The following is a 447033-nucleotide window of genomic DNA, read 5'->3' on the forward strand; positions in this document are numbered from 1 at the left end:
GTTTTTGTTCTCTTTCCCCAGGGTGCATTTGATTTCATAGAAGTCAAATTCTAGGGTTTTATGGAGTCAGTTCTAATGACAGTCTTGTGATATTCTTTGTCAAACAGAACTAGGTGGGAAAAAGACTCAAGTCAGCAGTACTTAAAAGGCTACAGATAATGTTTTAAGTGATGCAGCTATGTGAAGGTAAGTGTCTCAAAATGGGGATAAACCACAGAGGGGAGTATTTTGTTGAAAGGATGAAAATGTGCTAAGCGATCACTATGCTAATAAGCCATGCTTTTTTAGAAAGCCTATATTGGTCCTATCATAATTTGAACTTGACTGGTGCTAAAACAGGCAAGTGTAGTTTTACTGCTCAAGCACAGAATAGACACAATATTAATGGACACATATGGACTGCACTGAAGTACACTGCTAACACACTGACACATTACAGGATGGCTGAGGCACTGAGTAAGGGCATGACGCACAGGTTCTCATGCGCAATCCTAAGGTTTGGTCCAAAGGTGGGATGCCCTTTACCTGAAGGGGAGAAGACATCCATTTCACCCAACTGCACCAGTATCTGCAGTATTCTTCCTTTATTGGTTTCATTCTTCTGTCCACCTCCTGCAGCTGCTGATCCTGCTCTGTTTTGATCCATGTCCGTTTCCTGTGTAGACCCAGAGGCTAATGAAATATTCCCTTTCTCTAGGTGACCACTAAATCCTGTCCAATAACATAGAGTAAAAGCATTTAGACTTTTAAGGTGAACTGCTCAAAATAATTCACAAACTGAATGTTGATAAGAGTGTTATTGAAATCCTGACAAAGTGTCCCAAAAGGTTAGCCAATGAGTTTCAGCTATCCTCTAGAAATCTCCAGTGGCAAGAGAGCTGTGAAGAGTCAAATGCATTGAAGTATCACTCAAAACCATTTGCAATGAATTGTTCACTTCCTATCTGGTTGCTGTTCAGAGAGGGCATTAGGAAGAGGGCGACATAGAACATTACAGTGCAGTACAGGTCCTTCAGCCCTTGATGTTGCGCCGACCAGTGGAACAAATCTAATGACCCTCTAACCTAAACTATTCCAATGTTATCCATATGCCTATCCACTGACCATATGAATGCCCTTAAAGTTGGCAAGTCCACAACTGCTGCAGGCAGGGCATTCCACACCTTTACTACCCTCTGAGTAAAGACATAGGAGCACTGCTGCCTCAGCGCCAGGGATCCAGATTCGATTCAAACTTTGGGTGACTAGAGTTTGCATGTTCTCCACATGTCTGTGTGGGTTTCCTCCGAGGGCTCCAGTTTCCTCCCACATTCCAAAGATGTGCAGGTTATATGGATTGGCTACGCTAAATTGCCACTTAGTGTCCAAAGATGTGTGTGTGGAAATAGAGTGGGCTTAGGTGAGATGCTCTTCAAGAAATTTGATGCAGATCCAATGGGCCAAATGGCCTCTTTTTCCAGTATAAGGATTCTATGGATTTTTATTATTTCATGAAATGTGAAAGTTGCTGGCAAGGTTTGCATTTATTGCACATACGTAATTATGTCAGGTGCTATCCACCAAAATGCACTGCAGTATTCTTAATGAGTGCTAGAAGGCGAGTTATGTGGCAATCAAATCCTTCCTCCTGTGGGCTGCTCCTTGTGCAAACTTCAATTCCTTTACCAAGATGGTGCATTACAATAAGCTGCTTGGGCCTGAATAAGATGCATTTTCAGAGAGTTGGCACAGACTCGATGGACTGAATGGCTTTCTGCACTATAAGTGTTCAACGATAATGACCCTGTGAGAAAAGAAATCTTATCTTTGTCTTAATTAAATGGGAGACTCCTTATTTTTAAACTGTGTCCCCTAGTTCTAGTCTCTCCCATAAGGGGAGCCATCCTCTCTGCATCCATTGTTAATTCCCTTCAACATTTTGTAACAAAAAAAACACCTGATTCTTCTAAACTCAAATGGATTCATGTCTAACCTGTCCTCATAAGATTGTCTCAGGAATCCAGTGAAAATTTTGCAAATTGCTTTGAATTAAATTATATATTTTTTTAAGTAAGGAGACCAAACTTGTACAAAGTACTGCATGTAGTCTCGTCATTGCCCTGTACAAATGTAGCAAATCTTCTCTACTTACATTTTCCATTCCCCTTGCCAACATTCCATTTGTTTTCCATTCATTTGCTATCCTGCATACTAACTTTTTGTGACTCCTCTACAAGTTCACTCAGATCTCACAGAGTTCTGCAATCTTTCCATTTAAATAACATCATGCTTTCTATTCTTCCTGACAAAGTGGACAAGTTTTTCCACATTTTCCAAGATTACGTTCCATCTGCCAAATTTGTGCTCTCTCACTTAACCTACCTATCTCCCTTTGTAGACTCCTTGGGCAGAATTTTCCGGCCACACTCGCTCTAAAACTGGAAAATCCTGTCCGCGGTCAATGAACCTTTCCATGTTCCACCCTTTGCCCACTACAATTCCAGTGGCAGGTGGAATTATGTCCCTCTCACAACTTACTCTCCTACCTATCTTTGTGTGATCAGCAGATTTAGCAATCATACGTTTTTCGTCCCTTCAAGTCATTGATATAGATTGTAAATAGACATATATTTAGAAAGTACTTATTAACTTTTATGGACAAAAAAAAGACTAGAAAGTAAACATGAAGGTCATAAATTAAGTCTGGACAAGTAACAGAATGGCATTGCACCAAATTCCCCATTTCATGGATGCTAAAGTGGAGATGCTAAAAGGGATGCAATGAAGGAGATCTCCCTGTTTGCCAATCTGCAAAAGAGATTCCTAAAAAAATGCAAAAGAGGTCCCTGTTTGCCAATCAAAAACATACTTACCAGAGGACAATGGTGCAGCACACTTGGCAAAAGACAATGGCCGGAATGAATGTCCTGCATCTTTCTGCAGGATCTGGGATTGATTAACAAGAGATAATGTTAATCAAATATCATTAACATAACTGATGTTAATTATCAATTAACTTAATTGATGTTAAAACTAATCTTTAAGACTTCAGGTTGGTACAATCTGGTACAAATAGATGTGTTTACCCCACAATGTGTTGTGAATCTATGTTTTCTGCTGCTGGCTCATGTCAAGCCCTTATATTTCTTTCATTGCTTTTCATACTGTTTCTAGTGGGGCACACATTCAAGCTGTAACTTATATTTGAAAGTGTCACTAAACTGATATCTTCAAAGAGCTTCACACATGTTGTAAGCAACTGAGCTGCACGATATGATCAGCTGAGGGGGGCCACATTGATTGTATCAATGATCCCTCTACATGGGGAAATATGGCCACGCGATGTTGCATTTGTGAAGCTGAAAGTACTGGTCATAATGACCTGTGTTTCTGTAATTTGTTTGATAAATGTATGAACAGCACTTCGGCTGATACTGCAGAATAGAGATTCAGAAAAACAAAAATAGACTGTCTCTGGCCATAACATTCTTACACTGGCTGTAGATGTCTTTGCATCAAATGGCTTAGATCTGTATCAGGCTCCATGCTGACCTGAGTCTTTTGGAACCAGGTGCACATGGTTATTACAAGAGGCTGTAGATACAAATGAAGGCATAATATTGGATATCACTGCTGATGTTCATGGTATTCTTGCAGTGCAACTTCAACCATATTACTATTCTGCCTTATTTATAGTGCATCAAGTCCAACTCTCAACATTAGTTTTAACTTGCTGATCATCCTATGACCCTCCAAGTTAAATGCTTTTTTCCCTTAGTTACCATGAAAGTATACATCACAAGAGCTCTTTTTCCATGACCCTTCATTAAATATTCTATCTATTGAGCTAAGCTGATTTAAATATTCCAGTTACTCTTACACTTCCAGTGATATAGCAAAAAAACTATTTTAGGTTCTGCATAAATAATGCCTGCAGCTAGGAGAAAGAATACAAAGCAAGGAAATTCATCTATGTCAGCAGCATGAGACAGACTCATAATGAATGAGCAGCAGATTTTTCACTGTGCCAGTTTTTATTTCACATTACCAAGATTTTTAATCTCAAGCCAAGTAAAAGTGACAGAGAAAGTAGGAAATGAGTCTCTGAAAGAGTTTGAATTATCACCTTGTGAATTTCTGTGTAAAGAAGATTAGATGTTGTGAAAAATCAGCTACCAATTTGCTATACCCATTTCCTACTGCTGGTGTAGACTAATTTTACCCCCAAAATTTCCAATCTTATTAAAAACAAATAGAAAAATATTTCAAATGATGTAAATACACATTAACCGACATAGTACCAACATGTAAGGAAAAATACACGAGAAGCTCTTGGATTATTTAAAAGCTGCCATCACTTATTGAGTTTCCATTTGGTTCAGATGGGTGAGGGGGTGCCTGATTACCTGAAACTTTTTAAAAAAATTATATTATTTTAGGCCAGTGTAAATAACTGTCAACATAGCACTAAAGTGACCAGTCAAATGACAGTTTTGACAGTCGCCAGTACCTTATCCCATTCCTTCATCACTGTCCTTGGCAATCAGAAGGCATATCTTACTCAACTAAATGTCAAGTCTCATTCTTTAGAAACCATGTGCTCCATGCAGCCTTCCCCTTTTAAAGATAAAGTGCACATAAAAGGGAAGTTGCTGCAATGAAAAGGAGGAGGTCATTCCATGGATCATGAGCAGCAGTGCTACAGAGCCAAAGGCACCTGGCGCAACTGAGACCTTTGCTGATGATGGAAAGTTGCTGAATTATATATCTTTTCCATTAATTCACCACCCTGAAAGATTCCATGAAATGGAAACTTCGGATGGAGTGACTATGTTTCCTGATTTCCCTCGCCACTCCCCTTCTCTTACCACAACCCTTTCCATGTGCCTTCCTTCTTCTAGGTAGGTAAGAACTGTCTGCTGCTTAGCCCCTGCAGAAACAAGTGGAACACTGAGAGGTAGAAGATATCTTTGAAGAAATATCATCACTCAACCAAAGACAGGCGGGTACTGTTAAAGTAATGCAGAGTGAACATTAGGGGTGAGTTTGGAATTGGTATCTACATTTGGTGAGTTACTGAACATAACTGGACTGCAGCAAGCACAAGGGGAATAGGTCAGCTCGTGTAAATGGAGAGTGCAGTTGCTCATCAGTTCCAATGCAGGGAATTCAGACAGTTATCAGACAACAAATTTTATGAATTTGGGCACACAAAATGGAAGCAGACTAAAGTTACACTCAGAGCCCCTCCACTAAAAATCACAAAGTAACAGACACTGATCAGTAGGCAAGAGCATGCTTTTAAAATGCAAATGAGGGTTAGCACATAAGGGAAGCTGGACAGGATGGCACCTACAGGGACTAAACCTACACCCCATCAAAATCAGCACTTTTAAAACAGTCAAACAGCCCATGGAGACACCTAAAATTAGCATAGTTAAGGAAACATTCCTGGCCCCTCAAAACCTCTTTTGAGATCAATGACACACCTATGGTTCAAACCCCGGAGATTCTAGATTATTAAATAACCATTCAGACAAAACAATTAACACACACCTAAAACAATTTCCTCAACACTTGGAAACATTGAGACAGGATGGCTAAGGTTGAATACTGTAAATAAAGTATTAGCATTTGAATCACATACTGCCCCGAAGTTCAGGTATAACTACAGCCTGCTGCGAGGGACGGGCAGAGCGCTTTCGGGACAGTCCGATTGTATGTCCTGACTGTGCTTCTCCGTTGATGTAAAGAAAATAAAGCTGTGCCGTTATTGAACTTCACCCTGAGTCCGTAGTGGTCGTTTCGCACACTCGCGCTAACAAGACTGATTGGGACGAACTACTGGAGAACATTGATGAATATGCATATTGAACTGATCCTTGGCAAGCCTGCCAGAAACTAATGAGGAGCATAAGGAGTCTGACTTCAGCATGATATAGGTCATTGTGGAATAGAACCCTTTCATTTAACTCTGGGAGAGATGGACACCTCTAATACATTATGGCCAGACTGATCCATGATGGATCATCTACCAGCCATTGTTTCTGCTTCCACTGTTACACAGACTGTGATAGCAGCTCAGAGAAATCCCAAACTTAGACTGCTGCATCCATATGCGACTGTTACTATGCAGGCAGACAACTGTTATCTTGGATGCAAATTTCAACACTCGAAGGGGCGTGCCATCTTTCACAATAGTTCAGCAATCTGTGCCACAAGAGGTGACAAAAATTGCTGAGGTCCTGCTTCATGGGAATGTCAATGGCTCCATGGAGTATAAACCTGCTGCCCTCTCTCATGAAAAGAAGTCTCACAACACCGGGTTTAAGTCCGACCAGTTTATTTGATAGTAAACCCACAAGTTTTCAGAAACGGTGTTCCTTTGTCAAGTTTGTGGAAGGTTTTGATCAGAGAAGGGCATATAAAGACACACAAAGTTTACAGAATACTGATTAGAATGCAAGTCTTTACAGCTAACCTGATTTCAAGTCTTAAAGATGCAGACATTGTGAGTGGAGATTGTGTGTGAGTGGCATTTCTACGTCATGACTACCTCTCTCATGATAACAGCATTCATGCTCCCACCATTGCTGTTTCACTTGTACCCTTACTGTTGCCTCTCAGTCTACCCGGATTGCTGCCATCAATGCCAAGGTAGTGCAGTCTGATGCTGAGGCCTCAAGTCCTAGAGCTTCTCAAGGGTGTCCTGCAAGGTCACTTGCATCTTCATCAGTGAAAATCAGCAGCCTTCTATTACCATGCTACAATCACAAAGGTAGCACTGTACAGAAACACTATGGCAGGCAAGACGCCCTTGGGAATGCACATGGAGATTAGTACTGTATTTTTTGTATTATTGATATAGTCTGCTTCTAGCACTTTAATTACTGAATTTCATGACCAATCTGTTCCACATTTACTGCTAACCAATGCCAAATAATAATGTGAAAATCATTTACCTTAATGCATGCACTTTTAAAATGTATTCTTTGGTGATGCTGACAGTTAAAATAAACATTCCTCCCAGTGGCTCTGAAAAGATGGTGGGCTTTCTCTGTAAGTTGCTGGTGTTTTTGTGTTGATGCTTTTACCACAATAGTATTAGGTAGAGAATTACATGACTTTGCTGCGATAGTGATGAAACAGTGACAATATACATTCCAGTTAAATCATGAATCTGTGACCTCTCATTGACTATGCTGATGTGCATTTGCTAGTTCAGTCCTGTATTCAACATACAATCCAATTCAAACTTATAAACATAACCAACAGTTGTATTAATCATATGTATTTATGTATATGACTCATATTGCTGAATGTCAAGTGCCGAGATGCTTCAGAAACATAATACAGATTGAGTGTTCCCAACACTGTTTTCAAAATTAAACTTAGGTGAAGTGTTTCATTCAGTAATGTATTCAGAACCAGGCTGCACACAGCATGTGAATTATTTTACATTCTATTTAGCTTATTTAATTAATTCTTGTATACTGAATACTTGCTTATAGTAACCTGAAAGGCTGCTTTATTGAATGTTCTTGGATGTGGTTGAAATGAAGAGGTGTAGCCTTGTAAGTCATAAATTCTGATATGGTTGATGGTCACCATTAAAACGTTGAGTGTATTGCCACATGGCTTTCATTTTTCAGATGAGACGTTAAACTAAGGACCTGCCTGTTGCTCAAGTAGATTCAAAAATTTCCATGGCATCATTTAAAAAGAATAGAGAGTACTTCCGGTATTCTTCTCAACTAACAATATTGAATAGTGATTATCTGGTCACTTATTCATTTGCTGTTTGTGGGATATACAAATCTGTCACATTTGAATTTTTAAAAAATTCATTTATGGGACATGAGCATTGCTGGCTGGCCAGCATTTATTGCCCATCCCTGATTGCCCTTGTTCAGAGGGAAGCTGAGACTCAACCACATTGCTGAGGCTCTGGAATCACATGCAGGCCAAACTGGGTAAGGATGGAAGATTTCCTCCCCTAAGGATGTTAGTGAGCCAGGTAGGTTTTTCCAACAATCGACAACAGTTACATGATCCTTAATTCCAGATATTCTTTATTGACTTCTAATTCCACCATCAGCTGTGGCGGGATTCGAACCCGGGTCCCTAGAACATTAGCTGAGTTTCTGGATTAATAATCCAGCGAGAATACCACTAGGCCATCCCCTCCCCATAATTGTATGCAAAATGGTGACTGCATTGCAAAAGTAATCCATGATGTGTAAGCTTTTTGAATTATACTGTGCACTAATAGATGGAGCAGTTTGGGAATAGTGATCTTAAGGCTGTAAGGTTCACAATGATAAAAATGTTTTCAAAAGCAACGTGGGAGAGGATATGTTGACTTCATCTCAAAGTTTGTAGATGGGGACAAGTTATGGAGGGAGTTTGCCTCAGGAAGTGAGTCAACAAAATGGTTAAATGCCATTTAATGTAGATAAATGTAAAGTAATTCACTTGGGAACACAGAATAATTAACTCAAATAAATTATCCTGTTGCGCTATCAGGCTTGTTTCCATATTGTGTTCAACTCTGGTACCCTTAGCATACAGCTGAGCTGGGAAAAATGCAGAGAAGAGCTATTTTGGGGTATTTACATGCAAAATCTCTCTGACAAGCAGGGCTGAGGAGAGGCGGGTGCAGATGATGCCAAACATTGGGGCCCGGAGGCTTGGCATTCTCATCATCCAACTTGAGCTGTCAGAGCTGCAGACCTGAAAGACTGCCTTCATAACTAAATTGGAGCACTCAGGCAAATCTGTTTTCATATGAAATTTGCTGGCCCCATGCCGTAAAATTCAGGCCATTGTCTCCTTCTGTCTTCTACCAAAATATACCAGCCCACACTCACAATATTAGGTTTAATTTACCACTTATCTGTTCAATCTGCAAGCTTGGCTTCCTGTACCTTGGTGGAAACATCCGCATTATTATCTATTCTTGCTAATTTGATAGCTGAGGTAAAGGAGAGCTAGCTTGGGCTGAACCTGAACCCTCATTCTGCCCAGAGAGATGACTGTAACAAAGCCACTAAACAAATTAGAGCACCAAAATGCAGATGCTGTGGGATCAAGCATGACTAGAACCTTGACCTAATTCCCAAAATAGGACATGAACAAATCCAATAACACAAATCACATCCCATGAGAAATTTCTATTGCATCAAAAGTTCCTAATGAAGAGTTTAATTAAATTTCTTCATTAAGGATGTGTGGAAACACACAGTCTTAGTCAAGCTGTTGTCTCACAGATAGCTGTTAAAAAATTTGTCATCACGCATAGTTGATTAAATGGTGATGATCAAATATTATCACACTGTGTCAATGAGCTCACTTGGATAAAATAGTAAAATCTTTAGTCCTATAAAGTTTTTAGCATGAAAAAGTTATTGTTAATTTTAAACTGGTAATTTTGGTTTCTAATCCTATTCAATCAACATTACAGAAACACAATAAATATTAATTTAGTTGACATTAGAAAACACGAGAGAGCATGAAATGAAAGAAGATCTTTGGGTCCATCCAATCCATTCCTTCACCAGATCTGCCATCCACTCTACCTTCAAAAAGTTTCTGCATAAATGGTCCCTGATCCCCAGAGGTAATCATTCAGATTTCCAAAATTATTATTTATCCCCATATCTTCATTGAGTTCTAGGCTGCTGTCCACTACCAGGCTCATTCTGTCAACCAGTCCCCCAAGGGGAATGTACAAATTCTTGATTCTTCCTTCTCCCATGCTCTAGACAGAGCAACCCACTGGATTTATGTTTCTTTCAATGTTTGTTTCTAAGCCAGCACATTTTTCTAATCATTTGTAATTAAATAAATGAAATCAACAAAATGTAGTTATAACACATCACTCATGACAATGAGTACCTTCCTATCTCTTTGGGCTCCTTACGGCACAGAAATTTATTTCGGTTGGTTGTTGCATTGGAATTGCTGCCTGTTCTACACAACATCTGATTGTTAATTACATTGACTGCAATGGAACTCACAAGAGGTGCTGTGTTCAACAGAGAGTTGATCCAATACAGATCTTTTGTGTCCTTTATATTTTATGAATGAGAGCACAACAGCAGTTAAAATTATTATTTTTTAAACTCAAGTTGAAGTGCTTTAGGAAGTAACATGTCCACATCAAAAATCTATTTCTATTATGGCTACTTTGATCACAAAGATTTTTACAATTGAAATGGTTTCTGTTGTCCTTTGTATAAAGTTAGTCTTTAGTCTTTCTAAATAATCTTGGGCCTAGAAATTAGTCCATGCAGTGAATATTTTTCAGACACTTTTCATACTAAGGTTCACTATGGTAGCATGAAGTATGTGTAAATTTTCATATGTAAGGTACGCAACTCAGAATATTGTTAAAGGAAGTGCGAAAGGTATACTGAAGCTGCCATTAGTCTCTGTGTATGTTGGCTGGCCAACTGATTTGTGAAGCAGCGATGCCAACAGCACAGGTTTGATTCCCAGCTGAGGTTATTCATGAAGGCCCTACCTTCTCAATCTTGCCCTTTGCCTGATGTGTGGAATTCCTCAGATTAAATCAAACCAGTCAACGTTCCCCCTCAAAGGGGAGAACAGCCTATGGTCATCTGGGACTATGTGACTTCACGTTTACTATATGGAAACAAGTGGCTGACTATCTGTTTGAACCGCTTCTCCAAAATTAGATATTGTGGGCTGCACTCGGAAACAAATCAAGGGATTGCCTGCAAAAAAAAAGTAACTTACCTGAATGTATTCCCTTGACACCCACAATTAACCAACCCTGCAGATAACCACTACTATCCACACCCCCACTGCCTCGCTTCCTCTCCTGACCCTATATTGATTCCTGGCCTCACAGGTCCCTCTCACCTTTTCTCCTGACCCACGTTCCCAGACCCATAAGCTCTGGCCCAGACCCAATACTAATGCTCTGACTTGGCCCTCCCTGATCCCAGGGGGATTGCAACACCCTGATTTTGCAGAATTCTTCACCAGGGGGCTGCAGTGTGACATCGGCTCCATTAATAATAAAGCCTGAGGAGAGAAATTTAGGCAAGTTTTGACCTTACAATTCTTTTAAAGTTTATTTAGTAGTGTCACAAGTAGGGTTACATTAACACTGCAATGACATTACTGTGAAAATCCTCTAGTCACCACTCCAGCACCTATTTGGGTACACTGAAGCAAAATTTAGCTTGGTCAATGCACCTAACCAGCACATCTTTTGGACTGTGGGAGGAAACCAGAGCACCTGGAGAAAACTCATGCAGACACAGGAGAATGTGCAGACTCTGCACAGACAGTGACCCAAGCTGGGAATTGATTTGAACCTAGGTCCCTGGCACTGTGAAGCAGCAGTGGTAACCACTATTCTTATATAGTGATATACCCTGCATAACACTTCTTTGCATTGTAATCAATTTGCTCATGGTTCGGAAAAGGCATTTTCACACTGTTTCAGTAGAACATTTAAAATCAATGCCATCAAATCTGATCTGCAGGTATTTGTGTTAGAGTTGACATTCGATATATTTATATCCTTAAGTGCTGTAAGCCACATTGATCTGAGTACATTAACATCTCACTTTAATTTGTTATTTTAAATAATTTGTAATTTAACTTTCATGGGAAAATTTTATAGATTGTCAGTGATAAATTATCCAGCCTGTCAGTAAATTAAAGCTAAAGGCTGAATTAATGCAAAGAGTTACTTTGAGTTTAAATCTCAGGCTTCATAATTTGTAAAATATTAAATATATTAGCAATTCAAAAATGCTACCTACCATATAATTCACTAGTCAGTTAAATATGCATTTCTACTTGGTTGGGGTTATATATACACAATGGGAAATCTATGACAAAACTTTTAACATTCAGAACTTAAAGCATTGTGCATGTTTATAGGTAGAGTCAGTGTGCACTTCAGCGTTTATCTCCTGCAGTCAGCAAAATAACAAACAATGCAGAAATATGAAGGAGGAAGGTGAATGTTGGCAGAAGTTTATTTTTCCAAGAAAAAAACATGCAGTAATACTGATATTGATCACTTTCTTGGCAGTCTATCCAAAGAACAAAAAGCAAAAACGTGCACATAACTAAAACCGACATAAAGCGAAAGGAAAAACATGAAAATAAAAATTAGTAGAAGGCAACAAGAACTGAAAGGGAAATTTCATTAGAACATTTTGTCTTTGCAAAACTTTGTTCTATTATATTCATTTTTACGTTTAGACGGCTTGTTCCAGTCACTCTGAAATCATAGAACTACACTTGAATCTACATAGTGAATTATACACTGAATCAATAGTAGGACATTTCACTGAACATTTATTTGGTTTTTAACATTTACCTCCCAGCTTACCTATGGGTAAATAGGAAAGCCTAATTACAATTGGAGTTAATTTCACAGTGGCGGGAGAAGTCACTGTACTACTGTTACAATTGAAATTAAATATTTTAAAGATAACAACTCAGTGGATTTAAGGTAAATCTTTAAAAGTCAATGGAGAAATATAATGTGGCTCAAGCGAGACAAATTTCCAGTACACTTCTAGGTTCCATCCTACTGCACAAAAAAAAGTGAGAGATTTGCAATTGCATTAGTCAGAATCTTTCAGTTCTCCAAATTCAGAAATTCTACCTTGTCATTTTGGGTTGGAAAATTATAAAGATCACTATATTGATTAAGAGAAGGTGTGAGGAACCAGATAATTATCAACTTCTCTTTTTAACATCAGTTTTGGGAAGTTATATAGAATTGGAGGTAACCTTGTGGCCTGGATTGGTAATTGGTTTAGAGGCAAGAGGCAAAATGTAGAAATAAAGAGAACTTTCTCTGATTGGTGGGATGTGAACCACCCCCCACCCCCCACTGTCCCCTCCTCCCCCCCACTTCCACCCCCAAGAAACTATATTGACCTCAGTTTTTATATTCAATATTCATATTAGAGTTACTGTATATATCACAGTTTGCAGATTGCACAAAATTAAGAGACACACTTGTTTGTGTAGATTGAATCACAAAATTACAACAGATGAAAGTGAGTAGGCAAATGATGCAGTTCAATGTAGAGAAGTGTCAGTTAATTCATTTTGTATCCAACAAAACTAGTAATTAGAATATTTTCTTAAAGGTGATGCATTGGAGATGTGAAGGGATTTGGGTGAATATGTGCACATCACAAAATTGTGGCTACACTGATGCAAAGGAATTTAAAAGGGCTAATAGAATAGTGCCCTTCGTTTCAAGAAGTTGAAATATAAAAGTGATACTTCAGTTGCATAAAACTTTGTTCACATATCATCTGGAGTATGGCATTCATTTTTTATTTGTTCATAGGACGTGGGGACATAATCTTAATATTAACGCTAAGCCAGTTAGCAATGAAATCAGATAGCACTTTTACATAGTAATAACAGTGGAAATCTGGAATTATCTTCCCCAAAATACTGGGTGATTGAAATTTGGTCAGGAGGATTATCAAGGGATGTGGAGCAAAGACAAGGAAATCGAGGCAAGATACAGAACAGTCATTGAACGACATTGAAGGGTTTGAATGCCCTGGTTCTGGTCCCAAGTTTCTGTGGTGAAAACCTGGGAAGATTTATCCTCATACAATCTATAGAGGTTACAGAGATTTGGTCACACTATCAAGGACCCAAATGAGCAACTTGCCTCCTGGAAGCAGGTTTGTTGCCTGCTCGCTGTGCCCCAGCTTCTAGTTTTAACAGATGGATGAGTGGGTTTGGATTTGAGAGTTTTAATATGTTTACATCACATCTGACCCAAAACTATCCATTTTTGGGATTTAAAATTTGCCTCATTATTTTCTAAATTATTTGATCCAAATTATTGACATTCTGATTGTTTTAGTGAAATCTCCTCACGTGAGGGGAAGAGAAAGAGATCATTTGGGAAAGCAAACATGCAGACTGCCACAGAATAAGTATAAGTGGATCCAGCAATTTGTAGGAAGAATTAAAGATAAAATTGGAAAGGTAAATAAACTTCAATTCTGGATACAGTACAAAGACTGGATAGTGGTATGATGAGACAATTTCATAATTTTTTACCTCGAAACAGACACTTTAGTATTAGAATAAAAGCAAGGAGAGATAAAAAGGGATAACATTCCCCATATAAAATTGTTTTCCAATCATGCTGTGAATAATGCAACGCTCAAAATAATCACAATTCTTCTGTTCCCACTACACCATTCTAATGAATGGTACTTCATGAATCCAAAACAGTTCTCTGCAAGTATTAATAATAAGTGATCAAATTTTCTCCAACTGATGTTTATCATGCTATGAAACAACAAATTTTACACTTCTGACATTCTCAATATGTACCTGTTTAAAGGACATGATTGTTAGATCCCAAATTGTGCTGAGCTAGCTAACCTCACTTACAATGATGGTGCTACAATTGCCCTGAATAGAAATGAAAGAATTGGCCAGTGTTCCTGATCACAGTCATCCTCAATGATGTTATATAACTCTTTGGATTTAGAACATTATAAAACATATTGAAGCTCTAATTTTTAATGCTAGATTTTACAAGATTGGTTTTAATAAACCAAAATTGGAAATCACAGAATCAATATTTAAAACCCAGAGTAAATTCATAGCAGGACATCAGCAGTCTTAGTCATAGTTTTCTGACATTCTTATCAAAACACATTCATTTTTCTGTGACGTGTTAAAATATTTTAACATGTCAGTCACTGACTCCTGAGAAACCCTGGCTCCTGACTTACTAAACCACCATTAGATTTGTTGTTTTTTGGTGTTTACTATTGCTTCAAAGCAAATGATACTTTATTCCAGATTCATATGCCTGTGTTCTGACTTCACCAATATTTATGATAATGAGTTTAGTGATGAATATGATGTTTGTGGAATAAAGAACATTGTTGTGTGTTGCAAAACATGGAACGCTTCACAAATTTGCTTGTCATCCTTGCTCAAGGGCCATGCTAACCTTCTCTGTATCATTCCAATTTTAGTATGACCATGTCCTCCAAGGTGATTGTTTAATTAGAGTAAGACATCCCTGGGCCCTTCACAGGAACATAATAAGACAAAACATTTATCTTACACTAAAACAACAAATAAATTCTGACTTCTCATTCCCATTCTCTGTTGTTTTTGTTTTGAGTTTGCTTCAGGTTGACTTAAGTTAACAAAGAGATCTCCAGGGAGGTTCGACTAAGTTGCAACACGTGAAAAAGGGGAACTGGCTTACATAATGTATTCTTCCCTTAAAAAAATGTGTCCTCCATGATAAACAACCCTTCATTGTCTTTTGTTTGAGGATAGTGAAGCACCACAAACCCTTTTAGTTTTTGATGAGGATTTGTGGAATTGATGTGTTAATATATTTCAACATGTAACAGCCGCTGACTCATGGGAAACCATGGCTTGTGATCTATTTAAACAGAGCAGGCTCATTCAGGTAGGTAGCAAACACATCAAAAGACTTTGTCAGAAATGTGTAGAAGCAGAGTTGTCAGAGGGAGCACACAAACTGCCAAAGCCATCTACCCAACCTTTAAAGCACCATCTGTTCCATAAGTGGCAGAGTCCACAGGTGGACTATCGGCCATCAAACTGCCTTGGAAGCAAGTCATCCTCGATCCTAAGGGATTGCCTAAGAAGGTGAAAATGGAAGATAACAAAAGAAACAAAATTACAAATTTTAACATGGCTTTATTTTCTTTTTCTGCTCCATTTAAAGAGGCTTCCAATTGAGAAACATTAACTTGTAAAAGGGACTAAATGGTGATGAACCTTGAAGGAACACAAATCATTGACGACAGCATATCGAGTCAGGCAACAATAGCACTAATTTGCTTAATTTTCCCATTATTTCTTTATAAAGCAACTTTTTAAAAAAAACACACAAAATAAGGATTTTTGCTTTATATAGAACTTTCCTCATACACAGATGCATAAATAAAAAAACAAATTTTAATTAGCAGCAAGATGGAAAGATATATTAAATTGCGAAACCAAATATTCAAATTGTGAATGCATTGTGGTGAGCAGCCATATATGGTTGGCAGTGGTTATGAGGAAGTAATATTTTTAAATGAATTTAAGCAGTTCATTTTTTTTTCATGTGTTTAGCTATTTTAAGGAAGTTAATTTTCAGTGGGTGACAGTTCCATTGGTGACCCAGACAAACAAAAAACTGAAAATTAAATTAATTCTGATTTTGAAGTTAGAAAGAAATGTGCCAACATTATCCATGAATCGTGAAACTTAGCAGAATAGCAATAACTGAGAATTCTTCTGAGTGTCACTGAACTTCCAGGTCAGTGATCATTAGGACCCAAACATTTGAAGACCCACTGAGCCAATAGTAGTCTTGAGGACTGTTTCACATAACAAAAACACATCTGCTGCATGATATCAAAATCTTATTGTTCTGCTTCAAATGCTGAAATGAGAATTGAAATATCTCTTTTAATGTCTTTTGCCACATTTGTAGATTTTTGTCTCTTTCCACAGAAAGAAATTGAGAAAGGATTTGTTTTAAAATACAAATTTAAATCTAAGTACATTCATGGACTCAGAATCATAATGGGACAGGAGACAATTCAGTTCATCACGTCTACACCAGCTCTTTGTTGAGCAACTCAGTCTATGCCTTTCCCCCAATCTATCTTTTAAAAAGGCAACGAGAGAAAAAGTAGTCAAATGTCCAATGTACTATTGATCATAACCAATAAGCAGTATTAGATAGTGTTCATAACTGATAAATGCCTCATGCCTATCGTGTTGAGGTCCCTTGTCCCCAGAGCTTGGTGAATTGGCATCAGACCTCCATACTTCCCAACCACCTGTGTGCCCCTGTGTGACTGAACATGTTCTCTAAAGATGTTGCCTTTTTAATTTTGTATTGTGAGATGAGGTATGAACTTTCTATCTTTCTCAGATTCCTTGAGCATCTTTGGCCAGGTGCACTTCCTTTGTTTCCCAATGTTCCATCCTCTCTTGATTTTGAAAGGCAGAAAATCAATTGTCACCAAGATCATCTTGCCACCACTCTGTCCAGATCCATGATGCTTATAGACAACTTGGTAAGATCCCTGTTTGTCCTGAAATAAATTTAAATTTAATCCTCAGATGTGGAAAACTCAAGGTCTCAGTGAACTCGGGAGGTGACCTGTGCAATGTCAATGAAGAGCACTGTACAATCCTGATTTCTTTTCCACCTCAGTAACAATACCATTAAACTGTCAATTAATCACAGTTAACTTCTGCAATCAAACAGTTTATTTGTTTTGAGATTTTTTTTAATGCACATTAATTCATCATTGAAATTACAAGGAGAGTAAACTTTAAACTCAAACTGATCCTGCTGGCAAACCATTCCGTCTAGGAGGTACAGTTAGTTGGCTAGCTAAATATATATCACATTGTTCAACTTAGTGAATTGCTGCTTTCCCTGTTTTGCAATCACAGCAAGCTTGATTTTTGCAAAGCTTATCCAAGAGATATGGTTTTGGTTCTCCAGACCATATAGTGTAGGAGGTTGAGCAATGGAAACTCAAATCCTAAAATGTAGCCCCCTCTTGTATTAACAATGAAATTAGCAACAGCGAGGCAGTTTTCTGGGTCTGATTTTAACTAAACCAAGACCCATTCACTTATATAAAGTTAAAATTGGGCCCTTTGTTTCTTTAACTAAAACACTAACTTTAACGCAGAAAGATGGCACCCCAATAGGGCAGTACTCCCTCAGAGTTGCAATGGTGTGTCAGCCTAGACTTTTGTGCTAAAGTCTTGAGTGGGAGTCAGAGAGTACTGAGACCCCTGAAATTTTACATTCAATATGGGAGATGGACAGAGGATCTGAGGAGGAGCACTGTAAAACAAGATTGACAAATTGTAAAAGCATTTTTTTTTTAGAAAAGTTACTTGATGAATACATTTTTGAAATCCATTTCATGTGACATTGTTGTGGAAAATTGCTGCTTTAAATATACTGACTACTAAATGTTTATAGTAAATACATAATCAGTGTTTAGATTTTAAATACACAGTGTGGTTCTTGTCCAAAACCTATCCATAAGTGATTCATCCTACCTATTGAATTTGTCTGGCTCTGTAAGCCTTGTGACTCCTAGTAGTTGTACAAATTTGCTAATATCATTGTAAGCAGCACAGACTTGCATCTTCTTTTCTTGTGGCAACACCAGATAGAGAAAAGCACAAAAGGGGTGTTTTCCAAACCAGACTTGATAGCAGATATTATAATATGGGCCAGAATTTTATGGAAACAAGTCCTGTCACTGGAACTGAAAGCTAGTGTCATGGTTGAGCAGGTGAGGTCAGAGGCAAATAGGCAAATTTACAATCAAATACACAGGGCCCTGAATAACAGGGGGGGTGTGGGTTGCTATGTTGGCCATGGGGGATCATCAGTGATCCCCCATGGCCAACGAGCTTCCCTATTAGGCGAGTGAAGGTTCTCTCAAAAGGCAAGGAACAGTGGGAGGTTTAAAACCAGCTGGCTGCACTCAGGCTGGTGGTCGGAAGACTCAGGACTGACCGACTGTCTGTAGCTGCTGAATGGAATTTCAAACACATTATAAATAAAGGGTTATTATTGACGGAAGACTGGCCTTGGACAGAGCCCATTGTGGAACACTCAGCTGGTCTGGCTAATATTTGAGAAAAAAACAGTGAAGCTGCTCCTCCAGTTACAGGCTCCCTGCATTTGCTCCTGATAAGAGTGAAACCAGGCTGTGATTGGATGAGAAGCAAAGAGTGGAAGGGAAGATACCAAGAAGGGAAAATATTTAAATGTTTGAATTGGACTTGGACTCCAGTTGCAAGCAGGGAAAAGCACTGAGAATTAAGACGAGGTGACTGCAGTGAGCACCAGGCAGGGGTGTGAGACAGGCAGCAGGACAGCAAGGTCCTGAGATGAGGGAGAAGCCACTGGTGAGCACCAGGTGGACATGGATGAGGCAGGCATCAGGCAGAGTAAGGCCCTGACCTGTTCATCACAGCTGCCTCTCCCTCACCTCAGGACCTCACTCTCCTTGCTTCACCCACATCTGTCACTCACCGCATCCACCTCTCCCTCGCCAGGTATGCGTGAGGTAGCAGATCTCAGCCCAGCAGGAGGCACCAGGTGAGGCAGCAAACCACATGCGAGGCAGCAGACAGAGGTGAGGCAGGGAAGTGGACAGAGGATCTGAGTGGTGAGGCATCTGAGTAGGCGGAGGATCCAGAGGTGAGCAAAATCAGAGTAGGAGTATTGAGGGGTTTGGGTGAGAACAGGATGGGGGGGGGGGGCAGCACATGAGGAGGTTGATGGAGGAAAATTGTCTGAGAGAGAGAGAGAGAGAGGTATGAGCAAGGCTAGAGCGAGTGTTCTAGGAAATCTGTGATCAGAATCACAGCTTCACAAATAGGTCAGCTTGGATTTCAGCAAAGCAATTATTCATAAAGGCAAGTTTTCACAAGTGAAGAAGCAGTGATCTATAAAAGTGTATTTTTGTGGCTTCTGCCATCGCATTCTGGAGGATGTGGGCCGAAGAGGGAGGGGGAAGTTTTGGGTGAGGGGGCTCAGAAATAGTGAGTACAGGGTCCCAATACTGTAAATTTGATGCTGGGTGAGGTGCTCAATATGGACTCCTGAATAGCTGATAAAATTTTTAAAAAGCAGCCAACAGAATGTTTTCATGTAGTAGCCCTGGATACAGCAGTCAGAGAACACTGGTGACTGTACCAATTGTTGTCAGAAGATCAAGGGTAGCTTCAAGATTCAATGATGCCTCCCTGCAGATTCTGATCCAGGCTGTAAGGGTACAGAGGACAGTTTTGTTCATGAGCTCTGGAGCAATGGTCAGATGAGAGGGAAAATGAAAGCCTGGAGTCATCATTAGATGCTTAGATGTGCACAAGGAATGGTGGGGTTGAGTGTGCCCTTGCACTGTGGAGTACTTATTAAGGCATTTCTGGCATGGACAGTGATTCCTCAGCCCACTGATGGTGACAGCAGTGTCTCAATAAGATACACAGAAGAGGTTCATCTAATATGCTACGGTCCTTCAAGCCTCAGTCAGCCAGAGGAAAACAACCAGGATCATCAAGAGCCAAGGAACAGAAATGTCAGAAGTCTGTCTCCATCTCAAATTAACAAAGCAAGCAAAGAACAATTTAAAAGCACTCAATATGAAGAAATCCACTTTGCTACGCCAAGGTATAATGGCTTGTATTTTGATGTTAGATGTTACTGTTACATATGTGCCTTAAATTAATTCTGAACTGGTGCACCACTAAAAGCATCCTTTACTTTTTTTTACAACTGTGTCCTTCACAGTTCACTGGTTCCTCCAAAGACAATGATGGCCATACTGAATGAGGTCAATGCACTTCCCTTGATGTTGCCTTGTGTAAATGGTGGGCCCAGGGAAATAGTGAATCCTAGGAAATAGCAACAGGGCTGTAGAAAGTGAAGAGTTTATTTGACTGGCTGGGTGTGTAGTAAGGCTTTGTGAAACATACTTGTACTCAAGTTGAGAGACTCTGTGTATCTTATTGACTTTGCTTGCTGTCATTCAGGGTCTTCAACCTGTTGCATTGTCCCCCTCCCTATCTTTAGTCTCAGAGAAGGCACTCCAGGATGTGCTTGTTGTTCCCTCTGGAGTGTGAAGTTCTGTAGAGAAGAGCACATCTCCTTCACCCGTGATGCTGTTGCTGAACTATATTGAAGGGCTTCATCAGATCTACTTAGGGCTTATGAAGACGCAATTCTGATGCCTATGTTCTGTGTCAGCTGTTGTATCCATTATGGCTGTGCTTAGCTTCATCTCAGGTATTCGGTAGCATCTTTAATGTGTAGCTCTTATCACCAAATATCCATCCATTAAGGTGAGCTTCTGGGATTGCCTTGTTATGCAGACATTGAGACCTTCTTGGGAATCTTACACAAACATCAAGGATCCATTTTCTGTGATTGAGGACCAGTTGTACTTTGACCCAATGGAATTCCTTCCTTTGATGAAGACTGTGTGCCTGGCCCACGATGATACATATATGCAGTCAAGGACAACTTGTACCTGGGGTCATCTAATGATGGCCATTAAATCAGATGATCCCCTTCAACCTGACTATATGATCACTGCAAAAGTGTATATTCTGGCCTCTTTAATATGGCATAGGTTACTGGAGTTCTATGAGGATGTGTCTAGGGCGGTGGATAGAGGAGAGCCGGTGGATGTGGTCTTTCTTGATTTTCAGAAGGCGTTTGACAAGGTACCTCACAAGAGGTTATTGCAGAAGGTCAGGGGACATGGAGTTGGGGGTAGGGTGTTAGTGTGGATAGAGGACTGGTTGTCAAATAGGAGGCAGAGAGTGGGGGTCAATGGGTGTTATTCAGATTGGCGGTTGGTGACTAGTGGAGTGCCCCGGGGGTCGGTGCTGGGGCCTCAGCTATTTACCATTTATATAGATGATCTGGAGGAGGGAACTGAGTGTATGGTATCGAAATTTGCTGATGACACCAAGATTGGTGGAACGGCAAATTGCGCAGAGGGTGTGGAGAGTCTGCAGAAGGATCTAGACAGGCTGGGCTAATGGGCCAGGAACTGGCAAATGGAATTTAATGTTGGCAAGTGCAAGGTGGTCCACTTTGGTAGGAATAATGGTAGGAAGGATTATTACTTACGTGGAGAAAAACTGCAGCAGGCGACGGTGCAGAGGGACCTCAGGGTCCTTGTGCATGAGTCGCAAAAACCCAGCTTGCAGGTGCAGCAGGTGGTCAGGAAGGCGAATGGGATTGAATATAAAAGTAGGGAGGTCTTGCTGCGGCTGTATAGGGCATTGGTGAGGCCACAGCTGGAGTACTGTGTGCAGTTTTGGGCGCCGTACTTACGCAAGGATATTTTGGCCTTGGAGGGAGTGCAGAGGAGGTTTACTAGGCTGATGCTGGAGTTGAGGGGGTTGAGCTACGAGGGGAGGCTGAATAAACTAGGCTTGTACTCGTTAGAGTTTAGAAGAATGAGGGGAGATCTCATTGAGACGTATAAGATGATGAATGGGATGGATAGGATAGAGGTGGAGAGACTTTTCCCACTCAAAGGACAGTAGGACTAGGGGGCACAGACTCAAGATAAGGGGGGGGGGGGTGGTTTAGAACGGAGTTGAGGAAGAACTTCTTCACTCAAAGGGCGGTGAATCTCTGGAATTCTCTGCCCGTTGAAGTGGTGGAGGCTACCTCGCTAAATATTTTTAAGACGCGGGTTGATGGGTTTTTGATAAGAGAGGGGATTAAGGGTTATGGGGAGAGGGCGGGAATGTGGAACTGAGCCACGACAGATCAGCCATGATCTTATTGAATGGCGGGGCAGGCTTGAAGGGCCAGATGGCCTACTCCTGCTCCTATTTCTTATATTCTTATGTCACCATTTTGATGAGCCTCAGACTGGCAGAACCCATAAATATTTCCAGAATATCCCTTTAATGGTTGTTAGATGTAAAAATTCAGTATCTCAGTGACTTTGAAAGTAGTAGGCATTCCTCATTGGGCTCAGCTTTTTCACCACCATAGCACACAGCTCCCAAGAGAGGTGCAACTTTCAGCTACTCTGACATTTGCACGAAGTTGAGCCTCTTAACAGACTCTCGCCAGAGAGTATTGCCATCTGTAAGAGACTGGTTACATGTCCTTGTGTCCTATTCCTCCCTTTGTGCCCCATTCCTCCCTGCTCCTTTGCAGGCTTATCATAGTTCCCCTCTAGTTGCTGCTGCTCCACTGCTCATAGCTTCATATCTTTCTTTTTCTGGTTCTCCTCATTGGAGGTCCTGAGTGAATGAGACCCATGGTAAAGAGCTGTACTCCATCCTATGTTCATCATACAGCTGTGTATGTGCAAATGCCAAGTCAATAAGGACACTAAACCAGGATGCCTCTGCTGTGTTAGATAAGTTAACGTCTTTGCTCCAATTTGTTATTGCTATTGTTCATTCAGTTTCACTCTCATTATCAAGACACAACCTTTCACAATGGTTGCTAACTGCAATCAACTCTCACCTTCTGCCTCATTACAGCTGGTAAAATTCTAATATTCTCATTCACCCTTTGTGGTTTTGTAAACATTTGAAAAACCTGTTACAACTGCAATTAAATGCTTGTTTCATAGGTCTACCTTCCCGCCACATTTCATAGCAAGATCCTCCTGCCAATCTGATTGTCGATTTAGATATTACCAGAGGCAATGTTCAGAGGTCAGGCTTCTCTCTCGATGACTTTTGCTGCCAGTTATGAATTCTCCAGTAGCCCTTCTCCAGTAGGTTGGTAAAATTCCAGCCATAGTGTGTTCCAAAGCCAGATGATAATAGACTAGAATGAAACTTTAAAACACATTTTTAGCATATCAGAACAAACTATTTTGTTTTGTGATTCCTAAAACAGGGGTGGTGGTGGGGGGCAAACTATTAGCAACAAAAGTCTTTAATAAATACTTTTTATCAGTTCAATTGCATCTACATGTATGGTGCACATCAGTAGACACTGAGTCACAGAAATAAATACACAAAGACCTATTGTGCAGTTAGTCGATGAGTCAGTCGCTCAATCCATTATTTTGTTGTTTTTGTTCATCTAGATATGACTATTTTAAGGTTGCGCTCCATTTTCCTTTGGAGGTAGTGATAGAAAGTCAAACAATTTCCCTTTTCAACTTACGTTTACAGATACAATTTTTAAAAAAGCTTTTAATGTTCACTTCACAATAACAAGTTCAATTTGTGAATTTTTAATATCATTCTGTGTCAATAAATTGAAACAATAAAAGAGGGACAGGCACATGAATCTAGAAATGGAAAATTCCAACACTATGATTTTTTGGCTGATAAGTTAATAAAATAGCACTATAATAAAATGAACTAGAATGAGATGGATGCTGTAATTGTATCAATTAAGCATATGACTAAAATCAAGATTACAATTTCTAATTGCAAGATTGATCATGATTATTCTTCTCAAATCATTTGACAGCTCTAATTAAAACATTAAACAGTGTGGATAAATAAACTCAATTCTCTGACCCCTATGAAACAAAAACACTCTAGCCACAGGGCATTTGTGCAGTCATCCACCATTCCCAGAAATGACAACAATACATTTTACTTTCATAGAACCAACAAAAGCCGCAATGAAAATGCACACTGATCTCATTTACCATGTTAGGTAATAAAGATTTAGAAATTTGCTACAGCAAGAGCAAAAATCAAAAGCACGGCACGATAAACTGAACTGAATGGGCATTCTAATGGTCCTGAAGGGAATTCGTATGACTGCTTTTTAAGGCCCAATATTTTATTTTCGGAAATATTTGCACTTAACTGTGTAGAGTATTGATCCCTTTATTTGTAGATCAGTCCATGTGATTTTTTTTCCAAATTAGAACAGATTCAATATTACAATTTCACGCCTTAAGTTTGCAAATACCATGTTTTTTACCCTGTTACAAAATCTTCAAAGTATGTTAGACAATAAACTGATCTTTATATTGATCTAATTTTCACTTAAATAGAACTGAATGTTACATTGAGCTGAGCTACACCAAGTACACAACACAAACACAGGTCATTCACTCAATTAGTCTGTACTGATGATTATCCTCCACACAAACCTGCTGTACCTCCCCACCCCACCTTTGCATATTCTTTATCCCTCATATGTTTATCTAGCTCTCCTTAAATGCATGTATATTTGTTTGCCTCAACTACAGTTGGTTTTCCACATTCTTAAGATACAAAAAGTTCTCTGGAGTTCCCTATTTGGTTTATTAGGCACTGCCTTATTTATGACCTCTAAATTTGGATACCCCATAAGTGGAAACATTTTCTCTATCTTTTCAAACATTTACTTAATCTTTTACACCTTTATCATATCAATCTTTAGCCTTCTCTTTAATAGAGAAAATAATTAGTATGTTCAACTGTTTCTGTTAACTACTCTCCCAATTTCATTATAATCCTCATGATTTTTTTTAAACACCTTCGTCAATGTTTCTATATCCTTTATATATCATATAGACCAAGACTCTACATGAATCCTTGTGTGGAGTAGTCCATTCAAGTTCAACAAAACTCATCTGCTTCTCAATCCTATCCTTCCGGAAGTGAACCAGTGCTTGTTTTTATAGCGACTTGCCCTCCAAATTTATGTCTCTCTCGAAAGTATGTTTATCACGTCACCTAAGGAGTAGCATGCACGTTGATACTGAAATTAGAGTAGGGTACATAATATATTTGAACACTGAATTAACTTCGAAACAAACGTGCTTTACACACACAAGTTTAGGCTGCTCTAAGGTTTCAGGAGATACATCGAGTAGTATTTATTCATTGTGGTGGGAATCAGACATCATTAAAGTATTCACTCTGCCTCATATTTTCAGAAATAAATAGCAAAGCAATAAAATGTGCGTTTTTCCAGCCTGGTGTGCTTTTGGGTTCCTGAAAAATGAGTTAAAGTTTCAGGTCGATGACCTTTAACATCTGAAATGTTAACTCTGTTCCTCCCCTCAACACACCTGTTGAGTTCGAGCATTTTCTGTTGGTGTTTCAGATTTGCGGCATTTCTTATTTGGTATTTAAAACTGTTTCTCCATGTTTCACATCCGCTGCTTTCTGTAACCCCCGAATTGGTGTGGGCTTTTTGAGAAGGAAGAACCGCGTCAGGAGCCACTCACCAACCACCTCAGGCTCTTCCTCTCAACCGAACTTGGGGAACAGCTTGGGGAGGAGGAGGAGGAGGAGGAGGAGGAGGGGGGGCCACGAGCAGCAGGCTTACCAATCAGGAGCCACTCGCCGCCGGTTCAGCCAAACACGGACGGTCGGGGGGCTGGAACTTCCGGCAGTCAGGGTAGGGTGCGCTTTCCTCTTCCTGTGCGCGCGGCGGTGGGACTCGCGGCTGTCAGAACCGGATTCGAGCATCAGGCACTTGAGTGGATGTGAGGGACAGGGAACGAGAGGGGGAGGAGGAGGAGGAGGAGGAAATAAATAACTCACGGTTATTACAAATAAAAACATAATTCTGGCAGTTATGGAAGTGAAGGAACTCGACGGGAATGAGTGGAAATACCACGGGGAAGGCAACCGGAGTTTGGTCGTTTCCCACGTCCAGGTTAGTCGGTTAACGGCAGTCGCCGGCTCGCGCTCCTTGCCGCACACGGGGGGAGGGGAGGTGGATGAATGAAGAAGAAAGCAGCGGCTCTCCCGCGGGCAGCAAGCCTCTCACAAATGTGGGAAAAAAAATCTTAATTTAAATCTCCTCTTTCTTATCCAAGCCCGCATGTAGCACGCCGCGCGAAAGTTAGAGGCTTCAGTTGCTGTCAACATACCAGGTGTTTCGGGATTTCTCCGCAGTCACACACGTTCTCTCTCTTTTATAGATCAACTTGCCATCGTGCTGTCGCCTAGTTGCGTTTTTAGAGGCGACGCCGGCGCTGAGAAATCCTGAAATTAAAAACAGGCGATGAAAGGTCGCCGATCTTGCTAACTTTCGCTCCGCGCTTCTCTCTCCACAGATACTGCCCGACTTGCTGTGAGCATTTTTCGTTCACCAGTGACATTAGGTTTTGCTGCGCTGAATAAACAGACGTTTAGTGGTTTAATTTTTTAAAGTAGGTGTGACGATGCAGTATTTATTTAAATCCGCAATGATCTAATTTAATCCCCCACCCCCAAAGGATGGGGCACAGTGAGGTGTTTATTTTTTGCTGGCTGCCTGTTCCAAGCAATACGACAAACGAAATCAGGTTCAGAGTTATCCCGTCATGGTCATGTGCTTTAAGTGATCTGCCTTGGGTTTATTTATTAATTTGTCACTTTTTATGTTCGCTTTGGTAAAAAAATGCCACATATTAAAAGAATGTACACTAAAGCACTGAATAGGATTTGGTGTCACCTTATGTTATTTAACTGCATTGTCTTTTGGAGTATGTGCGCAGCACCGAGCTTATTGCCCCATTTCGAGATGCTTTAGAACACTGGCGGTCCTACGAGTGTGATGTAGTGACGCCTATCTGTATGATCGATATGGTGGCGTTAGGATACTGAGATGTTTAAAAGTCTCCATGCTCTTTCGACACTTTTTTTATCTAGTATTTCGCTTTGAAAGGTAATATATGTTGTCGGTATACTCATTTGTGCTTTGAAAATTGATAGTTTTGTCTTGCCTTTCTGTGTGGTTTCTCCGCCACAAAATTTCCTGTGTATCTTCAGGGAGCTACCGAGTATCTTTGTAGATCTTCTCAAAACTAGGGGACAGGAGGAATTTGATCATTGGCATTCTGGGATTGTAAGGAAAATATTGATCAGAATTACTAATTTTGATTACTCTCCCATGATGCTATTAACCGATTCACTTGTAAAGGGAAGTGGTAGGTGCTTGCATTCAACTGCGAGTAAACATACACTTTGTTAATGACAAAGTAACATTCAGTATCCAAAGTTCATGGTAAGTTGAAGCAATTTAGAATAAGTCAATCAATTCCTCTATCTAGGAAGCACAGTAACAATAAATATCAAAAGTAGTATTGAAATCCAAAAAAAACTTGACGCAGTGAAGCAATGGTTAGTACTCAGTGCCAGGGACACTGGTTCAATTCTGGCCTTGGGTGACTGTGTGGAGTTTGCATGTTCACCAGATGTCTGTGTGGATTTCCTCTGGGCATTCTGATTTCCTCCCACAGTTCAAAGATGTGCAGGTTAGGTTGATTGGCCATGCAAAATTGCCCCTTAGTGACAAGGGGATTAGCAAGGCAAATACATTGGTTTTGAGGATAGGGCCTGGGTGGGATTGCTGTTGATGCAGACTTGATGGGTTGAATGGCTGCCTTCTGCATTGTATGGATTCTGTGAAGTGTTTTTAACATCTGAAACAAGAATCTTTGTACTCCGTTGGCAATGAACTAAGGATATAAAGCTTGGCACATTGGAAAAGAGGAAAAAAAGAAAATCATCAACTTTTGAAACATGGTGCTTAAGGGTAAGCTGAGTGGAGAAAAACTGAAGAAGCTGTACTAAAGAAGAGGAGAAACCTTTAAATAACCTCAAAAGAAAAATACTTTTTTTAGACATGTTATCCACGCAAAGAAGTTGGAGTGCTTAATCACTACCAGATGGAATAATGGAGAAAGAGACTGATGGCAAAGAAAGCCACACAATTACCTGAAAGAATGGCTTAACCAGAACCCTAATAATGAGGGCATCCACTGTCGCTATGATAGGCAACCATGGTTTCCAAATATTTCTATGTTATTTGATGTGGCATTTAGAGAAGAACAATTCTATGATCCTGAGGTGAGGATAGGATCAGGCTCAATTCTGATCACTGCATTCTCACATTTGAGCGATCACTTAAAGAAACACTAAATCTCCTTGTTACTTCATGGTTTTCATCCTCCTGATTTATAAAACATCTTGATCCTTTTATCTTTGCTCACCTGCTATAGTTCCTATCACATGATGTATTGATATCCTTCAACTTTATGCTTCCATTGATACTAGTGCCATCAACAAGCTTGGATGTTCTGTGCTTTTTCCCTGAGTGTACAGTAAAATGATTGAAGACCACAATTTGTAACCTATCAAATAGAAAGCTGTTATCCCTTTTGTTTCTTGCATCAGTAAGTTTGCTTCAATTTCATGCATTCTTTTTGTTAATAGGCTCCTGTGAAAATGCAAAGGTCTTCAGGAAGCTCATTTAAATAGTGTCTGCAGACACTTTTACCTCTAGTTATGTACCTAGTTTAACTTTGAGATAATTTAAATCAATTTATATTTACTGAAGTGCTTGGTCACCCTGTCCATAATATTAGATTTGAGTAATTTTTCCACAGTAGAAATTAGACTAGGAAATTATAAGCCTGTTAGTCTACTCAAGTAATGGCTGTTATTGTCTCTGATTGGAAAGTGATCAGTTTTTGAATTGAGAGAGCCCTAGACTTATACAGCACCAAAAGGTCTTCACGGAGCAGGATGTGAATAATTTGCCGGGTGTTAGAGATGGAAAGGTGGTAGGACTGGAGGGTCTCAATGACATTATTGTTACTAGAGAGGCGGTGCTCGACAGACTGGAGGGACTGATTGTGGACAAGTCCCCAGGACTGGATGGAATGCATCCGAGGGTTCTGAAAGAAATGGCGGTGGTGATAGTGGATGCCTTGGTGGTTATTTTCCAAACGTCGCTGGATTCCGGGGAAGCGACGGAAGATTGGAAAACGGCTAATGTTACGCCGTTGTTTAAGAAGGGTGCCAGGCAAAAGGCAGGGAATTATAGGCCGGTTAGTTTAACGTCTGTTGTAGGTAAAATGTTAGAATCCGTCATCAAGGAGAAAATAGCAAGGCATCTTGAGGGGAATTGCTTGATAGAGCAGACGCAGCACGGTTTCATTGAGGGGAAGTCGTGTCTGACAAATTTATTGGAGTTCTGTGAGGATGTGTCTAGGGCGGTGGATAGAGGAGAGCCGATGGATGTGGTCTTTCTTGATTTTCAGAAGGCGTTTGACAAGGTACCTCACAAGAGGTTATTGCAGAAGGTCAGGGGGCATGGAGTTGGGGGTAGGGTGTTAGCGTGGATAGAGGATTGGTTGTCAAATAGGAGGCAGAGAGTGGGGGTGAATGGGTGCTATTCGGATTGGCGGTTGGTGACTAGTGGAGTGCCCCAGGGGTCGGTGCTGGGGCCTCAGCTATTTACCATTTATATAGATGATTTGGAGGAGGGAACCGAGTGTATGGTGTCGAAATTCGCTGATGACACCAAGATTGGAACGGCAAATTGCGCGGAGGGTGTGGAGAGTCTGCAGAAGGATCTAGATAGGCTGGGCGAATGGGCCAGGAACTGGCAAATGGAATTTAATGTTGGCAAGTGCGAGGTGGTCCGCTTTGGTAGGAATAATGGTAGGAAGGATTATTACTTACGTGGAGAAAAACTGCAGCAGGCGACGGTGCAGAGGGACCTCGGGGTCCTTGTGCATGAGTCGCAAAAACCCAGCTTGCAGGTGCAGCAGGTGGTCAGGAAGGCGAATGGGATGCTGGCCTTCATAGCGAGGGGGATTGAATATAAAAGTAGGGAGGTCTTGCTGCGGCTGTATAGGGCATTGGTGAGGCCGCAGCTGGAGTACTGTGTGCAGTTTTGGGCGCCGTACTTACGCAAGGATATTTTGGCCTTGGAGGGAGTGCAGAGGAGGTTTACTAGGCTGATGCCAGAGTTGAGGGGGTTGAGCTATGAGGAGAGGCTGAATAAACTAGGCTTGTACTCGTTAGAGTTTAGAAGAAAGAGGGGAGATCTCATTGAGACATATAAGATGATGAATGGGATGGATAGGATAGAGGTGGAGAGACTCTTCCCACTCAGAAAGGACAGTAGGACTAGGGGGCATAGCCTCAAGATAAAGGGGGGGGCGGTTTAGAACGGAGTTGAGGAGGAACTTCTTCACTCAAAGGGTGGTGAATCTCTGGAATTCTCTGCCCGTTGAAGTGGTGGAGGCTGCCTCGCTAAATATTTTTAAGACGCGGGTTGATGGGTTTTTGATAAGAGAGGGGATTAAGGGTTATGGGGAGAGGGCGGGAATGTTGAACTGAGCCACGACAGATCAGCCATGATCTTATTGAATGGCGGGGCAGGCTTGAAGGGCTAGATGGCCTATTCCTGCTCCTATTTCTTATGTTCTTAAAAGAAGATTATTGGCCCATTGTGTCTGCACTAGGCCATTGAGCACCTATATATTCTAATCCCATTTTTCAGCACCTGGTCCGTAGACTTGTATGCTATGGTGTTTCAAGTGCTTATCTTGATGCTTCTTAAATGTCCTAAGGGTTTCTGTCCCAACTTTCAGGCAGAGAGTTCCAGATTCCCACCACCCTTGGGTGAAAAGGTTTTTCCTAAAATCTCTGCTAAATCTCATAGAAACATAGAAAATTGACGCATGAGTAGGCCACTTGGCCCTTCGAACCTGCCCCACCATTCAATATGATCGTGGCTGATCATACATTTTTAGTATCCCACTCCCAGTTTCTCTCCGTACCCCTTGATCTCTTTAGCCCTAAGGGCCACGTCCAGCTCCCTCTTGAACATCTTGAACAAACTGGTCCTAACAAGCTTTCTGTGGTAGAGAATTCCACAGGTTCACAACTCTGGGTGAAGAAGTTCTTCTTCTCAGTCCTGAATGGCTTACTCTTTATTCTTAAGCTATGACCCCTCTTTCTGGACTTCCCTAACATTGGGAGCATTCTTCCCGCACCTAGCCAGTCCCAACAGGATTTTTTATTTTTCTATGAGATCCCCCTCATTCCCCTCAACTCCAGTGAGTACAAGCCTAGTCAATCCTGTCCCTCTTCATGTGTCAGTCCCACCATTCCAGGAATCAGTCTAGACTCCTTCAGTAGCAAGAATGTCCTTCGTCAGACTAGGAGACCAAAACTGCACACAATTCTCCAAGATATGGCCTCAATAAGACCCTGTCTAATTGCAGCAAGACATCCTTACTCCTATATGCAAATCCTGTTGCTATGGCCGGCATGTCATTAGCTTTCCTCATGCAGCTGTAGCTGCATGTCAGCCTTCAGCGACTGTTCCACCATGACACCAGGTTACATTGCACTTCCCTTTTCCTAAGCTGCCACCATTCAGATAACCTTCCTGTTTTTGCCACCAAAGTGGATAACCTCAATTTTATCCACATTATATTGTATTTGTCTGCTTGAAAACTAGTGGCTTGTGCTACCAAATAAACCTGTTGGACTTTAACCTGGTGTTGTGAGACCTCTTACTTTGCTTAGCCAGCCTGTCCAAATTACCTTGCATCCTTCTCACAGTACACACTGCTACTCAGCTTAGTGTCATGTGTAAATTTGGAGATATTCTATTCAATTTCTTTGTTCAAATCATTAATGTATATTGTGAATGGCTGGGGTCCCAGTACTGAACCACTAGTCATGGCCTGCCACTCTGAGAAGGACCCGTTTATTCCCACACTGTGCTTCCCGTCTGTCTATCAGTTCTCTATCCACATCAATACATTATCTCCAATACCATGAAATTTAATTTTGCTCACCGATCTCTTGTATGGGACCTTGTCAAAAGCTTTTTGAAAGTCTAGATACACAACATTTACTGGTCACATCCTCAAAAAAAAATTCCAGAAGATTTATCAAGCTTGATTTCCCTTAAGTGAATTCATGCTGATTTGGACCAATCTTGTCTCTGCTTTCCAAATGCTCAGTTATTGCATCCTTAAGAATTGACCCAGCATTTTCCCCCCTGCAGATATCAGGCTAATCAGTCTGCAATTCCCAATTTGCTCTCCCTCTTTTTAAAAAGTGGGGTGACATTAGCTACCCTCCAATCCACTGCAAGTCTTTGAGTCTATAGAATGCTGGGAAATGATCACCAATACATCCACTATTTTTAGGGCCACTTCTTGAATACTCTGAGATGCAGAGCATCAGGCCCTGAGGACTTATTGGGTTTTAATTCCAGCAATTTCCTCAATACAATTTCCTGACTGAGGGATTTTTTTTTAGTTCTTCCTTCATGCTAGACCCTCTATCCCCTAGTATTTCTGGAAGATCATTTGAGTCCTCCTTAGTGAAGTCAGATTTAAAGTATTCGTGGGGTTATGAGGATAGGGACTAGGTTGGATTGTGGTTGGTGCAGACTTAATGGGCCAAATGGCCTCCTGCACTGAATATGCTATGATTTGTTCTGCTGGTCTGCCATCTTTTTGCCCTTTTTCTTCGAACTGTAATGGACTTGTATTTGTCTTCAGTCTTATTCTTTTCACGTATCTATAGATGCTTTTAGAACATAACATACAAACATAAGAACGAGGAGCAGGGGTAGGCCATCTGGCTCCTTAAGCCTGCTACGCCATTCAATAAGATCATGGCTGATCTTTTTATGGAGTCAGCTCCATTTACCTGCATGCTCACCATAATCCTTAATTCCTTTACTATTCAGCAATTTATCTATCCTTGTCTTAAAAACATTCACTGAGGTAGCCTCAATTGCTTCACTGGGCAGAGCATCCCACAGATTCAAAACCCTTTGGGGCAAGAAGTTCCTCCTCAATTCAGTCCCAAGTTTGCCCCCCCCCCCCTTATTTTGAGGCAATGGCCCCTAGTTCTAGTTTCACCTGCCAGTGGAAATAACTTCCCTGCTTTTATCTTATCTATTCCCTTCATAATCTTTTATGTTGATTATTAGCTCCGCTGCACCCCACCTCGACCTTTGTTTTCATTTCATTTCACTTTTACTCTTCTCTACTGTTTATTTCTTTATTGCCTTTCTTAATTTTTCTTCCCCCCCCCTCCACTCTTGCCCCTACTTGATTTTCCCCCCCTTTCCTTACCTTTTCTTCCCCCTTTGCTACCCCTTGCCCCCTTTCTAATTTTACCCCTCTCTTACCCATTCCGTCCCCCCGCTTTCCTCTCATCTTTATCTGTCATAGCTTATCCTCTGATTTTGGCTTCTCTGCCTTTTGGCCAATTACACCCTTTATTCTTTCTCTGGTCTGCCATTTGCAGCCTTTTACCCTTGTTTCTGTGGCTATGACTCATCATTCATTCCCCCACTCTGCGGTATAAATATCTCCCACATTTTATGCCTTTTAGCTTTGACAAAGGGTCATCTGGACTTGAAACATCAGCTCTTTTCTCTCCTTATAGATGCTGCCAGACCTGTTGAGATCCCTGTAATCCTAATTACATCATATCCTTTAATGATATCTGCACAATTAATTCATCCACCTTATTACAAGTGCTTCTAGCATTGAGACACAGAACCTTCAGGCTTGTTTTTGGGTATTTATTGCCCTGTTAGAATTATAAGGTAATGTGGTCCTTTTTGATTTTTGTCTTTGGCTTCTCTGCCTTCCACTTTTTCCTCACTGCCTTTTGCTTCTGACTCCACTTTACTTCCCACTAACTTCCTGCATTGGTTCCTGTCCTCATGCCATATTAGTTTAAAATCTCCCCAACAGCACCACTAGGACATTGGTTCCAATCCTGCCGAGGTGCAGACGTCCAATTTGTACTGGTCTCACCTCCCCCAGAACCAGTTCCAATGTCCCAGGAATTTGAATCCCTCCCTTTTGCACTATCCCTGAAGCCACGTATTCATCTTGGCTATCCTGATAATCTACTCTGACTAGCACGTGGCACTGGTAACAATCCTAACATTACTCCTTTAAGGTCCTACTTTTTAAGTTTAACTCCTAACTCCCTAAATTCTCCCAGTGGTGTGCGCAAGTTCACTGGTTCTCCTGCCCCTGAAATGTATGCCCCCTGGTTATTGACCCCTCTACTAAAGTTTCATCCTATCGAACCTATTAATAATGTCCCTCATAATTTTGTACAATAGAATCGGGCCCTCCCTCAGCCTACTCTGCTTCAAGGAAAATAACCCCAGCCTAACCAGCTTCTCTTCATAGCTGAAATGCTGCAGCCCTGCCAAATCTCATTTGCAGTCTTTTTAATGCAATCACATGCTGCCTAGAGTGGCAAACAAAACTGGACATGGTACTCTAGCTGTGGCTTAACGAGCATTTTATACAGCTCCATCACAACTTCCCTGCTCTATGCCTTGGTTAATAAAAGCAAGAATCCTGATTTGGAAGACTGGGGATTAATTTTCTTACCTTTTGATAGCCTGGGGTGTAAACTATAATTTTCTGAAGATTTATCTCTCTTGAATGACATTGTTTTCTCTCATTTTTACTTAAATTGAGTGGCTATCTGAAGGTTTTTGCACTATCTCTAGCACATTACCCTGTATCACTGTTGTGCACATCCAGGTCCTTTTGCCCCTCGGTCCATGTAAAGTCATCACCAATTGTATATATTTTTTCCTTTATTGCACCCAGAAGATATGACTTCACAATTTTTCTGAATTAAGCTTGCATGTACTGGCTTGGCAGTACAGAAATTGAGCAATGCTTGAAAAAAATGCATGCCATTGAAGCTTTTCATTTGGCACTCATCAGGACAGATGCAAGAATGCCAATTTCAAAGGGAGCAACAACTTTATACTGTGTGGGAGAAGATTTTGTTTATAATTGTCACATGTATTAGTATATTGTGAAAAGTATTGTTTCTTGTGCTACATAGGCAAGGTGCTGATTTGTTCGTTTGGTCAAGGTGTTGTCTTGGAAATGCAACAGGGACTATTGTCCCACAGGCTTTTTTGCTTAACACAAAAAAGGCGTGATGCCAGGATATGATCCCTTTTCCTGCAGAGAACAGGTTCTTCCGCCAAACCTGTGCTGTATTGTGAGCCCATCTGATGTTCATGTACTTCCTGGCATACTTGAGGCCATTCAGTTATTGTTGTCCAATTGTGGAATTGTACCTAACATTAGAACATAGAGCGTTACAGCGCAGTACAGGCCCTTCGGCCCTCTGTTGCGCCAACCAGTGGAACCAACCTAATGACCCTCTAACCTAAACTGTTCCAATATTATCTATATATCTATCCAATGACCATTTGAATGCCCTTAAAGTTGGCGAGTCCACAACTGCTGCAGGCAGGGCATTCCACGCCCTTGCTACCCTCTTGAGTAAAGAACCTATTTCTGACATCTGTCCTATATTTATCACCCCTCTATTTAAAGCTGTGTCCCCTCGTGTTAGCCGTCACCATCCGAGGAAAAAGGCTCTCACTGTCCACCCCATCTAATCCTCTGATCATCTTGTATGCCTTAACTAAGTTATCTCTTAACCTTCTCTCTAACGAAAACAACCTCAAGTCCCACAGCCTTTCCTGATAAGACCTTCCCACCATACCAGGCAACATCCTGGTAAATCTCCTCTGCACCCTTTCCAATGCTTCCACATCTTTCTTATAATGCGGCGACCAAAACTGTATGCAATACTCCCAAGTGCGGCCGCACCAGAGTTTTGTACAGCTGCAACATGATCTCACGGCTCCGAAACTCAATCCCTCTACCAATAAAAGCTAACACTTTGTTTAAGAAGGGTGCCAGGCAAAAGGCGGGGAATTATAGGCCGGTTAGTTTAACGTCTGTGGTAGGTAAAATGTTAGAATCCGTCATTAAGGAGGAAATTGCGAGGCATCTTGAAGGGAATTGCTTGATAGGGCGGACGCAACACGGTTTCATTAAAGGGAAGTCGTGTCTGACAAATTTACTGGAGTTCTATGAGGATGTGTCTAGGGCAGTGGATAGAGGAGAGCCGGTGGATGTGGTCTTTCTGGATTTTCAGAAGGCGTTTGACAAGGTACCTCACAAGAGGTTATTGCAGAAGGTCAGGGGACATGGAGTTGGGGGTAGGGTGTTAGCGTGGATAGAGGATTGGTTGTCAAATAGGAGGCAGAGAGTGGGGGTCAATGGGTGCTATTCGGATTGGCGGTTGGTGACTAGTGGGGTGCCCCAGGGGTCGGTGCTGGGGCCTCAGCTATTTACCATTTATATAGATGATCTGGAGGAGGGAACCGAGTGCAGGGTGTCGAAATTTGCTGATGACACCAAGATTGGGGGAACGGCAAATTGTGCGGAGGGTGTGGAGAGTCTGCAGAAGGATCTAGATAGGCTGGGCGAATGGGCCAGGAAATGGCAAATGGAATTTAATGTTGGCAAGTGTGAGGTGGTCCACTTTGGTAGGAAGAATGGTAGGAAGGACTATTACTTACGTGGCGAAAAACTGCAGCAGGCGACGGTGCAGAGGGACCTCGGGGTCCTTGTGCATGAGTCGCAAAAACCCAGCTTGCAGATGCAGCAGGTGGTCAGGAAGGCGAATGGGATGCTGGCCTTCATAGCGAGGGGGATTGAATATAAAAGTAGGGAGGTCTTGCTGCAGCTGTATAGGGCATTGGTGAGGCCGCAGCTGGAGTACTGTGTGCAGTTTTGGGCGCCGCACCTGCGCAAGGATATTTTGGCCCTGAAGGGAGTGCAGAGGAGGTTTACTAGGCTGATACCGGAGTTGAGGGGATTGAGCTATGAGGAGAGGCTGAATAAACTAGGCTTGTACTCGTTAGAGTTTAGAAGAATGAGGGGAGATCTCACTGAGACGTATAAGATGATGAATGGGATGGATAGGATAGAGGTGGAGAGACTCTTCCCGCTCAAAAAAGACAGTAGGACTAGGGGGCACAGCCTCAAGATAAAGGGGAGGCGGTTTAGAACGGAGTTGAGGAGGAACTTCTTCACTCAAAGGGTGGTGAATCTCTGGAATTCTCTGCCCGTTGAAGTGGTGGAGGCTGCCTCGCTAAATATTTTTAAGAAGCGGGTTGATGGGTTCTTGATAAGAGAGGGGATTAAGGGTTATGGGGAGAGGGCGGGAAAGTGGAACTGAGCCACGACAGATCAGCCATGATCTTATTGAATGGCGGGGCAGGCTCGAAGGGCTAGATGGCCTACTCCTGCTCCTATTTCTTATGTTCTTATGTACGTCTTCTTAACAGCCTATCAACCTGGGTGCCAACTTTCAGGGACCTATGCACATGTACACCGAGATCTCGCTGCTCATCCACATTACCAAGAGTCTTTCCATTAGCCCAATACTCTGTAATCCTGTTACTCCTTCCAAAGTGAATCACGTCACACTTTTCCGCATTAAACTCCATTTGCCACCTCTCAGCCAGCTCTGCAGCTTACCTATGTCCCTCTGCAAACTGTAACATCCATCCGCACTGTCTACAACTCCTCCGACTTTGGCATCATCCGCAAATTTACCGCTAAATCACCCTCAATCCCATGCATCCATATTTTCTGCAGTAGCTTATCATGGAGAACCTTATCAAACTCTTTACTGAAATCCATATACATCACATCAACTGCTTTATCCTCATCCACCTCTGATCACCTTCTCAAAGAACTCAATAAGATTTGTGAGGCACGACCTGCCCTTCACTAAACAGTGTTGACTATCCGTAATCAAATTATTTCTCTCTAGATGATTATAAATCCTATATCTCATAATCCTTTCCAAAACTTTGTCCACATTGTGTTAGAGATTGTGTTCTGAATTTTGCTAGCGCGAGTTGGCTGAGTCTGGTCTGTACTCAGCCCATTGCAAGCAGCTGAGGGGATGCTGTTTGGTATGATCCACTAGTTTTGGGATATACCATTGAAATTTGTATACCACATGACTCATTTTGTCACACTTTTTTCTTTAATTGACAAAAGGCACAATGTCTGGGCATATTCTTTCTGCTTGCAGAGGACTTGCGCACTAGAGGCTACATATATTTGTACAGGGTCCTGTCCTCTGCAAGCAGAACATGTCCAAACCAGTCAGCTGAGTTTGTGAATTGACCACATTTTAACAGATAAAACAAAAAGTGACATCACAGGAAAACGGGTAAGTGATTTGTTGGTAAGTATTTTGGTCATTTTATTTTGATTTTAATTTATTATTGTCAAACGTATTAATATACAGTGAAAAGCATTGTCTTGTGCTATACAGACAAAGCATGCTGTACGTAGAGAAGGAAACGAACGAGTGCAGAATGTAGTGTTACAGTCATAGTTAGGGTATAGAGAAAGATCAACTTGATGCAAGGTAGGTCCGTTCAGAAATCTGACAGCAGCCAGGAAGAAATTGTTCTTGAGTCAGTTGGTATGTGACCTCAGACTTTTGTATCTTTTTCCCCACGAAGAAGGTGGAAGAGAGAATGTCTGGAGTACATGGGGTCCTTAATTATGCTGGCTGCTTTGCCGAGGCAGCGGAAAGTGTAGACAGAGTCAGTGGATGGGAGGCTGGATTGCATGATGGATTGGGCTACATTCACGACCAATGCCGCTAACCAGCACACCTTTTGGACCGTGGGAGGAAACTGGAGCACCCAGAGGAAACTCACGCAGACACAGGGAGAACATGCAGATTCTGCACAGACCGTGACCCAAGTGGGAACTGAACCCAGGTCCCTAGAGTTGTGAGGCAGCAGTGCTAACCACTGTGCCACCACACTCTTGCAAATTGTATGGATAAAAGTGGGGGCAGCAAGGTGGATGAGCAAACGGACCATGGTACCATAGCACGGGAAGCCATTCAAGTGGGGACATTACTGCAATATAGTGATAATAGCGGACAGTGTGGCCAGGGGGATAGATAAGTTCTTTGTAATCAAGGGTGGGAATCCAGAAGGCTGCACTGCTGGCCTAGTGCCAGGATTCAGGGCATCTGCCCTGGGTAGGAGAGGAACTGATGTGGAGATGCTGGCGTTGGCCTGGGGTAAACCTAGTAAGAAGTCTCTCAACACCAGGTTAAAGTCCTGGTATTATTTGGTAGCAAAAGCCAGAAGCTTTCGGATCACTGCTCCTTCATCAGGTACGTGGGAGTTCTATTTATATTTTATATGCTCACAATCATGTTATACTTTATATGCCGTCTTTGTGAACAGAACTCCCACTTACCTGACAAAGGAGCAGCACTCCGAAAGCTAGTGGCTTTGCTACCAAATAAACCTGTTGGACTTTAACTTGGTGTTGTGAGACTTCTTACTAGGAGAGGAACTTGCAATGAAAAAGGGATGATACAATAGTTGTGTTCCACGTAGGTACCAGTGACATGGGTGAAACTAAGGAAGAGGTTCCTGATGGAGTATGAACAGCTGGGGGATAAATTTTAAAAAGCAGAACCTCCAAAGGTAATAAACTGTGGCCACAAGAAAATTGGCATACGGTAAATCAGATTATAGAATTAAATGAGTGGCTCAAAAATTGATGTGGGAAAAATGGATTTCCATTTATGAGGCACTGGCACCAGCACTGGGGAAGTTGGGAGCTATATAATTCAGGCAGTCTTCATCTAAGCTGTGCTGAACCAGTGTTCTTGAGTCATATAACTAAGCAATAGTGGAGCAAAGAGATCAGGTTTGGGATATCAGGTTTGAGTACAATGTTAGCAAGTGAGAGGTTATCCACTTTGGCAGGAATAATAGTAGGAGGGATTACAATTTAAAGGGCGAAAAGCTGCAGCATGCTACAGTGCAGAGGGACCTGGGGGTCCTTGTGCATGAGTCGCAAAAAACCAGTCTGTAGATGCAGCAGGTGATCAAGAAGGCGAATGGAATGCTGGCCTTTATAGCGAGGGGGATAGAATATAAAAGCAGGGAGGTCTTGCTGCAACTGTACAAGGCACTGGTGAGGCCGCAGCTGGAGTACTGTGTGCCGTTTTGGTCGCCGCACTTGCGCAAGGATATTTTGGCCTTGGAGGGAGTGCAGAGGAGGTTCACAAGGCTGATACTGGAGATGAGGAGATTGGACTATGAAGAGAGACTAAATAGACTGGGTCTGTACTAGTTGGAATTTAGAAGGATGAGGGGGGATCTTATAGAGACGTAGAAGATAATGAAAGGGATGGATAGGGTAGAGGTAGAGAGATTCTTCCTGCTCAGAAAGCAGGACTAGAGGGCACAGCCTCAAGATAAGGGGGGAGCAGTTTAGAATGGAGTTGAGGAGGAACTTCTTCACTCAAAGGGTGGTGAATCTCTGAAATCCTCTGCCCGTTGAAGTGCTGGACGCTACCTTGCTAAATATATTTAAGACACGGGTAGGTAGGCAAGGGAATTAAGGGTTATGGGGAGAAAGCAGGAAAGTGGAACTGAGCCACTTCAGATCAGCCATGATCTTATTGAATGGTGGGGCAGGCTCAAAGGGCTAGATGGCCTACTCCTGCTTCTATTTCTTATGTTCTTATATGTGGTAAATTAACTAAAGACAAGGCATGAGAACAGAAGTGGTCAGAGTATGGCAGAGTGCACCAACAAATTGAAAAATAGAGTCTGCATCTGAATTTGTGTAGCATTCTTAACAAAACAGATCAATTGAGAGCGCAAAATAAAAATATATTATCTGATTGCTATCTTGCAGTCACATCTCTGTAATGGCTGTCTGAATTTGAAGTACAAATGCTAAAACTGAATCAAATGGCATGTTAAATTAAAAATATAACAGTTGGCACCATTGATCAAACGAAATGTAGATTTCTTTTGACTACACAAGTATCTTGGTCTTTTTTTGATAAACATATTCAGCATATGAAGATGTAATGCAGAGATAGCCTGGCAAATAATCTTCAAATATATTGGAGCATTATCTTTAAAAGCTTCAATTTAAAGTAATTGAATGAGATATATGTTAGCTGTATTCAGCATTTAACAATACATCCACTTTACCATTGGTAATTTGACTTATGCACTCATTCTGAAATTACTCATTTGTGACCCTTTTAAGCCCTTGGGAGATGCAGAGATGCTTTGTTTTGTCACAAAATAAATTGAGAGATTTTTGGAATTGGTTTGTCCTGTTCTGTGCATACAACAAAAAAAGGAAGAGAAAGTTGTTAATGACATCAGCTTTTTTAAGAAGAGATCTGCTTAATTGTGGTTGTGGATGATACTTCAGAGCAAAAAAAAATCTCTGGTTCACTGGCTGACTTCATTCCTTCAGTACCAAACATATTACCATTTTTTACACTTTGGTGTCAGCAGGCTAATGAATCAAAAGTGTGTCATTTAAGTGCTGTATTCTATTTGTATAAAGAAATTGGGAAATGTTAATTATAGGGATGACAGTGAATAAGCAATGGTAAACATTCAAGGGGTGTTTGGGTAGATTGCAACAATTGTTTATTCTTGTCTGGCTCAAAAGTAAAACAAGAAAGGTTGCCAAACCATGGCTTACAAGGGAAACTAGACTAGAATGGTGCCCAGGAAGCGGCATACAAATTGGCCAAAGAAAACCCCAAGACCTGAGGATTGGGAGCTGTTAAGAATTCAGCAAAGGAAGACCAAGGGATTGATTAAGCCAAGCTTGCAGGGAACATAAAAGCTGACTGTAAAAGTTTCTGTAGGTATGTGAAGAGAGAAAATATTGGTGAAGACAGATGTAGGTTTCTTGCAGTAAAACAAGGGAATTTATAATAGGGAGCAAAGAAGTGGTTGATGAACTAAATACAAACTTTGGTTCTGCCTTCATAAAGGAGGACATGATTAATACCAGAAATGTTGGGGAACACACGGAACGAACTGGGGGAAATTAGTACTTGTAGAGAAATAGTCTTGGTTAAATAGATGGAATTGAAGGCATATGAACCCCCAGGGTTTGATAATCTACATTCCAGAATAGTTAAGTGGCCCTAGAAATAATGGATGCATTGGTGGTCATCTTCCAAGGTTCTATAGAGTTTAGAACAGTTCCTACAGTTTGAAGGGTAGTTAATTTAAACCCACTATTTAAAAAGGGAGGTAGAGCAAAAACAAGGAATTATAGACCAGTCAGCTTGACATCAATAGTGGGGAAAACTCTAGAGTCCATTATCAAAGATTTTATAACAGAATACTTGGAAAACACTGGTAGAATCGGACAGAGGATTTATGAAAGGAAAATCATGCTTGACAAATCTACCGTTCATCAAGTATGTAATTGGTAGAGTTGATGAGGGGAAGCCAGTGCATGTGGTTTATTTGGATTTTCAGAAGGCTTTTGACAGTGTGTAAAATTAACGATTGTGGAATTGGGAGTAGCTTATCAATTGTTAGAAAACTGGTTGGCAGACAGGAGTAAAAGAAGAGGAATAAGCAAGTGACAAAATGGTTAGCACTGCTGCTTGGTAGGGACCTGGGTTTGATTCTAGTCTTGGGTGACTGTCCATGTGGAGTTTGTACGTTCTTCCCGTGTCTGCGTGGGTTTCTTCCAGGTTCCTTGGTTTCCTCCCACAGTTCAAAGACGAGCAGCTTGGGTGGATTGGCCATGCTAAATTGTCCCTTGGTGTCCCAAGATGTATAGATTAGGGGGATTAGCAGGGTAAATATGTGGGGCTATAGGGATTGGACCTGGGTGGGATTTTCTGTTGGAAGATTGTTGCAGACCCAATGCACTGAATATCCCCCTTCTGTACTGAGGGGATTCTATGATTCGAATAAACAGGTCTTTTTCTGAGTGGCAGGCAGTGATAACTAGAGTACTATTTACAATATAATTGATTTAGATGAGGGAACTAAATTTATAAATCTCCAAATTTGTAGACGACAGCTGAGTGGGAGAGTGAGCTGTGAGGAAGATGCGGACACGCTTCTGTATGATTTGGACAAGCTGAGCAGGCAAATGCTTGGCAGATGCAGTATAGTGGAGATAAATATGAGGTTATCAATTTTGGTGGGAAAAATAGGAGGTTATTACCTGAATGGCTATAAATTGAGGGGGAATGTGCAATGACACCTGAGTATACCAGTCGCTGAAGGTAAGCATGTTGGTGCAGCCAGTGGTTTTCAAAAAAAGGCAAATGGCAGTCATAGAATCCCACAGTACAGAAGGAGATCATTCGGCCCATTGAGTCTGCACCAAACACAATCCCACCCAGCTCCTATCCCCATAACCCCATGCATTTATCCTAGCTAGTCCCCTGACACAAAAGAACAATCAACCTGACCTGCGCATCTTTGGATTGTGGGAGGAAACTGGAGCACTCGGAGGAAACTCACGCAGACTTGGGGAGAATGTGCAAACTCCATATAAACAGTCATCCAAGCTGGGAATTGAACCTGGGTCCCTGGCGCTGTGAGGCAGCAGTGATAACCACTGCCACTGTACTGCTGTAATATTGGCCTTAGCAAGTGGATTCAGTATAGCAGCAGCATGTCTTGCTGCAATTATGATGTGGGTATGCCGGCGTTGGACTGGCGTAAACACAGTAAAAAGTCTGACAACACCAGGTTTTAGTCCAACCTATTTATTTGATAATATACTCACAAGCTTTCGAGGGGACTGCCTCTTCGTCAGGTGAATGGAGAGTTCTGGCCAGAGCTCTCCATTCACCTGACGAAGAGGCAGTCCCCTCGAAAGCTTGTGAGTATATTATCAAATAAATAGGTTGGACTAAAACCTGGTGTTGTCAGACTTTTTACTGTGTTGCTGCAATTACACAGGACCATGGTGAGGCCACATCTTGAATATTGAGTGCAGTTTTGGTTTCCTTATCTGAGGAAGGATGTTCTTGATATAGAGCGACTACAGTGAAAATTTACCAGACTGATCCTTGGAATAGTGGTACTGACGTATGAGGAGAGATAAAGCCAGTTCAGATTATATTTGCTGGAGTTCAGAAGAATGAGGGGTAACCTTATAGAAACTTGTACAATTTCAACAGGACTAGAGCAGGTGGATGCAGGAAGGATGTTCCTGATGGTTGGGGTGCCCAGAACTAGGGGTCATAGTTTAAGGATACAGGGTAAAATTTTTAGGACTTAAATGAAAAACTTCCTCATCCAGTGAGTGGTAAATCTGTAGAATTCTCTGCCAAAGCATTGCATGTTTTCGAGGAGTTAGAAATGGCTCTTGGGCAATGGAGATCAAAGAATATAGGGGGATGATATGATCGGCCTATTGAGCTGGATGATCAGCCATGATCTTAATAAATGGCAGAGCAGGCTCTAAGTGCCAAATGACGCATCCTGTTTTCTGTGTCTATGGTTTCTGCATCTGGTAGCATAATTATGATTTGTTGATCATAAACGCAAGATTTCTTTCAACAATTTAGAAATTGTCTTTTCTAATTAACTTTACTCAAATGAAAGCTTATTGAACATTGATCAGTTCCTGGATGGTGGTGTTCCCATGAATGTGCTGCCCTTGTCCTTCCAGGCCCTGAGGTGAAAGGTTTGGAAGATGCTGTTGAAAGACCCTTGATAAGTTGCTGCAGTGCATCTTGGTGCGCAGTGCTGCCATTGTGCATCAGTAATGGAGGGAGTGAGTTTTGAAGGCGATGGATAGGGTGCACGTCAGGCTGCCTGTTTTGTCTTGGATGGCGTCCAGCTCCTTGAGTGTTGATAGTGCTGCATATAGCCAAGCAAGTAGAGTATTCCATCACACTGCTGACTTGTGCCCTATAGATGGTGGACAGACTTTGGGGAGTCAGGAGAATGAGTTACTCACTGCAGAGTTTCCAGCCTCTAAAATATTCCTGTGGCTTGTCCAGTTCAGTTCAGTAGCCCCCTCATGTTGGATTCTTGTAGTGACAGAAATGCTATTAATTATCAAGGGGAAATGGCTAAATTCTCTCATTTGTGGTCATTACTGAGCACTTGGTGTGGTGTGAATATTAATTGCCATTTATCAGTAAAGCTTGAATATTGCCCAGGTCTTCTTGCATATGAACGAAGAACAGCACAGCACAGGAAACAGGCCCTTTGGTCGTACAAGCCCGTGCCACCCATTTTAACACTCAGTGGCTTATTCAAGTCTTTCATCGATCGCGACGTTTTTGTCTACCTCTAGTGGACTCCACAATAAGAGAGTGCAAATTTAGGGAATTATATGTGCACCAGATTAAGGGAGATCCAATTCGGGGACAATTTATTGACACCAGTCAGCCTAAAAAGCATGTTTTTGGGACGTGGGAGGAAACCAGAGCACCCGGAGAAAACCCAGGCAAGCACAGGGAGAATGTGTAAGCTCCGGCAGATCCGACCCGGGTCCCTGTAACTGCACAGCAGACAGTGATAGTCACTGAGCTGTTGTGTTATCCGTCAGTTGGTCCAGTTTAAGCGTACACTAACAGATGTAAAGCACTAGGCAACTCTCGAAGCAACATCCAAGAGCAATCCTCGCACGACCCACTGCGTGTATGCCCCTTGTTGGCCAACAAGGTGGACCGAATCGCCTGTGGATGTAAAAAAGGAGACATCAATAAACATCAGTAGACAGACAACAGGCTATACAGACATTAATGGAAGATCCCCAATAGCTCCAACGTAAGTGACAAGGTGAGCCTTAAAATTTGTTGGACGGCCGATAGGAATCTATTAATTCCCAGGAACATCCTGAGGCTCTTGTTCTTCAACTAGAACATTCTTTTGTAACCCTCCATCTCCAGTCTGCTCATGTGCCTATCTAGGTAGGTCTTAAACAACCCTGGCGTGTCTGCCCCCACCACCCTACTTAGCAGTGCATTCCAGGCCCCCACAACCCTCTGTGTAAAAAAAGAAACATCCCTCTAACATCTGAGTTATACCTCACCCCTCTCACCTTGAGCCCGTGACCCCTCGTGATTTTCGCATCCAACCTGAGAAAAAGCTTCCCACTGTTCACTCTATCTATACCCTTCATAATCTTATACACCTCTATTACGTCATTCTCCATCTTTCCAGGGAGAACAACCCCAGTTTGCCCAATCTCTCCTCATAGCTAAGACCCTCCGTACCAGGCAGCATCCTGGTAAACCACCTCTGCACCCCCTCCAAGGCTTCCACATCCTTCCGGTAGTGCAGCGACCAGAACTGGACGCAGTACTCTAAACATGGTCTAACCAATGTCCTATACAACTGCAACATTAGACGCCAGCTTTTATACTCTATATCTCTTCCTATAAAGGCAAGCATACTATATGCCGCCTTCACCACCTTCTCCACCTGTGCTGCCACCTTCAAGGACTTGTGAACTTGCACACCTAGGTCCCTCTGTGTTTCTATACTCTCAATGGTCCTACCATTTATTGTATAACTCCCCCCTACATTATTTCTTCCAATATACATCACCTTGCATTTATCTGGATTAAATTCCATCTGCCGCTTCACCACCCAATTTACCAGCCTATCTATATCATGCTGTATTGTCCGACACTCTTCATCACTATCAGCAATTGGACACAGACTGCTTCAGTATCCAAGGATTTGCAGAGGTGCTGAACATTGCAATCCTTTATATTCATTTACGGGATGTAAGCATCACTGGCTTGGGGCCCATCCCTAACTACTACCCAATGTTGGCATTTGACAGCCAACACTTTGCGATGTAGTTGCATGTCGGCCAGACCAGGTTAGCTTGGCAGATTTCTTTTCCTAATGGACATTAATGAATCAAATGAATTTTTATGACGATTGATAATGGTTTTGTGGTCATCATTAGACTTTTAATTCCAGATTTTTATTGAATTCAGATTTCGTCATCTGCTGCGATGAGTTTTGAACTTGGGTCTTCGGGTCTTGCCCTGATTCTCTGGATACTAGTCCAGTGACAGTTCCACTGCACACTGACTCTTCCATCATTTTGTCTTAAGATTTCTCTGAAATGGTCGAGAACTTCAAATTTTTAGGTATCCAGATCACCTCTAACCTGTCCTGGTTTCCCCCATGCTGACACTCTCGCTAAGAAAGTCCACCAACGCCTCTACTTTCTCAGAAGGCTAAGGAAATTTGGCGTTTCAGCTACGACTCACTCCAACTTTTATATATGCTTTCTATGGTGCACCATTCTGGTTATATCACAGCTTGGTATGACTCCTGCTCTTTCCAAGACTGCAAGGAACTACAAAAGGTTGTGAATGAAGCCCAGTCTATTACGCAAACCAGCCTCCCATCCATTGACTCTGTCTACACTTCCCGCTGCCTTGGAAAAGCAGTCAGTATAATTAAGGGCCCCTTGCACTCTGGATATACTCTCTCTTCCACCTTCCTCGGTTGGGAAAAAGATACAAAAGTCTGAGGTCACATACCAACCAACTCCAGAACAGCTTCTTCCCTGCTGCCCATCAGACTTGAATGGACCTACCTTGCACTAAGTTGATCTTTCTCAACACCCTAGCTATGACTGTAACACTACATTCTGCACTCCTTTCCTTCTCGCTGAGCGGTATACTTTTGTGTAGCATGCAAGAAGCAGTGCTTTTCACTGTATACCAGTGCATGTGACAATAAGAAATAAAATCAGTGTCAAAGTGTGCATGTCTGGTGAAACCTGTGTGAAAGTGTCAGCAATCAGAAAGATGATGAAGCTGATAGAGCAGGTAGGAAAGTGGACGTAAGAGCGGGAGAATCCACTATTGAGTTTGGCAGCCATTCTGAAAATGAAAGAGAACATCTTGGAATAGTTCAACAAATCTCGTCAAGGAAGAGATTGAGAACAACTGTCCATCCTGACGTTAAAGCTCTTGTAACATGGTTCAAGGCAACCTGAGCAAAGAACCTGTCCATCTTGCATTTGTGGGCATGTTTGGTACAGAGATGCATTCATGGGATAAATTCAGTCTCTGCAACTAATTCAAGGTGGATCCCCTGGGATTTGACTTGGAGTTTATTGAAGGGCATTTTACTTTGGCAAACGCTATGGCATTATCATGTACTTGGAATAAAGGTAACTTTTAACTTGTTTAAAGATGTTTTCATTTTGCTGTTGTAATCTTTAGATTGGTTTGAATTTACTAGAATAACTAAATTACTACTGAATCCAGTTGTGTTGATGCAGTAAACAGTGGCAAAGTTGTGCTGACCTGCATTATTGTGTTATGTGATAATATTTAGGCTTTGTTGATAAGTGTTTTGAAAGCGCTGATGTTTTAAGCTTTGAGATTTGCAGAATTTAAGGGTATTGGAGCTTAGACCTGGAGTCTCTATGAAGTAAGGAGATTTGGAAGCTGAGGTCATTTGGTTTTGAAGATTGAGCTGCACACACGGGCTAGAATGCCTGGTACTTGAGTTACCTGTGAATGCTTGGTACTTGGGGCAGGGGGAAACAAACAACAGTGAGGAATTCCAAGAGATCAGAGTGTTGGTCTCTGGCTATAGTTGATGAACAATATAGAGTATAAAAGCTGCCGTCTAATGCTTCAGTTGTATAGAACGTTGGTTAGACCGCATTTGGAGTACTGCGTCCAGTTCTGGTCACCTTACTACCGGAAGGACGTGGAGGCTCTGGAGAGGGTTCAGAGGAGGTTTACCAGGATGTTGCCTGGCATGGAGGGGCTGGGGTACGAGGAAAGGTTGGAGAAACTGGGACTTTTCTCCTTGGAAAGACGGAGGTTGAGGGGGGACATGATAGAGGTATATAAGATACTGAAGGGAATAGATAGAGTCAATAGTGAGAGACTGCTCCCTAAACTGGGTACAAATACGAGAGGTCATGATTTAAGGGTGAGGGGGGAGAGGTATAACTTGGATGTGAGAGGAAGGTTCTTTACGCAGAGAGTTGTGGGGGTATGGAACGCGCTACCGAGGAGGGTGGTGGAGGCAGGAACGTTGGACTCGTTTAAGGTTCAGTTAGACAGACACATGAGTGAAACGAGGATGGAGGGTTATAGTAGGGGCTATTAAATAAGGTCAGAACCTCGGGAGACACCGGAAATGCAGACTTGTAAGTTAACGTTTTTGTCTTTTTATTCCGCAGGTGGAGGTCCACCTCATTGTCAAACGAGGGGCATGCACATGGTGGGTCGTGCGTGGGCTGCTCTTGGAGGCTCCGGGAGTGGCCTAGTACTTCATGTCGGTGTGTGTGCTTGATCGTGGACCGGTAGACGAGCGCCGCAACAGCTCGGTGACTAGCACTGCTGGCTGTGCAGATACATGGATTTGGGCCTGTGTCTGTGGGAGTTTGTGCATTCTCCCTGTGGTTGCGTGGGTTTCCTCCAGGCGCTCCGGTTTCCTCCCGCACCCCAAAGATGTGCTCTTAGGCTGATTGGTTTACTAAATTGACACTATTCTCCCCTGAATCTGGCTAAGTTAGGGGTTCCATTTGTAGACACGCAAGGTAGAATAGGTGTAGGGTGATGCGGCGGCGCGGGCTCGTTGGGCCGAAGGGCCTGTTTCCCGTGCTGGGTTGTTCTTTGTTCTTAATATCATCCTTCTTCGTTCAAATATTCTCCAAGGGCACTTGGGAATGGGCAATAAATGTTGGCCTAGCCCATATTGCATGGAACAATAAAAAAAATCTTTAGGCCCGTCAGAAAACTATGGCAAAGTAGTCTTGGATTTTTTCAAGGAGGAAATTGTGGTTAATCCAAGACTTGTTTTTTGGATAAGCAGCCTGGTAACATACAGGTGGCGAAAAAGTAAAGGTTGAGGAAAATTAAGGCTGTGTGTTATTTGCACAAGTGTGGAAGTTAAGTGGAAGATAATCTCTCAAGGTGGCATCTGAATAAGGAGGGTAATGGAAAGGGGTAGGCAAAGAGATCTCCTTGGACAATTCTCAAGAAATAAGACAGGGAGAAAGAGGCAATTGCTGGAGGTGCTTTGCCTATAATCAGTTGGGTAAGAGCAGGCTGACAAGGGCAGCCAGTCAGCAATAAATGCATTTGGGGAAGATTACTTGGCTGGTTGCCCAGCAGAGGGAGCAAGAGGGGCAAATGTACTATGGTCAAAATTACAAAAGATGTTTCTGACCTTGAATAGTGCTGTGTTTTTTTTTGTATTCTAATTCAATCCAATCAAGTCCAATTCAGAGTCTCAACACGTTGAGACATTCCTGATCCAAGCTGACAAAACAGGGCTCTCATCTCCTGTCTTGGGCTTGATCTACACGATCCAAGCTGATTGGAGTAGGCATTGCACCTCCTCCAAGGCTTGATCTTTATTTGCATCTTAGCCAAAAGGCCAAGATGCCACTTTTAAAAATTGCTTTAAATGAAGCTGAAGTGTAACTTAATGACTTCAACCAAGCACAGCATGTCGATACTACAGTTGATCTTAGCCAAAATGTGTTAGCAATGAAAGTTTAAATCCGAGTTACAAAACGGATTTTGGAGGTGACGGTTTCTTTTAATGATTTGAAAGGAAAGAATGATTGGAGATAGGACAGTAGTTTACCATTACAGAAAGATCATAGATGGTATTTTTGATTGAAATGAGTGATGATAATGGTTTTGAAAAGCAAGATGACAGTACTTGAGTCGAGGAAACTATCTGTACTGATAGCTACTCTGAAGACCAAGAAGGGAAGTCTGGTTAGAGGTTTAGTGGGAATGAGGTAAGAAAACATGTAATCAAGCATTGTGGATGAGATGAAGTTGAAAGGAGCATTAGGGAAAATTGTGAGGGGGGTGGAATCTTAGGCAGATGGGGTTGATGACTACAATGAGGAACCAGAGCTGACCGAGAGTGCGGGTGGGCGGTGACAGATTGTATGTAGTGCAACTTGTGCATTTTGAGTGAATTACTACTGGCTTTCAGATGATTCTCTCAAAACAAATGCACTTCTAAATGATTGTATTGTAGATATAAGATATTTCTCATGTTAGTTACAACTTTGACTTCTCCTTCATTTGATTAAATTGTTAAAGTTTTTTTTGAAGCTATGAAATGGATGAGCATGTGCAAACTAATTCTTCCAGGAATAAGTAAATTGCTTTGATTTTGTGTTGTTAAATTTTGTATCCTTGGTCAAGTGTAGAATATTTGTTCTGTTTCATGTTATCATGATTTATTGAGCTTCAAGTTAATGAAGCTGTATTTTGATACCATGTAACTTCCACATGTTTTCAGCAATTTTATCAAGACTTGCTTTGGTTGTTTTACTTGAATATTGATATATTTCTAAAAGAAACCGAAATAAAAGACATTCAATCTCCAAGTGGTTACAATTTGTTTTCACAGATGGAGCGTTTTTTAAAATCAAAACATATCTCTTTCCATTGTAATGTTTTCATGGTGTTTTTTTTGATTAGCAACGCAGGCAAATAGTATAGAAAGGAGAAGTTTAACATGGTAAATTTTAAACTTTTACTACCTCTTGGTCATATTGGTCTAGTTGTCACATTTATTGAAGGAATTACTATTTTTCAGTTGTACGCATCTTTCATTCTGTCAAGTAAGGTACATTTTCAGTGGAGTTCCATTTATCTTCCTTGTGCCTACCTTCTACCTTTCTAACTAGATAACAATTGGCACAGGAGTTGGGCCAAATGGTTGCCTTCTGTACTACACCATTTTATAAAAGTACTGAGTATATTGTGTAATTTATTTTTGTAACACACAATTGGTATTTTGCCTGGGATAAGACAGCAAATGCTTGTAAGATGCAAATTACTTAGCTTTTTAAAAAAAATTATTTGTTTTGCAGGCCTCTCAAAGCATTGCACTGCTGCTAAACTCCTCTTCTCCACTTCAAAAACTGACAACTAATGAAAGTTGCCAAAGTCCCAGAGGAATATAGGCTGCTGTCCCCTTTTTGTTTTGAAGGAGAGCTGACTGGTGGGGATTTAACCCGAGGGACAAGGTTGAGAGCCCTTCATGGTAACTCCAACTGGTATGGGAATTGAACCTGCAATGTTGCCGTAGCTCTGAGATTACGAACCAACTATTCACCCAACTGAGCTAATGGGCCCCCTTTGACAACTAATACCAACTGCCAGAATTGTTAATCTCTCTACCTATATGCAGTAGCAATAATTTGCTTATCCCAAGTTACTTGTATGCACTTTTTTTGGTTGAAATTAGGAATAAATTTTCCCTTGAAACTACTTCACTGTTTCTCCTGATTGAATGAATATTTTGGATTGCTGTCTTGCATTTTCACAAAGAAAATAGCTGGAAAAATTATTGAAAGCCATCAGTTGTGAAATACTATCCCATTCAACACTAACAACAGAAGTGACTGAAGTGGGTGGACATGTGGAGTGGAAGCTTATATTTACAATAGAGCCTGCCTTAGTGAGAGGACGTCTTCAGGTGCTCCATGCCCAGCGATTTTATTATTAAAATATGTGTACCATTGTTTCTGTGCACTGAAAGATCCCATGGATAGCAATGTAGTGAACACCAAAATTGACATTATTCATTGCAAAATAATATTGGCTGGGCGACAGGGAGATTTCTTTATTTCTCTCGTCCACCTGAATAGACAGAAGAAAAATACACCATTTAATGCTATACTGAAGTGTAAACCTAGATTGGCTTAGTCACCTGCAAGAGGTTTAAGCTAAATTTTTCATTTGGAGATGTGTCGCCGTTGGTCCAAACTTGACAGTGTACCACCTTCAGGTTTTAGGACAGCTTTCAAAAACGTGGCAGCACAGATTTATGTACCATCTTTCTTTGAAAAATTGTAGTTGATAATGAATCTAGACAGTATAACAGATTTCACTATGCTTAGGAGATCATTTTAATTAAAACTTTGTATACATTTGCCATTTCTAACAACTGATAACTTAATTTGAGCGTCTGTTTCATAGTTGAAAGCATAACTTTTCAATTGAATCGCTCTAAAACCCACAATAAACAGTACTTGGAGATCTGTTTTGTGATTAATTTGCCACTTTATGTGCGTTCTGCATATTCATTAATATTGTCTTGTAATTTGTTACAGTCCTCAGTTTTGACTATCTCCGCCACTTCCAAAGATCTGGCATTCGAAAACTTAGCAACTGTTTTTGATTCCACGACTATACTGTGAACAGTTGTGGTTTCAGCACTCTCAGTAGTTGCCTGTTGCTGTTACCCTTCTTTCTTTCAGCCATCTAACCATCCACTCTGGTACTTGTTCTGTGACCCTGCTTGCTCTGGCTCTATTTGTTTAGTTTATTACATAATACCTTATTGAAGACCTTATGGAAATGCAAGCCATCTGTTCAGAGATTTATCCTCTTCAATTTGATTAGGTTATTTAATGATTTCCCCTCCTTTACTTTAAATGTGGCCATATCATTTCTAATCTTATTTTGCATATCCACCTCATCTGTTTACGATAAATACTGAAGAAAAGTAATTCAATATTTCTCCTATTTCATTATTACTTGTGTTTTTTTAAAATATCTGCCCATGCCTTTGCTCTGATGCCAATTTTCCATTTTTTTTATGATACGTTAAATATTTTGCTATTTTGGTTTACATTCCCTGATTTCTTAGTTTCCTATTACCAGTTTACTATTTCATTGTTCTTTGACTTTTCTGCTAACTTCATCTTTTCCCTTGCCATGTTCTCCCTGCTGACAGGATACTTGTTGGGTGGCTACTTCCTCACCCTGGATTTTTCCCTTCATAAAGGAATTCTGAGCACATTGTAGGAACTCTATTCCCTTATCTCCTTCACCTTCCCCTGGCCAGTTAATTTTGGAATAGTAATTTTTTTTAACTCAACTTTACATATTCCTTCCTTTGCTTCATTTTCATTAAGATGGTTGGTAGTATTTCATCTCTATTCGTAGATTCTATATCTGTCTCACTAATAGTGTAATTTTTTTTCTACAGCAAATAATTACACCATCTTTTCCCACCTCTTCTATAAGTTCCAAATAGTTTATACCCGTTCCCAGTTTTGATTTTTTTTATAGTCATGTCTCAGCAATCGCACTGATATTTTGTTCTTCGCAACCTATTACACCTCAAGTTCCCCTAATTGTGCATTGCTGACTAAACATTGAAAAAAATTTGTTCATACTGAAGATAAAAAGCCATACTAGCAATTGAAAAATAAGGTTTTACTTTTTTTATTTTAGGTTTCAACTGAGGACTGTTTGTTGTCAGACAATGATGTTTGATTATTTATGTCATTGGATCCTGGAAAACTTTGGCACAATTTTTTTGGTCTTAGAATGAATCAGTGTTATATCTTTGCATGCCTAAATGTTTTAAATTGATAAATTAGGGTGAAAATACATGAGACTGAAATACATGAATACTCTCAAACTGTTCTGTAGCATGATGATTCAATTATTATGTTTGTGTATATCCATTTACTCTCTCTGAAACTGTGCCTCTTGTTTTTGACAGCAGTCTGAATTGGTTAGCTGGCTTGGGAGGGAAAAAAATTCAAATTATTTAGTTTTCCGTTAATGGCATTCAGTAAGGGGTGTGTACTCCTGTTAGTCCTGATAATTACAGTTCAGAAAGGTACAGTTCACCCCATCAAGTCCAATGTGAGCACAGCAGTCCAAGTGGCCCCATTCTCCCACTCTATCACAGCTCTGCAAAGTTTATTTCCCTCAATTGGTGTCACTTCTCCATCCTCGTTCACAGTAAGTTCTGGATGACTAAACTGAACCGGTTATGGTCATTTATGCAACAAATGAAAAGTGATTATGAAATGACTTTGAATCTGTGCACGTTGAAGGGTCAGTGGTAAATTATTGCACTTGTCATTAAGGCCACAAGTTCAGCTGAGGGCATAGTGAGGTGGCTTGGGGAGGTGTAAAAGCATAACTTATGCACCTACTCCCATTGTATCTGAATGGAAATGACAAGAATTGTATTTGGAGATTTCTTTCTCTTTAATGCTCGCTTGACAAATTTTTAATCATGTTCTCACTTAAAGTACGTGGCAGAGTTGTGAAATAATGATCAGAAGATTGAGTTGAGCTTTTCACTCCAACTTGTTTCCCTTTTGTAGAAAGGAATTTGAGGCCAAATATAGCATCCCGCAATTACATGACTGAGATCAACTAACTTTTATGCTGAAATTTAGTTGGGGATCTTTTGGTTTTTCTAGTAAATGCTGTCTTTGAACCATATCATCAAGAGTTGAGTTTCTTTAATGTTTAGTGCTTTGCCCTTTTTATTTTAGAAAAGACAAGATTTTGAATAAAATTCATATTGTCTAAACACGAATATGGTACAGACAATTTGTGATTTAAAGCAACAAAACATTAGTATAATCGTCATTAATTATCATATCATAATTTCATGCTGATAATGCATGCTGCTGCAATTTAAAAAAAACCACATAGGCTGCCTGGAAAGCTGGAAATCATTGCATTTTTTTAAAGATTCAGGTAGAATTGAGACAATTCATTCAAAACTTGTTTTCGGTAAAGAGCTACAAGTTTTGGATGAAATTCTTCCTCCATTTAAATATTGAAGAGTAAATGCTCTTAATTTCCCTGGCTGTACCAATTCCATGAATACAAGTAGATCAGCTAGAGTTGTTGGTTTGTATTGGTCTTGTGCCATAAATATGTATATTCTTCATACTTGTATATGTACTTGATGAACAGGTAGAAATACAAATAGAAATGGTTATTTCCTTTTGTTTTTGCAGCATTGTCAAGTACTGCGTTTCCTGAAATTTCCCATTGAACTTGCACAGCCAAGCCAGGTAATGTTATTTCCGTCACTAGTAAAGTCATTTGTGTGCAGATTAAAACCGGATTTTGTTTTCAGCTGATCAGTAAATATGGCATTGTTTAAAAATGTCATGCCAGATTTTGCTGCATGTTGGTGAAGTTCAGCGTTTATCATGTTTACTTCTTTGAAATCTCTGCAGCTTGCACATGTTTAATTAAACATAGAAATTCAAGGTGTTGATTATTGTACACTTCCCTATGGGGTACATTTTTGGAGTCCCAGACTGCAATCCAGTAGAAATCACTGAACTGATGAGTTATTGCCCATTTATTATATTAATCCTACTGCAAAACCCCTTGGGAAAAGTCACACCTTCTTGAATGGAGTGTACCTAGGTTTTCAACGCCATGTTTATATGGTAATTACTGTTGGAAAAACTTGTCTAGCCCTGAAAGCTTTAATTTCTGGAATGTAAAATCTCTGCAGTATGATAGATTACACACATGTTCAAAATTCTTTTGTTTGATCCTGCATTTCAGTTTCTACCATAATCCAATGTCTATATCCCAAATACTTACTTTGTTCATGGTAAAATTTAATTAAAAAGGGTAAACAATGCATTTTACTTGCTTCCTTGTGAAAATATGCAAGTGTGATGAACTGTTTGCATAGCTTGATGACATCACAGTTGCTGGAAATCTGGACATCTTTTTGGCTTGATGGTAAATTTAAACTGAGATCAGGAAAGGGGAAACACACAGATTGTGTTAGTTTTTCTTTGAGTTGAAGAGTGAGTTCTGTTGCTTTGCTTCTAGCTGAAAAATCTGGTAAATAGTTTTAGACTTTTTTGATTACCATTTCTGTGATAACAGTATTTTCTGAAAACTTCACCCCTACAGACCTTTTTGATCAATACTTTTTTAGTGCTGTGTTTTTCTCCCTCTAAAGTAATTTTGTTTTATTTATCGCAATTGTGTACTGCAGCAGAGGTTGAAATAAGTAATACAAAAATCTTTGCTTGGGCAAAAGTACTGTCAAAATAATTTAAGTACTTGCCTTGTGAGAAATTGCATTTTACATGTTGTTTCTCAGTTGGCTCATCTAAATATTAAATATTTTTAAGGCAGAAGTAGATTGATTCTTGATGAGCAAGTGGGTGAGGTTATTGGGTGTAGGCAGGAATACGGCTTTGAGGCTTAAATTAGATCAGCCATGATTTTATTGAATGGTGATGCAGGCTTGGGCAGAATTGCCTATCCCTGTTCCTAATTTGTAAGTATGTTGAAAGTGGCTGTTCAGCCCATCTTACCTGTGTTGGAAAAGAGGAAAACTAAACTAGCCACTTACTTTAATCCCATTTTTCAAATTGGGATTAAAATGTCTTGCAGGTCGCATTGCTTCAGATACAAATCCATACTTTGTTAAAAGAATTGAGTATTTTGACCTCAACCACCAATTTAGGCACAGAATTCCAGATGGCCAACGCCCTAATGTCCCCTCTAATCTTTCTACCTATCACCTTAAATTTATGTCTGCTGGTAATTGACGTCTCAGATAGTGGAAACGTGTCTTTCCTGTCAAAACTCTCATTATTTTGTACTCCTCTTCTAAGTTTTAGACTTAGAAGAGATGACTAAGGGTCATCCCTTAGTTGCCTTTTCTAAGGAAAAGAAAACCCTAACCTATACAATTTCTCCTTTTATAGCTGCAATTTTGAAGCTCTGGCAACATTCTTGTAACTTTCTTCTGATCTCTCTCTAGTGCAATTATGTCCTTCCTGTAATGTCTAGACCAGAACTGTGCATAAATCCCCAGCTATGGCGTAATCAGTGTTTTTTGCAGTTCCATCATTACATCCCTGCTTTTGTACTCAATGCCTCATCCAATAAAGGAAAGCATATGCTTTCTTTACCACTTCGTCAACTGGTTCTGCTACCTTCCAGGACTTGTGGACATACACTTAAGGTTTCTAGTTTCCTCAACGCTCTTGATACCTTCCTATTGATTGAATATACCCTTGCTTTGTTTGTGCTCCTTGATGTACTACCCTACACTTTTCTGGATTGAATTCCATTTGCCACTTCTCTGCCCACTCCACCAACCCGTTGATGTAATTTTGGAGTCAACAGCTATTTGATTTGCTATCAAGTACACAGCCAATTTTTGTGTCATCTGCATATTCCCCAATTATGGCTCCAACATTTAAGTCTAAATCTTTAATATATGCAACAAATAGTGTGAGCCCCATGGAATATCATTGGAAACCATTTTCTGTTTACAAAGACATCAACCATCACCCTTGTTTTCAGAGCCAGTTTTGGATTCAACCTATTACCTTCCCCTGTGTTGTATGATATCGTTCTTGGCTGATCGATCAGCCAGTTGGGACTTTGTCAGATGGCTTGGGGAGATTTGTGTATACAGTATCCACTACACTAATCTCATCAATCCCCATTGTTACTTCCTCAAATTTGATTAGTTAGCATGATGTGATCTTTCCCAATAAAACAATGCTGATTATCCCTGCTCAATCCATGCCTTTCTAAGTGACAGTTTATCCTATCTCTCAGAATTTTTTCCAATAATTTGCTAGCCTATCCCTTGCCCTTATGAGGCAGTTCAATTTTACATACTGAGTGCAATTCTTACTGTGCTGCCTAGCCTTCCCACAGTTTAGTTGTATTCTACTGAAAACTATGCTTCGTACTTTTTAAAAAATAGTTCAAATTGTGGTTAATGTGCTTGGAAACATCAATCCAAGATCTGAAGAAAGCTACTGTGGTTTATTTATCTGTCAAACCATAAGGGAACATTTCGAACCACTGGTGAAGGTTAGGTGGGGGGAGAAGTAGTCTGGCTCGAGTGGGAAGTAGGGAAATGGGTGAAAATTTGCATGTGGAAGAATATAGTCTGGGGGAAAATAGTCAACTTTTATTGAGTCTCTGGATTTCTTCCCTCCATGCTCCACTTTCAAAATCATGTGCTTAAGTTTTCTATTTTGTAGTTTTCATTTGATGCTAGTCATCATAATTGGGCGCCCCTATATTTAAAGGTTTAAAGTATGAGATGTTGCAGGTTGTTTTCTACTTAATGGGTTGCTCAAACTAATGTTCTCAGACATAATCCTATTTGTTATAAATGAAACAATTTCTGATCAAAAGATTTCTCTCTAAATGGAAATAAATAGGGCCTATGATAGGTATAGAAAAATTGATAGACCCACCACATCCACTCCCTCTACCACTGACATTCCGAAGCAACAGTGTGTACTATCTACAAGATGAACTGCAGAAATTCACCAAAGACCCTTCCAAACCCACAAACACTTATATAGAAGGGTAAGAGCAACAGGTAAATGGGAACAGCACCACCTGCAAGTTCTCCTCCAAGCCCCTCAGCACCCTGATTGGAAATATATTGCCATTCCTTTGCAGCTGCTGGGTCAAAATCCTGAAATCCTTCCCCAACGGTTTTGTGGGTCAACCCGCAGCATTTCAAGAAGGCTGTTCACCACCACGTCTGGTACTTTCTGAGAGTAGATGTTATGACCTGACATTGTCAGGAACAAAACTGGTTGGCAGGTCAGATGACAGGAGCTCTTTCATTTTAAGTTTGGAGCTGCAGTTTGGTTGTTTAAAAGGGACAGCAAGCTGAAAATACGTTTTTCTCTCTGTTGTATTTGGAAATTCTGCTGGTGAACTGAAAACATGGTCTTGCATTCCTGGAGTAGAAAATCTGCTGTTGGTGGCTTGATCAGAGTCTACCCAGTGCTCTGGGAAGCTGTTTTGACTTCAAACTGTTCTGGGTATGTCAAGAGAACTATTAGATCTTACAAGACTGAGTTTTCAATTCTCCAACCATAGGACCAATTCCAGTATCACATGAGTATTAGACTTTGTTGTGTTGAACTTGTTTAAGGGGTTTTGTCTGGTTTTGGTTTGATTGGAACATCGTAGGTATATTTGTTAAGGGTTACATGTTGTCATCGTTGTTTTGTTCTTTGTTTGTAATTGATAAAAGTTCTTGCTAATTTTCTTTCCATACATGTTAACTATATTAATTAAATTTTGTTTGATAAAAGCTCCGTAGTGGGTCATTGAATCATACCTGAAGTGAAATGTATCATGCTTATCCTAGCTAAATTCAGAATGCAAAAGGTATGATCCAGGTGGGCTTCATAACAACTCTGGAGTTTCTGACCTGAACCATAACTGTACAGACTCATTTTTGGATGTGAACAGATGATTTAATATTGCAGGCACTGGAAGAAGCCCCCCGTCGACTAAAGAACATTGTGGATTTCAGTAAACACGTGATGAAGCTTTTATTGGGTGATAACTTTGTACAACCTGGGGTAAGGAAAACTTCAATTTGTTAATATGATTGCTAGCTTTCCAGGAAGTTGCACTTCGGAATAGTCCTACTCTTCTGAATCAACACTGAATCATATATGCTATAATGTAACCAATGGTAACATTGGAATCTGTAATGTAGCCAATGATGGTATGCAGTGAGGATCCGCTGACCGGATATAAATAGAAAGCTGATGGGTCCCAGGGTGTGACCTAAATGTTGGTGTATTGAAGTTTCTTTATTAAACCTTTTTTCATTGATTTACTTTGCAAAGTTAGTACTTTTATTTGCAACTATATACTCTTTGGTTATATCAGCAGAGCATGCTATTGAGCTTCCCATTAACAATGGGATACATGCAAGTATAGTGTTGCATAGACTTCACACACCAGCATGGGAATGAAGAGGAATAAGCCTGCCTCCCAAACCAAAAGTCTGTAGAGGAATAGTCCTGTCCACTTTGCAATATACATGTGATACTTGTACTGTATTCATGTTAAGAAACTTAACTGTTTTCATTTGAGCTGCCATCAGAAGCTTCTGAAGATCAGATGGCAGGACAAAATACCAGTAAGTGGCTCACCTTGGCTAGCATACCAAGTATCTGTACCATCTTGGAACAGTTACACAGCTATGTTGGGCTGGCCATGTAGCCAGAAGCCTAATACTGACTTTTTAAAAATATGAAGGTTATGTTTATAAGATTATGTTTTGGGATTGTCTGTTTACTTTAGGATAAAATGGAGGAATGAAGGGGGTCATGTGACTTGTTCTGAGCTCTGCTCGGTGGCAAGCTTACGTGGCTTGGTGGTTGAAGGAGAGCTTCCCCAAGTTAGTTAATGTGGTGCAAAATGTTCACATTTGTAGACAATGGCAAGGGCATCTATGATAATTGTAGGTAAATTGTTAGTCTCCAAGTGTCAGGAACGTCAGGTTTTAATAAACAGTTATAAATAATTGCTCATGAGTACAGAACTTGTGTTACTGAAAAATGAGACATGCTCGACAGAAACAATACCAAATTTCAAAGGCAACGTCAACCTGTAAAGAGGATGCTAATTCGTTAGAGGTGTTGCCATGGAAAAGGCACTAGGAAATTGTTGTCCCTATGGTTTTGTTTAGTTGAAAAAGGCACAATATCTGGACATATTTTTCCTATTTTTAGATTATATGTAGCTTGTAGCAAGTGTGTAACCCAATGGCAATGCCAGAGTTGATTTGCCTTTTTTGACTTTAAACGAAAGTTGGAGGATAACTATTTCCTGTTACATTCGGCATGGTAATGTCCAGACCAATCAGAATTCACTTGCCGACCAATCCACACTTTTTTTTCATGTACTGGAAAATGTTGTTTCCTTTGAAATTTGGTATTCTTGATAATCCTTGATTAATGCAAAAAACTGTCCAGTTAAATCCAAGCTAGAGTAGAGTTGGAGATCAAAACAATCAGTGTTTCTACCTGAATACAAGGCATATCATTCATGTTGGCATGGGCATGGAATTTAGGACGGAAAGGTCTATTGAAATCTATGGGGATATCAGGTGGCAGGTTTCTAAAGATTTTCAGAACCTCGTTGGTCAATCTGCAAAAATCAAAGAAAGAGGCAGACCGTCTTTTTTTTGTTCACCACACAGATTGTGGGCGGGAGCTCATGCTCCTTATTAAGGACCCCACACACTTCAGACATGCTATCTTCCATCTTTTTCTGTCAGGAAGAAGGTACAAAAGCCTGAAGTCACATACCAACTGACTCAAGAGCAGCTTCTCCCCTGCTGCCATCAGACTTATGAATGGCCCTACCTTATTTTAAGCTGATCTTTCTCTATACCATAGCTATGACTGCAACACTACATTCTGCACTCTCTTTTCCTTTATGTGTGGTATTCTTTGTCCATACAGCATGCAGGAAACAATCCTTTTCACTGTATACTAATACATGTGACAATAAATCAAATGCTCAGATTAAAGAGACCAAGTTTGTGAGGATTTAAATGAAGTTAGAAGATTCTCTTAGTTCAGAACAGGGCTGTGAAAATCATTTCGGCAATTAATGTTATCTGATAGGAAAAGAAAGTGATCTATCAAAAGCTAGGAATAAATTTGGGCTGATTTCTAGAAAATGAAATGCCCACTTAAGGGACAGAGTGAAGTATAACATTGGAGGGGGATGATCAGCCATTTTAATGGGGGAAACTTTTCTGTTGTTTATAGTATACGTTGTCTACTGAAATATTTTTTGTCAATGTTGCTTTAAATTTATGGTGAAAGTCTACACTTGAAATCATGTGTGTGCATTCCTGTTAGTTGCCAAAAATTCAAATATCTCTGTAAAAGTTATTGGTCTCTGTAGCGATTGTAACAGTTCAATGCATGGCTGAGTTTGGGGTGTGCTCTCCTGACAGTCAAAGAAAGCATTTCCAGGGACACTTTGAAGGCTTCACTTAGGAGCTGTGATAAAGACTTGAGTCCTGGGAAAGGCTTGCCCAGTATTCCTGCAACTGCACTTTTTTTTGATGTGTTTATTGAAAATTTTCTTATTTTACATAACAAACACAGATACAGATTCACACAGTGCTCGCATGTAAATTCTAACACGACTGGCACAGGGCTCCTCATGGCTGGGGACAAGTCCCTGGAACCCCCGGCACCCACCTCACCCAAGTCCTGTCCAACTGTACCGGTAATGACACTAATTGAGAACCAACTGAGTGCCCAAACAGCAGAGCTACAAACTAGCGAGCAGCGAAAAGAAAGAGAGACAGCGAAGGAGAGATGAAAAAAAGTGAGGGGGAAAAGAGAGAAGTTCTCGTGTTGGTCCCCACACCTTGGCAGGGTGGGCAGGTGTACTCAGGTAAAAGGCCACAGCGTGCCCACCAATCAGGGGAGAGAGGGTTCTGTGGGAGCTCCCGTTGTCCTGGGCCATCGGGTATCTACTCATCCAGCTTCAACTGTAGCGTCTCAGCATACGCTATAAATGGTTGCTAAATCTTATAGAACCTAGCAGTAACCCCATGTAGCGTGCACCTCGTCTCCTCCAGCTTAATGGTACCTACCATCTCCTTCATCCACTGTGAATGCACCAGATTGCCACCTAACCAGGATTAGTCGAGTTGCCAGGAGGGTAATGAAAGCTACAAAATCCGCTTGGAATTTCGGCGGCGGCGGATTTAAAGGCATGACCTCAAATGGAGCAGCCTGGGGGGGATGCACTTATGTCCTGATTTAGCGTTGCCACAATCGCCTCAAATATCAATGTCCAGTAGTTATACAGCAATGGCCAAGCCCAGAACATATGTATGTAAACATAAGAACATAAGAAATAGGAGCAGGAGTAGGCCATCTAGCCATTTGAGCCTGCCCCGCCATTCAATAAGATCATGGCTGATCTGTCGTGGCTCAGTTCCACATTCCCGCCCTCTCCCCATAACCCTTAATCCCCTCTCTTATCAAAAACCCATCAACCCACGTCTTAAAAATATTTAGCGAGGCAGCCTCAACAGGCAGAGAATTCCAGAGATTCACCACCCTTTGAGTGAAGAAGTTCCTCCTCAACTCTGTTCTAAACCTTTATCTTGAGGCTGTGCCCCCTAGTCCTACTGTCCTTTCTGAGCGGGAAGAGTCTCTCCACCTCTATCCTATCCATCCCATTCATCATCTTATATGTCTCAATGAGATCTCCCCTCATTCTTCTAAACTCTTAACGAGTACAGGCCTAGTTTATTCAGCCTCTCCTCATAGCTCAACCCCCTCAACTCCGGCATCAGCCTAGTAAACCTCCTCTGCACTCCCTCCAAGGCCAAAATATCCTTGCGTAAGTACGGCGCCCAAAACTGCACACAGTACTCCAGCTGCGGCCTCACCAATGCCCTATACAGCCGCAGCAAGACCTCCCTACTTTTATATTCAATCCCCCTCGCTATGAAGGCCAGCATCCCATTCGCCTTCCTGACCACCTGCTGCGCCTGCAGGCTGGGTTTTTGCGACTCATGCACAAGGACCCCGAGGTCCCTCTGCACCGTTGCCTGCTGCAGTTTTTCGCCACGTAAGTAATAGTCCTTCCTACCATTCTTCCTACCAAAGTGGACCACCTCGCACTTGCCAACATTAAATTCCATTTGCCAGTTCCTAGCCCATTCCCCCAGCCTATCTAGATCCTTCTGCAGACTCTCCACGCAATTTGCCGTTCCACCAATCTTGGTGTCAACAGCAAATTTCGACACCATACACTCGGTTCCCTCCTCCAGATCATCTATATAAATGGTAAATAGCTGAGGCCCCAGCACCGACCCCTGGGGCACTCCACTAGTCACCAACCGCCAATCCGAATAGCACCCATTAACCCCCACTCTCTGCCTCCTGTTTGGCAACCAATCCTCTATCCATGCTAACACCCTACCCCCAACTCCATGCCCCCTTACCTTCTGCAATAACCTCTTGTGAGGTACCTTGTCAAACACCTTAGGCAGTGGGAGCTTGTTGGCACTGATCACAAAAGTGGGCTTGTGCCTGGGTATATTATAGAGGTCTAACCCTAGTTAGATATGTTCTGTGAAGGTGTTTACATTGTGTCTCATCCATCTTGGCACATATTGAGGAGGAGTGTACTTGATGCAGTACCATGTCCCAATGCTCCTCCAAGAACTCCTCCCCCAGATCTTGTTGCCATAAAGATTTAGCTATTGATAGAGAGTTTCGTTGGGACAGAATTTGAGAATAAGGAACAGAAATGATAGCACGCATGGTAATAGAAGGCACTAAGATGATGTCAATGGTGGCACGAGGTGGGAGCATTGGAAATTGGGGGTTGGTCCTACGCACAAATGTCGAATTTATAAAAATCTGAAACAGTGCATTGCAGGTAAAGCAAGCTTATCCACCACCTGTTAGAATGACGCAAACACGCCGTCCACATACAAGTCCTGGAATGTTCTGATCCCACGCTTGACCCATATGGAATCACCATCCAAAACAGACGGAAGAACAAAATGATTAGCCAATACTGGGGAGGCCAGTGACCAGGCCTGAAATCCAAAGTGCGTCTAAATTGCATCCAAATTCTAAGAGTTGACTTGACAAATGCACTCCTAGTATACTGGGAGTAGGGAATATTTATTGGGGAACATATCAGGGCAGCTAGGAAAGACGGAACACAGGAGAGGATTCTAACTACAGCCAACAAAGAACCTCCTGTTGCTTATCTCTCTGCACGTGACACACTACTGTTCACACATTGGCTGCCCAATATTAAACAAAACTTGGGCAATACCATACCCCCTCTGTTTCGGGCTTTGCAAGACTGTCCTCCACATTCTTGGGATTTTCCTATTCCAGACAAAGCTTGAAATGAGCCGATCAAGTCTGTGAGAAAAGGATTTGGGGATGAACACAGGGATGCACTGAAAGAGATATAAAAACTTGGGTAGTATGTTCATTTTCACTGCATTGATATGGCCCGCTAGCAATAATGGGAGGATGGACCAATGTTTGAGGTCCTGTCCTGTCTGCCCCATGAGTGGAGCAAAGTTAGCTCCAAAGAGCCCACTAAATTTACTAGTCACTTGCACCCTCAAGTAAGTAAACTGCCTAGTGACAATCTTGAAAGACAGGGTGTGGAGTGGGAGGCTATGAGCTGCTGCATTCAAAGGAAGGAGCTCACTCTTATTCAAGTTAAGCTTGTGTCCTGAAATACGTCCAAATCTCTAGTATAGATAAGACTTTGGGAATTGAGTTGGATGGGTCGCCGACGTAATAGTAGGTCGTCTGCATACAGCGATACTCAACTTGATTCCCTCCCGACCAATCCCCAGCACTCGTTTGCTGTTGCGAAAAACTGCTGCAAAAGGTTCAATAGCAGGGTTGAGAGGGGGCATCCTTGCCTAGTGCCCCAGGACAAAGGCGAAAAAGCTGAATGCACTTTGTCTTGACCAAGACTAGAGGGACAAGTATAGTATATTGATCCAGTAGATGAGCTTTGGGCTGAACGTGAACCTCTTTGAGCTTTAGGCTGAACGTGGCACATACATAGTGTTAAACAGCTGCCGAATATTCGAGTACATATGTCTATTTTTAATGAGCCCAGTCTCATCAATGAGATGATGTGGGCAGAATGTTAAAGATCAGTTTGAGATCCACATTCAGCAATGAGCTCAGTCTATAAGAGCTGCAGATTTGCAAGTCCTTTTTAAGGATAAATGAAATTTGTCGCTTGCCTCAAAGTGGGAGAGAGTGGTTCTCATGTGATTCGTTGGCTCCCCTGCTACTATGCGTGATCAGTCTATCCATAAATCTTTTGTAGAATTTGAGCGGGTACCTATCTGGTCCTGGACGTTTCCCACTCGGCATAGTTCTGGCTGCCCTAACAACTTCAACATTGGTTTCTCCAATACTGTGGCCTCTTCCCTGCTCACCGTGGGGAGAATCAGTGCCCCAAAGAACTCCTGAAAGTTTGCCTCATTAGTGGTCTCCGAACTATAGAGGGTTTAGTAAAAGTCTCTAAACATTTCACTTATTCACTGTGGATCAGTAGAAACTCCATTTGGAGTCTGCATTTGTCTGCTTTTGGTGGAGAGTTAACGCACCTGATGAATATATGCCTTGTATAGTGTGTATATTTGAACATCATCTCTTCTGCTTGAGGAGAGGACAAGGTCTCAAACTCTGCCTGTAGTAAATGTTCGTTGTATACTTCTGAGGACGGGTCCACAGTGTACGCGGCATCAAGTTCGGCGATACGCCCCAGCAATTCCGATAACACCTAATTCTCTGCTTTGCCTCGTGCTGAATAAGATATGATTTGATCCTTAAATAAGCCTTTAATGTCTCCCAGAAAGTAGCTGCTGAGACTCCCGGAGCATCATTAAACACTAAGAAATCATCGATCTGGGTTAACAGAAATCTAACAAATTCATCATCAGAGGGCAGACAAGTAATAAACTGCCGAGGCATAAGGGGGCCTACCCTCCTCTCCACTGCCAAGTCTATTGTCAAGGGAACATGGTCCAAAATTATATTGGTTTTGTAGGAGCATGAGCGCACAGCCAGGAGCAACTTATTATCTACCAAAAGTAATCTATACGTGAATATGTTTGGTGGACAGAGTGAAAAAAAATTCCCTACTAATGGGGTTAAGAAACCTCCACGAGTCCGACACCGTGTATTCTGCGAGAAATGAATTAATTTCTGCCAACTTGGAAGATATTGCAGTCCTGCAGGACGAGCAGTCCAGGGCAGGATTCAGACAACAGTTGAAATCTTGGTCCAGCGTCAACCAATGAGAATTCAAATCTAGAAGTAGCTTGAAAAACAACTAGAAAAAAGTTTTCAGTCCCAGCTTGGGGCATACACAGTGGCTAACACCAGGGGCATCCCATATAATTTATTTGTGACAATGACGTATCAGCCGTTTGAGTCAGAAATGATATTGGCTGCCGCCAAGGATAAGGCCTTGTGGCTGGCCTGAGGTGGGTCTCTTGGAGGAATGCAATTTGGGTACCCAGTTGTCGGAGAAGTCGAAATATCTTGCTGCACTTAACTGGATGGTTTAATCGCCTGACATTCCAGCTGGTGAACTTGTTCACTCTGAGGTCAGCGCGTAAGGGCCTCCTAGCCAGCATCCCACATTCCTAACAGTAGCCTGGTATCCCTCCTCACTGGGAAGTTTCCCTGCAATCACTGACATCGGCAGATGCCACACCCCAGGGCCCCATCCCCCACCCTCCCCACTGACTGCGGGGAACCAACCATGAGAAAGAGAGGGTGGGCTTGAAAGAGGCGAAGCCACACCCACAGAGGGAAAAAAGATATAGCAAAGATAGAAAAAAACCCAACACAGACCAAACCCACAAACACCCCCCCTCCCCCCGCGCCCTCAGGGAGCGCCTGTGCCTCAACACCACCTCACTGCAGTGCTTCCACAACACTCTACATGGGACACAGAATTCACTTCCAATCCTATTGTGGTCACAGGTGAAAAGATCTGTAGAAATACCAAACACTCAACACTTTAACCTAACAGTTAGGTTAGGCAAAATCCATTACCCTTTCCTGGCTGATTAATTCGATGATGTGGGTATGCCGGCATTGGACTGGCGATCCAGCAGTTTGCGGTGTTGATAGTAGTCATGATGTGGGTATGCCGGCGTTGGACTGGCGATCCGGCAGTTTGCGGTGTCGATAGTAGCCATGATGTGGGTATGCCGGCGTTGGACTGGCAATCCGGCAGTTTGCGGTATCAATAGTAGTCATGATGTGGGTGTGCTGGCGTTGGACTGGCGATCCGGCAGTTTGCGGTGTCGATAGTAGTCATGATGTGGGTATGCCGGCGTTGTGTCTGTGCTTCATATGCTCTGTCTGAGGCCAGAACTCTCCATTCACCTGACGAAGAGGGAAACCTCGAAAGCTTGTGAGTATTATCAAATAAATCGGTTGGACTAAAACCTGGTGTTGTCAGACTTTTTACTGCGATTAATTCAATCCAGGTATAGCATGCAGGTTTAATTTTAAAAAAATCAGTTTATGTCCACCATGCGGTCACCTGATTCAGAAGTCTGCTCCACACATTTCATTGTTGCTGTCGGATCTGTGAGTTTGTGCTCGGTTCCATTGTTGAGAGTAATCCTCAAGCAGACCGGAAAGCCAAGCCCAAACCTGACCCAGGACAGTCGCACAGAAGTTGTTTGACATCAATGACCACTACTGGGGTAAAATCTGGAAATATCAACAGCTTATTTTCCTGGTATCTGAGTGAAAGCCTGTGCTGCTTGCTGCAGGATTCTGTCTCGTGCTGAGGTGTAATGTAGTCGTGAGTTTCTCCCGTCTGAGCTTTGCCCATAACACTCTGCGTGATCCAGAAGCGGCTCATCAAGTTCGAGCGCGTTTTTTGATAGCCAGGTGACAAAGTCTGTGATATTTTGGCCCCCGATTCCCTCCGGAAGGCTGATCAGATGGATGTTATTTCGTCTTTGGCGTTCTTCCATCTCATCACATTTCTCCCTTAGGGGCTTAACCTCCAGTGTTAAATGAGCAACTTGCCTCTTCAGCTCAGAGATACTGTTTCCACTAAATGCCTCCGAGTGCTCAAGCTCCTTCAAGCGGTTCTCATTGGTGACGGTGACACCTTGGAGAGATTTAACAGATGATCCCAGCTCCTCTCTCGGCTCGTCTATCTTGACCTGCAACTCAGTAGCCCTGATCCAACTTGCTGTGCAATCTTTGCATGGCTTCCATAATAGCGTCTCCTGACCTTTTGCTCAGCATGCTCTGTTCAGAGATCCCTCCAGAAGTGTGTTAGGGGACCCCCCCCCCCCCCCCCCCCGGTCTTTGCCCCTATGGTCCTATTCTTTGGTTTTAATTTGCCTCCTGCCATTTTTCCAGTGCAGCACTTGAGGGCTTAGCTATTTCCTGCAGCCTGGAGTGCTATTTCTTACATCAAGCTATTTTGCTGTTCGATCTACAAAAGTTCTTACATGGATTGCTTTTCACCTTCACTCTTAACTGGGTGAACAGAAGCAGCAAAGGGCTCCCAGTTGCAAGAAAGTTGCAACTCTTCTCCCTCATTTTAATTCGCCCTTTGTTGGGTGAAAAAAGAAACAGCACAGGTGTCTCCAGGTTATTTTGACAGTTGCAGTTTTTGTGACACAGGAGTTCTTCCTGGGGCTGTTCCCACCCTAAACCAATTCACACTTGAGTGAAAAAAAACTACAAGATGATTCCAGGCTGAACTGCAAGTCCCAACATGCTCCGCAATGAGCTCTAGCTGCAAAAAAGCAGTCCAAAAGTAGAAATAGCAGCTTGCAATTTGCAGTAGGACCTCAGTGGCTCCTGCTTCCCACTTGAATTCACCCTTTCTTGGGTGAAAAAGGAATAGAGTTTGCAGACTGAGCTGTTAACCACAGCCCCTCTCCCACTGAGTGCACAGTAAATTCCAAGCGGCGGGAAGGAATCTAAAAATAATCCTTTCCATCTAGACTTTCGAAGTTCTCTGTTTGCAGTTGCACTCCAAGCATGTTTAAAACTTGCTTGATGGACATTAACTTCTCTCCAGACCAGCAAACACCTGGATTTCAAGAAGGATTTTGCTACCTGTGGATCATGCTTCCTCTCACACCTGCACTATCTTTGGTTTCCCAACTGCACTTTTGATTATTATTGTCACATGTATTAGTATACAGTGGCCTGTATTGTTTCCCATGCGCTATACAAACAAAGCATATCATACATAGGGAAGAAAAGGAGAGAGTGCAGAATGTAGCATTACAGTCATAACTAGAGTGCAGAGAAAGATCAATTTATTACAAGATAGGTTCATTCAAAAGTCTGGCAGCAGGGAAGAAGCTGTTCTTGAGTTGGTTGGTATCTCAGACATTTGTATCTTTTCCCCAACGGAAGAAGGTAGAAGAGAGTACGTCTGGGATATATGGGATCCTTGATTATGCTGGCTGCTTTTCCAAGACAGCAAGAAGTGTAAACAGTGTCAATGGATGGGAGGCAGGTTTGAGTGTTGGACTGAGCTTTGTTCCTGACCCTTTGTGTTTCTTGCAGTCTTGGACAGAGCAGGGGTCATATCAAGCTGTGACACAACCAGAAAGAATGCTTTCTATGGTGCATCTGTAAAAGTTGGTTAGAGGTGTAGTAGACATGTCAAATTTCCTTGGTCTCCTGAGAAAATAAAGCGTCAGTGGGATTTCTTAACTATAGTGTTGGCATTGGGGGACAGGACAGGTTGTTAGTGATCCAGATACCTAAAAACCTGAAGCTTACAACCATTTTTACTTCATCTCCATTGATGGAGACAGGAACCTGTTCTCAACTATGCTTTCTGAAGTCGATGACTGTTTCCTTTGTTTTGTTGACATTGAGGGAGAGAATATTGTTGTCACACCAGTTCAGCAGATTCTGTTTCTTTCCTGCACTGTCGCATCATTCTTTGAGACTTGTCAGGGGCAGAGAGAACATGCAAGAAGAGGAAATTCTGAGCCAACAACTTGTCCAGTCGTATGTGGTATCCTGTCCAATTCGTAGCATAACCTTCTGGGCAAAGATTGGCCTCAGCAGTCACCTTATGTGTAGCCTACCAAAAAGTTCCAGATGCTGAGCGTGGCCATCTTTGGATGAGCAAGAATGAACATTTCATAGCTGATCATTAAAAGATTGAGAGTGTGAATTGGCCTGGCTCAATGTGCAGGAACAGCTTTTTTGAGTAAGCGGGGCTTTACTATTTAAGGCCAAGAGCAGCCACTGAATGAACTTCAGCAAGAAATCAGTCTTAAACCCAGAAGAGAAATAGAAACACCCCTCCCCCACCTGTTTTGAAGCAGAAATTCTCTTTAAATGTGTTAGATTAGTTTTATCCTTTGAGAGTTTAGCTTAATCCTGAGGGTTCCCTGGGTTTCATTGATCTCTTTGCTGTGTATTTAATGTAAAAAAAACTTTGCTGTAACATTGTTGAATGTTTCCTGGCCATCATTATTTTGTTTTTCCTCAGGCTCCCCTTAATATTTTAACAGTTGGAGGTAAACTGGGTCCAAATGCCCATACCAGTTCTATCTTTCAATATTTATCTTTGCTGCTATGTCTCCAACACAGAAAATGATAACATATGAAAAATGCATCTTGTTTAAAATTTGTATCCAGTGATGGTTTTGGGCAGTTATTTTCTGGAAGGGAAGTGGATGTATTGCAAATTACATTAACCATAGTCTACTGTTTATCATAATTCAGAATATTTTTGCATTAGTCAGGATACAATAGCCAAACAAATGGAAAGGAAATCAAACAAAAACTGACTAGGTATTTTCAATGAAACAAATTTATTTAATGTTGTTTAAATGCTGGACATAGTATCTTATCCTATTTCATATATAGTTAATAAGCAAAGTATTTGGCAATTGGAAAATTCTGTTCATAAACTGTCTCTGATTAATCTGATTGAGTAACTTATTAGTGACCTCTGTTCAAAAGCTTATTCAGCAGTCCAAAGGACAATATAGTGAAAGTAAATGTTAATTTCCATAAGAATTGTTCTTGTTTTAGGGAACTTAACATTCTCTTGGTACATCAACCAAATTGTAAACAAAAAATTATCTTTGAATAATGAGGGATAGAAATAAAACCCTACTCCCTTTCTTTTAGGAGGTTATACAGCTACCACTGGACTTCGTAAGACAACTGGCATTGAAGATCCAACCAGAAAGGCCAGGTATGCTGGAAAGCAGTAACATTTTGGTTTTTCAGTGGATCCCCAACGGAATTGAAAATCTATTCCTTTTAACACTATTTGCCTGGGCTGAGGCTAGATTAAATGAATTAAAGTCTTCAAGTTTGAAGATTGCCCAGGTCATACTATATGCAGGCACAGATTGCCTCAGTATGAGTTGCAAATAATAATCAACGCAACAGCACCTTCCAAATCTTTGCCTCTAGAAGGAGAAGGGCAGCACGTGCATATGCTTCTAATAAAACTCCCTACTTCTGACCTTAAGATTGAGGGGCAGTTATGAATGAAGTAGCTGAAGATGGTTGGACTCAGAAACCATCCAAAAGAACTGCTATAGCAATTGGCTTGATTGTTCAACCACATCTGCATCCGAGGGGTACCTTCACAGGAAACTGAACTGGATCAGCCATATAACTATAGCACGTATAAAAGGCCAGAGGCCTTCAGTTACAGGCGGAATGGTGGCACAGTGGTTAGCACTGCGGCCTCAGCACCAGTGACCCAGCTTCAGTTCTGGCCTTGGGTGACTGTCTATATGGGTAAGATGCTCTTTCTGAGAGTTTGTCCTGACCTGATGGGCCGAGTGGCCTCCTCCTGCACTGTAGGAATTACATGATTCTATCAAATGAGGCAGACGTCCAGAATGTGATGGAATATCATCCACTTGCCTGGATGAATGCAGTTCCAACAACACCAGCTCAATGCCATCCAGGACAAAGCAGCCCACTTAATTTGCATCCCATTCACCACCTTAAACATTCACTCCCTATGCTACTATGCACAGTAGCAACATTTTGTGCCATCAACAAGATACACACTGCAGCAATTCACCAAGACTCTTTCAACAGCACCTTCGAAATCTTGGCCACCAGAAGAATATGGTCAGCACATATATTTTCCTCTCCAAGTCTCCTCCATCCTGACTTGAAACTATATTGCCATTCCTTCACGTTGCTGGACAAAAATCCTGGAACTCCTTTCCTGATGGTAATACCTCTGAACAAAGAGCAGGAGGAAGCTCTTCAGCCCTAGAGTCTGCTCCACCATTTAATAAAATCTGGTTGATCTGATAGTAAGCTTAAATCTGCATCCTGCCTAACCCGATAACTTATTGTTTCCTTGCTTAGCAAGAACCTATAAACCTTAGCCTTAAAAAAAATTCAAAGACTCTGCTTTTACCATCTTTTCAGAATTTCAAAAGCTCACGAACCTTGGTGTGAAAAAAAATGCCCTGTTTTAAATGGGTGACTCTTTATTTTTAAATAGTTATCTCTAATTCTAGACTCTCCCACAAAAGGAAATAATGTCTCCACATCCTGTCTGTTAAGACTCCTTCAGGAGCGAATGTTTCAATCAAATCACCTCTTAACTCTTCTAAATGTCAGTGAATATAAACCTAGCCTTTCCAAATTTGCCTCTTAAGATAATTCACCTATTCCAGGAATTATTGTGGTTAACCTCCTCTGAAATGCTTCCAATATATTTACATTCGTCCTTAAGTAAAGTGACCAGTACTGTACCTAATAAAATCTTATTGCCCTGTACTACTGAAGCATAATCTGCCTACTTTATTCCTTTACTTATTCCCTGTGCAATCAATGTAACATTTTCTAATTTTCGGAATTACTGGCTAAGCTTTTGTGATTCATGCACGAGGACACAAAGATCCTCCTGAACCTCAGAGCTTTGAGATCTCTTCATTTTAGATAAGATGCTTTTTATTTTTCCTGCCAAACTGGACAATTTCACATTTTCCCACTTTATACTCCATTTGCCAGATCCTTGCTCACTCACTTAACCTCTCATGTCCTTTTGTAGCTTCTTTGTCTCTTTCACAAGTTACTTTCCTACCTATCTTTGTGTCATCAGCAAGTTTGGCAACCACCCTTTCAATCCTTTCATCGAAGTCATTCATGTAAATTAAAAACTGCTGTGGTCCCAACACTGATCCTCTGACACCACACTTGTTAAGTTCAGCCAACCTGAAAAATACCCACTTATGCCTAAGTCTCTGCTTCCTGTTAGCCAGCCAATTTTCTGTCCATGCCAGTACCTTATTACCTATAACATGAGCTTTTATTTTCTACAATAATCTTTTGATCTAGCACCTTATTGAATGTCTTCTTGAAATCTTAAGTACAGTATATCCATTGATTTACCTTTATCCATAGCATTCTCAAAAGATCCAGTTGAATGGCCAATTAAAAGTACCTGCTGATCTTGGGAATATCTGTCAGTATGTAGGCATCCATATAATGAGTCATGCATCTCCAACCCTTTGTCATTATTTTGACTGTATCAAAAAAATGTGAATTGTACCCAGAAGCTTCTATAACAAAATGATGAAACATCCTGAGTTAGAATTTAAGGTTCTCTGCACAAAAGAATGAGTGTGGACTCAGCTGGTAGCTGATTTGGCAAGTAACTATTTGGACAGGGTCAATTAATGCCCTCTAACAAGAGGACAGAGTCACATGTTTGAGACCAACAGCTTCCATAAGGCAGTAAGAGCTGTTAATGTTGAATGCGTGATTTTAAAGGAAATTATTTTAATTTGCAACCTGAGTGTTGAATATGGACTGAGCTGAGCCAGACTTAAATGTTTCTCTGTTCACTCAACAATTACAAATAATCTTAAGCGCGTTCAGCCTTGCCTCAAAGCATGAATCATTTTGCCTTTTAGAACACTTGATAATGGCACTTGGAAGAATTACAGCATTCAACTCCTAAAATAAATAAATTTCGTTCTTATGAGTGAGGATGATGGGCTGTGCAGATGTACTCCTTATAATAAAGGATGCATAAAAACTAATATTTGGGGTGGAACTGAAATTTATTAACCCTGATTGTGATGCCAAAGTACTCCAGGTCTTTGCTTAACATACACACCCTTGTTGCTGTTGCTTGTACTTTGCAGCTACGACTAACAACAGCTCAGTTGTGTTCTTTTACATCTGTTAAGTTGCATCCAGATAGCAGTTGTCCAATAAAATGTCATTGCAAGATTAATTTACTGAAGCACTGGGATGGATAAAAGGTATGAACATGGCGTCACACTGCATTCAAAATTTTATAAACGTATACCTTTCTGGCTCTAGCAGATGGGACAAACATGTACAGCAGAAGAGACTTGTCAGTTTCAAGCCACAAAATTCCTTTGAACTAACCAATAGAATAGAGTTAAACATCTGTTGCGGGTAAGATTCTGGAATCTCTAAGGACAAAGTGAGTTCTTGGAGAGACTTCAACTGAGAGAACAAATTTGAAGAATGGGTAATGTCTGATTAAACTGAAGTATTTGAGGAAATGGCTAAAGTGGTAGCCAGGGGAATATGTATAGATGTAGTTTATATGGACTTCCATATTGCATTTGATAAGATTCCATATGAGAGATAATTAAAATTAAAACTTCTGTGAAGGCAAATAGTCAACTTTGGCTGTGTGACCAAATATTCAGGGCTTTATCATCTATTGTTAAGCCCAATCCATCATGCAAACCAGCCTCCCGTCCATTGACTCTGTTACTCTTCCTCAGAAAAGTACTCAGCATAATCAAGGACCCCACACACCCCAGACATACTCTCTTCCATCAGGAAAAAGGTACAGAAGTCTGATGTCATGCACCAACCGAATCAAGAACAACAACTTCCCTGCTACCATCAGACTTTTGAATGGACCAACCTTGCATTAAATTGATCTTTCTCTACACCCTAGCTATGACTGAATTACATTCTGCACCCTTTATTTTCCTTCCCCCTATTACTCTTTTTGGTATGTTTTTTGTATAGCATGCAAGGAATAATATCTTTCCTGTATCACAGTACATGTGAGAATAAATCAAATTATGCAAGTAAGTGTAGACCTGTTGCCAGGTCTGAGATGATATCTTTATTCAGACTAACTTGTGTTACTCCGCTGCAGTATGAAGAATTTCCAATGACAAGTTTGTGAAATGAGCCCTTGTATTCAGTCTGTTCCTTTTTAAGTTACAAGTAACAGCTGGAAGAACAAGCTGCTTGACGATTATTCCATCTAAATTGGTTGAGTGAGAAATTAAAGATCATTTTGCTTTGGGATTACCTGTTTAGACATTGATGTTTTTGAAAAAACTTCAACTGTTTCTCTAAGCAATGTGCCCCGGGTATTATCTGTGGTCTGTTAATTTCCATTAAAAGTTGGCAGTTCACCATTCAAGCAGACAAGCAGAGGGGAGTGATGGCTCTTAATTATTTATTTATATCAGAAATTTTAGTTATTTATATCAGAAAAGCAAGACTTATTTTTGAAAAATTAGTTCAACAATGAGTCAGGTAAAAGGTGAAGAGAACAGAATTTGAATGCAGAATTACCACAGGAGGGTTTTAAATGTAGAATCGTTGTGTTAGCAAAAGGTGTAGAACTCTCCAGAAATGACCAAACCCCTTATCCTCCTGCACAAAGGGCCTAGGGAATGCTGGCTGCAGGACACCAGGAGCAATGGCACACTCCTGTCCTGGGTAACCAGGAACAACAGTATCCTTGACATGGAACAGAGTGAAGCAACAGCACAGCCTGAGGTTAAGTCAAACCTTCCTAGATGCACAACCTCTCTGATGTTACCGTGATGAAATACCACTGTCCAGGCAGTGCAGGACGAATATCTCAGCCTTGCAAGACTGCAAAATTTGCAAAAACCATGGGTATGCAGGAGCACACCTAGAATCTTGAACCTGAGCATTCTTTAGACTTTTAAAGATTTTAGGTTACCAGATCAAAAGAGTTCATGAATTGCTTCTATCAACATGTGAAAGATTAAAGCTACTTTGCTGTATTTTTACCTTGGCCAATGTCAAAGTTGACCTGTGTTGGCAAGAACATAAGCAGCAATAGATGGTCAAATTGGGCCATCAGTCTGGTCAAGAAGAAACTATTGTTATTCCTCTGGGTGTTCGCATGGAGGAAACATCAATATTACCCAAATTAAGGTGGCGGTTGGCTGTTGCCTCTTCATATCAGATGGAATGCACACACATGTTCTTCTGCGATCTGGGTGCTCCAGATCTAAACAACAAATCGCAGTCCATCCTTCAGCAGCTCCACTGGTATGGGTGATATTTGGGCCGGTCTTTCGGCTGCATCATTAATATTAGTCTGGATGATCCACCAGCAAATTGGGTACCATGTCTAGGTTCCTGTTGGAAGTAGTAAAAATGCTAAGCTGCACAATGTTTTCAACTGTGTGGCAGACTTGGCACAGTGTAGGTACACCTGGTTGCAGCCAGACAGGTCTGTCTGTTCCAGAATTAACTTCCTGTTTGTGTCCCGAGCATTCAAGGTCAGATACACCAACATCAAGCCAGTGTTCTTTGCTGACCACTACCTCCTATTGTTTGACTCACTGACAGGAAGACCAGAGGGTTGCCGAGAACGCAGCTGAACATGAAACTAACCCCAGAAAACAGGAACTCCAGATGATTATAAAGGCTGGAAAACCTTGCTATCCCAATACACCGGTAATAAATGATCAAGGTGAATATCCAGAGATTCTTTATCCTGAAAGGTGTTCTGAAGGCAAGAGAGAAGTATCCTGATTTCAGGAAAGCATGCAAAATCTGTTCCTGTACCTGGTATTGGTATCAAGAAGGATCTTCAAGAGACGACAATCCAGAGAGCTTTGCTCTTTGACTCGGAAGCCTCCAAAGTTGTCTTCTGGTCCAGAGTCTGCTCCGTGGCTTATGTTTTTCATTGAAAAGGTCCACAGATAAAATTTTGTGATTAGCTGCCTGAACTCATTGACACCATCGCAATCTGACGTAGTGAGACTCAGCAAATCTTTTTGTGCCAGATTGTATGAAGTGCAGCACATGTAGCATGGCTTCCCAGTCCTTCCTGACCCCTCATGGCAGTCTTAGATGACAGTGAATAGGAAAGCCTGGGCAATCTGCTAATTTGGGATGAGCTGACAATGTGATGATCCAGCAGGTGCTAAGTGCCATACAAATTAAATCCTAAAAGGAAACTTGGCAAGCTATCACAATTATTTTATATTTGTATTGTATTGTATTATGAGAATGTATGAACTGAAGTCTGAAGCTACAAATTCCAGTAACACTTCTGAGGATTTTAAATATTGAATGAAAACACCTATTAACAAAAGAAAATAATACTATACATGCAAGTTTGCATTTGAGTAGTTAAAATTACTCTTACAGGACATTTCCCTCAAAAGGTTCCTCCTTAGTTGTACTTTGAAAGAAATGCTGTTAGGCAACAATTGTTGTATGTATTCAATCTCTAAAAATTCCTATACCTTAAAGCACACCCCACTATTTAGGGAGTAGATGTTGCAGTGTTTCTTTCCCTTTCCCAGTTTCCAGTGGAAAATTCCAAAAACTTGAAAACAATGTTTTCTGAACAAACAGATCTTTTTCTAGGTTGGCTGTAAACATCCTCACTTTGCTTCTATTGGATCCAACTGTTCTACGCAAACATCGGTAGTACAATTTCAATCAATGGCCTAGTGATATTATGGCTAGACTATTAACCCAGAAACTCAACTAATGTTCTGAGGCTTGAGTTTGAATCCTGCCATGGCACATGGTGGAATTTGAATTCAACAAAAAATCTGGAACTAAGAATTTATTGATAGTGAAACCATTGTGAGTTGTCAGAAAAACACATCTGGTTGACTATTGTCCTTAAGGAAGGAAGTCTGCTGTTCTTGTCTGGTCTGGCCTACCTATGACTCCAGAGCCACAACAATGTGGTTGACTCTCAACTGTCCTCTGAAATGGCATAGCAAGCCACTTGGTTTCGAGGGCGGCCACGGATGGGCAATAAATGTCCATGTCACATGAATGAATTAAAAAAAAAAATCAAAGGATGGTAATTGGATAGCTTTCCAATCCAACCTGGGGTCAGGCAAGGGATGTCTTTTTCTTCCTCTGTCTAGTCTGTGTGTTGCATAGATCTTTTTACTGAGTATTTCAGGAAGGATTCAGGCATTGGAGGAGTGATTGATGCTAGACAGCAGAAATATGCAGGTCGAAGCTTCTCTGTGTATAGACAACATTGCTATATTCTGCCCTAATCTGTCTGAGTGCAGACTGCTGAGCATCTGTTGACTAGTTCACACTGGCCTCTAGAGCAAAGATAAATCATGGACATGTTCTTCGGGAGGTAGGCCGACTGATGCTTTACTGACTCGCCATAAACCAGACTACCTGAAGGCACTGCTGATATGGTTTGGAGAGACCAGGGCATACACCAAAAATATAGCGAGCTGAGGCAGAAACTGGACATTTGGTAGAGGTGTATCTTTCCATTGTAATAAAAACCTGGTCAACAGGTGTGAGGTGTTCTTGGTGTTTCTGTACTTTGCACAGATGAGGAGCCCATACTGAGAGCCTGAGTCACAACGGTCACTCACTTTACCAGGAGGTCAAAGATTAAAACAAAAATTCATTTACGGGATGTGGGCGTCCTAGGCTACAACAGCATCCATTGCCCATCCTTAGTTGCTTTGAGAATTGATGTTGAGCTACCTTCTTGAAATACTTAAGCTGTGCAGGTACGCCCATTGTGCTATTAGGGGGTGAGTTCCAAGATTTTGACCCAGTGACAGTGAAGGAGCTGGCAATTTATTTTCAAGTCAGAATGGTTATTGAATTGGAAGGGAACCTCCAGATAGCCATGTAGCCAGATATCTGCTGCCCTTGTTCTTCAGGATGGTAATGGTTTGGAGATAACGATTTGGAGGAAGGAACTGAAGGCACTGTTGCTAAGTTTGCAGATGAAGCAAAGATATATGGAGTGATAGGTAGTATTGAGGAAGTGGGGGGCTGCAGAAAGACTTGGACAGATTAGGAGACTTGGCAAAGAAATGGCAGATGGAATACGATGTGGAAAAGTGAGAGGTTATGCACTTTGGAAGGAGGAATGGAGGCATAGACTAATTTGTAAACAGGAAAATGCTTAGGAAATCAGAAGCACAAAGGGATTGTCAGGATCCATAGTCTTTGCAGTGTCCAGTGTTGTCAGTTGTTTCTAGATATCACATGGAGAGAATTGAATTGGCTGAAGACTGGAACCTGTAATGCTGAGGATCTCCAGAGAAGATTGAAAAATATCATCCACTTGAGACTTCTGGCTGAAGTTTGTTGCAAATACTTCAGCATTTCCTTTGCACTGATGTGCTGGACTTCTCCATCATTGAGGATGTGAGTATTTGTGGAGCTTCCCCCTTCAGTGAGTAGTTCAATAGTTCATCAGCACTCATGGCTGGATATGGCAGAACTGCAAAGCTTCGACCTGCTCCCTTGTTGTACAATTGCTTAGCTCTTGTCTATTATTTGGTGCTTATGCTGTTTGACACGCAAGTAGTCTGTTGTAGCATCACCAGATTAACACTTAATTCTGCGTGGTGAAGTACTGATTTATCAGTCGAGGGGGATGATATATGGTAATCAGCAGGAGGCTTCCCTCTGTGGTCCAGAGTCGATATTAAGGATTTCCAGGGCACCTCCCTCCCATTAGACTTCTAATTCCTAATGTTTTATTGAATTTAAATTCCACCATCTGCTGTGGTGGGATTTGAGCCCAGGTCCCCAGAGTATTATCCTTGATCTCTGTATTACTAATCCAGTGACAATACCACTACCTCCCAGGGATTGTGTGCACGTAGATACAATATATAAAGCTCTAGATAGAGGGGGAAAATGTACCCAATGTCACCCTCACCTCGACAGCTACATTTGTGTGCGACTGCACTAAGTTGTGTGTGTACTGTCTGTACAATAAGGCCAAATATCGCTAAATGCTGAGACTACCTGTCCCCTGCATCATGAAGGATGGTTTTTGCTACTTTGCCACAGAACACTCCCAACTTGCTGAACCTGTTGCTTGTGGAAAAGTTTGTCTTTGATCTTCATGTCGTCATTGGCTACAGGTAAGACTGGAGGATAGCAAATGTTGTCCCCTTATTCAAGAAGGGGAGTAGAGACCATCCTGGGAATTATAGACTAGTGAGCCTTATTTCTGTTGTGGGCAAAGTTTTGGATAGGATTATAAGAGATAGGATTTATAATCATCTAGAGAGAAATAAATTGACTAGGGATAGTCAACATGGCTTTGTGAAGGGTAGGTCGTGCCTCTCAAACCTTATCGAGTTCTTTGAGAAGGTGCCCAAAGAGGTGGATAAGGGTAAGGCAGTTGACGTGGTGTATATGGATTTTAGCAAAGCATTTGATAAGGTTTCCCATGGTAGGCTACTGCAGTTTGGATCAGGAATTGGCTAGCTGATAGAAGACAGAGGGTGGTGGTTGATGGGAAATATTCAACCTGGAGTTCAGTTACAAGTGGTGTGCCTCAAGGATCGGTTTTGGGGCCACTGCTGTATGTCATTTTTGTAAATGACCTAGATGAGGGTGTGGAAGGATGGGTTAGTAAATTTGCTGACGACACCAAATTTGGAGGAGTTGTAGACAGTGAGGATGGATGTTACAGTTTGCAGAGGGACATAACTAGGCTGCAGAGCTGGGCTGAGAGGTGGCAAATGGAGTTTAATGCGGAAAAGTGAGAGGTGATTCATAACAACATAAGAAATAGGAGCAGGAGTAGGCCATCCAGCCCCTCGAGCCTGCCCCGCCATTCAATAAGATCATGGCTGATCAGTCGTGGCTCAGTTCCACTTTCCCGCCCTCTCCCATAACCCTTAATCCCCTCGCTTATCAAAAACCCATCAACCCGCGTCTTAAAAATACTTAGCGAGACAGCCTCCACCACCTCAACGGGCAGAGAATTCCAGAGATTCACCACCCTTTGAGTGAAGAAGTTCCTCCTCAACTCCATTCTAAACCGCCCCCCCTTTATCTTGAGGCTGTGCCCCCTAGTCCTACTGTCTTTTTTGAGCGGGAAGAGCCTCTCCACCTCTATCCTATCCATCCCATTCATCATCTTATATGTCTCAATGAGATCTCCCCTCTTTCTTCTAAACTCTAACGAGTACAAGCCTTGTTTATTCAGCCTCTCCTCATAGCTCAACCCCCTCAACTCCGGTATCAGCCTAGTAAACCTCCTCTGCACTCCCTCCAACGCCAAAATATCCTTGTGTAAGTGCGGCGCCCAAAACTGCACACAGTACTCCAGCTGCGGCCTCACCAGTGCCCTATACAGCTGCAGCAAGACCTCCCTACTTTTATATTCAATCCCCCTCTCTACGAAGGCCAGCATCCCATTCGCCTTCCTGACCACCTGCTGCACCTGCAAGCTGGGTTTTTGCAACTCATGCACAAGGACCCCGAGGTCCCTCTGCACCGTCGCCTGCTGCAGTTTTTCGCCACATAAGTAATAGCCCTTCCTACCATTCTTCCTACCAAAGTGGACCACCTCGCACTTGCCAACATTAAATTCCATTTGCCAGTTCCTGGCCCATTCGCCCAGCCTATCTAGATCCTTCTGCAGACTCTCCACACCCTCCGCGCAATTTGCCGTTCCACCAATCTTGGTGTCATCAGCAAATTTCGACACCATACACTCGGTTCCCTCCTCCAGATCATCTATATAAATGGTAAATAGCTGAGGCCCCAGCACCGATCCCTGGGGCATTCCACTAGTCACCAACCGTCAATCCGAATAGCACCCATTGACCCCCACTCTCTGCCTCCTATTTGACAACCAATCCTCTATCCACGCTAACACCCTACCCCCAACTCCATGTCCCCTTACCTTCTGCAATAACCTCTTGTGAGGTACCTTGTCAAACGCCTTCTGAAAATCAAGAAAGACCACATCCATCGGCTCTCCTCTATCCACCGTCCTAGACACATCCTCATAGAACTCCAATAAATTTGTCAGACACGACTTCCCCTTTATGAAACCGTGCTGCGTCTGCTCTATCAAGCAATTCCCCTCAAGATGCCTCGCTATTTTCTCCTTGACAGATTCTAACATTTTACCTACAACAGACGTTAAACTAATCGGCCTATAATTCCCTGCCTTTTGCCTGCCACCTTTGTTAAACAACGGCGTAACATTAGCCGTTTTCCAATCTTCCGGCACTTCACCGGAATCCAGCGACATTTGGAAAATAACCACCAAGGCATCCACTATCACCACCGCCATTTCTTTCAGAACCCTCAGGTGCATTCCATCCCGTCCTGGGGACTTGTCCACAATCAGTCCCTCCAGTCTGTCGAGCACCGCCTCTCTAGTAACAATACTGTCATCGAGACCCTCCAGTCCTACCATCTTTCCATCGCTAACACCCGGCAAATTATTCATGTCCTCCTCCGTGAAGACCGAAACAAAAAAGTTATTCAAGGCCTCAGCCATTTCCCCATCCCCTACCACTAAGTCCCCCCTCTCATCCTCTAAGGGTCCAATGTTCACCCTAGCCAGCCTCTTCCTTTTTATATACTTGTAAAAACTCTTGCTGTCCTTTTTTATATTAAGCGCTAGTCCAGCTTCATAGTTTATCCTACCCTTCTTTATCAACTTCTTTGTCAATCTTTGTTGACATTTAAACCTCTCCCAATCGTCTTCTCGCCTGCTACTCTAAACGCCTCTGCTTTTAATTTAACACTTTCCTTCACCTCCTTCGTTACCACGGCTTATTACCTCTCCTCCTACGGTCCTTTTTAACCATCGGAATAAATTTCTGCTGAGCACCAAGAAAGATCTCCTTAAAGATTCTCCACTGCTCCTCAGCAGACCTACCTTCCAACGCGCTCCCCCAGTCAACATTTGCCAATTCTTCTCTCATCCTTCCGTACTCCCCTCTGTTTACTTTGGTAAGAGTAACAGAAGTACAGAATATAGGGCTAATGGAAGGACCCTTGTTAGTGTTGACGAGCAGAGAGATCTCGGTGTACATGTGCATAGCTCCCTGAAAGTTGGCACCCAGGTTAATAAGGTTGTTAAGAAGGCGTACGGTGTGTTAGCTCTTATTGGTAGAGGGATTGAATTACGGAGCCATGAGATCATGTTGTAACTGTACAAAAGTCTGATGTGGCCACATTTGGAGTATTGCATACAGTTCTGGTCGCCGCATCGTAAGAAAGATGTGGAAGCATTGGAAAGGGTGCAGAGGAGGTTTACCAGGATGTTGCCTGGTATGGTGGGAAGGTCTTATGAGGAAAGGACTTGAGGTTATTTTTGTTAGGGAGAAGAAGGTTAAGAGGTGACCTAATTGAGACATACAAGATGATCAGAGGGTTAGATAGGGTGGACAGTGAGAGCCTTTTTCCTTGGATGGTGATGACTAACACGAGGGGACATAGCTTTACATTGAGGGGTGGTAATTATAGGACAGATGTCAGAGGTAGGTTCTTTACTCAGAGGGTAGTAAGGGCGTGGAATGCCCTGCCTGCAGCAGTTGTAGACTCGCCAACTTTAAGGGCATTCAAATGGTCAATGGATAAGCATATGGATAATATTTGATTAGTTTAGGTTAGAGGGTCATTAGATTCGCTCCACACGTTGGCGCAACATTGAGGGCCGAAGGGTCTGTACTGCGCTGTAATGTTCTATATTCTAAATTTAGCCAACAAAATTGTTGATCACAAGTCCGTGAGACGTTGGGCCTCTTGAATGCCCTTGAAATACTGTGGAAATAGAAGATAGTGGATCCTATCAGATAGTCCTCTTAGCGGTTGGTAGAACATCTCATCACTTGAGCTCTCAAACAAAAACCAGGGTGAGAGTGACGATCTTTAGCATATCCTTCATCCTTGCCCTGCAAGTCTCCTGCGCCACGACATGTTGCTCTCTTAAGTGGCTGTGGTGGAGAAGATTGGAATGTGCGTTTTCAAAGAAGGCCTGGAAAGAGGCTTTTCTTAGGTTTCAACCTGAGCTCTGAGATGCAGATCTCTGCTCAACCGGTTGTTACTAGGGATACACACTGTGACAAATATCAATTGCTGCTGGAGGGTTATCAAATTGGTGAAAGATGCTGTTTTGCCTGCCTGAAACATTTTGCTGTTCCAGTGCAAAGAGTTCTCCACTACCGGTGTTACAGATTGATATGTTGCAACATCTCGGAATTTTGTGCTGAAGGATGCGCTCAAGCTTGGGGAAGTCACCATAAAAGGGCAATGGGGCAAAGGTCACCAAGAGATGTTCTCACTGAAACCTGCAAAATCCTTAAGGGAATTGTTGGGGTAGATGCAGATAAGATGCTTCCTTTGGTTGGAGAGTCTAGAACTGGGGGCTGAATTTCAAATAGGAGGAAAACCACATAAGACTAAGATGAAGAACAAATTCTTTACATATGGAGTTATGAATCTTTGAATTCTCCACTACAGAGGGCTGTGGAAGCTCAGTCATTGAGTATGTTTAAGGTAGATTCCTGATCAACAGGAACTTAAAGGATTATGAGGATAGTGGGTGTAAAAGACATTGAAGTGATTGATCAGCCGCAACTGGTGGAGCCGACCAGACCTGGTAAATGGTTTACTACTTTGTTCCTATTCAATATCAAAGGACTGAAAATTGCTGAAATCCTCAGGCTATATGCTTGTTATTGAATGCATATAGTAAATATTAAATGTGTTGCAATTTTATTGAGGCACCTTTTGAGTAAAACATACTCTTGTGGAGAAAAGTTGAATATTATTATACTTTTTATAATGATTTAAATTGTTTTGTACTTTAAGATAGTTTTGCAAACATGAATAAAATCACTGTTATTCAGTGATTGGTGTTAAGATTGCATCAGTGATGATATTTTAATGAAATTTACTGAAATCTGTTTATTAACTTGGAATTTGACAGCATCCATCATGTTACAAATAGTAACAATTAAGTTGGTTGTTTGCATTCAGAAATACATCTCTATTTTGCCTTATAGGCTCGCGTTGCAATAAAGTGATGGATGCCTTCAGCGGGTATGCTTTATGCCTACCAGATCTCACCAAATTCCAAACCTGCCATCAAATTGAAAAACGACCACCCCTCTGTATAGAAATCAAGGTAACTGAATGAATGTTGAATAATTTTCACTTTTCTATAAATAGATAATCTTGGTTACAGTGTGTGCTTTGTCAGGTCCTCCGTGTTTGTCCTGCAAGTCTCAGGGACCACCATATCTTTAAACATACAGTTTCTGTAATTTATTTTGTATCTTCTGTATATTTTAATGAAAATTGTTTTTCTGTTCAAGGAAAATATGCCTCCTAGTCATTGATATGTGAACATGCTCAGGTTATTTTGCACAAATGAATGTCATTTGCAATAAATGTGTGTGAACAAAGCCTTCTCTTTAACTAAATTACATTTGAAGTTTTCTTTGTGCCTTTTTAGTCTCACCAATTAGTGCAATCTTAATTGTCCTTTATCGAATGACATTTATAGCCACTCAGTTGCATCAAGGTGAATAGCATTTCCATCATTTTTTAAGGCCTGGCTGATGGTAAATGCTACGCTGCCCAAATCCCAGAGGGAAACTTGAACCAGCTGCCAAAAATGATATTTTCAATTTGTATCTTATGAGGAGGTTTCCTGAAATCAAGAAATTATATCTCTAACCAATTGTGATGATTTTATATTCATGTAAACCTCTATTAAAATAATGAAAATTTTAAAATATTACCAAAGAATGGCTTCACACAGAAAATAGTACTTTAAAACAGATCCAAAAAATCTTAGCTTAAACTACACTCTGAGCTATGGCAGCAGTCGATATAGAGTTCTGAATCTGCAGAATTCTTGTCACTTCACACAATGTCCTGTTGCTCTTATGGTATTCTCTGATGGTGACAGAAAGCTGGTTTATCAAATCTGGCCTTGTCGACATGGTTTCTTATTGCCAATTATATTTATAATGGTAATATTACCACAAAATATATAATACCTCATTTTTCCTGACAGCATTGAGTCAAGAACACCCACTATCGCCTCAGGGCAACCTGGTGAACAATGATTGCTGGCCTTGCCCCGTTGTAACAATTATTGATTTAAAATAAATACTTAGCATCCATTTGCAATTAGTAAAGGGTTTGGGAAATTCCACTGAAATATTAATGTAAATATTTGTGACAGTTGTCTTGTGTTGCACTTGAACAAAATGTCACAGCAGCGAATTTTTAAAAATGGGCAATTAATTTTGCATTTAAGTAAAAGACTCATCTTCATACTGATTATTGCCAGTAGAATAATCTACCTTCTCTTTTATTTATAGCCTAAATGTGGATTCATCCCTTTTTCAAGTCACATTACCAAGGATATTAAGCGCCATGTGTGTCGCTACTGCATGCATCAGCATCTGAAGGTACTTACTTTCATTAAACATAAATTTTCATCACTTTATTTACAAAATTATTTTAAAAACTAGCAAATAATAAAAACTTTTCATAACCAAAAGCAGTTTGCAGCCAGTTGAAGTACTTGTAATTTGTAGTTATTGTTGTAATGTAGGAAAGTGACCAATCTGTGCATGGCACACTCCTTCAAACGGCATTATGATAATGGCCAGAACTTTTTTCCGTGATTTGATTGAGGACTAAACATTAGTCAGGACATCAGGGATTCTCTTTTGCTCTTCTGCATCCCCTCGAGCAGGCAAGTGGGAGCCAATAAATTGATTAGGGATAGTCAACGCAGTTTTGTGAAGGGTAGGTCATGCCTCACAAACCTTATCGAGTTCTTTGAAAAGGTGACCAAAGTCGTGGATAAGGGTAAGGCAGTTGATGTGGTGTATATGGATTTTAGCAAAGCGTTTGATAAGGTTCCCCATGGTAGGCTACTGCAGAAAATGCAGATGCATGGGATTGAGGGTGATTTAGCAGTTTGGATCAGGCATTGGCTAGCTGATAGAAGACAGAGGGTGGTGGTTGGTGGGAAATATTCAACCTGGAGTTCAGTTACAAGTGGTGTCCCTCAAGGATCTGTTTTGGGGCCACTGCCATTTGTCATTCTTATAAATGACGACCTAGATGAGGGTACAGAAGGATGGGTTAGTAAATTTGCTGACAACACCAAAGTCGGAGGAGTTGTAGACAGTGAGGATGGATGTTACAGTTTGTAGAGGGACATAGATAAGCTGCTGAGCTGAGAGGTGGCAAATGGAGTTTAATGCGGAAAAGTGTGAGGTGATTCACTTTGGTAAGAGTAACAGAAGTACAGAATATAGGGCTAATGGAAGGACTCTTGTTAGTGTCGACAAGCAGAGAGATCTCGGTGTACATGTGCATAGATCTCTGAAAGTTAGCACCCAGGTTGATAAGGTTGTTAAGGCGGACGGTGTGTTAGCTTTTATTGGTAGAGGGTTTGAATTTCGGAGCCATGAGATCATGTTGCAACAGTACAAAACTCTGATGCGGCCACACTTGGAGTATTGCGTACAGTTCTGGTCGCCGCATCGTAAGAAAGATGTGGAAGCGTTGGAAAGGGTGCAGAGGAGGTTTACCAGCATGTTGCCTGGTATGGTGGGAAGGTCTTAATGAGGAAAGGCTGAAGGACTTGAGGTTATTTTCGTTAGAGAGAAGGTTAAGAGGTGACCTGATTGAGGCATACAGGATGATCAGAGGGTTAGATAGGATAGACAGTGAGAGCCTTTTTCCTCGGATGGTGATGACTAACACGAGGGGACATAGCTTTAAATTGAGGGGTGGTAATTATAGGACGGATGTCAGAGGTAGGTTCTTTACTCAGTGGGTAGTAAGGGCATGGAATGCCCTGCCTGCAGCAGTAGTGGACTCGCCAACTTTAAGGGCATTCAAATGGTCAGTGGCTAGGCATATGGATAACATTGGATTAGGTTAGGTTAGAGGGTCATTACATTTGTTCCACTGGTCGGCGCAACATCGAGGGCTGAAGGGCCTGTACTGCGCTGTTAAGTTCTATGGTTATTGAGAAGATGGTACGTCCAACAATGCAGTACTGTACTGGTGTGTCTTCCTTATTTGTTAGCAGCTCTGTATTCAGTTTTTTTGTGTATATACTAAATATTTGCATAGTGGCTATACGTAACATGTTTTGGTGGGTTTCATTTTTATGTTTGTAGATTATTTTTCATTTAGCTATCCTTCTTGAGTTCACGTCTGCAAGCGAATCCCTGCTCCCTACATGTGCTCAATAACTAGATAAAAGTAGGAAATGCTGGGAATGCATAGCATGTTAGACAACATCCATAAAGTGTAAAACAAAATGCAATTTTGGATTTTAAGGTTTATTTAAATTTATTTATAAGTGTCACAAGTAGGCTTACAGTAACACTGCAGTGAAGTTACGTTGCAAATCCCCTAATTGCCACGCTCTGGTGCCTGTTTGGGTACACTGAGGGAGAATTTAGCATGGCCAATGCACCTAACCAGCTCTTCTTTTGGACTGTGGGAGGAAAGTGGAGCACTGTAGGTAACCCACACAGATGCTTGGAGAACATGCAGATTCTGCACAGACGGCAACCCAAACCGGAAATCAAACCCAGGTCCTTGGTAGTGCTAACCACTATGCCATCCTAACAAAGGTGTATCTTTAGCCAGAAGTTTAGAGTATCATTCTCTAAGTGCAGAAGTTGGACAGAAGCACTTGAAATTCGGTAACTTTAACTTCTAATGGTATGATTGCTTGACTTCAGATTGTGAAAATAATTTTACCCTATTGTGACTTGGATCTATAGACTGCAAATCTATTAGCATGATTAGATTAGAAACTGACATGATCAATAAACAGTCTTTTTCTGTATTTCAGCAGAAATAGTAAAGTTTTTAATTAGATGACAATACTTACTGGATTCAACAGTGTACCTGAACATATGGAATTGGAGCAAGTCAGCCCAAGATATATTTACAAAGTTCTTTAGATTTGAACAAAACAAATCTTAAAAATATATCTCTCAAACTGAAATGAAAATGTCATTGAAATCTTTTATTTGAGTTGGAAAGCTTGCCGCAAAGTAATCAAGGTAAACAGAATATTTGCATTTTAAGTCTCTCACAGACATTTTGTTAAAGGGAAGTCGTGTCTGACAAATTTACTGGAGTTCTATGAGGATGTGTCTAGGGCAGTGGATAGAGGAGAGCCGGTGGATGTGGTCTTTCTGGATTTTCAGAAGGCGTTTGACAAGGTACCTCACAAGAGGTTATTGCAGAAGGTCGAGGGACATGGAGTTGGGGGTAGGGTGTTAGCGTGGATAGAGGATTGGTTGTCAAACAGGAGGCAGAGAGTGGGGGTCAACGGGTGCTATTCGGATTGGCGGATGGTGACTAGTGGAGTGCCCCAGGGGTCGGTGCTGGGGCCTCAGCTTTTTACCAGGGAACCGAGTATATGGTGTCGAAATTTGCTGATGACACCAAGATTGGGGGAACGGCAAATTGTGCGGAGGGTGTGGAGAGTCTGCAGAAGGATCTAGATAGGCTGGGCGAATGGGCCAGGAAATGGCAAATGGAATTTAATGTTGGCAAGTGTGAGGTGGTCCACTTTGGCAGGAAGAATGGTAGGAAGGACTATTACTTACGGGGCGAAAAACTGCAGCAGGCGACGGTGCAGAGGGACCTCGGGGTCCTTGTGCATGAGTCGCAAAAACCCAGCTTGCAGGTGCAGCAGGTGGTCAGGAAGGCGAATGGGATGCTGGCCTTCATAGCGAGGGGGATTGAATATAAAAGTAGGGAGGTCTTGCTGCAGCTGTATAGGGCATTGGTGAGGCTGCAGCTGGAGTACTGTGTGCAGTTTTGGGCGCCACACCTGCGCAAAGATATTTTGGCCTTGGAGGGAGTGCAGACGAGGTTTACTAGGCTGATACCGGAGTTGAGGGGGTTGAGCTATGAGGAGAGGCTGAATAAACTAGGCTTGTACTCGTTAGAGTTTAGAAGAATGAGGGGAGATCTCATTGAGACGTATAAGATGATGAATGGGATGGATAGGATAGAGGTGGAGAGACTCTTCCCGCTCAAAAAAGACAGTAGGACTAGGGGGCACAGCCTCAATATAAAGGGGGGGCGGTTTAGAACGGAGTTGAGGAGGAACTTCTTCACTCAAAGGGTGGTGAATCTCTGGAATTCTCTGCCCGTTGAGGTGGTGGAGGCTGCCTCGCTAAATATTTTTAAGACGCGGGTTGATGGGTTTTTGATAAGAGAGGGGATTAAGGGTTATGGGGAGAGGGCGGGAAAGTGGAACTGAGCCACGACAGATCAGCCATGATCTTATTGAATGGGGGGGGGCAGGCTCGAAGGGCTAGATGGTCTACTCCTGCTCCTATTTCTTATGTTCTATCTAGTGTAAGTGTATATCAAAGAAGATGTGCCACTTTTTTTGTAAGTGGATATAGTTTTAGAAGATAGCAAGATAATTACAGATGGGGTAGGCCATTTGGCCTATTTTTAATCTTTACTCTCAATCCACCCTGCAGCAACCCACTACTTTGCAGCATCCTATTAGTTTCTCAGGTGTTTTTTATCTGCAACTTTTCAGTTTTGTACGTAAGGGCTCTCCTTGTGGTAAAACTTGAACATATTTTGAAGATGCAAATTATTTTCTAGTTTAAATTTCACGTTTTGCATCATTATCATTTATGAGGCAGCACGGTGGCACAGTGGTTTGAACAGCTGCCTCACAGCGTCAGGGACCCAGTTCGATTCCAGCTTTGAGTGACTGTCTCTGGAGTTTACGCTTCTTCTTGTGTCTGCATGTGTTTCCTCCAGGTGCTCTGGTTTCCTCCACAGTCCAAAGGGTATGTGGATTGACCAGGCTAAAAAGCCACTTTGTGTCTGAAGATGTGTAGGTTAGGGGGATTAGTGGGGTAAATGCGTGGAGTTACAGGGATAGAGCAGAGGGTGGGTCTGTTTAGGACACTTTGTCGGAGAGCTGGTGCAGACTTGATGGCCCAAATGGCTTGTATCTACATTTAAGGATTCTATGAAATCAATTCTATATTGATTTTAGTTGATTTGAGATTTTGAGATAACTGGTATGTTTCTTCATAACAGGTGGCTAATGGAAAATGGAAAAGGATTAGCAAATATTGTCCTCTCGATCTTTTCTCAGGGTAAGGTACAAGTTCTGAATAAGATGATGTGATACTTTTTTGGAAGAGTACTAAATTAAACTGGAAAAATTGCTAGCTCCATGAATATAACTTGTTTATTGAGAAGTTGGCAATCAGCCTTGTTTTAAATCTCAAAACTTTTAAATATTTTTAGAAGTTTTCCTGAGATCTCTGAGCACTGAATGTCATGCACCTCAACTATATAAAAAGAATATCTTTGAGTTACTTTTCTGTCATTAATTACATGATAAGCTGCCTAGATGAATGCCAGAGCCTTGTAGCCGTGATCTAATTGTATAACCGAACAGGATGGAGACACTGACCCACTGTAATATTTTAGGTGAGGAGCCAACTAAGCTTTGTCCTGTCCTGGTGCAATGTACAGTTCATTCTGACTTTAGAAACTTTAACATTGGGTTAATAAGTTTAGTTTCTCTATCAGCGACCACTTAAAATATCAGACTAAATGGAAAGAGAAATTTTCAAGCTTTCGAGGTAGAGATGGTTTGTTCCAAAAGGATAACCATGGTAGCTAGTGCATTAATTGGGCAACTTCTGTGCTGTAAAACCAAAATACTACTGATAATCTAATCTCTATAGTGTGCAAATCATTCAACTAGTTGTCCAAATTCTTCGGCAAACAGACTGGAACAAGTATTAAATTTCATTTATAAATGTCAAACAAATATGGGTTTAAATTAAGAATGTTGGCCCAGATCTTGCGACCAAAGTCGATACTGTGCATGTTGATGCTGTCGGCAAAGATTTCTGCAACCTGAACTTTATTGCAAATTGTTTTTCAGCCAGGACTTTGGATCCTGGCTGAAGCATTTTTGATGGGTCAGTGCAGGCATCCTCAGGGAAGACCATCAACTGCAAGAAAAGATGGACAGAGACAGGATATGCCCCTTTTCATGACAGTAATTGTTGTTTGCAGAAAAGTTTCAAAAAAAAGTCTCAATTTTTTCAGTCAGTAAATGGGTGGGTGGATGGGTCAGATTGTGGCACTCAACTCAGTTATGCTGGCTCATCACTGAATCTGAATACCAGGTATTAAACAACATTGTTTCCTGGATTAGAATCCAGATAAATCCTGTATATCTCGCCCAATTGTCTGACACTGAACTCACTGCTGGAGAAATTCATGAATGGTCCCAAGCAGCAAAATCAGTTTAAATTTCCCAGCCCATTTCAGTGCAAATATGTGAGTCACTACTTCTGCAGGATCCAGATGCGGGAAGATTTGGGCTGTTGTCTCTGAAGTGCATGAAACTTTTGAGATTTTATTGTTTTACCTAAGGGGTTATAAGGTTAATGAGCTAGTTAAACACTGCTGTCAGGGTGGACTGACTTTGAACATGCCAGCACTCCTAGTTCTTGTAAATTGTTGTCCGATTAAATCTAATGAATAGTTTCGTTCAAGAAGGGCCCCCGGATAATTGATGCTAATCCTTTTCTGAATAACAGTGTAAATAAACCTTCTGTGTCATCCTGATGCAATAAATTGGCTCATTTTCTATGTGAGTATGACAAAGGTAAACTTTCCCTCCTTGTCCTCCTTGAGCTATCTGACAAAGTTAAACATACCATTATCCTCCTACATTTCTTCTATGTCATTTAGCTGTGTGGGACTATTTGTATGTTTCCAGCCTTATCTAATTGTAGCCAGAGAATTACTTGCAATGTCTTCACTTCCTGCTCCTGCATCATTATTGCTGGTTTCCCCAGTGGATCTTTCCTTGGCTTGCCCCTGTGCGTCATCTACATGCTGCCCCTTGGCAACATCATCCAAAGGCACAGTGTAATTTTTCACACGTACATTGGCAACACTCAGCTTTATCTCAACACCATCTCTCTTGATTCCTTCACTGCTGCTAAATAATGAAACTGCTTACCTGATATCCACTACTTGATGAGCAGAAATTACCTTGAATTAAAAATTGTGTTATAATCCAGGTCAGAAACTCCAAGGTTTTTTATGAAGTCAGCCTAGACCGTAAGTTTTGTACTTTGAACTTTGGCATGGGTAAAGAAAGCATAAGATGTTTCAGTCCGGGTATGATTCAGTGACCCACTTGGGAGCTTTTATCGAACAAAGTTTATTTAAGAATGCAGTTAACATATAATAAGACAATTAGCAATAACTTTTGCCAGTTACAAACAAAAAAGCATGATATTGTATGTACCTTAACAGCTAAATGTACTGTTAATCAAACCTCTGCAAACATACTCCTGTCCAAGGTTTAGCACAGAAGATACGTATGCTCATGTCATGCTGGAGTTTGCAACTTTCCAACCCTTGCTGTGGATTACTCCTTTGGATGTTGAGTTGAAAATGCTGAGGCCTTCTGGCCCTGGAACTTTCAGCATACTTTGAGAGATAGAGGCACTCCTTGCCTCTAGCTACTAGCTAGCCAGCCACCAAGAGTTGCATTTACAATACCAGGGAAAGAGACAGAAACACATTGCTTGCCGTCTGGAGTCCTAGCAGCTTCTAACTAGCCAGCACCCAGCAGAATTTCCAATAAACAGCGAGGTTATGATGCAGCTGTATAACGTGCTGGTGAGGCCCCACCTGGATACTGTGTACAATTTTGGTTTCCTTACTTGAGAAAGGATATACTGGCACTGGAGGGGGTGGAGAGGAGATTCACTAGGTTGATTCCGGAGTTGGGAGGGTTGGCTTATGAGGAGAGACTGAGTGAACTGGGGCTACACTCATTGGAATTCAGAAGAATGCGAGAAGATCTTACAGAAACATAAGATTTTGAAGGGAATAGATAAGATAGAAGCAGGGAAGTTGTTCCCACTGGTGGGTGAAATTAGAACTAGGAGGTATGGCTTCAAAATAAGGGGAAGCAGATTTAGGATTGAGTTGAGGAGGAACTTCTTCACACAATGGGTTGTGAATCTGTGAAATTCCCTGCCCAGTGAAGCAGTTGAGGCTACTTCATTGTTTTTAAGGCTACTTCATTGTTTTTAAGGCAAGGATTGATACCTTTTTGAACAGTAAAGGAATTAAGGGTTCTGGTGAGTAGGCGGGCAAATGGAGCTGAGTCCACAAAAAGATTAACCATAATCTTAGAATGGTGGAGCAGGATTGAGGTCCATTCCTGCTCCTAGTTCTTATGTTCTTATGTACCAGGGAGAGAGACACAAAGACTTTGTTGTCTGAAGTCCAAGCAGCTTCTGCCAGACTGAAAGTAAATTTCTTCTGTGGTGGAGAAATATCCCACTTGACCAGTCAATCAGTCGCTAACCAGACAATTTGAAAACTTCAGGACATTGCATTAGGTCAAATTAAAAATAAATAAAAGGCCTATTATATGGCTTTATCAACAATAAAACCACATCAGCTCAAGGCAGCTTGGTGCCAAAAATAAAAAAGAACAGAGCTGCTTATAACTGCAGAAAACATGCTTAAATATCTTTCTTAATGGCACTGTAGCCTCACAATTGTGAAGACTGAAGAGAAATCATTGCTTTCAGCCCCCACTTCAGACTTTGCTCCTGAATTACTAAATTCATCCTCCATCCTGTCTGAGATTAAGCCAGCCTGTTTGCAAACTGGATGTCTCATTTAATCCTGAAATGAGCTTCTGACATGTTTATACCATCATTAAGATCAGCTATTTCCACATCTGTAACATCCCTCAACTTGCTTTTGTCTCAGCTCATCTTCTGCTCATGTCTGTTTTTGTTGCTTCAAGATCAGTGCAGTTCTGACTCATCTACCACCTACTATCCTCCTTAAACATGAGATCATCCAGAACTGTGCTTGTGGCAAGCAAAGTTTCAATTTTAAGTCCTCATCCTTGTTTATTGATTCCTCCATGGCTTTGCCTCTATCTCTAATCTCCTCCAAACCTACCACCCTCCAAAATGTGTGTTCCACTAATTCTGGCCACTTGTGCATTTCCAATTGCTCTACTATTGGTGGCTGTACCTTCATTTGCCCAAGTCCCAAGCTCTGGATTCCTTCCTCTCACCACTCTACCTCAGTAACTCACATTTCAACTTTAAGACCCACGATAAAACCGGACCTAACATCATCTTAAGTGGCTTGTTACCATATGTATAAGGCTCCTGTGAAGCACTTTGGGATGTGTCTTTATATTAAAGACGCTAGCTAATTCAATTCACTCCATGTGATATCAAGAAAGGGTTGAAGGCACTGGATACTGCAAATGCAATGGACCCTGACAACATTCAGACAATAGTACTGAAGAATTGTGCTTCAGAACTTGCTGCTCCCCTAGTGAAGCACTCTGAATACAGTTACAATCCTGGCATCTATCCAACACTATGGAAAATTGCCCAGTTATGTCCAGTACACACACAGCAGGACAAATCCAACCTGTCCAATTACCGCCCCATCAGTTTACTTGCAGTTATCAGTAAAGTGACAGAAGTGGGTCATCGACAGTGCTATCAAGCAGCACCTGCTCAGCAATAGAGGGAAGTGATGGCCTAGTAGTTTCCATAAACTCAGCTAATGTTCTGGGGTCCCCAGTTCAAATCCTACCATGGTAGATGGTGGAATTTGAATTCAACAGAAAATATCTGGAATTAAGAATCTACTGATGACAATGAAACTATTGTCAATTGTCGGAAAAACCCATCTGGTTCTCTAATGCCCTTTCGGGAAGAAAATCTGCTGTCCTTACCTGGTTTGGCCTACGTGTAACTCCAGAACCACAGCAATGTGGTTAACTCAATGTCCTTGGGCAACTAGAGATGAGCAATAAATGTTGGCCAGCCAAATGCACGTTCCCATGAATGAATAAACAAAAACCTGCTCAATGATTCCAAGTTTGGGTTTCACCTGGGTCACTTAGCTCCTGATCTCATTACGTCATTGGTTCAAACCTGGACAAAAAAACTGAATTCCAGAGGTGAGAGTGACAGCCCTTGACACCAAAGCTGCATTCAACAGCATGTGGCATCAAGGAATCCTAGCAAAACTGGAATTAATGGGTATCAGGTGTTGGTTGGAGTCAGCTTCAGGAAATGTCTGCTCGAGTCCCTCCAGGGGAGTGTACTAGGCCTGATCTAGATTTGCTTTCCTCCGTCGTAAAGTCAGAAGTGGGATGTTTGCCAGTGATTGCACAGTGTACAGCACTATTCATGACTCCTCAGATACTGAAGCAGTCCATGTTCAAACGCAATAAGATCTGGACAATATCTATGCTTGGACTGGCAAGTAACATTGATAGAAATTAGAAGCAGGACCAGGCAATCCTGCTCTTCAAGCCATTCATTTTGATTATGGCTGATCATTGAATTCAATATCCTGATTCCACCCCACCCACCCCCCACACATATCCCTTTTAGCCCCAAGAGCTATATCGAATTTCTTCTTGAAATCAACAATGTTTTGGCAGCAACTGCTTTATGGTACTTAATTCCACACATTCACCACCCTCTGGGTGAAGAAAAGGTTTACCCTTTATCCTCAAACTACGACCCCAAGCTCTGGGCTTCCCCACCATTGGAATATTGTTTCTGAATTTACCTTGTCTAACCCTGTTAGAATTTTATGGGTTTTTATGAGATCTGCTCTCGCTCTTCTAAACTCCAGTGAATAAAATCCCAGCTGACTAGTCTGCTCTCATATGACAGACCTGCCATCCCAGGAATCAGCCTGGTAAACTTTTGTTGTACTCTCTCTATAGTAAGAACATCCTTCCTCAGATAAGATACCAAAACTGCACACAGTACTCCAGATGTGGCCTTATTAATGCCCTATACAATCACAGCAAAATATCCTTATCCTTATATGCAAATCCTTTTGTGATGAAGGCCAGCATTTGCCACCTTTACTGCCTGCTGTTACTGTGCACTTACTTTCAGCGACTGAGGCACGAGGTCTCCAAGGCCTCATTGAGTATCCACCTCTCAATTTATGCCTATTCAAGTAATAATCTGACTTCCTATTATTGCTACCAAAGTGGATAACCTCACAATAATCCACATTATATTGCATCTGCCATGCATATGCCCACACATTTAACCTGTCCAAATCACGCTGGAGCATCTCTGCATCCTCCATACAGCTCACCCTCCTACCCAAATTTGTATCATCTACAAATTTGGAGATAAGTCCCCTCTTCCAAATCATGAATATATAATGTGAACGGTTGGGGTCTGAAGTGGGGATTTCTCTCAGATGCTAAGTTTTGAGCTGAACAGCTAAATACAAAGACTTATGAGAAACAAAATGGTTAAAGCCGTTTTCTTTATTTGACCAACATGTGCTGACAGAAAGACAGACGGACACACCAACTCCTTTCTGAAGTTTACAATGCAATGTTGAAACGGTTATACATTTTCAAAACTTCAGTTCTCCCACTTACCCTGTCATCCTAACTGGATGCTCTAATTGCATTGGTACACATTATTTACCTTGGCCAATTGCATTCTACCTTCCAGTAGAATTAGGAATTCATTGGTGTATAGGAAGACAATCTCTTTGCAGCATAAGCATAAGGCACATAGTGGTCCTTATTCTGTCTTTATTCTAAATTAATTTCCCCTGTTTAGTAATTTCATTAGTTTTTAAATCCCAAGATTTTCTGCATATCCCTAACAGGGTCCTAGCACAGATCCCCACAGAACCCCACCAGTCACTGACTGCTAATCAGAAAAACCCATTAATGCCAACTCTTTGCTTCCAGTTGCTAACCAGCTTTCTATCCTTCTCAAGACATTACCTGCAATCCCAATTAATTTTACACTGTAGTCTGTTAAGTGAGACTTTGTCGAAAGCTTTGAAAGTCTAAATAAACCACATCCACTGGCTCTCCTCAGTCAAGCAAGAGTTCCCTTTTGTAAAGCCATGCTGACTTTGTCCGGTTATACCGCTGCCTTCCAAATGTCGAGTTATGAAATCCTTGATAATGGACTCTAGCAACTTGCCAGTACCAACGTTAGGCTCACTGATAGTTCCCTGTTTCCTCTCTACATTCCCTTTTTGAATAGTGCGCTTACATTAGCTATTCTCCAATCTGTAGGAACCAGACCAAAGTCCAAAGAATTTTGGAAAATAACCACCAATGTATCTATTATTTCCAGGGCCGCCACTTTAAGTACTCTGGGATGAAGATTATCATGACCTGGAGATTTATCCACCTTCAATCCTATCAATTTCTCCAAAACCACTTCTCTACTAATGCTGATTTCCTTCAGCTCCTCACTAAAACTAGTTTCTTTCAGAATCTTTGGTACATTATTCCTGCCTTCCTTTGTACAAATTTAATTCCTCGGCCATTTCTTTATTCCCCATTATGAATTGTCTCGTTTCTGACTGTAAGGGGCCAACATTCATTTTTTGTCAATCCTTTTTCTCTGTACATGTCTATAGAAACTTCTACAGTCAGCTTTTATGTTCTCTCCTGGCTTACTTTCATACTCTTTTATGCCACACAAATGCTATGCAATGACCATCGCCAGTAAGAGACAATCCAACCACTGCCCCTTGACATTCATTGATGTTACCATCATTGAATCCCCAATGTCAACATCCTTGGGGTTACCTTTGTTCTAAAACTCAACTGGACTTGCCACAGAAGCACTGGCTACAAGAGCAGGTCAGAGGCTAAGAACACAATGGTGAGTAACTCACCACCCGACTCCCCAAAGCCTGTCCACCATCTATAAGACACGAATCAGAAGTGTAATGGAATTCTCCCCATTTGCCTGGATGGGTGCAGCTCCAACAGCACTCAAAGCTTGATATCATTCAGGCCAAAGAAGCCCACTTGATTGGCACCACATCCACTCCCTCCATCCCTGATGCTCAATAGCTGTACTGTGTACGATCTACAAGATGCACTTCAGCAATTTACCAAAGATCCTTAGCACCTTTCAGACCCACAACCACTTTCATCTAGAAGGACAAAGGCAACAGATACATGGGAACAGCACCTGCAAGCTCCCCCTCCAAAGCCCCTCACCATCCTGAGTTGGAAATGTATTGTGTTTCTTTGCAGTCGCTGGGTCAAAATCTTGGCATTCCCTCCTTATGGCATTGTTGGTCAACCCACAGTACGTGGACTGGAGCATTTCAAGAAGACAGCTCACCATCACCTTCTCAAAGGCAGCTAAGGATGGGCAATAAATGCTGGCCCGAATTTTTTAAAAAAAGTTGTTGGGCATCCTGCCAAGACCACTTTGCATTCAAGTCTTTAACTGGTTTGTTGTGAGTGCAGGCTGCCTCAGAAGAAGTGTTCTGAGACACGAACAATACTTGGAAAAGTGCAATAATTTGATTTATGTGTCTGTTTTACAGGAATAAACAACGTATGTACATTGCCTTGAAAAGTTTGTTACAGGAGCCTCAAAACAATTTAAAAATCTTCAAGGTAATTATAGTCATTGTGTTTTGCTTAGCACCACTGAAAACTGAAGAACGCTTAAAACATTTTCCTCTGAATGATGATAACTGAATATGTCATGTAGAGTTAATGGAGTAGTTACTGGCAAACTATCGCCACCTGGTGCTCATTAAAATTGCTTTTGCCCATTTAAGTTCTGTGAGCATTTTCATAGTAGTTGCTCACAATGGATGTTGAAATGGGAGATTCTTCATCTTATTGATGAATAATATAGTCCAGCAAGTGTCAGTTATAATGAAGAACTCAATGTCAAAATAATTACAGCAAGCAAAATATAGAGGAAAGAAAAATGGGATTGAGACAAAAATATGGATTTAAATTACTTAACATTTTTAAAATTCACAATGGTCATTAAAAGTTTGAAGGATTGAGGCTCAATGTTTAATTTTCACTGCCTGAAGTTGTTTGGCAGTTATTATGATGACTTGTTGTCAAAAATCATAGTTTGGCTGAAGTGAATCAAGCTATCACTACTTAAAGGGATGCCCCTTCATTTATTCAATTTTGCCATTTGCCTCATAGAACATTTTAACATGAAGCATTCTTACCATCTGTTAACTTCACTGAACTGATTAGCTTCAAATACTGATTTTCCTTCAACAGCTGAAGCACAATTTTAAAATGATTACATTTGTTAGGTTGACAGCAGTTGCCTTTGTTCAGTTGTTTAGGGGTGGGGAAATTAAGTAATCGTGTTATCAAGTAAAAGCTCTTTATTATGTATTACACCTTACACAGCTCTTTGACTGAGTAGTTAAGGGATATTTTTCTACTGTTAAACTGTTGTGTGAAGATGTCCATTTGGTTGGTTGGTCTTGCAATGCATAAACTACAGCTTTGATCTCTATGGTTAGTCTGAAAGAAAAGAATCGTGAGCCACTTTGGTTGCTCAAATGAATTTGGGGCACTTGTTTGTAGAACTATTTAAAGAATATCTCCTCTCATGGAGAAACTTGTTTTCAGTATTTTCAGGTTCAAGTCCTAACATACAATATGGAATTGCCACATGCAGAAGGCAAAACTTTAAATGCCACAGATGTGCTATTCTTGAAATGGTTAATCATTTAACTTTATTTAACTGTTGAAACATTAATCCCTGGTGGTGTTAATGTCTTACATAATGTCTGTATAGTAATTCATTTTTCTTCTATTTCCCTCCATTGTGTCCTGCACCCACTACCAACCTCATGTATTACTTGAACACATGAAGAATGGGGAGTTGATATTTGGCTGTAAAGATGACCAGGATTGCTTAATGGATCTGAATGAACTTGCCAATCATTTGAAAGCTTACTTCTTTCCCACTAACGGTGTGGTTAGTGGACCACAGTGCACAAGGACTGTTATCAGTGAACTGATTCAAGTAATAACTATAGCTTTGGTGAGCAATGTAGACAATTGCAAGGCAGGTGATTTGAAGAGAACACTTGTCTCAGAGGGAAGGAGTCATTGTGAAGCAAGTCATTTTCGCAGGGAAGTTTTAAGAAACGGTAAGTGTATTTTGTCGACCTTTTGTATGTGTGTCTGCCAGTACCTGTATATTTCGGAAGCTGAGTGTGATTTGTGGTTTTTTTATAAAATTAGATTGTGTTTCCTTGTATTCTTCTATACAAATGAATTAGCCCTGTCTAATCAACAGGAGACTGAAGGAAACTTTTTTCTGCAGGCATATCTCCCCTTCCATTCTAAAGAGGCAAGGGTGCCTCCTGAAGTTCTTGAATTTCTTCTTTGCTAGCTAAAGAGATTATTTTATGTCTTGCCTTGTGAAAAGTTAGTCAAATGTTTTCAATTTATAATTTTGGTCATTCTTATCACCTAGATATGTTTAGTTGGTGTGTCTGTCACTGTTGATGCAGTTAGTGAAAACAGATTTGTGCAGTTGCTAATATTGTTAGTGTTAAATGGCATCAGTGTGCTATCCAGGAGCACTTAATAGAGCAACAGTCTGCTCATTGATGGCTCAAGTTGCACCAGAGCCACTCAGCATTACAGCCTTGGTTCAAACATGGACAAAAGAGCTCAATTCCAGAAGGGAGGTGAGATTGACCACTCTTAATATTAAGGCAGCATTGTATCTTGTGAGACGTCAGTTTTGCTGCTGCTGCATCAAGAGAATCTGGCAAGGAAGAGAAGTAGAATGTACTCCATTGGTTACAGCCATACCTAGCACAAAAGAAGATTGGCCAACCAACTCACCAGCTGCACCAGCTCCCCAGTGTCCTAAGACCTGCCATCTTCAGCTACTTCTGTCTGATCTTCCTTTCAAGATAAGCTCAGAAGTGGGCATGATTGCTAATGATTACATAGGGCCCGATTTTACTAAAAAAAGGCACAAAATGGCAGTAAACTTGGGTGTCAGACCTGTAACACAATCTGCATCTGAAACCGAGCAGATCGCACCTTTACCAACACCCGATTTGGGCACGGTCCAGGTCTGCACCCCAATTGGGCAGCCCGACGATTTAAGTGCATTAGCATGCATTTAAATCAACTTAATGAGCCGCGCACCCAACTCTACCGCCAAATCCCATTTTACTTCTTCAGATCTGTTTCGGATTCGCACTGCTATCCACTTGCAGAATAAAAATCTGAAGCAGATTCCTGTTCTGCAGGGGAACCTCTGATGCCCAACCTCCTCGAACACTCTTTGCAGACCACCACCACCCCCCCCCCCCCCCCCCCCCCCCCCCCAACCACCCTGGCAGACCTGCTCCCGCACAATCTGAACCCCCTGGGAGGCAGAGCACACCCCCTGCGATTGGACCCTCCCCGGGAGGCAGCCCCCCCTCCCACCCCTTGGGCAGAGCACACCCCCAACCTACCTTGATTGCTGCTGTCCCTCCACCATCCTGCTGACCTGCACGCGTTGATGTGGAGATGCCAGTGTTGGACTGGGGTCAACACAGTAAGAAGTCTCTCAACACCAGGATAAAGTCCTGTTGGACTTCAACCTGCTGTTGTGAGACTTCGTACTGCACTCGTTCGATAGCCTGCAGCACCTTCCTGGCCTTCAGCTGATGTCTGCCGGAGGGGGCGGGTGGTGGGGGGGGGGCGTTCAGATGGATGTTTGGTTGGGAGGGATGGATGGACTTGGGAGAATACCACCTCCCCCCCCCACTGTTTTTGTCTTTTGCGCCCGGGCGTGCTCTTTCAGATTCTTTGGAACTACACATGCACAGTTCAGAGCTCCAATTGTTCCAGCAGCGCTAAGTCCTGCCCCACAGCGCAGACTGGACCGGAGCTGGCAAAAAGCGTATGGGCGCGCTGGAACGGATCCGTTTTATGTCACTTTGCCTCCAAATGGTAAAATCTGGCCCATAGTGTCAGTACAATTCACATCTTTTCAGGAACTGATGCAGTCTGAGCCTCCATGCAGCAAGACTTTGATAACATTCTGGTTTAGGCTGATGTGTGGTATGATTAAGTGCTAAACAATGACTTTTTTTTCCAATAACAGCAGCACAGTAGTGCTGTGGTTAGCAGTGCCATCTCAGTGCCAGGAACCTGGGTTTGATTCCAGCTTTGGGTTATTGCCTGTGGGGAGTTTGCACTTTCTCCCCATAATAAACAAAGAACAAAGAAAATTACAGCATAGGAACAGGCCCTTCTGTCCTCCAAGCCTGCACTGATCATGCTGCCCGACTGAACTAAAACCCCCTACCCTTCTGGGGACCATATCCTTCTATTCCTATCCTATACATATATTTGTCCAGGTGCCCTTAAAACTCACCATTGTATCTGCTTCCACTACCTCCCCTGGCAGCGAGTTCCAGGCACCCTCCCACCTGTGTAAAAAAACTTGCCTCGTACATCTACTTTAAACCTTGCCCCACACATCTTAAACCTATGCCCCTAGTAATTAACTCTTCTACCCTGGTTAAAAAAAAACTTCTGAGTATCCACTCTGTTCATGCCCCTCATAATCTTGTAGACTTTTATCAGGTCACTCCCGTGAGAGCAAACCAAGTTTCTCCAACCTCTGCTCATAGCTGATGCCCTCTATGCCAGGCAACATCCTGGTAAATCTTTTCTCCAAAACTTCCACATCCTTCTGGTAGTGTGGTGACCAGAACTGAACACTGTATTCCAACTGCGGCCTAACTAAGGTTCTATAAAGCTGCAATACGACTTGCCAATTTTTAAACTGTGCCCCCGCTGATGAAAGCAAGCATGCCATATGCCTTGACTACCTTCTGCACCTGTGTTGCTACTTTGTGACCTGTGTACCTGTACACCCAAATCCCTTTGCCTATCAATACTCTTAAGGGTTCTGCCATTTACTGTACATTTCCTGTCTGTATTAGACCTTCCAAAATACGTTACCTTGTATTTGTCCGGATTAAACTCTATCTGTCATCTCTCCGCCGAAGTCTCCAACTGATCCATGTCCTGCTGTATCGTGATGCTCCTCATCATCGCAGTCTGCGAATCTACCAACTTTTGTGTCGTCCACAAACCTACTAATCAAATCAGTTACATTTTCCTCAATCTTTATATAAAGTCCCAGCACTGACCCCTGAGGAACACCACTTGTCACAGCCCTCCATTCAGAAATGCACCCTTCTACTGCTACCCTCTGTCTTCTTTGACCAAGCCAGTTTTATATCCACCTTGCCAGCTCACCTCTGGTCCCACGCAACTTCACCTTCTGCATCAGTCTGCCATGAGGGACCTTGTCAAAATGCCTTACTGAAGTCAATATATACAACATCCACTGCTGTACCCTCATCGATCATCCTTGGCACTTCCTTGGAATTGTGTCCTCTAGGTGTTCTAGTTTCCTTCCACAGTCTAAAGATTTGCAGGTTAGGTGGATTGGCCATGATAAATGCGCAGAGTTATGGGGATAAGGTAGGGTGTGTCTGGATAAAATGCTTTGTTAGGGAGACTGTAGATTTGAAGGGCCATATGGTCTCTTTCTGCACTGTAGGGATTTATGAAAAAACAACCTAACTGTCTTTAATGATCCATAATGTTACCACTGCTGAATCCCCCACCATCAGTTTTCTGGGGTTCACCATGACCAGGATCTTAACTGGATCAGCCATATAAATACTCTGGCTACAAGAGCAAGTCTGCAGTTAGGAAAACTGTGTAACTCAGTTCCTGAGTCTGTTCTTCATCTATAAGGTGCAAGTCAGGACTGTGATGGAATACTTTCTATTTGCCTGTACTAGTGCAGCTCCAACAATGCAAAGATAAATGACAAACAGGATAAATCAACCTTCATAATTGGAACCTCATCCATTATGTTAAACATTCCTTTTCTCTGCCACTGATGCACAGTATTAACACCTAAAACTTACACTGCAGCATCTTACAATCACATAATCTCTACTGTCGAGGACAAGGGCAGGAGAAACGCAGCATTTGAGTTCACCTTCATGTTACTCACTTGGAATTATATCGCTGTTCCTTCAGTGTTGCTGAGCCAAAAACCTGCAACTCCCTCCCTAACAATGTGGTGTGCGCATCTGTCCAGAGGGCAATTGGGGATAGGCAATAAATAATGGCCTTGCACATTCCATTGAATTTGCTACTGGCTAAATCCATATTACATGACCTAAATGTTTGTCCTTGTACTTATTGTATTTAAGACCACATCTGGAGTACTGTGCACAGTTTTGCTCCCCTCCCTTGACGAAGGATGTAAATGCATTTAGAGGTGGCTCAGAGAGGTTCATTGGAATAATTCCAGGGAGGAAGGACTTGTCTGAAGAGAGATTGAGCAGTTTAACTCACTGAAGTTAAGAATAAATATAGGAAATCTAATTGGATTATATAAGATGCTAAGGAGGATTGACAAAATAGATGTAGAACATAGGTTTTCCCTTCTTGGGCATTCTGGAATGAGAACTCACAGTTTTAGGCTCAGGGGTGGCAGACTTAAAACACAAACGAGGAATTACTTCACTCAGAGTCGTGAACCTGGAATTCTCTATCTTGAATGTAGTGGATGCTGAAACATTAAACAAACTCAAGGAGAAGACAGGTTTTTAATTAGTAGCGGGATGAAGGGTTCTGGGATGGAGCAGGAAGGTGGTGATAAGGTCGAGATGAAATTAGCCATAATCGTATTGAATGGTGGAGCAGGCTGAAGGGGCTGAATTGCCTACTCCTGTTTCTAGTTCATGTGTTCTTTTATTCTAATTTTGACCTTGCACGATCTTTTTACTTCTCGATTTACTTAGCTATTCTTGCCTGTTTTTCACCAAAAATAAAGCATATAGTCATCACTCAGTTCCAAGCTAGAGTGAGGCATAAAGTGGAGGTTATCCATTATCTGTCTATATGCAAAACTTCAACTTCCAGTCAGAATAATAGTTATGTAATAAAGAAGAATGCAACTTTGATATCAGACTATTAAGCTTTGGCTCCAAATTAAAATTGCATTTTAGGGATATTTCTATTAAAAAATTATTATGGTCAACTGAATTTATTTTATAATAATACAAAAATAATTTCTTCCAGGTATTCATGTTGTGGAAAATTCTGGCTTGCCTAAGGGTTGTGTTCTTTCTCGGATCCTTCAAGTGCAGATGCTTGACATGATGGACATTGATGGAATCTATCCTTTATACCTGCGAGTTCAACAGCACATAGAGGACTTTCCAACAGACAGGTTAACTAGATTTGTTATCCGATCTACTTCTAGGAATGTAAGAGGGATGGGTGGGATGGGGCAAGTGTGATGTATATAATGGCTATTAGCTACTGAAATCTAATAAACGTATTCACAGCTCAATAGCACTTTACAACACAGGACATTAGCTGCATTGACTACGTATATTCACAATCTCAAAGAGGAAATCCTATCTCGCTGGACTGGGTATTGGCAGTTAAATTCTTCTACGGTTAATTCCTTTTCTTCAAGAGTTCTTTTTTCTGATTTTTACATTGGGTGCTTTTTACACTTCTAATAGAAAATGGTTCTGTTCTGCAATGCATGGGCTATACTGAGAGGCCCAACATCTGTCTGTGATCTGTTCTGTTGTGATATTAAAGCAACTTTGATCAGTTTGCAGCCTTTCCGCCACCAGTGGTGTGAATGAGAAACTCCAATCTCCTAGTGTGATTGACCACTGTTTATTGTTTCAGTGTGTTCTTGGCCAAAAAATCACTCTGCTGTTTCTGGATTTTGTGGTAACTTCCAACTGTGCCATTATTTTTAATGATTTTGCAATTGATTCTGTGCACATCCCTGCATGCTCTTTCCTATGAAATCACCATTAGTGGGTCCTCCATATTCTGCCTTGAAGTAGCTGTGGTCGCTAACTCTGGATTTATTCCTATTATCTTCTAATTCCAATTTCCAGTTTGGCATCAAATTTTTATGTAACAAGGCCTGACTGGGATTTTTCAAGTCCATTTGTGAGCAGAGTTTTTCTGATGCTCTGGACTCAAAACCATCATTCTAATTCCGCTTCTTTACTGTTCTATCTACTCCTCCTCGACCCTTCTCTTCTATCAACATGCAACCTTTCACAACCCTAGTGGGCTCTTTTCTCTCTAAGTTTCTGTATTCATTCCCTCGGTTTCTCTGTTGCTGGCATCTGAGGCTTATTGCTCGCTTAGATCACCCTACAGCTTCCCCCGTGACGTCTGGAGGGCTATCCTACTCCTCAGACATCTTCCTGACAAGCAGCTAATTCTCCTGTTCAATTCACTTCTCCCTCTGCTGATCATGTAAACTCGGCTAGTGAATCAGCTTTCAGCGCCTCTCTGCCTGTCTTTCTTTAGAGTACTGTTCATGTGAACAAAGCCCTTGCCACTCATGGACTTACTGTGGATGATTGTATCAATGTCATATCCCTGTCATCATCCCTCTCCCCAGAAAAACCCTTGTCCCCATCTTGTTCTTGCAAGTTGCTGCCCCATCTCCAACCTCCCTTTCCTGCCCAAAGTCCTCGACCGTGCCTCCGAAATCCTTTCCCTTCTTTCCTGGAACTCCATGTTTGAATTTCTCCACTCCAGTTAATGTCATCAAAGTACTGAGACAACTCTTACTATCGTGTGGTAATATCCTACGTGACTGTGACAAAGATGAACTTTCCTTCCTGGTCCTTTTTGACTTGTCTGTAGCCTTTGAAAGGATTGGCTACGCTCTTTTTCCAACACCTCTCCACTATTATCCAGCTGAATGGGACTGCTGTTGGTTCCATTATTAACTATCTAATTGTTGGCAGAGAATTACCTGCAACAATTTCTCTTTCTGCTCCTGCTCCATTACCTCTGGTAGTCCCAAGGATTATTCCCTGTCATCAGAGACTATAGGGAGCTTGGTTGAAACCTGCATGAGTATACAAAATAACATTTTTACAAAGTACTTAAAACACATTTTCATGTTCATAATTTATTATAGTTCAACATATAATACATGAACCCTTAGTTTTAAGCTGCTGCATATGGGGATTTCATATGTTAATTTCCAAAAGTTTAAAATATATTTTGCATAATGTGAGCATTATTGGCAATCCCAGCATTTGTTGTCCATCCTTATTTGCCCTTGAGAAGGTGGTGCTGAGTTAAAATTGGGTCACATTGAAAAATAGTTTGTGAAGTACTGCTGAGTCCTTTGCTTTGCTTCAGGTGTACATAATCCAAGCTGATCATGTTCTGTTGTTGGGGTGAACTTCATCCTGTATTAACTGCATTGAGGGCACTGATAATTTGATACATTGGTATACAGCTTTACCGATAATAGATTAACAAAGAGAGGACTGATGTTTCACCTACTTGGTGCCTAATAGTTTTACACCTAGAAATATCTACATCTGTTGTTGATCAAAACATGCTGTAATGACACGATTCCGTGATCTGTTTCTCTTTCAGACACTTTTTTCAGACTTTTTTTTTACATCTCCCCTTTGTAAACTTGAGGTAATCAAAAAAAACCCTGCTGCCTGTGTTTTAATCTGTCTTGTTCAACTATGGCCACTGTGCTTGCTGACTTGGCTTCTGGGCAAGCAGGCCATGTAGCTAATAGCGCTTTAATCTTCAATTCACAGTTCCACACGCTTGACTGATCTCAATTTTACCACCTACTCCAGAAATTGTCCAACAATTGGAAGACTTTCTCCAATTTTCTTTCTTTGCTTGAGGTGTTTTAATTATATGCTTATGCCCTCAAGTCTTACATTCTTCTCTTGTGCAATGTGGGAATTCAGGGACTCTTCCGATGTCCCTGGCTCTTTCAGGTGTAGGAAGTGTGTCCAACTACAGCTCCTATTAAACTGCTTGATGTCTCTGGAGTAGTGGATGGATTCAGTTTGGAGCATGCGTGATGCTGAGGAAGTTGTGAATAGCACATTCAGTGAGTTGGTCACGTTGCAGATTAAAAAAATACTGAGGGAAATGGAGAACGAGTGACCACCAGACAGAGGAAGAGTAGGAAGGCAGTGTAGATGTCCCTCCGCAGTCATCTCCCTCCAAAACAGATATACTATTTTGGGCACTGTTGGGGGAGATGGCTCACCAGGGGAAGATGGCAACAGCCAGGTTCATGGCACCATGACTGACTCTGCTGCATTGGAGGGCAGCATTATCTTGTAAATTGAGTCTATGTCTCTATATCTGCCCTGTTTGTGAACACAACTTCGCACTCATCTGAAGAAGGAGCAACATCTGAAAGGTTGTGCTACCAAAAAAACCTGCTAGGCTTTAACCTGGTGTTGTGAGACTTACAGGAAAGAGAGTGACAGAGTTATAGTGATAGGAGATTCAATTGTCAGGGGAAAAGACAGGTGTTTCTGCGGACGCAAATGAGACTTCAGGATGATATGTTGTCTCCCTGGTGCAAGGGTCAAAGATGCCTCCGAGCAGCTGCAGGGCATTCTGGAGGGGGAGGGTGAATAGCCAGCTGCCGTAATGCATATAGGCACTCAGAATATAGGTTAAAAAAAAAGGATGAGGTCCTACAAGCTGAATTTAGGCTGTAGGAATTAAAGTAAAAAGTAGAGCCTCAAAGGTAGTAATCTCAGGATTGCTACCAGTGCCACATGCTAGTCTGAGTAGGAATGTCAGGATAGCTAAGATGAACATTTGACTTGAGGGATGGTGCAAGAGGGAGGAGTTCAAATCCCTGGGAAATTGAAACCAGTTCTGGGGAAGGTGAGACATTACAAATCGGACAGTCTGCACGTGGGTAGAACTGGAACCAATGTCCTAGGGGGAGTGTTTGCTGGTGCTGTTGGGGCAAGTTTAAACTAATATAACAGGGGGACAGGAACCAATGCAGGAAGTCAGAGGGAAATAAAGTGGGACAGAAAGCAAAGGCAGTGAGGAAAAAGTGGAAGACAGAGCAGCCAAAGACACAAAATCAGAAATGGCCATAGTACAACATAATTCTAAGAGGACAATAAATGCCAAAAGCAATGTTTTTGTGAATGTTCTGTGTCTCAATGCGAGGAACGTTTGTAATAAAGTGATGAATTAACTGTGCAGATAGTCATTAACAGATGTGACATAATTGGGATCACGGAGATCTGGCTCCAGGGTGATCAGGGATGCAAACTCCACATCCAGAGGTATTCAATATTCAGGAATGATGGAAAGGAGTCGGTGGCGGGGGAGAAATGTGGGTAGCATTGCTGGTTAAAGAGGAGGCTAATGCGATAGTCTACGCTAATGCCCTTCTATACTATGTGGAATCAGTATGGGTAGAACTGTGGAACACCAAAGGACAAAAAACGTCAGTCTCTGTTGTGTACAGATCACCAAACAGTATTAGTGAGGTTGAGGATGGCATCAAGTAGGAAATTAGAGATCCATGTTGTAACAGTACAGCAATTATGGGCGACTTCAATTTGCATTTTAATTGGCCTCACCAAACCGGTGGTGCGATGGAGGTGGATTTCTTGGCATGTATAAGCGATGGCTTTCTTGACTAATATGTTGAGGAACCAACTAGCGAGCAGGCCATCCTAGACTAGGTATTGTGTAATGAGAGACGATTAATTAACAACCTTATGGTACGAGATGGCCTACTCCTCCGCCTATTTTCTGTGTTTCTTTTTGGCACGTAAGTCCTATGTTCTTCATCTATGCCACTCATTATTTTAAGAATCATGTAACTCCTTTTCTGGCACAAATATGTTAGTTGTTTTTTTTTATACTCAGCCGACTATGGTCTTGTAAAATATCATGTTCATTTGACTCATGGGAAACATTTGAGGCATGGTGGACAAGATTTCTGATATCAGTCTAAGTTTGTTATCCCACTATCTTCTTGAAGCAGTTGAGTGTCAAATTGGTTTTGTTAATCTGTCTCATACTGACCACAAGGTTTTTATCCCCTTCTAATTGAATACTTTAAACAGGATTCCTTAATTTTGTATACAAGCCTTTATTGTTTTGCTTGCTTCAGCGTGCAGAACACTTTATCCAGTTAGGCTGAGATTGGCAAATGGAACTACCAGTGTAATTGGTCCAAGTTTCTCTGACGTTAGATTCCTTTCCACTCATTATCCACCTAACATAACTCATTGTCAGGAAATCTAATATTAGTGCATCCTTGCTCATACTGTTTAGAGACAGTTCAAATGACAGTTCTTCCAAAACAGTCTTTGGGAGATTATTGGCTATTTTATCCCAGAGACAGCATTTTCAATTTTTTTGCATTATTCTGTCTTCCATTGTGTAGATGAACCATTGAGTCAACTTACCAGCTCGAAATTTAGTAGTAGAGATCCATAAGATGTAGGAGCAGAATTAGGCCATTTGGCTCATTGAGTCTGTTCCACCATTCAATAATGGCTGATGTTTCTGAACCCCATTCTCCCGCCTTTTTCCCCTTAACCTTTGATCCCCATACCAATCAAGAACCTATCTACCTCAGTCTTAAATTTACTGCACGACCTGGCCTCCATAGCTTTGGTGGCAATGAATTCCACAAAATTGGTGAAAAAATTCTCCCTGTTCTTGATTCTAAAGGGTCATCCCTTTATTCTGAGGCTGTGCCCTCAGATCCTAGTTTCTCCTAATGGAAACATCATCTCCTCATCCGCTGTATCCAGGCCTTTCAATATTTTGTACATTCCAATGAGATCCTCTCCACTCTCAGAATCACACATTGCAGAAGGAGGCCATTTGGCCTGTTGTGTCTGCACCGATCACAATCCCACCCAGGCTCTATCCTCGTAACTCCATGCATTTACCCTATCTATTCCCCTGACACTTAGGGACAGTTTAGCATGGCCAATCTGCCTAACCTGTACATCTTTGGACTGTGGGAAGAAACTGGAGCACCCAGAGGAAACCCACACAGACATGGGGAAAATGTGCAGACTCCACACAAGACAGTGACCCAAGCTGGGAATTGAACCCAGGTCCCTGGTGCTGTGAGCAGCAATGCCAACCATTGTGCCTCTGTTCTGCCCCATCCTTCTAACTCCAAGTACAGGCCCAGAGTCAATGAACAGTTCTCGTACGTCAAGCTTTTCATTCCTGGGGTAATTCTTGTAAACCTCCTGTGGAACCCCTCGAGGGCCAGCACATCCTCCAGAGTCATATACTATCAAATCCTTGACATTTGTCCAAGTAATGGTAAAATCTTAAAATAAATGTAATTACAGTCTAATGATGTGTAGGTTAAGTTGATTGGCCATGCTAAATTGCCCCTTAGTGTTCCAGGATGTGTAGGGGGATTAGTGGGGTAAATAAGTGGTCTTACAGGTTAGGATCTGCATAAGGTGCTCTATCAGAGTTGGTGCAGACACGATGGATCAAATGATCTCCTTCTGTAATAGGGATTGTGATTCTATTTTGAGATTCTATAGTTATCTCCATCCAGTCTGCTTTGTGAATACTAGTTGTGCCTTATACTGACCACATGAGGGTGCTGTTAAATGCTAAATCTTAAATTATTAATATAATTATTTTCAAGTTTTAGGAATAGTCTGGAGCAACAAAATGTCATATCTGCCGTTTTACATTGCGATTAAAATTTCAGGATGTGAGAATAATACATTTTTACAAGTAATCTTTAGAGGATAGTAATTTTCTCAGACATTTTAGCATGTTGGAAATTCTCTCACTTTGGAATCTAAAGTCCTGAACAAGAACTAGTGAAGAATCTAAAATGATGTGCTGTGCCTATGTTTCAGTACCAAGCTTGGTGTATGACTGCTTTATAAATATTCCTGTATGCAGCATTTTAAAAATTAGAAAGCAATTATCCTTCCTGCTGTATCAAAATTAAATTCCTTTTTACATTTATTTATCTCCATCTATGTTATCTTTAACCAAAGGTGTGGGATGGCTCAGGTACAAAGACATTTTTCAAATTCTACCAATTAATATCACTCCCTTGTTTAACAGTCCACGACTGTCCAACAAGACTTGGATATCCTCCTGCTCAGGAAAACCCAAACAATACCTAGCCAAAACTGGAATTCTCATGTTGGATACAACTAATTATAATGGTATTAGTTTGTATGTAGCAATTGCTGTAAAAATAATCACTCCTGATTTAGGATGTTTGAAGTTTTAAATATATTTTTATAAGAGGGAATATCTTTGCAGATCCAATAACTGTAAATGAAGTGCTATTTAAGATTAGTCTACTGTTAAGCTGTCCCTGCACCTGGGTGTAAATAAAGTTTTAAAGTTTATTTATTAGTCACAAGGAAGGCTTATATTAACACTGTAATGAAGTTACTGTGAAATTGGAAGACCAGAATGTTTTTAAATACTGCATGAGGCTGCAACAGTATACTTGTGTTATAATAAAGCTTATTTCATTGTAGTTAGTTTACAAGTTTTAGATGTACTGGCAGGGTTGTCTTCCAACTTAAATTATTTCTGAATTAATTCTTCACTATTCTTTGTAAAAGAAATATGTAACAATAAAAATGTAAAATGATTGTGAATCCTGCCAGTTCACTTCTAATTTAGTCTGTTAGCGGTGCATACATGTTCATCTTGCCATTGACCATTTCAGCTTGTGAAATTAGATATGTATCAAAAGTGCACTGTGCCATGTGATTTGGAGTTGTTTGTTGGTGTTGCTTTTGCATTACCTCCTCCCTCCACATAGTCCCTTCAAACCCTTCCAACATGAGCTACTAAATACTGATCAGGACAAAAAGCTGGCCCCTCTTCTAAAACCAAGGGTTGTTGAGTCCACTCATCACCACAGCCCAGATTAGCTCAATAGCTTTCCAACAATACACTCCCTTTTGACATACTGTGGAAGACTACATTCATTAGTAGTTTGGTTTGGAGAGATTATATGTATGGACTATGATTTCAGCATATTTTATTTATCATTGTGAACTGATTCAATTTTAAGTAACTTGTTTCCATTCTCCCTATGCAGGAGTAGATTGCATTTAGATGGCCCATACAATGAATCCTTTTATGAAAGTCTATCAGATTGTCATTCGCAAGATGATGAAACAGTAGACTATGCAGCCCAAAAGGTAAAACTGGTTACAGGTTAATTTTTTTAATGGAGTGTATTATTGGAATGCAGATTGCATCAAAGAAAAAATTATTTGTCATTGTTGGAAATATTGATTTTTTTTAAAAGAAAAGTTTATTTATTAGTGTCACAAGTAGGGTTATATTAATACTGCAATTAAGTTGGTATAAAAATCCCTTAGTTGCCACACACTGGTGCCTGCTCAGGCTCACTGAGGGAGAATTTAGCATAGCCAATGCACCAGCACATCTTTCGGACTGGGAGGAAACTGGAGCACCCAGAGAGAACCCACGCAGCCACGGGGAGAACCTGCTGACTCTGCACAGACAGTGACCCAAGCCGGTTTCTAGCACTCTGAGACAGAAGTGGTAACCACTGTACGGCCTGGGTTGATGTCACTCTATGCCATGTTAGCTTAATTGTTTTGTGTCCAAATGTTAACGTGATAAATGTCTAATGTGAGGAATATGGTTCATGTTAATATTTTAGGGATTTTTAATTCTAGGAAGATTGTTGTTATGAAGGTAAGGTAACTAAAATGATGTGCTTTAAAAGATTGTCAGAACACTTGAAAGAAAAGGTAGTTCAGAAGGTTACATTTGTTTAATAGAGCCAGAACATAAGGGATGAAGCTTACTTAGCAAGAGTGCAGAGGTATGATGTCTACTCTGCTTGCAAAGATGCGCAATCTAGAGAGATGTTTTATTTTGGATGTTAAGCTAAATTCATTTAAAAGCATCAGGTGAATCCTAAAACATTACATTATCATGGGATTGGGTGAAGATCAAGAAGGACCTCTGATTTCTGTGTTTGCTGGGAGCGAGGTTGATTATAGTTTGGACCTTGTATGGTTTGTAGTTCACAAAGAAGCTTTGGAACCTGTTAATAAGCTCCAGGTAGTTGGAGCACAGCAAAATCCTGGGAGGCTGAGAATTGATGGAAGGTCACTGGTTCCATGCCAGACAATTTGGACTCTGAGAAATTCTGGGCACCATTTATGGCTTGGAGCAGCTGGGGAGATTGGAATTCAAAAGCTAAGGGCAGTGCCAGCTTGGTGGAACTAGAATTTTGAGAGGTTTGATATTGAGCTGGTTATAGGAGTGCAGTGTTGAAAAAGTCTTCCAGTCAGCAGATAAGCAGTCATTGAGGTAAGCTGAGTCAGTGCAGCTTTTAGGGAATTCTGAGGCTAGATCTTGAAAGTGGTGGAGGAAAATATCTCATCTCATGAGGGAGAGTTTTATGACTAGGTATTGTCACAGTATTGTGACTAAGTGGTCATTGACACCTGGGTAGATTGCTAAGAAATCTGTGGTATCCATCTTGGTTGCATCTGCCATTTAATGTGCAGTGTTTGACTGTAGTTTGCATGTTATTCCATATTTACCTTAGGCTAATTCTGAATATTAGAGTATAAGATAGATATTGTAAATTGTTTGATTTTTTTTTTCTGACTTTTTATAGTAGTTTTTTTTTCCAGTGGAACCATGTGGCTTTATTCCCTGAATGGGTATTGTAAATTTAACAAGGGAACTAGCCTAGGAAGAATAGAACCCCAAAGCCATTGTATCCGTTGTTCCTTGGATTTGGGGTAACTTGCATCTTTCTATATTGTTTGTAAAATAATTAAAAAACATTGTTTTTGATTTTGATTATATCTGGTGCTCAAAACAGACTCCGCTTTTAAAGCGACTATGCCAAGCAAAATTGAGTAGAGGTGCTGTCAGTGTTCACTTACTGATGGCTGTTAAAATGGCTGTACGTCAAGAAAAGTTCCATCACCATCAGCTCTTTATTTTAAATACTGTCAACTTCTCGCAATTAAATTGGAAGAGATGGTCAATACTGACACCAAATATTTAGGTTTTATTTTGCAACTGAAAATTGACACAGTCATTTCTTGCTATGCTTCTTTAAACTGAATTTAATAGTAAATCATGAGAAATTCTGCCATTTTCTGTATAGCTTTGGCTTAATGCTTATTGTTGGAAAATTGAAAAATGATGAATATATTATCTAGGTTTTACACAATCACCCCCAATCTATATGGCTTTGCATTTGCACTCAAAGATCCATTTATTTGTTTGACCTGGAGCAAGCTCTTGTAAAGCCCTATTCCTTTAACCCATAATAATAAAAGTTGATGCCTTTAAAGTGTGTATCTCGCATTTGGTATAACTTGCAAATAATTTAAAAATTTTTTATACAGATTCAGCAGTACCGGGTTGCCACAACAGCCAAGGATTGTTCCATCATGATAGCGCTTTCTCCTTGTCCTCTGGAAGAACGGTAAGAGTCTCTGTCATTGGAAATATAGTTAAATCGTATGAGTCCTTAACAGAACTAATTAATATGGAATAAGTAATAGTCCATGAGAATCTGTGAAAGTGAAAGGCAGTTTAGGATTTTCTTTATATTCAAAAGGGTGAAGTTTCTACACAAGATTTCCCCCTTTTGCAAGAATTGTAATTTTGTAGGATTACTTAACTGGGGGCCTTTATTATATGGTTTCACTTGTTCAAATCTAAAAAAATCTGATATTCTCAATTAAAATTGTCAATGACTGACAAACTAAAATGCAAGTTGACTTAAATTTTGATATGCTAGAATAATACTTAGGTCTCATGCTCCTATTCCTACTGTATTTGTAGCAGTCAATACCTGTAAAGCTGCTCATGAATCCTTCTACAATTTGCTGATTGCCCAGGTTAATCATGTAGTTCTCGCATGCAATTGATTCCACAAGACAGTTTTTGATGGCTTTTTATTTTTTTTCTTGTTATTAAATTCACTTATGTTTAGTAATCTCTACAATTTCCTGAGCTTTTTTTTCTATCACATGGTCACAGGAGGCACTCCGCATTGCAAGGTAACCTTGCTCGCTCTTTGAAGAATTGCTGTCAGCAAAGTGGTGTATTAAGGTGCTGAGGCACTTTTTTCTATTGTAATTTTTTCCCAATCTGGTCTTGAAAGTAATGTATCAATGAAGTGTTGGCATGAGGAATTTTATTCCTCTAAAAATGGCTTGAGGATTGCTTCCAAAAAAAAATTCTTCCATTCCAACTCCTCCAATCGTTTCCCAATCTCCCTTTCCTCCTCTCCATGGATTTTAAATGCTGTGTTGCCTCTTAATTGATCCAGCAATTACTATAAGGAAACAAGACTTTCCTTTTCAGGGTGAGGAAGTTTGAGAATGCATTATGATTGTGTTTCACGGGATCATAAGGCAATTAAAGAAGCGGAAAGTAATTCTAAACCATTCTAGTTCAGCTATTTTAAAGTCCCTTTGTTGCAATATCCAACTGGGTCCTTGAAAGTTTTGGGAGTTTAATTCCACTTTCTGAACTATTTATGTTGGCAACTATACCTATCACGTTATTTCTTCTACTGGAACTGTGTACACTAATCCTATCTCCTTTTTATTATTCTTCGTATCTCTCTCTTTTAATTGGTGTCGCCTTTGCATCAACTGCCAGTTGTGGTAAAGTATTCTATTTTCTCATAACCCTAAATATTTTCTTTGTGCCTCAAGTGTTAGTTCCGAATACATGGTCCTGTGTTGAAATTGCACCCAATTTCGCTATTTACTAACAATTTATATGAATTCAGAAATCTGTCCACCTTTATTGTAGAGAAATCAAGCTGCATCTCTGAAACCATGATCTCAGTCATGGTATAATTTTGATTAATCTTTACCATTTCTATAGTTAAAATATTCCTTCCATAAGGGGGTGCCGTGAGCTGCAAATAATTGTCCAACTATCGTGTAAACAATGTCATGTACAAACTATATAGCTAGTGATTTTTCTGAAGTTCTCAGTAGGTGAGCAAAACTGAAAATCTTATTTATTGCCCAACCATAGTTGTGATTGTGTTCTGAAGTATTACCATGTTTGGTAATCTAGATGTGAAGTTAGGAACACATGAGTAGGTGGTGGTGTACTGGTATTGTCAGTGGACCAGTAATCCAACAAAGCAAGATCTGGGGACCTGAGTTTGAATCCCACCATAGCAGATAGTGAAATTTGAAAATCTAATGATGACCATGCAACCATTGTTGTAAAAACTCAGCTGGTGCATTAAAGAGAAGGAAATTTGCCTTTTTTGCCTGGTCTGGCCTACATGTGACTCATTTCTTAAAAGCGCCTTCTGAAATGGCAGGCAACTAGACATCCATATCCCATGAATAAATATTTTTAAAAAGAACCTCTATTGTAGTAAAGGTGGCCTTGGATGGTTGCTTTTCCTGAAAGGGGTGAACAGGGAAAGAAAGTAAGATTGAGCAGCAACAGAGCATTTAAGATCTAGAGAGAGGAGAGAAGGAAGATTGGAAATGATTAGAGGAGTTGAAATTAAAGCTTTTTTTGGGAAACAATCCTTAAGCCATTTTTAGAGGAATAAAAATACCCATGCCAATACTTTGTTAATACATGACTTTGATTAGAAATCTACTTTTTTTTTAAAAACTACCAATAAAAATCTTGTTCAAAAGCTCATGGGATGGAATTTTCCAACCGTTCACACCAGTGGAATTTTCCCATCCCACTGTGTGAACAAGCATTTGGCTTGTTGTCAAAATCTTTGTCTTTGCTGTTTGGGACTGCATCAGAAAATGATGAATGCACAGACCACAGCTCCTGTCCACTGATTTTATGAAACAAATATCACAGGCCAAAACTTAATGCATCATATAGCCTCATTTGATTGCATTTTAAGTACTTGCATGAAAGCTTTGCTAATTTTTCTACCTCTGAGTCTTGGGAACTACCTCTAACGTTATTTTCAGCATCTTTTTGGTTGCCATGGATATGATTGCCTCTTGCAATTGATTATCAGATATTTTGCTCAAAGCATTCTCATGATGATGTGACAGTTTAATTTGGGAGATGCTGTTGAATCTTACAAAATGCACTGTAGATTCTTGGAAAAAATTAAAAAATAAATGTTAATCCACAAGTGAGTTGAGAATTTAACTGCACTTTTACTACTTAAGAGTTTGAATTATTAGCACTGGTTTCAATACAGCATTCCATGCAGATTAAACAGTGTAACCTTTCTTTGGAAGCTTGTCACAAATGATAATCTTGCAAGAATGTGGAAGAGAATTTTAAACTGGAAGCCAGAAGGTTAGAGGCAGTTCAGAAGAGGTTCACCAGATTTGATTCTGGGATGAACGGGTTGATCTATGAGGAGATATTAAACAGTCTGGGCTATTACTCGTGGACTTTAGAAGAATGAGAGGGGATCTGATTGAGATATATAAAATACTAAAAGGGATTGATAAGGTAAACTTCGACCAAATGTTTCCCTTTGTAGGGCAATCTAGAATAAGAGGTCATGAGTATAGATTAAGAGGTGGTAGATTTAAACCAAGATGAGGAGGAACTACTCCTTAGAGGATGGAGTCTGAATCATTAAATGGTTTCAAGAAGGACATAAATATTTTTCTGATTTTAAAACAAAGGGTTAAAGGAATATGGTGAATAGATAGGGAGTTGAATTTGAAACCAGGAGATCATCAGCCATGATCTGATTGAATGGTGAAGCAGGCTCCAAGGGCTGAATTGCTTACTTCTGCTCCTAATTCCTATGTTTGTATGATTATTAAATTCAATGCTCAAGTTTTAATTTTAGAATCATAGGATCCCTACAATGCAGAAGGATGCCACTTGCCCATCAAGTCTGTACCGACCACAATCCCACCCAGGCCCTATTCCCATAACCCCACATATTTACCCTGCTAATCCTCCTGATACTAGGGTCAATTTAGCATGGCCAATCAACCTAACCCACACGTGTTTGGACTGTGGGAGGAAACTGGAGCACCTGGAGGAAACCTATGTAGACAAGGGGAAAATGTGGAAACTCCACACACAGTGACCCGAAGCCGGAATTGAACCAGATCCCTGGCACTGAGAGGCAGCAGTGCTAACCACTGTGCCACCATGCCATTAGACATAAATTGAGATGGAAGTTCCTTTTACGTAGTCCATTGCAAAATAATACCCAATTCTAATTAGTGAAAACTGAATCCTTGTATGTTGGTCTCTTAATTTCTACCCAGATTGGAATATTGTGGTTTGAATGGAATATGTTGTTGTGGGTGGGAACAGGCAGAGTAGTGGGAGGATGATGTATTTATGAATGTGAAGTAACAAAATTTTAAAAAATGTGGTTAAGTTGGTTGTGATTTGCTTAACATGCTATTTCAATGGAGACAGGTTTAATTTCTATGTTTGTAAACAGTTTATAGTGTGATTTCAAACCTATGTATTTGAATTCTAATAACATAGGATACATTTTTAATTGTACACACCTTTTTTCTTCATAGGCCTGAACCAAGTACCATAATTCAGACGTCAAGGGCTTGCTTGGTATATTCTGTCTCTATTCTAGATTTGGATCCCAAACCGTACGAGAACATCGCACATCAGTACAAACTTGATGGGAAGATAATAAACTTTTACATTCAGAGCATGAGGGTCAAAAAGGATGTTACCACTCCAAACTTAAAGGAGAATGAAGAATGCACACTGTTTTTTCATTCAGCGTGAGTTTTTGGAAGGAATTGCTATTCATCTGAACAATAAAAGGATTGCACTGACTGAAAGAACATAAATGAGAAGATTAGAAAATATGTATGGAGTAGATTTGAATACTGAAGTTGGCAAGAATAATTTTAAATTGTGAACATCAGTCACTAAACTTACTAGGTTGGTTTGCACCAATAAGAAAAATAGCACTAAACAATGATTATTGAAAAATGCAATAGCCCTCCTCTTGAAAGAAAGACTACAGATTGTAAATACTAAAGCACAATAATGAAGGGTTTTGGTGGAGTCAGTTGATTGTGTTTCAGAATGCTTTGTTATCTTGGAGCATGTGGTGTGTTCTTTAAAAGGAGTTAAATACAAATCTTCAGCTACACAGCACTGAAACATGGAGCAGAAACATGATAGTCGAGAACAAAATCTTAAGGAAAGTCATGTATTTCTTATTGTTACAATTCTTAAAAAAATGTTTTAAATGTGTGAGTTAAGATCATGAACTTGATTAAAATCGCTCATTTTCTTGACTTTGGCTCATCACAGAAATTGCTGCTGGGATTTACACTGCTTAATTTGTGCCTGTTCTGCCAGACGGTTAATATTGTCACAGTTAATGCACACGAGTGTTCTAACTTCTTATTGTTCTTTATCTGATCCAATCACTTTAGAACAGGGTGACTGAAGTTGGGAATTCTATGGTTGAGTAACTTTCGCCATCTCAAAATGGCGTGCAGAAGTTAGGGCAAAGAATTGCAAGTGGAAGCAGTGTTTGTATTAAGACGTATGAATATTAAGCATTACTATCCCAAAGTTTTCACAGATAATTGATGCTAAACTCATTTTAAGGCGAACAAATCACAAAGGATGCAGCTTTATTGTTTAACAGTCTCCTGAACTTCAGGATTAAAATTAAACTTGGGAAGGAAGGGCCCAAGCATGTTGTGGTTTTTTAGAGTACTTTATTTCATGTGGGTCTGTATTTTGTTGTCAGCAGTGCATTACATACCCTGAAGTAATTCACTTTGGAGCAGTGAAAATTTTGATGCCTTTATTAATGAATATATAAAGGGCAGGATAGGTTCTGCAATTCAGGGGCTCTTGAGAATGCATTTTTGGAAAACTAGAGGCACACAGTAATTTTTCAATTTACTGAAATACATAGTGAAAAATCATCTGACTCTGCCTGGCAAGTTTGCAAGTTGCATTTCCAGTAAGTTCCAGATTGCAGTCACCTCCAGTTGATTTTTTTAAATAAAAATCATAATTAATATTTATCCTAGGAAATTATTTTTATTTCCCAACTGAAATAAATTGATTCAGTAATAACTGTTTAAAAGCATTACTCGAAATATGCACTGAATTGGGCTGTCCATTTAACCAAAATCAAAATGCTGCTTCAGTGCGTGAATGTGTTTAAAAGTATGACTGATGTACATTTGGGTGACACAGTGGTTAGTACTGCTGCCTCAGTGCCAGGGACCGGGTTCGATTCTGGCCTTGGGTGACTCTATGGAGTTTGTACATTCTCCCTGTGTCTGTGTGGGTTTCTTCCGGGTGCTCCAGTTTCCTCCCACAGTCCAAATATGTGCGGGTTAGGTGATTGGCCATGCTAAATTGATGTTCAGTGTCAGGGGATTAGCAGGGTAAATAAGAACATAAGAACATAAGAAATAGGAGCAGGAGTAGGCCATCTAGCCCTTCGAGCCTGCCCCGCCATTCAATAAGATCATGGCTGATCTGTCGTGGCTCAGTTCCACATTCCCGCCCTCTCCCCATAACCCTTAATCCCCTCGCTTATCAAAAACCCATCAACCCGCGTCTTAAAAATATTTAGCGAGGCAGCCTCCACCACTTCAACGGGCAGAGAATTCCAGAGATTCACCACCCTTTGAGTGAAGAAGTTCCTCCTCAACTCCGTTCTAAACCGCCCCCCCCTTTATCTTGAGGCTGTGCCCCCTAGTCCTACTGTCCTTTCTGAGCAGGAAGAGTCTCTCCACCTCTATCCTATCCATCCCATTCATCATCTTATACGTCTCAATGAGATCTCCCCTCATTCTTCTAAACTCTTAACGAGTACAAGCCTAGTTTATTCAGCCTCTCCTCATAGCTCAACCCCCTCAACTCCGGCATCAGCCTAGTAAACCTCCTCTGCACTCCCTCCAAGGCCAAAATATCCTTGCGTAAGTGCGGCGCCCAAAACTGCACACAGTACTCCAGCTGCGGCCTCACCAATGCCCTATACAGTCGCAGCAAGACCTCCCTACTTTTATATTCAATCCCCCTCGCTATGAAGGCCAGCATCCCACTCGCCTTCCTGACCACCTGCTGCACCTGCAGGCTGGGTTTTTGCGACTCATGCACAAGGACCCCGAGGTCCCTCTGCACCGTCGCCTGCTGCAGTTTTTCGCCACATAAGTAATAGTCCTTCCTACCATTATTCCTACCAAAGTGGACCACCTCGCACTTGCCAACATTAAATTCCATTTGCCAGTTCCTAGCCCATTCGCCCAGCCTATCTAGATCCTTCTGCAGACTCTCCACAGTGGGGTTACACAAATAGGGCCTGGGTGGGATTGATCAGTGCAGACTGGATGGGCTGAATGGCATCCTTCTGCACTGTAGAGATTCTGTGATATGATAGCAGAGACAACGTGCTAAATATATTTTAAAAATGGTGCTATTTAACTTAGCTGTTTAAGTCAACATCACTGAGCTGCAGTTGTGGCAGCAGCAAATAGACCTAGGGAAATTCCAAACACTGGGGGAGTGAGTGCTGGAGACTTGGGCAGGGACTGGAATAAACTGAGCACAGAACAATTCTGGGAGTGACTTCAAGTACTGAAAGGCATCTTGAAAAAGCACTAGATTCGGAATAGCACAGAGACTTCATGGAGAGTAACACCGGGGTTGCCATTTCACCACTGATACTTTAGATGCAAATTTAAAATGAGGGAGAACAGAATAAATTGCATGAAAACATAACTTTTATAACTCAGCAGAAGTTTTTGCATAGATTTACTTGAATGGTCTTACTAGCTAACTTTTTAAAATGCTCTTTGCCAGTTTTAGTTATGTCAAACTGTCAATGCACAGATCCAAAATTTCTAGACGTGCTAACTTTGGGTGACAATCAGGAAGAACGAACTAAGAAAATATCTTAAAACCTGGGATTTTTTAATAGAGTTTATATCTGAATAAAAGCTTTATTTGTCAAATCATGTCTTTATGCATCACTGCACGGAGACAGTGTAGCCAGATCAATGAATTGTATCAAGTGGCCAACCTGTGCTTTTTAGACAATTTTGGTTGAATCTTATGACCTTTGCTGACATTATTGAATTAAACGATCCTTATTGCACTCCCTGCTTTCCATGATATCTACTGGACTGCGAACTGGTCTACTCAAGTGAAAAGAAACAATACAAACGTAATTTGATCCATTAGCTAACCCTTAGCTCTCAACTAACTGAAACAAACCAGTGATGTAATTTTAAAAAATCTGTCCAGAACTTTTTTTCTGGATTGGTGAGTGTACAGCTCTGCTACCTCTGCTAAGAGCTCTTATTTCATAATCAAGCTGAAGATGGTGCCTTGAAGTTCATTTGGCGTCCAAAGTTCTCTGGCATCATGCACTTGTGTGTGCATGTTGTGGTCCAGAGCTACAGATGCTCCAACGTTCTTTCTATCATTTCACTGACCTGAGATGTGTCTCTCCTATCACCTTTCATTTTTGTGTGTTGGAAAGATCTACAAGTTGATGATTAACTTGTGTTATGAACACATCTTCCTAGGCCATCTCAAACTATAACTCAAAATGCACATACCTGGTAGTAGGACCAGAAGTTTCCAATAGAATAAAGTGACTAAGTAGAACAACAACAATTACCTGGGTTAATTTTGTTTAAACATAATGCAGGCAATTTTAAGATAAAACATGATTACTATTAAGAATATTTGGATTTTAAGACCAATGTTGAAAATCTGTGCTAAATAATTGTGGGAATAGTACTGTATCCATCATTGACCTGGGAGATTTATTTATGTAATGGTATGAATGAAGCACGGAAAAGTGGTTAGTACTACTGCCTCATTGCGCTAAGGTCATGGATTCGATTCCAGTCTTGCGTGACTGTCTCTGGAGTTTGCAGCTTCTCCCTGTGTCTGCGTGGGTTTCCTCTGGATGCTGTGGTTTCCTCCCACAGTCCAAAGATGTACAGGTTAGGGGGAATCAATGTGTTGGTTGGGGGTATAGGGCGGGGCTGGGCCTGGGTAACATGTCTGTCAGAGTCTGTGCAGACCTGTTGGGCCTAATAGCCTCTCTCTGCACTGTTAGAGATTCTGTGAAACAATGCTAATTGCTGTTGGATATAATTATTCTGCACATGAGATTGCATTTCATCTATCTCTTGGATTATTGAAGGCTTAAATTGAATATTCTTAACCTGGATTATTGAAATAATACCTGTACTTAATATAGGTTAGTGTGTAAATTCTCAGTTTTAACTTACAGATTGACAATGTTTCATTAATATGCCCTGCTGTTCGTTAAATTTATTATTTTCATCCAAAAGCCAATGTGTTTTGATTTTTTTGTATTATACTCTTGCAGAAATGGAGTCTTTTTTTTAAAGCATAAACTGAGATATATCCTCTAGTCACAAAGAAACTTAGGATATTCTTAGATGTATCTATTAAGTTTAGAAGAATGAGGTGTGGTCTTATTGAAGCATTTAAGGGGAATTGACAGCATACATGTTGAGACAATATTTCTCTCGGGAGAATTTAGATCTGGAGGCTAGTTTAAAAATAAAGGGTCTCCTATTTAAGATGGAGATGAGGAGAAATTTCTTCTTTGAGGTTCACTAGTGTTTGAAATTCTTTTCCACAGAGAGTAGCAGAGGCAGGGTTATGGGAACAGGTAAGAGAGAGTAGTTAAAGTCACTATCAGATCAGCCATGATTGTATTGAATGGCAGAGTAGGCTCAAGGAACTAAATGGCTGCTCCAACTCCCATTTATTTTGTCCTTGTTCCAATACCTCCCTTCATCGATTTATATATAGTACTAGCAGTCTCCAGATAACTGTCCTTCCTCTTTACCACCTTCCTTAACAAAAAATGGATTTTCCAGCTGTTTATGCCCATGGGATTTTCCCATCCTGCTACAGTGAATGGAGATTTGGCTGGATGGCAAATTCTCCAACCTCGCTGCAGTGGGAGTGTGGCATGAATGGCTGGTAAGATTGTGCACCTTACCACACCCACACACACAAGCCCTTTGTGTAAACAGGCTTTTAAAATCGAGCTTAGGATGGACATTCAATAGTGAAAATTGATCAGAACAAGGAACCTTTGCCTTATTCATTTTCCCACCAGTCTGAATGACTCAATTTCATGCCAGGAGATGCACTTATGTATTTTTTTAAGAAAGTGAATATTACAGGCTAATGTTACTTCTAACTATAGATCATCTGAAAAGGACAGATTGCAAATTTTATATTGACATCATTTCCATGAATTGAGTGTATCTTGAGCAGTACAATGACATTTTTTAAAAAAATTACAACTGGGAAATTAGTTAATTTTAATAGCCAAAATACTACAGTGTTTGCTATGAGTTATCTTATAGTCAAAATGCTATGGTTTTAGGAAAATTGACTTTTAATTCAGCATAAAGTGGCAGTTATTAAATATGAGAATTTCTGTAACCAAGTAAATCCTTCCTTATTAATAAGTTGCTAAAACAGTCTTATCAGTGAAAGAATTTACCCTACTGAGTTGAGTAACACATTCAATTCTTTTATTGTTCATACTGCTTACGAGTGATGTTCTAAACTTAAATAGAACTTTGAGTTGTAGCTTTCTAACCATGTTCAATGTCAATTTGTTTTATACCTATTGTTCACCAGCTATATTAAGAGGTTTTGCAGTACACACACTATAAGCATCTAACATTTTGAAATGTTGAATACTTTTAGTAGAAATAGATCATCTAATATCATTGTCATACTGCTATTGCATTTCCCATCAGTCCCATAAAACAAGTTGGACTCGATGTTTATCTTATGCTGACTAGAGCAACTGGAGCTGGTGTTTTGATTGATTGAATTATGGCTATTGCCATCTAGTTCAAACACTGGTACTTAGGAGCATTGTAGTGGTTGTGAGGTGAATCAGCATTGTTAACAGCACAACAGTCTGATGCTGAGTGAAAGGTTTGCCATTACAATCAATTAAACAATGTTTTGTCCTATGGTGCATAACATAGAAACCTCAGACAATTCCATCAAGTTACAATGATTTCATTAAGCTTGTGGTTTATCATTGTGACCTACCCTCCTATTTGTTAACTTGCAAACAAGCCACTGAGAATTTAACTGTTTTGTCTTTGGTTCTCAAATATTATATAACTGTTTCTGACCATTGTTGCTCTTGCCACTGTATGCTGTAGTTAACAGATTTTTAAAAAGAGCAATTATGAAATAGGCTGTGAATTTAATTAGCATTGTATGAATAAAAATGAGTTTACATTTAAGAAAACACATTTGAAACATAATTTCAACAGACTACTGTGGTACAGATGACTTGTCTTGTGTATATTATTGCAATAGAATTTTGCTCTGTATTTGTAAATATTCTTTGGCAATTTGTATTTAAATGCTATATTTATTTTTCATGTGACAGTGCCATAGGAGAAATGAAATGTATTTGTGGCATGTCCTGTTGTATAAAATACTTCAATTCAAGTCAATAAAAATGATCATGTCCGAAGTAACAAAAGTATCTTAAGTTCTGAAAATCAGTGTTTATTTTAAGCTTGTTTTCACATTACATCAGTTTAATTAAGCAATCTATAGCAGCCTCGATTCCAAAAAGACGTAGAAGACTTCTAAAGCTGCCGGGTGCAGTGTCCACAATCGTTTTGGTTTCAAAATCAAGTGCTGTAGGGGAAAGTTAAGGATTTCATTGTTACCCAAGCTGTTGCAGTACTCATAGCAAGTGTTAATTTATGTTTGGTAATTTATTAATAAATGCCATTTTGTATCATCCACCATTGGTGGGGTGATGTCTTAAGCACCACTTACTGATGTATATTAATGTGACCTATTTAAAATTTTGCATTAAGTACTTCTATTGGTAGCACATGTGCTGATGTGGAACTTGAAAATATTCCATTGAAAATCTGCTGTAGAATCCCACCAGCTCAAATTGACCCTCTGCCAAGTTTTGGAAATGGGAGGGAAAATGTTTGCCAGACAACACAAAAAGGACATATCCTGTCTAGTTGACTGGGACCCACCTCAATCAGAAAGTAGGCCATGAACATCTGTTTAGACGTGGTAAGGGAATTAAAACATGACCTGAATATTTTTCTTTAAAAGGTCACGAAAGATTTTGGTGTTCAACAGAATAAATAAATCCCAGAAGTCAGCTGACTGGCAGCCAATTGTAATGTAACACATTAAGTACAAATATTTGATACACTTATTCTGACAATTAAGGGTTTTGGATTACAACCTAAGTGGAATTTTAAAAAAATATTTACAGGTGTTACTGATTAGATACTTTAGTATGTTGTTGAAGGATTAAACCCCAAAAAGGATCCAAGAGAAATGAAAAAAATGGTGGAAATCCTAAAATATTCTAAACCTGAGCTGTTCAGAAATCTTGATGTGACACAGTCTAATCAACACATTGGTGCTTTTACTTCTGCTTGAAAGGCAAAAACCATACCAATTTACGGTTGCACTTGGAGAATTCAGTCTTTACCTACTCTGGTGAAAATACATTATTTAAACATCCTCAATGTAGAAGAAATATACACAGATCATATTTACCCTCTGCTGGTATTTTTGTCAAGAGATCCAGAACTGGAGTAACAACACCTTCTTCACTTACAAATATTTTCCAGAAAATCTTCAGCTCAATCCTGTAACAAGGTTTAATTTTTTTAGTGAAAATGAGCAGTTGAAATGCACATTATGCATCAGCATTTGTAAAAGACTTGCACCCTTTTAAGGGAAAATGAAGAGGACAAAGTAACAGGCAAAAGACTCAAAATCTAATACGTTTTTAGGTTTCATAAATGGATGATTATCCAGATGGGACTGGGAAAATTAAAACTAGGCACTTTTTATCAAATTCATCCTTTGTGCTTAATTTTTATATTGCATGCAGGATCAACAGAAGGATTGGCAGTTAATGAACTGAGGTGAAAACACATTTTAGAACTATTACAAGGAGAAACTAGATATTACTTAAGGGGTAAAAAGAAATAGGAATTTCTGAAATAGGATAGGAGGTGCATCCTGTGGGGCATAAACCGATTGAAAGCAAAATTTGAAGGTTTTGGTTTCTACAGGAGTACTTTTTGCTTCAATTTGGGTTATATGTAAATACGGATTAATGATATATAGCCTTGTGGCCACTTAAGTATAAGATTATCATGGGTAAGCTCCAACAGAATATATTACAGCAAAAAGAAAATTTGTGCTTGGAATTGGTGCAAAGTAGCTAAATGCTAACTTTGGTTATGGGAATAAAGAATAATTTTATTAACAATAGGGATCTTGATTTGTTAATACAGATCAGTAACTATTGGTTCAAAGATGAAACTGAGTTATGACGACTTTCATATAATAAATGCACTCTACGCAAAAAGCTTTTTTAAAAATGTTGAAATGGTCTCACCCAGGAAGTTTGGAGCATTCCAGTATCAGATATTCAGCACTTGATCCCTCAGGAAGTCTTACTACCTCAGGATATTTCTCCTGCAAAGGCAGAGTTCCACACAAATTGTATAACATTTAAGTATTATTTGAAAAGCAAAATGCAGGTTGCTTTACAAAGTGCATCATATGTAAATTAAATACTAAGTTGGATTATCGCCACTATTTGCTTAGCTTGTAATTAGTAGTCAAATGGGAGACTAGCATGAGAAGCTGATGGTCAGTCCAATTTCATTTTTACAGGCATTTAATGCTAAAACAACATAGTTGCTTTTAGGAAATGGAATAGTAGCCCACCAGTTATCCCTACTGATAAACTTGCTGAGGATGACGATCTGGAACACCTGGTCCATGGATATTAATAGTCATATGGCACCCTTTGAAGTCAAGCACATAACTGTTGAGAATGAGTTAACTGAGGGCCTCTGATCCCCAAATATGAGTTTATTCAACAACATGTTATTTACAGATGGCATTAATATTGCTTATGTTAAGGATACTATTTATAGTTTTCTCCAAAAAGGATTTGACAAGGTTCCATGTGACAGACTGGTGAGAATAGTAAAAACCCGTGGGATACAGGGCTATGTGGCAGGCTGGATCCAACTGTGGCTCAGTGACAGGAATCAAAGAGTAATGATCGACGAATGTTTTTGTGATTGGAAGGTGGTTTCCAGTAGTATAACACAGGGCTCAGTGTTGGGTCCCCTGCTGTTTGTTGTATTCACTAATGATTTGTGCTTAAATGTGAGTGGCATGATTGGAAAATTTGCAAATGCACAAAAATTGGCCGTGTAGTCGATAGTGAAGAGTATAGCTATCAACTCCAGAATGATAGCACTGGCTTGGTTGAGTGGGTGGAAAAGTGGCAAATAGAATTCAACCTAGAGAAGTGTCAATACATTTTGGGAGGGCAAACAAAGCAAGGGAACACTTGGAAAGTGGAAGGATATTGAGAGGGACACAGGAAGCGAGAGACCTTGCATGTCCACAGATCTCTGAAGATAGCAGGACAAATAGGTATTGTGGAAGAAAGGCGTATGGAATGCTTTCTTTTATTGCATAAGGTATATAATGTAATGCTGGAACTGTAATAAACGCTGGTTAGACCATAGCTTAAGTTTTGCATAACCACATTACAGGTAGGACATAATTGCTTTGGAGAGGTGACAGAAGAGGTTTACAAGACCGTTGCCAGGGATGGAAAATTGCACCAATGAGGAAAGATTAGGTAGGCTCAGGTTGTCTTCCTTAGGACAGAGGCAGCTAAGGGATGACTGGATTGAAGAGTAGACAGGGAGGATTTCTTTCCCCCAGTGAAGCTCCCATTAATGGATATGAGGTGTTAACAATTTGAGATTCCCACTTCATGATTTGATTAGTTATAGTCTGTAAGAAAACAACAAAACTTACTAATTCAACATTTAGTCTTTTGCAGCTCTTTGACATTCCCTTTAAACTTTATTGCCCTTTGTTCCCTCTCACTAAATGTAAAAGCTACCAGACCAAGGTTTCAGGTAAGCCCCATAATCTCTCCATTTATGAAAGATTGTGGGATATCTATGTTAAAGTATACAAATTGGTTGGATTACATGCATAATATTCCCAGAAAGCAGCTGTCTTTCCAGAGATATGGACTACTGTGATTTCTGCTCAAGCGGCAGAATCGACAAACATTTACTAAAACTGAAGTCCAAGTTTTCATAGTTTTTCTCTTTTATGAGCAAATCTCCAGTGTCACCAGTGGGTTGGCTTCATTCACCACAATAGAATTTGTTTTCATAGCTTACCCAGTAGATTCCTGAACCTATTTACTGAACCAATCACAGCACAATACAAGATTCTTGTTTGTATTTGAAACAACATAACCACAAAATTTAAGTCCTTAGCCTTTGTGGGGAAGATGACTTCACGGCTAGTGAATCATGTGTTGTTGCTTCTATAATAATGCCAAGTTTGAGAGTAGTTGTAGATTCAAAGGCTTTGCTCAACTCTTGACGCCAGTGTGAACAGTTCCGATCAGTCCTTTCATTCCTACTATGTTCACACAAGAGTATGACACAGGTTTAGCATTTGAACATGCCTTGAACTGAAGGGGTTATCTTTCCAGAGATGTTAACTAAGCTATAACTTCTCATTACTTAGGCCTGACATGTTGAGCTTGGTGTCTGGTCTGACCACAACTTAACATAGTTGACATACAAAGTAATTACTTGTGGTTTGAAAAATACACAGGATATTTGAGTAAAGACAAAGCTGCACTTAGATTATCCTGAAAGTAAAATACCAGGAAGAAAAATGTAACAGCTGGATGCAGCCAATAATGCAGATGTATAGAATACAAAATACATCAAAGCACAACAGTGTACAAGCATACAGGGACATGATTTAGTTAGTTTGTTGAAAATTAGGAGTTACATCGATTGGAATAACAGATAAATGTAAACAGAATACAGTTAAAACAGAGACAACAGATACTAGTAATGTAGATGGTGCCTTATAATAAAGCATACTTATATTGGTATAATCCTGCAGAAGAATTATGTGTATAAAAATCTTGACATTACTGGCCTGTTGTTGTGATTGAAACACAAATTCTTATAAATAAGATGCATGTGGAGAACCATCTTTTCTATGGGAAATGGCATTGTTACGTATGAAGGGAAGGTTCTGAAGTCTACATATATGAACATTTTTAAACCTAACTGATGTGACACAGCTATTACAGACCTACTAATCTGAGAAGTCTTGGATGTAATGAGTTGAAACGGAAGATGGTGCATAATGATATTATCATGAAGGCAGGGGAGGGGTGCTAGCGGGTAAGGGTAGTCTATGAAACATTGAGGTAATTTTAATAATCATGAATACTGTCTTCTATTATTTCAGTCAGGCCCAAAATTTGGGTGCCCAACGTTAGATGCATTGGCTGTGCTAAATTCTCCCTCGGTGTACCTGAACAGGCACCAGAGTGTGACGACTAGGGGAATTTCACAGTAACTTCATTGCAGTATTAAAGTATGCCTACTTGTAGCTATAAATAATAAAGGGATAAAGAGAAAGAGAAGGTTTTGGGGACGATCTTACCGGCTCACCTGCCAGTTGGGCGGGAGGCTGATTATATTATTTAAATTTCCATTTAAATAGAATTAAATATTAATTGTGAATCTGGGACACAATTGTCTGGGTTCACTTGCCTTAGTTAAGGATCATGTATTGTTCTTATCAACGAAGACTTGATATGATGGCCTCGCCAGTAGGACCGGAGGCCATTGAAATAAAACTCTGTTGCGATTCCAATGAGGAAGCACGTGCCCCCTGGAAGGTTAGGTGGGCGTGGGGGGAGGGAAATGGGGGAGCAGCGCTCCTTGGACACTGCCAACCAAGTGCTCAATGGATTGGTGGGGGCGTGCGATATCCAGGTGGATGGGTGGGGGCGCCGATCGGCTGACAAGGCCAGCAATCGCGGGGGGGGGGGGGGGGGTGCAAAAGGTGACTGACAAATCTCTGTTCTGTTGCACAGAATGAGACATATGTGCATGTGCAATTGCACCCTCTATGTGATCAGCCAGATTTCTGGCGAACTTAGGTCTTGCCCCATTCCCTCCCCATGGCAGGAATCAGATTATGGATTTTTTTGCACTAGGTGGCATAACATTTCATTTGTTGAACAGATAGATCTGAAACTCTCCTGTTCGGCACTTAGAATTTTTTTGGTCAAATCATAAATTTGTGGGCGGTACAGTAGTACAGTGGTTAGCACTGCTGCTTCACAGCTTCAGGGACCTGGGTTCAATTCCTGGCTTGGGTCACTATCAGTGTGGAGTTTGCACATTCTCCTCGTGTCTGTGTGGGTTTCCTCTGGGTGCTCTGGTTTCCTCCCACCTCCCACAGTTCAAAGAGGTGCAGGTTAAGTTGATTGGCCATGCTAAAATTGCTCCTTCATGTCCTGAGATGCACAGGTTAGAGGGATTAGCACGACCATTAGCATGCATAGGTTAGAGGGATTAGAGGGTAAATGTATAGGGAAATTGGGGTAGGGTCTGGGTGGGATTGTGGTCAGTGCAGACTCGATGGACCAGATGGCCTCCTTCTGCATTGTAGGGTTTCTATGATTTCACTGCTTTTGTCTGAGGGTAACAGGCATACTAGGAGCCTCATATCAAGTTTAATTAAATGTTCCCATTATTTTGCATTAAAGAATGTCTTCTTTCCCAAATAACTTTGCCTGAGAAAGTTTAATCCTTTGTGTTCTTTGGTAACATTTTGAAAAGACTGAATCCTATTCCTCAGATTAGCATTTTGCCTGAGCTGTGGAATCTAGAACCATATGTTTCAATGTCAAGTTTGCCTTATTTATAAGCAGGCAGCATCAATCATAAACATCTGGGTTTGCAAAATATTACACTGAATAGATAATATTTTAATTTTGAAGTTTATCACAAACTGTACATAACATACTTCATCATTAATGTAATCAACTTTTTTAAGGAGTAAGCACATAAATGACCAAGATCATTATGTTGGCTCTGATAAAATTAAATCCAGATGATCTGGGGAGACCATGGTAAACTTAAATTAACTGCTGAGCTGAATACTGAATTCTCAGTCTCATTTCCAGCTTTAAATGTGATCTTCGGCCAAATTCCAACAAAGCCCTTTGCAATAAAACCGGCTATAAGCAATTTCTTAATGTAAAGTTGCATTTTTTGTTTCATGGAAGTTAGTCAGTAAATGAATAGCCTAATTACCTAATGAACTACCTAATTACACAAATTAGTAATACTGGTGGACTTCTGTTTATTGAGAGATATATTTATGAAATTCATCTGAAATTAGTTTTTCAACATTAGTCAACTTTGTTGAAGAAAAAGTTTGTAGTGATTTTGTAGTTCTAATCCATTGCATGTCTAAATAAAATATTGATTAGTAGATCATTTTAAGATTATCTGTTCATAAAGTAATTTAAAGTTTATTCATTAGTCACAAGTAGACTTACAATGAAGTTACTGTGGAATTCGTCATGTCACCACACTCCGGTGCCTATTTGGGTCAATGCACCTAACCAGCACATCTTTCAGACTGTGGGAGGAAACCGGAGCACCCAGAGGAAACTCACGCAGACACGGGGAGAATGTGCAAACTCTACACAGACAGAGACCCAAGCCGGGAATCAAACCCAGGTCCTCGTGGAATGAGGCAGCAGTGCTAACCACTGCCACTGTGCCACCCATAAACTTGAACTGATTATGTCATGTCTGAAGCTCCTTTAGTGGGACCAACCTACCTCATTATTTAGCAACCACGCTGAGTCACTGGGCCCGATTTTACAAAAAATCATGATAAATTCAGGCGTCGGGCCTGTAATGCGATCTGCACCTGAAAACGAGCAGATTGTGCCTTTACCAACACCCGATTCGGGCGCGCATCCAGTCTGCGCCCCAATCGGGTGGCCTGACGATTAACATGCATTTAAATCGATTTAATGAATCACGCGCCTATCTCTACCGCCAAATCCCACTTTACCGTCTTTGGATCCGTTCCGGATCCGCGCTAAAATCAACCTGCAGGGGAACCTCCCGTGATCCGAATCGCCTGGAAGGCAGACACCCCCTGGCAGACCTGTCCCCGTGATTGGACCCCCGCCTGGGAGCCATGCCCCCCTCAGCAGACACCCCCGGCGATCGGACCCCCCCCGGAAGGCAAGCCCCCCTCGGCACACCATTCCCCCCAGTGATCGGACCCCTCCCCCCCCGCCCCGGGAAGGCAGGCCCCCCTCCGCAGACCTCTGCCTCCGCAATCGGAACCCCACCCCCCACCCCCACCACCACCAGACACCACCTCTGGGAGGCAGTCCCCCTCCCCAATGGTCAGACACCCCCCTGGGAGGCAGCAAGGGCCAGCCTCCTGGGGGTTTGACCATGATGGGGGGGGGCTGCCTCCCAGGGGGGTCTGACCATGGGTGGGGGGTGGGGTGTGTGTGTGTGGGGGGGGTGGTCTGCCGGAGGGACCTGCCTCCTGGGGGGGAGGGTTGCCTCCCGGGGGGGATCAATTGCGGCTCATCCTCCCCCCCATCCACCCCCGTCTCTCTCTGTTTTGCCTTTCGCACCCAGGCCTGCTGTTTCAGATTTTTTTTTGAACTAAGTCCCGCACACAGCGCGGACCGGACCGGACCAGAGCCAGCAAAAAGTGTATGGACGCACTGGGACGAGGATTCCGCACTCGGATCCATTTTACATCTGGATCCGGCCCCTAGCCTCCAATTGGTAAAATCGGACCCACTGGGACCCAATTTTACCATTTTGATTCTAAGTGCTGGGTGGACTTGAAACTGGGGGAGTTTCAGATCCAACTTTTATATCCATTCTCAGGCACTCCCATATGCACTCTGCCTAAAAAAAACCCCAGAAATTCTGAATTGCGCTGCATAAGCCTGTGGGCAAGGCACAAAATCCTGCAGCTCCAAAGGGCGCCTCCAACTGTGCACGTGCAGGAAAAAGCGATAGAATGCGGCTCCCCTGCCACGTCGCTCCTGGACCGGATAATGCTTCTCCCTGACCCCACAGACATCGCTCCACCTCCACAACATTACTGACTCCCTTATTCCCTCCAACCTCAATCACCCAGACTATTGTGGGCCCTCCCCCCCTTCCCACTCACTGTTCTCAGGCAGAGTGGCAGCGGACCCTGCTTATTGATTTCAGGCAGGCTGGCAGCGGACTCCCCCTTTCATCACCCCACCAATCTCAAGCAGAGAGCTGTTGGACCCACACCCCCGCCCCATACTGATCTCTAGCAGAGAGCTGTCGGATCCACCCTCTCACCTCGCCCCATGATCTCAAGCAGAGAGCCGTCAGATGTTTGGCACTTACCTCCTCATTAACTGGAGTGCCCAAATCAGACTCTTGTGGAGCATGTCTGTTTCTGGATGGATGAAGTACCATTAAAGTTGGGCGTGCACCCAATTAAGTCAATTTAAATGTATGCAAAGACATTTAAATGGCTGTCGCACCTGCTTTGGGCGTGGTCCCGATTGTGGCCATTTTCAGGCCTTGGTAAAGAGGAAGCCAGTGTGGAGGCAGGCACGGATCACGCTACTCACCTCATGCCCGACATTGCCAAATTTTTGGGCCCGAAAGCAGGCGCAACTTGATGGTAAAATCGGGCTCTCAGAATCAGACAGCACCGATAAAGGCCAACAGATCCGAGCAGCTAGAAATACTCAGGTCAGGCAGCGTCCATAGAGTGAAACCGAATTAAAGTTTCAGGTCAATGACACTTTATCAGAACTCAAGCCTGTGCCAGATGTCATCTATGACAGTGACTATTAGCAAAAAAGATTCAAGATATCCAACAGTCCCAGAGAACCAGCAAGTAAACATTATACCAAATGGTGCATATGGAGAAGTAATAAAACAAAAATCCTTCAATGCTCAGATGATACAATCTTATTAGCCACTCTCCCACTTCTAGATGCTAACTTGTGCTGGAGGCCAAAATAAAAACAGATGAAAAAAAGGCTAACTTTCACTGTGCTGCAAAGCCTTCCTTTAGTCAAAAACTTATCAAGTCCCTTTTTCAAGAACTGCTTTGCATTTCCATTTTCCCCATTTGCTGGTAGACTTTTTGCAGTAACTTCATTACAAAGTTAATGCAAGCCTACTTCATGACACCAATAAACTTTAAAACTTTAAACTTTTTAGGGTTCCTTAAATGGAAAAAGAAACTTGCACTTAAGAGAAACAAACTTACGTCTCACCTAACTCTGTCTATGATTTTTACAGGCATGTCCTCCAATTCTAATGTAAGCACCACCATCCATTTTGAATATCATTGCTAATACTACCTTTCAAAATTTAAATAATTTTAAATCATTCTTTCCTAAATCAATGTTCCTTGAAAGTAAATAACCACAATTCTCAAATCCTATCCTCAGAATTAAAAGACTTAAATATCATCCAGTTTTCTTTTCATGGGATCTGGGGAGTTGACAGGTGCTTTCTTGTGCCTGCTTACTTATTCTTCTGGGTGGGTTTGGCAAGCACTATGGAAAAATACTTGATGAGCTGCTGGAATGTATCTTGTAAATGGTACATACTAAATCCACTGTACCTGTGATGGAGGGAGAGAATGTTGAAGGTGGTGGAGAGGGTGGCAATCAAATGGGCTAAAGTCCACTAGGATACCATATGGCCAGAACTCTACCCCCTCCCTGCCCCAGAATTGGGACGGGTGAGGATCATAGAACGGCATTCTCCGTTGGCCTCGGGCGGGCGAGGTGGTAAAATTCCAGCATATGTGTCTATGATAAAGATAACCTATTCCTTCTATCCTCAGTCCCTCCCATTTCTCATCTACATGCTAAGTGAAATCTTTTGAGAAACAGCAACAGTCAGTTTTTACTTGTATACTGATGACATCCAGCTCTGCCTCATCACCACCTCTTTTGACCCCACTATTTTCTCTAATTTGACAGATTGATCCACTGGCATCCAGTACTGGACAAGTAGAAACTGTCTCCAATTAAAAATTGGGAAACTGAAACTTTCGTCTTGCGTCCCCACTACGTTATGTTATGTAGTTGTAGACTCCATGGCAACTGTTTGACACTGAATCAACTGCTTGAACCTGGGTATCAACTCTAATCAATAGAAATGTTTCTGACCACATATCCATGTTATCACTAAGATAATCTATTTCCACCTCTGTAACATCGCCCAACTTTGCTACTGCTTCAGTTCATCAGTTGATGAAACCATCATTTGTGCCTTTGTTACCTCTAGACTTAGTTTAAACCAAATTGGACATGGGCATCATTGGCTAGACGTGCATTTATTGTCCATCCCTAAATGCCCTTGAGAAGGTGGTGGTGGGCTGCTTTTTTGGACCACTGCAGTCTTTGTAGTGAAGGTATACTCAGTGCTGTTAGAGAGGGAATTCCAGGATTTTGATCCAGTGACAGTGAAGGAATGTCTATATAGTTCCAAGTCAGAATGGTTTGTGGTCTGAAGAATAACATGCAAGTGGTGGTGTTCCCATGTGTCTGCTACCTTTCTAGATAGCAGTGGTTGTGGTTTTGGGAGATGCTGCCTGAGTCTTGGTAAGTTTCTGCAGTCATCTTGTAGATGGAACACACTGCTGCCACTTTTTTTTTTATTAGTGTCACAAGTAGGCTTACATTAACACTGCAATGAAGTTACTGTGAAAATCCCTTAGTCGCCACATTCCGCACGTGTTCCGGTATACTGAGGGAGAATTTAGCATAGCCAATGCATCTAACCAGCACGTCTTTTGGATTGGGGGAGGAACTTAAGAGGAGCCCCATGCAGACATGAACAGAATGTGCAGATTCCACACAGATCGTGACCCAAGCCAGGAATTGGTCCCTGGCGCTGTGAGGCAGCAGTGCTAACAACTGTGCCACCGTGCTGCCCTATTTATATGGTTCAGTTCAGATTCTGGTTAATGGCAACTCCCATGATGTTGATAATGAGGAACTCAGAATGGCAATGCCAAGGGCAATGGTTAGATTCTCTCAGAGCTGGTCATTGCCTGGCATTTATGTGGCACGAATGTCACTTGCCACTTGTCAGCCCAAGCCTGGCTAATGCTCATATCTGGTATTGAGACATGAACCTTCAGTATCTGAAGCAATCAAATAAAAACTCCTTTAAAAATTCAAAGGCTAAATTTAGGAATCCTCTTCTGGCCCTCCTAAAATATCAATAAAAAAGCATTTTTAAACTTGCTAATTATGAATTAACAACTGACATTCTTATTTTGAGGACTTTCATCCACATGAATGGAGATTATCCAAGAACCCTTAATATACATAATAGTGAAGAATGTAATTTTTTATAGTCAAACCATGGGATTGGATTTGTGTGCAAGATATTATAGAAACTTTTAAAATAAAACCCCAGCAATACACAGGAAATTGAGTATGACCAAGGAAAGTTATATAATTTTGTTCCATCTACACAAAACATGATAAACTGAATACAACAACAGAAAATCAGGTGGCTTATTCACTTTCAAATAATTCGTCAAATATAAAAAATACTTATAGATCTGGCATAAATAGCAGATTTCAGATTTGACTGTGCATCACTCAAGTATGTCAATTCTTTAAATAGTCACTAGATGGCAGAGTGTAAATGGTTTATACAAAAAGGAGCATTATAAAAAGATTGAAATCAGAAACATGGGGCGGGGGGGGTGATCTTACTGGTTCTTCATGGTGGTCAATCAGCGTGGTGAGGTCGCAAGGTTGCGAGAGGGACAGTAAACTGGGTTTGCATCTGACTTCTTGCGTCTCTCAATCTTCCTGGCCCTGGATTGCTGACGTGATCAACTTCACACTCAGGAAGCCAGAGGATGGGGGAGGGGGGGTGCATATCTGAAGGATAGGTTGCGGTGGGGGTGATATCGAAGGGGGTGGGGTGGATGACAGAACTTCAGTGTTCTATGTACGCTTTACAAAGAACACTGAGGGATCCACACCTGCTATGAGCAACCATCTTTCCAGCGAGAATAGACTGTCCACTTTCCTTACTGGAGTGAATCACATTTTGTCTCTTTTATTTGCATTAAGTGGCATAAGACATGTCTGAAAGCTTGTCAAAAAAATCAGCACGGTTCCCATTTTCAGACAAGTTAGGAACTTCGAATTTATTTTTTAAATTTTGATATAGATACATGCAGAATATTTTAAAAATGGAACTATGATGGATGGATTATTGTCTGTGTTGTGATTGATTTGACAAATGAGGATTAGTGAATATCGCAAATTAATTTCAGTCAATTTCACAAGTGGAAATATAATCAACAGATTTTGCAGTCAGTGGTGAACTAACAATGCTTATTCACAGTCTTTGAATGGCCTTTATGGTAGAAGTTGCGGCGATTAGACACAGCTTCCATAAAGTATCTGGGATGCATGTGAACAGAGCAAGCAATGGTGAGTCGCCTTAATCTAACAATCTGAAGAATCCTCACTATGACAGGATCTGAATGTTGGAGTATAAGGTAGAATATTTACTTCAATGTCAGTCAAATTATACAGAAAATGAAATGCAGAGAGACATAAAAATTGGATTAAGAGAGAAATAGAAAAAATACTTTAAAAAATATCTAATAATTAAAATCTGAAAAATAAGACTTCACATTTTTAAAGTAAATTTTCAGCTTCATTTTAATCTGAAAGCATAGGCCCTAGTTCTTGTACACCTCTATCAAGTATAATTAGTTAAGAGCAATCTGCTTTTTATATAACTGGACTGGCTCCCCTTCATTAACTCAAACCTCTTCCAAATGCCTGTTAAATTTCTACAGGGAAATTTGGAGATAATTAACTTTGATGTCCTGCTTTTTAACTTCCTCCCTATCTCTTTAGTTGAGGTCTGTCGGACCTCAATACTTGCCATATGTCGTTGATACGTACTTGTATCACAACTTCTCATTTACTCCTTTCCCCTGCCGCTTCTCTATGATGTCTTTTACCCTTGCACCAGGAAGGCAATGCACCATGTGAGATTAATACCATAATAATTACAGAAACAGAAGTCTGTCCCCTAATTATGGAAATTCCTAAAAAATACTTTTTTCTACATTTTGCTGTAACCCCTGGGAAATCCATGCCCAATGATGCCATCGTTTGCATTGCACTCTTTTAGTTGTCTTCACATCTAGCTGTTTCTAATGCTGAGTACTGGTCTGAGAGAGCAAAACCCTAAAGACTACTGGACTTCCTACTTTTCCAGCTGGCTAAACATCTACTATCCTGAACTATTTCTTCCTGTGGTGACCACCTCCTGGGACATTTCATCTAGGAAATTCTCAGCATCTGTGATGCTTTGCAAAGCCCCTCAAGCACAGAAAACCAGTTACTTGAGCATAAGCAGCTGGGAGACATTTTCTATACACATAGTCTCCCAAGACAAGTCTTAGTTAAAAAAAAGTCTAACCAAAAAAAAATGAAATTTCTCAATTGTTACTCATCTTGTGACATCAAATTTATGGAACAGGAAAGTATTTTTTCCAGTTAACTTTAAATATACACAAATGTTGTTTACAGGATATTGGTTAGGTAGCAGTGGATTATAAAGCAGACAATTCAGTTGGTGTCATAAACCATACAAGGAAATATTAACTTGTTTGTTTATTTGTCATCCACTCCTTAAAGAAATGAACACCTTGAAATCTTCAACCCATCTTACAATTCTGGATCCCACATCCAGTCTCCCTTTCCTAGCTGTCCACTGGACACAACTGATCACTTTCATAAACTTGCAACTTAATCCTACAAGTCTGATTTTCAACTAACTACATCAAAATGGCACTAACCCAAAATATAAGCAACTTTATCTATGGCCAGAAGTCAAATAAAAGTAAGGAAGTCATTCAGTTATTAATGACTGGCTGGAATAAGAAAAAAGCTCAAATGATTTACATCCCCAGACGTCTGGGGGGGAAGTGGGGGGAGGGGGGAGATGGATCTCTCGTACTTGGGCACATCATTATTTTTGACTTTGATCGTCACCTTTTGAAAGGTTTTTGTGTCTGTGGAATTGGGCCAAGTCATTTAAATAAACATATTTGAGTAGCTTCCCTTATTTATGCACAGTTGGTAACAACAGGCATAGACTTGACATGAAGACCCAAAATATAAGCAAATTTATCTATGGCCAGAGTTCTTGTTACCTTCTCATCATTTCCACAGTGTTTAACATGATAGGTATTGAGGAGACAGGTTTATCACAACCAATCTCTTTGATCAGGCTTTCCCATTTCCTGACTCAGTGTTAGCTCTCCTACCATCTCACTGTGTACAGCAGTGGGGACCAGGGTTCACATGAAGCTGCACATGTGCACGGCTGCTATATAAAAAATAAACAGACCACATTCTGAAACAACTGGCAATGCACAACAACTGAAACTTGAGAGTAACATTGTTGGGGATGATTTTTGCCTTAAAAGTGCTATGTAACTAGAAGTTATTGCATCTTGAAATGCTGTTGAGTGGAATCTTTTAACCTTAAGATTGTGAAAGGAGTAAATTTTCACATTGCTGAACATAAAGTTTAAAAGTTCTCACATATCACAAGAGAAGCATTTCCTTCGAAAGGGACACAATGGTCTAAACGCTCGCGTGATAATGCAAAAGGAGCAAAAGCAACTTGTGGAAAGGAAAACTGAATTTTCAAAAAGGCTGATTTGTTACTTATTTATTTTGTATGACTGCCCAAAATCAATTTCAATGCCAGCCTTCAGGCCGTTTAATTCTTTAAAGTAAAATTTAAAATAAACTCCATTACTTTCCCAATGACAATTTCTTACTAAAGAAACCTTTCTTCTGGGAGAACAACCATGTACTTTGCTATGTCCATCATCAGTATTGTTCTCAGGTACATCAGCATGAAACATCGTTTAAGAAGATTACCCTTTTTTTAATCCAAGATAGAGGAACTTCCTTTTGCTTCAATCTAACAGCCTAACTCAGAACAGAAATTGCACAACTGAGATTCCTATGACTCAAAAATGCCCTTTCAATTGGGAATCAGCCACCCAAATAGACTGTTTAGCAAGTTTCTCCTGACTCCAAATTAGGCTGGCTTTTTTTTTGAATTGCCAACTTGGATCAAAACAAATTTCAGAAGTGAACTCTGCCAATTTCCAGGTAATTCATTATGCACAGTACTTGAAATGAAAATTGGCAGGGTTATAGGGAAAGAGCAGGGGACTGAAACTGATTAGCTAGTTCATTCAAAGAGGTGATACAACCATAAGGGCCAAATACCCTCCTTCTTTGCTATAGGATTTTACAAAGCATGATGACAAAACAGCTCAAGCTACCCATAATTCTGTTTATACAGTTAAGAAGTTCAAACATTGCTGTTTCTGGATGGCTTTAGCTTAAATTCTAATTATATTTACACAAAAATGCTTCAGCTACTAAACTACTGGATGATTTTTTGCTTTAACTCAGCTTTTTAAGATAAGATCAAATTTACTGGAAATTTTAGTCTCTCACCATGGAAGGGACCATTTTGATTTATGTGATCAATATCCCACACCTATTATTTACGCACTCTTCCACTGGAGAAAAGTATTTCATGTAGCATATGGAATATAACATACAAAAATGTGAGGTTATGCACTTTGATAAGAAGACTATGGTAAGAAGAATAAAGGAGTTGAATATTATTTAAATGGAGAAAGAATGAAGAAAATTGGAGCACAGAGAGATTGGGAGTCCTCATGCATAAATCACAAAAAGCCAGCATGCAAGTTCAGCAGGCAATTGGGAAAGCAAATGCAATATTGGCCTTTATTTCAAAGGGAATGGTGTATAAAAATAGAGAAATATTGCTAAAACTATACAAGGCACTAGTTAGACTGCACCTGGAATACTATGAACAGTTTTAGTCTCCTTATCTAGGAATCTAGCATTGAGGCAATTCATAAGGTTAATCCTGGGGATGGAGGGATTTCTTGAGGGAGGTTAAGTAGGCTGGGCCTGTACTCATTGGAGTTTAGGAGACTGTGACATTACTGAGACAAATAGGATTCTAAGGGGGCTTGACAGGGCAGATTTTGAGAGGATGTTTCCTCTTGTGGGAGAGTCTAGGACCCAGAAGGCATAATCTCAGAATAAGGGGTTGTCCATTTAAAACAGAGATTAGTAAGAATTTCTTCACTCGGAGGGTAGTGAATCTGTGGAATTCTTTACCGCAGAGAGCTGTGGAAGCTGGGTCGTTAAGTATGTTCAAGGCTGGGATAAACAGATTTTTAACCAATAAGAGAATCAAGATTTATGGGAATAAGGTATGAAAGTGGAGTTGAGGATTATGATAAATTGAATAGTGGAGCAGACACAATGGGCTGAATGGCCTACTTCTCCTACATCTTATGGTCTTATAGCATACCACACTAACAGATAACACTCTGTGGTAGCTCTATCCTAGACATTCAATGCCTAATAGTTAAGTAATGATTGCCTCTTGATTTGTATTTCTCCACAAATTTATCTAGGAATGATCCCTTCATTTCTTTTTTCTTAACTTTAAAGTTACTTAGGCAAACCTCGCTTTAAAAAAAGTGCAGGCCATCTGCTTTTAACTTTTGTCACTTCTGAAACTCTTCAGATGCATGTTAGTTCCTGGCTATGATAGACTAAACTTAACAAAGTCTACAAGAAGTGCTTGGCCTCAAGGACTAAGCAGTTGTGGTAATGTATTGTGGTTCTTTTGTGTTTAAACACTTTATTTCTGTTAGCTGCCTTTGTTTCAGTATTCCCTAACTACTCAATAGTATCAGTTGCAGGAAATGAATATGTGCAGCAATGTGTTCTTTCTGCTGTTTTTACACCAGGGGCCAGCTTTATTAATGGCAGAAAGAAACTTAAAACTAAACGCAAGGAAGGTTCTACTATAAAAATATGCCCTTTGATTTTCCAAAAGTTTCACCTTGTTCCATTTCATGACTTTTTTCTGCTACAACAGAATTAATAACATTAACGTGAAAAGCGTGACTTCAAAAAAAACTTGGATTCATATCCATTTTCTCAAAGGTTTTGCCAAGCCACTATAAAATCATATCAGCTGATAATTAAAGATGCTTCATGTTAGCTCTGCAGTGCAATGAAACACAAATATTTATTTTGTCAGTGTAAAAGAATGTGGCTGACATGTACAATAGCCACTGCATTTTCAAAAATTTTCCAGCTGAGCCTTGTTATCCGAAGGACCAAAACTTTCCATCCTCCAAGCAGGCTTTTTGTTTCTCCAGTAATCCTGACTTTGATTCTTTACTACAACCAATTCTCTTTTACCCCAGGGGCCCAGGCTGTTACATACTCAGGGAATACGCCAGCTCATTCTTTAAGGAAGTGTACAAAGTGTGCGTGTGACTGGTGGGAGGGGGAGCTGGTAAGTTCACTCCTCTTGCTTTCTTAAAACTTATTTTTGCAGTGGCTGTTTTTAACATCAATGCTGAAGTCAAATAAAAGTAAGGAAGTCATTCAGTTATTAATGACTGGCTGGAATAAGAGCTCAAATGATTTACATCCCCAGACGTCTGGGGGGGAAGTGGGGGGAGGGGGGAGATGGATCTCTCGTACTTGGGCACATCATTATTTTTGACTTTGATCGTCACCTTTTGAAAGGTTTTTGTGTCTGTGGAATTGGGCCAAGTCATTTAAATAAATATATTTGAGTAGCTTCCCTTATTTATGCACAGTTGGTAACAACAGGCATAGACTTGACATGAAGTCCTGGACTGTCAGCGGTCATGTTAGTCGGGTATTTGCACCATACGGAACCAAAGTCTTGAAGAGTACTTATATGAAGAAACTATTTTTTACACAAGAGAACTATCACAAGATTCCGGTTGAATAACATGGAAATATAAAAATTAATTATAATTTTGTAATAGACATCTTCATTTTATCCCACCAATTTCTTCATGAGAAGGCTAGTATTTATTGCCCACCCTTAATTGTCCTTTAGAAAGTGGCGGTGAGCCATTGACTTGAGCTGCTGCAGTCTGCATTAGGGTCAGGAGTCACGAGGGCCAGAATGGGTAAGTATGAGGCAGTCACTCTTGGAGACCACTAATACTGGACACCATTGTGATTGGGTAAGAATGATGTCATCACACACAGAGAACATGTCATCATGGAGGAAGCTCCATTGTGGTTTGCAATGGAAAAGGTCCAATTGCAAGTATGTGAGGTGGGGAAAGGGAGTAGGTGAGGTGGATGAGGGTGGGGGCAGAGATTGGAAAGATGAAAACCAACCTCAGTTTTCTGCGTCTCAGTCAGTGTGAGGATTCTGCGATGGGGCAAGGAATGAACACAGGCCCCTGCCAGTACTTCACTAAGGTACTAAGGTACAAAATACCAGACAAAAAGCTATCCAATACTGGACAATGGCCAGTTTGATATAAAACCAGAAAATAGTCACCACAGGTAAGCGTCCTTCTTGCTGGGTCACTTTAATTACATCAATTAGAAGGCAGGTCAGGGAATCATTCCCCTGCAAACAGATTCTGATCTGCAGAGAAGGATTCATTCCCAAGATACTACACAAGAGAATTGCACATTTGCATCCTTGGTTTATGGTGAGGCTTATCCAAGATTAACCATCTCCAAACAGTTTTGGCTGATCTAAACTTGCATTGCACCTTGATTGACACTGACGCTCTATTTATTTGGAAACAAAAATTTCCTGAACATTCTTTCGAGAAGCTGGCACCCTTCTCAGGCTATTGGCAATATTTATAATGAAGGTGACAGGAGTCTCCCTCACTGGTTGGAGAGCCGGCGAAAGCCACTTAACTGGATGGCACAGGTCTTCCCTTGGATGGAGGATCCTGGGGAGAAGTCCCAACTGCCAAGAGCTGCTGGCCTATCTGTATGTCAGTGCTTCCTGGGAGGTGATGGTTGTTACCAGTATGACACCCATTCAAGGCCTAATATTGTTGTTGTAACACAGGCCATGGCATGTAGGGGGTTTGTCACTGGGGATAGGAGAGGTTGCTGAGGAGAATGGGGGACCGCTGACATGGCAGCTGGGAGGGAATTGGTACAGAGGGAGGGGTTGGGGGAACACTAGGGAGGGAGGGGCAACCACTACAGAAGGAGAGGGATCACTAGGGAGAGCAGAGCGACGCCAGGAAGGGAGGAAGGCAGGACCATCGAGGAGGGGGAGGAAGGGGAAATGGAAGTGGAGAACCGCTAGGGAGCAGGGGGACCACTAGGGAGGGAGGGAGAAATCACTTGTGGGGGGTGAAATCACTTGGTGGAAATTGCTCGGGGGGGGAAATATCACTCGGGAGAGGAAATTACTTGTGCAACTTAATTGGCCTGTTCTCTGTCGCTGCCAAGTCCTGCCCTTCAAAATCCTTGGTATTCTCCTAATCAATTGTTCCCACCACAAACAGGACCAACCTCTCCCTCACCTACTGGGCTCCCTAGAGGATCTACCTTGGCATTTCTCCTGGCACAGGTGGGCACAGTCATGTTGGCACTGCCCCATGCCAATGCCAGGGGCATATGCCTTTCCCCCGGGACCATACTTATCTTGATCCCCCCAGCGGGATCCCCTTGATTGTTTCCCGTCCTCTCAGAACTGTTGTGAACCTCACGTTGGAGGAATCATGTGGCAGAGAGGCCCTTAAATAGTGTTAAAATGAATTTAGAAGTATTTAAACATAGAAAATAGGAGCAAGAGCAGGCTGTTTGGCCCTTCGAGCCTGCTCCACCATTCATTATGATTATAGCTAATCATTCAGTTCAATTGCCTAATCCCGCCTTCCCGTATATCCTTTGTTCCCTTTGCCCCAAGTTAGTTCTAACTCCTTCTTGAAAATGTGCAATGTTTTGGCTCCAACTGCTTTCTGCGGTAGTGAATTTCACAGGCTCACCATTCTCTGGATAAGAAATTTCTCCTCATCTTTGTCCTTAATGGTCTACCCTGTATCCTCAGACTGTGACCCTTTCCCCCGCCCCCCCAGCTCTGGACTCCCCTGCCATCAGGAACATCCTTTCTGCATCTACCCTCTCTAGTCCTGTTAGAATTTCTATGAGACCTTCCTCTTCCTTCTGAACTCCAATGAATATAATCCTAACCAAGTCAAGCTCTCTCCTCATACATTAATCCACCATCCTAGGAATCAGTCTGGTAAACTGTCACTGCATACTCTCTGTAGCAAGAACATTGTTCCTCAGATAAGAAGACTAAAACTGCACACAATAATCCAGGTGTAGACTTACCTAGGCCCTGTTTAACTGTATAAAATGGAAAGAAGAATTCATTTAAAGCTATTCAACACTACGTTGCTTCTTAGGAAAGTACGAATTTCAAAGCCTCACAATATGCTTTCATAATCTCATCTTAAATGAAAAAAAATTCAGCTTTTTGCTGAAATGGATCATTATAGCCACCTCCACTCTCCTGAATCCATGCCTGCTGGTTAGAGTTTGTAATTACTTGAGTTTAGTTTAACTGTACCCCTTAGAATGTTCAAAACTATGATATGTTCTCCCACAGTCACTTTTTCTTTTGTGTAAACATTCCTAGTTTCAGGGAGGAATTCTCACATTTTGAGACTAAGGGCTGAATTCTTCCAAACCCCGCTGGTGTGCTTGATGCTAAGTGTGAGGGAAGCATATGGTGAGAGCCCCAGAAATTGTTTTCACATTGGCGTGAACTCATAGTGGGATCTCCCACTAGTAACAGCCTTCATGGCAGGTCAGAAACCCTGCCAACAGCTGGCGTGAAGATGTTGGGACTCACCTGAACAATGGGGGCTGCATCCAGAGTTTGGGAGACAGGCTGCCTGGACCACCACAGCACTGGGTAGGGACAGCATCTGTAGGTGAACCTTCCAGATTCAGTATGGTGGAAGGGCTTCACCTTCCAGCCTCAGAGTGTTGCTGGAAATCCATCTTTATTTTCAGGGAGTCTATCTTCCCATCCTGGAGCGCTCCCAAAAATCCACCTTCATTTTCAGAAAATCCACCTTCTTTCTTCACTGGTGGATTAGTAATGTTGGATGCCTTTTCAGTATGGCACCCAGACATGCCGGCAGACCACACACAATCCAGGCCTGTTACTGAATGCAGCGTAAAACACCCATAATTAATCAGGTTGGGGCCAGGAGATTTGACATGTTTTCTTGCCAGCCTTTGCCCCGGGAAACATTCCTGTTCCTGCACCCTGTCATGGCCCTTTGTCTCAAAATGGGAGAATTCCACCCATAGTCCCATAGAGAGAGCAGGAACATGGAATGTTTCACAGTCATTTCACTCATCCATCAAATGTTAGAAATTTGATCATATATTTCTAGGCACTTGCAACTTTTGATTTGCCTCTCAGCAATTTCTTCTGAAACCATGAGACATTCCCTGATTACTGGTTTATTGCTGAACTGCTACTTAACAATATCAAATGGGATAGCTTTCTGAATGCAAGCTGGCAAGAGTACTTTTGCAAGCTTAAAGCAGTAATTACGGTAAAGATTATTTTCTCATACAGATATAAATAAAGAGTGGATAAGTACTGAAATATAAGTGACTGTAACATAATTATGTTCCCCCTATCATTATTTGAAGTCTTACTTTCTACTCTAGATTGTTCCATAGAAAATAAAACTTCAAAAGGGGAAAAGAATCTGGAGAACTCAAGTAAACACTGCAAGTTCTGAAGCAGTTGATTACCATAAGAGGGAAATGTTACCTCCATTTGAGATCTAATCAAGCATTTTTCTTATAACACGCAATTATTCTTTTCTTGTTTTGTTTGCTAGCATGAATTGGAACATAATGTTCTTCATCTGCTTGGTCACAAACCAAAAGTCTTGATAATTTAAAAACCTCTATTAACTTCTTTCAGCCTCCTCTAGTTCAGTAACTCATTCTAGTTTCCTATCCCTGTCATCAGCCCGTTGAATCTGTGGTCACTGCTGAATGCTCTCTATGGCTTTAATGTTAAATTGGATGTTTTCTTTGGTTAGATATTTTATTTGTGAAATTCAATCACCAGGCATTTTATGTTACGGCAGCATCTTCCTGAAACACTCACACCCGCAGGCTACTTCAAATCAGACACTGAAATTGTTTAAGGAGTATTTTCTTCTTGTCATTTCTCTTATTGCAGTTGCACTAAGTATACTAAAATGCTCTATTACCTCTTCATACAGATCAATTACAGCAAGTCAATTGTCATTTTCAGACTGACTATAATTCAAGTCCTAGTTATTATCCTTTCCTTTCTGGCAATCCTCACAGTTGTCTGCCTGCTGCCATTCTTCATTTAAGGCTATCTTTCCAAAGCTCTACCTTGTGATTTGCTACTGACTGTAAAATATAATTGATTTTTAACTGGCTTTGACTGTATTAGACATCATGTGGTGGTTGGCAGTATAACTATCAGATAAACTTGTTTAACATTTCATAAACTGCCATTATTTTGAGTATAGTTCAACCAGATTTTCCATTTTGATATTCAAATAAACTACTTGTTACAGGGTGTATCGTTCAGTTAAATTCAAACAGGCTGTTTCTTGACAAACACTCCACAATTCGGTCTTTTATTAAAAATATATAAACTGCTTCTTATACGGACATGCAATTGAAGTTAACATTATGAAGCTTACTTTAGTTGGAATTCAATGGGAAGCAAAAGTTTATGAAACTTATGTTCTTGTTTTTCCTTCCTTACAGGTGGTTCCTAAAGAAAAACAATGAATGTAAACACTTTAATTTTGCTCTTCCTATTTCTCAATCTGTGTGAAGGTCTTGGTAAGAGGGAAAATAAGGCAACAAATAGAGATCAGAGGAGAAGGCTCCATCCTCAAGGCCAACAACATGTTGGCTTTATGAATCACAATTTGGCCAAACAAACAAAACCTAGACATTTACACTCTCCTGCAAAATTTCCAAAAATTAATGCAGATGAAAGCATGATAACCTTCCTTTACTCATATCTAGGCATTGGTGCAACAGAGTCGACTTACAATGTATTACCAGGTTAGTGAAAAACAGGAAACAGAAGTAATTTCTCAACTACTGTTATACCCATTAAAGGTAAAAATAATCATGGTTCAAGGAAATGTGTTGCCTTCATTAAACATTTGAGTTTTTTTGTTTTGGAAATGTGGTAAAACTAAATTTTCTCTTCAATGTTATTCCAATGGTCGTGTTTCTCCATTAAAAATAAAAAGGTAAATGCCTGCTGTAGAGTAACACCAATCAGAAAATCTAAATATATTATAAATGTAATATCTGTAGCTCTGTATCTTTAAAATTGCATCCAATCTATTCAAAAATGTACTGTGACCTATTGAAAAGGAATGATTATGCAGCATTCTCCCTACAACTGCAACACAGCTCACCTGCAATAGATTAACATCAACCATGTGTTTTTAGATATGTGTGTTATAAACATATATATGACATTTTTATATTTATGCTGCTGTCAGATAGCCACTGCTATACTAAAAACAGATTTTATTATTTTAAAACCATTAAGTGAATACTTGGGTTTAAATTGAAATCTTGCAGAAACAGATGGGTTGTCTCTTGAGCAACCATTTCCTTGCCAGTTTCTATCAGGAGAGCAATAACACCCTCCACTGAACTTAAAGAGAACTGTAAATGGATTTGATTCCCTTTTCACGATTATAAGATGGTCTATTCACCACACAAACTACATTTATGACACATGCTCAGTCTACATCCGTTCTGCATACTTGAAAAAATAATGCTCCTGACATCGTTCTTGGGGTAAACATGATGTAGAGATGCTGGCATTGGACTGGGGTAAACTCAGTAAGAAGTCTCACAACACACAGTTTACAGATGACAATCTCACTTACTGTCCTGTCTGGAGACGATGCACATCTCTTTAACCTATGCTAATGCAATCTCCACTCACACTGTCTGCATCTTTAAGGCTTGAATAGCAGATTAGCTGTAAAGACTTGCATTCTAATCAGTATTCTGTAAACTGTGTGTGACTTTATATGCCCTTCTCTGATCAGAACCTTCCACACACCTGACAAAGGAACACTGTTTCCAAAAGCTTGTGGGATTACTATCAAATAAACTGGTTGGACTCGAACCTGATGTTGTGAGACTTCTTACAATTGTTCTTGGGGCCAGAAATGGAAATGAGAATATGTAAAATGACCTTCAGCAATGAGTTAAGATTTGTGTGACTTTTATAGACATTTATTTCTATAACTAGTAATCAAAATTAGAAATGTTACAAAATTATGCATGTTATACAATAGAAAAATGTGTAGAATCTCAATATTAAAATGGAATCCCCATCACTAAGGGTTGATGAATTATCTTACATCGGTCAAGTAATGAACTAGTGCTCTTTGGAGTCTATGCAATTAAATAAGAATATAATTAACATAAAAAAGGCCAATTTTTTTTTAAACTGATGCTCAAAACTATTCGAAAGTGTACCTACTGTGGACAACATCATGCAGTTTTATAGCATTTGTAACCTAGTAAAAACGTACCTGGGTGATTTATAGTAGTATAACCAGATAAGACTTGACTCCAAGGTACCATGGGTACTAGGACAGGTGACCAAAGATTTTGATTTGATTTGATCTATTATTGTCATATGAATTGGGATACAGTGAAAGGAATTGTTTCTTGCGCTATACAGACAAAGCATGCTGTTCATAGAATACATAGGGGAGAAGTAAAGGAGGGCGTACAGAGTGTACTGTTATATTCAAAGCTAGGTTGTAGAGAAAGATCAACTTAATATAAAGAAGGTCCATTCAAAGGTTTGACGGCAGCAGGGAAGAAGCTGTTCTTGAGTCTGTTAAAGAGGTAAGTTTTAAGAAATGTCTTAAGGGAGGTCAACGAGAGATAGGTAGAAGGGTTTAGGGAGGGAAATTCAGAAAATAGGACTAAGACAATGTTTCATGGTACTTTCTGGTATTTGTAGCACAGGAAAAAGCCCTCCCCAGTTCACTATTTTAAAGTTCCATTCATAGCCATTTTAATTTTTTCCACTGATCCCACTCTGGTTCAGGTGCAGCATATCTCAATGACAGAACCTCTTCCAGTTGATACACTGGTGCCAGTGTCCTTTGGAATAGAATCCTTTCCTCCCATATCAACAAAGTCTGTCAACAAAACACTTACCTTCCTGATCTGCCTAATCATATACCAATTACTACATGGTTTGTCTGGTAATCCTGTGAATAATGTCCTGTTTTTAAAAATTTAGTTGCCAACTTTGTATGGCTCTTATCAGGACCCCCCTTCTTTGTCATCCCAATGTCATCAGTTCTAGCATGAGCCATGGCACTGGTCACCCCTTCCCTTTCCAACCTTCTGTACTTTTACCTTAGCACCAGATAAGCAGACCCTTCTGATTGTAATTACTACTGCAGAATAAAAAGGAAGTGATGCTTATTCTCAATCCCTCTTTGCTCTCCTATCCCACCTTGCGTGAACTGCCTCGTGCACCACAGGGCTATGATTTGTATTCTGGTTATCCACCCTGTAGTCATATCATCACAGGTCAAAGGTATAAACAAATACATAGATATAAACATTAAACATAAAACAACTTTTATTTTTGGGAGAGACAAGGGTACATCAATATTATTGAAATTAGACCACAGAACCATATTCTGATGAAACTCAAACATGAACCTTACTTTTTCTTTATTAGATGCTGATAATTTTGCATATTTTAAAACACAAGGCAAGAAAAGGTTGTTGCAGAGAAAATATGTTATTCTATTTTACATCATTTAGGCTTATGATATACCACTAAGAAAGGAAGCATCACCTGAAGAAATTCTCAACACTATAGTTTTCAACATATTCCTGACAACAAAGTTGTACCACTCATTTCCACCGCCTTGACAGATATACTCCTGACAATTCCATGGATTGCTGAATTGTTAACTCTTCCCATGCTGAAGTTTTAATCATTAACAAAAACTAAGAATTATTTGGTAACAGTATATTGTTGTTTTAAATTATATGATGCCCTTTCACATGGGTTGAATTTGAAACTACTCAAGATGCCTAACATTGCAATAGATAAACAATGATAACCCACTTCTGTTTAATTTTTATCATTAGGTAGACGAGGAAATTGCAAAGTGAATGGGATGATCATGTATGACAAGGCAGTCTGGTCTCCAAAACCATGTGTAACCTGTCTCTGTTCAAGTGGAAAAGTGATTTGTGATGAAATGAGCTGCCCCATCTTGAAGTGTGCAAGAACCACAATACCAACTGAGGAATGCTGCCCAATTTGTGCTTCATTTGGTATTTTCTCATTCGTTATTCAGTTAGTTTTTTTGAGTGATTTAAAATGTCAAAATGGAAAATAGTTGTGCAAATTGTTTATCAATTCAAGGATGGTTTCCTCCATTTATTCATCTTTGTAATATGCTTTGGGTAAAAATACTTATAATTGAAACCTGGTACAAATGAACCAAATAACATGGCTATTTCAACAATGTTAACAATTGTTAACATGTATTTGCTCAAGAAAAATCTTTTACATTTGATAAGTAACACATGAAATGATCCCTCAAGTGCTCTTTGCTTAATATAAAGAACTATATTTGTACCTCAAAGATTCAATTAGGCTGTGTAAAACTCAACCTTCAGTAGCTACATTCAATGTTTTTGCCAAATATTGTTTTGGCCAAGTATTGTTTTTCGAAAAGTAATGCAACACCAAAAGCTATACAGGCTCTTAATTTTTGTAGCTACTGCATGTGCAACAATATTTTTGTGCTAAATCTACAGTGATTAAATTCTTCTAGAGCAAAAACATTATAGCAACTGGTCCCTGACAGTCGTCAGTGTGACTTGCAGTACTTTTTACTATCATTACTGATCATCCGATGGAAAAATATATGAGCAATAATGCTACTGTGTAATCTTGATATTTACATAAATCCATAACCTTTATTGTAATGAATTCACCCAAATCCTTAATTATAACTTTATTATCTGGTCCCTCCGTAAATCTATATTGCTGCATTGGCTATTCTTGTCTTATGGCGGATTCCTATTTCTAATAGAAGTAGCACAGTTAAGAAAATCCAGCAAAAGTGATGCTCATTAATTGCTCATTTCATCACCTAACCTCAGAAAAAAATATTCCAAGTATGAATTTATTAAAACAATTGCACATAAAATTTCCCTTTGTTATTCACATTGCCTCATTTATCACAAGAACTGCATGATGTACAACCATACAATCATGATATTTTCTGTAGTGATCTTGATCCTCATATTTGATTTTTAAATGTTCAACATTCTTAAACTTTGTGTTGATTTTACAGAGCCAAATGATCCAAGTGAAACATACCATCCAGTGATCCTCAGTAATCAAGAACAAGAAGAACAACTAAAAAGAGAAAAAAAATTGGAAGAAATTCAAAAAAGAAAAGGTCAGGAGCAAAGAAAGAGTGAAGAAAAAAGTAATGATGAAGAAAAGCAAAAAGAGCTTGAAAAATCCCATCAAAGGAAAGAAAAACTACATCAAATGGAAGAAAAAGAACCTCAAAAGGTGCTGGCAGCAGAACAGAAGGACCTTGATGAAGAAATTCAGAGGAGTATCGTAGAGGAGGAAGAGCAACAACTTGAAAATGAATTGGGAAATCATTCAAGAATTATAGATGGGGAAGAACAGGAAAATGAACATGATGAATATGTTGAAATTAATGACCGCAAAGAAGACAATGAGGTGCGGCAAGTGAAGGAACAAGAGGAGGAGAAGGAAGAGAAGGAGGAGAAGGAAGATGAGGGGGAAGAACAGAAGCAGCAAGTGAAGAAACAAGAGGAGGAAGTGGAGAAGGAAGACGAAGAGGATAAAGAGATGGAAGAGGATAAAGAAATGGAGGAGGAAATGGAGGAGAAGGAACAAGATGAGGTGGAAGAGGAGGAGTTTGAGAAAGAAGATGAGGAGCCACAAGAGGGGGAGATTGAGGAAAAAGGTGAGGTACAAGAGGAGGAGTTTGAGGAAGATGAGGAGGTTCAACAGGAGGAGTTTAAGGAAGAAGAAACAGAGTCACAAGAGGAGGAGTTTGAAGAAGAGGTGCAAGAAGAGGAGTTTGAGGAAGAAAATGACAATATAGAATATTCAGGATTATCATTAATTCCTTCCACATTAGGATCAATTCCATTTCATCCCGATGAAGAACCCCCCAGATTTTCTCTCCCAGCTGGCTGCGATGTCACAGATGTCACTATAAACTGCTATAATGCTAAATTGACTCAAATACCTCCAATTAGAGATCTGGAGCTTACAAATCTACATCTTGCAGGTAATCAATACATTTTTGTATGTCTTACATTTTAACAATAATTATTTTATCTGTGAAATTTAAGTTGCTTAAATGATTTCTAAAATATGCTAAAAAGGGCAAGTATTTATTAAAACATTATATATCAAATCAAGTTTACATCTATTCAGGCTACCAGGTGTGGCATTAATACTGCTTCACTTGGGATACCTGTCAGACAATTTGTGAAGGTAGAGTCTTTAGACAAATTTTTTTATTGTTTGTTGCTATGAGTGCAGTGACACTACAAACACATAGGGTTATTTTCCTTGGGTGACTATTTTTAAAATTGTAGGAAGCAAACAGAATAGTTTATTTTCTAACAATAAAAAGTTTTCATACTGAATTTGATAAATCTTCAAAGAGCTAAAGGACTTCTGGATAATTTTAAATTTGGCCAGGATAAGATGAGGGGATTAAGGGTTATGGGGAGAGGGCGGGAAAGTGGAACTGAGCAGCGACAGATCAGCCATGATCTTATTGAATGGCGGGGCAGGCTCGAAGGGCTAGATGGCCTACTCCTGCTCCTATTTCTTATGTTCTTATGTTCTTATAATACATGTGGTGTAAAACCCAAGCTGTAGAAGGCTATTTGTCTGGTGGCGTCTCATTCTCTACCTTCTATGTACTCAGGAGTAAGAAGGTCTCTTGACTCAATAGGGGATGATTCTCTGGCCCCATATGCACAGGCTTAAGTTTCATTATGGCCGGAGACTCTCATGAGAGGGGTGATAAACAGATTTGTGATGAGGAGATCACATTTTGATCACACTTTCCCCGCCCCCAGCCGGCAACTTAATCTGGTTCACACCCAGTAATGATGCAAACCAGATTTGAGTACATAATTATTGATTTAATTGTTCAAAATTGGCTTTAAGCCGAATTCTCCAGCCTCCTTAAATTCTCCCACCCGCCAGCATGATGTGAAGTTTACAGGAGATTAAGGTGACGGGGGAGAGGCATTTGAGGCCGATGATGCTGGCGATTCAGAAGTAGTAGGAGAGGTCTTTAATACTGGCGATGGAGGGGGATGTCTTGAAGGTTAATCTAAGATCAGGGCATGCTTTAAAAGGAGTGCCCTGATATCTGAGGAGCAAGCCTTGCTGGTGTTTTTAGGCCCTGCCCATCTCATTTTGGCACAAATCGCACCCCTCCTCCACACGCAAACAAATGACTAAGTGGGAGAAGATTGCGATTGAGATCGTGCCAACCACCCCAGTAGGAATCGCACCATGTTTCCCACCGGAGATTACAATGTCTTTTTTTGGACAATTGCATTCATAGTTGTTTTTGACATACAGCTGAAGCTGCTTTGCATGACATGGTTGCTGTACAACTATTGCAATAAACTGTTAACTTCTTTACTGAAAAGAGAACAAACTCTGTAAAAATAAGAGAAAAACCAAAACATACAAAGAAAATGAAACAAATTGGGTTACAATCAGAATAGCACACTTGCTCTATGCCTATCATTTCTTTTCTTGCCCCATCACCATTCCCTGTAAGACTAACTCTTCTAACAATCTCTGTCTTTCACCCTATCACAAAACTTCCTTATTACATGTCTAACTTTTCTCAGTTGTGAAGAAATGTCATCGCCCTGATATGTTAACTGTTTCTCTCTCTGCAGATGCTGCTTGATCTGTTGATTATTTACAGTATTTTCTGTTTTTAATTCACATTTCCAGCATCTGCAGTATTCTGCTTTTCCATTTGTATAAAATTACTTAAGCTTGGTAAAATAAAACTGCTGAACTGTTAATAACACTTACAAATACACAGAAATATCTGTTGGCAACTATTTCTGCAATTTTTTTTAATCCTTTGTAGACAAGCTACTGGAAACCTTCTTGGCAGCTTTATTCCCAGCTGCGTTTCTATTCTATTTTAATTCAGTGTGATGCTATGATATAATATTATGGTTTAAAATACTCCCACATGGTCAATCAATCTACAAATGTCTGAATTTTCCATCCTTGCAGGAAACTCAATCACTAATATTCCAGCAGGAGCATTCAATGGGGTTCCTAATCTTGAACTGATTGACCTGAGCAGAAATAAGATTCGTTCTTCAAACATAGATCCAGAAGCGTTCAAAGTAAGTTTTACAAGTTATTTTAAAATAACTATTATTAAATATTTCAAATGAACTATGTGAAAGGATTTATGGTAGCTTTCTTTGTTTTCTTAACATAGTTCATCACATCTAAACATAGACAAGAAGTATAAAATCCTGCAATTTGCTTTTTTATTTCTACATTTAGGTGACCATTGAACCAACTATGCATTAAATTGATGCAAAATATGATTCTCAAAACTATTTTCCTTTCATTCAGAATATCAAAGTGACGAGTTGCCTTATAAAGTGGCAGAGAAAAATTAATCCAGACAATGAACAAATTTCTCAAGCTCAAGACCTGAAATGGGAGTGTGGGTGATAGGGGAGAAAGAGGGAACATATTGCAGTGCTGTTCAAAAAAATTTGTAAGGATAAACCCATCAATTGCAGACCAGTCAGTTTAACATCAGTGGTGGGTAAGTTTTGAGGAACAATAATTGTAATTAATAGTCACATAGACTATTAACAGTGGGTTGATTAGGAAGAGCCAGCATGGATTTCTAAAGGGGAATTCATGTTTAACTAACTTTATTGAAGAGGTAACAAAAAAAGTTGATGAGGGTAATGCCATTAATGTGGTGTACAAGAACTTTCAAAAGACATTCAATACAGTGCCACACAACAGTAGCAATATGGATACAAAACTGACTGAATAATAGGAAGCAGAGAGTAATGCCAATGAATATTTTTTGGGCTGGGGGAAGGTTTGTAGCAGAGTTCCCCCATCAGTTGGTATTTGGACCTTTGCCTTTCCTGATATCTATTAATGATCTAGATCTTGGTGTGCAGGGGGCAATTTTAAGGTTAGAGGCTGACATGAAATTTGAAAGCATTGCAAACTGTGAGGTGGATTGTGTAGGATTTCAAAGCACGTAGACAAGTTGGTGGAATGGGCAGATAGGAAGCAGATGAAGTTCAGTGCAGAGAAGTGAGAGGTGATGCATTTGCTGGGAAGAACATGGGAAGACTATATAAACTAAGAGGTACAATTATGAAGGAGGTGCAGGAGCAGAAGGACCAGAGGGAACGTTGGCACTAGAGGTTCTGAGGGTGACCTGAGGAAACCCCAGTTGGGTGTGACTCTCTTTGGTGGGAGGAAGGGGGTATTGAGATCACTGGTTGTGGTTGGCATGGAGTTTAGGTCAACTTATGCCTGCATAGTGTTCAGAGGGCGGGGGAATGTGTGTGTGGGTGGTGTGGTGCGTTCTCTTAATGGTTGAAGGAAGATGCTGTTCTGTGTTGAGGGGTTGGAAGTGCTCCCCTTGCCAGGGGGGGTTGCCATGTCAGTGCGAGCAGGATGGGGAGGGTGGCCTGTCTGTACGTGGCAATTGAGATGCCACTTTTTATAAAGCTGGGCTGGTCGGTGTGATTCCCAGGATGCATAAATTTAAGATAGGTGAATCCCACCCGACACGTGCTGCTAACGCCAGCAAGAAAAACTGCTAACTAACTTGAGAAATTCACCGGTCACTGTATGATGAAGCTTGAAAAAACTCAGCTCATAAACCTCTAGCTGCTACTTTCAGACTAAGCACAACCTCTGCACAGAGTCTGAATCCTGTCATTCTATCAATCTGATTAACCCTCATACTCTTCCTGAACATAGTTTGCCTTTGAGGTTGACCTCTTTCTCTTGATAGCACAATCAAAAAAAATTAACCATCTTCATTTCCTAGCATCCATTCTGACATTATAAATGTTTTTCTTACTTCAAATATGTTCCTTCTTGTTTCTAAACTGCTGTTATCAGTTGCATTACAGAAAACATACCCTTCATTCCCTGTTCTTTCAACTCAACTCCCTTTCTTTCCAAAGCATTTGAAGATGCTGTGATCTCCTAAATCCATGCCTATTTGTCCCACAGTCCCATGTTTGTATTTCTTCAATTAGGTTTCTGTCCCTACCATGCAGCAAAAAGTCTGAATCAATGTCACAAATGATATCCTTGGTGACTGTGGGGAATTATAACTCTTTACCCTCCTCAATCTCTCTGCAAGCATTTGACTAGGTGGGACACCTTATCCTTGACCAAAACCTTTCTTCTGTTACATAAGTAAAATACTGCGAAAACTGGAAATGTGAAATAAAAGCAGAAAATATCTAGCAAGTCTGGCAACCTCGTTGAAGAAAGACAAAAACATTGCATTTGTTGGCCAATTCAGTGGGATTGTTGTCACTTAGTTCCACTCTTAACTGTCCTAGTTTAGCCAGAAGTGGCTTCTCTTTGCACACAGAGCCAATACTTCTGGAATCTGTCAAAGGATCTATCCATTGTTTCTTCCTCAACCATATTCCGTTTCTTGATGAGATTATCCAAAGACATTGAATCCCAACATTTCATCACTTCTTTTTTTCCATTCACTGCCTCTATGTTGTCATGTTGTTTGTCTGATATCCAGTCTGGGAAGAGTAAATTGCCTCCAGTTAAGTTTTAGAATCAGCAAAGTTGTCTTTGAGACAGTTACCACAAACTGTATCCTCACCACCTCCATCCTTTACTTGGATATGACTAAATTAGAGTGTTGGCAATCTTGAATTCTTATTAAATCTCGAGTTCAGTTTCCAATCTAATTCCTATCATTACCAAGGCCACCTATTTTCAACACTATAACAGTGTCCTGCCTCAGCCACATTTGTTGAATTATCCATAGCTTCACCAACCTCTCATCCTTTAAGACTCCTTAAATTTCACCTCAGTGGTCAAGCTTTTGGTCATGCCCTCATATTTCCTTCGTTGGCACAGTGCCCATTTTTGTCCGATTCTCTGTGTAGTGACTTTGAATGTTTTTAAAGTTAAAGATGTTATAAAAATCCAAATTGTTATTGTAGAATTTGCAATGTCACAGATCACTTCAGAATCTATATAACATAAGTCATGTCAAACACTTCCCACAATATGCTTCCATGGCTAATTTAATGAGTCAAATGCCCTATCCCACATTTATTTTATGCTTTGAAAAGTAGTCCTATCACAAACTGATCTATAATTCAGGACATGAATTGCCAAATATTGTGTTTTTGAGGCTTTTTTAAACAATACATTACAGTTGAATTACAGTTTTGAGACTGGAAACCAGTGACAACCAAACAATTATGGTTCTAACCTGCAATCAGATATAATGAATATAGTGACACCATATTTTGGTGCAATAATTATTTGTACAAATGTTGAGTAAGATTTGAAACTCACAATGAATCCTAGCTAAACCGAAAACTCAACAAATAAATTGAACACAAGGTTACTAACATAATGTAATGTAAACAATTATAAGACAGTCACTGGAATTCTACTGCCTTGCCTACCAGGGAGTCAGACTGGGTGATGAGTGAACAACAGAAATGTGCTCTGACCTTGGGCAAAAATTTTCGATCTCACTTGAGCAAGGCCATAAAATCCTGCCCTGTGTGCTAGAAACTACTGAGGTGGATTGAGGACAGGAGCAGAGCCTGATGGATTAATGGAAATGAGTGTCACCATGACATTTTTCAAAGTTTAAAGTTTATTTATTAGTGTCACAAGTAGGCTTACATTAACACTGCAGTGAAGTTACTGTGAAAATCCCCTAATCGTCACACTCTGTGCCTGTTCGAGTACATGGAGGGAGAATTTAGCACAGCCAATGCACCTAACCAATATGTCTTTTGCACTGTGGGAGGAAACCGGAGCACCTGGAGGAAACCCACACAGACACAGGGAGAATGTGCAGACTCCGCACAAACAATGACCCAAGATGGGAATCGAACCTGGGTCCATGGCGCTCTGAGCCAGCAGTGCTAAGAACATAAGAAATAGGAGCAGGAGTAGGCCATCTAGCCCTTCAAGCCTGCCCTGCCATTCAATAAGATCATGGCTGATCTGAAGTGGATCAGTTCCACTTTCCTGCTTTCTCCCCATAACCCTTAATTCCCTTGTCTATCAGAAATCTAACCAGTGTCATTTAAGTACACAAATCTTGCAAATCCATAATAACACATAGCAAAATATCCAAACTTATTCCGAACAAACTTGCAGTTTCATATTTCAAAGCATCAATGGTTAATCGCATAAAATAAATTTTGGTTGAAACATTAATAAATGTATTTATGTCTTTAAATGAACCACATGAATATTATGTGCACTGACATACAGCCAGATTTTAATTAAAATTGTATCCTTTTTTCCAGAGATTAAAAAAACTGAAACGCCTATACATGGATCAAAATTTGTTGATTCAGATGCCTCTTCAACTCCCTCGAACACTTGTTGAATTAAAGTTAAATGACAACCTTCTTCAACGATTGGATGAGGAAACTTTCCAGGGTATTTCTCTTTTAAATATTGAGGGGTAGGGTTTCAGCTTTGGTGCAGTTTAATTAATATAGCTGAAAATGGGGTTTTCACAAAAAATAAATATTTTTAAAATCTGCATATATAGTCAACCCTTGTGAATAATCTGATTTTAAATAAGTGAAAATTATTTTAACATCCATACAGAACCTTTTAATAGCTATACAGATGCAATGTTATCAGTTTCTCGGTACATTTGGAATAAAACTAAATTCAAAAACTTTTAAAACATGTCTTTTGGTGTCCCTACATCCTCCTCATGAAGTGCAAATGTATGTACTTATCAGAAACTTCCAACTGAGATTAATTTGATCATGGGTCTGGTCAATTTCTGGCATATTGTTTAAAACTAATGCAAAACATTACAAAAACACGTTCTGTACTGGAAATAATTTATGCATGAAATACTTTTAGTGCTGGTTTGGCTGATTTCAGGTGAATTTTGATGAATTAAATGAGTGACTCAGTGGAAGTTTGAGGTCCTAATATCGATGCAGCTAATACTATAGAAATGTCTTAAAAGTAATGATGCTCTTTCAAGAATTGCAACAGAATTAAAAGTAAAAAATTCTACAACGCAAACGTTTTGTAATTACACATGAAATAGAGAAGATATATTTGGGTGAAATTAAACTGCAAGTTCCATTGAAGCTAAAAACAATTTTCATTCTTTGAAACCAATATTTAACTATATATTAAATAAATTTCAATTACGTACAATAAGAATACTATTTTGTATAACTTAATAGTTTCTGATCTATTTCTAAACTAAGTATGCATAATAGTATTTGTAAATTTCTGGCAAATTTCACTATACATATCACACATTAAGGGGACGATCTTACCAAAAAAATTCTAAGTACTGAATGAGCATGAAAATGGGACAGAATCGCATCAATTTTTTGGACGAGTTAAAAATCCAACCGTACTGCACTCTGAGAAATAAAAATTGCTAAACCCGGAAGGACAGGAACTAAGCACACTGAAAGCCAGCAGCTCACAAGCAGTGGATGTGCGCACAGATCTGTCACTGTGTCTATAACCCCTATCCTGGGCTCTGCAGCCAATGGCCTGCTTCCGCCTCATTTCACTATCGTTGGTCTCCGCAGTTCATCGCCCCCGCCCACCAAAGGCTGGTTGATCACCCCTCCCCGTCCCAGTCGATTGCTAGTTACAGAATGTGAGGTGTCCCCACATGTTTTTATGTTCTTATCCAAGCACAGTTGCAGAGTGTGTAGTGTTCTCCCATCCAGCTCAGCCTTAGGTCCTGCCCCTTCAGGCCCCATCCTTCCCCCTTGGCACTGCCTAGTCCTCAGTGGACACTGCCTGTTTTCCAGGCTGGCAATGCCAGGGTGCATGGTGGGCATCCTTTTCGGGTGCGAGGCTGGATCACCAGATATCTAGTGCCGGTAAGATCACAAGAGGCAAGAAATCAGGTGTGAATCCAATTGTTGCCTCTCTCGCGATCTTACTGGCTTGCCCTTCCCATCAGTGGTTGGGACCAGAAGATAAAATTTCCCCCTAAGTGTTTTGAAGCTAAAAGTTTAATTGCAATGTTGATTATGTTACATATGTTATAGCAAATTTATGAATTACTACCAGAGTGAAATCAAGCAGGATGCTATAAATGTGTGTGACCAATTGCACAATTTTCTATTAAATTTCAACAGGTCTAAATAAAATAGTCAACTTGGACCTGGAAGGTAATGAGCTCAGTGAAGGTAACGTTCAACCATTGGTCTTCAGACCTCTTAAGCGACTGGCTTACTTACGACTGGGAAAAAATAAATTTAGAACCATACCACAAGGTCTTCCTCCTTCCATCGAGGTAAAGAAAGGCTTTATTTTCCTTCACATTCAAATTTTATTGAACTGCTTTGAGATTCTATATTCAGAAATGTGTGTTTGTGTAATTATGTCCCCGTGTATACGATTTATATCTAGAAAACTAAACTGTCAGAATTAGCCACTGAGAATTTACTGATGCCAAACATAATTTTAAAGACTCATATATTATGATCAATTTGAGTTTGAAATAAAAGTTTTAATAAATTTTAATCTGCATACCTAACAGTGCAGGAATTATGTGTCAAAAAGTAATCAATATATAAAACATAGAAGATACCATATTCAAAGTGATCATGTGGATGTGCCGGCGTTGGACTGGGGTAAACACAGTAAAAAGTCTGACAACACCAGGTTTAAGTCCAACCGATTTATTTGATAGTACACTCACTAGCTTTCGGGTTAGTCAAATTGTCAGGTGAATGGAGAGTTCTGGCCTCAGACAGAGCATACAAAGCACAGACAGCCAGCAGCTCACAGACTATTGTCTGTGCTTTATATGCTCTGTCTGAGGCCAGAACTCTCCATTCACCTGACGAAGGGACTAACCCGAAAGCTAGTGAGTGTACTATCAAATAAATCGGTCGGACTTAAACCTGGTGTTGTCAGACTTTTTACTATATTCAAAATGTCCAAGAATCTTTTCAATTATTTACACTGATATATTACATTCAATAAGTAAACCATTAAAAGCTAATAATTGACCCATGTAAGCACAAGTGCAATAATCCAGTAGTTTTTTGTGCCAGTTCACAAATAGAACTCTCACACTGGGGTCAGTAGAATCATGGAATAGTCACCGTATTGGAAGCCATTTGTACCACTGTGTCTGTGACAACTCTCTGCAAGATCTGGGGTGCAAGTCCCACACCAAAATTCAATAATGCACAGATGCTTCTGACTTCTGCAAGGAGTTGTTATTCAGATGAGGGGTTAAGCTGAGGTCCTATCTGCCCCTCAGATAAATGTAAAAAAAATTACATGGCTACAGAGCAGAGAGGTTTCCCCGGTTACCTTGAAAATCCATCACACTCTATTAAACAGTAATTCTTAAAGGGTAAAGTACTACAGTCACTGTGAAACTGAAATCTAAACAGAAATCACAGGAAATATATAGCAAGTTAGACAGTATTAATGGAGAGAGAATCAAAGTTAACATTTCAGGTCAATGACATTTATCAGAACTGGATAATATTATAGATGTAAAACATTTTTAGCAAGCATGGAGGCAAAGAGTGGGAGGGAAAAAAAGAGCAGGTTTGTATTAGAATGAAAGCAGAAGTGATTAAGTGTTAAAAGGAATGACTGAACAAGGCAAAAGTGCATGGTAATGGAACAAGAGAAAATGATTGGACTAGAAATGTTCTAAATGGCAATGATAGGATTATTGTCTGTATCTGTTGTCCAAAAAAAACAGGAGTGGTGGTTATGATCTGAAATTATTGAACTTGATGCTCAATAGTAGGTTGTAAAGTGCACAATCAAAAAATGAGGTTTTGTTTTCTGTCAGGCTTCATTGGAACAGTGCAGGAAGCCAAGGGCTGGGAAGTGAGAGCAGAGAATTAATATTGAACCACTATGGGCTTCAGGGCCCTAGGGTTTGTCTGCCCCATTTCCTACACATCTGCCTTTTCCCATTCCCTCCCTTTCACAACCATTATAGTGTTTCCCATATCCTTATTATCATCCCCACTAACCTCCGTTTTCAATGGAGCATCCTGCTTAATTTATACACAGAAACTTCCATACATATAGTGAAAATCATTGTATTATAGATATGTCCAAACATATCTTCCCTTCTCATCTCTTTCAGCATTCTGAAGCAGTGGTTCCCTATGTGACACCCTGGTCTGCCCTTCCATCAACTATAAAATCTGCTCACATTCCAATGGCATCTTCTTATCCAAGTATAATATTCCACACAATTTCAGATCATAATCATTGGTCCCATCTTTTCAGACTGCTAATGATGCTATTGTTTCCATTTATAGTCCTCTAGATCCACTTTTCAGATGGAATTTTATCACTTTATAACTTTTTTTCTTTGTACATGGGATGTGGGCATCACTGGCTGGGCCAGCATTCATTGCCCATCCCAAACTGCTGTCCATTTCAGAGGCAGTTGAGAGTCAACCACATTGCTGTGGGTCTAGAGTCACATGTAGGCCAGACCAGGTAAAGATGGCAGATTTTCTTGCCTAAAGGGCTTTAGTGAACCAGATGGGTTTTTATGACAATGCTTTTGTGGTCATCCGTAGATTCCTAATTCCAGATATCTTTTATTGAATTCAAATTCCATCATCTGCCATAGTGGGTTTTGAACCCTGATCCCCAGAGCATTACTCTGGGTCTCTGGATTACTAGTCCAGTGACACTATCATTTGCCCACTGCCTGCCCATAAGTGTTAACTCAGGCAGGGAACATAAGGACACAAGAAATAGGAGCAGGAGTAGGCCATCTGGCCCTTCGAGCCTGCCCCGCCATTCAATAAGATCATGGCTGATCTGTCGTGGCTCAGTTCCACATTCCCACCCTCTCCCCATAACCCTTAATCCCCTCGCTTATCAAAAACCCATCAACCCGCGTCTTAAAAATATTTAGCGAGGCAGCCTCCACCACCTCAACGGGCAGAGAATTCCAGAGATTCACCACCCTTTGAGTGAAGAAGTTCCTCCTCAACTCCGTTCTAAACCGCCCCCCCTTTACCTTGAGGCTGTGCCCCCTAGTCCTACTGTCCTTTCTGAGCAGGAACAGCCTCTCCACCTCTATCCTATCCATCCCATTCATCATCTTATACGTCTCAATGAGATCTCCCCTCATTCTTCTAAACTCTAACGAGTACAAGCCTAGTCTATCCAGCCTCTCCTCATTGCTCAACCCCCTCAACTCCGGCATCAGCCTAGTAAACCTCCTCTGCACTCCCTCCAAGGCCAAAATATCCTTGCGTAAGTACGGCGCCCAAAACTGCACACAGTACTCCAGCTGCGGCCTCACCAATGCCCTATACAGCCGCAGCAAGACCTCCCTACTTTTATATTCAATCCCCCTCGCTATGAAGGCCAGCATCCCATTTGCCTTCCTGACCACCTGCTGTACCTGCAAGCTGGGTTTTTGCGACTCATGCACAAGGACCCCGAGGTCCCTCTGCACTGTCGCCTGCTGCAGTTTTTCTCCATGTAAGTAATAATCCTTCCTACCATTATTCCTACCAAAGTGGACCACCTCGCACTTGCCAACATTAAATTCCATTTGCCAGTTCCTGGCCCATTCGCCCAGCCTATCTAGATCCTTCTGCAGACTCTCTACACCCTCCGCACAATTTGCCGTTCCACCAATCTTGGTGTCATCAGCAAATTTTGACACCATACACTCGGTTCCCTCCTCCAGATCATCTATATAAATGGTAAATAGCTGAGGCCCCAGCACCGACCCCTGAGGCACTCTACTAGTCACCAACCGCCAATCCGAATAGCACCCATTGACCCCCACTCTCTGCCTCCTATTTGACAACCAATCCTCTATCCACGCTAACACCCTACCCCCAACTCCATGTCCCCTGACCTTCTGCAATAACCTCTTGTGAGGTACCTTGTCAAACGCCTTCTGAAAATCAAGAAAGACCACATCCACCGGCTCTCCTCTATCCACCGCCCTAGACACATCCTCATAGAACTCCAGTAAATTTGTCAGACACGACTTCCCCTTAACGAAACCGTGCTGCGTCTGCTCTATCAAGCAATTCCCCTCAAGATGCCTCGCTATTTCCTCCTTGATGACGGATTCTAACACTTTACCTACAACAGATGTTAAACTAACCGGCCTATAATTCCCCACCTTTTGCCTGGCACCCTTCTTAAACAACGGCGTAACATTAGCCGTTTTCCAATCTTCCGGCACTTCCCCGGCATCCAGCGACGTCTGGAAAATAACCACCAAGACATTCACTATCACCTCCGCCATTTCTTTTAGAACCCTCGGATGCATTCCATCCGGTCCTGGGGACTTGTCCACAATCAGCCCCTCCAGTCTGTCGAGCACCGCCTCTCTAGTAACAGTAATGTCATCGAGACCCTCCAGTCCTACCACCTTTCCATCTCTAACACCCGGCAAATTATTCACGTCCTCCTCCGTGAGGACCGAAACAAAAAAGTTATTCAAGACCTCAGCCATTTCCCCATCCTCTACCACTAAGTCCCCTTTCTCATCCTCTAAGGGTCTAACGTTCACCCTAGCCAGCCTCTTCCTTTTTATATACTTATAAAAACTCTTGCTATCCTTTTTTATATTAAGCGCTAGCCCAGCTTCATAGTTTCTCCTATCCTTCTTTATCAATTTCTTTGTCAATCTTTGTTGACATTTAAACCTCTCCCAACCTCTCTTCTGTGGATAGGTTTATGGATGAAAAGGGATTGGTTTAGGTTAGAGGGTCATTGTTTTTTAACTGGTCGGCGCAACGTAGTGGGCCGAAGGGCCTGTTCTGCGCTGTAATGTTCTATGTAATCCTCTTCTCGCCCACTACTCTTAGCTACTCTAAACGCCTCCGCTTTTAATTTAACACTTTCCTTCACCTCCTTTGTTATCCACGGCTTATTACCTCTCCTCCTACGGTCCTTTTTGACCATCGGAATAAATTTCTGCTGAGCACCAAGAAATATCTCCTTAAAAATCCTCCACTGCTCCTCAGCAGACCTACCTTCCAACGCGCTCCCCCAGTCCACATTCGCCAATTCCTCTCTCATCCTAACGTACTCCCCTCTGTTCAAACAAAGGACACGTGTCCGGGAGATCTAGATAGGCTGGGCGAATGGGCCAGGAAATGGCAAATGGAATTTAATGTTGGCAAGTGTGAGGTGGTCCACTTTGGTAGGAAGAATGGTAGGAAGGACTATTACTTACGTGGCGAAAAACTGCAGCAGGCGACGGTGCAGAGGGACCTCGGGGTCCTTGTGCATGAGTCGCAAAAACCCAGCTTGCAGGTGCAGCAGGTGGTCAGGAAGGCGAATGGGATGCTGGCCTTCATAGCGAGGGGGATTGAATATAAAAGTAGGGAGGTCTTGCTGCAGCTGTATAGGGCATTGGTGAGGCCGCAGCTGGAGTACTGTGTGCAGTTTTGGGCGCCGCACCTGCGCAAGGATATTTTGGCCCTGGAGGGAGTGCAGAGGAGGTTTACTAGGCTGATACCGGAGTTGAGGGGGTTGAGCTATGAGGAGAGGCTGAATAAACTAGGCTTGTACTCGTTAGAGTTTAGAAGAATGAGGGGAGATCTCATTGAGACGTATAAGATGATGAATGGGATGGATAGGATAGAGGTGGAGAGACTCTTCCCGCTCAAAAAAGACAGTAGGACTAGGGGGCACAGCCTCAAGATAAAGGGGAGGCGGTTTAGAACGGAGTTGAGGAGGAACTTCTTCACTCAAAGGGTGGTGAATCTCTGGAATTCTCTGCCCGTTGAAGTGGTGGAGGCTGCCTCGCTAAATATTTTTAAGAAGCGGGTTGATGGGTTCTTGATAAAGGAGGGGATTAAGGGTTATGGGGAGAGGGCGGGAAAGTGGAACTGAGCCACGACAGATCAGCCATGATCTTATTGAATGGCGGGGCAGGCTCGAAGGGCTAGATGGCCTACTCCTGCTCCTATTTCTTATGTTCTTATGTTCTTATGAATCCACTTTCTCCTCCTCCATCTGCACCAGAAACTCCACCATACAATGATCACTCTCCCCAAGAGGATCCTTCACCGCAAGGTCCCTGATTCTACCCGCCTCATTACATAACACCAGATCCAAGATAGCTTGCTCCCTCGTCGGCTCCAACACACACTGTTCAAGGAAACTATCCCGGCAGCATTCCAAGAACTCCTCCTCGAGCCCACCGTGTCCAACATGGGTCGACCAATCAATACGCAGATTGAAATCCCCCATAATTACAGCCGTCCCATTCCTGCACGCCGCACTTATTTGCGCGTTAACAGCCCGCCCCACCTCCAGATCATTATTTGAGGGCCTACAGACGACACCCACCAGCGTCTTCCTCCCTTTGCTGTTCCTAATCTCTACCCACAACGATTCCACTTTCTGCTCCTTGGCTCCAATATCATCCCTTGCTACCACCCTGATGCTATCCTTAATCAGCAGAGCTACACCCCCCCCTTTTTCCTCCCGCCTATCCTTCCTAAACACTTGATACCCCTGGACATTCAGCTCCCAGTCCCTGTCACCTTGCAGCCACGTCTCTGTAATGGCCACCAGATCATATCCATTTGTGCTGATCTGCGCCACCAGCTCATCCACTTTATTCCGAATGCTTCGTGCATTCAGATAAAGCACCTTCATCCCAGCCTTCACCTGGACCCTATTTACCGGAACGCCACCAACCATACTCACGCCCCCTACTCCCTTTATTATTGGGACATCCTCGGCCTCTACCCTTACCTGTACCCTCTCCTTAACTTTAGGCCTCTTAATGTCACCTACCCTCGCACCCTCCCCCCCCAATTAGTTTAAAGCCCTGTCTCCAGTCCTCTTTACACGATTCGCCAGGACTCTGGTCCCAGCACGGTTCAGACCCACCCCATCCCGCCCGAACAGGTCCCACCGACCCCAATACTGATGCCAGTGCCCCATAAATGCAAACCCATTCCTCCCACACCAATCCCTGAGCCACCCATTCACTTCCTTAATCCTGTCAACCCTACGCCTGTCTGCACTCGGTTCAGGCAGTAGCCCAGAGATAACCACCTTGTCGGTTCTACTTTTTAATTCCATTCCCAGCTTTTCATACTCCCTCCCCAGATCCTCAGTTCTCATTTTGCCTACGTCGTTGGCACCCACATGTACCACAATGACTGGATTCTCACCCTCCCACTCCAGGTTCCTCTGCAGCCCAGATGCGACATCCCGGACCCGAGCACCAGGCAGACAACACACCCTTCTGTGGACTTTGTCATTGTAACAAAGGACAGTGTCAATACCCTTCACCCCACTATCCCCAACTACTACTACGTTCCTTTTCACCTTCTCTTTGCCTATGCCCTGCTGCATCACTGTACCGTGTGCAGTTTGCTTACCGACCTCACCTCCCTCGTCCTCGTCCAGACTGGAAGCAAGAACCTCAAACCTGTTATGCAGATTGAGAGGCTGAGGTCTCCTCTCCCCACCCCCCTTCCTCCTCTCCCCACCCCCCTTCCTCCTCTCAGCAGCCCCCTCTTGTTCCTGACCCTTAGAGTTAGCCAGTCTAGGGGGGGTGGATGTCACTTGCACCCCATTGACAATGGCACCCTCTCTCCCCCTGATGAGCCTCAGTGTCTGTAACTCAGAGGCCAGCTCGTCTACCTTGAGCTGGAGCTCCTCCAGTAACCTGCACTTACTGCAGACGTGGTCACCTGGGAGGACCCTGGGGTCCACCAGCTCCCACATCATACAGAAACAACACATCACATGCCCCTCCATTATTCACTGTAGTAGTATTGAAAATTTCCACACGAACTTACCTGGCCCTTTTTCCCCCCAGCCCTTTTGATCTTAAGCCCTAATAGCTCACTCTGCTTCCCTCTCACTCCGCTGCCCGCTTTCTACACCAGGCCTCCTTTTAAACCTGGCGCTGATTTAAAGCTTGCTCCCCCTCAACTCCCTTCTAACCACTCCCTCAGAATTCTTAAAGCGGTAAATCCAAAAAGCCCACAAAAATGCTGTTAAATGATTTAAACAGTTCTACAAGGTTAGTTCTTACTACAAAGTGCTTTAAACTTATTTAAACAGGTTTTTAACAGGTAGTTTCTTATCTGTCTCCCTGCTCCTTCACTCGTCTGCTCCAGCAAACAATGGAAGGCCTCACCGTGTGACCACCTGATAATTAAAGCTTGCTCCCCCTCAACTCCCTTCTAACCACTCCCTCAGAATTCTTAAAGCGGTAAATACAAGAAGCCCACAAAAATGCTGTTAAATGATTTAAACAGTTCTACAAGGTTAGTTATTACTACAAAGTGCTTTAAACTTATTTAAACAGGTTTTTAACAGGTAGTTTCTTATCTGTCTCCCTGCTCCTTCACTCGTCTGCTCCAGCAAACAATGGCTAAGTGGCGTGCTGCCCGTCTGCTCCAGTGCTGGCCTTTCCCGCCATCTCTTTCGACACTTCGTTAAAAGATATTCAGTAGGCGGATTCCATGACATCACATTGTCAGGGCAGCGCCCTGATCTCAAAAAAATTCTAAAAAGGGTCTTCCCCGTGGATACAGGGAACCCTCTCCCAGCACAGACTTGTATCATTTATGATTCTGATTAAGGCTGTTTCAGTATGTGATATGGACGAAAACTGATTGGAAATGGAAATGCCGGAAAGATAGCCTCAAATATGGGAAGTAAAAATAAATTCACGGATTTTAAAGAAGATGGGAAGTTCAAGATCGTGTGGTAGTTTGCAAGAACAGAGGAATGAAAGTAGGCTTTGTTTTAAGAAAACTTGATGATTGTTTTTGCTCATCTTTTGTCTGTCAACAGCTACTATTGACAGTCACGAACATTCAGGCAGTAATTTTCCAAAATTAAATTTGATTTTATCTGACACAGATGCTGAAACGCAAGTAATTAGGTCAAAATAAGACCCACCTTATTTTCATCCATTTGACACTGTACCAAATGTAATAGCGGGTTTTTTCCATAAGATGCTATGAAATAGTGTTATTATATTAAAAGGTACGTATTTCTGACAGTCAAACAAATCTAAACCCATATGCAACGTCAGCAAAATGCTGATCTTTTACATGGGTAATGTGGTATCTGAATTAAATTATAAGTCAAAGCTTATTTGCCAAATTCACAGCAAGTTTAAACACATAAAACATCTTATTTTATAGAACATAGAACATTACAGCGCAGAACAGGCCCTTCGGCCCACGATGTTGCGCCGACCATACATTTTATATGTATTATTCCCATGTTCTCCAAAGCCAAATTTACAAAATATTTATTGATTCATCACATTCTGCATTTCAAGTGATTTGTATCTGGCAACATCTATTACACATTTTCAGTAATTAGATGATATTACTGAGGAAATTATACAAAATAATAGTGCAATTGATGTGCAATATGGGCCAAAATTTTCCACCTGTTTACACCAGCGGGATTCGTCAGTCCTGTTGGCAGTGCACCCCCACCTGGGGCTTTCCCGCAGATATGGGATGACATCAATGGGAATTCCCATTGACAGCGGCAAGAACAGAGAATCGTGCCGTAAGCAAACAATGCGCCACCTCCTGTCGACGGGAAACATGTGGCTGGAAGGCTGAAGAATCTCGCCATGTCTTGCAAATGCCCGGGTTAATATCATTTTCAAAACATGTGTTTGATTATAATGATTGCAATAGTATCCTCCTCCTCCTCAAAGTACCATGCCCTATGAGGACATTGGTGACCATGGACTTCCACTGGATTGGAATCCATACACTTGTTTCCTTAACCATTGGTCCAGAATTTTGCTTGGCAAAGTACTGCAGTAGTTTGCCATTTCCTTGTGTAGACTGACTGACCAGGAAACATTTCACTCTTACTGTCTGCCATCAGGCATATTGGAAAGACCTAGAAACTGATTATCAATTTATTTGGCTGCATTATGAATGCACCTTCTGTGACTATCAATCCTGAAGTGGGTCTTGAATCCGGTGCTTCCGCTTCAGAGTTAGAGACATTACCACAGCTCTTCAAGACCTCCTGATAATAGCATAATAAACCTGTAGAATTGTTTCTTTTGCAAACATCATGCACAATTTCTCACTTTCCTGTAAAGCTATAAAACCTATTGAATGTAACTTTTAAGTCAGTACCATTGTTTCACTATGCAAATGGGCCTTATATACTCCAAACTCCTCTTTTGACATGAAATGTGTTTGTTTTTCTAAAATGTAGGAGCTTTATCTTGAAGACAATGATATTGAAGAAATAACTGAAGTTAGTTTGAATAAGACAACCAATTTGAATGTAATGGTTCTAAGGAATAATAAGCTTGATGAAACCAGGATATCACCATTTGCTTGGATAAAGCTTGAGTGAGTATTTTGATTCTAATGAAATGTTTGTAACTATTAGTTGATGCTGTCATGTACACAATAATAAATTTTAAAGTTAGTTCAGTCAAAAGCTTTTTTGAGTAATACAATTTGCAAAAGTACATTCCAGTGATTATCAAATGTGAATGTAGCTCTTAGATATGCATGGAGCAGATCTATAGCAAGTGCATAAAGCTAATCTGTGCAGATTGAAATAGTTAAATGCACCCAATTGATAAATCTAAATACTTAACTAATTATAGTCAATACTCAATCATCAACTCTTATGATTCCCTTTAAAACAAAGTACTAATACCTTGTACAACTGACACATTAATTAGAAATAAGGCAATCAGGAAATAATATTAATTCTATATAAATATCGTCATTTAAAGTATTTTTAATGGTATTCCTTTATTATTGAAGCAGTGAGAGCAATTGATCTATGGTTATTATCTGCTAGTTAACCTTGTATTTCAACAGGATATAATTTTCTGCATATTGAAGAAGAATGTAAAGTTAAGCAAATTGTATTTCAAGTAAATAAAAATTCCTGTTCATCATTTAGGAACCTAGAATATCTGGACCTCTCACACAACAAGATAATTCATGTTCCATCACACCTACCTAAAGGTCTGCTGTATCTTATACTTGTTCATAATCAGATTCAGAGAATTCCAGGCTTCGTTTTTGCTCACATGGAACCAGGATTAGAAATCTTGTATCTTTCTTTCAACAAACTAACCAGCAATGGAATTGACCCAGTTTCTTTCTTTGGCACTTACAATACTATGAGAGAACTATTTTTGGATCACAATATGTTGAAAAGAATTCCTGCTGGGATTGCTAAAATGAAGGCGCTTCACTTTCTGAGACTGAATGACAACTTAATCAGGTAACAGAAAAACATTCAAGGTACTATCGATTGCTGACAGGTCCATATTCCTTGGGTTAACTAAACCATAGATGATGAAAAAAATGATATTTAAGGTTGTGCTTTAAAGACCTACCTCAGGAAATGAGCCTGTAATTCAGCAAACACTAAGGAGAGTTGCACAGTTGAAGGGGTGGTGTTTCAGGCAAGTCACTGAACAGTTGGTCTATTTGGGTACATGCTATGGATCCCATTTGATGAAGTGCAGGTTATTGTTGTGTGTGCTGACCAACATTCCTACCTCAACTAATGTCAACAAAAATAGACTTATTTGTTTCTCATTCATCAAATTGCTGTTGCAGGATCATATTCTAAACAAAATGATTGTTTTTTTTTGTATAAGAGCAATTACAGCAGTTCAAAGTAATCTGGGGCATTTTGGAGAAATTAGACGTTAAAAGGTTTTTCCCCCAGTAAGCTGAAACCAAAAGCTTATTTTAAGTATCCACATACATTTGTCTTTCCCACTTCTTACGACATGTAAGCCAAATCAGTATTGGAAAATGTATATGTAGGTATTTTGGCTAGTAGTTGCCATACATTAGTTCAATTCTACTATCCTAAAGTTCAAGTTTCCTCATTATATGTTATAAGTAATCTATCTCTAAACAGAATGAACCTTTGGGAATTTCTATCTAGATTTCAGAATAGCTAAGTTTATAACATCTGTGCTTGCCTTTTGAGAAAGTTGCAAAAACATCACCTTTGATTAAAAGATAATTTGAATACAAATAATGAGCTGGACATCAAAATGCTGACTGAACTTTAAACAGATTTTGAAAAAATTCATATTCTAATACAATTTTTTTTTTACTAGGAATGTTCCACTGGAATCCATCTGTAAAGCAAATGATCAAGATGATTCAAATATTCGAACACTTCATCTTGAAAACAATTTCATAAACATGAGGAGAATCCCACCAACTGCCTTTTGCTGTATAGAATTATATTCAAGTGTTGTCTTGACACCACAAAAATTCAAAAAATAACAATTCCAAGTGTGAAAATTATTTTTCTTCAAAAATGCTTTGAAGCAAACATTTAGTTTGAATGTGAGAGAATGGCTGAAAACAGATGAGTGTAGAACATCAGGATATCATATCTCCTGGCAGGAATAGCTCGAAGCAGCAGCTTTTGATTTAAATATTCTCGTTTATCTGTGCTCCTGTCAAAACAGTGTAACTGTTTCCCATATACAAACAAGAAATGTATACTAAACCTATATCTAGTTTACAGTTTCATGTTACTCATTACCTATGCATCTATTAAAGGCAACAAAGGATATGTGGATAAGTAATAAAACTTATTTGTAGGTCACTCAGAATCATTTAACAAATGTTACTTATGAGTTAAGAGATGTTTTTGACTCTGTATCATCCCTTGAAATTATTCATTCTGTCATGGGCATGGTTTGTGAGTTTCTTTTTATTGTCCATGATTAATATGTTTCTTTGGAAAAGGTGTGTATTTATTATCTTTGGAGTGACTGCCCCAATTTAAATAACCCCAGCAGCAAGCCTGTTGTGAGATTTTTAAAAATAGTTTATTTATCAATTTCCCCAGATTTTTAAAATCTCATTCACTCAACTCACACACACAATGACTTAAAATGTAGCCATCAGCCATGATAGTGGTATTTTGAGTTTGGAAACCTTTGTTTCTCAATGTGACTTTTGAAGCTGTATAGGTGGCAGTTTCTACCACCAGTCATGGACAGAATGTATGTATCCGTTTTTCTCTGTGCATAAACAATATTTTTGTATGTAAGGAATTAATTTTTTATCCTCAGAGTGATTGCTCCAATTTTAATAATCCCAGCAGCAACCTTTTTCTGAGTTTCAAACAAAATAATATTTATTGTCACACACGTGCCCTGGAGCTTTAAAATGTGACATCTTACTCACGTAATTCAAACACTGTCACATACTGTGATTAGATATGGATTAAGGTAAAACAATGCAATTTCAATTCATGTCTGCCTTTTTTTGTGGCTGGCCTTTAATTTCTTAGATGAGTTGATGCTTTAGTTGAAGTAAAGGTTTTGCAAAACACAGGATTCTCAGTAAGACTTAAGATATTTGTAGTCAAATTTCCCAGGAGGTTGCTTCTCAGGTGAACTCGAAGTTGGAAAGGGCTGGCGCGGGAGTCCTTTTTGATTTTGATTTGATTTATTATTATCACATGTATTAGCATACAGTGAAAAGTATTGTTTCTTGCACTATGCAGACAAAGCATACCATTCATAGAGAAGGACATAAGAGTAGTATTACAGTTATAGCTAGGGTATAGAAAAAGATCAACTTAATGCAAGGTAAGTCCATTCAAAAGTCTGATAGCAGCAGAGAGAAAGCTGTTCTTGAGTCAGTTGGTATGTGACCTCAGGCTTTTGTATCTTTTTCCCGATGGAAAAAGGTGGAAGAGAGGATGCCCAGGGTGCGTGAGGTCCTTAATTATGCTGGCTGCTTTGCCAAGGCAGCGGGAAGTGTAGACAAAGTCAACGGATGGGAGGCTGGAGGCTTCACTACTTAGATGACTTGCAGTGGAGTTTCTGGTGGAACTCTGCCTGCAAGACAGCTTCTTTCTGTTTTTGAAAGCAAACAGAATCCATGGCTATCTCATTATGTGACAAATTTACAAGTCCAAAGTACTTCTCCAAATAAGATGGGCGATTAGGTCAATTACACATCCCATGTTGTGGATTTCACACCATGGGAGCTTGAGTCAGCCAGTGTCCTTACATCTGAATGACATTGAATTTGAAATCACATTTTTACATTAGTTTCGGGAAAAGACATTGTGTCAACATCAATCCAGAAGGCTCATTTTGATCCATTAAGGACTGTACTCAATCCATGGGTGAAGTCAGGTGATCCTTGGGTGGCCATATTTTTGTAACTTTATGTGGTCAGTATTAAAATATTAAAATTAGTCTGAAGTTCAGAATAAACTGGGACATGATGTACCTCTGTCACATGATAAAAAATGAAAACTTGATGACTTTTTATTTACACAGCTTCTATGTAAAGCAAACTAAAATGCAAACATTCAATTCATCATACATTTGTCCACTCATACTAGCAATCTGGCATTGCTATCGGTTCCTTGTCACATTCCCTTTTCTTAAATCTCCAGTTAATAGACCGTAAGACATAGGAGCAGAAGTAAGCCATTCGGCTCTTTGAGTCTGCTTATCAGTGAGGTCATGATTGATCTGATATAATCCTCAACTCCACTTTCCCACTTTATCTCCATAACCTTTGATTACTTTACTGATTAAAAATCTATCTCAGCATTGAACATACTTAATGACCCAGCGACCACAGTTCTCTGCGTTAAAGAATTTCACAGATTTACTACCTTCTGAGAGGATAAGTTCCTCCTAATCTGTTTTAAATGGGCAATCTCTTACTCTGAGATTATGTCCTCTGGTCCTAGACTCTTCCACAAGGGGAAACAACCTCTCAGAATCTACCCTGTCAAGCCTTCTTGAGAATTCTATGTATCTCAAAAGGGTCACCTCACATTTTTCTAAACTCCAATGAGTACAGGCCTACCTACTCAACCTCTCCTCATAAGAAGTTCCCCCCATACCCGGATCAACGTAGTGAAGTTTCTTTGGACTGGCTCCAATGCTAGTACATCTGTCCTTAGATACTCTCACAGTGTTCCAGGTGTAGTGTAACCAGTGCCTTTATTTTTATACTCCATTTTCTTTAATGAGATAAAAAAAAGGCTAACATTGGTCCCCCAAATACTTCTGTGTTGCAGTTTTCTGTTGTCTTTCTTCATTTAAATAATATTCAGCCTCTTTATTCTTCCTACCAAAATGCATAACTTCACATTTTCTGACATTACATTCCGTCTGTCAAGCTTTTGCCCACTCACCTAACCACTCCATATCCCTCTGTGTCATTCTCACCACTTGCCTTCTATCTTTTTGTGTCATCTGCAAATTTGGCAAAATATATCCATTTCCCTTATCCAAGTCATTAATCTACATTGTAAATAATTGTGACCCCAGCACTGATCCGTGTGGCACTCCACTAGTTACAGGTTGCCATCCTGAAAATGTCCCTCTTATCCCAATTCTCTATCTGTTAGCTAATCCTCTATCCAGGATAATATACTATCCATAACACCATGAGCTCTTATCATATTAAGTAGCCTTTTGTGCGGTACGCTATTGCAAATTTTTTGGAGATTGAGGTATAATACATCTACTGGTTCCCTTATCCTGCTCATTTCCACAGAAACATAAAACATTAAAACTAGAAGCATGAATAGGCCATTCAGCCCTTCAAGTCTGCGCCACCATTCATTTTGTTCATGGCTGATCATCAAATTCAATATCCTGATCCTTCAACTTAGCTGTGATATTTCCCACAATTAAACAGGGAAACACACCTGCAAACATAACTTCTAGTTTTACACCAAAAGCTACAACCTAGCATTACCTCAAATAGTTATGAGTTAGGAAGCATGAGGAGCAAGGAGGTAGCAGAACTTGTAATTTCAACTCAAGACACAGGACACAAGACTTGAAAGTGCTACAACCCAGAGAGAAAGGGCGGATACAAGCCCAACAAAAAGAAGGAATTCCAATAGAAAGACCTCACAAAATTGAGAGAGACCAGGGAAATATTACAAGGAATCAAACAACCTTGATAATAGTGGGAAAGAAACCAATGGAACCTTGAACATACCAGATTTAGATGAAGACAAGGAATCAGAAACAAGGAGAAACTCTACTACAAACCACATGGAAAATGAGAGAGTCCTTCTCAATCTCAAAATAAAATCAGGACCAGATCAGGGAGATTGATCAAGGTACCTCAAAGACAAAGCCTGTGCAGTCTTAGGCTTGGAGAATGAGAAGTGAGGTGTCGTAGTATGTGTATAGTTAGGATAAAGACCTAGTGGGAAGATGTAGATCAATGGGTTAACATCAAGAGCACCTGTTACTGACGTAATTACTGATTAAACTTTGATGTAGTGTCACAGCTTTAAATAAGTGGTTTTTGAAAGTTGATCATTTCAGTTCCAGGACATCACCGCAGGATTCCTTAGAGTATTGTTGAAGGTTCAACCATCTTCAGCTGCTTTTCCTGTGACTTTTCAAAAGTAGGGATAGTGGCTGATGATCACACAATGTTCAGCAATATTCGAGACTCTCCAGATACTGAAGCAGTCCATGTCCAAGAGCAAACCCTGGACAATATTCAGGCTCTGGCTGATAAGTGACAAGTAATTATTGCTGAATCCTCTAGTTTCAACATCCTGGTGATTACCAGGGGCAGCATGATGGCACGGTGATTAGACCTGCAGCTTCACAGCGCCAGGGATTTGTGTTTAATTCCCAGCTTGGATCACTGTTTGTGCAGAGTCTGCATGTTTTCCTCGTGTTTCTGTGGGTTTCCTCTGGGTGCTCCAGTTTCCTCCCAAAATTTGAAAGACGTGCATTGGCCATGTTAAACTCTCCCTCATTGTACCCAAACAGATGCTGGACTGTGGCAACTAGAAGATTTTCACACTAACTTAATTGCAGTGTTAATGTAAGCCTACTTGTGACACAAATAAACAAACATTGATCAGAACTGAACTGGACTAGCCATATGAATACTATGGTTACAAGTGCAAGTCAGAGGCCGGGAATTCCTGCAGGGAATAATTTACTCACCTGATTCCCCTGATTTACCTTTGAGAAAAGATATTGACTATCTAGCTGATCCATGCCCCTCATTATTGTATAGACTTCTACAAGATCGCTCCTTAGCCTCCTACGCTCCAGAGAAAAAAGTCCTAGTCTATCCAGCCTCTCTTTATAACTCAAACCATTAGGCCCCAGTAGCATCCTAGTAAATCTTTTCTGCATTCTTTCTATAATACACTGACCAGAACTGTACACAGTAGTCCAAGTGTGGCCTTACATAACTGTGATCTTGTACAACTTCAATAAGACGTCCCAAGTCCTGTATTCAATGTTCTGACCCATGAAACCAAGCATGCTGAATGTCTTCTTCACCATTATATCCACATGTGACACCACTTTCAAGGAGTTATGAACCTGTACCACTAGATCCCTTTGTTCTGTAACTCTCCCCAAGGCCCTACCATTAACAGAGTAAATTCTACCCTAATTCAATCTACCAAAATACATCATCTCATATTTATCTAAATTAAACTCCATCTGTCATTTGTCAGCCCACTGGCTCAATTGAGCAAGATCCCGTTGCAATCCAAGTTAATCTTCACTGTCCACAATGCCATCAATCTTGGTGTCATCTGCAAACTTACTAACCATGCCTCCTATATTCTCATCTAAATCATTAATATAAATGACAAATAACAGTGGACCCAGAACCGATCCCTGAGACACACTACTGGTCACAGGCCTCCAGTTTGAAAAACAACCCTCTATAACCACTCCTGTCATCAAGCCAATTTTGTATCCATTTAGCTACCTCACCTTAGATCCCGTGAGATTTAACCTTATGCAACAACCTACCATGTGGTACCTTGTCAAAGACCTTGCAAAAGTCCATGTAGACAACATCAACAGCACTGCCCTCCTCAACCTTCTTGGTTACACTTTCAAAAAACACAATCAAATTTGTGAAACATGATTTTCCACTCACAAAGCCCATGCTGACTCCCTAATTAGTCCTTGCTTTTCTAAATGCCTGTAGATCCTGTCTCTCAGAATACCTTCAACATCTTACCCACACAGATGTGAGGCTCACCGGCCTGTAGTTCCCAGGCTTTTCCTTGCAGCTGTTTTTAAACAAAGGCACAACATTTGCCACCCTCCAGTCTTTAGGTGCCTCACCTGTGATTATCAATGATTCAAATATCTCTGCTGGGGACTTGCAATTTCCTCCCTAGCCTCCCACAATGTCCTGAGATACACTTCATCAGGTTCCAGTTGTCCATCCTTGATTGTCCTCAAGAAGGTGGTTGTGAGATGCACCGGTTTGTTAATGGAAGATGGCTAGTATGGAGACTATTCATGGTGAATTCCTAAATGTTAAATTTGATGAGGGGTTGGGAGTTTAACCACTCCATTTCACAGTTTCACCTATTGTTCAGGCTGATGGATAGAGAGTTCTAAATTATTGGTGAGAATACCAGAGACACAGAATCTGCTAAAATCATTTCATAACTTTACACTGGGCATTCTGGCCTCATTTCTCTTTTGTGTGGATAGGTTCAATGAGTCTCTTCTCTGTTCTTATACAGATTTTGGACTTGGTTATTAAGCAAGATTTGGTCTTGTACGCTGATAAACTTGCAGCTTTTTCATGAAAGTCACATGAGACACATAGAGGCATAGAGTCTTAGAGGTTTACAGCATGAAAACAGGCCCTTCGGCCCTACTTGTCCTTGCCGTTTTTTAAAAACCCTTAAACTAATCCCAGTTGGCCCATATCCCTCCGTACCCATCGTTCCCATGTAACTATCTAAATGCTTTTTAAAAGACAAAATTATACCGTTTCTACTATTACCTCTGGCAGCTTGTTCCAGGCCCTCACCACCCATGTGAAAAAATTGCCCTCATCTCTCCCCTCTCACCTTAAACCTATGCCCTCTAGTTTTAGACTCCCCTACCTTTGGGAAAAGATATTGACTAGCTGATCTGTGCCCCTCATTATATTATAGACTTCTATAAGATCACCCCTCAGCCTCCTACGCTCCAGAGGAAAAAGTCCCAGTCTATCCAGCCTCTCCTTACAATTCAATCCATCAAGTCCTGGCAGCATCATAGTAAATCTTTTCTGCACTCTTTCTAGTTTAATAATATCTTTTCTATAATAGGGTGATCAGAATTGCATACAGTATTCCAAAAGCCAGCTGATCTTTTAGATCTTCAGTGTGATCAGGCTTCAAGAAGACTACAAGTGGATGATAAGTAGACATAGTAAACAAGTAAAGCCATTTGAAATTCAATACATATTTCCACAAGTTTAAACAGAAACTCAATGGCAATGGTTTCCCTGGAGATGTGAATAGCTCTTTCCTATGTCCCCAAACTTAGGAGACATTTGAAAGATTAATCACCATATCTAAAAGACAATGGATGAGACGGTGTTCCCAGCTCAAGGATAAATCAATAGCTAATATGGAAGCATGATTTGACAGGTTAGGGTAGCAAATATCTTGTATTCATGAACTGTATAAAGAGGGCTGTAAGAAACCGTTTTCTGTGGCAGTATGAGTGACAACATCAGCCCACAGCTCTCAGCTGAAATAACCATGAACCCCTTGTATGAGGCATCAGGAGTTACAGAGTAAGGCATCCAGAAAAAATAACATTCCTGGACTGCTAGGAAGAAACCAGGCAATCTTCAAGTGTTGGTACCTGCCATCTCCAATAAGGAAGGGAGCCATTACTCTCTCCCAACTGCTGCTCCACCTAACAAGTCCACCAACAAAGAAAAACTCTGACTCTTCATCCTCACAAGTTAACACAGCAGCTAACCAAATCTCAGGTTTCAAACTTTCACTTTGGAAAGGAATTCAAGCAATGTGATTGAATATAAAAATAGGGAGGTCTTGCTGCAGCTGTATAGGGCATTGGTGAGGCCGCAGCTGGAGTACTGTGTGCAGTTTTGGGCGCCGCACCTGCGCAAGGATATTTTGGCCTTGGAGGGAGTGCAGAGGAGGTTTACTAGGCTGATACCGGAGTTGAGGGGGTTGAGCTATGAGGAGAGGCTGAATAGACTAGGCTTGTACTCGTTGGAGTTTAGAAGAATGAGGGGAGATCTCATTGAGACGTATAAGATGATGAATGGGATGGATAGGATAGAGGTGGAGAGACTCTTCCCGCTCAAAAAAGACAGTAGGACTAGGGGGCACAGCCTCAAGATAAAGGGGGGGCGGTTTAGAACGGAGTTGAGGAGGAACTTCTTCACTCAAAGGGTGGTGAATCTCTGGAATTCTCTGCCCGTTGAAGTGGTGGAGGCTGCCTCGCTAAATATTTTTAAGAAGCGGGTTGATGGGTTTTTGATAAGAGAGGGGATTAAGGGTTATGGGGAGAGGGCGGGAAAGTGGAACTGAGCCACGACAGATCAGCCATGATCTTATTGAATGGCGGGGCAGGCTCGAAGGGCCAGATGGCCTACTCCTGCTCCTATTTCTTATGTTCTTATGTTCTTATGATATCTCAGATAGTGATTTGAACTTTAATCTTAAGTAATTTTTTTTAAATCAACATTTTAATCATTTCATTTGTACTTTAATAACAGCTTTATTACTTTTACTTAATTAATCTTCAGAAATAGTTTTATAATAAACTAATCTTTATCTTGTTTAAAAATAAAGTTTGACTGCAGTTATTTAAAATTGAATTGCTCACAAATTAAAAGCAGATTTCATTTTTTCCAAATGTGGCCCATTACCATGGTCACAATTTTGAGATACATTTAGTGTGGGATTTTCCAGCCCCACCCACACAAATTCTTAGCTCATGGACTATTTTCAGGAAATGCTTTTTCATGGAATCACTACAGTACAGAAGGTGGCCATTTGGCCCATATTATGCAAAACTTTATTGCAACCAACCTTGGGAAATGGAGATGATGAAGATAGTTCTCCTTTGATATGGTCAGGCATCTATAATGAGATTTATTAAAGAATGCCCTAGGCTGTTGATAGTTATGGAGAAATTTTCTCACCGAACTGAGGAAGATGGTTTCATTGCCCCTTGTGAACTTCTTTCTTTCCTCTCACTATTTCAGAAATCAACTAATGCAATGGTGCCAAATGCAGCGAGAGGAAAATAAAACCCTCACCTGGAACAGAAATTGATTTTAAGAGGCCAAAGCCAGGATTTCCTTGCACTCAATTCCTCAGCGTAGGACTACTATGGGCATATTCATTATGTAAATGTAGTGGACACGGTGAGTACACAACCTCAATTTTCTCACTAAAATCACCTGTACAGAAAATAGATTTTTCACAAATTGTTCAGGCAAGTCAAGTGCCTTAGTTTCTATCGTGCAGTTGCTGCCTTTGAGGCCCGATGTTGCCTGAATAAGTCTGCAAAAATTGGGACTAATTAAATGACAATTGGTTGCTGTTCAGCATTGTTCCTTCTTGCCAGTTGCTGGTTATCATTAAATTCCTCAGCTGGATTCTTAACAAATACACCAAAATCAAAATGTTTACAAGTGCAAAAGAGCTGATTTTAACGTTCAAGATTTTAAGTCCTACCACATCTTCAGCCTTCTAGTATACTCATTCCCTTAAGTTTGCAAAAAGACATACTTGAAATTTTTGAGACTTTTTTTGATGTTATCAATGACATAATGTCTGAAAAAAATGAGCAGTGGAAAAAGCTACACACAGTTCATTGGAAGTTGTACATGGAAATAGGAACAACACCGGCAAAAGAGCGGTATGATTACATAATGTACCGGGCAAGAGATTAAATCCTTCAGTCTGATTCCTTTGTTGATTTTAATAATACAGGGCAGCAGGTGCTTAGAAACACCACCAGCTCAAAGCCACAACCTGGTTTGTAAACATACTGCCATTTCTTCATTGTTGTTAGTTCAAATTCTTGGAACTTGCTCAGGAAGAACAGTGTGGGAATATCTTCACCACACAAATGGCACAGGTCAAGGCGGTGGTTCACCACTTCATTCTCAAGGGCAATAACTCCTGGCTTTCTCCACATCCCATGAATTAACAAAAAAGCAAAGACAATATGAAAATACTGCAGAAGCTGGAAATCTGAAATGAAAAGAGAAAATGTTGACAAGAGTCAACGGGTCAGGCAGCACTTGAGGGAGAAGAGACTAGGTGATTATGCTGGCAGCTTTTGATGAACAAAAGGGCGGAAGCTCAAGTGGAACGCAAACATCAGCACAGACTGGTTAGACTGAACAGCCTGTTTCTGTGCCAAGCATCCAATTTATTGGGTAGATACTGCTATCACTGTGCAGTGACGTGAAGGTAGTGAATGTTTAAGGTGGATGGAGCACTGATTAAACAGGCTGCCATTTTTGGATGACGTTGAGCTTCTCGAGTGTTGTCACACTCAATTAGGCAAGTGGCATCAAATAAGACAGTCTTATTTTGAGTTGAATGCTACATTCCAGGAAAATCACATCAGAAGGGCCATCATCAACCTGAAACATTAGCTTGGTTTTTCTCCACAAATGCCACCTGACATGCCGAGTATTTCCAGCATTTTCCTACACAAAAATCTCAACTACATTATAAAAACAAGAGTTTGTCCAGTATAAAGCAATAAAGCAAATCAGGTTCATAATCCACATCCAAATCATCAGTCACTGTAGATTTTTTAAATTCATGAAAATGTTAAGAAACTGCTTAGTATGTAATTCCTTTCAAGTAAATTCCATTCAGATAAAATAATGGGGAAGGTGGTGATAATGTGATAATGTCAGCTGGTTAATAATCCAGAGGTCTAAGCTAATGATCTGGGGTCATGGGTTTCAATACCACCATGGTAACCTGTTGAATTTAAATTCAATTAATCAATCAATCAGGTAATAAAAGAAAAGGGCTAGTGTTGTAAGCGTGATCATGAAACCATTGTTGACTGTTGTAAAACTCATCTGGTCCACACTTTTGGGAAGGAAATCCGCTGTGCGGTTGACTCTTAAATGCCTACTGAAATGGCTTAGTAAGTCATTCAGTTGCATCAAAACCAGTAAAAAGTCCACAAAAAGAAATGAAACCAATTGACCTAGGCACTGGAAATGACAACAATAAATCCAGCCCTGCAAAATCCTCTTTAGGATCATCTGGGATTTATGCTAAAATTGAAAGAACTGCCCAAAGACTAGTCAGCTACAGCCTGAGATAGGCATACTCACAGACACATACCTAAGAGACAATATCTCCCCTCCTTAATAATGGGGAGCCAAGCGAAGATAAGTCTGAAGCATTTACAACAATCTTCAGCCAGAAGTTCCAAATGGATGATCAACTTCATCCTCTGCCTGAGATCTCCAGCAACAGCCAATTTTATTCACTTCATTAGATATCAAGAAATGTCAGAAGGCACAGGATATTGCAAAGGCTGTGAGTCCTAACAATATTCCATCAATTGTACTGTAGACTTGTGCTCCAGAACTAGCTGTGCCCTTAATTATTTCAGTAGAGCTACAGCACTGGCATCTACCCTGCAATGTGGAAAACTGCACAGGTGTATCCTGTGCACGAAAAGCACACAAGTCCAACCAAGCCAGTTAGCACTCCTTTGGTCTCCTCTCAATCATCAGCAAGTGTTGTTGACAGTGCTATCAAGTGGTATTTATTCACAAATAACCTACTTATTGATACTCTGTTTGGCTTCTGCCAGCACCTCACGGCTCCTGACCTCATTACAGTCTTAGTCCAAATATGGACAAAAAGCTGAACTCCATGGCTGAGGTGAGAGTGACTGCCTTGAAATCAAAGTAACATTTGATTGTGTGTGCCACCAAGGTGTCCTTACAAAACTGGAGTCAATGGGAATTGGAGGAAAGTTACCTCCAATGGTTGGAGTCATGCCTGGCACAAAGGGAGATGGTTATGGCTTTTGGAGGTCAATCATTTTAAGCCTAGGACATTACTACTGGAGTTCATCAGGATAGCGTGCCGAGCACAACCACCTTCAGTTACTTCATCAATAATCTCCCCTTCATAGAAACATAGAAGACAGGATCAGGAGGAGGTCATTTGGCCCTTTGAGCCTGCTCCACCATTCATTGTGATCATGGCTGACTGTCCAACTTAATAGTCTAATCCTGCTTTCTCCCCATAACCTTTGATCCCATTCGCCTCAAATGCTACATCTAGCCACCCCTCGAATACATTCAATGTTTTGGCTCATCACGCTTTAGGTGAAGAAATGTCTCCTCATCTCCATCCTAAATGGTGCACCCCAACTCCTCAGACAGTGACCCTTGGTTGTGAACTCCCCCACCATCGGGAGCATCCTCCCTGCATTTACCCTGTCTGGTCCTGATAGAATTTTATAAGTCTCTATGAGATTCCCCCTCCTTCATCTGAACTCCAGCAAAAACGATCCTAGCCTACTCAATCTCTCCTCAAACATCAATCCCGCCATTCCCAGGATCAGCCTGGTAAACCTTCGCTGCATTCCCTTGAGAGCAAGAACACCCTTTCTCAGAAAAGGAGACCAAAACTGCAACAATACTCTTGGGATGGCCTCACCAAGACTCTGTATAATTGCAACACACATCCCTGATCTTGTACTGAAAACCTTTCACAGTGAAGGCTGACATACCATTTGCCTTCTTTACTGCCTGCTGCACCTGCATGCCTACCTTCAGTGACTGGTGCGTAAGGATACCCAGGTCCTGCTGCACATTCCCCTCTCCTATTCAGCCATTCAGCTAAATAATCTGCCTTCTTGTTTCCAAAGTGAATAACCTCACAATTGTTCAAATTATACTGCATCTGCCACTGAATGCCCATTCACCCTACCTGTCCAGATCATGCTGAAGGATCTCAGCATCCTTGTCACAGTTCACCCTCTCACTCAACTTGGCATCATGTGCAAACTTTAAGATGTTACATTTTGTTCCCTCATCCAAATCATTTATATTGTGAATAGCTGGGATTCCAGCACCAATTCTTGTGGCACCCCACTAGTTACTGCCTGCCAATTTTTGAAAAGGACCCATTAATTCCAACTCTTTGTTTCCTCTCTGCCCAACAGTTTTCTATCCATCTCAATATACTTGCCCCAATCTCAGCACTTTAATCTTGCATGATAATCTCTTATGTGGGGGCTTTGTCAAATGCTTTCTGAAATCCAAATATATCACATTGACTGGTTCCCCTTATCAACTCTACTAGTTACATTTTCAAAAAATTCCAACAGATCTGTCAAGCATGATTTCCCCTCCAAAAGTCCATGCTGATTCTGCCTGATCCTGCCATAACTTTTTAAAGTCCTTGATAATAGATTTGAGAATTTTCTCCACTACCGATGTTAGGCTTACTGGTTCTATAATTTCCTGTTTTCTCTCGAACTCTCTTTTTGAATACTGGAGTGACATTAGCTATCCTCCAATACACAGGGACTGTTTCAGAGTCAGTAGAATCCTGAAAGATGATCATGAATGTATCCACTATTTTTAGAGCCACTTCCTTAAGTACTCTGCAATGTAGATTATCAGGCCCTGGGTATTTATCCGTCTTCATTCTCATCAATTTTCCCAGCACTATTTTTCTATTGATATTGGTCTCAGTTCTTCCCTCTCACTAAACCTTGCATTCTTCAACATTTCTGGTATCCGATTTGTGTCCTGTTTTGTGAAGATAGAACCAAAGTATGTATTCAGTTGCTCAGCCATTTCTTTGTCCCCTATTAAACATTCCCCATTTCTGTCAGTAGGGGGCCTACATTTGTCTTCACCAACCGCTTTCTCTTCACGTACCTTTGAAACTCTTAGTGTCAGTCTTTATGCTCCCTGCAAGCTTACTTTCGTACTGTATTTTTCTCTTCTTAATCAATCCCTTGGTCCTTCTTTACTAATTCTAAACTGCTCCCAATCCTCAGGCCTATTATTTTTCTTGGCCAATCTGTGTGCTTCTTCCTTGGATTGCATACTCTTTCTAATTTCCTTTGTAAGCCATGGATTGGTCCTGTTACTCATTTTGTATTTGTGCCAGGCAGGAATAAACAGTTGCTGCAGTTCCCCCAGCATTACATGAATGTTTGCCATTGCCTATCTATGGTTATCCCTTTAAGTTACTCTCCCCAATCTATCAAGGCCTCGTAATCTTACCCTCATAGTTTCCTTTATTAAGATTCAGCATACTAGTCTCCAAATCAACTATTTCACTCTCCATCTTGATAAAAAAAATCAATCATGTTATAATTGCTCATCTCCTACAACTACATTGACAATGATTCTCTTTTCTTTACACAGTACCCAGTCTAGATGGCCTGCTCCCTAGTTGGTTCCTCCGCATATTAATCAAGAACATCATCCCATATACACTCCAGGAATTCTTCCTCTATGACATTGTGGCTAATTTGATTTGTCCATCGAAGTGCAGATTAAAATCACCCATGATCACTGATATTCCCTTATCACACACATTTCTAATTTTGTGTTTAATGCCATTCCCAAAATTGCCACTGCAGTTTGGGGGGTCTATATATGACACCCATTAACGTTTTTTACCCCTTGGTATTTCTCAATTCTACCCATTCAGACTCCATATTGTCAGAGCTAATATCATTTCTCACTACCATGTTAGTTTCTTCTTTAACCAGCAGTGTCACTCCACATTTCCACCTTTATGCCTGGCCTTCCTAAATACTGAATACCCTGGGAAATTGGTCACCCTGCAGCCACGTCTCTGTAATCCCAATTATATTGTACCCGTTTATATCCATTTGCATGATTAGTTCAACGATTTTGTTGCAAATGCTTGTCTTTAGGCTTATCTTTTTAACATTGTTTGTCTCATTCCCAATATTTTTCTCTGTAGCCCTGTTTGAACTTTGTCTTTGGTTTCTCTGCCCATCATTTTTCTTATTCCCTTTTCTACCTTTTGTTTTTGTCCTTGCTCCCTCCTCTGAATCCTAAAGTTTATTAATTAGTCGCAAGTAAAGTTTACATTAGCACTGCAATGAAGTTATGGTCAATTTCTCCTAGTCGCCACACTCCGGTGCCTGTTTGGATCAATGTACCTGACCAGCATGTCTTTTCAGACTGTGGAAGGAAACTGGAGCACCCAGAGGAAACCCACGCACCCACAGACAGTGACCCAAGCCAGGAATCGAGCCCTGGCCTTAGTGCTGTGGGGCAGCAATGCCAATCACTGTGGCGCCACTGTGATAGGTTTCCTTTCCCCTGGCATATTAGTTTAAACCCTCTCCAACCACTCTAGCAAACAGTCCCCCTAGGACATCAGTCCCAATCCTTCCGTGGTGTAACCAGTCCAATTTGTACAGGTCCCACTTCCCCTAGAACCAGTCCCAAGGCCCCAGGAATCTGAAACCCTCCCCTTGACACCATCTCTTCAGCCATGTATTCATCCAATATATCCTGTTATTTCTACTCTGACTAGCACGTGGTACCAGTAATAATCCTCAGATCACTGGCTTTGAGGTCTAAACTTTCTTCCTGGCTCCTTGTATTCTGCTTTTAGGACCTCTTCCTTTTTCTCATCTATGTTGTTTGTAAAGATTTGTGCCATGACCACTGGCTGTTCACCCTCCTGAATGTCCTGTACCTGCTCCAAGAGATCCTTGATCCTAGCACGAGGGAGGCAACATACTATCCTGAAGTCTCGTTTCTGGCTACAGAAACGCCTGTCTACTCCCATTAGAATTGAATCCTCTGTAACTAGTCAACGGGTACACTTTTTACCCCTCCCCTCTGCAGCAGAACCAACTGTGGTGCAATGAGTTTGGCTACTGCTGCTTTCCCCTGAGAGATCATTTCCCCTCCCTGATGGGCTCATCTGTTTTGAGCAAGAGGTCAGTGAGAACACGCCCTCCACCCCGGGAGGTCATCATTGCAGATGTCAGAGCAGCCTTCTCTAAGGTCAACCCATGGAAAGCCTCTGGCCTGGATGGGGTATCCAGATGAGCACTCAATCCTGCGCAGATCAGCTGGCGAGGGTATTTGCAGTCATCTTCTACCTCTCTTTATAGCAATCTGAGGTCCCTATCTGCTTCAAGAAGATGACCATTACCCCGGTACCAAAGAAAAGTCAAACAGTGTGCCTTCATGATTATTGTGTGTGGCTCTGACATCTATCATTGTGAAGTGCTTCAAAAGGTTAGTCATGGCAAAAATCAATTCCAGTCTCCCCGATTGCTTGGATCCCCTACAGTTCATCCACCGCCACAACAGGTTCACAGCAGATGCCACCTCCTTAGCCCTGCACTCAGCCTGGAACACCTAGATAACAAAGACACCTATCTCAGACTCGTATTTACTGACTAAAAACAAAGAGAGAAAATGTCTGACATTTCGAGTCCAGATGATTCTTTGTCAAAGCTAAAAGGCATACAAAGTGGGAGATATTTATACTGTAGGGTGAGGGAATGAAAGGTGAGGCATAGCCATAGAAACCAGGAGAAAAGATTGCTAAATTTGGTCTTTCAATTTGATCTATTGCATTCGCTGCTCCCAACGTGATCTCTTCTGTATCGGAGAGACCAAGCGTAGACGAGGTGATCACTTTGCTGAGCACCTTCTATCAGTGCGCAATCTGTCAGGACCCTGACCTTCCGATTCCTTGCCATTTTAAACACACGATCCTGCTCACATGTCTGTCCTTGGCTTGCTGCAATGTTCCAGTGAAGCTCAACACAAACTGGAGGAACAGTACCTCATCTTCTGGCTAGGCACTTTACAGCCTTCCAGTCTCAACATCGAATTCAACAATTTCAGATGATTTGCTCTATCCCACCTCGGACCCCTCTGTTTTCATTCTATTTTATTTACTTTTTTTACTGTTCTCTACCTTTTATTTCTTTATTGTTCCACAGAGAGAATAAAGTGTGTGAATGGCCAAACGGCACAGAAGTTGCAAGCTGTGACAGATGAAAAATTATTCTAATCAAATACATAGTAGAATTAACCTTCAACAACAGCTGAGTAGACAAAAAACACTTGCTGCTAGATTGGCACACAACCTGATTTTCTGGATAATTGGACAGGGTATGTAATGGGTGGCCTATTCAACACTGCTAATGAAGTTTAAATTAATTTCTGATATGCCTGTGTCATGCATTAGCCTTTGCAGGATATCAGTATTAAGGATAACATGGTCCTTTACATCTTCATCCATTTAAAAAGGATTCCTAATTCTGGACTGTGAATTGTAAAAGGTTGTGAGCTTATTTTCAACTTTGAATACATTTATGGGAATCTCCGTAAGTCTTAGAACATAGAACATAACAGCACAGTACAGGCCCTTTGGCCCTCAATGTTGTGCCGAGCTATGTCCAATCCCAAGATCAAGCTATCCCACTCCCTATCATTCTGGTGTACTCCATGTGCCTATCCAGTAACCACTTGAAAGTTCCTGAAGTGTCTGACTCCACTATTACAGCAGGCAGTCTATTCCACACCCCAACCATTCCCTGAGTGAAGAATCTACCTCGGACATTCCTCCTATATCTCCCACCATGAACCTTATAGTTATGTCCCCTAGTAACAGCTACATCCACCTGAGGAAACAGTCTACATGTCCACTCTATCAATCCTTCTCATCATCTTATAAACCTCTATTAAGTCACCTCCTAATAGAGCTCTTAAAGTTCTCTTGGAGCTCATAAATGGGCACAGACTCCTTCTGTATTTCTATCCATTACCCCCTACTTTTTATGCAGTACTGCTTGTTTTTCTCACACTTTCTCTGATGTTTGAAGTAGCTAGGTTGCATGCTACTTCTTGTGCGTGAAACTCTTGAAAGATTTTAATATACCAAGACTTCCAACTTTAAGTTTTATGTGTACTCTGAGTTGATTTGATTTATTATTATCACATATATTAGTATACAGTGAAAAGTATTGTTTCTTGCGTGTTATACAAAGCATACCATTCATAGAGAAGGAAACAAAAGAGTGCAGAATGTAGTGTTATAGTCATAGCTAGGGTGTAGAGAAAGATCAACTTACTGTGAGGTAGGTCCATTCAAAAGTCTGATGGCAGCAGGAAGAAGCTGTTCTTGAGTCGGTTGGTATGTGACCTCAGACTTTTATATCTTTCTCCCATCAAAAGGAGGTGGAAGAGAGTATGTCTGGGGGGTACGTGGGATTCTTAATTATGCTGGCTGCTTTGCTGAAGCAGTGGGAACAGTAGACAGAGTCAATGGATGGGAGGCTGGTTTGTGTGATGGATTGGGCTACATTCACAACCTTTTGTAGTTTTTTGCAGTCCTGGGCTGAGTAGGACCCATACCAAATGCTTTCTGTACTGAAGTAAAGGAACACAAGTTCAATGAAAGAACTGCTGGGGCTTGGTATAAGGGTACCGTAAATGTGAAACTTGTCGACAGGTGAAGTATGCAATTTTAGGTTGTCTGTCCAGTCCAATTGAGCAGTCTTACCTTGCTAAATTTCTGTAGGTGTGACATCCATCACTTATGCACACATTCCCTTTTGTGCCTTCAGATCAGGTTTGCTTTTCCTGGTTATCCTTCATACTGGCTTAGCCAAGGATATGTGCACCACATGTGCAAGATCCATTTTGAGCTTACAATACAGCTGAAAAAATATTTTGCCTCCATGCATAGTCTCTGACTTTTAACTATGAGTCCTTTGAATTTAAGCTGCAACCTTGCAGAACTTTGCTGCTTCAGTGATATCCCAATTTTAGGAACTCTCACAAATCATCAAAATTCCCTGACTCCTGACAACAGTAAAAGACTAGACTTTAACGAATATGAAAAATGTTTTGTTCACAGACTTCAGTTGCCATGTCCTTTCCACTGGGACTAGAACATTGAGGAATGCTTCATGCAACTTGTATGCTTTGTTTTGCAATATTAACTAATACACAGATGATACACAATACTAATACACAGATATTTCAGTTATGTCATCTATATTGATGCATTCTGCAATGCAAAACCAGAGATTAGTGTGCTAATAGGCATATGAGCAAATTAGTCAAATTCAAAGTTCAAATCCATTCCACCAGAAACAATAATTTTAGAAGCTGGTCAAATATATATTCAAGTGCAATTTGTTTAGTCTCAGCTTGATTGAAAAGCAACAGAGTTTTAAGATGGGAAAATTGGAAAGTCTGACAGTTACAGTAATCTTCTTGTGGTGGCAAGTTTAGTAAAATCATGAAAATTTACATCAGTTTTGAATCATGGTTTGAACAATTTTTCATTTTGTAATTTTCTATTTCCATATCTTTTCAGGAAGGAATCTGTAATTTTGATGTATTTGAGTAAATGTACTGTTTCCTCAAACATAGTTAACAATGTACCAAACCAAAATGGAGCTGAAAGTGAATGTTCAATTATTTGCATTGATTTACATTATGTTCATCATACTCAGCAAGAACTTGGTTTGTGGTTGGCAAGTTGCCCCAGAGCATCTAGAAGCAAATGGTTCCAATAACTTGGTGCTGACTATAAGTCTACTGAATGGTTTATGCTTCATTGCCATTGGGAATGCAAAAGAAAACAGTGCTTTGTTTTCAAAGGCAAAGGCAACAAACAAAGGCCCTTTGAAACAGTAATTTCACATGAAAGAACTAAACATCAGTACTTCAGAACCTCAAACATAGAGCCTGATTTTGTGAAAGGTTGGAAAAGTCAGGCGTGAGACAAGTAGCGTGATCCACAACCGGTTCCGTTTCCCCTTTACCAAAGGCTGAAAATGGTGGTGATTGGGACCGCACCCAAAATGGGCACAATTACAATTTAAATGCATTTGAATGCATTTAAATTGAATTAATTGGCTGAACACCCAAACTTACTGGCACTTCCCCCTTTACCATAGTGTTCGGCTGTCCAGATTTGGTGCAAAACAGACAAGGTCTGCAAAGGTCCAATTCGGGCGCTCCAGTTTCTGAGGAGGTAGATTCAAGGGGGGGGAGAGGTGAAGGCATAGAGGGGACAGTTGTGTTGTGGGGGTGGGGGTGAGGTATTATCTGGCCCGGGAGTGATGTGGTGGGGAGCATTTTTAAATTTTTTTTACTGCAGTGTCTTATTTTAGAGTCTTACTGCAGAGTCAACTCCATGCGCAGTTAAAGGCTCTGATTGGAGCTGCAGTGTTTTCAGTGCATTAAGCCCCACTCACAGGCTTCTGCAGCGCGATTCAGTATCGCTGATTATTTTATCAGGCAGAATGCGTATGGGGATGCTGGCGAATGGGTCTAAAAGTCTGATCTGAAACATTCCTAGATTCAAGTCTGCCCAGCACTTTGAATCAAAATGGTAAAATTGGGCCCACAATTTCAGGGTCAATCTATTTAAATTACATAATTTTTAGTTCAATTGTGTGCAGTAATAAAGCACTAAGGCCTAAAATAGGTAAATTAATTGATTTATATCCACTCCTGGTACTAAATGATTCAGAAATGTATAAGAGTGTATTTTTTGCTGAATGCAAGTTATTTAGCAGTGAAGTAAATGATCTCACCCAGTTACATGAAGCATCAGAATAAATTTGTCACTTATCATGTAGCACCAAACTGACAATAATGACTTGTATCTAAACAGCAGCTTTAAAAAGAAAAATATCCCAAGGCTCCACATTGCAGTATAAGACAAAAATGAATGCCACATCAAAAGAAGGATATTAGGCAGGGCAAGGAAAATGAGGTCAAAAAGGTGAGTTTTAAGGAATATTTTCAAGGAGAAAAGGGATTTAGAGATGGAGGGTTTTAGGGAAGGACTTTACTTTTACTTTATCATGGGATGTAAGCATTTCTGGTTTGGTCTGCATTTGTTGTCCACCCTTAATATACCCTTGAGAAGATACTGGAGAGATGACTCCTTGAACCATTGCAGTCCATCCAATGCAGGTATACCCACAGTGTCAGTAGGAAAAAAGTTCTAGGAGTTTGACCAAGTGACAGTGAGGGAATAATGATATAGTTCCATGTCAAGATGGTGTGCGGCTTGGAGAAGAACCTGCAGATAGTGATGTTCCCAAGAGTTTTCAACTTGGCAGAAGTCTAGAGGTCACAGGATGGAAGGTGTTGCCGAATGGAGCTTGGTCAGTTGCTGCTGCCATTGTGAATTGCTGGTGGAAGTAATGAATGTGTAAGTTGGTGGACTGGGTGCCAGTTAACTGGCTGTTTGGATAGTGCTGATTTTCATGTGTTGTTGGACATTTATTCACAAGGCAAGTAGAGTGCAGTATAAGGATCAGGAATGTATTGGGTTAATGTAGGGCTGAGTGCAGTACCATCCACACAATAATGTAAGAAGGCACGTGACCTAGATCCAGGATCAGTGTGGTATTGAGCAGAGGCTTGTATAGACCAAAGCATGGGGAATCAGCTCCTAGCTTGTATCCTTCACTGTACATGGAAATAATTCTACTAGTTAATAAAGACTTACAATTAATCTGCAGAAAACTATGGATGCTTCTTTAAGTCATGTTGATCTGTAAATACAACTTTCTAATATGTTGGCAGCAATAGGATAAAAACCCAGAACCTCGCTAAAATACAGAGACAAACTGAAATACTGCAAAATTGTGAAAAATTCACCAAAACTTTCTGACCTGAAAAGGAGTTCCTAAAAAAGCAGAGGAAAAAAATCACCAGGAAACACATCTGGAAGGACTGGAATTTGATTTAATTTGATTTATTATTGTCACATGTATTAGCATACAGTGAAAAATATTGTTTCTTGCGCGCTATATAGACAAAGCATACCCTGAAGGCAGAGATTTAAAATTCTTTACTGAAGCAGAAGACTCCATTGACTCTCCTTTGGTGGTCCAGCTTCTGAGTGCAGGGATGTCAGAACATTCAAGGATGAGCCAAATCTTTTAAAATTCAGGATTGTGGCAAGTTCATATAAGTACTTTCAGTCAGAAGTCAGAAGTGCCAGTTCAAAGAAATCTGTCACTAAAACCTGCACACAACTTCTGATTCTGCTGGAAAAGCTAGTGCCAGGGTTGGTAACCAAGGATTACCTGGATATCCAAACAAAAGAGCAGTCATACAGACATGCTGTTGTTGAGCAGTCAGTAACAGAAAACATTGCACCAGACGCTTGCCAGAAATACAGAAGGGTGACAAGGTCTGGATTAAAGACATCAAGAGAGAAGGTACTGACATTAGAAAGAACATGAACTAACTTTAGTCCTACCAGTTTGGCACTGCAGAGGGTACAGTTAGGTGACCTAGAAATCTCCGCCCTATTCTTGGAGAGTATTGACAAAGGTACCCAACTGCCAGCTCAACTTCTCGACCAACAGGAAGAACCAGCAATGGCAATGCCTACCATTCCATGGAAAGAACTCCAAAAGAAATATGGAAGTGTTATAAGGCTCCAACCACCTGATTCTCTAAATTCAAGCACTGAAGGCAGAGATGGAGTAATGATAATATAGTACAAATGTAGTAACAACAATGTAAATGTATGGGTTGTAAACAGCATATGACTTGGAATAAACAAGTTTAACTCTAAATGCATTGGATAAAGACTTGGGGAAGGTGTAGTATAAAGGTCTGGCACACACAGAGTTAATGTGGGACAGGTCATTGTTTTTGTAACTGGTCGGCGCAACATCGTGGGCCGAAGGGCCTGTTCTGCGCTGTAATGTTCTATGTTCTAAAGTATAGTACTGCTTACAGTGATGTAAAGAAAGTACATGATACAGACCAGTGCTAGATGCTAGGTGTTCTGTAGATGTCTATAGACTGAAGCATAGAGACAGCTCCTACCTTGTACCATTTACTGTATTGTAAATAGTTTGACTCATTAAGAAAAACTTACAGTTAACCGACAGAAGAATATGGAGAGTTCTTTAAGTCTTTAAGTCATACTGATCTGTAACCAACACAGAGACCATTCCTTCTCACTCCTAATTTGTGCCTTATGGTGGATGGTGGACAGGCTTTGGGGTCTCAAGAGGCAAGTTGCACTGAATTCCCAGCCTCTGATCTGCTCTTAAATGACATAGTTTGAGGATTAAATAATTAAAGCATAGCCACCAATGTTAGGCTGGAAAGAGGAAAGATGCCCAAGGGGCTAGAATCAGAGGAGCAAATATTTTTGGATCACTTGTTTGGGGCGGGCGGGGGGGAAGAATTCCAAAAAGAGAGAGAGAGAGAAGCCATGGTGGAAGTTAATCAAAGGAATACATATTTTAAATTGATTTGGTCCTGAAGCAGGACTAAGTGGAGAATAGAATATAGGAAGCTGCATTTTGGATGAGCTGAAGTTTATGGAATGTGAAAAGGATAGAGCATCAGTACAGTCATGTGATGCAGAAGTTGCAAACGTTCTGGTTGAACCCAATATAATGCATGGGGAGCAGTCAAGAGTATAGGCTATGTGAAAGGGGTTAAAGATACTGAATTTGATTTTCTCAATGTTCACCAATGCTCATCCAAAACTGGATGTCAGGCAGAGCTTCTGGTACATAAAGAAGTGAAGAGATTGAAAGAGGTGATGGAGAAGCAAAACTGACAACTGTCAGCATAACAGTTGACTCCAATGTTTTTCAAAGTGTTTGCTAAATAAAGGATGATATTAGGTCAGCTTCTTGGGATACCAATACAATTGTAGGGGGTGTAGGAAGCAAACTATTGTTTGAGATGATCTAATTATGAATAAATAGCCGAGAGTGGGAACCAAGCATGGTCAATGTTATAAAGTTTGTTTTCATGAAAGAGTAATCAATGCTTCAGAGGGACATGCATTTAGGGTACTGTAGATAAAAATAATTCAAGATATAATTAGATGATATGATGAAGGGAAGATTCAAATATTTTTGTGTGGTTAGCTTAAGATGTTTCAAATTATGCAGTCTGCATTTATCTTGTGATCTTGTTTATTATTTTGGAACACATTTTTATTGATGATAATTTTTTGCCATTATTGACATTTTGACGGAGATAAGGAAATTGAGTTAATGAAATGGACAAGAAAGAAGAACATCTGTATGCCCTTGTAGCTTCCCAGTTATAGTTACCATTTTGTACAAAAAAATTCCAAATGAGAATACATCATTCTTGTTCTTGTATTGCGCTACCTGACTGCATAGAACTGTCCCTATTCCTTGCTACTGTATCCGTAAATATTGATTTATTATTGTCATATGTATTAGCATATAGTAGAAGTATTATTTCTTGCGTACTATATAGATAAAGCATACCATTTACAGAAAAGGAAACAAGACAGTTCAGAATGTAGTGCTATAGTTGTAGCTGGGTGTAGAGAAAGATAAACTTAATGCAAGGTAGGTCCATTCAAAAGTCTGATGGCAGCAGGGAAGAAGCTGTTTTTTTTTGTTTTGTTTTTATTCCAATTCTATCCAATCAAGTCCAATTCAGAGTCTTAACAAGTTGAGACATTCCCAATCCAAACTGACAAGACAGGGCTCTCACCTCCTGTCTTGGGCTTGACCTACATGATCCAAGTTGATTGGGGTAGCCATAGCTCCAGTTGGTTGGTGTGTGACCTCAGACTTTTGTAGCTTTTTCCCGATGGAAGGAGGTGCAAGAGAGAATGTTGTACAACATTATTCTATAGCTAATCCAACAAATTAATCTAAGGAGAACGGAAATGTTTTATGAATACCCTCAAAGCATTCCTAAAGAGATCAAACATCCCCACCGACTCATGGGAGCCCCTAGCTTGTGACCAACTCAAATGAAGAAAGTCTGTTTGGGAAGGCATTGAAAACATCAAGAGATTTCATTGAGGTCGCACAGATGCAAAACTGAAAGATTGGAAAGAATGCAAAAATCTCCAAATATCTCTGCCTGACACTTCAAGCACTATCTGTCCTGCATGGGGCAGAGTCTTCAGATTGCATAATGGACTTATCAGCCATCTCATAAACCAGCGAACCAGAGTGCAAGTAATTCATCCTTGGTCCCAAAGCTCTGCATAAGAAGTTGGGATAAGCATAATTTCAAAACTTGGTGACATATTTTGGCACTGAAAGGCTTTCTTTATGTGCTACCACAATGTTGGTTGAACATAGTGATTACTCTTCAACATGAGTTACTGTTACTGAAAACACAGATTGGGCCAATTATCATGGGAGGCAGAAAGAAAGCTGAGCCAAGAAGTAGATCTTATAGAAGCTTAAGCTTTTCAAGTCAGTAGTAGCTGAGATGTATGCTACTTTAAAAGACTAATAAGTAACTGCCAATATTCTGACTGTGCTTGTAGAAAGAACAGTTGACAACAGTTAGAAAGTAATTTTTCATCTATTACCAGGCTAGGCATAATGTTCAAATGTATTTAAGAAAATTTTCAAGCTTCATTTATTTTCCACAAGTTTTTGAAAAATTGAAGAGAGATCAAACCGTCCCTGCTTCGGAGTGACTTGTTACTATAATTATTGTTCAATCTGATAGCACATGTTATTTGTAAACACTTCATGAGCAAGTAGAATGCTGTATAATGGAAAAGTTCAATATGAATATGTGACACCATATAACTCGTTAATCCACAGCCTGTTGTAGGTTCCAGGCTCACCTGAATTGAGTAATCAGCAGTGAGGCAATAGTTTAAAATTCTGGTTCCTGAGAACATTGAAGAACCTACAACAGTCCTACAGCTGAGCACTTCAAGTAAAAGGATTCACTAAAGAGCTGATCATACTGTCAGTTAGCTTTAATATTGTAACAATGCCCGAAGAATCACTGATCCTACTGCACAGAAAGTGGCCACCCGATCCGCTGAGCCCATTTTTACTCTTCGAAAGAGCTTTCCAATAAGTCTCACTCCTGTGCTCTTTTTTTTCTGGCCTTGCAATATTTTTCCTTTTCAATTACATATTCAGTTCACTGCTGGAAATTGTTGAGTTTGCTTCCACTGTCCTTTCAGGGAGTGACTGCTAGTTCATAACAAGTCATTGTGTAAAATAAGTCATGTTCATCAGCCCCTCTGATTCTTTTGCCTGTATCACTTGTGCACATCCTGGTCGTCAATCAGAAAGTGGCACTAACAATGGCTGGAAAATAACATGTGCCAAAGAATCAAATGTAGTCCTAATATAAAAATATAACACTTCTACAGATGTTTATCATGTCTTTGGGAAACAATGCAAAATAACTTCACATATAGAATAGTTTCGAGAATGGTGACCATTATGCACTTTTTAGTCAGACGTGGTAAATGACTGTCATTGGAAACGCCAGCACTTGCCCTCGAGAAGGTGGTGGTTCTTCTCGAACCATTGCAGTCCAGGGGGTATAGGAACACCCACATGCTGTAAGGTAGGAGTTCAATGATAATGAAGTATTGTCTCTTTAGTTGCAAGTTGGGATGCTGTGTGGCTTGGAAAGGAACCTGCAGGTAATGACATTCCCATGTGTCTGCATCCCTTGTCCTTGTAGGTGATAGAGATCAAGGGTTTGGAATATGCTGTTGAAGGAACCTTAACCAGTTGCTGAACTGCATCTTGTGCCTGGTGCATACTGCTGCCATTGTGTGCTGGTGGCACAGGGGATAAAACTTAAAGCAGTGGATGGGGGGGTAAATCAAGTGAACTGATTTATTCTGGTTAGTGCTAATCTTCTTGAGTGTCGTTGGAACTGCATTCATCCAGGGAAGTGAAGAATATTCCATCACACTTCTGACTTGTGTCCTGTAGTTGGTGGACAAGTCTTGGCAAATCATAGGATGAGTCACTTGCTGCAGAATTCCCAGTCTCTGACCAGCTCTTGTAAACTGCAGTATTTATATTGCCGATCCAGTTAAGTTTTGGTCAATGGTAATCTCCACAGTGTCAATGGCATGCAAACTGATCAGTAGTTTTGCATGCACCAATTTGTTTTTAGGAAGGACACCAAGAGAATGCCATGCTCTTCCAGCAATGTCATGAGATTCTTTAATTTCCACCTAAAGAATCTGTACAGGTGGAGAAGGTAGTCAAGAAGGCATACAGCATGCCTGCCTTCATTGGCTGGAGCATTGAGTTTAAAAATTGACAATTCATGTTGCAGCTTTATAGAACCTGAGTTAGGCTGCACTTGAAATATAGTGTTCAATTCTGGTCACCACACTACCAGAAGAATGTGGAGACTTTGGAGAGGGTACAGAAATGATTTACCAGGATGATTTACCAGAAGAGTCAATTACTAGGAGGAGTATATTTCAGGTGCCAGGGGCAAGGTTTAAAGAAGATGTATGAGGCAAATTTTTTACGCAGAGGATGGTGGGTGCCTACAACTTGCTGCCGGGGGAGGTAGTGGAAGCAGATGCGATAGTGACTTTTAAGAGGCATCTTGACAAATACACGAATGGGATGGGAATACTGGAGGAGGAAACCGAGTGTATGGTGTCGAAACTTGCTGATGACACCAGTGGAACGGCAAATTGCGCGGAGGGTGTGGAGAGTCTGCAGAAGGATCTAGATAGGCTGGGGGAATGGGCCAGGAACTGGCAAATGGAATTTAATGTTGGCAAGTGCGAGGTGGTCCGCTTTGGTAGGAATAATGGTAGGAAGGACTATTACTTATGTGGCGAAAAACTGCAGCAGGCGACGGTACAGAGGGACCTCGGGGTCCTTGTGCATGAGTCGCAAAAACCCAACCTGCAGGTGCAGCAGGTGGTCAGGAAGGCTAATGGGATGCTGGCCTTCATAGCGAGGGGGATTGAATATAAAAGTAGGGAGGTCTTGCTGCAGCTGTATAGGGCATTGGTGAGGCCGCAGCTGGAGTACTGTGTGCAGTTTTGGGCGCCGCACTTACGCAAGGATATTTTGGCCTTGGAGGGAGTGCAGAGGAGGTTTCCTAGGCTGAGACCGGAGTTGGGGGGTTGAGCTATGAGGAGAGGCTGAATAAACTAGGCTTGTACTCGTTAGAGTTTAGAAGAATGAGGGGAGATCTCATTGAGACCTATAAGATGATGAATGGGATGGATAGGATAGAGGTGGAGAGACTCTTCCCGCTCAGAAAGGACAGTAGGACTAGGGGGCACAGCCTCAAGATAAAGGGGGGGGTGGTTTAGAACGGAGTTGAGGAGGAACTTCTTCACTCAAAGGGTGGTGAATCTCTGGAATTCTCTGCCCGTTGAAGTGGTGGCGGCTGCCTCGCTAAATATTTTTAAGACGCGGGTTGATGGGTTTTTGATAAGCGAGGGGATTAAGGGTTATGGGGAGAGGGCAGGAATGTGGAACTGAGCCACGACAGATTAGCCATGATCTTATTGAATGGCGGGGCAGGTTCGAAGGGCTAGATGGCCTACTCCTGCTCCTATTTCTTATGTTCTTACGGAAGGGGAGGGGGTTTTAGTTCATACAGACAACATGGTCGATGCAGGCTTGGAGGGCTGAAGAGCCTGTTCCTGTGCTATAATTTTCTTTGCTCTTTTTAGGTGGACAGGGCCTAAGCTTAACATCTCACCTACAAGACATCACAGTCAAACATGCAGAATTTCTGTAATATTAAACTGGAATGTCAACTTAGATTATGAAAGTAAACATGCAGCCTTATGATTCAAGAATGAGATTGCTTCAACTCAGTATGGTAGCGTCCCTTTAAGGGACAAGCGCTCAGAGGGTCATGTGACCCACTCAGCCAATCAGGCCTGAGCACATAAATCTTGGGGTAGCATAGGTTTTTCTTGCTAATTGGGTGTCATGGAGTACTGTGGCCTTTTTTTATATCAGTCTCTGTACATTGTGACTTACCTTAATAAACAGTTCATTTGTTAATCTACTTGGTGGTCACCCATGTTTGAGCTAAACAGACATACAACAAAAGCACTCTCAAAGTTTTATGAAGTTGTTAAATTCAAAACTCTGTATTAATGGATGAATAGGGCCAATGTTATTTTCAAATTATTTTCTATGAAATGATCTCGGTGTATGTTATTTAAAAAAATCTGTTACAAAATTGAAATTTACTTTAAAAGGATTAGTTAAAGATGTCACACTTCAGTCTTCTCTTTTCCAAAGAGAACAGTCTCAGTTGTTCAATATTTCCTGATTGGTATAATATCCTGATTCTAGCAAAATTAATTTTAAATCATTTTAGTTTTTGCTGAGAGAAGTAGTTAAAATTGGGAGATATGCTAAAAAACACCTCAGTAAATTAAGCAAACCTGCCAAACTAGGGACAGTGTTACATGGTCTTATATTTGCTAAGATTGCAAAACTAAGTTGTATAATAAGCATGTCTGATTACATCTATTGTTCTGCATATTTCACCTTAACGTGAAATAAGTAGTTTACAATTCAAACCAAAATTCATCTCAACTCGCATTAATTTTGACAACTTTGAAAAAGACTGAAAATATGCACATGTGAAAGACAAAGATGTTTGTTTGGTCCAAGTCAGAAAAGATGACAATCTAATATCCCAATTTTAAAAGTACTGTGAATAGGATAATGTGAATCCACTCCCATTACAATAAGGTGCTGAGACTGCTTAAGGAAGTGGCTAACTGGTACCATCGAATCCAATAAAGCATCTTTGGTCTAGCCAATTCTGTAATATGTTTACATCATAAATAGAGTTGAGGGGATTGAGCTATGAGGAGAGGCTGAATAAACTAGGCTTGTACTCGTTAGAGTTTAGAAGAATGAGGGGAGATCTCATTGAGACGTATAAGATGATGAATGGGATGGATAGGATAGAGGTGGAGAGACTCTTCCCGCTCAAAAAAGACAGTAGGACTAGGGGGCACAGCCTCAAGATAAAGGGGAGGCGGTTTAGAACGGAGTTGAGGAGGAACTTCTTCACTCAAAGGGTGGTGAATCTCTGGAATTCTCTGCCCGTTGAAGTGGTGGAGGCTGCCTCGCTAAATATTTTTAAGAAGCGGGTTGATGGGTTTTTGATAAGAGAAGGGATTGAGGGTTATGGGGAGAGGGCGGGAAAGTGGAACTGAGCCACGACAGATCAGCCATGATCTTATTGAATGGCGGGGCAGGCTCGAAGGGCTAGATGGCCTACTCCTGCTCCTATTTCTTATGTTCTTATGTTCTAACTTCTCTTCCTCTTCTCTCAATTTTTTGGAATAATATGCAAGTTACAAAGAAAGTAATGGAATCAAATAAAAGGAACAAGAAATTGCATTCAATAGAGGTGATCCACGCAATGTGATTTAAATGGCTTTTTAAATTACATATAAACTACAGGTTATCAGATGCGATTCTACTGATACTCATACCAAGTCAAATTTTAGGCTTCATACAAATTGATTTAATATTCTGTACAGTACATTACTTTAATTATATTTACTGCATAAACATGAGTAAAACTACAATTGGACAGTTTGAGCGAAGGTTACAAAAAAGTACAATGAAGTGACCAAAGTTAATTTGCTATAACATCTCATGACTGATGCACTAACATGAAAATCCCTTTTATAGATATATATATACTATACAGAAAATACATGTGTTGTGATTATTTGGAAGTAAAAATTAAGCATGGACACCAATTACTTAACGTCGCTGTCCTTACTGCAACTGGTCAGATTGCTTGCACCTATAATAATAATATTTAGAATGGCAGAACACCATATTTTTTATCACCCACGTTGAACCACTAGGCTTTATAGCTATTATAGGAAAAATCCAGAAATCCACAGAAATGTTTTGGCTTAGTTACAAAAACTGATGGGAAACATATGAGTACTTAGGAAACATTTTCAATATTTGGTTGGGAGCTGCATGAAGTGATGATCCATGAGCACTTCTGTTTGAACATTATCTGACTGCTGGGAAGAAGCCTTCTTTTGATTTCTTTCTCCTTTATATGTAGTGTTGGCCTTAACCATGACAGATTTCTTCTCATAATTATTGGTGGAATAAAAATCTACAAGAAACTGCAATATTTTCTAACAACAGCAGTTCACCTAAGCTTTCCTGAGGTATGTACATGTTAAAAGACATTTACTATAAAAAATGTTTTAAATTATACAATGAATTAATTCAGTCCACTTTAGTAAAAATACAATGCACAATGTCACAGCATTTTGTGATTCTCTATTTATTTCTTGAATATGTTGTACTAAATGGTTGTGAAATTCTTTGGGACGTCCTGAAGGTGCAGAAGCAAATGCAAGTTTGTTCTATCATTGAGCATCTAGGCATCCATAAATGCAAATTGTGAAACTCTTCTACGACTATTGGAAAAATACATTGCAAGTCATGTGCCTATTATTTGTGACAAATTATTATGCTACACTAGGGTAAATAGCTTGAGATGCCATTTATGTTCAAACACTGTTCAATTTTGAAATGATTGTTAAAATATTACTGTTGTCATTAATATAAAGGAATTTCAATTGGAAATACACTTCCATGGTACAAAATCCAGGTAGTATATATTTGTACAGTTAAATAATTCTGAAATGCTGGTTCCACTTGCATATTGCACTCGATAAACTCCGACATGCATAATATCTTTTGCGCGTTTCTCTTGTAACTTCATGCCTTAAAGTATCTTAATGCAAAATATTTTGGCTCACACACGATATAACAGTGGCAGGTCATTTTAAGTGTGACGGCTAGCTACTGCAGAAACTGTAAGGTGCTTTCCTCATTTATTGTAATGTTCTTAAGTGAGGGCTTTGATTTAACCACCAAAAATATATCATTCTCTTCAAATGATAACACATTTTTGTACTTCGTTATTGCTGGGATACAGTTTTGAACGTTTAAAAGTACAATGAGTAATTGGCAAATGAGCCACAGGGGAGATGAGGACAAATTTATTTTACACAGCAAAATTATTATTATTTGGAAAATGTTGCCTGACAGGGTGGTAGAAGCAGATTCAATACTTAACTTTCAAAAGACAGCTGGATAAATTTTTGATCTCAGATCTATGAGGAAGGAGCAGGAGAATGGGATTCATTGGATAGCTCTTTCAAAAAGCTGGCACAGCTACAATGGATCTAATGGCCTCTCTTCAGTTTTGTATAACTCTATGCATATATTGTTTCAACGATATATAAACATTCAAAAAGCAAAAGCTGGTCGTGCTTTGAGAAATTTTTCACAAGCTATGTCACAAAATAAGTTTCTGTTTATAAAACCTTAAGTTTTCTCTACAACTGTGACTACTATCTATAAACAATTGGAAGAACATGAAACAAAACAATTTTAATTGTAGAAACAATGGGTAAAATTTTCCACATCCAACCATGGTATACTTTGAGGCAGCAGGATCTTTCGGTCCTGCCACTGTCAGTGGGGATTCCCATTGTTCACACGGAGGCAGAAGGGTTGCTGTTGCCAGGACTAGAAGATTCCATCAGCGGGAGTGGCCAGAAAATCTCTCACAATGATTAGCATTGGGAAAGTGCACGATCCACATTATCACAAATAGAAAACCTGTTTGACATCTATTTGGTCAAAAATATATTTATGGCAACCAATATTTATAATTGTTCTGAAAAAAATGTTGCTAATATTCCACAACGCATTGAAATCTTAGAAGGAAAGACCCATCAAAATAGTGTTACTGCAATAGAAGGTAACAGAGATTGCAATTCATTTCCAAAGTCTGTGGCCTGGGGCTCAACTCCTCTCTCTGCGACTGGATCCTGAACTTCCTAACCAACAGGCCGCAATCATTGAGAATAGGCAACAACACCTCCTCTACGATCATCCTCAACACTGGCGCCCCACAAAGCTGTGACTACATTCCCCTACTATTCTCCTCATACACCTATGTGGCCAAATTCCCCTCCAATTCAAGTTTGCTGATGGGATACACTGTAGTCAAATACTGATGAGATGGAGAATCTGATGAACTAATGTGACAACAATAATCTCTCCCTCAGTATCAACAAAACAAAGGAGATAGCCATTGACTTCAGGAGGCGTATTGGAGAATAGACCCTTGTCTACATCAATGGGGATGAAGTAGAAATGTTCAAGAACTTCAAGTTTTTATGTGTCCAGATCACCAACAACGTATACTGGTCCCCCCATGCCAACAGTATGGTTAAGAAATCCCACCAATGCCTCTCCTTTCTCAGAAGACTAAAGAAATTTGGCATGTCTGCTATGACTCTCACCAACTTTTACAGATGCTCCATAGAAAGCATTCTTTCTGGTTGTATCACAGCTTGGTCTAGCTCCTGCCTCAGAAAAGCAGCCAGCATAATTATGGACTCCACACACTCCGGACATATTCTCTTCCACCTTCTTCCACAAGGAAAAACATGCAAAAATTTGAGGTCACGTTTCTGGGTTGGCACGGTGGCACAGCGGTTAGTATTGCTGCCTCACAGTGCCAGGGACCCAGTTTCGATTCCTGGCTTGGGTTACTGTCTGTTTGCAGTTTGCACATTCTCAGTTTGCACATAAGAGTGTGAAAATAGATAAGTCCCCTGGGCCGGATGGGATTTACCCTAGGATTCTCTGGGAGGCTAGGGAGGAGATTGCAGAGCCTATGGCTTTGATCTTCATGTCATCATTGGCTTCAGGTATAGTGCTGGAAGACTGGAGGGTAGCAAATGTTGTCCCCTTGTTCAAGAAGGGAAGTAGAGACCATCCTGAGAATTATAGACCAGTGAGCCTTACTTCTGTTGTGGGAAAAGTTTTGGAAAGAATTATAAGGGATAGGATTTATAATCATCTAGAGGGAAATAAATTGATTAGGGATAGTCAACACGGTTTTGTGAAGGGTAGGTCGTGCCTCACAAACGAGTTTTTTGAAAAGGTGACCAAAGAGGTGGATAAGGGTAAGGCAGTTGACGTGGTGTATATGGATTTTAGCAAAGCGTTTGATAAGGTTTCCCATGGTAGGCTATTGCAGAAAATGCAGATGCATGGGACTGAGGGTGATTTAGCAGTTTGGATCAGGAATTGGCTAGCTGATAGAAGACAGAGGGTGGTGGTTGATGGGAAATATTCAACCTGGAGTTCAGTTACAAATGGTGTCCCTCAAGGATCTGTTTTGGGGCCACTGCTGTTTGTCATTTTTATAAATGACCTAGATGAGGGTGTAGAAGGATAGATTAGTAAATTTGCTGACGACACCAAAGTTGGAGGAGTTGTAGACAGTGAGGATGGATGTTACAGTTTGCAGAGGGACATAGATAAGCTGCAGAGCTGGGCCGAGAGGTGGCAGATGGAGTTTAATACGGAAAAGTGTGAGGTGATTCACTTTGGTAAGAATAACAGGAGTACAGAATATAGGGCTAATGGAAGGACTCTTAGTAGTGTTGACGAGCAGAGAGATCTTGGGGTACATGTGCAGAGCTCCCTGAAAGTTGGCACCCAGGTTGATAAGGTTGTTAAGAAGGGGTACAGTGTGTTAGCTTTTATTGGTAGAGGGATTGAATTTCGGAGCCATGAGGTCATGTTACAACTGCACAAAACTCTGGTGCGGCTGCACTTGGAGTATTGCGTACAGTTCTGGTCGCCGCATTATAAGAAAGATATGGAGGCATTGGAAAGGGTGCAGAGGAGGTTTACCAGGATGTTGCCTGGAATGGTGGGAAGGTCTTATGAGGAAAGCTGAGGGACTTGAGGTTATTTTCATTGGAGAGAAGAAGGTTACGAGGTGACCTGATTGAGGCACACAAGATGATCAAAGGATTGGATAGGGTGGACAGTGAGAGCCTTTTACCTCAGATGGTGATGGCTAACACAAGGGGACATAGCTCTAAATTAAGGGGTGGTAATTACAGGACGGATATCAGAGGTAGGTTCTTTACTCAGAGGGTAGTAAGGCCGTGGAATGCACTGCCTGCAGCAGTTGTGGACTCGCCAACTTTAAGGGCATTCAAATGGTCAGTGGATAGGCATATGGATAACACTGGAATAGTTTAGGTTAGAGAGTCATTAGATTGGTTCCACTGGTTGGCGCAACATCGAGGGCCGAAGGGCCTGTACTGCGCTGTAATGTTCTATGTTCTGTGTTTGCTCTGGTTTCCTCCCACAGTCCAAACATATGCAGGTTAGGTGAATTGGCCATGCTAAATTCGCCTTCAGTGTACCTGAACAGGCGCCGGAATGTGGCGACTAGGGGATTTTCACAGTAACTTCACTGCAGTATGAATTTAAACCTACTTGTGACTAATAAACTTTTCCCTGCTGCCATCAGACTTTTGAATGGACCTACCTCGCACTAAGTTCACCCTAGCTATGACTGTAACACTACATTCTGTACTTTCCTTCTCTATAAATGGTATACGTTTTCTGTATAGCATGCAAGAAACAGTACTTTTCACTGTATACCAATACATGTGACAATAATAAATCAATTAAAATCAAAAGTTTGATGGCCAGTTGTAGAACAGGTTTGTAAAACTGGTGTAGCTGGTGGCTGTTGTACACACCATGTGATTTTCACTCCATTAACTTTAAAGAAAGGAGAATCATGAAGAGTACAAAACAGACAACTTGATATAATCCATTTTAAGACCTTGCTGAAGTTGAAAGTTACCCAAGCGAGTTGGTGATCTAGTACATGTTTCTTCCACTCTGCCATGCAAATTAAAATATCATCAGACTACAGGGTATTGTAATGTAGTTCTCTTAGTTGTGATCCATTAAAAAATGAGTGTGAGGCACAAGTTCTTCTTTTGGCTTTTCCCCTGTTACATGGGTTGTCACAATGCTGGTTGATCAATCTTGAGTTTTGTTGTTTTTATTATTTATTCTTCAATGGAGTGTGGTCTTCGCTTGCTAGGCCAGCACATTTTGCCCTTGTGAAAGTGATAGTGAGCACCTTCTTGAACCACTGCCGTCCATGGCAGGTGGGTTTAGTATCGTATGCCCTTCCTGCTGCTAAATATCCCCATTTATCTGCTGCCTATACACGCTGGCTCGCCTGCACCAGTGGCTGAATTCTTTCACAGCCAACAAGTTCTGAAGTGGGACTTCCAGCTCAGAGGCAAGAGAGCAGTAATTGAACCATTCCAGTTCCCTCTAGCAGATATCCAGTAATCCCTTAAAAAGGAGGGGTATATCTCCTTTCTTTGAAGGAGCATCTTCCTAAAAGAGAGAAAAGTACTTTCAGTGCAAATTTGTTAGCAGAAAAAAGTGACGTTCCCCTGTTGAATTAGCAGACCTTGTATGATATTCACTTGGGTAGGAAATCGTAATTCTGACTTTTAGCAACTTAATAACTGTTCCTTGGAGATTCAAAGATTAATTTCTATTTTTCAGTACCAGCACTGACCAGCTTTATTCTAGCATTCCAAGTCAGTCATGATCCAAAATTGGATGTTCTTGCATTGAAATCATACAGACGCAAAACTGTAACATAACCAGAGTTACAATATACTTATGAAAAACTATCACTTGTGGAAGGAAGTTAGTTGGAGATATTTTCCAACCTACCTTTACTGAGGTGAAGTAAACAAAGCTTTAATTGGGACAGAATGTATTCAGTAATCGTAAGGTTGATAATAGTGTAAACATTAAAAGACAAACATTTACAAATGAACTCAAAACCTAAATCAAAGGCATGACTGCAGAGCCCTCACATGCTGTTATATTTTATCTACATACCAAGTCGTGCACTCTATGATGTACATTGCTGATATTGGGGGCGATCTTACCAGAATTTGGCAGTGTGTCAGTTCTGGCAAGTAAAATTGCACGAATTGCATCAGCAGCCCCAGCATAATTTCTGACCAAATAAATTTCATGTCCACAAGAATCACAGTGCACCTGCATCAGCCTCCCTCTGATTCGCCAGCCATTGCTACATTTAATCATACTTATCACTGGGGAGTTGCATATAAATGGCTTCTCAGCACTTGTTACACAGTGACTGCAGAGGATGGCAGCCAGGAAGCCCGCACTGTGTTTCTCAGAGGGAGTCCTGACCAGACTTCTTGGTGGAGTGGAACTGAAGCAGGATGCACTGTGCTCCCCTCCAGGAGATGGCCTCCCACCAAGGTCAGCGCCTGGGATGCAGAGGCAGCTCTGGTTAGTGACAGTATGCTGCAGAAGAGGACTGAGGAGCAGTGCTACAAGAAGATGAATGATCTTCTGTGTCAACCAGGGCAAGTCAGCCTCATGCAGTCTTTTCCTGGACCTCATTACACACCTTTCGCAGCTCCACCTTCTCTCACCTAAACATGTTGAACTTTCCTAACACCTAGGAGGTGGCTCTCCTCCCCTTCCACAATAGCCATGTTTCTCCCCCTGCCCCATTACTTGCTGCCATGCTGCTCACACTCCAACGCCCACTCAAGACCTTCGCCTGCCACATCTCATCATCATCTTAAATGTCAACACTTCTGCCTACACTCTCGCCTATCTGTGTTATTGCAGGACAGACACCCAGCAGGAGTCATGTTGGAGTTGAGAACCCTCCATGCAATTTAAGGAGAGAGCTCTCAAGCTAGCCAGAGGAAGAAGAATGCACCTGCACTGATAGTGAATTGGGGCAGCAGAATTGGTAAAAGGGGTAATTCCTTAAATCCAAAGGAAGTAACCAATGCCCCTTCCTTCATCCACTGTTATGCACTAATGCCATCTTCCTTCTCATGCAGGAAAAACAGCAGAGCAGGCTGACATTCTTTGTGCTCCCGGGACCCAACAAATTTGACCATCTCCAAGGAGGACTTCTCAACCCCATCACTAAAGAAGTGTCATGTCTGTCGCCCTCACCCGGCACCAGTGCAGAAACTCACACTTCAGTGGGATCACTAAGTAGTCAGGTTTCTAGGTCACTCACTGGTGAGCACCTCACAGCTGAAGATCCACAGCAGGTGGAGGAGGAAATGTTCCAAGGAACTAGCACACAAAGGGATGCCAAAGGCCAGAGCTCTGCAGGGCCCCTACCTAATGATGTGACCCTGTGTCTGGTTGTCCTAGAGCTGCTGGAGCTGCAAAGTTAGAGTTGTAAGCATGAGGAAGGGTTGACAGCATCCCTCCTTGGAGTGCAAGGCTGACTGGAGGAGTCCCATTACCTTATATCCAAGGACATCTGCCATCAACAATTTGGTGGAGCTCTGGGGCCAACACTGTAAGGCTGGCATCCGCAGTGGCGATCTTGGCGCAGGATATGCACTCCATGTCAGAAGGCGTCCACAACATGTTTCAGCTCATGACTTCCATGTCTGAGGGCTCCAACCATATGGTATAAACACTGGTGGGAATCCATGAGTTTTTTGCATCAGAGGATGGCAGGGCTTCTGGACTTTACTCCACCTGCCCCTCTACCATGGGGAGGACCACCGGGACATTGGACACCTGAAGGAATGGGGATTGTCTGGCGCACAATCCAGGGCCTTCCACCGAGAATGCCCTTGGAGTGTCCAGCCTATTTGAGTCCCCACTTCCTGTGAGCAACACACCTCAAGCCCCACACAGGGCAACATTCTAATACCCGTGCTGCCTGAAAGCAGGCCAGGTCCCTTAAGACTCCTAAACCAGCCTCTCATCCACTAACTCTGTCTACATTTCCTACTGCCTTGGCAAAGCAGCTAACATAATTAGGGACCCCGTGCACCCCAGACATTCTCTTTTCCACCTTCTTCCATCAGAAAAAAGATACAAATGTCTGAGGTAACGTACCAACCGCCTCCAGAACAGCTTCTTCCCTGCTGCCATCAGACTTTTGAATGGACCTATATTGCACTAAGTTGATCTTTCTCCACACCCTAGCTATAACTGTAACAATACATTCTGCACTCTCGTTTCCTTCTCTATGAATGGTATGCTTTGTCTGTATAGCGCACAAGAAACAATACTTCTCATTGTATGCTAATACTTGTGACAATAATAAATCAAATCAAATCAAATAAAGCAGAAACCCATAGATGCACCCAGTACTGCCCTTCTGTTACAGTCGCCACCCACCCAGTTTGCAGCTCCAACAAGGAAGGGCTCTCACTCAGCTATTATTTGAACAATCACCCCGCATAGAGGAACCAAAAAGTGATGCCTGCTTGGAGCAAGGGGACAGCCCGATATGAAAGGAAAGTAAGGCCTCTCAGCATCTCACGTACACCCCACAAGCACCCCCCCACCAACGGTGACTATGACCCTCACCCCCAAGCTGCACATGTTGCGTCTCCAGCAGTTTCCTTGATGCCCCTTGAGTGTTGGACTGTCTGAGAAATAATGGCTCCCTGAGCACTCACCTCTAATATCTCCTTCAGAGGTGGCAGCACCAGTTTCACACTTATGTAGACATATCTCATGTTGGCACCAGCTGAATATTCAGTGCGGGCAATTTCTGATATGCTCACCAACAAATGCTGATGGATTCAAATTAGGTTTGCACAGTTCCCTAGCGTGTTCCACATCACTCCATCAGTGAGGTTAACTCAAAATCGAAAAAGGCAATCTTGCTGGTGAGAATCACTCATTTCTGAACTCTCCAGATTTTGAGCTCATGTTGTCTGTCCCACAGACAGAAAGAGTGGGTTCAAAATCCTGCCAATAGTTTTTGTTGACTAAAATGCTAAAGGAGCATAATGAGCATATTTTAAAAGCTAAACAACATAGAGACTGGAAATCTTGAAACAAAATTCAATAGCACTTAGCTGTTAAGTCAGCATCTATGAAAAGGACTTAGAAGTTGATGTTTCAGATGCAGACCTTTCATTGAAACAAGAAGATATTACAGAGGCACAGCATTTAAAAGTAATGAAAAAGGGAACACACCAACAAAATAATGTCAAGTGCTTAAATGTAAAATGGGTGATAGTTAAAAGGCATAACTGATCTCAACATGAGACAGTGGGAGAAATTAAAGACATATATCATATACAAAGAATGGATAAATCACTGAAGAAATGGCGGTTCTGACTGGTAGAAATTGAAGATTGAATAAGTAGCAAAGCACACACTCCAGTGGCCCAGCAAATTGAGAGAAGAAAACATTTTGTTACCAAGGATGCAGACCATCCCAACCACACAATGAACTGAACGTTCCCAACCACTTTTTCCTGCCCCACCTCAAAATACGTTGACACATTGCCAGGGCTTACCGCCAAACAGAAAGTGAACACTGCAATTAAAATCTGAAATTAATTAAGTCAAAATTAAGGCCAGAGGGCTGGGTGCTCAACAGAGAGAAATCATGAGACTGCCTTGGAAACTGTGTAGAGTAACAGTGAGGATGAAAATGACCAAAGACCAGAGTTGAAAGCATGATTGGGATAAGGAATTGAAGTAGCAAGTGACAGGGATCTTCAGGTCATACATGAGGATAGAATGCTAATGCACATTAAAGCAGTCACCCGAATTTAATTTTAATCTCCACAATCTGAGCATCACATACAAAACGCAAGATTAGAACAAATAACATGTAAATTGTTTTCTCATCCAAAAGGAGTGTTTGGAGCCCTACACAGTTGTCAGGGAGTTGAATTGGAATGTGTTGCATCTCCTGCACTAGCATTAAGGAGTTCAGGTGGTATCACTGGTGGAAGGATGAACAATGAACCAGAGGAAACAAGCTCCACTGAAGGTAGAACATGTATAGGAAGGGATGATGTGTTTGGTGGTGGACTATTGTTGGTGTCAGCAGATGATGATCTGTTGAATATAGAGGTTGAAAGGTGAAGACAAAGGTGATTCTAGATGTTGAGAAGGATGGATGACAGCAGGAGCAGGAGAATTGGGACAGACCCAGTGGAGAGCCCTGTCTATCAAAATAGAATGAAATCTCTGACTGAGGAAAAAACTAAAAAAATTACAATACTAATAGCAAAAGGAACATTAATGGACTTGCAATGGGCCAACAGGTTTACTCCTACAAAAAGTCAAGCATGTAATCAAGATATCTGTCTGACAGTCTGTATTTTAAGTTGCTTCATTTTGTAATTTGCATCTGCTTCACTGATTATTTAGTACACTCAACGCAATTAGCTCAAAATATTCAACTTGGAAATATAGTCACAATTTTTAGGAATAGCTGCTACCAAATAACAAAGCATGATTTAACATGAGCAATATTCTAATCTTGTTTTATTATTTTTGTGTTTTTCATTTTGTTGAACTAGAGTCTAGGATTCAATATGAGAACATGTATGTTCCTATCCATTGTGGCTCTGTGTTTTGCTAAATCATTACATCAGAATGAATTTCTTCACTTCCTGGAAAAACATGATGTTATGCTACAGGATCCTCCCCAGAACACATCTGATATCATCCAAACACAACAAACACCAACACCGCCACCCACTCAAGATTACTTAATTTTCACATGTCCTTTAAAATGTATATGCCAAGTGAGGGTAGTCCAATGCTCTGATGCTGGTAAGTTAACTTCTACTTTAACCCTTAATTTATACAAGTTGTTGGCATTAATTTCTCAAAGTTTGATGATTGTTCTGATTTATAAGGAGATAGTTCAGTAATCCTTTACTTAATCCTTAACTTTCTACAGTGTTTCCCGATTTAATATTTTGACTCCTGATATGATAAAGCTCATGTATATCTGGTGCTCTCCATTAGAACTTCTACAGGAGCATTCTTCACACATAAAAGCAAATATTAGCAAAATATTTAGTCGAAGCAGAAAAAGCACCAGAGTTGAGGTGAATTCAAGCAATATCGGCACTGCTACAAATTGAAAAGTCCCACCAAGTTGACAACGCTCTCTGGTCTGTTTAAATCACAGCGCTCTCACCAATCATACATTCATATAACACTGATGAACTACCTGCCGTTGGGTCTAACCTTGGTGAAGATTCTGATGGAGACTAGAGTGCCAAGTAAAGATAATATAGCTGCTTCATACTGAACAATTTGCTGGCTTTCCCAGATTATGCTATGAAGTTACAGGCAAGATTTCTTTAATCTACATTTAGAGCAGAGTTGACAAATATATTTTATATGCTGGGTTTAATCTGACATCCTTATATTTAGAAAAAGTAGTCAAATAAAAATAGATAAAAATGTTAGTACTTATTTACTTCTTCAATATTTCTTATATTGCACCCATGACAATATTTCAACAAGTATTTCATTGCCTGTGAAAAACTCTGGAATGCCCCAAAATCTTGAAAGGTTCTATATGTATAATTTTCATTTGATTTTTTTGCTACTGCTTCTCTGCAAAACTTGCAATTTCTTGGCTCGAATCATTTGGCACATTTGGATCATTCGCACGTATGCCAAACATGGAAAGAGTTCTTGACACAAAGAGTCTCAGTTTAGGATCATTTGTTGCCAGATACTAAATTGAATATCTAAGAAAAAAGTGTCACTCTGTACTTCAATAACTTTCAGTCGATGTTCCTTTGATATTTCAGAAAATTGTGAGCTGAAAATTTCAAATCCTCCTTTAGGCTTTCTAAAGTCAGACAATTGAAATTTCCCTCTCAGTTCAGCAATTTATACATGTACCAGTTTGTGGCATCAACACATCGAGTCCACAGTATCACATAGTAATTTCAAAGTTGGAGAATGCTAAGTTACTTCGGGAAAGCTGCTTCTCCCACAGCTGAAACTTCACCTCCAAGATTCAAATATCACCACAGTATATTTAGACTATTTGTTGCAGCTTGTATTGAATGAATTCAGATGCTCCAAAATAACCACCATAAAAGCAAGGCTTTAAACTAATTAAATTGTCCTGCAATTTAGTAACACCTTTCCATTTCTGATTCATGAAAAATTGGATTGCACCACATAATTTAGGATTGCTTATACACCCAGATCCATGATGGTTGAATTAAACTGAGAGCTAGATCTAAACTAAAACTTTGGTTTTAGTATCTATGGCATGTAGGGGTTCTGTGATTCTATTCTACAATTCTATGACATGGTTCCTTTTCAAAGTTCTGCTACACAGTTTTGATGTACTTGATGTAAAATGCTACAAAAAACTACCAAACTCCTGGTTTGGATTGATGTTTGGCAATTTGCCCTTCAATTTTGCCTGAATCTGGCTTTCCCACTCACAATTCAGGGTGTTCTATCTGTGCTCATTCTCAGTTCTGATCCAAACTAGAGCTCCACCAAACTGTTGAAGTGGTGAATTTTATGATTTGTGTTTCTCATTTCTATCAGCTCATCTATTATGCACATGTTCCATTAGCTTTATGAATGCACACCACTAGTTGAGAAACATCAAAAACATACAGTGCTTTCATCAATTACACTTGGAAAAGCTGCAAAGGACTTTACTTTTTCCCAGTTATGTATTCAGATTATCAGCAAAATCACCAGTGATATCAGTGTTAGTGGTTCTTGAAAGGTTGACAGTTACATTATGTTGTGCTTATCTTGACTCACTAGCCTGGACATTAACTGGGGCATATTATATCGACATGGTGGGGTGAAAGGTAGGTGTGATACAGTGCTTGAAAGAGAAACCCAGGGGTCTGGATTTCCCTGCATGGTATACTAATTCCATAGTGGGCATTCTCTGTCACTGACATTCCCTGATGACAGACCTGACTTTTGGGAGCAAGCTGCAAAATCATGCAGGTACAATCCACAAATGGGCGCAGGGCAAAAGGTGGGCAGGTTTCCAAAGTCAGACATGGATGCAGTCCTACTCCTCTTGGCTCACAACCAGTGCTGTAAAAGCATGCACCTTATCCTCAAAATTGCCCTCACCGCCCTTGAGCTGCCAGGTAACCGGAGGTTTGGAAAATGTAAACTCCAGGAGGAAGAAGCTCTTAAGTAGCCCTTAACTGGTTTCTTAAAAGGCTTCTACTGACCCAGTCTTTATCCTGCCACTGGTAAAATACCAGTGAAGACAGTGGGTGACCAGTGGAGATGGGGAGACAAAGTGTATGCTCCTCACCACACTATTTGATTTTAAACCTGTCCTTAGTCTATTGTAAAATCTATTGTTAAATCAGATGCCGCCAGTCTTATTAAGATACTTAAATTGTTAACAGTCTCTTGGTAACAGGTTGGTGGTCTGCTCTCTTCAGAAAATCCAGAAGTGAATGAGTTGGCAGTATTTTGGGGTGGGAGTTCAGAATTGTAAACATCTGCCCTGAATCCAACCAACCGTGTTTTTGACTGTTAGAATTCAGTCCACTGTTTATGTTTTTGTCAGCAGGCAGATCCTCAGAAAATTCTCCCTCACAAAATGGTTTCAGTAACACAACTATTTCATGGGTAATCACAAAGCCAACCCAATAGTAGTATCGCATATGTGGTAAGTGTTGGTATATACAGAGTGCTGCTGTATCAACAACTTTGCAAGCTCAGAAAATTTAACTTCCTGCAACTTTTCCATGTACTCATATTTTGCATTATGCTTCGATTCATTGCTTCTTCAAATATCATATGCTGGTTGAGCTGGTCCACCTATCGCCTCCCAGCAACAGGTAAAATACCAGTGTAGACAGGTAGACGAAGGGCATGGCTCTCTCACCATATCATCTGATTTTAAGCTTACCCTGCCTGCTAACACGCTCCTGGAAAAGACAGTGTAAAATTCACCTCCTTATTTACTTATAAACTCAACGTTATTGATCAACCATTATATCAGAATCACAAGTTACATCTTTATTGGCTTCTTTTATGTGGAGTAACTTCGGGATTATAATTGTGATAGATCTATTAGTATGTTATGTACATGTGGTAAAGTATTACATTCCTTTTTGTATCTTTGGGATAATATGCATGGCAGATCTGTTACAGAACGTAAGAAATTATGTTCAACATGCTCCATATGCAATTAAGAATTTTGTTTAAGATCAAAATTATCTCTGTATACAATGCGGTGATAACTACAGCAAATGATGTCCAATGAATTATCAAGTGTAATTTTAATAAAAAGGCATCTTAATAACCAAGGTCAAATATGTTTCCAAAATAACTTGTGAATTACTCTCTCAAATTGTTTGAACATTTGAACTATTTTGCAGTTGTTTGTTGCTGCACAAAGATCTAAAGTCTATCTAACATTTTCTTTATTTAATGAGTCAGGTTTAAAGTCAGTGCCAGCAACAATTCCTAAAACAACAGTGATGCTTGATCTGCAAAATAACAAAATTACAGAAATAAAAGAAACTGATTTAAAGAATCTGCGTTCACTCTATGTAAGTTAATGTTTTATATTATTTCATGTGTTATTTATTAATATTCATATATTTTGTACATTACCCTGTTATTCAACAGATAACAGCAAATATTCAAACAAAATTAAGCATTATTTACTTTGTTGATAGTGGTTTAGCTAATGCAGTAAGCTCATTCTTTGAAGACACGGGAGAAATTTTAAACCCAAGAACAGGTAGAGTTTGGGTCATGAGAAGTTACAATACAAATATTTCAAATCTGATTTCAACCTTCCCACTTCCAGTTTAAACAGTGATGGGGGTGGAATGCCAGTGAGGGGTTGGACAGCCATTTCAATCATCAAAACACGGTTTTCCGCTAACAGATTTAAAGTGGACTGGTTGCCTCCTTTTCTTTTAAACCATTTTGGCCGAAGAAACCCAGCAGGTAAAGGGGTCAGCAAGGGATGAATCCAAGTACCTTTACAGAACTACTTACGGGCCAGAATGTTTCCCCCTCATCTGACAGCTTCCACGATTGCTGATTTTGCTCAATCTCCCTTTACCTCTCACATTAACCACTGCCAATGATTAAACTGCCCCACTCTTGACAATCCTTCCCCCCACTGACCCCACTCTTATTCTCTACCCACTTCCTATTTGCTCTTTATTTCTTGACCGTAGTCCTGTATCACATGTTATTCTGCCTGGCAGGCAGACAACTTGTCAACCAAGATTGTTGTTAGGTAAGAAACTGCAAAAGGAAATTGAAAGATATCAATTTGGGTTTCCTGTCCAAAAGACCACCCCACCACTGATGGCCAGCCAAATGTGCATCACGTAAATATAAGAGCCATTATAGCCACATGGAATTATGATTAATTGTTGGGCACTAAGGAAGGAAATGGCTCACAAACAGTGGCACAGAAAGCCGGCACTTCAACATCTGTCTTGCAATGATTAAACTGCCTTTTAAGCTCCAATATAGTAGACAGGAAGTGCATGCTTCTCACCAATCTAAAGTGTGCTACCCCTCACCTTTCAAAATCATCCAAAGTCATAAAAGTAACTTTTTGTAAGAGAGTGGATTAAAATAATGCAATTCTTGTTTCTAAAAGTTAAATTTATTAATTAGTCATATTATCAAATATGAGACAGGAAAATCTTAAAATGTACCAGCCTGCTCAATTTTCCACTGCATTATACCTTTTCTCATTTACAAAGCAGCTTAAAGTTGTTAAGGCATGATACAGTCAATCAGGCAATTTACAATGCATGCATTCATGTTCCTCGATCTGAGGTTAAAACTTTGGTGGAATCACAAGTGAGAATGTTTATAATTGGATCTTGAAACCCATTATGATAAAGGTAACAAAAAACACTGCACTATGGTCAGTACTTAAACAAGTATTCAGCTTGTTTGAAGCCCACAGTGCAATATGGGTTAACCTGATATGGCCAGTGTCAGCTATATTCCAGAATACCAGGTTTGTGTGCAGCGTACGTTCAAAGCACATGGGCTACATCCAGTGTATGTTCAAAGCACATGGGCTACATCCAGCCTCTGCCATTTCCAAATACTGCTATCTTCCTTCTTACCCTGGATCCCACATCCAAGCCTTTATCATCTCCAGACACTTGCGACTGCTGCCACCAAACCCCACCCACCCAACCCCACCCCCACCCCAACCCCTCCCCCCGCCCACCCAACCCCACCCCCACCCCAACCCCTCCCCCACCCACCCCTCCCCCTTCCCCCACCCACACCTCCACCCACCCCTCCCCGATTTTAAAAATGTCATTATTGGTTTCAAATCCCTCAAAGTTTCCAGAACTCCACACCTCCATAATCTCTTTCAGCCCTATAACATTGACCATCACTGCTCTCCTCCAAATCTGGCCCCTTGTGCAGGCCTGATTTCCATCACTCAACAATTGGCAATTGTGCTGTCAGCTGCCTCGGCCCCAAGTTCTGGGATTCCCTTCCTAAACTTCTCTGCCTCTCCACATTTTTCTTCTCTTTTAAGACTCTCTTTAAAGCCTCCTGCTTTGGTTGAGATTTTTGAAACCTGATTTCACCATCTTATGAAATGTGTTGGAACATTTACATATTAAAGGTGCTATATAAATGTAAATTGTTATAAAAATGCAAAATTTAGTTATGTCCTATTAAATTAGGAGGGAAAAATTATAACTTATTGAAGGGTCACAATTGAGGATATTTAAAAGACTGTTTTTCTCACCAGAGAGATATATATCTCAGGGCTCAAACTTGCAGGCTTTATGTTTTTCTATTGGGACTGAGACAGGGTTTTCTATAGAAACCTATAAGGTACATTTCAACTTCCTTCAAAAACATCCAATGCTACAAGAGTAACCTTTTGTAATTGTGGATTAAAAATAATACAATTCTTGTTTCTAAAAGTTAGAGTCATAGAGGTTTATAGCATAGAAACAGAGCCTTTGCCCCAACTTGTCCATGCCACCCCCTTTCTTTAACCACTAAGCTAATCCCAATATGTTTTGCCCATATTCCTCTATACCCATCTTACCCATGTAAATGTCTAAATGCTTTTTAAAAGACAAAATTGTACCTGCTTCTACTACTACCTCTGGCGGCTTGTGCCAGACACTCACCACCCTGTGTGTGAAAACATTGCCCTTCTGGACCCTTTTGTATCTCTCTCCTCTCACCTTAAACCTATGCCCTCTAGTTTTAGACTCCCCTACCTTTGGGAAAAGATATTGACTATCTAGCTGATCTATGCCCCTCATTATTTTATAGACCTCTATAAGATCACCCCTCAGCCTCCCACACTCCAGAGAAAAAAAGTCCCAGTCTATCCAGCCTCTCCTTATAACTCAAACTATCAAGTCTCAGTAGCATCTTAGTAAATCTTTTTGGCACTCTTTCTAGTTTAATAATATTCTTTCTATATTAGGATGATCAGAACTGTATACAGTATTCCAAGTGTGGCCTTACCAATGTCTTGTGCAACTTCAATAAGATGTCCAAACTCCTATATTCAATGTTTTGACCAATAAAACCAAACATGCTGAACGTCTTCTTCACCATTCTGTCCACCTGAGACTTCACTTTCAAGGAGCTATGAACCAGTACCCTTAGATCTCTTTGTTCTATAACTCTCTCCAGCACCCTACCATAACTGAGTGAGTCCTGCTCTGGTATGATCTACCAAAATGCATCACCTTGCGTTTATCTAAATTAAACTCCATCTGCCATTTGTTAGCCCACTGACCCAACTGATCAAGATCCTGCTGCAATTTGACATAACCTTCTTCACTGTCCATTATGCCATCAATTTTGGTGTCATCTGCAAACATCTGGTGTCAATGCCTCCTAAATTCTCATCCAAATCATTCATATAAATGACAAATAATAGTGGACCCAGCACCGATCCCTGAGGCACACCACTGGTTACAGATCTCCAGTTTGAAAAACAACCCTCTACAACAACTCTGTCTTTTGTTATCCAGCCAATTTTGTATCCATTTGACTACCTCACCCTGGATCCTGTGAGATTTAACCATATGCAACAACCTACCATGCAGTACCTTGTCAAGGGCCTTGCTAAAGTCCATTTCGCCAACATCAACTGCACTGCCCTTATTGATCTTTTTGGTTACTCTTTCAACAAACTGAATTCAATTTGTGAGACACAATTTTCTACTCACAAAGCCATGCTGACTGTCCCTAATCAGTCCTTGCCTCTCTAACTGCATGCAGATCCTGTCTCTCGGAATACCTTCTAACATTTTACCCACTAAGATGTGAGGCTCACCACATTTAATTCTCAGGCTTTTCCCTGCAGCCCTTTTTAAACAAAGGCACAACATTTGCCACCCTCCAATCTTCACCTATGGCTATCGATGATTCAAATATCTCTGCTAGGGAACACATAATTTCCTCCTTAGCTTGCCACGTCCTGGGAAACACTTCATCAGGTCCTGGGGATTTATCTACCTTGATGTGCTCTAAGACTTCCAGCACCTCCTTCTCTGTTATATGTACACTCCTCAAGACATCACTGTTTATTTCCCCAAGTTCCCTAACATCCATGCCTTTCTCAACAGTAACTACTGATGAGAAATATTCATTTAGGATCTCACTAATTTTTTGTGGATCCACACATAGATAACCTTTTTGATCCTTAAGAGGCCCTACTTTTTCCTTAGTTACTTTTTTACCCTTTACGTATTTGTAGAATCTCTCTGGATTCTCCTTTGCCTTATCTGCCAAAGCAATATCATGTCCACTTTTTGCCCTCCTGATTACTCCCTTAACTCTACTCCTACACCTTTTATACTATTCAAGGGTTCCGCTTAATCCCAGCTGCCGATGCATGTGATTGCCTCCTCCTTCTTCTTGACCAGGGCCTCAATATCCCGGGTCGATATATTTTTTGTCCCCTCCCTGTGAATTCTCCTGTCACTTCAATGGATAAATGTTTAGCAAGTGAAAAATAAAACCAGTTTACGGTCCAGTTTGGTGTCATTTCATGTGACATCAGGCCAAGTTTCAATTTGCACAACAGATTGCCGATAGGTTACATGAAATCAATATTGGACGAATGGATGGAGACGTTGGCCTTCCACCGCATTCTCCTGACCTGAAGACACTTGACTCTGGTCTCATTAAAAGTCAAAATTGCTTGATGACAGAGACTGCTCCATTTGGATCGGCCCCTAGTGTCCAGGTAATATAAAGTGATTATGTTTCCTGGTCTTAAAAACAAAGATTTTTTTCTCACTGCTCTTCAAAGGGTTCTTTGAACTTTCATAAACTCCTAGATGTTTCATTATGGTACTTCTCTTGCTTTGGGTGTACACTTAAAATTGTAATTAGAATGTACACCAGCTTCCATGGGCATACCACTCATAGAGAAGGAGTGCAGGATGTAGTGTAACAGTCATAGCCAGAGTGTAGAAAAAGATCAACTTAATGCAAGATACGTCCATTCAAAAGTCTAATGGCAGCAGTGAAGAAGCTGTTCTTGAGTCGGTTGATACGTGACCTCAGACTTTTGCATCTTTTTCCTGATGAAAGAAGGTGGAAGAGAGAATGTCCAGGTTGCATGGGTTCTTAATTATGCTGGCTGTTTTGCCGAGGCAGCGGGAAGTGTTGACAGAGTCAACAGATGGGAGGCTGGTTTGCGTGATGAATTGGGTTACATTCACAACCTTTTGTAGTTTCTTGCAGTCTTGGGCAGAGAAGGAGCTATACCAAGCTGTGATACAACCAGAAAGAATGCTTTCCATGGTGCACCTGTAAAAGTTGGTGAGAGTTGTAGCTGACATGTCTAATTTCCATAGTTTTCTGAGCAAGTAGAGACATCGGTAGGCTTTCTTCACTATGGTATTGGCATGGAGAGACCAGGACAGGTCGTTGCTGATCTGGACACCTAAAAACTTGAAGCTCTCGATCCTTTCTATTTTGTCCCCATTCATGTAGACAGAGGCATGTTCTTCTCTATGCGTTCTGTAATTGATGACAATCTTCTTCATTTTGTTGACATTGAGGGAGAGATTACTGTCACTGTATCAGTTCACCAGATTCTCTATCTGACTCCTGTACTCTGTCTCGTCATTGTTTGAGGTCAACTCACTAGGTGATGCCGTCAGCAAACTTGAACATCGAGTTGGAGGGGAATTTGGCCACACAATCATAGGTGTATAAGGAGTATAGTAGGGGGCTGCGAACACAGCCTTGTGCAGCACCAGAGTTGAGGATGATCGTGGAGGAGGTGTTGTTGCCTATCCTTACTGATTGTGGTCTGATGGTTAGGAAGTTTCAAGGTCCAGTCGCAGAGGGACGAGCTGAGGCCCAGGCCACAGAATTTGGAGATGAGTTGTATATTGTTGTTGAAAACTGTTGCAAAACTCTTGATTTGTAAAAATCAGACAGTGATGTAGACCTACTCTCATATTCATTGCAGAAAGGACTACAGGAGTATTTTTATTTTACCATAAGGCTCAATTCAGACACTGGCATTTGGCTAGTGTGTTAATTGACTGCATTTCTGAAAAGTACTGAATTCACATACGAAATCCACCCTTGCTTCAAGATTGTTCATCCTGTCAGGATGGTACTATTTTCATTACAATATTTTCAAATAGTTACTTGCTGACATCATTCATCAAAATGTGATGAAAAACTACCTCTCTTTTTTCCCCACCTAGGCACTTTTCTTAATTAACAATCAGATAACCAAAATCCACCCCAAGGCTTTTCGGTCCATGAAACATTTGAAATTGCTTTATCTTTCGTGGAATTTACTACCTCAGATTCCCACCAATTTACCAAAATCCCTTGTGGAATTACGAATTGATGATAACAAAATTAAGAAAATACAAAAGGAAGCTTTTAGAGGAATGAAGTTTTTACATGTTTTAGGTAAGTCTTTCTTTAATTTATAGCTTTATTTAAGTTATCTTCATTTACTCTGTACAAACATGGTTAAATGAATCACGCTGATAAAACTCATTCATTTTTTGTTTAGATTTGTTTTGACTACACTTAAATACATTTATATGAGCTTCTGCTCAAGGTATTATGCTGTTAGGATATGCATTTACAGATCAGTTTTTCAAATGGGATGGTCAACCTCATGAGATTTGCAATCTCATGCAATCCTAAGGTTATCAGATATCTATCCATTTGGCACACTGTGCCAGTTTCACCATCTATTCATCATCAAATGATCTGAAAATTGAGACCAATAATTTAAAGATTACGTATGGTATATTTTTTCTGTATAAAAGCTTTCCTCCCAATTCCCACCAACCTCAGTTTTGCAAGGGCTCCTCGATGCTACACTCAGTCAAATGCTGCCTTGATGTCAACATTGTTGCAAATGCTGCAACTTTGCCTTTTGCACTGGTGTGCTGGACTCCCTCATCACTGTGGATGGGGATTTATGTAGAGTCACCCCCTCCAGTTAGTTGTTTGCCACCATTCATGATTGAATTTGCAGGACTACAAAGCTTAGATCTGATCTATCAGTTGTGCAATTGCTTATGTCCTCCACATGCTCCTTCCACTGTCTGGCATGCAACAGTCCTGTGTTGTGGCTTCACCAAAGATGTATCAACCAGGTTGATATGTCATTATAGGTATGCCTGCTGCTGCTCATGCGTGTCCTCCTGCTCTCTTCACTGAACCTGGATTGATCCCCCAGATTGATGTTAATGGTAGAATGGAGGATATGCTGGGTCTTGACATTACACCTAATGGCTGCATACAATTCTGCCTCATGTGCCTCATGGATGCTCAGCTTTGAGCTGCTAGGTCTGTTTGAAATCTACAACATTTTAACCCAATGTCTGTTTATTGAATGTTGGAATTATACAGCACAGGAGGCAGCCATTTAGTTTTTAGATCTGTGCCAGCTCTTTGAAACAGCTGTTCAATTTTTCCCATTCTCCTGTGCCTTCCCCAGAGCCAGGTAAATTTTCCCTTCTAACATTTGCCAAATTCCCTTTTGAAAGTTATTATTCAATCTGCTTCTGTCTCCTCAGGCAGCTCACTTCAGATCACAATGACTTAACCAACAAAAAATTATTTGTGTCAATGACCTTTAATTTATATCATCTGGCTGCCAGACTCAGCAATGGAAGCAGCTTCTCCTTAATTGTTCTATCAAAACCCTTTATAATTTTCAATACTTCTTTTAAATCTTTTTTGAATCCCTTCAACAGCTCCATTCTTTTCAGGTAACTGAAGCCGCACATTCCTGGTACCATTCTAGTAAATGTCCACACAAAGGTCCTGACATCCCCCATCGAACTGTGCCGAGATATAGAAATATAGTTGCTATATTCATCTCTCAAGTATATTACAACAGGAATTGACTTTATAAAGAGGCATAATTATTAATAACTGGTACTTTGAATTACAGAAATGAGTGGAAATCCACTTGATACCACTGGCATAGAACCTGATGCATTTGACGGGGTGGTGAGACTGATTTACATACGAATTTCACAGGCAAAACTAACTTCAATTCCCAAAAGTAAGTTTAGTTGATAATTTAATTTACTACTGGTATTTCTTATGGAACTAGGACAGGTAAAGATATTCAAGGGAATAAGTCGAGTTTTTGTATATCACAAGGCACGTGCACAAAATTTCAGCAGTTTATAAATAGCTTTCTGTATTCAGAAACTGCATCTTCATCCTGTGACTACTCCAAAATTACAGTCTTCAGCCATCTTGCAAATTTTAACTAAAGGAGCCTAATCCGTTTTTGACCAATTCATTACAGCAGAGAAGAATCCAGCAAGCAAGACATACACTTTCCATTAATAAACCATATTAAAAGATGAAAAAATAGGTAAACGAGGCAATCTGAATCTTTCAATCTTACAAGCAGGCCAGACTGGGTATGGATGGCAGGTTCTGCCAGTCTTGGCTCAGTTGGTACCATATTCACCTCTCATAGATTCTGGGTTCAAGTTTCACTTCAGAACTTAAGCACAGTCATTCATGCTGCATTCCAGTGCAGTACTGAAGGATTGCTTCACTGTCGAAGATGATGGGCAAGAATCACTGGCCTCCCCTCAGCATTTTTTTCGGTAGTGGGAGGCAGCATGCTGATTGCTGGCGGCAGGATCCTTTGGTCCTTCTGTTGTCAATGGGCATTCCCATTGAAGCCACTTTACACTGCTGGGCAACCTGTGGTGGGGGTGGCACCATTGGTAGGACCAGAGAAACCCATCGGCATGAACAGCTGGTGATTCCAGCGCTCTCTTTAGGATGAAAAGTTAAATCAACGTCCATTTGCCTGCTCTGGATGTACAAGGAATGGGAGTTACCCCTGGCCAATACTTATCCCTCAATCAACATTTCAAAAAGCAGGCCATCAGTTACTTAACACATTGCTGTTCGAAGGAATTTGCTGTACTAAGTTGGCTGCTGTGTTTCCTACAGAACGATTTAGAGATGCCGGTGTTGGACTGGGGTAAACACAGTAAGAAGTCTCACAACACCAGGTTAAAGTGCAGCCAGTTAGATCTCATTGAGACGTATAAGATGATGAATGGGATGGATAGGATAGAGGTGGAGAGACTCTTCCCGCTCAAAAAAGACAGTAGGACTAGGGGGCACAGCCTCAAGATAAAGGGGGGGCGGTTTAGAACGGAGTTGAGGAGGAACTTCTTCACTCAAAGGGTGGTGAATCTCTGGAATTCTCTGCCCGTTGAAGTGGTGGAGGCTGCCTCGCTAAATATTTTTAAGACGCGGGTTGATGGGTTTTTGATAAGAGAGGGGATTAAGGGTTATGGGGAGAGGGTGGGAAGGTGGAACTGAGCCGCAACAGATCAGCCATGATCTTATTGAATGGCGGGGCAGGCTCGAAGGGCTAGATGGCCTACTCCTGCTCCTATTTCTTATGTTCTTATGTAATCCCACAAGCTTTTGGAAATGCTGTTCCTTCGTCAGGTATGTGGAAGGTTCTGATCAGAGAAGGGCATATAAAGTCACACACAGTTTACAGAATACTGATTAGAACGTAAGTCTTTACAGCTAACCTGCTGTTCAAATTTTAAAGATGCAGACAACGTGAGTGGAGATAGCATTAGCATAGGTTAAAGAGATGTGTATTGTCTCCAGACAAGACAGTAAGTGAGATTTTGCAAGCCCAGGCAAGTCACTGGGGGTACAGATAGTGCAACATGAACCCAAGATCCCGGTTGAGGCTGTCCTCATGTGTGCGGAACTTAGCTATCAGTCTCTGCTCAGCAACTCAGCGCTGTCGTGTGTCGTGAAGGCCGCCTTGGACGACGCTTACCCAAAGATCAGAGGCCGAATGCCTGTGACGGCTGAAGTGTTCGCCAACAGGAAGGGAACAGTCTTGCCTGGTGATTGTCGAGTGATGTTCATTCATGTTTTGTTGTAGCGTCTGCATGGTCTCCCCAACGTACTGTGCGTCGGGACAGAACAACAGTGATAACACCTCACAACTTGTTAATTGGCCATGAAGCACTTTGAAACATCTGGTAGCATTACGTAAATATATGTCTTTCTTTTTCCTTGAAGGCCATGAAGAAACAAATTATTGATTTACAGCAGGCTGCCAGCTTTATATGGTGCTAGTTCACAGATTTATTGAATTTATGACCTTTGGATTGCTCATTCAACACATTAGCCACCACACACTTCTGTCCTTAATCAATGCTGAGAAATTCAATACCTACTTCAGGAACCCTATGTCAAAATAGAAAATACATTTTTGGTTTCGATGCAGCAAAGAATACTTTTAAAAAATAGGTTTACTCAAAGGAAATGTGAAAGATTGATCTGATACACAATAGCCTCACAACGTATGTTATGTGTGCCATGTATCCAAGCAAGGGATAAGGTTATTTATTTCTAACACAAGCATCTAGCAGTTTTTATTTCAGTAAACGTTTCATTGTTTATCTACTTGAGTTTAAAACATCCTGTGGAGTTTAAAAGCATATCTCAGCCTGTTTTGTTCCAAGTAGCCACCTGAAGCTGTTACAGAGATTGTATAATCAGTGGAAAATAATCACATTTTTGGATTATTATCAAGTATTTCCACCTGCATCTATCCCCAACAATCTGAAGTCCACCGAGTGTCTAAGTAAATAATGGTGAGACACAGACATTATAGCAGAAAATATTTACTTTGTACACCAGCAACTGGAATAATACCATGGTCTGCTATATAATTCAGTTCACTTTGCAAGGTTGACTGGATATATTTACTTGTTAAGATTGAAAACCCAATTCCTTAAATTAACAGATTGTTTTTATGCTTAAGATTTTTGATATCAAAAAACAGCATAACAATGATATATACATTTCTCTAATTTCTCCAATAACTTAAAATAATACGTATGTCACTTGCTTTCCCTTCAAATACAAGCTTTGAATAATTTTCTTCATGTAACCTAAGCTAACCTAGCTCCCTGCTAATTCCATTACTGAAACATTTACAACACAAACTGCACTTTAGCATTGTCTGCATAACTGCAATTAGCTGAAATTGGCACCCTTAATATAATTCTCTCTGTGACCTCTGACCATTCAGCCACTGATCAGAGAACCTGAGCTATTCAATGATCAGACACCACTGAACCTAAAAGACCCTAATGAACATATCATAGCCTAAACTCCAGGGAGAACATGCTCATCTCCAAGTGTCCAGAAATTATTTGCCCACTATATCCATGATTATTTTGTACTAATTATACTCAATTTTGCATCCAAAGATTTACCTTCCAACCTGTATGAGCTGTACCTTGATCACAATAAAATTTCATCAATAGAACTTGAAGATTTTAGACGATACAAAGATTTGTACAGGTAACATTTTTTTCCTTTTAAAAAACTTTGAACAAGATGTCAATTCCTTAGAAATGTTATTTTGTATGTACTTGAGAACTGAGAAATTACAAAGGGAAACAAAACAATTTAAAGACGGAAGAGAATAAATAGCAGTATGAATTGTAATGTGGTCTAGGTCTTTCCGTCAGTGGTGAACAAGATGATACTTGCCATATACTGCACTTAAACTTGCCTAAATCTTTGTTTGGGCTTTTGCACTGTAATTTGTGGTAATTAGACAGCCAAAACAGCAAGATGCCCTTCAGGGAATCCAAGATCTGTGTCAACAGGGCAAGCAATAATATGTTTCTTAATCAAATTAAAAAGCTCTTAATGAGGTGCACAGTTTCTAAACCAAGGAAGTGTAAATTAGAATATCTAATTCAATTTTAAAATCAGATAATGGAAGTAACGAAAGATGGGACAAAGATAAAAGAGAGAATTAAAAAAAATTTTTTTCCAATTTTTAAAATCTCCAACATTAGTTTCACTCTGAAGGTATGGACCTCCATATTTATATAAGTGGATTTATAGTTATAGAGATTGTTTGGCAGTAATTAAGACCTAACACACCATTAAGAATTCACTTACACTTGAATGGACAAACTCTCAATTTTTCTAGCTTGTTTTGTAACTATCCAATGGATAAGTATGCCAACTTCATGCCATCAAATGTAGACGAATGCTAAATCTCTCACCTCAATATCAGTGTGATGAAGCTCGTGGAAGATCAAGGCAACTCAGACAGCAATGCCCTGATTTCCACAATTAACTATATTTGCGTGGAGGCCAAAAGTACAGTATAAGGGCGTGGTATATACGGAAGGGGGCAATTTCATGGCCCTGTTTGCTGCAGACCCAAATCCTTGGTGGGCAATAATGGTATTTGCTCTGGGAGATCTCATAATCAGATCTTCTCCATCCCTCACCTGCACATATATACTCACATTCACACCCAGTGAGGGCAGAAACCTGATCAATTTAAATATGTAGGAATGGCTGTTTGCCGTAGCTTCCGACAGGAGTTCAGAAATGATTATTCTCGGGGTGGTAAGATTTTTATCCTACCTTAATAAATTCTGTTACTACGTCTGTTAAATCCGTCATGCAGGGAAACGGCTGCAAACTGCTCCTAGAGAAACTGCCAGTTGCGGGACCTCTATGAACCCCATTGGGAACTTCTCATTATGTTGACAGGAGGACAATAGGGGGGAATGCCTGCATTGTGGAGGGGGGTGGGGGAAATCTGTTGCCCTATAGCCAACAGTGAGATAATGGGGAACAGGGGGGTTTTTTAACTACAATTTGAGATTGAGGCGCTCTCTTGTGGAGCTGGTCTTGCTGGAGTCTTTAAGCCCCACTCCTCAGGAATGACAGTGGAAAACACACAGCCACCCATCCCTTTTTTTTGACTCTGTCATAAGATCTGGAAAGAAAACCTGCCACTTTCTTTGGGAAGAAACATGCTAGTTTTCAGTCAAAACCTGACACTGCAATTTTTGGGGAAAGTTTCACACAGGGTTAATCTGGGACTGAGTACAGTACTTGCCATACAATGATGTAAAGTGACACATGACCCAGACCTAGAATCTGTGTGGCATTGGCCAGTGATGTGTTAAGATCTAAACATGGAGACAGCTCCTTGCCCATATCTTTACTGTTTCTGTGTATATAGTTACAAATAATTAATAGATTTGTTGTCAACACAAGAAGACAATGAAAACTTCCTTTACAGTTATGTTCTGTAACCACCATCATGACATGAAGCTACTGCTGCCTACTGTTTAATAACAGCAAGCATCGACAGGTTATAAGGTTGTAATTGAGATGAAGTGGAAAAATTAAAATTCAATTTTTAAGCCCACTGTTTTGAATACAGTTTCGAATATACAAACAAAGTTTGCTGGTTTGGGAAGTGGAAAATCCAAACAAGTGCAAAGAACTCTAATGAAGTGGGTGTTGGTAGGAATAATATTTCATTCCTCAGGTCTGATATTCCTTGCCTTAATGGGCACAAAAGGTTATTAAATATTTTGACTGGAAAAAAGATAGAAATGAAACTACACTTAGAATGAAAAAGATCAAAGCAAACGTGTTTGTTTTCTACACTTTAGTTCATAAACAAGGTCAGCTGTGTTTGATTTATTCAACATAGTTTACAAAATGGCTGATTGGATAGATTAAGGGAATGCAATAGATATAGCACATGTGAACTTTCAGAAGACACAAGATAGGATATCTCAAAAGAGTCTTAATAGAAATGAGATGATTAATTTAGTAGTGCCACCAAGAGCTCGAGAAGCAAAATCAATAAATACAATCATTTTGTCTGTCAGGTGCAAGATTGAGTTTGTGACAGGTAAAATATGGCATCTTAGAAACTAAAAATTCCTATAAAGCATCATCTACATGTGTTACTGATGCTACAGGTAGCATAAAGAGTTCGTGCTGTGAATAAGATGATCAATAAAGCTCTTTAAAAAGCATGTCCCTTGTACTAACATATAGTCATTTGCTCTTCATGTTGCAGACTGGACTTGTCCCACAACCAAATTAAAGAGATTGAAAATGGAAGCTTGGCTTATCTTCCTAATCTCAGGCAGATTCATTTGGAGAATAATAAAGTTAGGAAAGTGCCTGCTGCTCTAAAGAACCTCAAGTATCTGCAGGTAAATAACAAATAGTTCAGTTGAACAACTTGTTTTATTCGATTTCCACATTTTTGAACAATAATTATGAAAAACTGAAGCATTATGAAAGAGAAATAGATAAACAAAATATGAATGTGTGATTTTGCATAACAGACATTACAGCCATAATAACAGAATCTATTAAAGTAGGATAAAAACCTTTAAAACATCAACTAATATTTATATAGTGTCTTTAACATCACAGAAGCAAATAAAATCTAACACTGAGCCACTTAAGGAGCTATTAGGTTAGATGACTAAAAGCCTGATCAAAGAAGTATGATTTAAGGAGTTTGGTAAAAGAGGAAAGCAAGTTTCTGAAGAAGGGGAATTCCAGAACCTGAGCTCCACCAATTGTTCCACCAATGGTGGAGCAATTATAACTAGGAATGCAGAAGAAACCAGAGTTAGAGGAGCACAGATATTTCAGTGGATTATGGGGTTGGTATTTTGGAGATAGGGAGGGGCAAGGCCACATGGGGATTTTAAAACAACAATAAGAATTTTAAAATCAAGACATTGATTGACCCGGAGCCAAGAGAGCCAACAAGCCCAGGAATGGAAGGAACAGAGCTGATTGTGAATGAAGACATAGACGACAGCAATTTGGATTACCTTGAGTTTACAAAGGGTAGAACGTGGGAGACCAAACAGGAATAGTCAAGCCTTTAGGTAATAAAGGCATAGGTGAGGGTTTCAGCAGCAGATGAGCTGAGATGGGCAAAGGCGAACAATGTTGTGGAGATAGAAAGCTGAGGATCAAATGTAACACCAAGTTTGTGAACAGACCAGTTTAATATCAGATTGTTGTCAAGAAGATAGATGGAATCAATAGCTATGGAATGGAGTTTGGAATGGAGACCTAAAACAATGGCTTCAGTCATCCCTACATTGAACTGGAGGAAATTTCTGTGGGACCAGTGCTGGATCTCAGATAAACAATCAAATAATTTAGCATAATTTTGTGGAGGAGTCAGAAGAGGTGATGTTAAGGTAGAGCTGAGCCTCATCAACAAACATGTGAAAACTATTGCTATGCTTTTAGATGATGGCGCCAAGGAGTAAAATGTAGATGTGATTTGATTTGATTTATTATTGTCACATGCATTAAAAGTATTGTTTCTTGCATGCTATACAAATAAAGCAAAGCATTCAGAAAAGAAAAGGCGAGAATGAAGAATGCAATGTTACAATCATAGCTAGGATGTAGAGAAAGATCAACTTAGTGCGAGTAGATCCATTCAAAAGTCTAATGGCAGCAGGAAAGAAGCTGTTCTAGAGTTGGTTGGTACATGACCTCAGACTTTGTATCTTTTTCCCAGAGGAAGGTGGAAGAGAGTACATCCAGGGTGCGTGGGGTCCTTAATTATGCTGGTTGCTTTTCGAGGCAGCGGGAAGTGTAGGCAGTCAATGGATGGGAGGCTGGTTTATGTGATGGTCTTAGGCACAGCAGGAGCCATACCAACCTATGATATAACTAGAAAGAATGCTTTCTATGGTGCATCTGTAAAAGTTGGTGAGAGTCGTGGCTGACACGCTAAATTTCCTTAGACTTCTGAGAAAGTAGAGACGTTGGTGGGCTTTCTTAACTATAGCGACAGCCTGGAGAGACCAGGAAGGTAGTTGGTAATCTGAACACCTAAAACCTGAAGCTCTTGACCATTTCTACTTCGGCCCTGTTGATGTAGACAGGGGCATATTCTCCACTATGCTTCCTGAGGTCGATGATAATCTTTCTTCATTTTGTTGACATTGAGAGAGAGATCATTGTCGTTGCACCAGTTCACAAGATTCTCTATCTTGTTCCTGTACTCTGTCTCGTCACTATTTGATGACACCACAATGGTGGTGTCATCACTGCTGTGAAACAGGAGTGAACCAAGCAAAGTCCTTGGAGGAAATCAGAGGTAATGATGCAGGAGCAGAAAGAGAAGCTACTACAAGTAACTCTCTGACTAAAATTATTGGGATGAGAACAGAACTACATGCGAGTAGTCACACCTAGCTGGAAGGCAGTGGAGAGGTATTTGGAGGAGTATGATCAACCATGTCAAAGGTTGCAGACAGGTCAAAAAAGACAAGGAGGGGAAGTTTATATTTGCCACAGTCACATGTTTATTTGTGGCTTTGATAATAACTGTTCCAAATACTGTGGCGAGAGCAAACACCTGATTGGAAGGATTCAAATGCAGAGTTCTGCAAAATATGAGAAGGGATTCAAGAGACAGTGGCACAGTGGTCATGTAATTGAACTAGTGATCCAGAGGACCAGGCTAATGCTCAGGGGACATGGGTTAAAATCCCACCATGATAGCTGGTGGAATTTCAATTCAATTATAAAAAAAAATCTGGAATTAAAAGCCAGTCTCAGTAATGATGACCATGATACTATTATAGATTGTTGTAAAAGGCCATCTGGTTCACTAATCTCCCTTCAATGAAGGAAATCTGCTTATCTGGTCTGGCATACATATGACTCCAATATTGTGGTTGATTCTTAACTGTCTCCTGAAGCCATGCACTTCAAAGGCATTTAGGGATGGGCAACAAATGCTGGCCTTTTCAGAAGCACTCACATCCCATGAAAGAATAACTTAAGGTGTGACAAAACATTCAAGGATTTGGATCACTTACAATATCAATCAGCCAGGAAGGGAAGTTAGGCAATCAGCAGTTTTGTGGGAATTGGATCAAGGGAATAGAAGGTGGGTTTCATTGACAAGGTGAGTTCAAAGAGGGTACATGACAAGGTAGAAGAGAAAGATGCGAGTTCAGGGCTAGAGCAGAAGTGAACATTAAATGAAGTTTGGTCAAGTGGGCTAGTAGACGGTAGAAATGCAACAGAGGCAGCTGATCAGATTGTGTCAGTCTTAGTGACAGTCATGAACTCCTCATACTTGTTGGAGATGAATGTGATTGGGACAGGGAACAGGCATTTAAAAAAGCGGTTTGCAGTTATCAATTGTTGGTAAATTAATATTGTTGTGTTCAACTAAGCTGACATTGTTAATGTAAAGAAATATCAATCAAGCCAGCAGTGGTGGAAGGAAGGGGAGAATTATATGATGTTAGAGGCCATCAGTTCTTTCATGACTGCATGGCAGTCATCAAGGGACCAGCTTATCTTTTCTGATTGATTCCTGGGATGAGGAAAATTTGAACAATTTGGACCTGTATCCATTGGAGTTTAAAAGAATGAGAGATGATCTTATTAAAACATTAAGATTCTAATTGGATTTAACAGGGTGGATGCCGAGAGATTGTTTCCCCTTCTGAGAGAGATGAGAATTAGGGGATGTAGTTTAAAAATAAGACATTTCCCATTTAAGACAAAAATGAGGAGAATTTTAGAGGGTTGAGAGTCTGTGGAAGTGTGTACTTGAGTCACTCAAGTGGTGGCCTAGTGGTATTATTGACAGACTATTAAGCCAGAAACTCAGCTAACGTTCGTGGGGACCCCAGGTTCGAATCCCAGCACGGCAGATGGAGGAATCTGAATTCAATAAAAAAAACTGAAGTCTGTACCCCAGAGAGTGGTAGAGGCAGGGTCAATGAATGTTTTTAAGGCACAGGTAGATAGATTCTTGACTAACAGGGGAGACAAAAGGTATTGGGTTTGGCAGAAAAGTGGCATTAAGATCGCAATTCATATCTGAAATGATCTTATCAAATAGCAGGGTAGGCCTGAGGGGCCAAATGGCCCATTGCTGCTCCAAATGCATTTGGGAATGAAGGAGGGCGGTGAGGAGGACGACGAGGTATAAAATACCTTCCTCAGTCCCACCACACTTAGTTCCAGGCAGAAAATTTTAAAAAAGGTGTGTTACTTCTCTTACTACAACAACTTTCAACTGGAAATCACGTCATTTAATTAAACTGGGCAAAGCAACAGCAGCAGCTTATTGATTTTTTTTTGATGGCAAGGATGTGCTGCATTAGGACAGATAATTGATGGATTCTGGCCAATGCTAAGTAATAAAGTTGATGCATATTGACAAGAAAATGGTTTCTGCTCAGTTTCCAAGCAGTAGCTTAAGTCTCTTATCTGAAAAAAATACTGGCATCGCTGGCAAGCAAACTGCATTTAATGTTATGAAAGTAAGCCCACACTAAACAAGTATAAAATACTTCTGACTAAATTTTTACAATGGTCAAATGCAGCCATTTCAGCTTCTTTTTTTCAAAATCTGTTTTAAACAGGCAGTGTATCTTCATAATAACAATATTAGCAAAATTGAAGTAGATGACTTCTGTCCAAAGGAATCAAGCATTAAGAAAATGCTCTACAGTGGAATCAGTCTTTTTGGCAATCCAGTGAAGCACTGGGAAATTCAGCCAGCTTCTTTTCGATGCGTCTCTGGTGCTTATGGAGTGCAGTTTGGAAACTTCAGAAAATAAACTATGTACATAAACATAATAAATTAAGTAACATGAAGCATGAAATTCTTTTTAACAAAAACAGGAAAAACATGTCTTCCTCCACAATTAACAAATTGCAAAATTGTGGGAATATATGACTTACATCATAATGTAATCATGAATGTATGATTTCAAAGAGTAGGAATTTGTTATCAGGTTGATAAAAGAGGAATTTCACTTCAAGTACCCATTCTAATATAATATTGCCCTTGGTGCCTTTAAATGGATGGGAATAGTGACTAATTACAGAACCGCGATGAGTTTAAAGGAAAAAAAGCATACAATGCAGTGTTGCCTTTCAGCTCTCATAGGCTTTCTGTTGCTGTAACTTCTGATTGTATAGCCAAGTGTTTCTTCTCCCAAGCCCCCATCCAAATTAAAACAAGTCCAGTTGTCATTAAGATGGTTGATTTAATTCCAATTCACAGCAGAATTTTGGTTTCTCAGAAAGAGATGCAAAATGCATAAATTGAATCAACTGGCAAGCAAATGGTCAGCATCTTAACAGTGTTCATCTTGACTTTACTAAACCAAGAAACCAGGAATCATTTGAATCCTATCACAGTCTATGTCTCTCAATTCAAAATATATATTTCATTTCTTAGCATTAAATTCATAACTTTCTGACAAATTTACATTACTAAATGCAAATATTTGGATATTTCAAAGCTCCTTCAACAAAAAGTGGCTTTGTCAAGAAATAATTACATTATTCCACCAACAGTAGCCACTTTAAGTTTGGGTTTTCCTGACAACGGTGGAAAGATTCTATATGTTTTTAAATAAACATCATTTTAATATTCATTTTTAAAGAGCAACATTTTGAACATTATTTCAACATTATTCAAGTAGCTCTCAGGATAATAATTCATGTAATGTTGATAAGATATGTAGTAAAATAATTGTAAATTTATGGTAAAAGAGTAAGGGAAACAAATTTTTGGTAACCCAGTAATTTCCACAAAGCAGTTTAGCATGTATGTTGGTCTTTAACTGCAATAGCCAATGACTTTACGAAACAACTATAATTATAGAAGTTCTTGAACATTCTTTTTCCAACCAAAAAGTACCATTTAACATACAGGAAACAGCAAATCATTCAATTTGACCCTCATCTGTGGTTTGACATGATAAACTTAAAATAGTACCCAGCTAGTGACGGATAATAATTGTACTTTTCTTGTAATAACATGGTTAATTTTACAGTTACACTCATCCTTCTAATTATATTTCTACTGTGGTTTCATCATCAACATGTTTCTTTGAATTATCAATAATCATAATAGTAATAATAAATAACTGAACTTTTTCTGGTGATTATATTGGTAACTCTGAGTTGTTTTGTGTGAATAATATTCTGAGACTAAATCCTGATATGATTGTTCTACAATTAACAAGTAGTGATTTGTTTTGCATTTCCTTATATCCTTGCTATTCTGAATACATTTGGTTAAGTCATCATGGAAACAGATTTGCTTAAAAACTTTCACTTTAATATCTTGCACACCTATCTTGATAAATAACATAACATTGTCCATTATCACACGAATCACAAAAAATAATTTAGTATCAGATATATTGTATTGACATATCAAATGAATGATTACTTTTGTTAGTCACTTTATGTAATTGCTTTTAATTAATAAAGAGCCATTTAATAATCAGGCGTCAAGTGTTTTTTTGTAAGGAACATGTGGCAATGCAATACAATATTTTGACCAAAGGTGATCTAACTAATAAAATACAAGAGTTTTTATTATGTCTGAAGTGAACATTCATTTTCACAACTGAAATTGTAGTATAAATGCTCCTGTATTCAGTTTTATTTGGCCCCTGTTTAGTTTTATGATTGGCTGTGTATCTAACAGGCTTTTTAAAGCAAAAGATGTAAACACTTTTAAGATAACATTTTTATAAATCTACTAAAGAAGTCTCTTTGTATTACAACTTCTTATTATTGTTTTAACAATTCATGGAATTTCAGAGTCAAAACAGGAGCCATTTAGCCCATCAAGTCCATGCCAGCTCTCTGGAGAGGAGCCCAGCCAATCCATTCCCTGGAGCCCTGCAAGTTTACTTTAAAGTAAAGCAAAGTTTATTTATTAGTCACAAGAAAGACTTATATGAAGAATGCAATGAAGTTACTGTGAAATTCCCTAGTTGCCACATGCCGGTGCCTGTTCGGGTCACTGCATCTAACTAGCAGGTCTTTCAGACTGTGGGGGAAAGTGGAGCACCTGGAGGAACCCATGCAGACACAGGGAGAACATGCAAACTCCACACATACAGTGGCCCAAGCTGGGAATTGAACCCAGATCCCTGATGCTGTAAGGCAGCAGTGCTAATCACTGTGTCTTCGTAGCAGCTTGTGACTGCTTGAGTAGGGTGGAATCGTTGCGGGGAGGCTAGCTGCAGACAAGCATCAGGTCAGGGGTGCAGGCACGGCAAAATGATATAGAAACTGACCTAAAATTGGCCTAAAAGCAAGGTACCCTATGATTACCTCAGTCCAAAACAGTCTGGCTAGAGACAGGCCCTTTACAAGATTCGAACTTAGACAATTGAAAATCAAAAATGCACCAGGACACATTAGCATATGTAAAAGGACAGTTATACACTTCCTAAGAAACAAACCATCACTATATATGTGGCACAGACATGCATCAATGAAACAAAAGATTTGATGCATATTAGAAGTTGAATCCAGACATCTAGGTAGGTAGCGCACAAACTAGTCCATCATTGAAACCCATTAACACCCATTGAAACCCATTAACAATGATGTGAAACTTATCAGACCTAAGCACTGATATACCAAATCCTCGGAAGATTCTGGAAGGTAGCCAGAGAGGTATAAGAAACCTATACTAGCAGCATTTGAGAGAACCCACCTCTCCAACTTCCCCCAGAAGTGTGTCAGGATATGGCGTGACAAGAGCAGCTCACCTACAGACCAGAGAGAGAGAGAGCAACAGACTTAAGAGTTCAACATACTGAAGGAATTGCGAGGATCCGGGGTAGAGTACGAATTTCTGAATGATCAATTAGCCAGAGAGGGAGAGAATTGTTAAAGTTGTAAAAGTTAAGATTTTTACTGTTTGGAATAAAGTTGCGACTTGGTTTATTATCAATTCGTGTACATAGAACTTTTGCTTGATGTATGCAGAGGTGTTTCAGTAAAATCTATCATACACAGTGCTGGTTGAGTGAGTCTGCAGAATATTAGAAATACACCAGACAACTCCTCAAAAGCCCATCTAATTTGCCTTTGAAATCAATGATCGTCTCCATTTCCACCAGCCTTGTAGGCAGAATTTTTCAGATCATTATCACCTGCTGCATGAAAAAGTTCTTCCTCGCATTTTCTTGTACGATCAGTTAATGAAAATAGTTTGTATTTGTTTAGCCTATCTAAACCTGTCATCTTGTACACTTTGATCAAATTTCCCCTCCTTTCCCTTAAGGAAAGCAACTCCAAATTTCTCCAACCTAACCTTTAAATCCTTCATCCCACCAGAAAGCATTCTCACAAATATCCTCCACACCCTTTCACAAAATCTCATATTCTTCCTGAAGTGAGGTGACCTAACTAGAGCTTTATAAAGGTTCAGAATGACTTCTTTGCTTTTGTACTGAAATCACTGTTTAGGAAATTGAAGACCCAGTATGTTTTATTAACTACTTTTGCTGTATGTCCTGCCACATTATACGCACATAAATTCATAGGCTCTTTTGACCCTGCATATTCTTGAGAATTGTGCCACTTAGTATATATGTATATAACCTATGCCTTCTGCCCAAATCCATCCCCTCACATTTCTTTGTATTAAATTCCAGTTAACTGCCCATTCTGCCAGTATATGTCTTCTTTCAGTCAACAGGCATCAATCACATGGTTTGCCACAGCGCCAAGATTGATATTACTGGCAAATATTGAAAATTTACAGCATTTTCCAAAATCTCAGACATCTGTATATATCAGAAAAACCATGGTCCTACCACTGATCTTTGCAGAAGACCACTTTCTACCATCTTGTAGCCTGAAATACAACCAATTACCACACCAAAATAAATCTGCAGTTTCAAAAAAACAGGGCCAGACAAAACAGGTGTGGTGAAAAGAAAATGCGCTTCAGGCTTAATGGAGAATGCACTGATTGTATCAACAATAAACTGTTTAGTCTGCCCTTGAGCTGTCAGTCAGAAAAGATTTTAGCAGTTAACGGACCGTTAGTCAGTTCCTTATGTAAACAAACCTGGCTAATCCCACATCCAAAAACAGAAAATGGAAAATCTCAGTAGGTAGCATCTGTGGACAGAGAACAGAGTTAACATTTTGGGGGCAATTCTCCCAGTCCACTGCGCTGATTTAGCAACGCAGTGGGCTGGGAGACAAGTGGAGACCATGTAACGGGCTTTTTGCTGGGTGCCACGGCCTCTGCGCATTTCCTGCCGCCAGCTTTCCATATCATCTGTGCCAGAAATCAGTGCAGAGCTGAATAAATTATTCTAATGAGGAGTTAAAAAGCATTAGTGGGCCTGGGACTGAAGTCACCAGGCCCGTTAGCCTCCCTCCCATCCCCGCCACCAGGAGTGTTTCACACCAGCGGCATTTACAAGAGCTTTCCACTAGTGGGGAGCTGCTGGCCCGGCCCCACTGGAATGAAGGGGGGCCATGGAAGTCCCCAGAAGGTTAAGGGTGAGGCGGTGCCCCCTGGACATTAACAGCTTGGCAGTGCCAGCCAGCATGGCCCCCTAGCACTGCCCAGAGGTCACCTTGACTCTGCCCACTAGGCCTGCTGGTGAGATGGAGGTGGAGGGGAAATCGGAACTGCCAGAGTGAGGTGGGGGATTGAGGTCTGGGGGGTGGGTGTGGGCATGTGCAGGAGCCCAGCGATCAGGGGGTTGTACAGTGATACAGGGTCACAGTGTTGGCCAGCAATCAAACTGGCCAGTGATCAGGAGGCTGGCAGTGCTGGTTTTGACAGATTGGCGCATGCACAATGGCCCACTCAACACTGTGCTGCTGGCCTCTCCAGCAGGAATAGACCCCGTCCACAGATTTTTATCGTGATTCATGCTAGGGCACTCTGTGCATCAGAGTGTGGGAGATTTGCTCTGGAAATCATGCTAAAAAGGGCAGGATTTACTCCAGGTTTTATGTGAATTCAACACTTCGGATCTTTTTGGGAGAATCCCATCCTTTGACTCTTGAGCTTTTATCTGGCTAATCCCCGCTTTGATCTGCTCTACAGCTGTCAATCAAAGCAGTTCTAAGATGTATCAATGTAGGTGGGGCTCACTTAAGCTAGAAAGGGAGATCTCCCAAGTGCAATTGAATGCTCCTATCGATCAATGCACTTCAAAAGGCTTTCAGAGCAGCTGGACTCATTCAAGCTATAAAAAGAAATCTCCCTTATGAAACTGAATGCTTCTGTCAATCAAAGCTTTTTAAAGAAGTCTGGTAAGACCTGGGGCTTCTGAAATTATGTTAAGAAGTTTCATAACACCAGGTTAAAGTCTAACAAGTTTATTTGGTAGCAAAAGCCACTAGCTTTTGGAGTGCTGCTCCTTCGTCAGTAAGTGGGAATTCTATTCACAAACAGGGCATATAAAGACACAAACTCAATTACAAAATAATGGAAGGAATGTGAATCTTTACAGGTGATCAAGTCTTAAAGGAACAGACAATGTGAGTGGAGAGAGAGGATTAAGCACAGGTTAAAGAGATGCATATTATCTCCAGCCAGAACAGTTAGTCAGATTTTCTAAGCCCAGGCAAGTTGTGGGGGTTACAGATAGTGTGACATGAACCCAAGATTCCGGTTGAGGCCGTCCTCATGTGCGGAACTTGGCTATCAGTCTCTGCTCAGCTCAGGAAAGGATGTCCTGAGGCATGGTACACTGGGGAGACTATGCAGACGCTACAACAACGGATGAATGAACATCGCTCGACAATCACCAGGCAACAGTGTTCTCTTCCTGTTGGGGAACGCTCCAGCAGTCACGGGCACTCAGCCTCTGATCTTTGGGTAACCGTTCTCCAAGGCAGCCTTCACGATACACGACAACACAGAGTTGCTGAGCAGAGACTGATAGCCAAGTTCCATAAACATGAGTATGGCCTCAACCAGAATTTTGGTTTCATGTCACACTATCTGTAACCCCTGTAGCTTGCTTGGGCTTGCAAAATCTCACTAACTGTCCTGGCTGGAGACAATACACATCTTTTTAACCAGTGCATAACCCTCTCTCCACTCACTTTGTCTGCACCTTAAAGACTTGATTACCTGTAAAGACTCACATTCCAACCATTATTTTGTAATTGAGTTTGTGTCTTTCTATGGCCTGTTTGTGAACAGAACTCCCACTTACTTGACGAAGGAGCAGGACTCTGAAAGCTAGTGGCTTTTGCTACCAAATAAACCAGTTGAACTTTAACCTGGTGTTGTGAAACTTCTTACTATGTTTACCCCAGTCCAACACTGGCATCTCCACATCATGGCTTCTGAAATTAACCAAGGGCAACTCTTACAGTAGAATAGAGTACAGTTGTGATTTTGAAGGTTTCCAGGTCTTCAGGGTGGCATGGATTTTAATGAGACCAGGTGACTTCAAAGATTTTACAGAACACAGATGATAATAAAAATTTTTACTAGCCCAAACCCCACAATTCCCAGGTCCCTTTCTGCAGCTGGTCAATACTTATGGGCAATACTTATTTCCTTGTCCTTCTCCTCAGAGTCCATGACTGTCAGACCAGGAGTAATTGGCGCCCACAAGACTCCCTGCTGCAGGGGCAAGAGCATCCCAGGCTTCAGGATAGTATGGTGGTTAGCACTGCTGCCTCACAGCGCCGGGAACCTGGGTTCAATTCCAGCCTCAGTTGCACATTTTCCATGTCTGCAGAGTTTCCCCTGGGTGCTCCAGTATCCTCCCACAGTCCAAAGATGTACAGGTTAGGTAGATTGGCCACACAAAATTGTCCCTTAGTGTCCAAGGCTAACTTGGGTAAATTAGCCATAGCAAATGTGTGGAGTTAGGGGAATAGGATGGGGGAAGAATGTCTGGGTAAGATACTCTGTCAGAGAGTCGGTGTAGACTTGACAGGGCAAATGACCTCCTTCTACACTGTAGGGTTTCTATGATTTCACCTGGCCTTCCTCCAACTCTCTCAGATCAGCTAAGGCTATTGTTTCTCTCCCTCTTCTAATCTAGCACCGACCAGATGGTTTTCTAAGAAAAAAATATTCAACCTTCTCCCTTTTGGTTAATGAATCTGACGTTACTCCATATTCTCAACATCACAATCCTACATTTGACCAATTGAGCTTCTTCCCTGATGCTAAGAGACTTTTGAATGGACTTACCTTGCATTAAGTTGATCTTTTTCTACATCCTAGCTATGACTGTAACACTACATTCTGCACTCTCTCATTTCCTTCTCTACGAACGGTATGTTCTATCTGCATAGCACACAAGAAACAATACTTTTCACTGAATGTTAATACATGTGACAATAATAAATCAAATCAAATCAAATATATAGCTGATGTTGAACTTTTCCCTTTCACCGATCTCTTAACGTCCTTCTGCAATCCTTTTCCTTCTAAATCACTGCCATGTTACTTGCTGTTCATCTCCACAATCTATTTTGGCTTTATCTTCTCATTTAATCATCTCAATTAACAGCTCATAAAGCAGTATGGCTTTAAGATAGTGTTATAGGTACCTGCTATATACAAAAGCTAACTATATAGATAATACTCAATTCATACAGTGCAAAACACTCTTTCCTTTGATGTTCCAAAGGAGATCCAATAGTCAAATAATTAAAGTAAGAAATCTCACAACACCAGGTTAAGGTCCGACAGGTTTATTTGGTAACACAAGCCACTAGCTTTCGGAACATTGCTCCTTCATCAGGTAAATTTCATCAGGAAGGAACAGTGCTCTGAAAGCTAGTGGCTTGTGCTACCAAATATATCTGTTGGACCTTAATCTGGTGTTGCGAGACTTCTTACTCTGTTTACTGCAGTCCTGTGCCGGCATCTCCACATCACGGCCACCAATTAAATACAGGTTTACTTATAATTCATGACAGTGGTTGCCAGAAAATAGATATTTTATTCTAAAATAAACTGCATTGGGATTTTTCAAATGTCTATCCAGACTTGGGTTGTTTAAACATATTCTGTTCTGCAAGCATTTTTAGTAAATGTTAGCACAGATTGCCAAGGAATATGTCATGAAACTCTTCAAAAGGTCAAAATATTTTCCATTTGTTAACTTTCTTAGGCAAAATAATCTGATATCTTTCAGCTTGAAGCTTGGTAGGTGAGTCTAGAGTCTGTACATTCAATGTTTTATCAGATTTGAAAAGACAGCTGCTATGTAAAACGTGGCATGTAGTACATAGGCCAATCTGATTTTTTTCCACATATGTTTTCTCTCAATAGTTTGGCTTTAAAAAGAGTGATCATATCAAATATTCACAAAAATATTAACTATTAACTGCTTTTTATTAAATTGTATCAGTTAATTAAATATGGTTTTCAAAAATGATAATGCTTATTTTAAAGTAATAAGAAAACCACAGGAAAATAACACCTTTGGAAGTGATTCACAGGCATTTATCAGTTGATAATTCAAAATCTTGAAACTAGTTATTTTCAGATAACTTACTTTGTGATGAATAATTGAATTATTGTATTTTTAAACACATTTATCTGTTTTGCTTGCGATGTTTTGTCATACATTGCTACAGCAGTAATTGATTGTAAAGCTGAGTTAACTTCAGATAAATAAGTCTCTCTTTTGACTGTTCTGTAGAAGGGTCATTTAAACCTGAAATGTTAACTCTTTCTCTCCACAGATGCTGCCAGACTTCTGAAGTTTATCCAGCAGATTCTGTTTTTATGTCTCTCTTTTGACTTGTTTCTTCCCATGTATAAAATATTTCAAACATGTTAAGTTTACTCTTGAAATACCACATTATTGACGTGTTAGCTGCAAGTAAAAATAAGTAAAATGCACATACTTTGGGAAATTTTCAAATTATTCTTCTGCCAGACTATAGTGAGTAAAGATCACTGGAAAACTAAGGGTGGGATTTGACGGCCTTGCTCGTTCCGAAACCATAAAATCTTGCCCGATGTGGACAGACCTTTCCATGGTCTGCCCCTCGCGCACTCCGATTTCTGTAGCAGGCAGGATGGTAAAATTCCAGCCTAAATATCTACAACTGGACAACCCTATTGAATCAAAAATCAGACATCTATAAAAAGTACTATAAAAAATCTATAAAAATAAGTACAAACATTAAATCAATAGCCAAAACACTTTTTCTCTTTCCTGTTGTTACTCAACTATGTAATAATACAGAACATATTGAATAATATGCATAACAAAATCAAAGCAAAATTTGAAGAAGCAGAACTTCATCATCACTGGGAACAGAGAACATTAACCTGTGTAGACAGGCTAAAGAAGCTGAAATTGTTCTCTTTAAAGCAGTGAAGGTGAAGTGGAGATTTAATTGACATGATCAAAATGATGAGGGTTTTGATAGAGTACATAGAGAAGAAACGGTTTTCAATAGCAGGATTGTCAATTTATTCCAAAAATCACAGCCATTTTCCTTTCTGCAAGTATGATTCCAACCAGTGGAACGGTTTCCTCTGATCCTCACTTCAAATTTGCTCAGCACTTGATGCCATTCTCAGTCAAATGCTGCCTTGATTAAGTTTTTAAAGTTTATTTATTAGTCACAAGTAGGCTTACATTCACATTGCAACGAAATTACTATGAAAAAACTGTGAAAAATGATGACAAAGGCAGTCACGCTCACCTCACCCCTGTGGTATTCAGCTGTTTTTTTCCACATTGGGAATAAGGCTCTAATGAGGTCAGAGTCCCAGTAGCCCTGGCAGAACCAGTAGGATTTCAAGAAGATATCAATAGACTAGTCAGAAAGAATGGTAAATGGAATCCAACTTGGAGAAATGTGAGGTAACGTATTTATGGAAGACTAAAAAGGCAAGGAATACATAATAATTGGTAGGATATTGAGAAATGTAGAGGAACCAGGGGCCTTGGAGTGCACAGCACAATCTTTCAAGGAGGCTGGACAGTAGCTAAGTTGACAATGCAGGCATATAGGATACTTCCCAAGAAATTGAATTTAAGAGCTGGAAGGTTATTCTGGAACCATATAAAACACTTCATATGAAAGAGGAGGAGTAGATGAGTCAGACCTTTGAGCCTGCTCTGCCATTCAGTAAGATCATGGCAGATCTGATTTTAACCTCAATTCCACATATGCCTACCTCCAATAGCCTTTTGCTCTATTGCTTATCAAGAATTCATCTACATCTGCTTTAAAGAAAAATCAAATATTCAGCCTCCACTGACTTTTGGGGACATGACTTAAGGTCCTGAGAGAAAGAATTTCACCTCATCTCTGTCTTAAATGGGCGAGCCCCTATTTTTAAACAGTGACCCCTAGTTCTAGATTCTCCCACAAAAGGAAATATCTTTCCATCTACACTGTTATTCTACACCTGGAATATTGCATGCAGTTCTGGTCACTGTACAATGGAAAGATGTGATTGCACTAGTGAGGGTACAGAGATCATCTATGCGGATATCGCTTGGACTGAAGAATTTTAATTCAGAAAGGACTCCACAGGCTAGGCTTGTTTTGTTTGGAACAGAGAAGGCAGACCTAACCAATGTGTATAGAAGAATGTGGAACATAGATAGTATAGTTCGGAATACCATGAAACCCATGGTTGAGCGGTGCCTAACCAGGATCATTTAATTAGGGTAAGAGATAGGTTTGGAGAGAAGCGGAGGGGAAATTTTTTCACCCATGAAATTCACTGCCTGAAAGGCAGAAAAACATCATAAAAGTTAAAAAGTACTTGGATGTGGACTTGAATGCGAAAAAGCAAGAGCTGGCAAGTGCGACAATGATTGAATGACAACTTGTCGGGTGATGAGTAATAAAGTCATAGAGTCATCGAGGTTTACAGCATGAAAATAAGCCCTGTGGCCCAACTTGTCAATGCTGCCTTTTTTTCAAACCACTAAGCTAGTCCCAATTACCCGTATTTGGCCATATCTCTCTATAGCCATCTTACCTATGTAACTGTCTAAATGCTTTTTCAAAATCAAAATTATACCTGCCGCTATTACGACCTTTGGCAGTTTGTTCCAGACACTCACCACCCTCTGTGTGAAAAGATTGCTCCCCTGGACTCTTTTGTATCTCTTCCCACTCACCTTAAACCTATGCTGTCTAGTTTTAGATTCCGTTATGTTTGCAAAAAGATGTTGACTCTCTCGCTGATCTATGCCCCTCATTATTTTAATGGACCTCTAAGATCAGCCCTGAGCTTCTTACGCTCCATGGAAAAAAATCCCAGTCTATCCAGCCTCTCCTTATAACTCGAACCATCAAGTCCCCGTAGCATCCTAGGAAATCTTTTCTGCACTCTTCCTAGTTTAATAACATCCTTTCCATAATAGGGTGAGCAAACTGTACACAGTATTCCAAGTATGGCCTTACCAATGTCTTGTACAACTTCAGCAAGATGTCCCAATGCCTGTATTCAATGTTCTGACCAATGAAGCCAAGCATGACAAATGCCTTCTTCAACATTCTGTCCACCTGTGACTCCACTTTCAAGGAGCTATGAACCTGTACCTCTAGATCTCTTTGTTCTCTAACTCTCCCCAACACCCTACTATTAACTGAGTAAGTCCTAGCCTGGTTCAATCTACCAAAATACATCACCTCGCATTTGTCTAAATTAAACTCCATCTGCCATTCGTCAGCCCACTGGCCCAATTGATCACGATCTTGTTGCAATCCTAGATAATCTTCTTCATTGTCCACTATACCACCAATCTTGATGTCATCTGCAAACTTATTAACAATGCCTCCTAAATTCTCATCCAAATCATTAATATAAATGACAAATAACAGTGGACCCAGCATCAATCCCTGAGGCACACCATTGGTCGGGTGGCTGGGAGTTCAGAAGGGACAGCCTGTTCTGAAAGCTTGAAGCATTTGCTACAAATAAGCTTGTGGGACTTTAAGCTGGTGTTGTGGGATTTCTTTCTGTTGCACACCATTGGTCACAGGCCTCCATTTGAAAAAAACACACTCTACAACCACTCTCTGTCTTCTGTCATCAAGCCAATTTTGTATCTATTTGGCTACCTCACCCTGGACCCTGTGAGATTTAACCTTATGCAACAACCTACCATGCAATACTTTGTCAAAGGCCTTGCTAAAGTCCATGTAGACAATGTCAACTGCACTGCCCCCATCTACCCTCTTGGTTACCCTTTAAAAAACTCTATCTAATTCACGAGACATGATTTTCCACTCACAAAGCCATGCTGACTGTCCCTAATCAGCCCTTGCCTCTCTAAATACCTGCAGATCCTGTCTCTCAGAAGACGTTCTAACAACTTATCCACTACAAATGTTAGGCTCACCGGCCTGTGGTTCCCAAGGTTTTCCATGCAGCCCTTCTTAAAAAAAAGGCATAATATTTGCCATCCTCCAAACTTCAGGCACCTCACCTGTGACTGTCGCTGATTCTCAGTGCAGGATTCCTAATCTTTGACCTGTTCTTGTAGATATAATATTTTCTATGGTTAGTCCAGTTCAATTTCTAGTCAATGATAACATGCATTTCCTATGTGTGGGACATGAATGTTGTCATTTGTCAGCCCAAGCAAAAAAAAAAATCACTCCCACATTTGGTTGATCTGAGAGCCAGATTTATTGCATGTGAATTATAGAAAACTACAGCATAGAATACAGCCATTCTATCCATTGAGATTATGCTGACTTTTTGCAAGAGCACTCCAATTAGTCCCAATCACCAGTTCTTTCTCGATATCCTTGCAATGTTTTTTCTCCTTCAAGTACTTATCCAATCTTCCTTTGAAGACTACTATGGAATCTGTTTCCACCAATCTATCAGGCATTTCAGTACAATCCTGACTATTTGATATGTAAAACTTTTTTCCTCATGTTGCCTCTAGTAACTTTGTTCAATGGCTTAATTCTTTTACTTCTGGCTTGTGGCCTACAGCCATCGGAAATAGTCGCAGGGTCATAGGCCGTGTTCTCATTGGCTCGCGGCGCCAGTCGTTTGGTTATTAATAAGTCCTGGATGGTATTGTCCAGGCTCACTTGCACTTATTGCCTCTCCGGTTGGACCTCACACACACAAGAAACACAGCTGGTGGGATTGGATATTATTGAAATCCCCAGGTGGTGGGACATGGCCAGATAGTGCCCATGGAGAAGTGCCAGCCTGGCAGTGCCCACTAGGCACTCTGGCAGTGTCTACTGGGTACCACAGTGCCAAGGGGATGGGACCATGCCAGGGAAGGAAAGGGGGGAGCTCCACGAGGGGAAGGCAGAGCTGATTGGCAGGGGAGCATGTAAGGGGTTGTGAGTGGTGAGGGGAAAAGTTCCAAGGAGAAAGGTTACTTCTACATCTTCCAGTGTCAGCAACCTCCTCCAATGCTCTAAACCCCCGTGACACAAATTCTATTTCATTGACTCTGGCCTTTTGCTTGCCCCCACTCACCTTTAGCCATTGATGCCCCATGCCCTGGAATTCCTAATATCAAACCCGTCTGCATCTTCCACACCCTAGTTTACCAAATTTAGAATACCATCTGTATGACTATTACTAATAGCTCCTTCCTTATATCAGCATCCACTGTTTTCATTATGCCTGTCAAATGCCTTGGAACAATGTTCTACCAAAGCAGTGTTTTTTAAGTTTAAGTTATTATGTTTATTTTATTAGTGTCACAAGTAGGCTTACATTAACACTGCAATGAAGCCACACTCTGGTGCCTGTTCGGGTACACTGAAGGAGAACTTAGCATGGCCAATGTACCTAATCAGCACATCTTTCAGACTGTGGGAGGAAACCGCAGCACCCGGAAAAAATCTACGCTGCACAGAGAGAATGTGCAGACTCTGCACAGATAGTGACACAAGCTGGGAATCAAACCCAGGTCCCTGGTGCTGTGAGGCAGCAATGCTAGCCACCGGGCAGTCCACCATGCTACATCAGTATAAGTTGTTAAAAAGTTAAGGGCTTTGACCCAAGTTTATTTTTACCAAGTAGGCATTCAATCCAAAACGTGCATTCCTCCAAGTGGTAGAAGTATTTCTGCACTTTACTAGGTTGGAGATGGTTGCAAGATGGTTCCTGTGAGTTTCTCATAAGAGAAGCTGCAATATTTCCTGTGAATTTATAAGGACCAGAAAATTTATTACAAACACGATGTATGTATGTATCCCTTTTTTAATAATCTTATTTTTCCTATCCATTCATTCTTTCTCCCACTGTATTTCGCTGGTACCTTTGTTTCTGTTTCTGCATCTTTCTTTCAATTTTTTTGTAAACCTATTTTCCTTGTCTCATTGTGTGCTTTTTCCCTTCTAATGAAGTTTTAAAAATCTCACTTTCTATGACTTTTGCTCTTTTTCTGTTCGTATATTTCAAGCTTAGTTTAAGAATTGTCCTTTTGTCTGAGTGAAAAGGTTGCTGTTCAGACTTCATCTTACTTCATGGACAACTTAATACGAACAGCAGTAAAATAAACTTGGCATAGGTAGAGACAAAAATAAACCCAACACACACTGTTTCATTTAACTCTTTTATTGATTCCTTATGTTCAGTCTCAAAGGAAATATTCTAGATTCCTCCTTCACGTAAACTGACAGAAACATTTAATCATAAAACTCCACCACGGTCAGTGAGCAAATGGTTTTTGGTTCCCAGATTAATTTACAATGAAGACACCCACAGCTGAGTATTACTGATGAGGTGAGGCGAAAACTTAGTAAACAAAACCAATATTAAAACTGTGTTTTACCACAACCGTATTGCATTTTGTTCTGTGAAACATCTCGCTTGAGAACCTGAGAACAATTTAAGGATCTGTGTGCCCCAAACCCAAAAGGCAACCAAAGAAATTAATCAGGTATGAAGTTATAATTTTATTCAGAAGCTGAAAACAATAATCAGTTTCAGCTATATGTTGTGCTTCATGTGTTTTGCATGCAATCTGAAGGAATGTTGTATATGTTTCCATGAGAAAATTAAACATTATTGAAGATTCCAAAGGACATATTTAAATTGTAATACCTCATAGGAATGAGGAAAAGTATTACTATTTCCACACTTCTTTAGAAGTTGTTTACTATGTAAAGAATGTTCTACAGAATGACCAAGTATACAATTCACAATATTTAAGAACTGTTAATTTTAATGGAGATTTAGAATTATTTTAAAATCAGCATCAAAATGATCTCAAATTTCCAAAAAAATGATACAGCTAACACAACAACAATGAAATGTATTTTTAGATCAGTAGGTCCCTGGCCTCAAAGAAAGAACTTGTATTGCACAATGTCCTGAAAAGGATGACTCTGTTTTTAGTCAAGCTAAAAGATTTTTTTCAAGATTAAACTGAACTGTATTAACTGCATAATACATGCAGACATCATACTTCAGTTGTTTATTTCGGTGGAATTTTGAAAAGTACACATTAAAACAGGTATAACGATAAAATTAAATTGAGCAACACTTCAGTTGTTATAATGGCAAGCATTATTTAAAGTTTCTTGTATTAGGTAATTTCACTGGGATTTTGTCAATTCATACTTAATTTGACTTAAAGTTATGGAATTGTGCAAAAATATTTTAAATAATTTATTAATTTAAAATAATTTATTCTTGCATAAGCATTTGCATGTCTTGCATTAAGAATTTTGGCATAATTCATTTTTAAAAAAGTATTCTGAAATAGTAAAGTACTGAAGCAGGGGGAATAGGAGGTAAGCAGCATAACAACAATCCAAAAATAAAACCCAAATCCGAGGACTACATCTGAGCTGTCAAACATTGTGCTAATAACTATGTTGAATTACTTTTCAACTCAGTAAGATTGAATTAACATTTCAGGAGTACCTTTGCCAAATGATAAACTAAAAACAAACACAATGAAAACAAGTCAAAATGGAGTAATTTCAGTCAGCTTGATCAATCGGAAGAATCTGCTTTGCTGTTATTAATTCAAAATTTTTTAAAAATCTAAAAACCAATTGCAAACAAGATAAAAGTGGGATCACTAAAACAAACTAACAGTTGGATATCACACAGTAAAAATAAAGATTTGCTCCAGAACTTTAAGGAGTTGAATGTTTATTGACTTTGACAGGAAATACTAAAAAGGTATAAATAATAAGACCTTAAAAAGCTCAAGAAAAGAAGTACACACACACTTTCCAAATTGACAGAGTAAAAATGAACATTTAATTTGTTTTTCTCCAACAAATCACACACACACACACACACACACACCTGACTGAAACAAATGCTCTATTTTAGCCGACAGGTGGCAGTAGCATTCCTGTCCTATTTCACCATTCTTCTAGTGTAAAACTAGGTTGCAAGTGGTCATAAATGATTGGCAGTTACCACAACAATTACATTTATACACTTTTCAATAAGTGTCATTGGACTGTAATCAAAAATTGTAACCCTGGTTGCTTTTTTTTCCCTCCCTAACCCAGGAGCACTGGGGAGAACAAAAGCATCCCAATTGCTACCTTCTCTGATCAGCTGCATCACCATATGCCAGGAAATAAACTGTTGACCAACCTGATCTCTGAGACACAAAACCACATCCGATGATATATTTACCTACTGGACAATATTTACTTCCTTTAAGTCAGCATGCCTGACTCCTGGAATTATGCTTTTATCCTCTTAAGACTTGGTTTTCAGTCAATTTCTCCAACCACCTGGTACTCATCACAATAAAAAAAAAGTTGCATTTCAATGGGTTGAACTGATACAGCAGTTCATGATTTCCTTCAGCTTTTTTATTGTACTTGCATGGAGTGCTTGATCTGATGGCTTCACTAAGGAAAGTCATCACGTCATGGCCTTTTGGTCAAAATCAAGCTGCATTCAAGCCCAAGATGGGGTGTAATGCTTTACCTTATCAGCTTGGATCTTGTTCATCTCTTTTGTGGGGACCGTGAATGGGATTTAATTTTAATTTGATTTTTTGAGCAAGCAATGATTTGGATCTGCTTGGTCCACTCAGCATTTGCTCTGTAATTTTAAGAATTGAATAAAAAGTATTTTTAAAAGGGGAAGTAATTTAATCAGTGACAAGTCCAGGAACTAAACACACATTTGGCACTATTACTTGGTTTACTGAACTGCATCACAAGTGAAAATTTTTCAGCTATTCAATTTTCTTTATGAATTAAACAGTAATACTGATTTCTTGTTTCAGCAGTGCTACCTTCTACAATGGACAAATCATTAAAGTGAACATCTCTAACCCTGTGTTTCACTATAGTTGAGATACGCTCCTTACAGTACAATGATGCTTAAAAATACATTGAAGCTAATAGAGATGAGACAATATGATCAGATCACATTAGTTCAAGATGAACTGAAAACAACATGTTAAGCTATCTCAGCCGCAAAATTCAATAAGGCATGAAAATAGGTGCAGGTTCACAATGCACATTTAACCTATGTCTGGGCTGGGGGTGCAAGATCACAGGGGCTAGTATGAGCTTAAGTTAACCTGCACTATTTAAAGCCTGTCTCTATCTCTTAAAGAGAGGTGTATTTTGACTAGAGCAAAAAGTCATTCCTAAAGCATGAACTGAGGACACTGGAAAACCCAGCAGGTGTGCCAGCATCTATCAGGAGAAAAACAAAGTTAATGTTTTGAGTCCATAGACTTTTTGTCAGAATTAAAAGGAGAGAGAGTGTAAAACTGCAACAGCAGCGCAACTTTCAGAACAAAAGCGGGTGGCCTGGTGTCAGAAGAGCCTCAGTTTTGAGTTGGGCACCTTTAGGTTTTAATCTTTCTCCTGCACCTTAAAGGCCCCCTTTCTTTTTTTAAAAGATTCTAATACATGTGTTGCTGCAATGAAAAACACTCCCACTCCCACTGTTTTTCTCCTGACAGATTGCTGGCAAACCTCCTGGGTTTTTCCAACGTCCTCTATTTTTGTTTCAGATTCCAGCAATATTTTGCTTATTCTAAAAGTTCATTTGAATTGGGAAAGATACAAGAACAGAACAATACCCAGAGTGGTCCAAAATTCTCTGATACATCACTGGAGGCCCGCTATTGGAGGCTCCATGACTCAGGAGATCCTCCAACAGGCTTTGCAAAGGCTGTGGAAGAAGATAATCATAGCAGTCGATACGAGAAGGGACAACTCAAGGAACTGGTACAGTGCCCCACTTGACTAACTTCACAGAATGATCAAGGTCAGCAGATGCATTTTAAAATTCCAAATGAACTGGCCTTGCAAACTGTTCAACACATCACATCTACATCACTCACCCACCAACGATTTCCAACATTCATAGCAAAATTAAAGCAAACCACTGTAAATGTTGAAAATCTGAAATTGAAAATGAAAATACTGGAAATATTCAACACATCTGGCAACTCTGTTTCTGTCTTTACAGATGTTACCTTTTCAGGTCAGTGACCCTTCATCAGAACTGCTTATGGATGTAACAATTTTTAAAGCTGGGCCAAGATGATGGGACGGGAGGGGGATCGTGAAAGTAAAGAACAAACAGGAAGGTCTGTGATAGGGTCGAAGACATGAAAAAAAAATGTAATTGCAGCTTTATATGCCTCCAGGCTCAAGATCAAGCTTAACAATTTCAAATCACAATCTCTGCCCCCATTTTTTTTCAATGTTAGCAGCTGTTGGCTATGATTCTGCTCTTCCATTTACATCTCCTCAGGGAACATCTTTTTCCTTTATTTGTGCCATTGTCAACTCATTTGAATAGAAACAGGCAATGCTGGAAATACTCAGCAGATTAGGTACATCTGTGGAGAGAAAAACAGAGCTAATGTTCCAGGTGTCAAAGACCTTTCATCAGACTGCTGAGTGTTCCCAACATTTTACATTTTTTTAGATTCCCAGCATTTGTAGCATTTTGCTTTTGCACCATCTCTTTTTTCCCCTAACTCTCATTCCTTTTGCCATTTATCACTATCTGAAGTGAAGCATTAATGTTTTCCACTCCCGCAGAAGATATCTGAAGAATGGAGCATTTCCAGCACTTTGTTTCAATTCATAGCTACACACACAACACAAAAAATCCCATCCCCTGCCCCCCCACACACATTGTATAACCATATCATTGTAATATAAAAGCATAATGCTGTGGATGCTAGAATCTGAAGCAAAAACAGAAAATACTGGAAAATCTCAGCAGGTCTGGCAATATCTGTGGAGTGAGAATGGAGGCAATGTTTCAAGTCAGGATGACCCTTTGTCAGAGCACAGGTACAGAAACAAGAAGAGACTGATGATGAAGAAGCATGTCATTTATTCTCACACTTGCAGCCACCGGCTCAGATATTGGAACTGTACTTATTCAAAAGCTAGAATAGAGGTAGGATTTGCACATGATGAAACATTGGACTTGATTAGGCTGCAGCCACGACAGGGGCATGGGTGGTGCAAGTACAGATCGAAAGAGGGTGAGTTAGCATATTCATTCTGTTGCAGAAAACTCAGATGTGGACTTTGATAGAGCAACAGACAGAAAAGGGCTGATGGATACATGTACAGAAATACTTGGTGCACTCAGGCTTGTCAGAAGACTATGGTCATTGTCAAGGAGTATGGAGTAGTCTAGACTTGTACACATTGTGGAGTGTTTGTGGTCTGTTCTTCGCAATACGTAAGTGATGGCCATTTCCATTGGCACACTGGTGGACCCAATCATGATGCAATTTTGATGGCTGATGTCTCAGCTGATATTGCAGCACAAGCAGAAGTCACCCAACATCTAAGTGCTGTAGCTCTGGGTAAAGTCGTGTAAACTTGGTTTATTGCCTGAAGCTCAGATTATGTTATGGGTGTGGATACCAATGTTCAAAGGAACTTACTGGGTCTCACAGCAGTCTAGCGACAGAAACAAAATGGGGTGTTGGACTTTAATTGAATGGGGAAATGGGTTTGAATTCACTGCGATTGCAATTGGTTGCAATGATCATGGACAGCTAGGAAGGAGCTTTGGTGGCAGGAGCTTTATCTTTATGATGATGAGGATCTGCAGGATATAACAGAGCACAATGAAGAGTGACTAGGACTTTGGAGAGTACTAATTTGTTTATGCATCTAATGATCTGCTCAATTACATTTGATGTAGTAGTATGCCTCTTGTTATATGCACATTGTCCAGATGTGCATGAAGTGTGTACTGGTACCTTATGCCAGGTTACCCATGGATAGTCCTTGTGGTCCTGTAGCAACCCTCTGGGTTCTGGTGGTGCTGAAATGCAGACAGCACAGGTGGCTGTTGCCAAGATACTGGAGGGCTTACTTAGATAATGCATGGAATATGGTCTCACCCCAGTTGGATACTGAGGGAGTGGAACCCGTGGTACATCTCAGAAGCTAAATGTGGATACTGCAAAGTGAGTTTCTGCAGTAGATGACTCTCTGCACCATGGGAAAGAATAATAGCCTGACCAAGCCACATGTTCACTTCCTTTGCTTTTCTCTGACAAGACAGAATGCAATTTCTTTTCTTCTCATTGCATACAGATTGTCAATATGCCTCCATACAACAGTGGACGGCAAGCTGGAATGTTGGGGATGTCAACCACTATTGTGGATGCCCTAGAATATAGAGAATCTTGGAAAATCAGAACCAGCACACCTACAATGTTTGCAGTTATCAGAACTGCAGTTATCAATGTTTGCAGAACCCTAGGACGTAGAGCATCAGGTCCTGGAGGATTTGACGGATTTTAGTCATGTTTCTCCAGTACTTCCTTTCTGTTGATATTAATTACATTAATTTCCTCATTCTTACGAGCCCCTAGGTTACTTTTCATTTTTTGTATGTAACATGTGTCTTCTACTGTGAAGACAGATACAAAACATTTGGTCAATGTCTCTGCCATTTCCTCATGATAATTTCTCTTGTCTCTGCCTCTAAGGGTCCAATGTTTACTTTAGCTATTCTTCCTTCAAAATACTTGTAAAAGCTTTTACAACCTCCTATATTTTATTTTTTCCCTTTTTGGTTCTCCTTTGTTGGTTTCTAAAACATATCCAATCCACAGACTTAACTATTCTTTGCAACAATCTAAGTCTCTGCATTTAAGCCAATACTATCTTTAACATTCTTAGTAATCAACAGATGAATCTTTCATGCTATGTGATCTCACCAAAGCTCTGCACAATCACAGCAAGACTTTTAGTCTTTTATTCCAACCCCCTTGTAATAAAGACCAACATACCACTTGCCTACTATTTGCTTGCTGTACCTATGCGTTAACCATGTTCCATGTGCAAAGGCACCCAAATCACGTAGAACACAAACATATAATAGTTTCACATCATTCAAAAAAAATGCTTTTTTACTCTTCCTAAATAAATTGAAAAGCCTCACCTTTTCTGACATTATACTCCATCTGTCATCTTCTTGTCCAGTCACTTATCTTCTCTATGTCCCTTTGCAAACTCCTTTTCTCTTCCTCAAGCTTACTTTCTCATTTAGTTTTGTGCTGTCAGCAAATTTGGATATTTTATGCTCAGCAAACTTGGATATATCATACTCAGTGCCGTCATCCAAGTCCTTAATATAGGTTATAAATAGCTAAGGCCCCAGTACTGCACCACTGGTAACATCAAGTAAAGGCAAAATATTGCAGATGCTGGATATCTGAAATGAAAACAAAAATTGCAAGATAAACTCAGCAGGACTCAAATCTCTACAGATGCTGCCAGACCAGCTGAGTTTATCCAGCATTTTTGTTTTGATGCCCACTGATAACAGACTACCAACCTGAAAATGGTAAGAAGTCTCAGAACACCAGGTTAAAGTCCAACAGGTTTATTTGGTAGCAAACATCACTAGCTTTCGGAGTGCTGCTCTTTCGTCAGGCAAGTGGGAGTTCAAAGCAATGGCTATCCAATTAGCATGAAAGCACAGAATAGCCAAACACTAGACATAGACAAAGAGAAGGTAAAAAGGAATGTAGTGGTAATTGGGGATAGTGTGGTTAAGGGTATAGACACTGTCTTTTGTCACAATGATAAAGAGCACAGAAGGGTGTGTTGTCTGCCTGGTGCTTGGGTCCAGGATGTCGCATCTGGGCTGCAGAGGAACCTGGAGTGGGAGGGTGAGAATCCAGTCGTTGTGGTGCATGTCGGTGCCAACGACATAGGCAAAATGCGAACTGAGGATCTGGAGAGGGAGTATGAAAAGCTGGGAATGGAATTAAAAAGCAGAACTGACAAGGTGGTTATCTCTGGATTACTACCTGAACCGCGTGCAGATGGGTGTAGGGTAGATGGGATTAAAGAGGTGAATGAGTGGCTCAGGGATTGGTGTGGGAGGAATGGTTTTGAATTTATGGGGCATTGGCACCAGTATTGGGGCAGGTGGGACCTGTTCAGGTGGGATGGTGTTGGTCTGAACCGTGCTGGGACCAGAGTCCTGGCGAATCGTATAAATAGGACTGTGGATAGGGCTTTAAACTAATTGGGGCAGGGGGTGGGGGGGGGGTGCAGGGCGAGGGTAGGTGAAATTACAGGGTCTAAAGTAAAGGAGAGGGTACAGGTATGGGAAGAGGCCAAGGATGTACCAATAATAAAGGGAGTCGGGGGCATGAGTAAGGTTGGTAGCGTTCCTTCAAATAGGGTCCAGGTGAAGGCTGGGATGAAGACACTTTATCTGAATGCACGAAGCATTCAGAACTAAGTGAATGAGATGGTGGCGCAGATCAGCACAAATGGATATGATCTGGTGGTCATTACAGAGACGTGGTTGCAAGGTGACAGGGACTGGGAGCTGAATGTACAGGGGTATCAAGTGTTTAGGAAGGATAGACGGGAGGAGAAAGGGTGGGGGGGGTAGCTCTGCTGATTAACGGTAGTAAGGGAAGATATAGGCACCAAAGAGCAGAACGTGGAATTGTTGTGGGTGGAGATTAGGAACAGCAAGGGGAGGAAGACGCTGGTGGGTGTCGTCTATAGGCCCCCAAATAATGACCTGGAGGTGGGGCGGGCTATAAACGTGCAAATAAATGCTGCGTTAAGGAATGGAACAGCGATAATTATGGGGGATTTCAATCTACATATTGATTGGTCGACCCATGTTGGACGCGGTGGGCTTGAGGAAGAGTTCTTGGAACGCTGCCGGGATAGTTTCCTTGAACAGTGTGTGTTGGAGCCAACGAGGGAGCGAGCTATCTTAGATCTGGTGTTGTGTAATGAGGCAGGTAGAATTAGGGACCTTGTTGTGAGGGATCCTCTTGGGAAGAGTGATCATTGTATGGTGGAGTTTCTGATGCAGATGGAGGAGGAGAAAGTAGGATCCCGGACCTGTGTCCTCTGTTTGAACAGAGGGGAGTACGATAGGATGAGAGAGGAATTGGCAAATGTAGATTGGGGGCGCAGATTGGGAGGTAGGTCTGCTGAGGAACAGTGGAGGATCTTTAAGGAGATCTTTCTTGGTGCTCAGCAGAAATTTATTCCGATGGTAAAGAAGGATCGTAGGAGAAGAGATAATCAGCCATGGATACGAAGGATATAAAGGAGAGTATTAAATTAAAAGCTGATGCGTTTAGAGTGGCTAAAAGTAGTGGGCGAGAAGAGGATTGGGAGAGGTGTAAATATCAACGAAGAATGATGAAGAAGTTGATAAAGAAAGGAAGGATAGACTATGAATCTAGGCTAGTGCTAAATATAAAGAAGGATAGTAAGAGTTTTTATAAATATATAAAAAGGAGGAGGCTGGCTAGGGTGAATGTTGGACCCTTAGAGGATGAGAGGGGGGATTTAGTGGTGGGGGATGAGGAAATGGCTGAGGCCTTGAATAACTTTTTTGCTTCGGTCTTCATGGAGGAGGACGCGAATAGTTTGCTGGGTGTTAACGATGGAAAGATGGTAGGAGTGGAGGGCCTGAATGAGATCATTGTTACTAGAGAGGCAGTGCTTGACAGACTAGAGGGACTGATGGTGGACAAGTCCCCAGGACCAGATGGAATGCATCCAAGGGTTCTGAAGGAAATGGCAGAGGTGATAGTGGATGCCTTGGTGATTATTTTCCAAACCTCGCTGGATTCCAGGTAAGTGCCGGAAGATTGGAAAACGGCTAATGTTATGCCGCTTTTTAAAAAGGGTAGCAGGCAAAAGGCAGGGAATTATAGGCCGGTTAGTTTAACATCTGTTGTAGGAAAAATGCTTGAATCCGTAATCAAAGAGGAAATAGCGAGGCATCTTGAGAAGAATTGTTTAATAGAGCATACGCAGCACGGGTTCGTTAAGTCTGACGAATTTATTGGAATTCTATGAGGATGTGTCTAGTGCGGTGGATAGAGGGGAACCGGTGGATGTGGTGTTTCTCGATTTTCAGAAGGTGTTTGATAAGGTGCCGCACAAAAGGTTGTTACAGAAGGTTAGGGGGCATGGAGTTGGGGGTAAGGTGTTAGCATGGATAGGGGATTGGCTGTCAAATAGGAGGCAGAGAGTGGGTGTCAATGGGTGCTATTCGGATTGGCGGTTGGTGACTAGTGGAGTGCCCCAGGGATTGGTGCTGGGGCCTCAGCTATTTACCATTTATATAGATGATCTGGAGGAGGGAGCCGAGTGTAAGGTGTCGAAATTTGCCGATGACACAAAGATAAGTGGAACAGCAAATTGTGCGGAGGGTGTGGAAAGTCTGCAGAGGGACCTAGATAGGCTGAGCGAGTGGGCGAGGACCTGGCAGATGGAATACAATGTTGGCAAATGTGAGGTTATCCACTTCGGTAGGAATAATAGTAGGAAGGACTACTACTTACAGGGCAAAAAGCTGCAGCATGCTACAGTGCAGAGGGACCTGGGGGTCCTTGTGCATGAGTCGCAAAAACCCAGCCTGCAGGTGCAGCAGGTGGTCAGGAAGGCAAATGGGATGCTGGCCTTCATAGCAAGGGGGATTGAATATAAAAGTAGGGAGGTCTTGCTGCAACTGTACAGGGCACTGGTGAGGCTGCAGCTGGAGTACTGTGTGCAGTTTTGGTCACCGCACTTGCGCAAGGATATTTTGGCCTTGGAGGGAGTGCAGAGGAGGTTCACTAGGCTGATACCGGAGTTAAGGGGGTTGAGCTATGAGGAGAGGCTGATTAGACTGGGCTTGTACTCGTTGGAGTTTAGAAGGATGAGGGGGGATCTTATTGAGACGTATAAGATGATGAAAGGGATGGGTAGAGGTGGAGAGGTTCTTCACGCTCAGAAAGGACAGCAGGACGAGAGGGCACAGCCTCAAGATAAGGGGGCGGCAGTTTAGAACAGAGTTGAGGAGGAACTTCTTCACTCAAAGGGTGGTGAATCTCTGGAATTCTCTGCCTGTTGAAGTGGTGGAGGCTACCTCGCTCAATATATTTAAGACGCAGGTAGATAGGTTTTTGGTAGGCAAGGGGATTAAGGGTTATGGGGAGAAAGTGGGAAAGTGGAACTGAGCCACTTCAGATCAGCCATGATCTTATTGAATGGCGGGGCAGGCTCGAAGGGCTAGATGGCCTACTCCTGCTCCTATTTCTTATGTTCTTATGTACTAGGGCTTGTCAATTGGGAGCCATGTGAAGGAAAAATCCCCATTTAAACATCATGCTGATGTAATTCATTACCAACCAAAACCACCGATTGTCCAAAGAAATTTTTCGATCTTCTTAGAGATCCTCTACATAAGAACATAAGAAATAGGAGCAGGAGTAGGCCATCTAGCCCTGCGAGCCTGCCCCGCCATTCTATAAGAATAAGAATCTCCACTTGGAATTAGCAGTTTGCGTTATCGATGGTAGTCAACCTGACAACCTGAAAATGACCAGTTTCTTCCTACTTTTTTTTTCCGGCCGTTCGTCAATCCTGCATATATATATTAATTTCTTACTCACAATCCCATGTGTCTTTGTTTTATGCAACAAATTTTGTGTAGCACCTTAGTTAATGTCTTTGAAAGTTCAAGTACAACTTCTACGAGTTCCCCTGATCTAACCAGCTAGTTATACCCTTTTATTTGTCAAATATGATTTATCTTTGCCATGCTGACTATTTAATGTTATATGGTTTTCTAACTGTTCAGTTGCTATGATTGTAAGAACATAAGAACATAAGAAATAGGAGCAGGAGTAGGCCATCTGGCCCTTCGAGCCTGCCCCGCCATTCAATAAGATCATGGCTGATCTGTTGTGACTCAGTTCCACATTCCCGCCCTCTCCCCATAACCCTTAATCCCCTCTCTTATCAGAAACCTATCAACCCGCGTCTTAAAAATATTTAGCGAGGTAGCCTCCACCACTTCAACGGGCAGAGAATTCCAGAGATTCACCACCCTTTGAGTGAAGAAGTTCCTCCTCAACTCCGTTGTAAACCGCCCCCCCTTTATCTTGCGGCTGTGCCCTCTAGTCCTACTGTTCTTTCTGAGCGGGAAGAGTCTTTCCACCTCTATCCTATCCATCCCGTTCATCATCTTATACGTCTCAATGAGATCTCCCCTCGTTCTTCTAAACTCTAACGAGTACAAGCCCAGTCTAATCAGCCTCTCCTCATAGCTCAACCCCCTCAACTCCAGCATCAGCCTAGTAAACCTCCTCTGCACTCCCTCCAAGGCCAAAATATCCTTGCGTAAGTACGGCGCCCAAAACTGCACACAGTACTCCAGCTGCGGCCTCACCAATGCCCTATATAGCCGCAGCAAGACCTCCCTACTTTTATATTCAATCCCCCTCGCTATGAAGGCCAGCATCCCATTAGCCTTCCTGACCACCTGCTGCACCTGCAAGCTGGGTTTTTGCGACTCATGCACAAGGACCCTGAGGTCCCTCTGTACCGTCGCCTGCTGCAGTTTTTCGCCACGTAAGTAATAATCCTTCCTACCATTATTCCTACCAAAGTGGACCACCTTGCACTTGCCAACATTAAATTCCATTTGCCAGTTCCTGGCCCATTCGCCCAGCCTATCTAGATCCTTCTGCAGACTCTCCACACCCTCCGCGCAATTTGCTGTTCCTCCAATCTTGGTGTCATCAGCAAATTTCGACACCATACACTCGGTTCCCTCCTCCAGATCATCTATATAAATGGTAAATAGCTGAGGCCCCAGCACCGACCCCTGAGGCACTCCACTAGTCACCAACCGCCAATCCGAATAGCACCCATTGACCTCCACTCTCTGCCTCCTATTTGACAACCAATCCTCTATCCATGCTAACACCCTACCCCCAACTCCATGCCCCCTGACCTTCTGCAATAACCTCTTGTGAGGTACATGGAACATGGTTAACGCATAGATACATAGCATTTTCCCAATGATTGATGTCAGGTTAATTGGTTTACAGCTTCCTGTTTTTCTCTTCCTTCTTGAATAGCAATGTTGCATTTGCTACATTCCAATCCACTAGGACTATTCCAGAATCCAAAGACTTCTGAAAGGTCATAACAAAAGCATCCATTATCTCTGCAGCCACCTCCTTTCGAACTCTTGGATGTAGACTATCTTTTGTCAGCTTTTAATATTACATGAAAGAAATCTGTTAATAATCTAATCTTCCTAGTAAGCATCCTGCATGCCCTGTATGATGTCCCAAGGGATAATTGGATGTCTGTATATGACAGGACCACTTACCCTTGTTTATGCATGTCCAACAGATATTGGAAGAGTTGTAGTGTAATTTTTTACTGACTCTTTGGTTTGCCTGTGGCTAGAAGTTAGCATAGTAAATTACATGAACAAATTGTCTGACAAGTCACAATTTGGTGAAACCGTTCTTTGGAACCATTTAAACAAACAACCTGAATTGCCAAGAATTTAGTATCAACTGTAACATAAGCCAGAGATCTGCAGAGATTGAAGCATTGACAAGGTTTCTCAAATCCCATTTATATGCAGAAAGATGAAGATTGAACATTGGATGTTTTATGCCAGATCAGATAAAGTTGGTGGAGAATTGCCTGGATCTCAATGACTTAATTCTCTAAACTACAGCCACTGACAGAATGTTGTATACCACAGAAAATAATTGAGGCCAAAATGTCATGTGATTTCAAAAAGGGATTAGATATAGCTCTTGGGGCTAAAGGGATCAACGGATATGGGGGAAGGCGGGATCTGGTTATTGAATTTGATGGTCAGCCATGATCGTAATGAATGTCGGAGCAGGCTCAAAGGGCTGGATGGCTTACTCCTGCTTTTATTTCCTATGTATGTTGTTTCACTTGGCTTTTCAGATTACAGATGTTAAGATGCTTGACGGGCGGTATATTAAGTTATGCAACATTAAATGTGTGTGCTACCATGCCCTTAAAGGTGATCTACTTGGATTTTGTTTCCAAACTGCCTTAAAATGTTACAACATGTTCTGAAAAACCCCAAAAAAGAGAGAATCCTAAAAGATTGAAATAATATCTATAAGAAAACAAAGTTTCGGCTGCAGGTTTACAAAATATTATTCTATTGATGAACACAGGAAAGAGTACTACTAATACTCTGGGGTAGCAGTTAAAAAGCTTGCCACTGCTAACTGCCATTTTAATTGTGCCTTTTATTTAGGCATCCTTCTGACATTAGTACATGCAAATCAAGGTGCTAGAATACCATTCAGATTCTAGTGGCGCCTTCACAATCTACTAAGCAGGATGTCCACTGCAGGTATAAAGAAGAGGTTCTTAACTCTACCCTATTCTTGATTGTGGAACATCCACGATCCCATGATTTTGGCCTGCAGAACTGTGTGAAGCAAGGGAATTAAAATTGCCCAATTTTAATGATTACCCCACACCCGGCCCACTTGAATCTGTTTTGGTTACATTCCACCAAATGGGTACATGTGATTAATGTAAGACAGAAAGATTAAATCAATAGGAGTCAACCATTTGCTAATCTGGTTCATTCAAAAGTGCTTTAATCTCTGAATCAAAAGGTTGGAGGTTTTAATCCATTCTTAGACTTGAGCAGTTCAAACTAGGCCATCACTCCAATGTTGCATTGTTGGAGATGCATTTTTTTAAATAAACCTGTCTACTTAGGTAGCACAAGTGGCCATTGTACAAAAGAACTTCCACTTACATTTAAGTATATATTCCATAATTATCAGGTCTTCAGACATCTAAAAATACTTTGGAATGAGTCAACGTTAAAAAAAGCTTGGCAAAGTGTTATAACCACAGTTGGCTTATGCGCCCACCAAGGCATGTCTTTAAACTGGTTAACCAAACATGCTTAGACAATGGGGGCAATTCTCCGATATTGCCTAACCATTAGTAGATCTGGCTGATCCCAGAGAATAGCGTGCACACCTAAAATTCCATTTCACACCCGGCATCAAACAGTTTATGGCTTTACTGGCCCCTTCCTAATGACATGAACCAGAATCCAATTAATAATTTAAAGTAGGATTAAATATGCATAGTCTATTCAAATCCCAACGTGCATAATTCACTGGTCTTCGAGTGCGGCGCGATAATGGCAAGAATCACTACGGTCATGCCTGGGGAGGGGGCACTGAAGCCCCCGGGTGATCAGGGGCAAGGGCAGGCAGTGCCCACTGGCACACTGACAATGCCAAACTCACACAAGCAGTACCCAGCTGTGGTTACCAGACAGTCCAACAGTGATAATTGAGCACCACTAGTGTGCCAGGATTGTGCCAAGGAGGTGAGATTGAGTTGGGGAAGGGAGGTGTGGTTGAGTGGAGAAGGGGGACGAGTCATGAGTGGTTGATCACGAAGGTGAACTTTACAGGGGACATGTCGGGGCAATTGGCAGTCTTGATGTGAGGGGGCATGTCAGGATTCAAGCAGGGGGACCCATTAAGAACATAAGAACATAAGAAATAGGAGCAGGAGTAGGCCATCTGGCCCTTCGAGCCTGCCCCGCCATTCAATAAGATCATGGCTGATCTGTTGTGGCTCAGTTCCACATTCCCGCCCTCTCCCCATAACCCTTAATCCCCTCGCTTAGCAAAAACCCATCAACCCGCGTCTTAAAAATATTTAGCGAGGCAGCCTCCACCACTTCAACGGGCAGAGAATTCCAGAGATTCACCACCCTTTGAGTGAAGAAGTTCCTCCTCAACTCCGTTCTAAACCACCCCCCCTTTATCTTGAGGCTGTGCCCTCTAGTCCTACTATCCTTTCTGAGCGGGAAGAGCCTCTCCACCTCTATCCTATCCATCCATTCATCATCTTATACGTCTCAATGAGATCTCCCCTCATTCTTCTAAACTCTTAACGAGTACAAGCCTAGTTTATTCAGCCTCTCCTCATAGCTCAACCCCCTCAACTCCAGCATCAGCCTAGTAAACCTCCTCTGCACTCCCTCCAAGGCCAAAATATCCTTGCGTAAGTACGGCGCCCAAAACTGCACACAGTACTCCAGCTGCGGTCTCACCAATGCCCTATACAGCCGCAGCAAGACCTCCCTACTTTTATATTCAATCCCCCTCGCTATGAAGGCCAGCATCCCATTTGCCTTCCTGACCACCTGCTGTACCTGCAAGCTGGGTTTTTGCGACTCATGCACAAGGACCCCGAGGTCCCTCTGCACCGTCGCCTGCTGCAGTTTAAGGCAACCCATGTTGGGGAAAGATTGGGGGAAACATCCTGCCAATAAGGGCAGAGGGAGCCTGAATTCCAAAGCCGGGCTCACTGACATGTTCAGCTCCCACAGATGACACACTTGGTAAGGCGCAACATCTAGAATGCTATAGACATTGAGCAGAAATCTCCCATATACATTTCTAAGTATTGTCCCCAATGGGAAAGTCACTGAGATTCCTGGTGGGTAGTTTGGTGCAAATCAGTCCACAATTCACCCACACTTAGAAATTTATTTGGAGCCTGGGCAGAATCTCACGGAATTCATCCCCACTTAGAATGTTGGATTGGGGACCTAAAGACACCGCAGGGCCAGCTCCCTGAGATCTGGGCACCATTTTTAAAGCCCCCCTTCCCCCCTACTCACTAGCTAAAATACCCTCAAAAGACTGGCATTAGCACCCCCCCCCCCACCCCCCAAAGTGAGCGACATCCTGCTCTATGGTTGCCAAAGGCTCCCTTCAGGAGCTCTTCTATACCCCCTCCCCCTTCAGGAGTCCCACCCAACCAAGTCAGCCCCTCAGGCACTGCCAACCTGGCACACTGGCAGTGCCACCCCAATAGTATCAACCTGGCAGTGCCAATCCAGCACTGCACTACCAGAGTACTATTTAGGCATTTTGCCACCATCAATGACCTCCAAGCCCGAGCCCTGGCCATCACGACTTATCTCCATTTGTGGAAACCAGGAGTGATTCACATTGGGTTCCTGCTGTGCCCAAGGGTCAGACGTTTGCAGGGGCCAGGAGAATCTGGCTCCAAACTGGTGCTGCATATGTTTAAATATGCTGATCTGGTTCACACCCTCGTTGGATGTGAACCAGATTGTATCTGGTTGCAGGGGCTGGGTGAATCACAAAAGGGGTTCTTGCCAGCACTAACCATGCTTTGGGCCCTCCCCAGCCGCTTGAGCATGCAGGGCTATACAAATGCACCCATTATGTCCGGCTTTGGCTCTAGGAAAGACTTCTTATTGTTGACAATCATGTTAAGCTCATGGAATGTCAAGTCTCTAGTAGTGGTGTAGATAGACATAGAAATACAATATCTGGAAATGCACTGCAACAATAAATCAATATTTTATCAAGATCCTGCGAATTGAGAAAAGGCTAAGATACTCTCTACTAATAGCCATGACCTTGAAAACATAATGTGGATGTGCCGGCGTTGGACTGGGGTAAACACAGTAAAAAGTCTGACAACACCAGGTTTTAGTCCAACCGATTTATTTGATAGTAAACTCACAAGCTTTCGAGGGGACTCCCTCTTCGTCAGGTGAATGGAGAGTTCTGGCCTCGGACAGAGCATATAAAGCACAGTTTAGAGATTACTGATTAGAATGCGAATCTTTACACCTAACCTGCTGTTCAAGTCCTAAAGTGGCCGACAACATGTGTGGAAGGAGCACTGATCACAGGTTAAAGAGATGTGTATTGTCTCCAGACAGCACAGTGAGTGAGGTTTTGCAAACCCAGGCAAGTCACGGGGGTTACAGATAGTGCGACATGAACCCAAGATCCCGGTTGAGACCGTCCTCATGTGTGTGGAACTTGGCTATCAGTCTCTGCTCAGCGACTCTGTTCATTCATCCGTTGTCGTAGCATCTGTATGGTCTCCCCAGTGTACCATGCTTCGGGACATCCTTTCTTGCAACGTGTCAGGTAGACGATGTCTACCTGATACGTTGCAAGAAAGGATGAATGAACATCGCTCGACGATCACCAGGCAAGACTGTTCCCTTCCTGTTGGCGAACACTTCAGTGGTCACGGGCATTCAGCCTCTGACCTTCGGGTAAGCGTTCTCCAAGGCGGCCTTCACGACACACGACAGCGCAGAGTCGCTGAGCAGAGACTGATAGCCAAGTTCCACACACACGAGGACGGTCTCAACCGGGATCTTGGGTTCATGTCGCACTATCTGTAACCCCCGTGACTTGCCTGGGTTTGCGAAACCTCACTCACTGTGCTGTCTGGAGACAATACACATCTCTTTAACCTGTGATCAGTGCTCCTTCCACACACATTGTCGGCCACTTTAGGACTTGAACGGCAGGTTAGGTGTAAAGATTCGCATTCTAATCAGTAATCTCTAAACTGTCTGTGCTTTATATGCTCTGTCCGAGGCCAGAACTCTCCATTCACCTGACGAAGAGGGAGTCCCCTCGAAAGCTTGTGAGTTTACTATCAAATAAATCGGTTGGACTAAAACCTGGTGTTGTCAGACTTTTTACTTGAAAACATAACCAGTGATATTGTTTATAATGTAACCAAATCATATTGTGATAGTAGGAAACATTTAGATAAATTGCAATACCCAATTACTGAATACAGTCTAAATAATTCCCAACATTGGCATCTTAAAACCTTTCATTGCAGAGGAAGATCAGTTTAATGAATTTAGCAAATCATCAATTTGCTGATTGAGAATTTGTTATAACAAATGTTACAGTAAACAGCTGTTATTGCTGTTTCTGAGGGAACCCTGTCAAATCCAACCAAGCCAGCTGGAATGAGGAGAATTCCCTGGGAAGCAACACTGCTCGAATGTGCAAGGCATTGATTGCAGTCTGTTGCTGCGTGAAAAAGCCTGAAGCACGTTTACAATCGGGGGCAATGATTCATTATGGATCAGCAATCCATCTTTGCCACTGTGTGTAGCCTAGACACCACAACTTGGAAAAACCAACTCAACATATTAATTGCCATGCTGTATCCTATAAGCATATCTGATTATTTGATGATCACAACCAATTAAAGGACTTAATGAAGAGAGATTTGTTATAGTTGACAAACATTTTAAAACTATCAAATCAGTGGCTAATGAAACATCTAAAAGGTGTTAAGTGCTATAATGGACCTTGCTGATTTCACTTGTTTTGACCATAACTGGGGGTTGCCCATGTGTCGCTTTTCTATCTCCCTAGGATGCTGTGTGATTATGAATTACTTACTCAGGGAAAGGTGGCACATTGATTGGTCAAAAGATTAATAATTGTCTTCTGGAAGTAGTTAGTCTGGGATATTCAGAGACAACTGGAGAGGAAGCTCCCAGAGCCAGGGCTTAACCTGGCCCTGAACTGAGAGAGTATAAAATCTTTTGAGATGGTGGTTTCTCCCATTTGAAGGAAGTGCCAACTGCCAATTTGTATTACTATAATACAGCAGAGATTGAACTAGATCAATCAGTGCCTGAAAAATATAAAAAAATTATTGGCTGGAATCATCGGTAACGAACTTGGGGGTTCTAGCAACATCAGGGGTAGATTTCAGTTTTGAGGGTGCAGAAGTGTTAAATATTCCCCATTTCTGCATGTAACGGGGTAATCAATGCAGATCATTTGAGATATTGATACATAAATGTTAAAAACTTCTTAAAGGGAAATTGCTCCCAATTTGTACACAAATTAATGTTATCTATTTCTTTACTGTAAGGGCACATAATTGTCATGTGCTCATTTGTTGCATCAACTCAGTGTTCTTATGTGATTCATTGTCCATTTTCTTGCATTCATTTTAATTTCAACAGAGACAAAATCAGCACCATAAGAATGGCCTTCACCACAGGGCTGCGAATTTTAATACTTTTCTTCAGTGCAAACATCCTTTGTCAAGATAACTATGATCATGCATTTGCTCCACCTCCACAGCATCAACGGCGTATTCGTACATCTGATCTAGACAGATTCTTTCCCAGAGAATGTGCTCATGAATGCCGATGCATGCCATCTTTCCCTTTGGCTATGTACTGTGACAATCGAAAACTCAAGTATGTTCCCAATATCCCAGCACATGTGCGACATCTTTACCTTCAGATGAACGAAATAGAAAGTGTGCCAGGAAATGCTTTCATTAATGCAACATTACTTCAAGAAATTAATTTCAGTCATAATAAGTTAAAGTCTTCTAAGATACCCAAAGGTGTGTTTGGCAAGCTCAAAAACCTGATTCATCTTAATCTAGACCACAACAAACTTGAAGAAGTCCCAGTTCCACTTCCTAACACCCTTGAAAGACTTACTTTGAGTTTCAACCAGATTACTAAACTGCCTGCTGATACCTTTCGCACACTAATTAATGTAACAACTCTGGATCTCAGCAATAACAAACTCCCTGATGGTGCTGTCAAGGGAAATTATCTTGGAAAAATGAAGAGTCTCATTCAGTTAAATCTGCAGAGCAACAGGCTCAAATCCATGCCAGGAGATCTTCCAGCTTCTCTACTGCAGCTTTCAGTTGAAAACAATTCTATATCATCTATCCCAGAAAATTACTTCAGAAAAACTCCAAACATCATCTCATTAAGGATGTCACACAATAAACTGAAACAAGTACCATATGGTGTGTTCAACCTCTCAAAATTAATGGAGCTGAATCTAGGATACAACCAACTGTCTAATTTCTTCTATGTTTCAAGGGATCTAGAGCACCTGTACCTCAACAATAACCGCTTCACAAGTATGGGCAACATTATGTTACATTTTCAGTAATTAAAAGTCACAATTATTAAAAATAAAGATTTGCTCTTAGTAAGTTGCATGGTAATGTAGTGGTTAAGGTATTACCTTTAAATTGCTATGGTAATTGGTTTGAAGCCAAAGAAAGAATTGAAGTGCTGTCTTATTCATGAATATAGTGCAGAAGATATACTATATATTTATCCACATGCTACATAAAAAAAATTACATGCACTTTTCCTTCAGTTTAGATATGAAATATCAATGCCCAACTGCAACCCGTGCCCCACAAAATGCACAATCTTCCCACTTCTGCCCTGCGATCTTTACATCCCCATTCCTCATGACCAGCAGTTTGCCAAATACCATCCCAACCTGAAATCTTTCTGCCACCTTCTGAGTGAACCCTTTGTGCACACCACCCAATATTTCTCAAATGTTGGGGACTGCCAGCAAAGTTGAAGCACACAGAATAAAGGAGACAGTGGCAGTTTGGATGCAAAACTGGCTAAATGAAGAAAAAAAAATTGATATCTTATTTGTCAAACAAGGGAATGGTACACGATAATGTACCCCAGGGATCATTATGTAGACCTCTGCTTTTCTTGATAGATATTAATGGTTTAGACTTGTGTGCACAGGGCACAATTTCAAAACTTGGAAATGCACTGAACAGTGCAGAGGATGTGATAGACTTCTAGAGGACAGGGCAGGCTATTGGAATGGGCAGGCATGGCAGATAAAATTTAATGCTGAGAAGTGCCATGTAATACATTTTGGTAGAAAGAATGAGAAAATAGACAATTAGGGATACAACTCTGAAGTGGGTGCAGGAACACAGAGACCTGGGGATGTAAATATATAAATTGTTGAAGGTGGCAAAGGAGGTTAAGTTAAAGAGAGATATTGGATTCTGGATTTTGTAAAAGCAGGGCAGTTATGAATAATCTTCACAAACTGCTAGTTCAGTCTGAATTGTAATATTGTATTAATTCTGGATACTGGACTTTAGGAAGGATGTAAAGGCTTGACAGAATGCAGAAAACATAAATAAAAATTGTTCCACTATTGAAGGACTTCAGTTATGTGGAGAGACTGGGGAAGCTGAGATTATTTTCCTTAAAAAAAAAGAGGATTTGATTAAGATGTTCAAAATCACGAGTGGTCTGTGTAGAATAGAGAAACCAAAATTGTCCTCTGGAAAAAAGGCCAAGAACCAGAGGATACAGATTTTAATGTGAAGGAGCCAAAAACCATAGGAAGGAGGATTTTTTTTTAATACAGCACATTTTAAAAAATAATTTCTGGAATGTGGGTGTCATTGGCTAGGTTAGCATTTATTGCTCACCCCTAACTGCTAGAGTTGCTAGATCTGTTTGAAAACTATCACAATAAGCATGATGGTAGTACCACATAATGCAATAGAGAGTATCCTCAATGTGGAGACAGGAGTTTGTCTTCATAAGGACGGTGTGGTGATCATTCCTATCAATTTGTCGTGGACAGATGAATCTGCAACAGGTAGGTTGTTGAGGATGAGGTTGAGTAGGTTATTCTCTATTATTGGTTCCTTTCTCACATACTGAAGACTCAATCTTGCATCTCTGTCCTTTAAGAATCAGCTATTTGTTATGCTACTGAATTCCTCTTGTTGATGAACATTGAAGTCCCCCAGAATACATTTGGAACCTTGCCATCCTCGTGCTTCCTCCTAGTGGCGATCAACATGGAGGATACTGATTCATCAGTGAGGGATGCAGTAATCAGCAACAGGTTTCCTTGTCCATGTTTGGTCTGATGCCATCAGACTTCAAGAGGTCCTGAGCCCACGTTGAGGACTCCTTCTTTCCTGACTATATATACTGTGTCATCACCATTTCTGCTGGGTTTATCCTGCTGTTAGGATGGGACGTAGCCAGGGATGATGATGGTAGTGCCATTTCAGGGGTTACTTAAGAGACAACCATATGCTGGGTCTCAAGTCATATGTCAGGCCAGATTAAGGACGGCAGATTTCCTTCCTCCTGAAGGACGAGTGAATGAGGCGGGTTTTTGATGGGTTTTTGATAGGAGAGAGGATTAAGGGTTATGGGGAGAGGGCGGGAAAGTGGAACTGAGCAGCGACAGATCAGCCATGATCTTATTGAATGGCGGGGCAGGCTCGAAGGGCTGGATGGCCTACTCCTGCTCCTATTTCTTATGTTCTTATTTAAGACAACTGACAATGGTTTCATGGTCACCATTAGACAAGCTTTTAATTCAAGTTTTGTCAATTGAATTTAAATTCTACCAGCTGCCCTGGTGGCATTTGAAAATATGTCCCCAGAGCATTAGTCTCTGGATGACTAGTCCAGTGTCATTACCACTATGCTCCCCAATGTTCCAATCAGGAATGCACTGCCTGAGACAGTGGCGAAGACAGACTCAATTTGGCTCAATGGCCAAATAATCTCCCCTGTACTGTAACCATTCTATGATTCAAATGGATGCTGAAACACTGCCAACTATTTTTGAAAGAATTTCATTCAGGAGGTGTAAAAGTTGCATTTGCTTGACCATGAAAGCATATTAGTGAAAAGAGCTTTCAAAAGGCCCTTCTGGAACACTTGCAAACATTGTTTTCAACTGATGTCAAGAAATCAATTAAGAAGGAAAGAAAACCAGTAGTACTCCATGAGGATCTATTGCTTTCAGATGGAAATGAGATTCTTCTTTAAATAGGAAATGCTTTGTGTATCTTTTGTTACCATTTAAATAGAATTTTGTTCCTTTGTACCATTGCTTTGTTCCTCCCAGCTCCCATTTGGATCTACTTTTGACCCTCCTATGCTGCGAATGCCAAAACAGCAACCTGTGAAGGCCATGTTTTCGGTCAATTTAGAGAATCAGTCCATAATTTCACTTGCATTTGTTCACTTACAACTTATTGTTTATCTGCAAGCTTTGACAGTGAACGACAGCAGATTATTACATCATGAGAAGAGAAAGCCAAACCCAAGTCATACAAGGACATTTCTCACAAAGATTGCAGTCAAGCTGATTTTTTATTATTTGTTCACTGGATAGTTTGACCAGTATCTATTGCTCATTCCTACACGTCCTTGTGAAAATGATAAGTTGCTTTTTTGAACAGCTGCAGACAATGAGATGTAGATACTTCTAGGGCCCAATTCTACCGATGTGTTACGCCCGTTTTTGGGCATGAAAACTTGGTAAAGTCAGGCGTAAGGGAAATAGCACGATCTGCACCCGTGCACACGCAGATTCTCCCTTTACCAAGGCCCAAAAACGGGCACGACATCGATTTAAATGAATGCATGCATTTAAATTGATTTAATAAGCTGGATGCACAATCTTACCTGCATTTCCCTCTTTACCATCGTGTTTGCCATCCAGATTTGACGTGAAACAGGCATGCTCAGCAAAGGTCTGTTTTGGGCGTTCCGGCTTCTGAAGAATAAGTTCAGAGCTTCCAATGGCTCTCTGACTCAGATCGGTGATGTGTGGGGGAGGTGGCAGGCCAGATTATTCTCTGGTGGCGTGGTAGGGAGGAGGAGGCAGGCCAGAGTGGTGCAGTGGCGGAGGAGAGAGACCCAATTATTCTCTGTGGGAATGGGGGAGGGACGGCCAGGTTGCTCTCCGGTGGGGGAGCAGGAGGAGGAAGGCCAGATGGATTGCTGGTGGAGCTGGGGGTGGGGTGTTGGGGGGCAGGGGGACTTGTGGGAAGCCTGCTGCCACTCTGTGGTGATCAGTCGGAGAGAAGCGGAGCAGGAGGGGTCACGATCCATCTGGGTAGCAGGAGGGGTGGGTGGATATGAAGGACAGTTATTTTGTGGGGGTGGGGCAATATCTGTGGGGGCTGTCACTCCTGGGCTGCTTTATCCGCTTTTTGTGGCCCAGAAGCGATGTGACAGGGGAGCGTTTTTCAACTTCTTTTGCACTACACATGCACAGTTGAAGGCTCCAATCAGAGCAGCAGGGTTTCGGCTGCATTAAGCCCCTCCCACAGCGCGATTCAGACTTGCGCTTTTTTTTCCCAGGTGTTTGGGGGCGCCCGAGAACAGGTTTTCAAGTCAGCTCTGAATTGTGCCCAGATTCAGCACTTAGAATCAAAATGGTAAAATCGCCCCTCCTTCTGTGCTGTTCAGATAAAGCGTTCCAGAATGTTGCTCCAACGATGATAAAGGAACAGCAATATATTTCCACATTCCTGGCTGACCGTTTCCACTTTAGGTCAACAATAGCAATACAATAGATATGCTGTATAAATACAAATTAAAATTAATAAAACATTCCAAGATGCTTCATAGGAATGTTGTAAAACAAAATTTGCCATCAAGATACAAAAGGAGATATTAAGGTAGATGATCAAGGGCTTGGTCAGAGAGGAAATTTTAAGAAGCCTCCTAAAGAAAGTGGGAAAGGGAGGTGGGGCAGTGTTGGGTAGAGAATTCCAGAGCTTAGAGCCTTTGTAGCTAAAGTTATGGTTACAAATGGTAATTAAAATTGGGGAAGTTCAAAAAGCCAGAATGGGAGGAACACAGATATTTCAGAGGTTAATGGGGTTGGAAGAAGATACAAAGGAACGAGGCTGCAAAGAAATGTGAAAACAAGGATGAAAATTTTAAAATTGAGTCATGATTAACTGGAAGCTAATGTAAATCATCAAGTATAGAAGAGATGGGTGAACAGGTGAGTAAGGATATGGGCAGCAGAGTTTCAAATTACTTCAAGTTTACAGCGAGGATAACATGGAAGTTCAGCTAGTAATGAGCACAGTAATCAAGTCCTGAAGCATCAAAATCATATTAAGTTTTCAGCAACAGGTGATGTCAGACCATGCTTCAGAAGTGGAAATAGGTAGTCTTAGCAATGATCGTGATAAATGGTAGGAAGGTCATCTCAGAGACTGTAAACTCTTAATTTGGCTATGTGGAAACAGCACTCTGTTTTGGGATTATCTCACTGGAAAACAATAATGTAGATAAGAAATAGGGGGTAGGCAAGGATAGATCCTTGGGAATAGGAGAGGTAACAATGCACCAGCAAGATGAGAAGGTGATTTATTGGCTATGACTGTATAGGTAAGAATGGGTCCAGGTGTGCATTGTCCCATACAGCTGGATGACAGTGGAAAGGCATTGGAGCAGGGTGTGCTCAACCATGTCAAAGGCAATAGCAGGTTGAGAAAGTCAAAGAGGGATAGTTTGCCTTTGTGACAGTCACATGGAATGTTATTTAAACTTTGAGCATTTTGATATTGCAGCAGGGATGGAAACCAGATAATTAATTAACCTAGGGAAACTGAGGCAAATGACAACACCACAGCCAATACATCAGCTAATTCACCATAGACAAGGGATTAAATTTTGAATCTTCTTGGTCTATATGGCCAACTACTAATTGGAGAAATATATTTTTGTACTTTGATTATATATCAAAGTATAGAATCCGATCCATTCAGCCACACTGGGATCATTGAGTAGTTTACCCACTGCAGTCCCTAGTAAAAAATTATAGTCATGAAATATCTCTCAATTTTTTACTTTTGATGAGAAAAGCAACACATTTATCAACTTTAATACTCATAATAAATTTGGTGGGTTACTAATAATGCTTTTTCTTTTTTTCTCAGCACTTAATTTTACTTCGATGTGTCCTTCAACTGATAGTGAAAACCCAAACCGTCTGACGTATTTACGGCTTGAAAAAAATAGACTGAGGCGCCCTTTCAATACATATTTTTATATCTATGCCTGCTTCCCTCGTCTTCGAAGTTTAGATTTTGGTGAACAGGATCCTATACCAATTGTTGAAACCCAAGGAGCCCCAGGACTGTTTGGAATACCAATGTCACCACCAGATGGTGAACCAGAAAGCCTCATCAATTACTAACTATAATCTATAATAAACTAATTTTGAAGTATGAAATAATTGTGCATCTCACCAACCTATTGTACCATTGGTCTAAGCCACATACACAAAGAAGTGTCACACTGTTATTCCCTTCACTGTCAGATTTTTTTAAACAAAATTTACAAAAATGTCACATTTTTATAAATGCCATTTTCGGTTAAGACAATCAGCACACAATTTAGCCATTTAACACTCAACTGCATGATTTGAAGTAAATACTGCCAAAGACCCTTTCTTAATATCAAATAACTTTCTAAAACAATCATAAATTTAATAAATTTAAGCAGGGGAAAACAAGGGAAACATTCAGCTTTGTCAATTGGCACACACAAAAAAAAGACAGAGTTTTAAAATCAGTAAACCACAACACTGCAAGACTTATTAAACATGAGTGTTGGTTACACTTTTGAGCATAACCATAAAATTAATCACAATAAATAAACTCCAGAGACGGGGCATGCCAACATTGATGACCATAGCAAAGCACACAAATTTAGCCATTACATACACATTATACTTTTCCCATTGTAATTTAATAAGTCATCAACATCCATGTTACAAAAGTGATCTTGATATACAATTTTACTTAAGGAAAGACTAATTGTGGACTTAAATAAGAAAAGAGATTCTCTTACATGTAAGTATAAGATGGGGGTGGGGGACATTGGTGGTGGTGGTATCAAAGCATAACATGGAGAAGACCCAGTTGCAGAGAATGAATGTCAAACATCATACTTGCATGCCTCCAGCAAAAGCACCACAGCTCAATTTTCATTTGCCAACTGTTTGATCTCAGCCTCCACTTCATCCAATAGTCTCTCCAAATGTCAAACATCATGTCTGTTCTTTACTTTAGTCAATGTCAGTCCTCCAGTCACTATATTCCCAGCACCCATATACCTCTGATTGTACAGTGCAGCATTCAACTGCAATCAATATGTATGTGATAATTTTATAATACACTTGCTTTAAAAGAGAATTACATTTATTAAAGGATTTTTTGTGTGGAAGAAGTCTGAGCAAATACCAAAATTGAAATGACAGCTTCTTGCAGATAAGAAGCACTTGCTGAAAGAAAGGCACTTAAGTATCTGGTTCCTTCTTCTTATACTATACATTTTTACTCTGCTTTTATAAACTTAGACAAATTGATCCTATAAATGCCACACTGAACACAAAAAAACTCAGAAAAAATCCACTGAAACAATCTAAATCAGCAGTAACTTCCCAAAAGATCATGCACTTATGTTGCTCAGATTTCAATTCACAATAACTATTATTTTTATTAAGCTCATATTTTTAAAATACTACATTGAAGTAGGACACATTTTAAGGCCATGCTAAAGGTAAGCTTTTGTTTGTATGCAAAAAGTAGCAAAAATGCAGACTTTACATATGCTAGCTTACATATGCAACTGTGCTTATATCTTTATTTAGCTGGAAACGTATTACATATCTTCAAATAGTTTATTTACAATGTATTATTGAGCAAGTAACAGATTGTTGTCTTCTCTAAGATGGAAGGTTTGTCCTCACTTTTCTTCAAGGATTTTTAATTTGCTTAATAAATATTGTGTATGGCAGAGACATTAATATTTCAGACTATATATTGACTTTATCAAATTAAATTATTTTGGTGAAAAATGTACCAGGGCCCTAGTATTGTATCAAGAAATATTTCACAAGATTCCTGAATAATCCCAGCCCAGGTACATTTTGAATGAATGTATTTTTTTTAGGACAACTAGCCATCAAACCATGTGCTCTTCTGAATTCAATGGAAAGGAAATCTTTTCTGTCTTTTGTCCAAGAAAGCCTTTTTCTCACTTTCCTTTGGTTTCAATATTTTCTGTTGCGCATGAATGTGTGGAACGTGTGGGATGTTAGCGCTCATAGATGGACGTGTAGGAAACCGATCTGGCAAAATGCATAATTGGAGTGCATACTCCAATATAGTGGCTGTTATTCTTTCCATTTCAATGACCCAGTGTCAGCATAAAGCATTCCCAGGTTATGTATGGCACAGCCAGGTACAGAATGAAGCTCCCTTCTACTCTCTCCAATGATCTGTCTCTGCCCCAGCTGCAGAACAACAGACTCCTACACACCTGTATGATATATCTTCCTCACAAGCCTGTAGTCTCTCAGTTTGCCAATTGGTGTTAAAATAGGGACAGTTATCTGTTTTAGGACTATGTCCACCAAGATCAATTTGCCAATTTCACATTTATAACCAGCATATGGAAAATTTTCAATGTGGATATTAATTCAAATCCCAGAAATGAAAGACCACTATCTATTAAATCATCTAGCTATCTGATTAGAGTTACCTGTGTAATAAGTTAGAAGTAGTCTTCTTAAGCCCTGTTCAACATTTTTCCTTTAATCACCAATAAATTGTGACCTCATTGTTCTTTTTGAGCAATATTTATGTTGTGTTTATTTACAGAACAATTAATCAACTCTGAAGTAACTCCTTGTATGTAAAGCACTTTGGGACGATTCTGAGAAATGTATAAGTCTGACATTCATTTCAGTTAAGCCAAACCAAAAAATTTGCCACATGAAAAGAGAAATTCATTCTAGATTATTCCTGCATGCATTTACAAACTGTATCATTGAAAGCTTCATTGCAGATTGGCTACTACCTTTGCTGGAATGGTAGATGGTACAGAAAAAAACAGCTTGATAAACTCGCAGAAATTATGTTACCATGTTTGCACTTTCCACATCCATGTCATTATATATTAACTACACAAAACACAATGATTGTCAATGTTAATCAGTAAAATTGGAAAAATCAAGAAACAGAACACACACTCAGTGTTGTGAATATCCAAAAAGACACATAAGCAATAGTGATTTCAAAGTTGTAATCTTTCTGCAATACTTGTCACTGAAAAAACAAAATGTGATGGAATAATATGATTATTTTCCCATAAAATTGATTTGGGAATGAGTTGAGCTCTATGAAAATAAAGGTTTAAACCCAATAGAGGAAGTCTTAGGGTGTTAACAATTCACATGCTATAGACGTCTCCACAATGATCAGGAACATTGAGCAAATTATTATTTTGTCTTCGACAGTCAAATAAATTTTCACAATAATTGTGGTAAAAACACATATGCTCCTTGGGGCAAATGGATAAACTACATAGGAAGCTTTAGAACATAAGAATGTAGAGGAGTAGGCCATTCAATAAAATCATGGCTGATCTTTTCGTGGACTCAGCTCCACTTACCCGCCTGCTCACCATAACCCTTAATTCCTTTGCTGTTCAAAGATTAATCTATCCTTGCCTTAAAAACAGTCAATGAGGTAGCCTCAACTGTTTCATTGGGCAGGGAATTCCACAGATTCACAATCCTTCACACAAACGAAGTTGCTCCTCAACTCAGTCCCAAATCTGTTCCCCATTATTTTCAGACCATGCCCCCTACTTTTAGTTTCATCTGCCAATGGAACTAACTTCCCTGCTTTTATCCAATCTATTCCCTTCATAATCTTACATGTTTCTATAAGATCTCCCCTCATTCTTTGAATTCCAATGAGTATAGCCCCATCCACTCAGTGTCTCCTCATAAGACAACCTTTTCACCCCCGGAATCAACCTACTGAATCTCCTCTGCACCCCCTCCAATGCCATACATCCTTTCTTAAGTAAGGAGACCAAAGCTGTACATAATACTCCAGACGTGGCCTCACCAACACCTTATAAAGCTGCAACATAACCTCGCTGTTTTAATCTCCATCCCTCTAGCAATAAAGGACAAAATTCCATTTGCCTTCTTAATTACCTGCTGCATCTGCAAACCAACTCCTTGTGATTCTTGCACAAGGACACTCAGGTCTCTCTGCACAGCAGCATGCTGCAATTTTTTTACTATCAAAATAATTGTCCATTTTGCTGTTATTTCTACCACAATAGATGACCCCACATTTACCAACATTGTACCCCATCTGTAAGACCCTCACATTCATTTAGACTCTGTGTATCTCTTTGCAGACTTTCAGCGTCCTCTGCCCACTTTGCTTTGACACTCATCTTAGTGTCATCTGTGAATTTTGACACACTACACTTGGTCCCCAACTCCAAATCATCGATGTAAATCATAAACAATTGCAGTCCCAACATTGATCCCTGAGGCACACCACCAGTCACTGATTGCCAACCAGAAAAACAGCCATTTACCCCCATTCTTTGCTTCCTGTTAGTTAACTAATCCTCTATCCATGCTAATACCCCATGCACCTTTATCTTATGTAGCAGTCTTCGGTGCAACACCTTGTAAAATGCCTTCTGGAAATCCAGATACACCACATTCACGTATTATCCATTGTCCACTGTGCACGTCATGTTTTCAAAGAATTCTACCCGATTACTCAAACATGACCCGCCCTTCATGAATCCTTGCTGCATCTTACAATGGGCTAATTTATATCCAGATTTATATCCAGATGTCTCGCTATTTCTTCCTTGATGATAAATTCAAGCATTTTCCCTACTACAGAAGTTAACCTAACCAGCCTATAGTTACCTGCCTTTTGTCTGCCTCCTTTTTTAAACAGTGGTATCACATTTGCTGTTTTTCAACCTGCAGGAACCATGCCAGAGTCCAGCAAATTTTGGTAAACTACCACGAGTGCATTTGTTATTTCCCCAACCATCTCTTTTAGTACTCTGGGATGCATTCAATCAGGGCCAGGAGACTTGTCTACCTTTACCCCATAGTTTGCCCAACACTACCTTTTTCGTGATAATGATAGTTTCTAGGTCCTCACCCGCCATAGCCTTCTTGTCATCAATTTTTGGCATGTTATTTGTGTCTTCCACTATGAAGACTGACACAAAATACTTGCCTCAGCCACTCTCTCATTTCCAGTTATTATATCCCCCTTCTCATCTTCTAAAGGACCAATGTTTACTTTAGCCACTCTTTTTTGTTTTATATATTTGTGGAAACTTTTGCTATCTATTTTGTGTATTCTGAGCTACTTTACTTCATAATCTATCTTATTTTTCGTGGCTTTCTGTTGACCTTTAAAGGTTTCTCAATCCTCTAGTTTCCCACTAATCTTTGCCACTTTGTATGTATTTTCTTTGAATTTGATACCCTCCATTATTTCCTTAGATATCCATGGCTGATTATCTCTTTTTCTACCGTCCTTCCTTATCACTGGTACATATTTCTGCTGAGCACTGTGAAAGATCGCTTTGAAAATCCTCCACTATTCCTCAGTTGTCCCACCATAAAATTTCTGCTCCCAGTATACCTTAGCCAACTCCTCCCTCATCCCATTGTAGTCTCCTTTGTTGAAGCACAAGACACTAGTATTGGATTTTACCTTCTCATGTTCCATCTGTATTTTAAATTCAACCATACTATGATTGCCTTTTCCGAGAGGATCCCTAACTGTAAGATCATTAATTATTCCTGTCTCATTACGCAGGACCAAATCTAGGATAGCTTACTCCCTTGTAGGTTTCAGTACACACTGTTCAAGGAAGCTATTGTGGATCATTCAATGAATTCTTCCTCAAGGCTGCCTTGACCAACCTGGTTTGAGCAATACGTAGATTAAAATCCCCCATGACAGTTGCTGCATCATTTTTACATGCATCAGTTATTTCTTTGTTTATTTCTTGCCCCATCATGATGTTATTACTTGGTGGCCAATAGACTATGCCTATCAGTGACTTTTTCTCCTTGCTATTTCTAATTTCCACCCAAGTGGATTCAACCTTGTTTTCCATAGAACCTACATCATCTCTCATACCGCCCTGATGTCACCCTTAAATATCAGAGCTACAGCACCTCCCTTACCTTCCTGTTGACCCCTCTGAACAGTCTGATACCCCTGGATATTTACTTCCCAATTGTGACCTCCTGTAACCATGTCTCTGTGTTAGGCCACCAAATCATATTCGTTCACAATGATTTGTGCTGTCAACTCATTTACTGTATTTCAAATGCTGTGAGTATTCAGATAAAATGCCTTCGTGCTAGTTTCTGTACCTTCTTTTTGAATTCTAACACTTCCATTAATAACACTTCCTGAGTTCTCCTTTCTTTTAACTTTTTTCCTGATTTTTGATGTAGTTGGAACCTTCTCCCCACATTTTATCCTTGCTCCCTCCTTCTCAGATTCCTTACATAGGTTTCCATCCCCCTGGCATATTAGCTTAAACTTTCTCCAAACGCTCTAGCAAACACTCCCCCAGGACATCAGAACCAGTCCTGCCCCAATGTAACTAGAATTTTGGACAGTGGGAGAAAACAGGAGCAGTTGTAGGAAACTCATGTAGACATGGGGAGAATGTGCAGACTCTGCACAGAGAGTGACCCAAACCAGGAATCGAACTTGGGTTCATGGCACTGTGAGGCAACAGCTCTAACCATTGTGCCACCATGCAGCCCCCAAGAGCACTCCCTATCCAGAGCTAAAACTAAAACACAGGGGCATATTTTGTTGCAGTTGAAACTTAAGTTCGAAGGAAATGTAATGACCTGAACAAGTTAGACAATGAGAGAGACAGGTTCCTTGTTCTCACATCCCCCTCCCACTTTCTAAAGGAGGAAAACAAGACAAAACTTACTTTGTTACTCTGTATGTTCATTTCCCATCTCTAAATAAATTATCTAATTGGTCCCAACTGCCCTTGGCTTGGTTAAGAGTTTCTCAGTTTGCTTTTGGTAACATTGAAAAAGCAGATGTAAGGAAGAGTACATGCAGAAAGCACGATAGCATCAAGAGTGTTCCTTCATGATGGACTGCGAAACATTACTGAAAGGAAAGACAGTGGCAGACATTTAAAGAACAAATAGGTGAACTCCAGAAGTTTTTTATTCCTGTTTAGCGCAAGAGTATTAAGGGAATTGTGGCCAAACCATGGTTTACAAGGAAAATTAGAGATAGTATCAGTTTAATGTAAGAAGCATACAGATTGGCAAGAAAAAACAATAGGTCAGTGGATTGGGAGCAGTTTAAAATTCAGCAAAAGAGAATCAAGGGATTGACTAAGAAGGGAAAAATTGAGTATGAAAGTAACCTAGCGGGCAATATAAAAATTTTGTACAGCTAAGTAAAGAAAAAAAATGACAAAAATGAATGTAGGCCCTTACAGTCAGAAGTGGGAGAATTCATAACAGGGAATAAAGAAATGGCCAAGGAATTAAATTTGTACTTTGCTTCAGTATTCACAAGGGAAGACATGAATAATGTATCAGAAGTGCTGAAAGAAACATGTTTTAGTGAGGAGCTGAAGGAATCAGCATTAGTAGAGAAATAGTTTTAGGGAAATTGATGAGATTGAAGGTAGATAAATCCCCAGGTCCTGATAATCTTCATTCCAGAGTACTTAAGGAAGTGGCCTGGAAATAATAGATAAATTGGTGGTCATTTTCCAAAATTCTTTGGACTCTGGAAAAGTTCCTACAGATTGGAGGGCAGCTAACGTAAGCCCTATTCAAAAAGAAAGGTAGAGAGAAAACAGGGATCTATGGACTAGTGAGCCTAACATCAGTACTGGGGAAGTTGCTCGAGTCCATTATCAAGGATTTCATAACTCAGCAGTTGGAAGGCAGTGGTATAACCAGGCAAAGTCAGCATGGCTTTACAAAAGGGAAATCATGCTTGATAAATCTATTGGAATTTTTTGAAGATTTAACCAGTAGAGTTGACCAAGGAAAACCACCGGATGTGGTTTTTTTAGACTTTCGGAAGACTTTTGACAAGGTCTCACACAACAGACTACTATGTAAAATTAAAGCACGAGATTGCAGGTAATGTCTTGAGATGGATCGAAAGCTGGTAAGCATATAGGAAGCAAAGAGTTGGCATAAATGGGTCTTTTCCGATTGGCAGGCAGTGGCTAGTGGGGTTATGCAGGGATTTGCGCTAGCGCCCCAACTGTTCATACTATACATTGATGATTTGGACGAGAGAATTGAATGTATCATCTCCAAATTTGCAGATGATACAAAGTCGGGTAGGAGGGTGGGCTGTGAGGAGGATGCAGAGATGCTTCGGCAAGGTTTGGACAGGCTGTGTATGTAGACATCTGCATGGCAGATGCAGTATGATGTGGATAAATTTGAGGTTATCCACTTCGGTAGCAATAATAGGAAGACAGATCATTACTTGAATGGGTGTAAATTGAGAGAGGTGGATATTTAACGAGACCTTGGAGTCCTCATGCTTCAGTCGCAGGAAGTAAGCATGCAGATGCAGCAGGCAGTAAGGAAAGCAAATGGTATGTTTGCCTTCACTGCAAGAGGATTTGAGCATAGGAATAAGGACGTTTTGCTGTTTCTATATAAGTGAGGCCACACCTGGAATATTGTGTGCAGTTTTGGCATTCTTATCTGAGGAAGGATATTCTTACGATAGAGGGAGTACAGCAAAGGTTTATCAGGCTGATTTTTGGAATGGCAGGTCTGTCATATGAAGAGAGACTAAGTCGATTAAGATTATATTCACTGCAATTTAGAAGAATGAGAAGGGATCTCATAGAAACTTATAAAATTCTAACAGGGTTAGACAGGGTAGATTCAGCAAGAACGTTCCCAATGGTGGGGTACTCCAGAACTAGTGGTCATAGTTTGAGGATAAGGGGTTAATCTTTTAGAACTGAGGCGAGGAGAAATTTCTCCACTCAAAGGGTGGTAAATGTGTGGAATTCACCACCACATAAGTAGTTAAGCCCAAATCGTTGTCTGATTTCAAGAAGAAATTAGATATAGTTCTTGGGGCTAAAAGGATCAAGGATACAGGTGGGGGGGATGGGGGCGAGTAGATGTCAGGATATTGAAATCGAAAATCAGTCATGATCAAAATGAATGGTGGACCAGGCTCAAACGGCCAAATGGCCTACTCCTGTATATAGTTTCTATGTTTTATTAATTTGTTTAAATTGAGCTCCCACAGACCAATTAAAAGTCAGGTTTAAAATTCACCACTGTTGTTGAATTTCTGAGGAATTGATAAACCCAGTAGTGAAAGGATTACGGGAACTGCTGACTCCATAAATTAACAATTGTTTGCAGCACTTCTGGTGGATCAGGAGTGGTCCCTCAAAACCCACTAGAAAACTTTCAGTTTTACCCTGCCAAACACAACTTTCCACTATGTTCTCATGATCAATTCTCTCCTCACCCTCGCTCAGCCTTGCAACATTGCTGGCTTTTTTCACCCTCCAACCCAATAGTACTATCACTCCTAGACTCGATGCGCTGCTGTCCCCCAGTGCATCCCCAACCAACGTATAATGGTTAACATTTGCCCTATCCTGCTGCCACAAGTTTTGGTGGCCTCTCTCCACCACCCCTCCTGGGGAACTGTCCCTGGGGGGCCTCTCGCCACTTGCCTTCCCTTCTAAAGGGTACAGTAAGAAATCTGACAACACTAGATTAAAGTCCAACAGGTTTATTTGGTATCACGCGCTTTCAGAGCGCTGTTCCTTTATCAGATGAGTGAAGAATTGGGTTCACAAACACAGCATATATAAACACAGGCTGAATTGCATGAGAAATGGTTGGAATGCAAGCCTTAACAGGTAATCAAATCCCTACAGCTTGTACAATGTCCTCTCCTTTCAACTACCCTCTTAACCCTGTTTCCTTCCACCCCCACATTGCTTCCTGACTCACACACATACTAAGGACAGATGGCAATGTCAGAGGCTGTCTCATTCTGTTGTGCTCCTTTCTTCTCACTCTGCTTCCTTATTCTAATTTTTTTTTGAAAGTAAAGACTCTGTTGTGCAGCTTTTAGAAATTAGAATATTCACAATGTTTGACCATCACCAAAGATAAGATAATTCGAGGCTTTCTGGCTTTGAAATTCATATTGTGCATTTTTTGAAATATAATCAAAATCATAATGAGAAAATATACACTAAGGGGCAATTTAGCATGGCCAATTAACCAAACCTACACACCTTTAGACACTAAGGGCATTTAGCATGGTCAATCCACCTAACCTACACATCTTGGAACACTATGGGGATTTTAACATATCCAATTCTCCTCCCATCCACATCTTGGGACACGAAGCGGCAATTTAGCTTGGTCAATCCACTTCTCGTGCACATCTTGGAACACTTAAGGGAATTTAGTGTGGCCAATCCATCTCTCGTATACATAAGAGAACATATAACAAAGCTAGAATATGTGTAATAAAAGCAAAATAATGTAGATGCTGGAAACCTGAAATAAAAGCAGAAAACGTTGGAAAAACTCAGCAGGTCTGACAACACCTGTGGAAAGAAACAAAGTTAACATTTCAAGTCCATATGAGTCAGGTACAAACAATGCAAGTGGAGAGAGAGATAATCACAGGTTAAAGAGGTGTGAATTGTCTCAACCAGGGCAATTAGTAGGATTTTGCAAGTTCAGGCCAAATGTTGGGAGTTACACGTAAGGTGACATGAATCCAAGATCCCGGTTGAAGCCATCCTCATGCATGCGGAACTTGGCTATTAGTTTCTGCTCGGCAATTCTGCGTTATCATATATCTCAAAGGCCATCTTGGAGAACTCTTACTCGAAGATCGGAGGCTGAATGCTCTTGACTGCTGAAATGTTCCCCAACAGGAAAGGAACACTCCTGCCTGGTGATTGTTGCATGGTGTCTGTTCATACATTGTCATAGTGTCTGCATGGTCTCACCCATGTACCATGCCTCAGGACATCCTTTCCTACAGTGTATCAGGTAGACAACGTTGGCCAAGTTGCATGAATATGTACCGTGTACCTGGTGGGTGGTGCTCTAGTGTGATGGTGGCATCCGTGTCGATGATCCAGCATGTCTTGCAGAGATTGCTGTGGCAGGGTTGTGTGGTGTCATGGTCGCTATTTTCCAGAAAGCTGGGTAGTTTGCTGCGAACAATGGGTGGCACGGTGGCATAATGGTTAGCACTGCTACCTCACATGCCAGGAACCCAGGTTCAATTCCTGGTTTGGGTCACTGCCTGTGCAGAGTCTGCATGTTCCTCCTGTGTCTGTGTGGGTTTCCTCTGGATGCTCCGGTTTCCTCCCACAGTCCAAAAGATGTGCTGATTGGGTGCATTGGCCATGTTGAATTCTCCCTCAGTGTACCCGAACAGGCACTGGAGTGTGACGACTAGGAGATTTTCATAGTAACTTAATTGCAGAGTTAATGTAAGTCGACTTGTGACACTAATAAATAAACTTTAAAAAAATTAAATACTGACCAGATTGTTCCTGCCAGTGGCCAGGCAGGAACCAGATCAAAAAATTCTAATGAGCTTTTCTGCAGATGTCACTGGCTTTGCCAGGCTTTTTGTAAGCTTGTACAATGTCCTCTCCTTTCAACTACCCTCTGAACCCTGTTTCCTTCCACCCCCGCATTTCCTCCTGACTCACACACATTCTAAGGACGGATGGCAATGTCAGAGGCTGCCTCATTCTGTTGCGCTCCTTTCTTCTCACTCTGCTTCCTTATTCTAATTCTTTTTGAAAGTAAAGACTCTGTTGTGCAACTTTTAGAAATTAGAATATTCACAATGTTTGACCATCACCAAAGATAAGATAATTCGAGGCTTTCTGGCTTTGAAATTCATATTGTGCATTTTTTGAAATATAATCAAAATCATAATGAGAAAATATACTCTCAGCATAAGGGAACATATAACAAAACTAGAATATGTGTAATAAAAGCAAAATAATGTAGATGCTGGAAACCTGAAATAAAAACAGAAAAGGTTGAAAAAACTCAGCAGGTCTGATGACACCTGCAGAAGAAACAAAGTAAGTCCATATGAGTCTTTTTCAGAACAAAAGAGCGGTATAAACATGATGGATTTTATGATGTTCAAAAGAGTGTGGAGCAAAGTATCAGGGATCAATGGGAGCTAGAAGAGATCTTACATAGATGTCATAAGCACAAAACAAAGGGAGTCATAATGGTAGCATTAAAGACTAAAGAAGGTGCTTATATTGGCAAAGGTACGATAGCAGTATGTATTAATAACTGAACAATGGTCAGTGCTCTGAGAAAGTAAACTTAAGAATAAGTGACAAATGGCACTGGGTCAAAAAATGGATTTAAAAAAGGGTATCAAGATGGGAGGAGAGAATTCATGGCCTGAAGTTGTTGAATTCAATGTTAAGTTCAGAAGGCTATAAAGTACCTAACTGGAAAATGAGGTGTTCATCAAGTTTGTTATGGGTTTCACTGGAACACTGCAACAGGCGAAGAATGGACATGTGGGAATGACAAGAAAATGGTGAGTTGAAATGGCAGGTGATGGGAAGGTCAGGTCATACTTGCAGATGGAGCAAAAATGTTTCACCAAGTGGTAACCCAGTCTGTATTTAGTCTTCCAGTGCAGAGGAAACCATATTGGGAGCAGTGAATATGGCAGACCAAGTTGAAAGAGGTGCAAGTGAAATGCTGCTTCATTTGAAAGGAAAATTGGACCGTGAACAGAGAGGAAGTAAAGGGATTATTGTTGCATCAAGCCACCTTGTATAATTCCACACTTCTATTTACTCCTCATTTTCTTATTTTCAGTTTGAAGCAACTAATTCCCTTTGAAAATAATTGATGGACTTTGTTTCAAAAAGTTTGTGGCAGACATTTTGACATTCTAATGTAACAACTCTTCATGTCATTAATCAATGCTCTCTCCTTGTCAGCTCACAAACAAATGGAAACAATTATGTATTATAACATTCCATAATCATGAAGGTCACTCCTTAACATTCTAGTCTTAGTGAACTTCATGAAATTCTGTTGGTCTAACTGAAGAAAGTCAAAATGGCCCCTGAAAGATTGGAGAGTTTCGCACTGAATTCACAAAATGGCACAGTCTAATCAGCAAAGTCGTCACTTCCTATGAACTGAGCAGTTGCAGTGGCAAAAGGAAAAATGAGCTGCATTTTTTTGGCCAACAGTTTATGTGGGTTCAAGATGCAACAGATCGTTTCATGTTCAAACTGGATTGATTAGACATCTTAAAACACATGACACCTGGAACACATTGATTTATTGAATTCAATGCCATGTCATCTTTGACTATGATGGACAAGCAAACTATCTAACTTGTTATTTAAACAAATCTAAACATCCTAGCATACTTTTCAGCAAATCTAAATTTTAAATTTTTAACTGTCGTTATGAATTTTCCGTAAGGAGTTTACAAAATATATTGTGTGCATGAGCTGATTGCTAATGCATTTGGCAAGTAAAGAGAAAAGGCAAACACAGCTAAAGAAAAGAACTGGAAATAAAGATGTCAGAGCAAATCTTCAGAATTTATTATATATTTTAATTGCAGCAGCCAGCCTTTTTAAATTCTCAGAACTCAAAACAACCATTGTTCATGTGAATAAGTAACTGTTCTGGAAACGCTTTACCATTACTAAAGACTGGAGGAATGTCTCATCTAAATATGTATATTTAAGTTGAACCTTTTGCTCATGTTGAATCCTGCTGCAGCAACATTTGATAAATATATAAATCAGGTTTTTCAGAAAATGTAATATTTCTTGCTCTTCTCTGCAAACATTAAATGTATGAACAGTAAAACTAAAAAAATGCAAAGACCTATTTAATTGCACATGTGGTATTTATTTACCTCTGGCAAGTTAAGTAAAACGCTGTATTGGGAACTTCTATCTCCAAGGGCTTTTAGAAATTTATTAGCACAGAGCACTTTCGCCCACTTCCAGACCCCTGCCCTGTTCTATACACAACACTACAGGAGATTTGCAAGTAAATCAAAGTGACTGCAGTTTTAAGTTGCATTTACACAGTGCCATTCAGTTCCTGTATGAAATCTCAAAGCACTTCAGTCAATTGGCTGTTTTTTAAAGTTTGGTCAGTACTTTAGAAGCAAACTAGGCAGACAACTTGCATACAAGGTCCCACAACTGTAAAAGACAAACAATGTTGGTTGAGGAATAAAAGTTGATGAGAAAAACAGGAGATCTAAATAATCCCCTTCCTAAAGGATTTTTTACGTCCTCCTGAATATGCAGAAGTAGCCCCAGTTCATTGCATCATCTGAAATTTCAAACCCCACAATGCACTAAAACATCAGCCTAGATATGCGCCCAAGGGTTGCACAGTAACTTGAATCTGCAATCTACTGAATCAGATGAGAAATCACCAAGTCAAGTTGTTAACAGTTCATGACAGAATATACTTGGCCTCTAAAATATTATAACAAAATGCTTTACACCCGATGTTAAAAGAATAACCATTTCGCTATATCTGTGTGCATTTGTTTAGTTTAAGTCTTCTGCGTGAGATTGCCAATTGTACACAATATAGTGTTAATTCCTTTCTTACATGTACAACTTCAAAATGAAAATCAACTGTATTTTGTTGGCCGAAGTATGAGTTGGAAAACATACAATATCAAAATTAATTGGCAATGCCAGATAGGTTTTTCCAACACAGTATTGAAAAAAGTAAATAAAAAGAACTATGTACCAAGTCAGTACAGTAGTTCGTAACATTTAAGTGTGCATAAAATTTCTCAACTGCAAATTGAAAAAGCTACTTCATTATTTTACTACATATTTCATATACACTTAATGCTAAAGACATATGTCAGCCTGATTCTACTTAATTTGAAAAGCAGAAAACCCAGAGGCCTGAATCATTAATCAAAATGAGATCATAATTTATAGATAGTTCTGTGTGTTATACTTAATGTTATACTTAAAGTTATTTAAAAATACTCTTTGAGTGGTTTTCTTAGCTATCAGTTTGTATCAATTATTAACTATTTATAACACTTTAGCACAGTAGTCTGGGAAAGCAGATATGACACAATGTGGAACTAATTTATTATTAAGACACACCATTGTGCTTTTGCCATTTTGAACTTAGTAAAATAGCACAGAGGAATTTCTTTACTTTCATTGCCAAAAACATTTCATAAGCTTTTCCAGCTAAGCCAAGACTTCAAGTTTTGACCACATGGAATAAATCTATTCTCCAAAAACAAATATCCTGCATTACATAACACATACATTTAGCAGGATTAAGCTTGATAAAAGTTTCAGGATCACTACTTTTAAAGATTTATTTTACTTTTAGATACTTCAAACTTAACTGACCTGAAGAAAGGGCAATGTTTTAAAACTTTATTTATTATTGTCACAAGTAGGCTTACATTAACACTGCAATTAAGTTACTGTGAAAATCCCCTACTCGCATACTCCAGCACCCGTTCAGGTACACTGAGGAGGAATTCAACACGGTCAACGCACCTAACCAGCATGTCTTTCAGACTGTGGGAGGAAACTGGAGCACCCGGAGGAAACCTACAGAGACACGGGGAGAATATGCAAACTCCACACAGTTAGCGACCCAAGCCGAGAATCAAACCAGGTCCCTGGTGCTGTGAGGCAACAGTGCTAACCACTGTGCCATTTTATCGAAGCAAAGTAAAATTTTCATGGTAAGCATCTAAAGTCCATTAAAGTAACTCAACTATATGCAGGGAATACTCTAAATATTGTGACTATGATCCTTTTGCTTGAAGGTCCATATCAGTACAAAAATCATAACAATTGAAATAACCTAGCCATTTGAGTCAAGGTGTCTGTAAAATTCCTTTGTGCTTTTCTGAGGTTTGTCTGCCTGACATAAAAATAATAGGGCTTAACATAAAGATTGAGTTGTACTGCAAGCTGGTTTGCACTAGCTGCACCAACAGTTTGGACTTTGTCCAGGCAATTTAATGGATTTGACAAGTCAATCAAATTTTGTTTGGAAAAAATAGCATTAATGGGGTATTAGGCTTAGAAATGAGGTCAATAAACTTATCAAGACATCAACCCCGACAATTATCCCATTTCGTTGATCAAAGGGATTTACCACCAGATTGCCAAACTGTCTACCCCAAAAAATCAGTAGTCACAGAATCATAAAATCATAGAATCATACAGCACAGAAGAGGCCCTTCGAGTTCACACCAACACATTAGAAACACCTGAACTCACACTTAATCCCATCTGCCAGCACCTAGCCCATAGCCCTGACTGTAATGATGTGCCAAGTGCTCATCCAGATACTTTTTAATGGATGTGAGGCAACCTTCCTCTGTGACCCTCCCAGGTAGTGCATTCCAGACCGTCATCACCCTCTGGGTGAAAAACATTTTTCCTCTCATTCCCCTGCCCCCTTCCTCCCAAAACCTCCTGCCCCTCGCCATGAACCTATGTCCCCTCATAAAGACCTTAAACTAAGGGGAACAGCTGCTCCTTATCCACTCTGCTCATGTCCTTCATAATCTTGTACACCTTGATCAAGTCACCGCTCAGTCTTCTCTGCTCCAAGGAAAACAACCTAAGTCTATGAACCTCCCTGCATAGCTTAAATGTTCCATCCCAGGCAGCATCCTGGTGAATCTCCTCTGCATCCCCTCCAATACAATCACATCCTTTCTATAATGTGGCGACCAGAACTACACACAGTCCTCTAATTGTGGCCTCACCAAAGTTCTAAACAACTCCAACATGACAAGGTGGCACGGTAGCACAGTGGTTACACTGCTGCTTCACAGCTCCAAGGACTTGGGTCACTGTCTGTGCGGAGTTTGTACATTCTCCTCACGTCTGCGTGGGTTTCCTCTGGGTGCTCCGGTTTCCTCCCACAGTCCAAAGACGTGCGGATTAGGTTGATTGGCCATGCTAAAATTGCTCCTTAGCGTCCTGAGATATGTAACTTAGAAAGGTTAGCGGTTAACATGTAGGGATATAGGGGTAGTGCCTGGGTGGGATTGTGGTCGATGCAGACTCGATGGGCCCAAAGGCCTCTTTCTGCACTGTAGAGTTTCTATGATTCTTTGACTTCCCTGGTTTTGTAATCTATGCCTCGATTAATAAAGGCAAGTATGCCTTTATCACCATCCTACTGACATGCCATTCTGCCTTCAGAAATCTGTGGACAAACACGTCCGTTTGTTCCACAGAACTTCCTAGTTCCTACCATTCATTGACTATTTCGTTGTCAAGTTACTCCTTCCGAAGTGTATCACCTCACACGTTTCAGCGTTAACTTACATCTGCCTCAGTAGTCCTCCTTCCCAGAGGAACCAAAGTTCTACTGCGAGTGTAGGATTGACTGATGGCAATTTTAAGTTACACTTGAGTAGAGCTCCCAGTACAGAAACGATCTTCATGAAGTCATGGCATTCCAAAGAGGAAACAACAAAACAAGTATCAAAAAATAATTTTTGGAGGGTTGAATGGAAAACCTGAAGACACAGAAGCGCTCCTTCCGACTTAACAAAAGTAATGCAGACCCACTGAGTCCTGGCCTACCTTAACATCACTTATCCACTGCTTTCAAAGTTTACCTATGGGCCTCTGCTGGCACTCTAGCCAGCCAATATTTCTAAACTCAACATACAGCAAGTTGCATTGAGGCGCCTATTTGGCGCTCAGAGCTCACGTGACAAATTCAAATATAGTTGGTGCCTCAAAATCATGGAAACCCAACACTCTCTGCCAATCAGCCTTCCAAAAATCAAAGTCAGCCCAAATATTACTCAAATGAGAAAAATAGATTTAAATCTTTAATAGTAATAAATAGTATGGGTTGATTTAAAAAAAGGTCCCCAATAGGGCTAGAATGTTTATGTGCAAGAATTATTTTTAGCTATGATCTTAACGAGCTTTCTCTTGCTACGTTATGAATTCGTCTACCAAGCTTTATAAACTGTGATTGTTATTCCAACTGTAATTGAAAAAGGAGTTCAGGGGGTTAAGGCACATCACGCAGTCTCATTTTTCTGAAACTTCTGGCAGCAGCTGGTGAAAGCTTTAAATACCAATTTGACAGATTCCACGTCTGGGCTGCAAAGCACTGTTCTGTTCAGTATTTCAGCTTTTCAATTTTCCTTAGAACCTATTTTTCTTGGTCTTCAGTCCAAAATGAATTGTTTGTGTCCTATACTTTTTGCTGTTATACTTGGAGAATTAGCATTCACAGCACCAGCTAATAAGGAAGATAAATTTTACATACATGATTTGGAAGTGGAATCTTTTGATGCAGACACAACTTACGAATATGAAGATGAGCCACAAGAAATAAAACAAGCAAAGGTAATGTGGTTTAACATTCTTCAGGCATCTACAAGATTTGAATCTATCTTATAGAAAGACTTACATTTAAATGTGAAATTAGTATGAGACAACACATTGAACAAAATACTGTATCTACAATAATTGTTTTAATGTTGTTAATCAAACTAAATGCAATAAGATATATAACAGAATCTTAACATTACTGATAGTTAAAGACTGAGTTTGAGTTGCAAAACTGGATACAATTGCTTTAAAATTGTTTAATACTCTTAAGAAATAACTAACTACTTGTAAGTGTGAGTGATTTGAAGTTATAAAATGGTAAGTAATTGATTTGCAGACCAACCTATGAGAAAGATCTGGAGATTAGGTACTAACAGTGATTATTATTGATTGGTATTCATTCATGTTACATTATACCTATATTTAATACTCTGCTTATTGTAATTTCTCAAGTCCCATGCGCACAATAAGGTTCTAAAGTTGCTAATGAATCTATATACTGAGTATATATAAACCACCACAATAATTGATCAGCTTTTGTTCAAAGGGATAAAGAATTTCAGCACATCATCTCTTCTAGGCTGAAACAATGTCTAAGTATTTTTGTTTTGTTGTTTAAGTGACAATTAAATCCATTCTCAACTTATAAGTTAAAATGGAGCACAGTGGAACATATCAAAATGCAGCAGCTCAGACAGATAATAAATATTGCAAATCCTAAAAATAGACTTTTTAATTTGCTACTTTCAAAAGATTAAAAAAGATTTCAAAAACAGAATCTCAGACAATTAGATATTAATTTTAATATCATACTTAGCAACCTTACCTCTAGTCAACAAAGCCAACTAACTAAATACAGCCAATCTGCAGGTGGTGTAATAGCAGGGGACTACACGTGGTTTCAATAAAATGTAGCGAGTGATAAACCAAAACTAGCAAGCTTCCTGGGTAACTTTTAAAGGCAAACCTCTCAAGAACAGATGGCATATCAGCAATGGCCTCAATCAGGATTGGTGACTTTCTGAATTATGATGCCCAATGATTGAGTGCAAGTACTGTGTCACCTCCTTCACAACATTAAGTGCCGTTCATATAACGAATCTACAGTCAAGATACAAAAGTCTGAGGTCACATACCAACTGACTTGAGAGCAGCTTCTTTGCTGTTGCCATCAGACTTTTGAATGGACCTACCTTGCATTAAGTTGATCTTTCTCTACACTCTAGCTATGACTGTAACACTACATTCTGCACTCTCTTTTTTCCTTCTCTATAAACGGTATGCTTTGTACAGCGTGCAAGAATAATACTTTTCGCTGTATACTAATATGTGACAATAATAAATCAAATCAAATCAAAAATCAATTGGCTGAAGGATTTGATGGAGACTCACCAAAGGTTATTGCTTTTGAATCTTACAGGAGGCTTGCTAAATTTATTTTTATGATCTATAATTCTGCATTCATAACCAACATTTAAAAACTAATAATAATATTTACATTATTTATTATTTTCAGCGCTTCAATAAACTTGATCACATCACACATATGTTCCTTACTCTTGGAAAGCCAATTCAGTTGGTCCTGAGACCCAAGTCTCAGACCCACATAAGTTAAGCACAGAAACTTCTCTATTTCAGTCCAGATGTACCATACAAGTCTCCACCTATCTTACTTCATGTGCCAATCAACATACTTTCCTATTCCTTTCTCCCTTATGCACTTAGCTAGCTTTCTTAAATGCAGCTTTGCTATTTACCTTACCTCTTCCACATGGTCGCAAGTTTAACATTTTAATCATTCTTAAGGTGAAGAAGTTTCACTTGCATTCCTCACCGATTCAGTATCTACACTGAAATTCATTTTCCATTTACATGTCCATTATTTAAGTTTATTAATGTCCTTTCTCGTATTTTGAGTCATCTTTATCCAGATTCATCCAGATCCTTCCAATGCACCAGTGTTAACTTAAGGTGGAATGTCCAACACTACATGCTTCCGTTCAAATGCAACTACACCAATGAACTTTGGAAGGTTAAAATAACTTGTTTCAATTTCCACATATCATTTTATCTAGTAACTAGACATTCTCTTGTAAAGGTGTGATAATCAAATAAATCTCTCTTTGCTTGTAGATTTCTTAACTGTGTCATCTACAGACCAAAATTAGTTTGCTATTCCCTAATTGACTCAGTTTTCCTGAATAATATAATTTGCATTACAACAATAGCATTTCAATCATTCGAAGGTGGACAAATAAAAAGGTGGAGTGAAAGGAATGGGGCGGGGTGGGGGGGAATTAGAGATAGAAACAAAATGAGTTGGTGAACGCCAGTTTAACTTGAGCACTGATTTTGCAAATTGTCTACTGAAACCTGGGAAGTACTTAATGAGGAGGATTGCATTAGTGGCAAATGAGAGGTACACTATTCTTCAGCTGGAAGATGCGCCAGTCATCCAAGATTGGATATCAAACAAGCAGTCTGACAGCATAAAGCTGTCGTAAGGTGATATGGAGCTGAGGCAAGTGGAATAAGTTGAGGTACAGAGTAGCAATGATCTAATTCAATGGTGCTGCAGGTTTGAGGGTCTGAATGGCATACTCCTGTTTGTAAGAATATGGGGCCCCGGCTGAGCAAACAATAGAAAGGTTACCAGTGGACTTTACTGGTAAGCTGAATATTGTTAGATGATTATAAATTGGAATATGTTTTTCCACCCATTGAGATCCAATTTACTAATGTGCGTTTTGTCTAGGTTGAATTTCAATATTCCCAGAAAGGTCTGAATTCATTCCCTTCAATCTTCTATTAAAGTTTCCACTAATATTTTAATGTTATATTTAATGCTCCTTTTCCCCGCGCTCCAGCAGTAGCCCTTTGCACTCATGGGATGTCTGATGCTTTACTTTTGTCGACACCATCTCTGCCACTTCTCAAATAATTTTAACATGCCAAATGCTCCTCAATCATCTATACCCTAAAAAATACAAGTTGATGTATCCCTCAGTTAATTGGCTTGATGGTTATTTAGAGGTGGCTGTTAGGCCTGTCCTCCAAGGTTCATTAATAAGCTGGTCAATCAACATCCTGAGGAGCTGGCTGGCAAGTAGAGTGACTGAGCTTGCCTTGGAATGCCTTTCTCTAGGTACATCTTCGAGCCAAAGCTAAGGGAGCAAAATAGTGCAAATGATGGAAAGTTGACGTAAAAACAAAAGTACTGGAAATACTCAGCAAGTCTGGCAGCATCTGTGAAAAGAGAAAAACAGAGTTAATGTTTCAAATTGACATCCTCTCATCAGAACCAGCAAGTTCTAACAATGGGTCATCAATCTAAAAAGTTAACTCTGTGGCCATGATCTTACCAGCTTGCTGTGCTGGTCGATTGGTGTGGTAAGCCAGTAAGATTGCACGTGAGGCCAGAAATCAGGTTCACAATCAGTTTGGTGCTGCACGCATATTTTTGGATCCTGTTCTGCTGGTTTGCACATTAAAGTCATGATTTACATGACATTAGCACGTTCCACATTGCCACTTATGGCCTCACTGATGCTTACCACCTCACTGGCGTAACCTCACACTGAAGAGATTCAGTATTGGTCTCCACCAACGGCGATGGCCACAACGGGGATCACAAAAGCCACAAAAGCCTCTGGGTGGCCAGACAGTGTTCATAAGGCAATGCTAGCCTGGCAGCGGCCACCTCCCCTAGCCACTGACACCTCATCAATGCTCAGCTGGGCACCATAAGTTTGCAGGGGAAGTGCCGGGGGAGTGGCTTAGGTTGGGTGGGCCTGAGTGGAGGGGGAGCATGCACAATATGCACAATGACAGGGGCTTATGCAGGTGGTGAGGGGAGGTAGCTCTAAAGGGAGGAGGACTCTGCAAGAGAGATGGGGGGTGTGATCCACCAGGGAACTCTTTGGGCAGGTTCTGATGCCCCAATGCTAGTAACCCATGTTGGTGTGGGGGAAGGGGTGGAAGGGGGCAGAAGAGGATGGGAGGAGATCTCGAACTTCACCGAGAGATCGGTATGCCCTGCTTCCCTGGTGAGTTTAGGCAGTTTGAATCTCACAGCTGTCAAAATATCTGTTTGATAAGATTACAGAGCCAAACTCATCCAAAAAATAGGTGTAAAACAGGCCAATTACTGCCATATCAGTCTACTCTTGATCTTTAGTAAAGTGATGGAAGGGATTATCAACAAAGCTATCAAGAGGTTCTTGTCTGGCAAAAACCTGCTCACTGATGCTCAGTTTGGGTTCTGCCAGTGGCTACAGCTCTTGACCTCATTACAGCCTTGGATCAAACAAAAACAAAAGAGCTGAACTCCAGAGGTGAGTGAGTGTGACTACGCTTGATATCAAGGCCGCATTTGGCCAAGTATGACATCAAGGAGCCCAAGTAAAATTGGAGTCAATCGAAATCAGGGAGAAAATCTTTGTTGGTTGGAATCATACCTAGCACAAGGGAAGATGACTGTGGTTGTTGTAAGTCAGTCATGTCAGCTCAGCTCCAGATCATCACTAAAGAAGTTCTCAGGATAGTGTCTTTTGGCTCAACCATGAACTGCTTCATCAATTACCCTCCTTCCATTATAAGGTCGGAAATGAGGATGTTCAGCGACGACTCAGATACCAAAGCCATCCATATCCAAATGCAAATAGACCTGGACTATACCCAGGCTTTAAATGGCAAATGGCAAGTAACAATGGCTTCCACAAACAATAGAGAACCTAACTGTCACACTTTAACATTCAATGGCATTATCATTACTGAATCTGCCACAACATCAACATCCTGAGGATTACCATTGACCAGAAACTGAACTGGACTAGCCATAGGTATACTATGGTCACAAGAGCAGGTCAGAGGCCAGAAGTTCTGCAGCAAGTAACTCACCTCCTGATTCTCCGAAGCCTGTCCACAATGTACAAGGCACAAATCAGGTGTGTGCTGGAATATTCTTCCTTTGCCTGGATGAATGCACCTCAAGAGGCTTGACACTATGTGGAATGAAGCAACTTGCTTGACTGACCTCCCACAAACATTCTGATGCATGGTAGCAGTAGTGTGTACCATCCACAAGATGCACTGCACAAACTCATCAAGGCTCATTAAACACCACCTTCTAACCCACAACCACTGTCATCTAGAAGATACAGGAAAACACCACCACCTGCAAATACCGCTCCAGGCCATACACCATCCTAACTTGGAAATATATTGCCGCCTCCTCTGAGGTAATGAATTTTGGCCTAGCCAGCGAAGCCCACATCCCTTTGTTGAATAAAAAAGTCATAAAATTGCTACAAATAATTTGCAGTGTTCATACATTAGAAATCGCAAGATACGGATATCTTAGATCAATGCATACATTGTAATATTTGTCATAATGCCAGGAAAATGTAGAATCAGTGATTCTACATCCCTTTCTCACTCATGCAGCAAAATGCCTAGGTAATATCAGTTTACGTCTTCATTTCTCTACATTCAGAAAATTTGATCTGAGGACTGGATGGCCTGTACTTGATTAGTGAATTAAAGATATAGGAATGGCATTCTGTCTAATTCAAAGTGCTTAATTGCAACACTGTAATGGGCAGAACTTGTTTCACATCATTTTAATTCTATTACTCTGGTAGATCTATTGGATCATTGTAATTTTGGTATCGCTGCAAGTGCCTTTGCAGGCTATTATATCTCAGTACTAGAGTCCATTACCATCACCGACTGAGTATAACAATTTCAACTGTTATCTGCTCCACCTTACTGAATATGTGGAATCTCTCTAAGAGTGAAGTGAAATCAGAAAATTCTGGAAATACACAATAGAACATAGAACATAACAGCACAGTACAGGCCGTTCGGCCCTCGATGTTACGCCGACCAGTGGAACCAATCTAATGACCCTCTAACCTAAACTATTCCAATATTGTCCATATGCCTATCCAATGACCATTTGAACGCCCTTAAAGTTGGTGAGTCCACTACTGATGCAGGCAGGGCATTCCACGCACTTACTATCCTCTGAGTAAAGAACCTACCTCTGACAACTGTCCTATATTTATCACCCCTCAATTTAAAGCTATGTCCCCTCATGTTAGCCATCACCATCTGAGGAAAAAGGCTCTCACTGTCCACCCTATCTAATCCTCTGATCATCTTGTATGCCTCAATTAAATCACCTCTTAACCTTCTTCTCTCTAACGAAATTAACCTCAAGTCCCTCAGCCTTTCCTCATAAGACCTTCCCACCATACCAGGCAACATCCTGGTAAATCTCCTCTGCACCCTTTCCAATGCTTCCACATCTTTCTTATAATGTGGCAACCAGAACTGTATGCAATTCTCCAAGTGCGGCCACACCAGAGTTTTGTACAGCTGCAACATGATCTCATGGCTCCGAAACTCAATCCCTCTACCAATAAAAGCTACCACACCGTACGCCTTCTTAACAACCCTATCAACCTGAGTGCCAACTTTCAGGGATCTATGCACATGTACATCGAGATCTCTCTGCTCATCCACATTACCAAGAGTCTTTCCATTAGCCCAATACTCTGTAATCCTGTTACTCCTTCCAAAGTGAATCACCTCACACTTTTCCGCATTAAACTCCATTTGCCACCTCTCAGCCCAGCTCTGCAGCTTAGCTATGTCCCTCTGCAAACTGTAACATCCATCCGCACTGTCTACAACTCCTCCGACTATAGTGTCATCTGCAAATTTACTAACCCATCCTTCTACACCCTCATCTAGGTCATTTATAAAAATGACAAACAGATCTGGCAGCATGTGTGGAAGGAGAGAAACAGGGTGCAATCTTATCAAAAAAACTCTAGTGCTGGACAAGTGAGAAAATGGAAGAGAATCGCACCCATTTTTTTTGGCAAGCTCCCACATACTATCTTATGGCACTTAGAAAAGAAAGATTCCAAATGTGATTCGCGCCAGTATGGAGAGCGGACAGAGCCAATTCACGCAGAGAAGCCAGCTGCAGACTTTTAAAGGGTGCTATTGCACATGTACCCTGATCTCCCAGTGCACTATGTACAAGGATACATATTGTACAGATATCTGTCACTCCCTCTGACCCCCCCCCAACATCACCCCCACTCCACGCCACCCAGATTGTGTCCCCTCTGGCCAATCACTACCCATGATTCCCTCCAAACTGTTCGCCATCCCTGATGCCCCCCCCTTAATTGTCACTCCTATTCATCTCCCTGCACTTCTAGCCCCACCCCTTAGTGGTAACTGTTGGGCAGTGCCAGGATACCCAGTGGGAACTAAGGTGCCAGGCTGGTTGTGCCAGGGTGTTGGACTGATAGTACCAGAGTGCCTGTGGGCACTGCCAGAGTCCCAGGTTGGCAGTACAAGGTTGACAGTGAACAAAGGACACTGTCCACCGCTGCCCTCGACCACCGTGAGGGGGGGTACTTCAATGACCTCCAGTTCTACCGGTGAGGCCATATCAGGTCCCCATTGACTAGAGATAATACAAGATCCTTGATGGTGAGGAACTTCATCAGCGAGGTCTTTTAAGGCAAGTGAACCCGGACAATTGCTTCCCCATTGCTCACTATTAACATTAAAATGGAGTCATTTTTATTAAAATCAGCTTCACGCTCTTCCTGGGCATGAAGCTGATTATGCTGGCAGAACAAGGCTAGTATTATCATGAGAGGCAAGAAACCAGGTGCATACCCAGTTTTGTGCCTCTCGTGCAATCTTACCAGCTCGCTACACCACAATTGATCGATCAATCAGCCTGCACAATGGCACTCTTAGAGTTCAGCAGCCAGCCTCAGAGGCGAGTTGAAGCTCCATGCATCCCCACTGGTGAGAACCGCATGATGACTCCTGTTATGCACAGAGTGCCACAAATTTGCATTCCTTACTCGTTGAAAAAACCGGTGAGAAAAATGACTGTTTTCTTGCTTTTTAGCACTTAAAAGTTTTTTTTGAGAAAATTCTGCCTAATATCATCAAAATCTCTGCAGAGTCTGTAGTATTGCTAGATCTAAAGCTTGGAGATTATTTTTCACTATTGTGCCTCCCGCCCCCAAAGCATGATACAAATTACCTAACATTATTAGAGGAGGCTAGATAATGTGCTTTGTTATTTTATTTATCAGTGAACAAGTTGGCACACAGACATTGAGATGGGAAAGTCAGGGGCAAACTAAGATGTAATCTCAGCCTCATTGAATAGATTCATGAGAGTCGCAATGATGCTGTAACCCAGGCAAGTTTTTTTCTCCATCTTGTACAAAGGAGAAGGATTATATTTGGAAGAGAGAAAGCAATTACCTGATTCGTTAGCTAATGGAAAGAAAATGAGACTGTTACACTGAATAATTGCTGGCTTCATCCAACGGCAGAACTGAGTTCATAATCTCTGCTACAGAAAAACATTAACCAAATCACTGAATCCCTAGAACGCAGAAGGAAACCACTCAGCCCATCAAATCTGAACCGACTGTCCAACAGAGAATCTTAACCAGGCCATATCCCTGTAACGCCATATGTTTGTCCCACTAAAAAAAGTTAAAAATGTAAAGCTTTATTTAGTAGCCACAAGTAAGGTTTACATTAACACTGCAATGAAGTTACTGTGAAATTCCCCTAGTCGCCACACTCCAGCGCCTGTTTGGGACAATGCACCTAACTAACTCGTCTTTCAGACTTTGGGAGGAAACCGGAGCACCCAGAGGAAGCCCACGCAGACATGGGAATGAGAATGTGCAAACTCCACACGTGCAGTGACCCAAAGCTGGGAATCAAATCCAGGTCCCTGGCACTGTGAGGCAGCAGTGTTAACCACTGTGCCACCCCATACATGCCGCATAATTACCCTAACCTATACATTTTGGGACACTTAGGGACAATTCAGATAGCCAATCAACTTAACCTGCATATCTTTGGACTGTGGGAAGAAACTGGAGCACCCAGAAAAAACCCATACAGACACATTTCACATAAACAGTCACTCAAGGTTGGAATTGAATCCGGCAGTCACTCAGGGCCAGAATTGAACCTGGGTCCCTGGTGCTGTGAGGCAACATTGCTTAATCACTGTGCCTATCACGAAGCCCTCTTGTGAAGTGAAATGTGAAGCTTACACTAGTAGGAATTTATTGTGGTGCTTAAGGTGAAATCTGCATGTAGTTTGTTATTGGTCTAAGTGCATACAGGGGAAAAACAAATTTGATCAAAAAAAACGTATTTTTTTGTTGAAAGCTAGAAGAAGAGACCATCTCCATGTTTGATCATGCCAACACAAATCATGAAATAGAACATGTACGCCATATCAGGTCCCCAACACAAGAACCTGAATCAGAGGATCCATCTATTGGTTAGTACTAACTCATTTTGTCTTCCATTTCTCTATGTATAGCTATTTCATTTAAATGGTACAACTGTATTGCTTCCTACAAAAGATCATAGCAGAAATTAGATGATACAGTTCAAATTCCCAATTAAAATCTAAACTGCAACGGGAAATAAAGAAAATAAAAAACTAAAACTACATTTCCTCACATTCCAAAAACGATGCCCATTGCATTCTGGTAGTATTAGAAGTTTGAGTGGACTTTTCTGGTGAACATCATTGCTAATTGCACAACTTCTATTTTTCAATTTTGCTTGCAGGAGTGTGAATTTTTTATTTAAGTTGTTGATTAGGATAAAGTTACATTCACAATTGTTTAAAAAAGAAATAAATTCCTACAATCGGATCAACAGCTTGCGCAGTTTGAATTAATCTTTTATGTATATTTTGGATTTGGTTCAAATTTGTTTTCCGATAAATGGACACTTTTTATTCAGTCTCAAAGGCAAAGTAAACTTCACTAGTCGAAAAGTGTGATGAGCTGGTTTCATATCCTCCCAGCCAAGTTTTGCTGATGAGAATGGCTTAGCATCCTTTTTGGGTACGAAGCATATTAACATAAAACTAAGGTGAGTTAAAAGTACTAACCTGCTCCCACACAGCATCTCCTGGCCTCATGGCTGCTTCTTCCCTTGCTAACGAGACATCATGCTAATGAGACATGAATACTTCTCTGCATTGGCAGGGACCAGATGCCATGACCATGCCGGGGGATCGGGGGCCAAGAAGCCCGCAGATGGTCAGGCATATGGCCAGGTAGTACCCATCGGGCCGTGCCCACCTGGCACCCTGGCAGTCCTCAGTTATCACACTGGCAGTGCCTGGTTGGCACCCTGGCTGTGCCCAGTTGGGCACCATAAATGTGTCAGGGTAGTCAAGGGGGTAGAGTAATACAGGGGGATATGCGTAATGACCGGGAGCTTTATGCAGGGGGAAACTCTGCAAGAGGGGATAGTATGCAAGGAGGAACTCTGGGAGAGGAGTGTCATGAAGGGGAGGCCTATGCAAAGGAAGGTTGGTTGGCAAGGGGGAGCTCTGCAGGAGAAATTTGTGTAATGGGGGGGGTCACACATGGGGGCTACACAAGAGGAGCAGCTGTGCAGAAGGGGCTATGCAAGGGGTTTTGTTTTGGGAAGATTCTGGTCTTTATCTTTTAACATAACTCTGAAATCAAGTGCCCAGAAATGCAATAATATCCCATGTATTCAGTATGGGAACTGAATTCAAACCCTAGCCACATATACATTTCCATAACCGTTTTGTTTTGGGAAAGTGCAATTTTCTTTTATTATACCAACAATGATAAAAATCCATTATTCACCAAATATCTATCTTGCAGATTGGTTTGCTCAATTTCAAAATATATGCATTCAAAAATATATGCTTTGCAAGCATGCTGTAATTAAAATATTGGTTGGTTATGAGCCTGTTGACTGTGGTAGTTGTAGCAATCTTTCTTATATACTTTGATGTTAAACAGATCTGAGAAAATGACTGTGGCTGCAGTCAAAGAATCCATGCGCACAAACATCAGAGAGAATCTGGAAGCAGACACAGACCTCATAGATAATGTGTCAAACAGGTTATTTATATGAACAATAGTGCATTAAAGTGATCAAAGTTCTACTAATGTAATTCTTCTGTATTTCAGACATGCCAACTTGCCTTTTATGTGTTTGTCTAACTGGTTCTGTGTATTGTGATGAGACCAACACTGAAGCAATTCCAATGTTGCCTAAAGAAACATCATACCTTTACGCACGGTTCAACCAGATTAAAAAGGTCACTGTAAAAGATTTTGCTGATTTCCGTGAGTACATTGTTATTTGCTGTAACTGGATAGTAGAGATATCAACACCATAGAAGATAACCAGGATTGGTGGCATAGTGGACAGTGAAGAAGGTTATCTCAGATTGCAAGGGGATTGTGATCAATTGGGCCAGTGGGCTGATGAATGGCAAATGGAGTTTAATTTAGATAAATTGAGGTGATGCATTTTGGTAGATTGAACCAGGGCAGGACTTGCTCAGTTAATGGCAGGGCGTTGGAGAGAGTTGCAGAACAAGGAGATCTAGGGTTACATAGCTCTTTGAAAGTGGAGTCACAGGTGGACAAAGTGATAAAGAAGGCATTCAGCATGCTTGGTTTCATTGATCAGAACACTGAATACAGGACTTGGGACATCTTGTTGAAGTTGTACAAGACATTGGTAAGGCCCCACTTGGAATACTGTGTACAGTTCTGGTCACCATATTATATAAAGAATTATTAAATTGGAAGAGTGCAGAAATGATTTACTAGGATGCTACCGGGACTTGATGGTTTGAGTTCTAAGGAGAGGCTAGATAGACGGCACTTTTTTCTCGAGTGTAGAAGGCTGAGGGATGATTTCATAGAGGTCTATAAAATAATGAGGGACATAGATCAGCTAGATAGTCAATATCTTTTCCCAAAGGTAGGGGAGTCTAAAACTAGAGGGCATAGGTTTAAGATGAGAGGGGAGAGATACAAAACTGTCCAGAGGGGCAATTTTTTCATACAGAAGGTGGTGAGTGTCTGGAACAAGCTGCCAGCAGTAGTAGTAGAGGCGGGTATAACTTTGTCTTTTAAAAAGCACTTAGACAGTTATGTGGGTAAGATGAGTACAGAGGGATACAGGCCAAATGTGGGCAATTGGGACTAGGTTTGGGGTTTAAAAAAAAGGGCCGCATGGACAAATTGGGCCAAAGGGCCTGTTTCCATGCTGTAAACCTCTACGACTCTATAACTATTCAACAAATTTTATAAAGAAAATCACATTTGTTTAACTCTATAATAATTTTATAAATGCTTATCGTTGTTGACACACAGTTATGCAAATAATAAAGGGATACTAATGAGATCAAACATTAGAGGTTCTTCACTGATTATTAATGAACTCTTTGGATTTTTGTAACATATATTGGTTACATTAGAAACCGGAAATTAAATCAGAAAGGAGAAAAGGATTTTTTTTTCACCTAAGATTGTGGCTGAGATCATGGAACATTGTAAAGCTCAGAGAGAATCCACATACATTTTTTCCACTGATTTCCATACTGCTTTTGATCTGGTGCCTCAAAAAAGCAGGAAGCTGATTTAGTACATGACAGAAGTTTGGAAATTATTCAGGAAATGAGTTCCAGCTCCAACTTCCAAACAAGAATTGGTGAAGCAACTCACTAAATCAATATTTTTTTTAGAGTGATGGGGCAAGGTTGTTTATAGTTATCTGTAATTCAATAGTCTCAGCTGTTTCTCCCCGGTTGGGCTCTTTCCTACTTGTGGTTTGCAGGCTTGGCCTTTGAGGAAGAAAGAAAAGCATGTGGACGGACGGGATGAAAAGGAGGTTGGGTGAAATGCATATCTCATGTGTGTTGTGAGCCCTCCCCAGAAAAGTCAGAGATTGGAGTGTGAGCAACAGATGGAATGATGATGTAAAGTGTCTGTGAGAAATGAATGTTGAGATGTGTTCCCCACTAATGGATGAATGTGATCAATGAAGAGAGTAGCCATTTCAGTACATGACATCATGATGAGAGTTTGATTCAGGGGGGCGTTAAGAGATGAAATACCCTGACTGAGCGGATGAGATCATTCATCCCCTTCCTGCACTGGACAGCGCTTCAGGCATGGTTATCAACCATGCCAACTACCTGGGTGACAGCCTCCCAGGATAAAGAGGTGAAGTTGCAGAGCTTCCTCAACCCATTGTTGAGGTATAGGATGTTCTTGTGGGCCTGGACACCTCAGATCAAAATCTCAAGGGTCTGGTGACTGAAACATAGTGCAGCCTTCCTTTTTGGGTTACTCACCTATTCCGTCTGGCTTAATGCCATCTCTGAAGGTCTTGTGAAAAAGGTGAGCTGGAGAGAGTAAAATGTCTTTGTTGGATTGACATTTAAATATGTGCTGGTACCTTCAAACCTGCCAGCTGATGGATAAATCAGTTTTCAGCCCACCAAGTCAATCAGCTCAATACGCACCTGTGCATAATCAATGAACTTCCAAGTGTGAAATTGGGCAGCAGTTCCAGGCATTCTGGCTAGCGAGCAGGGCACTGCTTGAACTACCCACCACCATTCTTAATCTCATAAACAGAAATTTCTGCCTTAGGAATAAGGTACTTACTGCTCATCCCCAGACATTATTGTAACCCAATGCCCTAATGGATTAGATGATCCTGGCTGGGCATCTGTTCTCTGTAATGATAAAGCTGTGTCATTCTGACAAGTTAAACTTAAGCAGGGTCCTTAAAAGCAGTTAGGAGTTCCTGAGCTCTGGTTGTTATCAATCTGTGCCAAAGCTCTCTGAATGAAATAAATTAAATGTGCCCATACAGCCAGAATGTGTATTCTCTATATTAGTCAAACAGATATTCTACCTGTGTTCATTTATAAGCTCAGGAAAAAAGGGATAATGCTAAAGAAGAAGAGAACTAAGTATGATGATGATGTGTTACAGTTCCCTCAGAGTCTAAGTTGCAGCAACAACATATGCTTTTACATGCATGCTGTAGTCTGGAGTTATGAATAGTGATGGTAGAGGTTCAAACATCTTTTCCCTTACGTGGCTGACCAGGAATCAGTCCTTTGGCATGTGCTGGAAGGATTTGCATGTTGTTTGGTCATCAAAGGGCGACACGGTGGCACAGTGGTTAGCTGCCTCACAGCACCAGGGACCCGGGTTCAATTCCGGCCTCAAGTAACTGTCTGTGTGGAGCTTGCACATTCTCCCCTTGCCTGGGTGGGTTTCCTCTCATGGTACAAAGATGTGCAAGTTCAGTTGATTGGCAATGCTAAATTGCCTCTTAATGGCGGTGGACTAAGATAAATACATGGGGTTCTGGGAATAGTGTCTGGATGGGGTTGATGCAGACATAGTGGGCTAAATAGCCTCTTTCTGCACTATAGGATTTTATGGTTATATCTTCATTGGTCAATGAAGTCCTGGAGTGGGACTTGAAACTGGAGCTTTGGCTTCAGAGGTAAGGATGCTCCTCACTGTGTCTTATATTGTGAAAGAAGCTTACTTTTAAGGAAAACATTGTACTGAGTAAATAGTAAAACTGGTCGATAAATTGTGTCACTGTCTTTGTTTCATCCTAAATGAAGCAACTCTAAAGAGGATCGATCTTACTGGAAACATGATTACCGAAATAGAAGATAAAGCCTTCTCACAACTTCCAAACCTGGAGCACCTGTCACTTTCTGAAAACAGGCTGGTCCGTTTGCCTGCCTTACCTCCAAAACTCAGAATTCTTGCTGCACAACACAACCGTATTAAAAGCAATGGAATCAAACGCAACGCTTTTAAGGTAATTTTTTAATAACATGGCAATGGATCCAACTTCATTATTCTATTCAAGTTAATAACACTATTTTAAGGCAATATCTTAAAGCTATTATAGCACAAAAGGAGGCATCAAGAACACAAGAAATAGGAGCAGGAGTAGACCATTCAGCCCATCAAGCCTGCTCCACCAGTCATTGTGGGGGTCATGGCTGATCTTGGGCTTCTACTCCATTTTCTTGCCCACTCCCCACATCTCATAATTCCCTGAGACCAAAGATGTGTCCAACCTCACTTTAAATATATTGAACAACAGAGCACCCATAATCCTCTGGGGTAAATTCTTCCGGCACTTTGTGCAGCATTTCTTGCATGATCTGAATCCCACCAGTAGGGGGTGTGGCCAGGCCTAAGGTAATCGGAAAGCCGACTGCTCACACAAGATGGCACAACTGCACAAGCACAGATCTCTCTATTCTGTGCAACTGGCCACCCCAGCCGATCACACTCTCTGGCTATCATCAAGTCTATGCCAATTCTCTATAGAGCAAACCAGTTACTCTCATTCATATCCCCATGGCCTTGCATGTATATTGCTTTCAAATGCCTATCCAATTTGCATCTGAATCATCAATCCACTTAATTAACTCCATTTCCATCACTCTCAGACTGTCAGTTTATGGGAACAGTTCCCTACCTTATTTACCCTCATAATTGTGAACACATCTATAAAATCTCCCCTCACTCTTGTTTGCCCCAAGGAGCACAACTTCAGCTTCCCCAACCTAACCTTATTACTAAAATCCTTTACGCTAGGAACCATTTTGGGAAATCTCTGCATCCTCTCAGATACTCTCATATCCTTTCTCAAATGCAGAGATAAGAATTGGGTACATAACCAGAGCTTTATAATGGTTCAGTCTATGTTGCCTGATTTCATGTTCTGATGAATTCTAAGCTCCTGTGCACTGTCTGAATACATCCTGCCATCTTCAAGGATCTGCGCTGTTACAGACCAGAGGAGGAGAAATAAACTGAAACTATCAACTCCCTTCCCTTACCGTGTGTGATCAATATGGTTGTTTTGGAATGTTAGACTGCGTGCTTCTAAGCTCTCTTTTGCGTTTAGTTAATTTATAAAAACAGTAGCAGATTTTCATAGGTTTAAAACTAAAGAATATTATTTAATCACACACATCTCAAAAAGTCCCACCTTTTCTATGTGCCACGTTCACATGTTTGCTTACATGAACTATATACATTGTACACCACATTCCCCTACCATGTGAACAACGTTTGCTTATCTGCATTTTCCCCTCTGTCCTATTTCCTCGAGAACATAAGAACATAAGAACTAGGAGCAGGAGTAGACCATCTGGCCCTTCGAGTCTGCTCTGCCATTCAATAAGATCATGGCTGATCTTTTCATGGACTCAGTTCCACTTACCTGCCTGCTCACCATAACCTTTAATTCTTTTATTGTTCAAAGATTTATCTATCCTTGTCTTAAAAACATTCAATGAGGTAGCCTCAACTGCTTCACTGGGCAGGGAATTCCACAGATTCACAAACCTTCATGTGAAGAAGTTCCTCCTCAGTCCTAAATCTGCTCCCCCTTACTTTGAGGCCATGCCCCCTAGTTCTAGTTTCACCAGCCAGTGGAAACAACTTCCCTGCTTCTATCTTACCTATTCCCTTCATAATCTTATATGTTTCTATATGATCTCCCCTCATTCTTCTGAATTCCAATGAGTATAGCCCCAGTTTACTCAGTGTCTCCTTATAAGCCAACCCTCTCAACTCTGGAATCAAACTAGTGAATCTCCTCTGCACCCCCTCCAATGCCATATCTCCTTCCTCAAGTAAGGAGACCAAAACGGTAACAGTACTCCAGGTGAAGCCTCATTAGCACCTTATGCAGCTGCAACGTAACCTCGCTGTTTTCAAACTCCATGCCTCGAGCAATGAAGGACAAAATTCCATTTGCCTCCTTTATTACCTGCTGTATCTGCAAACCAATTCCTTGTGACTTTTGCACAAGGACACCCAGGTCCCTCCGCACAGCAGCATGTTGGAATTTTTTTACCATTCAAATAAGAATCCATTTTGCTGTTATTCCTACCAAAATGAGTGACTCATTTACCAACATTGTACTCCACCTGCCAGACTCTCGCCCACTCATTTAGACTATCTATCTCTCTTTGCAGGCTTTCAGCATCCTCTGCACACTTTGCTCTGCCACTCATGTTAATGTCATCTGCAAATTATGGCACACTACATTTGATCTCCAACTCCAAATCATCTATGTAAAACTGATCCCTGAGGCACACCACTAATCACTGATCACCAAACAGGAAAACACCCATTTACCCCCCTCTTTGCTTTCTGTTAGTTAACCAATCCTCTATCCATGCAAATACCTTTCCCGTAACACAGTGCACCTTTATCTTGTGCGACACCTTGTCAAATGCCTTTTCGAAATCCAGATAAACCACATTCACAAGTTCCCCACTGTCCACTATGCATGTAATGTTCTCAAAGAATTCCACCAAATTAGTCAAACATGACCTGCCCTTCATGAGCCGTGCTGCGTGTTACCAATGGGACAAATTATAGCCTGATATCTTGCTATTTCTTCCTTGATGATAGATTCAAGCATTTTTCCTACTGCAGAAGTTAAGCTAACCGGCCTATAGTCACCCGCTTTTTGTCTACCTCCTTTTTTAAACAGTGGTATCACATTTGCTGTTTTCAAATCTGCGGGAATCATTCCATAGTGCATTTGCTATTCCCCCTGCCACTTTTTTCAGTACTGTGAGATGCATTCCATCAGGGCCAAGAGACTTGTCTACCTTTAGCCCCAATAGCTTGCCCAACACTACCTCTTTCATGATAATAATAGTTTCTAGGTCCTCACCTGCCATAGCCTTCCAGTCATCAATTTTTGGCATGTTATTTGTGTCTTCCACTGTGAAGGCTGACACAAAATACCTGTTCAATGCCTCAACCATTTTTTCATTTCCAGTTATTACAAGCCCCTTCGCATTCTCTAAATGACAAATTTAGCCACTGTTTTTTGTTTTATATATTTTAGAAACTTTTGCTATCTGTTTTTATATTCTGAGCTGGTTTACTCTCATAATCCAACTTACTTTTCTTCATAGCTTTTTTTGAGGCTTCCTGTTGACCTTTAAAGACTTCCCAATCCTCTTTCCACTAATCTTTGCCATTTTGAATGCATTTTCTTTGAATTTTATACCCTCCTTTATTTCCTTAGATATGCATAGCTAAATACCTTTTTATCTCGTCTTTCCTTTTCAGTGGTATATACTTTTGCTGAGCACTATGAAAGGTTGCTTTGAAAGTCCTCCACTGTTCCTCAATTATCCCACCATAAAGGTTTTACTCTCAGTCTACCTTAGTCAACTCCTCCCTCATCCCATTGTCGTTTCCTTTGTTGAAGCACAACACACTGGTATTGGATTTTACCTTCTCACACTCCATCTGTATTTTAAATTCAACCATACTGTGATCGTCTTCCGAGGGGATCTCTAACTGCAGGTCATTAATTATTCCTGTCTCATTACACAAGACCAGGTCAAGGATAGCTAGCTCCCTCATAGGTTCCATTACATACTGTTCAAGGAAACTATCACAGATACATTCTATGAACTCCTCCAAGCTGCCTTGACCGACAGGGTTTGATCAATTGCTATGTAGATTACAATCCCCCATGATGATTGCTGTACCATTTTTATATGCATCAGTTACTTCTTTATTTATTTCTCGCCCCCACATGATGTTATTATTTGGTGGCCTATAGACTACGCCTATCAGTGACTTTTTCTCCTTATTATTTCTAATTTCCACCCAAATGGATTCAATCTTTTTTTCCGTAGAACCTACATCAGCTCTCACTACCGCCCTGATGTCACCCTTAAATATCAGAGCTACACCACCTCCTTTACTTTCCTGCCAGTCCCTCCGAACAGTCTGATACCCCTGGGTATTTAACTCCAAGTCATGACCATCCTGCAATCATGTCTCTGTAATGGCCACCAAATTATACTCATTCGCAATGATTTGTGCCGTCAACTCATATACCTTGTTTCAAATGCTACGAGCATTCATGTAAAGTGCCCTTATGCTAGTTTTTGTACCTTCTTCGTGAATTCTTACACTTCCATCAAAAACATCTCCTGAGTTCTCCTTCCTTTTAATTTTTTTCCTGATTTTTGATGTAATTGGAACCTTCTCCCCACATTTTGCCCATGCTCCCTCCTTCTTGGGCTCCTTACATAGGTTCCCATTCCCCTGGCAGGAGAAGTCAATCATGATTGAACAGAGATCTTGACATGTGTCAGCAGGAAAATGGTATTGAAGTCTCTGAAAGCAGATTCCTTCCAATCATCCTGGCCTTGGATATGTGGTTCTCTTTTTTAAAGAATCTTTCCAACAGGGGTGATATCTGGAATTGCAGCAGCTAGGGTGCAGCCTGAGTGGAGATTAACTTGGAAATCTCTTTGACCAGAGTTGCAATAACAGTTCTGTTCAATTTTGAAATGTACACTGATTTTGTTTGCTAGTTTCGATAAGAGTCTTTGTTATCTTACAAGAGGACTATCTCTTTTTTAAAATTTTCAAGACATGCCAATATTGCTCCAAAGTCTCCTCCGTTTGGGTACTATACCACAATTTGCTGTTGAGTAACTGTACAAATCAATGTTGCCCTTGCATTGCTGGAACCTAGCTAATTGACTCCCATTGAAAAGCAGGCTCATTATTCATGATTTCACCATCATGTGGGCACATAACTCCCACGAGCAGCTGGACCCTACCGTGTTAAAATCTTACATCAAAGCTACTTGACTTCCCATTGACACCATTATTGCCAAATTGTAACAGGATGAAGCTGATGAGTTGTAAAATTGCATCTGGAAACTGGCAGTTGTCGGCGTTCAGTACTGAGGCAGTTGTAGTAATGCCATTGTCGTGGGGGATGCTGGTGTAGAATGCCGAAACAATGGATGTCTCGGTTGCGTTCTTGGACACATGCATCTTCATTAAGAATGGTCACCTCAGCACCTCACTGTACCACAAGCCCACAGATAACCTCACGATGCTCCACTTCATCAGCTTCCACCCTAAACACTTTAAAGGAGCCATCACCTACGGACAAGCCCTCTGTATGCACAGGATCTGCTCAGATGAGGAGGATCGCAATAGACACCTCCAGATGCTGAAAGATGCCCTCATAAGAACAGGAGATGGTGCTTGAATGATCGATCGACAGTTCTGACGCGCCATAGCGTAAGACTGCACCGACGAAGACAAACATGGGACATGGTGGACAGAATACCCTTCGTCATCCAGTACTTCCCCGGAGTGGAGAAGCTACGGCATCTTCTCCAGAGTCTTCAACATGTCATTGATGAAGACGAACATCATGCCAAGGCCATCCCCACACCCCCACTTCTTGCCTTCACACATACGCACAACCTTAAACAGACAATTGTCTGCAGCAAACAACCCAGCCTTCAGGAGAACAGTGACCATGACACCACACGATGCTGCCACAGCAATCTCTGCGATACATACCAGATCATCGACATGGATGCCATCATCTCACACGAGAACACCATCCACCAGGTAAACGGTACATACTCTTGCAACTCAGCCAACGTTGTTTACCTGATATGCTGCAGGAAAAGATGTCCCAAGGCATGGTACACTGGGGAGATCATGCAGACGCTACGACAACGGATGAATGAACACCGCTCGACAATCACCAGGCAAGACTGTTCTCTTCCTGTTGGCGAATACTTCAGCAGTCACGGGCATTCGGCCTCTGATCTTTGGGTAAGCGTTCTCCAAGGTGGCCTTCACGACACACAACAGCGCAGAGTCGCTGAGCAGAGACCGATAGCCAAGTTCTGCACACATGAGGACAGCCTCAACCAGGATTTTGGGTTCATGTCACATTATTTGTAACCCCCATGACTTGCCTGGGCTTGCAAAATCTCACTTACTGTCCTGTCTCTTTAACCTATGCTTAATGCTATCTCCACTCTCACTGTCTGCACCTTTAAGACTTGATTAGTTGTAAGGACTCACATTCTAATCAGTATTCTGTAAATTGAGTGTGTGTCTTTATGTGCCCTGTTTGTGATCAGAACTCCCCACTCACCTGACGAAGTGGCAGAACCCTGAAAGCTAGTGGCTTCTGCTACCAAATAAACCTGTTGGACTTTAACCTGTTGTTGTGAGACTTCTTACTGGACTAGTAATCCAAAGACCTAGAATAATGATAAAGAGAGGGGTGTTCAAATCTCACCACAACACTGGGAAATATGAATTCAATTCATGAAATAAATCTGGAATAAAAAGTTAGTATCAGCAATGATGACCATGAAAATATCAAATTGTCATAAAATTCTATCTAATTCACTAATGTCCTTCAAGGAAGGGAGACTTAAATTGTATGTGTGTTTTGTGATTCACATTGCAAGAATAATGTGATTGACTCTTAACTTCTCTCTGAAATAGCTTGGTAAGCCATAGTGTTTAATATGGGCAATAAAAAAGGCCTTCCCAAAAATTCTATGTTCCGTGACTGACTTTTAAAAAATCACCAGTGTATGAAGAATTACTTAATGAGTATTTTTCAGCCTGATGCCTCTTTCCTCCTGCACATTTGAATCTATTATATAATACACAACTTAATCTTGTGTTTTTATTAGTTCAAGGTTGGCAGTATGAGTTTCGACTGCCTTTCCCTGACTCCCATTTCATAAATATACCATGGGACACTCAACTGTTTTTCAAAGATACACTATTTGCATGAATTCCTTGGAGGCTGGGTGAATTGATTTCTTCACCAGCCTGCTAGGATTTCCACAGGGCACATTCAGTCCTATTCTAGCAGCCTGGTCCTGTATTCCTTCTTTCCATTTATTGTCAGCTGTGCAGAAGTACTTGATGGCTTAAGTATGTCATCATCATGAGGCGAACAGCCAATTCTGAAAATTACAGATTGCCACAAAAAAGTTATCCTACTGAGCATAGAATTGTGCATATCTAGAAGATTTGGTTCAAGATTATATTTATTCTTCAAGGAAGCTGAAGCCTACGTTATTGGGGAGGTGACGACCTAGCGGTATTGTCCCTCGACTATTAATCAAGAAATCAGCTAATGTTCTGGGGACCCACATTCAAATCCTGCCATGGCAGATGGTGGGACTTGAATTCAATAAAAATAAATCTGGAATTAAGAATCTACTGATGACCATGAAACCATTGTCGATTGTCAGAAAACCCATCTGATTCATTAATATCCTTCAGGGAAGGACCTGGTCTGGTCTCCATGTCACTCCAGAGCCACAACAATATGGTTGACTCTCAACTACCCTCCAAGGGCAACTAGGATGGGCAATAAATGCTGGCCAACCAGTGATAACCATGTCCCACGAATGAATTAAAAGAAAACATAGAATTTAGTTATAAGTATAGACGAAAAGGCAAGGAGGCCAAGCCTGCAGAAGTCACATCATTTATTGGAGATATTCAAACTGTGCCCAAATCTCAGAGGTCTCCCTTGTTGATGCCAATAATTGGCATTGCAATATAAACCATAAAAATTGCATTTCTTTTAGCATCATCTCTGCTAGTTCTTCAAAAGAATCTATTTGATGCATCAAACACAATCTCTCCCTCTACTACAGACACACAGTAGCAGTAGTGTGTACAAGATGTACAGCAGAAACTCACCAAGGCTCTTTAGACAACAGCTTCTAAATCCACAACCGCTACCAACTAGAAGAACAAAGGCAGTAGATGCAATGGGAGCTCCACCACCTGCAAGTTTCCCTCAAAGTCAGTCGCCATTCTGACTTGGAACTACATCACTGTTGCATCAGTAAACTCCCTTTCTTATAGCATTGTGAGTGTACCTACAACACAGGGATTGCAACGTTTCAAGAAGACTGCTCATCACCACCAAGAAAATATTTGCCATCAAGGAAGGACAGCGATGGTTCACCAAAGTGATTCATGGGATTGCAGGATTGTCATATTAAGAGAGATTAGGTCAACTGGGCTTGTATTGACTGGAACTTAGAAGAATGCAAGGGAATCTAACTGAAGTGCATAAAATTCTGACAAGGCTGGAGACTGGATGCAGGGATATTGTTTCTCTGGCTGGAGATTCTAGAACGAAGAGTCACAGTCTCAGGATGCAAAATAGTTAGGGCTGGGACTGCCAGGTAGGACTATGCTTCCCAAGGGTCATTAGGAATGGGCAATAAATACTGGTCAAGCCAGCCAAGTGCACATCCATTAATACATCTTTAAACATCTGGTGGCTGGGCGCAATGGGCCAGTAGACATCAGTGGGAGACAGTTTTTGTCTTTTTATTCTGCAGGTGGAGGTCCACCTCGTTGTCAAACGAGGGGCATGCACACGGTGGGTCGTGCGTGGGCTGCTCTTGGAGGTTCCAGGAGTGGCCTAGTACTTCGTGTCGGTGTGTGTGCTTGATCCTGGACCGGTAGACGGGCGCCGCAACAGCTCAGTGACTAGCACTGCTGGCTGTGCAGATACATGGATTTGGGCCTGTGTCTGTGGGAGTTTGTGCATTCTCCCTGTGGTTGCGTGGGTTTCCTCCGGGTGCTCCGGTTTCCTCCCACACCCCCAAAGATGTGCTCTTAGGCTGATTGGTTTACCAAATTGACACTATTCTCCCCTGAATCTGGCTAAGGTGGGGTTCCATTCGTAGACACGCAGGGTAGAATAGGTGTAGGGTGATGCGGCGGCACGGGCTCGTTGGGCCAAAGGGCCTGTTTCCCGTGCTGGGTTGTTCTTTGTTCTTTGTAGGACTCGCGAACAACGTTCAGCCGATCGCGCATTTCCCAGGCAATGTTTTTAAACATAATCAGCCTCACACCGATTGAAATGTCAATTTCAATATGATTAGCAATATCAGAATAGCAGGCTCTGGGCTCGTTGGTGTGTCCCCCCCTGCCGAGTAGGTTCATACCAGCGGGGCCTATGGGGGCCCAATTGTTGGGGGTGGGCGGGCACTCTGTAAGGGAATCAGTGGGACGGAGGGGTGATCAGGGCTGCACATGGGGGGTGGTTTGGGAAGCTGGCTTTTGGGAGGCCGGCGATGGGGGAGGAGGCCAGTGCACTTGTGCCTATCTCCCCCCTGACAGATCAGTGCATGCGCAGTGGTCCACCCAGCTCTCTGCTGCTGGCCTCCCCAGCAGGGATAGGCCCCACCCCCTGCTTTTTAACGTGATTCATACTGATGTATTTTAAATTTCTGCTGGAAAAAAAAGTGTAATTTACTCCAGTTTTCGCACAAATTTGACACTTAGAAGTTTTTTGGGAGAATCACCCTCCATATTTCTCCCATGACCGGGTGGGAGTAGTTAATTGAAACTTTCTGGCAGCCAGTGAAGAACAACATTATAAGTGCCTTGGCAATATTCATTTATTCCAGCCTCTCAAACTTAGAACGCTCTGGAGAGTAGCATGACAAGAAATCATTTGATTTTACCATTCAGAAACGTGTAGAGAACAAAACTGAGGAGTATATTGATTTTGTTACAGAAGTTGGCTAGACTTGAATTCCTCTATCTAGGATTTAATCGGCTGGACGAAGTACCTGCCAACTTGCCTGACACCATCCGAGTACTTCATTTACAGGTCAGTTGTACAATAAATAACTAAATTGAAGGAAAATTTGTCAACAATGCTACCTTCCTTATGGATATTTTTATTTTGTGAAGTTTACCCCCAAATATGAAACAAAAGAAAGAGAAATGAAAAAGAGAATCATTGAAATTTCAGCTACAGCTTCTTTATTCCTTTGTTTCCCAACAGATCTGCCAACATAATTGTTCTCTCATTGCCCTGACAAACAAGTGCTTGTAATACATGGAGCCCTATTTTTGCAGGCAGAAAGAACACGTACACATATTTCACTTGTTTCAGCTAACTAAAATAATTGATAGCCATTTGCTGACTCATTCCTCAGGACATTGCCTTGACCAATTAGGCTCAAGTGGCTTGGTTTAAATTTCAAACAATGCGTGGTAGTGAACTGTCAGTCACCATCAACTGGACCATTTTCCATGGCAACACTTCTGCCAATCACAGCCACTTGTAAAACCAGTCAGCACTCTCTTATATAAATTGTTGTTTTCCTCTAATATTGGTATTGTTGCAAAGTGTCCTGGTATGTGCAAGTTGAAAAAGCTTTAACATGTCTCTTTTTTCGGTAATGTTCAAATCCACCACTATCCATGGCTAAATCTAAATATCTTAACTGTAAATTGTACCAAATAATCTACAATTATGTATGAATATTAAATACACTTTATATACAACCATGTATTAAAAATCTACTACAAATTGTTTTTTTAAAATATATATATTTCCAGTTACATTATGAAAGCAAGGTATTGTAATGATATATGTGTACAGAAAAATAATCTAAAAACAGAAGTTCTGAATTATACATTATAAATGATGATTTTGTTAAAAAAAAAGTAAATTGCACCAGATGTCAGGACAATGGCACAGAACAAGACCAATTGAAAATATCACTGATTGACTAGGACAGTGGCACAGGCTGCATTCAGAGACAGAGTCTGCATCTTGATTTTAGGTTTGTCATGTCTAGGCAGGGAAGTTACTGTCAAATTTTGAGTGGGCAACAGGGAGGCAACTCCAAGTAAACTTGAAGCTTGGAATGTAACCAAGCTTCTTTGGTATAGGGATGCAAAATAAGGCAAAAGGTGAGCAAACCTGGATTTCTGGTAAAGTCTGTAGGAAATGAGGCAGCTCCATGTTGGCTCAGACTAAAATGCAGATGAGGTTGGTTACAGATTCAGACCAGGAGCAGATCAAGCATACATACTAACATTGTTTTATGGTAGTTTAATGTGATTCGTTTAGTATGCGAACACAATTAAGTGAAAGGGGCAGGTTTCAGACAAATATGGTGGGCTGGCCATGGTAAGAACATAAGAACATAAGAAATAGGAGCAGGAGTAGGCCAACTAGCCCTTCGAGCCTGCCCCGCCATTCAATAAGATCATGGCTGATCTGTCGTGGCTCAGTTCCACATTCCCGCCCTCTCCCCATAACCCTTAATCCCCTCTCTCATCAAAAACCCATCAACCCGCGTCTTAAAAATATTTAGCAAGGCAGCCTCCACCACTTCAACGGGCAGAGAATTCCAGAGATTCACCACCCTTTGAGTGAAGAAGTTCCTCCTCAACTCTGTTCTAAACCGCCCCCCCTTTATCTTGAGGCTATGCCCCCTAGTCCTACTATCCTTTCTGAGTGGGAAGAGTCTCTCCACCTCTATCCTATCCATCCCATTCATCATCTTATACGTCTCAATGAGATCTCCCCTCATTCTTCTAAACTCTAACGAGTACAAGCCTAATCTATTCAGCCTCTCCTCATAGCTCAATCCCCTCAACTCCGGCATCAGCCTAGTAAACCTCCTCTGCACTCCCTCCAAGGCTAAAATATCCTTGCGTAAGTACGGCGCCCAAAACTGCACACAGCACTCCAGCTGCGGCCTCACCAATGCCCTATACAGCCGCAGCAAGACCTCCCTACTTTTATATTCAATCCCCCTCGCGATGAACGCCAGCATCCCATTCGCCTTCCTGACCACCTGCTGCACCTGCAAGCTGGGTTTTTGCGACTCATGCACAAGGACCCCGAGGTCCCTCTGCACCATCGCATGCTGCAGTTTTTCTCCACGTAAGTAATAATCCTTCCTACCATTATTCCTACCAAAGCGGACCACCTCGCACTTACCAACATTAAATTCCATTTGCCATTTCCTGGCCCATTCGCCCAGCCTATCTAGATCCTTCTGTAGACTCTCCCCACCCTCCGCACAATTTGCCTTTCCACCAGTTTTGGTGTCATCAGCAAATTTCAACACCCTACACTCGGTTCCCTCCTCCAGATCATCTATATAAATGGTAAATAGCTGAGGCCCCAGCACCGACCCCTGGGGCACTCCACTAGTCACCATCCGCCAATCCGAATAGCACCCATTGACCCCCACTCTCTGCCTCCTATTTGACAACAAGTCCTCTATCCACGCTAACACCCATAAGGTTACAGGGATGGGGGGTGAGTGTGGGGAGAGCCTGGATAAGATGTACCCCAGATTATTGTGGGAGGTGAGGGAAGTGACTGCAGAGCCCCTGGTGATGATCTTTGCATCAACAATGGAGACGGGAGAGGTTCCGGAGGATTGGAGGATTGCGGATGTGGTTCCTATTTTCAAGAAAGGGAACAGAGATAGCCTGGGAAATTACTGACTGGTGAGTCTGACCTCAATGGTTGGAAAGTTGATGGAGAGGATTCTGAGGGACAAGATTTATGAGCATTTAGAGAAGTTTAGAATGATCACGAATAGTCAGCACGGCTTTGTCAAGGGCAGGTCGTGCCTTACGAGCCTAGTTGAGTTCTTTGAAAATGTGACTGAACACATTGACAAAGGAAGAGCGGTGAATGTGGTTTACATGGACTTCAGCAAGGCATTTGATAAGGTCCCCCATGCAAGACTTCTTGAGAAGGTGAGAGGGCATGGGATCCAAGGGGCTTTGGCCTTGTGGATCCAGAACTGGCTTGCCTGCAGAAGGCACAGAGTGGTTGTGGATGGGTCTTTTTCTGCATGGAGGTCGGTCACCAGTGGAGCGCCCCAGGGATCTGTTCTAGGACCCTTGCTGTTTGTCATTTTCATAAATGACCTAGATGAAGAAGTGGAGGGATGGGTTAGTAAGTTCGCCGATGATACGAAGGTTGGCGGTGTTGTGGATAGTCTGGAGGGATGTCAGAATTTGCAGCGTGACATAGATAGGATGCAAGACTGGGCGGAGAAGTGGCAGATGGATTTCAACACGGATAAATGTGCAGTGGTCCATTTTGGCAGGACCAACAGGGTGCAGGAGTACAATATCAAGGGTAGGAGTCTTAGCTGGGTTGAAGAGCAGGAGGATCTTGGGGTCCGAGTCCATAGGACTCTTAAATTGGCCCCGCAGGTGGAGGATGTGGTCAAGAAGGCGTATGGTGTACTGGCCTTCATTAATCGAGGGATTGAGTTTAGGAGTCGGGAGGTAATGCTGCAACTTTATAGGACCCTTGTCAGACCCCACTTGGAGTACTGTGTACAGGAAGGATGTGGAAGCTATCGAGAGGGTGCAGAGGAGATTTACAAGGATGTTGCCTGGATTGGGAGGTATGCCTTATGAAGATAGGTTGAGGGAGCTAAGTCTCTTCTCCCTGGAGAGACGAAGGTTGAGAGGTGACCTGATAGAGGTTTATAAAATGTTGAGAGGAATAGATAGGGTGGATTCTCGGAGGCTATTTCCCAGGGCTGAAATGGTTGCTACAAGAGGACACAGGTTTAAGGTGCTGGGAAGCAAGTACAGAGGAGATGTTAGGGGAAAGTTTTTCACTCAGAGGGTGGTGAGTGAGTGGAATCGGCTGCCATCGGTGGTGGTAGAGGCAAACTCGCTGGGGTCTTTTTAAAGACTTCTGGATGAGTATATGGGATCTAATGGCATTGGAAGTTACAGATAGTTCCATGGCTTGGTAGGTATAGATGTGATCGGCGCAACTTGTGGGCCGAAGGGCCTGTTTGTGCTGTAATGTTCTATGTTCTATAAGATGCTCTTTCGAAGAGTCAGTGCTGATTCAGTGGGCTGAATGGCCTCCTTCTGCACTGTAGGGATTATATGGACGTAGCACTGTTTGTTTGAATAACATGATTTGAACTAATGGCGAAAGCTATCAAAGAGTAGGTTACAAATTTTAGTATTTGTAAAAGATCAAGCAATTAATGTGATTACAGAAATACTAAAACATCTCAAATGACAAATTTAACATTTATTGTAACCCTTTTTCCACATTCCAGCATAATAATATATCTACGATTACGGATAATACATTCTGCAAGCCCCGAGACTCCAGTTATATCCGTGATCGTCTGAATGAAATTCGGCTTGAAGAAAATCCTATCAATTTGGCAGAATATCCAAACAGTTACATCTGCTTGCGAAGACTTCCCATTGGAAAACCATATTCTGGGAGAATATATTAATCCAAAAATAGTTAAGCACCAATCAGAAATTAGTAAGTGATTGTGAGAGAACATTCTGAAGTATATTCTCATTCATTGTTGTATCACAGTACTCATAAACTTTATTATTATACTTATGTCATACTAGCACTTTTACATTTAATAACATATTGTACTATCTCAACAGAACATTATTCCCAAGTAACATCATTGGCTTTATTTCATGCTACAGAAACTCAATTAATATGCTGCTTCAAATATTTTACACACTTTATGTTCTAATCTGTGTTTATTTTCACTTAATTAAAGTTACACATATTATCTCGATTTGCAATGTAATATTTTGTTGAACTACATTTAATTCTTTCAAGATAACATATAGTTTTATATATGCGCTTCTCCTTAACATAATAATTTCACAGTAATGCAGCAGCCACGAACTTTTCCTTCATGATTCCATTTCAAATAAGTTTTTACAAAAATATATCTACAATTTTAAATAAATGGAAGATATGAAATCAACCAAGTAGCTGAGGAAACATATTAAATTGTAATTATAGCCTTGACCACCTATTGATCCATATCACTTTCCCAAACTTATTTCCACTCTCATTCTATGATTTGCAATACGTCAACCTTCATAAATATTCCATAACACATAGAAACTATAAACTGTATGTCTGAGTAGAGCTACAGTTTTAATTCTGTATTATGTTCTGTTTAGTCAATTTACAATGTTGAGGAAACTTTTCATTGCTATTTGGAAGAACTAGCTCTTTGACCCTTCAGAAAAGGATGCAACAACATTGAGAAACAGAAAAGACGGGTTGAAAGATAAATAAATTCTAAATATCTGTTCATACTGGAAGCAATCACTGGCATTGTGGTCAGGACTCTTTGTTTTGAAATTTTTAATACTTAATTGATTGTAACATTGTATAACAACTTACATTTATATAGCACTTCTAACATTATAAAGCATTTCAAGGTGTTTCGCACGAGCATTATCAAACAAAATATGACTTTGAATCAGAAAATGTGATGTTAAAATCAAGGATATTCAAACCCAAATCAGAGGTATGCAGATACCTTGGAGAGTTGTAGGGTTGAAGGAGATCAGGGATAAGGAGGAGAAGACAATGGCAGGATTTGAAAAAAAAGGATGATGGCTTGAAGATTAAGGGCCAGACAGTCTAACAAAATGCTGGTAACAGTGACAGAGCATCACACATATTTTGATCGTGTGTATGCCCATCTAAATTAGGTGAATCTGCTGAACGCATGTGCGATTGGAGTAAGAGAATTTCCACCTGATCAGTTTGTGAATTCAATGACTTTTTAACATCCAGAATAGACTTAAGTTAGCAGCGCAAGAGATTGATTAACATTATTTGTTAGTGTCACAAGTAGGCTTACATTAACACTGCAATGATGTTGAAGTTTCACAGATGAAAATCCCCTAGTCGCCACGCACCTGTATCTGTTCTGTGGGAGAATTTAGCATCGCCTACCAACACATCTTTTGGGTTATGGGACAAAATGGGAGCATTGGGAGGAAACCCATGTGGACACAGGGAGAATGTGCAGACTTTGTACAGACAGTGACCCAAGCCTAGAATTGAACCCAGGTCCCTGGCACTGAGGCAGCAGTGCCAACCACTGTGCCGCCAGTGATCAAGTCTTCAAGTGCTGAAGTCTTCAAATATCTACACAAAATATATTTTTTAGATAATATTTTACCAGTAAGAATCAATAACAATGCTTTGTCCTACCTTGAAATGTTTAAAGGTGACTTGGCGATACTCGTACCATTTTGCATAGGCTGGGAGTGTTCTGAAAAATAGCGGGAGGTCTTTCTTTTCTTCAGCTCTGGAAAAATATTAAGTAAATCTAAATCAGATTTCAAACAAAAGTTCAAATTTAATCCCATGCTAACATCCATTGCACATCTATCAAATCGCTGAAAACACAGGAGGTGGTATTGTCACTAGGCTTGTAGTCCAGAGACCCAGGGTAATTTTTGTCATAAATAAAACCCACCTGATTCACTAATGTCCTTCAGGGAAGGAAATTTGCCACCCTTACCTGGTCTGGTTTGCATGTGACTCCAGACTGACAACAATGTGATTGACTCTTACATGCTCTCTGAAGTGGCAAGTCACTCAGTATCAACTGATAAGAAGTCTAAAATCAAAGGAACAGAATTGGAGGGTGGACCATGGGGCATCAACCTAGGCACCAGAAACAACAGCAGCAAACTCAGTCCTGTCAACCCAACAGTCATACTCAGGGAATCATGCCTTGTACATAGTGTCCTAAGCATCACCATAATGATCCCAGGGCATGTCCTGCCCCACCAGCAGGACAGACCCAGCAAAGGAGGCACCACAGTGGTATGCAGTTGGGAGAGAGTTGCCCAGGCAATTCTCAACATTGATTCTGGACCTCAAAAAGGCATTCCATTTGGCTCCAACCTTGGCTTATGAATCAGTCTTGCTCCATGTTAAACACCACTTGAATGTAGCACTGAAGGATGGCAAGGGTGCAGGATGTGCTCTGGATGATGATTTCAATGTCTACTGCCAAGAATGGCTCAGAAGCACCACTACAGACTGAGTTGGTTGAGGCTTAAAGGCTATAGCTACTATACTAGGTCTACAGCAGGGGGAGAAGGAGCCAACAAGAGCGAAAAACATACTTGACTTTATCCTCATCAATCTGCCCACTGCAGATGTATCTGTGCATGACAGTTTCAGTAGGAGCGATCACAACACAGTCCCTGTCGTCACATTAATTATACCCTCCGTCATGTAGTGGCACTACCACCATGCTAAATGGGATAGCTTTGAAACAGGTCTAAGAACTCAATCTGGGCATCCATCAGCAGCAGCAGAATTGTACTCAGTAATCTCATGACAGCATATCCCCACTCTACCATTACCACAAGCCAGGCGATCAACCCTGGTTCAATGAAGTGTGTAGGATGGCATACCAGAAGCACCACCAGGCATACATAAAAATTGGGTATCAGCCTGGTGAACCTAGAATACAGGATTAAAAAAGGTAAAGCTGTCATGGTTCCAAATGACCATTGAGGAGAGAGCTGACTGGTGGTAATTTAATCGAAGGATCACCGCACCTCAGACAAGGATGAGAAAGTGGGGCCTTCATACACTCAGGACTACTTGTGTGTCAAACAGCACGAGTAGTAAGTGATAAAACAGAGCTAAGCAATCCCACAACCAACAGATTAGGTCCAAACTCTGTAGTCCTGCCAAACCCAGAATGGTGGTAGACAATGAAACAACTCATTGGGGTAGGAGGTTCTACAAATATCACCATTCTCAATGACAGGGAAGCCCAAAACATCAATGCAAAAGACAAGGCTGAAATGCAGAGTGGATGATCCAACTCAGCCTCCTCATCATAGATGTCAGTCTTCACTGATTTGATTTGCTCCATCTATATTTAGAAATGTCTAAAGGCACTGGGTATTACAGAGGCTATGGGCCAAAGATTTGTCCTCCTGAACCTATTGCACCTGTAGCCAAGTTGTTCCAGTACAGCTACAACATTGGCTGCAATGCAACAATGTGGAAAATTGCCCAAGTATGTCTTGTCAGAAAAGGTAACAAGTCCAACGTGGCTGGTTACCATCGCATCAGTGTGTTCTTGATCATCAGCAAATCAATGGAAGGGATCATCAACAGTGTTATCAAGTGACACTTAACAATAATCTCCTTACTGATGCTCAGTTTGGGTTCCGCCATGGCCACTCAGCAACTTACCTCATTCAAACATTACCTTATTCAAACATTACCTTGGTTCAAACATGGTCAAAAAAGCTGAATTCCAAAGATGAGATGAGTGTAACTGATCTTCATATCAAGGCAGCATTTGAGTGAGTGTGGCATCAAGGACCCTAACAAAACTGGAGTCAACATTAACCAGGGGAAAACTCTCCACTGGTTGAAGTGATACCTAGCACAAAGGTGGATTGAGGTTGCCAGAAGTCAATCATTTCAATTCCAAGGGCAACAACACAGGAACTCCTTTGGGTAGTGTCCAAAGCCCAACCATCATCAGCTACTTCAATTACCTTCTTTCCACCATAAGGTCAGAAGTGGGGATGCTCGCTAAAATGTTCAGCAATATTTGTGACTCCTGAGCTACTGAAGTAATCCATGTCCAAAACCTGAACAATATCCAGGCTTTAGCTGGCTAGTGACAATTAACATTCGCACCACACAAATGCCAGGCAATGACCATCTCCAACAAGAGGAAATCTAACCAATGCCCTTGACATTCAACGGCATTGCCATAACCAAATCCCCTACTATCAACATCCTAGGAGCTTTCTATTGATTAGATGGGAGATTGAAAAGGATTGCAAGGTGAGGCAGTCAGGAGATTGAAAACAGCGAGTGGAGGGGCAGTCAGGAGATTGAAAACAGCACAAGAAAGGCACTTGGGAGACTGAAAACAGTGTAGGAGGGGGGGCAGTTGGCAGAATGAAAATAGCATGAGAAGAGAAGTTGGGAGGTTGAAAACAAATAGTGGTATCATGGCAAAGACACAATTTGATTGGTTGGAGAGGAAGCTAGCTGCTTGGTGAATATCTACTGAGTTTCTTTCATAAGTGCTTAAGCTTTATTCCATTCCTAAGGTTTAAAATCATATTTAGTAATATAAGTAAATAATATGATTAAGTAATTATTTAAAATACATTAAGGATGGAGGGACTGGTGATGTGTCAAAGCTGCAGCATGTGGGGGCTCCTGGATAACATTGTGATCCAGAGCGAGCACGTCTGCAGTACCTGTTTGCGGCTTGAGAAACTATGGCCAAGCCATTGAGCTGGAGGCTGAGCTGTGGACACCACAATACATTAGGGAGGAAGGCGGGGGAGGGGTTACCTGGACACTTTGTATCAGGAGCAGTCATGCCCCCTAAGATAGGGTCTTCCGGTTTGGGAGGTGGTCAGGGACAGGGGGTGTGGCTACGGCTAAGATAGGTAAGACCCAGAGGGCAGGATTGCAGCTGTGTTAGCCTTCACAACTGTCCAACAAGTCTGATGTTCTCTCAGGTTTAGAGGAGAGTTGGAGCTACAGGATGGATGAGTTGACCGGCCATGGCACTGTGGTACAGGGAGCCATTCAAATGGGAGAAGCACATAAGAATGTAGTGGTAGTGGGGACAGTATAGTGAGGAGGATTGACATTGTCCTCTGCAGCAAAGACCCAGAATCCGCACGTTGCCTGCTCAGTGCTGAAGTTCAGGATATCTGCTCCAGGCTAGAGAGGAGCAGCAGGATCCTGGTGTCATGGTCCATGTACATACTAATGACATAGGAAGGACTAGGAAAGAAGTTCTTCATTGTCAGTTTGAAGAACAAGGCACAAAATTAAACAACAAAACCTCCAAGGTTATAACCTCTGGATTATTACTTGAACCATGTGCAAATTGGCATAGGGACATAAAATTAGAGAAAGTACATGGCTCAAAGACTGGTGTGTGACAAGTGGGATTGATTTGTGGGGCACTGGCATCACTACTGAAGAAAGTGGGGGCTGCACCGTTGGGACAGCCTATACCTGAACTGCGCTGGGACAAGTATTCTTGCAAATTGCATAACTAGGGAAGTAGAGAGGATTTTAAATTAAATAGAGGGTCAGTTGTTCTGGAGATGGGATAGGTAGGATTACAAAGCAAAAGGATATGGCAGCATTGTAAGACAGATATTTGGGTAATGATACCTAGAGTGTATGAACATGAAAAAACAGCAAATAGGGTCGAAGGGGAAATAATGGTAAAAGGGTAAAATTAATTGCTCTCTACTTAAATGCACATAGTATTTGGCATAAAATAAATGAATTCATGGTACAAATTGAGGTTAATGGGTATGATTTTGTTGCCATTACCGAGATATGGTTACAGAGGTCAAAGTTGGGAACTAAGTACCCAGGAATATATGGCTTATCACAAGGATGGGAAGGAAAGGAAGGTGGGGTAGCTTTGTTAGAACGAAACTGAACAAGTACAATAGCAAGAAATGATCTTGGATTGGAAAATGTAGAATCCATATAGGTGGGGGTAGGAAATAACAAGGCAAAGACGACACTGATGGGAGTAGTCCATTGGCCCCATAACAGTAGCTATGCTGTAGAACAGAGAATAAATCAGGAAATAATGAGTGCATGTAAAAAAGGCAGTACGTTACTCATGGGTGACTTTAATCTTCACGTGGATTGGGAAAATCAAATTGGTAGAAGTCGTCATGAGACAGAATTCATAGAGTGTACAAGAACAATATTTTGTGGATACAACGAGGGATCCGACTATTTTGGATCTGATTGTCGAATGTGGCAGGATGAATAACCAATCTCAGAATAAAACATCTTCTGGGAAATGGTGACCATATTATGGCAGAATTTAGCATTCAGTTTGTGAGTGAGATACATGGGTCAGAAACAACTATACTGAACTTCAAGAAGTGATTACAAAGAAATGCTGGCAGAGTTGGCTGGAGTGGACTGGGAAAGAATTTTAACAGTAAAGACGGTTGATCAGCAATGACAGACATTTATGAAAATAGTTCATGACTCACAACAAAGATACAGCCCAGTAAGAAACAAGGATTCTAGGAAGGGGATACACATCACTTATGAAGTTAAGGATAGTACTAAACTGAAAGAAATAAACACACAATGTGGCAAAGATCAGTAGTAAACCAGTGGATTTAGAAAATTTTATAAACCAATAAAAGACGACAAAAAAGATCAACAAGGTAAGCTACAAGGGTGAATGAGCAAGTAATATAAAAATAGACAGTATGAGCTTCTTTAAATACATAAAAAGAAAGAGACCAGAGTGAACATAGGCCCGTTAGAGAATGGGCCTGGAGAAATAATAATACAGAACCAGGAAATGGCAGACGAGTTAAATAAATACAATTCATCAGCCTTCATGGTGGAAGACACTAATAACATTCCAAAAGTATTAAATAATCAAGGAGCAAGATTGGGCAAGGGGAGGAAACTAATAGGGCTAAAGGTTGATAAGTCCCCGGGGCCTGATGGGGTCACATCCTAGGATATTAAAGTAAGTAGCTACTGCAACAGTGGATGCTCTAGTAATAATCTTCCAAGAATACTTAAAGTCTGAATAAATCCCAGAGGATTGGAAAACAGCCAGGATGGAGACAATAAACAAATAACTATACTCCAGTTAACGTAACATCTGCTATTGGGAAGATGTTAGAGTCCATTATGAAGGATGTAATAACAGAGCATTTAGAAATACAAAATATAATCAAGCAGAGTCAGCATGTCTTCATTAATGGGGAAATCATGCCTGACAAATTTATTAGAACTGTCTTACTACAATAAAAGACACTGGTTAGGCCACACCTGGAGTACTATGAACAGTTTTTGTCCCTTTATCTAAGGAAAGATATACTAACATTAGTGGTAGTCCAGAGAAGGTTTACGAGATTGATTTTTAGGCTTGATTTATTATTGTCACATGCATTAACATACAGTGAAACGTATTCTTTCTTGCGTGCTATACAGACAGAGCATACTATTCATAGGGAAGGAAACAAGAGAGTGCAGAATGTATGTTGTAGTCATAGCTAGGGTGTAGAGAAAGATCAACTTAATGCAAGGTAGGTCCATTCAAAAGTCTGATGGCAGCAGGCAAGAAGCTGTTCTTGAGTTGGTTGGTACGTGACCTCAGATTTTTGTATCTTTTTCCCCAAAGGAAGAAGGCAGAAGAGAGAGTGTCCAAGGTGTGTGGGGTCCTTAATTATGCTGGCTGCTTTGTCGAGGCAGCGGGAAGGGTAGGCAGAGTCAATGGGCCTGATTTTACCATTTTGATTCGAAGTGCTGAATTTGGGCACAATTCAGATCCGACTTGGAAATCTGCTCTCAGGTGTCCTCATGTGCACTTAGCCTGAAAAAAAACGCAAGTCTGAATTGCGCTGTGGGCAGGATTTATCGTGCCCAAAATGCTCCTGACCAGAGCTTTGAACTCCACATGTGTAGTGACAAAAAATGTGAAAAACGCGCCCCTATTACATCACTCTTGGGCCGCAAAAAGCAGATAAAGTGGCCCAGGAGCGAAAAGCAGGAGCGTTTGCTCCCCATAGACATTGCCACACCCCCACAACATAACTGTCCCACTTATCCACTCACCCACCTCCCCCCCCTTGCTACCCAGACCAATCGCGATCCTCTGCCCCTTTTCTCCCCCACTGATTGCCCGCAGAGTGGCAGAGGAGCCCCTGCCCCTTCACCAGAGAGAACCAACTGGCCTCCCTCCCCACTCCACCAGTGAGCGACCAGGCCTTCCTCCCATCAAAGATACATCTGACGCCTCCCCCCCAACCCTCACCAGAGAATGATTGGGCCTCCCTCCTCCCTCACCCGAGAATGATCTGGCCCGCCTCCCTCCTGCCTTCACCACTGATCCGAGTCAGAGAGCCACTGGAAGCTCTGAACTTACCTCTTCAGAAGCTGTTGCGCCTGAAACAGACCTTTGCCAAGCATGTCTGTTTCACGTTGAACCTGGACAAGCAAACGCGACGGTAAAGTGGGAAGTATTGGTAAGGTCGGATGGGCAGCCCATTAATTCAATTTAAATGCATACAAATGCATTTAAACCGCCATCGCACCCGTTTCGGGCGCAGTTCGGATTGCGGCCATTTTCAGGCCTTAGTAAAGTGGACATCTGCACGATGCAGGCATGGGTCACGTTAATGGCTTCACACTCAACTTTATCACGTTTTCATGCCCAAAAACGGGCACGATGCAATGGTAAAATCAGGCCCAATGAATGGGAGGCTGGTTTGCACAATGGATTGGGCTACGTTCACAACATTTTGTAGTTTCTTGCAGTCTTGGCAGAGCAGGAGTCATACCAAGCTGTGATACAACCGGAAAAAATCTTTCTATGTTGCATCTATAAAAGTTGGTGAGAGTCATAGCTGACATGCCAAATTTCCTTAGTCTTCTGAGAAAGTAGAGTTATTGGTCGGCTTTCTTAACTATAATGTCAGCAGTGGGGACCAGGACAGGTTTTTGGTGATCTGGGCAACAAAAAATCTGAAGCTCTCGACCCTTTCTTGATCCTGAGTATGGAGTGATTTTCTTATGAGGAGAGATTGAGTACTTTGAGACTGTACTCACTGGAGTTTAGAAGAATGAAAGGGGACCTTACGGGGACATAAAGGATTCTCAAGGGGGTTTGACAGATTACTTCCTCGATTAAGAGAGTCCAGGACCAGAAGGCCGAATCTCAAAGTAAGGGGTCATCCATTTAGGACAGAGATGAGAAGGAATTTCTTCCCTCAGAGAATAGCGATCTGTGGAATTCTTTACTGCAGAGAGTTGTAGAGACTGTGTTGTTAAGTATGTTGAAGGTTGAGATAGACAGATTTTAAATCAGAAAAGAAATAAAGGGTTATGGAAATAAAGTGAGAGAGTTGAGTTGAGGATTACTGTATCAGATCTCATTGAATTGCAGAGCAGACTAAATGGGCTGAGTGGTGTACTTCTGCTCCTACATCTTTTGGTCTTATGGAAGCTCAACTGGACTAGCCAGATAAATGCTGTGGCACAAGAGCAGGTTAGAAGCTAGAAATCATGCACAAAGTAATTGACCTCTTGACTCCCTGAAAACTGTTTACCATCTACAAAGCACAAACCAGGAGGATGATGGAATACTTTCCACTTGCCTAAGTGTAAGTGACTGCAGCTCCAACAACACTCAAGAAGCTTCACACCATCCAGGACAAAGCAGCATGCTTTATTGGCACCCTTTCCACAAACATTCACTGCCTCCACTACTAACATACAGTGACAGCAGTTGTGTACCGTCTACAAGATGAACTGCAGGAACTCAACAAGCCTCCTCAGACACCACCATCCAAACCCACAACTACTGCTATCTAGAAGAACAGCAGCAGAGATACCACCACCTGGAAATTTCTCACCTGTGTGGTGGTTGCTCAAAGCAATACTATCCTGTCTCTGACCAGCAGATTGAAATACTGAGCTCAAGAGATTATTCCCTTATGCATTTTCACTGAATGTTGCATGCCCAGCCAGATAGAGGTATTTTTTAGGATTTGGCAAGCTTGTACAGCAGTGGTATAATTGAGTTGCTCTTAGTATGAACATTGATGACCACCATCCAGATTATATTCTTGATCTGCTGTGTTTGCAGAAATAAAGCCATTCGCTATCCTGACTTGGAAACATATTGCCTTTCCTTCACTGTTGCTGGGTGAAAATCCTGGAAGACCCTCCCCAACATCACTTTGTAGCACCTCTACATGGACTGCAGTGGTTCAAGAAAGCAGCTCGCCACCACCTTTCTCAATGGCATTTGGGGATGGACAATAAATGTAGGCCTAGCCAGTGACACCCACATCTCAAGTAATAATTTTTACATACATAGAAAATAGAAGCAGGAGTCAGCCATTCGAGCCATTGAGCTTGCTCTGCCATTCATTATGACCATGGCTGATCATCAAATTCAATATGCTGATCCTGTCTTCCCCCATATCCCTTGATCCCTTTAGCCTCAAGAGCTATATCTAATCCCTCCTTGAAATCACACAACATTTTGGCCTCAACTACTTTCTGTGGCAGTGAAATCCACAGATTCATCACTCTGAGTGAAGAAATTGAACCTCACCTCAGTTCTAAATGGTTTACCTCTTATTGTCAAACTATGACTCCTAGTGCTCTATAATCAAATCAAATCCACATCAGTTTGACTGGAAAATATGTTGAAACAACAAAAAGAGTGTACACACGCCATGGTAGCTGATATTGAACCATCAAACACAGATCACACCAAAGTAACAAAACATTGTTTTTCTGTTCATTTAGAAAGAAAGTGTGTTATTGAAAGTGGTCCCCTTCCATTGGCACAGAGGCAGAAAAAAAAATCAGAAACATTTCAACGGAACCCATCAGTTGGGAATTTCCCTGCAGTGTTGTTCGTGTCAGCACACTCCAGCTGTACTTTGCAGGTTGCAAGAATGTACAGTTTAAGACAACGGTTGATATTGCAGTAGATATAAATTAGAAAGCCATGAATCATGTCAAGTCAAAGACCAGAAGTTTCTGCTGCTGAGATCTATAGGTCCCACTGATGTCATACCCCTGCCATGGGTTTCACGACAGCCAGGGGTACATTCAACAGGGAACCCTATTGACAATGTGGGGATCAGAAATTCCCACCACCAGCCAAAGGCAGGCCACTTCTGGCTGCCACGAAAGATGCGTGATTAATCCTGCTCAAAGTTATCAAATGGAAAGGTAGCAAAAAGTTGCTATTTCCTCCTTAGAAATATATCAGAAACAAAACATATTTGAGATCAGAAAAAAATTGCCAACACCAGTTTGAAGAGAATAAGTTCAGTTGTGGACAAAAAAAATTCAACTTCACTGTGGCTGCGTGAGTTCCCCACCCCAAAAGTAGCATCTCCTCTTGGTACTCAAAAATAAATTAATCAAAGAACAAAGAACAAAGAACAACACAGCACGGGAAACAGGCCCTTCGGCCCAACGAGCCCGCGCCGCCGTCCCACCGTCTCAGTGACCTATTCATGATTTTAGTCTACGCCTAATGTGCGAGGATCAGGGAGGTCCAATTTAGGGACAATTTAGTACCCAATCAATCAGCCTAAAAGCACATCTTTGGGATGTGGGAGGAAACCGGAGTACCCGGAGGAAACCCACGCAACCACGGGGAGAACGTGCAAACTCCCACAGACACAGGCCCAAATCCATGTGTCCGCACAGCAACAGAGATAGTCTCTGAGCTGTCATGTTGCCCTCGAGATGGTCCAGTTTAAGCACACTAACGACATGAAGCAATAGGCAACTCCCGAAGCAACGTCCAAGAGCAGCCCACTACAACCTGCCGCATGCATGCCCCTTGCTGGACTTAAATGCCTGTGGAGACAAAAAAATTCATTATTAAACAGGCAAAGACTGTAACATCCCTGAGGCAAAAATGTAATCCCAAGCCTACAATGTTTAGTAAGGCCTGCTATATCCCCCTATATGTAGCCCGCTCATGTGGCTGTCTAAGTGACTCTTAAACAACCCTAGCGTGCCTGCTTCCACCACCTTACTCGGCAGTGCATTCCACACCCCCACTACCCTTTGCGTGAAAAATTGCCCTCTAATATTTGTCTTATACCTAGCCCCCCTCACCCTAAGCCCGTGACCCCTCGTTCTATCCATTTCTAATAGCGGAAAAAGCTTATCACCATTTACTCTATCTATCCCCTTCATAATCTTATAAACCTCTATTAGATCCCCCCTCAGCCGACGTCTCTCAAGGGAAAACAGCCCAAGTTCGTTCAATCTTTCCTCGTAAGACAGCCCTTCCATACCAGGCAGCATCCTGGTAAATCTCCTCTGCACTCTCTCCAGGATCTCTACATCCTTCCGGTAGTACGGCGACCAGAACTGGACGCAGTACTCCAAGTGAGGCCTAACCAACGTTCTATACAACTGCAACATCAGTCTCCTACTCTTATATTCTATACCTCTTCCTATGAAGGCTAACATACCATACGCTTTCCTCATCACATTCTGCACCTGCACCGACACCTTCAGGGACTTGTGCACTTGCACCCCCAGGTCTCTCTGCGTATCTATACTCCGGATAGTTCTACCTTTTATCGTATAACTCCCCTCCACATTATTCCGGCCAAAGTGCATCACCTCGCATTTCTCTGGATTAAATTCCATTTGCCATCTATCTGCCCAATCTACCAGCCTGTCTATGTCCTGTTGCATTGCCAGGCACTGCTCCTCAGTACCCGCCAATCCAACCATCTTAGTGTCATCAGCAAATTTGCCGATCACACCACCTACCCCCTCTTCCAAGTCATTAATATATACCACAAATCAATCCCATGTTTGCAGTTTAGTGACTGATTTGAGGGGAGCACAAATCAGAAATAGGGCAACCCATTGTAAGAATTCTCCAACCGTGCCTTTGAGTATAGATCTCCGCTGGATATAAGAGTTTGCCTAATTTACCCTACAACTTCATGGGCAGAAGCAACATATTGATACCTCAACTCAATTTGATTTTAAAATATTCAATCATGTATTCAAATTTCTCCAGGATTCTGTCCATCCCCATGTCTGTAATCTCCATAGCTCCTCAATCTTTTGAGATATCTTCACTCCTCCAAATTTGTCCTCTTGAACATCCCCCATTTTCACTGCTGCATCACTGGTGGTCATGTGTTCAGCTGCCTAGGTTCCTTTATCTAGAATACACTCACTAAACCTTTCTGCCTCCATGTCCCTCTATCCTCTTTTACAACTATCTTTAAAATCTACCTATATGACTAAACTTTTGGTCATCCGCCCCAGCGTTGCCTAGTGTGTCTAGGTATCAAATTCTGCTTTGTAAAACTCATGTGAAATGTCTTGTGATGTTTTATATCATTTTTCCTGTCTCGTTTGCAGAAGTAAAATAAGAGCATTCACTAAGTTGACACAGCAGATCAAGAATATAATCTGGATGGTGGTCATCAATGTTCATCACCAAGAGCCAGTCAATTATACCACTGCTGTACAAGCTTGCCAAATCCTAAAAAATACCTCTACCTGGCTGGGCATGCAACACACAGTGAAAATGCATAAGGGAATAATCTCTTGAGCTCAGTATTTCAATCTACTGGTCAGAGACAGGATAGTATTGCTTTGAGCAACCACCACACAGTTCTTGCGAAGATCAAGTTCTGTGTCCACCCTAACGGTACCCTTCAATTATTTGTGTGGCATCACCAATATGCTAAGTCGAATAGATCAAGAACAAATCAAGCATTATGCCTAACAAATCCTTCAGTCTACCCAGATGACTAATCCTGATTCACTGCGTATACAAAAACATAACAGAAGCAGCAGCAGGCAGACTTGAAAACAAGGAGCCAACTTAGAACCAGTATGCATACAGATAGAGCAATGCGATCCCAGAACTTGCAGATGAGTCAAAGCTCTGTAATCCTGACATATTCAGTCATGAGTGGTGGTACACATTTAAGAAACCAACAGCGAGTGGAAGCTCCATAAGCATCCATCATCTCCGTCAATAAAGGCCCCTCCCAACACAAGAGTGAAAAAGACAAGATTGAAAAGTGCAAAAGTACAATTTGGATTCTACCAGGATCACTTGACTCTCAATCTCATTGCAGCTATGATCCAAACATGAGAAAAGTGCAGAATTCAGGTGAGGTGGGGGTGACTGCTCTTAACATCAAGGCAGCATTCAATAAAAATGATGTCAGAGAGCCCAAGCAAAACTGAAAGAAATGGGATCCAGGAAGAAAATTCAACAGCAGCTGAGGTCATATCTATTACAACAAACACAATTATAGCTGCTGTTTATCAATTAATTCTGCCCACAAAATCACTGTAGCAATTCCTCCCTGTTTTTAAATCATAGTGTTCCACGTCCAACTATCTTCATTCTGCTGCTTCATCAATGATTTTCCCTCCACACAGGAGTGCTGTCAAATAACATTTGAAACTAAGCTACATAGAGACATTAGGACAGGAAATCAAAAGATTAGTCAAAGAGGTAGTTTTATAGAATCTCTTAAAAGACAAGAATGAGATAGAGAAGTTTAGGAAGGCAATTCCAGAGTTTAAGACGAAGCTGCTTCCATAGCTGAAGGCATGGCCACCAATGGTGCCAGCAATTAAAATAAGGGATGCCCAAGCGGCCAGAATTGGAGTTCAGAGATCTCGTTCTGGAGGAGCCTACAGAGATAAGGAAAGGAGAGGCAATGGAGGGAATTGAAAACAAAATTGCAAAAATTAAAAATGGAGGCATTGGTGCACTGAGTGTTAACGTGAACCAATAAGCACAAGGGTGATAAGATGAACCATTCTTGGCAAGAATTAGGATACAGGCAGTAGAATTTCAGATGAACTCAATTTTATGTACTGCGAAAGATGGCAGTTCTGCCTGTAGAGCATCGGAATAGTGAAGTTCAGAGGTAACAAAGCAAGGATAAGGTTTTTGAAATAACTCCACCGAGGCAGGTATCCCTTCAGCAAATTTAGATTTATTTACAACAACACTCGAACAAGCATTTCCCAAGTAAAGTACACACCCTGAACGTCGATAACCTGGACACACATTACATAACCTGGTAAGGATGGGACAGCATTAACTGCCTCAATCAGGGAGCTCATATTCGAACAGATCCATCTCATAGACCTCATTAAAGTTATTACAGTTTCCAACAACAGATGAACTGAGGCAGAGTGGAATTGGATATTGCCATGGTGAGATGGTGGGCCAAGCAATTTATTCACAAGGCTTCTCAACTGTGTCTCGTTGCCGAAGAAACTAAACAAAAACTAAACTTGGCCATTAGGACATTAAGGGTGGCATGGTGGGACAGTGGTTAGCACTGGTGCCTCACAGCATTGGGAACCAGGTTGAATTCCCGGCTTGGGTGACTGTGTGAGGTTTGCACGTTCTCCCTTTGTCTGCATGGGTTTCCTCTGAGTGCTCTGGTTTCCTCCCAAAGCCCAAAGACCTGCTGGTTCAGGAGCACTGGCCAAGCTAAATTCTCCCTCAGTGGACCCAGACAGACGGCAGGCGGAGTGTGGCAACAAAGGGATTTTCACAGTAACTTCATTGTGGTGTTAGTATAAGCCTAATTGTAACCGATAAATAAACAGGAGTTAAAGTGGTCCTGGGAAATTGCGAAATTAAATCATCATCCCGCTTTATACTCCAGTCAACTTTCTGTTTCACTGACTTCAAATCAGATTGGGTATGAAATGATTTCCTAATTCACTATTTCCTATTTTCCACTACCGCCAAATGCAATTCACCTTTAAGTCAATGGATACTTACACTAGAATATTACCCGAATGCAAAAACCATAAATATTTAAGTATGGTACTCTGTTCTTGGGAGAATTAAAAACATTCCCAAATACACTGACACCTAAAACTTGTCGAAGATTTATGTCCCAACTGTATACAATTTTCCTTCACAGTTTTGCCAACATGAAGTCCTTATTCAACATAATATTTTCCAGATGAGCCTAAATGTTGCCATGTTGCACAACATTTTGGCACACTGTAAACGCAAAGCAAATTCTTTCAGACACAACATCAAGCTGTATGCAACACTTTACACATTCCAATGAGGTGTCTACATGGAACGCCTATGACTGCAGAGAAATGATTGAAGAAAGTACCAGGGGTAATGTTTTATTCAAAATACATCCTGTTTCCATACTTCAAACTACTAAAAAGTCTCAAATAGGGACAGATTTTAGCCAAATAATTCAGACACTCATACATAGAAACAGATGTTTTTTTCCAGAACAAAACTGCAGTCATTAAGTGTTTAGCTGTAGCCATAATTAAAATACAGATGTTTACGAGATTTCTTGCAGATTCTGGACTTTGCTTTAAGTAAATCTGGATGTACCTGAAATGCACATTATAACTTTACCGTTATTTTTAATTAAAAGAAATTCATGTTTTAACCTTTAACAATAATTTGCATTTAGGTGGTAACTTCATTGAATAAAATTTCTCCAAGGTGTTTTACAGAAGTGCAATGACGAAAATGAATTACAGCGTGAGAAATAGATACAAAGCGGTCAAGGCAGCGGGATTGAAGGAAGAAACGTCCGAATCTTGGGCCACAATGACTCCTGTGCAAAACCTATAGGCTCCTGTGATACAGCATCCTCCAGAGATGTCCAGTCAGTAATCCTTTAAGAACAACTGGAATTCTGCCAAATCATAGCTGTTGCAAACCAGGTTCTATCCCTTACAAAGCACAGAGGCAGCATTCCAGAAAATATCCAACACCAGCGCAGCCTTTGTAGATCAGTTATTAGTTCACACATTATCCATATTACAGGTCTGACGCTTTGGCTCTCAAGGATCATCCTCTGCCTCAAAACATTACACCTGTTATGGATAATGCTGAGGAATAGAAGTTCTGGTGGCGATGTGGATGATAAAATCAGCTTGCTACAGTTCCTCAGAAATGGATCACCACTCGTCTCTGTACTCTCACTGACACTCCTCAACATCTCCATGAGCAGCATGTCAACAATTAGGTTGCACAAATTTGCACATGTGGATGACTTTGCTTTGGCAATTCGTAGAATCATACAGTGCAGAAGAGGCCCTTTCGCCCATCATGTCTACACTGGCAAATGAGAAACACCTGACCTCCCACCTATCCCATTTAGCAGCACTTGGTACATAACCTTGAATGATATGACATGCTAAGTTCTCATTTAGGTACTTTTTAAAGGATGTGAGGCAACTCGTCTCTACCACCCTTTCAGGCAGCATATTTCAGAACATTACCACCCTCCGGATAAAAAAGCTTTTCTTCACATTCCCCTAAACCTTCTGTCCCTCACCTTGAATTTGTGGCCCCTCGTGACTGATCCTTCAACAACGGGGAACAGCTGCTTCTTATTCACTCTAATGATACCCCTCCTAATCTTGTACACCTCGATCAGGTCACCCTTCAGTCTTCTCTGCTCCAATAAAAACAAACCATATCTATTCAATCTCTCTTCATAACTTAAATGTTCCACCCCAGGCAGCATTCTGGTGAATCTCCTCTGGAGCCCGTCCAATACAATCACATCCTTCCTATAATGTGGCGACCAGAACTACGCACAATACGCTAGCTGTGGGCTCACCAAAGTTCTACACAACTCCAACATGACTTCTCTGCTTTTGTAATCTATGCCTTAATTGATAAAGACAAGTTTCCCGTATGTCATTTTCACCATCCTATTAACATGCCCTTCTGCCTTCAAAGATCTTTGGTTAAACATGCCAAGTTCCACAAAACTTCCTGGTGTCATACCGTTCATTGAATACCTCGTTGTCAAATTACTCCTTCCAAAGTATACCACCTCACAGTTTTCAGGGTTAAATTTCATCTGCCACATATCTGTCCATTTGATCCTGTCTATATCTTTTGTAACATAAGACACCCAGCCTCACTGTTAATCAGCTGGCCAATCTTTGTGTCAAATACACTAATACTACAGCCTACATAGTCATCTATGTTATTTATTATAAATGACAAATAATAAGGGATTTAGCACAGATCCCTGTAGTACACCACTGGACACTGGCTTCCAGTCACTAAAGCAACCTTCAAGACTGCTCAATATGTGGATTTGACTATCTGCATAATGGATGCAAAAGCCCTAAAATAATTTAATAAAAGTTGTTGCAATGATAGGTACCTGCAGTGTGGTTATGAATTGATGACCAAGCTATGTTGTGACATTAGTGTATCTTTAAGTATTTTTTAAAGTCACCGTCTCTGCAGCTATCACAGCTTCAGTTTTTTCATTGTTGCCAAGCTGTCTAGTAGAAGGCCTTTTATTGCTACTTTAATGGCTTAAATGGGGTTTTGTTTATGTTTACTCTGGGATCTTTTATGACCTTGCATCATGAGGGGGAAGATTGATTGACAAGACAAAATCAGGTGATTCCTCCCCAGGAAAGAAATCGAAGGATTCATTTTCAGTTTTAATTTAAAAGGGGATGGACATCAAGCTGGGAAGCAGTGTTTTTCTCTTTCTCTCTAGTTTTGGAAATTCTATTGTTAGCTGGAAGCAATGTTCCTAGCCTTCCTGGAGTAAAAAATCTGCTGTTGGTGGTTAGCTTGACCAGAGTCTCCTTGGTACTTTGGGAAGCTGTTCTGACTCCAAGCTTATCTGGGTATGTCCAAAGGGAACTGCAGCATTCAACCAAAGGACTAAATTCCAGCATCACGTGAGCATTAGTTTTTGCTGTGTTAAGGTTTTGTTTATGGGATTTGTTTCATTGGCATGGTGTTTAGCTGTTAAGGTTTAAAAAATATTTTTTTTTCTTGTTCGTAATTGATAAAAGTTATTGCTAATGTTCTTTCCATACATGTTAACTGTATACTTAAATATATTTTGTCTGATAAAAGCTACTTAGTGGGTCAGTTGAATCATACCTGAAGTGAAATATCCCATGTTCAAATTCAAAATACAAAATGTACGATCCAGATGGATTTCATAGAACACTTTGGAGTTTCTGACCTGAATTATAACAATGTCAACTGGCTTGCTTGCTTGTATGAATCTTATGGTAAGTAAACAAAAAACTAAAAATTATCCAAAACAGCTTCTGAAGTTTGTAGAAACAACTGACATTTTGTGACCTTATTGTATGACCTTTGTTTTTCAAAATGAAGGCTCAGAAGTTGGTCGTTCTCTTGTCCTGATACTGAAAGTGTGCCATTGCCTTCAGTGAGTTACTAAGGCTAGAGTCACTTAAAACAAATCCATGTAAAATTAAAAAAACTGGGAGCAGAGTTCAGTGTATGCAATTGTTAAGGGTCACCAAACAGCAAGTTATAGATGTGCTACCTGAAGTTTGAAAGCAAGATATCTTGCTGTAAATGGTACGGTATCTGGTATGTGTAGACTAGGAAATGGATAATAACTTAGCAAACAGGAGGAGGAAGAGAATATTGGAACAGCCAATGGATAAAGTCAGAAACAAATACATAGACAAATGCATAAACTATCAACACAGTTTGAAAAGCAGGAATACTGGTGGCAGTTTACAGAGAGGGAGCACAGAGAAGCAGCAGTTTCGAAAACAAGAACATTGAACAGCAGCAGTATGAGAGCTTGTATGTCCTAGGCCCATAGAACAAAAAGTCTGGTCTCCTGTCATCTTGGCACTCCCCCTGCCTTTGGACCAAGGTTGTTCCATCAAGCCTATGTCGTAGCTAGTATGCAATAGCCATTCCACCTTAAAAGAACACAGGGACAGACACCGTCTACTGCAGTAACAAAAGAGAAATTTCCCTGCTTTTGTCAACAGGAAAAGTAATCACAAGACTCCTCCTTAAACATCTTCTCCCATTCTCTGAAGAGCACCTCCCAGAGTCACAATGTGGATTCCGCCCACTAAAGGGGCACAACTGCCATGATCATCACCACATGGCAACTACAAGATAAATGCAGGAAACAGGATCGATCTTTGCACGTAACATTTTTTGACTTCACAAAAGGCCTTCAGCAATGTCAATAGCAAGGCATTATGGAATGCCCTCCACCACTTCAGCTCCCCACAAAAGTTTCTTACCGTCCTCTGCCTGCTCCACAATGACACACAAGCTGTGATTCTGACCAACAGATCCACCGCAGAACCAATTTATATATTTTTTTTATTCATGGGACACAGGCATCGTTGGCAGGCCAGCATTTATTGCCCATCCCTAGTTGCCCGAGGGCAGTTGAGAGTCAACCACAATGTTGCGGCTACGGAGTCACATGTAGGCCAGGCCAGGTAAGGACGGCAGGTTTCCTTCCCTAAAGGACATTAATGAACCAGATGGGTTTTCCAACAATCAACAATGGTTTCATGGTCCCAGTAAATTCTTAATTCCAAATTTTTTAAAATTAATTCAAGTTCCATCTGCCATGGTGGGATTCAAACCTGGGTCCCCAGAACATTAACTCAGTTTCTGCATTAATAGTCTAGTGATAATATGACCAGGCCACCGCCTCCCCAGAGTGAGATCATGCAAGGAAGGCTATTTCATTGCACCAAAGCTCTTCTTGATCCCCCTTGTTGCAATACTCCATCTCACCCTCAGCAAGCTCCTTGCTGGAATGCAGCAAAAGCTAAAAACAAAGGGAATCCGTTAAACCTCCACTGCTTGCAGGCTAAGTCCAAGGTTGCCCCAACCTCTACTGTATGCAGACAATGCTTCCATCTGCACACATTCGGGGGCCAACATCTTCACCGGGGCATGCAAGAGCATTGGCCTTACACTAAACAACTAGAAGACAAAGGTCTTCTACTATCCTGCTCCCATCACACAGCATTGCCCTCTATCAAAATCCGCAATGTGGACCACTTTCCATACGTTAGGAGCCTACTATCAACAAGGTTCAGTGTGCCACACAGCCTCCAGTTACCCGAGGAAGAGAGTGTTTGAAGACCAGGACCTCAGATCTAGCATCATGGTCAAAGTGATCAAGACACCTGCATTCCTAGATGGCTCAGATACGTACATGGTCTATATACTACAAGCACCTCAAAACCCTGGGGAAGTATCACCAACACTACCTCCACAAGATCCTAACAGTGTTTTCTATCAGGTCAACATCCCCAGCATCGAAACATTGACACACTTAACAGGAGGCCACATCTTCCACATGCCCCGCACGAAATTCCTGAAACAAGCACTCCACTTAGAGCTCTGATGTGGTAAGTAAGCCCCAGAGGACAGAAGAAATTCAGGTCAGAAACTCCAAAGTGTTTTATAAACCCTCCTGGATCATAACTTTCGCACTTTGAATTTGGCTAGGATAAGAATGATATGGTTCACCTCAGGTATGATTCAATTGAACACTAGGGAGCTTTTATCAAACAATGTTTATTTAAGAATATATTTAAGAAAATTAACAATAACTATTACCAATTACAGACAAAAGCAAAACAACCACAACATAGTGTATAACCTATAACACATATTTTTATAATATTTCAATCAAACAAAACTTCCCGTAGACAAAAAAAACCCTTTCTACTGGTTTAACACAGCAAAGATTAATGCTCACATGATACTGGAATTGAGACCTTTGGTTGGAGAATTAAAAATCCTGACTTTTCAGCCTTGTAACTTCTATCAGCCCTCAGGATACATTCAAAACAATGTGAAGTCAGAACAGCTTCCCAGAACACCAGGGAGAGAAACACTCTAGGCAGGCTAGCCACCAACAGCAAATTTTCCACTCCAGGAAGGCAAGAATCCTTGCTTTCAGCTAACCAGCAGAATTTCCAAAAACAGTGAGAGAGACAGACACACTTCGTTTCAGCATGATGTACTTTCTAAACTAAAACTGTAGCCAGCCAAAGCAAAAAATGAAACCTTAAATTCACTAGGAAGGAAAAAAAACTTGTGAACCAGCCTTCCTCCCAACAATGCAGGGTCATAAAAGATCCCAATGTAAAAATAAACAAACCCCATTTAAGCCACTAAAGTGGCAATAAAAGGGCTTCTACACCCAACTCGGCAACAATGACATAAGCTGATGCTGGGAGAGTTGCAGGGAACATGACGTTAAAAAAAATTTCTCGAACATACACTAATATCACAGCCCTCAAAGCATCCTTGAAAAATTGCAACAATTCCTCTGACACATGGGAATCTCTGGTCCAAGACTGCCTGAAATGAAGGAAAAATATTTACGAAGAAGCTGAACACTGTGTTTTGTCACTGAGTGCAAGCTGAAGCTAAGCGTTGAGAGCAAAAGAAATGCGTGGCAACCTGGGCATTCCATCTACCTGCTCCTTCAACAACTATCTGCCCCATCTATAAACGGAGACTGTAGACCATGCCAGGTCTCCGCAGTCACCTCATTTTTAGCATAGAAGCAAGTCATTCCTGACTCCAAGAAATTAAGAAAAAGAGAATCTACATCATTAATAAAATGAATCTCAATCCTTTACCTAGATACGAATCGGCTCAAATCACAGAACTCGTTTGATTCCAAAATAACGTTCAGTTCCGTAACTGTAGCTGTAAAATTTTCTTTAGTCTGAAAAGCAAAACATTTTGTCAGCTCTTCCATTTTCAAAAGAATAAATAAGAGTAGGTATGTGCAAAGTTTATCCAAACAGAATTCTAATTCAAAACAAAAAATCCAAGTCTCAGTCACTATCATGACATGAAATCCCCATTTCAACAGAATATAGATAATACTGTACCACATTTCTTTTGAAGTTATTTATATTTATTTTAGAAGGAAACTGCAAAATATTTTACCAGTTCCATGCATACTGGATTACATGTAAAAACATTTTTGAAATGCAATATTTTAAAACTACTTGAAAGACATTTCTTTTGAAATACATATTTCAAAAGAAATATAGTTCAATCAAACTAAAATAATCTTCTTTGCTTATAATCAATTGGATTAAGTAGAAATTGTGGAAATAAGTTAAAATTGGTTTATTGCAACTGTCTGCAATATGATTTTCATTAGATGCAAAATAAATCTGCAATGAAAATTATGACAAGCTCAATATGCAACAAAGAGGGTAAATGTTTTGCACATTTAAAATTAAACCATTTACTTCATATTGCCTATCATTTTCCTTCCCAAAGTGCATAACCTCACATTCCCTGTTTTAAGTTAAATTAAATTCCTTCTGCCACGTGTCTTCTCTTTTCACCAGTCTGTCCACATCCATCTGAAATCTGTTACTATCCTTTTCATTGTTCACTACAATCCTGAGTGTCATGGGAGGCACAGTGGAATAGTGGTTAGCACTACTGCCTCATGGTGCCAGGGACCTGGGTTCAATTCCAGCCTTGGGTGATTGCCTGTATGGAGTTTGCACGTTCTCCCCATATTTGCGTGGGTTTCCTCTCACAGTCCAAAGATATGCAGGCCAGGTAAATTGGTCATACTAAATTGCCCCTTCATGTCAGGGGGAATAGTGGGGTAAATATGTGAGATTGCAATAGGATCTGGGTGAGACTGCTGCTGGTGCAGGCTCAACGAATCAAATGGCCCCCTTTTGCACTGTAGGGATTCTATGACTATATGATGTAATTTAAAAAACTTGAATCTATGCCCTATATACCAATGTCCTGATCATTCATGTATTTTGATGCGTTTTCTGGCTCTTTGGTAGAGTAATACAAACTAAAGAGAAATAACTGGGCAAAAAAAAGGTCCTTCTATTTTTGCTTCTGTCACTCTGGGTCCAAATATGCACTAACACCACCCAGCTCCACCTCATCATATCCTCTGTCGAACATTCCACTGCTTTCAAATTTTTTATTATTCATTCCTGGCATGTGGTGTTGCTGGAACGTCATGATATGGAGATGCCGGCGTTGGAACCTGGTGCTGTGAGACTTCTTACTGTAGCTGGAAAGACCAGCATTTCTTATTCAACCCTAATTCCCATGGAGAAAATGGTAGTGAGCTGCTTTCTTGAAGCTGCAGTCTGTTAGGTGTAGATACCTGCCTAACAGAGCTGTTATTTAGCGAATTCCAGGATTTTGACCCAGCAATGATGATGGAACAGTGAGAACTGTGGCACAGTGTTTAACACTGCTGCCTCACAGCTCGAGGGACCCAGGTTCGATTCTGGCCGCGGGTCACTGTCTGTGTGGAGTTTGCACATTATCCCCGTGTCTGCGTGGGTTCCCTCTGGTGCTCCAGGTTCCTCCCACAGCCCAAAGGTATGCTGGGTAGGTTGATTGGACAGACTAAATTAGTGTCACAGGATGTGTAGATTAGGGAGATTAATGGGGTAAATATGGGGAGAGAGTCAGTGCAGAGTCGATGGGCTGAATGGCCTGCTTCTGCACCATAGAGATTCTATGAACAATCCTTTCTATGAAAATATATTTCCAAGTCAAGTAGGTGTGCAACTAGCAACTGAAATTGCAACTACTGATAGTCCCACACAGCTGCTGAGCTTTGTGGCCAAATGGCCAACAATCTGATCAACTAAGCCTTATACAGAATTGGCCAGTCTAAATTAAACAGCAGTTAGCAGCCTCCGCAGCCAGGCTTGATGGGAATTAGCACAGGCCAAATTTAAACACACAGAGGCAAGCAAGGGCAAGCCTGGGCTTGGCTTGAAGGCTGAAACCAGAGGTGTGCAACCCTGACCAAATAAAGTCAGTGTTTGCGTATTCCCCAGTTTCGACCAGACTCTTGGCACCTCGGATTCCCACCGTTACCTATATAGCAGGGACTACATGCACCCGGGAATGAATATTTAGACAGGTGCTGGCATCTTGCATACATAGAATCGGCAATTCCATTGTGTGCTGCAACCCCTGCCTGGCCTGGAAGCCAGAGAACCTACCAGAGTGGCATGAAGAAGGGAATAAGAAGACACCTGAAGGCCACTTCCAATGAAGACTCAACCCCTAACGAAGACTCAACCTCCAGTGAGGACCTGGCAGAGATCCAGTGACAATAAAGAGGAATGCAAGACCAACCTTCGCAAAGACGGCCCTGAGTTCAAGAGACTGTAGAGGTCAGCGAACTGGATCCAGCAGCTCGGTCAAGTTAATTGAAATGGGTAGTATCAAAAATCTCATACTGATAGCAAAAGGCATCAAGTTACTGTGAGGATTGAGAAATGTTTTCGTACAGATTTTGTAAGATAAGGATTTGTTAATAGAATTGGGCTAACTGCGAATTGATTCTTGTCCTTTGCTTGTCTCATGAGTAAGAGCACCTGGGTAAATGAGTTTTAGTATAAACTGGTTGAAGCGTCTAACTTCCAGACCTTGTTCTTCTAAGTAGAACTGATTGCAGGTTTCAAATGATGGATAGATTGGGAGTCAAGCAGGTCACTTAATTCCGGATAGTGTTGATCTTAAGTGTTGTTGGGATTACATTCATCCAGGCAAAAGGACAGCATTCCATCACACTACTGGCTTGTACTGTAGATGGTGGCAAGTCTCTGGGGAGTTAGGAAGCTAGTTACTCACTAGAGAATATTCAGTCTCTAGTAACCATGCCATTATGTTAGGTTTCTGGTCAATGGTAACCCCCAGGATGTTGACAGTTATCATTGTGCCACTGAATGTCAAGGAGAGGTGATTAGACTCTCTCTTGTTGGAATTAGTCATTGTTTGGCACTTGTGTGGCATGAGTGTTACTTGCCACTCATCACCCCAAACCCAAATGTTGTAAAGGTCTTGTTGCACGTGTCAAAAGCTGTTTCATTAAGCGAGGCGTTGTAAATGTTTCAGTAGAATGTTGAGGATTCCTTAAATCACTGACTTAAGGACTTGCAACAAAGGTAGTTTATTCCTAAACTCAACAGTAATATACAACACTTGTGCTCTGCCCATGCTCCCAAGGATAAGTCCAGCACTCTCACCACAAGACTTATGTAGTCCCTCATCAAGGTCTCATTTGACCACTCGGTCTACATCTTCCTCATTTAGTTGTGACACCTGAGCAGATGTAACCGTGCTTACAATAAGGAACTATGTATAGACTGTTGTGTGAAATACAATTAAACAAAATGATGCTGAAAAACTATTTACATATGTATGGCATGGATTAGACAGTAGCAACTGGTGCATAACCCATTGCGTCTCTTTCTCCTAAGCCAAGCACAGCTTCTTGCCACGTTTGTAGATGATACTGGGATTGTAACGTTGCAACTTTAGCATTATGTGTTGCATCTGTACAGATGCAGTGTGGAGAGACTTCTTGAAAATAGTAATTAGTGATTGGTGATCTGTTTTAATAGTTGCAGGATGGCCATATATGAAGTCATGAAATTGCTGACAGGTAAAGACTGTATAGCAAGTCTCAGTGTCAGTGAAGACCTTTGAAACAAAGGCTATTGGTCTGCCATTCTGGATTCGGACTGCACTAAGTCTGTGCTGGGTGGTATCTGCTGATAGCAGTACGAGTATACAAATGTTCAAGTATTGTGGGATGTGGCAGTAAGCACTTGTTCAGTCTGTCAAAGACCACTATATGGGCCCTTGCCAGCACCATTCAACATCCTGGTGGAGAAGTTGACAAATTGATCCAGTGATCTGACTATAACACAAGATAAACTTAGAAAGATAATTTGTCATACCAAGAGAGAGTGCTGTAAAGCATGCTTCTCCATTTGAATGGCCTTTTGTCATATAGCCCTTGCCTTATCTGGATCAGGTTTTACGCCATTGTGAGGGCAAATGGCCTAAGTAAGAATCTGGTGGACCCTGAATTTGCATTTTACAGGGTTAAGCTTTAACTGAATGGCCCTGATTTTGTCAAGGACAAGATGAAGACGTGCGTCATGTTCCTGCATAGTACGACTATGCAAGAAGTAGTAGTAAGCAAGAATGTCATCAACGACTTTCTACTTCATGGCTACTGGTTGTCTTCTTGGAGCATAGACTGTTGGTGGTACCAAATTATCTAGTCTCATGTGGCATTCAATTGCTGGAAGACCTCATTGCCCATGGAGATCCCATAGGGCATACGAAGTAAACAATATCCACCTATTGGAGACATGAATGTGGTTGTTTTGAGAATTCTTCATTTCACAGAATCTGCCAGAAACTGCAGGAAAATGCCAAACATGTTTGCCATCTCTTGTTGCACGTCTTCATAAGGTGACATGGTCTGAGCAGTACTTTGTTCAACTGCACTGGGTCAATACATATCCTAAGCATAACTTCTTTTTTTTAAACTGTAGCCACCATTGCTAAATCCCATGGGCAGCATGGTGGCAGAGTGGTTAGCACCGCTGCCTCACAGTGCCAGGATCTCAGGTTCAATTCTGGCCTTGCCACTGTCTGTGTGGAGTTTGCACATTCTCCTCGTGTGTGTGTGGATTTCCTCCCAGAGTCCAAAGATGTGCGAGTTAGGTTGATTGGCCATGATAAATTGACCCTTGTGTCAGTGGGATTAGCAAAGTAAATGAATAGGATTGCAGGAATAGAGCCTGGATGGGATTGTGGTTGGTACAGACTTGATGGGCCGAATGATCTCATTCTGTATCGTATGGATTCTATGATTCCATGGCTTCATCGATAGGTATTATGACACCTAATACCATCATCCGATGCAACTCATTAACGATTTTCTACTTTGTGACTATTGGTAGTCTTTTTGGAGCATAAACTGTTGGTGGTACCAAATCATCTAGTCTCATGTAGTATATAATTGTTAGCTTACCAATGATGCCACAGTTGAAGAGGTCTTTATGTGCTGTCATCCTGAAGCTTGGAATTGCAGGTAATGCACTTGTCACCAAGTTGATTGAGCCTCAGTACAATGCTGTCCCAAAGTCCTGGTAAGGGCTTTACATTCTGGTCGACTGTATAGAACTTGAAACTTCCCTATATGCAGTGGAGGGTTTGGTATTGATTGTCTGGCTGCCATATATAGTGATTTAGTCCTTGTGGTCCACACCACGAGGTACGTCTGGGGATTGGAATAATAGTGCTGCATATGGGTCTGTTCCCCATAACCTTTGCCTGGATAGTACTTTATCCTTCACTCCACTGTCAATCTTGACTAAGTCTGGCATTACTGCTAATTACTGCTAACGTTGAGGGTGGTGAAGATCTCACCCTTTCCTGTGACGTTGCCAACACTGTCGCTAGTATGTTGCTGGAGGCTCTAACTTCACTGCTTTGGTTGAACTCAAATTAATTAACTTTACACACTTCTATCCCTTGAAGATCGAACATTTGCCATTAGCTGATTGCAGGGGAAGGCTACTGTGATTTAGATCTGTAGTCCATAGAAAAGTGGTGCCATTTCCTCCTGCATTGTTGCATCTTTTACCATATGCAAAATATGCTGTTCTGTTTGCTGTGTACTGGCCATTGCAGCTGGAGCAGCACATCTCCTCCACTGTGATTACGTTGGTTTCCTGCCAAAAATCTCTGCTTTGTTTATCTGATTGTCCGTTTAACATACAGATATTGAGGGCTAATTGTAACGCTAGGGTGACCATCAAAGATTGTGTTGACGCATCTGTATTTTGGTTCGTTGAACTGAACACACGTCTACCAAGATTATTTTTTTTAAAATCGGGAACACAGATGTGCTCAATGGTTTCAGGATTATCTCAGGATTTTCTTTTTCCTCCTCTATTGCAAAAAACGTTTTGACAGCTTCGGGGTCTGTGTGGTTTAACAGAGTATAAGAACATAACATAAGAACATAAGAAATAGGAGCAGGAGTAGGCCATCTAGCCCTTCGAGCCTGCCCCGCCATTCAATAAGATCATGGCTGATCTGTCATGGCTCAGTTCCACCCTCCCGCCCTCTCCCCATAACCCTTAATCCCCTCTCTTATCAAGAACCCATCAACCTGCTTCTTAAAAATATTTAGCGAGGCAGCCTCCACCACTTCAACGGGCAGAGAATTCCAGAGATTCACCAAGCTATACCTTTTTCAGCTTGTCAGAGGGTGCAGCACAGCAGAAATACGCAATTGCTTCTGCAATTTTTCCCAACTATCTACAATATTTTCATCAGAGACGAGTGGGCCAATGCGGCAAAGTCCTTGCACCATACTGCCAATAAGTAGAATGTTGTGGGTTACTTAAATCACTGACATCAAGGATTTCCAACAAAGATAGCTTATTCCTAAGCTCAACAGTAATATGCAACACTTGGGCTCTGCCCACGTTCCTGGCGTTTGACTGAAAGTAGTTGCAAATATTTTTTGTACACGTGTGCTGGATTTCCCCATCATTGACAATGGGAAGAAGTGTGGAATCACCTCGGCCCATTAAGTGTTGAATTGCCCACCTGAATTGGCTTGGCCAGATTTGATGGTTGTTGGATTGCTTAGTTCTGTCTTTACTAGGTTGCTTATCTTGTTCAGCATAGATCTACAGTTAACTGTTGTAGTTTCATCAGACTGGCATTTCATTTTCAGCCATGCTTCATGGCACTCTTCCCCATAACATGGTTGGTCATCTGGCTTGATACTGAGGAGGAGTGAGAGTTGTATTGGGAAATTAGTTTAAAGATTTCAGTGAAATATAATTCTGTTACTGACGATGACCATAATGTACAATAGAAGCCCACATTTGAACTGTTGGCTTTGCTTTTAATCTATCTCATTCAGCACAGTAGTGATGCCAAAAGACACAATAGAGGGTACCTTGTGTGTAAAGACAGCACTTAATTGCAAGAACTGCTGTCATCACTCCTACCTGTTTTCTATGAAAATACTTCTGGACATCCTTCGGTTGTGAAAGGTGCAATGTAAGTGTACATCTTTCTTTTTGGACAAATATAACAGATAAGATTGGTGATAATGAGGTCAATTAAATTACTCCCTCATGTTGATTCTCTCACATAAGAACATAAGAAATAGGAGCAGGAGTAGGCCATCTAGCCCTTCGAGCCTGCCCCGCCATTAAATAAGATCATGGCTGATCTGAAGTGGATCAGTTCCACTTTCCTGCTCTCTCCCCATAACCCTTAATTCCCTTGTCTATCAAAAACCTATCTACCCGTGACTTAAATATATTTAGCGAGGTAGCCTCCACCACTTCAACAGGCAGAGAATTCCAAAGATTCACCACCCTTTGAGTGAAGAAGTTCCTCCTCAACTCTGATCTAAACTGCACCCCCCCTTATCTTGAGGCTGTGCCCTCTAGTTCTGCTATCCTTTCTAAGCGGGAAGAATCTCTCTACCTCTACCCTATCCATCCCTTTCATTATCTTATACGTCTCTATGAGATCCCCCCTCATCCTTCTAAACTCCAACGAGTACAGACCCAGTCTATTTAGTCTCTCTTCATAGGCCAACCCCCTCATCTCCGGTATCAGCCTAGTGAACCCCCTCTGCACTCCCTCCAAGGCCAATATATCCTTCCGCAAGTGTGGCGACCAAAACTGCACACAGTACTCCAGCTGCAGCCTCGCCAGTACCCTGTACAGTTGCAGCAAGACTTCCCTACTTTTATATTCTAACCCCCTCGCTATAAAGGCCAACATTCCATTCGCCTTCTTGATCACCTGCTGCACCTGCAGACTAGGTTTTTGCGACTCATGCACAAGGACCCCCAGGTCCCTCTGCACCGTAGCATGCTGCAGCTTTTCGCCTTTTAAATAATAATCCCTCCTACTATTATTTCTGCCAAAGTGGATAACCTCACACTTGCCAACATTATACTCCATCTGCCAGGTCCTCGCCCACTCGCTTAGCCTATCCAGATCCCTCTGCAGACTTTCCACACCCTCCACGCAATTTGCTTTTCCACTCATCTTCGTGTCATCAGCAAATTTCGTCACCGTACACTCAGCCCCCTCCTCCAGATCGTCTATATAAATGGTAAATAGCTGAGGCCCCGGCATCGATCCCTGTACTGCATCATGTACTGCAAACCCTGTCCACCTATGTCCTTAGGCTCTGCCAGATTTGTCAGTGGTGGTGTTGCCAAGCCACTGTTGGTGATAAACATTGATATCCTTCATCCTGTTGCATTGCATTTCTTGTGATGGAATCTGCACTTTCACAATTTTTAATTTTGAGGTAGCCTTTAACTGAAAACAAACACTGAAAAGGGAATCAGAAAGAAAACTGACCCTCCAAGCTTCTAAGGAAACAAAAACCGAACCTAAGGTTTAGACATCAAACCTGCTGCACAGGCTGGCTAAGATGATGTAAAGGGATGCAGTGCATCCAAGTTTGGTAGCAGCTGATGAGTCCACTGGTGCAGTTCAGGAAAGCTGAAGAAGATGGAGGTCAGGTCCAGAAGTTGAGAATAAGTTGCTGCAACGGTTTCTATTATTAAAGAAAGCTTTGGTGGATCTATGCCACCTAGATTAAATTGAGCAGATTCTGCAGAAGTATGCTATTTTTGGTGAAGACAGTGCTTGTGAATCCCAGATTGGTTGTGTTCTGCTGGGGATCAGATTAGCTTCTAGGAGAGAAGCTGAAGTTCTTTGTAAGGAAGACAGTGATTTGAAGGACTAAATTTGATGTGTAGACTGCTGAGCCAATTCATGAGGTCTATCTTAAGACATATATGCCAATTAATATCTAATTTATAGTTTATACTCGTCTGTAATTGATGTTTAACTTGTGCTAATTCAGGATTTGAGAGTACAGCAAGTTAGTTAAGATAGCGTTTGGGTTGTGGACTCCTTTCTTTTAAACCATGGAATCTTGTGGCTACATTCTTTTAGTAAACACTGGAACTTCGGATTTCTTCTTTAAAAAAATGTAATAAAGCAAAAACCAATATTGTAACCAGTGATATTCATCAAAGAAGCATACAGAGAGAGGGGAAAGGTGCAAAGAGGGGATCAAGAACAGCAAGAAATTTCCTTGACAATGTTTGACGTGCAGGTTGAGACTTCATGAGGTGTGGAGTCAATGTCGAAGACTGCAAGAGCCCTTGACCAAATGACTTGGCTCCACTGTACTGGATCTATCCTGCTGGTAGAATAAGACTTATCCAAAGATAATAAGGAGGAGTCCAACATTATACAACTTCAAGACCATTCTTGTAATGGCAGGTCTGGGACTGTAGTGCTGTAATGCTTAGGTGGAGAACCTCGTGGGAAGTAAGTGGAAGGTGGGGCTTAAACGTGACCTTTACATTACATGAGGAATGGCAAATGGAGTTCAATGCAGATAAGTGTGAGGTGGTAGGACCTTTGGGGGTATCGTGGAACACAAGGACCTTGAAGTTCTGGTGCACAGTTCTCTAAAGGTGGAGTCACAGGTAGATAGGACAGTGAAGAAGGCCTTTGGCATGCTGGCTTTCATCAGTTAGGAAATTGAGTATAGAAGTTGGGAAGTTATGATGCAGTTGTACAGGACATTGGTGAGACCGCACCTGGAGTATTATGTTCAGTTTTGGTTGACTTACTATCGGAAAGATGTTATTAAACTGGAAAGAGTGCAGAAGAGATTAACAAGGCCCACTTCCCCAGCTGATCTAGATTCTTCTGCAATTTTAGATAACCTTCCTCACTGCATACAATACCACCTATTTTAGTGCCACCTGCAAACTTACTGATCATGCCTTGTGCATTCTCATCCAAATTACTGATATAGATAACGAGCAGCAATGGACACAGCACTGACCCCTGAGGCACACCACTGGTCACTGGCCTTCAGTCCACCAAGCATCCTTCCACCATAACCTTCTGCTTCCTACCATCAAGCCAAGTGTGTGTCCAATTTGCCAGCTCTCCCTGGATTCCATGTGATATAATATTCCAGAGCAGCCTACCATGTGGAACTTTATCAAAGGTGTTATTGAAAGTCCATATAGACTACATCTACCACCTTGCCCTCATCAACCTTCCTTGCCACTTCAAAGAACTCTAAATTTGTAAAGCATGATCTCCCATGCACAAAGCTGTGCTGACCACTCCTAATCAAACCCTGTCTTTCCAAATGTCCATATACCTTGTCCCTCAGAATCCTCTCTAGTAACTTACCCACCACAGATGTCAGGCTTACCGGTCTATAATTCCCAGGCAAATACTGTTGATGAAAAGAGAATTCCAATTCTGAAGGTTGTGTTTCGTGGCCTCTCCAACATGCTGAGCACATAATCTTGGACAGTTACCGCTCCAATGCAATACTGAGGGAATGCTGCACATGTCAGAGGTGCTGTCTTTTGGATGAGACATTGAACAAAAACAAGCTCCATTGTTTTGGTTCCCCAGCTGCCCGGGTCTATGCTTCTTCCCCAAATAACACGTCAAGAACAGTTTTTGTGATTTATATTGCTATTTGTAGAACCATGCTATGAAAATATTGGCCTCCAAAATTTCTTACAATGGTGATGACATTTAATAAGTGTGTATTTGGCTGTGAAGCATTTTGTAAAGTCCCAAGAAAGTAAAAGATGCCAAATGAATTTGCATTCCTTCTTACTTATTGAAGACTTCAATTCTCTTTCCTGCTTACCTCCAACCTGACTACAGATCTTGTACCTTCCTCACATCCACCCTTACAGCATACGCCTTCCCCTCCTAGCTCCAATTTGTCACTATATGCCATCCTGAACATCTATGCCCTTCATCCATTTCTTACTGACAACTCAACATATAAAAATCATTTATCACCATGTTCCTGATCATGACTCATGGGTGGCACAGTGGTTAGCACTGCTGCCTCACAGCACTAGGGACCTGGGTTCAATTCTGGCCTTGAGTCACTGTCTGGAGTTTGCATATTCTCCCCATGTCTGCATGGGTTTCCTCTGTGTGCTCCGTTTCCTCCCACAGTCCAAAGATGTGCGGGTTAGGTTGATTGACCATGCTAAATTGACCCTATTGTCAGAGGGTTTAACAGGGTACGTGTGTGAGGTTGCGGGGATGGGGCCTGGGTAGGATTGTGGTCGGTGCAGACACAATGGGCCAAATGGCTTTCTTCTGCACTGTAGGGACTCTACGTTTCTAACATGTCTTCAAGAATTAACTTGTGTAACTAATTCAATATAAAATTCCTGTAAACATGCATGTTATAACTAATCTCCATTAACCTATAACCAGCTTCCCAATCACATCTATAAATCTAGCTATTGCATCCTTTCAATTAAATCCTATGATCCCTTCCCATTATTTTCTAATTCCATTCAGTATTTACACATCATGAGAAGAACATACTGTTAGACTATTACAACCACAGAGCTAATCACAATTCAACACTCCTGCACACCTATGTATTTCTAACCAATGTCTATCTCTCCATCCCAAACTTTAAAGAGACATAAATGTCATAACACATAAACAAATATAATGATCAAGAACACAATTTACATTAAATGAAGACATAATCACAATTTGAAACTGAAATACTGTAATTATCCCAATGACCTAGTAATAGAAACACTACAAAATGGTACATAGCTGATTCATTGAATAATGAGCAACAAGCTCCAGTAATATTTTAACATATAGACTTACACTCAAGCAAATACTGCCATCTACTGGAAATTACTTAAAAATTAAATTACTCATCAACCCATCCAATTATAGTTTATTCCTTCTTGTTTAAGATTGAATTAGTCCAAATTATGTGGGACTTGAGACTCCAAAAAGCACCTTTCCTCTTGCACATAATCCTATTCCAAAACAAATAGCTAGATGGTCTTCTCTTCCAGTCACTGGACACAGAATCAGTATTCGTCTTTTTTCCAGCACTTATTGTTTCCAACTTTTGTAAAAGAGCATACCCATATATGACTAAAATTTTATTACTAGAGAGGCAGCACATTTCACCATCACAATTACTACTAAGCTGTTCAATTAACGCAGTAAAGGATTGGATAAATACTCTGAGCTAGACGGAAGGTTCCAGTATCAACAGTAGAGAGGTTCAGTTCCTAATAGGAGACACTTTTAAAGTTCTTGAAAGGAAAGGATCTGTTCCATTCAAACAATAAACATACTTGAATGGCAAACCCAGATCTAAATCCTTTTGTTATCAGAAATATTTTATAGAGGACATTCACACTATAAGAGTGTGAAGACACATAGGGAAAATGCATGAAAAGCAGAGAAAAACAGATTATATATAGCATAAAATATATATATCAATCACTCCTAGCTCTATCATAACTAAGAATTTGTTGTATTAAAATCCTGTATTGCAAATGGCCACAAAGTGCAGATTTCCAAAGGGAAATCTGTCTGAAAGGTGGTTCAGTAGTAAGTTGCAACAGCATTATTTTCTACAGTACTATATGAAGTGAGTAAGCAAAGTTTGACTCTTGCAATATTCAATTAGGAGTTCTGGCTAACTTCAAACTATTCTGTTTGACAGAGGGGAATGTCAGCATGTAATACGTGAACCATTGTGAAATGTGAACCATCAGAGATACTCAATAGTTTTGCCCATGCTGGATTTGAGTTAGTAGCTTTTAGATCAGGTTTTATCCTGTTTACTGCAAATCAGGTGGTAACTCAAGAAAGAAAAGAGACCATTAGATCTTTTCCACCTGTCCCATGGTTGAGAGTTACTGTATAATGATATGCAAACAATAATACTACAATAGATATTAAACTTAACTTAGCATCTAATCAAAGCGTTTTTACACTGTTAAAATTATCCTATATCTACACATAGGACAATTTATGCCACATACTGGTAGAGATTACAACTTGATTTTATGATAAAGCAGTAACAAGACAGGTCACAATTCACCGTGAAGCTTCTAAAACAATTGTTCAGGATAGAATTATTAGTCACATGGAAAAATGTGTTGATTAGAGAGAGCCAGCACAGATTTCTAAAAATCATATTTTAATAACTTGCTGGAGTTTTTTGAAGAGATAACCCGAAAGGTCAGAGAGGGCAATGCTGTTGTTGTGGTGTACATGGACTTTCAAAAGGCATTTGATAGTGTCACACAATAGAAACAAGGAAAGTTATAGCTCATGGAATAAAAGGGCAGTAGCAACATGTATACAAAATTGGCTGAATGATCAAAAACAGAGAGTAACAGTCAAAGGATATTTTTCTGTCTGGACAAAGGTTTGCATTGGTGTTCCCCAGGGGTTGATATTGCTACCCTTGCTTTTGATCTGTTTTGAGTTTGCGCAGTTGTTTGAAGGCAAGTGGGGATGCCTTACCGAGATGTTCATCTTCACCAATGACATGTTGAAGGCTCCGAAGATGATGTCATAGTTTCTCCACTCCGGAAAGTACTGGACAACAAAGGGTACTCTGTCAGTCGTGTCCCCTGTTTGTTTTCTGGGGAGGTTAGTGCAGTTTTTCGCTGTGGCGCGTTGGAACTGTTGATTGATGAGTTGAGCACCATATCCTGTTGTCACGAGTCACGTTCAAGAGAACAACGACCACAACATAACACAATCCTGCCACAGCAACCTCTGCAAAACGTACCACATCATCGACAGATACCACCATCACACATGAGAATACCACCCACCAAGTACACAATACATACTCATACGACTTGGCCAATGTCGTCTACCTCAAACGCTGCAGGAAAGTATGTCCCAAGGCATGGTATATTGGCAAGAAACATGCAGACGCTATGACAACCGATGAATGGACACCACGCGACAAAAACCAGACAGGAGTGCTCCCTTCCTGCTGGGGAACACTTCAGCAATCAAGGTCATTCAGCCTCCGATCTTCGGGTAAGTGTTCTCCAAGGCGGCCTTCAAGACACATGACAATGCAGAATTGCCAAGCAGAAACTGATAGCCAAGCTCCGCACGCATGAGGGTGGCCTCAACCGGGATCTTGGGTTGATGTCACACTACATGTAACCCCCACCACTTGGTTTAGGTTTACAAAATCCTATTACTTTTCTGGCTTGAAACAACTCACACTTCTTTAAGCTGTGATTATTCCACTCTCATTGTCTGCACCTATAGAGACTTGATTACCTGTAAAGACTCGTATTCCAACCACCATCTTGCAATTGAGTCTCTGTCTATATATGTCGTGTTTGTGAATCCACCGCTTCACTCACCTGAGCTCCGAAAGCTTGTGATACCAAATAAACCTGTTGGATTTTAACCTGGTGTTGTAAGACTTCTTTCTTAGGAGCTCCTGCAGTGATGTTCTGGAGTTAGATGATTAACCTCCACCAACCACAACCATCTTTCTTTGTGCCAAACATGATTCCAACCAGCGTAGGGTTTTCCCTTGATTCCTATTGACTCCAGTTTTGCTAGGGCTCCTGGATGCCATATTTAGTAAAATCTGCCTTGCTGTCTAAGGGCAGTCACTCTCATTTCACCTCTGGCGTTCAGCTCTTTTGTCTATGTTTGAACCAAGGCTGTAGTGAAGTCAGGAGCTGAGTAACCCTGGCGGAACCCAAACTGAGCCTTCTTGAGTAGGCTTTTGTTGACTAAGTGCCCTTTGATAGCTCTATTGATGACTCCTTCCATCGCTTTACTGTAAATCGAGAGCAGACTGATGGGGTTGTAATTGGCTGGGCTGGATTTCTATTTCCTGTGTTTAGGACATACCTAGGCAACTTTCCATTTTGCTGGGTAAATGACAGTGTTGTACCTGCACTGGACCAGTTTGACTAGGGGTGCAGCAAGTTCTGGATATACATGCATAGATCATTAAAGGTGGCAGGACAAGTGGACAGAGCAGTTAGTAAAGCGTATAGTATCCTGGGCTTTATTCATAGCAGCGTAAGGGTTCAAGAACAAGGAGGTTATGATGAACTTATACAAGCTACTAGACTCTCAGTTGGAGTATTGCATACAGTTCTGGATGCTACACCATTGGCAGGATGTGAACACATTGGAAAGAGTGCAGAAGAGGTTTACAAGAATGGTTCCAGGAATGAACAGTGTGGTGGAGAAAGGTAGAATTGAGACACTCAAGAGGGTATTAGATGATTATTTGAATGGAAACAATATGCATGAGTATGGAGGAGAAATGGCAGAGGAATGGCACTAAGTCATAATGCTCATTTGGAGAGCAGGTGCCAACACAATGAGTTGAATGGCCCCCTTCTGCATCATAACAATTCTGCAATTCAACTAATTACGTTACATTAAATTTCAATCAGGGTAAATTCATGAAAGCCTGTTTTACACTACTCTTGTACTTGAATTTTGACTGTATAATTTACATACCTGAATTTCAGTTAGCTCAAATTCAAGCTCAAACTGCAGCGAATGACTATAGCCTGACAGTCTGTACTGTTTTGCTTGCTCATTACCTGGAAACAAATTAAACAGAATGAAATAGATTGTTAGAGCATAAATATAAGCAGATATTCATACCATACCAAGAATAGCTGTTTTTATTCCAATATTTTGGGACATAAATTTGCAACTTTGCATTCGGTACAAAATCAGAAATGGCATAGAGTTGATTCAATGCAAAGCCAAGGAAGATCCCCCTCCAGATGCCCTTGGAAGCTCACCTGCTGTAACAATAAGACAATTCTACTTCCCATCAGCAAACACACCTTTGTTTGGCAAGATTAAAAGGTTGTTGCTGATTCATACAAGATAATGAAATAGTTTACAAGGAACAAATGAGACTACCATTTCAGATAAAGCTCTTATGGCTTTGCAGTGAAGTTCTTGATCTCATAATCTGACTTGGCATCTACACCTTGTTCCAGAGGTGAAAGGATAACTTAGTACATTTATCAGCCTGTTGATACAACAGGTCCAACTTTTCAGAAATTCTTGACTAGAACAATGACCAAAGTGGTTACATAAAATTGCATGTCACTTACAGCCTAATGTATTTCAATGTACTGCTGCGACGACAGGAAAAAAAAGCAAATTGCTTGAAAAACTCAATTATCAATATACCATGCAAAACAAAGAAAATGTAAGCATGGCATTATACAAATGGAATGTATTGCATTTTGTAAATTGTTTCTGCATTCAGTAGCAATAAACAACTGAAAAGTAACTTGGCAATGTTCAGTAAATAAAGGCTAATGCATTAGTTGAATAAAAAGGCACAGGGGGCATTTTAATGAATTAAAAAATCCTTATTTTAACTATCTTGCTATTTCCACTTATTCATTCTCAAATTCTCATTGAATATCTATTCAAAAACATCTTCGAGGACATGACAAAATTTGGAATTTTATTTTATTTCTAATTGAAGAAGCAAATGTTTCAGTTAACGTAAATAAATTCTATTGGCCACCTCAGTGCAGACAGCAGAGACTTTTTGAAATCTGAACATGCTTATTGTTTGCCCATTAGTAATTTCTGTTTAATTTATTTCCAGGTAATGAGCAAGCAAAACAGTACAGACTGTCAGGCTACAGTCATTCACTGCAGTTTGAGCTTGAATTTGAGCTAACTGAATTTCAGTTACAGATCAGTTATCTGGATTTTCACAAACAGAAATGCAATTTTCTGCTGACAACTCAGATAACTTAAATATGAAAAATCTTACATCTTTACACACTTCTCAACTTTTGACATTATAAAATCTTATGTCACCATTTATAATGAAATTGTCTGTACAAGTTTGCTTTCCTGTAATTACATTAACCCACCAGTGCTTTAACTGCAGTACCTCCATGAGTGGGAGAGAAAATTTACAGCATTTTAAGAATCACGTAGGCAACCTCCATCATAAATGTGAACAAAGGAATATAAAAAGGAAATAACGACAACATTTCTGACTTGAAAATGGGAACTAATTTTGTTTATTCTTTCATGGGATGTGGAAGTCACTGGCATGGTTATTGCTCATCCCTAATTGCCCACAAGGAGGAGGTGATGGTGAGCGGCTGTCTTCTTGAATTCATGTAGTCCGTCTGGTGTAGGCATATCTACAGTGCTGCTGAAAAGCAAGTTCCAATACTTGATGCTCTGATGCTGAAAGAACAGTGGTATAACTCCAAGTCAGGAACTGGCTTAGAGTAGAACTTGCAGGTGGTAGTACTCCCATGCATCTGCTGTCTGTCCATCTAGGAGACCGGGGTTAAGATTTGGAAGGCTCTGTCAAAGCCTTGGCAAGTTGTTGCAGCACATTTTATACATGGTACACATACTGCTACTGTGTATCATGGTGAAAGGAATGTTGAAGGTGGTAGATGGAGTGCCAATCAACTGGGCTGCTTTGTCCTAGATGATGTTGAGCTTCTTGAATCTTGTTGGAGCTGCACTCATCCAGACAAGTGGAGAGTATTCCATCAAACTCCTGACCTGTGCCATGCAAAGTGGATACGCTTTGGGTGTCAGAGAGTGAGATACCACAGAATTCCCAATCTCTAACCTATTCTTGTAACCACAGTATTTGAGCAGCAGATCAAGTTAAGTTTCTGGTCAATGCCCTTAGGATATTGACGGTTGGGCTGACAGGGGTCAGTGATGGTAATACCATTGATTATCATGGGAAGGTGGTTAGATTTCTCCTGGAGATACATAAGAAGAACATAAGAAATAGGATTGATAGTCGGGCATTTGGCCCGTCTAGCCTGCTCCGCTAGTCAATTAAGATTATGGCTGAACTGATGTGGCCTTAATTCTGTTTTCATCTGCTGCCTATAATTCTCTACTGCCTTGTCAATCAAAAATCTGTCTTGAATACGCCTTGAATATATTCAATGACCCAACCACCACTGCCCGATAGGGGAGAGAATTGCAAACATCAATGACCCTTTGAGAGAAGAAATTCCACCTCATCTCCATCTTAAATTGTAGACACCTCATTTTTGGACTGTCCCTCCTCATTCTAGGTTCCCTCTAACTAACAGGGAACAAGCTGTAGCTGTAACAGAATAAGCAGAGTGCAATTATAGCAGAAACTCCCTAATTTCATACTCCCACCACTCTTATAATAAAGGGCAACATTTCATTTTGTTTGTCTTCTTAATTGCAAGCTGCCTTTTGTGATCATGTAAAAGCTCACCCAGGTCCCTTTGTACCGCAGCATTCTGTTAGTCAGTCCTCTATCCATGCTGAGACCTCATCTCATTATCATTTGCTCTTTACTTCTGTAGTTACCCTACATGTGGCACTGTACTGAATGCTTTTTGAAATTCAAATACATTACAGCTACTGCTTCCTGCATCTCTGCAACCACTTCTTTTAAGACCCTAGAATGCAGGTACAGATCCACAAGTCTCACCAGCATCAGAGATAGTCATTGCCGAGTATCTGTGTGACACAACTGTTGCTTGCCACTTATCAGCTCAGACCTGAATATTGCCCAGCTCTTGTACTTATGGTCACAGATTGCTTCAGTATCATGCTTCAACACATGCAATCATCAGCAAACATCCACCAGTTTTGACCTCATGATGAAAGGTCAAAGACAAAACAGCTGAAGGTGTAACAAAGGATATTAGCCTGACAGGGATTGATTAAGAAAGGGAAAATACAGTACGAAAGTAAGCTTGCAAGGAACATAAAGACTGACACTAACAATTTCTATAGATATGTGTAAAGGCGGATACTAAGAGTTCCTATAGATATGTGAAGAGAAAGAGGTTAGTGGAGACAAATATAGGTCTCCGACAGACAGAAACGGGAGAACGTATAATAGGGGCAAAGAAATGGCTGAGCAACCGAATACATACTTTGGTTCTGTCTTCACAAAAGAGGATACAAATCAAATGCCACAAATGTTGGAGAATGCAAGATTTGGTGAGAGGGAAGAACTGGGGGAGATCAATTTTAGCAGAGAAATGGTACAGGGAAAATTGATGGGATTGAAGGCGGATAAATCCCCAGGGCCTGATAATCTACATTTTAGAGTATTTAAAGAAGTGGCTCTAGAAATAGTGGATGCATTATTGGTCCTCTTCCAGGGCTCTATAGACTCTGGAACAGTCCCTGCAGATTGGAGGGCAGCTAATGTTACTCCAATATTCAAAAAGGGAGGTAGAGAGAAAACAGGAAATTATAAACCAGTCAGCTTAATTATTAACCAGTAAGAGGTGGCATGGTAGCACAATGGGGCGGCACGGTAGCACAGTGGTTAGCACTGCTGCTTCACAGCTCCAGGGACCTGGGTTTGATTCCCGGCTCAGGTCACTGTCTGTCTGGAGTTTGCACATTCTCCGGGTACTCCGGTTTCCTCCCACAGTCCAAAGATGTGCAAGTTTGGTTGATTGGCCATGTTAAAAAATTGTCCCTTAGTATTCTGAGATGCATTGGTTAGAGGGATTAGTGGGTAAAATATGTAGGGATATGGGGGTAGGGCTTGGGTGAGATTGTGTTCGGTGCAGACTCGATGGGCCGAAGGGCCTCTTTCTGCACTGTAAGGTTCTAATGATTCTTAACATCGGTAGTGGAGAAAATTCTTGAATCCATTATCAAGGACTTCAAAGCAGAGCATTGAGAAAGCAGTGGCAGATCGGACAGAGTCAGCATGGACTTACGAAGGGGAAATCATGCTTGACAAATCTGTTGGAATTCTTTAAAGATGTAACTAGTAGAGTTGACAAGGGGGAAACCAGTCGATGTGGTATATTTGGACTTTCAGAAAGTGTTTGACAAAGTCCCGTACAAGAGATTATCGTGCAAGATTAAAGTGCATGGGACTGGGAAAAGTGTATTGAGATTCATTAATCGAGGGATTGAGTTTAGGAGTCGGGAGGTAATGCTGCAACTTTATAAGACCCTTGTCAGGCCTCATTTAGAGTATTGTGCGCAGTTCTGGTCGCCTCACTATAGGAAAGATGTAGAAGCTATTGAGAGGGTACAGAGGAGATTTACAAGGATGTTGCCTGGACTGGGAGGCATGCCTTATGAAGTTAGGTTGAGGGAGCTGGGACTCTTTTCCCTGGAGAGACAAAGGTTGAGAGGCGACCTGATAGAAGTTTACAAAATGTTGAGAGGAATAGATAGGGTGGACTCTCAGAGGCTATTTCCCCAGGTTGAAATGGTTGCTACGAGAGGACACAGATTTAAGGTGCAAGGAGGGAAGTTCAGAAGTGATGTTAGGGGTAAGTTTTTCACTCAGAGGTTGGTGAGTGAATGGAATTGGCTGCCGTCAGTGGTAGTGGAGGCGAACTCGCTGGGGTCTTTTAAAAGACTTCTGGATGAGTATATGGGGTTTAATGAGATTGAGGGTTATAGATAGGTCTGTAGGTTGGTAGGTGTTGATGTGATCGGCGCAACTCGTGGGCCGAAGGGCCTGTTTGTGCTGTAGTGTTCTATGTTCTATGGATAGAAAACTGGTTGGCAAAGAGGAAACAAAGAGTAAGAATTAATGGGTGCTTTTCAAATTGGCAGGCAATAACTAGTGGGGTGCCACAGGGATCCTGCTGGGACTCCAGCTATTCACCATATACATTAGTGATTTGGATGAGGGAACAAAATGCAATATCTCCAAGTTTGCGGATGACACCAAGTTGGGTGGAAGGGTGAACTGTGACAAGGATGTAGATGTTCTTCAGAATGATGTGGATAGGTTGAGTCAGTGGGCAAATCAAGGACAGATGTAGTATAATTTGAATAAGTGTGAGGTTATTCACTTTGGAAGCAAAAGCAAGAAGGCAGATTATTACCTGAATGGCTGTAAATTGGGAGAGGGGAGTGAGCAGTGAGTGCCCACCAGTCACTGAAGGTAAGCATGTAGGTGCAGCAGGCAGTAAAGAAGGCAAATGGTATGTTGGCCTTCATTGTGAGACCGTTCGAGTACAGGAGCAGGGACGTATTGTTGCAATTATACAGGGCCCTGGTGAGGCCTCACCTAGAGTATTGTGTGCAGTTTTGGTCTCCTTTTCTGAGGAAGGATGTTCTTGCTCTCAAGGGAGTGCAGCGAAGGTTTACCAGGCTGATTCCGGGGATGGCAGGACTGATGTATGAGGAGAGATGGATTAGGTTAGGACTATTTTCGCTAGAGTTCAGACGAATGAGGAGGGATCTCATAGAGACATATGAAATTCTAACAGGACTGGACAGAATAAATGCAGGGAGGATATTCCCAACGATGGGGGAGTCCAGAACCAGGGGGTCACAGTCTGACGATTCAGGGTAGACCATTTAGGTCAGAAGTGAGGAGTCATTTCTTCACCCAAAGAGTGGTGAGCCTGTGGAATTCATTATCACAGGAAGTAGTTGATGCCAAAACATTGAATTTATTCAAGAGGCAACTGGACATAGCACTTGGGGCCAATGGGATCAAAGGTTATGAGGAAAAAGCAGGATTAGACTATTGTGTTGGGATCAGCCATGATTGTAATGAATGGTGGAGCAGGCTCAAAGGGCCAAATGGCTTCCTCCTGCTCCTATCTTCTCTGTTTCTCTGTAAAATCCTGCAACGATGTCTTGGGCTGAGATGATTGGCCTCCAACAATCACAACCATCTTTCTTTGTGCTGGATATAGTTACGAACAACCAATCTGCACATCTTGGCTCAATTATCCTCTGCCAGCAAAACCACCTCCCCATTTCACCTACATTTGATTTCAACTCAGAAACGTTGCATAAGTTTAACTTATATATTTAATTTATACGTTTCTGCAGAACATCAATTATAATATTGGATTCCAGTGTCTTTAAAAGAATTAATGTTATAACACAGACAGATCCCATCATCATCCAGTCTAGTAATTTAAACATCTGCACTCCTCCAATTCTGAACATCCTAAATTTTAAATTGTTCCATCAGTGGCAGCCACATCTACCCTTATCTGCCAAGATTTTAATCTCTGGTGTTCTGTCCCCAAACATCTCCTTACTCCTTCAAGATGCTTCTTAAAACCTATTTCTTTGACCATACTTTGGGTCATCTGCCGCAATATGTTAAATGGTTTTGTGTCACATTTTGTTTGACTATGTTGGGACAGTTTATTACCCGAAAGGTGCTATATAAATAAATGGTGTTGTTAATAAGTTAGATTAACTGCTCCATTCCATTTGTTGCATATAGGTTACGTTATAACTCAGACCAGTAACCCGATGCTGATACCAAAAGCAACATGAAAAGCCAAAACCGATAGTATCAGACGTATTAAAATTTCTGCAGAAGTTTACCTGAGAGATTAAAGACACTTACTGTATTTATACTTACTGTATAAAGACACTTACTGTACTGGAGGAATTTAAACATGGTTCCAGGATTCCTACAAGATCAGAATCTGGTTATGACAATAGTTTGTCAGATTCAGACGTTCTGTTTTAAATTATTAGTATTCATATGTATGCACCATACCACATTATCTATCTTTCATTGCGTTTATTTTCTTATTCCTTCCACTAACTCACCATTTTTTCAATTACTGTGCTATTTATCATCTTTGCAAATACACGCACACTAATCCCAGCTTTGGTGAGTGCCCCTCACCCAGAATTACAAATCTAAATCCTCCCTTCAACAATCAAGTGTTAACGTTTATAAATCTAACTGATCCAATGCGTAGCTCCAGGAGTTGTCTGAATATTGATACCCATGAGACAGCACACTTCAATGTAGAGCAATAACTTCTCAAACAGCCTCTTCAACAGCTCCTTCTGAATCTGTACAGGCCATTAAATCAACATGAACCATTACATCTGGCTATTTCTTCTTTGGTCTGGAGATGCCAGCATTGGACTGGGCTAAGCACAATAGTAAGAAGCCTCACAACACCAGGTTAAAGTTCAACAGGTTTATTTGGTACTACCAAATAAACCTGTTGAACTTTAACCTGGTGTTGTGAGACTTCTTACTATTCATTCTTTTCCAATAGTTTATGTACCTATTCCTCAGTCTGTCATCAGGAAGAAAGCACACCATTTGAGAGCTCCAGATGCAACTGCCTTACTTTCCAAAATCTTCCTTGATGACATGTATTTTGGTGGACTCTCTCCATCACCATAGGTAATGATGTGTTGTTGCTCAGTTTTCCTCTTCTATGTCTCTGACACTGTCTCATCACAACTGACAAAAACTGTACACCTGAAGGACAAATACAGACCTGTAAAATTTTATTTCACTAGTCATCCCATTGCTTTATGCTCACAATGTTTTCCAACTGCAAAACCTCCTTCCTTCTGGCTTGGAACTCCACTCATTCCTTTTTATTCATTCATTCAGAGGATGTGGACATTGCTGGCTGGGCCAGAACTTATTGCCCATCCCTAACTGCCCTTGAACTTAGTGGCTTGCTAAGCCATTTCAGAGGGTAGTTAAGAGTCAACACATTGCTGAGGGTCTAGAGTCACATGTAGGCCAGACCAGGTAAAGATGGCAGATTTCCTTCCCTAAAGGGCATTAGCTAACCAGGTGGGGTTTTTTTTAAACGACAATTGACAATCGTTTCACAATCATCATTAGGCTTTTAATTCCAGATTTATTTTCATTCAGTTCAAATTTCACCATCTGCCATAGTGAGATTCAAACCCAGAACCCAGAGCATTACCCTGGGTCCCTGGATTACTCATGATAGTAGCACTCTGCCACCATCTCCCATATATCTGGGAGAGGAATGGTTTTTTTGGGCTCTTATCATCTGGGAACCAAGCATTTATAAATTTACCTTTTCCCACTACTGTCACGGTACATTTCGTGAAGGCAATGCCAGTTAACTGGGTTAGCAATGTAACCTGAGATTCAGTTTGTTCAAGCTGTGATTCCAGATCAGTACATGAGCATTTCCATGATTGAGGATTTTGTGCGCTGAACTTCTCTCTTTGCATATCCCTGAAGAAAACAATGAAAAAGACAAGAAATATATGAAAGCAAATACTCAAACTAAAGACATTATAACCAAACTTTAAAACTGATGAGCACAAACAGCAGTCGGGGTGAGCATTGCGTGAAGTAGCTTAACTCCATTAATTCTTGCGAAAAGCAAGGGGGTGTGCACTTTCGGGATTATATGGTTCCATGGCTTCAGGTCAGCAACAAAATGGTGTTGGAAAACATGCAAGGAACTTCACTATGGGAAAAATAAGAACAGTGGTTAGCCATGCAGGGGCGGTAGCGGACAGCCCAGAAACGGGGACCCGGGGAGGGACAGCCGAGGGGAGGCCAAGGAGGCTGCAGGCGGGGACTGGGGAGGGGCGGCCCAGGGGAGTGGTGGCTGGTAGGTGGGAACAGGGTGGAAGAAAGGTAGGGAAGAGGCAGCTGACAGATGGGGACAGGGCAGACAAGAGGTGGAGGCCAGGGAAAGGCAGTCAAAAGGAGAGAATTGTGAGAAGGGCAGAACGATAGGAGCCAGAGAGGACAGGTACAAGCAACAAAGGCAACAGCCAGGTGGGGGTCAAGAGATTTGTTGGTGAAGGGCCAACCTGGGGAGGGACAGGGTCCAAGAGCACAGAGGCACTGAGGAGAGGACTTAAAGGCAGAGGAGTGAATTTGAAGGTCAGAGGTGAGAGCAGAGTGGCAGGGTGGTGAGACTGGGGACTTAAGTGAAGATGCTGGAAAGAAGACCATGCAAGCAGTGGGTAGAGAAGAATGCAGCAATCTACCCCATGTTCAGTCATAGTAACATCAGGGCCATTCCAATGAATAAGAGAGTTTTTTCCATGGTTTCGAATCCCCTTTCTACTTTGATTTTTGGCATTCCTATACTGTTTACCAACCAACAGCAGACAATACAGTTCTCTACTACAGAAAGCAGTTGGGGCCAGTTCATTAGATATGTTCAAGAGGGGGCTGGATGTATCCTTGTAGCTAAAGGGTCAAGGGGTACAGAGAGAAAGTGGGAGTGGGATACTTTGAATAGTGGTGCAGGCAAAAGGGGCCGAATGGCTTTCTCCTGCACCTATTTTCTATGTTTAATACGTCCCAGAAATCCATTCACCTCAACTTTCTCATTATGTATATTTACAAAATGAACAAAGATGCACATCACAAAAATCATATAAGTTACAAATTAATTAGCAAAAAAACTGAATTTAGTTTCCTGATTCAAAAGAAGAAATGCTTTTGAAATTTGTCTTCTTGTCACTTACATGGTTTTCAAAAACTCTCCTGAATAAATGTCACTGCTTTTGGCTTGTTGCTCCAGGGTTCTAATCTCTTCTTGCAGTGAATGGATCTCATCTTCATAGATCTGATCCAGCAATTGGTCCATGAATTCACTACTAAAATGACACAAGATTACACTATTCAGTAAACGAAGTAATGTTAGAGAAGCCTGAGTAGTAGTCAGGCTTAGCTCAATGTAGCTCTCAGAAACCAAGTCAGAAAGTTTGAGTATCATTCCAGAAGCTTCAGCACATAATGCAAATCTAACACTTCAATGCAGTCCTGAAGGAGTGCAGCACTATCATACGTGCTGCCCTTCTAATAAATTGAGGCTTCCTACTGCCCTCTTGGTGAACACAAGTATAACAAGTAGCAAGTAACATTCGTACCACACAGGTGCCATGCAATGACCATCTCCACCGAGGAGATCTAACCATCACCCTTTGATATTCAACGGCATTACCATATCTAAATCCTCCATTGTCAGCATCCTGGGTGTTACTAAACTGGACTGTCCATATAAATAGTGTGGCTACAAGAGTTTAAAGTTAATTTATTAGGGTCACAAATAGGCTTACATTAACACTGCAATGAAGTTACTGCCAGAGTGTGGCAACCCTAGTTGCCAAACTCTGGCACCTGTTTGGGTGCAATGAGGAAGGACTTAGCATGGCCAATGTACCTAGTCAGCACGTCTTTCGGACTGTGGGTGGCAACTGGAGCACCTGGAGGAAAGCCATGCAGATACAGGGACCATGTGCAGACTCTAAACAGTGGCCCAAGCCAGAATCGAACATAGGTCCCTGGCACTGTGAGGCAGCAGTGCTAACCACTGTGCCACCCTGCCGCCCAGAGCAGGTCAAAGGCTAGCAATCCTGCAGGGAGTAACTCTCTCCCGACTCCCCAAAGACTGTCCACCATCAACAAGGCCCAAGTCACAAGTATAGTAGAATATTCTTCACTTGCCTGGATGAATGCAGCTCCAACAATGCTCAAGAAGTTTGACATCATTCAAGACAAAGTAGCCCTCTTGATTGGCACCCCTTCCACAAACATTCACTCTCTGCACCACCAATACACAATTGCAGCAGCACGTACTATCTACAAGATGCACTGCAGGAACTCACCAAAGCTCCTCAGACAGCACCTTCCAAAGCCACAGTTTCTATCATCTAGGAGGTCAAATCTAGGATTGTGTAGCAGACGCATAGGAACACCACCAGGGAGAAGTTACCCTCCAAGCCACAGACCATCCTGACTTGGAACTATATCTCCATTCCTTCAATGTTGCTGGGTCAAAATCCTGGAACTCCCTCCCTAACAGCACCGTGGGTATATCTACACCACAATGATCATAGTGGTTCAAGAATGCAGTTCACCACTGCCTTCTCAAGCACACTTAAGGATAGGTAACAATTGTTGGTTTAGCCCACATCCTAAATATGACTAAATAAAAAAACTAGACAGAGCTTGGGACTCTCCATGTCTTGGCCAATGTTTATTCCTCAATCAACATTACTGTAAGTATCTTGCAATGAGTAAACCATTTCCTGAATCTTGAAAGTTTGTCCATCATATAGAGGCACAAATTGTGTGATGGAATACTCTCTACCTGCTTGGATAAGTGTAGCTCCTACAACACTCAAAAAGCCCAAAAACATCTAGGATAAAGCAGCCTACTTGATTGGCACCCTTTCCACCACTTGAAACATTCACCTCAGGCACATGGTGGCAGCAGTAAACATCATAGAGAAGGTACACTTAGCAACTCACCAAGGATACTTGGACAGCCTTTTCCAAACCCAAAATGCAAAGGAACATCACCACCTGTAAATGCCCTGAATTGAAACAATATTGCCATTCTTTTGTGTGTCTGGGTCAAAATCTGGAGCTCTCTAACTGAAGTATGGACACCCCATGGAGAACAGTAATTTTAAAAGCAAGTGGCTCATTATCACCTCCTCAAGCCCAATTAGGGATGGACACTAAATGCTGATCCCGCCAACAATTCTGATATTCTGTAAACTAACATTTAAAAATCCCTGTAACTTCGCTCAGTTGGAGTAAAAGATCCCCTCATGGTATCTGAACAACAGAGGATTTCCCCCCAGTTACCTGGCCTATAAATATCCCTCAACCAATATTCCTAGAAGCAATTATCTAGTCTTTGTCAGTTTGCAGTTTGTGGGAGTTTTGTTATAAATTGGCTGCTGTTTCGTCTACATTTGAACAGGGATTACTATTCAAGCATTCATCTTTGGTAGTAAAACCCTTTGGGGCATCCTGTGATTGTGAAAGATGCTATTTCTCAATCCAGCTTTTATGTTTCTATTCTTCCTTTCTTTCAAGTTTCATGAGCACGTCACTACCTTGGAGACTTATACCCATTTCTCCCCTTTAAATTCCACCAATGGAATTTCTGTCTGTCCACTTCATAACTCCAATATTGTCAAAGACTAATAAATTATGATCAAGATTCTCTGTGACAGTGGTAGCTCCCAATTCTTTCACTATAACATTTGACATCATTGGCTACGACATTCTTCAAAACTGTTCTTTAGCATTACCAAATATGTAAATCATTCCAACCAATCTGGCTAACGTGCACCTCCAGACAGTTTCTCCTTCCACCCCCACAACGTCAACTCAAGGATTCATTTCTAACCATGTCCTCATCCTTATTGCTATGCTTCCCCTACAACCATCATCCAAAAACATATGGTCAGCTTTCATGTACTCTAGATGCTGATATTTTCCTATAGCTTCTATCAAGTCATCATCACAGAACAAAACAAAATACTATGGATGTTGTAAATCTGAACTTTAGAAAAAAGAACATGCAGGCATGAGCTAGGAAAAGGGAAACAATGTTAACATTTCAGTTTAAAGATCTTCTATCAGAACTGCAAAATGGTAAGGAAGTAACAGATTTTAAGCAAGTACAGATCTTCCTTTTAGTTCTTTCATTCTCCCCTTTCCCTGCGTCTCTATGACAGTCACAGATCTCACTATGACTTATCAGTTTTGGGCAATATTAGTGTGGACAATCAGCGAGTAGAATTTAAATGGTGAGAAATAAGAACTTTTCCTTCCTGCTCCCTTTCCCTACTTCACTACTTGCTCAAACCTTTTGGTGTCTCCAACCTTTTGCTGTTCTGTTAAAAATCAGCAACGTGAAATTGCAACTGTTTCTCTCTATGTAGGTATTGCTTGACCAGCTGAGTTCTTTGTTTTATACACAAAGGAAATAAGTAGGTTTCTGGACAATAAAAGGTGTCAAGGGGAATGGGGAAAGAACAGGAGTATGGTGTTGAGATAAAGGATCAACCATGATCATACTGACTGGCAGAGCATGCTTAAGGTGCCAAATGGTCTCTGCTCATACTGCTATGTTCTTTGATTTCCATGTCCAGAATCAATTATCCCAACAATGCTTTTGTTGGCATAGCATCCATTATCTACTCTTTGCAAGCTCCATTTGTTCAAAACACAGTTAATCACATTCAATGTAGCCAAGTTCCACCAGTCCTTCACCCTTGTGTCAATAGACATACCTTTGTTTGCCAATCCCCAACATACCTTTGCTTGCTTTCAAACTTCCCATAGCTTCGAAAACTTTGCTACTTGGATACTCCAACTTCCTGTACAACCCTTCTACCTACTATTCATATTGCTGCATCATTCAATCCCTCAAATCCGTGACATCCCTGTCCTCTTTTGAATATCACTTTAAATTTAGCTAGATCTTTCTAAATATAAATCTTTCTAATATAGCCTTCAACAAACTAATACTTTCTTTATAAAGCACTTTAAGGCATCTTAAATTTAAGCATAGCCTTCAGCGTGCAAATGTTTTTACTGAAAAGTACATGCCATTTGGTAATCATTACTATTATACACAAAAACGTCTTCTCCAATCCAACAGTGTAGCCAAAATTGAACTTATCTGAAACCATTATCATAAATTTTCTCTCCAATTTCTCCCAACCTTCAGCTCCTCCCTAAAGTTTGGCAAACAGAACTGGACACAATACTGTGGTTACGTTGGTATGACATAGGCATTCGGGGAATCACAGAAATAGGTGGGGACTGGACAAGAGGAGGATGGAGTCAAGATAGTTCAATGAGGCAGGAATGGGCTGACATGATGGGCCTACTGGACAGTCCTGTTTATGAATTTTGGGAAGGAAGTAGAAGCAGCCTATATAGGGTTAGGATACTGGCACAGTGGTTAGCACTGCTGCCTCACAGTGCCAGGGATCTGGGTTCCTTTCCCGGCTTGGGTCACTGCCTGCGCAGAGTCTGCCCATTCTCCCCATGTCAGTGTGCATTTTCTCCGGGTGCTCTGGTTTCCTCCCACAGTCTAAAAGACATGCTAGTTAGGTGCATTGGCCATGCTAAATTTTCCCACAGTGTACCCGAAATGTGGTGACTTGGGGATTTTCAGAGTAATTTCAATGCAGTAAGTCACTTTCAACACTAATGAATTGAATAAACTTTAAAACTGTTGGCAGAACTGCCAATAATATGAATTGTGGTCAATATAATTTAACGTCAGACAGCTGCCCTGGACACACGGCTCATCTGTTAACGCTTGTTTCGTGCCCCCTACCTGGCCCGGATCGAATTTCCACAATGTCAAGAAGTGCAATCCTGGCTATGCTATAAAATCATGGACACGCGGAGATAACAAATCTCACAATAACAGGTTAAAAATCCAACAGGTTTATTTGGTATCATGAGCTTTTAGGGCAGTGCTCCTTCATCAGATGAGCCTCCACCATCCGAATGATGAAGGAGCAGCACTCCAAAAGCTTGTGATTCCAAATAAACCTGTTGGACTTTAACCTGGTGTTGTGAGACTTCTTACCGTGCCCACCCTATTCTAACGCCAGCATCCCCACATCAGAGGTAATAAATCGCATTGCAAAATGGCAGTGGGACCATTCCACTCACCCTCGCCCCTCAAAAAAAACAACAGTCAACATCAATTCACTGTTTTAACCTTAGTTCCCGGGAGATCCGCTGCTGTAAACTCAAGGCGGAGAGTGACTAAAACCGCGCGCGGCACTATTCAAATCCGGAGCGTGAGGTACTGGCTCGAGACTCGTCCAGGTGTCAGTCAGCCGCGGGTGAACTCCCGGCAGCGGAGGAACGGTTGTACCTTCACCACAGCGCTGTGAGGTCGCAAACAATTTACTTCAATGAGTCAACATCATCCAGTTATTTTACTTTTCGCGCGAACACTGTAACTGTGGGTAAAATCCCGCAACGTTATTTTTATTGTGATCCTAGCCCACCCCCCTTGCTATGAATTTGTTAAGCTCGCAGCCTTTCCTTTTCAGTGCGACACCCTCGAATGGTCCCCACGTCGACGGGCAATGTGTTTTGTTTTCGTGTCCCCCCAAAAAATCTTTTTTTTTAATACCGCATGTATCATTAATGATAATAATACCACGAACGGCGCTTGCTAGTTGTCATCTCGCTTAATAACATTCACAGTCTGAGTCTTTCTCCACTTCTCTTCACTTGGCGGAACTGAAGCGGTTGCACAGGACTGTGAGGGATGATAACTGGGGACGGACCGTAAACTATGGTAACGTGAGTGATCCGGTGCATGGGGTGAAGCTTTAGGGAAAAGGCTTCTTGTGTTTGAATTTTCTCATTTTTATTCACATAAACAGGGTGGAAGATTTTTAATTTATAAAAGTAATTTTAAGAAAGCTTAAGGGTTTAGTTAACACTAATTAGGGAGCAATGTAAGCAAACTTGGACCGTCAAATCGCACGGCCTTTTGATTTTACAACCTGGCCTTGACACTTGGAATGTTCCCAACTATTCAGTCGATTTTTTTCTCTCTGTGTACGATAATAGGAGAGGAAACCTCCGGGAGATTGGCTATTTATGAGTTCGCCAACATGAATCCAGTAGCTTGGGTCCAACACGTTAAATTTAATGCAGCCAAATATAAAGTCTGGACATTATAAAGTGTTCCTACTTCATGATCGAACGAGGAAGCTGAAAGAGAGAAGTGTCTTGGGCACAGTGTTCGACCTGTGTAACCAATGCATAGTCGCAATCAACGAAGCCAACGTAATTCAGTAAAATACGAGAAATCTTCTTTGGCAGTCCCTCCGGATCGAGGATACCCGAGAACGCACAAACTCTTCCCACATGGGCGTGGGACTGTTACACTTATTTAGGGAGGCTTTCAGACTGTCCTTGTAGTATTTCCTCTGCCATCCTAGTGAGGCATTTACCATTACGGAGCTCAGAGTAGAACACTTGTTTAGGGAGTCTTGTGTCGGGCGTGCGGACAATGTGGCCCCCCCATCTCAGCTTGTCAAGAGCAACCAGTACTTCAATACTAGGGGTAAAAGAGAAAATAAGTCTAAATCTAAAAGCAAAGTACCGAGAATATGAAATAAAAACAAAATACTGGAAACACAGCAGGTTTGGCAGCCTGCAAAGAGAGAAACAGAGTTCATGTTTCAATTCAAATACAGATTGAACAAACCTTCAAACAAACAGATTGATACCTTCAGAACAAAAGGGAGGTGGAAATATGCAGCGCGGTTAGCAGAATACCTCCACACAGTTTGCAAGCAGGACCCTGAGCTTCTGGTTGCTTGCCATTTTAATTCATTGCCTCACTCTCTCAGTCTCAATGTAAACTCATGGAATATCACCTGATCTTCTGATAAGGCACTTGACAGCCTTCACTGAGTCTGACCATTTCAAACTCTGAATTTTCCTCTATTGTGATCCTTTTGGTTATGTGCCAGTTTGTATCTTGCTTTTCATGTTTTTGCTTTGGGACGGAGCTATTCAATATTCTGGCATTTACACTCAACCATTCACTTTTCTTTTTGTTCCATGATATCTTTTCATTTAATGTTCCTGCTCTTGTCTAGAAATGTCTTCCAAATAATATGTATTTTACTGAGATCAATTTGCTTTCAGCTATTATTGGTACAACTACACCCACCTCATAAATAGAGATTTTGATATCAAATGGGACAAATTACTGATCTACAGCTATGGATTTTCTTATACTTGAACCATTCTACTTTCTGATGGAACTTAATGTGCTAAAAACTAGATTTGCATTCCTTATAAATATAGCATTAGAAGCATTTTGAGGTTGTCATTATGGTTTTGTAGGTGAATGCACCGTATGGAGTGGCATTGAGTTAGTGAGAATTTATACCTCGTTATCCAGGAGCTCTTGCGGGAAGAAAATGACTCAAATTACCTGCAGTGCCTGTAATTGAAAAAAGCCTGTTCACGTAATTATTGCTTCTGGATGTAAGACATAGGAGCAGGAATAAGCCATATGGCCCTCAGTGCCTTTTCCACAATTCAGATCCTAGCTGATCTTCCTCAACTCCAACCTCCATTACTGTTTCTATTTCACTTGGTATCCAAAAATCTTATAATCCTGGTTTTATATATGTTCAACAATCAAGCCTTCTCAGCTCTGTAGAACAGAGTCGCAACCCTTGGATTGAAGAAATTTCTCCATACCTCAGTCCTAAGTAGGGTTCTGTGACTCCTTGTTCTAGACCTGGCCAGCCAGAGAAAGCATCTACGTTGTCAAACACTTTAAGAATTTTATATGGTTCAATGTAACCATTCTTCTAAATTCCAGAGAATATAGGGTTAATCTATACCATCTCTCTTCATAGGACAATCTCCCTCATACCAGGAATCAGTCTAATAAACCTATGTTGCACGTGCTTTTAGACTAATATATTCTCTATTAGATAAAAAGACCAAAACTGTACGCAGTAGTGCAGGTGTAATGGTTATGATTGTCTCTAATCCCTTCATTTAAAGACTAACAAAAGATTTGCTCTACTATTTGCTTGCTGTAGCTGCATGTTAACTTTCTGTGCACCAGGTTTCATCTCCCAACATTTTATAGTCTCACCATTTTTTAAAAAAAGTCTGCTTTTCTATATTTTGTATCAAATGGATAGCTTCAGAATGATCCAGAATATATTCCATCTGTCACATTCTTGCCCACTCCTGTAACCTGGTTATATTGCTTTACAGCTTCTTGATGGTTTGCTTTCATACTAGCTTTGTAACACCAAGAGACTTGGGTACGTTACATTCTGTCCCTTTTACTGAGTCATTAATATCAGTTGTAGATAATTGAAGTCCAATCAGCGATCTATGTGGTACACAACTAGTTAAAACCTGCTGACCCAAAAATGGCCCATTTATTCCTACTACCTGTTCTAATGAGCCTAATTTTGTGAAATAACCTCTTGTGTGTAACTTTTATTGAACGCTTTTTGAAGATCTAAAGACCCGACATCCGTTGGTACTCCAATATCCACCCTGCTATATGCAACCTCACAGAATACCAACAGATTATCAAGCTTACTTTCCCCTTTGTAAATTCTTGATTATGATACAGAAAAAAAATCCATTTTGCTCTTATGTCATCACTTGCAAAATCAATTGTGAAAATGTATGTTTAATGGTTTCCAAGTGTTCTCTCATTCAAAAATAGCAGTAGCTAAAAGTTGTTTTTCCTGTACATTGTATAGTTTCACCATTTATCGCATTAGTCCACTAGAGGGAGTCTGAAGTGGTAAAGTTAGCTGTACATGAACACCAGATCTCAATACAGCAGAACATAGCTCAAATTTATTTCAATGTGTAATGAGGCAGGCAAGGAATTTTATTTAAAAGTATACTTAAGATTAAAGTTAAACTTAATCTTCCTATTAAGCGTGCATCTTCATTTTCATTTGTCATTACCTAATCTAGAGGCAACAAAAAATATTTCCCATGTTGCCCAATTTTATGTGGGAAATGCATTTTGATACTGTAATTACTGACTACATGCTTATTCTGTAAGTAACACAATTATAGTTCATTTGAAAATAGTCCCACCTCTAATTTAACTTAATATCCTGGATGATACCTGAAGCTCATGTCGGTTTTAGCGTCGAATGACAGAGACATTCGTGGGAGCAGGATGTTTCTAATACTGTTAAATAATAAAATTAACAGCCTCAGATACCTTCCAGTGAATTTGGGGTATATTCATGGTTACAAAGAGAAGGAAACAAGATTAGAATTTATATAGCACCATCCTCAATTTCATGACATCCCAATGACATTGAAGGAGAAGATCAGCCATGATCCCATTCAATGGCAGAGCGAGCCAGAAGGGCTGAATGGCCTACTGTGCTCCTATTCCTTATGTTCTTATGATTAGATGATACAAGGAAGTGCATCACTGAATTGGTGACCGTCCTCTCTTTCCTGACACCTCCATTCTCATCTCCTACAGCAAGAATGAGGAACTCATGGACTACTTTATCACCAGGGATACCATCATCTATTCAACTGCCTCTACCATTTCCCTCCCTTTCCCGACCCCACCAAGTCAAACTTGCCCAAAGTCCCCTGCCTTAGACTTGAACTCAAATCTTTTTCTCATTTCTCCTTTATTTCCCCTCTGCCACTGCCTCCATTTGTTCCCCTCACATCATTAAACCTAGTCTTGCTTCCCAAATCCTTGCTGATCTTTCCTGGGACTCACAGGTTTGAACTCTTTCAATCCAGTTTCCATCCCTGTCCCATCACTGAAACTGCTTGAATCAAAGTTACAAATGCCATTTTAGGTGATTGTGACCATGGTAGATTATCCCTCCTCAACCTGAGTGCATGCTTTGATACAGTTGGCCATGTGACCGATCCCCATCCTATGTCTCTTCATTTCCAGCTGCCTAACCCTGGTTTCAGTCTTATTTATCTAATCATAGCCAGAGCATCATCTTCATGACTCCTGTTCCCACTCCCACACTATTAACTCTGGAGTAGCCCAAGGACCTTTTCTTATTTACATGTTATCCCCTCAACGATATAATCCAAAAATACAATGTCAGGTTCTACATGTATGCAAACGTTATCCAATCTACCTTACCATCTGTACTATGGTACTGGATGAGCAGAAAATTCCAATTCTTGACTAGCTTCTAATGTCCGTAAATTTGAGGTCACCCATAACTCTGCCTTACCTCACAAAAAATCTCATTCATCCATTGTGTGCTTGTTAACCTGCAGTGGCTCTCAATCTGGCAACATCTCAAATTTAAAATTTTCAAATTCTTGGTTTCTTGCAAGTCCCAGATTTTCTTTTCAGTTATATTTCAGCTGTCTAAGCTTTAAATTCTGAAATTTATTCCTTAAACTTCTTCACTTTTTTATCTACCTTTCTTTTAAGACCTTGCTTAAAGCCTATCTCTTTGATCAAGTTTTTGACTACTTGCTCTTATATCTCTTTGTGGCTCAGTGTCACATTTTGTTTTAATAACTCTTCTTTGAAGTTCCTTGGAACATTTTAGTATGCTATGCGAGCTGCTATGTAAATGCAAATTGTCTCACTATTATCTTCAGTTCCTTGTGCAAATACCTCTGCTTTTAATGATTTCTTAAGCTTTTTTTGACTTTACTTTGATGCCATTTATTTCTTTTTCCCTTATTGTGGAATATTCATTTTGCATTCCATGGCCTTAAATTACAAAAAAAAACTTGAATATTTGTAAATCGTGAAGAAAAATTTGAGTAATTTGTTGGATATACTGGTTCTGTTTATACATTTTGAATGATCCAATAAAAGCTGTGCGTAGTTAATAAATGATACTTAATTTTGTTACTTTATTGAAAATTAAAGTATTTTTGACTTTTTCATCACAGGAGTAATTGACATTATCCAATTAAAGTGATGCAACAAACCACAAAATGGAGACAACCAAAAGTTTGAAGCGTTTGTTTGTTGGAGGATTGCATCACACGATTTCTGAAAGCGAAATTAAAGAAAGATTTAACACATTTGGAGCTGTGAAGGATGTGGATATCGTGATCAGGAAAGATAGCGAAGGTAATATTAATGTTCCTTGCTAAGCTCAGCGCGATAGCAGTTTGGATATACACGTTTGTTCCATCTAGCGACTTAATTTGTAATTGTAATGTCTCTCTCTATCCCCTATCCTGTTCCATTTGCATCCTTTTATTAAATTTACTATTTTCTCCCCTAAAAGCCACAATTTTCTAGTGCAAGTTCCACACTGAAAAATCAGCTGGGATATTCGGTCAAGCGAGATCAACTTGCTAGAGAAGTTTTTTTTATTCTTTCATGGGATGTATGTGTGTGGCTGGCAAGTCTGTATTTTTAGCCAGCCCTAATTTCCCCCATCTTTGAATGTTGCAGGTAACTCAATGAATTTGAATTTAGTGGCCCAGATTTTCCAGTTGTGAAAGCAGAAAGCATCAGGGTTTGCCACCCCAACCTTTATTTCAGCTCTGTAAAACTTTGAATAATCAGTGAGGTTTCTTAGATTGCTGTCTGTGAAAATATTTAAGTCTGATTGGTTGCTAACCCTGCTTGATGATATCACTGCTGTTGATGACCAAAAGATTCTCTGACTTGGCACTAGATTCAAATTAATGTCCGTGAAAATGAAATACACGCCACAGAGATCACTAGATCTTTCTGGTTAACTTTCTTCAAGTTTAGCAATGAGTGCATCCTCAAATTCTGGACTGAAGAATTTTTTTACTCCAAGTTACATCCTCATAGATTTTCTTTCTTTCCTTTCTTCCCCTCACTTCCATCTCTACTGGATGAATATTGCATAAATGAAATACCCAAATTGATAATTCAGTCAAGAATGAGACATTCTCAACCAGGAAGCTGGAGTTAATATTTGCTTCAGTCTTGTATCTATCAGATTTAGTAAAACAGCATGTATTATAAAATAACTGCCTTTTTTAAATTTTTTTTATATGTATCATATTCTCAAACTTAACTATTAGCAATTATAAAATCTTTTTCAGGAAATCCTCTGAAGACCTTTGGTTATGTTAATATCAGTACCTCAGAAGCTGAATTAAAACGATGTAAGTAGACAGTATCTTTCAATTTTCTTTAAATACTCTCTTACAGGTTACCTTATGTACAGATCTCTCTTACAAATTTTGTTCACTCTTTTTTAAAAAGGTAGTCAATTGCATGTAAAATAATTAATTTTACTGTTTATCAAATCATTTGATGGCTTCACGGCGTGTGGGCAAACATTTGTCTCTCGTGCACAGCAAATTATCTGTAGAAACTGAGTTAATTGTCTTTGTGTTCATTGTTCATATTAACTGAAAAGCATTTCATCAGAAATTATAAAGAAGAAAATCAAATTCTCATGTAGACTAAACTGGGCAGGATTACTTTTTGTCAGCTGTTCCATATCCACTGTTAACTATGTTAAGGTGCTGAATCTCAACATTTTTAAAGTGATGTTTATGATTCTAGGTATGTCAATCCTGAATAAATCAAAGTGGAAAGGTGGAACACTGCAGATTGAATTAGCCAAAGAATGCTTTTTACATAAGTGAGTGTTATTCGGTAATCTTCTTACAGATTATTCATTTTACTTGCTTTATTGTTTTGCAAAGTTCAAACAATGTTGCATTCCTAAAATGGCTTGAGAGAATTTATTTTTCAAAATTTTACAACATCTGTCTTTTGCAAAAGATGGAAATTTGTCCCATTCAGTTTGTTTACACCAATAAAAATGTTAGTTTATTAATTGATGTGTAGATATATATTTGTACTGTAACCAATCATTTCTGTTTCAGAATTATCCTCCTCACTGGTAAGGAAAACACTTGATCCAACTTCATTGGCATTTGTTTTTCTGTTATTTTCCAGTGCAACCTAAATAAATTCAATCTGAAAATTAAAGTTTTACAAATGAACTTTCCAATAGATACTTCAAATTCTATCTTTTATATTATGGGTGTTATAGAAAAGAGCTGTGCTTTCTAAAGTTACTTCCCAAAGCTTTCTAGGTCTCAGCACTCACACAAAACAGAAGTTCTGAAATAATGCTGAGTTGATGAGGACCATGTGATAGTTGTTGTGTTGCTGAGTTTTCAAAATATGTTTGACAAAGTACATTAGCCTTGTTAGTAAAATTAAAGCTGATAGGATTAAAGAGAGAAAAGCATTATGCACCCAAAATTGACCAAGAGCAGAAGGCAGCGAGTGATGTTTGGACGGTTGTCTTTCAGGCGAGGAACAGTGTATCTTGGTCAATATGAGGACCATTACTCTTCCTATATATTAATGTTCTGGACTTGAATAAACTGGTCATAATTTCAATATTTACAGCCAGCTCCAAATGTCAAGTGTAATAAACGTTGAGGTGTGTAAATAGACTTCAGGAGAACAGCAGTAGATTGGTGATCTTGTCAAATATATGAGACATTAAACATAATGCAAGAGAAATGTGCAGTGATACATTTTGGTAGTGAGAATGAGGATAGACAATATAAAGGAAATGATACAATTTTAAAGAGGATGTAGTAACAGAGAGACTAAGGGGCTTATGCACACATGGATTTGAAGGTTGCAAGCGATTGAAAAGATGTATTGGATCCTTGGCTTTATTAATAGAGGCATAGTGTGCGAAGGTGAGGTAGTAATGCTAAATCCATCTGTAGTAATGTGTCCAATTCTTCTTACCTACTGGACAACTAAATGTGCAGCAAGTATTATCAGCTGAGCAGTTTTGTGTTCATGTGTCAGAGCTGGAGTAACAAAACGAGGATGACCAACTCTTGGGAACTAAATTGATGGATGCTTTGGTATCTGAGGCATAGGGTGAAGAGTGTTCTGGAAAACATGTTGGGAGTTGTTTGGGGTGCATGGGTGGTGTGCTCACTGAATCTGTGATAAATGGGTGCTGGCCATGAGGAGCAGTGCATGTGTGCAAATTTTGATGACTGAGAATGCTGGACAAGTGTCCCAGATGCAGACAACCTGGCTTGGGTACTTCGTATATAAAACTGTCCCAGAAAATCTGAGTAGGTTGATCAAACTGGCAGCAGACGGCATTGCTGCACTGGATATGGATATAGCACATTTCTGGAGGTCCCCATCCTGCAGCTTAATAGTGTTCACACTGACAGGAAATGGATCAGAGTCAGTGAAAGAGAACCAGGCAGGTAATGCAGGAATCCATTGAGTGCATCTTGTTTAGAATTATCCTGGTATTCCATTCTAAATGCTGGTGATAGTGATTCATCAGGAAAGTGCAGCCAGGACCAGGTTCAAAGCGTGTAGATAATATCAGAGCGGTTGTAAAGCATATGAAGGAGGAAGGTGAAACACTTGAGGCCATGACCCAAATTAGTATCAATGACATATATAGAAAGGGGGAAATAAGTTCCTGCGGGTAAATTTTAAGGAGCGAGAAAGGAACTATCAAGTAGGGCCTCAAATGATGTAATCTTTGGGTCATTCTCGGTGCCCCGTTATCGTGTATGTAGCGAAAGGGGACTAAGGGAGATAGTTGCCTGGCTGGAGAGATGGTGCAGAAAAAAGATCTTTGAACAAAGAACAATACAGCACAGGAAACAAGCCCTTCAGCCCTCCAAGCCTGCGCCGCTCATTAGTCCAACTAGACCGTTCATTTGTATCCCTCCATTCCCAGTCTACTCATGTGACTATCCAGATAAGTCTTAAACGATCCCAGCATGTCCGCCTTCACCACCCTGCTTGGCAGTGCATTCCAGGCCCCCACCACCCTCTGTAAAATGTCCCTCTGATATCTGAGTTAAACCTCGCTCCCCTCACCTTGAACCTGTGACCCCTCGTGTTTGTCACCTCCCACCTGGGAAAAAGCTTCCCACTGTTAACCCTATCTAACCCTACCAGCAGATGGGCACCGCAACAGCTCAGTGACTATCACTGCTAGCTGTGCAGATACATGGATTTGGGCCTGTGTCTGTGGGAGTTTGCGCATTCTCCCTGTGGTTGCATGGGTTTCCTCCGGGTGCTCCGGTTTCCTCCCACACCCCAAAGATGTGCTGTTAGGCTGATTGGTGTACCAAATTGACACTATTCTCCCCTGAATCTGGCTACATTAGGGGTTCCACTCACATACACGCAGGGCGGGGTAGATGTGGGAAGATGCGGTGGCGCGGGCTCGTTGGGCCGAAGGGTCTGTTTCCTGTGCTGGGATGTTCTTTGTTCTTTGTACATCCTTCATAATTTTATACACCTCTATTAGATCTCCCTCATCCTCCGTCTTCCCAGGGAGAACAACCCCAGTTTACCCAATCTCTCCTCATAGCTAAGACCCTCCATACCAGGCAACATCCTGGTAAACCTTCTCTGTGCTCTCTCCAAAGCCTCCACGTCCTTCTGGTAGTGCAGCGACCAGAACTGGTCATAGTACTCCAAATGTGGCCTAACCAACGTTCTATACAGCTGTAACATCAGACGCCAATTTTTATGCTCTATACCCCGTCCTATAAAGGCAAGCATGCTATATGCCTTCTTCACCACCTTCTCCACCTGTGCTGCCACCTTCAAGGATCTGTGGACTTGCACACTCAGGTCTCTCTGTGATTTTATACTTTTGATGGTTCTGCCATTTATGGTATAACTCTCCCCTACATTAGTTCTACCAAAATACATCACTTCACATTTATCTGGATTAAATTCCATCTGCCATTTCTCCACCCAATTTTCCAGCCTATCTATATCCTGGACTCCTGAGATATTGAAATTTGATAGTGGTGATCATGGACTTATTGATGAGTAAATAAGAAGAAACTGTTTTTGATGGGTCACTATCAGTGGACAGAGATTTATGGTAATTAATTTTAAAAAGATGCGATATGAGGGGGAAAAAACACGGCCAGATGTTGTAATCTGGAATGCAATGTCTGAATGGGGAATAAAACACGTTCAACAATAATCTTCAAAAGGAAATTGAATGAATACTTGAAGAGGAAAATTTTGTAGGTTGATGTATAAAAGGCAATGTGTGGGACTAGTTCTTTCAAAAAACTAACACATGCATGATGGATGTATGATTCTATTTTGTACTGAATTGTTCAATTATTTATATCACCAGGTAACAGAAATAAATCATGATTTAATGTTTTGCAGTTGCTTAAAAAAAATACAAGTTTTGTATTAACTTGATTTTGCATTACCGGCTGTAGGCTTGCTCAAGAGCGACAGGAAACAGCTAAAAGTAAACACAAACCTCAAATTGACAGCGTAGCAAAAATGGTAGAATCTCTGAAGAAAGCTGGTGTTGAAAACTTCAGGCTCAAATCTGCTGTACCAGGAACAGAAGTACCTGAACACAAGGTATGTATTAATTGTATCAAATGTCTTAATGTAAAACTCAATTTTGAATTAGTTAGTTTCTGAAATGTTCTTAACTGATTTGACTTATTATTGTCACATGTATTAGTATACAGTGAAAAGTATTGTTTCTTGCACACTATACAGATAAAGCATACTGTACATAGGGAAGGAAAGGAAAGCGTGCAGAATATAGTGTTATAGTCATAGCTAGGGTGTAGGTAAAGGTCAACTTAGTATGAAGTAGGTCCATTCAAAAGTCTGATGGCAGCAGGGAAGAAGCTGTTTTGAGTCAATTGGTATGTGATCTCAGACTTCAGTATCTTTTTCCTGACGGAAAATATTGGAAAAGAGAATGTCTGGGGTGCGTGGAGTCCTTGATTATGGAGTCCTTGAGTATGCTAGCTGCTTTCCTGAAGCAGTGGGAAGTGTAGACAGTGTCAATGGATGGAAGGCTGGTTTGAGTGATGAACTAGGCTTCGTTCACGACCCTTTGTAGTTTCTTGCGGTCTTGGACAGAGCTGGAGCCATTCCAGGCTGCAATACAACTAGAAAGAATGCTTTCTATGGAAATTCAGGCAAAGTATTGAAATTGAGGCACAATATCCAGTACGATACAGAAATCTGATTTTTACTGGCTTTAAAAAGTATTGAGCCCATCTTGCCTCACCAATAGAGAAAAACATAGTTACCCGCATTGCTCTACAGTTGAACCAGTGATTTATAAACATATACCATAATTTCCTTGGCTTTGCACACTACCTTTATGTTGACAATGACTAATGATGTATTTCTAAATCACATAATGTTGGTTATATATTGGTGGAACTGCCACAAAAACTTCTGTTATTCCACTTATGTACCAAATAAAGTACTTAAATTCTTTATCCTTCAGGACTGGATTGTGAGCAAATTTGGAAGAGTGTTGCCCATTCTTCATCTGCGACGAAAAGATAAGAAGAAAATATCCTTTTATTCAATAAAAGTGGTTGAAGGAAACTACTCAAAGTTGTTGGGGGAGGGAAAAAGAAATGGAAAATGATGATGAGATCCTGGAAGTTGGCTGCCCTCAATGGGTTTTCTAATACTTAGAAATCTATAAAGCAAGCACTTAAATTTTGATACTCTTTTCCACTTTCCTACATGGTGTTCTCTAGTTTATGTAAAATGTTTCATAATGTTTCTCCTGACAGTTGCACAGGCAGTCTCCCATCATGAAATTGATCAGTTGAGGCCAGGTATACATTACCTTGCACAAAGAATTGGATTTATATTGCGTTTTTATGACCTTGAGCATCCCAAAGCACTTTACAACCAACAAATTACTTTAGAAATACAGTAATTTCATTTTCCCATGGGATTTGGACTTTTTTTCAGCCGTTTGATGGTTTTTTGACCTGATGGTGAGCTGAGGTTGTGCTGAGATGATGGTGGGGAGCCTGATGCAGATTGGTGTCAAGGGCACTTGCGTCAAAGGCTGCATTTTGGTTAACTGCCTATCTGTCTTTGAGTGTCTCTGTTTTTAACCCTCAGTGGGATGGATCCCTGGGTACTCTAACCATAGATGGTTTTAATTGTGCTGAAGAAGCTGTACATGCTGTGATTGTTGGCGAGTTATTTCCATCCAAGGTTCTTTGTTGCACCTTGGCCTTCAGTTGCCTGTAGCCTTGTTTCCCCTCGCTCTTTAATGCCATGATCAGCCCTTTCTTTTAGTCTTTATCCTATTTTGATTTCAATTTTGCCAAGGTATATTGATGACACAGTCGATCAAATGCTGTCTTGATGTCAAGGAAGTCACTCTCACCTCCCATTTTGATTCAGCCATTTTGAAAAAGTTTGAATCAAGGCTGTAATGAGGTCAGTAGTTGAATAGCTCTAGCAGAACCCAGATTTCATAGAACTCATAGAAACCCTACAGTACAGAAAAAGGCCACGTCGATGGATTCTGGGGAAGTGCTGGAAGATTGGAAAACGGCAAATGTTACGCCGTTGTTTAAGAAGGGTGCCAGGCAAAAGGTGGGGAATTATAGGCCTGTTAGTTTAACGTCTGTTGTAGGTAAAATGTTAGAATCCGTCATCAAGGAGGAAATAGTGAGGCATCTTGAGGGGAACTGCTTGATAGAGCAGACGCAGCACGGTTTCGTTAAAGGGAAGTCGTGTCTGACAAATTTACTGGAGTTCTATGAGGATGTGTCTAGGGCAGTGGATAGAGGAGAGCCGGTGGATGTGGTCTGTCTTGATTTTCAGAAGGTGTTTGACAAGGTACCTCACGAGGTTATTGCAGAAGGTCAGGGGGCATGGAGTTGGGGGTAGGGTGTTAGCGTGGATAGAAGATTGGTTGTCAAATAGGAGGCAGAGAGTGGGGGTCAATGGGTGCTATTCGGATTGGCGGATGGTGACTAGTGGAGTGCCCCAGGGGTCGGTGCTGGGGCCTCAGCTATTTACCATTTATATAGATGATCTGGAGGAGGGAACCGAGTGTAGGGTGTCGAAATTTGCTGATGACACCAAAATTGGTGGAAAGGCAAATTGTGCGGAGGGTGGGGAGAGTCTACAGAAGGATCTAGATAGGCTGGGCGAATGGGCCAGGAAATGGCAAATGGAATTTAATGTTGGCAAGTGCGAGGTGGTCCACTTTGGTAGGAATAATGGTAGGAAGGATTATTACTTACGTGGAGAAAAACTGCAGCAGGCGACGGTGCAGAGGGACCTCGGGGTCCTTGTGCATGAGTCGCAAAAACCCAGCTTGCAGGTGCAGCAGGTGGTCAGGAAGGTGAATGGGATGCTGGCCTTCATTGCGAGGGGGATTGAATATAAAAGTAGGGAGGTCTTGCTGCGGCTGTATAGGGCATTGGTGAGGCCGCAGCTGGAGTACTGTGTGCAGTTTTGGTCGCCGTACTTACGCAAGGATATTTTGGCCTTGGAGGGAGTGCAGAGGAGGTTTACTAGGCTGATGCCGGAGTTGAGGGGGTTGAGCTATGAGGAGAGACTGAATAGATTAGGCTTGTACTCGTTAAGAGTTTAGAAGAATGAGGGGAGATCTCATTGAGACGTATAAGATGATGAATGGGATGGATAGGATAGAGGTGGAGAGACTCTTCCCGCTCAGAAAGGATAGTAGGACTAGGGGGCATAGCCTCAAGATAAAGGGGGAGCAGTTTAGAACAGAGTTGAGGAGGAACTTCTTCACTCAAAGGGTGGTGAATCTCTGGAATTCTCTGCCCGTTGAAGTGGTGGAGGCTGCCTCGCTAAATATTTTTAAGACGCGGGTTGATGGGTTTTTGATGAGAGAGGGGATTAAGGGTTATGGGGAGAGGGCAGGAATGTGGAACTGAGCCACGAATGATCAGCCATGATCTTATTGAATGGCGGGGCAGGCTCGAAGGGCTAGTTGGCCTACTCCTGCTCCTATTTCTTATGTTCTTATTATCAAGTCTGCACCGACCACAATCCCACCCCGGCCCAACCCCCATATCCTTACATATTGATCCACCAATCTCTCTAACCTACACATCTCAGGACGCAAAGGGCAATTTTTGTCATGGCCAATCAACCTAACCCGCACATCTTTGGACTGTGGGAGGAAACTGAAGCACCTGGAGGAAACCCATGCAGACACAAGGAGAGTGTGCAAACTCCTCACAGACAGCGACCCAAGCAGGGAATCGAACCCAGGTTCCTGGAGCTGTAAAGCAGCAGTGCTAACCACTGTGCTACCATGCCGTTTCACTGAACATCAATGAGCAAATTGTTACTGTGTAAGTGCCACTTGATAGGATTATTCACAACACTCTCCATAACTTTGCTGATGATCGATAGGAGCCTGACAGAGCAATAATTAGCTGAGTTGGATTTGCCCTGCTTTCTGAAGATACAAATACCTTTTCCACATTGTCAGGTGGATGCTAGTGTTGTTGTTGTTGTTGTAGTACTGAAACAGCTTGGTTACTGTTGCAGCTAGTTCTGACCTTCAGCAATGTTGCTAGGTTGTTGTCAGGGTCCATAGCCTTTGCAGTATCCTGTGTCATTACCCAATTCTTGATATCACATGAAGTGAACTGAATTGGCAGAAGATTGGCATCTTTAGTGTTGGATATCGCAAGAGGAGGCAGAGACAGATGATGCACTCAACACATGAAGATGGTTGTACTAATATGCTGGATTTCCCCATCATTTAGGATGGGAATCTGTGTGTAGCCACCTCCTGTTGTTTTATTGTCCACTACCATTCATGACTTGATGTAGTGGAATGATGGAGCTATCTGATCCACTGTTGCGCAATTGATTAGCTCTGTCCATCTCATGCAGCTTCAGTGTTGTAGCATCGCCAGGTTGACACCTTATTTTCAAGTATACCTGATGCTGATCCTGGTGTACCCTCTGCACCCTTCATTGATGCCTTGGCTTGATGCTAATGGTTGACTGATGGATAGGATGGACCATGATGTTACAGATTGGGTTTGAATATAATTCTGCTGTTGCTGATGGCCCACAGTGCCATTCAGGACTTTGTCTTCACATGGTTTCTGCAGTTGCTCCATAGATTCAAGGTGAGGGGCAGGAAGTTTGGGGGGATGCGAGGAAAAGCTTTTTGCTCAGAGTTGACTGCTGACGGTCTGGAATACGCTGCCTGGGTGGGTGGTAGAGTGGGTTGCCTTACATCCTTTTAAAAAGTATCTGGATAAGCACATCATAACGTTCAGGGTTATTGGCCAAGTGCTGGCAGATGGGATTAGGTGGGAGTCCAGGTGTTTCTAATTTGTCAGTTCAGACTCGATGGGCTGAAGGACTGTATGATTCTAGTGGTCAGTGGGGGTCATTAAATCTGTTATTCTACCCTGATCATTATTGCAGGTCCTGAGGTGAAGACTACCTATCAGTAAGCCACAGACGCAGCCTTTTCCTTTGGTGCACAGTAAACGGTGTTAGTGACAGGAAACTGGTGTTTGGCTGAATTTTACTCCGCCCTCAATGTTTTCTACAAGTGGCATTCAACATGGAGGATGGGGGTAGGTGGTAATCAATATAAGATTCCCTTGACCATGTTTGGCCTAGTGCCATGAGACTTCAAGACATCAAGGACCTCTATGGTAATTCCCTCCACATTGCATATCATTGTACTGCTTCCTCTACTGGGACTTCTGTCTGTGGTACAGGACACACCCAAAGATGGTGATACTGGTGCCTATGACATTGTGGTTGATTACAATTCTGCTGTTGCTAATGGCCCACAGCACCAGATGGGGCTTCATCTTCACAAGGACTCTGCAGTCACTCCTGTGTGTGCTCAGAGAGACACATGCATGTAGATTGGTGAGGACAAGACTTAATAAGTTTCCCCTTCCTGTTAGTTTGCCCAGTTGGAAAATACATTCTTCAGGACTCTGCCAGCTTGATCAGCAGTGATGTTTCCAAGTAACTTAGGAAACTTCCTGTTTTAGGGAGAAAATACAAAGGCAGCCCCTTAAAGGGATCTTACATCAATGAAAATTAATTCGAAAGGAAACTTAGAATATTAAAACAAAATGGGTTGATTAAAACACACAGTCCCCGTGGTGCCACTGGGCACTGAAGACCTCAATCGATTTGGCAGACGCAACATGCTCCCTTGCCAAGGACACCCGTCTGCAAATATAGCAGAGGAAGAGGGAAGATAGCCAAGTCAGAAGACCTCCCCTTGATTGCCCGCTGGACCTATTAAAGCCAAGTTTAGCCTGGCCCAGGAGCAGGTTTACTTGGTCCTTCTTCTTGCTGCCCCTCTCAGCACTGGGTGCCCGAAGATCAACAACGTAGGACAGAAGTGTAATCAAAATCTAATAACAGTTTTTTATGGAAACTGAAAGGGGAGACGCAGCAAATAGCAATTAATATATATGTGTTCTACAAACTCCACAGGCTGCAGAAAGTGCCCAGATTATCGATAGCAAAGTCCACAAACATTAATTAGATCATCTGTTTTAGTGATAAATAAGGGTCAGAGAACTGAAACAGCCTCCCTACTCTGAAACAATCTCCCTGCTTTTGTTCAAAGTAATACCGTGCAACCTTTCATGCCAACTTGAGAAGACAGAACGTCAGTGTAATGTCTCTCTGAAAAGTGACATTTCTAATAGTACTGTACTGGAGTTTCAGCCTAGGTTGTGCTCAAGTCACTAGAACAGGACTTGAGCCCACAATCATCTGACTTAGACATGCGAGTGATACCCTTGAGTCACAGTTAGCATCATTGAGTGCAGTTCTAATTGACAGTAAGAAATAAATGTACATTTTAGCCCTCAAGGCATCATGTATGTTCTGCAGTGTGTTATAATCCTTTTGAAAATAAAAAGAACTGAAGAAATTGCGAAAGCAAAATGCTGCCGATGCTGGAATCTGTAACAAAGACAGAAAATGCTTGCAATACCTAGCAAGTCAGGCAAATTCTGTGGATAGAAACAGTTAAAGTTTCAAGGCTTTGACCCTTCATCAGAACTGGTGAAGAATCATTGACCTGAACTTTTAATTCTGTTCTTTTCACAAATGCTGCTTACCCTGCTGAATATTTCCAGCATTGTCTGTAGAAATTACAAGTCAGTATTTTGAGGTGTTTTATTATATTGGTTAAATTAGAAATACTCTGCTAAACTTTTCTTAACTAGTTTCACATAATAAAGTATGATCCTTCTAAATATTGTCATAACATCAAGAAGCTTGATCATCTATCAAATTTCGAAATCAAAACCCCAGTAACCGACTTGACATGGCATCTTGAAGAACGAGATGATGAGGAAATGAATAAGAAAAGACAAGGGGACTTCCCTGCTCCTACACAGCCTGTTAAGAAAAAGAAGTTATTTGCCAGCAATCTGGAGGATTCAAATGATTCTGAGAGCAATTTCCAATCAAGTAAAATGTCTTCAATCACAGTTGAACATAATGGCAAAAGAATATCTGATGAGAATAAATTGATTGGTGTGACAGGGAACAGGCATACCTTCTCTAAATCTGCTTGTTGTGCAAGCCCAATGAATCAAAACTTTGACATACAAGAAACTATTGCTTCAAACAAAAACAATACTAGGTCTAATGTTCAAGTGGCATATTGTGATTCTGAGTCTGACTCTAGTGAACTGCAATTAATTATTGGAAGAGAGAAAAGTAAAATTGAAGAGCTTAGTCAGACAGATGAAAAACCAAAAGACATGCCTTTGGAGGTGGTTGGTGAAGATTATGTTTTAAAATATCAAACTCATTGGGAATTAAATTACTCAAAGAAAGAAACGTTGAAAGACATTAGTATCAATTGCACATCAAATGACAGTGGTAGTGAATCTGATTCTGCTGATACTGATGAAATTATCTCTATGAGAACGATTCCTCACAAAAGTTTGCCAAAGGTAAAATCTAGTAAAAAACCAGATTCTGAGAATTCCAAGATTGGAGATGATTCTAAAAAAGAGGAGTCTGAATCTAACAGTAATAGCAGTGATGAAGATTCAGATGAGAGTTCTGAATCTAGTTTGGATTCTGATTATGAAAAAATGATAAGTAATTGTTACCGAATAGACCTGTCACTAACTGAACTTGAACAACTGGCAAATAGTTCTTCCATAGCTAAGGAAGAAGACAGCAAATCAGAAGAAGAAAGCGAATTGGACTTTTCTAAAAGTAACTTGTTACAGCTTCCTACAGTAAACCCATTGTCATCCATTTCAGGTGTAAATATTTCCCAGAGCATTCCTGTCTTGAAGAAAACGATACATAATAGTGTGGTATCAGCTATTCAGGATGAGCACAGCAATGACTGTGAAATGAGACCAAACAAGCAGCTGATTAGCCCACCTCCTTTCAAAGGCACACAGTGCCTCTTGAAGGAAAATGAAACAAATAGCAAAGGAGATAAAATAATTAGTGATGAATTCCTTTTGAAAATGAAGAGGAAGACGGATAAAGAACCATGCAGTGATTCTCCAATCACAACTGTTAACAAAAAGCAGAAAATGAATCAAATTAATAATGTGTTATCCTCTGATTCTGATTCTGATAATGATGTGAAAAGTAATTGCAGGCCACCACCATTTAAAGGAACAAAGTCTCTTCAATTCAACACATCCACCATGGACTCTCCAAGCCACAGGCTTCACCTTGATATATCGGAAAGTAAAGATGTACAGTTGAAATCTGGAAAGCATAAATTGTATGAATCCATATTACTGAATGGAGATTATGAAGTCTCTGATAAAGAGGTAAAAGCTGTAAAACAAAAAACGGTGCATATAAAGCCAACCAATTCTGCAAAAATTGAACCCTCAGCTTTATTTGTCACTGAAAGTGACCACGTGAAGAGAGAATGTAAAGCTGGAATTGATGGACTTGAAAAGTGCTTATTGATTAAAAATGAACCAAATATTTCCCATCGCATTGACAATGCTGCTTGTAGTTTGGCTGCAGAAGATCCCCGAAATTTGGATAAACATTTATTGGACAATCAGAAAAGACTGGTTGCATTACACGAAAGACAGAAAGAGACAGAAATGCAAAAGAAACTCATTCAAGGGGCCCTGACCAATTTGGTATGTTAGAATTCAATTGTTCTATAATTTTAAAAAAGATTTGTTTCATATAGTCTACTAATTATTATTATCTCGTTCAAATTGTTTGTTTCATCAATCAAGAATAACTTTTTATTGTGACTATATTCGCTTCTTTAAGACCATTACATCATTCAATTGATTTTCTACATACTATAAGAGGAGCTCACTTTTGAATATAATTTATAAAAATTGCACAAGTTGTAATTTATCCCATACATTTTACTGTATATTCATAACCATGCAAAACATCAATGATGTACCGTGCAATGCAAATCTCCAAACAGCAGTACAACATTTTCTTCAGAAATTGTTGACTCAGAGTAAAGAAATAGACTTGTATGATGTAAGTATTTAGTGTGAATTCTTCCCCTCTGATTCCCCATGTGCTTGTTACTTAATTTTAAACAGGCCATTTGAAAAGGCATCAAGCAGCTGGAAAGGAAACAAATGCGCAAATCAATGTGTTTATTGTTCTATTGCCATGCCTACATAAGTTCACAGCTGAAATATTCTAAAATGACAGAAGAGGAGTGTCATTAGGATAGTAAAAAGGAGAATGTTTCTTTGTAATTGACATTTATACTTTATGAAATTAAGTTTAAAAATGAACGTCATGATTTTAATTTGCTAATTAAAATGCTGCTTACTATTTCAGTGATCCAGTGGGTCTTTTATGGGGTAATCATTTCAAGTACAAGAGATAATTTAAAAGAGAACAGGATGAATGCGTTGTCTTCAATTGAAGTCATAGGGCGACCTTTTAAACACTTGAAAATTCTAAAGGAAGTGCCTTGCGACAATTGGCTGTCAAGTCTGAAAATTATATATTCAATACCATACATATTAGCTTAAAGGATTGTGAGCTGCGAGAGGTCCATTTAACTAATTTATATTTTGATTATTATTTCTAATTTTGTTTTGCTTCTCAATAAATTGGGGAAGTTTTATAAGAACATAAGAACATAAGAAATAGGAGCAGGAGTAGGCCATCTAGCCCTTCGAGCCTGCCCCGCCATTCAATAAGATCATGGCTGATCTGTCGTGGCTCAGTTCCACTTTCCCGCCCTCTCCCCATAACCCTTAATCCCCTCTCTTATCAAGAACCCATCAACCCGCTTCTTAAAAATATTTAGCGAGGCAGCCTCCACCACTTCAACGGGCAGAGAATTCCAGAGATTCACCACCCTTTGAGTGAAGAAGTTCCTCCTCAACTCCGTTCTAAACCGCCTCCCCTTTATCTTGAGTCTGTGCCCCCTAGTCCTACTGTCTTTTTTGAGCGGGAAGAGTCTCTCCACCTCTATCCTATCCATCCCATTCATCATCTTATACATCTCAATGAGATCTCCCCTCATTCTTCTAAACTCTAACGAGTACAAGCCTAGTTTATTCAGCCTCTCCTCATAGCTCAATCCCCTCAACTCCGGTATCAGCCTAGTAAACCTCCTCTGCACTCCCTCCAGGGCCAAAATATCCTTGCGCAGGTGCGGCGCCCAAAACTGCACACAGTACTCCAGCTGCGGCCTCACCAATGCCCTATACAGCTGCAGCAAGACCTCCCTACTTTTATATTCAATCCTCCTCGCTATGAAGGCCAGCATCCCATTCGCCTTCCTGACCACCTGCTGCACCTGCAAGCTGGGTTTTTGCGACTCATGCACAAGGACCCCGAGGTCCCTCTGCACCGTCGCCTGCTGCAGTTTTTCGCCTCGTAAGTAATAGTCCTTCCTACCATTATTCCTACCAAAGTGGACCACCTCACACTTGCCAACATTAAATTCCATTTGCCATTTCCTGGCCCATTCGCCCAGCCTATCTAGATCCTTCTGTAGACTCTCCACACCCTCCGCACAATTTGCCGTTCCCCCAATCTTGGTGTTATCAGCAAATTTCGACACCCTGCACTCGGTTCCCTCCTCTAGATCATCTATATAAATGGTAAATAGCTGAGGCCCCAGCACCGACCCCTGGGGCACTCCACTAGTCACCAACCGCCAATCCGAATAGCACCCATTGACCCCCACTCTCTGCCTCCTATTTGACAACCAATCCTCTATCCACGCTAACACCCTACCCCCAACTCCATGTCCCCTGACCTTCTGCAATAACCTCTTGTGAGGTACCTTGTCAAACGCCTTCTGAAAATCCAGAAAGACCACATCCACCGGCTCTCCTCTATCCACTGCCCTAGACACATCCTCATAGAACTCCAGTAAATTTGTCAGACACGACTTCCCTTTAATGAAACCGTGTTGCGTCTGCCCTATCAAGCAATTCCCTTCAAGATGCCTCGCAATTTCCTCCTTAATGACGGATTCTAACATTTTACCTACCACAGACGTTAAACTAACCGGCCTATAATTCCCCGCCTTTTGCCTGGCACCCTTCTTAAACAACGGCGTAACATTAGCCGTTTTCCAATCTTCCGGCACTTCCCCGGAATCCAGCGACGTCTGGAAAATAACCACCAAGGCATCCACTATCACCTCCGCCATTTCTTTCAGAACCCTTGGATGCATTCCATCCGGTCCTGGCGACTTGTCCACAATCAGCCCCTCCAGTCTGTCGAGCACCACCTCTCTAGTAACAGTAATGTCATTAAGACCCTCCAGTCCTACCACCTTTCCATCGCTAACACCCGGCAAATTATTCACGTCCTCCTCCGTGAAGACAGAAACAAAAAAGTTATTCAAGACCTTAGCCATATCCCCATCCCCTACCACTAGCTCCCCTTTCTCATCCTCTAAAGGACCAACGTTCACCCTAGCCAGCCTCTTCCTTTTTATATATTTATAAAAACTCTTGCTATCCTTTTTTATATTAAGTGCTAGCCCAGCTTCATAGCTTCTCCTACCCTCCTTTATCAACTTCTTTGTCAATCTTTGTTGACATTTAAACCTTTCCCAATCCTCTTCTCGCCCACTGCTCTTAGCTATCCGAGGTGTCCAATATAAACTTTGAAACTGGGGAGGAAATTGATGCAATTAATTGTAGAATGTCTTGAACAAAGCGATATTCACCAGAATTCTACCGCCCTGCCCTCTGTGGAATCAGAGCGGGCGAGGGGCAGACATTGGAAATGTCCATTGTCCTCGGGTGGGATTTTCCGGTCTTGTACAAACGAGGCCATTAAATCCCACCTATTACCTTGACCATGATTGCTTTTCCGAAAGACACCAACATTGGAAAATTTCTTATCTCCACTTTTCTTCTGCTATCTATTCTCCAGCAAAGTGAAATCTCTCCTGGCTGCGAAAGGGTCCATGGAAGTAATTTTCACAAAAGAAATTAAATGAAAAACCCCATTAACATTAACCTAAGCACTTGACAAGAAAAAAGCAACAAAATGTATACACAAGAATTGGGAATAATAGTCCAAATGCCTAAAAATTTACTTATCCATCATTTCTTTCCCCTTCCCTGATGAGGGATTGGTGAGCTTTTTGGGGGACATTGTGTTATTCTGTAAAGAAGTCTGTTTCTGTTGTGAGTGATGTAATTAAGTTAGAGAAAAGTTAATGAAGATAGCTTGTCTGGGAAAATTGAGAGATGAAAAGGAGTAGAGGTGCTAAATGCATGCATTTGAAATGAGCTATAGTCAAGATGTTTTACAAGTAAAGATTAGAAATTTGAAGTAGAAGAAAGAGAGAGACTTGCTTTTTTCAGCTGTTAAATTTCACGGGGAGTTTGACAGTTTGCAAAAGTTTTATAAGTAAGGGAAGGTATTATATTTTGTAAGTAAATAAGGGAAGATGTTACAACTGAAGGTGAAAGGCGAGAAGGATACTTATGCAAAGATGTTGAGCTGAAAGGGGAAAAGGTTACTTATGCAAAGATGTTGAGCTGAGAAAGATCTGTACGAATGGCATTGTGCTGGTGAAGGTGTGAAGTTTGAATCAACCATCCAGTCAAGCCAGAAAAGTCTTGGGTTTCAAAAAGCAGTCTTTGTTTTGAAGTTTCTTCGATTTCCACATCAGAGTGTACGTGAGTTTAATGTACCTGTAGTAAGATGACAGCCGTTTTGTCTTTAATATTGCTGGATTCTTTTAGTTAATCTATATGGGAGTGTTGCCAGGAAGGTGTTCACTTGTAGGTCTGATCAAGTCAGATATTTTGAAGACTCTTTTTAATTGTGTAACTGCAATCTTGTGTGCTTAAGTTTTATTTTCTTCTTGTTAAATTCTTTAAGTTTTAAAATCCCAAAAGTGGCACTGGGATTCTATGTGGCTGGGAACATTTGGTTTTCTTCTTCTTTTCAGGAAATAATAAGAGTCCGTAAGCCAAGTTTCCCTCTTACATTTAGTTTGCTCATCAGTTTACATTCTGCTAAGGCCATAATACCAGTACAAATTTAGAAATTTGCTAATTTTCTTTTTATTTTTTCTCTCCATCATGACCTCAGGTGTGATATAGTCTCACCATTTCCACCCGCTTTTAATCTCTAAACAAAGACATGTCTTCATTTTTTAATATATACATATCACTGTAGGACAGTCAGAAACCTGACAAAGGCAAGCACATTGTCTTTGATTTCGAAGAAGAGAGCGAAAATGAGGCACGGTTTGAAGATATTAGAGGGAGTTCTAAAACCAAAGATGTCAACCTTTCAGCAGAAGAAGGTGAAGAAAGCAAAGAAAAATGGCATGTTGCAAAAGTAAGCTTTTGTTCTCTGTTTATTTCTTATTTTTAGTCATTTGTGGGTTTGGCACGGTGGAAGTTATCAAAAATTGTAATTCTCAGCATTAAACTGCTCTGGTTCAAATACAACATGACTAGTTATTTCACAGCCATATATTCTGTCATAACAATGTATTTTGTTTCTCAAGCTCAAAATTATGGCTAGAGTAAGGCCTTTTCCATTTCTCACAGAAGCATTTTTGAGTCCTGAGACTGCTCATTGCATTGCATTGTGAAAAATTGTATGGTAAGAACCTGAATTCCCAAAGAATTGGTTTGAATCTTTTTACAGTTGTTCAACTAGAGTGCCTTAATTTAAGTTTTGATACGTTGTTTTGATTTTGCTTGTAGTTCTCTTCTTTAGCCTTCCCTATCGACAAGTCAGTTGACTACTTGCTGAGGTACAGCAACAAAGCTTAAAATTAATAAGTATTTTCAGCATACACAAACATCCCAATACCTTTCACAGAAGTGCAATCAGACAAAAATAGAGGTTGAGCAAAAAGTGCAGTATTAAGAGAAATGACCAAGAAGTTAAGGAGGGCTATGAGGGGACAGCTGAGACTGAAATTACGTGAGAACAATTTCACTGAGCTGTACAGGTGAGTAAACAGTGCCGTCACTCTAAAGTCAACCATGTCAAAAGCTGCAGAAAGATTGGGGAGGGATGAGTCACAGAAAAAATCATTCCTATCATGGTTTGCAATTATTTCTGTGTTGCAACAGGGATGAAAACTGCAGAGATTCAAACATGGAGTTGCAGGAAAGGTGAGCATCAATTTGTGAGGTGACAACACATTCACAAAATTTGGAAAGGAAAGAGAAGCTGGAGAGGGGGCCATAGTTCACAAGGACAGAAGAATTTTTTGGATGATAAGAACTCTGTTTAACCGGAGAGACAGTACCTGAAAAAAGAACTGGATCTGGTGATGGAAAGCTAAACCAATTTTCTGCCAGACATGATTGACTAGGCAACCTTAGACTTAAAGGAATAAAGATGAGTGGGGTAGGGGAAATTCTCCAAACTCGCCTCATCGTTAGTAGAACGCTCTGGTCCTGGAGAATCTGCAAACCTAAAAGTCTGTTCCATGCTCGGTGCCAAACAGATTGCAATTCTCCTGGCCCCTTTCTAATGGTGAGAACTGGTTCAATGAGTGTACATGATAATGAATTTTCACTTGTTATTCTGGTGTACTCAGGAGCATTCATTTATCCTTGATCGAGCTATGTGATTTTTATCCCATTTCTCTTTTTACAATCATGGTACATAAGAGTTTTAAGTTTACTTATTGTCACAAGTAGGCTTACATTAATGCTGCAATGAAGTTATTGTGAAAATCCCTAAGTCGCCACACTCTGGCACCTGTTCGGGTACACTGAGGGAAAATTTAGCATGGCCCATGCACCTAACCAGCAAGTCTTTCAGACTGTGGGAGGAAACTGGAGGACCCAGAGGAAACCCATGGACACATGGGTGTAGACTCTGCACAGACAGTGACCCAAGCCAGGAATCAAACCCGGGTCCTTCACGCTGTGAGGCAGCAGTGCTAACCACCATGCTGCCCCTGGACTTTTTGGGGAATTTTTTCATCACATCTTCTTTATTACAATTACGATTAAAATAAGTAGTGCCATTTCAGAAAGGTGGGCAAGTGGTTTAATATGAAAGTGGTGGGTAGGGCCGGACTAGTGGATGTAGCAGTTGAGAACCTTCCCCCAAGAACTTATAGGCTTGGGTATATTTTGTATTTCAGTTGTTTTGAGGTTATAAAATCTTTGCTTAACTCCTGTTATGGTACGGACAGACTATATATCCTGGGATGAGACATTGTTTTGTATCATCTGCACCTCCACTATGGAAGCTTGTCTGCACTACTATGCCAATTGCAGCTGCATCCTGTTCCCTTGGTATCTGCTGTTACTTGTATAGCATTTTTCTCAATAAAAATATAATTAAAAATAATGTAATTCATGTGAAGCAAGATGGTGAATGTTGACAGGCCATCTCACATCTGAGGCATCACAGCCAAACCAATCCAGCTGTGTGGTATCCATATTTGAATTTTCATCTGGGATGGCTGGACAGAAATCTAAAGCAAGAACTCTGACCCGTTGACCACTCGCTGACCCCGTTCTTGCTATCTCCCACAATAATGATTCTCAGCTAAAGTGTAGTCCAGAGTTCTAAACTGCACCGTCCCAGTTCTACTACGTTAATTGTTCAATAAACTAGCTAACCTATTTGAAGTTTGTTTAAATTTTCTTCCCTCGTGACTTCCTTGAGTTGGTAACACTTTTGCTAGGGTGCAGTTTCTTGGGTGCCAATCACACTTCTGTACCTTGCTTGAATAACAATTTTTCTTGTGTTACCAGTGAATATCAGTAGGCTACCCTACAAGACAGTACATGACCACAAACTCAGTTCTGTCTTTGCCCAACAGCCAACAACAATCATCACAGCTAGCCAGTTACTGATCACAAGTTTAAACTCTAGCTATTTCTTTGCAAAGGAACCAATTTTAATACTTATGGACAAGGAGAGGCTTTGCGATATAAACTCGGGCTTTTTCTCTGAGTGCAAGCAGATAGGCTTTTTTTTAAGAAAAAGTTGTGTTAATTGTAGTACTTCTCAAAGCCAAATGTGTGAACATTTTGTGTCCTTACTCTAGTCTGGTAAATTAAAAAGTACAGTACAGAGCTCCTAATCCAGCATTGCTAAAATCTGCTGAATTGAGACTTCTAAAGTTTGTCTCAGTCCTAACGTTATCAGATGTTTAAACTTTTCAAAAGATTTTATCCCTTCCACATAAATTCCCAGCAGGACAGTAGATTGCTTTATTGTAAACTTCAATTTTTCTTCTAAATTTACCGCAGGCTTTTCAAAGTAGAACCATTGGGAAATTATTTGACAGTGAGGAGAAGGAGGATAATGAAGGTGACAGTGATGAAGATCATGATGAAAGATTTAAAATTAAGCCTCAGTTTGAAGGAAAAGCCGGTCAGAAGGTAAGAAAGATGTTGAATGTAAGAATGCATTTATCTAAATGCTTCGGAAGCAGCTTTTTGTACATTGCAGTGTATGGAAGGATTAAAAATTTGAATGAGTAATTGTCATCAATTTATGCTAATATGATTGCTTCATGTATTAATTAGATCATCATAATTCTGGTGATTTCAGGATGTAATTCTGGAATGATAATCTGGCCCAAATTAACAGCATATATCCTTTGTTCCTAAATGGAATGAAAATTCTGCTTATTTTAATTTAAACTGCAAGTAATTACAACCATATTTTTGTATTAACTAAAGAAGTTGATTGTGAAACAATATTTCATTTTAAGTACGTATTTTTCTCTTGCTGGTCTGGCAATGCCTACATCATTCTAGGACAATAGAAGCAATGGTAAAATGAAGAGCATTTCCAGTAGTCCAATGTGAAATTCTTCAATCAGAATGTGGAAAGCATGTCTTTTTGCTTATGTCCTACGACAGTTCACACTATACTGACTGATTAAAGTCTACAGGAAATCTGTTCAGATCATGTAAGACATAGCATGAAGCAATTCATAAAAATATCTGGCAGGATATTTCAAAAGATTCAAGACAATCAGGCACAGTCAACGTGGTTTTGTGAAGGGGAAATCGTGTTTTACCAATTTGTTGGAGTTCTTTTAAGGGGTAAAGAATAGGTGTACTGTAATTAGATTTCCAGAAGGTATTTGTTGAAGTGCCACAACAAAGGCAGAAAATAAAATTTCATGGCATAGGGCATAACATTGGCAAGGTTAGAAGATTGGCTGACTAACAGAATATAAAAGGTAGCCATAAATAGTCTTTTTTCCGTTGGCAGGATGTAACTAGTGGTGTTGTGCAGGGATCAGTGCTGGGCTCTAAACTTTTTACAATTTATATAAATAACTCCGATGACGGGATCAAAGGCATGGTGGCTAAACTTGCTGATGATACAAAGATAGGTAGGAAAATAAATTATGAAGAGGAGATAAGGAGGCTATAAAGGGCATAAGTTAAGTGGAAAATATAGAATACAGTGGGCAAATATGAAATTATCCATTTTGGCAGGAAGAAATGAAAAAAAGCATAATGGTGAGAAATTTCAAGCTCTGAGGTTCAGACAGATCAGAGTGTCCTAATGCATGAATTTCAAAAGGCTAGTATGCAAGTACAGCAAGTAATTAGGAAAGCTAATAGAATGTTATTGTTTATTTCAAGGGGAGTTAAATATTCAAGCATAAAGATTATGTTTCCATTGCACTGATACTGTGCACAGTAGTCCAGATGTATCACCAGTGTGATACCACATCTGGACTACTGTGCACAGTATCATTGTCCCTATCTAAGGAAAGACATAAATGCATAAAAAGCAGTTCAGAGAAGGTTTACTAAACTAATACCAGGAATGGCTAGGCTATTTTATGAGAAAAGATTGGACAGGCTAGGCTTGTATCCACTGGAGAAGAAGCAACTTGGTTGAAGCACATAAGATTCTGAAGGGGTCTTGACAGGGTCGATGTGGAATGTTTCTCATAGAATCCGACAGTGCAGAAGAAGGCCATTTTGCCCATCGAGTCTGCACAGACAACAATTCCACCTGGCTCTATCCCCATAACCCCATGCATTTACCCTAGCTAATCCCCTGACGCTAAGGCAATTTAGCATGACCAGTCCACCTAACCTGCACATTTGTGGACTGTGGGAGGAAACTGGGGCACCCAGAGAGAACCCACGCAGACACAGGGAGAACGTACACACTCCACACAGAGAGTGTCCCAAGCCGGGAATTGAACCCAGGTCTCTGGTGCTGTGAGGCAGCAATGCTAACCACTGTGCCACTGTGCTGCCCTGTTCCCTCTTGGGGGAGAATCTAGAACTAAATGTCATTGTTTAAAAGTAAGAGGTCACCAGTTTATGACAAAGATGAAGAATTTTTTCTCTGAGTGTGATGAGTCTTTGAAATCCCTTTCCTCAAAAGGCATTGAAAGCAGAGATGTTGGATGGTTTCAACGCAGTGGTAGATTAATGCTTTTTAAACAAGAGGATGAAGAAACCACCGGACCTTAAGCAGGTTGGTGGGGAAGCGGTTTGTGACTTCAGAGGCAGACTTCTAATGGAGGTACCCACCCCTTTCCACCCAATATCTAGGTCTGATTGATTTTTGAACTTCCCTCATAAGAACATAAGAAATAGGAGCAGGAGTAGGCCATCTAGCCCTTCGAGCCTGCCCCGCCATTCAATAAGATCATGGCTGATCTGAAGTGGCTTAGTTCCGCTTTCACGCAAGGTTAATTCTCCCACCAACGTAAAAATTATGGCTGGGAAGGAAACAACATTAATTGGCCACTTAAGGACCTCAGTTGAGGCAAGGTCAGGTTTCCTGCCCCAGTGTGAAATTGCTGAGAAGTCTGAATGAGATGGAACCTGGAGGGAATCTTATTCCTTCAATTTCAGATCCCCTGCTTATCTAGAAACCCACTTGCAGAGGGGCATGAAATTCTGGCAACAAGTTTATGGCCAAAACACTGGTGAGGTTTTTGCCTGGAACACCTAAGGAGGCACAAACTGAAATGAGATGGAAGAGATCAAAATTATCCTGGACTGCTTGGTTAAATAGCAAAATGGAATTGAGAAGTGTGGTAAGTGGCTGCTTGCATGCCCTTTTGACTGATAGTCAAGGTGAGGAGCTTGAAGGTTACGAAGTTTAGTTTATTTTTTTAAATTATTTTATACTCTCTTTTGCAGCTATTAGCCTTACAATCACGATTTGGGACAGATGAAAGGTTTCGCATGGATGAACGGTTTCTAGAAAGTGAAGAAGATGATACAGGTAACCAAAATAAGTTCTATGAAATGCAAGTTTTCAGACCACTTTACCAATCATTGAGTTCAGTTAAGTTTATTCATCAAAGTGCCTTGCCAACAAATATAAGTGCAATACTATCTGAGAAGTTCAGTCCTTGGAAGCACAGAGTCGTGCTATCTCCTGTGGGAAAAATCTGAAGAGTAGCTAAAACAGTTTCTTACAGGAGAAAGGCTATCACAAGAGAGCGGGATCAGGATTGTCAGATTGGATCAGACATAATCTCACGGAATGACGGGGCAGACTCGATGGGCCGAATGATATATTCCCGCTGCTATATCTTATGCACTTGAGCATGGATATATGAGCGAGTTAGGATTGCGTTCTAAGACCCCTGTCTTAGACCTGTTCTACATCAACAGGGACGAAATTGAGAGAGCTTTCCAAGTTTTTAAGTGTCCAGATCACCAACAACCTATCCTGGTTCCCCCTGCCATGCTGACACTATAGTTAAGAAAGCCCACCAACACCTCCCTTAGAAGACTAAGGAAATTCAGCATGTCGGCCACGACTGTCACCAACTTTTACAAAAGCACCATAGACAGCATTCTTTCTGATTGTATCACAGCTTGGTATGACTCCTGCTCTGCCCAAGACTGCAAAGGGTTGTGTGAATGTAGCCCAGTCCCATCACGTTAACCCATCCATTGACTCCGTCTACACTTCCTGCTGCCTTGGCAAAGCAGCCAGCATAATTAAAGACCCCATGCACCCCGGACATTCTCTCATCCACCTTCTTCCTTCAGGAAAAATATACAAAAGTCTGACGTCACGCACCAACGGACTGAAGAACAGCTTCTTCCCTGCTGCCATCAGACTTTTGAATGGACCTACCTCACATTAAGTTGATCTTTCTCTATACCCTAGCTATGAGTGTAACACTACATTCTGCACCCTCTCCTTTCCTTCTCTATGATCGGTTTGCTTTGGTTGTATACTGCACAAGAAACAATACTTTTCACTATATGCTAATACATGTGACAATAAATCAAATTAAATCCTTTTCCTTCTCCCCTCTGTATTCTATGAACGGTATGCTTTGTCTGTATAGTGCGCAAGAAACAATACTTTTCACTGTATCTTGATGTGACAGTAATAAATTAAATCAAACAGATGGAGGAGGAAACAGGAAGGGGGAATTCTATCCCACATGGAATCTCGGGGGGCATGGGACACTCTGTGCAGAGCGAGTAAGCTCTCACTGATGTTGCTGAAGAAGGAGTTTGTTCACAAACTGTGGCGCGATCAGATTGGCTGTGCTAAATTGCCCCTTAGTGTCCAAAGATGTGCAGATTAGGTGGATTGGCCATGCTAAATTGTCCCTTGGTGTTGGGGGATTAACAGGGTAAATGTGTGGGTTTACGGGAGTAGGGCCTGGGTGGGACTGTGGTTGATGTGAACCCAATGGGCTGAATGGCTTTTTCTGCACTATAGGGTCTTATAAGGCTTTAGAATTTATAAGGAGGTGGTGTTAGACAGGATGTCTGCACTTAAAGTTGATAAGGCAGCAGGACTGGACAGGATACATCTTGGGATATGGAGGGAGTGAGATTGGGAATTGCAGAGGCGCTGCCATAATTTTTCTTTAGAACATTGAATACAGGAGTTGGAACGTCTTGTTGAAGTTATACCAGACATTGGTAAGGCCATATTTGGAATACTGTGTACAGTTCTGGTCACCCTACTATAGAAAGTATATTATTAAACTAGAAAGAGTGCAGAAAAGATTTACTAGGATGCTGCCGGGACTTGATGGTTTGAGTGATAAGGAGAAGCTGGATAGACTGGGACTTTTTTCTCTGGAGCGTGGGCGTTTAGAGGTGATTTTATAGAGGCCTATAAAATAATGACGGGCATAGATTAGCTAGATAGTAAATATCTTTTCCCAAAAGTAGAGGAGTTAAAACTAGAGGGCATAGGTTTTAAGGTGAGAGGAGAGAGATACAAAAGGGTCCAGCGGGGCAATTTTTCGCAGAGGGTGGTGAGTATCTGGAACGAGCTGCCAAAGGGAGTAGTGGAGGCGAGTACAATTTTGTCTTTTAAAAAGCGTTTAGACGGTAAGATGGGTACAGAGGGATACAGGCCAAATGTGGGCAATTAGGACTAGCTTGGGGGTTTTAAACAAAAAGGGGGTGGCATGGACAAGTTGGGCCAAAGGGCCTGTTTCCATACTGTAAACCACTATGACTATAACATGAAGTTTTCATGCCACTTCATGCTTTCAGTTTTCCATAGGGAAGCTCTGACACATCAGGTAGTCTGCACCACCACACATTTTGTATCAGACAATTGGCAAACTACAGTTTTGTGAGTTACAGCATTGCTTGGAAAGGGACACTGGTTGCCAAGGCACACCAGTTTTTACTGGGTGGTGTAGTTCAATACTGCAAAGCATTGGAGAAGAGAACTTTATAGGAATCGGTGATCACCAGAGAGTAGTAATATTCTGTTCAAATGGTGATGCGAAAAACAAGACTCTACTCAGGCAATGCAGGGAGTGTTATATGAGAATGGAGACCAAAATCCAGCCAGAGTTCAAATCTATCGATTGCAACCAGTAATGTTTGCTGTGGTTTGAATGCCAAATGAAGACAACATTAGGCATTTTAATAGTTTATAGTACCTCTGAGAAGGCTTATTTTGTAATTGCAGAATCTGTTGCAGTTAAAAGCCAACATTCTGGTGATGAAGAGTTTGCTGAAGAGAAAAAGAGAGCTCTGAACATCTTAAAAAGTGTTATTCAAGACGGTGATGAAATGACTGAAATCGGGAAAGAACAAGCAAAATCCAAAAATTTCAAGTACCTATTCATTAAATGACTCATTCTTTTGTTCCTATATAAGTGGTCACTACCTAAAATAATTAATTTCACAACCTTTTCCTCATGAGTGATTTCAGAACACCTTTAATAAAGCATAAGTCTGATGGTGAGCAACCAATATTAAACAATTGCTCTTGTAAGTCTCTAGTTAAATCTGGAAGTGAGATAACTGCAGACTTAAGTCCATCCATCAAAATCTCTATTATGCAGTCAGTGAATTGCAATTTTGCTTTAATGTGAGCACAGAGCTATGATCCTCCCTCCATCTCTAAATATTTTGAGAGCTTGGATGGAAGCACGTATTTTTACAAAAACATTGAAAACTCAGCAATAAATTTATAAAGTAGCAATCAGGTCAAATGGGTGTTATCTGGGCATTTTAAACTCAAATCTCATATTACATTGAAGGTACCCAGAATGGTTTGACAGAGTTTCAAAAAGAACGAAGAAAGGAATAGCACAGGAACAGGCTTTTCAGCCCTACAAGCCTGTACTATCACAATGCCCTAACTAAAGAAAAATCTTCTGCCCTTGAAAGAAGCAAATTACTGCAGATGCTGGAATATGAAACCAAAAAAGAAAATGCTGGAAAATCTCAATAAGTCTGGCAGCATCTGTAAGGAATCAAAAGTGCTGACATTTCGAGTCCAGGTGAGCCTTTGACAAAGGTCGTCTGGATTTGAAACGTCTTTAACAAAGAATCACTTTGACTCGAAACGTCAGCTCTTTCCTCTCATAAGAGCATAAGAAATAGGAGCAGGAGTAGGCCATCCAGCCCTTCGAGCCTGCCCCGCCATTCAATAAGATCATGGCTGATCTGTCGTGGCTCAGTTCTACATTCCTGCCCTCTCATAAGAACATAAGAAATAGGAGCAGGAGTAGGCCATTTAGCCCTTCGAGCCTGCCCCGCCATTCAATAAGATCATGGCTGATCTGTCGTGGCTCAGTTCCACTTTCCCGCCCTCTCCCCATAACCCTTAATCCCCTCTCTTATCAAAAACCCATCAACCCGCGTCTTAAAACTATTTAGCGAGGCAGCCTCCACCACTTCAACGGGCAGAGAATTCCAGAGATTCACCACCCTTTGAGTGAAGAAGTTCCTCCTCAACTCCATTCTAAACCGCCCCCCCTTTATCTTGAGGCTGTGTCCCCTAGTCCTACTGTCTTTTTTGAGCAGGAAGAGTCTCTCCGCCTCTATCCTATCCATCCCATTCATCATCTTATACGTCTCAATGAGATCTCCCCTCATTCTTCTAAACTCTAACGAGTACAAGCCTAGTTTATTCAGCCTCTCCTCATAGCTCAACCCCCTCAACTCCGGTATCAGCCTAGTAAACCTCCTCTGCACTCCCTCCAAGGCCAAAATATCTTTGCGCAGGTGCGGCGCCCAAAACTGCACACAGTACTCCAGCTGCGGCCTCACCAATGCCCTATACAGCTGCAGCAAGACCTCCCTACTTTTATATTCAATCCCCCTCCTTACTGTTGCCAGACCTGTTGAGATTTTCCCCTTTAACCTTCTGCCCTTATTTGGTCCGTATCCTTCTTTTCCCTTTCTATTCATGTACCCATCCAGGTGCCTCTTAAATGTTACTAATGTACCTGCTTCCCCTACCTCCTCTGGCAGCACATTCTAGGCACCAACAACTCTCTGCGTGAAAAACTCTTCCTGCACTTCTCTCTCAAACTCTCATCTTGAACCTCCTTGTAATTGACATTTTCCATAGGAACAAACTAACACTGCTCCATGTCAACATGAAAGTGCAGGTTTTATTGTATTTACACCAGCATTTTCTCATTAAAATTTGACAAATTCGTTCCACGTACAGTTTACAGAAATGAAGCATTTAAATCACGTCTTTTTAAATTGGTGCTGTTTCCTACATTCTCTTACAACTTCACATTTGTTGTACTATCCCCTGTTTTTTTTTATATATATTATTACTTTAATTATATATCTACTAATATTTTGCCCCAAATGTTTCTTTCAGAGATGTTTCTGCTCTGCATTATGATCCTACAAGAGAAGATCATGCAGTCTATGAAAACAAGGTTGAGGAATCCAAGGAAAAAAGGTATTTTTACTGAAATTGTTGTAGGTTGTAATTCATGCTAATCTACAATTATATCCTGAACATCTACCTGTAAACTTTTATTTACAAATACAAAAAGATAATTCTGTATTTCTGTAGTTTTGGGAATTGTCAATTCAGAATGCTCAACAATCATGTCACTTAACTTTATATTTATTGATACTTATTTTAAAAATACGCATAATCTCCCTGATAAAATAAGGTCTTGATTCAGACTATACAATAAAAATATGGAGAAAGCCTTTTCTGCTGATATTGAATCAAATTGTCTGGGTGGCATAATGCACTGATGTTCCAAGACACAATACTATAGAATAGGAAGGTTAAAGGCTTGTAGTTGAGAGTTCTTAATCTGGGTCAGATTTAGGATTTAGACTTTTCCCATCCCTCTCAGTAAAACCAGTCAAGAACTTCACAACGATAATTAAAATAAGCGATATATATTGGCATCATCAGTGACACATCCCATGAAGAAATAAGAACAACATATTAAAATTGTATTGAGTAATATCACTTATTGAAACCTCAGCTATAGATTTTCTAATATTTCTTGCCAATATTCTTTGTGTGATGATTTAACTTGATTTGATTTATGATTGTCTTATCTATTAGTATACAGTGAAAATTATTGTTTCTTGCGCAGTGTACAGACACAGCATATTGTACATAGAGAAGAAAAGAAGAGAGTGCAGAATGTAGTGTTACAGTCATAGCTATGGTGTGGAGAAAGATCAACTTAATACGAAGTAGTTCCATTCAAAAGTCTGATGGTAGCAGGGAAGAAGCTGTTCTTGAGTCAGTTGGTACATGTCCTCAGATGTTTTAAAATCTTTTTCCTGACAGAAGAAGGTGGCAGAGAGTATGTCTGGGGCATGTGGAGTCCTTGATTATGCTGGCTGTTTTTCCAAGGCGGCGGGAAGTGTAGACAGAGTCAATAGATGGGAGGCTGGTTTGTGTAATGGACTGGGCTTCATTCACGACACTTTGTAATTTTTTGCGGTGTTGGACAGAGCAGGAGCCATGCCAAGCTGTGATCCAATCAGATTGCTTTCTAGGATGCATCTGTAAAAGTTGGTGCAAGTCGTAGAGGATATGCCAAATTTTCTTAGCCTCCTGGTGGACTTTCTTAACTATAGTGTCGGCATGGAGGGACCAGGACAGATTTTTGATGATCTGGACACCTAGAAACTTGAAGCTTTTGACCATTTCCACTTTGTCCCCATTGATGTAGACGGGATGTTCTCCACTATATTTTTTGAAGTTGATGACTATCTCCTTTGTTTTGTTGACATTGAGAGAGAGATTATTGTCAGCACACCAGTTCACCAGATTCTCTATCTCTTTCTGTACTCTGTCTCATTGTTTGAGATCCAACCAACTACAGTTGTGTCATCAGCAAAACTTATAAATTGAGTTGGAGGGGAATTTGGCTACACAGTCATGGGTGTTAAAGGAGTATATTAAGAGGCTGAGGACACAGCCTTGTTGAGGATGATCATGGAGAAGTTGTTGTTGCCTATCTTACTGATTGTAGTCTGTGTGTTAGGAAGTCTAAAATCCAGTCAAAGGAGGAGGAGTCGAGCCATGAAGTTTGAAGATGACTTTTATAGGAATAATGGTGTTGAAGGCTGAGCTGCAGTCAATAACTAGGAGTCTGACGTAGGTGTTTTTGTTATCCAGGTGTTCCAGGGTTGAGTGTAAGGCCAGGGAGATGGTGACTGCTGTGGACCTATTGCGGCAATAGACGAACTTTTGTGGATCCGATTCAATTACATTCTAGCTTTTATCAAATATAGAGAGTAATATGTGAGATTTAGAAATGAATTTTAGTGCAAAGATAATTCATTAGAAGGTAGTTGAAACAAACAATCTCTTAGGAAAACAATATGATAAAAATGCAGTGAATAGTATTGAAAAAAGAACTGGTATGATATCAAACTCACAAAATCATGGTAACAGTTATTGTGGCTGGTGAACCTAGAGAGTATTAGGTTGGCTAAAAGTGAAAGTAAATTCTGGACTGTTCTTGTTTATTTTCCTTTTGAAGTAGTGTCTGTTCATCCTTTTGATAACGTTTCCATTCAGAAGATGACAATGAGATATGATTGGAGTTCAGTTCATTTCATATTTCTTGCATAGTGCCTTGAATGTTACAAACATTTCTGTTGCAAAAATCTAACCTTTTCATTGTAAATGTTGAGGTCAGTTTATGTGAATTTATTTTTAAAAATGGAAGATCCATCACTCCTCTCTCGCTCTTGCTCTCACTCTCTCACTTCCTCCCCCATTTTCTCCTGCTTTATCATGAGGGTTTAGAGTTAAATTAAGCTGTTGCCAGTTCAGTTTAATGAATTTGAATGTTGATAATCTTTGTACTACATTATGTACTCCAGTATTGTGAAAGAACTGATGTACTAATTCAAACCAATTACAAAGATATACTGTGATGACACAAATGTATTTGCTCACAGTACATAAAAACATACATGGAAAATAGAAACAGGAGTAAGCCGTTTTACGGTTCGAGCCTGCTCTGCTACTATAATGATGGTTCATCAATAGTATTAATGGTTTTACTACACTTGTACATTTGTACTTTAATCAGATGTTTTGATTTCAGTCACCTTGGACAATTAATGTGAATCGCCAGGTCAGAGTTAGATGGCAAGAGACAGTGTTGAAGAGAGGAAAGAGAGAAATTTTTGGACTAGTTTGAAACTTCATTAGATGAAATTTAGAGAACATGTTTCATAAATTGATAAAGAGGATATATGAAAAATAAAATAATTTTCAAGATTTTGTTTTCAATTTTTTTCCCTAATTAGAAATTATACCCACATTTATACAGTACTGTGCCACACTGAAATGTTTCAAAGCAATTAACACAATTAATTATGCAAACAGTAAGTGCCGGAAAATACTCAGCAAATCAGGCAGCATCCATAGACAGAGAAATATTGTTAACATTTCTTATTGGTCACCTTTCATGTAGAATGTAGTTGATTACTTTTGTGATGCACTTATGGCCATGCAAGATAGAAAATCATGGGCAAAAGTAATCTGTCAAGCTCTAAGTTAAGAATTTTTTTTATTTGATTTTTTTATTGTCACATGTATTCATATACAATGTAAAGTATTGTTTCTTGCGCGCTATACAGACAAAGTATACCGTTCATACAGAAGGAAACAAGAGAGGGAAGAATGTAGTGTTACAGTCATAGCTAGGGTGTAGAGAAAAGGTAAGTACGTTCATAAGTCTGACGGCAGCAGGGAAGAAGCTGTTCCTGAGTTGGTTGGTAACTAACCTCAGACTTTTGCATCTTTTTCCTGCCAGAAGAAGGTAGAAGAGAGAATATCCAGGGTGCATGGGGTCTTTTATTATGCTGGCTTCTTCGCAAAGGCAGCAGGAAGTGTAGTCAGAGTCAATGGATGGGAGGCTGGTTTGCATGATGGATTGGGTTATGTTCACGACCTTCGGTAGTTTCTTGCGGTCTTAGGCAGAGTAGAAGCCATACTAAGCTGTGATACAACCAGAAAGAATGCTTTCTATAGTGATAAAATCATTTCTTGCAAAAAAAAACTTTTTAATTTTGAGGTGTGTAGCCATTTTTCACCTCTCTCTCCCCAAGCCAAACCATCTTTACTCCCAAAGACAGTTAAGTCTGCTCAGGGTGTGGAAAGTATCTCAGCAACCATATTGAGTTCAAAAGGTTTTTGGGAACCTAGGAGAAAAGCAGGAGTTAGGCCATTTGGCTCATCAAGCCTCCTCCACCATTCAAACACATCATGGTTCATTATTGCAGTACTTCACTAGTTGCAGCCTACCAACTTGAAAATGCTCATTTATGCATACTCTTGTATCCTATTCAATACCCATTTTTCTAAATGTACAGTTCAAGATTATGTATTGGAAACTTGACATGTAGCATACATAATTTGAGAAATCTGATTTGAAGTTTGTGAAAGATAATTTGAGAATTGGGTATCTGGGACAAGTTAATCAGATTTACCTTTTAACTTATCTCATAAATGTTACAGCAAAGCAGAAAGAAAGAAAAAGAAAGAAGAGGATGTGAAGCTTCCAGAAGTATCAAAAGAAATCTATTATGATGTTAGTGTGAACTTGAAAGAAATCTTCAGTTCTGGGACCAAAGAGAAAGAAAAAACATGGGATACAGAAGATGACAGTCAGATTCAAGGTCAACCTGTTGAATCGACTGGGATTCAGACCACCCAGCACATGTTTGACTTCCTTTCTAGTAGTAATCTGAAAGAAGATTCTGCTAATTTTACATTTTCATTTTTTGAGGCTGGAACTCCTAGTAATGAAAGGCCAGGTAAAATTGTTTCTTTATGACTATTGTTAAATCAACAAACTGAAAACCTGTGTTCATGTTGCACTAATAATTTTATTTTTGAACATTTTTGCTGATCAACTATGGGGAGTGGAACATCTCTTTTTTGATAAGATATTTCAGCTTTGAGTGATCCTAACTGTGTTTGCAAATTAGAGTAGTCCAATAGAATTCCTTCTGGCCTGGCAGAGCAACCTGTCTCTGTTGTCATCTCAGGATCAGTGATGGCATTCTTGCTTTTGGTTTGGCAGGTTGTGCTTTTAGATTCCACTCCAGAGATTTGGTCACGTAATACTAGGCTGACACTTCAGTTCAGTACTGAGGAAGTGTTACCTTTCAGGCGAAACTTGAAACTGAGCCACAACTTACTTTCTTAAGTGAATGTAAAAGTTTCCTTGATATGTTTTGGAGACCAATAAGGGAGTTCTCCTCCGTGTCCCATGCAATATTTTTATCTTCAATCAACATTACTAAATGGATTATCTGGTCATTAAATCATTCCTGTTTTGTCATCTTGGTTTGTGCTACCATATTCCCTTACATCATAACAATGACTATTGTTACGATCCAGTTGATGTTACTACTGAAAGGGAAGGTTCCAGAATAGAACTCTGGCTCAAAAGACAGTAATTTATACTTTTATTTAGAAAATATGAATGAACACAGTCACAGGTCTGCCAATTAGCTTTTAACAACATAAAAATGATTATTGAACTTGAAAAGTTTGGCTATAAAACAATATTCCTTCACTCCCATTTATCTTCATAATGAACACAAATTTTAAGTATAATACAGGTTACAAAATATATCTTATGCTACAGTGTTTTCAGTAAATGCATGGCCCAAACAGTCCAATAGGCCAACTGTAGTCAGGTATACTCCACTCTGAAACCAAGTGGCAGGTGCTACCCAATCAAATTTGTGGATTTCCCCTCAATCGCTCCAGATGAATGTTCCTAATCTCTACTCTCAGAAAGACCCACCTTAGGATCTTCTTCCAAATAACACTTTCTCTCGGCTGTTCTCAGCAATGATCCACTTCCAAGTTTTCTAGCTCTCCTTTCAGTATTCCGTTGTCTTGAATTGCCATGTATGTTCAAGCTTCCATACAATCTCAGGTACACAGCCTTGCCAATAAACACTACTGCTTCACAGGCTACAATAAGGTCACGAAACTTTTGATTTACCTCTGATGTCTGGTTCTTCACTTTACATCTGGTTGCTGCAGCTGCCTCTTTAACTCAAAGCATTTTTCTCTGCCATTTGCTTGAATTCCAAGGGCTGTCCCTTGTTCAGCTTCCAGTTTCTTTTGGCCCTTTGACTTCATTCTTCCTGGGACTTCTCTTTTCATTTCCCTGGTTTATAGGACTAGCTGTTCTTTAGTTTCTGAGATTTGCTTTCTTCCCATACTTCAGTTTTTTGCTTTACTTCTTCTGGCAGAGCCGTGAGAGCTGCCTTCCCTCCTCACTACTTTGTTTCAACTGCCTTGGATCCAGCTAAAACTAAACTTAAAGTGCCTTTATAACTTGAAGGTGTCTCCTGGTTGCTTAAGCAACTAAGCACAATACAGACACAGTTTGAAATGAAACCAAAACCTCCATACATGCAAATACCTTTGGTTAACATGAATTTTAACCACTTCTTACAAAGAAACATAAAACTCAAATCTATACCTTATTTCTAACATCCAACAACACAAACATAGATTATTTGATACCACTTCTGTGTCCTGACAGTACACTTCACTAAATTACTTTAGGATATCCTGAGCTTATGGAGGGAATTAGACACATGAAAGTTTATTTGTTATTTCTCTTTTTTCATTTTTCCAAAAGCAGTAACTCTGTTCCATTAGTTCTATCCTTGTGATAGTAATATTTAGAAAACCTCAAAATAGCAGAGGCTTTTTTGATGTTACTGATTTCTTTATAATTAGGCAAATAATGATCTATCAAATTATAAGTGTACTCCACCACATACCAATGAACATTGAATTAAAATCATTCAATTGCCTTTTGCAAAATATCCCAAAACACTTGAAGCAGACTGGTCAGTGGATAACAAACAGTAAATAGGACAGAAGATAGGAAATATGATATAAAGCATGGAAAATAAACTTTTTTAAATCACGAGAGAGGATCATAGATGTCTACAGCATGAGATCATTTGGCCCATCAGGTCCGCACCTATTAAAGACAAGCCACACAACTATGTTAATCCCACTTTCCAGCACTTGGCATATAGCCTTGTTATGCTTTGGCATCAGAAGCGTACATCAAAATGTTATGAGGGTCTCTGTCTCCATTACCCTTTTAGGCAGTAAGTTCCATGCTCCCACTACCCTCTGCATGAAAAAGTATTGGCCCACATCCCCTCTAAACCTCCTGCCCCTTATGCCACGTGGTCATTGATCACTCCACCAAGGGGAAATGTTTTTATCTATGCCCCTCATAATCTTTTACATCTCAATCATGTCCCCCCTCAATCTCCTCTACTCCAAGGAAAACAAGCCAGTCTATCCAATTTCTTTTCATAACTAAAACTCTGCCACCTAAGCAACTTCAAGGTAAATCTGCTCTGCATCCTATCAGTATTATCGCATCCCTCCTATAATTATGAACTTTGCATGCCATTTAAAAACGCAGTCTGACGACATTCAAGAAGGTCTAATTGAAGATATTTTAAAAATAAGGCCAATAGCATAAAAGTTGAAGTTCATGGTAATTCAAGTGATTTTTAAAGACTTCTTTCCATGGGGACTTCAACGGCGCAACTTGTGGCGGAACGGGGAGTTACTGACAGCGTTAACTGGATTTCCAGGTTTAATTATGTACATGAAGGTGCCAGAAGTTGCTGTTTCACTTTCATAGTTGTTATGATGGCGTACACTGCCTTACCTCCATTATAACTGCAAAGTCTGGGCCATTGGAACTTAATTTCTGCACTTACAGTCCTTTGAAACACCAACATATTTGCAGAAATAATTGTATGTCTGGAGAGTCACCCTGATTCATGCGCCTCTTAATATTTTTCACAGTGGCATTGGTTGAAATCTGACAGTAATTTAATTGTAAGTATCACCCCGACAAAATTTATAGTTGTTTGAACTCGTCCATTTACCTTTTCCTATTCAGTGAAATGATGATTTTGGGGACTCACTAGAATATGGTAATTAAATTTCAATTTCCCTGCTATACTTCTACATACTAAATATTTTGCATTCTGAAGTGACAGTTTATGTTTTATCTTCTTTGTTTTCAGAATTCTATGAGATCAAGTCAAAGAATATTGCAACATTTCCGTGGCAAGAAGATCCTCGATTCCAAGACAGTTCCTCTGAAGAAGAGGATGAAGGGAAAGATTTAGAAGATTGTGGAGATAGTACAGAAAAAAAGTAATGCTTACCATATTTTATTTAAACTGGAATTGCTTTGAACATTTTTTTCTTTTCCTGAACCATTTTTCCCATTATGAATTGGGAAACAATCTCAATTTTTGTCAAGATACTTAAATTGTCATACAAGCTAAAATAATGAGGACATGTTCTAAACTGAGACAGGATTATTAGGTTTTTGATATGAAGAAAGTAGTTAGGACCAGCCATTTGGCATTTAGTAACGTTTCAGAATTGGTATATGAAATTAACCTTGTCGTTAAATTTTATATCCATCCATATAATATCTGGATGGTTTAGGATTGCTTGGAAATTGCACACAGTGAATACTTTTTTTTATTATTTGTTCAGTCATGATTTTTATCTGTGCCTATCCTATTGAGCAAAAATTTATCCACATTTCATTTGTTCTGCGACTTGTTATCATAGTGACAATAACAAAATTAATTATTCAGATAAAGCATTGTTAAATTCTGTAATATATTAGAAATATACAACTTTTATTAAAAAATATTGTTTAAGCGTAAATAAAACAACTTCGTATTTTAGACAATGGTGCATTTTAATGTGACATATTGAAAAAATACTGTTAACTTCCAGTTTAAAAAAAGTTTCAGATAGTCAATACCAGTTAATTAAGCTTGGAGATTAACTTAAACCTAGATGTACAGTACTATTAATTTTATGAAATAAACAAAATAAAAGTGATATACATAGAAGGCTAATTCATGCATGAATTGAAAACTCAGGAGCTGTGCATATAATTGTATGCTTTCATTTTATAAATATTCAGATGTTATTTGTATTTATCTTTTTAGCATCTATTATTTCATTCATTTTTGAATTGTGTCTTTGATAATTTGTAAAATGATGTCTTGAAGTTTCTGTTTTTATTCAGAGCTTCTTAATCAAGTGTTAATTAAAATTAGGAAATCTTATTTGAATGTATACATCATTAACTTGCTTTGAACTGTTTTGTTTACAGCGTGATAACGTTTCCTGAGAAGAAAGTAAATTTATTTTTCTTCTTCAAAGATGATAAAAGACTAAAAGGTAAAATGAATGCACCATAAAATAGGTTGTGTTATACTAATGTCATTGGATTATGATACAGAATTGTTTTAGTTCATTTGCTCTCCTATGGTTTTGCAATTCTATTGGCAACATTATAATTCAATTATGGCTCAGTAAGATTAATTTCTTTGTTGCACTTGCATTTAGATGGTCCTAAAACATTTTGCCGAAGTACAGACCTTGAAGATGAAAGAAATAACTGGGAAGAAAAGCGAACTTTACTAATTGAGGTAAATGATTTCCATAAAACATAAGTAACCATTGATTCCCATCTCTTTCATATACTTGTCTAACTTCCTCTCAAATTCAGCTCTTCTGTTCACTTCAACCACTTCCTGTAGTAACAATGTTCACATTCTTACCACTTTTTGGGCAAATAACTTCCTTCTGAATTTAGTATTGGTTTCTTTGACCATCTTATATAAATGGCCCTTAGCTCTGCTACGCAAAACATTTTTCCCCACAGACTTCAAACACAAATGTATTTGACTAACCATTTTAATGCTAAAAACTTATTGAACGAATAAGGGCGGCACGGTAGCACAGTGGTTAGCACTGCTGCTTCACAACTCCAGGGACCCTGGGTTCAATTCCTGGCTTGGGTCACTGAGTTTGCACACTCTCCTCATGTCTGCATGGGTTTCCTCCAGGTGCTCCAGTTTCCTCCCACAGTCCAAAGATGTGTGGGTTAGGTTGATTGGCCATGCTAAATTGCCCGTCAGTGTCCTGAGATGCATACTTTAGAGGGATTAGTGGGTAAATGTGTAGGGATATGGGAATAGGGCCTAGATGGGATTGTGGTCAGTGCAGACTCGATGGGACGAATGGCCTCTTTCTACACTGTAGGGTTTCTATGCTCTTTCCCAAGAGAGGAAACGTTCCTTCTGTATCCACTGTATCAAAGCTGTTTAAAGTTTTAAATTCCTCAATTAGGTCACTCCTTTGACATCTTTTTTCAAGAGAGAAAAGACACATTCTTTTCCTGATACAAATATGCATGCATTCCTGGCATCATGGCAGGGAATTATAGGCCGGTTAGTTTAACGTCTGTTGTGGGTAAAATGTTAGAATCCGTCATCAAGGAGGAAATAGCGAGGCATCTTGAGGGGAATTGCTTGATAGAGCAGACGCAGCACAGTTTCGTTAAGGGGAAGTCGTGTCTGACAAATTTATTGGAGTTCTATGAGGATGTGTCTAGGGCGGTGGATAGAGGAGAGCCGGTGATGTGGTCTTTCTTTATTTTCAGAAGGTGTTTGACAAGGTACCTCACAAGAGGTTATTGCAGAAGGTAAGGGGGCATGGAGTTGGGGGTAGGGTGTTAGTGTGGATAGAGGATTGGCTGTCAAATAGGAGGCAGAGAGTGGGGGTTAATGGGTGCTATTTGGATTGGCGGTTGGTGACTAGTGGAGTGCCCCAGGGGTTGGTGCTGGGGCCTCAGCTATTTACCATTTATATAGATGATCTGGAGGAGGGAACCGAGTGTATGGTGTCGAAATTTGCTGATGACACCAAGATTGGTGGAACAGCAAATTGCGCGGAGGGTGTGGAGAGTCTGCAGAAGGATCTAGATAGGCTGGGCGAATGGGCCAGGAACTGGCAAATGGAATTTAATGTTGGCAAGTGCGAGGTGGTCCACTTTGGTAGGAATAATGGTAGGAAGGACTATTACGTGGCGAAAAACTGCAGCAGGTGATGGTGCAGAGGGACCTCGGGGTCCTTGTGCATGAGTCACAAAAACCCAGCCTGCAGGTGCAGCAGGTGGTCAGGAAGGCTAATGGGATGCTGGCCTTCATAGCGAGGGGGATTGAATATAAAAGTAGGGAGGTCTTGCTGCAGCTGTATAGGGCATTGGTGAGGCCGCAGCTGGAGTACTGTGTGCAGTTTTGGTCACCGTACTTACGCAAGGATATTTTGGCCTTGGAGGGAGTGCAGAGGAGGTTTACTAGGCTGATACCGGAGCTGAGGGGGTTGAGCTATGAGGAGAGGCTGAATAAACTAGGCTTGTACTCGTTAGAGTTTAGAAGAATGAGGGGAGATCTCATTGAGACGTATAAGGTGATGAATGGGATGGATAGGATAGAGGTGGAGAGACTCTTCCTGCTCAGAAAGGACAGTAGGACTAGGGGGCACAGCCTCAAGATAAAGGGGGGGTGGTTTAGAACGGAGTTGAGGAGGAACTTCTTCACTCAAAGGGTGGTGAATCTCTGGAATTCTCTGCCCGTTGAGGTGGTGGAGGCTGCCTCGCTAAATATTTTTAAGACGCGGGTTGATGGGTTTTTGCTAAGCGAGGGGATTAAGGGTTATGGGGAGAGGGCGGGAAAGTGGAACTGAGCCACGACAGATCAGCCATGATCTTATTGAATGGCGGGGCAGGCTCGAGGGGCTAGATGGCCTACTCCTGCTCCTATTTCTTATGTTCTTATCATCCTTGTAAATCTTCCCTGCACCCTCCCCGGTGCTTCTATACCTGTGTTAGAATATGACACAGTAAAAAGTCTCACAACACCAGGTTCTACATTTAGAATATGGCAACCAGAACTGCGCCTAATCCTTTAATTGTATTCTAACCAAGGTTTGACACAGGTGTGGCAGAACTTCACTATTTTTCAATCTAACAGTAGCTAGTACTGCTGCCTCACACCGCCAGGGACCCTGGTTTGTTTCGCAGTTTGTGTCACTGTCTGTATGGAGTCTGCATGTTCTCCCTGTGTCTATTTGCATAACACATTACTGACAATCATTCCTTATGTTACATTTTAACATTTATAAATTTGCAAATGAATTTGCGGCAGATTAGTTTTTGTTTAAAAAAAAACATATGTTATCATTACCATCAGCTATTGTTGGAGATGTGCAGTAGCATAGAAATAGACTATTCAATCGCTCAAACCTTTTCTACCATTCCATTCAATCATTGTTGACCTGTATCTTAGCTTCATCTTCTGCTTTTGTTCCGTGACTATAAATATCCTTGCCACACAGAAATCAATCAACCCCAGTTTGAAATTTTGAATTGTCCAAGTTTCAATCGCTTTTTTGGGGGAATGTGTTTCAGAATTCCACTAACCTTTGTGTAAAGAAGCAATTTTTTCTTCAACCTTGAAAAGCTAGCTCTAATTTTTGTGTTATGTCTCCTTGTGTTGAATTCTCTCACAGGGAAATTTGTTTTTCTCTCTCTAGTCTTTAATCATAAACATTTCAGTTAGATCACCCCTTAGGTTTTTTAATATATTCAGTGAAATACAAACTTTGTGTATGTAAGCTGTCCTCATAATTTAACCGTTTTAAATCCGGTGAGATTCTGGCGAGTATGTGTTGCACTTCCCTCTAAGGTCAGTATATCTTTCATGAAATACAATATCTAGAACTGAATACAGATGTCTAGATACAGTGTAATCAGAGCTCTGACAACCTTAACATTAAATTCAATTCTTTGTATTTCAGCCCTCATGAGATAAAGTCCCACATTCATTAACCTTTGTTGTATCCATCCACTGGCTTTGAGTGACTTCAGTACTGGGCTTCTGAATAGCTTTGCTCAGATATGTCTGTTCTTAGCTGCTCGTTATTTAGAAAATACTCTGATCATAGAACCTCTCCAGTGCAGAAGGAGGCCATTCAGCCCACTGTGTCTGCACTGACTCTCCAGCAGAGCATCCCACCCTGGCCCTATCCCCGTGACCCGCATAATCACCCCACTAGTCTCCCTAATCTACATATTTTAGGACACTAAGGAACAATTTAGCATGGCCAATCCACCTAACCTGCGCATCTTTGGATCAACACAAATAATTTGAAAAATCAGACATACAATCCCTGCCATTATGGTCGGTGTGTCCTCCTGTAGGGATATTGAAAGGCCAACAGAAAGAGTGTGAGGAATCAGGACAGCAGGATAAGGCCATAAAAACATAGTACTATAGTGCATCTCCTTTTTCTATCTTTCTCAGGTTGAAAGTGAGTGGCTGCACACTTTCACACATTGCACATCATTCTGCCACAATTTTTCCCATTATTTTAATCTATAAATGTCCCTTTGAAACTTTCTCTTCTCATCCACAGTATTTTAAAGTGCCACTTAATTAGTGTCATCAGCAACCATATGAGAAAATGATGTATTAGTAATGCCACTGGACAATTAAGCCAGAGGCCCAGGCAAATACTCTGGGACGTGGGTTCAAATCTCACCATAGCAGCTGGTGGAATTAAAATTCCATTAATAAATCTGGATCATAGTGCAAGTCTCAGTAATAGTGACCATGACAACTGTCATCAATTGTTGTAAAAATCTGTCTGGTTCACTCATGTCTTGTAACGGAAGGAAATCTGCCATCCATACCTTTCCTGGCTTATATGTGACTTGAGACCCATAGCAATGTGGTTGATTCATAACTGCTCATTGAAATGACCTAGGAAGTCACTCAGTTCAAGGTCAAACAGGGATGAGCAACAAACACGGGCCTCCCCAACCACTGTCACATCCCTCCTCAGAAATACAGGGCTCTCTATTCCTTCATCAAAGTTGTTTATAAATGTAGTGAAAAATTATGTCCCCTCTACAAATCACTTGGGGACACCAATAACCACATCTTGCCAACTTCAGTATTTACCCATTATCACAACTCTCTATCTCCTTTCTGCTAATGAATTCCCTAACCAAGACATTGATTGATGTCCAATTTTGTTGGCAGTCTCTTTGATGACACCTTGTTAAATGCCATCTGGAAATCCATTGTTGTGAAACCATGCTTTATAAAAACGATTTATGAGTTCGCTGGCCAGACACTACTAATTGAATTTTTAAGCCTAAACATCCGAGAGAGAATTGTTAGCCAAAAGAGCAACAGGAGACACAAGACAATATGCATAGCTATGACGGTCATAAGTTGATCTTCCAATGTATCAAAAATTTCTATAATATCTATTGAGATTGTGTGCTTAAAGGAAGAATGCCCTTAGTTTTTCTGAAAAGCTAGAGAAGGAAATTAGTTTTCTCAGAGATACTAATTGTTTACAAACTTTACTCACAAGAGGGAAGTTTTCTCCTGAAAGCAGAACAAATGACAGTGTGCTGTTTAAGAGATTTACTGGCAAATGTGTAAAAGTTCTTTTAATAAAATTATAGATGCAGAGTAAGTTGGCTACTGGGTTAATATCTGTCAGGGTCATTCAGAGCTTGCCAATGCAGGGGGTTAACCTATTGCTGGGCAGTGACTTAACGAGATGTCAGGTACTGTGTCCAGAAATTCCAGAACAGTGCAAGGTGACACGGAAGACTGAGGGGAATGAGCAAAATTCTGCACAGGTGTGCAGGGCTGAGGGAGCCTCATAGATTCCAGAGAGGCAATAGCTATTGCCTCTCTGGAATCTGTGAGGCTCCCTCAGATTAAAGATTAAAGAGACTGCAGGAAAGAGAAGGCTTGTTCTCTCAAAGAGCCAGCAAAGGTGCAGCAGATTGTAAATGTGTATGATTGTAAGTCCCACTTTAACTAGTAAGAGACTGGGGGTCTTCTTTGGACAGTAAGCAAGCCATTTATGTTGGGATGAAAATAAAGACGATTAATGTAAGACTTGATACCTTTTAAAAAGTTTCATATTTTCTTTTTCTTTTAAGGAGTACCGAAAGAAGCACAAAGAAGCAAAACGGAAAATTAAAGCCAAGCGGTAGATCTGTATTCAATTATGGGAATAACGTGGTGTGAATTCAGGCCTTTTCATGAGAACCTTCCAAACCAACAACCTCTACCACCTAACAAGGAAAGTGTATGCATGGGAACAGCATCACTTGCAAGTTCCCTTCCAAGTCACACACAATCCTGACTTGGAATTATATCACTGTTCCTTTTTTTTTATATTTTTATATACTATAAACATCTGAATATTTTTGCTGGTCTATTTTGGCCTATTTCAAAGGCAGCACAATAAGTATTTTATCATTTTAGCTCTTGATATCATTACCCAGTGTACTTACCAGGAGTGCTGAGACATGGATTCATACTGTATCATGTTGTGATTGTATACAAGATGCCTTCTGATCTTGACTGAACTAACTTGGCAATGCGAGTTAAAATAAAGTTCTTCCCCACAAGGCAAAAAAGGTTAGCAGATTTCTCTTGTGCATTTCCAAGTGGTCAGTTGTAGAATGGAATTGCAAAGGACTAAAAAGCGGTACCTTCTCTGCATCTCTTTACAAGATCCGTGTAAGAAGGAAAAGACTGTTCCAAGGCTATAAGAGGGGCTGGTGGGGAAAGAACTTAAAGCTAGTATTTTTGAAATAATGATGATGATGCACTGCATTGTTTTGTATAACAAAAAATAAAGTTAAATTGTCTAATGTGATAAAGTGATCTTCATTACAATATCAAGTTGTACCTATTCATTTTAGAAAAACATTTTGTTTGACCTACGAATCCTCAAATGAGAAAAGAAAACATTTTCACTAACAGCATAGGAAAATATATGGATAACTACCCAGAATACAAGTAAATTCACCATATAAATTCAAATGATGATCATTCTTTGAAGAGACAGGAAGTAGTATGAATGTGTATGAGCATCCCTTGAAGAATATTGATTTGCTTTCCTCCCTATGCAGACCACTCTCAACCTTCTCAAAGCTGGTGCATACTGAAACAATGTTGACAACAGCCTGCCTTGGTATAGGTAAATTTACTTATTAAATAGTATAGAATGTCTGAGAAGCCAAATTCTGCTGGAATGTTGTGGATACCATAAGTGTTTCTCAATTCATCTAATAACTTTTCAGACTCTGTCTGTGGTTAGTTCAGCCTTAATAAGCATTTCAATACAGATATATCAATTATAGGAATATTGGTCCAAGCAGGTTCTAAAACTTTCTATATAAGGAAGAAAGTATATTAGTATTGTGCTAGTTTTTCACCTAGGATAGATTTTTGTTTTTATCTATTCTTGGTATGAGTGTCACTGGCAGGACCAGCATTAGGACAGCACAGTGGTTAGCACTGCTGCCTCACAGTGCCAGGGACGTGGGTTCAATTCCGGCCTTTGTTGACAGTGTGGGATGGCACGTTCTACCTGTGTCTGTGTGTTTCAGTTTCTTCCCGCAGGTTAGGTGGATTGAAAATGCTAAATTGTCCCTTAGTATCTCAGTGTGTAGGTTAGGGGCATTAGTGGGGTAAGTATTTGGGGTTATGGGGATAGAGCCTGGATGGGATGCTCTGCTGTAACATCAAGTGTGGACTTGATAGGCCGAACTGCACTGTAGGTATTGTATAATTTATTGCTCATTGCCCTGGAGAAAGTGTTGATGAACTGTCGTCTTGAACTGCTGCAATCTATGTGGGCCTTCCATGTGGGTAAAAACTACAAAGGCCACCACCTACTCCTATTTTTTATGTGTTTATGCGCATAAACAATTATTTCCAGGAAAGTGGGATTGTCACTCAATGTCCAGTTAGTTATATGAAATTTCATCCGTCTGTCTCAGTTTATCTGAGTAAAAAGTCTGACAACACCAGGTTTTAGTCCAACCGATTTATTTGATAATAGACTCACAAGCTTTCGGGGTTAGTCCCTTCGTCAGGTGAATGGAGAGTTCTGGCCTCAGACAGAGCATATAAAGCACAGACAGTTTAGAGATTACTGATTAGAATGCGAATCCTTACACCTAACCTGCTGTTGAAGACCTGAAGTGGCTGACAATGTGAGTGGAAGGAGCACTGATCACAGGTTAAAGAGATGTGTATTGTCTCCAGACAGTACAGTAAGTGAGGTTTTGCAAACCCAGGCAAGACACGGGGGTTACAGATAGTGCGACATGAACCCAAGATCCCTGTTGAGACCGTCCCCGTGTGCGGAACTTGGCTATCAGTCTCTGTTCAGCGACTCTGCGCTGTCGTGTGTCGTGAAGGCCGCCTTGGAGAATGGGTAACCCCGAAAGCTTGTGAGTCTATTATCAAATAAATCGGTTGGACTAAAACCTGGTGTTGTCAGACTTTTTACTGTGTTTACGCCAGTCCAACGCCGGCATACCCACATCATCACTTTATCTGACTCAGGCCAGGTGAAATCCAAAGCGCTGCGCTCCTCAAGGCCCAGTGTTGCAAACTGGCAGAATCAGGTTGAAGGAGAACATTCCCCCTTTTTATGGCACAGGCTGCTGTGAACCAGGTTGGTTTAAATGTCCACTGAAATGACAGGCCATGGAACAGATAAGGATCTAAGGTAAGTGAATAAGATTTGGGACATCAGATGTGTGTGTGGGGGGGGAGGGGTGCAAATATGGAGGGGCTCAAACATCCAGGAAGCACAGTGGGGGAGGACGTCAGATGGAGTTGGGCCTGTAGGAGGTGGAGAGGGTTGAGTCGGGTGAAGCAGAATCCCATGAAGAGTTGGAGTGCTATGGAGGGGTGTGGGATGTGTCCCTCTGGCGACTTCAATCATATTTTCAAATTGTTCTCAACACAGTGAGAAGTTTGCACTTCTGGACAATTGCCATTCAAACCCATTCCTTTGAATTTCCAAGAGGGATTTCCCAGTTCATTTTTGGGGTTACCCACCTTCCCACCAATCCCTCAAACCCACCCATAAATCCAACATGAGAGCTTGGAAGTCACAGCCAAGTATCAGTGTTATCAAAAATCTTTCTTCCCAAGGACAGTCCCACAGGTTTCCAAAGGAAATAGTCACAGTCCTATAACTTGAAATCTTCTAGACCCATTTCTATATTATTTCTATTCATTGGCCTTTGATTATCAGGATTACCATATCAGCTGATCATGTCCAGTTTAAGAAGCATTACCCATATAAAATAAAATCATAACATGCTGGAAAAACTCAGCAGGTCTGGCACCATCTGTGGAGAGTTAACATTTTATTCAATGTGCCTTCTTCAAAGCTGAATAGGAGAAATATGATGGATTTTGTACCATGGGAGAATGGGTAGTGCAGATATTTCTTGCTAGTTTACCTTCAATCTATTTTACCCGATTAATATTGTAGTCTTACTTTGGTTTCTACAATTTTCTCAATCATTTGGGATGCCACTGAACATTGCAACATTGAATGCCTTTTGGTTCAATTTGATACTGTCAACTTCCTTAGTTCACCCCAAATGGTTCATCCTTCTTGCAGGATTTTTTCTGTCACTGGAATGTATCTTTATTGTAAATTATGAAACATAGAAACTAGAAGGAGTAGGCCATTTGCCCCTTCAAGCCTGTTCCGCCATTCACTTTAATCATGACTGATCATCAAATTCAATATCCTGATTCCCCCTTTCTTCCCATATTTCAATCACCCCCCACCCAATATCCCTTGATTCCTTTAGCCCCAAGGGTTATATCTAATTTCTTCTTGAAATCAGAGAATGTTTTGACCTCCACTACCATCTGAGTGAAGAAATTTCTCTTCACCTCAGTTCTAAAAGGTTTACCCCTTATCCTCAAACTACGATCCCTAGTTCTGGAGTCCCCACCATTGGGAACATTCTTTCTGAATCTACCCTGTCTAACCCTGTTAGAATTTTACTAGTTTCTATGATATCCACTCTCATTCTTCTAAACTTCAGTCAATGTAATCCTAACCTATTTAGTCTCTCCTCAGATGACAGACCTCCCATCCCAGGAATCAGCCTGGTAAACCTTCGCTGTACTCCCTCTGTAGCAAGGACATCCTCAGATAAATGAAATATCTCAATGTCTGCTATATCTGCTGTTCTATCTTTTAATCAATTTTCCCAATGCATTTTTTATATCTTTGTATTGTCTTTATTTAAATTTAATATACTTTTTTTCAGACCTAAATTTCTCACCCTAAATGGCATAAATGGCCCATAACTGCTGATCTCCAGAAAATCTGACCCAGGCAGTATCCCAGAATTTGCACTGGGGGACGCTGGAATTCCCCACACAAGGACTGCATGCCAATTGATTGTGGGGAGTTCAGGGCAGCTACCCAGCACTGAGAACCATGCAGTGCTCCCATGCTAAATCAGACTTCAGATGATTCTAACTTTCTTAGCAGAATAGTTTCCAGGAAAAGTTACAAGAATTAAGCAACTTGTAACTCCTGAATAACTATAATAATGTCCTAACTTCCACTCCCCCATCCCACCCACTTACCTTCTACCTGGATCCTCAAAATAGCTGGGACCTTTAAACTTACTTGCTTCACAGCAGCTAATACCATAAATAAGGTGGCTTCCTTACACCAATTCTCCTTCATTCAATAAAAGGCCTCTGGAACCCTCTGCAATACAGGTTTCTCACTGCCTGAATCATAAAGTTGGGTGCAAAATGTGCAGCTGCATTATGGTGCAAGTAAAAAGGAGTTAACTGGTAATCCGACTATCACTTCTCAGGAGTTCATCACCAACAAGACAGAATCTAATCATTTCCCCATGACACTTGACAGCATTGATGTGGAGATGCTGGTGTTGGACTGGGGTAAACACAGTAAGAAGTCTTACAACACCAGGTTAAAAGTCCAATAGGTTTATTTGGTAGCAACTGCCACTAGCTTTTGGAGCACTTGCTGCTCCTTTGTCAGGTGACTCACTTTAAGGAGTTCCTTAAAGTATAACTCACCTTCTGATTCTCCAAAATCTGTCCACCTCATAAAGCACAAGTCAGGATGTGATTGAATACTTGTGGCTGGATGATTTTTTTTAAAAAAATTGTGAGATGTGGGCATCCTGGGCAAGGCTAGCATTTGTTGCTCCAATGAAGCAAAGGGCTTGATCAGCATCCCACTCATCACCTTAAAAATTCATTTCCTCTGCACAGTGGCAGCCTGTACAAAATATACTGCAGCAACTCATCAAGCCTCTGTTGACCGAGCCCTTCAAACTGTAGAAGGGCCACTTGGAAGGCCAAGGGTAGCAGACTCACTGAGAGGTAACCATCTCCAGCCCAAAGACCATCCTACCTTGGAATGATATTGCTGGTGCTTCATTGTCACTACATCTAAACTTGCAACTCTTCAGCGTTGTGGGTGTACGTATGCCATATGGTGATTTACCTTCTCACAGGCAATTGGAAATAAATGCTGGCCTTATCAATAATACTTGAACCTCTTAAACAAATAAAAAGTTGTACAAAGTGAAATCCCACTGCCTAAAGAGATTTTTTTTGGCCTGGATTGTGGAAAAACTCTATAGTTCTTCACTTAGCCATGTGGGATCTTGTATACTTGTGTGAAAACAGATTGGGCCATTGTTTAACACTTTATCCATAGGCACGTTTTGGCCAAAGTGTTATGTGTAGCATTGTAACTATGACTCTGGGGAAAGAGTGCTACAATTGAACAAAGTCTCATAGTTGGAGTAAAAATCTATGGGAAGGTTGAAATGGAAGCACTTAAGTTTCATTAGCATCATGTTACAGATTAATAGGGCATGGTTTCTTAAAGGCAAATAATGTTTAAACAATCTGATTTTTTTTGATGAAGTAACAAAGACTGCATATGTGGATTTTCAGAGTACATTTGGTAAGTAACTCATGCCAGTCATATTTGGAAAATAAAAGCACAAGATAATAAAGGGATGGCGGTAGCTTGGGTAACCAAGTGGCTAAGGGAGGATGAGTTCAGGTAAATACTTTTTTGAGTAGACAGAAGTACACAGAAGGGCCCCCACAGGTTGGTATTAGGACGATTGTTTTTCATATGTATAAACAACGTAGCGGTAACCACAGTGAGTATAGTTCTTAAGTTTGCGAATGATATAACTTGGTTGGTCAGCAGTATGAAAACCACGTGTGAATAAATGTTCATGGAAAGGCATTATAATCTATGGTTCTGTTTTTCTGCCTTGTAATTAAATCTAACCTGTCGATTCTATATTAAAAATTTCAAGCAATACTGCTACTATCGATGGGAGAAAATGTGCGTTTCACATATTACAGTGCTTAGAAGCAATTTTCTGCAATTATAGTGCAGGTCTTGTGCTGAATTGTTTTGACAAGTAACGCCCAACTCGGTAGCAAAAGTTACTGTAGTGTTTCATTTTATAGGATTTCTATCTGAAAAGAAAATATAGTATTTTTCTTGCTAATGCAAATTATAGAGAAGTATAAAATTTCTACCTAAATGGACCTCGTCAGGAGCTTGATATGACAGTCACTTCCACTAAACCACAAACCTTGAAATGGAGCCTTCAAGTAAAATGTCTGTCAGATTAAGTGCGAAGCTGAGGCGTCCGTCCCACCCACCCCCCATACCAATTATTATCGAAGATTGAAATGGAGGCTTCTCGTAAGAATTTGACAAGTATACGCTTTCGCTGTCTTAAAAATAATTCAAACATTCTACCCGCAACACGTCCAATTTACTTAATGATATGAAGATGGGGAGTGGAGCTGATAAAGTTCACCATCCAAGTTCAACCCCCGGACGTTAAACTACAGGGACCTTATTTCTGAAATGGTGTTGTTGAATGTATCCAGTATTCAATAAAATAACCACTCATTGAAAAAAGTAAGCGAAATAGTTTTATTGGCAAAATATTTATCGAACATTAAAACAGTTCGTGGGGGGTTACCCACAGGCGACCCTGATTGGTCTACATTATAACACATTCTCCCTGCCCCCATCAATGAGCAGCTCGCATCAAAAACAACTTCATTACAATACTGAAATTAATCTATATCAAACGTGCTGCAGAATGCAGCAAAGTCTCGTCGCATAAAACGTTCGCTTTTCACCACGTCGTCCTCTGACGGAAAATACTGCATACTCTGATCTTGGTCTATTTGCTCAAAAAATCTGAAGCGTAACAGGTTATCATCACACAAGGAAGACATGGTGCAGTCCAAGGCACCTCGGGCGTTCTCTAACACGCCCAGATACGAGTCTATGTCCATGTCTAACTCGATCTCAGAGCCACTGTCACTCCCGGTCGAGTCGGACCTCATATGCATCAGTTGGTATTTCTCGTGCATCAGGAACTGGTTAGTATTTCTAGGCGCCCTCATGCCTGGTGCCCGATTGCCGCGGACGTTTACTGGGCGTAATCTCACCGCTTGGGGTACGGTCGACGGGTGCTGGTGGCCACGGCCTAATTCCCTGCCTGTTCTGCCACACTCTACCCTTCCACGCCTGTGCCAGCGATGACTGAATCGCTTCGAATCGGGTCTGCTCTTCGAACAATCTTTGCAATCGGATCTCTCTTTACTGGCTTCCCAGTGGACAACGCCTCTGTTACTGTGTGACATTCTGAATTCTTCTGGGCGTGCTTACCTTCTCTCACATGCCCTTCGGCTTCCCAACTCTTCAGTGTAAAGGAATAACGTTACTCCTTCAACGATTACGGTTACAAAAGTGCCCGTAAGCACTTCGCTCCCTCTACCTTTTCACTATTCTCTTTAACTTTTTCTTTCCCCAGCGCTTATTATAGTGCATGCCCGGATTTGGATATACCGGGAACAGCTTTGAGCTTTAACGCCGTTTGTTTTTTTTATCTCTAGGAGATTCTGCAGCAAAACTTAAATCGGTATTGATAGATCTGAGATTTGGTTCCAAACTGAGCTAAAAGAGGGAGGAGTGGGGTAGAATTGTTAATGACAACACCACCTCACTCTCCCTCTGCTTTCTACAAAATGATATTCTGTGTTAGCAAAACTGCTATGTATCAACATTCCACTTTCGAATGCGAGGCTCGACATCACATGACCATAATAACCAATAGCAATTGCTAACCTGGGGGGGGGGGGGGGAGCCCTGGACTATGGTCTGATTGGACGTACAGCAACTGGAAGGGTGATGTTAGGGGGAGGAAGGAGGGAGAGGGCGGGGGGGGGGAGAGAGCGAAATAAAGACAATGAGGGTTCTGTTTAAAATAAAAACCCCAAATCCCACACATTTTTACTCCTACAACGTTTAGGTTGATGTTCAGTCGCCAACAAACCGGTGCAAAATTAACTTCGCCTAAATTTGTAATTTACTCTCGCAATGCCAATCTTGCGTCACCTGACCAACAGTTTAAACAAACACTTGCACTGTTGATCACTGCTACGTTGCAAAGTTGCATTTTTGTTGGTCAGTTCGAGTTGTCCTTGCTCTGCGTGTAGCATAGTCTTTAGGTTTCGTTACCAGCCCTTTTTTAATTAAATCTGGTGCTGTCAACATAAAATGAATGATCACTGGGACGGAATGTGTCACAAGACAATTTTTTTTTGTTGCCATTTGGGCTGATTGTTGTTCTGACTTGTGCGGCTGATCATCGCGTACGTGACTTGTACATTTTTTTTCATTGTTTACAATGCAGGGTACAAGCTTGGGCAAAGGGGGCGGGGGGGCCTGTAAGGAGGGGCTTGAGGGTGTACTGTCTCGACTGTACTGCACAGTAAAAAGTCTGACAACACCAGGTTTTAGTCCAACCGATTTATTTGATAATAGACTCACAAGCTTTCGGGGTTAGTCCCTTCGTCAGGTGAATGGAGAGTTCTGGCTGTACTGGACAGCAGCGCACAACCGAGATATCACGTCTCCCACACTTTACTTCTATTGTATTGTAAATATTTAGTTTAATTATTCCAAGTAATTAAATATTTCTCTAACTTGTATTTTTTCAAATATTAATAATCAGGGTTTCAAAATAAATCAGTTTTCAATTCAGTTTTCCATTTCCTTTTGCACCAATTGTCAGTCCGGAAAACTTGCCTTTTAAAAAATGCTGACACAGCTGACAGTTCAGTAATGGTCTCTTCCTCCTCTTCACCAACTGTATTTAGTCTGACTGCAAGTTCTAACATGTTATTTACCAAAAAATGGCATAGGTGTAGTGCCCATTTATTTACAGTGCGAGAATTGATGTTTTATTTGAATATTTTGGGGGAACATTGCGTTAATCTGTGAAGAAATACGTGTAAATGATTTAATTAAACTGGGGAAAGGTTACTCGAGTCAAGTTGTCTGGGAGGCTTACACAGTAACTTCACAGTAATTTCATTGCAGTGTTAATGTAAGTCTTCCTTGTGACTAAAACTTTTTTTTTACTTTAGGTTTAAGGCATGAAAAAGTAAAGATACAAGGTGCATGCATTAGAATTGGGATTTTCCTGGTGGAATGATTGATAATAGGCTAAGTTTAAAAAAAATGAATTTGGAGATACATAGGGATCTGCATTTTTTGCTATCAAATTTCAAAATGGAATAAAAGACTTTTATTACAGTTTCATGAGTAAAAAAAAGGAAAGTTGTTAATTTTTTTGACTGAAAAGTGAGGGTTAGAGTTATAGTAAAACATGGAAGCTTTTTATATTTTGGAAAAATTGAGTTCAAAGAGGTGCTGAGTACAATGAAATCAGGAGACTATAGGGAGAAGGGATATATAAGGAGAGGAGTTGCATTGTTTTGGTGCTTACTGTGGGCGGAAGATTTCTTAGGCATGGAATTATATCACCATGCTTTCAATATTGTAGGATCAAAATTTTGAGATTCCCTAACAAAATTGTGGCAAGTACCAGAACCAGATGGACACCAGCAGTTTAAGAAGGGGGCAAGTGCCACATTCCTCAGGGCAACTAAAGATGGACAATAAATCCAGGTTTTGCTAGCAACACCAACATCCCATGAAATAAAACCCCTCAGTATTTTGTTTTCTGGTTTGTATTCATGATTTGGATTTGAGTATAGATAATACAGTCTCTATTTTTTCCCATTATAGCAAAGCAAGAGATTTAACAAATAGTAGAAGGGTTATAAAAGATATATATTACTATAGTTGACATTTAAATGGCCCATTAACATGGTAAGATGTTGCAAGGTGCATTGTCAAACAAATTTGACACACAGAGCCCTATTTTACCATTTTGATTCTAAGTGCTGAGCGGACTTGAAACTGGGTGGTTTTCAGATTCAACTTTTAACCTGATCTCAGGTGCCCCCATGCATACTCTGCCTGCAAAAATATGAGCGATTTTGAATTGTGCTGCAGAAGCCTGTGGGCAGGGCTTAACATGCCTGAAACCCTGTAGCTCTGATCAGCACATCCAACTGTGCACACACTGAAAAAAAAGATAGAATGCTGTTCCCCCTGCTCAAATTCCTCCCAGGCTGGATAATGCCTCCGACAGACATTGCCCCACCCTCCAACATTATTGACCTACTTATCCACCCCGCCCAGACCAATTGTGTAGCTCCCGAATCAGACTTCTATGGAGCATGTCTGTTTTACTCCAATTCTGGATGGGTGAACATGATGGTAAAGGGGGAAGTGCCAGTAAAGTTGGGCATGCAGCCCATTAAGTCAATTTAAATGCATACAAATGCATTTAAATGGCCATCGCACCCATTTTCGGTGCAGTCCCAATTATAGCCCATTTTCGGCCCTTGGTAAAGAGGGAACTGGCACAGAGGCCGGCGTGGATCGCACTACTTGCCCGACTTTACAATGTTTTCACACCTGAACTTGACAGTAAAATCGGGTCCACAGATCCGAAATGTGATATTGATGCAGGTGACCAGAAGTTTGCTTAAAGAGCTAGATTTCAAAGAGGGATTGGGAGACAGAGAAGTTTAGAGAAGGAACTTAAGAATTCAGAGCCCAGACAGGTAAAGGTACAGCCACCAATCATGGGCTGATGGAAATTTGTGAGACCTTGGAAGAATTTGAGTGCTGACAAAGTCCTGCAGAGAAACATGATTAAAATATATTTCTTAAAGGTACAGTACCATCACAAGTGTAGTGTATAAACATGGTGTGTTATTGGTCCTGTTAACAAACAAGAAAGGAATACCTTGTCTGATGAAGGGTATATGTCTTTGGGATGATGTCTTTGTTGCCTATGAAATAATGCTTAGTCACTTTCTCAGAAGACGAAGGAAATTTTACACGTCAACTATGAATTTCACCAACTTTTACAGATGCACTATAGAAAGCATTCTTTCTGATTGTATCACAGCTTGGTATGGCTCCTGCTCTGCCCAAGATTGCAAGGAATTACAAAAGGTCGTGAATGTAGCGCAACCCATCACACAAACCAGCCTGCCATCCATTGACTCTGTCTACACTTCCTTCTGCTTCGGCAAAGCAGCCAGCATAACTAAGGACCTCATGTGTCCTGGACATTCTCCCTTCCACTTTCTTCTTTCAGGAAAAGGATGCAAAAGCCTGAAGTCATGTACCAACCGACTCAAGAATAGCTTCTTCCCTACTGCTGCCAGACTTTTGAATGGCCTTATCTCGCATTAAGTTGAACTTTCTCTACACTCTAACTATGACTAGTGTGGGGTGGGGTGGATAAGGTGACAAGTTACACGCCATTCTGCACTCTCTCATTTCCTTCTCTATGAACGGTATGTTTTATCTTATAGTGTGCAAGAAACAGTAGTTTTCATTGTATGTTAATACATATGGCAATAATAAATCAAATATTGAATTTAGTGTGTTTGTTCCATTAAAAGTCTTAAAATGTGAAATCTTGTTGTATGACCCTGTCAGTCACTAGGAATTAAAATCTTTTTTCAAGAAGATATTGGTCTCTTCAGGGATTGGGACACCAGTTTCAGACTTATGCACACCATTCTCATGTCATTATTGAATCCCCAGAAGGTTCCTTACTGTGACATTACCTTTTCTTATACTCGAGACAAGATCAAGAAATATTGTGGCCTGTTCACTGCTTGGTTTTTATGATATATTGTTTTAGAAACAGTTTCAAATGGTATCCTGATCTTAACTCTATACAACTCCTGCAATTTGATTTGTATAATCTATGCAAAATTAAAGTTCCTTATGAATATTGCATTACCTTTGCTGCAAGTACCTCTTAATTCTTTATTACTGTATTTGCCTGCAGGACCCAGGAGGGAAATCATAGATCCAGGTGCTTTTCCTGTTTCTAGGATCCTTATTTCTGCACACCTCCTACCCTGTCCCCAACCCTCCTATTTCATTAGACATTTTGTTTCTCCCCCTGTCAAGAATCACTAAGCAACTTTCTTCAGTTTAATTTCTTCATATTCTATTATACCTCCATGTATTTCAAAAGTTTGCCATTTCTATTTTTCTATTGTGGATATCATTTTTCCCTTACTAAACTGTACTTTGAATAATCCTGTCAAAATTACAGCAAAGCATTATTCATCATGGTAAGCTTTGAATTATTAACACTTACTAAACTTCTAAAACAGATGAAAGCAAAGTTTTTTTTTTCTCTACGAGGCTCTAAATGTTTAATTCTCCAGGCTGGAAAGTATCCGTGTAAACTGATCAGTTGAGCATGTTGTCTGGTGTGTTCAGACACCATCACAGCATTGATTTTGACTTAATTAGTTTTATAATAATAACTTCCCTGTAATATTATTGAGATGATTTTATTACATATATAGAACTAATTAATTAAACTTGTGTGTCGGTGTTGCAGTTGTTTGTCAGTTTCACTGATATTGCAGAAACAATAAAGGGTAAAACACTTAAGCTTTCTACTATCTAAACCTATATCATCAAGTGCAGTGGAAAACCTTCATGTACCAGTTGTTCTGACCAGGTGAGGAGGGGTGCACTGGTTTCACTCTATTCAGCCTCCTTAGTCACAATGAAGGTTATTTTTCTTTTATTTTCCATGTCAATTACTTTTTCAAATCCAAATGTATTTTTTACTATCTATGCAGTGAACAATAAGAAATTATTCAGATAGATTAACTAAGAAAGCCACCAAACCTGAGAAAAAAATAATAAATTAGCAGTGTCATGCACAAACACAGGTAACACACACATAACAGAAGTAATGAAATTCAGATTAAACCCTGAGTGGGCCAGAAAGCCACTGAAATCCAAATTCACATCAGTGGGACTGGACAATGCTACTGGCATGAGGGACTAGAAAATTTTGGCTCTAGAGTCCAAATAAAAGTGAAAAGAATATACGGTTGAAGTTCTTTGCTCGTTTTTGAGACATAGACTATTAAATATTGTGGCCAATCAAGCTTATCTCGTTCCTTAGGGTGAGTAAATGTAGCAATTCTTATAAGATCTCAGTTTGCTAGTCGGTCTTGGGTATGCTGATTTCTTGAATTAGGTGCTCACTTATTCCTAGGGATAGTGAGAGAGAAAGAAAAAGAGATCTCTTCAGCCTGTTTTTTTATGTTGATGTCTCTTCCCAAAATCTCTCCGATGGTGTCTCTTTTGGTATGCTAAAATCCAGTTCTGAAGGTCTGCTTTAGATGTATATTTCAAAGGAATTTGAATACCATGTCTACTGTAGAACAAGCGGCATGGTGACAAGTGGTTAGCACTGCTGACTCACAGCGCCAGGGTCCCAGGTTCCCGAATGTGTGGAGTTTGCACATTCCTTCCGTGTCTGCGTGTGTTTCCTCCAGGTGCTCCGGTTTCCTCCCACTGTCCAAAGAAGTGGGGGTTAGGTGGATTGGCCATGCTAAATTGCCCCTTAGTATCAGGGGCTAGCTAGGGTAAATGCATGGGGTTATGGGGGGAGGGCCTGTGTGGGATTATGGTTGATGCAGACTTGATGGACCGAATGGTCTCCTTCTGCACTGTAGGATTCTACAATTCTAAGTAGACACAAAAAACATTTTCTTCTACCATTAGATTCAAAACTGATTCAAGCAGTAAGGTATTCCAAAGAGCATGAAAATAGAATAGCTGAAAGATATTTTGGTCCTCTTCCAACCTGAGAAAATGATACAGCAATGGAAGAAGCAAGTGGGGAAACTAATGAAAATAGAAAAGACAAAGCCCACTTCATGCTGCATTGTTTTCTTTATTCTGTAAGGGTAATTTGAAATATTAGAATACCTGTCTGCGCTGAAATATTTTTTCCAGAATATTTATTTTTAAACTCCTGGCGTATTTTATGGTCCAGCAAATATGGCATTACTCAATAGTCCAACAACATCACTACTTTTAGGAGCTTATAAATTATGCTCATCAGCACACTATGTCTTGCTTTTTCTTAACTCCACCCATATCAATTCTACTTCCTGATCTTCCGAGCCAAGGGCCTTCGTCATTATTGGCCTTCTGACATCCTTTGTTATCAGGGTTAGCCCCTCCTTTTCCATTTTGTCTGTCATTTCAAAATTTCAAATCTCTGGAAAATTTAGTTTTGAACTTTATATAGAAACTAGAAACAGGAATAGGCCATTCAGGCCTTACAGCTTGCTCCATTATTCAATATGATCGTGGATGATCATCAAAATCAATATCTCAATCCCCCCATCCCCACCCCGGTTCCCTCCAGTTTCCTTGATCCCTTTAAATGCAAGAGCTTGGTCATCATTGTATTCATGACTGTGTAATGGCTAATCTATCAGTTCTATTAATCTCTAATTGAGCCATGTAAGAGAATTTGCTCTAATACTTGTAATTGAAATACGTGTGATGAAGAAGGTTCAAAATGGAAGATGGAGTGAAACCAGCATGGCACTCAAAGTATGTTATCGAATGTAATTAGTATAGTAGTCAGACTGATATGACTGAATGAAATATAACCAATATAATTACCCATGTAACCCACCAAAGTTGGTATAGTAAACACTTATTAATGAATATAGACAGTAGCCTCCTGAGGAACACTGGACATTGTCCAGTTGTCTAGCTTAATACGTGACTATAGCAAAAAGGAGAGTAAAATAAACACGTTTTCTTCACTAATTGATCTAAGTTAGCTAAACCACGATTATTGTATAAACAGAATAGTTTAGATAAGGGCAGAGACTGGAACTACCATGGTTTCAAGGGCAAAGAGATGTATTAATGAGGGACCAATCTCAAGCAGGGTAGATAAAGGGCTAGCCCAGAAATAATGATGGCTAAAACAAGGAAATCTAAGGGTAACATAAGAGTTCTGAGATATGGAGCTGTAATGTGCATAAAAAGACTGTAAGCAGAATGATTCATTGGATTGATCCGGACATCCCGGCTTTATTGTATTGTACTGGAAAATAAAGTCTACTGCTTGGAGGATTACGACTCAGACTCTCTGTTTCAAATGGTTAAAATCAGTTGTCGTCCTGGGGAACCATGACAGCCACTCATCTATTTTGCTGCAAATATTTTGTATATTCAAATCAAAAACAAGGGAGGAACTTTCCCACTCAAGAGTAAATGTACTCCTAGCTATGGCAGGCATCATATATACATGTCAGTGCAAAGTGGATACATCCGTGAGGGAGAAAGGATTAGAGAGTTGTGATTTGATTTATTATTGCCACATGTATTGGGATACAGTGAAAAGTACTGTTTCTTGCATGCTATACAGACAAACATACCATTCAAAGATGGAGGTGCAGAATTTTTTAAAATTAATTTGTCAGACATGGATGATGCTGATGGGGCCAGCATTTATTGCCTATGCCTGGTTGCCCTTTTACTGAGTGGCTTGCTTGGCCATGTCAGAGGGCAGTTGAGTCAACCATTCTATGGTTCTGTAGACCAGACCAGATAAGGATCCTTCCTTAAAGAATATTAGTGAACCAGATGTGTTTTCCCTGACGATCAACAATGGTCAACAACATATTGTTTATTCCAGGCATTTTTATTGAATTCAAATTCCACCAATTGTCCTGGCAGGCTTTGAACCTGGGTCCCTAGAACATTGGCTGAGTTTCTGGATTAATAGTCTAGCGATAATACCACTAGATCATCACCTCCCCATTATA

At 40.8% G+C, this 447033-nt stretch overlaps 7 protein-coding genes and 1 non-coding gene across 13 annotated transcripts; 6 read left to right on the top strand and 2 right to left on the bottom strand.

The window, feature by feature from the left end:
* Positions 1 to 14922: 14922 nt before the first annotated feature.
* Positions 14923 to 15025, bottom strand: LOC145341632 (U6 spliceosomal RNA). Its single transcript, XR_013886401.1, has one exon. It is a non-coding gene; the product is annotated as a U6 spliceosomal RNA (small nuclear RNA).
* Positions 15026 to 25941: 10916 nt separating this feature from the next.
* Positions 25942 to 123443, top strand: ippk (inositol 1,3,4,5,6-pentakisphosphate 2-kinase). Its single transcript, XM_080181787.1, has 13 exons — positions 25942 to 26155; positions 55731 to 55787; positions 60015 to 60110; positions 72240 to 72306; positions 86150 to 86271; positions 87479 to 87568; positions 92223 to 92281; positions 100572 to 100644; positions 101888 to 102167; positions 107149 to 107299; positions 114995 to 115097; positions 117306 to 117385; positions 121428 to 123443. Exons 1-13 carry the CDS (start codon positions 26075 to 26077, stop codon positions 121648 to 121650), a joined length of 1482 nt encoding a protein of 493 aa, XP_080037913.1. The 5' UTR covers positions 25942 to 26074; the 3' UTR covers positions 121651 to 123443.
* Positions 123444 to 128452: 5009 nt separating this feature from the next.
* Positions 128453 to 381902, bottom strand: cenpp (centromere protein P). Of its 2 annotated transcripts, none has more exons than XM_080181798.1 (9): positions 381842 to 381902; positions 376371 to 376502; positions 374951 to 375114; positions 366633 to 366718; positions 351029 to 351117; positions 330239 to 330335; positions 130334 to 130413; positions 129481 to 129572; positions 128453 to 128583 (listed from the first exon to the last, which is right to left on the bottom strand). In XM_080181798.1, exons 1-9 carry the CDS (start codon positions 381880 to 381882, stop codon positions 128471 to 128473), a joined length of 894 nt encoding a protein of 297 aa, XP_080037924.1. In that variant the 5' UTR covers positions 381883 to 381902; the 3' UTR covers positions 128453 to 128470. The 2 variants fall into 2 exon arrangements, with proteins under 2 accessions (XP_080037924.1, XP_080037925.1); XM_080181799.1 differs by lacking the exon at positions 381842 to 381902 and adding an exon at positions 381392 to 381723.
* On the top strand, positions 145087 to 179434 carry ecm2 (extracellular matrix protein 2, female organ and adipocyte specific). 2 transcript variants are annotated; one of them, XM_080181788.1, is made up of 11 exons: positions 145087 to 145197; positions 146209 to 146300; positions 151598 to 151903; positions 155003 to 155191; positions 156223 to 157206; positions 159207 to 159322; positions 163508 to 163643; positions 165341 to 165498; positions 175416 to 175555; positions 176124 to 176450; positions 177307 to 179434. In XM_080181788.1, exons 3-11 carry the CDS (start codon positions 151618 to 151620, stop codon positions 177476 to 177478), a joined length of 2508 nt encoding a protein of 835 aa, XP_080037914.1. In that variant the 5' UTR covers positions 145087 to 145197; positions 146209 to 146300; positions 151598 to 151617; the 3' UTR covers positions 177479 to 179434. The 2 variants fall into 2 exon arrangements, with proteins under 2 accessions (XP_080037914.1, XP_080037915.1); XM_080181789.1 differs by lacking the exon at positions 151598 to 151903.
* Positions 186315 to 242352, top strand: aspn (asporin (LRR class 1)). Its single transcript, XM_080181790.1, has 9 exons — positions 186315 to 186385; positions 207872 to 207980; positions 218043 to 218298; positions 221938 to 222050; positions 228210 to 228423; positions 229928 to 230041; positions 233265 to 233358; positions 235910 to 236048; positions 240270 to 242352. Exons 3-9 carry the CDS (start codon positions 218058 to 218060, stop codon positions 240465 to 240467), a joined length of 1113 nt encoding a protein of 370 aa, XP_080037916.1. The 5' UTR covers positions 186315 to 186385; positions 207872 to 207980; positions 218043 to 218057; the 3' UTR covers positions 240468 to 242352.
* Positions 255285 to 284246, top strand: omd (osteomodulin). The gene is made up of 3 exons (XM_080181796.1): positions 255285 to 255524; positions 274730 to 275658; positions 281293 to 284246. Exons 2-3 carry the CDS (start codon positions 274752 to 274754, stop codon positions 281550 to 281552), a joined length of 1167 nt encoding a protein of 388 aa, XP_080037922.1. The 5' UTR covers positions 255285 to 255524; positions 274730 to 274751; the 3' UTR covers positions 281553 to 284246.
* Positions 299385 to 328793, top strand: ogna (osteoglycin, paralog a). Its single transcript, XM_080181797.1, has 6 exons — positions 299385 to 299662; positions 308891 to 309005; positions 310693 to 310851; positions 314175 to 314377; positions 323960 to 324055; positions 328302 to 328793. Exons 1-6 carry the CDS (start codon positions 299492 to 299494, stop codon positions 328485 to 328487), a joined length of 930 nt encoding a protein of 309 aa, XP_080037923.1. The 5' UTR covers positions 299385 to 299491; the 3' UTR covers positions 328488 to 328793.
* On the top strand, positions 381896 to 431757 carry nol8 (nucleolar protein 8). 4 transcript variants are annotated; one of them, XM_080181792.1, is made up of 17 exons: positions 381896 to 381982; positions 387109 to 387292; positions 388249 to 388311; positions 388718 to 388796; positions 392425 to 392575; positions 393468 to 393536; positions 399217 to 401124; positions 405632 to 405796; positions 408694 to 408825; positions 411577 to 411661; positions 414347 to 414494; positions 416507 to 416590; positions 420647 to 420945; positions 424225 to 424357; positions 425343 to 425410; positions 425579 to 425661; positions 431046 to 431757. In XM_080181792.1, the coding sequence occupies exons 2-17, from the start codon at positions 387154 to 387156 to the stop codon at positions 431097 to 431099; spliced, it is 3660 nt and encodes a 1219-aa protein (XP_080037918.1). In that variant the 5' UTR covers positions 381896 to 381982; positions 387109 to 387153; the 3' UTR covers positions 431100 to 431757. The 4 variants fall into 4 exon arrangements, with proteins under 4 accessions (XP_080037918.1, XP_080037917.1, XP_080037920.1 ...); XM_080181791.1 differs by having other exon boundaries at positions 381910 to 381987; XM_080181794.1 differs by having other exon boundaries at positions 381910 to 381987; positions 414359 to 414494.
* The last annotated feature ends 15276 nt before the right edge of the window (positions 431758 to 447033 follow it).

The sequence above is a fragment of the Carcharhinus amblyrhynchos genome, chromosome 3 (assembly GCF_965287045.1).
Source record: "Carcharhinus amblyrhynchos chromosome 3, sCarAmb.v2.hapA, whole genome shotgun sequence".
Taxonomy (NCBI): Eukaryota; Metazoa; Chordata; class Chondrichthyes; order Carcharhiniformes; family Carcharhinidae; genus Carcharhinus; species Carcharhinus amblyrhynchos.

What these genes read in the sequence shown, in the direction of transcription:
- ippk (XM_080181787.1), top strand. Translation starts at nt 26,075, where the DNA reads ATGGAAGTGAAGGAACTCGACGGGAATGAGTGGAAATACCACGGGGAA. An exon ending in TGGTCGTTTCCCACGTCCAG is followed by an intron (nt 26,156 to 55,730) that starts GTTAGTCGGTTA and finishes TTGTTTTTGCAG; the next exon opens with CATTGTCAAGTACTGCGTTT. An exon ending in CCTTGTCCTCTGGAAGAACG is followed by an intron (nt 117,386 to 121,427) that starts GTAAGAGTCTCT and finishes TTTTCTTCATAG; the next exon opens with GCCTGAACCAAGTACCATAA.
- ecm2 (XM_080181788.1), top strand. Translation starts at nt 151,618, where the DNA reads ATGAATGTAAACACTTTAATTTTGCTCTTCCTATTTCTCAATCTGTGT. An exon ending in CCCAATTTGTGCTTCATTTG is followed by an intron (nt 155,192 to 156,222) that starts GTATTTTCTCAT and finishes TTGATTTTACAG; the next exon opens with AGCCAAATGATCCAAGTGAA. An exon ending in TAGATCCAGAAGCGTTCAAA is followed by an intron (nt 159,323 to 163,507) that starts GTAAGTTTTACA and finishes CCTTTTTTCCAG; the next exon opens with AGATTAAAAAAACTGAAACG.
- aspn (XM_080181790.1), top strand. Translation starts at nt 218,058, where the DNA reads ATGAGAACATGTATGTTCCTATCCATTGTGGCTCTGTGTTTTGCTAAA. An exon ending in ACTAACTTCAATTCCCAAAA is followed by an intron (nt 230,042 to 233,264) that starts GTAAGTTTAGTT and finishes TTGCATCCAAAG; the next exon opens with ATTTACCTTCCAACCTGTAT. An exon ending in CGATACAAAGATTTGTACAG is followed by an intron (nt 233,359 to 235,909) that starts GTAACATTTTTT and finishes TTCATGTTGCAG; the next exon opens with ACTGGACTTGTCCCACAACC.
- omd (XM_080181796.1), top strand. Translation starts at nt 274,752, where the DNA reads ATGGCCTTCACCACAGGGCTGCGAATTTTAATACTTTTCTTCAGTGCA. An exon ending in CAACAATAACCGCTTCACAA is followed by an intron (nt 275,659 to 281,292) that starts GTATGGGCAACA and finishes TTTTTTTCTCAG; the next exon opens with CACTTAATTTTACTTCGATG.
- ogna (XM_080181797.1), top strand. Translation starts at nt 299,492, where the DNA reads ATGAATTGTTTGTGTCCTATACTTTTTGCTGTTATACTTGGAGAATTA. An exon ending in TCAAACGCAACGCTTTTAAG is followed by an intron (nt 314,378 to 323,959) that starts GTAATTTTTTAA and finishes ATTTTGTTACAG; the next exon opens with AAGTTGGCTAGACTTGAATT. An exon ending in TCCGAGTACTTCATTTACAG is followed by an intron (nt 324,056 to 328,301) that starts GTCAGTTGTACA and finishes TCCACATTCCAG; the next exon opens with CATAATAATATATCTACGAT.
- cenpp (XM_080181798.1), bottom strand. Translation starts at nt 381,882, where the DNA reads ATGTTATTAAGCGAGATGACAACTAGCAAGCGCCGTTCGTG. An exon ending in GGAGAGTTTTTGAAAACCAT is followed by an intron (nt 375,115 to 376,370) that starts GTAAGTGACAAG and finishes TGTTTTCTTCAG; the next exon opens with GGATATGCAAAGAGAGAAGT. An exon ending in GACAAAAATACCAGCAGAGG is followed by an intron (nt 128,584 to 129,480) that starts GTAAATATGATC and finishes TTTCCCCTACAG; the next exon opens with CACTTGATTTTGAAACCAAA.
- nol8 (XM_080181792.1), top strand. Translation starts at nt 387,154, where the DNA reads ATGGAGACAACCAAAAGTTTGAAGCGTTTGTTTGTTGGAGGATTGCAT. An exon ending in GATCAGGAAAGATAGCGAAG is followed by an intron (nt 387,293 to 388,248) that starts GTAATATTAATG and finishes AATCTTTTTCAG; the next exon opens with GAAATCCTCTGAAGACCTTT. An exon ending in AAGTGAAGAAGATGATACAG is followed by an intron (nt 411,662 to 414,346) that starts GTAACCAAAATA and finishes TTGTAATTGCAG; the next exon opens with AATCTGTTGCAGTTAAAAGC.